This window comes from Mirounga angustirostris, unplaced genomic scaffold (genome assembly GCF_029215605.1).
Source record: "Mirounga angustirostris isolate CCGP_5_RB_7025 unplaced genomic scaffold, mMirAng1.0.hap1 SCAF_7, whole genome shotgun sequence".
Classification (NCBI taxonomy): domain Eukaryota; kingdom Metazoa; phylum Chordata; class Mammalia; order Carnivora; family Phocidae; genus Mirounga; species Mirounga angustirostris.
The window spans coordinates 45,952,682-46,460,066 of record NW_026991715.1 but is presented as its reverse complement, the minus strand read 5'-3'; the positions used below and the strand labels follow the sequence as shown (position 1 = coordinate 46,460,066).

At 40.1% G+C, this 507,385-nt stretch overlaps 1 protein-coding gene, 1 non-coding gene and 1 pseudogene across 7 annotated transcripts; all 3 read left to right on the top strand.

Annotated features, from left to right (window-relative positions):
* The first annotated feature begins 21,290 nt into the window (after window positions 1–21,290).
* On the top strand, window positions 21,291–480,105 carry DEPDC1B (DEP domain containing 1B). Of its 6 annotated transcripts, XR_008507514.2 has the most exons (12): window positions 21,553–21,717; window positions 31,191–31,456; window positions 60,974–61,109; window positions 65,171–65,298; window positions 66,181–66,311; window positions 68,465–68,512; window positions 72,394–72,534; window positions 93,281–93,447; window positions 95,192–95,368; window positions 107,363–107,521; window positions 477,516–477,650; window positions 480,091–480,105. XR_008507514.2 is itself a non-coding variant. In XM_045895283.2 (11 exons), exons 1-11 carry the CDS (start codon window positions 21,670–21,672, stop codon window positions 104,622–104,624), a joined length of 1,590 nt encoding a protein of 529 aa, XP_045751239.1. In that variant the 5' UTR covers window positions 21,564–21,669; the 3' UTR covers window positions 104,625–105,311. The 6 variants fall into 6 exon arrangements, 5 of the variants coding, with proteins under 5 accessions (XP_045751250.1, XP_045751239.1, XP_045751243.1 ...); XM_045895283.2 differs by lacking the exons at window positions 107,363–107,521; window positions 477,516–477,650; window positions 480,091–480,105 and adding exons at window positions 102,989–103,174; window positions 104,463–105,311 and having other exon boundaries at window positions 21,564–21,717; XM_045895287.2 differs by lacking the exons at window positions 107,363–107,521; window positions 477,516–477,650; window positions 480,091–480,105 and adding exons at window positions 102,989–103,174; window positions 104,463–105,311 and having other exon boundaries at window positions 21,614–21,717; window positions 31,223–31,456.
* On the top strand, window positions 145,685–149,062 carry LOC123858033 (tubulin alpha-1B chain-like; annotated as a pseudogene).
* Window positions 363,400–363,503, top strand: LOC123836441 (U6 spliceosomal RNA). Its single transcript, XR_006788965.1, has one exon. It is a non-coding gene; the product is annotated as a U6 spliceosomal RNA (small nuclear RNA).
* Window positions 480,106–507,385: the final 27,280 nt, after the last annotated feature.

Below are 507,385 nucleotides of genomic sequence, written 5' to 3'. Positions count from 1 at the left end.
AAGATGTACGGAACTTCAAAATGGGTGGTGGGTTAGTGGGCAAGGTATTGTTAAGTGAAAAGAAATAACAAATTCAAGGTCTAGGGGAAGGAAGGAATGGCCAATAGACCAAATTAGAGGAAGGCTTCCTGCATTTGATACAGAGAGATGAGACCAGAAGGGGAGGTGGGCTCAGACCTTGGAGGCACTTGGCTGTAGTATCTGGGCTTGATTTTCCAGTAAATTGAGAGCATTAAATGGTTTTTGAGAGAAATGAGGTTTGATCTAAGCAGTACCTTAAGAGTCATCTGGTGGGGTGGATTGGGGTGGGTTAGGGTGGTGGCTTTAAACATTAAGAGCAGAGCTAAATTGGTTGATTCAGGATGACGGAGCAGAGCCAGCATGTGTGCCTAGAAAGAAAGGGGGGGATGTGAACACTTCTGAAGGGAGAGTCTCATCTAGACCAACCATGGATGGGATGGCTAGCAGCATCCAAGGAAACGGTGGGGTGGTGTGGAAAGTGGGCTGAATCTAAAGCCATGAGGCATGGATGTTAGATGCCAGGTGACCTTGGATAAGCCAGTTAACTTCTCTCAGCTTCTGTTTCTAAATCTATAAAATGAGAACAATAGTGTAAGTTTTCCTTGCTGGATTGTTCAGTGGCTTAAATGAAATAATGTATTTTCAGAGCCTTTTGTAGTAATTGGTAAAAATATGAACATATGCACAGAGAAAATAGACTCAGCAGATTTAAATGGGGAGGAAAAGAAGGTGAGTCCCTAGCTCAAAAGAGAACAAAGTTTATGGTTCTTTCTATTGTAGGTGGGGTAAGGTATGTGATGATTGCAGAGCAGATGGGATAAATGGATTGAGGGAAATTTTTTTTTCTTTTAAAACAGCAGATATAAATGCATTTATTTTAGGAATGATTTGACACATGAAAAAGTTATATAAACGGGGAAATGGAAGTGCTTAGGGATAGACACAGATTTCAAATATTTCCCAGCCTCTAGCAGAGCCCCGTTGAGGCTGGAGACCATATGTTTGTAGTGGTCCCAATTTGCATAATTTTGTTAGGCCCATAATGTGGGCATGGAGAAGACTTGCACTGACCAAGGTGGGGATTTGCAAGGAAGTTGCAGCAGGACAAGGGAGGACGTTGAGAATGCCAGCAAGACTGGATGCAGTGATGCATTATGGGAGCTGAGACTGAGACTCTCAAAGGACAATGGTGCTTACGAAGCTCCTTATATGTCTCATGCAATAAGATCCTCACAATATCCCTACAAGACAGATACAATGAGGTAGCTACAGGTAAGGAAATTGATGCTTATACCATTTACATAAATTTTGACCAAGATCAGGAAGTTATTAGCTGTTAGAGCTGGGTGTCAAACCAACTTTCTTTGATTTCAAAGCTCTTACTCTTAACCATCGTGCTATACTGCCAAGAAAGGTTGATGGAACAAGGGAGTAAACTGATTTGTGAGTTTAACTAAGATTGATGAAAACCTAAAAATAACAGTTACTTAAGATAGAAGTTTTTCTTACGTAAGGTTCCAGAGGTATGCAATCAGAATTGGGTCAGTTTACTATAGTATCAGAGACCCAGGGATTTTGCCTCGCAGTTCCCCCATATGTGGCTTCCATTCCCAGAGTCACCTCATGATCCAAAATGGATGTTGGAACTCCAGCCATTAATACACATTTCAGTCAGTATGAAAGAGGAAGAGGATAAGAGAAGGACCTATAACAAAAGTGATACATCACTGGCCAGAATTTAGTCATATGGGTCACATGTAGCAGAAGGAAATCGGGGAAGTATACTTTATCCTAGGTGACTCTCAAGCTAAAGTCAGGAATTCTATGACTCTGAAAGAAGGAAGTGAATGGGAATAGAAGGCTGTAGTCTGGTCAGCAATTCAAAGTGTAGAGGTAGTACTATATGGCTCTGTAAGTGAGTGGCTGATACAGAAAGTGTATGATAGTTATTGGAATTAAACAAATGGATGAAGTGTTAGGCATGGTGTTGGACGGAATGTCCACATGAATGAGGAAGAGCCTCAATGATGAAGAGTCTTGGAATGAAGATGAGGTAGATGATAAAGTACTCTGAATACGGGTATATCTCCAAGAAGACAGTGGGTGATAATAATGAGGAGAGCAATGTGACACAAGCCTCAAAATCTGGGATTGTGCATGAATGGAGTTCTTTTTAAAAATAAACCTAATTATAGAATAGTTCAGATTTACAGAAAAATTATGAAGTTAGTGCAGAGAATTGCCATATACGCATACCCAGTTTCCCTATTACTAACATCTTACATAAATATATACATTTATTACAATTGATGTGCCAATGTTGATACTTTATTATTAACTAAAGTCCATACTTAGTTCAGATTTCCTCAGTTTCTACCTAATGTCCTTTTTCTGTTCCGGGATTCCATCCATCCAGGATGCCACTATAGTTGTTCTGTGTCCTTAAGCTCATTTTGGCTGTCATGGTTTCTCAGACTTTCCTTTTTTTTTTTTCTTAAAGATTTACTTATTTATTCTAGAGAGAGTGAGGGAGAGAGGGGGAAGGGGGAAGAGGGAAAGAAAGATCTTAATTAGGCTCCATGTCCAGGGGGGAGTCCAAGGTGGGGCTCCATCTTAGAATCCTGAGATCATGACCCGAGCCGAAATCAAGGAGTCAGACACTCGCTGACTGAGCCACCCAGCTGCCCCAGGCTTTTCTTATTCTTTGATGACCTTGACAGTTTTGGGAAATACTGCTCAAGTATTTTGTAGAATGTCCCTCAATTGGAATTCATCTGATACTTTTCTCATGATTAGACAGGGGTTATTAATTTTTAGGAGGAAGACAGTAGAAGTAAAGTATCATTCTTATCATATCAAGGGTATATACTATTATTATGACTTTTCACTGTTGATATTAACCTGGATCACCTGGTTGAGGTAATGTTACTCTTTTTCTCCTTTTATACTTTATTCTTTGGAAGGGAGTCACTCTGCAGTCACACTTAAGGATAGCTCCTTGAGCGCAAAGTATCTACACAAATTATTTGGAATTCTTCTGCCTAGGTTAGTCGCCTATTCTCTCCCATTTATTTATTCAATGATCTGTTTACATTAATATGGACTCATGAATATCTATTTGCTACTTTGGGATATAATCCAATACTACATTACTTATTTAATTGCACAAATTCTTCCAGCTTAGCCTTTGAGAGTCTTTTGCATAGTTTCTGTGTCATTTTGACGTATTCCCACTTCCTTACCTTCTGGCACTGCAAGATGCTCCAGACTCATCTTGCATATTTCCTGCCCTACTTCTAGAATGAGCCAATTCTCCAAGGGGTCCTGATTCCTTTCACCGGGGAATGGTATTAGAAGCCCTGAGCTGGCCACAGGTGTGCTCATGGCTACTGGAGTGTCATTGCTTCTAGGCCCTCTTAGCTGACAGCAAAGAATTGTATGTGTGTATACTAATTCGTACATAGACACATACCTGTAAATATTTCTATATGTAACCATCTGTATATATCTGAAGGTAAACATGAGTTCATGTTGATACCTCCATTTCTAATCTATTACCACATGGATCATTCTAGCCTCTTGCTCTTGCTTGCCTATAACTCCTGTAGTGAGAAACCTGGCTCTCACATCTACCATGAATTTATTTAATAGTTCAATTCTAATATACATGTATAATGATTTCAGAATTGTTAACCCATCGCACACTTTATCAACTAGAGTTCCTTTTGTTTTTTATTTACAGACTCCACTCATTTCCAAAATTACTTACGTCAGCACCTTTCCCCCTCACCTGCTTCAATGAGGTTGTTTCATATATTTATAATACGGTTAGGTTCTCCTATCATTCTACATTCCTTTGTAGGACTCTCCCACCTTCTAAATGGTTTTTGCAAGTTTTGCATCTTACAAGTTTGACTCTGTGCTCTAAAGCTCTTTGAGTTTTGACAAATGCGTGGTGTCATATATTCATCATTACCGTATCATACAGAATAGTTTCGCTGCCCTAAAAAAATCCTCTGTGCTTCACTGGTTCAACCCTTCCCCACCCTGAGCCCCTGGCATCCACTGATCTGTTTACCATCTCTATAGTTGTGCCTTTTCCAAAATGTCATATAAATGGGAAGGTTTTAAATTTTTATTTAAATTCCAGTTAGCATTTAGTGTAGTATTACTTTCAGGTGTATAGTAGTGATTCAACACTTCCATACATCACCTGGTGCTCATCACAACAACTGCCCTCCTTAATCCCCATCACCTGTTTCACCCATTGCCCCTCCTACCTCCTGTCTGGTAACCATCCGTGTGTTTTCTATAGTTAAGGATCTGTTTCTTTTTTTAAAATTTTTTTAAAAAGATTTTATTTATTTACTTGACAGAGAGAGACACAGTGAGAGCAGGAACACAAGCAGGGGGAGTGGGAGAGGGAGAAGCAGGCTTCCCGCTGAGCAGGGAGCCCGATGCGGGGCTCGATCCCAGGACCCTGGGATCATAACCTGAGCTGAAGGCAGACGCTTCACGGACTGAGCCACCCAGGCGCCCCTTGATGTTTGTATATTATGAATAGATCACCACAATCAAGCTAATTAGCATATTCATTATCTCACATAATTACCATTTTCTTTCCTTTTTGGGGTAAGAATACTTAAGATCCATGCTCTTAGTAAATATCAAGTATACAATATAGTACTGTTAACTATAGTCACCCACCATACGTTAAATCTCTAGAATTTATTCATCTTGCATAATTGAAACTTTGTACCCTTTGACCAATGTCTCCCCACTCCCCATTACCCCCAGCCCCAGCCCCTGGCAACCACCATTCTATTTTCTGCTTCTCTGGGTTTGACCGTTTCACATTCCACATATAAGTGAGATCATGCAGTATTCGTCTTTCAGTGGCTGGCTTATTTCACTTTATATAATATCCTCCAGGTTCATTCATGTTGTCACTAATGACAGGAAGTCCTTTTTTAAAGCTCAATAATACTCCATTGTATATATACACACCACATTTTCTTTACCCATTCATCCATCGATGGACACTTAAGTTGTTTCCGTATCTTCGCTATTGTGAATAATACTGCAGTGAACATGCATGGGAATGCAGATATCTTGTTGAGATAATGATTTCATTTCCTTTGAATGTATAGTCAGAAGTGAGATTGCTAGATCATATGGTAGTTCTTTTTTAAATTTTTTGAGGGACCTCCATACTGTTTTCCATAATGGTGGTTCCAATTTATATTCCCATCAACACTGTGAAAGTGTTCTCTTTTCTCCACTTCTTTGCCAACACTTGTTATCTTTTGTCTTTTTGATAATAGCCATTCTAAAAATTGCACAATGATATTATGAGCCAGGATGTAACTAGGGAAGTTACACAAATCAGGGCTAAAAGCTCTCAGCAGAAGAGACAAGGGGAAAGGGTAAAAGCAGGGAAGGAATGTGTTTTGTTTTGCAGAACCAACAGTTCCAGCCAAGGAGATGCCCAGCTAGGTGTTTCACCTGATAGCCCCTTGCTAGGTGTTTTGCCTGATAATCCCTTATATGAGTCAGTTTGAGCCAGGTTGGAGCTGAGGACCTACACAGAAACCCCCGTGAGTTTTGTTTTGTTTTGTTTTGTTTTGAGATTACTTATTTATTTATTTATTTATTCATTTTTTTTGAGAGAGAGAGAGCACGAATGGCGGGGAGGGGCAGCCATGTGTCCCAGATTACAGAATGTTCTTAAATTAACTTTTTCAAATGTATCCTCATAGGGGATATGTTTTTATGGCTGTACATACCCAGGTGGCAGACATACATAAGACAGTCTTACAACCAAAGACAAAATGGGCTAATATGGAAAAAGACATGGACTATACAGAGAAATAACTTTTTACTTTGATACATGAAGTAAGAAGATGGGCCAGAGAATTACCATGGCTTATGAAGAGGTGGGTGTGATTCTTCAGTTTTGTGAGAGCTACATTTTTAATTCTTTCCCTCTAAGTAGTTGATGATTGAATAATGTATTGATCCTTCACAGTTTCTACTTTCTGTATGTTTTGTTAGATAAGGCAGAAATGTGTGGTTTCTGTGTTTAGAGGCAGTGGAAAAAAGAAGGGTCTCGGCATCTGCCTAATTAAGGAAGCCTTCAAGGAGAAGAACACCAACACAGGCCCCTAATGGTTTTGTTGTTAGTTGTCATACCTTTTTATAACATTTACATTGTGAAACTCCCAATGCTTGACTGATTGTAACCTTGCATGCACTGTGGAAAATAAGCAATTTTGTTCTAGTTTGTAGCATGAGAAGAAACATAATTATTTCCATTGTTTTATTTTTTTCTCCTAATTCGACTTTTAAATTATATTATTTTTGCCCACCTCAATTTAAGAGGTAACACAGGCTAAAAGTAGAAAATCTCGAAAATACAAAAAACCCAAATGCAAAGTGAAAAATCTACCATATTCTATTCATCAAAAGAAATCCACTGTTAGTACTTTGTTATAAGTTTCAGGTAACTATTGGCAAATAATGCTACATATCAATCAACTTTGAAATCTCAGAAGTTTGCAGCAACAAATATTTATCTTTCCACTCGTGGGTCTGTGGACTGGTTGGACTGACTTTGGCTGGACTCAGTTGGGTTTGGCTCCAAGCAACAGATGTGGGTTAGGTCCCCTTCATGTGATTTATTTTGGGGCCCCAAATAAGACTGAAGAACTGAAGGGTACTACAATTTTCCAGGCTGATGATCTGATGGGATGTAAGCTGAGCTGGGGAACAGTGGCTGGGGCTGTAGGTGAAACATTGGCCTTAAGTTGATAATTACTGACACCGTGTGTTTGTTATCGTGTTCTTTCTACTCTTGTATATGTTTAAATTTTACATAGTAAAAGGCTAAATTTGTATCCAGAATACTGCTTTTACTATTAAAAGTTTCTTTTAAACCAATTTTTAATATCTACATACTGTAGAAGTAGTAGTAGTAGTTGTTGTTGTTGTTAAATACTGTACATCAGGTATCTAGTCTGTGATCCTCTAATGGTCGTGAGCTACCCTTCAGACCAAAGGGCCCATCAAAGGTCCAGCAATTTGTATTGAAGCTCCTGATTTATATTTGTTTGATTCACTGTATTTTACAGTAATAGAGCTAGACAGATCTGTGGAAAGTGTTTTAATAGTAGACCCACCAGGATCACTACATAAGCCACTCTCCCCTCCACCTCTCCCAGGAATAATCATATCCAAAGTAATTCTATGGTTTGTTCATGCCCCATCTGCTACCCTATATTTTTACTCCAGAATCCCAGAGTTTGTTGGTACTATAACTAGTCATTCCATTCTCCTGCTAAGCCTCAAGAGAACCCCTGTAAGTGGGGACTGGGCCCTCTACTCTGACCCAACCCTACTCCATCCACAACTGCATCAAGGAGATATCAAATCCTTAATGAGGGACTATATCATCACACTCTCTTCCAGTCTGAGCTCTAAGGAGCTCACAGCCAGTAGGACCATATCTCCTTTTTCCCACATGCAGAATCCTATAGGACGTCTTGTTTGTCATCAAACATTGTAAAATCCCACAGACGTTTCCACTGATGGGAACCTCAGTCATAAGATGAACAAGGGTCTGCCTCCAAATCCTATCAGGATCACCCATAAGAATAATTCTACCAGTGGAATGAAGACAGCATTTGTAGAAAATTTGACTACTAGCTGGATATTCTAAGTTCTTTGATTTGCGAAGCACCTCTAACTCTCTCAAGTCTTCTACCAGACACAGGTGAATCAATATGTTTAATCAGTAGTGAAAGTTACTTTCTTTATAGTGCTAATAATTTAACTATTTGTTTTGGTTATCTACGGTTGCACAACAAACCGCCCCCAACCTGTAGCACTGAAAGACAACCAACTGTGTGTTATGCTTTCGGGTTCTGAGGATCACGTGTTCAGACAGGACACAGCATACATTGCTCATGTCTACTCTGTGATATCTGGAGCCTCAGTTAGGAAGACTTAAAAGGCTGGAATGTCTTGAAAGGCTGAAGGCTGAAATCATCTGGAGGCTTCTTCGTTCATACATCTGGCACCTGGGCTGAGACAACTCCAGAGCGGGGCTCAGCTGGGACCATCATTCATGCACCAGTGCTTGACCTCGCTCCAGCTTGGCTTTTCACAGCACGGCGGCTGGGGCCCAAGGGGGAGTACCCAGTGAAGGGACTAACATAGCATGAACAGTCTAAGAAAACTGGGGTGAAGCTGCAAGGCCATTTAGGACCTAATTCCAGAAATCACTCGGTATCATTTCTGCCATTCTGTTGCTTGAAGGAAGTCACAAACCTACCAGAGTCACAGGAGGAGACATAGAACTCACCTCTTAGTGGGAGGTGTTTCAAAGTGTTTTGGGGCATGTTTTAAAACCACCACATAGCTTCAGATTTCAGTGGGAGCTCCTGTGCCTTTGGAACTCCCCAGGGGAGGTGCTTTCCTATTGGCATGATAACCGACTTGTGCAACCTAACTGCCCTGACACTGAAGTCTGAACAGAGCGCTTTAAGAGTCTTTCTTTTTTTCCAAAATGACCCCAGCATTCTTTCTCTGAAACAAAATGTGTAGTTCAACCATCTTACTTGTGTTTTCAGAGCTTTTTAAGGGTTCAATTTTCTTCCACGTCTTCTGGAGCATTTCAAATATATCATTGGTGTTGGCGGTAGGGAAGGAAACGTTTCCTCTGGCCATCCAGCCTCCGTTCTCTCATATTAAATGGATAAGCCAATTTGGGTTATAGTCCTTGCAGAGCAGAACTGAAGTGTTTTTGACACCCCTCCTGCTGCAGTGGCCACACGAGGCCCCTGCACTCTGTGTCCTCACTGACTGGAAGTAGCCAGAGAACTACATCGGCTCCCATCCTGTTTCTTTTGGCTGCTTCTATTTCATCCCTGGTGCCCTTCTGTGCCCATCCTTGGCCCCTTTTTCTATTAATATCTTTGTATTTTTTAAGCAAATCCTGTTTTTTACATCTACATAGCAACACTTTGCTTCATTTTGAAATGAAACATGTTTTAAAAGTTTAACTTTCTGCTTTCATTTATTTTTATTTTTCTGAAGCTGCAATTTTCACAATAAACATATCTACTTTTATAATTTTGGAAAATAGGCACACACCCAATGAGGATGGCTACTATTAAGAAATAACAGAAAATAGGGGCGCCTGGGTGGCTCAGTCGTTAGGTGTCTGCCTTCGGCTCGGGTCATGTTCCCGGGGTCCTGGGATCAAGCCCCACATCGGGCTCCCTGCTCGGCGGGAAGCCTGCTTCTCCCTCTCCCACTCCCCCTGCTTGTGTTCCCTCTCTCGCTGCGTCTCTCTCTGTCAAATAAATAAATAAAATCTTAAAAAAAAAAAAAAGAAAGAACAGAAAATAGCATGTGTTGGTGAAGGTATGGAGAAAGTGGAACCTCGTGTAGCTCCAGTGGAGAAAACTATGGTAGTTCCTCAAAAAATTAAAAATGCAAGTACCCTGTGATCCAGCAATTCCACCTTTAGGTATATACACAAAAGAATTGAAGGGACTCAAAGAGATATTTGCACACTCATGTTCATAGCAGCATTTGTTTGTTATATCTGCCAAAAGGCCGAAGCAACACAAGTGTGCATTGGCCGATGAATGGGTAATCAAAATGTGGTACATATTCACGGTAGAATATGATTCACCCTTAAAAAGGAAAAAAAAAATGGCACATGCAATGACTTGGATGAACTTTGAGGACATTATGGTAAGTAAAATAACCCAGTCACAAAACGGCAAATACTGTGTGATTCCACGTATATGATGTACTTAGAAGAGTCAGATTCAGAGACAGAAAGCAGAGGGTGGTTGCCAGGGGCTGTGGGAAGGGAGGAGCGGGGAGTTACTTACTGGGTACAGAGTTTCAGTTTTGCAAGATGAAAAGAGTTCTGGAGATTGGTTGCACAGCATTGTGAATATACTTAACACAAGTGAACTGTATGCTCAAAATGGTGAGGATAAAACTTTTATGTTGCCTCCTTCCCCTTTGTATTTACTATGCCTGTCAGATCTGGTGTCCGAGTTACGCTAGTGTTTTTAAAGGAGTTGGAAAGCTTTTAAAAAATCTTTTACAACACTTTGAAATAGCTTATGAATTGTATGTGGTTTGAAGGAATCATTCAGGTTATTCTCTAGCTCCCTTCCTCCAAGCCATCACTGCTAAAATTCATCTCTCACACATTCCCTGCCCCCAGCTTACTATAGACGCCATTCCTTCCTGCTCTTCTTTCCCCATTGCCCCTGCTTTCTATTTCAAACCATTTCCACAGCTGGGACAGACCGGGTTTGGGATGATGCCACATCTTCTCGTGGCTGAAGAGCAGGTCCTATGGAGTAAGGGTTGGGTAAAGGTGCTCAGCACCCTTGTTAACCTCTCATCCATTCTTCCCCTCACAAAAGAGCCAGATTTTTAGCCTCTATCCCATCTCTTTCCCTTCCTCCAAAGACCTCCACCCTAATTTGAAGTGTTTGGTTTTTGCCTTTGTGTACCTTTTTGCTCCTAAACTCTCACCGTGATCAACTCTAATCTCACCTTTGTGTTGCCCTACTGGATATAAAAGAAAAACAGGGAGCAGAGAGAGTGGGGGCTGGGAGGGAGAGCTCAGGGAGGAGCCCACTAACTAGATTCCCCATTGTCTGTAGAAATCTTTAGAGAGCCCAGAATGGGTGTGTGTGAGCTACCGTGGCAGGAAGTGACAGGGATGTGTCACAGCCACCACTCTATACCGCATGACTTGGCAGCTCTCTATGCACTACTGCAGAGAGCCTTCCATCTGGATGCTAACATGCATCCTTTCCAGTCGATCTTTTCTGTCCTAGCCATTACTCATTTGAAAATGCAGATCTAATTATGACTGTCTCTCCAGCTTAAGCCCTTTAATGGCTTCCCATTACTTGGAAGATAAAGACGAAAGCCTCTCACTTGCCTTCAGGGCTCTACAGAGTTAGCATCTGCCCAGCCTTCCTGCCACACAGATAGTTCCTTACCCTAGCTCTTGGCTGAATAAAGACCTCTACCCTCTTCTGGTTTCTCAAGTTCCTCTCTTAATCTCTGTCTGGAACCCCCTCGACTGACTACCTCCCTTACCTTCTGTTACCACCACCACTGCCCCCAGCATATACACAAACCCCTTACCCTTGAACTGAGTAATTCCTATTTTTCAGTTCACATGTTTAAGGAAGCCTTCCCAACTACTCAGAGTGTATCAGATTCCCTGTTGTACGCTTAGAACTCTAGAATAGTGTGCCTGTTTTTAGTGCACTTACAGTATTTTTAAATATTTGTATGATCGTCTGGTTTATATTTGCCCTCCACCCCAGACTGTAAGCTCCATGAAAGCCACAGGTGCATTTGTTTTGTTTCAGATTTTATCCTGGGTGCTTAGCTTAACCCTCCACAGAGTATACAAAGTCAGCTTGAAATATCTTGCAGGAAAAATAAAGGCTGCTTAAAGGCTAAAGAGGACATATTGAAAGAACACAAGAGCTGGTTTCAAAAAGACAAATAACAATAATGAATCATAATTTGTTAAATAAGCAAAGATTCATGAGTCCATAATGATACTCAAAAAAGCAGCAGATGGGGGGAAAAAGCCGGAAGTGGCGTAGAGGGGACAAAAAGTCTTATTTATAGTGGAATGTCAGCTAAAACATGTAGAAGGAATGGTAGCATTAGAATATTGCTATTTGCGGGCGCCTGGGTGGCTCAGTCGTTAAGCGTCTGCCTTCGGCTCAGGTCATGGTCCCAGGGTCCTGGGATCGAGTCCCGCATCGGGCTCCCTGCTTGGCAGGAAGCCTGCTTCTCCCTCTCCCACTCCCCCTGCTTGTGTTCCTGCTCTCGCTATCTCTCTGTTAAATAAATCAATAAAATCTTAAAAAAAAAAAAAAGGAGGGAGATTATTCTAGATCATGGAGAGTAAAGAGACAAGTAAATGCAGAGTGGGGTCCTTAAAATATGTATAAAAGAAATTTTGAGTAATTGGAGAAATTTAAATACGGATTATAGATTAGGTAATATTAATGTATCAATGTTAAACTTCCTGAGGGTAAAATGATATCATGGCGAAATAGACAAATACCCTGTTTTTAGGAGATGCCAATGAACTATGGGGGTTCAGCAGGGGAGGCTGGGGGATGGTAAATGAAGCGCAATGTTAACATCTGATGAATGTACGTGGAGAGTATGTAGGTGTCATTGCACTAATCTATGAACTTTTCTGTAGGTTTGAAATACTTTCAAACAAAAGTCGGGGAGGTAAATGTTAAGACAAGATGGCTTTAAGCCTGTTCACTAAGAGGGCTTGCTCAAACTTCCTTATCCCTAGATTAGATAGACTTACCTTGTCCTAGTCACCCCTGGACAACCACAGGCTTCTCCCAGCTCCTGTTTTCCCTGTACCCCTTGCCACAGGGTCTATTATTATAAAAGTGGTGGTTCAGAGTAGTGGAACAGATTTGGTCAACATTGTGGGCAGGCAAATCCCAAAGAAAACCCAACAGGACTCACTGTTCAGAGAAGTTCCAAGGCCAGAAATATGCCTCCAGGGCAATGTTTCTCAAACTAGACTGCACATTAGAACCTCTTGAAAATCTGATATCCAGGCTGTTCATTCCCAGAACAGTTAAAGCGCTATGTATGGAAGAGGAATCAAGGCATCGGTAGTTTGTTTGTTTTTTTAAGAGTTTATTTATTTGAGAGAGAGAGAGCACAGGAGCGGGAGGAGGGGCAGAGAAAGAAGCAGGCTCCCTGCTGAGCAGGGAGCCTGATACGGAGCTCAATCCCAGGACCCTGAGATCATGACCTGAGCCGAACCTACTGAGCCACCCAGGTGCCACGAGTCATCAGTAGTTTTAGACGCTCTCCAATTGATTCCAGTGTGCAGACAGGTTTGAAAACCACTACCCTAAAGAAGTCTGTCTACATGGGAATAGGATTAAGTGAGGACTGGAGTATTCACTCCCGACATCCGTCAGAGAAGAAAAGCAACCCACCTGGGACCCCCAGGTTGAGATAGGATGCAGGCTTAGAAGCGAAAAACTTTTCTTATTAGCTTTAGCAGCTATTTTGTAGACCTCATGGGAATTTCTGCATCGACAATCATGTGGTCTACAAAGTAAAACTGTTTTAGTTATTCTTTCTAATCTGGATGCTATTTATTTATTTATTTATTTATTTATTTTGCCTCGTTACACTAGTTAGACTCTCCAGCAGCACAAAGTTGAATAAAAATGATGAGAGCAGACATCCTTGTCCTGTTGCTGATCTTGCGGAGAAAGTGTTCACTCTTTCACCATTAATTATGATGTTAGCTGTAGGATGTTCATAGATTCTTATTAAGTTGAGAAACCTCCCTTCTATTCTCTGATTTGTTGAGGTGTGTGTGTGTGTGTGTGTGTGTGTGTGTGTGTGTAAATCAGGAATGAATGTTGGATACAGTCAAATGCTTTTTTCTTTTCCCTTATTTAAAAAAAAAAAACACAACTTTTAAAAATGGAAATTTCCAACATAACAAAAGTCTTCTGGATTCTCCCTCCATCCTCTACTCTCCCCCTTCCTTGCAGTTGCAAATACCTGCTCATTACAGACTCTCCCACATTCCAGATTTTGCTGATTAAAAACCCCCATGGTCTCCCATCCTCTGCAGTTCCTGAAAATTGGTAGCCGGATCATAACAATGAGGTGTGGTCAGGTTTAGGTTCTATTTGGGGGGCAGGAGGCAAGAATCCTTGGTAGATGGTATTGCGGTCCTCCTCTCCAAAGCTCCCAGCCCAAACTTGGTTCTGGCTATTTGCATTGTGGTTCTGTAGTTACTCTAGGCCCTGCCTCAAGCCTATTTCTTAGTACCTTCTCTGTTCCCATCTCCTTGGGTTCTTTACTTTTCTTGGCCCAGTTTGGAGACCTGACTTGAACGCTACTTATGGCCTTTATTGAACATTCCTTTAGGATGCTACTTCTGGTAACTTGTTCAGCTTTGAGCATAGAATACACAGGAGCAGGGTGACTGGGTGGCTCAGTCGTTAAGCGTCTGCCTTCGGCTCAGGTCATGATCCCAGGGTCCTGGGATCGAGCCCCGCATCGGGGTCCCTGCTCCGCGGGAAGCCTGCTTCTTCCTCTCCCATTCCCCCTGCTTGTATTCCCTCTCTGGCTGTGTCTCTCTCTGTCAAATAAATAAATAAAAAATCTTAAAAAAAAAAAAAAAAAAAGAATACACAGGAGCATTCTCTCCTGTATTGCCGCCCAGGCCCTCGGGACACTTCTTGGAGGGCCTGCAGAACCCTACCTGCAGGGGTCAGCTGGCCTGGGGGAGGGGATCAGATAATAACATTTCTGTGGTCCAGCGTCTTGTGCCTTCTCCCCAGAGCATCTACTTTCAGGGGTCCTGGAGTCAGGACTGGCGTCTGTGTTTTCATAAGTTTTGAGGGTTCCAGAGTGTGGGCAGGCTGGGGGACCACTTCAGAGTGAAATCTGCATGGACCCTCTCCCTCCTATTCCCTCCTTGGAGCTCGAATAAAAACTCTGCATTTGATAATTTATAAACAAAACAAAATAAAACAAAACATTGTCCCATTGTTAATTCCAGGCGCAACCCAATCAGAGATTTTCCAGAGAGAGCTAGATAAGAAAACGTGGTCAAACCGGTTTGAATGTCTAGAAAGTTTCTCTTTAATTTTAAATGAAAAGTCACAAATGGTATATCCAATCAAACTGGAAACTGAATGCTGCATTTTGTCTACTAAATGCAATCCTTTGATCCCTTCCCCCTCCACGTTCATAGTTGGTGTTTGGGTTACCATGTAGATGGACTGAATTCCTAGCAATCTGTGAGTTGGCTCATGTTCCCTTTTTGGTCTGGGGTAAACTCCTTGTTTCTTTTTTTTCCTCACACAGCCAAAGACCTGTGACAGTTATTCTTGGGGGGTGGAGACCAGAGGGGGTGTGAGAATGTCTGCTCAGGTGCTGGCCATGTTGTTTCTTGATTGGAGTGCGGGTTGCAAGGGTGTGTTCAGTTTGTGAACATTCCTCAAACCCTCTAGAGATAATGTGTGTGCTTCTGTCTGTATATGTTACAACGAATGAAAAGTTGAAAGAGGAAAGGAAGGAGAGCGGGAGGAAGGAAGGAAGGAGGGAAGAAGAAGGGGCTCTGTGTCAGGAATGAAGAAAAGAAAAATACGAAATATAAAATAATCATCATTAGTAAGGACAAGTGCTGAAACTGATTTTTTAAAGTAGGTATCCAAGCTAGCTTCAGCTTCTTGACTCTGAAAGAAAAGAAGAGCAGGAGTCTTGTAGGCAAACACAATAACCATTGTTGCCTCTGCAAGCCCTTCACGAGAGCTCAAGCTGCACAGACAGCCGGCCCCAACCCCAGCTCGCAGACCTCCCTTGCCCCGCAACAGCTCCTGCCAAGCAGTCTCGTTTTCACCCCTGCTCTGGCTTCCGAAGCCTCGCTCTGCCCCACTTCTCCCTCTCTGGGCTCCTGTGTTCGTTGGCGGTCCACAGGCCTTGGCCACCAGCATCCTCTGCTACTGCTGCAGGAAATGCCCCGTCAAAGAGCTTACCTGGCAGTAAGCACGACTTACAAGTGTGCGGCCGTGAGACCTGGCAGCCATGTTTTCTGAAACTTCTGCCCATTCTCCACCTCCTCTACTTTTCTGGGGTTTTTTGTAAATTGAGTTCTCTTTGGCTATATTAACTACAGTTGCTCGCTCACGGGCTATTTGTGATGAATCTTTTTAAAAGGCAGATGATGGATGTCATCCTAGTTTTGAGATGTTTCTTCAAAGTGAGCTTAGGTGCTACGGGTCAAGACAATTGATCTGCTGATACCGGGGTTTATCATTTGACTACCTGGGAGCTACCCAAAAGTTCAGTAGCATGTATTGATTTGCAATTCTGCTGAGGCTAGAACTGGAATCTGATGCCTTTGGCAGTAAAATGGAAGAGAAGGTCTTTGATGGAGGTCCAGAGCTTAAGCCTACAAAGAGGGAACAGATGGGACAGGCTCCTAATTAAGCTGTCACTGACTCAGGGCAGGCTGGGGAAATGAGGTAAGTGAAGTGGCAGGAGTGGGCAGGGAAGCCTAGGTTCAGGGGTGAAGCAGCAGGATTGAGAGCCAGAGAAACAGGTCAGTCAGAGTAGTCAGCCCAAAGGGCTGAAGTGGGACAGTGGAGAAGCCCTCTGTTCGTTCTATATTCTTCCTTCCTCAAAGTCCTCATGTACCTGTAGGGCTCCAGCATACCCAATTCTATCTCCCCCACCCTTTCGATCTAATATTTTCTTTTTTTTAAAAAAAAGATTTTATTTACTTATTTGACAGAGAGAGATGCAGCGAGAGAGGGAACACAAGCAGGGGGAGTGGGAGAGGGAGAAGCAGGCTTCTCTAAGTACTGACGTTTCTACTATCCCCTCTCCTGCCGTGTAATAGCTGAGCAGGGAGCCGGATGCAGGGCTCAATCCTAGGACCCTGGGATCATGACCTGAGCCGAAGGCAGACGCCCAACGACTCAGTCACCCAGGTGCCCCTCGATCTAATATTTTCAACCACAGGTCACCCCTATTTGATGTTTCACTGCCAGTCAAATGCTGCTTGTCCAAACCCCAACTTCTTTTGGCCTTTGCTGTTTAGGAGAAACAGGTCCAGTGACTCAGGTGAATTCTCAAATACCAGTCAATATTTTCCCCACGATGTGCATAAACATGAAGGGGAAAGAATGTCAGAGGCATATTGAGTGGGCGAATCCTAGCTGGTGGCCTAGGCTCACCTCCAAGTGGATGACATGTTCTTATACCAGCCTCGGTGCGGGGGGGGGGGGGTAGTTTTAAGGTTTTGCCTCATCAAAACTAGGTATCTGTGCAAGTCACGGATCTCTGGAGTCACTGGTAAGGAGTCAAACCATAAAAACCAATGGAATATAGATACTTGTATGTACCTCTGTGGGAGGAATCCCCTAAAACTGAATTTTAAACAAGCTACTGTGGTGATTCTTATGAATAGTCAAGTCCCCTCTCTTTGTTCCTTCTTACTTACCCAAATAAAGCCTGTTTCACTGTGACTAATGGTGCAATCTTTCTGCCAGTCTTCTAGGTGGCATTTAGAGCCACATCTGGCTTTTTCTTTTCCCTCATCCTTTATGGCTAACCATTCACTAAGTACTGACGTTTCTACTATCCCCTCTCCTGCCGTGTAATAGCTAGAACAAACATTAATTGAGAGCTTGTGTATACAAGATGTATCAGTTTTCTATTGTCATATATGGAATTACAATACGTTTAATGATTAAAAACAGCACCGGTTTATTAGCTTATTAGCTGGTCAGAAGTCTGGAGTGGGGTGACTGTGCTCTCTGCTCAGTGAATTAGGTGTTGGAAGCCTGAAATCAAGATCTCAGCCAGGCTGATTTCCCTGTGGAGGCTCTGGGGAAAAATCTGCTTCCATGTTCATTCAGGGTGACAGAATTCACTTCCTTTTCGAGTCTCCGACTTCTGCCACCAGCTGGAGAAAACTCTCCTCTTAAAGGGCTCATGTGATTAAGTCAGGCTCATCTAGATAATATCCCTATTCCAAGGTCACCTGATTTGGAACCTTAATATCATAGGCAAATTCCCTTTACAGCAGCGCCTGGGGTCATGTTTGACTGAAAAAATGGGAGGAGGAGTAGATACACCAGGTCTGGGAATCTTGGAGACCATCTTGGAATTCTGCCCACTGTACAAGGGAAGCAGAATTCTAAGAAATCTGCGTGTATTTCCTTAAGTAAGTCTTTCAATAGCACTATGAAACAGATACCACTGTTATTTCCTTTTTTTTTTTTAATTAGAAACTGACACGCAGCAGAAGAGTCTTGCTCAAGGTTACACAGCTGTTTTCATAACACTCCATTGCTCTTGGATTTTCATGTCTGTATTCATTCAACTACCTTCTAGGTAGCTTTCCTGTCTCCATGATCTTCTTCCTTGAATTTATTCGATATTCCTTGGCCAGGCCAATGTTGGTTAAATTTTTTTTTGGTCATAAAGTGGCTTTCCTAGATACAAAGAATTATAGTTAGTGATAGCAAAAAAGAAGCCCTGTCCTGATGTGCGAGAACCTGAACTTATGCCCAAATATGAGAATCCAATATGAGAATCCATTCAGCTGTATCCTTGGCAAGGGTTTTATTATGCTAACTTAGAACTGTAATGGTTTGATTGTGAAGTGGCAGGAGATGTGTGTGTGTGTGTGTGTGTGTGTGTGTGTGTGTGATTATAACACAAGGCACTGGGTATGGATTGTGTCTTCTCAGACTCAAAAGGGAGGAGCGAGTGTGGATAATTCTTTAACAATAAGACAAAACAGAATAGTAGGTTCAGGAGCAAATTTTATAGGTTATACTGAAAATATAAAAGTTAGCTATTATATTGCAGAGTATATGCATGTAAGACATATATTTAGAGACAGAATGAATTGAATCAATCTTTAGGAGATGAATAACTTATGAAGCTTAGTTTTACTTTCTCATCCATTCACTCCTTCAACAAGTACTTGTCGAATGACACCATGTGCCAAGCACTGTATCAACCACATTTATTTATTTTCTCCTAGAGTATCGCAAGCTTCCGAACTGGTTTTCCTGCTTTCACTCCACACCTACCCCCATTCCATTCTGCTACCTACACAGTGGCCAGAGAGATGCTTTTAACCTATTGAGATCTTGACACACTCTCAAACCTTTCTAATACATTTTCAGCCAATTCAGAGTAAAATCCAATCCCATGGCCCATAATGTGACCTAAAGAGCTCTTCTCCTCTCTGTGTCCAAACCCATTTCCTCCCTCTCCCTTTCACTCACTCTGCTCTCGAGAACACAGGCACAGGCCTCCTCCCCATGTTCCCTGGGCATGGCAATCATTTGTCCACTTCAGGCTTTCACAGGGGCTATTATTCCATCAGCTTAGAAGATCCTCCCCCACACAGTTACTCCTTTATTTGACTCAGATTGTTTACTCAAATGTCACTTCCCTGGCCACCTGAGCCAAAATAGCATCCCTGTCCCCACCATCCGCTCCTTTTCCTTCTACTTTTCTTCCCGACACTCAATTACCACCTGATAAGTTATATATATTTTTATGTGTTTAGTTGGCTTGCTGTCTCCTTCCTTACTAGGATGTCAGCTCCTGGGAACAGAGACTTTATTTTTTCTCCTAAAATATTCCAGTGACTGAAACAGTGCCCGGCACATTGTAGGAACTCAGACATAGTGAATAAGTGAAGGAATGAATATAAATCTCTATTTTTTGTGGTATTTATTTTTTAAATGCTGAAATAAAAATATGATTTAACAGTTCAGTCAAATAGTATGGTTTTACATTTTCCATACGTTTTTTGCCTTTCTTTATCACCCATATCCCCAAAGAATATGATGCCCCTATTAGTGAAGAGTATTAATACAATTTCTGGGGGAACATTTCCCAATAGAGTGGTGACAGGACAGACCAATAGCTTTGGAAATCAAGTCACGGATTTTACAACTTTTAAGAACCTCAACAAATGGACTGTCTTCATGGCTTAAATGCCAAGGAACATAACTGAAAGTAGTAGTACAATCCCAATGGCTAAAACCTAATGTAAGCAGTGAGTGACTTAGGTTTCAGCAGAGGAGTTCTTTCAAAACAACCCATCCAACCAGCTGGGAGACATTTCAGGCAGTAGAAGGACTGAATTCAGCAGTTAGGAACTCTCTTGGCAGCGAAGGCCTTGCTCCCACCCACTCCCTACTCAGTGATTGAGAAACACAATTTCCTATCCCCTAATACATTTGATGCCTCTGTTGCTTTTTGTTCCACAGCTTGGAATTTCCTAATGTCTGTGACAAGTCAGCTGGTGATGGTGAAATTGCCAGTATTCCTTGTACCTTATAAAGATGTTCAGGGGCTGAGTCAAAGCTTCTACAGGATTCTGATGGCCTCACACTTAAATATGGCAGAGAAGAGTATGCACAGAAATTTCCCAATTGTTTTTATGTGATGCTGAAAGACTGGTAGATTATCAGCAGCCCAATTTAAACTACTTTCACAGAGACTGTGGCCTCTGATATGGAGATCATTTGGAGATGTTTTTCCAGTAAAAGGGATTATCTTGTCTATAGCTCATGATGGACTCTTGGGAAAAGGCTCAGGAAGCAGGGCATGACGTTTTGATGTTTTGTATCAGATCCCAGTTCCACAATGGTCACTGGTGTTGACAGACAGGTTCTGGAGTTACTTTTCTTCTTTCTCTTGTACCCTACTATAGTCCTTTCTGATAAGGATTCAGTCCTTGAAGGTAAAAATTATTTTTATATTATCTTTATTGCTTTTTCTGATTAAAAAAAGTAATGCACACATGTCATCTCAGAATTTTGGGGGGCTTTCTAAAATGCACCTAAGTAGGAGGGGTGTTATGAAGGTGGGAGCCTGATCTTTTACCCAGATTTTCTTTAAAAAAATTTATTTATTTATTTATTTATTTATTTATTTATTTATTTATTTATTTATTTATTTGAGAGACAGGGAGAGAGCACGAGTTGGGGGGCGTAGGGCAGAGGGAGAAGGAGAAGCAGACCCCAGGACCTGGATCTCATGACCCAAGCGGAAGGCAGATGCTTAATTGACTGAGCCACCCAGGTGTCTCTTACCCAGATTTTTATTATGGTATCTTATCCTGGGTACTCACTGAGGTGACCGGGTATGAACGTTTTCATAGTTTTCAAAGTTCAAAATCAGATTTGAGCTTTGACCTCGAGTTGCAGGTACAGACCGGTGACCTCATTTGTCCCTTTTAACAGCAGCAAATCAGACCAACTCAGACCAGCAATTCCTAGGGGGAAAACTGTGAGCAGTAACACAGGTCAAAAGGTCAAAAGACAGAAATTTTCAGGCTGATATAAAACATAGAATTCAAATTCAAGGGACAGATTACCAAAAGAAAAAAACGGGAAGGTGAATGGGGCTCTTTCCAGCTCTTTATCGTTCGGACGCGCCGTCGACACTCCGTGGGGCCAAGTCCCCTTACCCAGTGTTTCAGTGTCCCTCCAACTGTAGAGGCGGTGCACGGGCTTCATTTCACCACCCACCCGTCCCAATCCTGTTAGCAGCACGGGCACGTTCACTCTACCCATGAAAGGCGGACACGGATTTGCTCCCCCAGCCCGCGGTTTCCGGTCACCGAATTACACACTTTCATTGACCGTCTCTGGCAGAGACAGCGTGGGCGGGCCAGGTTCGCCCCCGGACAAAGCGCAGGCGCCCCTCACGGTCTGCGCACACGCTGGTGTACGCGCGCGAGGCGACGGTGGACAGCGGACTCCGTCCCCGGCCGGTCTGCGCGCCCAGCTCCCGCCGCCGCAGGAGCCTCAAGCGGAGACGCCCGCCCAGCCGCCCGCCGCCTACCTGGCGCGGCCCGGGGGTGCCGGGATCCCCGCGTCCCCGAGGCTCCGCCCCGCAGTTCCCGTCACGTGCCGCCGCGCCGCCCAATCAGCGTCCGCAGCGCACAGGCTCGCGATTCAAACTGCGGCGCCGCCGGCTCGCTGGGATCGGCGCTGGGGCGGCCGCCGCCGCCGCAGCTGCGTACCGGCCATGGAGCACCGCATCGTAGGGCCCGGTCCGTACCGGGCCACCAAGCTGGTGAGTGGAGGTGCCAGGGCCTGGGCGACGCCGCGGTCCCCGCGATCTGCAAGGTTGGCGGGGCCCGAGTATGGAGGCCGGACCCGTTCCGGCCTCGGCGGCCGTTTTCTGGACGATATTCAAAGAAAGGCTTACCGGGCCTGGCGCTTGGCACGTAGTGGGTGGGTGCAGCTTCGTTCCCGAGACACTGGACTGGTTCTTGGCAGTAAGTGAGCCTTCCGATTTAAAGCGCCCGAAAGAACAGAGTGACCCCACCCCCACCCCCTTTGTCCCCTGGAATCGAACGCCTGCAGCCCGGAGAAGAAGGGCCCCGTGGGTAACCTCAGGGTCCCCACCCCTTGTAACACTAACCCTTCGCCGCAGCCCAGGCCGGGCGTGTCTCCGTCCTGAGTGTCACTTGTGGTGACACTGAGGTGCTTTCTAACGGTGCCCGGAACGCAGGTGGGTCTTGGCCGCTTTTCTGGTTCCCAGCGTTTCTGGTCTGTCAGCACCTACCTAAATCAGCGGTTGGCCCCATCGGATGTTCTTTTTTTGTTTTTTCTTCTTTTTAAAGATTATTTGACAGAGAGAGCGAGAGCAGGAACACAAGCAGGGGGAGTGGGAGAGGGAGAAGCAGGCTTCCCGCCGAGCAGGGAGCCCCATGCGAGCTGGATCCCAGGACCCCGGGATCATGACCTGAGCCGAAGGCAGACGCTTAACGGACTGAGCCACCCAGGCGCCCCCGAACAGATGTTCTGAAAGAGCCTTTACAGACCCTGAGGGTTCAGGGTGCTGCTTTTTCTCCTGGGAGAAGAACTTTGGTATTCAGGGGTCTGAGGTGTACTTGATTTCTTTGTGATCTGGAGCAAGTGATTTTAGTGATTTGCGTTTTACAGGATCACTCCGACGGAATAGTGGTGACAGTTAGGTAATTGCAGGTGTTTAAAGGCTTTCTATGGAAGTCTGCTGGTAATTGGGGGGAAGGGACCCCGCTCCTTGGTCTTTTGCCACTTATGGCCACATATAATTTGGGAATTGGTTTCATTGTTCTGTGTAACCTAACGGATATCCAGGAAAAGATAGGAACAGGATGGGAGGAGTTACTGCACTCATTTTTTTTTAATTTAATTTTTTTATTGTTATGTTAATCCCCATACATTACATCATTAGTTTTAGATGTAGTGTTCCATGATTCATTGTTTGTGCATAACACCCAGTGCTCCATGCAGAATGTGCCCTCTTTAATACCCATCACCAGGCTAACCCATCCTCCTAACCCCCTCCCCTCTAGAACCCTCAGTTTGTTTTTCAGAGTCCATCGTCTCTCATGGTTCGTCTACCCCTCCGATTTCCCCTGCTTCATTCTTCCCCTCCTGCTACCTTCTTCTTCTTTTTTTTTTTCTTAACATATATTGCATTATTTGTTTCAGAGCTACAGATCTGAGATTCAACAGTCTTGCACAATTCACAGCGCTTACCAGAGCACATACCCTCCCCAGTGTCTATCACCCAGTCACCCCATCCCTCCCACCCCACCCCCCACTCCAGCAACCCTCAGTTTGTTTCCTGCGATTAAGAATTCCTCATATCAGTGAGGTCATATGATACATGTCTTTCTCTGTTTGACTTATTTCGCTCAACATAATATCCTCCAGTTCCATCCACCTCGTTGCAAATGGCAAGATCTCATTCCTTTTGATGGCTGCATAATCCATGGTATATAAATACCACATCTTCTTTATCCATTCATCTGTCGATGGACATCTTGGCTCTTTCCACAGTTTGGCTATTGTGGACATTGCTGCTATAAACATCGGGGTGCACGTACCCCTTCGGATCCCTACTTTTGTATCTTTGGGGTAAATACCCAGTAGTGCAATTGCTGGATCATATGGTAGCTCTATTTTCAACTTTTTGAGGAACCTCCATACTGTTTTCCAGAGTGGCTGCACTAGCTTGCATTCCCACCAACAGTGTAGGAGGGTTCCCCTTTCTCCGCATCCCCGCCAACATCTGTTGTTTCCTGACTTGTTAATTTTAGCCATTCTGACTGGTGTGAGGTGGTATCTCATTGAGGTTTTGATTTGGATTTCCCTGATGCCGAGCGATGTTGAGCACTTTTTCATGTGTCTTTTGGCCATTTGAATGTCTTCTTTGGAAAAATGTCTGTTCATGTCTTCTGCCCATTTCTTGATTATTTGTTCTTTGGGTGTTGAGTTTGATGAGTTCTTTATAGATTTTGGATACTAGCCCTTTATCTGATATGTCATTTGCAAATATCTTCTCCCATTCTGTCGGTTGTCTTTTGGTTTTGTTGACTGTTTCCTTTGCTTTGCAAAAGCTTTTTATCTTGATGAAGTCCCAATAGTTCATTTTTGCCCTTGCTTCCCTTGCCTTTGGCGATGTTTCTAGGAAGAAGTTGCTTCTGCTGAGGTCAAAGAGGTTGCTGCCTGTGTTCTCCTTTAGGATTTTGATGGATTCCTGTCTTACATTGAGGTCTTTCAACCATTTGGAGTCTATTTTTGTGTGTGGTGTAAGGAAATGGTCCAGTTTCATTCTTCTGCATGTGGCTATCCAATTTGCCCAACACTATTTGTTGAAGAGACAGTCTTTTTTCCATTGGACATTCTTTCCTGGAAAGCACCTCAATTTTACCAGAACTTCCCAGGTAGTCAGTTCAGTTGTCAAATTTATTCTACTTGAGATCTTTGATCTTAAATCAAGATTCTGGAAGCACAGAAAACAATAGGAAATTTTTTTAAAAAAGTGAGACTTCCTGCTTTATCAGTGATCTCCGTCATCATTGTAGATGCTTTAACCTCATTATAAAATGTATAAATGTTTCCTGGAGCATAATTCAGTTGTGTCTTACAACTTTTACCAGGTAAATCACAAAGTTTGTGACTAGTCGTCTCTTTACTTACCTTCCCCAGCTTACCTTTCCATCTCCCTGTCCCCACTTATCATTTCGCCCTTCTCCCAAGATCACCCTCAACCCAGTCTTCAGGAAAAGCTTGGGAAAATCATTGGCATATAAAGAGTAGGCTTTTACTTCCTCCTTTCATGACTCCCTTTACTGTTTCAAACCATGTACAGCTCCATTTTCTAAAGCACCAAAGTCTTATCTGAAAATAACATTTTATGGACTAGGTAAATTTTTTTGCCAAAAATCAAATGACAGACTCTAAGTCATTACATGATGAATATGGAAGTTAATTAGAAACTTATTCATCTTCATTGAAATAGCTTTCGCTTTTGTAACCCACATACAAATACAGTTGACTCTTGAACAATGTGGGGATTAGGAGTGCCCACCCATGCGCAGTTGAACGTCCATGTATAACTCCCCCCAAACTTAACTACTAACAGCTTACTGTTCACTGGAAGCCTTACTGATAACATAAACAGTCAATTGACACATATTTTGTATGTTGTATGTATTATATACTGTATTTTTATAATAAAGTAAGCTAGAGAAAAGATGTTATTAAGAAAATAATAAGGAAGGGCACCTGGGTGGCTCAGTCGATTAAGTCTCCACCTTCGGCTCAGGTCATGATCCCAGGGTGCTGGGATCGAGTTCCGCGTTGGGCTCCCTGCTCAGTGAGGAGTCTGCTTTTCCCTCTGCCCCTCCCCTCTGCTCCTGCTCTCTCTCTCTCTTTCTTCCTCTCTCTCTCTCAAATAAAATCTTTAAAAAAAAGAAAATCAGAAAGAAGAGAAAATACATTGACAGTACTGTACTGTATTTATCAATGAAAATCTGCATGTAAAGTGGACCCATGTAGTTCAAACCCCTGTTTTTCAAGGGTCAACCGTAGTTCATCATTTTAATAGAAATAATGAGGAGAAAGAAAATTGCTTTTATAAAAATGGCTTTAATCTACTGATTCTTTGAACTTGATTCTGAGTTACCTCTACCATCTGATGCAAGTGGTAAAGTTTAAAACCCTTACAGCTGTCACTGAATTTGAGAACTAGAATGGACATGACCAATTGTCTAGTCCAGTTTCTTCCTTCTCTTGAGGCCTATAGGGGTGAACTGACTTGATCAGGTTTGCCGTGCTCGTCTGTGGCAAGTTCAGCTAGAGGTAGAGTCTGGTGTCTCTGCGCTCCCGGGCCAGGTGCTAGAGCATGATAGCACCATTCTCACAATGTTTTTGGTACTAAGAAGGAAGGAAATGGAATAAATATCCTGGAGAAAAAAACAGGAAGCACATTTCAACACTCAGTGCTGTATTTTGTAGTTTGGCTCATGATGTGAAGTAGAAACAATTGTATGATTCCTTATTTTAGATCCCTAGTTTAAGGGATAAATAAATAAAACAAAGGTGATTTTTTTTTTTAATCATGAACAAATCTCTTTTGTTCCTTTTGCTATAAAGATTTTCTCTCCAAATAATATGTCATGGAAAAAAATCACATTCTCAAGCTCTGTCTTGTTCTTTGTTGACATAGGATCTTTTCCTTCTAAGTGTGACTGAGAATTTTGAAGTATTTTACAGGTAATGTAATTCTTCTTTCTTGACAGAGTAGCCGAATTACAACATAATTATTTTTGGAAGTAAGTAGGAACAGAGACCATAGTTCTCACTAGGTTTTAGAATTCTGAAGTGTTTCATGGACTGAGTAAATATAATCCATAATGATAAGTGCCATTAAGAATCAACATAAATAAATTAAAAATTAATTTTATAAGATATGAGCTTTGATAAAGATGTCTTATTAGAAAATTTCTAGTGTGAAATGAAAACCAGCTATCAACAGAATCAGTAAAAATCCAGTCTTAATAGTTTTTTTTTTCTGTGTGTGGAATACACGGAATGAAAAGGTCATTCAGAAGAGTAAAAGTATGAGAATTAAAATTTTTTTTGGAAAAAAATTTATTTTTAAAGGAGACCATAGGTAACCTTGGTCTACCAGAGATTTAAACTTAGTATTAATTGACTGTAATCACAATGGTGTAGTATTGCATAGGAAGACACAAATAGCTCAGTGGGATAAAAAAGAGAGTTCAGAACAGAATCAAGAAAGATACTATGTAAGGTAACTTAGTATTTCAATTCATTGAAAAAAGGGTGATATAATTGGCTCTCCATTTGGAAGAAAATAAAGTTAGAGGTGTTTTCCTCCCACCATAAAAAATTCTAGTTGAAGATTCAAATATTTAAAAAAAATCCCTCTAAAATATTAAAAGAAAACTTTGATAAATATTTTTAATACCGCTGGATGGAGAAATCTATAACTTCCTTCCCCTAAAGGGGAAAATCCTGAAGCTATAAAGAAAATAAAGATATATTTGTTTCATTAACATCACCATCAACAACAAAACCTTCATATAGCTAGAGACCACATAAATTGATAAGCCAGGAGAAAACATTTCTAATATATTTTTTAAAAGGATTAAGATTCCATATTCATTCATTCATTCAGAACACCTTTATTAAGCACATGCACCATATGAGAGGCACTGTCCTCAGTTGTAGAGATACTGAACTGAGCAAAATAGACTAACTTTCTTGACTTCTATGCACTTTGACTTAAATGCTAGATTTAAACATTTTAAAAAATTGGTTAAGAAAAAGAGGGAGACAACCCAATAGAAAAAGGTCAAGTCTCAGATAAATAAATGAAACTTACTTAAGATGAAGATAGGAACATGAAAACAAAATACAGACATATCATTTCTTAAACACAGATTGGCAGAAATGAGAATGGTAACATCTAGTGATGGCCACAGATAAGGCAGCATGCTCTGATATTGCTGGTAGGACTGTGAATTGTTACATCTGATCTAAATATGCTGATAAAATTTAGAAATCCATTCTATCACAAATAAATAAAAGCATTGGTCCTTTAAGTTATTTATTCATTTGAAAGAGAGAGAGAGAGAGAGATGTGCAAGTGTGGGGGAGGAAGAAGGACAAGGTCGGGCCAACTCCATGCAGAGCATCATGACCTGATGTGAAATCAAGAGTCGGATGCTTAAGCAACTGAGTCACCCATGTGCCCCAGGGTTTTTAAAGTAATATTTTGAAACAACAAAGTGGAAACAGATCCATGCCCATCAGTTAGAAAATGCTTTAGTAGGGACATCTGGGTGGCTCAGTCGTTAAGCATCTGCCATCGGCTCAGGTCATGGTCCCAGGGTCCTGGGATTGAGCCCTGCATCGGGCTCCCTGCTAGGGGGAAAGCCTGCTTCTCCCTCTCCCACTCCCTCTGCGTGTGTTTCCTCTTTCGCTGTGTCTCTCTCTGTCCAACAAATAAGTAAAATCTTAAAAAAAAAAAGAAAATGGTTAAGTAAAATGGCACTCATTTATTCATAAGACTAGGCTAGATCTACAGGTATTGACACAGAAAGACATCTGTGCTGTGTTCAGTGCAAAAACAAGTTGGGGAATGTGTACAGTAGGATTGATCACATTTCTTAAAAAAGGAAGCAAACAACAATACTAATAATAAGTAACATACATTAAAAAGGGAAAATTCTATATGTGTGTGTATGTTTGATAGGTATGTGGGATCAGAGAGAGACTGGGCAATCTCTTTTATATATGCTTCTGCATTTAATTTGTTACAATGTGCATTATTACTTACCTAATTAAAATAAGTAGAGGAACTACTCACCAGCTTGAATCAATTAATAGGCATATTTACTTCTGGTTTGAAATATGGGATTCCAGGGACCCATGTCTTCATTACATTTATTGCATAATGTATAAAGTACTATGCATTAAGTTTAATTGATAATGATTATGATAATTCAATAAACATAAAATAAATGAAAATCTTTTTTATTAACTCTTCTTCCCTCCCCACTCCCAACGTGCTTGATCAGGACTAACATAAAGGCTAGATGTCAGCAGAGAATTAAAACAACAACAATGATTAAAAATATGTGGAGACTGTTTAAAACCATGTGTTCATACGTATAGGTGGCATAATGAAATGAGTACAACTCAGTAAGTTTTCATATGAGCACCCCATGTAACTGATACCCAGCTCAAGATAGGTAACATCCTAACGCTCCCCTTGCCTTTCTCCGTCTTGACCTCCATACAAAGTAACCACTGTTATGATTTCTAATACCATGGATTAGTTTTGCCTGCTTTTTGACTTCATGTAAGTGGAATCATATAGTTTGTTTTTTTTTTTTTTAAAGTAGGCTTCATGCCCAGTGTGTAGCCCAACACAGGGCTTGAACTCACGACCCTGAGATAAAGACCTGAGCTGAGACTAAGAGTTGGATGCTCAACCAACTGAGCCACCCATGCGCCCCAAGCCTTGAAAATCTTTTACTTACAACCTTCCCACTCAAAAGAAAAAAATAACTTTTAAAAATGTATTCTATTCATTCAGTAAGTATTTACTGGAGATATTACCACCAAGTTGTCCCTTCATGTGAACTTAATGGATTCTTACATTCATGAGAAACAAATGATCAAAACTATGGCTAAAACTGAGCCCAATATGCCTAATTCACTTCTTAGGGCACTATGTTTAATATGATTTAACTTCATTCAACAAATATGTACTGTTTATTACATGAAAAGCATTATAGGGAGAGAAGAAAAGAGAGATGTATGAGACATAGTGCCTGATGTCAAAACATGTTTAAAAATTCAGCAAAATATTTTCCTATTTAAAAAAACAAAACCTAGACATCCACGCCTTCATCAGCCTTCCCTAGATTAAATGAAATGTTCACATATGGTATCCTTCCTACATAATTACACCAGCAGCTTTTTCGGACCCTAGGCTTCCTGCCAACCTTCCTAAAAGTCCTGGAAACTCACAGTCTTACTCTCATAACCATTCTCCCTTCTCCCAGCCTTCTCTTTCAGGTCTATCACTGCACAAACTGAATCTTTCCTTCTCACCCCCCTTCCCACTGAAGCCAGAAAATCTTTTTCTAACAACTACAGTTCTGATCTCGGCATATTCTTTTTATTTTTCCCACTTCTGGCTCCTGTTTTCCCTTCTGATCAGGCCTTTTCTTCCAGGTTTCTCTTCATTCCTCCTGCCCAACCCTGTTTGAAATGATGGTCCACTCTTCTTCCACACAACACCGGAGATGTACAGGACCAAGGTGGGGTCCGTGCAAGCACACACCCTGGACATAGAGCATAGTGCCCGACATACAGTAAGGATTCAGCAAGCAAATGCTTAATTGGTCTTTCACTTTTTCTACTTTCTTTAACTACCTTCTAACTTGTTGCAATTGAATTCCACTCTGATTCCGAATCATGTCTTCCTTGGAGCCAAATTCAAACATCTTTTCGCCTTGGGTATATATTAATCTTTCTACTTAATTTGACACTGTTATATGCCATCCTCCAAATTAAGTTGGTCCAGATTTAAACAGTTTTTTAACATCTTAAAACACACACAAGAAACAAGGCAAGCCCATGTAGGATAACATTTAACTAGAATTTCTAAAACAAAAGAAAACAAAAAACTCAAGACACAAATGAAAAGACAGACACTCCAATAGAAAAAAAAAAAAGGAAAATGACTTGAACAGGCATTTCACATGAAAAGATCTTCAAATTTACCATAATATATGCAAAGATGTTCAACCTTATTAATTAGAAATGAAACACAAAAGAAATCCACAATGCAATACCACTACGTGCCTACAGAATGGCTAAAATGAAAAAGATAGTCAATACTAAGTGCTGATGAGAATGTGGAGCAACTGGAAACCTCATACATTGCTGGCGGGAATATAAATCAATACAACCACTTTGGAAAACAGGTTGGCAACCTCTACAAAAGTTAAATATATGCACACCTTATAAACCAGCAATTTCCATTAAGTATATATCCCAACAGAACGTATATATATGTTGACCAAAAAACACGTTCATAGGAGCACTGTTCTTAGAAAAAAACAACCCAAATGTCCATCAACTTAAGAAAAGATAAATAGTGGGGCACCTGGGTGGCTCAGCTGGTTAAGCAACCAACTCTTGATTTTCACTCAGGTCATGATCTCAGGGTTGTAAGATTGAGCCCTGAGTTGGGCTCCATGCTACGTGTGGAGCCTGCTTGGGATTTTCTGTCTCCTTCTTCTCGATCCACCTGGCCACCCCGCTCACACACTCTCTCTCTTAAAAAAAAAAAAAAGAATAAATAGTGATTTATTTATGCAACGGAATACTGCATAGCAATAAAAATGAACTCTGCCACATACATTAACATGGATGAATAACATAAATAAAATGTAGATATAAGAAGGCCAGAAGAGAAGTAAAAACCATATGATTCCACGGGGTGCCTGGGTGGCTCAGTCAGTTAAGTGTCTGACTCTTGTCGCACCTTGGGCTCCATGCTGGGCATAGGGTCTACTTAAAAAAAAAAAAAAATTCAAGTCTTTGTCATCAAGGCAGTCTTTTCAATGGAAGAACTGCATTCATTATCTTAAGTATTTGGGACGTAATAACCTTTAAAAAAATCAGTTGGTTACTAAATGCTTTTCGCCCTTTCTTTCCCAGTGGAATGAAACAGTTGAGCTTTTTCGTGCTAGGATGCCCTTACGGAAACATCGCTGTCGTTTCAAAAGTTATGACCGTTGCTTCACGGCGGCCGAAGCTGTGGATTGGCTGCATGAGCTCTTGAGGTGCAGTCAGAACTTTGGCCCTGAAGTGACCCGCAAACAAACAGTTCAGCTGCTGAAAAAATTCCTCAAGAATCATGTTATTGAAGACATCAAGGGAAAATGGGGTCAGGAAGATTTTGAAGACAATCGTCACTTGTACAGGTAAGGGTGACAAGTTTACCCTGAAGGGGAGGACTACAGGGAGGACAACTGGATCTGGTCAGTCTCTTGAAACTTCCTCGTGTGGAATAATCTCTCTTGTCCAGTGGAGTGATGCTCACACTTGTGATTTGTTGAGTGAAGAACCACGTGTGTTGTTACCATAAACCTGTTGCAATGTTCTTGAGTCCGTAGAGCGCCCCCTAGCCGTGTTTAGTTGCAGTGACTTTTCAGAAAGGACATCCGTTCATGCCTTTTGCACACCTGGGGGGAGGGCTACAGGGGTCCTCGAGAATCTGAAAGGGTGAAAGAGCAGCTCTGGGGTGGGCCTTTCTAGCAGCGAGAGGGGTGTATTCATGGGATTAGTGGCAGAGTGGGTCTGATCTTTAAGCACATCTCGGGGCCTGTATGAAGAATTGTGCTAGAATTCCCTGATGTCTTAGTTGAACCCTGGCAATGTATGTCTCTGTTCTCCAAATGTTTTTGCTCATGTTTTGGTGCTATTTTGTGATGGGACACTTACCGTCCGATGATCCAAGGAAAATATGCATGTCTCTCTGCTCGGACTTTCCTTTTCACTGCATGCTAGGCTGTTTTATTGCTGGAGGTGGCGGGGGTGGGGGGGCGGCTACCTAAGCTTCAGGGACTGGGGGAATATTAAAGAGGAATGAAGCTGCACGTGTCCTGAGAAGAGAAAGCGTTGAGTTATCGACAGAGAGGCCCCCCAGAGGGCTGAGAACCTGAAGGGAGGTTAAAAGAAGAAATGGAGAATATGGACCCTTAACATTGGCTTTCTTTTACTCTGAAAGAAAAATGAAGAATGCTCTTACAACACATTTAGTGAGGCAGTTTGGGGCCGCTGAGCCCCATGGCTTTGAGCAGAGAAAAACCTGTTTATTCCTACCTGAACCATTTCTTTGGCTCCTTTGTGGGCTAGCTGCTGGGAGAGGTCGCAGAGCAGTGTGAGGGTGGCCTCCAACACCAAGGCTAAGACCAGACATTGCTGCATGTTTAGCATTGAGCTGCTGCTTCTTTTTTTTTTTTTTTTTTTAAGATTTTATTTATTTGACACAGAGAGAGAGAGAGCACAAGTAGGGGGAGCAGCAGAGGGAGAGGGAGAAGCAGACTCCTCACTGAGCAAGGAGCCTGATGCAGGGCTCAATCCCAGGACCCCAGGATCATGACCTGAGCCGAAGGCAGACCCACTGCCGAAGGCTTAACCCACTGAGCCACCCAGGTGCCCCAGCATTGAACTTCTTTGTAGAATTTCATTGACAATCTTCAGGTTCCAGATATCAAGATTGTCATCAGGGCAATTAGTTGTCTCTCCATTTGGCAGTTATTTCTGGCTTGCTCATCCAACTTTTAAGTAGGATCTTGGGTGATTTTAGCTTATTCTGAGACGATAGTGTTTTGTTAGCATCAGGCAGCAGACTCTAGCCCTGGTTCTGCTTGCCATACCTCATTGGGAATTCGCAAGTGATTATTTCTCTTGGGAAACTGTAAATACTTGTACCCCATCACAACTTAGCTAGAACACTTCTAAAAAATTCTCTGGATGAGCAACTTCCAATCTGTTCTATTGTGAACTTAAATGGGGGTAACATCCATTGTGTCCCAGGAGGCTTTCAGAGTCCTCGGGGGAGGGAAATCGGAGCATGCTCTAGGAGCCGACCATCCAGCACTGTCAGAGCATGCTTCGTGTCACTATGAAGACTTAATCGTGTGTCCCCCCTTTAAAATATCAAGTGCACAGGCAGATTACATTTGTCTATTAAATAATGATTTTCCCTTCACCTTCTGTAATACCTGTTAATCATAAAGGGAGCAGGATTTTCTTCTATTATTTATCACCTGAAAACTCTTAGCTTTCCATTTTCCTGGGTGAAAGTTCTGTACGCTAACTACTGATGTTTGCCAATTTCTCAGATTAATCTGGGATGAAATCTATGTAGATATGTAAATCATTTGTTAGGAGCCTGTGCCTTGAATTGAGAATGAGCTGATGAGCTTGGAGGCAGCCGTTGGACGCATGCAGCTTCTGGGACTGGTGCTCAGTATCCTCACACCTGCGTGCTAGGGCTCCAGGCAAGAGTGGGGGTGGGCTGCCCTGCTTGCTCTCCTTCTAGCTGCTGTCCTGGTAGAATAGGACTGCTGCCGCATTATGATGGAAATAGATGAGTGAGATTAGGACCTAGAGGCAGTTAGATTTAAAAATAGATGGAGAGCCAGTGAGGTGGAGAAATTCCAGACGTGCTTTTAAATGTCAAACTTTATGGGTGGGGGGGCCTTTATAAATAGTATCGAAGAGGCTGGAATGGCCAGCCGAGCGCGCTTGCCGGCATGTAAGGAACTAACGTAATCAAGGGCATATGATGTGCTGACATGTCACATTATCGTCATCTAACCCAATATCTGTTGATATAGTGTATTTTCCTAATTTTAAAGATTAGGAAGTTAATAAGGCCAAAGCTCCAAAGTCCCTCAGCTGGACTCAAAAAAATGAATCCTGACCAAGAAGAGTCAGGATTTGAATTGAGATGTCTGTGTCTGAAGCTGTCTTCTTACGGTGTGCTATATCACCTCCATTTCCACCACATGAGGTGGACTTAACTTAAACACACATTAATAAACAAGAAATATTTGGTGTGGCCAAGTTTATATACTTACAGAATTCCAGCGATGTCTTAAGTACTGGGTAATACACTGAATGATCAGCCATGTTCAAGAAGTTGTCAAATAAGGGAATAAGGTAAACGTCATCAGCCGAAGCACTTATAAATATAGCAGTGGGTGAGTGGTTGGGTCTATGAATTGGGTCTATAAATTAAAGAAAGCTACACGAAATACCAAAGGCTCTTAGAGCATTTTTTAAGGACAGAAACACACACAGTATATGTTGAAGAATTTTGTAACAGAAATTGAGTTAAGCTTTTATTTTAGAATGTGTCCTATCTTATTTCTAGTTTTATTTCTTTATTTTTATTTTTTTAAAGATTTTATTTATTTATTTGACAGAGAGAGAGACAGCGAGAGAGGGAACACAAGCAGGAAGAGCGGGAGAGGGAGAAGCAGGCTTCCTGCCGAGCAGGGAGCCCGATGCGGTTCTTGATCCCAGGACCCTGGGACCATGACCTGAGCCGAAGGCAGAAGCTTAATCGACTGAGCCACCCAGGCACCCTTTCTTTATTTTTTTTTAAGATTTATTCATTTATTTGACAGAGAGAGACACAGTGAGAGAGGGAACACAAGCAGGGGGAGTGGGAGAGGGAGAGGGAGAAGCAGGCTTCCTGCGGAGCAGGGAGCCCGATGCAGGGCTAGATCCCAACACCCTGGGACCATGACCTGAGCCGAAGGCAGATGGTTAATGACTGAGCCCCGCCAGACGCCCCTTATTTCTAGTTTTAAAAGAATATGTGTCATGTCTCTTCTGTGACTACATTTACATTTGTTAACCATGATTTTTTTTTTTTATCAAGAGTCAAAGAGATAAGTATAGAAAATAGAAGGAAATAGTGAGTTTTAGTGTTAAAGAAAGGGAAGCCAGATCCCAATAGTCAGAGATGTTGCAGAGAAGTACCCAGAGCTAGTTACTGAACCTTGTCTTTCCTGTTTCTAATGCCACTGTCTGGGAAGAGTTCTGAGTTTGCTGCTCCTGAAGCCTGTTTTAGATGTCGCTAACGGCTCTACATAGTTGAGCCAGGTGCTCTCATCTGTGTCTCACACAGTTCCCTAGTCCTGCACCTACACCAAATATACATAACCGCAGTTACGTATATTTGTATAAGAAGTTTCAGCTTATAAGGCAGTTTCCCTTCCATGATCTGATTTGATCTTCATGGCAACCCTGGGAGGTGGACAGGGTGGATATTACATCCAAAGAGAACCAGATGCTTTTCTCTTTGAAACATCTAAACCAAATACCGGGAATGTTCTAGTTAAGGAAATTCCGCGCTGATCCAATCTGTCCATTTACATGTGTGAACAGGCAGTTATAGAGGAGTATTTAAACCTATTGTAATGGGTTACATAAACATTGAAGTGCCATTATGATAATTGCTTGTTTGGATGATTTAATGAGGAAAGCCATTGGCCAAGGTAGATCTTTAGGAGGATGGGGTTCCTGGTCTGGTGAGACACCTAGCCCTTGACCTGCTCTCATTACTGATGCTAGCTAGCTCTGCTAGACAGCAGTAACTGGGAAGGTGTTTGCGGTTCACAGAGAGGAATTCATTGGCTTAGGTTTAGTGGTTGAGTCCCATATGTAGAGGACCATTTTCTTTTTATTTTCCTACCTCTCCCTGTTCCCTTTTTCTATTTCCTTCTTTTTCTTTCTGTGTTTCTACTTCTTTATGTGTGTCTCTGTCATGCTTCTACTTTTTACTTTTTTCTCTTCAATTCACTCTTCCTTTCTGTTCCCTTCCCTCATATTTACCTTTTTTTTCTGTCCTATTTCCATAATACTGATTTTAATTTGAAACTAGAAGTTGTTATGTGGATATTGTTAGCTGTATTGAATAATGTTATTTTCACGTTCTTAATTTGAAAAGCAAGAATCATGCTGCCCAGTTTTAAGACTTCTACATAAAGCCAAAATAATGGAGACTGTGGTTTTGGTAAAGGGATAGACACCTAGACTGGAGGCACAGAATTGCTGGTTCAGAAACGCACACAAATGTGGCCGTTTGGTTTTTGACAGAGGTGTAAAAGCAATTTAAAAGAAAAAGAGTAGTCTTTTCAGCAAATGTGTTAGAACAATTGGATATATATCCTCTATGTGCAAAAAAATGAACCTCAAATGTAAACTGCATACTTTATGCAAAAATTGATTCAAAGTGAATCATAGATTTAAATGTAAGACTATAAAAATTTTAGAGAAACAGCAAAAAATCTTTATGCCCTGGAGTTAGGCAAAGAGTTCTTAGACATGACACCAAAAGCATAATTCATAAAGGAGAAAAATATGATAAATTGAACTTCATCAAAATTAAAAGCTTTTGCTATGTGAAAGACACTATTAAGAGGATGAGAAGACAAGGTACAGATGGGGAGAGAATATTTGCAAACCATATATATGACAATGGACTGCTCTCAAGAATATGTAAAGAACTCACAAAACTCAACAGTTACAAACAGCCCAATTAAAAAATGAACAGAATACTCGCTTGAAAAGATGTTTAACAAGATTAGCAGTAGGGAAATGCAAATTAAAACATACCACTATGTGTCTATTGGAATGGCTAAAATAAAAATACTGACAATATCAAGAGCTAGAGAGGATGCAGAGCAATTGGAAATCTCATCTATTGCAGGCAGGAAGCTTGGATTGTTTGTCACTTTGGAAAGCAGTTTGTCATTTTCTTTTAGAGTTGAGCATATACTTACATATGACTCAGTATTCCCCCTCGGCATTTACCCTGGAAAAATGAAAACCTGTTTTTACTCAAAAACCTTGTACATGAATATTGATAGCAGCTGTATTCATAATTGCCAGTAACTGAAGACAAACCAGATGTCCGTCCGTGGGTGAATGGATAAACATTTTTACATCTATACAATGGAATGCCACGGCGTGTGCAGGGGTGGGTAGGGTGGGGTGACTATAAAGTCAGAGGAGGAGATTTGGGGAATAATGGAACTGTTCTGTTTCCTGATTGTGGTGGTTATACAAATGAATATGTGTGTTAAAATTGATAGACTTTTGTACAAAAAAAAAAAGATCAATATTATATGCTAAAAACATTTTTTTAATACTGGAGATTTGAAAGTCTCTGTACCTCTGGCGAAAGAAATCTGAATTTACATTGTTTAGGTATGTGGCTCTTAAGTCACATTCTGAGGCCCTGGGAAAAGTTTTTCATGAACCTTTTGAAGGTAACAGTTTAGAACCCTCACCTTCAAGTTCATGGACTATTGGCTCCCTCTAGTGGGCATCCTTATTTTTATAGTAGACTCAAAATTGTGTGTGTGTGTTGGGGGGGGTTTATTCTTTTCATCATATCTTGGGTTGTTGTCCTGTGATAGTTGGATATGTTTCTTAGTCTTTATCGGCATCAGTTTTTCATCTATAAAATGACAGGGTGGCCGAGATCTTTAAGGACTTTTAAAATTCTAGACGTTTATGATTCCATATATTGAATAATTACCACATGTGTTTGTCAGTCTAAGGCAGTGAAGGAGATAAAGAAGAAATATAACGGGATTCTTTTCTTCCCTAACTTGGCATTCTCTTTAGAGACAGAGTATACATATAAGAAAAAGATAAGTAGCAGAACTGAGGTGTTATTTAATTAAGTAACCCAAATGAACTGGAACAAATAATAAATTAGAGGTGTTACACTGACCGTCCTTATGTTGACACATCTGTTTTGTTTGAGTGGAGTAGTGTTTTTAGTAACTAAAATTTTTTCCCATCTCATTTTTATTTTTCAATTTTGGGTATTTTGTGAAGATAATACTTTAAAATTTACGAAGCATAAAAGAATATATATAATGAAAACTCTCCCTTCCCCATCTCTCCTCCAGCTACCCAATTCCTTTCCTCAGAGGCTCCTAATATTAATAGCTCTAACACAGTGTCTTAAAAAATTGTGAACCCGAAGGTCTTTAGATGGGGCAAATCTACTGGAGTTACCACACCTTCCACCGTTCCCCTCCATTATACCAGACCATACCATGATTGTTTGTCTGCCTGGCCAGTGCAGGAATTGTGTTGGTGACCCACTCGGTATGGAATGGAGTGTTTTGAGACCTCATGGAGTAGGAGGTGGAGGATTTCAACCTAGGTCCTGTGAATGTGGTAGGATCTGGAAAATGAGAGGGAGGGGACGGGAAGGGAGAGATATTTCAGGTGACAAGGATAGCAAGACAGAGGCTTTCGGTCAGAAATGTGTAAGTGGGCTGTACTGGGAGAGGAGAGGAGACTGGCCTGGCTGCAGAAGTTTTAGGTCAGGAAGTCATGGGGATAAATTTGGTGCAATTTCTTAAATATCTGGTTGTGGATAGACTTTAATTTTTTAAATTCATTTTTAATTGAAGTAATATAACATTATATAATGTTATGACGTATATTGTTATGCTAGTTTCAGGTGAATCACATAGTGATTCGACAGTTATATATATTACAAAATCCTTACCACAATTAGTATAGTTATCATCTGTCACCATACAAAGTTATTACAATATTACTCATTAAATTTCATATGCTGTACTTTTTATAATCATGACTTATTTATTTTATAACTGGAATTGTGTACCTCTTAATCTCTTTTACATATTTCACCCATTTTTCTATTCTCTCCCCTCTGGCAAGCACTGGTTTGTTCTTTGTATTTATAAGTCTATTTTTGTTGTTGTTGTTCATTTGTTTTGTTTCTAGATTCCATATATATGTGAAATCATATGGTATTTGTCTTTCTCTGTCTGACTTATTTCACTTAGCATTAATACCCTCTAGATCCATCCATGCTTTTGCAAATGACAAGATTACATTTTTTTTAAATGGCTGGTAATATTCCATTCTTTCTTTCTATCTACCTACCTACCTACCTACCTACCTCACATCTTCTTTATCCATTCATCTATTGATGGACACTTGCATTGCTTCCATATCTTGGCTATTATAAATAATGCTGCTATAAACATAGAGGTACATATATCTTTTCAAATTAGTGTTTTTGTTTTTTTCAAGTAAATATCCTGATGTGGAATTACTGGGTCATATGGTAATTCTATTTTTAATTTTTTTAAAAGATTTTATTTATTTATTAGAGAGACAGAAAGAGTGAGTGAGTGAGAGAGAGAACACGAGCAGGGTGAGGGGCAGAGGGAGAAGAAGACTCCCTGCTGAGCAGGGAGCCCAATGCAGGACTCGATCCTGGGACTCCAGGATCATGACCTGATCTGAAGGCAGATGCCCAACCGACTGAGCCACCCAGGCCCCCTATTTTTAATTTTCTGAGATACCTTCATACTGATTTCCACAGTGGCTGCATCAACTTAACATTTCCAGCAACACAGCATGAGGGTTCCCTTTTCTCCACATTCTTGCCAACACTTGTGATTTCTTGTCTTTTTGATTCTAGCCATTCTGATTGGTGTGAAGTGGTATCTCATAGTTTTGATTTGCGTTTCCCTGACGATGAGAAATGTTGAGCATCTTTCCATGTGTCTTTTGACCACCAGCATGTCTTCTTTGGAAAAATGTCTATTCAGGTCCTCTGCCCATTTTTAATTGGATTATTTGTTTTTCTGCTGTTGATTTGTAGGAGTTCTTTATGTATTTTGGATAGCAACCCCTTATCAGATGTATCATTTGATATGAAAAAGGCCACTCACTGAGAGTGTTGATGGTGGTCCTGTTGATGGTTTCCTTCGCTGTGCAAAAGCTTTTTAGTTTGATGTAGTCTCAATAGTTTATTTTTTGCTTTTGTTTCCCTTGTCTGATGCCTGAGGAGACATATCCATAAATATGTTGCTGTGGCCAATATCCCAGAGATTGCTGCCTATGTTTTAAGAGTTTTTTCTTTAATCCTTACCCAAGTTTCTTTCCTACGAATTCATGATGCCTTGTGATTATCATTAATAGGGAATGGAGCATCATCAGTTGAGAATCTGGAAAATCAGGGAACATTGCTCATTGAATGCTCCCCTGAGAAGAAGAGAAAGCTTTTTTGGCCAGAGAAGGTAGATTGAACCGGAGTGGTTCTTAAATATTGTTGACTTCGAAACAAAATGATAACGATCACATAGGCATTAAACAGATTTTCACAGTTAACCCTATGCCACAAGTCCTGAGAAGAGTGGGGCTTGGTGTGAGATGCAGGCTGTGAGAGTAGACTTGTGAAAGTTGTGGAAAGGTGGGCCATACCCCTCTCTGAATTTGATAAGCTTGTAAACTAGGCATGGGAGAGCCCATACAGCTGTTTTATGGGAGTGTCAGAAAGGAAAGTCTGTCTCAGCATTTTTATGTACCCGGTGTCCTGTCAGCATTTCACTTGATTGATACATTCTGGCTTCTTAGTGCTGTTTGTTAAGATCCCTGTTAACTTGATTCTCAGGTATGCTGCTTCTCGCTGCCTCCTCTTTTTGTCTCCTTTTCCCTTCTCAGGCATCAGGGGGCCCCTACCGTTTTGCCAGGCACAGCACTAAACACTTTGGATGCATGACCCATGCTTCAAAGACTTCCAGTTTAGTTAGGAGGACAGTTAGGAGGACCAGATAAATCCAAATTCATTGCCACAGATGCTGTGATTAGGGTGTGCTGTAGGAGGACTGAGGAATCGACTCTGCTTGTGTAAGTCAGAGAATACTTTGCTCCAGAGGTGACAGTTGGATTCAGTCTTGATGCATCAGTGGGTGTTTGCCAGGCCAGGAAGGGAGAGAGGTCAGTCAAGGCGGAGGGAGTTGTATCTAAAAGCCGTCCTCATAAGTGGGCTTGGAGGAGGTAAACACTTGCTGGGTGTCACTGCATGGGGAGTGGTGGAAGATAAGGCTGGGAAAGAATTTGCTTCTATCTGTGTCCCCCATACCCAGCACAATGCCTAGTATTCATTGAGAAAGAAGTTCAAAGGTTAGTAAGCAAGGAGTTCCCTTTTTACTGGGTCAGAGTTAAGCAATCATCACTCCACCTATTCCTGAGTTAGAGGGCCTCATTCTTTTCCCACATCGAGTGAGCTGTAGTTAAGTATAATATGAAGTCAGTAATGGAAGGATTGTAACAAACATACAGGATTTGGAGTGAGACAGGCCTGGGTCTATGAGTTCAAGCTCCCTGAGAAGAGGAGGAGAGGCCACAATGGGGCTGGATATGAAAGGAAATTAGTGTTAGGGTTTGGGGTGCACCTGGAATGGATAAAGGAGAAGGGAGCAAGGGGTTGGGTGGGCCTTCAGACTCTGATGCAGGTCTGACCTCTGGGAAAGACCCCAGGGTGCAGTTCTGAGAAAGTCTTGACGAGGCGAATGGGAAGTCCTTGGACAACGGTTCCTGCTAGAGGGGTCCTGTTCTTCTGGTAGCATTGGCTCGGCTCCAGTGCCCACCATGTGCTCAGCAGTGTGCTGGAAGCATCATGGTGAAGTGTGAGAGATACAGTGGCTAGAGGCTGCAGGCTGGCCTGGAGGCTGCTGGCCTCTTGAAAGGAGATGTGAATGGTGCACCTCCGTGCTCGGCATAGTCCCTCACTTGTGCTGCACAGATCTGCTTCTCCGTACATGCTCATGGGGCTTTCTTCCTGAGCAAAATCCAGGAGATGGAAATTACTGGGAAGGATACATCCCCTCTTGCTGCAGCCAGTCTCATGGGTACAACTGGTCCTCATCCTCTTTCTTCTCGACTTGCCATTGTAAATGCCCTCACCCTCAACTATCACCTTGGCCGGCTTTGGGTGGCTTACCTACTAGTGTGACCCCAGAGTTCATTCCTGAGTGTGTCCAAACCCTTGAGAACCACACGCTTATCGGCTAATGTTTCTTTTTCTTTCTTTTTTTTTTTTTTAAGATTTTATTTATTTATTTGAGAGAGAGAGAGCACAAGTAGGCAGAGTGCAGGCAGATGGAGAGGGAGAAGCAGGCTCTCCGCTGAGCAGGGAGCTGGATGTGGGGCTCGATCCCAGGACCCTGGGATCATGACCTGAGCCGAAGGCAGCCGCTTAACGGACTGAGCCACCCAGGCGCCCCTATCAGCTAATGTTTCTGTACATGCCCGCTCACAGTTACGGTGGGACAAAGAAGTATCAAGAGGGGGCACAGGTATTCCTGCCCTCATGGGGTAAGAGCAGCCCACCCTTCTGCTGGTCAGGATCCGGTACTCCTGCTGTGAAGCAGTTCTCCTTCTTGTCTGCTGCCCCTTGCCACAGGAAGCCCAAAGTGCCCTTGCTGTGTCTCCTGGCAAGAAAACATGTGTGTCTCTTTTGGGTGCAGGACCTCTCACTATGGAGCCAAGAGTTGTGGGGATAGGTCACTGGGAGGGATGCTAAGTAGGGCTGTTCTTACTTCCACTCCTTGATCCTGGGCCATGTATTCTTGTGGATATAGGACACAGCACCATATAGAGTCTTCTGACTTAATTCATTTACTATTCCATTGTCCTGTGTGTCCAGCTTGTCTCCAATACCACACTGTTTTGATTACTGCAGGTGTATTATAACTCTTGAAATCAGTTAGGGTGAGTCCCCCAACTTTGTTATTTTTCAAAATTGTTTTGGCTATTCTAGTTCTTTTGCTTGTCCACATAAATTTTAGAATCAATTTGTGTATTTCTATAAAGATTTCTGTCCAGGACATTGGGGAGGGTATGTACTATGGTGAGCGCTGTGAGTTGTGTAAGACTGATGAATTACAGACCTGTACCCCTGAAACAAATAATACATTATATGTTAATAAAAACATTTTTAAAAATTTTCTGTCAAAATTTCAATGAAGTTGTGTGGAGTCTGTAGATCAGTTTGGGGGAGATTTGACAAATTAACAAAACTGAGTCCTCCAAATCATGAACATGGTACAGTTCTCATTCCATTTAGGTCTTTAACTTCCCAGCTGTGTTATGTAGCTGTATGTGTACAGACGGTGCACAAATTTTGTTAGATTTAGATCTAAGTCATTCATGTGTTTTGGTGTTACTGTAAGTGGTGGTAGTTTTCTTTGTAAATTTGCACATGTCTTTAAGCTCTAGATATTTTATACATTTTCTTCTGTTGTAAATGGGATTTCTTTTTTTTTTTTATGTGCTTTGGAGCACTTTTTAAAAAATTGTTATGTTAATCACCATACATTATATCATTAGTTTTAGATGAAGTGTTCCATGATTCATTGTTTGTGCACAACACCCAGTGCTCCATGCAGAATGTGCCCTCCTCAATACCCACCACCAGGCTAACCCATCCTCCCACCTCCCTCCCCTCTAGAACCCTGTTTGTTTTTCAGAGTCCATCGTCTCTCATGGTTCGTCTACCCCTCCGATTTCCCCCGCTTCATTCTTCCCCTCCCTCTACCTTCTTCTTCTTCTTCTTTTTTTTTTTTTTCTCAACATATATTGCATTATTTGTTTCAGAGGTACAGATCTGAGATTCAACAGTTGGAATTTATTTTCTAAGTAGTTATTGTTAATAAGGTAGGAGTGTCTTTGAGACCAGAGCACATCTCTCCCCTCCTTAAAAATACTCATTTGATCCTTTCATCATAATGGAATCTTTGTTGTTGTTGTTGTTGTTTTTGTTTGTTTGTTGTTTTATTTAAATTCAAGTTAGTTAACATACCGTGTAGCATTGGTTTCAGGAGTAGAATTTAGTGCTTCATCACTTTCATATAACACCCCATGCTCATCCCAACAAGTGTTCTCCTTAATGCCCCATCACCCATTTAGCCCATTCCCCGCCCACCACACCTCCAGCAACCCTCAGTTTGTTCTCTATAGTTAGGAGTCTCTTATGTTTTCCCTCCTTCTCTGTTTTTATCTTATTTTATTTTTCCCTCCCTTCTCCTCTGTTCATCTGTTTTGTTTCTTAAATTCCACATATAAGTAAAATCATATGTTATTTGTCTTTCTCTGACTTATTTCACTTAGCATAATACCCTCTATTTCCGTCCACATTGTTCCAAATGGCAAGATTTTATTCTTTTTAATGGATGAGTAATATTCCATTACACACACACACACACACACAACATCTTCTTTATCCATTCATCTGTCGATGGACATTTGGACTCTTTCCATAATTGCACTATGTGCCCCTTCAAATCAGCATTGTTGTATCCTTTGGATAAATACCTAATAATACAAGTGCTGGGTCATTGGGTAGTTCTATTTTTAACTTCTTGAGGAACCTCCATACTGTTTTCCAGAGTGGCTGCTCCGGCTTGCATTCCCACCAACAGTGCAATAGGGTTCCCCTTTCTTTGTATCCTCACCAACATCTGTTGTTTCCTGAGTTGTTAATTTTAGCCATTCTGACTGGTGTGAGGCAGTATCTCATTGTGGTTTTGATTTGTATTTCCCTGATGATGAGTGATGTTGAGCATTTTTTCATGTGTCTGTTAGTCATCTGTATGTCTTTGGAAAAGTGTCTATTGATGTCTTCTGCCCATTTCTTAACTGGGTTATTTGTTTTTTGGGTGTTGAGTTTGATAAGTTCTTTATAGATTTTGGATACAAACCCTTTATCTGATAAGTCATCTGCGAATATCTTCTCCCATTCTGAAGGTTGCCTTTTAATTTTATTGATTGTTTCCTTTGCTGTGCAGAAACTTTTTATCTTGATTAGGTCCTAATATTTCATTTTGCTTTTGTTTCCCTGGCCTCTGGAGATGTGTCTAGTAAGAAGTTGGTATGGCCGAGTTCAAAGAGGTTGCTGTCTGTGTTTTCCTCTAGGATTTTGATGGTATCCTCTCTCACATTTAGGTTGTTCATCCATTTTGAATTAAGTTTTGTGTATGGTGTAAGAAAGTGGTCCAGTTTCATTCTTCTGCATGTGGCTGTCCAGTTTTCCGAACACCATTTGTTGAAGAGACTGTCTTTTTTTCATTGGATATTCTTTCCTATTTTTTCCTGCTTTGTCAAAAGTTAGTTGACCACAGAGTTGTCGGTCCATTTCTGGATTCTCTCTTCTGTTCCATTGGTCTATGTATCTCATTGTGTCAATACCATACTGTCTTGATGATTACAGTTTTGTAATCCAGCTTGAAGTCTGGAATTGTGATGCCTTCCACTTTGCATTTCTTTGTCAACATTCCTTTGGCTATTCGGGGTCTTTTCTGGTTGCATACAAATTTTAGAATTGTTTGTTTTAGCTCTGTGAAAAATACTGATGTTATTTTGATAGGGATTGCATTGAATGTGTAGAGTGCTTTGGGTAGTATAAACATTTTAACAATATTTGCTCTTCCAATTCATGTGCATGGAATTTTTTCCATTTCTTTGTGACTTCTTCAATTTCTTTCATACGTGTTGTATAGTTTTTAGCATACAGATCTTTTACCTCTTTGATTAGGTTTATTCCTAGGTATCTTATGGTTTTTTGTGCAATTGTAAATGGGACCGATTCCTTGATTTCTTTTTCTGTTGCTTCATTATTGGTGTATAGAAATGCAACAGATCTCTGTACGTTGATTTTATATCCTGCAACTTTGCTGAATTCATGTATCACCTCTAGCAATTTTTTGGTGGAGTCTTTTGAGTTTTCTATATAGAGTATCATGTCTGTGAAGAGTGAAAGTTTGACTTCTTCCTTGCTGATTTGGATGCCTTTGATTTCTTTTGGTTGTCTGATTGCTGAGGTTAGGACTTCCATTACTATGTTAAAACAGTGGTGTGAGTGGACATTCCTGTCTTGTTCCTGACTGTAGAGGAAAAGCTCTCAGTTTTTCCCCTTTGAGCATGATATTAGCTGTGGGTCTTTTGTATATGGCCTTTATGATGTTGAGGTATGTTCCTTCTATATCTACTCTCTTGAGGGTTTTTTGTCAAGAAAGTATGCTGTATTTTGTCAAATGCTTTTTTCTGCATCTGTTGAGACGATCATATGGTTCTTGTCCTTTCTTTTATTAACATGGTGTACCACGTTGGCTGATTTGCAGATATTGAACCACCCCTGTAGCCCAGGTATAAAGCCCACTTGATGGTGGTGAATAATCCTTTTAATGTACTGTTGGATTCGATTAACTAGTATCTTGATGAGAATTTTTGTATCCATGTTCATCAGGGATATTGGTCTATAATTCTCCTTTTAGTGGGGTCTTTTTCTGATTTTGGAATCGAGGTAATGCTGGCCTCATAGAATGAGTTTGGAAGTTTTCCTTCTATTTCTATTTTTTGGAACAGCTTCAGAAGAATAGGTATTACTTCTTCATTAAATGTTTGGTGGAATTCGCCTGGGAAGCCAGCCAGCCCCGGACCCTTGTTTGTTGAGAGATTTTTGGTTACTAATTCAATTTCTTTGCTGGTTATGGGTCTGCTCAAGTTTTTTATTTCTTCCTATTTCAGTTTTGGTAGTTTATATGTTTCTAAGAATTTATCCATTCCTTACAGATTGCCCAATTTGTAGGCATATGATTGCTCATAATGTTCTCTTATAATTGTATTTCTCCAGTGTTAGTTGTGATCTCTCCTCTTTCATTCGTGATTTTATTTATTTGGATCCTTTCTGTTTTCTTTTTGATAAGTCTGGCTAGGGGCTTATCAATTTTGTTAATTCTTTCAAAGAGCCAGCTCTCAGTTTCATTGATCTGTTCCTCTGTTTTTTTGGGGGGTTTTTTGTATCATTTATTTCTGTTCTAATCTTAATAATTTTCCTTCTCCTGCTGGTTTTAGGCTTTATTTGTTCTTTTTCCAACTCCTGTGGGTGTAAGGTTAGGTTGTGCATTTGAGACTTTTCTTGCTTCTTGAGGAAGGACTGGATTGCTATGTACTTCCCACTTAGGACCGCCATTGCTGCATCTCAAAGGTTTTCAACTGTCATGTTTTCATTTTCATTTGCTTCCGTGTATTTTTATTTCTTCTTTAGTTTCCTGGTTAACCCATTTATTCTTTAGTAGGATGTTCTTTAACCTTTATGTATTTGTGATCTTTCTGAATTTTTTTCTTGTGGTTGACTTTTATAGTGTTGTGGTCTGAAAATATGCATGGTGTGATCTTAGACTTTTTGTATTGGTTGAGGCCTGGTTTGTAACCCAGTATGTGATCTATTCTGGAGGATGTTCCATGTGAACTATTCTGCTACTTTAGGATGAAATGCTCTGAATATGTCTGTTAAGTCCAGCTGGTCCAGTGTGTCATTCAAAGCCACTGTTTTCTTGTTGATCTTCTGCCTAGATGATCTGTCTCTTGCTGTGAGTGAAGTGTTAAAGTCCCCTACCATTATTGTATTATTATCATTGAGTTCCTTTGTTATTAATTGATTTATATATTTGGCTGCTCCCAAGTTGGGGACCTAAATATTTGCAGTTGTTAGATCTTCTTATAGGATAGACCCCTTTATTATGATATAGTGCCCTTCTTTATCTCTTATTATTCCTTGGTTTAAAATCTAGTTTGTCTGATATAAGGATTGCTACTCCAGCTTTCTTTTGATGTCCATTAGCATGATAAATGGTTCTCTACTCCCTCACTTTCATTCTGGAAGTGTCTTTGAGTCTCAAATGAGTCTCTTATAAGCAGGATATTGATGGGTCTTTTTTTTTTTTTAATCCATTCTGATACCCTATGTCTTTTGATTGGAGCATTGAATCCATTTACATTGAGAGCAATTACTGATAGATATGAATTTTGTGCCATTGTATTACCTGTAAAGTTGCTGTTCCTGTAGATTGTCTTTGTTCCCTTCCAGTCCTTGTTGCTTTTGGTATCTCTTTCCCACTCAGAGTCCCTTTTAGTGTTTTTTGCAGGGCTGGTTTAGTGTTCATGAACTCCTTTAGTTTTTGCTTGTCTTGAAACTTTTTATCTCGCCTTCTATTCTGAATGACAGCCTCGCTGGAAATAGTATTCTTGGCTGCATATTTTTCCCAGTTAGCATGTTGAATATATCATGCCATCCCTTTGTGGCCTGCTAAGTATCTATGGACAGGTCTGCTGCTAACCTTGTGTGTCTGCTCTTGTAGGGGAAGGACCTTTTGTCCCTAGCTGCTTTCAGAATTTTCTCTTTATCTTGGTATTTTGCAAGTTTGATTATGATATGTCTTGGTGTTGATCTGTTTTTGTTGATTTTGAGGGGCATTTTCTGTGCCTCTTGGATTTGAATGCTTGTTTCCTTCCCCACATTAGGGAAGTTCTCAGCTATAATTGGTTGAAATAAATCTTCTGCCCCTTTTTCCTCTTCTTCTGGGACTTCTATGATATGGATATTATTGCGCTTTGTGCAATTACTGAGTTCCTTAGGTATATTCATGATCTAATAGTTTTATTTCCCTCTTCAGCTTATTTTCCATAATTTTGTCTTCTATATCACCTATTCATTCCTTTGATTCTTCCATCCTCATTGTAATTACATTCCGGTCAGTTTTGCATCTCAGTTGTAGCATTTTTTATTTCAGCCTGACAAGTTTTTAGGTCTTTTATCTCTGCAGCCAGGGTATCTCTGGTGTCTTCTATGCTTCTTTCAAGCTAAGCTAGTATTCTTATGACTGTTCTAAATTCTTGTTCAGATATATTGCTTATATATGTTTTCATCAAATCCCAGGCTGTGATTTCTTCTTGATCTTTCTTTTGGGGAGACTTCCTCCATCTTGTCATTATGTCTGGGTTTCCATCTTTTGCATATTATGAAAGTTACGTTTCCTGCTCCTGAGAGTAATACTGTATTAAGAAGGGGTCATAGACTGTCCAGGGCCTGGCGACTCAGGAAATGTTTCTAGTGTATGCTGTGTGCACTCTGTCATTGTGTTTTGGCTGTTCTTTCACAGAGGTCAGTCCTTTGCAGAGTTCCTCCTTGCTTGCAGTGGGGAGTGTTTGGACCTTTAAGTAGGTGTGCTTTGATTTGTTTGTTAAGATAGTTTGATTAAAAAAAAAAAAAAAAGCCTGATCCAAGAAAAAAGGAAAAGTAACAAAAAAGGAAACAAAAAACTGTAAGCCTGATCCTGGAAAAGAAAGAAGGAAAAAAGAAAAGAAAAGAAAAAAAAAAGCCTGATCCAAAAAATGAAAAAAGGAAACAAACAAAAGACAAATGAACACAAAACTATAAGCCTGATTCCAAAGAAAAAAGGGGGAAAAAAATACAAAAATTCAAAATACAAAATACAAGAAAAAAGGAATGGAAGGAAGCCTGGTCCTGTTTCCACCAGAACTGAAGCTGACGCTTTGAAGCATTCTGTGATCAGTAGACTTGGTACACGCAGGGACAGGGTGGAGGGCGGGGGGCGGAGCTGTGTTGGGCTTCTGAAGCAGAGGCCCAGCACCCTGGCTCACAGTCAGACCTGCCCTAGTAAAGATGCCTCTACTAAGCGCAGAGGGACAGGATTTGGTCTAAGTGACTCTAGCCTGCACTGGAGGCCGCTGTTGTTTTCTCTGAAGTCCCATTGTGCAGGTGGGTGGGGTGTGGAGGTGGTAGAAGATGGCATCACCCTGTGCTCTCCTCCCCAGGGAGGGAGGGAGGGTAACTCGTGGCAGACACTGTTCAGGGGGCCATCGAAGAAAAGCAAAGTGTCCCCTCCTGTGTCCCAGGCTTCGTCATATCCCTGCCTTCAACCTCTCTGTGGCCATCGCCACAGTTTTCCCTGTGTTTTATCTTTGGCTGGGGCTGGGATTCAAAACGCCACGTCTTGGCGCTCCTGGGTAGTTCAGGTGGTTAAGCATCTGCCTTCGGCTCAGGTCCTGATCCCGGGGTCCTAGGATCGAGTCCCGCATCGGGCTCCCCGCTCGGCGGGAAGCCTACTTCTCCCTCTCCCACTCCCCCTGCTTGTGTTCCCTCTCTCGCTGTGTCTCTCTCTGTCAAATAAATAAATAAATAAAATCGTAAAAACGAAAAACAAACAAAAAAACCGCCACATCTCTAAGGACCAGGCAAGGCGCAGACCGGCTCTCCTCCCTCGCCTGGAGGAGGGCCTTGCTCGCTGCGCCAGGCACCGTCCTGTCCCGGAAAAGCAGTGGCTCGGCGCCCGCACACTGGCTGGAGTCTGGTGAGTGCCGCGAGAGGCCGGGACCAGGTTTTCTGCCCCCTGCGTGTGCTGTGCCTCTGTCCCCTGCTGGTGAAGGGCCGCTCAGTGCCTCCTCGGGGGCCTTCTGTCCTTGGAGGGGCAGAGAGGCAGAATACCCTCTTCCAAATGTACTCCAGGAAGGGGAGCAATCTCTCCTCGTGAGACCCAGGGGATCCCTGCCCCAGGGCCCATTGTGCGAAGGCTCTGTGCTGCTCTCCTCTCCCGCTCGTTCCCTTTCCCCCGACTTCTCTCCATGAAAAGGGCTCCCTCCCCTCCCTGGCACTGGGGCTTTTCTGCCCCCCCCCCCCCCAGTTCACTTCTCTGAACCTTGAATCTGCCACGTTCTCTCCAGTTATGCTGATTGTTTTCTGAATGCTCAGATCAATTCCCTGTTGTTCAAAATGAATGTTGTTGATCGGCTCTGTTCGAGGGTTAAGGTCGGTTCAGAGTCCCCCGGCTACTCCGCGGTCTTAACTCCTCGTCTGCTAATGGCCTCTTTACTCATGTGGAATAAGAAACGATTTCTGAGCTCATAGAGGTCAATCCTTCCTTAATTTGGCAACTCTTTTTCCAGCTTTATCTTTTATTCTCTTCCCCTCAGACACTTTATGTTCCTGATACATCTTCAAGCAGTATGGAGAAATATAATCCTTTGCAGTTTTTCAGCATTTAGATGATACGGTATTATGTACCACCGCTGGTCTTGAACAATATGTTGAGTGGGTACAGAGCCCAGTGGAATCCAGCCAGTTGTTACGGGTTTCCCCAACCCAGGGCTTTCTTGGGAACCACTCTCAGAGAGGTCAGCTCCTATAATAATCACTCTCAGCCTGGCTTTTCTTCTACAGAGGCTTAGGTTTACTAAGGCAAGGAGGCAGGCTGGCAAAAGCTGTAGACGCTGCAGATTTCTACTGATGCTAAGGAAACAATTTTAGCATATATTGTGGGAAGAACTTTGTCTTCACATTTTGTCGTTTATGACTCACATTTATTAAGATTTATAAACTTTTTCTTGCAGTTTAGATGCCTTAGAATGTTTTTTATTGATTAGGTAATAAATTCTAATTTGTTTCAAGTAAATTCATCAGAGGATAGTAATTCTGGAATGGTTTATTTTTTTAAAGATTTTATTTTTAAGTAATCTCTACACCCAACATAGGGTTCAGACTTAACAACCCTGAGAACAAGAGTTGCATGCTCCATCGACTGAGCCAGCCAGGTGACCCAGGAATGGTTTATTTTTAATTGCTTTTTTCCAACCCAAATTTGGCAAGAGGTGACAGTACGAGACCTGGATTGTTGTGTTGGATGATTAGCTGTGGCTGATTCCTTTTCTGGTCTCATTTTATTCAGTGTGCAACTAGATCTTTTTTTTTTTTTTTAAGATTTTATTTTTATTTATTTGGCAGAGAGGGAGACAGCGAGAGAGGGAACACAAGTAGGCGGAGTGGGAGAGGGAGAAGCAGGCTTCCCGGAGAGCAGGGAGCCCGATATGGGGCTCGATCCCAGGACCTGGGATCATGACCTGAGCCGAAGGCAGACACTTAACAACTGAGCCACCCAGGCGCCCCACAACTAGATCATTTCTAAGGGACCTTACAATTTTGGAATTAATGATCATAATGTTAGGATTTAATTTAGAATTCTAAAAGCAAAAACAAATGTAGTACACTAGAGGGAGCTCTGCTCTTTTAAATGTTCTCATTTGTATTTAAAAATATATCTCGTACAAGAGTGTATACACTTTGTCTGAATGATTTATATAGGAATAACAAAGTCAATACCTGTTTACGGACAATTTGTATCATCTTCTCCAAGAGGTCATCAATATCCTGCCTTCTGTGTTAATCATTTCCTTGCTTCTCTTTATTGTTTTAACACTTATGCTTATATCCTTAAGCAGTGTATTGTTTTGGCTTTTGAATATATTTCAACTGATCTTTATATAACAGATATCAAAGAGTATGTATTCTTCTCTGACTTGTTCTTTTATTTCTCATGATTTTTGAGATTCATCCATGTCGATGTATATAGTTACAGTATTTTCTCAGCTACTTTATATTCTGTCAGTATACCACAGTCCATTTATCTGTTCCCCTCCCACTGGAGATTTGGGTTGCTTTCATAAACAATGCGGCCATGAGCATTTATGGACATGTCTCCTTTTGCACACGTGTAAGAGTTTCTTTAGGTTACCCAGAGTTACATAGAGTGGAATTAGTTTAGAGGATATTGCACGTTCAACTTTACTAGGTAACGCTAAAGTGTTTTCCATAGTGGCTACACTAAGTTTTATCCCAGTAGTAGAAAACATTTGATATTGACTGACTTAATTTTTCACCAATCTGGTAAGTGTGAAAATGCTTGTGATGTTATTTGATTACTCATGGATCAAGTGTTTTTGTATGTTTATTCATCATTTCTGATTCCACATCTGGAGATGCCTGGTTCATGTCTTTGGCCTTCTTCTATAGAATTTTTTTTTCTTATAAATTTTTAGGAGTTTAAATATATATATTCTGGATATTAATCCTTTTGTCAATTATTTGGATTGCAGAGATCTCCTGGTTTTGTTTTTTGTTTTTTGTTTTTCATTTTATTTATGGTGTCTTGACAAGCAGAAAAGTTATTTTATTTTATTTTTTAAAAGATTTTATTTATTTATTTGACAGAGAGAGACACAGCGAGAGGGGGAACACAAGCAGGGGGAGTGGGAGAGGGAGAAGCAGGCTTCCCGCCTAGCAGGGAGCCCGATGTGGGGCTCGATCCCAGGACACCGGGACCATGACCTGAGCCGAAGGCAGACGCTTAACAACTGAGCCACCCAGGCGCCCCAGAAAAGTTTTTTTATTTTAATGTAAAGTGAATATGTCAATCTTTTTTTATACTTTGTGGTTTTTGTGTCTTGCTTAGCTGGAGTTCTTTCATTACTGAAAGTCAGAGAGATATTTTCTTATATCATATTCTAAATTTCATGGTTTACCTATGATTTTTATTCTTGGTGTGAATTTGAGATTGTTCTGGTTTTCTGTTTTTGAAAAACAACCTGCCTCAAATATGAATGGCTTAAAGCATTTTATTCTGCTTATGGTTTTTGTGTCAAGAATTTAGAAAGAGCTCATCTGGCAGTTTGCCCATTACCCATAAGGCACTAGTTGGGCTACAAAATTCACTTTCAAGATGACTTCTTTCTCTATTCACGGATGTAGTTGGTGCCTTTGTGCTTCTTGGCCCCTCTCTATTTTTACATGGGGTTTGGTCCTCTAGCACATCTTCACATGGGTTATGCTTTTTGTGGCATGATGGTCTTAGGGTGGTCACTATCCTTACATGGTGGCTGCCTTCCAACCATTCTTGGTCATGTCCCAAGAATGAGCATCCCAAAAGCAAGTATTTCCAAAAGGCAAGAAGAGAAAACTACCAGGTAGCTAGGAACTATGCCTAGAATTGGTAAAGCGTCACCTCTGCCATGTTCTATTTGTCAAAGCAATCACAGGGCTTGCTCACATTTAAGGGGGTAGAGAAATAATCTCATCTTGTTGAGTTTTTGACCTCATCAAGGTCACTTTGGGGAAGAGTCTCATTGGGGAAGGTTGGGCAATGCTGTTGTGGCCATCCTTGCAGAATGCATTCTGGTTACAGTGGCATTCATTTGCAAACTGCATTCATCCCCTGCATCATGACTCCCCAAATATATCCCATTATGGGGTCATATAAAGCAATCATAGGCCCATAGCACTTCTAAAATGCAGTTGAACATATGTCTGCCATTCCTCGATTAGGGCATAGTTCTGCTTCTTGTGAATGATTCTGCATGGTTCCTGGCTCTTCCTCCTGGAGTCTTGGCTCTGCATGCTTAGTCATTTTTCCTTTTCCATAAGAGATGGCCCATGTTTGCAGAGGAATAGCTTTCTCATATACTTCCTGGTTAGTGAAACTTGAGATTCTTGACTGTTTTTTGCATTTTGAACGGTTTGATTTTTAGTCCAAGTAGGTGGTGATTCTGCTAGTATTATTGTCTTAAAAATGCTGTGGCTTTTCTATGAATTTTATTGTGGTTTATTCCATTAGACAAAAGTCCCACATATGTCTTTGAAACAGGCTCTTTTTTGCCTGGGCTTCTTATGAGTCTGCTCTGGTCCAACACCTTCAAAATTCTTAAACTCTGAGTTTAACCAAGATGGTCTGTAAGGTACTGCCTTCAATCTTTTTGAGGTTATAGTAAAAGTCTTTTTTTTTTTTTTCTTTTTAAAAAATTTTTTGTTAACATATAACGTATTATTTGTTTCAGGTACAGGTCTGTGATTCATCAGTCTTGCACAACTCACAGCGCTCACCATAGTATATACTCTCCACGATGTCCCTCACCCAGTCACCCCAGTCCTCCCACCCCCCTCCACTCCAGCAACCCTCAGTTTGTTTCCTGAGATTAAGAGTCTCTTATGGTTTGTCTCCCTCTCTGGTTTTGTCTTGTTTCATTGTTCCCTCCCTTCCCCTATGATCCTCTGTCTTGTTTCTCAAAATCTTCATATCAGTGAGATACTTATCTTTCTCTATTGACTTATTTCACTTAGCATAATACCCCCTAGTTCCATCAACGTCATTGCAAATGGCAAGATTTCATTTTTTGATGACTGCATAATATTCCGTTGTATGTATATACCACATCTTTATCCAGTCATCTGTTGATGGACATCTAGGCTCTTTCCATAGTTTGGCTATTGTGAACATTGCTGCTATAAACATTGGTGTGCAGGTGCCCCTTTGGGTGACCACATTTGTATCTTTGGGGTAAATACCCAGTAGTGCAGTTGCTGGCTCGTAGGGCAGCTCTATTTTCAACTTTTTGAGGAACCTCCATACTGTTTTCCAGAGTGGCTGCACCAGCTTGCATTCCCACCAACAGTGTAGGAGGGTTCCCCTTTCTCTGCATCCTCGCCAACATCTGTCATTTCCTGACTTGTTAATTTTAGCCTTTCTGACAGGTGTGAGGTGGTATCTCATTGAGGTTTTGATTTGGATTTCCCTGATGCCAAGTGATGTTGAGCACTTTTTCATGTGTCTGTTGGCCATTTGGATATCTTTGCAGAAATGTCTGTTCATGTCTTCTGCCCAGTTCTTGATTGGATTAGTTGTTCTTTGGGTGTTGAGTTTGATAAGTTCTTTATAGATTTTGGATACTAGCCCTTTATCTGATATGTCATTTGCAAATATCTTCTCCCATTCTGTTGGTTGTCTTTTGGTTTTGTCGACTGTTTCCTTTGTTGTGCAAAAAGCTTTTTATCTTGATGAAGTCCCAATAGTTCATTTTTGCCCTTGCTTCCCTTGCCTTTGGCGATGTTTCTAGGAAGAAGTTGCTTCTGCTGAGGTCAAAGAGGTTGCTGCCTGTGTTCTCCTTAAGGATTTTGATGGATTCTTGTCTCTCACATTTAGGTCTTTCATCCATTTTGAGTCTATTTTTGTGTGTCGTGTAAGGAAATGGTCCAGTTTCATTCTTGTGCATGTGGCTGTCCAATTTTCCTAGCACCATTTGTTGAAGAGACAGTCTTTTTTCCATTGGACATTCTTTCCTGCTTTGTTGAAGATGAGTTGACCATAGAGTTGAGGGTCCATTTCTGGGTTCTCTATTCTGTTCCATTGATCTATGTGTCCGTTTTTGCGCCAGTACCATACTGTCTTGATGAGTACAGCTTTGTAATAGAGCTTGAAGTCCAGAATTGTGATGCCACCAGCTTTGCTTTGCTTTTTCAACATTCCTCTGGCTATTCAGGGTCTTTTCTGATTCCATACAAATTTTAGGATTATGTGTTGCATTTCTTTGAAAAAAATTGATGGTATTTTGATAGAGATTGCATTAAATGTGTAGATTGCTCTAGGTAGCATAGACATTTTCACAATATTTGTTCTTTCAGTCCATGAGCATGGAACATTTTTCCATTTCTTTGTGTCTTCCTCAATTTCTTTCATGAGTATTCCTTTTTTTTTTAATTTTATTTATTTATTTTTTATTCTTATGTTAATCCCCATACATTACATCATTAGTTTTAGATGTAGTGTTCCATGATTCATTGTTTGTGCGTAACACCCAGTGCTCCATGCAGGAGTATTCCTTTTTTTATTTTTTTAAGATTTATTTATTTATTTTAGACAGAGAGAGCACACACGTAAGTGGTGGGAAGAGCAGAGGCAGAGGGAGAGAGAGAATCCTCATGTAGGCTCCCTGCTGAGCACAGAGACTGATGTGGGGCTTGATCTCATGACCCTGAGATCATGCTGAGCTAAAATCAAGAGTTGGCTGCTTAACCAACTGAGCTACCCAGTCGCCTCAGTGAAAGTCTTTTATAGCTACATGTGACTGCCCTCAGACCATGTTTTACTAGAAACATCTTGAATTTGATATTGGTCGTAAGGCCATTTTTACTTTGAGAACTTTTTGTTGGGGTTGAGATTTGGGAATGAGAAATAGTTTTGTTTTTGAATCAAGTCATGGCTCCTTTGTATTTCCTCTAGATTTTGGTGAAAAACTGAAGTGGTCCTTTTTTAGTTTATCTCTGTCTATCCATACCTTGTTATCGAGGCTAAAAGAAACCAGTTGGCATTTTCAGCATTCATCCTGGAAAACCCCTTTTCCAGATCCTCCTTTTGTGTTTTCCTTGTCTCGACAGGGGACAGTTTTGACTGAAATTGGTGCCACTGTGCAACACAGATCTTTTCTACAGCCTTCAACCACAACTTCCTCACAGCGCTTCCAGGCTTCCCCTAACAAGTCTTCCTGAGCTCTCCGGCCTCCACTCACTGCCTGTCCTGATAGAAGTGCCCCACATTTCTGTTCAGCTTCTCTGTGGTTGTGTAACAAAACTAGGTGCAAACATGGTGCTACAAGCAATCCTTGTTATTTTTACATAATTTTGTGGGTCAGGAATTTGAGGGGGCGTCTTAGCTGGACATTGCCTGGGCCTGCTGAAGCTAGAACATCCACCTCCGGGATGACTTCTGCACGCCCAGGTCTGGAGCTGAGGTGCTCCTTGAGCTCAGTTTCCTTCCATGCAGTGTCTCATCTTCCATGGCCTCTTTTTGTGGCTTAGGCGTCTCAGCATGCTGCTCTCGGGGGCGTGGCCCCTCTGTACATGATGGCTGGTTTCTAAGAGGGAGCTTCATGAGCCGAGTGGGAGTTCTCAGAGGCAGGAAGTGCATTCCAGGCCGGTTAAGGGCTAGTGCCCAGACCCGGCACAGTCTCACTCCTACCATCTTCTAGTTACCAAAGCAGTTGGAGAGGGCTCACCCAGACTCAAAAGAGGAGAGAAACACGTGCTAGCTCTTGGTAGGGTAGTGGCAAGACCCCTTGCAGAGGAGCATGGCGATGGGAAGTGCCCGTGTGAAGCATCTTTGGAAGCGTGCTCTGCAGCAGGGATGCAATTTCACGTTTCCCCAGGGGATAGCCAGGCGGACCAGAACTCTTTACTGAACAGTCCATACTTTCTCATTGATCTGTAATGTCTTTTCTGTCATAAATGAGGTTTCTGAAGAAATGTGTATGTTTGTTTTCGATTGTCCTTCTAGGCCCATGATTTTTCACCTGGGAGCCATTTTGCAGGTGACAATGTCTGGAAATACTTTTGGTGGTCACTCTTGGGAGGGTGTGCTATTAGCATCCAGTGGATGGAGGCCAGGGAGGCTGCCAGCAATGTGCAGTGCACAGGACAGCTCCCCCCACAACGAGAATTATCCAGCCCAGAATGTCAGCAATGCTGAGGCTGTGTGAATCCACGGTCCGTGCCATCAGAGCTGCCCTACCGTATTATCGAATGAGCCTTGATGGCTGGTAGGGCAAGTCTCCTCACTTTGTTTTTCTTCTTTAAGAATGTCTCCATTGTTTTTGGCCTCTTGCATTTCCATATCAATTTTACAATCAGTTTATCATGTTTCGTAGAAAATTTTATATTTTGATTGGAATTTCTTAAAGATTTTATTTATTTGAGAGAGAGAGAGGGAAACAGCATGAGAGGGGAGAGGGTCAGAGGGAGAGGCAGGCTCCCCGCTGAGCAGGGAGCCGGATGCAGGACTCGATCCCCGGACTCCGGGATCATGACCTGAGCTGAAGGCAGCCGCTTAACTGACTGAGCCACCCAGGTGCCCTTGACTGGAATTTCTTTGTAAGTATATATCTCCATGAGGAATACTGTTGTTGATGTTTTACTATTGAATATGGATATTGAGTCTACTTATTTACCAACATGTTGTATCTCTCTATCAATTTACTTCATTAATGTCTTTCATTAAAGTTTTATAATGTCCTTATTAAAGGGCTTGTATATCTTTTGTACAAGATGGTTTGTTCTCTTGGCCAGTTAGTTGGAGGCTTTTCGTAAGTTGCTTTCCTCTTTTGGGCCTTCATTTCTGTAAGTAAAAAAAATGTGACATTTGGATGAGATCATTCCTGACAGGCTTTGAAGCCTGAGATGACGTGATTAAAGTATTAAAATGACACGGAAAACTTTCAGGGCACACAGTAAAAGTAGTCCATCAGGGGGAGCTCTTCTGCATTTCATCTCTGGCTGGACTGCTGTGAAGATCCCACACTGGCTAGGGATAGCTACACACGTTATGGCAGAGACCTCCTCGTCCCAGGGCGAAGGAAGAACGTGGCTCCCTGGTATCTCTTCAATCACAGTTCTCCACATAAGAACTTCTACTTTGGTTTTGGGAAGGTATTTCTTGTTTCTGGGTGTGGGGATACAGGAAACACATTTCGAACCCAGGAGAACATTTATGGGTCATCCAATATAATCCCTTTATTTGACAAATGAACCAACTTTGACTTAGAGGCACTGTTACTTTCCAGAGGACACATAGACTGTTCGTGAGAGAATTAGGGCTGGAACTTAGGTCAAATTTTCACACTTTAGTTGAAGGGGTTGGGAGGGTAAACAGTGGGTATCAGTGGTGGGCTGGGGGTAGGGAAGGTGTTGAATTTTTAAAGAGCTGAAGGATGGGTGACCTGTGATTTCCCTGGACATGTTTGCACAATTATATGTGAATGTGATAGAGAGTGTGTGTCCCCAAGTGTGTGCATACATGCTGTACTTTGGTTGGCAGTAGGGCTTCTGTTGTGATTGTTGGCTTCTTGGAAATAGGATTGGACTTCTGTAAGCCAGCCTTCACTTAAGAGGTATAGTAACTTTTACTGGCTTTAGAGATTTATTTAATTTGTATTTTGGAATTGTTTGGAAATACCTGCCTTGGCAATTTGATTAAAAAATTTAAGCTGTCTTTCAGTTTATTTATCTTTAACTTGATTTAATGATTTCATTTTTTTCTCACTGACTTTTCAAATAAAGTGGAGTTATTGGATATTCTTTTAAGAGAAGATGAAACTCAACTTCTCTTCATTAGCCATCCTTTTTCAAGTCTATTGTGACTATTTTTGAAATGTTCCTCCATAGTGCTTATTATATGTGATTCTCCTGATTCACCTCAGTACAAACTTTTTTTGTAAACTATAGACATTTTAAAAGTTATTTATTTCTGTATGCATTTAAGAATAAGATCTTTATCATTTATTTGGATTATTTTTCCTGTGGGTATCATGGATAAGATTTTAAACCTTTATTTTGGCTTAAATAAATAAAAAGTAAACTACCTATTGACTTTCATGTCAACATTAAGAAGGAGAGTTCTTGTGTTACTTTTTCAAGGCAGTGCAATCTATCTTTTTCTAACAAATTAACAGAAAAAGATCCTCTGAGGAAAATGTGTATTTAACTACCTTTCTGTTGTTCTTTATCAGATGTGGTCTAGAACAGTTTAAAGATTAGATTGTATTTAGGCTTCTCTGTGTTAGTCCAAGAAGTGATGGTGCCAAGGCCTTGGAGAGGTAGGGTAGAGAAGGGTATAAAAAGGCAGAAGAAGGACATTGGGCAGCTCTCACCTCCTCCAAGACTGAGGCTTCCATCTCATTGTGAAGTGTTCCATATTCAAGGGAAAGAGGATTGTATTTGAAATAGATATAAAAGGCTAAAAGATTCTTGTGCCAATATACTCTTCCTCAGCAAGTATCACAGAGGATTAGTCTGTCCATAATTTCTTTTTTTTTTTTTTTTAAGATTTTATTTATTTATTTGACAGAGAGAGACACAGCAAGAGAGGGAACACAAGCAGGGGGAGTGGGAGAGGGAGAAGCAGGCTTCCCGCTGAGCAGGGAGCCCGATGCGGGGCTCGATCCCAGGACCCTGGGACCATGACCTGAGCCGAAGGCAGACGCGTAACGACTGAGCCACCCAGGCGCCCCCTGTCCATAATTTCTGTTTGCATATGTACCATCTATAAATTTTGGAGAGAGTTGTGAGGCAGTAAGGATTGTGAGCTGGGTGAAAGAAATGGCTTGCCCTAGCAGCCTGTTAAGAACATCTATAATCGTGAAAATCATTTGATAAGAGAACATATTCTATTTATTTCATAATTTGTCACATGTTTGGTTCCTGTGTTTATGTGATAGGTGTAATGAATGAACATTGAAAAAATGCATATGGGGGCGCCTGGGTGGCTCAGTCGTTGAGCCTTCGGCTCAGGTCATGATCCCAGGGTCCTGGGATCGAGCCCCACATCGGGCTCCCTGCTCAGCGGGAAGCCTGCTTCTCCCTCTCCTGCTCCCCCTGCTTGTGTTCCCTCTCTCACTGTGTCTCTCTGTCAAATAAATAAAATCTTTAAAAAAAAAAAAAGAAAAAAGAAAAAACGCTTATGTTGGGTACAGTGAGCCACGTGTGATAATTTGAGCATGACCTTATTATCTGAGGTTTGGAATTATTATATAAATTCTCAAGGATAAAAGAAATGGGAACTATTGTTAAAATATCTGTGTCTCCCATTGACTACAGTAATAGAGATTTCCTTCTTGGTTTTTAGATTTCCTCCTTCCTCACCCCTGAAACCATATCCAAAGAAGCCTACATACCAAAAGGATGTTATTAAATTTCCGGAATGGAATGACCCCCCACCAAGCACTTCACAAGAAAACATCCCAGTGAGGCCAGTTGTGATGGTAAGTGTATTACTAAAAGCTGGGCAGGGAGATGGGGGTGGAGTGGGGTGGTGGCCGTGGTGGTGGCTGGGGGCGGGGCTAGCAGCCTCCAGAAGTAGGAAATGGTCTGTGAACCACCAGCCTTAGTCTACTTCTTTCTATGAACAATGGTCCAAAAGTACTTGAAAACAATATCTTATGTGTCAATAGCTGACAGAACAGTAACAAGGAAAGATTAGCTGTTGGACCTTTTCTCTCTTTCCTGCTGACATTTTGACTGAATACATGGTAGGTATTTTTCATAGGGTCAGACCAAGCAGGTTTCTGTGGCAGCTCCCTCATAATCTTCTTTTCTCCTGTGTTCTAGAAGTTACTCTTCTCGGGCGCCTGGGTGGCTCAGTCGTTAAACGTCTGCCTTCGGCTCAGGTCATGATCCCAGGGTCCTGGGATCGAGTGTCCCACATCGGGCTCCCTGCTCGGCAGGAAGCCTGCTTCTCGCTCTCCCACTCCCCCTACTTGTGTTCCTGCTCTCGCTATCTCTCTCTCTGTCAAATAAATAAATAAAATCTTAAAAAAAAAAACTGGCTTCTATTAGAAGTTACTCTTCTCGCTCTTTGCATCTTCTTGAATTTTGTTCTAATTATTACCGGTTGAGAGTGAGAAGGTTAGGGTGTGAAGTATTGTGGAATGACCCCTAAAAATGAACAGTTAAATTCTGCTAGTTTGGAGAAACCTAAGCTTAATGTAGAATAAAGTAATTTTGGGGGGTACTTTTACCTTAAAATATTCCCATAGAAGACTACCATGATTGAGGTAATGCTAAAAAATAAAATAGAGAAACTTTCATATGGCAGTTTTTAAGAATTGTACCCACACCAGTATTTTAAATTAATCTAGTTTGATAGATGTCCAATTCATGCTTTTATTTGCAAAGATGTGATGTAAACATTTTTAGGCAATTTAATTAAAAGAAAAAGCAACTTTTTTTTCCTAAAGTGGTTGTATTTTCAGTTTGAAGAGAATGATAGTTAAGAAGCTTAGGCTTTTGGGCACCTGGGTGGCTCAGTCGTTTAAGCGTCTGCCTTTGGCTCAGGTCATGATCTCAGGGTCCTGGGATCGAGCCCCGCGTTGGGCTCCCTGCTCAGTGGAGGGTCTGCTTCTCCCTCTCTGCCCCTCCCTACCCAGCTCATGCTCACTCACTCTCTCTCAAATAAATAAAATCTTAAAAAAAAAAAAGATGCTTAGGCTTTATCAAAGATAATTCAAGAAAAACAGTGGCGCCAGTGACAGAAATAGGGACTCCATAGGGCTTGCAGGTTTGCAGGATGACGATGAATTTTGTTTTAAATATGTCTGGTGGTAAACATGGTCTGTCTTAAATGGACGTATCTCACAGGCAGATGGAGATAATGGTCCCGGAACTTAAAGGCAAGATCATTAACTTATTCATTCAACAAACATTTATTGAGTGTCTGCTGTGTACCATGCATTGTATTAGCTCCACAGATACAGTTTTAACTCTAAAAAGGCTCAGAGTCTAGTGAAGCATACAATACAAAAATAGAGAACTAGAAAACAAAGTGGAACTACTTTGGGTATTTGAGGACTTTTAATTTATTCCTAATGGGGAATACTTACTTACTTAAGGTCTAGTTGATAGTTCCTGTCCCAGAGAAAGTTAAAATGTAAGCTCCATGATGTCAGGGACATTTTTTATGAACATTTGCAATTCAACATCTAACATGGCCCCATTGGTAGAGTGGTTATTCAACAGGCATTTTTTTTCTTTATAAGGTCATCTAGTGTTGTTTGTACGAAAGAGATAAAATCCTGTATTAAGTTAATATGTATGTATGTCATCAATATAGTAACTTCCCTTTTCTATTCCACCTGGTTCTATGAAGTTGTAATATTCCTGGTGTCATCTGTAGAACCAAGTACTCATTAGCACACTTTAATGCTCCAATGACAATGACTTGTATCTTCTGTTTTCATTTTCTAATTTTCCAGGAGCCCTGAAGTGGTATACCAGTGTCCTAGATTCATCAACCATTTTCTTCTAAAGCTTATCATTTCTTTTGTCGTCTACCTGTGTCTTGTACTTCCCTCTTGAATGAAGTGGGAGAGGTTTGGGCTCCCTGCTCATTGTAATTCCAGCAAAGCTTCGGCTGCCGCTTCTTGAGCAATGTCCAAAGGAAGAATGGCAGAGCAGGATCTGTTTCCCCACTTGGTCCTTGATGTGGGTTTTAGAATTAGGAGGTTAATGGTCAATAAAGAAAGAGTTCATCTTTCTTGAAGAACTTCAGCTCATCATTCATTTCTTCTATTTTACTTTCCCTGTTTCTATCTTTGCTTCCTCTTTGCTTGTTGGTTTTTGTTTTTGTTTTATCCTGTCTTTTCTCTTGCTTCACCGTTTATACAAATAAAAAAATAAAATAATAAAATAAAACTGTTGTGTTTGCTGAGGGGCAGTACAGTGTGGAAAGTAAGATATTGGATTCTGGAGCCAGAGTGTTGGGTTTGGATCTTGGCTCCTCCATTTACTAGCTATTTGAGCTTGTTTCTCTGTTTTATTCATTGTGTTTGTGTCTCAGTTTTCTTAATGGTGAAACTGGGATGATAATAGTACCCTCTGGGGCAGGCTTGTTGTGAGAATCAGGTGAATTCATATCTATAAAGCGCTTAGAATGGTGGCTGGCACACAGGTGTTCAGTAACTGTTAATTATTGTTGCTGTTATTCATTTATTTAATAGAATTGTTTTCAGGTGGAGACAAAGGAAAATAAATTACTTATGATATCATCCAGAGAGAATTAACATGAACATTTTTTAGTGTATCCTTTTTTCCATACAAACTTTTAACACAAAAATGGGATCCTGTTGAGCTTTTCATCGCCTGTGTTCTTCACTTTGAACAGTGTGCTTAGCTTATTTTTTCATGTTATTAGACATTTGACATCATATTTTAATATCTGCATCTTGTCTAATATGAAAGTAATGTATTTTATTTATCCAGTCCTTTACTGTTAGATATATACTGTGTTTCCAGTTTTTTAGGAGACAATGTAATGAGCAATATCTTTACAGATAAATGGTTGAATATATCCATGGTCTTTATTTCTTTTTTTTTTTTTTAAGATTTTATTTATTTATTGAGAGAGAGAGAGCGGGAGCATGAGGCGGGGGAGAAGGAGAGAGAATCTCAGGCCCAGTGCGGAGCCCAATCCAGGGCTCGATCTCACAACCCTGAGATCATGACCTGAGCTGAAACCAAGAGTTGGACGCTTAACTGACTGAGCCACCTAGGTGCCCCCATGGTATTTCCTTAAGATAACTTTTGGAAGTAGGTTTGCTAGGCAAATGGAATAGTTTATATGCCTGCCTTCAAAAATGAACACCTAATTTAGATACTTTAAATAAATTCACAAATCCACATGGTCTTTAACTTTCTTTTGTAATTCAATAATTCTCCAAAAACAAAATCACAAAACAAATTTCTGGCTCTGTTTTTCCAAGGGTATTAGCTTTTTCTATAAAGATACTTTTGTAAAAACTCTTATAGAATATATTTGTAAATGATTATGCTGTGGAGCTCTTGTTTTTCCTGCTTTCTGCAGTAGCCTAAGATCTGGGGGCTGCTCATTGACTTTGTACTTATTTGATCTTTGCTTATAAAAAATAGAGAACTCTTGGAAGTAATAGACTTTAAGTTTGTTTTAAACAATTACTCCATTTGGACAGTGTGTAAATATGGATAGGTATTCTTTGACAATTTTAATTCCGAATTTTATCTCATGGCTACTTCATTGATTAGTTGGAATTCCCAGAGGGGGAAAAATAGTCAATGTCATGTTTATTGCCATCGTTCTTTTGTGATTTATGAATACTCATTTATAATGTGACCTCATCCTGAAGGGTTATACTCGACTTCTCTGTAGTCTGTGCAAAGAAAACGAGTTCATATTCCTAGTTATTATTTTAAATCAAATTACAAATAACCAAGTCAAGGACATTTCTGATAAAATCGTATCACTGTCTGTTGAAATATTTGTTCTCTTTCCTTCGACCCTCCGCCCAACTAGACCTCCGAGATGTGGTACAAGCGGCACAGCATCGCCATCGGAGAGGTGCCGGCTTGCCGTCTCGTCTGCCGCAGGCAGCTGACAGAGGCGAACGTAGAAGAGATATGGAAGTCCATGACATTAGCATAGTACGTGCGTTTGACGTTAATGAGCACTTTCGCTGTTTTCTCTTTTGCTTCTCTACTACTCTCTGCATATTGAATTTTCTGGAATTACGTCTTAAAACCTGAACTTTGTATTGTTTGCAATTGAATTCTGGAAATTTTCTGTTGTCATTTATATAATAGTTAAGAAGAGAAATTTAAAAGTTCTTCAACTTTCTAGTAATCCTGAAGTTTTATGTTTAATGAAACACAGTGGTAAATTTGGTCTCCTAGATATTTGGCATACTACAGGTAATTAAAGTAAATGATGTTATATAGCAGTTTTTTTTTCCCTCACAAACATACTATTAGCAGTTTCTCATCATTGGATAAGCTGGGTTTTGTTTTTATAATATCTATACCTATGAAATCATTTTCTTGGCATTCAGGGTGTTATGTATTAAATTAGTGAACCAATCTGTTAATGGCCAAAAGGTCTTTTAAGTTTGTTTCATCATATTCAATTTCTAGCCTTTTTGCCAAGATTGGATAAAATGCATGAAGACAGCGCATTTTATTTATTTATTTTTATTTAAAATAACGCATTTTAAAGATTGATCTTTTGGGGCACCTGGGTGGCTCAGTCTTTAAGCATCTGCCTTTGGCTCAGGTCATGATCCCAGGGTCCTGGGGATCGAGCCCCGCATCAGGCCCCCTGCTCAGCGGGAAGCCTCCTTCTCCTTTTCCCACTCCCCCTGCTCGTGTTCCCTCTCTTGCTGTCTCTCTCTCTCTGTCAAATAAATAAATGAAATCTTAAAAAAAAAAAAAAAAAAGACTTTCTAAAGATTGATATTTTACATGCCAGGTTTTTGGGTAATACTGATTTTTTTAAAAAGTAATTAATTTAATTATCATATATCTTTCCAGTTTACAGAAAGTCCTTGGCCTGGATTCTTTGGAAGAAGTCTTAGACATTAAACTGGTCAACTCCAAGTTCATCATCCATAATGTGTATAGTGTGAGCAAGCAGGGAGTTGTCATCCTTGATGACAAGTCAAGTAAGTCCATAAAAACCATTCTGGTCCCATTTGACCCACTGTGTTGGCTGTGCAGGTCCATCAGCTTCTTTTTTGATCCTTCCCTAAACCCTCAATAAATGTACCTTCTCATTATGTATAGCCTTGTCTCATTTCCTCATGCCTTTTAAATAATTGTGTGGATTAAGGAGGTGTCAAGGAAAGGTGAACATCCAGGAGTCAAAGCCTCAGCACAATCCATCCAGAGGCTAGTTCAGTGTTAGCCACACTGGGCAGTAAGTGGTTCTGTATTATTCACAGAAAAATCCCTGAAAAGTAAGTTTAAGACCTAACTGAGTGCTTGAGTCAGTTTGTGACTGACTGGATCTTGGAGATTGATTTTAGGTTTCAAGTGGGTCTGATTGATTTTAGGTTCTCACTGACCTTTTCATATGGTGTCTCGGTGGTAGATTTTCTGGGATGGTCTTGATTTATGTCATTTTTTTTTCTTGTTAATAAAGGTAGGCCTTTAAATGCTGAAAGTGCTTTAATTTTTTATTCCTTTTCTTCCAAGCCAGTTTATAAGTCAGGAAAAAAAAGACATTTAGCAGCTGCCTATCCTGGGTTTTTTTATTTGGAAAAATAAGGGCATGGTACCTGTAGTGGGCCAGAATCCCCAAACTGATTTTAAATCTTTCTTCTCTTAAATTGGGGATGGGCCAGAATTGGATGGGTTTTTTGAATGGTTCTTTCTTTACTTCCAACCCTTGATTGTGGGAATAGCTGGAACTAGAATGAGATTTGGATGTGGGAAGATGGTGTAGTACTTTTGGGTTTTTATAAATTATTATTAAATTTAGGGCTGGGGACTCCTGGGCAGCAAGATAGAACTCTACCCGAAGGAGCCTGAGCAGTGTGAGAGGGAAAGAGGTTTTTCTAGGTCCCAATTCCTGACAGGAGCAGAATGTGTCTTTGAAACTTGAGACACCTCCTCTTTTATGTAGCCTCTGTATTGGGAATGGATGGTATCAGGAAACAAATAAATTTGTGACTTCGTGAGTTGTTAGGTTATTATCAACCTATACGATTAAATTACATAGAATGATGGGGCTATTGCCTTTGAAATACGTCTAAAATCCTTCCACATTCTTTGAGTAGAGCAAACATTAATACTTTTACCTACTGGGGCGCCTGGGTGGCTCAGTCTGTTAAGCGGCTGCCTTCGGCTCAGGTCATGATCCTGGGGTCTTGGGATCGAGCCCCACATCCGGCTCCCTGCCCAGCGGAGAGCCTGCTTCTCCCTCTCCATCTGCCTGCCACTTTGCCTACTTGTGCTCTCTCTCTCTGTCAAATAAATAAAATCTTAAAAAAGAACAAACAAACAAATACTTTTACCTACTAATTAGATCATCGGTCATCTTTTGTCTTACCAAGTTCTTAGAAAGAAGAACACTTCCACAAGCCTCAGGTTCATTAGAGCTAATACAGTTCGATTAGTGTCTTTGCAGTTTTTCACAAAGTGAAGAAGATGGAGAAGCAGAAGCATGAGTGCAGGTCCATCTCATCAGATGTCTGTGTCAGGGCCAGGAGGGGAGGAACTTTGGGAAAAAGGCTAAGCTCGGATTTCTTGTAGCAATGTTAACAGTTATTATTTTAAGGCTGTCCAAAAACTAATAGCCTATATTAGTATATCATTGGAACTTTCTTGCCCTGAAACATTTTGAAAATTGAAACATGCAAAATGATACTTATATTGGACAATAGACATAGAGAATTTACCCCCTTTTTGGGGGGGGGTTGGTGAACTGAATTCACAAATATAGTTGGTAACTAATATTTTTACTTTTTCTGCCTTTTCCTTAATTCTTAGGGTAACTGATCAGTTAGTTTGTTTCTTTGGAATAAACCAAATTTCTGCTTTTCACCAAAGCTTTAAAAGGTGCATCTTGTCCTTTGAGAAATTTGCAGGCATGACCTGTACAAGCTCATGTTGTGACACTGCTCCTAGGAAAGTTTTCCAGTGTTTAAACATGCCGTTCTATTAATAGGTGATGTGTGATTTATGATTATGATTGGCAGGTATGTTTCATATTATTTGGGCAGGTTATACATTCTTATGATTCTATGTATGTATGTAATTCCTTGCGTTATATGCAGCTGAATCAAATATCTTCTTTATTTTCGTTTCTCTGCAGAAGAGCTTCCTCATTGGGTACTGTCAGCTATGAAGTGTTTGGCAAATTGTAAGTACTAATTATCCCCCAGTTTTATAAGATTAACAGAAATTAGTGCCCTGAATTAGAAAATATTTTTGTTCAATGGCCTGAACACTGATTTGACACCTGTGAGACTAGCAGGTAATTATTTTGGGACCAGTGTGCTTTTAGTGATGAATTTGCGACTTGGTGAAGGGGCTGAGTTATAGAACATTTTTGAAGAAATGTTGTGTTTCTCTTTTCTGGTGGATATAATCACACTACAGATAAAATCCATACTACTTTTTCTGACTGTTTCATCACAGTGAAGGAAAATTATTTATATTGAATATAATATTGTGCAGATGTGGCCTATTGACAGTTTATACATTTTTATTTTTAAAACCTCTATTTTTATTTCTAAAACACATATTCCTAAGTATGCCCTGTATTTACATCTCAATTTGCTCAGCAGATCCTGTCTACTATTAGCTTTTTATAGGGCACCGGTTTAAGGGGGAAAAAATGTTTTAGAAGACTAGTCTGACTGATAAGCAGGATGGTTTGGAAGGAGAACTTCCGTGTGGAGAAACAAGAAGGGGTATTTCAGTTATTGGATGTAAGATGACAGGGCCTGGGTCGTGGTGGTCCTTCTGAGGATTTGCATAGGCTTATGCAGTCCATTTCACAGCATAGATATTCACTTCATTGGATATCACAGGCACTGTAAAGAATGTGTTATTATAGTATCTCACTAACACTGCTATTTTTCTGGGGATTTTTTGGAAGGTTTTACCCAAAGAAGGGATTATAATGGTTAATGGCTTAACCCAAACAAGTGATTTTAATGAGAAGAATTCTAGTTATTTTGGTTGACTAACAATGGTGAGTGCTTGCTTCGGCAGCATATATACTAAAAAACAATGGTGATATTTGGTCTATGGGGCCTTTAAGCCTCACAGATGGCCTCAGAAAGGTACCTTTGGGGTAGGGCTAGCGAGTACAGATATAGGTATAAGAAAATTTTGAATTAGTAGACTCTGAATGATTTATTTAACTGGTGTTAGTTTTGTCTGATTATAGAATGAAATTAAGGTAGCTATGCAGTTTATTGTAGGTAATCTCAGTCATAATATATGGACAATGATTATATACTATCATTTTAAATGTGAATACCAATTATTAGCTTGTGTGAAGCCTAAAGTTTTCTGTGTTTAACTATTAAATTTTCATTGGTTTTTGGTTAATATTTTGGAACCTCTGAGATGTAGAGTGGTTTCAGCTTGGGAGAGTGCTTTTTATTCTTCCTGCTCAACCGTTTGAAGTAAATTAAATTTAAATTATATCTTTGGCCAGAGTTGGCAATGATGAGATAGAAGGTATAAATGCGAAGCTAAATTACCCATTTCTGAATTCTTGGCAAACCAAGGATTTGGAAGTTGATCAGCTGGGAAATAATAGAGGAAGCTGGTAAAACAAATCTAGGCTACAATATGTTCTGTAATGTATATTAAGGTGTGGTTGTGATATCGATTTTTCAGTGATGATCAAAATGTAGTGAAGAGTACAATTTTTCCCTCAAGGGAATAGTAAACATAAAGCCACAAAGGATGGGGTGGCTGGGTGATAGACATTGGGGAGGGTATGTGTTATGGTGACCCCTGTGAATTGTGTAAGACTGATGAATCACAGACCTTTACCTCTAAAACAAATAATACATTATATGTTAAAAAAAAAAAAAAAGATAGTAGGAAGGGAAAAATGAAGGGGGGAAATTGGAGGGGGAGATGAACCATGAGAGACTACGGACTCTGAGAAACAAACTAAGGGTTCTAGAGGGGATGGGGGTGGGGGGATGGGTTAGCTTGGTGATGGGTATTAACGAGGGCACGTTCTGCATGGAGCACTGGGTGTTATATGCAAACAATGAATCATGGAACACTACATCAAAAACTAATGATGTAATGTATGGTGATTAACATAACATAGTAAAATAATAAAAAAAAGAATAGTAGAATAACTGGAATAGTAAATACAAAAACAGGTTAACTGTGTTTTTCTTCTTTGTGCATGTAGGTTATAAGGATTAAATAAAGGAAAAAAAAACAGATACAGGCAAAACTTTTCCAATATCAGTCGGGAATAACATCAGGCCTGTACCTCTGAAACAAATAATATATTATATGTTAAAAAAAAGAAGATAGTAGGAAGGGAAAAATGAAGGGGGGGAATTGGAGGGGGAGATGAACCATGAGAGACTATGGACTCTGAAAAACAAACTGAGGGTTCTAGAGGGGAGGGGGGTAGGGGGCTGGGTTAGCCTGGTGGTGGGTATTAAAGAGGCCATGTTCTGCATGGAGCACTGGGTGTTATGCACAAACAATGAATCATGGAACACTACATCAAAAACTAATGATGTAATGTATGGTGATTAACATAACGAAATAAAAAAATGCAAAAAAAAAAAAGACATTCTGAAGTTCAAAATGATTGCGAAAAAAATGTCTTAGGAATACGACCTCCTCTCATAGGGCCCACTGCTGAGACATACCAAACAAATGATTTCAGTTGACTAAGCTTGGGGTATTGCAGAGGAGGAAGCAGGCAAGAATGGCGGCTCTGTTGGTTGCTAGGTTAACACGGGACCGCATGTAGGTCTTTCGTGATTTTCATTATTTTAGTCAATCAAATTAAGTTATTTTATGAGAAGTATACAGAATATTAAAAGGTAAGAGGGTTTTTAAGGAGACCAACAGAAGCCATTTTCATGTGGTCCCATTGGCCTTGAAATGTAAAGGCTCAGAATGTTTAACTGGGTTTTGTTTTTTTTTTGGTTTGATCCTTTCTCTTTAGTTGCAGTGATTCTGGAGGAAGGGTTTCTTTCAACTTCTACTGGTTTTATCTTTTATTCCCCTGAGGATAGAGATCTGTTTGGGTCTAGTTTTTTAGTCTTGTGTTCTGCTGGCCCAGAACTGGCCAGTGCACTCGCACTCCTTTCTTCCGTGCTCTCGTGGGAATTGAAGGACTGGCCAAAACTGTTCCTCATGAGGCTACTTGCCATTTCCCTCAAGACATGGGCAGCTCCAGTTTGTCTCTCTACTTGGCAATGTAAATCTGTGGTCTGTGTGTGGATTCTTGGGGGCATTTGCTGCCTCATCTGTAGAGAGCTCAGCATTTCTTCCTGTTCTTCTTTGGTCCCAGATACAACTGGATCTTTGCCTTGCTTCTGCTTAGGGTATGGCCGGGACCACATTGTTCCAGGCTTCTTATAGTTACCCCAACTTTGGAATATGCTCGGCTTGAAACACTGTCTTTTGAAGGTTGGCTGGGGATCAGATAGAGAGTTTTATAGTCAGAATGAATTACAGGACACAATGTAAAATTTCCTTTTTTGAATATCTTTAAGAAAAAGAGTGTAAGTTTTAACTAGTCTGAAGTAGTTTAGTTCGAGGTAGAATTTGATTAACTCAGCTCTGACTCTAGGATTTCATAATGTAGCAATGATAAAATAATGAAAAGCTTTGCAAATTGCTTTATAACTTGTCTGTTACATATGTGAGCTAATTGTCATCTTGGTCAACTGTGTCAAGACTAGGAAAACATTGAATATTTCACAGAAAATAATCATTGTCTACATTTAACAAAAATGCCTTTCAGAAGGATGTAAGAGAAAGAGTGGGTTCCTTTTAAAAAGCAAGTAAGCCAGTGATTTTCCTCATTGTTTTTTAATAGATTTTGATTTAGCCATAAAGGATATTTGTGTCAGCAAATGTATAATGTCAATTTATATAATGTCAGTTTTCCCCATGAAAATTTACCTGATCTTGATATCTGTACACACCGTACATATACATAGAGACTAATCCTTAGACATGATCGTCCCATTAATGTTTTTTTTCTCTCTCTCTCTCTCTTTTTTTTTTTAACAGGGCCTAATTGTTCAGATTTGAAGCAGCCTATGTATTTAGGATTTGAAAAAGATGTCTTTAAAACTATAGCGGATTACTATGGTCACTTGAAAGAGCCTCTACTAACTTTTCATCTTTTTGATGCCTTTGTAAGTGTATTAGGTAAGTTGGGATATAATGAGCACATGCCTGTGTTATTGACATTGAATCATTTCATTTTCTACTGTCTTGAGACTTCCAGTAGTCAAACCTCCGTAGCATATTTGTTTTTGTTTTAAAGATTTTATTTATTTATTTGAGAGAGAGAGACAGACAGAAAGCACAAGAGAGAGAGCAAGCGTGAGTGGGGGGAGGGGCAGAGGGAGAAGCAGGCTCTTTGCTGAAGTGGGAGCCTGATGATGATGATGATGATGATGGCAACAAGGGATGGATGGACATGGAGCTCAATCCCTGGACCCTGGGATCATGACCTGAGCTGAAGGCAGATGCTTAACCGACTGAGCCACCCAGGCGCCCCTCCATGGCATTTTGGAAATAAAAACTGGTGAGGTGCTTGCCTGGTTTCAGTCCTGCTCTATGAAGGAGGAAAAGAAAATGGTTAAGCTCTGTTAGGAAACTCAAAGCAAGGACCAATAGTTTTTACTTCTTAAGAAAGAGTAATATACTGTGTGTCGTTTTTGTACAAAAAAGTACAACTTCTGTGGTAGAGAAGAATGTAAATTTGACATTTACTGTTCAGAGTAAATCTTCTACTCTGGATATGCCTTTCATGAACAGTCAAGTATGGGAGATGTATTTTCATTTAGAAATCTAATTTCTTTTTTTTTTTTCATAGAAGGAACAGGTTTTTGTAGGACTATTTATTTTGACATGACAAATAAGTATAGCAACTTTATCATTCTCTGAAACTTGTTCCTATTCTTTCACATAGATCTGTTCTTCAGAATTTAGTGTCAAAAAAGCAGGGTAGAAAGGAAAAACTATCCACGTTATTGCTAGGTCTTTTTTATATTGTTCCTTTCTTCTTGGGTATCAGATTTTCCTGTTGCTATTGTGATTGTTCAATAAATATTTTTGCTTTATTGGCAAAACGTTTGCTTTAATGGACCGAATCATTGTGTTGGTATCATGCTCTGTTATGTAAATTTGTGGGAACTTGCATACTCTTGTTCCTGAGTCCTGTAGGCTTTAACCATCTTTCCCTTCCTTTCTCTTCCTTTTCACGTTGGTGGTATAGTGGTGAGCATAGCTGCCTTCCTTTCTCTTCCTTTTCTCCTCATCTTACTTTCTTCTTAGAAAGAATAGATGCTGTCATAGTATCCTCACAAAATAAAGTATCAGCAATATTTGAATAATTTACCTGATCTTATAGTACAGCACTTTAAATTTTAAGATTCTGTAGGTTTTCTGATAATAAGAAACAAAACACAACTACTGTAAATCATGTGCATAAGAATGAGTGTGTTTTTAGAGAGATTAATATTGGGAACAGATGAAAGGATTAGGCCTGTTACTGGGGCTTGAGACCACTGGGTCGTCTTGGTATTTTGTGTTCAACCAAAGAGGACCGAGGGCTTCTGTCCTTTGGAACGTCATACCTAATGATGAATACTTGCTGCTGTTTAATATAAATATGGACTCATTGAGCCGATTCTCATTTTAGCCACTTACTGCCATTGTGCCCCTGGTAAAATAAGAATTCTAAAGATTTTATTTTTTAAATTTATTTATTTGTTTTAGAGACAGAGAGCGAGAGAGAGTGCGAGTAGGGGGAGGGACAGAGGGAGGGAGAGAGAGAGAGTCTTAAGAAGACTCTGCTCTGAGCTCAGAGCCCGATGTGGGGCTCGATTGCACAACCCTGAGATCATGACCTGAGCTGAAATCAAGAGTTGGACACTTAACCAACTGAGCCACCCAGGTGCCCCTAAAGACTGGATTAAAAATTACTTCTTAGGTTTTCTTCTCATTTTCCATTTTTATCATGTTCTATGGTAAAAATGATCTGGTTTGGAAACACAAGTACTTGGAACTTTTTTTAGAAAACAAATTCCTATTTGAATCAGCTGTGTTTATGACATCACTGGTCTTTTCTACCACAATTGTCCATTTTGATCTCAGCTAGGAATTAAAGCTGATTATTTCCAAATTGATGTCAGAATCAGCTACCCTCTATAGTATTACTTATACAGGGTTTAGTGTGGAGAAAGATAGACAGAATGGAGAATTTATGGCAGTTAGGTATTAGTAAAAATAATGTGTGCGGATAGTCAAAATTTATTAACCTTCCCTGATCAGTCCTTCTCAAGTGAACATGTTTACTCTCCATTGAAAACCATTATTTTTAGATCCTATGTAGTAAAAGAAGAAATAGAAACGTTCTATTTCTCTTCTAGATTATCATAATTTGATCATTATATGATTAACAAAAATCATCTAGTATAGCAATCCTGTTAAAGTCTGTGGTAAAAGGTAATAGGTATAGATATGTACAAGACAGACACATAGGTTGAATTTCTGTGGGGTTGACTCAGTTCTTAAAACCTTTTGACTTACTTGGATTGCAGTAGGATGCCACCAGATAAGTAAGTAATAAGTAGATAATCAGTCTACTTTGTGTAAAAGCTAAAAATTCTACAGCATTTTCAGTGGAAATGATTTTCAGTTTAATTAATGAATTTTTTGAGGTTTATTCCTTTACTTCTAGAATGAGGTAAGCCAGCAAAACCTGTGACCTTGAGAGCCATTAGTCACTGATAGTGAAGCAAAACATCTAAGAGTTCTTAAAGAAAAAAATATATTTTTGAACTTACTCTTCACTTACAATAGAAAAAAATAATTTGGGTCAGCAGTCTGACCTAACAGCATGACTGTGTATAGTAACTCATCTTCATTCCCAGAATGGCAGTTTCTTATTAAGACCAGAATTTGGCTGACTCTTAAATGGGGTGAATGAGATGGTCTGGCATCTTTCACTCACACTCTGCACGTACCCTAGAACCCAGTGAGCTGTGTAGCTTGCCATAATTTGTCATATCAAGGAAAAAGGGAGACCCAAAGGAAGCACAGAAGGGCAGGGGATGGTGTTTGGACAGTTGGGTGACTTGTGGGTTGTATAATGTTATAATCTAAGTTCTCACACTAGTGACCTCTGGGCCAAATCTGACTGATAGATACATCTGGTTTGACCTCTGTGGTTTTTTTTTTTTTTTTTAAAGATTTTATTTATTTAACAGAGAGAGACATAGCGAGAGCAGGAACACAAGCAGGGGGAGTGGGAGAGGGAGAAGCAGGCCTCCTGTGGAACAGGGAGCCCGATGCGGGGCTCGATCCCAGGACCCTGGGATCATGACCCGAGCCGAAGGCAGACGCTTAACGACTGAGCCACCCAGGCGCCCCTTGACCTCTGTGTTTTAAAAAGAAAATGTAATTAATTGACAAACTTGAGAAACAGGAAACTCACATAAGAATTTGTGACTCTGTGAAGAGAAAAACTGGCATATCTGGCAGTTCTGGGCTTGAATTTTCCTGGGCACAGACTGCTGCGTCTCTGTAGCTACAGCCACCACTAGAAGGAGCAAGTGTCCCAGAGACGTGATCTCCAAGATGCTTCCCACTGCTTCTCAGACTCTCAAGCCCAGTTCACATGACTCCCTTTGCTCATTTATTCCTTTTGTCTGCTCCTTCAGGCAGTTGAGCTTCTGGCTCCTGGTTTATTTGCTAGGCAGCTGGGAAACTGAGTAGCTCTTTGCTGCTCCCTACTTGCTAAATGTGAAGTTAAGAAAATGCCATTGAAATTCACTAGGTTGATTGTACACTGGATTATCCAACTAAATAGTTGAGATCTTCTTCTAGGTTTTTTAACCTGGAAACATCTATAAGGGTAGACTTTCCATTCTTTGGTTCTTTTTTCTAACGACTTCTTGGAGCCTTGTGCCATCTTTGCCTTATTACCTCTTGCTCTTATGTTCTTCAGGTTATCTCAGGGTCCTCATCCCACGGTAATTCTTAAGGGAAAATAATTCTTTTTTTCAGAGAGTGCCTAATTGGTATGCTTGTCCAGACAGAGGGTTCTTGCCCATGTTAGTCCAAAGTTCTTGCTGGTGGTGCTCTCTGATCTCAGAGCCCAGGGTTTATGGCTGGAGCTTTTGAAGATGTAGATGGGCCAAGATAAGGATGTTGAATCACCTCCAAATAAAATGATTACTGTTATATCAAGATTGTCGGAGTAAAGTGGGGTTAGGTACTCCTTAATGATGGAAATTTAGGGAAATGCCTAGATATTCCTTGGCTATAACAAAATACCTAAGCTATTTATAAATACACTAGTAATCACTAGGATAACTGAAAAAACTTTTAGGAAAAAAATGAAGACCTTTCTCATACCGTTCATCAGGATAAATTTCAGCTGAATTGAGAATTAAATGTAAAAAATGCAAATCTAAAATACAGTTGATATTTATCTGATGTTGGGTGGGTGAAAGACTTTCTCAGCATGAAAGCAAAAGAAGTCATAAAAATGCTATAGCTGTTTGGGACTCTTCGTGTAGGAAAGGACATCATCTTGTACGTGGGTGAATCTGTGCCTACTTTTAAGCAATTCACAAACGCGACTTGTTGGCCTTTCCCTTCAAAGCCTCTGGAGAAATAGTTCCCCTTGCTATGTCTTTCTTTAGGCAGGGAGTCCTTGCCAATTTCTCTGTAGGCTGAATTCTTTTGCCTTAATATAAACCTTTTCCTTTTATACCTCTTCTCAGTGAAAATGAAACTGACTTTTTTTTTTTTTAATTCCTTTGATTGCTTGAAAACTACAATGAACCTTCTTGAGTCTCTTATTCTCTGGCTGAACAGACATGGTCTCACTGGCCTTTCAGGGAGATCTGGGCCCTCTCAAAAGTCTTCATATTTCACTTCTTATTTGAAGCTCCCACAAGGGATAGCTTGTTGATGACATTGCGTATGTTAGTGGAAACATCAGGTCTACTTTGCAAAGATAAAAATGTGCGTTTGGGATGATTTGAGAATAGAAATCTGATGTAACCACTGGAGAATGGGAAGGACCGTGACCAAGGTAGGAGTTCCACAAGGCACCAACAACTCTGAACCTGCCATGTGGTCTTCATGGCTGAGGTGTCACCTAATATCTAATAATATAGAACATTATTTTAATTGGATTTACTTGTATCCTAAGGAATAGTTGGGTTTCTTTGAGTATTTGATTATTTATTCATTGTCCTCCATCAAGCCAGCTAAATAATGATGTGTTTCCCTGATGGAAAAAAGTCTCACAGGTGGATTATGTAAGTTATTTGGTGGATTGTTTATTATGTTTTCATTATTTTATTCTTGTGTCACCAATGGAAACATCACCAAACTCCAGTAACTTGGTTTGTTGACCTAAGTGTCAATAAACAGGGCCTTTCTAGGCCTTGGTTTTCCCATTGAAAAATGGCAGTAATGCCTGTCATGCTTCTAGATATGAAAACAGGGAAACTTAAACAATGGGTTACAATTACTTTCCTACTAAGTTTCATTCTTTTGTTTCAAAAAATATAAAAAATTGGAATAATGTATAAATTAAGATAGGGTAATCATATGTTGCTATCTGACCATATCTTCTCTCAAATGATAGCAAGATTTTTTTTTAATGTGAAACTACTTGTGATAGATTTTTATAATCTGTAATTGGGATAGGCACTAGTATATCATTCTGAAATGCAAGAAACAAGTTACCTCTGGGCTGCAGAATGTCCTTTTCATTTTCTCGAAATGGAAGACTCAGTATTTTTATGATGATATTGAGATTATAGAAATAACGAAAGATGGAAAGTTATTCTATTAGCTTTTGTTGAGCAAAATGAAATAATCCAAAGAATAAAATAGTTACCACATTGAAACTCTTTGGTTATAAAATGAGGAGAGAATCCTGATGTCCTTCAGAAGTTCTTAAAACCTATACCCCCCACGAATCTAAAAAAAACACAAGAAGCTCTTTAAAATCAGTAATAGTTTATGATCTTGAAGACTCCAAAGGTACTTGTTGAAGATGTGTTTGAGTTCAACAGTAGACTGTCATGTGTAATTTATTTTTTATTTTTTTTAAAGATTTTATTTATTTGTTTGACACAGAGAGAGAGAGAGAGAGAGGGAGAGAGGGAGAGCACAGGCAGGGGGAGTGGGAGAGAGAAGCAGGCTCCCCACTGAGCAGGGAGCCCCATGTGGGGCTCGATGTGGGGCTTCATTCCAAGACCCTGGGATCATGACCTGAGCTGAAGGCAGACGCTTCACTGTCTGAGCCACTCAGGAGTCCAAAGAGTTCTTCTTTGTTGTCATGTGTAATTTAAAGCTAAGTTCTCTTGCAGTCATTTTTCCTGAGTTCTGTAAGGTGCTTTTGTCAGTAAGCTTTTATTGAAAGAAAAAAAAAGATTAAGTAATGGTCAGCAACGAGAAAGAAGTTGGGAAACAGAAACAGAGAAGTCAGGTTAAACTATTTTTTTAGAATCTAAATATTCCTACATGTGTTTGAACTGAGGAAAGCATTATGTAGCACTCCAAGATTCAAAAGCAGATCTAGAAGTGAGTCCTGCTTTGACATTTGAACAGATTGAAAAATAACATCCTTGGCATCCAGTGCCAAGGACTGAAGTATTAAAGCACATCAAACCTCAGCCTTTTCCCCATACACCTTCCCTTTGATCATACCCATACCACTTCATGGGTCACCCATGTGCTAAGGATTTTCACTCCTTACCTTCATCCCGGATCTGTCTGCTGTGCTCAGACCAGAATTTCTGTCTGGCTCTGGCCGTGTGTTCCTGGATGTTTGTTCTGTAAGAGCCTCGGTTCAAAGTCAGTAGTTTGTGAGCCACTGTTTCAGAAATTGTGTGTTGGATGTGAATTCTATGTCATAGAACAGCATTAAACCAATAGTGTACAAATATCAGAGTACATTGTATATAGTAAGAGTAGGTATTTTTATACATTTTTTTGTTTTAGCTAAATACCTATGTGTTTGCACATATATTGTGATGTGACATATGTTTTTTAATTTTAGTTGTAAAAAATTTTTGAAAAAACCTGCTCTAAATTTCACCTCTAACTACATAGTATGATGATTATGAGGATTTAATGAATGAGAAGATCTCTCAGAAAGTGTAATATTGCTCAAATATTACTAATAATCATAGTTCATTGTGAAAAATGCATATACTCCACATGGTTTGTCCTTTACACTTGGATTTAAAAAAAACCTTTTTACCTATGGATGATATTTTTTAGAGTTACATTCAGTTTTTCATTCCTTTATGTGGTGGAATTAGCATTTTAAAGTGGTTTGGAAGTTTCTTCAAGGATACACTACATTGTATTTTTACTTCATGAGAGAGAAACGAGGAGTGATTATTACCTGGCTTTCATTTTGAACTCTCAAGGAAATGGTTTTATGGGCCCTATTTGGTATAAAAGAGCTAGTTGCAGATTTCACTATGTTGAGAAATTCTCTATTCTTTATACTGTCTAATCCTTGTCCCCAGTTGAAGAATGCATAGTGGTATTTAATCCACTATCTGCATGTTCAATATTTGTGCATATTCTTTGAGCCAACCTTTCTTCTTGTAGGAATTTATCCTTAGGAAATAATTGGCACATGGACAAAGCAGGTCACACAGCATGGTATTTAGGTGTTCAGGCCCCTAGTGTGTGCAGGCTCACGTCACACTCTGCCACCAAGTAGCTGTGTGACTTGGTAAGTGATCTCATCTCTGTAAGCCTCATTTTCTTTTCTATAAATGGGAATAATGATAGTTATCTCCCTTCCAGAGTTGTCAGGATTAAGTGAGACAATATTTGGGGTTTAGAACACTGTTCAGTACATAATAAAATGCTTATTAATAAATGTTAACTATTTTCTTCATCATAGAAATTAGTTTTATTATTATAAATGTTAGCTGCTATTACTCTAATTTTTTTTATCAGTTCTAATTTTTAGTGGTGGAAAGATAAACTCCAAAACCACTATCAAACTTTTAAAATTCTTTTCTGTAGTGGAAGATCTTGTACTCAAGTTTTAGAGTATTTTGTGAAATTCATATGCTTTTACATGTAGTAGAACTATTTGTTGCTATCAAGATTAATGGCATGGAAGTGCTGCAAATCGCCACATTGTACAAAGATTTTATTTTATTTTTAATCTATTCTTCTATTTTTATTTGGCATGTATAATGATGTGATAAACGGAGTCTCAGTTAAATGTTTTTGGGACCAAATTCTTCCCCTTGTCTATAGTATCTATATTTCTAATACTAAGGGAAACCTAGGATTATGACTTTTTATGCTATTGCCTTTTTAGACATTCAAAAATATTTATAAAGTATTCCCCTGCCAGTTTCCTAATTTTCTCCCAATTACTATTTTTGTGAGTACAAGTTGTAACTTTGATGTGGTTGAGAAATGCTATTAGTTTATGTCTGCTTTATTTCCTAGGTTCAATGTCTTTTTTTAAAATATAGGCTTACTTAATGACTACTAGGGCTTTAAGGCTTTTTCCCCAGGTTCCAGAAGATTTTGCCAATTAGATTACTTATGATATAACACAATGATGCTAGGTGGCTGCCAGATAAACTTTTTAAACATAATCCAAAATTAAAACTTTTTTATTTAGGACTTATATAGTAGCCAAGAAAAATATGTCTGTGAGTGTTAATAAAGTATATGGAGTATGGTATTCATTCAAGAGTGTAATGTTTTAATTAACAAATGATAATTGCTGACCATTCAATTCTAATACTAAATTAACATCAAGAAGAGTTTATTGAAAGGGTGTTAGTAATTATGTGTTCATATTTATGTGTGTAAAGGAAGAAGAGCATATAGATGTGAATCCCAGCTGTATTCCTGGGGCAAGTCTTAACTACTTTGGCACAGACATTTTATTGAATAGTTTGGCATTTTTAAAAAATGTTAAACTTCAGTTGCGATGTGAGTTAGTATGTGCACTCTTAGGTATATACCAGTTGACAACATATGTCACCAGCAACTCAATGTTCATAGCAACATTATTCATAATAACCAAAAAGTAGAAGTAACAGAAATGTCCATCAAATGATGAACAAAAAAAAGGTAGTATATCCATACAATGGAATGTTTTGCAACTATCAAAAGGAATGAAGTGCTGTTACATACTATAACATGGTTGAACCTTGAAAACATTATTCTAAGTGAAAGAAGCCAGACACAAAATGTATGCTTCCATTTATATGAAATGCTCAGAACAGGCAAATCTCTGACAGTGATTCGTGTTTTCCAGGGGCTGAGGGGAAGAGAAAATGGGGAGTGACTGCTAATTTGTATGGGGATTTCTTTTTGAAGTGACAGAAATATTCTGGAATTAGATAGTGGTGATGGGCATAACTAAATATACTAAAAATTGCTGAACTGTACACTTAAAAAAAGATAATCTCGTAACAAAAAATCAAAGAAAAAGAACCAAATTGGACTTTAGGAGTTAAAAAAGTTTAGTAGACAGAACATTGCTAGACGTCCACTTGCACTGATCCCATATACGTAGCCAAACTGGGTTTTGCAGCCAGTAACAATGTGGGCAAACAGGCCACTGGTCCTGCCACGTCAGTCTCACGCACGATGTTGCCACCTGGTCCTTTAATGGATGTAACACTGTTTGTGGTTTTTTGCCAGATGTGGTCAAAACTGATACCTAATTCTTCTATTAGAGGTGGCTCATCCTCAAAGTTGTTTCCATAGAATGGCCAGTGTGTCGGAGTGTACACTTGAGTTGGCTGGAAAATCGATGCTGTGACACGTCTGCTAGAAATCCGTGTTTATGTTTTCCAAGTCTGACATTGCAAATGATCAAACATGGTAGCAGCATCAACAGCTCCAGTAACCGCCCCCACCGAAGTCCCCAAACACGGGGCTGAATTGGCCCTGTTGCTCCATGTCACAAGGTCAAAACAATGCTGGGGCTTTTTAATTCTTTCAGTCTGATGTGTGTGAAAAGTAATCTTATTGCTGTTTATTTGTCATGTGGGTTTCTTCTTGGGTGAAATACTTTTTCTGTCCTTTATTCATTTTTTTCTTTTGGTTTTTCTTTTTTTTGGTCATTCTAAAAATCTATTTTAGATACTAATTCTTTATACCTTGAGCCTTACAAATATAATTTCCTAGTCTGTGGCTTCTCTTTTGGTTTTAATCAAAAGGTAAAAAAACTTTTATGTTTTATTTTGGTCAAATTAATTTACTTGTGTGTCTTTAAGAAATCTTTCACAAAGAGATTCTGTAATTCTAAGATTTTTAAGTTTTGCTTTTTTCATGTTTAGGTCTCTACATTCTCTTGACTCATTTAATTTATTTTAAAATTGACAGCATTAAGATATAATTAACATAGATAACATAAAATTAACATGCACCCAATTTTTTTTGGAGATAGAGCGTGAGCGCACATGTGCATGCATGAGCCAGGGAGGGCAGGGGCCGGGGGGAGGGGGAGGGGGAGAGGGAGAGAGAGAGTCTCATGCAGGCTCTACACTCAGCATGGAGTCTGATACCCAGGCTCGATCTCATGACCCTGAGATCACGACCTGAGCCGAAACCAAGAGTCAGAAGCTTAACCTACTGAGCCACCCAGGTGAAAATATACACACATTTTAAGTACAGTTCAGTGAGTTTGATGAATGTATATTAGTGTAATTAATGTTACAATTAAGATATCAGACCATTTCCATTACTCCTGAAGCTTCTCTTTTTTTCACTCCTGCAGTTTCTCTTGTGCTCTCTTTTAGTCAGTACCCAACCCCATCACTGGCACCAGACAACCAGAAATAGAATCTTTCTATCTTATAGAATAGGTTTTCTTTTTTTTTTTTAAACATTTTTAAAAAAATATTTTTTTTATTTATTTGACAGAGAGAGTGAGAGAGCACAAGCAGGGGGAGCAGGAGAAGGAGAGGGAGAAGCAGGCCCCCCGCTGAGCAGGGAGCCTGATGCAGGACTCAATCCCTGGACCCTGGGATCATGACCTGAGCTGAAGACAGACGCTCAACCATCTGAGCCACCCAGGGGCCCCAGATTAGGTTTTCTTTTTAAGAGTTTCATACAAGTGGAATTATACAATATGTACTTTCTATCTGGCTTCTTTTGCTCAACACAGTATTTTTGAGACTTCATTCACGTTGCAGGTACAGGTCGTTGTTATGTTGTTTTGCTGAGTATTCTATTGCATGGATATGGTACAAACCACAATTATCTATTCACTTGTTGAGGAACATGTGGATTGTATCTAGTCTTGAGCTACTATGAATAAGGGTCTAGGAGCATACATCTTTTTTTTTTTCTTTTTTTATTCTTATGTTAATCCCCATACATTATATCATTAGTTTTAGATGTACTGTTCCATGATTCATTGTTTGTGCATAACACCCTGCGCTCCATGCAGAATGTGCCCTCCTCAATACCCACCACCAGGCTAACCCATCCTCCCACCCCCCTCCCCTCTAGAACTCTCAGTTTGTTCTTCAGAGTCCATCGTCTCTCATGGTTCGTCTACCCCTCCGATTTCCCCCGCTTCATTCTTCCCCTCCTGCTACCTTCTTCTTTTTTTTTTTTTCTTAACATATATTGCATTATTTGTTTCAGAGGTACAGATCTGAGATTCAACAGTCTTGCACAATTCACAGCGCTTACCAGAGCACATACCCTCCCCAGTGTCTATCACCCAGTCACCCCATCCCTCCCACCCCACCCCCCACTCCAGCAACCCTCAGTTTGTTTCCTGCGATTAAGAATTCCTCATATCAGTGAGGCCATATGATACATGTCTTTCTCTGTTTGACTTATTTCACTCAACATAATACCCTCCAGTTCCATCCACGTCGTTGCAAATGGCAAGATCTCATTCCTTTTGATGGCTGCATAATATTCCATTGTATATATATACCACATCTTCTTTATCCATTCATCTGTCGATGGACATCTTGGCTCTTTCCACAGTTTGCCTATTGTGGACATTGCTGCTATAAACATCAGGGTGCACGTACCCCTTCGGATCCCTACTTTTGTATCTTTGGGGTAAATACCCAGTAGTGCAATTGCTGGATCATATGGTAGCTCTATTTTCAACTTTTTGAGGAACCTCCATACTGTTTTCCAGAGTGGCTGCACTAGGAGCATACATCTTAACTTCTTTTGTGTAAATAGCCAGGAGTGGAATTGTTGAGTCCCATGATAAGTGTATGTTGACTTTCATTATGAAACTGACAAGCTGTTTTCCAAAATAGTTGTGTCATTTTACATTCCCATCAGTGATGCATGAGAGTTTCAGTAGCTCTACATCCTTGTCAACATTTGACACTGTCAGTCTTTTGTTTTAGCTCACCTAGTGGGTGTGTGGTGGTATGTTTTTGTAGTTTTTAGCTGCATTTTTCTGATGGCTAGTAATGTTAAGCTTGTTTTCGTTTGCCCAGTGGCTTCTGTATCTTTTGTGAAGTGCCTGTTGAAATATTCTGGTTTTTATTGGCTTGTTTGTTCTCTTATTATTGAGTTGTAAGAGTTATTTGCATATTCAGCGTGTAAGTTCTTTGTTAGATTATGTGTTATAAATATTTTCTCCCAGGTTGTGGTTTTCTTTTTCCTTTTCTTAACAATGTCTTTGAAAAAGCAGAAGCTTTTCATTTTGATGAAGTCCATTTTATCATTTTCTTTTATGGTTTGTGCTTTTTTGTCTCAAGGAATCTTTGCCTACATTTAAATATTATATTGTTTCACATATAATGTTACCACCTTACCATAATATCTTTTTATATTCTCTCTCCTGCCCTTTGTGATGTTGTTGTCATACATTTTTGTCTAACATGTATTTTGTAGCATCTCTTGTAAACCATACTGTATGTTATTTTTTCTTTGGACAGGTAATTTTCTTTTAAAGAAAATAAGGAATAAAAAATAAGTTTTATTTATTCATATATTAATCTTTTCTGGTAATCTTCATTCTTTTATGCAGATCCAGGTTTCCATCTGGTATCACTTTCTGCTTGAAAAATGTCCTTGGACATTTTTTGTGGTAGAGGTCTCTTGGCAGCAGATTCTCTCAGGTTTTTTTGGTGGGGGAGGGGATTCTGAAAAGTCTTTGTTCAGACTTAGTTCTGAAAAGTATTTTCAATGGATATAGAATTCTAAGTTAGCGATTTTCTTCTTTCAGCACTTTGAAGATGTCTTCTGGCTTGAATATTTGAAGATGTTTTCTGGCTTGAATCGTTTCTGATGAAAAGTCTGTGGTCATTACTTATTTTTGTTCTTCTGTTTATAATGTATCTTTTTTCCTCAGACTGCTTTTGAGAACTTCTTTATCACTGATTTTTAGGAATTTAATTATAATATGCATCTAACAGGTTTCTGTGTTTATTGCGCTTTGATTCAGTGAATTTCTTTCCTCTCTTTACACCAAATTTGGAAAGTTTTTAGCCATTATTTCTTCAATTATTCTTTCTGTGACTCCTTCCACTTTTCTAATGACACACATTTTAGGTCACGATACTTTCCCTCAGGTTTCATACAAGTGGAATTTCCCTCAGGTTGCTGCAGCTCTTTTCATTTCTTTTTTTTTTTTTAAAGATTTTATTTATTTATTTGAGAGAGAGAGAATGAGAGAGAGAGCCCATGAGAGGGGGGGGTCAGAGGGAGAAGCAGACTCCCTGCCGAGCAGGGAGCCCGATGCGGGACTCGATCCCGGGACTCCAGGATCATGACCTGAGCCGAAGGCAGTCGCTTAACCGACTGAGCCACCCAGGCGCCCTGCTCTTTTCATTTCTTTCCCCTACTTTTTGTCTTCTTTGCTTCTGTTTTGGCTAGTTCATTCTACTGTCTCTTTAAGTCTTCTTTGCTCTCTTTTGAAGTGTTAGTGTGCTGTGGTTCCCTTCTAGTGAGTATTTCTTTTGAGGATTAATATTTTTCATCTCTAGAAGTTCCATTTGGTTCTCTCTTATATCTTCCATTTCTCTCCTTCCTGTATTCATGTATCTTTAAAAATAGGAGAACATAGAATACCGTTTGTAACATACTTTTCTCTAAATCTTTCCTCTCTCTCATTTCTGGGGCTATTTTTATGATTTTCTACTGATTTTTTTTCTCCTGATGGGTCACATTTTTCTGCTTCTTGGCTTGTCTAGTAATTTTGATTGAACAAAATTTTTTTCATTGTTGAGTGTCTGAATTTTGTTGTCTTCCTTTGAAGATGGTGAGCTTTGTTCTGTTAGGCAGTTAATGTAACTGAATTTGATTCATTTGTGTCTTATTTTTAAAGCTATTTTTAGGGCCCGACTAGGCTAACCTTTCCTGAAGGGGAGTTTGGTCCTGCTGTTGAATCCTAACCCTGCTGGGCTTCCTATGGAATGCCTTCTGTCATCAGCAGGATTGTCTATTTTGTGAGCTCTGGGAAGCGTTCAGCTCAAAGCTCATGGGTTGTTTTTTGTATGACCTCATAGAGCTTCGTCTTAATCATGTATGTGCATTTCGGTATTATCAGAATCTCAGGGAATTTCTCTGCAGCTTTATGGAACCCTTTTCCTGTTTAGCTCCCTGCAGATGGAACTCTGCTTTACAGGGTGCAGCCGACCGGGCCTCCAGGAACTCCGGTCTGTCTCTTCCCTCTACTTGAGATCTTGTCTCTGATCCATGTTTGGAATGTGACGCTAGGCAGAATGTGGGGGAAATTGTACAGGTTATTTGTTTTGTTCCCTTTTCTCAGAGATTGTGATAACTGCTTTTTGCCCCATGTATAGAAACAGTTATTGCATAAAATTTGTCCAGTTTTCTAGTTGTTTGTGGAGGGAGGGTTAGTCTGGTCCTTGCTATTCCATCTTGATTGGAGTCAGAATTTCCTGTATTTTTAATAAGGCAAGACATTGTCATTTCATTTTTTACCTGCCATACAGTTATCAGATTCTTCCAAACACCGCTTTGGAACAGACCATTCTTTCCTCACTGATTTGTGATGACATTTCTGTGATATATTAGATTCCCATGCATACTTAGGCCTCTTTCTAGACTTTCAGCTTTGTCCTGTTGGTCTTTTATGTATTCTTAAGGTAGCATCGAACTACAGCTTTGGAACAAATCTTGCTTTCATGTCAGGTGAGTCCCTACTCCTAATTTTTGCATTTTATGGACATTGGATAACTCCTTTTAAAAGATCTTTTTATCTATTTGAATTATTTGATTGGAGTACAAACTTTTTACCTATTTAAATGAACTTTTTATTTATTTGAATTATTTGATTGGAGTAAGAAATGAAAGCAGGTCAGCTATTGTAGTTCATCCTTGAAATCTTGTGTTCAGCCACACAGTTCCTATGTCAGTTATATCTATATCAGATGAAATGCTATTAAAATGTAAGCCTTTTGCCTAAAGAACAACTTTCACCTAGGTTTTAAGACAGTAGCATTGTACATTATACATTAATAGGCAGTTCTAGCAAAGACTTCTATAATCTTTAGGTAAACAAGGGGCCAACTATCAAATGGCTGTCAAATGTTGTGAATGATTGTTCTCTCATTAATGGCAACAAAGGCATTCACATTCTTTCTGCTAAAAAGTCAAGAAAATTTTTGTTTTAATTTTTTTTTAAGACTTTATTTATTTGCGAGAGAGACAATGAGAGACAGAGAGCATGAGAGGGAGGAGGGTCAGAGGGAGAAGCAGACTCCCTGCCGAGCAGGGAGCCCGATGCGGGACTCGATCCCGGGACTCCAGGATCATGACCTGAGCCGAAGGCAGTTGCTTAACCAACTGAGCCACCCAGGCGCCCAAAAGTCAAGAAAAATTTAATAAAAGTTGTTACAGGACCTTCTAACATTACCAGACATTATTCTTTGTACCTAATCATAATGTGGACATGAGATTTTTTTCCCAGTGACCCAAAGAGTCATCATTGTGAGGGTCTTTCTGAGTTCCGCATCGTGCACTTGTATATGTGGATGAGTTTACATATGTTTATATATTTTTTCCAGCCTACGTAATATGGTTATGCAACGTTTGAGGCAGTTAGGCTTGAGGAGGGCATTCTTAGGTGATTTGTTACTCAGTAATACAGCTATGTTGAGGCATTGTGGAATTTTACTTATTCTCTCCTAATAGAGGCCCAGAGCCAAATTCACATCTGTGTACTACTGTTCAATACATTTCTTTCTTTCTTTTTTTTAAGATTTTATTTATTCATTTGAGAGAGAGACAGAGAGAACACAAGCAGGAGTAGAGACAGAGGGAGAGGGAACTCTAGGGGGAGAGGGAGAAGGAGGCTTCCCGCCGAGCAGGGAGCCCGATGCGGGGCTTGATCCCAGGACCCCGGGACCCGGTACCGTGACCTGAGCCGAAGGCAGACGCTTAACGACTGAGCCACCCAGGCACCCCTGTACAATACATTTCTTAACTGGCTTTTAAAGAAAATCTAGCTAGAGTTGCATCTGATTTGCATCACATTTTCTACCCTGGTATTTGAATGCTTTGGCTCAGTAGAAGTAATGGTAGTAGCTGCAGAAGCCAACATCAATGCTCTGAAAACTTTCAGTTCACCTAGGCTTCCCTTTGTAGTCCATGGGCCCCCATCATGGTACGATGATTAGGTTTTAATTGTCCACAACAATTTACTGCTGGATGAATGGGGATTCATAAAGGTTAAGTGACTTGTCCAAGCAGCGGGAACTGGGACCGAAGCCAGATATTCTAGCTCCGTTCCTAGCAAGGGATAGGTCATTGTCATTCCTTCATTCATATGTTCATTCATTCATTCACTCATATGTTCACCAAAAATATTTATAAAGCTCCTATGATCTACCAGGTGTTCTTTTACCTGTTGGAGGTATATCAATAAACAAAACTGACAAGAATCCCTGCCCACGTGGAGCTTACATTTCAGGAGGTAGAGGGGAGACCATGGTAGATGACAAAAAAGTAAGTTCCGTAGTATATTGGGAGGTGATAATGTATAGTTAGAAAAAAATAGAGCAGGTGGGGGAATTGGGAGTACCAGTTTTTATATACTTTGGGAGGCAGAAACAAATTAATTTTTCTACTTTTATCTGATATATCAAAATGACAGATTTTGTTCTAAACCTTTCAACGTATATTGCTTGGAACAATGTTCTGCTCCTTGCCCCCCTCCCCACTACCCCAAGAAGCAGTGCTGTGAAGGATGGCTAAATCGCAAGATCAGCTTACAGAATATATTCAATTCATTATGTATTTTAGCTGTAGTTAAAATCTAATGGTATTGTCGGCCTAACCAGTCCCTACAGTGGTTTCTTTTCTTCCTCTGGTAAAATGCATTCCAGGCTCCAGGGTTGGGGGTGTCAGGAGCCTCATCATATCATGTGACTCTTCAAGCTTTGGATTAAGCAACTCTCCATCCTTCTACTTTGTCCAGTATTGTGCAGCAGGGGCTTCCCTCATTCAAGCTCTTGATGGTGCCTGCTCCGTTGCCAGAGTCTAGGCCATTGTTTTGGGAGGTGATGGATTTAAGGGAGGAAGGGATCAGTAGCCTAGGTTCTCTTCTTACAGGAGGTGGGAAATTGACAATTGGAATGAATTGCAAGGGGGTGTCAGCTGGGATCAGTGGAGGAAAGGGGAGTCCCTGGTTTCACAGGGGGGCCAGTGAGTTACTGGGATGTTTGTGAGTCAGCGGTGGCCTTTCGTCTCCTAGGGTGTAGGTTTGTGTTGATAAATTCTGGAGATGGATTTACCTATGCTTTCTCACCTGATTTTCATAGAACCTGAAATCATGGCCAACTCCTCAGTTTGGCTTTTTCCATATAAGCAACTGGAAGTTGTTTTTTTTTATTTAAATATTTGATGGAAAAAAATATTTGATGGATGTAACTTTTATGTATTAGTTTAACAGTATCCCAACAAAGAGAATTGAAAATTTAAAAACCTGATGATTATTTTATAACCCTGATGTTCCTTCTTACTACTTTATTTTTATACTGTTTATTATTGTGATTTTCTTCATAAATATTGTCCTGGAAATATTGTTGCATAACTTCAAAATTTACCACTTTTAATAGCCATGTAATACTGTATTCATGAATAGGTATTTGAATGTTTACCTGTTCCGCATGTACTTTACCAGAAAATAGGGCTTGCCGAAAGAAATGCATTATGCTTTCAATTAGCTTGCTGCCTCTTTCATAAAACAATATATATACATGGAACATAATAAGATAAGGTGAAGTCTGACTGTCCAAAGGTGTTTATAATTTGGAAAAAGAAGGGATTTGTGGGCTAATGTGATAGGAAGCTTCATGGAAAATGTAGAAGACTTTGTGGAGACAGAGATCTAGAATTTAATTAGTTCTTGCCAGTTCCAGCGCTGCCGCTTCATCCAGACCATCATCACGCCCTCCTCCTTCCGTGTTACCCTGGCAGTCTATTCTCTAGAGAGCTGCCAGAGTAACAGTAATTCAGGTTAAATGACTCCTCTGCCCCGAACCCTCCCGTGGTTTCTCAGGTCACTCATAATAAAACCTGAAGTCTTTAACAATAGTCTACAAGGCTCTGCATGGTCTGGCTCATGCCTTCCACTGTAATGGCATTTCCAACTTGAATGCTCTTCAGTACTCCTCTCTCTTCACACCGGCCTCACTGCTGTTCCTCACACACTCCAAACGGACTCCCTCGTCACAATCTCCGTAATCGCTCTTTCCTCCGCCTTGAAAATATGTCTCAGCTATTTCCCTGGCTTACTCTCATTTCCTTCAGATCTCTGCTCAAATTTCACCTCCTTACAGAGAGACCTTCCCTGAAAAACCAGAAGTGTTTTTCTGAGCACATCCTGTCACTCCCCAGCTCCTTTCCTTTATTTCTCTCCATAGCATTTTTTCCACCTGACATATTTATGTATCTCTTTGTTATTAGCTAATGGAAAGTAAGCTCCATGAGGTCAAGCAAGGATTTTGTTTTATTCCCCACTGTATGTCCTCTTCTAAAATAGTTCCTGGAATATAGGCAAGGCTTACTAAATATTCGTTGGATAAATAAATGAATTAAAAAATATCATAAACATTTTTTCTCTACATAGATTTGTTTATGTAGAATTGAAAGAAGGTCTAGTGATGATAATCAGCAGCAATATTTTCAGTGAACATCTAGGATTGAACTGGATGTTTGTTTTAGAGTGCATCTTTTTTCTTTTTTTTTAGTTTCATGGGTAGAATTTAGTGATTTCATCTGTTGCATACAACACCCAGTGCTCATTCCATCAAGTGCTCTCCTTAATGCCCATCACCCAGCTATCCCTTCCTCCCACCCCCCCCTCCCCTCCAGCAACCCTCAGTTTGTTTCCTATAGTTAAGAGTCTCTTATGGTTTGTCTCCTTCTCTGATTTCGTTTTGTTTTATTTTTCCCTCCCTTCCCCTATGCTCCTGTTTTGTTTCTTAAATTCCACATATGAGTGACATCATATGATAGTTGTCTTTTTCTGACTGACTTATTTCACTTAGCATAATACACTCTAGTTCTGTCCGCGTTGTTGCAAATGGCAAGATTTCATTCTTTTGAGGGCTGAGTAATAGTCCATTCTGTGTGTGTGTGTGTGTATCACATCTTTATCCATTCATCTGTCGATGGACATCTGTGCTCTTCCCATAGTTTGGCTATTGTGGACATTGCTGCTATAAATACTGGGGTGCATGTGCCCCTTCAAATCATTATGTTTGTATCCTTCGGATAAATACCTAGTTGAACTGGGTGTATTAAAGCTCCCCTCCTGCCTCCTTTTCCCTCCCATGCACACCCAGTGCCTTCGGGATCAAACCCAAGCTCCTTAGTCGGGCATTCAAAGCCTTCCAAGGTCTCATCTGTGTTGACCTTTCCAGCTCCACTTCTCTGCCAAGCCCTCACCTTCACGGCTCATGCTGCAGTCCTAAGGAGTGGCTTATGATTCCCCTTATGTGCCCCTTGCAGATGTCTCTTGCAGCATCTCTCACATTTTGCTGCTTGTTTTTAATGGGTGTCTCCTCAGCGCATAAGCTCTTCAAAGTAGGGGACCTGGCATATTTTCATATTTCCAGGACTTGGCAGAGTTCCTGGCAGATCATAGATGGTCAGAAAATACTCACTGAATGCCAAAGATGGTTTTGCCTCCAAGACAGAGACTAGTGGGAACTTGAAGAGGTTGGATATGGAACAAATAAATTGATGAAAGCAGTTTCATCTCATTAGAGGGCTTGGATTGCGGGTGTGTCCGGGGACAAATGGGGTTGAAGAGAGCATAATATTAGAAAACTGTAATTTTTAGCACAGTATTAGAATACTCTAAATCTGTTGGAATACTCTAGTTTGATGAGGAGAGAAGGCATATAACATGATTGAATCAGTACACTCAGCTAGAAAAAACAGCTTATATGAGAGGAAGGGTTATTTGACATGTGTTGTTTGGAAACAAGTGCAACCATCTGGCAGGGGTCTGACTGCAGACCTATCAGCCCTATTATTCAGCCTGTGAGAATCATGCCACATAGTGACCCTGCTCATCCTGCGGACATAGTATGAGGGGGAGAATTCAGGGCAGTAGTGGTGCGTTCATGTCCTTGCTCATGACTGTGGAGGGTTAGGTTAGACTCAACCTGATCTCAGTTCAGTGGGAAAGAAGGCTGTGAAAATCAGGTTACATCTGGCAAGGGTGTGAGGGAGGGAAATGGCTGTATTTGTTTTATATGTTTGTCGTCCCTAGTTGATGGTTGGTATTATCTGTGCTGATTCAGTGGATCTATAATCAGTTGGCCTGGCATAGTTGAATATGTGGACATGTTTTATATAATTTTAATAATACGTATTTTGAAAAATGTAAACATAGTAGAGTCAAGGAGGCTATTGGTTTTAAAAGATTAAAACCTTTTTTTCTAAATAGGTTTGTTACAGAAAGAGAAAATGGCTATTGAAGCATTTCAGATTTGCTGCCTCCTCCTGCCACCTGAAAATAGGAGAAAGCTACAGCTCTTGATGAGGATGATGGCAAGGATATGCCTAAATAAGGAGATGCCACCACTGTGTGATGGCTTTGGGACCCGAACACTGGTAGGTTGATCTCTAACATCTAACTTGACTTGAGTTTTTGGCATACAATTCACCTGAGTAAAGTTTACTAGCTTGGCAACCCAAGGAAGGCGCCAAGTCAGGCTTGCTCAAAGAGCCACGGCTTGGAAACTGCACAGGTGGGATTACACTTCCGGTATTGATGTGTTAAAGAACATAATCGAAAGCGAAGAGTGAGTAGGGATAGAGTCTGAGTGTAGAGGTATCTGCGGTCTTCTGCCTACTGTCAACTTAAAGAGAAGAGAGGGTGGACAATACGCATAAGGGTTCTCTCAAGAAAAGGACATACTTTCCTCTAGGACAGGAAGGGATGCGAAGCATTTGTTACTCTAACAAGTAGGAGAGGGAAAGCACAGATAATGGGGTAAAGAGGAAAGAAGTAAAGAGGAAAGAGTTGGACTAGACAGCCTGGGGGGAGACAGAGAATTTGTTCTCTTGGGATATGATCTAAGAGTCTGTGAGTGAGGATATTTCTTAAGTATTTTCAATTTGGTTTAAAAACATACATGCTAGTTTTGAATTCTACTTTGTTGGTGTCAGCATGTCTTTATTTTAAAATAGGGTTTATGTTTAGAATTTCTTCTACATGATTTCTTAATTTTCCTCAAAATTGGCGGTCTTGGAGCAAAATTGTTGCTTCATTGGTGAACCTTTCCATATCCTGGTGAACCACGGTATACCCCTGAGGGTCCTCTGGCCCTGTTTTAGAAGTGTGTAGTAAGAGTAGAGGATCACTCAGTGCCCAGTAGAGTGATTCTTGACCTTCCTTTTGGTTGAGTAGATGGCTAATGGGGCTAAGGGACCCTTCTGAAAAACTGAAGAAAACTTTGCACCTATTCCCCAGAAGAATGCACATGTAAAATTTTGCATAGAATTTCAAGGCATTAAGTTTCCCCAGCGTCCATGGTCTCCAGGTAAAAAATGTCTGTGTCTCTGTACACATAAATGTGAGTGCAGGTAAGATATCATTTGCAGTATGTTGATGATGACATGAAGTCTAATTAAACAATTACGTGATTTCATGCTTATAGGTTTTGAAATAAGATTGTCAGCAATAAAATTAGTAGGAAAAGGAAAAAAACTCCATCCAAATCATAGTTAATATGAATTCTATGGAAGCAGCTACATAAATATTTTTTATATTTCTGCTTATTGTAAAGTCTCATCACTTAATGCACTTGTTACAAAGTCTCATCGTTTTGTTCAAATGTGATTATCAGATATACACCCAAAATCCTAGAGAAAGTAACAGTTAACTAGGAAAAAGTGTAACAGCTGAAGCACATAGATTGTGCTAGCAGATTTCTTAAAAATCAAAATGAAATAAGGATATTAGTAAACTGAATGGCTTTAAATTACTTTGAACTTAAAAGTGCTACATGATTCAAGTAATGGTGGTGATCATAATTTTCAGAATTTGCTTATATATATTTAAAACTGTCTGTAAAGGGGTGTGCTTTAAAAACTGCTCAGACAAGCATCTCTGCTGAGTGTCTGTGAGATGAGATGCACCTTCTGTTCCTGCTGGTTGTTAAGAAGATCAGCCCATTGAGACGACCAGGTGTGGCCAGGCACCAAATAGGATGTGTCCCCTGGGCTGTGGGCCATTTCTCACTGACTGGTCACCTTTGGTTTTTGCAGATTTATTGAATGCAGTATAGCATAGGAAAAAAAAAAAAACCCTCATCTGTGTTTATTTAAAAAACACCTCCCCCTCTTTTTTCAGATGGTTCAGACATTTTCCCGTTGCATCTTGTGTTCCAAGGATGAAGTAGATTTGGATGAGTTATTAGCTGCTAGGTTGGTGACATTTCTGATGGACAATTACCAAGAGATTCTGAAAGTCCCTTTGGCCTTGCAGACCTCCATAGAGGAGCGTGTGGCTCATCTACGAAGAGTCCAGGTAAAGGAAGGGATGTTAACAGTCCTTTAAAATTGCCAGCAGGAAGTTACGTAAACTTGCTAGGCTTCTTGGGATTTCTAGATGTGAAGGATTGAGTGAATAAATGTATACAAAATGCTTCCAACAGGGCTTGGTACATGGTAAGCACTATGTGTGTTTGGTAATTTTGAAAATTTATGGAATGCTCACCTGGTTTGGTTATGTCAGTCAGTGCTGCATACTTCTGATTGCAAATTCCTTCAACGATAACCTGCCTTTATTTTAGTTTCCAAATGAGTTAAAATGGGCCTTCCCTGCCCTATAAAACTGTTGTGAAGAGTAGAATACTCTACTATAAAACCCCTAGCTTAAATGTCTGACATACAGCAGGTACTCTTTGAAAGGTAGCTATTGTTATTGTTGTTATTGTTATATTAAAATGATGCAAAAGAAATGTAATGCATGACTGTTATGTGGGCCCCAAAGCGGGGTGTGTATGTCAGCCTGATCGGGAGCAGGCACTTGGTAAAGGCAGACAGAGGTCTACTTGGCTCCTGAATGAGCGGCCCTCTTTCTGCTTAAGCACTTTTTGATGTTCCATAATTAAGGTCCGGTGAACTGCTACCTCCTGAAGGATTATGAAAGTCAATAACTCTTCATGTTTTCAGTGTGCAATTTAAAAATTAAAATAGGGGCACCTGGGTGGCTCTGTCGGTTGAGTGTTTGACTCTTAATTTCGGCTCAGGTCATGATCTTAAGCTTGTGGGATTGAGCCCCCCTCCACCTCGAGCTCCGCGCTCAGCTGGGAGTCTGCTTCTCTCCTTCTCCCTCTCCTGACCCCCACCGCCACACTGTATGTGTGTGTGTGTGTGTCTAAAATAAATAAATCTTAAAAAATTATTAAAAATTAAAATAAAATAGTTTTGGTAATTATCAACCTTAAATATGTTGAAAGAATTGGAAAATACAGAAAATGCACACCAAAAACTATAAGAGTAACATCCAATGTTCAGTTAGTATTATGGTCTTTTGGGTGTTTTTCTGTGCCTTGTCTTCTCTTTTTGCCTTTTCTTTTTTTTTTTTTTTCTTTTTCTTTTCTCTTCTCTTCTCCTCTCTTCTCTTCTCTTCTCTCTCTTCTCTTTTCTCTTCCTCTCTTCTCTTTGCTTTTCCTTCCTTCGTTTTCCTTCTTTCCTTCCTTCCTTCATTCCTCCCTCCCTCTCTCCCACCGTCTCTCTGTTTTATACCTAATTTTCTCTTGACAATACACCAAGAAATATTTCCTACATCACTAAATATTCTTTTTTTTTTTTTTTTTAATTTTTTTTAAAGATTTTATTTATTTATTTGAGACAGAGAGAATGAAAGAGAGAGAGCACATGAGAGGGGGGAGGGTCAGAGGGAGAAGCAGGCTCCCTGCCGAGCAGGGAGCCCGATGCGGGACTCGATCCAGGGACTCCAGGATCATGACCTGAGCTGAAGGCAGTCGCTTAACCAACTGAGCCACCCAGGCGCCCCATCACTAAATATTCTTGACTGACCCCAGGTGGTTGAGAGCACAGACCCTGGAGCTAAGTGGTGCTTGTATTCCTCATGTGCCCTTTATTGGTCCTGTGACCTTGGGCACATTTTATAATGTGTCTGTTTTAGCCTCTACCCGACATCTCTCTTTTCTCATCTGTAAAGTGGGATAATAACAGTTAATACCTACCTCCTAGGGTTGTTTTAGGGATTGAATGGCTTAAAATGTGTAAAGTGCTTAGACTGATATTTATCACATAGTAGCCCCTCAGTTGGTAGCTGCTGTGGTTAATATTATCATCATTAGTGTTACATTATTCCACAATATTGTTATTATTGGTAGCGTAGCATTCCATAATATGGATATATACCATAATTTGTTTAAATGGTTTTCTTTGGTTAATATTTAGATGGTTTCCATTTTCCCCTCTATTTTGCAAATAATACAACAGTAAATATTTTTGTAGCTAGATTTTTTTGGGGGGGGGGGATGATCCATGATTATTTTCTAAGAAAAATTTTTAGGAGTGGCATTGCGTGGTCAAGGGCCAGGGATGTATTTTAAGTATTGATTGTATATTGCCAGATTTCCCTTCAGAATGATTGTTCTGACCCATATTCCCATGAGTGGTCTAAGAAACCTTGCCTACTTCTCATTAACATACGTATCTTTGCAATTTTTATTGAATAAAAAGTGTAACCTTACTGCTGCTTTAGTTAAATCCCTTCCCTCCAGTATTTTTATGACCCATACTTAAAAAAAAAAAGTAGAGAAGAAAAGAAATACTGAAATTCTGCAAGGAGAAGTGATAGCAATAGCGATATCGCCCTGTATACTCACCCGATTCGCAGTTCCCATAGCATAGGCAGACACGGCAGCAGCTTGAGCCCTTTGCTCTCTGTTGAAGATCAGAAGGCTGAGCTCTGCTTATGCTTGAACAACAGATTAGCATGATCTCATGGAGAGGCACTGCCCTGGTGCTAAGTGAAACCAGAAACCACTCATTTGTCAATTACATTTTCTCTCTTGGAAGTACTCAGAATTGCCCAACAATTGTTTCAGTACTCAGAGATCTGCTCTCTCTTGCGGGCTCCTCAGCCCTGACAGCATGTCAGATTCTGGGCAGGGCTTCTCTGAAAATGAACAGTGTTCCTTCGATTATTCCAGGGAAGTTTCAGGGCTGACCCTGTGATAGATAAAGTGTGAGGTGGGCATTATCTTTGACACCAACCTTCTATTAGCCTTGACTGCAACCCTCTTCTTCCTTTTGTGCCCTTTAATCATAGGTATCTAGTAGTTTTCTTACTAGGCTTCCGGCTGCAGAAGAATGATAGGTGTTATATTTTGGGGAAGATGGAACTCTCGGAGTCTGAAATTAAATACTTTTTAATTTCTTTGTTATTAAAGTAACATTGACATACAATGTTATGTTAGTTTCAGGTGTACGGCAGGGTGATTCAACAATTCTGCACATTAGTGGTCCCTGCAATGAGTGTAGTCACCATTCAAGATTATTACATTATTGACTGTACTTTCCATCTCTGTGACTTATTTATTTTATAACTGGAAGTTTGTACCTCTGAACCCCCTTCATCGATTCGCCAACTTCCCCCCACCCCTGTACGCCCTCTTCCCTGGCAACCACCAGTTTGTTCTCTGTATTTGAGAGTCTGTTCAGTTTTTTAATTTGTTTGTTTTGTTTTTATATTCCAAATATAAGTGAAATCATATGGTATTTGTCTTTCTCTATCTGACTTACTTCATTTAGCATAATACCTTTTAGGTCCATCCATATTGTCACAAATGGCAAGATAACATTCTTTTTATGGCTGAATAATATTCCATAGTATATATACTATGTCTTTTTTAAATTTTAAATTCCAGTATAGTTAACATACAGTGTTATATTAGTTTCAGGTGTATGATATAGTGATTCAGCACTCCCATACATCACCCAGTGCTCATCATGACAAGTACCCTCCTTAATCCCCATTTTACCCATCCCCTCCCACCTCCCCTCTGGTAACCATCAGTTTGTTCCCTGTAGCTGAGAGTCTGTTTCTTGGTTTGTTTCTCTCTCTCTTTTTTTTCCTTTGCTCATTTTCTTTTGTTTCTTAAATTCCACATATGAGTGAAATCATATGGTATTTGTCTTTCTCTGACTTATTTTGCTTAGCATTATATTCTCTAGCTCCATCCATGTTATTGCAAATGGCAAGATTTCATTTTTTTTTTTTGATGGCTGAGTAATATTCCGTTGTGTTTATATATACCACATCTTCTTTATCCATTCATCTGCGGATGGATGCTTAGGTTGCTTCCATATCTTGGGTATTATAAATAATGCTGCCATAAACATAGGGGTGCACATATATTTTCAAATTAGCATTTTCATTTTCTTTGGGTAAATATCCAGAAGTGGAAATGCTGGATCATAGGGTAGTTCCATTTTTAATTTGTTGAGGAACTTCCATACTGTTTTCCACAGTGATTGTACCAATTTTTATTCCCACCAACAGTGCATGAGTGTTCCCTTTTCTCCACATCTTTGCCAAGATTTGTTATTTCTTGACTCTTTGGTTCTAGCTATTCTGACAGGTTTGAGGTGGTAATCTCATTGTAGTTTTGACTTGTGTTTCCTGGATGATTAGTGATGTTGAGCATCTTTCCATGTGTTTGTTGGCCATCTGTAGGTCTTTGGAAAAATGTCTATTCAGATCATCTGCCCATTTTTAAATCAGATTATTTGTTTTTTTGGTGTTGAGTTATATAAGTTCTTTATATATTTTTAATAGTAAACCATTATTGGATATATCATGTGCAGATATTTTCTCCCTTTCACTAGGTTGCCCTTTTGTTTTGTTGAAGGTTTCTTTCGCTGTACAAAGTTTTTTTAAATTTTAGTATAGTCCCAGGAGTTTATTTTTGCTTTAGTTTCTCTTGCCTGAGGAGAAATATCCATAAATTTCTTGCTTAGGGTGATGTCCAAGAGATTATAGACTATGTTTTCTTTGAGTTTTAAGGTTTCAGGACTCACATTTAGGTCTTTAACCCATTTTGAGTTTATTTTTGTGTATGGTGTAAGAAAGTGGTCTGGTTTTATTCTTTTGCAAGTGGTTGTTCCATTTTCCCAGTATAATTTATTGAAAAGATTGTCTTATCCCCTTGTATATTCTTGCCTCCTTTGTCATAGATGAATTGACCATATATGCGTGGGTTTATTTCTAGGCTCTCTATTCTGATCTCTAGTCTGATTTGATCTATGTGTCTATTTTTGTGACAGTACCATACTGTTTTGGTTACTATAACTTTGTAGTATAGTATGAAACCTGGGATTGTGATACCTCCAGCTTTGTTCTTTTTCTTCAATATTTTTTTGGCTATTTGAGGTGTTTTGTGGTTCCATACACATTTTAGAATTACTTGTTCTTGTTCTGTGAAAAAATGCTATTGGTATTTTGATAGGGATTGCTTTCAATCTATAGATTACTTTGGGTAGTATGGGCATTTTAGTGATATTCTTCCAACCCATGAATGTGATATATCTTTGCATTTGTGTTGTCTTCAGTTTCTTTCATTCAGAGTACAGTCTGTTACCTCCTTGGTTAAATTTATTCCTAGGTATTTTATTCTTTTTGGTGCAATTATAAATGGGATTATTTTCTCAATTTCTCTTTCTGCTATTTTATTATTAGCATACAGAATCACAGTCGATTTCTGTATATTAGTTTTGTATCCAGCAAGTTTACTGAATTCATTTATTACTTCTAATAGTTGTTTGGTGGAGTCGTTAGGGTTTTTTGTGTATAGTATCATGTCATCTGCAAATATGGACCATTTTACTTCTCCCTTCCCAGTTCGGGTGCTTTTTATTTCTTTTACTTCTCTGATTGCTGTGGCTAGGACTTCTCTACTGTGTTAAATAAAAGTGGTGAGAATGGTCATCCTTATCTTGTTCCTAATCTTAGAGGAAACGCTTTCAGCTTTTTGCCATTGAGTATAATCTTAGCTGTGGATTTTTCAGTGTGCCCTTTGTTATGTTGAGGTATGTTCCCTCTAAACCCACTTTTTTGAGAGGTTTGTTTGTTTGTTTAATGAATAGCTGTTTTATTTTGCCAAATGCTTTTTCTGCATCTGTTCAGATGATCATATGGTTTTTATCCTTCTTATTGTTAATGTGGTGTATCAGATTTGATTGATTTGTGAATACTGAACCACACTTACATCACTGGACTAAATCCCACTTGCTCATGGTGAATGATCTTTTCAGCGCATTGTTGAGTTTGGTTTGTTGATATTCGGTTGAGGATTTTTGCAGCTATGTTTATCAGAGATAGTGGCCTGTAGTTATCTTTTTTTGTAGTGTCTTCATCTGGTTTTGGCATGAGGGTAATGCTGGCCTTATACATTGAATTTGGAATTTATCCTTCCTTTTATGTTTTTTGGAATAGTTGGAGAAGAATAGGTATTAACTCTTTTTTAAATGTTTGGTAGAGCTCATCTGTGAAGCTGTCTGATCCTGAACTATTGTTTGTTGGGAGTTTTATGATTACTATTTCAGTTTCATTAATAGTAGATCTGTTCAAATTTTTAATTTCTTTCTGATTCAGCCTAGGAAGATTATGTTTCTAGGAATTTACTCATTTTTTTCTAGGTTGTTCAATTTGTCAGAATAAAATTTTTCATAATATTCTCTTATAAGCCTTTGTATTTCTGTGGTGTTAATTCTCCTCCTTTATTTCTGAATTTATTTATTTGAGTTCTCTCTCTTTTTGTCTTGTTAAGTCTGGCTAAAGGTTTATCAATTTTGTTTTTCTTTTCAAAGAAAGAGCTCTTGGTTTCATTTTTTTTTTTACTCTCTATTTCATTCATTTCTACTCTAATCTTTATATCCTTCCTTCTCTTAGCTTTGGACTTTGTCCTTTTTTTCTAGTTCCTTTAGGTGTAAAGTTAGGGTGTTTATTAGTGATTTTTCTAGTTTCTTGAGATAGGTCTGTCTCACTATAAACTTCCCTCTTTGAACTGCTTTTACTGTGTCCTGAAGATTGGGACCATTGTGTTTTCATTTAATTTGCCTCCATGTATTTTTATTTCCTCTTTGATTTCTTCACTGACCCATTGGTTATTTAGTAGCATGTGTTTGTATTTTTTTCTAGGTTGGTTTGTTTGTTTGTAACTGATTTCTACTTTTACACTATTGTGGTTGGAAAAGATGCTTGATCTAACTTCAGTCTTCTTAAATTTATTGAGATTTAAATTTATTGTGGCCTAACATGTGATCTGTCCTGGAGAATGTTCCATGTGCACTTGAAAAGAGTGTGTATTATGCTGTATTTGAATGGAACATTCTGTATATATTTGTTAGGTCCACCCAATCTAATGTCTTGTTCAAAACCACTATTTCCTTGTTGATTTTCTGTCTGGATGACTTCTCCATTGATGTAAGTGGGGTGTTAAAAACTCCTATTATGATTGTATTACCATCAATTTCTCCCTTTATGTCTGTTAATATTTGCTTTATGTATATAGGTGTGAAATTAAATATTTTTAATGGATGTTCATTTATTTATAAGTCTTTCCTCTTTTTTCTCCATTCTCCCCTTTTCCCTGTACAGTGTCTGCACATTTGTTTTCTTGCTTTTCACCATTAACATATTTGGAGATGGTCGTAGTACTTCTCCATACATAACAGCCATGCTATATATATATGTGTGTGTGCCTCTCTCCATTCCCAAGGAAGGGAGGATCAGATTCTCCAGATGTGGGAAGGAACCCCCAGAAGGTGTTCAGTATTGTAATTGTTTTGAATCATTTTTGTCAACATGTTTAGTTTATGTTTCAATTTAAGATTATATTTAAAAGAGCACACCAGGTGTTTTGTTTATTAAAATGGATCTTGGGCTTAAAATGGTAAGAATCTCTTATTTAAAACTGTGGCTTTAAGTGATTTTTTTTTCAAATTTATAGAAACACTTTTACTTTTTAATAAAGAGTTTTTCCCAAACGAATTGAAGAATGACATGGCATTCCTAGTAGGAGATATTCTGTATTTGATCTGAACCAATTTTGCAACTTATATAAAAATACACTTATTCCTTTCACTATTAATACTTTTGCCTCAGATAAAATACCCAGGAGCCGATATGGATATCACTTTATCTGCCCCATCATTTTGCCGTCAAATCAGTCCAGAGGAATTTGAATACCAGAGAGCATATGGCTCTCAGGAACCTCTGGCAGCTTTGCTGGAGGAAGTCATAACAGATGCCACACTTTCCAGCAAAGAGAAGAAGAAAAAACTGAAGCAGGTAAAAAGGATATTCTTTAGAAGCCATTTCTTCTGCCTGCTGTTCTTAATATTGTTTTTTCTTTTTATTCTCTATTTTAATGGATTTCATATTAATCTTATCTTCTGAGATGTAGCAGTTTCAAAAGTATATTATTCAATTCATATATTTCAGAAGTCTCTTGGATGTACGCAGTTGTGGTCAGTTTCCCACATCTTTTTCTCCAATGTAGATATTTTACCATTATTGCGCTCTTCATTTATGGAGCCGCTCTTTGTTATTTGTCCTTTGTTTGGGTATGTGGATGGCTAGTGGAGCAATTACTTTAAATTCAGAGAAGCTTTCAAATGAGGACAGATTCCTCTTGATTTTTTCTGAAAGGCAAATTACATTGAATTTGCAGAAATAAGATGTGTAAAATTGAAGAGGCTTTGGTTTTAGATAGCCAGTATCAAATTGGTTTCTTGCCTCAGGCATCCCTGAAAGTGTTTAGTTCCTGCTAGGCAACACAGCTTTGGGTTTCATTGAAGAGTTTTCATTTTTAACTCAAAATAGATTTACTTTGACCATTCTTAAAGTATTGACTCAAGATTAAGGGAATGGTTTTTATTTTTCAAGACTGATTCCTGCAAGCTTGATTCCTGATCATACCGTACATATGGGATTATACACAGAGCACCAGAGTTCTAGACTCCCAATCGTATTTTTCTCAGTAATTTTGGAGAAGAGTTCAGTGTTGAGGATCAAAGGAAAAGCATATTGCCTCTCTTTAAGCTTTTCATAAAGTAATATATACTGGAACGTTTTCACTTCCATTTGAGCAGAAGCAGGTGGGGCTGAGTTGGAGAAGCAGGGAGATCGTGAAATGTAATTGGGCCAAAATTTTCTTGAACTGTATAGAACATAAGTTATTTTCAAGTCAGAATTACTTGTGAATATTTTTAAAGTCTATTTATAGTTAGCAAGCGGGGGAAATTTTAAGAAATATGACCGAAATGAGTTTGTTTGAAGATTGGATCAAATTAAAGTTGAATTAGATCTATAGCAAGTGGAATCAAATGATCTCACAAAAAGAAATGGATTTGTGTTGGAGTGAATTTAATTATGATTTGTCATCATCTTATTCTCTTTTCTGATGGAGAGCAATAAACATTAAAACAAAATAAAGACAGCCTAGTATGGAATCAGATCAGAAACTCTTTAATTTTAAAATTAGATCACCTACTTTTATTGGTTCTTATCTGGTTTGTTTTTTTTTTTCTTACCTGGTTTTTTGACTCATCTTGAGTCTTTTTTTTTTTTTTTTCAGTTTCAAAAATCCTATCCTGAAGTCTACCAAGAACGATTTCCTACACCAGAAAGTGAAGCACTTCTGTTTCCAGAGAAACCGAAACCCAAACCACAGCTGCTAATGTGGGCACTAAAAAACCCTTTCCAACCATTTCAAAGAACTAGAAGTTTTCGGATGTAGTATGTCCATAGCTGTTAGAGATCTCTGTTGTTGTTGCCTCGAGCAGATGGGTGGTTAGAGGACTATGGCGGTGGAAGAAAGAAGAGCAGACAATAGAGACTACTGAAATATAAAGTGAATGGACTTCTAAAAATGTTGAGCCATTATCAGTATTTTTGTAAAGCTCAGTGCTATTTTTAAAAGTGTAAAAATCAGTTAAAATTTAGACAAATATATAGTGTTAATGTTAACGTGTTTATAATTGTTACAAAATTTAAGGGTATTTTTATTTTTTTATTTGTTGTTTTTCATGGTGTTAATAAAATAATTGTGTGTACATTTTAGTTACTGATGTCTTTGTTATAACATGTCTTAAAAATAGTGTATATACTTGAATAAGAAAGACACTGGGTACTGTTACTGTGATGCTATTGATGTCATAGCTTAATAGTTGTGATTTCTCTGTGTAAAATCTGGTTTTCAATGTCGCACAAAAATTCTTAATGTCCTATATTATGATGGCTGTGTCTTCTATTGCGGATTCGTTGGATGTTATGACAGATATAACTAAAGCTGGTTCTTTAATAACATATATATTAGCTGGTGTTTACCTCTAAGTGGAGTAGATTTTCATTTTCCTGCAGTGGTGTGATTTCAGTCTTGGCTGAAAACGGAGAATTGAACTGAATAAACTTTTTGGTCCCCTTACACCTGTAATTGTAAGTCAGATCTTTGTTATTTCATGAAAAACACAAATGGGTTAAGGAAAATGAGACTACTTCCTTTATATTTCCCCCAGCTTCCTCATCCTTTTGAAAGTAAATGGAATGTAAATAAATACTGTTTTTTGTTTTTTTATATTTTATGTGGTTCTGCTTTGGCCTTTATTTAGGTTAGTTGTAGAACATCCTCAAATGCTAAACATCATTATCTTTGCCAGTGTTCTCACATCAGTCACTTATTTCTATGATAAGTGACATTTAGGTTTTTGTACTAACCTTAAGGAGGTGCTTTGTCCATTTCTTTTGCTTTGCTTTGCCCTTTTGCAAATAATGGTACACTTAGATTATGGAGCATCTGGAAGCTTTCTTTATAAGCAATTACCCTAAATCTTAAGCGTAACAGTCAGTAGTTGGCTTGTTCTGCCCTTTGGACTGAATTTTCCTTGCCATTGTGATCTGACCCTGTTCTTTTGTAGCAGATGCTTCCTACATTTGATTCAGATTTTGTTTACTTAAAAATGGATAAAAGTATTCCTATTGATTTGGGTACCACCTTTCCTTCCAAATATATAAAGTAATGGGAGATTTTTAGTGTTTCAATATTTGTTTTCAGACCTTGGAATAATGTCTAGAGCAAAGAATAAGTCTACTTCTGCTTTCTTTGCTCTCCAATGCAGAATGTACTTTCCAGAGTCTCCTCTCCTATTGAATATCTTTAGAAATATATGCGACTGTTTTTTTATTCCCTTAAGATTACATTTTTTAAAAAGATTTATTTATTTATTTTAGAGAGAGAGCACGGGGTGGGAGGGGCAGAGGGCGAGGGAGAGAGAGAATCTCCGGCAGACTCCCGGCTGTGCGAGGAGCCTGATGTGGGGCCTGATCCCACTACCCTGAGATCATGACCTGAGCCAAAATCAAGAGTCAGACGCTTTACCAATTGAGCTACCCAGGTACCCCAAGATTACTTTAAAGAAAAAAGTATAATTTACTAAAACATCACCACTACTTAAGTATGAAATTGCTGAGTGGATAATACCAGTCTTTCAAAGTGGTTGTACAGTGAACTCCCATTGGCAGTGTGAGTTCTTTTTGCTTAATGTTCTCACCAAAAGTTGCTATTGTCAGTTTGAATTGTCATCAGTGAGGTGGGTGTATAATTGTATCTCATTATGGTTTTACTTTGATTTATTAATATGGCTAAAGATGAAGACTTTTTCCATATTTTTTTTACTTTTTCCACTTCTAGTTAAATTTAAACATCAGCTTGTCAAGCTTCATGTGTGCATGCGCACATACACACACACACACACACGGAGTTGGGATTTTGATTTGGATTGTATTGAATTTATAAATCAATTTGGAAAGAATTGCTATCTTTACAATATTAAGTCTTCCAGTTGAAGAACATGGTTTCTCTCTCCATTTATTTAGAATAAATGAGAGAAAAAAAAATTCTCTGTAAAGTCTTGTAAATCTTTTGTTAGGTATGTTCCTAGATATTTGATACTTTTTAAAAAACGTAAGTATCAAAATTCTCAAATATTCACAGAAGTAAAGATAGTAGTACCCATCCCTAACTTCAGTAATTATTATTCAACTGATAAATACCTTGATGTTTGATCATACTGTAAATGGGGTTATTTCAAAATTTCTACTTTCTGTTTCTTGCTCATATATAGCATAAAACTGATTTTTGTGCACTGATTTTTATACCCAACCTCCTTGCTAGACTTTCCTATTAATTCTAAGTGTCCAGTGTGATTTTTTTGGATTTGCTACACTTACTACATAATAAGCAAACAATGACAGTTTTTTGTTTTTCATTTCTGTGGTTGACAGCATTTAAAATGTCCCCAGTGATCCCTGCCTCTTGGTATTTGTCCCAGTGTGTAATCTTTCCTTGAGTGTGAGTTGGATCTAGTGAGATATTTCTAACAAACAATATGGCAAAACGATAGGATATCTCCTTTGAGATTAGATCACAAAAAGGCTCTGGTTTCCATCTTGCTTGCCGTCTCCCTCTCTCTCTCCCAGGCCTGCTCTGAGGAAAGCCAGCCGCCCTGTGTGAGCTGCCCTACGGAGAGGCCCCTCAGGCAAGAAACTCCTGTCTGCCTACTAGCTAGTGAGGATACGAGGCCTGCCAACAGCTGTATGATCTTGGAAGTGGATATTCTGAGGCCTGCCCGCCGCCACGTGAGTGATCTTGGAAGCACATTCTCTCAGTCAAGCCTTGAGGTGAAGGCAGCCTTAGCTGACACCTTGACGGCAGCCTGGGACAGGCCCTGAGCCAAAGGACTCAGCTAAGCTGTGCCTGGATTCCAGAGCCACAGAAACCGTGAGGTGGTAAATATTGGTTGTTTCTAGCCACTTAGTTTTGGGGTAATTTGTTATGACGCGATAGATACAATACACTTAATTCTTATTCCCTCCCTTACTCCCTCCTTCCCTTCGTCCCTCCTTTTATCCTTCCCTCCGTCATTTTTTTTAATTATTATAAAATGTCACTATCTCTGGTAATGCATTTGTTTGCAGTCTTTTCATTTTGTTATATTTTAGTTGTGTCCCTTATAAACAGCATATGGTTGGATTAATTATTTTTTTAAGATGCCAGCATGACAATTTTTGTTTCTAACTGTAATGTTTAGACAAATTATATCTAATATAATTACTCTATATTTAGATACAAATATTTATCGATGTTTTATAGCTCTTTGTCTCCACTTCCTTGACTTAGAATTTTACAAATCATTTCATGTTTTCTCCTACTAATTTGAAACTAAACACTGTTTCTAATCTTCCTTTTGGGTCCTTGAAAATTACATCTTATATACTAATTTATCAAAGTTTAAAGTTAGTAAATACATTTTACCCTCCTCTCAGACTGTTCAGGGACCTTAAAGCACTAATAACACTCCCCCCCCCAAAACAGATAATGTTCTGTGATGTATTTTAATTTCATTGTTTTTAAACCTCATACTATGTTGTTTTTATATGTAACCCTTGTTTATTAGACTTACCCATATTTTACCACGTTTTTCCTTCTTCTGAGAGTACATTCTTTAGAATTTATCTTCGGTGTGTGCTGGTTTTTGTCTGAAAACTTTTTAATTTGGCCCTTACTCTTTTTTTTAAAAATAGCTTTATTGAAATGTAATTCACATACTATAAAATAACCCATTTAAAGTATATAATTCTGTGGCTTTTGGTAGGTTACAATTTTAATTTTTTAAGTTGTGATTAAATATATATAAAAAAATTTGCATTTTAATCATTTTTAAGTGTATAATTCTGTATAAAGAACACCTTCATTCTCTACAGATATTTCTGCTATTTATAGAATTCCAGGTGGAGGGTTATTGTATTTCAGTACATTGTAGGTATTCCTTTGTTAGCTGGCTTCCTTTGTTACCTCTTTGTAGATAACATGTCATGTTTTGGCAGGCTGCTTTTTAAGATTTTCTCTTTGTCTTTGGTGGTCTGTGGTTTACAATGACATACCTAGTTTATATAATATACTCTTTAAATGATCATTCTGCTTGGTATTTGTGGGGCTTCTTAAAAAAGAGGATCAAGGTCTTTTACCATTTTATTTTTTAAAAAATATTTATTTATTTTAGTGAGAAAAAAATGCAGGTGAGGGAGAGAGAGAGTGAGAGGATCTCAAGCAGACACCCCACTGAGCAGGGAGCCGAAGGTGGGGCTTGATCTCATGACCCTGAGACCACGACCCTGAGATCATGACCTGAGCCGAAATCAAGAGTCAGAAGCTTAACCAACTGGGCCACCTAGGTGCCTCTCTTTTACCATTTTAAATACTGCCTTTGTCATAATCTCTCCTCTGCTTATGATTCTTAAACATATTTTAGAGCTTTTCACCCTATCCTCTCTCTTAATCTTTCACGTACCTTCCATATTTTTGCCTTCCTATGCTGCATTCTAGATAATTTCTTTACTCTGTCTTCCATTTCAGCACATCTCTCTTCAGGTGTGTTTAGTCTCCTGTTAAATTGGAATTTATTTTGGAATTTACATCCAGTTTACAGCTCAGGAAACCGAGAGTCAGGTTGAGTAACTTCCTCAAGATCCCCCAGCTTGTGAACAGCATAGTCAACGACGACAACCTGCTCTGTGGGGCTGCACAGCCCGGCTCCAGACTCTCACTGAGCACTGCTTTATCATGTTTATGAGCACTGGGTGGATATTTATGTAGAAGCGTGCACATTATTTTTCGGTTTATACTTTCTAAAACTTAAGCGCTCAAATTTCTTTTTGATTTGTAGTGTTTTCTTTGTTCTAACCTAGCTTTGCCAAATTCATTTCCACTGTTTCTCTGGTCATTTTCTATGAATATCTGCTGAAAATTTTTCACTGAATTTCCTGCGTATTTCCACAAATACTGCAACAGTGCTGAAACCAGAGTATTTCTTAGAAGCTCTGTGGTGCAATCAGGTATTTCTTTGTAGGTATGCCTTTTAAGGTATTATTATGTGCAATTGCTTTTGTTTTTAGGTCTGATGAGTAGAAAATGTCCTAGGGATTGTCATTAATCTGAGAGACTATGATAAGGAATTATCAAATGAGTGTTCCATACAGAAAATTTGAGGGTTCTACAGCACATTTCAAGGTTGAGTGTATCTCGGGTATAAACAGAGTAATGGGATTCAGCCATTCTTCATTCTGATTTCTCATGCATCTTTGTATTCCTCTATCTGCCTTCAGGGAAGTCATAGCTGGGCTCTAGCAAACATAGTAGATGTATCTGTCATGACTTAGCATTTGTGTTACCCAGGAGCTTGATTCTGATTCCCATACCCAGAAGAGAGTTTCTGTACATTTTTATAGGAAATATAACTTAAAAAGAGTCAGTATTTGTGAACCGTTGATGGTCAAGAAGAGGATACTGAATGTTTCTATATTTAGAATGTCACAAAATCTTCTGTCATGATTGAAAGAGAAATCAATTAAAATGGTTCTTTACTATATGGGTGTGGCTGAATCTTTATTATTTTTACCTTTACCCTGAAGAACAAAACCTGGCAAATGTTAAAGTCCTGGAGGTAAAGTAAGAGTGTTCTTACCTACTAAATCAGTATTAAGAGGCAATTCAACTGTATGTCTATCCATCATCATAGTATTTGCCCAAATTTTAAGTGTTTACTTCAAAATGAGACACTGGAAATTCTGATTTTGTGATATTTGGAATCATTTTGCACTTGCATTTTCTTGCTAATGACACCATAACCTGCAAAAAAGTATAACATCTTGGGGCACCTGGCTGGCTCAGTCAGTTAGGTGGCTGCCTTTGGCTCAGGTCATAATCTCAGGGTCCTGGGATCGAGCCCCACATTGGGCTCCTTGCTCAGCAGGGAGTCTGCTTCTCCCTCTCCCTTAGCCCTTCCTCCTCCCCCTGCTCATGCTCACACTCTCTCTCAAATAAGTAAATAAAATCTTAAAAAAAAAAAAAGAACATAATGAGTAACTTCTGATGGATTTTTTTGTGTGTGTTTTAGTGTCTATGTAACCTCAATGTTTCAACTTCCAATTTGAGAAAATGAAATGGGGAAAATAATGGGACAACAGGGTACTAGCCCATTAAAAAATAAAAAATGTCACATGTTTAGTGCATATTTGTGTTGCTCTGTAAATTTCATAATTCAGTGAATCTAAGATTTAGTTTAAAAACCATTTACAGTTTTTGCAGTTCCATTGTGGAGAATTGTTAAGTGAATTGTTTGCTTCACTTGAGTATCTAGAATAAATTATAGTTTCCATAAACTGTCCCTGTCTCAAAACAAAAAATAATATATGTATTTGGCTGGGTGTATTCCTGTATAATACTTCGATTGGGGCTCTTCTATCAAAAACTGAGAACAGTACCCAGAGCCTTGTTTAGGGCATAAAACAGAAGTTATTCTCCCTGCTTCCAGCCTCCACAAATTTTCCTTCTTGTTGCCAGCATCTCTCTAATAGTAATAAGATGGTCTTCTTGAGTATTCTAGTAAAACACATAAAGCTTAATTTAAAAAAACTCAGAGGACTAAAAATCATTTTATTTTCATAAGAAATAAGTAAACTACAATTGATATTTAAGAATTGAAGTACCTTTGATCAGTGTAGGGTAACCCAACATGGGCATGAAGAGGTCTTTTGCTCACTGTTTCCACTAAGAACTTGTGCCCTGTGGAAGGGTTTTGGCAACAAACATTTCAGTGATAATTTACCAAGATAGCGGAATGGTTTGCTGTGAAAAATAGTTATGCCAGGATAAAATGCAGTCTCTGATTTTGAGAGCCTATGATTCCAGTTTATTTCTATTTACTGATGTATACGTTATCTATCTATCTATATATATTTTTAAAGATTTTATTTATTTATTTGAGAGAGAGAATGAGAGACAGAGAGCATGAGAGGGAAGAGGGTCAGAGGGAGAAGCAGACTCCCTGCCGAACAGGGAGCCCGATGCGGGACTCAATCCCGGGACTCCAGGATCATGACCTGAGCCGAAGGCAGTCGCTCAACCAACTGAGCCACCCAGGCGCCCTACGTTATCTATATTTTAAAAAAATTCGGTGTGTTTTAGCAAAATCACATCATGCAAAAGATGTTTTGAAGATGAGAAGCGTGTGGCTGAACGTTTCTTCACATGAGATCTTAAGACAGACCATAAAATGAGGCATAAAGGAAAAGAACAGCAGAAATGAGCCTTCTTGCTTACTGATTCTGCTTATTTTTTCATTAAACATAGGATTTTGCCCATATGCAAGTTTGTCCTAAAGATTCTAATCTTAAAAAAGCTTTCTGACTTAGAAACCAACAACAAGACAGAAGAAAGAGAAATTAAGGAGTCGATCCCATTTACAATTGCACCCAAAACCATAAGATACCTAGGAATAAATCTAACCAAAAAATTTAAGACTTTTCTAAAGGGAATGTATAAGGTGGTCAAATCTGATTGGATAATACTGCTTCAGTGTTTAACTCTTAATAATTACCTGAAGCAATAATTAACATTTAAAATATACACTGACATCATTTGTAAATTTCTTTAAACTTTCTACTCATCAAAATGCCAAGTATAATTAGCCACAATTACTGCTTAAAGATGATGAAGGCTTTGATTTCAGGAAGTTCCTCACTCTTCTTTTCACAGAGAATTGAATTCAGTGATCTGTTAAGGCCCTAGGAGGGGTCTGGTTTAGGCCGACTCTTCAAAAGTCATGACCCATCTAACAAGGACAGATGATCCCAGGAGGGGCAGTCTTGTGTTGGTAATGATTGTACCATAAGGGAAAAACTAGAGATTTTATTTAAAAGTTCTGTATATTTTATATAATTAGTAAGCCATTAATTGTGGAAATAAGAAGCTTGAAAATTGATCATCTTTATTGTGACAGAAGTAACTGTGGGTAATATTCTGGCTCCTGTATGAGCACATTTTTCTCCAAAGCCCCACAGGGCTCTATTGCTTGCTAAGCACTCTTCAAAAGTGGGCAATAAATGGTAAAAATGAGCAGTTATATACATGCAGCAGCAGATAACTTGGGTTAAATGTCAGGTTATTAGATTTTAAGGTGAAAAAAATTGCCTGCGAAATTCATTTTGAGGAAAAAACCACAGAGGTAGGATAATTTTGTGCAAGTCAGCCCCTTGCCTCAGCTACTTTTCCTGCAATGTGGCAAGAACTGCCTGCTCTCTTTCCTTAGAATAAATCTTGTTTTACTCCTATTCCTCAGACTCATTTTTTGATCTCTAAACCAAGCCCTTTATAGTAAGTGTGGAAATCGCATCTGGGGTAAAACATGAGTTTACCAATGATGTTTTTGGAGTTGACCGTATCAGCACTGTATAAGCAGTCCCATAAGCAGAGCCCAGGAAACAGCTTAGAGGTCACTGCGAAGATGAGTGACTTTATCTGAGGCGAGCCACCTGTTAGAGAAAATAAACATATGCAAGGAGACTGAAGGTGGTGGAGGGAACACTGTGTTAGCAACTGCAGTGGAGGGGAGAGCTTGGGGAGGCTTTCCTCTCCCTCCCCCGAAAGAAACATGACTAAGGAAACACTGTAATTGCTTTGCAAATGTCACCTCTAGGCAAGACTCTTCCTCCCTTCTTTCCAACTAAATTAGTACCCAAAGGTCCTTCCCACTAGGATGTATAACACCAATATTGGTTAGACATCAGAATATGTGGGTTTTCAACTGTAGCTCTACCAGTAAGCAGTTGGGCAGTCACATGCTCTCTGGGTTTTGGTTTCCGCAGTAAAGGGATGGGATTGGATTTCAAGGGTCACAAACTCCAATGTCTTCTGGGGACGGGAAGATATTAGAAGTTGCTAGGAGTGAAAGGGCCAGTGGAGGGTTGGAGTATGCGAGTCCTACACCAGAGTATTTGAAACAAAAACAAAATGTCAAATGCCAGTGATGGCCAAAAAAATACGATGTGCAGAGATGACAAAATTTGCATTAGGTGAGCTGTAAGGTCGCTTCTGGTCCTGGTGTTTGGTGATTTTTTTTTTTTTTTAACCTTTTCCCACGCTTGGTCCTTTATTGCCTTGTGCTTATTTTCCTCTATCTGTCTCTTGAGCTCTTCTCCTTTTGTTCTGAATAGAACATATGTCAGCACACTCAGTTCTGTATGAAAATAGAAGAAAACCTGTCAGGGTAAGTTTAAAGTCAATGCTAATGCATCATGAATTGCTTTTTTCCGAAAGAAATTCTATCCTCATCCTCAGGCTTGTTGTAAATGCGTCTAACTTGAACTGCCATTTGCCTCTGTTTATATTATTATGCTGGTTGGTTTCATCCACAATAGTGAACAGAACATTTTTCTTCATTAGTGTCAGTGCTTGCGTGTTATATGTTTGCACCTGTCATCACAGTTGTTGATAAAATATTGAAGAATTTTGGGGAGTCATCGTGCCAACCTAAATTGCTAGACCCAACCTTCAGTCTCCTTGCATATGTTTATTTTCTCTAACAGGTGGCTTTTTACCTATGTTGTCTTGTTGGTGAAAGCAAAACCAACAGTACTTTTTCATTTCTGGAGCACTTCATGCAGGGCTCACTCCTACATTTTCGGACATAATCTTTTCAAATCCCAGAGGGCACACAGATGCAGACGAGGCAACAGGTCCGGAGAGGTCCTCGGTCAAAAAGCACAACTTCAACTCTGCTCTTCTCTTTGATGATCCAGTAGTCTCCCCTTTCACCACACTAAATCCTATCCCTGTCAGGGGAGGTAGGTGGGCTTGATCCAAGCCAGTCTCCGCAAAAGGGTGCTTTGTGTGTGTGGGGTTCCCTTTATCCTCTATCTGTGCCCCTTCATTTTCACTGGGGTCCTTTTCTCTTCACCCCCCACCTCAGCTGTGCTCATGGGTCTCTCAAGCATTGGTTTTGTCTGAGCTGCCTTTTAGGAGCTGGCGGAACAGCCCAGTGTCTGTGTGGTATTGTGCGCTCACTTCAGGGTCACCGCCATGATGCTGACCTTTGCCCTCAACATATCTCCCCTGCGCATCAGTTCTAGAAAGACTAGTTAGCTATCCAAATAGTTAGAGCTCTGTCAGTTATTCTTTGTTTGGCTTTGCTTTGTTTTTTTGTTGGTTGGTTTGTTTTTTAGATCCTTAATATGCCAGGTCCTCGGCTGGGCAATGATGGAGGAATACAGCCGGCTCGAACTCCAAAGGCATCTAGTCCAGGGGGGATAATGCACCCGCCTACAGGTCAGTGCAGACGATGACCTAGGCGCCAGGGAGCCCTGTGCAGGGCACAGAGGAGAGGAAAGTGATTTTTCCAGGGCAGTGGGAGGCAGAGGGAAGATGTCACTGAGGAGCCCTGAGGAACATGTCCACCGGGAGGAAGGCCAGGCAAAAGACATTTCCTTCAGCGGGACCGGCGTGAAAGAAGGCTGCAGAGCCAGGGAGAAGTGATTTGTCATTCCCTAGAGTCCATGTAATACTAGTATTTGCATAAAGAGTCCTGGATGGCTTTATCTCAAGGAGTGGGTCTAAGGGGATTCCGTGACGTGTAGCAGCACAGGTGGGGGAATTATTTTAAGTGAGGACTTTTATGGCATCTCTCAGGTAACATCTGCAAGGTGGCTTCCTCTTCTGCATACTCCAGCCCCATACATCCAGACCCTGTGCTCTTGGGAATTTGCTTGTGAATCCGGTTTAGGTTGCAGCTGCATCATGGTCTCTCCTTCCAAGTGTTCGCAGGGCACGCCTGTGTTCATTTGTCCTGGTGCTTTTACAAAGGCTGCAAAAAATCATTGGTATCGACAAGCGTTCCTTGTGCTTTATTTAGAAGAGCGATCCTTTTATTTGCCCATTTCTATTTTCCCTTAAACAACCTGATATATTCCGTGCCTCCGGGTCTATACCGTTCCATTTCATAACATTTAATGAATGTTAGAACTGGCTCCGCAAATGCATTGCCTTAATCTCGTTGCCTGCAGTGTGATGCTTTTAATATTTTCTCCACATGTGAACTCAGTGTTTTCCTTTAGCTTTTCTTTAATTTCCATGTGGTTAATCCCCTTCTACTGCAGGGAGTCTGGATATTTATAGATTTCTTCCTTTCACTCTGTCTTCAATAATTTTCTTTTTACATTCAGTGAACATATCCATCACAATAAATGTTCCTTCCCCTATTTGTATTTACTTGCATTTATATAAACCAGACTCCCTTTTCATATCATTATTAATGTTTGTTGCAGTTTTCAGTAGCTTGGGAAGCTGGCTATTAGAGGTGGCACAGAGCTTCAAGTTGTCCTGTTAGAGATCAAATGACTCATGTCATGGTGCCTGGTTTCAAATTTTATCATTAAGTCAAAGCCAAAGTTATGTAGTTTTTTTTTTAATTGACTCAATATAAAATGAGAGGATTAAATAAGCATCTCTAAATTATTCCTCATTTCATTAAAATGTTCTTGACTTGACAGCCCTTTTATGCATGGAAAGATGCAAAGTATTCCCAATTAACAGGGTTGAATATTTTCATAATCAAAAGCCCAATTTTGTAAACTTTTATAGCCCCTTGTAGATATTAGTAGGGATTGAGTTATAAGCAGTTAATGTTAGTAATACTTAGATGCGATGCCTTTCTGGTAGCTCAATTTTTTTTAAATGGACTATAGAATGATATAGTTTGAAAACTCATTTAGATGCTTCAGATATAGACTTCTAATATAAGCTAATTTTTTTTTTCTATCACTATGCATGTCATCAGTTTATAGATGGTAAGAAAGCATGTAATTGACAGGGCTCATATTGCTGTTCTTTAGGCAGAAATAAACTGGGTCTAGACATAATCAAACTTCTATAGCTTGTGTGGTTTTCTCAGAAAACATCTTGCAGAGTAGTGTGCCTCTGAGAACCTCCTGGAGCAGTCATTCCGCTGGAGGACTGAACCCTGTGCTCTCCTATCACTAACCATTTTGACTGGTCAGCAGCTTCTTCAGATACGAGACGCATTTCCATGATTTCCCTTGTTAGATGCCTTTTCATTTCTTAACTGCATTTTGGGAGCGCTTAAATATTTGTTTCAAAACCCTACATCTTTGTTACATTTTTCTGTAGTAAATGTGGAATGTTAGAAATGGAGAAAATATTTATTTTGGTTGATTCTAGTTCTCATTTCAATGTTTTACTTCTGTAGCTTTTTTTGGGTATCTCCAATATAATTAAGTGATCAGCTGATTTTTAGGATTTCAGGATTCATTCATCCCTACTACCATATTATAGCTAAGAAACACATTTTCTTCCTTCACATTTCAGCATCTCTGAAACTAGGATGCATCTTTCAGCTGATGGTGTGTCACTGTTGAATTGGCAGCGTTTAAAAATGTTTAGAGGTGGAAAAATTGATGGTGTCCTAGATTTTATAAAACATGGCATTTTATTTCTCTCTCCTTTTTAAACCACTTTATCAAGTGGTGATTGACCTACAAAAAAAGATACCTTTCTAACGTATACAAGTTTATGGGTTTGGAGATAAGTATACTTTCATGAAAATCAGCACCACATCTATGCCATAAACATCTATCACCTGCCCTCTTTAGTGTGTGTGTGTGTGTGTGTGTGTGTGTGTGTGTGTGTGTAAGAACACTTAACATAAGATCTACCCTCTTAGCAAGTATTTAAATGCAGAATACAGTATCGTTACCTACAGGCACTATGCTGTTCAGTAGTTCTGTAGGGCTTACTCATCTAGCATGACTGAACTCGGTACACTTTGACTAATACCTCCCTATTTCCCCTCCTCCCAGCCCCTGGTAACCATCATTCTACTCCCTGCTTCTGTGAGTTTGGCTACTTTAGATTTCTCATATCATAGTCTCACATAGTATTTGTCCTTTTGTGTCTGCCTTGTTTCATTTAATATCATGTCCTCCAGGTTTAGCCATGTTGTCACAAATGGCAGGATTTCCTCCTTTTCTTCAGTCTAGATAATATTCTATTGTATGTATATACCACGTCTTCTTCATGCTTTCATCTCTCGATGGACATTTAGGTTGTTTATATGTCTTGGCTATTGTGAATAATGCTGCAGTGAATGTGAGGGTACAGATATCTGAGATCCTGATTTCATTTCTTTTGGATATATTTTTATTTTCTACGGACGGATATAATGGGAGGTGGTTCATGGTGTCAGTGACTTTGTTTATGTATGGAGTAAACATTCCTGAGTGTTCTCTGAGCTTGTTTCTTTTCTATCCTGATAGTTCTTATGCAAATTTCTCTTGCACTTGTTCATGTATTTATTCATTCTCTTCAGTTAGTAGAACTGACGTATTTAACAGAAGGTAATTTTTTTTTTTTTTTTTTTTTGGAAATGTACTATGTACTCTCCTCTCTTGAATTTCTGTGTATATATGACTCTATTCCTGGTCAGGCCAAGGCATCTTTCTGCAGCGAGGGTGGGGGAGTGAGAAATTATAGAACTAGGAGTGGGATTAGGAATTTTATAACAAGAATGCAAAGAGAAAGAGTAAGCGTTCAGCTTTTAATTATGATGGAATTTTTTTTTTTAAGTTTTTATTCAAATTCCAGCTAGTTAACATACAGTGTTATATTAGTTTCTGGTGTACAATATAGTGATTCTACACTTCCACACAACACCCTGTATTCATCACAACAAGCGTGCTCCTTAATCCCCATCACCTATTTCACCCATCCTCCCACCCACCATCCCTCTGGTAACCATCAGTTTCTTCTCTGTAGTTAAGAGTCTGTTTCTTGGTTTACCCTCCCCTCTCTCTTTTGTCCCTTTTGCTCATTTGTTTTGTTTCTTAAATCCCACATGAGTGAGATCATATGGTATTTGTCTTTCTCTGACTTATTTTGCTTAGCATTATACTCTCTAGCTCCATCCATGTTGTTGCAAATGGCAAGATTTCATTCCTTTTTATGGCTGAGTAATATTCCATTGTATATATGTATATACAACCACTTTTTTTATCTGTTCATCAGTCAGTGGACACTTGGGTTGTTTCCATAATTTGGTTATTGTAGATAATGCTGTTACACATATCGGGGTGCATGTATCCTTTTGAATTAGTATTTTAAAAAAGATTTTATTTCTTTATTTATTTTAGGGAAGGAGAACACATGAGCAGGGAAAGGAGCAAAGGAGGAGGGAGAGGGAGGAGGGGAAAGAATCTCAAGCAGACTTCCTGCTGAGTGTAGAGTCCTATGCAGGGCTCGATCTCACGACACTGAGATCATGACCTGAGTCAAAATCAGGAGTCAGACACTCAACCAACTGTGTCACCCAGGCACCCCGTGAATTAGCGTTTTTGTATCCTTTGGGTAAATACATAGCAATGCAATTGCTGGATCGAAGGGTAGTTCAATTTTTTTTTTTATAGCATGGGCAACATGGAAAGTTTGACTTAGTCAAGAGAAGGAAGGATTTTCTAAATTTTTTAAGGCTCCAAAACATACTAAGAAAAATTTGGTAGGGCTAGATTGTGGAAATTCTTTGAGAGTCTGGAGGGCTGAGTTCTCTAGGAAGAAGGAATTTGGATCAAATAAAGGCTCTACACTGTTGGTCACATGGACAATGGTTCCTGTTTTTTTCCTTAAGGTCCTTGTTTACCCCCTTCTTCGGACTGTGCCTCAAATGGAGACAGTCTAGCAATATCAGGAAGGGCATGGAATTGTCTGAGAACAGTAGAGCTAGTGGTCTGCTCCCTGTCAGAGCACGAGGGAGGGCAAGGACTCTAGTTCTAGGTTGACTTAAGCCTTAGCTCTGGGCCAGGACCTGCGGAACGTCACGTAGTGGGGAAAGCTGGAAAAGTTAAGACAGGCTGTGCTCCTCCTGAGCAGGAGACCATGTAGTCTTTCCATGCCTGGAGCTTTCCACAGCCTCAGATGATGCAGTGGACCAGAACAGGCCTGATCAGAGTGAAGAGACTGTCTTGTGAGAGCCGTCATGTGTAGAGGGCAGGATTACAGTTTCTCCATCAGAAACCGCCTGAGTATAGGCAGAACTGAGTAGATGAGACAGTGATCTCATGGCCCATGGGACCTAAAATATTTACTGATCCTTTTCAGAAAAATGTTGCCAACTCCTGGTATAGGAAATACTGAGTTTTGGGGCTATAATCATAAACATAGTGTATTAATTGATCTCAGGCAATTGAAGGTGTTAATGATTATAGGAAGATGTAAAATAATGGATTATTTAATGTGACGATTTATTGGAAAATAAAATTAGGAATTGCTTAGTTTGGTTGATTATCATAGACTTGGGTGGCTTAAACAGCAAATACTTCTCATAGTTCTGGAGGCTGGGAAGTCCTAGATCAGAGTGCCAGCAGATCTGGTATCTGGTGAAGTCCTGCTTGCAGGCTTGCCACCTTCTTCTTGTATCCTCACATGGCAAAAAAAAAGAGTGAGCTAGCTCTCTAGCCTTTTCTTGTAAGGGCACTAATCCCAGTCTTGAGGGTGGAGCCCTCCCAAAGGTCCCACCTCATAATACAATCAGATTGGGATTAAGGTTTCAACATATGAATTTTATTGGGGGACACAAACACTAAGTCCATAACATGAATAATGCAGAAATTATATAGAATCTGAATTAAAATAATTGATCTCAATTTGGAAAAGAAGCTAAGAGAGAATCAAATCCAGAACTAAAATAGTCCAATTAAGCCCTAAGTGTTACCATTTATTAAGTACCAGCCTGCATCAAGAGTTAATAATGGGCTTATACTAAAAAAGTGGAAGAACTATGTTGTGAAAAATCATGTATCATCTTGACAAGTTGGAAGGACTCATTAAATGTATGTATTTATGATTTAAATGAAAATGATTATAGTAGGTATTTGTTTTATATTTTGTAATTCCTCATTTTAACTTTTAAATCAAATATTGTCTTGATTGCATCAGATAACAAGGTATCCGATATGTTTAATTTTATTAATTGGCAAATCCTGAGTTTCTTACTGCCCAGCAGGATAGAGTCTAGTTAGGAAGATTGGACAAGTAACCATAAATAAATTGCTTTGATTTGCTTCCTTTCCTTCCCCCCTCCTGCCATCTCCATGTAGGGTAAATGGATTTGCCACCCAAAGCTATATACGACGTGTCAGGCAAAGTCTCCACAGTGTGGGCTTGTGTCTATATCTGTTGGCCATCTGTACGTCTTCTTTGGAAAAATGTCTATTCAGGTCCTCTGCCCATTTTTTAAATCAGATTTTTTTTTAAGATTTTATTTATCTGACAGAGAGCATAAGCAGGGGGAGTGGCAGAGGGAGGGGCAGAGGGAGAGGGAGAGGGAGAAGCAGGCTCTCGATTGATCAGGAAGCCCAACACAGGGCTTGATCCCAGGACCCTGAGATCGTGACTGAGCCACCCAGGTGCCCCTGTTTTTTTGTTGTTGAGTTGGGCTTGTATATAACTTGAAAGCGGAATTCCTTTTCTGTCCCTTCTTCCTTTGGCTAATGCCTCTTAAAACAAATCACAGCTGCTATGGTTGAACAAGTCTGTGAATATACTAAACATCATTGACTTGTGCCCTTAAATGGGTGAATTTGTATGGGATGTGAAACATATCTAAATAAAACTGGTACAAAAACAATCACAGGAGAAAATAAAAAAACTTCTTAGTGCCCAGTTCATGGAATAGAACTGAAAATAAAAATATATTTCAGCACTATGTGTTAGAAACTTACATATGGATAGATATGAGTATCAAAATTGCACAGCAACTTAAGATAATACATTTACCTCTGTTGAAGGTCATAAAAAGGCTATTCCAAACAGTGCTTTTATTTATATAGGTGTACTGTAAGGAGAAAGCTATTTTGTTTTTATTATCCAAGTGTAGAAAATATAATATTAGGCAGAACAAAACAGAGTTATATTTTCTAGGTTTAAAGTAATTAAATTATAGATCTGGAAGCCTTTTTTTTTCTTATTAAATATAAAGAATCTCCAGGCCTTTCGTGAGATCCCATTATGCCTGGGCTCATCTAAGCTGCACACTGGGTAGACAGTAATAAGGCTGATTTTAATTGACAAGCACAGGAATAAACATTCACATTAATTCCATCCTATTTTAAAGAGTGAGATTAAGAAATGTAAAAATGCACTCATTTTAACAGTGTTTCCATTGTTTAAAACATCTTTTTGGCACTATTTTCTTTTAACTTCATAATAATCATACCTCATTCATGTGTATGTGAGTGTGTGTCCATATATAGTATTCATTAGAATCATCACTTGTTTCCAAATGCCTTTTGGTTATTGGTTATAGCTGGTACCAATTGGCCATGGAGTCTTGGCTCACATCCGTTAGATGCATTAGTTCAGGTAGGAGTGCTGGTGCGAGCTAAGCAATGCTCTGTACCAGACACCAGTTGGTGGGGATGTGTGAGTCCTTTGAGAATACTGTTTCCCCCTTTAACCTGTTCCCACCCAAATTCATACAGTGAAAGATTTCCCCACCAATGTCCATTACAAATGTGTTTACATTACCGTTGATATCATAGATGCATCTTTGGATTTATTTTATCAGTTACAATGAGCATGTATTTATTTTGCAATTAAAAAAGTACAATACAGAATAGTTATTAAAAAGAGATGTTTTTCTTTCAGGTTCTAGGCACAGAGATAGCACCTGGGCTATGATGTTGGGGAGACACACGAAGGGTTGTGACTCCCCCAGCTCAGTGCTCCACGGTCTCTCTGAAGGGAAGAGAGAGGCTTGACCTTCAGAAAATTGTACTTAGTGGTGCAATAACGTGTGGGCGGTGTGCACGGTGGGAGAAATCAGGTGAAGAGAAAGAAACAGTAGTAAAATGTGCACACATTCCTTTTACCCCTCGAAGCATCGGTGGAGGTCCACTCAGAACTTCAGTTTACTCTCTGTCTGATTTGGACAGGAGAAAGTACATTAAAAAAATAAATAAAAACAGAACAGAACAACAAGAACACAAGGCTGGAAAGGCAAGTGTTTTGCTCTACTTTGTTCAGAGGCCCCTGTTTCTAAGCTCCAAGGGGCCTCTCCTGGCCATTCTGACCATTGTTAGTTGGAAAAATGTGAGCTTAGGGAAACATTTTTCTTCATTTTCTTCTCAAAATGGAGGCAGGAACAAGGCAGGGGAACATATAGATGGGTAAATATAGCCATTGTCGCCTTAGGACAATGGGTGGTAAAGTGCTGGTGGATCTTATTTTCATTCAATCAGGCCATTTACTAATTGGCTGTCCTTGGAATGGTGGTTTTTTCCCAGCTTTCTCCTTCACTTCTGTTTTCCTGTTAATGTCTTTTTTTAGGGGCTGGGCAACTCTACCCTAGCTAATGATCAAATATTCAGGCAAGTATATCTTGTTGTCGTAAGCTCATTAAATTTCTTGTCATTTCTTCCAGGATGCTGGGAAGTGCTGTTTACAGGGCTTTTTTTGCAATGTAGAACCTGTCTTCTGTGAGACCTGTGAAAGCTCCTTCTTTGATAATTAGTCTCCTGCTTTAGTCAGAACTGTTAAGAACTCTAAAAACTGCCAACACTTGTGGATGTGTGGAGTCTTGTGAGCTACCTTGAGCTACCGGTGCAGATGACATTTTGAGATGCTTCTGGAAGTCTTTCTCAATTACGGTGTTGGAGCAGTGGTTCTTAAACGTCAGTGTGCATTAGAATCACCTGGAAGGCTTGTTAGAGCCCACATTGATGTACTCCTCCTGGAGAGGTTGGTCCCGGAGTCTGGGATGCAGCCTGAGAATTTGCGTATCTAACAAGTCCCAGGTGATGCTGATGCGGCTGTGGGAGGACCACACTCCAAGACTCCCAGGGGCTTATGGGCTCGTGATCCCGCTAAGTAAAATGGAGTAACCAGTACAGTGAGTTATTGAATTAATATTTGCTACGTTTCACAGAGTGCAGAATATTCTGTGAGGAGTTTGGAGAACATTTCAGGTAAGCATATACAATTCCTTTCACCTCGGAAATTAACAGGAAGATGGCATTTCTGTTTTCTAAATAGTTTTATTAATCCCGCAGAGAATGCTAGTTAACAAAATTCTTTTCTCTTTTGTATAAAATAGTAATCGAATAGTGTCCTGTTCAGTATGAAAGTGAAATATATTGTTTCACATAAGCAGCAATGCACTATTTTTTATGGTTTTTTCCCCCCTAACAAATAATGAGAGTTATTTTAACATAGAGGTGTGGGCTTCAGAAAAATCTTTGCAAATGTGTTGTAAAAACAACAGTGATTTCACTCTTGAAGTCCATTTGTAAAAACAGGCTTGACTTACCTTTTTGGTCCTCTCTTCTATAAATGGTCAGAGTTGCTCTTTTAAAAATTATATACTTCTTGGGCTCTTGGACCCTATGGAGGTTATGAGCAGCTCTTCAGAGTATGGCCCAAGAACTTGGCTTTGGGCTGGGCCAGTATCACAGCTAGGTTTTTTTTAGGTAAATTATCAATAACAAGTCTTGGGCTTTTTGACCTCTATATTGTATATTTGTTTTCTGTTTCTTTACCTTGTATTCCTAGCTTTATTTTCTTCACTGTTTCTTTGTGTTTAATTTGCTATGCTTTCAGCTTTGTGAGATAAACACTTAGAATGCAGTCAAATTTCATCTCTTCTAATGCATGCAAGGCTATAAATTTTCCTTTAAGCGCAGCTTTAGTAGCCTCCACTGAGTTTTGATATGTTTTATTTTTATTATAAGTCAGTTTGAAATGTGTTCTAATTTCTATTGTGATTTCTTGGGTCTGTGAGTAATATAGAAGTGTATTTCTTAACTTGCAAATTTAGGGGAGTTACTTAATATCTTTGAGCCTGAAGTTCTTTGTCTTTAAAATATAATGAGGTTGTTGGAAGGACCAAGTGAGCTAATGTAATGAAAATGCCGAGTACAATGTCTGGCAAAGTCCATTGCCAGTAAATATTAGCTGCTGCTTCCCCCGCCCCTTTGCTTCAGCAGTCCAAGGTAGAAATTTACATGGCTTTCCTGCCTATACAATAGTTTGGGTTGGAAAAATCCCTAATTCCTCCTAGTTTCTATCCATAACCTCTATGAAGCACCCATGATATTTATACTTGATAGATTTACCCTATGGAGATTTTCTGACTGATAGATCTAGCTATTTTTCGGGGCCCGCTTTCCTGCTGATTTTATTGTATAAGTAATGTCCATGAGAAACTCTAATCCTAGTCTTAATCTGAGGGACTTTATATCCTAGAGTCTAAAAAATACATTTTTACTTTAAAACAACTGCTGCATCTGAATTTTGTGTATATTTATTTATTTATTTTAAAGATTTCTTCGTTTGAGACACAGAGATAGAGGGAGGAGCATGAGCAGGGGGAGAGGCAGAAGGAGAGGGAGAAGCAGGCTCCCTGCTGAGCCAGGAGCCTGGGGCAGACGCTTAACCATCTGAGCCACCCAGGCGCCCCTCTTCGTGTATATTTAATGAACATATAGTTTTCACTCACAAAACTTTGATACATTAGTATTTTAACATTGGCTATTTCCATAGCTTGGAAAATGCTGACTTCGGTGTATCATAATTTATGTCTTGGGGCTGGCAGGTGACTATATAGGGCTCTGTGAGCCAAGATGGTAGACGGTTATTAGTCACGTATTCCACAATGTCCCAGTACCAGAGACAGTTTGGCAAAAGTGGCTTGTCTTTGGTCTCTGCTTTCCTTTTGCTAATGCTCTCCTACCACCTACTTCCATCCCCCGCCCCTGGCTATTCTAAGATCCCCAACTGATATGTCAGTCAGGAATTACAGTTTTAATTCAAAGGTTTATGGCCTGCTCGCATGGCGAGCAATTCAAATGTTTCTGAGTGGTCTCAAACACTTCTCTTCAGGACTCTCTCATGTATAGTCTTCCTATAACTGGAGGAGATACTACCTAGAGGATAGGGCGGCGCTCTGTCCCCATACCACCAACTCTGAGAACTTTGGTGCAACTTTATTCACTTAGGTGTTTTGGGAGAGATGTTGGGTAGAACAAACCATTTTATTTGTGTGTGTGTGTGTGTGTGTGTGTTTAAATCAAGGTTTCTGAAAATGTTTAGTTGTCTTTTGGGGAAAAAAAAAAAATCCCAAGTGATTCAATGAGTAGCCAGGGTTGAGAGTCCCTAGGGAAGTTGATCTAGGAAATTTCATGTTCCCTTCTCTGACTTTCCTAGGCAGCCTTTCCTTAAAATAACTATCCTTCATGACCGTGTTAAGAGAAATTGCTTTTTAGGAAACAAACTGAGGGTTGCTGGAGTGGGGGGTGGGGTGGGAGGGATGGGGTGACTGGGTGATAGACACTGGGGAGGGTATGTGCTCTGGTAAGCGCTGTGAATTGTGCAAGACTGTTGAATCTCAGATCTGTACCTCTGAAACAAATAATGCAATATATGTTAAGAAAAAAAAAAGAAGAAGAAGAAGGTAGCGGGAGGGGAAGAATGAAGCGGGGGAAATCGGAGGGGTGGACGAATCATGAGAGACGATGGACTCTGAAAAACAAACTGAGGGTTCTAGAGGGGAGGGGGGTGGGAGGATGGGTTAGCCTGGTGGTGGGTATTGAGGAGGGCACATTCTGCATGGAGCACTGGGTGTTATGCACAAACAATCATGGAACACTACATCTAAAACTAATGATGTAATGTATGGGGATTAACATAAGAATAAAAAAAAAAGAGAGAAATTGATTTTTATTCCACACTTAGAGACAATGCTTAAATTGCAAATACCCTTGGGGGTTTCTCCAAAAGTTAAACATAAAATTACCATAAGAACCAGAAATTCTTTTTCTAGTTACATACCCAAACAAATTGAAAATAGATGTTCCAACAGAAACTTGTACACGAATATGATATTTTGATTTATGATATTTAGTCTTCCTCCTGTTTGCGGCACAGAGCTCCTAAAATCTTTGGAATTTTCCTACATGAAAAGAAAGATGAAGGTGTTTTCTGTTGCGTTAATGAGGTGACTTTTGGAAAGCACCCAAGGATGAGGGGCTGCTTGTCAGGAAACCAACCCTGTGATGAGAGGATCAGAAATTACAGTCCCACCCTCCTGACCTCTGGTGAGGAGAAAGGGGCTGGAGATGAAATCAGTCTCCACTGGCCACTAATTTAATCAACCAGGTTATATAAGGAAGCTTAGTTGGAAACCCCAAAGGAGAAGGTTCAGAGAGTTTCCAGGTTGGTGAACAGGTGGAAATCTGGGGAGAGTGGCATGTGTGGAGAAGGTATGGGAGCTCTGGGTCTTTTCTCCATGCCTTGTTCCTCTGCATCTTTTCTATATGGCTGTTCCTGAGTTAAATCCTAATGAGTAAAATTTTTCTGTGACTTCTGTGAGCCACTCTAGCAAATTAATTGAACCCAAGAGGGTGGTCATGGAAACATGGAATCTGAAGGCAGTTGGTCTAAGGCAGAGGTGGTAACCTGGATGTGTACCGTTGGTATCTGAAGTGGGGCATGGGGGGGCATCTGGGAGGACTGAGCCATTAGCCTGTGAAATCTGAAGATTCTGCAGGGTAGATCGTGTTGGAAATGAGTTAAATTGGAAGGACACAGCTGGTCTTGGAGCCGTGCTTGGTGATACGGAGGGGAAAAAAAAAAAAAAACCTGCCCACAGTGCAATTGGGTACAGAACCCTTATAAGTGTTAATAACAGTATTATTCACAGTAGCCTAATGGTGGAAACAACTCAAATGTTTGATGAATAGGAAAACAAAATGTGGTATTTCCGTACAATGGAATATTACTCAGCCATAACAAGGAAAGAAGTACCGATAAATGCTACAACATGGATGCACTTTGAAAACATTATGCTTGGTGAAAGAAGCCAAACATAAAAGTTCACATACTATATGATTGCATTTAAACGGAATATCCAGAATAGGTCAATTTGGAGAGACAAAAAACAGATGAGTAGTTGCCAGGGGCTAAGAGGGAGAATTCGGAGTACCTCCTTAATGAATATGGAATTTTCTTTAGGGGGGATGAAAATGTTTTGGAACTAGATAGAGATGATGTTGGCATAATGCTGTGAATGTCCTAAAAGTGACTCAGTTGTACATATTAAAATGGTTGATTTCAGATTATGTGACTCATCTCAACTTTAAAAAATGAAACAAACAAAAATAAATAAGGTAGTACTGGAAAATGTCCATAGAGATGCCTTTGATGACAAATGCAGTCTTTCTCATTTACTACCAAGAGGGCAAACAGCCCAAAAAAATCCCTCAAAGAGGTAAATAATGGGTTAGAGAAGGGTTTACTTGAAACTACTGAAGCTTTGGTCAGAGGATTTCACTCACATTCACATAGTCCTATTTTGAGTTCCTTTCTAATCTGACTTCTAGGTCATATTGTCCTTCAGATTATGGTAGTAATGTGGCCACTGGCATTTTTGGAATCAAGCTGATGGGAGATTGAACTAGGTATACATATACATATAATTTGGGTTATTTGTGAGACATGCTATATATACAGCTTAGATAATGGGATAGGTTGTATAATAACCCCCAATGATGTAACCTATGAATGTTACCTTACATGGCGAAGGAAACTGCAGATATGATTAAATTAGGCATCCTGAGGTGGGAAGATTATCCTGGATTATCTGGGTAGGCCTTAAACGAAATCACAGGGGTTCTTATCAGCAGGAGACAGAGGGGGATTTGACGCATGAGGCAAAACGATCCCTGAAGCAAGATGCTCCATGGCTGACTCTGGTCAGAGGAAAGGTCTGCCAAATCACGGAATGCTGGAAAAGGTCAGGAAACAGATTCTCCCCTATAGCCTCTGGAGAGAGTGTGGCCCTGCTGACACCTTGATTTTGGCCCAGTGACATTGACCTCACATCTCACATCTCTAGCACTGTAAGAGAATAAATATGTGTTGTTTTAAGTTTCTAACTGTGCGGTAATTTGTAACACCAGCAAATGAAACTAATATGTATGGTGAGCTAACTTATTGCTAGCTACCCTGTGTTGGAATGGCTTCCATTGATACAGCTGATGCCCACTGGGTCCATCCACACAGCATATTAATGGGCAAGGATGGAATTAGAATTTTTATCATGATATAAATGTATCACATGTAGTGCAAGACATATGTATGCCCAGTAGCAAGGTTTAAAATGTAGAGAACCAGAAGTCAGTCTTGGAAAACGATTCCAATTTCCAGACTGGTAAAATTATTTTCATTAATTTCTAGTCAAAGTGAAAACTGTCTCCTCTCAACAATTATTTGTCTCCTATTAGTTTCCAGGGCACCACGTGTTTTTTTCTCTTTTGATAGGAAATGTGCAAAATAGAATTTATCCGAGTTTCTGTGTGAGATCCAAACCTGTGGCCATACTGCAAATAGCGTGTATGTGAACTCACATGTTTTGAGTTTCCTAGTGTATTGGATTATTTTAGTGTTTCACATGTCCCCTCTGCTGCCCAAATCCAGTGATTCCAGAGGAAATAGCACACCGATGGCCAACAATGCAGTAAAAGAGAAGAAAGAAATGTTCAAGGGACCAGACTCCTAATAACCCCTAATATGCAACCTAAGAGTTGTGAGAGCAGATTAAGTAGTGGGAGTAATTGCGTAGGTCAGGAGAATATAGCAGCACTATAAAAATGGATTTGAATTGCTTCCTGGGTAAGGGCTGGCTAACTCTGGCCTGGGGACCAAATCCTACTCTCTGACTCTTTACCAATTAAAGAGTTTGCCAACTCCTGTTCTTACTATGTTTCCATTTCAGATGAATTACGTTGTATAAGTCATATAAGATACATATTGCATTATTTAAGTTATTAAAGAGCTTACTTCAATATTGACTGAAAGAAGTATCCCTAGAGGAAGCCAAAAACCAAAAATTGGACAAAAGAAGGGAGCAGAAGCTTCAGAATAAAAACTTACTATGTCACAGTATAAACTAAAAGCTCTAATGCTCAGAGTCATGAAGATAGGGCCAAGAAACAAGATACCAAGAATTATAGTTAACAAAAATGAATACAAGACATACAGATGTTTATGAGAACTGGAACCTTCTCAAGCAGGAAGTGAAAAAGCAGAAGGAAAATGAATATGACTGGATAGAAAAACTCGCTTTGTACAGTCAACAGAAAGGCATGAAGGTCAACAGTAGCTACATTATGACCAGGTCATTGACTTTGATAAATACTGCCCTTTTTTGTTAGGACTTGCTAGGATAAGCAATATTTCATTCAACAATGTTTAATGACTTCTTTCCAGAATCATGACCCTATCGTACTGACAGAGAACCAGACAGAACATACAATGGACGAAAGAGATGGATCTTAATGAAATATTTTGTAAAACAAACAAAACTGTTGTCATATGACAGGGCACCCAGCGAGTATTCACCTAAAACTGTAGGAATAAAAGTACTCTAGAAATGTGTCAGGCAGCTAATAAGAATATTTTTTTTCCCAGATTTTAGAACACTTGTGATCTTTATCACCTCTTACAAGTTTGTACTTTGTTCTATTTTCTTAAGAAAAGTATTTACTTTGTATTTAATTGTATATCTCTATCTCATGGAATTAATCTATATCTGTACCAAATATTCTATGTATACCCTTGTATTCTCTATATACTTTTACACTGTACATACAAATTCTACCTATATTCTACATATAAAAGTATGCTAATACTGGATATTATATACACATTCATGTAATTTCTTTTTAAGATTTTATGTATTTATTTTAGAGAGAGAGAGTACGCACCCAAGCAGGCGGAGAAGCAGAGGGAGGGTTAAGCAGACTCCGCACTGAGCACAGAGCCTGACTCAGGGCTCGATCTCACTATCCTGAGGTCATGACCTGAGCCGAAATCAAGAGTTGGACACTTAACTGACTGAGCCACCCAGGCATCCCTGTATTTTATAATTTCATCATTTTTATATTTTATATCCACTAAAAGTTGTCTAGTTCCCTTTTTGTGGGTAGAAGATTTTCATTCAGTGAGCATATGACCGTTGTGCATACGTGGGAAAATAAATGAGGTGAAATTTGAGAGAATAAAATTAAAATTTAAAAGTCCTTGAGCAACTGCTAGCTTACAATTCATTGAAGTAAACAGAAATTGCTTAAGCAATTTTCAAGGCCTTGATAAAATGTCATCCACATGATTTAAATGTGAGATTAGCTAATATAAGTAGCAATTAGAATTAGATTTAGCTTGTACATTTGGAGTTAAGATGGAAAGCTCTTATGGGGACTCTTTTATTGCACACAAAAAAGAAATAGGAGAAAGAGAAAGGAATTGCATTTTCCTGTACTTTTCCTGCAGTGCATTGCTTTGCAAGATCCCCAGGGAGAGAAAGAATAGATGAGTAATATGAAAGAAAACTATAAAGGATTTAATTATTTCAAAATTGTCCTTTTTTTTTTTTAAACCAGGAATAACTACAGAAGCTTATATTAAAAAAAAAAAAAAGGAATTAGCTACTCAGAGAAAAGGGCAACAAATACAGCAAGTAAGTGTGATAAATAATTTTGTAACCTCCGTCAAAGGTCTGCGTTCTGAAGAGTCCATTTACTTGCTGACTCGCATCTAGCCTCTCCTTGCTGGCTGTCTGGATCTGTAAAGAGCAGCCTTGGTGACCCCCGAGGGACTACGGCCCGAGGCATATTTGATGCTTGTCTAGGCCATCACACTTCAGCATTCAACATAAGTTTACTTCCATTTGCAAAATTTGCTTACTTCTCACCCACATTGACCTTTGCCTCCTGTCACCGATCCAAGAATATTAGCGTCTGCGGAACAGAGTCCCAGACTCCCAGAATGTTAGGGACACAGAGATCTTTAGAGACCATCTCTCTCGACATCCTCAGCAGCAGGGTGGTGAGGGTGACTTCCAAAGCTCTAGTCTCTCTTGGCAGAGCTGGAACCAGAAGGACACCCTGGGCATTTTCCAGTCACACTTTCCTTCTTAGTATCTCTTAAGAGCTGATTTTTTTTTTTAATTTAATTTTATTATGTTATGTTAGTCACCATACAATACATCATTGGTTTTTGATGTGGTGATCCACGATCCATTGTTTTCGTATAACACCCAGTGCTCCATGCAGTACGTGCCCTCCTTAATACCCATCACCAGGCTAACCAATCCTCCCTCCTCCCCTCTAAAACCCTGTTTGTTTCTCAGAGTCCATAAACTCTCATGGTTCATCTCTCCCTCCATTTCCCCCCCTTCATTTTTCCCTTTCTTCTCCTAATGTCCTCCATGATATTATGTTCCACAAATAAGTGAAACCATATGATAATTGACTTTCTCTGCTTGACTTCTTTCACTTAGCATGATGTCCTCCAGTCCCATCCATGTTGATGTAAAAGTTGGGTATTCATCCTTTCTGATGGCTGAGTAATATTCCATTGTATATATGGACCACATGTTCTTTATCCATTCATCTGTTGAAGGGCATCTTGGCTCTCTCCACAGTTTGGCTATTGTGAACCTGATCTTTAACATTGGTTTAGAATCATTAAAACACACCCTTCAGGCAATCAGATGAAACAGCCTATTCTAAAACATCTGAGAAAAGTCATCCATTCTCCTCTCAGGTGTTTTTTAAAACAATTTTTATTAAAAGCAAATCAGATGAAACCAAGACATTGAAAAAAATTCATGAAAGATTTTGTGATTTATTGGATTTAATTTCTGGTTTTATTTTAGCTTTCCTTGGATACATTTCATGAGCTATACTGTCAGAAGAACTAAAGCCACTCTTAAAAGGCAAGTTTTCAAAACCGTTTTATTAAGACATAACTTACATACATTTATATTTATTTGAAGTGTACGGTTCACAGTTTTTAGGATATTTTTCAGGATTGTGTAAAGATTACCACAATCTAATTTTAGATTACCATTTTTTTTTTTACCATTTTTACCATAATTTACCATTAGCTCCAAAAGAAATCCCATATGCATTAGCAGTCATTCCCGTTGCTGCTCACCCCTCTTCCCCCAGCCCCAGGCAACCGCTAATGAACTGTCTGTATAGATGTGTCTGCCCCAGACATTTCATACGAACGGAATCCTGCAATATGTGGCAATATGTGGTCTCTGATGGCTGGCTCTGATTTCTTTCAGTTAGCATAAAACTTGCAAGGGGCATCCATATTGAAGCACGTGTAAATATGTCATTCCGTTTTATGGCTAAATAATATTCCATTGTATACTTATAGCACATTTTATTTATTCATCAGTTGATGGATATTTGGATGGTTTCTACTTTTTGGCTATTATGAATAATGCTGCTATGAACATTCGTGAGCAAGTTGTGTGGTGTAGCTTTGAGATCTCTTGGGTATGTGACCTCGAAGTAGAGTTCTTGGATTATATGGTAACTGGATGTTGAACATTTTAAGGAACTGTCACGCTGTTTTCCAGACTGACTGTACTACTTGGAGTTGCACTAGCGTCTCGTAAAAGGCAAAGTTAAAAATTTGAACTGTCAAAAATTTTAAAATATTGAACCTCTCCTACATGGAACATCCTGTTTAAAGTGCTGTAATGTTTCCATGATATTGATTCATTTGTGGAAAAAATTAGAACTTTTTTGAAGGGGATTCTTTCCTGAAGCGGACCATATTAGTCATTGTTCAGAGAGTGGACAAAATCACACCCAGCTCTTTGAACAGGGAAAATTTAATACAAAGAATGATTAATTAGAAAATCATGTTTAAGTACAGAAGGAGTAGATGAAAGAACATAGGAATAGCAAATGTAGGAAGTAGTTAACTACCACATAATATAGCCAATGTAGCTACTCCATCTAGAGCTGAGAGATGATACTCAAAGAAGGAATAGATTTGGAAGTGGGTCACTCACCCTCACTCCAAGGCTGAGATACAGATCTTGTTGGAGAGGGCTAGGCCGTGTGGGGCCTGCAGGATGGCGAAGTTCCTTGAAGTGTCAGAGGCCAGCAGTATTTCTGGGGTGCCACTGGTCCAGGGCCATGAGTGGGGGAGTGCCTACTATGGTTTGGCAAACTGGGTCTTCTACCTACTGTTGGCAAACAAGGCGTCTACTGGGATGACAGTGACACTCAGTTGGCAGCCCTCCTTGGGAGCTGGTGAAACTCCCTGCATGGTGGGTGCCATGGCATCTCCCACACAAAATCGGCGGCAGAAGACCCAGAAAGAATGCAGGGGTGTTCCTTCTGCTCTACCTTGCTGTTTCTGTCCTGCATTCTACCAACAAAACTTAACGTGGCACTAGCTGGCCAGGGAGAGGTGTTTCCAGAGTCCAGAGTAGGGCAAAGTGTGGATTTGGAGTTGAGAAGCAATAAATCAGCAACTGGCAGTAAACTCTTTTGGCTACTTAGCTTCTGCATGCATCCTTTTATACACATTGGAACTTTTGTACATCACAGAACCAACTCTTTTTTTCAGAGATGTGCAGAAGTTCTTATCCCTTCCCCTGAATGAGGAGACATGCAATTTCAACAGTTATTTATGTCCTTGGCTATATTCCTTATTTTCCAAAATCAGTCACAGTCCCATTGGGTGTTCTCTTACCTAAAGGCTAAATTAAACGGCTTACAGATCAAATAGTGAAGGGAAAAGGGAAGAAAAAGAAAATGGTTAATATACATGAACATGCTCACACACATAGCATACAAAGAGAAAAGAGAAACCATGCAGTTCTCATTTCTGTAATTGACTAAGAGGCTGTCGGTCATACCTCTGGCTGCCTTTTTTTACTGCCTGTTCCGTGTTCTCATTGCCTTTAGAAGATCAGGCTTGTCTACCTGGTGGAGTGACCCAAACCTTCATTTCTAAGAGTCTGAGTTCTCGGTAATACTGCCTTTAAAAAAAAAATAGATTCCTACACTTTTCCATTAACCTTCACTCTTGCTGTGAAGTTTAATGGAGGAACTTTTGCATCCCAGATGTAGTCCTCCTTGCTTCCACTGTTTAGTAGTACCCCAGTTTCCCTTTGGTAAACAGAATCATTCCAGCCAGTAGAATTACTGCCCCCTCCCCCTTGATTGAGTGGCATAAGGAGTCCAAAGTGGCCTTCTTACCCTACAGCTCAGTGGACCCATTCTTATGTCCCTTGGTGGAAGCATTGCCTCCTTGAGAACTTAGACTTCCAAATCAGCAGTGCTCAAGTTGCTGGGGAAGGAAGCAAAAATTCTGCAAAATGATTGTTATGTGTATAGTGAGAAGAGCCACTTTTATTTCCACCCTTTGATTCCCAGATCAATGTATGCTGTCTCTGGGGAAGATAGCACCACATAAAGTCTCAGAGTGAAAGCATATACTGCATTCTTTCAGAGTATTGTCTCCCGATTGGAGCTATAACTGAGTTGTCAGCAAGCTGTTCAACATTTCAGTTGGTCCAGTTGCTTCTGGGTGATGGTATATGTGATGAAAATCACATATAATTACTTGGGCTTAAGTCTATTGCTGTACTTCATTTGCTATAAAATCAGAAGCAGTGTTGTGTGGAATACCATGATGGTGGTTCATGAATGGTGGTTCTGACAGAGGTGCTATGGATAGGAAGACTAATCCGTATCCAGTGTGTATGTTTAGTATAGTGAAGACAACTCTCCATCCCCTCGATAATGGAAGAGGTCCAAGGTAAACTGCTACCAGGTGGCTGACTGGTTCCCTGGGTAAATAGTACCACATCAGGGGTGCAGGGTTGATCCCTGCTGTTGGATGATTAGAAAATTGGCAATATTGGTAGCCAGGTCGACATTAGCAAGGAGAGATCTGTGTTGTTGAGTCTTTTTAGAGCCTCTATCCCTGACACATTGGCCCCTAAGCTCATGGGGTCTTTGAGTAACTCTGAAATAGCTGGGGAAAGAGTAGGACTGATGTCAGCCAGTGAAATTTTAAAGAATTTCTGTAGTGGATGCCCTTGGGTAAGAATTGACAAGCAATACAAATTTCTTCATGCTGGGCCCATTCTGAGAAGTCTATGCCCATACCTTTTCCTTTTCTTTGTTGAAACTCAAGCAAGGCCTTTGGCCACCAGACCTAGAGTTTTTTCTTATTAAATCCTATTTTCAGATCACCATTGCATCCCTTGTGCCCTTTATGGTGAATGTGTCCCTGTGGTCTTTGGTGGTCAATTGCTGCCTTATGGCTTCTGTTCCTCTGGAATCCTGTCATCCCACTGAAATCAGGGGTCTCCTATCAATGAAACTCCCTTCATGGTCATACTTGGTCTGCAAAGTGAGTGATCCTTTTCAAGGATACAGGTGCTCCACCCAATTATATATTTATCAATGCTTAATGAAGGGAATATATTCTGAACCTTGGGGAATATAATTGGGACTGTGAAGGTCATAAATAATAGATCATCTTTAACATTACTATCTCCCTATGCTTTTGTGTTCCCTGACATTTTAATCTCATTAAATGTAGACCACTGTTGGGACCAAGTTTCAGCCAACCAGCCACATAAATTGTTAGAGCCACTTCTAGCTGCATAGGCTAACACATTAAGTTCAGAATCTCTAGTAAATACACCCATATCAATGAATGTGGCCCAATCTAATGTTGTGTTTCATCCTCCATATTCTAACACCCTTAGAATCTACTCCCACATAGACTTCCCAGGTGTATGCCAATAATTTAGCAAAATCTTGTAGTTCTTCTGGAGAGTGAGCTCTTTCCTTCTGTATTATGCTGTGTGACTGACTCCCTGGAACAGGCTGAGAATTAGCCCTAGTGGTGAGTAGAATGTCTACAAGAGGTAGTTGGAGTTTTGGTGGGTCTTCAGGAGGATGAGCATCCCCTCACAAGTCATCTTCCCCAGGTGATGTTATCATAGGCTTTTCAAGCAAAGAGAAGCTGATGTCCTCAGACAAAAGAGGGCAAGCTACTTCCATGGACAGAGAAGACTTGGGGTGGCTTGGCCTTTTAGGATTCACTTTCATTTCAGTATAACCAAATGCCATCTTTCCATATTTTAGGGCTTCACTCTTTCTAAATAACCAAGAGAAAGCAAATGTCTCTGGACTTTTTGATGCCATATAGTTAGTTAAATAATAGTTATTTTGGCGATTAGGATGTCTCATGTTATGAAATTTCCTGAGGACCACAGAATCCATGAAAAATAAAATAGAACTACATTCAGTCCTATCATTAACCTGCTCTGTTTTGCTGTTTATATCTTTGTGTTTTTTTCTCTGCAAAATCATAAACTTTTCCTCCTGACCTTCAAGTAGTGAGCATTGTGAGTGGGTAACATTTGTAGATTTGAGGTTTCCTCACAATGCACCGGTTTCATAATGCAATAAAAGTAGATAAGGTCAATGAAATAAAGACTATAAATGTCTCTCTGCTTAGTTGGAAAACATATTATGAAGATTAAATATTTCCTTAAGAGTGGGTATAAGTCTCAGTCCACAAATACCGGTGTTCTCCCTATCATCCATCAGCATTTCTTGTATCAGTCCCCATTCTATTTGTGTTGTGGAAACAATGGCAGTCAGGCCTGGGTCCACATTTCTCTCATTTCACATTTGAAGTCCAGATTCTAGGGGATATTGAAGATGATTCATGTCGTCCTACGCAGTTGTTTGGGAAGGACTGTCTCCCCAAGTGGTCCTAGTCTTGGATCCTGGGTCCTTGGCCTCATGGGTTGCTGCTGGGTCACCCCAGGTTCCTGTGTGCATGGCTTGTCTTATTCTGGCCATGCCGTACTTTGGGGGGCTGAAGCAGAAACAGTTTCCTGCTTCTCTGAAGTGCTAAGGGTCCAGAATCCCTGCACCGAGACTGGCTGTAGCCACTGTCTTCCTGGGGGTTCTTTTTCTTAGGACACCCTTGCCCCCAGGCTCTACTCTCTTTTGATTTAGAGAAGCCTTTTTTGTCTTCTGGGGTGATGGTAGGCTGGGGTGGGAAATTCTTTTCCTTTTTGATTTGTCTCAGACACTTTGTAAAGACCTCAGTTTGTTTTCCTAGCCTTAAGTGTTTAGTTCTCGCACATCCCCTCAGAAATCAATGCCAGGAAATGTCATAGGCCTTGTCTGCATTCTGCCTCAGTTTACCCCTTCTCTAAGAGAGTGGACAAAAAATTGCATTCTGCTTGTAAAGGGGGAGTATAGTAAAAAAATAAAATTATATAGTATCTCATAACTCTTTTTCTACCTTTTCATAAGTATTGATAGATCCCATTTGAAAGTTCTCAAAGTACTTAAATTCTAGCAATTATAAATTATAGATTACGTAATATATTACATCCCCCTGTTACAAATGTCATTGTGGCATAAATATACATTGAAACTATTTCCTTTTAAGCACTTTCTCTTGAACTTTCAACATTTGAATTGGATTCAGAATACAGAACAAGTACATCTCTGAAAAGTGTCAGACATGCTAGATTTCTTTCTCGGCTCCCATGGGAAAAAGTAAACACAATATAAAACACCCATTAAATTTTGGAGGTTAAGAAAGTCCTTTATGTAAGTTATACTAAAAAGAATTCCTGAGTTTTATAAACTTGTAGATTACAAATGAGTTATGATCATGTAGAGATGACAACTGAGCAATTGTCAGATTAAATAATTTCCACACAAAGGTGAAAGACTTTTTGAAACAACCACAATTTCCTTTCAAGTCTAACTTTTCAAGTAATGTATTTGAAAAAACTGAAATGTCATGCAAGTTTCAGAATCTGCACAATTGTTTTAGTTTCTCCCAATTGGTCTGGTTTGATTACTGCCTGTGGAGTTGGAGGACGGGTCAAGAATGGAAGAAATGCTCAAACAGGAGGAAGTGAAGTGAACTTATTGTGGATATGGCCTTTTTCCATGAAAAGAAAGGTGGTAGATTGTTACGTTGAGAATTACACAATGGGAGAAGCAGAGCAGCCCTTCATACCTCTGAAATAGTTTTTCCTAGTCCTACGTCTCCATTGTCACTTGCCCCCACTTCTTCAAAAAGAAAAAAAAAAACCTGGGAGCACCTGGGTGGTTCAGTCGTTAAGCATCTCCTTCGGCTCAGGTCATGATCCCGGGGTCGTGGGATCGAGCCCCGCATTGGGCTCCCTGCTCGGCAAGAAGCCTGCTTCTCCCTCTCCCACTCCCCCTGCTTGTGTTCCCTCTCTCGCTGTGTCTCTGTCAAATAAATAAATAAAATCTTTAAAAAAAAAAAAAAACCTTCCTGCCTTCTCTTTGGAATAATTTCTTAGTTGTATTTATCAAATCTTTAACTATAGATGTGATAAGCAGTAGAAATAACTTATTTGTGGTGGCATGAAATGAGGGTGAAAATAAGTTTTCTGTTTTTTTCCCCTCTGTCTTTATCCTCCATCCCTGCTGGTTGAGGGTCACTAGAGGGTCTTATGTGGAAGTCTGAGTTGCCCCTTCTCTGGGAGAGAATGAATTGACTGTTGTTGCATAGCCCTGTGCTCCTGGAGCTGTTGCCCGGGACTAATGTTGAGGGAACACTGGAAAGTTGAAGGCTTGAGGTCGAACCACAGAGGATGTAGCAGTGCTGAGCCCCCGTGTGTGGTGCCTGCTGAAGAGACACTGGGACTTTCGGAGGCAGGGCAGACTCCAGTGGTGGGGTGGATCCTGTGAATGACAGGGATGCCCACCATGGTGTGAGCCACTGGGTTCGCCATTACACTTCAAGGTTCTGTGACCAAGACGGAGGATCAGAGCCAAGGCCCTTCTCCAAATGGGTTACGGAAGCTCCAGCTTTCCTATATTGGTGGATGGGACATATGGTGGCCTGAAAATGACTGAGATTGGATTTCCTGTCAACTCTAGTGGGCCAAGGCTAGTTAGAATTAGATTGGGGAACTAAAGGAGCATGACACTTCATGGACCTGGGGGCTGTGGAACAAATCGATAGTCAATATATTTGTTTCATGGGCGCCTGGGTGGCTCAGTTGGTTAAGCGACTGCCTTCGGCTCAGGTCATGATCCTGGAGTCCCGGGATCGAGTCCCACATCGGGCTCCCTGCTCGGCGGGGAGTCTGCTTCTCCCTCTGACCCTCCCGACCCTCCCCCCTCTCATGCTCTCTCTCTCTCAGTCTCTCTCTCAAATAAATAAATAAAATCTTTAAAAAAAAATATATATATATATATTTGTTTCAAAAACGTAAGTAGTAAAAGGGCGCCTGGGTGGCTCAGTCGGTTGAGTGTCCGACTCTTGATTTTGGCTCAGGTTATGGCTGTGAGATTGTCCCTTGTGTTGGGCACCGTGTATAGCAGGGAATCTGCTGGGGATTCCCTCTTCCTCTCCTCTCTCTCTCTCTCTAATAAATAAATCTTTAAAAACCCCACAAAACATAAGTAGTAGTTTCTGCCTTCTCCCTTCTACTTAGCATATGTAGCCAAGGCAAGGCCGTTTTAGTTTCTCTCTCAGACCAGTAAGTTAAGTTCTGTCGAGAGTTGGGAAAAGCCAACAATTCAACAAATGTTGACTCACTAACTACTCTGTTAGTCAGGTAAGTACTACCTGCTAGGTCCTGTGAATATGAGGGAAAAAATGTGATAGCTTCCTTTGAGGAAGCAGGAAAAATCCACAGCACTTATAAATTATAAAGTATTAATGATATTAATAAAAAGTCTGTATGATGGATGGGGCTGGGGCTGGGAGGTCCACCTCAAAAAAACATTGCAAAATAATTAACCTTCAGTCATGTTTCATGGGGGAGAAAGGGATGTGTTTAGACCCAAGGAATTGGAAGGCAATGCATAGAAATCCTATTTCTGTTTATCCACAATGTCAGTGCCCCATTATAAAGCATTTCATGTGAGAAGCAATTGAATAGGCCAGGAATCAGCAAGATTATTTATTATGAATATCTGGAGACTTAGGTGAGGCTGATATACTGAAGCTCATGGAATTTGCTAACTTGTTACTCGGGAGGAAACCAGAAGATCATAACTTGAAGAAAAAATAAAAATTACCATAGGAAGAAAGTGATATCAGAAATCTTGAGGGCTCTCTTAAAGAAATTGAGGTCTGTAATTGGAACCCAGAGTCAACTGATATTGGTTAAGAGCTTTAATGAGCTCTGTGCTAGAAAAACTAATGAATATCAGCCTTTCCAAGGAAGATGGTAGGAAACAATCCTGATAATCTTCAAGTGGAAAAAATAAAGGCAACATCCCATGCTGCTCTTAAAGCCACTATGTCCAAACCTTTTCCCCCCTCATTTAGATTTAAATTACAAACTTCTAAAAATGCCCAAGAGACTTTTTGTTTGAAAGTTTTGTTAATGAATGGATTCCTTTTGATAAAAGTCTAGGCAGAACCAGAGATCGACCTAATGGACCAGATGTGAATCAGAGACTATGGTTTTTAAGAATTATGTAGGAATGTCATTCCAACACCAAGAGACCAAGGGTGGAACAGTGCAGGGCTCTGTGCAGTGCATTCCACGGCGGAGGCTAGAACTCTGTAAAGCCTAGGGTAAGTAGCTTATAGCCGAGCAGCAAGGCAGGAAAGACCCCTGTCTTGCTGGAGAGAGACACTGCTCTGGTTGGTACTGCACTAACCACTGTTAGAACTTGGGCACATGGCTTAGGTGTTTCGGCCTACGTCCTAGGATTTTTAAAATTCAAGAGTGGGCATGTATGAATATGGTACCAGGTAGCCTTTGTACTACACTGAACCGCAGGTATAATTTATGCTTAGTTGTCTCCAGTCCAGAGGTTTGCATATCCACTAAGAAAGAATCAGTTAAGAGCCAAAAAGGGGAATTTGAAGGATTCTAAGCTATAGGATCTTGTCTTTGTTGTGTGGCAATTCAACCAGAAGACGAAGAAGCTTATCTGCTCTCAAGTGTGTGCATAGGTGTGGGGTGCTGGGGAGAGGGGGGTGTCCCAGGAAACAGAGGGAGTTACTAGCATAACTAAACCAACTAAAGAGCCTTAGAAGCATGAATGAGGATTCTTTCATGTGGCCATGATTTTCTTGCATTGTTCAAAAGCTATAAATTGAACCATATATTTTTTTCCTGTGGAAAAAAAAAGAATTCAGTGACAGTGTTTCACAGAATATCTTTCAGCAACACCATCTCAGGACTAATTACTATTTTTGGAAATTGAGGGAAAGAGGTCTTGCCTGTATGAAGAACTGAAAATGCACATAATATCTTGGGAGGACAAAGGCTATTATTCCGTCATATTCACATACACAGTTTTGCTGTGAAAAAATTACAAGCTTTTCAAAAACAGAATGCATGGTCACTGCAGGTGAGGTCACATATAAGCAAAATGCAACTTTTTGTCTCAGCTAAGTTGTCCCTACTGAGGTCAGAGGAGAACCAGAGGGAATGGAGGGCTGAGACCCAGATGAGTGAAAGGTGAAGATTTTCAGGAAGGGCGTGGCCAGCCCTGTCACATGCTCCTGGCATGACAAGGGGTTGACTACTGGATCCCGCAACATGGAGACATGATGCCCATGATAGAAACTCCAACCAGAGGGTTGGAGTGGGTTCAAAAGAGAACAAGTGAAGACAATTCTTTGAAGCTTTGTTGACCATTTATTATTACACCAGGGGAATTGCAGTGGAGCATTTTATGACCAGGGAACTGCCTTCTTTGAGATCTGGGTGTCATTGCTTTGGAGGTCATGGAGAGTCAAGGTCATTTGTGATTTAATCATTCAAGATGGTGCCTTCCTAGAAAGTTGACTTTCCTCAAAGAAAGCTTTTCTTATTTGAATGTCTTTTCTGACAAAATGCATCATGGACTACAATTTCAAAGCTAATGACATTTCCTTCCCGTATGACCTTGAGTTTTGCATTTACTGATTATAAAAAAAAAGAGCTGGTTGGCTTGATTTGGTGCTGGGCAGGATCCCACAGAGAGCGTTTCTGCCAGAGAACCTCTCCACCCTTGACTTTCTCCCATTGGTTTCCTGAGAGTTTCACTGAGTGTCTTCTGACAGCTCCGATTTCCTCCCCTGCCATGTGGTAACCCTGGTCTTGGAACACATTGGCTCCCTGGGCGGTGGGTGGTGGGCAGGAGGGATGAAACTGTTGTGCTTCAGTGTCCCCTTTTCCTGAGAGGACTTTCACAGCGAGGGAGTCTGTATTTTTAGAATTAGCATGTTCTGTTTCAGTGTTGTGAACGTTCATTTTAAACCTACTATATTTAGTAAAGGTTTAATTATCCACGTAGGGAAACTAGTTTCCAGCTCTCACTTTTCGTTCCTTCCTCATCAAAACAGCCCCCTACAGCTGAGAACGGCAATTTCACCTACCCCTGGGGAGGGCAACGGACAGGAAAAATGGCGCTGCTGGAGCTGGGTGTGCGCAGAGCAGGAGCGGAAGCCCCTCTCGGCGTCCCCCAGCCCTGCGCCCGTCCCCCACCTCTCACTGGGTCTTCACTGCTGCAACACAGCCTCTCTGGCCTGGGGCTGGTGGTGCTGGCTCTGTGTTCCAGTGCCGGCGAAGGCTCTTCCCTTCCTACACAGAAATCATGACTAGATTTTTCCCAAATGACACTCCAGTAACAGGATCCCTCTGGGCCATTTACAAGTATATAGGATGTTGGGAAGCTGTGCATGAAATGATGACATTTCTTGGAGTTTCCCGAGATCCCGTTCATTCCTCTGTTTCCTCGCTCACTTCTGGCAGGGCCTTCAAAGTTGGAGTGCTGAGTTAGGGCATTGCAGGTGGAAACGGGCATGGATGTGTTTGGTGCATGGAGGCTTCTGGTGGGAGATTGAGCAAGTGCCAACTGACACTAAAAATGCTCTGAGACATAGATATAAGATGCTACACACTCACTTAGTCTTTCAGCAAATATTTGTTAACTGGTTGTGGGATAGCCATGGGGACTGGAGCTGGTTTAGTAGGAGAAATACAGACGGATATGTTTTAAAACATATTCTAATAAATGTATAATTACAGAGTGAGATCTCAGAAGAAAAGAAATATCGTAGGCCTATGTAACAAAGGAGCCTCAGGTGATTGGGTCAGCGAAGGGAAGGATGCTAGGGCTGAGATCTCTAGTAGTGCTCCCCAGACTTACTGTGATTATGAGTTGCCTGGGAATCTTGTTAGAATGCAGATTCCTACTCTGAATCTGGGGTCTGAGGAAGGGACTGAGGTTCTGCACGTCTAACCATCTACTGCTGATGCTGCTGGTACGTGGATCACGTTTTGAGCTCCAAGGGCTCTGAAGGGTAGGACATGACAAAGCACTGGGTGTTGGGGGAAATGAGTTTCACAGGGAGGGACCAGCATATACAGAGTCTGAACAGTGCTTCTTCTCATCCCCCTGCTGGGGCCCTGGCAAAGTAACTGTTCCCTCCCCTCCCATGGTCAGTTCTCAGGATATGGGTCCCCCTGCCGGCATATTTCTCCTCTTTAAGGTGGCTCTTTGCATTCACTTGAAACTTTACCTTTTGTAAATACTGGGGCTTTTATTTAAAAAGACATACTGAAGATATTTTTCCACTGCTTCTTAGAATTTGCCATAAAGAAAAAAGAACAGAAATATGAATGTCACCTTTGATAAAACTGAGGACGATCCCCCAAAAGATAATCTATGGGGAGAGCTGGCCATACAGTAAAGATCAAATATGGCTGCCAGAAGACTCCCAGTGGCGGTGTTTGCGGATATAGATCTCAGACATGGTTGGCAGGAAAACATTTTCTTACATAGATGGCACTCTGAGGGGCAAAGCCAATGATCTCGGCTTTGGAATCATAGGAATGGCAGCTGTTTGTGGTGGTGGAGGGGAACCAGGATCCCTCGGCCCTATTTCATCGCAAAAAGAAATGGGAAAAGCAGAGGTGAATTAAAACATGCAGAAATGCCATTTTTGTCAGTCTCCTGGTGAGACGGGTGGACTAGAGGTGAATTATGTCCTGCTCTCTAGTTGCCCATATTTGTTGGCTGGAGAGAGAGGTAAAAGCTGAAATAAGTTGCATATACAGCCTTGTCATTACGAGTTTCTCCCCAAACCCTGGAGAATGCCTACTAGCCTGGAACTGCTCACCCCCTTCCCAATGTGAACCAGTTCCAAAGTCCAGGAAGGATGCATGTAATTGGCAGATGAACACACAAGGCAAACAGCACAGGTTCTATGTAAAGATAGTATAAGACAAAAGGAGGGTAGGGGACATGGGATCTATATGGCAGAAGGGGATCCTCACAAGAACAAGTAACCACCAAGATGCTGAAAATGGTGACTAAATACAAGGCTACGAGCTAAGACAACTTAATGAAACCATTGAAAGCAGAGCAGTTGAGAGCTTGGGGAAAGTAATAGGGACCTGATGGGTGGGGAATGAAACAATTTGGAAAGCTCAGGAAGGAAGCAGAAGAGAGAAATGAAGCCGTCCTTGAAATGCAAGCATGCTGGAATAAACACAGAGGAAGATAGGCACCACTGACATCACGGATGGGTAGGTGAACAGGATTAAGAAAAGCAAGCACAAATCAACTAGAAATGAACAAACTTAGAATGGGTTAAAGAGAATATGAAAGATATGGAAGGCAAAAGAAATGCAACGTATGCATTATTGGTATCCTTTAAGAAGAAGCCTGGAGATAAGAGTAAAGTGCTTCAGGAAATAAAATAAGACTTGAATCTCCAAATGAAAAGGCTGCCCTGTGATCCAGGAAAAACTGGTACACAATGAACAACACTGACACATTTCCAAGTTTTTCTCAATACTAGCCTTTAAAGACAAAACATCTTCCATTTAGGCAATAAAAAGCAAACTATCAAAAAAGGGGGGGATCAAGCTGGCATTATAACAAAACAGACTACACATTGGAATATCAAAAGCAAGAAAAGAGAATCCTAACGTAAAATATGAGTACGAGAGTGCGTTACCTACCTGGACTCTTAGCTTGTCGCAGAGGGTAACCCGGACCCAGTGTCTGCTCCTGTCACCTGTGCCTGCTAAAGCTGCAGCTGCCATGTGCGAGTGCATCTCCATCCATGCTGGCCAGGCTGGTGTCCAGATTGGCATTGCCTGCTGGGAGCTCTATTGCCTGGACCCTGGCATCCAGTCCAACAGCCAGATGCCAAGTGACAAGATCACTGCGGGAGGAGATGACTCCAGCTCCTCCTTCAGTGAGACAGGTTCTGGCAAGCTTGTCCCCAGGGCACTGTTTGTAAATCTGGAACCCACTGTCACTGATGAATTTCACACTGGCACCTCCTGCTAGCTCTTTTACTCTGAGCGGCTCATCACAGGCAAGGAAGATGCTGCCAATAACTGTGCCTGAGGGTGCTACGCTGTTGGCAAGGAGATCACTGACTTCGTCTTGGATTGAATTTGGAAGCTGGCTGACCAGTGCAGGGATCTTCAGGGCTTCTTGGTTTTCCACAGCTTTGAAGGCAGAACTGGTTCCAGGTTCACCTCCCTGCTGATGGAACATCTCTTGGTCCATTATGGCAAGAAGTCCAAGTCGGGAGTTCTCCGTTTACCCAGCCCCTCAAGTTTCCACAGCTGGAGTTGAGCCCTACACCTCCATCCTTACTACCCACATCACCCTGGAGCACTGTGATTGTGCCTTCATGGTAGACAATGAGGTCATGTATGACACCTGTCATAGAAACCTCTATACTGAACGCCCAGCCTACTCTAACCTTAACTGCCTTGTTAGCCAGATTGTGTCTTCCATCACTGTTTCACTCAGATGTGATGGAGCCCTGAATGTTGATCTGAAAGCATTTCAGACCAACCTGGTGCCCTATGCCTACATCCACTTCCCTCTGGCCACATACGCCCCTGTCATCTCTGCTGAGAAAGCCTGCTGTGAACAGCTTTCTATAGCACAGATGACCAATGTGTGCTTTGAGCCAGCCAACCAGATGGTGAAATGTGACCCTCCCCATGGTAAATACATGGCTTGCTGCCTGTTGTACTGTGGGGACGTGGTTCCCAAAGATGTCAATGCTGCCATTGCCACCATCAAGACCAACCGCAGCATCCAGTTTGTGGACTTACCCTCCATTGGCTGGCTTCAAAGTTGGCATTAATTACCGTGGTACCGTGGTACCTGGTGCAGAACTGGTCAAAGTACAGAGAGTTTTGTGCATGCTGAGCAACACCACCGTCATTGCAGAGGCCTGGTCTTCCCTGGACCACAAGTTTGACTTGATGTACGCCAAGTGTGCCTTTGTTCACTGTATGTGGGTGAGGGCATGGAGGAAGGAGAGCGGTCTGAGGCCCATGAGGACATGGCTGCCCTTGAGAAGGATTATACAGAGAGTGGTGTGGATTCTGTTGAAGGAGAGGGTGAAGAAGAAGGAGAGGAATACTAATTACCATTCCTTTCAACCCTGTAGCTTGTTACACTCACAACTTTAGCTTCAACATTAGCTGACAGGCATTCAAGCTTTTTGGTTAGATTGTCTTCACTTTTAACTGTCATCATGTCTTACTTTCCCATGGGTACCTGTAAGATTTTTCCATCATGTCTCAAAGTAAGGCTTTAAGAAAGAAAGAAAAAAAAAATGAGTACCCAAATTTGACCAAACATATGACCATAAAAATAAATGCTAATTGTCCCACTCACCTATTAAGAGACCTAGATTTACAAAGAGAGTGGAATCCAATTATGTGTGATATAGGAGATGTGTGTAAAATAGTGAAGCCCATAAAGGCTGAAGGTGTAGAGAGTTGGGCAGACATTGCTGTAGCCTGAATCTTGGCCCCCTCCCAATTCATATGCTGAAGCCCTAACCCCCCTCTATGTGGTTATGTATTGCAGATAGGGCTTTTAAAGAGTGATTAAGGTTAAATGAGGTCAAAATAGGGGGGCCCTGATCTGATAGAGCTGGTGCCCTTACAAGAAGACAAAGAGACACTAGAACATTGTCTTTGCCATGTGAAGACACAGAAGATAGAAGTCTCCAAGACAGGAAGAGAGATCTTACCAGAATGTGACTTTGCTGGCACTCTCATCTTGGATTTTCTAGCCTCCAGAACTGTGAGAAAGTAAATTTTTGTTGTTAGAGTCACCCAGTCTGTGGTATTTCTTAGGGCGGTCCAAACTAATGAACATAGATTAAAAAGCAAGTACCAATGGAGTGAAGGAGAGGGAGAGAGAAAGAAGCAATCATACCTATATGGTTGTATTCAGAATAAAAAGCATTAAATTAGTAAAAAGGGCACTTGATAATAGTAAAAGATGGAACTCATGATGTAATTTAATGTGATAAAAAAGTTGTCATGGAAACCACAGTGCCAAAATTAAAGGAAACAGGAATAGACAGAAAAGCTTTAATAATAGAAAACTTTAATTCCTACCTCTTAACACTGACAAAGTAAAACAGAAAACAAAAAACAAAAAACAAAAAACAGGTAAGAATATGGACTCTTTGAATGATGTAATGAGTAAGATAGCTTTTATAGATACATATTAAGCCATATGCTCAGAAAACACTATACTGTCCTTCGATGTATCATTAGAACAGTCACAAAAATCATATATAAGCTGTAAAGAAAATTGCAATCAATTCTCTCAAGTAGAAATAGACAATATTCTCTGACAGTGCAATGAAATAAAAAATTAATAATAAAGATAGAAGAAAAAGCCACCTTAACTTTTGGGAACTAAAGAACACTATTTAAATTCTTAAAACTGAAATTGCAGAATATTTAGAAAACAAAAATTAAAACAACATATTGGAGACAGATCTTGAGAAAGCAGTGCTTAGAGGAAAATTCATAGCATTAAATACTTATAATTAAGAATTAAATTAAGTGAATTTAAACATCCAATACCAGAATTTATAAAATAATGCGCATTAAAGAAAATATAGTAAAACATTAATAAATATAAAAGCAAAAGTTAATGAATTACAAGAATTTTTAAGATGGCAAAACTAAGTCTACAAGCTGCATCTGTATAAAATATTCAAACTGTTGGCTGTACTTATTTTTTGGAATTAAAAAAATTTTAATTTCAGTATGGTTAACATACATTGTTATAGTTTCAAGTGTACAATATACTGAATCAACAATTCCATATATTAGTGCTCATCAGGGTGAGTGTACTCTTAATCCACATCATCTGTTTTACCCATCCTCCCATCCACTTGCCCTCTGGTAACCATCAGTTTGTTCTCTGTAGTTAGGAGTCTATTTTTTGGTCTCTTTCCCTCCCTCCCCCTTTGTTCATTCTGTTTCTTAAATTTCACATATGAGTGACATCACATGGTAATAGTCTTTCTCTGACTTATTTTGTTTGGCATTATACTCACTAGCACCATCCATATTGTTGAAAATGGCAAGATTTCATTCTTTTTTGTGGCTGAGTAATATTCCATTGTGTGTGTGTGTATATGTATATATGTATATATGTGTATATGTATGTATGTATATATGTGTATATATATGTATGTATGTATATATGTGTATATATATACCACATCTTCTTTATCCATTCATCAGTCGATGGACACTTGGGTTGCTTCCATAATTTGGCTATTGTAAATAATGCTGTAGTAAAGAGAGGGGTGCATGTCCTTTTGAATTAGTGTTTTTGTATTCTCTGGGTTGGAGTAAAATATACTTAGCATAAATTTGCCATATTAGTGGCATACAATTTGGTGTGGCATTAATTATATTCACAGTGTTGTACAACCATCATCACTATTTATTTTCAAAATATTTTCATCACCCTAAACAGAAACTGTGCCTATTAAGCAATAGCTCCCCATTCTCTCTCCCCCCCAGCTCATGGTAAATGCTAATGTCCTTTTGACTCCATGAATTGGCCTATTCTAGGTATTTCATCTAAGTGGAATCATATAATATCTGTCCTTTTATGTCTGGCTCATTTCATGGAGCATGATGTCCTCAAGCTTCATCCACTTGGTAACATAGGTCAGACCTCCATGCCTTTCTATGTCTGAGCAATATTCCTTGTATGTATATATCTGGTTTGCTTATGCATTCATCTGTTGGTGGACACTTGGACTGCTTCCACCTTTTGGCTACTGTGAATAATGTTGCGACACTCATTTATTTTTGCAAGGAAAAAGCAGAAATGGATGAAATAAAACAAGAATTGAGAAATAATCTCAGAAAGTTAAAGGAGCTGATAGGAGATTTCTTTGGTCAACTATAGCCCAAAATAAATTTTTAAAAACTTGGATACAAATACTTAATTTCTAGAAAGGGTAAAGTTCTAAGGTTGGCCCCAGAAGGGTCTGAAAACTTAAAGAGATGAATTATACTAAAAAAAGAAAAAAAGAAAGAAAGAAAGAAAAGTTGGGGGCAGGCTGCCTCTCTCCACAACTACAAGGTACAATTTACAAGGTTCCCTGGTAAGCTCTTCTGATCTTAATGAGTTGATTACTCCATTGCTTTTTAAACTTTTCTAGATAAAAGTCACTGGTTTCTTTTTATGAGGTAAAGGTGACAAAAATCTGCCATGGAATGACAATAAAAAGAAAGAAAATGATAGACTGATGTCTCTTGTGACTATCAATGAAAAGGTCTTCAGTAAAATATTAGCAAACAAGATCCAGAGTGACAATAAAAGAAAAATAAAACATGACCGAGTGAGGTTGATTTCAAGAAAGGCAGGTTAGCTTAGTATTTGGGAAAATTACTGATAGAATTCACCACAGTAATGTAGTAAAACAGCAAAAGCAAAATCATGTGCTCACACCCATTGCTGTTGTGTATCTTATAAAAGTAAAATCCATTATTGATTATGGAAAAACACCTCATAAAATAGAACTAATTTTAAGTCCCCATATTTATCTTACCTCCCAAATCATCTCACACTTAACAGGCAAATAATAGAGACATTTGCATTAAATCAGGACAAAGATGTCACTCTCATCACATTACTGAGCATTAATCTTGAGGTACTTGCCAACATTTTAGATTTAAAAAATGAGATATACAAATTGGAGAGGAGGAGGTAAGATAACCATATTTGCAAATAATATGACTGTGCCTAGAAAACAAAATTCACTGAAAGATCACTGCCAGAAGCAATCAGCAGAGAATGGAGTAGTGTGGCTTGATTTAAAAAAAAAAAAAAAAATCAATAGTCCTTATCCATACAAACAACAACAGTTGGTATCAGGATACAATGAAGAAAAGGACCATGTGTCTAGAGAAGCTGATTGTGAAGTTCCCATGGAAAAATAAAAGGGCAAGAACAGCCAGGGAAAGTCCTGAATCCAAACAATAATGAAAATGCTCTGATGAACATATATTATAAAGCTAAAATGATTAAAGCACCTTGGTACTGCGGAAAAGGTAGTTACATCAATGGGACACAAGAGAAGTTTCATTGCTTTTTGTGGATCACAAAAAAAATTTGAAAACTCTTCTGTGTGTCTTATATAAATGTTCATAAAAATGTGTGTATATACTTGTGTGTGCATAGAACAGTTTTGGAAGTATATTCAAGAAACTAACAGTTGTTGAGTGGCTGGGAGATAGAGGTGGGAGGGGTGTTATATTTCATCGTATTTTCTCGTCTAACTTTTGAATTTTCTACCATTTATGGTATTATCTCTTCACAGATGTTACTCTTTTTTTCCCCAAAACCAACATAGGATATGAATAAGGTAAAAAAATGTTGAGGGTGGGTATGGAATGATGTGCTTGGATCACTCCAGCAAGGGCTCTGAACTGCTGAACTCCCAGACCCAAACACCTTAAGAGAGACTTCACAGATTCATGCCAGAGTGGACACATTGACATTAGAGTTTCATCATTTTCCAAGTTTCCCCCCCTCTGGCCTTCTATCCTTCCATTCAGTCTCCAGTTGGAGGCCAGAGAGTGCCTTGTTTGTGGGGGCTTAACCCTTACCTCCATGAACTCCACTTAGCTGAAGCTGGTGCTCCTTTCCTGATAAAACCCAAGAAGTGGTCCAATAAACACGTAATGAGTGTTTTGCAGACACAGCTTGAAGCTAAGTCCCCTATGTTCCTCTTGATAGACTCCTGCCCCAATCCCTTTCTGTATGGAAACTCTGGAGGGGCCCACATCCCTGTCTGCTGGCCATTCTCCAAGACAAAAGGAAGTCGTCTTCTGAGAAAACACTACAATTTATTGGTCAGCAGGAAGAACGCTACAGGTGTATTTGACTTTGGTTTTAGATGGTAATTCAAACATGGGTGTGTGGATCTTGCCCTTTACGAGTATTCCCATCTGCAGGGCCTTTGATAAGTAGTAGGGGAAGTGGCTAAGCTGGATAAATTCCAGTCTTGAAGTTCCTTTCTTGTCCTGTTCCCTTTGGGAGAAGGCTATGTAAGCTCAGAGTGGCAGCTGAGTCTTGAGTCAAACATTTGCTAAGACTCTATCACGAACACGGGTCTGTACTCGGTCACTATGTACACACTTGTACTAGGAAGAAAGAGGGCTCCAGGATGAGGACTCGCCCTGAAAAATGCCCTGCCACCAGTTCCTTAAATTGAAAATCTAAGGTGAGGAGAACTCAGAGTGTCTTCAGCTTGCCAGAGCAAGAGGACCTCTCCACGGGCAGCAGGAATAAAACGTGACTTTTGGCTTGGGGAACACCCAAAAAAGTCCAAGCTCTTGTGTGCTCAGTTTGTGACTTTTTTTTTTCTTTTTTTCTTTTAACAGAAAACGGTTTGTTGTTTTAGCCACCAGGCCTTTACGTTTGTTATAACTAACTGTGAAAGAGCCTCATTTCAGCTTCTTTCCTAAAATGAGTTAAACACCAATTAGAAATCAGAAACCTCCTCACATGAGAAAAATTACACCTGCATTTTCCCCTTTATATTGTGTTGATATTTCCCTTTAGGTTCTGATAGCCAAAGGTGCCAAGATAAGCAATCTGACATGTTTAATTTATTGTGCTCTTTACACAGTAGCAAAAATCCTCTTCCTGAAAAATCATTTTGCCTAAGTCTCTTTTCTTTCTCAGATCTACGTAGCTGCGCCCGCCATCGATTTCCCACAGCAGGTTATTCTAAGCCCTCACTGTCCTGTCTGTTTCCTCTCCTCCTGGCAACCTTCCTCTCTATCAGCAGGATTCCTGTTTCTCTTCAGCGCCAACTAGCGGTGTGGCTAAGAGCCAGTCGCTTGACTCTCGTGGTCTCTTTGTCCTGGGGTGCCTCGGAGGCAGGGTGGAGGTGTCCTAGGGCATTTGAAAATAAAGCAGCGGAAAAGCTGCCCTTGAGAGTAACCTGCACTGGGCGGTTTTCCCCATGACTGAGGAAGGAAAGCTAGCGGTGAGCAAGCTGATTCAGTGCTAACATTGTTGCCACATGATCCAGGGAAGAAACATGTCTCTTTCAAAATAGAAACAGATTTTTTTTCCCCCCAGAGGTACTCCTGCATCCATCGTTCCTTTCCTCTTCATACTGAATTGACTCCAAAATTTCAAATAGCACTAGAGGAAGGCATAAGATTTTTGTGGCTTCCCAAGAGCTGCATTTTTTTTTTCTTTTGAGTGACTTAAGGATTTCTAAGTTACTTTCCAGCTTGGAAAATCATATGACCTGTGAACATGTGCCTTTCCTCAGCTCAAGAAGCCATTTAAAGCAGACTTATCTGCTTTATGCAGGCTCTGCTCACTCCCCTCGACAGCCATCTCCTCCATCTGAAATATTCTTCTTTGACATTTCTCACAAACCATGAGCCTCCTGGCTTTCCTGCCTGCGATGAGCAATTCCATCTGGACTGGACCACTTCACGCAGCCTGGGAGCCTCCTTATCTTTAAGGTATGGGGCAAAATGTAGATGAGCGTAGCCACGGCGGTAGGAAGAGTAGTATTAGCGGTAAAAACAAAACTAAGACTTGGTGTGGTAACAGCCCCTCATGTTTGTTGAGCTCCTTTTCTGTGCTAAGCATTCTGTGTTCGTTATCTTACTGATTCTTCACAACAACCTGGGAGGTGGGTATTATTATTCACCCAGTTTTTTCAGAAGGGGAGACTGAGGCATAGGGAGGGTTATGAAACTTGGTTTTAAGATGGTGACTAGTGAAGGAAGGCTTGCAACGGAGGCTGTTTGACTTCCACCACCCACGCGTTTACCGCTGTTGAGGAATAGTTACATGTTCTTGTTTGTGTTGTTTTTAAGCTGTGTCTGTCCCATCTCTCTCATGAGACTCCTGGAAGGCAGGTCGTGTCTCCTTTCATACCCCGTCCCAGTGCTGTAATAATAACTAAGCGAGTAACTTCTTGCTGCCATTACCTCTTAGGGGAAAAGAATTTTCCAGTTAGCTGTAACTGGGCCGGTTCCCTGATTCAGATGAATTTTCCCCAATAGCAGAGTACATGCCCCAGGCCATCGGGGGGATGTGGAAGGTTTTGAAGGTTTTGTTCAAGTTGTTTCTCTTTGCCATTCCATGGCCATACTTCTGAGTGTTTGAACTGGCTAATAGGGAATCTGATATGAAAGATACGGACCGCTCACTTAGAGTTATGTTAAGAGCTAATAAAGATTTTAGAGTCATTTCCAACATGATAAGATCAGTGTCCTGGACTGAGCTATTTGGTACATCAATTTCAGCTTGTTTTAATGGCCTTTGGCCTCCTGCTTAATGTCAATTGAGGCAACAGATTAACTCCCCATAAAGAGTGGCTTGTCACGTCTTGTTGCTTAATTCTGGGTTTTATGGAGAACTAGGAGAGATATTTATCGATTAAAACAAATGACTGTTGTGTCCTCTAAAGCCGTTGGGGTCAATGTCTTCCTTTAGCATCTGTAAAACTGTCTATGCAATCGAGTGATCAACAACTATATCTTGATGAGAGTGGTGCTGATTCTGGAACAAGTGTTAATTTTAGATGTCTTAAAAAAAAATCACAGTCTTGAGAGTAGTCCAGTTATTAAGTGATGTTTTGGTTGTATTATGTCAGAGGGAAATAAACAGGAAGGAACATTTTAATAGTGTAAAATTTCTCTGAGATGTTAAAGATTGAAGAAGGCCACAGTTGGCCACTCCTTTCTTTAAATCGAGATGCAACATGGCACTTGGTTTCTTACTATCTACCTGGGTCAGGAAGAAGCTGTGCCTCCTATCGATTCTTCACCTGTCCTCTCATTCAGAAAAATTTGACAACTTCTGGTTTTACTTCTCTCTTTCAATCTTCTACCACTTTTGGAAAATGACTTTCTGCCTGTCATGTAAGAATAAGGCATCCAAAGGGAGGAGAGGACAAGATAAGTGTGGGAGTTCTCATGATTACTTCCTCGCCCTGGCCATGGGCACTGGCTCCCCACTTGTTGGTTTTCTGTTATTCTGACTTCGTGTTGCACAGGTCTGTTGGATAGTGAGTAAGTAACTGAGTGATGGACTCATGCTATCTAGGTTCCATTCCATTGTATGCCATTGGCCGAGCTTACCTATAAAATGGGGACAGTAGTACCTCCCATAGATGGCTGACGTGAGCACTGATGCTAAGCACCCGGACAGTGCCTAACTCCTACCGCATGGCCCCTGGTGTCTGTGATGACCATTTTCTTTCCCTTTGAGGTTCTGGTCTCTTGGCCTATGATCTCTACCCCTTTTACTATATTCTACATAATGTAGTCAGATGCATCTTCAAACAGTGCTGCTTTGATGTTGTTGTTGTTATTTTCTGGTTAAGAAAAAAAAGAAAATTCACTGGCTTCCCATGGCTATGAAATCAAATTCAGATTTCTCATCGTGGCATTCAGGGTCTTCTATAATCTCACCAGAACCCCTGGCTTTGACTGACGTTCTATCCTTCCACTGCTGAGGATGCTTTGAGTTGTTGCCACTAGGCTGATGAGCACCCCGGTGATTCTGATAAATGTGGTCTCAAGCACGTTTTGGGCAGTGTTGCTTTGGTGTTAGCCAGCCTGCTCCGTCTACGGTATTGCTTTGCCTGTTCAGTGTATACATCTTATTTCTCTAAATGTTATTTGCCTCAAGGGCAAGAACTTGGTCTTTGTATCTCTGCAGAAAAGAGTTAACATAGCAGTCCTCGGACTGCTAGCCTTGGAAAGGCCTGATGGCAAGGTTGGCTCTTGGCTGGTGTCTAGGAACCTGGTTCTCTGAGTGCTCTCAGTCCACAGCTAACTGATAGGTATGGTGCGTTGTGCCTAGAGTTTTGTGCACAAATCTAACTTATGCTTGAACACCTGCTTCCCTCTGGGAGTCTGGAATTTTTTAATGTGCTAGTCAGAAAGTACCTACATGGCCAGCAGTAAAAAAACCTTGGGCACTGAGTCTCTAAGGAGCGTCCCTAGGCTGAATCCTGGCACACATGTTGCTGCATTTTTGTTGCTGGGGGCCGTGTTCTGTCTGTGACCGCTCATGGGAAGGAAAGAGCGTGAGGACATCTGTATATGGACTCCTCCAGGCTCACCCTCTGTCTTTTCTTATGATCTGGCTGTGAATTCTTACTGTACTGCTGTATAAAGTCTTAGCTGTAAGAAGGATAAGCTGAGTTCTGTGAGTTCTTGTAGTGAATGTCCAACCGTCGGGGTGGTCTTGGGTCCCTTGACGTAGTGTTCTTTCCAAAACAGTTCGTAGAGTGGGTGCTCAATAAACATTTTGTGATTAAGTGTCCTGAGCCTCACAACATTGCAGATGCTTAAACAATTCAAACTCTTTTCTTTGTACCATTTCGCCTGTTCATTTCAGCACCTGTAAGTTGTATCTGTATATGAAGAGGCCAATATTTGTAATGCAGGATAGATTCACCGTGTGCTTGCCCTATCTACCGAGAATTGTTCTGGTTTTGCTTATTCGTTTTCTTTTCCTTCCCCACATTTCAGGCATGGTTTGATATTGCCAAACCAGTTCTTTTGGGCTTTTGAGATGTAGAATCAAGGGGAGAGATGGAGGGACAGAAGGAGTGAGCTTTGGGGACCAGATCTAGAAGAGGTGTTCAGTGGGGGGAATCTGAAGAAGAGCAGTGCATGAAAGAGCTCGCGTGAGGTCAAGTCACCATATGAACAGAAGAGGGTTTTATGAATTGTTGCTGTGCACTAACCTCCCTGTAACACTGCTTGAGAAAGGGAGAAAGAGAATTCATTGTTTGGGAATTACTACTGGATTGCTTCTGAATTGTTTTTCTCTGACAGTGACCCATGCCTAAGACCAAATCATGGTTCACAATTGAGGTTTTCAGGTTTTCATAGATTTGGCTTGGGGATAGGAACTGTTGTTTTTGTAGTTCTGAATTCCATGTCTAAATCCTCAGTAAGTTCTCCCTCCCTCCCTCCCTCTCTCTCTCTCTCTCTCTTTCTTTCTTTTTCTTTCTTTTTCTTTCTTTCAGGTTCTTGATGACACTGAATGATTGCTTCATTCCCAACCATTTATTGAATACTTTTGACGTGCCAGGCACTGAGTGTGGGGATACCGAGATGAACAAAAAGAAGTCCTTGCCCACATCACAGAGGGGAGCCTGACTTTCACACATGCATTTCCAATCCCATGTGTGAAATATTGGTGGGAGAATATGGAGCCCAGAGGAGAGAATCTCTCAAGCTTAGCTGAGCATTGTTCCCATCTAGGCCTGATGCACAAGGAAAAGAAAACCTGGTCCTTACCTAGTTTCAGTAACAACTAGAAGAGTTTAGAGAAAAAGTACATGGCATGTGTGATGAGGAAGGAGGCCTCTAAGAGAAGGAAGGGCATCTGGGTTTGTTTCTGGAGCCTCGGCCAAGTGTCCTTGCAGCAGAATTCTCTAAGGTCTAAGGTTTACAGGTTCAGAAACTTGATTAGGTTTGATTTGAGTTTCCTGAGAGGGCATCGACTGCTTAGGTGAGGAGTCCTATTAATCAGCTAATGAGACTGATGTGTCAAGGAGAATGACATATTTCTGGTGACAAAGACCTCTGTCCCAGAAACCACAGTACTCATCAGCTTGATCATCACATTCTGTTCCAACTGATAGACCTTATGGCAAACCAGTCAATGACCAGACTTGATGAGCAAGAATCAGGGCTAAAGGAGTCTATTAAATGACCCGCATGTTTTATGCTGGGGTAAAGTGGACCATTCATATCTGTCTTCTGAATAGCCATGGCCAAAAGATGTTAAACTCAAAATCTGATGATCAAGACTCCTTTGCACCTGGGGAAAGCTTGAGTGAGCACGATCTACATTTGTCTCTAAGGCCTCACTTTCCTATGATGATATGAGTGATAAGCATTCTTTTTTGTGTTAAGTCATTTTTTAAGGAGATGTGAATCTTTTTCATTGTACTATAAGACAAGTTCTGTTTCTCTGGCAGCCATTGACCTTAAAGTGACAACACATATGTCCATTCTGATTATTACTTTTATTTTATTGCTATTATTTGACAGTGAGAGAGGGAACACAAGCAGGGGGAGTGGGAGAGGGAGAAGCAGACTCCCCACTGAGCAGAGAGCCCAATGCAGGGCTCGATCCCAGGACCCTGGGATCATGACCTGAGCCGAAGGCAGACGCTTAACGACTGAGCCACCCAGGCGCCCCTTGATTATTAATTTTAAAATAGTTTAAATCATGAGCCTTGGAGGGTGTTCTGATGTCCATTTTGGGGGGTTTGGCAGAGGAGGAGCATCCCATAGTACCCATCATGCACCTGCAGGAGGAGGAGCCCAGACACAGGGACCACCTTACATGTCATGGTCTTGAATTTCACTGTTTACTTATGTTGTGCTGGTGAAGTACTTAAAATTTATTTTTCTCACTGTCTAAATATCAATTTCAGCTGCTGGTCTTTACCTTTCTTTAGCGGCTGCCTATGTGATCTCCATAGAATTAATTAGCATTAATAATTTTTGCAAATATATTGACACTTATTAACTTGGAAGTGCCACCCCTTAGAAAAACATGCCATACAGTGGTTAAAATAATCAATTCACAGACTGCCTATGACTTCTCATTGTATATTTATCAATACTTACTTCACCGACTAAGTGACTCGCCCAAGATCACACACCTAGTTGGTAGTGGAGTTGTCATAGCTTTGCAACTCATATTATTTTGTATGTATATTATTGTGTATTTTATTTGTATTATGTGCCAGTATCTCTGAAAGAGAACATATGTTTATTGAGTGCAGGCGTTTGTGTGGTCTTTTTTTTTTGTACTTTGAGTGCCTAGCATGCAACCTAGGGGTGAAAAAAAGATTTGTCAGATAAATGATTACATGATACCAATACAAAGAACAAAAACCTTAGGTTTCTTCTTGGTCCTCATGAGATGTTGCTCCCACTTCATCACATAGAAAGAATAAAGAGCATATTCGTTATTCATTCAGCACCTGTTATGCTCAAGGCGATCTCCTAGGTGCTGGACGAACAAAGACAGTATGGGCGAAGCATTGCTGCAAAGATACAGAGACCATAAGGGAAAACACAGAAGTGACTAATGCACATTACAAGTGCCCTAAAGGAGACACAAATGCATGACGATCGCACACCCGAGTAGGGAACTATCACACCTTGTGGGAGAATGAGAGAAGGCTTCTTGGGGGAGGTGATTTGACCTGAATCTAGGAGCAGCATCTGAAGCTCAGAGACAAAAATAAGCTCATAGATTGGAAGGGCAGGGTGGGCAAAGGGCACAGGAGGAAATAGGAAGGTGAATGAGATTTGGAGTGCTGCAGGAGGTCTCCCTTAGGTGGTATGTGAGGCGCAGTGCATGTGTGTGGAGGGGAGTGGAGCAAGAATAGAAGGTCAGGGAAGTTCCTTGGCCATGTTGGCTTGTCCAGGCCCAGGGCCTTGCACTTGGTTCACTCACTTGTATGCTCTTCATGTAGGAGAGTGACTCTGTAGGTTGTTAGGCAGCAGGAGGCGGGCTGGTTTTGGGGGGCAGGGGAATGAGGCAGGGAGGTAAGTTGAGAGGGGATTGCAATGACTGAGGAACAGGTAGGGGGCAGTGAACCACGAGGGAGTAGCAGAGATGAAAAGGAAGGGGCAGTATGGTAGCCTAAGGGTATGACGTGGGAAATGCATGAGCAAGGAGCCATTAACAGCATGCATTTCCTACTTATCACAGCTTGTTAAGACCGTCTGTGTAAACACTGATCTCATCTGCCTGTGAGATCCTACAGGACAGGGCCCATGTAATGCTCATGTACTGAAATGGGCACGGCTGGTGTGTGGGAAATGCTTGTTGGATAAATGAATGGAAGTTTGGAGACTTGGCGTGGTAATGGCAGCTGAATGTTGGTGGCAATAACATGTTTCTTTGGGGACCTGCTGGAATTTGGGGGTGTGGTCCATTTTTCCGATGCACTTTCTGGAAACAGATGACAGAACTGGAGAACACTTAAAAGCTGATGCTTAAGTGGGGACGAGATAAAAAGAGTGTGTGTGTGGGGTAGTATACTTGAGTTTAGAGAAAATCCAGTAACTTCTTTCAAGATGTCAGGTGAGCCTGGAGAGAAAGTGCAGGAATGTGGAACAAAGCTTGGACAGAAGGGGAGGACTGGGTCGGATGTGTGGGCGGCGTTAGCCAGTGAAAGCTGGAGGGAAGGAGGAGTAGCCTAATGAGAGGCGGGAAAGGGAGGAGTTGAGCGTTCAGGGTCTGGAGTCAGACTGCCTGAGTTCAAAGGCTGGCTGTCCTCCTGACTCATTGTGTGGTTTCAGTGACTTCACTTTCTCTTGACTCAATTTCCTCTTCTACACAGGGAGGATAGTAATAATAGCTGCCTAAAAACATGTGCAGCCCTCAGAACAGAGCCTGGAAGGTGACAAGCCCTCCGTAAGCATTAATGACTCTTCTTATCGAAACCCACTCTGACTACTTTGTATGTGGGACCCGTTAATCCTTCCTAACTAGGGAGGTGATCTTGTCCTCAGGCCACAACTGAGGAAACCGGGGCACAGAGGTAGCATAGTCTGCTCAGATTCACACAGCCACTTAATGGAGAAGCTTACCACAGAGAGATTCCTCCCCAATCCACCGGGCACCCGCTCAGGCACTCTCCCCTCGAGCACACTGCCTGAGCTCCGTGGATAAGGTGAGGCCACTTTGGACGAAGTTAGACTCGCTCACCAGGGACTGGGGAGCTGTGGCAGACGTTGGAGCAGGGACATCAAGTGAGCAAAGTGTATGCTGCCAAGATTCACCCGGCAGGGCAGGCTCGTAAAAGAGCAGGGGTGCGGGGTGGGGAAGACTGGGGGCTGAGGATTCAGACCGACGATGGCTCAGGCACTGGCGAGGTGCGGCGAGCCCGGAGTGGAACCGTGCTGGAACTAGCCAATTCGTGCCTGACGCAACGAGAGGGAACTGTCTGTATGGGATGGAAACTCACCGAAGGGGCACGAGCGTGCGGAGTGGAGCTTGGCGTGCCAACGTGCGAGTATCAAATGTGGGACCCTCGGAAAATACTGATACTGTGAGCTCTAATGAGGAAGTTGGGAGGGGAGTCACTTCAGTAACTGCTCCCTTCCAGAAAAGTGCGTTTAGAAGAACCAGCCCAGAGAAGAGCGCCCGAGCGTCAAAGTGAGGCATGTTGTTATTTTTAGTGGCAATTGGTTCTGATGGAACACCCTGGGTAGCCTTTACCTCACTGACAATCCAGCTCTGCCTCCCCCCTTTACTGAGGAAGGAAGCTGATGGATGGCTCCTTTCTTCCCTGGAGGTGGATGTTTTCTGTAAACAGTTGGCATGTGATCTCCTTTCAAAAAGGACGTTTCTGGGGTGCCTGGGTGGCTCCGTGAGTTAAACCTCCAACTCGTGATTTCAGCTCAGGTCATGATCACAGGATTCTGGGATGGAGCTCCACTTTGGGCTCCACACTCAGCAGGGAGTCGGCTTGCTTCTCTCCCTCTGCCCACCCCCCCCCCCCCCCGCTTGTACTTGCTCTCACTCTCTAAAATAATAAATAAATAAATCTTTAAAAAACACACACACAAAACAAAAAGGAGGTTTCTACCTCATGGTAATTCTCATCCATAATGAGCGCAGGGCTTTGTATTTGAGACTTCAGCGAATCAGTTCTGTTGACTTCCTGTTTTCTATTTTGGGCCTCAGCAGAACTTCCCATTCAAGTGGGACCAAGCAGCAGACACAAAGCTGGAATTTTCTCCTAAAGCTGATGTGCCGTGGGGATACAGTAAGTTCATGGGGTTGGTGTTTGTCTCGACCCGCTCTGGAAGTGCGTCCTTCCACCAAGGGGAGCGGCCTGGGCTTGCTGTGGGCCAGTGCTGGAGCGTTCGTGCTGGGCTCCAGGCTCCCAGAGCCTCCAGACTCGCCGCTCCCACGGAGCTCTGCGCCAGACCTGGACCTTACAGCAGCCTCTCCCTTGGACAGTGCCTGAGGATAGTATAGTTTGGTTTATCTTCTTTAGGTTTTCTGTGAACGTTTTCTCTGTTAGTGTTAAAGGGTGAGGCAGACAGACCTCAGTTTTTCCTCCCCTCCTCTCTCATTATTCTCTCCTTCTCTGTTTATAATTCACAATTATGTTCCCTTTCATTGTCTCATTGCTTCTGTCATAGTACCTCATATGGTGGTTATTGTAATCCCCATTTTACAGAACGTGAAACTGAGCTTTAAGTGAATTGTCCTAACTGGGCCAAAATCACTCACCTAATAACGCCGCGACTGAGTCCTCAGTCTTCTGTCTTCAGGTGTCGCAGGCTTGCTTTTTCTCACTACCGCACGGCTTTTCTGGTAGAGGTTGGAGTGAGCCCGATGCTGACAGAAAGGAGAGGAAGTGGTGGTTGGCCTGGGAATCCTGAACAGCTCTCATCCCATTGAATCCTGTGCCCTGATTAATAACATAGAAAATGTTAAGTAAATGTATTTCCACCCAATTCTTCATACACATAGGACTTTGAGTCTTCTCTGGTGTCACAGACTTTAGGATGATGTGACCAGGGGAGTCACTGTCTGCATTCAAGGAGAAAAACTACACAAGTCAGATGTGGGCCTGATGGTGGTTGACACCTGTCCTCAGGGGACCTGCGTTTCTCCGTTGGCTTTTGAGCCGAGGATAGTAGCACAAAGATACTTTCATTTCCCTGCTCCCCAAATCTCGGTAAGGCAGACGGCTGTGGGGAATCAGTTTGGAGTTGGGCTTGATGGTTCTATGAAGACTTTAACATGTAGTCAGTCCCGGAGGTGTCAAAAGGGGATTGGGATTTGTGGCCACACGGCAGCAGCTAGAAAGGGAGCTTTGTGTCTTGGGAACACATAAGAAATAGGGCAGAGGCAATGAGTGAGGCTCACAGAAGCCTCGGTTGCTCCTTTTGCCTGGCGCATCTTTGGAATGATCCCACTCATCCAGGGCTCTGAAAGGGTCCCTTTCATTTTGGAAGGGTCCCCGGGGCCGTACATGTCGCTAAATTGTCCTGATAGGCAGTAAACCCCAAGGGCCCTTCTGTGCCATGGCCTTGGGCTGGCACTTATTTTCCCGACATGGTCTGTGAGTAGTCCCCAAGCCAGAGGGTGCCCTATCCTGAAGCAAGCCCCTCCCTTGGCCCCAGAAAGCAGAAGTGCATGGGTGGGTGGTGGTGATCTGGACACTGGCCTGGGGCCCCTGGCCACATTGCTGTGAGATCCTCACTGTTCTCTCTCCGGACTGCCAGATGGCAGGGAATGAATGAGGGAAGTCAAATATTATGGCAAGGAGAGGCTGACAAACCTGTGCATGGTCAGCAGAAGTCTCTCACTGCAGTGGGATGCTGAGAGAGGGGGAGGCTGAGATGTGGGAAGGAAGCTCAGAAGTCTCAGTCCTAAGGTCAAGGTTTAAACAATGAAAAAACACCCCCGGGCTTGACTGTGGTGGAGGTATGGGGTTAATATTCCCTGTAACTGTCTAAAGGGAATGGGGTGGGTTGAGGCCCAAAGGGCATCTGCAGATAGAGGACACAGGAAGTGATAAAGAACATAGTCTCATGACTGACCAGAGGCTATCTGGTTGCCAGGCACAGATGTCCATAGAGGGCTCCTACATCTGCGTTTTGCAACGAGACAGCCGGCCAATATATTCTTTTTTTTTTTTTTTTTTTTAAAGATTTTATTTATTTATTTGACAGAGAGAGACACAGCGAGAGAGGGAACACAAGCTGGGGGAGTAGGAGAGGGAGAAGCAGGCTTCCCGCCGAGGAGGGAGCCCGATGTGGGGCTTGATCCCAGGATCCTGGGATCATGACCCGAGCCGAAGGCAGCCACTCAACCGACTGAGCCAACCAGACGCCCCCCGGCCAGGATATTCTTAAAAAGCCCGCGACCGAATTTTTTGTACACTGAATTCTGTTTTTTTTTTTTTTTTAGATTTTATTTATGTATTTGACAGAGAGAGACAGTGAGAGAGAGAACACAAGCAGGGGGAGTGGGGGAGGGAGAAGCAGGTTTCCCGCTGAGCAGGGAGCCCGATGCGGGGCTCCATCCCAGGACCCTGGGATCATGACCTGAGCCGAAGGCAGACGCTTAACGACTGAGCCACCCAGATGCCCCCTGAATTCTGTTTTGAAGGCACAAGGGAATATTACCCCTTAAGAGAATGTCAGGGGAATCACTTTGGAAAAGCAAAGAGTCATTTTAAGACATAGACACTCAACAATTGCTTTTGAATCTCTGTATTTTAATGTGTTTGCCCAGAGTAGGGTTCGGCATTTCACCCTTCCACCGGGTGGGACAGTTTTTCTCTTACATAGATGGCCTGTAAAGTTCTTAACTGAGCATTGTAATGAACTATTTCCCAGCTATTTTTACTTTTGATGTTCAAGAGTGGGGGGAAACGATTTCCTGTAATAGAATTTAAACCACATGAAAAAGTGATTTTCTTTAAAAAACTGTTCTTTTTCAAGGAAAGGCCTTCTCCAACAGCACTTTTGGTGACAGTTACCAAAGGACAATCCTACCAACAGAGACACTCAGCCTTTAAGTCTGGCTTTTGGAAAACGAACATTAATTCTTTTTTCTAAGAAGGACACTGTGAGCTCAGTCATGTACACTATGAAAATAATTGCTGTGTGTTAGTGCCAGATTTCATGCTTGTTGAAAGGTGATTGGAATCAAACCAGCATATTTAAAGGTCAACTGGTTGCTCTTAAACAGTGCAGAATTTTAACCCTTTCATAATCATGGATTGTAACCACATGGCCATTTTAGGAAAGAGAAGAGACTGCATACTGCCTTTTAATTTTCTGACCTTTTTTTCTTAAATTTTTAAAAAGTTCTCAGGGATCTCTTGTGGAGGAAAAGGGTCTGAGAAATGAATTTTCAGCTGGTATTTGGAAATGGGTGGGAATAGAGACTTAGCTCTTTCTAAACTACTAAATTTAGGTCAGGGCTCTAATGGGACAGTGCACATCACATAAACCATGTCTAAATGTCATGTTGCAAGTTCTCTTTTTATTAAGTACCTCTGATTCACTAGTAAGTGCTAGTAATAGCCCAGTCTCCTTCTTCCTACTTTTGAACACTTTTTTTTTTTTTTCTTAGCTCCTGGAAAAGCTTGGTGGATAAAGTGCTATGTATTCATCAATATGTACCCCAGCCCTATGATGTTGACTGTGTTTCTGGGTAATTCGCTAGGCTTTGGGGTTTTGATGCCTTTCCCCCAGGTTAAATGGTTTATTTTGTTGATTTTCAGAATGACTTCTGTGTACCAGTCTCTTTGTTGAGTTTTCCAAAATAAGGTCGGAGGCTCACCTCTCTCAAAAAAGTAGGGTGACTTTTAGTCACTGGGTGCTGAAACTTCTGGTTTTCTGGATTAGTGTCCTGGGGAGTCCTAGAAACTTTTCAACATTTCATGATGAGGACTTCAGTTTGCAAGCTACAAAAAACAATCTTTTTTTTTTTTATATTTATTTACTTTTTAAAATTTTATTATGTTATGTTAGTCACCATACAATACATCATTGGTTTTTGATGTGGTGATCCACGATCCATTGTTTTCGTATAACACCCAGTGCTCCATGCAGTACGGGCCCTCCTTAATACCCATCACCGGGCTAACCAATCCCCCCTCCCCCTCCCCTCTAAAACCCTGTTTGTTTCTCAGAGTCCATAGTCTCTCATGGTTCATCTCTCCCTCCAATTCCGCCCCCCTCATTTTTCCCTTCCTTCTCCTAATGTCCTCCATGCTATTCCTTATGTTCCACAAATAAGTGAAACCACATGATAATTGACTTTCTCTGCTTGACTTCTTTCACTTAGCATAATCTCCTCCAGTCCCATCCATGTTGATGTAAAAGTTGGGTATTCATCCTTCCTGATGGCTGATATTCCATTGTATATATGGACCACATCTTCTTTATGCATTCATCTGTTGAAGGGCATCTCGGCTCTTTGAACAGTTTGGCTATTGTGGACATTGCTGCTATGAACATTGGGGTGCATATGGCCCTTCTTTTCACTACATCTGTGTCTTTGGGGTAAATACCCAGTAGTGCGATTGCTGGGTCATAGGGTAGCTCTGTTTTTAAAATTTTGAGGCACCTCCACACTGTTTTCCAAAGTGGCTGTACCAACTTGCATTCCCACCAACAGTGTAAGAGGGTTCCCCTCTCCAACATTTGTTGTTTCTTTCCCTGTCCATTTTGGCCATTTTAACTGGTGTAAGGTGGTATCTCAGTGTGGTTTTGATTTGGATTTCCCTGATGGCTAATGATGATGAACATTTTTTCATGTGTCTGTTAGCCATTTGTATGTCTTCTTCAGAGGAGTGTCTTTTCCTATCTCCTGCCCACTTTTTGACTTGATTATGTTTTTTGGGTGTTGAGTTTGAGAAGTTCTTTATATCTTGGATACCAGCCCTTTATCTGTAGTGTCATTTGCAAATATCTTCTCCCATTCTGTGGGTTGCTTCTTTGTTTTGTTGACTGTTTCCTTTGCTGTGCAGAAGCTTTTTCTCTTGATGAAGTACCAAAAGTTCATTCTCTGCCTATGTTCTTCTCTAGGATTTGGATGGATTCCTGTCTCACATTGAGGTCTTTCATCCACTTTGAGTTTATCTTTGTGAATGGTGTTAGAGAATGGTCGAGTTTCACTCTTCTGCATGTGGCTGTCCAATTTTCCCAGCACCATTTATTGAAGAGACTGTCTTTTTTCCATTGCATGTTTTTTCCTGCTTTGTTGAAGATTATTTGACCATAGAGTTGAGGGTCCATATCTGGGTTCTCTATTCTGTTCCATTGGTCTGTATGTCTGTTTTTGTGCCAGTACCATGCTGTCTTGGTGATCACAGCTTTGTAATGTAGCTTGAAATCGGGCAACGTGATGCCCCCAGCTTTGTTTTTCTTTTTCAACATTTCCTTGGTGATTCGGGGTCTTTTCTGATTCCATACAAATTTTAGGATTGTTTGTTCCAGCACTTTGAAAAATGTCATTGGAATTTTGATCGGGATGGCATTGAAGGTATAGATTGCTCTGGGTAGCATAGACATTTTAACAATGTTTATTCTTCCAATCCATGAGTATGGAATGTTTTTCCATCTTTTTGTGTCTTCTTCAATTTCTTTCATGAGTGTTTTGTAGTTCCTAGAGTATAGATCCTTTCCCTCTTTGGTTAGGTTTATTCCAAGGTATCTTATGGTTTTTGGTGCTATTGTAAATGGAATCATTTCTCTAACTTCTCTTTCTACAGTTGCGTTGTTAGTGTATAAGAAAGCAACTGATTTCTGTGCATTGATTTTGTATCCTGCCACATTACTGAATTGCTGGATGAGTTCTTGTAATTTGGGGGTGGAGTCTTTTGGGTTTTCCACATAAAGTATGTCATCTGTGAAAAGAGAGTTTGACTTCTTCTTTGCCAATTTGAATACCTTTTATTTCTTTTTGTTGTCTGATTACTGTTGCTACAGCCACAACAGTGGCGAGAGTGGGCATCCTTGATGTGTTCCTGATCTTAAGGGAAAGGCTCTCAGCTTTTCCCCATTGAGGATGATATTCGCTGTGGGTTTTTCATAGCTGGATTTTATGAGCTTGAGGAATGTTCCCTCTATCCCTATACTCTGGAGAGTTTTAATCAGGAAAGGATGTTGTATTTTGTCAAATGCTTTTTCTGCATCAATTGAGAGGACCATATGGTTCTTCTCCCTCCTCTTATTAATGTGTTCTATCACATTGATTTGCAAATGTTGAACCACCCTTGCATCTCGGGATAAATCCCACTTGGTCATGGGGGATGATCCTTTTAATGTATTGTTGGACCCTATTAGCTAGGATTTTGTTGAGGATTTTGGAATCCATATTCATCAGGGTTATCGGTCTGAAATTCTCCTTTTTGATGGGGTCTTTGCCTGGTTTGGGGATTAAGGTAATGCTGGCCTCATAGAATGAGTTTGGAAGTTTTCCTTCTGTTTCTATTTTTTGAAACAGCTTCAGTAGAATAGGTATTATTCCTTCTTTGAATGTTTGGTAGAATTCCCCAGGGACTCCAACAGGCCCTGGACACTCGTGTTTTGGGGAGGTTTTTGATCACTGCTTCAATCTCGTTACTGGTTATGGGCCTATTCAGGTTGTCAATTTCTTCCTGTTTCAGTCTTGGCAGCTTATAGGTTTCCAGGAAGGCCTCCATTTCATCCAGATTGCTCAGTTTATTGGCATATAGTTGTTGATAATAATTTCTAATAATTGTTTCTATTTCCTTGGTGTTAGTCGTGATCTCTCCCCTTTCATTCATAATTTTATTAATTTGGGTCCTTTCTCTTTTCTTTTGGATAAGCCTGGCCAGTGGTTTATCGATCTTATTAATTCCTTCAAAGAACCAACTTCTAGTTTCGTTGATCTGATCTACTGTGTTTCTGGTTTCTAATTCATTGATTTCTGCTCTAATTTTAATTACTTCTCTTCTAATGCGTGGCTTAGGCATCGTTTGTTGCTATTTCTCTAGTTCTTTAAGGTGTAGAGTTAGTTGGTGAATTCGGGATTTTTCTATTTTTTTGAGTGAGGCTTGGATGGCTATGTATTTCCCCCTTAGGACCGCCTTTGCAGTATCCCATAGGTTTTGGACTGATGTGTTTTTGTTCTCATTGATTTCCATGAATTGTTTAAGTTCTTCTTTGATTTCCTGGTTGACCCAAACATTCTTGAGCAGAGTGGTCTTTAGCTTCCAAGTGTTTGGATTTCTGCCAAATTTTTTCTTGTGATTGAGTTCCAGTTTTAGAGCATTGTGGTCTGAGAATATGCTGGGAATAATCTCAGTCTTTTGGTATCGGTTGAGACCTGATTTGTGACCCAGTATGTGGTCTATTCTGGAGAAAGTTCCATGTATGCTCAAGAAGAATGAGTGTTCTGTTGTTTTAGGGTGGAATGTTCTGTAAATATCTATGAGGTCCATCTGGTTCAATGTATCACTCAAAGCTCTTGTTTCCTTGTTGATTTTCTGCTTAGATGATCTGTCCATTGCTGAGAGTGGAGTATTGAGGTCTCCTACAATTAACGTATTGTTATCAATATGACTCTTTATTTTGGTTAACAGTTGGCTTATGTAGATGGCTGCTCCCATGTTGGGGGCATAGATGTTTACAATTGTTAGATCTTCTTGTTGGATAGACCCTTTAAGAATGATATAGTGTCCTTCTGTGTCTCTTATTACAGACTTTAGTTTAAAATCTAATTTGCCTGATATAAGAATTGCTACCCCAGCTTTCTTTTGAGGTCCACTGGCATGGAAGATGGATCTCCATCCCTTCACTTTCAGTCTGGATGTATCTTTAGGTTCAAAATGAGTCTCTTGTAGACAGCATATGGATGGGTCCTGTCTTTTTTCCAATCTGCAACCCTGTGCTCTTTTATGGGAGCATTTAGGCCATTCACATTGAGAGTGATTATTGAAAGATATGAATTAATTGTCATCATGTTGCCTGTGAAGATGTTGTTTTTATAGATTGTCCCTGTAAATTTCTGTTGTATATCACTCTTGGGGTCTTTCCCCTTTTATAGAACCGCCCTCCCCCCCTTAATATTTCTTGCAGGGCTGGTTTAGTGGTCACCTATTCTTTCAGTTTCTGCCGGTCGTGGAAGCTGTGCATCTCTCCATCCATTCTAAATGAAAGCCTTGCCAGATAAATTATTCTTGGCTGCATGTTCTTCTCATTTAGTACCCTGAATATGTCTTGCCAGGCCTTTCTGGCTTGCCACGTCTCTGTGGATAGGTCTGACGTGATGTTCCTCCATCTGTACGTAAGGAATCTCTTCCCCCTAACTGCCCTTAAGATGGTTTCGTTGGTTCTAAGATTTGCAAGTTTTACTATTACATGCTGGGGTGTTGGCCTGTTTTCCTTGGTCTTAGGAGGGGTCCTCTCTGCCTCTAGGACTCAAATGTTTGTTTCATTCCCCAGATTAGGGAAGTTCTCAGCTACGATTTGCTAAAATACATCTTCTAGTCCTCTCTCTCTCTCCACCCCCTCCCGGATTCCAATTATTCTGACATTGGAACGCTTCATGGTGTCACTTATTTCTCTGATTCTATTTTCATGGATTCTGAGTTGTTTTTCCCTGGCCTCCTCTTTTCCCTTTTTATCTATTATATCGTCTTCCAGGTCGCTTATTCGCTCTTCTGCCTCAGTTATCCTAGCTGTTAGATTATCTAGATTGGATTGGATCTCATTGATAGCATTTTTAAGTTCTGCCAATTCACTTTTTATTTCTGCCCTTAGAGACTCTATGTTGCCATTAATTGACTTCTCCATTCTAGCCATTGTCTTCACAATTGCTAGCCTGAATTCCATCTCTGACATCTTGGTTATATCTGCATCCATTTTTAAATCTGCAGCATAAGTCATAATCTGTGAGTCTTTTCTATTTTGGGGGCTCCTCCTCCTAGTCATTCTGTTGATGGGTGTTTGAGGGAATGTATAGAGTCCAAATTATTGACCAGAACCCAAGCAAGATGCACCTGTTTTCTGGGGACCTTAGGGTTGCTGGCCTCTTGTTTTCCCAGCCTGTCTTCTGGGGGAGGGGCCTGCCGCGCTGTTACTCAGGCAACCCTGTTGGGGCGGAGTTACCCTGCCCTCCTGTGGTGGGGGATGGGCTCAGCGGGAATCAGTTTTGGGGGCTTTTGTTCTCTGGTGGCTTTCCCTGGTGGCTTTCAGCATCTCTTCCGCGAGTCAGAGCAGAAGAGACCGTTTCCAACCCTCTGCCTCAGAGCAGAGAGACTGCAGTCTGTTCTTCAGTGAGCTCTCCAGGCCACACCCTCTCCGTTTCTGTCCGTGCTGCTATAAACTTCAGCGGCCTCGGTTGTGCACCCCTCTGCAGCCTCCTGAGTCCTGCCTCCAGGTCGGGGCATGTCTCTGCCCTTTGTGCTTCTAAAACTGCCAGCTGCTCCCAGTTCACATGCACGTGACCCCACCACTCCGGGTTTCCGCCCCGGGGGAGGCAGTTCGCAGGCGTGACCCCACCGCTCCGGGTTTCTGCCCCAGGGGGCTGCAGTTCACGTGTGCACGACCCTGCCACTCCGGGTTTCTGCCCCGGGGGCTGCCCTAAAGTCCTTTCCCCGACACTACCAGTCTGCGAGTCTGTGCCCCGTCTGCAGCGTGCGAGGCTGTCCCTCACCGGCGGTGTAGGATCCCCATGGACAGGCACCCTCCCGCTGCCTTTATCCTCCAATATCTGCCCTCGGAATCAGGGCTCCCCATTTCATACCTCAAAACCAACTGCCTGCGATATTCTGTTTGTAGAGATCCACATCTTCTTACATCTCAGGCTGGTTTCGTGGGTGTTCAGAGTGGTCTGGTAGATATTCAGCTCAATTCTGGGGACCAGTTGAAATAGGGTCCCCTACTCCTCCACCATCTTTCCCCCCCATCCAAAAAACAATCTTTCTTAAGGAAAAACCTCTGTGAGACTGACATTGGATGTTTCCACACAAGAGTTTACAGGTAAAGGAAGTTGAAGTCCAAGCACCGATATATCTTGAGCATGTGTGAAGTCTTGAAGTTGTAACTAAAGGCAAACAAAAGTTACCCTGAAAAATCAGAGTCTCACTTTATCAAGAGGGTAACTCAATATTCTTTTCTTTCTTGGTTACTTCATACTTTGCCTTTAGTTCTTCTCTCTATATTGTCCACAACTTTTTAGCTGTGAGATTGTGCTAGTTGCTTAAAAACTCTGATCGTCATTTGCCTCACCTGCAAAATGGGGATAACCTCACCTTCCTCAGTGTTACTGTGAAAATTAAATGAGTTAATTCATGTTAAATGATTGAAATAATGCCTGGCACAAAATAGACGCACAATAAATATTAACTCATTATCATTCTGGTTGCTGTAAATCTAATCTTTTTCACTAGTTGCTATGCCATATGGAGATGTTTGACCTAGAGGGTTTCTTCTGGCTTCCCCGCTCTGGTACCTGGGAGCTCTGCCGCACTCAGGCACCCCCGGTCTTTCTGTGACCCCGAGGGTCCTGAGACCGTACTGTCCCATGAGGGTTCCACCCCCCGCTTAGCCACTGGAGTGATGTCCTACAGCGGAGCAGACTTCTAAAAGTTCCAATTTTGTGCTCCGCTGCTCTATCACTTGCCAGAAGCAGTGGATGGAGGCCCCGCCCCTTGCCGTCTATCCTCCTGAATATCGCCTCGGATTCACTTCTCCGAACGTCCTACCTTCCAGGAAGTGGTCGCTTTTCTGTTCAGAGAGTTGTTGCTATTCTTTTCTTTGATCTCCTGTTGAGTTTGTAGGTGTTCAGAATGGTTTGATCCCTATCTAATTGAATTCTGGGGACCAGATGAAATTTAGGTTTCCTACTCCTCTGCCATCTTGCTCCTCCCTCCTCTGTTCTTACATAACTTGAGATAGATCCTAACATAATTGATTTTCAGGCTCTCTTCTCATCCAGTATATACATTTAAGACTATATATATTCCTCACAGGTCAGATTTGACTATATCATACAAAATTTCCTTTGCAGGATTTTAATTTTTGCTTAGTTAAAAATATTTTTGAATTTCTGTTGAGAATTCTTCTTTGGTCCATGTGTTATTTACAAATGTGTCACTTAATTTCCAAACCTATGGGGATTTTCTACTTACCTTATTCATTTCTGGTTTAATTCCACTATGGTCACTTAAAAAAAAAAAAAAAATTTATATATATATATATGTTCTGCTGTTATAAGGGCTGTGTTCTACATGTGTTAATAAAATAAAATATTTCAATCCTATTTATATTTTCTCTGATTACTGATTATTTTTCTTTGTGTAACATTTGTTACAAGAAAGATGTGTTAAAATGTTCTATCATGATTTGTGGATTTATCACTTTTCTTTATAATTCTGTCTGTTTTTATGTTAAATATTTTGAGTCTATGCCATTAGGAACTTATACTTTTAGAATTGTTATCTTCCTGAGAAATTGAGCCCCTTTTCATTGTGAAATATTCCTCTTTATCTCAGCTTATGTTTTCTATCTTTAAGTCTACCATGTGTGGTATCAATAGCATGGCCTCAGCTGTGTTTGGGGATGGTGTTTGCATAGTGACTTTTTCCCATCCTTCACCTTCAATCTCTGGAAATCCTTTTATTTGAGGAATGCTTCATATAAGCACTTATCTTTTTTGTTTAATCCAGCTCAGCAATTTTTGTCCTTTAATTGAAATATTTAATCTGTCTCTATCTTATGCAATCACTGATATATATTTGCATTTAAGTCTATCATGTTTTTATGTTTCCCTATCTGTTCCATTTTTTAAATCTCCTTTTTCTCTCTTTTCACTTTCCTTTGGTTTGAGGTTTTAAAAAAAATTCTTATTATCATTTACTTTTCCCTATCTACGGCCTTGGTAGTTACATATCCTTTTCTGTGTTTCTAAGAGATTAACAGAAGTTGTTACATGCATCATTGACTCATTAAAGCCTAAGATTAAATTAATACTTTCCCATTTCCTGGGCACTTCCCAAAAATACATATTTAGCTCCTTTTTTTGGATCTTTATTTTTTTCTGTATCTTAGTTTTCTAGCTGGGACCTTTTTCTTTATGCCTGAAGAGTATCTTTAGTGTTTTCCTTGAGTACATGTCTGCTCTTAAGGAGTCTCTGTTTTTGCTTTTCAGAAAGTGTCTTTATTTTGTCTTTGTTCCTGGAAGATATTTTCACTGGGTATAGAATTCTAGGTTGGTAGTTATTACCTTTCAGCATTTTGAAGATATTCCATTGTTTTGTTTCCATTGCCCTTCAAGATCTTCTAAGTCTTATCTGGCTAGGTAGAAATATAGTAGGTATGCAAATATATAACTCAAAGGATGAACAAAAATGCATCTTGGAATTCACAGTTCTCTATTTATGGCATTTAAAGTTTACAGATATTTAGCTGAACTTTTTTTTTTTTACCTGCACATCAAGTGCAGATGATCAAAGGAATCAAGTATTTGATTACTTAACATAAAGATCTTTGTTTAGTGTAGAAACCAAAGGACAGTCCTGCATTACTGAAACATTCTAGGAATTGTTTTTATAACTTTCAAAAAGAGGGAGCATAAAACATGTAAACCTAGCTTAAATATGTGAAATTATGCAGAGATAACGCAAAAGTACATAGACATGTGTCTTGATCCGAAATGGCTTTCACCATCTCAGAGTGGTTCACTTTCTAAAAACACACACATAAAACTATTCCATATCGGGCGCCTGGGTGGCTCAGTTGGTTGAGCGACTGCCTTCGGCTCAGGTCATGATCCTGGAGTCCCTGGATCGAGTCCCGCATCGGGCTCCCTGCTTGGCGAGGAGCCTGCTTCTCCCTCTAACCCTCCCCCCTCTCATGTACTCTCTCTCTCTCTCATTCTCGCTCTCTCAAATAAATAAATAAATCTTAAAAAAAAAAAACTATTCCATATCCTTTTTGTTTATAAAGTCAGTCTAATAGATTCTTCCTTGTATTAGCTTTCCTCATCATTTAGTTACAGTTTTATTTTTACATAGTTGTTGGTTAACTGTGTTTCATTGCATATTTTCATTTTTGGGTATCAGTTGTTGGAAAAATAACTAAATGTGGTCCTTCCTGCTGGGCATATTGGGCCTGGAATTGTGTATTTGATTTATGACTGATTTCTTCACCTAGAAAAGTATTTTGGCTGTAATATTATCTTCCTTCAGCTTAATATAGTGCTTGAAATGTGAACTAAGCTCTTACCTTTGAAATATTTTTTTCTTTTACTAAAATGTACTATATACAATACACAGTTAGGAATGTGAGTTTTATAGTAAAACAAACCTGGGTTCACATAGTAGCTCTGTTAATTACTAGTTGTGCATCCTTGGAAAAATCACTCCAACTCTGCATCCTTAGTTTTTTTCTTTTTCTTTTTTTTTTTTAAAGATTTTATTTATTTATTTGAGAGAGAATGAGAGAGAGAGACAGAGCATGAGAAGGGGAGTGTCAGAGGGAGAAGCAGACTCCCTGCTGAGCAGGGAGCCCGATATGGTACTCGATCCTGGGACTCCATGCATCCTTAGTTTTATTATCTATAAATTGAGGTCGATAATTTCTATATTACAATGCCATTTTAAGAATAAATGTTACTATTAATTTTTAAAATTTCTGTGGTATGGTATTGCCTACTAAGTTTCTTCATAGAGTAATGTGTTTTATTGGCAGATGATATTTGGTAGTAGACTGGCTCCTTATGAAATAAATAAAAATAATTGACCACTTTATTCTTTGGAGTTTATGTAGATTTATACTTGGTGAATCTGTGAGCCAAGGGCATATGGTAAATTTTGTATTCTTGATTTAACAAGTGTGATGGTTAATTCTATGTGTCAGCTTTACTGGATCACAGGGTACCCAGATATTTGGTTAAACATTACTTGTGGATGTAGATGTGGATGTGTTTCTAGGTAAGATTAATATGGAACTGGTAGTAAAGCAGATCCCTTCTACCCCTAGGCCCCAGTGTGGGTGGGCATCATCCAGTCTTTTGAAGGCCCGAATAGGACAACCAGGGAATGTCCACAGAGCAGATAAATACAACATGTCTGTGAAGGTTGCTGTTTTCTTAGAGCTCCAGGGGTTTACAGATGGAAAGCATACCAGAGACCCAGCATGTGGTGAGGACCTAAGGATGTGTGGATGTAGAGCTAGAACCAGAAGCTAAGGGCCATGGCTGGGATTAAGTCCTTTCCTGCTAAACCATGGATGTGCTATGTGATTAAACTAATTATCGAGCTCTAGGCTTACCAGTGAGCTCATGTTCCAGAAATTCCACTTAGGTCTGATGTTTAGAAGTCAGTTTGAGGTAGTTCTTGAGCTCCAAGAGGCCTATTTTGCTCTTTCTGAGCGTTGTATAGAGTTTGTGGATTTCATCTGGTTCTTAAAGGAGTTCATGATTCTAAAATGTCTAAAAGTTGTATTAAAAGATGACTTAATACAATGAAAAATTGTTTAATACAAGACATCATGTGAAAAAAAATGACAGCCTATGTAGTGTAATCACGATGTGGGTGTACGTGACTGAGAATATACGTTAACAGAGGTTATCTCTTGATAATGGAACTAGAGGTATTCTTTTCCTTGTTTATTCTTTTTTCCCCCCAAATTCTTGAAATGATTACATATGTTTTATAATGAGAAAAAAATGTTAAATAACATTTTGTCCTACTTGAACTATGGTTTACCTAAGGGAAGTCCTGTTCTTTTAGTTTGCACATTTCAAAACATCTCATAACTTATTTTGGCTGAAAGTTGAAAAGGAAACTCAGTTCACATTTGTTCAGTTACAGTCCCCTTTTCTTCCCATGGTGTCTTCTCAGCTTAAACCTTTGCACTCAGCCCCTCTCCTTCCCCTTTTTGTTCTTTGATTCATCTCCCTTTTTAAAAAAATTAAATTCTGTCTGCTTTTCTTTAATAGCATAAGCCTTTTTCTCTGTTGGGGATATGAATTGTACTCCTCAGTTACTCATTTTCAGATGCTCACCCCATAGCCCCCTTTTCTCCGTTTTTCTTTATCCTGGTCTTTTATTTTGGAAGGTAGAAGAAGCATTTGCAAAATAGCCTCTTCCAAACCTCAGAGCCTTGGTAGTACTTTCCGTTAATTTTAAATTTTATTCTTTTTGGGATTTCACGAGTGTTTTCTCCCTCCATCAGGAGCAAATGTGTATAGGCGTGCACAGGTGTGCATGAGTGTGTGTGCACGTGTGTGTGGATACACGTTCTGTTCTTTCAGATCAGTAACTGTGTCATTTCTTGTCTACCCCATGGAAGCAGGCCCTCCGGGAGTGCTGACTGCCTGTGAGCCAGTCTGGGCATAGCTTAGTGACCTTGTAGAGCGTGACACCTGGGCTTCACACTGTATGCAAAAGAGGGCCATGCCCTCATCCATCTGGTACCAGCAGGCTGGCAGCCACACATGAAAGCCTCCATGAAGAAGAGGCAAATTGGGTTGGCTCTCCAGTTGCTACTGGGCTGGTTCTGAGCAGGGCAGGCTGACTTGTCTTTCCCAAAGCCTACTAACCAGCAAAGAGGTACATAGATAAGATGGTAGAACTCGATTTATGTATGCATGAATGCAGAACTGAATTAAAAAGACAATCCGAGGAAGGAGCTAAGGACCAAATTGGGGGACTCTGAGTAAAATATCAAGGCTGTGAATTTCAGGATGAGCATTTTTTTTTTACATGTAAATTGGAATTCAAAGTAGATATTCATAACTGAAGTAGTGTATTGTGTGTATTTTATTTCAGTAAATCTGAGGTCTGGCTCTTACCTTGGCTCTAGGAGAGATCCATCAGCATTGAGCCTTGAAAATTTGTCTGATAAATCAAACCTATGATGAAGAGAACCAGGGAAATGTGACACTGACTTGCAGTCTGCAAGCATCCATAGCTGTATTCTAGAGTGTTCAGCTCAGTGTCTCCTCATGGAGGAAAATGTACCTGGGTATGCTTTCTGGAGCTCTTCATTCTTCTTTCAAAAGACAGAACTGAGCAGAGAAAGGGATACTTGGTGTGATGCATGCTTTATCCTCATGTTATTTTCTTAAAACCTCAAGTCGCATGGGTAAAACTGACCCGATTGGAAACAAGCATTCAGGAGAGACAGGATTCCTCGATGTGCCAGAAGAGTAGCAGGAGGGAGCCCTGTTGTGTACAGTGCTAATTTTGTGAGTGGCCTTTGCTGTGATTGGTCTTGGGAACTAATGTGAAGGAGCTGATACCTTTTCCCCACTGCCTGTGTCTCCCCTTGCTGCGCCATCTTGCCATGCTTCCTCCCCCTTTCTCCTAGTTATCCGATATCCCCTTCACAAGAAATGTTAGCTTTCACGGATGATCAGTCAAGCACATCTTTGTGCGAATGTAAGATTTAGGAGAATTCATTTAGACATTTGAGTTTGACATTGCATCCTCTGTTTTGGCACAAAATGCATGTTTCTTGCAAGTAGACAGGTGACTCATTTTATGCTTTTCTGTGCCGGTTTCGGGGAGCTCCTCTGTTTGTAGCCCATGTTTCAGATGCTATCTGTATTAAGAACACAATTAGAAACTTGTGGTATTGGGAATCTGGCTTCTCACTTAAAAGCATCCCCCTCCCCTTTTTCTCACCATGATGAATTTTAATTTTCAAGTAGGAGTCACTGTATCAACTTTAATGTCAAATCCCTTTGAAAAAGAAGGCGTAGCCTGTTGAAAGAGATGGTGGAAATGATTATGTCCCAGGCTTGGAGCTCACTGAAGTTGGTGAACCGTTTCACAGATTCAGACCATGTGTAGATCATTTTGCTTTGGCATCCCCATTTCAGCGTGGAGGAGGCGGTTTTGCAACCTGATCTTTTTTTGCAGAGAGGACTGGGTGGCCTGAGGGACAATGTAGTCCATGGGCGAGGGCTGAAATAAAGTCTCAAGGCTGCTGTGTTACTGCGCACCTCACAGCAGATGTGGCAGAAATGCTTTTTGACAAGTGTTACCTTTCACATGTGCTGCTAAAAATACATACCTAAGAAGACCTGAAAAACTTGAAAGGACTAGAGAATCAGGCTGTGGTTGCACAAAAGCAATATGCAAGATCATGAAACTCAAAAAAGATAGCAAAAAATGGTATAAAGTAAGACATATTAGCGCTTTCTTAAATTCCAAAGCAGCTTTTGATAATACAGTCAGAAGAGAAATGAGAAAGCCATCAGAAAACCGGCAGTCCCTAGGAGACGGCAAAAAGCTATAGAAAATGCTTTAATGGCCTTTGTGGGTCAGACAATGCCTTTATTCCCCTCAGACTTCTCATCTCTTTCTTTTCCCTTTTGCAATTCCCTTTCAGAAAACCTTGCACTGTCACTTTTACCCGGCTAACTTGAACTTGGTCCTCTGTGTGAACTTTAGTCGCCTGCACCTCATCGAGACATCCCCCTTGCTCACTGAATGGCTTTTCACTCTGACTATGCTCTAAGCTTACTGAGGCCAAGAAACAAGTCTTTCATATCCTTGGAGTTTCCCCTCTTGTTTCAGTACAACAATTGTGCTCGCAGATGGTTTTGATGAATGTTGCCTAACTCACTGGGTACTTCCAGAGCTTAAAAAAAAAAAAAGTTAATAGATATTCAGCCTTGTTTTATTATTAATATTTATGTACCATGTTCTGAAAAATCTGTGGAAGAGCAGATAAGATAAAAGCTGGAGGAACAAGTTGTAGATATGGTAGTAAGAATGCAAAATAATAATGTCTTGGCATAAATAATAAAGATGGTAAAAGTAATAATGATACACCTTGCCATTTCTCGAGCACTTATCTGAAAGCGCTTTCATATGATGAAGAACAGAGGGGTAAAGGAATAGAAGTAAGTGCTCGGAATACCAAAGAAATGCAGAGATAAAAAAGCAAAGGACAAAAGAAAGTTAAGGAAAAGAAAGCCAAGAAGAAAGAAATGGTGGGAGGATTTGCTAACAACTCGGAACAGTTGTTAGCTAAATCACACAGTGGGCAGAGTGTCAAGTAAATATTTACAACATTGGGTTTTGTGTTTTTTTTTTTTTAAGCAGGTAGAGTATGCTGTCTAGAGATCAAGGCATGGGAGAAGGAGAGTTCTGGATTCTCTAGCTCTCTCTCTGCATTTTTTGTTCACTAAGGTTTATATTGATACAGTATGGTTATGTGTACTCCAGATAGTCTGTCTATATCATCACAAAGATCAGGAAATCAGAGTGATCCTCACCTGTATTAGATTATTCCAGTGCTTTCACAGGAGCTCATTTAGGTTTGCTGCAGACAATACCATTGACTTTTGTTCTTTTAAAAAAATTTTTTTTTAATTTATTTATTTGACAGAGAGACCATAAGCAGGCGGAGTGGCAGGCAGAGGGAGAGGGAGAAACAGGCTCTATCCCAGGACCCTGGGATCATGACCTGAGCCCAAGGCAGATGCTTAACGACTGAGCCACCCAGATGCCCCAAGTTGTCTTTTTTTCTTTTGTTGATGGTTTCGTTCACTGTGCAAAAGTTTTTATTTTGGGGTAGTCCCAATAGTTTAATTTTGCTTTTGTTTCCATTACCAAAGGCCTATCTAGAAAAGTGTTGCTTTGGCTGATGTCAGAGAAATTACTGCCTGTGTTTTTCTTCCAGGAGTTTTATGGTTTCAGGTTTTACATTTAGGTCTTTAACTCATTTTGGGTTTATTTTTGTGAATGGTGTAAGAAAGTGGTCCAGTTTCGTTCTTTTGCATACAGCTGTCCAGTTTTCCCAACACGGTTTGTCGAAGAGACTGTCATTTTCCCATTGAATATTCTTGCCAGAGGGGAGGTGGATGGGGATAGGTGAAATGGGTGAAGGGGATTAAAAATATACTTACATTGATGAGCCCTGAGTAATGTATAGAGTTGCAGATCGCTATATTGTACACCTGAAACTAATATAACACTGTACATTATTTATACTTGAATTAAAGTTCCAAGCAAAGACATCCCAGTGTTCTAGCACTGAGCTGTTCTAGACCTGGCGAAGTGCAGATAAAAAAGTTCTGCCTGGGGATGCCTGGGTGTCTCAGTCAGTTAAGCGTCTGCCTTCCACTCAAGTCATAATCTCGAGGTCCTGGGATCAAGCCCCGCATCATGCTCCCTGCTCAGCAGGAAGTCTGCTTCTCCCCCTCCCTATGCCACTCCCCCCTGCCCATGCTCGCTCGCTCGCTCTCTCAAACAAATAAAAGATCTTTAAAAAAAGGAGTTCTGCCTGTAACATGCCAGAGGCCTAGTTCCTAAAATGACCTTTATAACTGCTTTGGAGGGATGTGCTGCATACTTTAAACAAGGTGATATTTAAACAGGCTAACTCCCAGCAGCTTTCCGGAGGTGGTAAACTTCTCTTAAGTTTGGGTCTGTTTTGTTCAGGAGCTATATTCACTTTATTTGAAGGGCAGGTGACCCACACCAAAATGTCAGAAATTAGTAAATTCTGGAAAGCAGGTCAAAAGAAAGACACAAATGATGGTCCAGGTAATACTCATGAAATCCCTGGGAAGTTTTGCCTGCATCAAAATGGGAAGAGAGATTCTCCTGAATTAAATTTGCTTCCTCTTGACTGCTCTAGCATGGAGAGAAAGTTTTATTTTAATGGCCTCCTTTGCTGCTGAAACCGTGAATCAACTATTTTCAAGGTTTGGAGATCAACATTCCGGTTTGGGCACTAATTCTACCTTTTACACCTCAGGTTTTTGAACAGAGCGGAGAACCCTGTCCTTTGGGCATGTTGAAGACCTGCGGGCTGGTCCTGGCTCTGGCCCTTGGTAGTTGCAGTCACGGGGCAGTCATTAATGCCCTTCATCCTCCGGCCCCTCGGCTGTGGGAGGGCATGATTATATCAGTCCTGCTTTCTCATAATCGTCCTTTCCATTTCTAAATGCCTGCCATGTGTCAGGGACCTGGTGTGCCTTTGTTATCTTTAGGTCTCTCATCACCTCTGCAAAGGAAGGCAGAAGTACCGTTCCAGTTTTATAGTTGAGAGGGTTGAGGCTCAGAGCCCTTCAGCGACCTGACTGAGGTCACACAGCCAAGAAGTGTGTAATGCCAGCATATAAACCTTCATGCTGTGTTCACAAAGTCCCTTCCCAGTCCTCCATGAGATTTTGAGTTTTGTTGAAGATAGTATTTGTGAAAGTGTTTTGAAAATAGTGAAGTTTGGGGGCACCTGGGTGGCTCAGTTGGTTAAGCGTCTGCTTTCAGCTCAGGTCATGATCTCAGGGTCCTGGGATGGAGTCCCGCATCGGGCTCCCTGCTTGGCTGGAAGCCTGCTTCTCCTTCCCCCCCTGCCCCTCCCCGCTCCTCATGTTCTCTCTTCCTCTTTCTCTCGCAAGTAAATAAATAAATAAAATCTTTAAAAATTAGAAAAGTTTCTTATAAATGCATGGTATTATTACCATTATTATCTGGATGGATATAAATTAGTAAATGTGTATTTATTAAATTTCTTGTAGGTGCTTAGCACCAAGTCAGATATCATTTTGGATAGTCTATGGAATTAAGTATTTTATCAGTGTAGTGCTATGTAAGGTATATTAGAAGTAAATCTTACACATTTCTAAGTGGTATTGCTTTCATCCTTGGAATCAGGAATTAGTTTCTTTGGACCCTTTTTGGAGACAAAAGAAGCAGATGGGCTAATCTAAATTAAGTGAATGTGGCAAGAAGCAGAAACTGATTACATATAGCCCAATCCTCAGAGCCAGCAAATAAAGACCTCTGGAATCCCTGGAGATGAGAATTCATGTGTTCACAAACGTTCTGGACCGACATTACCTCTCCCTTCTGGTCCTTTATTTTTTTGAGTCTTTCATGACTAATAGGGTTGGTGGAATTTACTTGCAGACTTTGTCCTTGATTGAGGGGTATCACACTTCCTATGTGATGACTGGGAATCTATACAACTCTCCTAAAATAAGCACTATGTTTTGGAAAGAATTTTCTCTTATGGGAACTATCCTATTCCCAAAGAGAGCCACCCGCATGAGATCACTTTTTTTCCAGGGAGGAAGCTGAGGGGGCCAATTGATTGAGTGGCCAGGAATGAACTTTGGAGACAGGTTAACATTTGAGAGAGTCCTCCGTGCTTTCCCTTTGGTCTTTTGGAATAAATGCTTAAAGTCCTAAAGAAAGTTAATGAAATTCTCTAGAAGAACCAGCGGGGCCCTTATTGTTTCCTCCCTTGTCTTAGGCAGATACCAAGACCCACCTTGGAAGGTCCTTGTGAGGATTAAATGGCACAGTGCATGGGCAGCTCCTGCCCCAATGCAGTCATCTCTGTTCAAGCCTAGGCTAATTTTCCAGATGTGCTTACTCAGTTCCTCAGCTCTCAGTGTGAGCCATTTCTTCTTTTAGGCCACAGGATGTCTAAAGATTTAGGAAAACATGCTTTTGAACTGAGAAAAGAAGGAGAAGGCTGCCTTGTTTAGGTCTCCCTGGGGTCTGTGTTGGGTAGAATATAGCCTTTATTGGAGTTGGTAAGGGCGTCAAGATAGGATCAGCAGGAGTACTGTACAGAAGGAGCTCATGCTACTGGATAGCTTCTAGCTGCTTCTCTTTGGTCCCCTGTGGGGAATGCATGAGGGGATAAAGACCCATGCATCTTTCCACAGCTGAGAAGGGAGAGGGTAGCCCTTGCCCTGTTCTCTCATGAGAAATTTAGGTCACATTTGGATCTCGGCTGGGCTAAGGCAGAAGCCTGTCTGGGAGGATAGGACCACCATGTGACCAGACTTGGTCTTCTTTTGCTTGGAGTGTGGATTTGGTTGAATCTGAACAGATGAGATTTATCAAGCTAAGCCAATAATACAAGTGATATTTGTAAGGAAAAAGCTGGATACTTAAAGAGCGGCCCTGTTTTGCTATTTGGATTTGGTCATTTTCTTTCTTGAGTTGAGAAACAAGAGGGAAGCCCAACATCATCCCTGTTGTCCTCTAGCCACAGCCAGTCAGAACCTTGCCCAGCCTAGCAGCTAAAATGCTGCCCAAGCATGTGGTCCAGGCCCCCTGTGCCCAACTGCCTGAGCCTGGGGTGATGGTACTCTTGTCCTAAGGCCTTCCAACATAATCCTGGGCTTAGGTGAGGCAGACTCAGTGTTTTAGCCTCTGGCCATTCACCTTGGGCTATGCTCTACTTCTGGCCAGGATCCTCCAGTAAAATGAGTTCTACCCAGGGAGTTAAGAGACTGCCATTTACCAGTTGATTTTGGACAATGTCACTTTTTGCCTGTGAGCCTCAGTTTCCTTTAAGCGAGGGCATCTCTAACCTGGGCCTCAGCACATCAATGAGTCTGTGGTCTGCCCCTACCTGGGGTATGGATGTGTGTGTGTCCTCCCTCCCTCCCAGCTCCCGGTTCTGGGGATGTTCCTCCAAACTGTTCTTGGCCCCTCTTTTGTTCTCCAAATTTCTCTGTGCAAAAGAGCAAGATTCAGTTTGAATGGATCATTGTTTGTTTGTTTGTTTGTTTTTTTGATAAACAAATGCTGATAAAGTCAGGGGGCAACATATTTCTGAAGCAGAGACCAAGGAGAAGTTTATGGCTTTCTGTCCTTTCGACTTAACCAGTTTTTCTTCTTGGAACATGTTTTATGGAACTTGACTAATCACCCTGGCAATATGTTACTGAAGTTTTCTTGGTTCTAGATCAAAGTATCTGATACAGTGGCAGGGACAGTGAGAAAGCAAGAGGCAGGAGAAAGCATTTGTGATGAATTTTGGAGTCAGACTCTCACAGAAAAGTAGAAGGATAGGGATGATTAATTTCTGAAAGAACTGCAAATGACCAATACATAGGGAAAAATAAAGTCTAGTTTTCTGAATAATGAAATAAATGCAAATAAAAATAACAACGCTCTTGGTGACCCCTGTTATTTTGGCAGAAAGGTAAATGGTTGGTTGAACCTGGTGTGCCTATGAGTGAAGAAATGGGCACACTCATGTAGCTACCAGTAGCTTCCATTGGCTTAAATGCAGGAAGAGCCCTAGTTACACACCTTTTGAAGGGCAGTTGGGCGATGTGTACTGAAGTGTGAAATGAAAATGTAAAAAGAAAATAAACTTCCTTTGTCCAGCAATTCTCAGTTGACTTACTTAGGGGACAACTGCATAAATGTAAAAATAGGTTTGCAAAAGCATATTCATTAGGAAAAGTAGAAATAACTTGAATGTTCATCAGTTAGGGGACTGGTATAATCAATTATAGTAAATTGCCTTCTAGGAAATCCTGTGTCGTCAATAAAAATGATGTTACAGAGCTTTCCATATGATTGGAGAGTTATTTAGTGATACAAAGCAGGTTATAAAACAAAATCATATTTATGTAAAATTATATTAACAGGAACATGGGAGGCTTTTTTTTTGACTTTTTTGTTATGTTAATCCCCATACATTACATCATTAGTTTTAGATGAAGTGTTCCATGATTCATTGTTTGTGCATAACACCCAGTGCGTCATGCAGAACGTGCCCTCTTTAATACCCATCACCAGGCTAACCCATCCCCCCACCATCTCCCCTCTAGAACCCTCACTTTGTTTCTCAGAGTCCATCGTCTCTCATGGTTTGTCTCCCCCTCTGATTTCCCCCCTTCATTCTTCCCATGGGAGGCTTTTCATTTAAATCTTAACAGGTAGGATTTGAAGCTACTTCCACTTTCCAGCTCTGACACTCCGTGTCCTTAGAGAAACTTCCTTAACTTCTCTTATTCTTGGTAAAAATGGTGCTAATATCAACCTCCAAGAGGTTGCTGAGGGACTCAAGCGATAAAACACATGTCAAGCACCTGGGATGGAGTAAGAAAAGGCTTAAATTTTTTTTTTTTGCATTCACGGTTTCTATTTTACTTTCACTATATGAGTACAAACAGCTGTGTTCTTCTGCCTGCGGTTCACAGCGAGAAAGCTAAGTGGGGTTTGAATAGCTTCCATTGGTTTAGATGCAGGAAGAACCCGTGTTCCAAATCTCTGCAACAGTATTGTCCTGTCAGAAAAAGGCCATAGTGAGTCATTGTTTTCTGAAGCCAGGAGAGGAGCCTGAGTGATGCTGTCGGACAGCCTAAAATAATATTTCATTCTTGTCATCTGTATGCAGTTTAAGACCAAGTGATTTTGGATAGATCCAGTTTCCCTCTTGGTTTTGGAAGAACAAAGCTTTTGTTATTTATGCTCTTAAACAACAGAGCTTTGTCCTATCCTCGGGAGCATGCAAACTAAACAGAAGATTTCCTGAAGGACCGTCCTGTTTACTGTGAGGAGTGATTCCAAGTGTAAATAGACACAGTTAGCTCCAGCCACCTGTGGAGGACCCACATCCTCAGCAGAGGAAAAGAGCCAAGACTCACAGAACACGCCAGCCAATCAGGTTTGAGATTGACTTTTATATTGTGTTAAAGTTGGTCGACTCAACCATTTCAAGACTCCCTGTTTACCTACGGCCTGCTTTGTCCCCCAAAACAATTAACCTTGTATTCTTTCTGTGTCTGAGGCAGAAAACTCAAAGTGCCAGTATCGGGAGTGTTTTTGCTTTGGGAACTTCTGGTGCATAGACAGTTGCTTCAGATTCTTGTGTGTTATCTTTTCAGAGCTGTGGGTACTATGGAACGGGGTGGGGGTGGTAATTGGAGCTCAAGAGATTTCATCAATGGCTAACATCTTTAGAAGGACGCACGGTAGACTATCCTTGTCTTAATTTCTCTTTCCTTGTATGAAACCAGCCCCTGGCTTGCTACCACGCTGCCATGCCCATGTGCAGTTTTCTTTTAGAAAAAGGTCAAGTCCAAGTCGAGCATGTAAAGTTGGGATCAATTCTGATATTAACAGTTGTAGGTAGTGAGTGAGGAGTACTTGCAGCATGCCAGGCTTGGTCTTAAGAGGTTTGCATGCACTCTCTCGATGTTTCCTAATGAGCAATGCATGAACAACCAGCTTTGCAAGCATCAAGGGTGCCAGTAAAAGTGCAGACTTCTAGGATCCATTCTCGACCTACAGGAGGAGCATCTTGTGGTGGAAGTCAGGGGTCTACTGGTGGAACCAACACCTTCTCTAATTCTGACGTGCATGAAATTCAAGATCCGCTGTATTATTTTATAATGTACATGGAATTCAAGTGCAATCTGCTCTTCTACTCCCCTGATTTCTGTACTTAAATTCTTATGGCAAAAAAAAAAAAAAAGAAAACCCTGTGGACTAAGAGACATGGAGCAACCTGTGCCTCTTTTAGTTGCTGGGGATCACAAAGGTGTCTCCATTGCCAACCTGCTTTTGAGGCACCATTTACCTCGATTGTGGGAGGGTTAGGTAAATGAGAAGCCTCGTCTTCATCGCCGGTGGCCTGTGCTCTGGATATAGAGAGGGAAGACCCAGAGTCTGCAGAGACAGGGCTGGTGTGAGTGGCTGGCAGCTTGTAAGTGGTGGCATTGCATGGAGGAGTGAAAACTTGGCATTCCCCTTGGCCCAGATCTCTGCATATAGGGTCGGCCACTCTTGAGAGGAGAAGGCAGTGGGTGTGCTCATGGGGTTCCCAGGGCCCGGAAAGCCCTGTCTGCCTTCTGTGTGTCTTGACCATCATGCTCCAAGGGGCCTGTGAAATATTCCATGTGGTTGTTTCTTTGGTTCTCAGCTTTATTTCTAGAAAGCCCTTACTCAAACAGAGTGGCACTTGGAAGATAACAGAAATATGTAATCTTACTGGCCGACTGTTTCAATCTGGCTGCTCTGGGGATGGCACACAAAACAATTTTGTTTTTTGATGGGAGCAGAGGAGGGCAAGCTCCTTTGTGGAGGAAGCCAGGGAGATTGGGAAAACTTGTTTTTTGGTGGGAAGGAGAGAGCAGAGGTGAAGTGGGAGAGGGCCTAGAGACAAACTGGACCCATGTCATGGTCCTGAAGGTTACAGCACACTGTATGTGCTCCCTCAGGAACTGTAAGCAGTTAAATATGTCTGGGGCAGGGGACAAGGTGGGGAGTGGGGTAGTTATGTGGCAGTGAGAAGGGATAGGGGCAAGACCACTTATGAGTGAGTGAGTGAGTGAATGAATGAATGAATGAATGAGTCACTGAGTTTAGAAGTACATAGTTCTTCCCTAGGGTGGTTCTTCCCTCACCAAGTCGACTCTGGTTTTTTCCTCTGCACCTTCTTCATGAGCGGGTTGAAATCTCAGTTAATATCCTCCTGCTCTGAGAAATCTCCCATCACAGGGAGGAAAGGAGATAATTAGCTTCAGTGTTCTCTCATACTTAGCTGAGAAGTCAGCATGAATTCTAGACATGGTTCATGTAGTTGGATAATCAGCACAGCTGTTTGTGATAGGTAACTCTTCTTTCCTTCCTTCATATCTTTTTTCGTTAGGGTACCATGACTGAAGATTAATGGCTTCCATTATTTTTTTGCCTTCATGCGGGAATCTTTAAACTAGCCTGAACTTTGTACCAACTATCATATGAATCATGTCTGCTACAATTACCCCTTTCTGTGTCATTACCTAGGTTAGCGTCCTGGTGTGACACACTGAATGCAGGGCTGGGTTAAAAGTATCATATGAGGGGTGCCTGGGTGGCTCAGTTGGTTAAGCATTTGCCTTCGACTCAGGTCATGATCCCAGGGTCCTGGGATCAAGCCCGCATCGGACTCCTTGCTCAGCAGGGAGTCTGCTTCTCCCTCTCCTTCCTGCTCATGCTCTCTCACTATCTCTGTCTCTCTCAAATAAATAAATAAAATATTTTTTTAAAAGTGTCAGGTGATAACTAGGCAGAACACTGACAAGTAACAGTGATTGACATTCCTCCCTGAGTTATTATCTTGCAGGCCTGAAGACAAAATCTTATTTATAAATATTACCCGAAATGAGCCATGTGATGTTAGGTATATTTCAGCATATCTAGCTGTTGAGTAATTTACCTCCATGTTGGCTATTGTGTACGTTTATTGCAATGAACTTGATAATGAACACTCACCATGTAAGAGGCTTAGTTGTCAGCATGCATTGTCTGTTGAATCTTCACCGCAGCCCCAGGAGGTAATGACTGTGTGTGGTACCATTTTACATATGAGGAAACTGAGGCATAGAGCTGTTAGGTAATTTGCCCAGGGTCCACAGTTAAGAGTCAGAGCTGGTATTTGAACCCAAGCGGCCCAGCTCAGAGTCTAGGCTGAGAACCTCCATGTTAAAATACTTACACTTAGCTTGAAACAAAGGTGGTTTTAGTATCACATATTAGGAATGCACATTTTTCTCTTACTAAATGTAAGCAATTGCCATTTTTTGGTATATGTAGTATCCTATGGAGTTTGAAAAACTTTGACAAACAGTAGGGCCAAAGAACAATTGACCCTTCTTCTGAGATCCTGTTACCTAGAAGATGAGTTTTGGCTATGTATGAGTACAAAAATTTATTGGCTTATGTTAATTTTAAGCGTAATATGTTTTTAGAATCTTATTTGTATGTGTCTATACATTCATGTTCTGAGGAGAGGCTGAATTAAAAAAACAAAAAAGCAAAATGTAGGCTCCATCACTTCATTGGTTAAAGCTCCTGTCTCTTAGAACAACAACAAAAGCCACTAACCACAAATTCCCATGTGCCAAGAGCAAATTTGAATTTGAGATCCATGTGCCCAGATAAAGTGTTATGTTACCTGAACCAAGAACCTGAGCTTCATCCCAATAATGACCACAGACTTAAATTTCTAGTATCCATGCCTTCTTATTTAAATGTAAATATTGTTCTTTGCTTTGTTAAAGCGAGACAAGCCTTGCTATCACTTTTCTAAGCAACTATTTCTCTTTCAGTTTACATCTTAAGATGCTGGCTCTAAGTGTCAGCATTTGAGGTATTAGCAGTTGCCAATCAGCAAACTGGTCCCAAGATCTAGGGTATCTTGAGGCGGAGTCCAGCATTGTGAAAAGAACAGGGCTTTCAGGACACCAGGGTGGCTCGGTCGTTAAGCGTCTGCCTTCGGCTCAGGTCATGATCCCAGGGTCCTGGGATTGACCCCGCATCGGGCTCCCTGCTCGGCGGGAAGCCTGCTTCTCCCTCGCCCACTCCCCCTGCTTGTGTTCCCTCTCTCGCTGTGTCTCTCTCTGTCAAATAAATAAATAAAATCTTTTAAAAAAGCCCCCCCAAAACAGTACTTTCTATCCACATTACCTGGAGTGGCTTAATCCCGGGTCAGTGTGAACTGGCTTGACACACTAACGTGGTGGGTCTGAGCATTTCTAACGCTTACCTCATGAGTGACTGCTTTGGCTACGTAAACCACAGAGCCAGACTAATTAGTTTATGGAAGTAGAAATCATTCTTGGCCAGGTTGAGGGATACTTTTCGGTCAACCGTAGCTGCTCTGATATTTGAGATTTGCTGACAGCTCTCAGTTCAGAAAAAGGTTTGCATTCCTGAGCTATTTTTCTTTTATTGGGATCATCTTAATTCTTGTCTGTGAGGTTGTGATCAAGGAAATGAGAAAGACCTGAATTCAGCTGTTTGGGTGACCCTTGAATACCATGAACTTCTTAGACAGTGCCTGATGTCCTAGCCAACACTAATTGGTGCTGACGCCAGGAGAGAGGGTCCCTAGCCGGAACCTGCTGATAGAAACCCTGATGAGTTGAGAAGCATGGTTGCTAGAAGCAGACTCTAACACATGGCACTGACCTCTCGAGGCAAAAGAAGATGATTGTCCTGGTATGGGTATTTTGTAGTTTCTTCCTCCTTGACATTGTTAATAGGGCAAAGAAACAAAGGTAAACAGCATGATCAGCTCAAGTTGGATCACGGTCAGGCAGCACTTTCTTTGTTACAGTGTAAGGATTTCACTGCTGTGCAAGAGCTCCAGCTAGGAAGTATCTAAATCCACCCAACATTGCCAAGTACAAGTAACATGTCTCAGGCTATCACAGTTGATTAAAGTTTTGGGAGGGGATGGCAGTGCAGAAAGCTCCCATCATGAATATGTTTTGGGGCAAACATTACCTATGAACAGATGAACAACTTGGAGTTGAATCAAACAAAATGCTTGACTGTTGGGGGTCAGTCTGTAACTTAGCTGTATGTTGACACAGAATGTATGGAAGCTGTGAAAGCCTCTAACTGAGAGACTTGCTAGATCCTTGTTGGCCATTGTCTTGGGTGGTGATATGGTTATATTCAAAGTTGTTGGAGGTGAAGGCCCCCTCTGGGAACTGTTGGGACAAATACATGTGAAATGACTTAGGGGCCTCAGTTTAGGGTATTCTTGGCCTGGTCTCTTGACAATTGGAGATCTGGACATGGGACTCGGAGGGGATTTTAATGGAATTTTATTAAGGGGATAGGAAACAGGGAGTTCTGTGTGTTGAGGATTCAGTGACAATATTAACTTAAGGGCCTGCTTTCCATGTTAGACTAGATAATCCATGTTATCTTAGAGTAAAGGGAACAACAGTTTCAGCAACTGCCTCCTTAGCAGTTTTGGTTCTCACCTAGCCATACAGGCAATAGCACTGTCAAATAAAGGTTTAATAAAATAAAAAATTTTTTTTTGCGCTGAGGAGAAGTATTCTTCTCTGACCAAATTGGACAATTCAAAGGCCAAACCTTGGGGGTGGGAATTGCCAATGGATGATTTTTCTGTTCTCTGTGTATCGGTATGTTTTTCTTCTTGGTGTCAAATCTCATGTTGAATTCAGTCAATTATCTGCAGCAAACAAAAAGTGCATAAATGTCTCTTCTCTTCCTGTTGTTTGTATTTTATGACTAAACAAAGTGAGTCTCCCTTCCCCACTTTTTCCTTTGGGAACACATAAAACTGACACGATTTGAAAATTCAAAGATTCTGTTGTCACTTGGAATGCATAATGATTGATTTTGTTCTTTAAAAGTGTATTACAAAGCTTTTTTGTTGTTGTTGCTGATGTTACACTTGGAACAAAATTTGTTGAAGACACATGATTTGCTGAGGATTTGGAAACATTTGTCATTAGGTGAAGTATGTCAAGCATCTAAGGGTGTGGTGTTTGGATTATGTGGAATGTCAATTCTTCCTTCTGCCCCCCCTTTCTATTTTAGTCACTTCACAAATGGTTCCCACAGATCCTTTAATAACTACAAATTTAGAAGTTTGGTATAATAAGTCGTTGCTGTAACTAACACTTCGGAATGTAATGGGTACCAAGGAAAACATCGCCAAAGGAACAACAGGGCCACGGGAGCTCTGTCAGCTCTGATTCCGTTCTCTGTCCCCTCAATCCCACCACGGTACGTACTGGTACATTCTCATGTGGCCTCATTGCCAAGGGCCAGAGAATCTGAGCAGTAACCTATCTTCCCAATTTACTCTCTGAGCACAGTTATTTCCTTTGAGGTAGGAAAAACATTTTATTGTGCCCATGAAATGCCTCTCCTCTCCTCCCTGCCTCAGCGCCCTTTATTTCTGGTTTCTGTGGGTGGGTGGGGGGGGGCAAAAAGGCTGCCCGTGTGAAAAGGTAGGGCTAAAACCGTTCTGGAAAATGATCTCTCTTCCTCCACAGATGAGCATTTTGGTTTCAAGTGTGTTTCAGGTACATTAAGCCTCCCCCTCCACAGACTTCATAGCAAATGATGGTATAAAAGATGAGAGTGGCAACAGGTAAAATAAAATGGGAGCACCCCTTGTTGCCCGAGGGACTTCCTGTATATAATTTTGACTCAGCCTTACTCCTCCTAAAAATAAAAAGGTGAAAATTACCTCAGGCTTTGCTGCCGTAGCTGTCCTTGGCTTTCTGGGGGTAGCTTAGTCTTTGAATGCAGGCACGGTTGGGACGGCCAAGCCGGACAAGATCTTGCTCCAGATCTAGTCACATTTTTCCAGGTCATCTGCCCTCCTTCCCTCTGACAGCGACGCTGTGATTTTTCTCTGGCCTTGCAGGGAAAAGTGATTCCGGATAAGCAGACGCTTGTGTGGAATATCTCATCCTTGTTGTTCTAGTGCAGCCCTTTCAGCTTTCCAGAGCCAGTTAGACTTGTTATGAGGAGCTAAATGATTGGCTGGATCTGGGGCTCAGTTTCATAAATTATAGCCCCGTGTATGAGAAGCACGAGTCCTATAGTTGCTGTAGTCCAGAGGCCTGCTAGCTCCTGCCTTAACTCATATGTAGTCCTAACTGAGTTCTAACAGGGCCTTGGGTGTTTCTGTCCTAAATAGCTGACATTGCATCTTCAAGACTGTGTGAGTAATCCTGACTCTTTTTTTTTTTAAATCAGTGAATTAATTACATGTCCCGAGAGGGAGTGATTGTAATTAGAAAATCCTGACTTAGCGGATGATTCATTTTCAAGGTGCTGTACGATGTGTATCAAGTTCGGTGCAATTAATCTTAAAGCTTGTGAGACCCGGCAGGGTTACTCGAGCTTTGTGCCACGGGTCAGAGGTGAGCTGCCTTTTCAGGGAGGCTGGTCGGTGCATTTGCTCGCCCTGTTTGCTTTACGGGGCCAGTGAGGTGATAAAGGTCCAACATGAGCAGGTTCAAACAGGCTGCTGGGGTCAAAGCCGTGGCTGAGAGAACACTGGAGTCTGGCGAGTTTCAAGATTCCCCACCCCCACTGCCCCAACCCGCGAGGGAACAGCAGATGTTAGCAGTCCTTTTGGGGACACAGGAACACAGCAGTTAGAGCACAGAGGAAGGAGAAATGTACGATTATGGCAAATACTTTTCTTCACTGTCCTCGGAAGCTGACTTAAGACGAAATCTGTGGATAACGAGCATTTGCATATGTACAGAAATGCTTCTCGGTGCTTCTGTTTCTGTGGGGGAGAGCTGAATGAGAAATCCCTAGCTTGTTTTTAAAAGCCTTAACACAAGTACATTAAATACACACAGACATGACCCTAACAGAAGAAAGTATGTGGATTGGAATGTGTGGTTGAAGCAGATCAAATTATCCCAGGGAAGCTGTTGTTAGGTTTGTATAATTGGGGTGGGGTGGGGGGGTGACTTCGATTGCTGACAAGGTTTAAGAGAAAGCTGGAGCGGATTAAAATGAGAAACGAGAAAAACATGGGTGCTGTATTACTTTTTATAGCATACACTGTAGTTAATACTGAGTTAATACTCCGTAGTTAACATGGAGTTAATACTGAGTATCGACTGGTCAGCATAAGCAGTTTACTGTATACTTTTAAATCATTATTGATTTTCTCAGCCTTCCCTTAAAAAGGGGCTTTTGCCTCTGAAGTTAGTACTTAGAAATAATTTTTCTTCCTTTCCCATAATTTTTATATTTTTCTTCAATACAGCACAAAACTAGGTAATTGATAATTTGGGGTTATTTTCTAGTCTGCTTTTTGACTAATTTTTTCCTCTTTAGACTTACAGATACAAATGTGGGTATTTGTTGTATGTATAAACCTCGAGCGTAAACCATTTGAACAGTTATTTTTTTTAAATCATGGGTTCCTGTGGCAAATAAAAACTTCCAATTGTTGCAGTAATTACTTGCCAATTCCTATAAAAATATTATTTATATACTCAAGAGCAGTTTATTTTTGGTTGTAGCTATTTAAATGACAGACATGATTTAGCCAGTAAGCGAGGGACATTAGTTGTGTTTTTGCAAAATGTTATGTTGAGATCACACTGAAAACGCAAAGTTTTGTTAAAAATATTTTCACCTGCTGTAGTTTGAGCTCTTAGGTCACACCAGTGGATGAGGTTCATAAAAGGCAAGAAAAATCATCAACCCAGAATCCTTTTTTGTATCCACCATATGTATATAAAAACAGTTTTCAATAAAAGCAGTTTTAATATATTCTTGGAGAAACACCTTTACATTATGAAGACACGGTCTGAGTTCCATTATTGAGATAGAATAGTGAGTTCATTTCTTGAGTTTCCGTAGCCATAGACACTAAGACTAATAGTTGATTCACTCGTTGTTCTACATTCCTCACTGACTGTATTAGCGGAAGAAAGTGGTGCATCTCTGAAAGGAAAGGAATCTCATCCCTCAGGGTGGTGCAGGTCCCATCTAGACTAAGAAGTGGTAAGGGTGGAAACTGCTGACCCGGCTTCTGACTTCCAAATGGCGCCACTTGTGGTAGGGTCCCTCCCACCTTTTCCTGACTTCATTCTTTATGTTAACATGCTTGGACTCTTGTGAAGATGAATCAAATAAAAATGATGGATGCTTAATTATCAGACTTTAAAAAAGCCACCCTTGCAATTCAGAAGGTATTTAGAGCAGGTGTTGAGGGCTCCGGGAAATAGTGCTGTATGTATACCAGGAGTATTTACATCTTGTGTTGGCACTCTCTGGAGGACTTTAATCTCTTCAGTTCTCCTTGAGATGCCAGGCTCACATCTCCTTCTTGGGAGGGGGCAGGATATTAAGAAAAGCAAGAGTAGAGTGTTGCCAGGTGCCCAGTGGACATAGGGCTGTGAACAAGGCATTGTGAGAAAGGAAATCTCTCCAGTACAATGGTAGCCTATCCTTCTTGTCTCCACTCCTGTTTATTTTCTAAAGCCATTTTTGTCTGACCATGGAAATTCTTTTCCAGATAAGGTTCTGTAAAACTTTGCATATCTGCCATGGACAGATGGATTTGACAAAAGATGTATCCAAAAAGGAATGCATTACATTATGATTTGCAAAGTGTTCATGAATACACACTGGCACTTGGAAACTATTAACACTACCTACTAAAGCAATGACATAAATCCAAATTAAAAAAAAAGAATTTCTTGATTAAATTACATTTTCCACCATTAGTTGGTGAATTTTGCTTTTGGAACGACTTGATCTTCTCTAAGACTTTTTTTTTCCCATTGGTGTATATAGTACTAATCTTATTGCTTAATATTGCCCAAGAATTTAATTATTCCTCATTGGCATTTTCCAAAGAGTTGCTGTTACACCTTGATTATGTTTTAAAGGAAGCAGAACAAGACAAATAAAGCACCCCCCTCCGCATCACCCTCCGCAAACCCCACCGCATCAGATTCACCACAAAGAGTTAAATGCCTTAGATTTGCACAACACTCTTGTGGAGCTCAACACTACCCATTGGTAGGGGAGGAGCTTTCATATACTCTAAAAGCAATTATTCCAAAGATATAATGTGTGCTGGTGATGTAATTTCCCACTGTATTGGTCACTAGCGAGATTGTGTCCCTCCAATTTCAAGAGGCCAAATGGCTTAGTGAAATAATCTTGCAGTCAGTGAGCTCATGCTCAGGTCATTAAATTTTTCTAAGCCTCAGTCTCTATGTCTGTAAAATGAAAGCGATATGTATGTCCTGGTATTTTACTGTACTGGTGAGTATCAGCAGCATGATGAGAAAGTGTTTGTGAAAGTATGTTTTAATTCTTTGTATATTACAATGTGTCATGCATCTACACATTGATAGTATTACAGATGCTCCTTCACTTCTTAGAGCATGTTCCCAGTACTGGAGAAATACTTTTTATTTATATTTATTTATTTATTTAAAGATTTTATTTATTTATTTGACAGAGAGAGAGAGAGAGAGAGAGATAGCAAGGGCAGGAACACAAGCAGGGGGAGTGGGAGAGGGAGAAACAGGCTTCCCACTGAGCAGGGAGCCCGAGGCGGGGCTCGATCCCAGGACCCCGGGATCATGACCTGAGCTGAAGGCAGACGCTTAATGACTGAGCCACCCAGGTGCCCCTGGAGAAATACTTTTTAAAGCAAAGCAAGTCTTTGCTCTTTAATCTTGAAATGTTACAAAGGCTTTTAGTGACTCAGTCCTTATCTGTCAATTGAGTATTAAAAATACCAGTACGTCTACTGTGACATGTAATGTGGTATTGTATATGAGACCATCTTTAGTAAACTCCTAAGTGTCCTATGAATGTTACTTACGATAACTATTCTTATCAGCATATTAATAAAAGTATAAATTACCAATTTTTAAAAGGGAAAATATCAGACACGTTTCTTACTGATTTGTTTGATTACTTTTCTGAGCTGTGTCTGCTTCCCTCACCCAGGATGGGTTTTCTTGTTGGTTAAGCTTGTGTGGTGATTTTCTTTCTGCTTAGATATAGCACTAAGCCAGGAGTGAGATAAGCCATCCTTCACCGTGTACATTTAGAATTGCTAATGATGAAGTGTGAGAGGATGTAGCTTCCTTACAGGAAAAAGTGAGTTAGGAAATTCAGACTGACAGATACTCTTGGACTTTTTATTCCTGTCTTGACTTGCCTTATTAAATTGAAGTGATGGAATAATTATGTAGGTTTTAAAGTATTGCTTTTCCCAAGAATACAATGAATGGTCAGAATGACTTTCTGAATACTTCAGAAAGGTCAATGGGTGGTTTGAAACACCAAATTTTTATATAGTTCTACTTTGGATGGTCATCTTGCGTTTTGGGTTATTGGCCACAGCTGTGTCCTACACTTGGGCCTCTTGAGCTCACCGTTGTGATGCGTTTAATTATTTCCCAGCAGTTAATAGTGGTTAGTTTGAAGCACTTCTACAACCTGTAGAACCCTTGTTTCTCTTTAGATGAAATTGAACAGGGAACACAGTAAGTGGTACAAATAGGAATGGAATGGATCCTCTCCCACCTTTATCCCGCGAACCCTGCCCAGCGTTTCATGAGGGAACTTCCTAGAAACGAAGGAATTTCATTTGTAGGATAGTTTGCAAGCTGTTAACTGGGACCATTGTTCTGACTTTGTGCCTTTGGTGATTGGATAAGAGTACTCTTTTAATAATGTAAATAGTAATGAAAGAATGTTTTTTAACTTCTTGTATCCCCCCAGCTTTATTGAGATAAAAGTGACATATGATACTGTATAACTTTAAGCTGTACAACCTATTGATTTGATACACTTAATGGGTTGCAAAATAATGCTACCATAGCATTAGCTAACACTTGCATCCTGTGACATAATTAGGTGCTTGTTTTTCTTTTTTTTTGTGGTGAGAACACTTAAGATTTATGCTCTTAGCAAATTTCAAGAATGTAATACAATGTTATTAACTATAATCACTATGGTATACTTTAGATCCCTGTAACTTACTCATGTTATAACTGGAAGTTTGTACTCTTTGACCAGTATCTTTCCTGGCCCCTGGCAACCACCATTCTACTCTATTTCTATGAATTGAGCATTTGTGCGTTCCACATATAAATGGGATTGTACAGTATTTGTCTTTCTCTATCTGCCCTCAAGTTCATCTATGTTGTCACTAAAGGCAAGATTTCCTTCTTTTTTATGGACGAGTAATATTCCAGTAAGTATATTTATATATCCCATTCTTTATCCATTCATCCATCCAGGATGCATAGGTTGTTTCCATGTCTTGGCTATTATGAGTAATGCTGCTGTGACATGGGAGCACAGATATTTCTTCAGTGTCCTACTTTTATTTCTTTTGGGGATATCCCCAGACGTGGAATTGCAGGATCATCAGGTAGCTCTGTTTTTACCTTTTTGGGGAAGCTCCGTGCTGTTTTTCGGGGTAGCTGCACCAGTTTAGTAAAATGGATATTCTTGATGGGCCCACTGTTCCCTCTCAAGTGGTGTTCTTGGAGCCCTGCTCTCAATACCTCATTACCACCAGGTCCCTGTGCTGTGACAGAGGGGAAGACACAGTGGATTGCTCACATTGCTGCGGCCAGACTTTGGTCACACGGTCTCACCTACCTAGGATGTGCATTCCTATTTCTGTCTGCAGAAAATAGAAAGTTGGTGTGGTGATCAGCCAACTGATTTCTACCATATTATCTTCTTTCCTCTTTCTTGTTTCCTGTTTATTCTTTTTCTTCTCTTCCCTCTGTTTGCTTTTCTTTCTCTTTTCTAATATGTCCACACAGAATCTCAGCCTTGTAACCATTAACCAAAAGTTAAATTAAAAAAAATACGATCATTGCCATCTAGAAGGAAATAGGGGGCGCCTGGGTGGCTCAGTCATTAAGCGTCTGCCTTGGGCTCAGGTCATGATTCCCGGGTCCTGGGATTGAGTCCCACATAGGCTCCCTGCTCGGCAGGAAGCCAGCTTCTCCCTCTCCCACTCCCCCTGCTTGTGTTCCCTCTCTCGCTGTCTCTCTCTCTGTTAAAAAGTAAACAAAAAAAATCTTAAAAAAAAAATAGGAATATGATTTTACTTCTAAATTCTTAATCTCTTAGGTTCACAGTTTTCCAAGACTATTAAAACATAATTTTATGAAAATTATGATTACAAAGATTGTTGATTTAATCTTTATGTCATATAGTGAAAAAGGGGTAATGGGATGTTTTCATCACACACCTAACCCATCCTCTTCAGGGTCAGGTATTTGAATCCCTTGCTTCGTAGTTTTAGAAAACTGTGGGAAGAAAATGAAAAACTGGCAACAAGGAGAAAATGCCTGTTCACAACTTTTCCACTCTTTCAGTTCGTTATTTTATAAGTTGTACAGTAAGTGTGAACTTGTTATTGGGCAAAAGGGCTGTCAAGAGAGCGCATAGCTTTTGGAGAACCATTTGTTGCATTTTGTTGAGCAAATGGTGGAACTAACAGAAGCTTGGTTTGTAGACTCTCTGTTTTCTAGAAGCTAAAAGATTTCTCTCCACTCTGAACTTCCAGAAATTAGCAAAAATATTCATGGCACAAATAAAAAAAAGAACACAGATGCCCATTTAGTAACCAGAAATATTTTTTAGGTCATTGCTATTGAAAAAAAAAATCTCTCCATAAACAGAATTTTCTTTTAATGAAACATCATAAACAGATTTTAGTCCTTTACTCTGGATATATTAGGGTCAAATATTTTTGTTGGGTGATAAGCCAGTAGTAACCTCAGTTATTTTAACAACCAAATGACTTTCCTTCCATATAAAACAAATTTACAATTTAGCCTATTTAAGAAATAAAGATGACAAGTAAAAATCTGTTTTAATCTTCACATCCTGACCTAAGAAATAGAAAGACTAAATTATTTCGCATCCTCATATTTATCTGATTGAGCTAGGAGTCCCTAAAAATAATTTTCCCATAATTCCATTAACTTGTTTGTTCTGGCTCATTCCAAAAACAATTTTAAATGCAGCATTGAAAAAGGAACACAGTCTCCTCCATCTAATGTCTAGACACTATTTTGGTGGAACTGGACAAAAAGAACAGAAGAGTTTTTACCCCGAGGCATTGAAGAAACACGGACATGTCTCAATCGTTAGGTTCTGAAGATCGTATTATATTTAGTAGAGACTTTACAGGTATCTTATCATGTTCATGGTCTTTGAAATAAGGCACCCCTATATGGTTATAAGGTAATGCCTTGGCATCGTGTAGTAATTGAAAAAGAAATGGTATCTGGAGCCAGACTGCCTGGGTTCAGATCTCCTCTCTGCCATTTTGTAGCTGTGTTACCTGTGTTGATCTCCCTGTACCTCAGTTTCTTTATCTGAAAAATGGGGTAGTAATAGTACCCACCTGGTTGGGTCGTTGTGTACATTAAATAAATTAATATATGTAGAACCATTGGAATGATGCATGACTTGTAGTAAGTGCTTTATAAATGTTTGTCTTCCCATTATTATCTGGGGGAATTGATTATTTCATAAAATAAATATTCTAGATAACAAGTTTATTCAGTCATTTTCAAAACTTCTAATAGCCAATTTTGATGGGCCTTAATGGATCCTATATGTCTCTGTGTTTCTTCTGTCTTTAATGGGATTTTTTTCCTTTGGTGATCCAGAGTGATCATTAAGATTCAGAATCATCATTACGACCATCAGAAATGGAACTTTGCTATAAGTAAGTGATAGTGAATCAGGGGATGTTGAAATGATTAAGATGATATTAAGGGGTTTAGGGAAAGCGTTTTGCCCCTAAACTAGCTGGTCCAGGCGGCTCCGCTGTTTCAGTCCTCTCTCTGTTCTAAAAGCTTTCGGCCTTCCCTCTACTAGCCTCTGCTGGCACCCCTGCTTTGAAATTCCTGGTTCTCTTTTCTTGTGGATTAGAAGCAAGAAAATAGCCAAGGTTTTAAAAATTGTGTGTAACATGAGACACGGGCATTCACTCAGGGTGTTAGTCTTTCCCTGAGAGTAGATAAGAACGTGAGTTCCTTTTTTTTCCTTTTAGGAGAGTGTTATGCTTTAGAGCAGGGATTGGTAAAGTGCTGCCTGTGGGCCAAATTGGTTTTTATAAATAAAGGTTTATTGGAACACAGCCACCCTCATTAGTTTATGTATTGCCTTCTGCTTCTTTTGCACCACAGGGGTAGAGTTTGGTAGTTGCCACAGTGACTATATGGCCCGCAAGGCTCAACTATTCACAGTCTGACCTTTTACAGGAAAAAGGTTGTTTCTAAAAGAGCGTTTCTCTTTTAGAGCATTAAAGTTTTGGGCAGAGTCTGAAATAAATGAGATGTTACTATGTTTAGTAGTCTCTGTTAACCTGCATATTCAATTACCTGCCGTACTGCCTCTCCTAAATATATTTTGGATACACAAGAATTAACTGCAGTAGCCCGTGTTGGATAAAGAACAAACAACCCACAATAGCACATTTAGAACACGAACAGGAGGCGAAAATGTAATTGTCAAGCAGAGTTGTAAGGTAATCCTCACTTTGTTCTTTGTTGCTCTGCTGTTGTCAGTCATAACATAATGTAAAATTATGTAGCTTTCTGTTGTGTTCTATAGAATATTCTAGAAATGTTTCCAATTAGTGACTGCTTTTCTTATACAACGGTCCAGTGAAAATGTAAATGCTCCTGTTGTCTTTTCTCCCAGCTGTACTTATCTGCTCTTTACCTTTCATCTTACACACATCTCTGATCTTTATCTTTTCAGGAAAAAAATGTTTGCATTTTCCTGCCTTGTATTATTCCAGATCATACCACATAGGAAAGGACTCTGAACTTGGATTTGGATTCTAATTTAGTCCCTTTACAAGAGAGAACCCTCAGGAAGTCACATTGCCGCCCCCAGTCTGCTTCCTTGCCTGTGAAAGGGAGACAAGAATCCACGCTCCGCTTACCACATGCTCTGGGCTGAATGTTTGGATCCCCCCCCAAATTCCTATGTTGGAATCCTGATGGCCAATATGGTAGTATTAGGAGCTGGGCCCTTTGCAGTGATTAGGCCATGAAGCAAAGCCCTAATGAATGGAGTTAATGCCTTCACAGGAGAGGCCCCGTAGAGCTCTCCAGGCTCTGCTCCTCTTTGAGGATACAAAGATAAGTCGGCAGCCTGGAAGAGGGCCCTCCCCTGACCATTCTGGCACCCTGATCTCGGACTCGCAGCCTCCAGCACTGTGAGCAATCAATTTCTGTTGGGTGTAAGCCTCCCCGTCTATGGTATTTTGTCTGTGGTGTTCTGGAACAAACTAAGACATGACACAGGAGGAGCACATGAGACTAAGCACAGGGGAGGACTTAGTACTGTATCTCTAATAATATTCTCAACGTGGCCGGTTTATTCTCATACAAAGACGTATATTTTTATGGAACAGACTTTAAAATGGATTCGGCATGAACTAAAACTTCACCTGGGCTGGGTATGAGGCTGTGAGTGAGAAGGAGGTTGGGTGAGAAAACCTTTTCAAACAGCGGGTGTGTTCTTTGGGTGTGTGCTTTGTTATTCACTTCTGTATTGTGACACCTGTTGGTCTGGTGCGGACCTCCTGGGAAACAGGGAAGACAGACAGACGGATAACCTTGGAAGGGGAAAAAGGTAGTGCTTATATCCGTACAGAAGTCTGAATAGAAGCAAATTATCATTGGTGTGTTTTAGCTACAGTTCTTTAAGTGAATTTGGTACATGGATAGGAACATGGTTAATTTTTTAAAGATGAAAGAAGGAATAGTTTCCTTTAATGAAAATAGGCTCCAGTGCTGTGGAAATCTTGACAAGTCCCCTGTGATGAGGCTAGGGAAGAACTACTGAAGGATGAAGTGAACATATACGGTTCCATTTTGTTTTTATTAGAGCCCACAAAGAAAACCAACAGCCTACTGGGTGTAACATATTTATACTTGTAAAAGATTACCCCGTGTTTATAATTTAAAGGGGATGCCAGTAGTTCAGCTTCAAATTGCAATTATATTGAACGTATTTCCCCATAATTCTATTGTTTTCAAATGACTTTAAAAACTTTAACCAGAAAGGGGCGCCTGGGTGGCTCAGTCATTGAGCATCTGCTTTCGGCTCAGGTCATGGTCCCAGGGTCCTGGGATCGAGCCCCGCATCGGGCTCCCTGCTCCGCGGGAAGCCTGCTTCTCCCTTTCCCACTCCCCCTGCTTGTGTTCCCTCTCTAACTGTGTCTCTCTCTGTCAAATAAATAAATAAAATCTTTAAAAAACAACAGCAACAACAACAACAACAAAAACTTTAACGAGAAAATTAAGACTTCGTTTTCTTAGGTAACTTGTTATTTTAATTCTTTTGGCTTGTGGAGAAAATATTTTAAAATTGTGACTTTGAATTTAAATTTAGGGAGACTCCTCCCAACCTCCACTTTTAATCTCTTGGTTATTTGGAGGGTGATTATCCCAAGTTGTATCAATTAGCTATGGCAGTGTAACGAAGTACTCCAAATCATAATGTCTTAAAATGGCAACAATTTATTATTTTCATGGGTCTACTCTTTAGCCAGGGCCTGCATTTTGCAAACACTGTACGACTACTACGTGAGTAATGCCTGAAATAGCATGGAAGCCACTCAACAAATATTTGTTGACTGAAGGCGTGAGTGGATGACAACAGGTAGATAATGAGTATTCTCTTTAACATGTTCATCTGCAGTTTCTCTAGGACTTGAGGAGTGCAAAGTAAGAAATGCAAGCCTGGAGTTTAGGAAAGAGGAAAGCAAAAAAGAAAAACATGTGAAAGCTAGACTAAAAACACAGAGACCCACCCACCAAAGTCCTCCAAATGCTACTATTGGAGTATTAGCCCCCAATTAGTTGGAGAATACAGGTTAGGATATAGATAGAATTGGAAAAGAACTAATTTAATTATGCAAAAATCTGCAGTGCTTGATTTCGTTTAAGAAAAGGGAGGGGGACTGTAGAAGTAAATAAAGTAAAATTTTTACTTTAGTCTTAATGACAAACCATCCCTTTATTAAACTTTAAAAACAAGTGGTGGGGTAACTAGGTAGAATTTGGGGGTTTTTTCGGCCTAGTCTGTAGAAGTGCTAATGAACAGTCAGACTGCCAAAACAGAGGTTGCTAAAATTAAGAAAAAGAATGAATTAACATCTAGTAAACTTAGGCCCCGTTCACAGCCTCACTGTATCTACACCATTTGCAAAATGCAGGCCCTCCTGAGGCTTAAAACCTACTGGGGTGTGACAGTAAACAAATGCACGAATACCTCATTTGATGTTTGCTAGTGATAAGTGTTACGGAGAAAATAAAGCAAGGTGGGAACAAAGACAGTGATGGAGGAGTGAGTGGGTGTTCAGGGAAGGCCTCTGAAGTAAGGGAGCAAGCTGTGAGGATTGGGAAAAAATGCTGTGAGCAGAGGAGTGGCTGATGCACAGGCGTCCGGATCATACTCAGCGTGGCTGCAACCAGGCTTGCAGTGAGGAGAGTGGGAGGCAATGTGCTGTGGAGACCAGCGGAGGCCAGATCATGCAGGGCTTTTCCAGAGCACAGTGAGGTCTGTGCATTTATTCCAATGGGAATTCCTTGGCGAGACGTGATCTGGTTTCAAGGGCAGAAGCTGGGGGTCTGTGGTGGTTGTGCTGGGCAGAGATGCTGAGGGGCTGCCTTAGGAGAGCAGCAGTGGAGAGGAGACTGAGAGGATGGCAGACTTTGGGGCTCTGCAAAATGTGTTTCATTTAAATAAACCAAATTTAGATATTGACATCAGCTCTGCAAAGTTGAGCATATGGACAAGTGTTGCCCAAAGTAGACCCAGCATACTTCCAGTGATATCTGAGTTAATTTTAGGTGCTCTATCACATGAATGGACCTTTTAAATTTTAGTAATTACTTATGAACTTAATGTGTATAGTAAAGATATAAAACTTGCATGTAAAACCTGTGGTTCTACATACCATTATTGCTTGAAGTTAGGATAAAAGTTTTGAGTCTATTACAGAGTTGAATGCAGAAATAAAAAAAAATCATGAGGGTTGATTCTGAATGACTAGATAGATTTAGGATATGGTGACAGGATTATTCAGGTTTAGTTCTGAGGGATAAGTGAATGGTGACTCTGGTTTTAGGGTAGTGTGTAATCATAATCACATATTGCCACTTCTTGATGAATGTGAAGCTCTCTACTGGGCCCATTATAGGTGATATTTCACCCATTCACACTGCAATCTTATGGGATGTGGATGATGAGATTTTTGATATTCCCATTTAACAGATGAGGGAAATGAAGTTCATGGGGAATAAATAATTTGCTCTAGGAAGTCTGAATTTTCAGATACCACAAGATTATAAAAGCAGTGTCTAGTTCTAGTAAATTCTTGCACACAGGGACTTAGTTTGGCACACTAATGTACCCTCAGCACCTAGAGTAGTTTCTGATATATGTTAGACATTCAACCAATTCTTGCTGAATGAATGAAAGATGAAAAGAATGGGTCTTTCGTTTAGGTCTGACTCGAGAGTGATGAATGTTCATGTTCCTCACAGTAGGATGAGTTTTAGGAAGTAATCCCCTGGAGTTTTATTGGAAAGGCCAGGATGACTTACTGCACCCCCTACATGCAGGTTTTCCTAAGCTCCTAACTTTGGTCTTGTATTTTCCTCCTATTCTCTTTTAAGAATGCCATTCACTTTTCTGGCAGTAACTATGTGCCCAACTCCCAGATCTCAGACTTTGGTCCTGAGCTCCATTTGTGGGACATACAGATCTGCTAACAAACTTGGAGGCACTTTAGGGCGCCGTAACCTTTGGCAAGTCCCTTCACCTCCCTTGAGCCTCAGTCCTCTCAGTAGGTGGAAGGGACTGGTGGATCGGAGCCCTTATCTGTCCAAGGCTTACGTGCGCCAGAAGAAAGAAAGGGACAAGATGCAGAGGGAGGGTGACATTAGGTGAAAGACGAAAGGCAAATGGAATTCAGTGTCCCTTCTTCCGTGAACATCCTTGTTTGGCCTTTTACCTAGAACTTTCTAAGGAATTACATAATACTCTTTCAGGTAAATTTTCTCAGAAGGCTTGATTTTATGTTTTTCTTAAAAAAAAATTGAAAGGCAAAGTTCTGAAAGCAGTCGTTCCCACACGGAGGCTCCCGAGTGAAGCAGCAAGGGAAGCTCCACACGCACTAGCTCGGGGAGTGTTACTGAGCACGGGAAGGCCTTTCCTCAGAGGTGGGCGTTGTGGAGAGTGGGGACATGGCCCACAAAAACTTGCCTTGTTCCGTTCTCACTGCCAGACCTGTCTTCCCCTTGAGCCTTCATAGCTGCTGCGGCAGGTCCCGCTCAAACCCAGCTGCACAAATATTTTGAATATTGAAACACGCAGTCTCTGCAGAACTACATATGACGGGGCGCAGGAGGCTCTAAGGATGAAAACGACACTATTGTCAGCCTCTGCAAAGTCCTCAGCTCCCGGATAAAAGACATAGATAAGATTTCTCGTGCAGGGCTGAGGGGAGGTAGGCTATCCACAGTGATAAACACCTGCTTTGGGAGGGCAGGGTAAGGTGAACCAATCCCAGCCGGGTGGATCTCAGAAGCCATTCTGAAAGAAAGAGGATTCAAATTGGGCTTCATGGGAAGGATGGGACTTTGATGTTTGTCTTGAAGAAGAAAGGGGGCTGTAGTCTAGGCAAAGCAGGTGGCCACCTCACAGGCCTGGAAGCAGGAGAATGCCAGGGCTGGGCTAGGGTGGGGGTCAGTGGGCTTGGACAACCCAAGTATGGGGAGGAGGCAGCTTGTACGTGTCCTTGGGAAGGGTGCTGGGAGATTGGAATAGCAGCAGGGGCTACTTTGCAAGCCAGCCGAGTCCTGTGAACTTTACTTGTGTGCGTGGTGAGCCTTTCCCACTTTGGTGAGGGGCCTTGGGGAATGGAGTGGCAGGAGAGGGTGGTGGTCAGATCTATGTGTCCTAGGGGCAGCAAGGAGACTGGTTCCCTTTTTTTTTTTTTTAATTTTTCTTTAGAAATAATTTTAAATGTAGAGAGAAGTTGCAAAATAGTCAAAGAGCTTCAGAATATCCTTTGACCAGATTTATCAGTTGTTGACATTTTGCCACATTTGCTTTATCATTCTCTCATTCTCTACCACATACATATTACTAAGAGTTTTTCTCTAAGCCATTTAAGAATAAGTTGCACACATCATACCTCTTTCCCTGTAAAACATTTTAGTGTGTATTCCCTAAAAACAATGACTTTCATTAGTCGTAACTATTTCATAGTTATATATATATTTAACACTTCAGTATCATTATTGAAATCAGGAAATTTATACTGATACACAACTGTTACCTGGTCTGCAGCCTTTATTCACATTTCAGTCATCCCAGTATTGTACAGAAAGGGTTTTTTCTTCCTTTCTTTTAAGAATAAGTAACGTAGGTGGTGGCGAGATAGGCTGAGGCTGAAGCTCTGGAAGTGGAAACAGGACTGCTGCTTCCGAGATGGGTACAGCAGGACTTGGCAAGAGTGGACTCTGGGGAGGAGAGAGGAAGTAAAGCTGACGATGAGGTTGCAATTTTTAGGTTGGTGTTGTTCATCAACAAGGAGTTCAGGAAAGAGCCTTGAAGTGTAAGGTGCTCTTATGTTCTGGGTTTTTGATTTGATTACGATTACTGGATTTCAAGAGCACGTCAAGAGGCAGAAGGGGAGGGTAATGAGAGGCAGCTTTGTGTAGCGGTCCAGAATATGAACTTTGGAGCTGGACTGCCTGGGTTGGAGTCAGGCTTTGACACTCACTAGCTGTGTGACCTGGGGAAGTTGCCTAAGTTGGGTGTGCCTCAGTTTTCTCATCTGTGAAATGGAAATAATAGTAGTACTTGACTCACAGAGTCCTTGTGAAGATTAAAGGAGTTATTATTTGTAAAGCGCTGCGTTACAAGCTTGCCTGACACATAGTAAGTACCCTTTACATTTGTTGAATCTATATAAATGAGCTGGATTTTTTACATTTATGTTACTGAATCTTCACTAGCAAATCCATGAAGTAAGCACTGTAATTATTACTAATTGGGACTCGTGCTACTCCATTTACCTAAGGCCCAACAACTGTTGGTGTATAAAACTCATCCTGTTCTACATGTCAGACATTCTTCTGGCTCTCTGTATGAGAATACCCAATAGTAGGCAGTTGAAAGGGGCTAGTGACGCAGTAATAGGATACGGGCTGGGCTGGATTTTCTAAGGTGGAAGTCCTCTCACAGATATGATTGCTGGGGATGTGGGATGCATGCAGCTGCTAAGAGAGAATCTGCAGAAGAAAGGACTGAAGGTTGGAGCTGCTGAGTGAGACTGAGTGGGTGATAGGGCAGGAGGGTTGTGGTGTGATGGAAAGGAAGAGATAGGAGAGGTTAAGGAGGACTCACTCTTTGTTTGGGATTCCAATCAGGATAAATTCAGAGCAGAGACCTGGGTGGTAGTGACTGGGTCCCTTGTGGCCAAAGGATATTCTGAAGCTCTTTGACTATTTTGCAACTTCCCAGAGACCTGGGTGGTAGTGACTGGGTCCCTTGGCCTACAGCCAAGTCCTGCTGTACCCATCTCGGAAGCAGCAGAATGGTTGTGTTGGCTCGGTGAGGGCAGAAGCCTGTTTTCAGGGGCTCAAGAAGAAAACAGGAAGAGGAAATGGATTCTAGGAAAGTTAATGATTCTTTCAAGTAGTTTGGCAATAAAAGAAAGGAGAACTTTGGGAGAGGCAGCATCAATAAATGATCTCTTTCCAACAGAGGCAGTGGTCTTTGTTGTATGGGAGGGAAGGCGGAGGCTGAAGATGCAGGAAACTGTGGGGAGAGTTGAGGGAGCAGGCTGCCAGGGCCAGGGTCAGGAGCATGGCTGCAGGGCTGCTGCTGTAGGCTTGGAGAGCAAAAAGAGACTATGTCCCATGACTTCTGACATGTAATATGGAATTTCACTTAAAATCTTTGTGCAATGGGCACTGAAGCTATTTGCTGGAAGTCAGAAGTATATTTGAGAATATACTTTGGAATTTTCCTAAATGAAAAGAAAGATGAAGGTGTTGGGGTGCCTGAGTGGCTCAGTTGGTTAAGCATCTGACTTTGGCTCAGGTCCTGATCCCAGGGTCCTGGGATTGGGCTTCCTGCTCAGCGGGGGAGTCTGCTTATCCCTCTCCCTCTGCCACTCCCCCAGCTTGTGCTCTCTCTCTCTCTCTCTCTCAAATAAATAAATAAAATCTTAAAAAAAGAAGCTTTTGTAAAATGCTAAGCCCAACATTTATTTATTTACTTATATTTTATTTAAGCATTGTCTTGAGTCAGAGGGAGATGAATAGAGCCAATTTAATTAATTAATTAATTAATAATTTTATTATGTTATGTTAGTCACCATACAATACATCATTGGTTTTTGATGTGGTGATCCACGATCCATTGTTTTCGTATAACACCCAGTGCTCCATGCAGTATGTGCCCTGCTTAATACCCATCACCGGGCTAACCAATCCTCCCTCCCCCCTCCCCTCTAAAACCCTGTTTGTTTCTCAGAGTCCATAAACTCTCATGGTTCATCTCTCCCTCCATTTCCCCCCCCTTCATTTTTCCCTTTCTTCTCCTAATGTCCTCCATGATATTATGTTCCACAAATAAGTGAAACCATATGATAATTGACTTTCTCTGCTTGACTTATTTCACTTAGCATAATCTCCTCCAGTCCCATCCATGTTGATGTAAAAGTTGGGGATTCATCTTTCCTGATGGCTGAGTAATATTCCATTGTATATATGGACCACATCTTCTTTATCCATTCATCTGTTGAAGGGCATCTCGGCTCTTTCCACAGTTTGGCTATTGCGGACATTGCTGCTATGGACATTGGGGTGCATATGGCTCTTCTTTTCACTACATCTGTGTCTTTGGGGTAAATACCCAGTAGTGCGATTGCTGGGTCATAGGGTAGCTCTATTTTTAAATTTTTGAGGAACCTCCACACTGTTTTCCAAAGTGGCTGTACCAACTTGCATTCCCACCAACAGTGTAAGTGGGTTCCCCTTTCTCCACAACCTCTCCAACATTTGTTGTTTCTTTCCCTATCCATTTTTGCCATTCTAACTGGTGTAAGGTGGTATCTCAATGTGGTTTTGATTTGGATTTCCCTGATGGCTAATGATGATGAACACTTCTTCATGTGTCTGTTAGCCATTTGTATGTCTTCTTCGGAGAAGTGTCTGTTCATATCTTCTGCCCACTTTTTGACTTGATTATTTGTTTTTTGGGTGTTGAGTTTGAGAAGTTCTTTATAGATCTTGGATACCAGCCCTTTATCTGTAGTGTCATTTGCAAATATCTTCTCCCATTCTGTGGGTTGCCTCTTTGTTTTGTTGACTGTTTCCTTTGCTGTGCAGAAGCTTTTTATCTTGATGAAGTCCCAAAAGTTCATTTTTGCTTTTGTTTCACTAGCTTTTGGCATTGAGGTCTTTCATCCACTTTGAGTTTTATCTTTGTGAATGGTGTTAGAGAATGGTCAAGTTTCATTCTTCTGCATGTGGCTGTCCAATTTTCCCGGCACCATTTATTGAAGAGACTTTTTTCCATTGCATGTTATTTCCTGCTTTGTCAAAGATTATTTGACCATAGAGTTGAGGGTCCATATCTGGGTTCTCTATTCTGTTCCATTGGTCTATATGTCTGTTTTTGTGCCAGTACCATGCTGTCTTGGCGATCACAGCTTTGTAATATAGCTTGAAATCGGGCAACGTGATGCCCCCAGCTTTGTTTTCTTTTTCAACATTTCTTTGGTGATTTGGGGTCTTTTCTGATTCCATACAAATTTTAGGATTGTTTGTTCCAGCACTTTGAAAAATGTCATTGGAATTTTGATCGGGATGGCATTGAAGGTATAGATTGCTCTGGGTAGCATAGACATTTTAACAATGTTTATTCTTCCGATCCATGAGCATGGAATGTTTTTCCATCTTTTTGTGTCTTCTTCAATTTCTTTCATGAGTGTTTTGTAGTTCCTAGAGTATAGATCCTTTCCCTCTTTGGTTAGGTTTATTCCGAGGTATCTTATGGTTTTTGGTGCTATTGTAAATGGAATCATTTCTCTAATTTCTCTTTCTACAGTTGCGTTGTTAGTGTATAAGAAAGCAACTGATTTCTGTGCATTGATTTTGTATCCTGCCACATTACTGAATTGCTGGATGAGTTCTAGTAATTTGGGGGTGGAGCCTTTTGGGTTTTCCACATAAAGTATCATGTCGTCTGCGAAAAGAGAGAGTTTGACTTCTTCTTTGCCAATTTGAATACCTTTTATTTCTTTTTGTTGTCTGATTGCTGTTGCTAGGACTTCTAGTACTATGTTGAACAATAGTGGCGAGAGTGGGCATCTTTGACGTGTTCCTGATCTTAAGGGAAAGGCTCTCAGCTTTTCCCCATTGAGGATGATATTTGCTGTGGGTTTTTCATAGCTGGATTTTATGAACTTGAGGAATGTTCCCTCTATCCCTATACTCTGGAGAGTTTTAATCGGGAAAGGCTGTTGTATTTTGTCAAATGCTTTTTCTGCATCAATTGAGAGGGCCATATGATTCTTCTCCCTCCTCTTATTAATGTGTTCTATCACATTGATTGAGCTGCGAATGTTGAACCACCCTTGCATCCCGGGGATAAATCCCACTTGGTCGTGGTGGATGATCCTTTTAATGTATTGTTGGACCCTATTAGCTAGGATTTTGTTGAGGATTTTGGAATCCATATTCATCAGGGTTATCGGTCTGAAATTCTCCTTTTTGATGGGGTCTTTGCCTGGTTTGGGGATTAAGGTAATGCTGGCCTCATAGAATGAGTTTGGAAGTTTTCCTTCTGTTTCTATTTTTTGAAACAGCTTCAGTAGAATAGGTATTTCTTCTTTGAATGTTTGGTAGAATTCCCCAGGGACTCCAACAGGCCCTGGACTCTTGTGTTTTGGGGAGGTTTTTGATCACTGCTTCAATCTCGTTACTGGTTATGGGCCTATTCAGGTTGTCAATTTCTTCCTGTTTCAGTCTTGGCAGCTTATAGGTTTCCAGGAAGGCCTCCATTTCATCCAGGTTGCTCAGTTTATTGGCATATAGTTGTTGATAATAATTTCTAATAATTGTTTCTATTTCCTTGGTGTTAGTCGTGATCTCTCCCCTATTGTTCATAATTTTATTAATTTGGGTCCTTTCTCTTTTCTTTTGGATAAGCCTGGCCAGTGGTTTATCGATCTTATTAATTCTTTCAAAGAACCAACTTCTAGTTTCGTTGATCTGATCTACTGTGTTTCTGGTTTCTAATTCATTGATTTCTGCTCTAATTTTAATTACTTCTCTTCTAATGCGTGGCTTAGGCATCGTTTGTTGCTATTTCTCTAGTTCTTTAAGGTGTAGAGTTAGTTGGCGAATTCGGGATTTTTCTATTTTTTTGAGTGAGGCTTGGATGGCTATGTATTTCCCCCTTAGGACCGCCTTTGCAGTATTCCATAGGTTTTGGACCGATGTGTTTTTGTTCTCATTGATTTCCATGAATTGTTTAAGTTCTTCTTTGATTTCCTGGTTGACCCAAACATTCTTGAGCAGAGTGGTCTTTAGCTTCCAAGTGTTTGAATTTCTGCCAATTTTTTTCTTGTGATTGAGTTCCAGTTTTAGAGCATTGTGGTCTGAGAATATGCAGGGAATAATCTCAGTCTTTTGGTATCGGTTGAGACCTGATTTGTGACCCAGTATATGGTCTATTCTGGAGAAAGTTCCATGTGTGCTCGAGAAGAATGAGTATTCTGTTGTTTTAGGGTGGAATGTTCTGTAAATATCTATGAGGTCCATCTGGTTCAATGTATCACTCAAAGCTCTTGTTTCCTTGTTGATTTTCTGCTTAGATGATCTGTCCATTGCTGAGAGTGGAGTATTGAGGTCTCCTACAATTAACGTATTGGTATCAATATGACTCTTTATTTTGGTTAACAGTTGGCTTATGTAGATGGCTGCTCCCATGTTGGGGGCATAGATGTTTACAATTGTTAGATCTTCTTGTTGGATAGACCCTTTAAGAATGATATAGTGTCCTTCTGTGTCTCTTATTACAGACTTTAGTTTAAAATCTAATTTGTCTGATATAAGAATTGCTACCCCAGCTTTCTTTCGAGGTCCACTGGCATGGAAGATGGATCTCCATCCCTTCACTTTCAGTCTGGATGTATCTTTAGGTTCAAAATGAGTCTCTTGTAGACAGCATATGGATGGGTCCTGTCTTTTAATCCAATCTGCAACCCTGTGCCATTTTATGGGAGCGTTTAGGCCATTCACATTGAGAGTGATTATTGAAAGATATGAATTAATTGTCATCATGTTGCCTGTGAAGATGTTGTTTTTATAGATTGTCCCTGTAAATTTCTGTTGTATATCACTCTTGGGGTCTTTCCCCTTTTATAGAACCGCCCCCCTTAATATTTCTTGCAGGGCCGGCTTAGTGGTCACATATTCTTTCAGTTTCTGCTGGTCATGGAAGCTGTGCATCTCTCCATCCATTCTAAATGAAAGCCTTGCCAGATAAAGTATTCTTGGCTGCATGTTCTTCTCATTTAGTACCCTGAATATGTCTTGCCAGGCCTTTCTGGCTTGCCAGGTCTCTGTGGATAGGTCTGACGTGATGTTCCTCCATCTGTACGTAAGGAATCTCTTCCCCCTAACTGCCCTTAAGATGGTTTCGTTGGTTCTAAGATTTGCAAGTTTTACTATTACGTGCTGGGGTGTTGGCCTGTTTTCCTTGATCTTAGGAGGGGTCCTCTCTGCCTCTAGGACTCAAATGTTTGTTTCATTCCCCAGATTAGGGAAGTTCTCAGCTACGATTTGCTCAAATACATCTTCTAGTCCTCTCTCTCTCTCCACTCCCTCCCGGATTCCAATTATTCTGACATTGGAACGCTTCATGGTGTCACTTATTTCTCTGATTCTATTTTCATGGATTCTGAGTTGTTTTTCCCTGGCCTCCTCTTTTCCCTTTTTATCTATTATATTGTCTTCCAGGTCACTTATTCACTCTTCTGCCTAAGTTACCCTAGCTGTTAGATTATCTAGATTGGATTGGATCTCATTGATAGCATTTTTAAGTTCTGCCAATTCCCCTTTTATTTCTGCCCTTAGAGGCTCTATGTTGCCATTAATTGATTTCTCCATTCTAGCCATTGTCTTCACAATTGCTAGCCTGAATTCCATCTCCGACATGTTGGCTATATCTGCATCCATTTGTAAATTTGCAGCATAAGTCGTAATCTGTGAGTCTTTTCTATTTTGGGGGCTCCTCCTCCTAGTCATTCTGTTGATGGGTGTTTGAGGGAATGTATAGAGTCCAAATTATTGACCAGAACCCAAGCAAGATGCACCTGTTTTCTTGGGACCTTAGGGTTGCTGGCCTCTTGTTTTCCCAGCCTGTCTTCTGGGGGAGGGGCCTGCCACGCTGTTACTCAGGCAACCCTGTTTGGGCAGAGTTGTCCTGCCCCCCTGTGGTGGCGGATGAGCTCAGCGGGAATCAGTCTTTGGGGCTTTTGTTCTCTGGCGCCTTTCCCTGGCGGCTCCGCGTCTCTTCCGCGAGTCAGAGCAGAAGAGACCGTTTCCAACCCTCTGCCTCAGAGCAGAGAGACCTCAGTCTGTTCTTCAGTGAGCTCTCCAGGCCACACCCTCTCCGTTTCTGTCCGTGCTGCTATAAACTGCAGCGTCCTGGGTTGTGCGCCCCTCCACAGTGCCCCCAGTCCTGCCTCCAGGTCGGGGCACATCTCTGCCCTTTGTGCTTCTAAAACCGCCAGCTGCTCCCAGTTCACAGGTGCGACCCCCCGGTCTGGTTTTCCACCCCGGGGGCTGCCCTAAAATCCTTTCCTGATGCTACCGGTCTGCGAGTCTGTGCCCGTCCCTAGCGCGCGAGGCTGTCACTCACCGGCGGTGTAGGATCCCCACGGCCAGGCACCCTCCCGCCACCGTTTATCCTCTGATATCTGCCCGTGGAATCACGGCACCCCGCTTCGTACCTCAAAACCAACTGCCTGCGATATTCTGTTTGTAGAGATCCAGATCTTCTTACATCTCAGGCTGGTTTCGTGGGTGCTCAGAGTGGTCTGGTAGATATCCAGCTCAATTCCGGGGACCTTTGAAATAGGGTCCCCTACTCCTCCGCCATCTTCCCCCCCCCCCCCCAGTAGAGCCAATTTAAGTTGCCTTAGAGAACATTTGGTATCTGCCTCTTGCCTTATGGCCTCCGTTAAACGTGGAAGCAAGAACTATACAACTGAAATGTCAGTTGTGATACTGAGTCATTTTTAAATGAATGTATTTTTCATTTCATTGATAGGAGACATCCTTATTTATCTTTGTGGGTCTTTGTTTTGAACAATAAGCAATAATTTGTGGAATCAGTGGCTATTTCGGGAGAGTCAGGAAGCTGTCATTTGTGCTCATCCTGTTCCTATGTTTCAAAATCAGGTGGTAGGGAAATACTTCTACTCTACTAGTGGGTGGTGGTGGGGGGCTGCTTAGGACAACTTTGGCAGTGGTGGATAACACAGCCAAAGGAGTGATGAGATCAGAATTCTTATGTTAGCCGTTTGTTCCTAGAGTTTTGAGATAATTAATTATAATGTCTGATGTTGATAAATTCCATTGGTAAATAACTTTCCTAATTTTAACCTCCTTTTTTTAAGCTTGAAAAACATACAAGTAACAAATGTTTATAGTAGGAAAAAGTGAAGTGACAGGAAACGGACCAATGGGAATGTCTCTGTGCACATTTTTTTCTCAAACTTTAAGTTATTTCATGACAAATTTATGTTTACACAAATGGAATTATAAATAGCTTTTGTCTTATGATTTATGGAAATCAGGATTTATGGAGGGTGAGCATTTAGTCTCACTTTTAAATGACCTTAGGAAAATTATCTGAAGCTTAGTTAAAAGAACAATAAAGCAAGAGAAATGGGGCATAAGTTAATCAAATATTTTGAGGAGTGTTTCTTCAGCTTAGTATGCATTTGGGAAGTGGGTTCATTTTCCCCTTTAGGGTCTGGTCTTTTTAGTTTTAGTTTTACCCTGAAAAGCGTGTCAGCATGTTGGGTGGCAGCTAAGATCCTATGCTCTACTTTGACCTTCTCCCTCGCTTCGTGTTGAGATATTTGGCTGTCAGGATCAGAGGGCTCTCTTGTACAGTCCATCCCTGAGATCTGTGGAACATCCCCAGAGACAGGCAGCCAGGCCCCCAGGAGAAGCACGGTTCTGTGCAGGGATTACTCTCCCCACCTGGGTAACACCGAACTATGCCTTGTGCCGGGGGTGGGGGGAGTGGAGGGGTAGGGGGGGCAGCTCTTTGCCTCTCCTCTGCTCTCTGCACAGCTGCCCTGTCTTTGGGCTGGTCCGTGATGGTAACAGCAGGACTGAGTTCCTGTGCTCAGCCCTTCCACTGATAAGAAGGACTTTGTACCTGACTAATCTGACTTAAAATTTAGCCTTCTTTCTCATTACACTGGGCTCTCTGTAAAACACAAAATTTAGTTTGATAGATAGCTATAATTTCTTCCCATCAGTATTCTGACTGAATCAAAGATGAAGCTAGCAGCATTCTTATCCTTTGAAAACAATTGATTCATTTTCACAAATAGAAAAATTACATGGTTTCCTGGAGATGTTGATGTGTTCTCCTGGAAGGGTTGGGCCTCTGTTCATTGAAAATCAGTAGTTTACCAAAAACCCCACAGATTACAATGTGGGTGTGGGTGGGATGGGGAGGAAGAGGGAGAGAAGGGAAAGAAATGGGTCAAAATTGAATTCACAAGAACCGTTTTATCATTGGATTAGGGATTACAGACTCTCAGTAAAAAAATGGCTCATTGTAAAGTTTTCATGAACTTGCTGCATGTGTTTACTTTCATTTATGAATGAAGCTCACATAGGGAACACATACAGAAGTCATCCAGAATGTGCTGGAATTGGCAATCTGTTGGAGTGTGGCCACGGCAGGAAAGGACGGCTCTTGGTATGGTGCCTCATGCCTGGGGGTTGGGCCTGGCCTCTTCAGTTCCTTCTGGGAAGACCCCAGAGGAGGAGCAGACTGGGAAGAGCAGCGCAGGAGGGTGTGGCTGCCTCCTGGTGGGACAGCCTGCGGGCCTGCCTGTGTTGCTGTAGCTAAGCTTCTCCAGGGCTTGTAATGTTGAGTGCTCATGGTCCTCCGGATTGTTTTCTAAGGGTAGAAATGTCCTGGCCTCACCCCAGATCTGCTGATTCAGTCTCTGTGGGGTGCTGCTTGGGAATGTATATGTTAGAGAAGCTCCCAGGGTAACTGTAATGTGTGGTCATGTTTAAGAACTGCTCATGTCAGTAAATGGCAGGAGGTAGGACTGATGGGAAGTACTGTGGGAAGAAAGTGTGTGTGTGTGTGTGTGTGTGTGTGTGTGTGTGTTGTGTAACAGCTGTGAGATGAAATCAGACTCCTGGAATTCGTGAAGAATCAGCAGGGGAGACACATGAACCAGGTGCCAAGGATGTGGCCTTAGGCCTTACCAGAAACTCCCTCCTCTAGGGTGTGAGCTTCTGGAAAACACCTACTGGTCCTGATTAAATCCTGCATTCCAGGCCCCATGCAGGCTTGCATCCAGAAAGGCCATCACGATGTTTTCTTTTAAACTTCTGTTTGCTATATGGCTTTGATTTTTCTACCTCATGTAGGAGCCCTGGTATCCAACGTGATTTGGTATGTTTGTAGATTTCTGACGGTTCTCTGGTTTCTTAGGTTTCCCTTTTATTTTTTATGCCTTTTATTAGGATGTCAACCTACACATTTAACAGACTGGATAGCTTTGCCAGTAAACAACAGAAGCTGCAAGTACATATGATGCTTTCTGTTATATACCCAAAGTCTGTTGTATATGACAAGAATGAAGTTTTATTTACTTCTTGGGTGCACCAAGCATAAACACTCTCTAATGAGTAGAAAAGAACCTGATGGGAAAGAAAAATGCTGGTTGCCAATGGATGGCATTTCCTTGTGGAACTCTGGGCACAGGATTGATGAGGGGTCATTATAAGGGAAGCCACTGCCTGCAGTTGGGTGCAGTTAGGATGACTCTGTACCCCAGTTTGCAGGACGGTATTGGCTTTGCCTCTTGGCCTCGTATCCCATTTCATACTCATTGGTGGCCTGGTCACCACGAGTATAGGAGAGAGAGGGAAGATGTTTTCTGGCATCACTGAACAGTGCTGGTTTGAGTCGGTCATTTATCTTATTCCAGGCCACCCATAACATTTGTGAGCTCAGAACAGGAAGCCCTCCTGTCCCACAGCCTTATCCCAGCTCTTTCTGCCCTTTCTCCACTGTGCAACGGAATGAATCTTGTAGGAACGTGTGTAGACAAACAGTCTGCTCATCTGCACCCAGCCTACAGTCCAACAACTGCCCACAGTCACTTTTCAGGCCTGGGGTTACGAACACTGGCCATGAAGCAGTCTGCCCTTAGGAGGATAAAGACCCATGGAAGCTGGCTTTAGACCCTTTGAAGCAGGGAATTCCAGGGTTCTGGGTATCTGGAGAATGGTCTAGAAGGTGGGTATGTTGCCAAACCTTGCAGGCTCCTAGCCCCATAGGGACGCGTGGTTAGAAGGGGCAGGAGAGGAGCACTCTAACGCACTGGTACCAGGTTAGGGTTACGTGCCTCTGCTTTTCAGACACCCTGCTTCCAGTATATCCTTGAACATCCCTGGAAAGCTGGCTGGCTGTGTAATTCTGAAGTGTTGGGTATAAGAATATCAGACATGAATTCCATTTGGTCACCTGAGGTCCAGTGATATCCTTCATCTGGCCTGATAGAAATCCCTTGTCCTACCCTTAAAAGCTGTATATTTATGATAACTCCATTTTTCAGGGTGAAATAAAAACTGAAACTATGAAGTTTAATGTTTTCAAAGTCCACCAAGGGGAAGCCACCTCTCTGCAGTGTGTTTCATCAATGGAAATTGGGTGAATGTTTACCAAGTATGTGTGTGTGAAGATAGAAAAACCATTGGCTCAGCCATTCCCACTGTGGTTTTGTTTATCTGAGGATCAGTCGAATGGACTTTCCTCTCTTGCGATCACAGAATCGAATCTTTTCCAGTTCTCAGATACTTCTTCTGTGTCTATCGGTGGAACTTTGTGAGATTAGTGAAGTCGGGGTACACTTTCTCTTTTTCTTCCTTCTCTCCTCAGGATGGAACAGGCTCACAGGGCAACAAGGTATTTTCCAGGGCTGGAAGCAGTTACCTTTTTTGTGGATTATTGGAAGCCCTGTAGACAGGGTAATTAATGGTGTATGGCACAGAGATTGTACTCCCACAGCAAACACATGGAGAAGATGAGTGTTGGAAGAGAGGAGTTGAAAATCATGTTATTTTCTACACTTTTCTTCATCAGTTTTGAGGGCACTCACTTTCTTTCTCTAGTAATATAGATGAGGGGAAATAGAGGCCCCTAAGGATATACAGAATTAATTTTATATAATCAATAATTTTTGCCAGTAGTTGCACTGGAAATATGTTTTCAAACTCTTGCTCTATGCTGGTATTTAGGTTAATTAGCTTGCCTGGGGTCTGAACAGCTTTGGCTTTTCTATTTTAAAAATATTTCCAGTTTAATAATCAGCATGTGATTTCCCTGGAGTTAATAGTGTAAAGTGATGCTTCGAATAACTGTGTTATTGCCCATTTGTAACCAATAAAACTTGCACCAAGTCACACCGCTTGGGGTAATTAATTTTTCAGTAGAAAGGTGCTCCATGTATCCAGGCTTTAAAGAAGCTAGTCTGCCTTTATTTGGGTATAACTAGGACTCCACTGAGCAGGAATTATTACCATTCAGATATTTGCTGGTTACATTTTTGGTATCCAGTGGTGGTAGAATGAGGAGGGGCACACCTAGATTGCAGGATAAACATCAGATGGGTCCTGGTGTGCAGGATACATGCTTACTCATTATCATTGTGAGTTGTTCATTACCACCTTTCTTCTTTGATTATTGAAAACTTCCATTATTAATAATTTAATTTAGGGCGCCTGGGTGGCTCAGTTGGTTAAGCGACTGCCTTTGGCTCAGGTCATGATCCCAGAGTCCTGGGATCGAGTCCCACATCGGGCTCCCGGCTCGGCGGGGAGCCTGCTTCTCCCTCTGACCCTATCCCCTCTCATGCTGTTTCTCTCTCTCTCTCTCTCTCTCTCAAATAAATAAATAAATAAAATCTTTAAAAAAAAAATTTAATTTAGCTTTACCAGCTCCATTCTCCCATGGCAGCCCGAACACCAGGCTTGATAAAGTCCAGATATATTTTAATTCTCTTCTGTCAAACCCAAGAAAGAATTTCTTGGAGACTGTGCTGATTCATGTGTCTTAACAAACCACCAACCGTGGGAATTGTGAAGTATAATGAAGCCCAGGGAGGGATGGGCTTCATTCCAAAATGTTGCAGATAGATATAATTTTAACAAGCAAACGTGACATACATTCTTAACTATTTTTCAGAAGGAAAAATACTAGAAGAGAGGCAATTTGAGTATAGAAACTGTCCAGTAATGATGGGATGGCTGGTAGTGCTCGTGGTTCTTAGAGATGCTTAGTGGAGAGGGTGACAGATATTAGGTGCTCAACAAATGGTTGGTTCACTGAATAAATAAATGGATCTGATCTTGTTCTGAGAAACTCCAAAGCAGAGAACACTTGGCATGAATACTCACATGAACCAAATATATTGAGCACTGCTGTGTCGTGTGCTCTCCTACAAATGCTTTTTGATTTGTTCTCTGCTGAAACAATTCCCCATTTTATAGACACTGAGGCTCAAGGGGAGCGTTCGACAACTTCCTCATGGCGATTAAGCGTTAGAAGTGGAATTGGAATGTGTGTCCTCTGACTCTAGGTCCAGGGTTCCAGGATTTCAGGATGACCTGCTTTTTTGAAATCATAGGCCAGAGCAATGTAAACAGGCCACCAGAAAAAACTAAGGTCTGGAATCACTGTTCACCCTTACATAGAAAAGAATAAAGCTAACTATTGAGTATCTTGATACATTAATAAAAATGAGAGTTAAAAGATGGTATAGAGACCACATCCAGATATCCTTCAAAAGGCCCAAGTCCTGGGGACTGGAACAGAGAGAGAGTGGGGAAGGAAGGAAATGTGTCCAAATTCTTCCAAGCTGTTTCTTTTGTTCTTTGAGTCAAGTCTTCTGTCTCTAAATCAAAATTTCAAGGAAAGCTTATGGCAGATGAGACTTTTGGAAGAGTCTTAGAAACCAGGAGGGAAAAGGCCTTCTAACTCATCCATTTGCGCCCTCATGTTACTTTGTAAGGTTGTTAAAGCTTTTAAATTTCATATAGATTTTGTCTCTTCAGCTGCACTACAAACCTGTTAGGACACATTTCTTTTCTCTCTTATCTCTTCCTTGTACTCTGTCCATATACAGAGGCCTCTAAGTGGGACAGGCAGTGCATATAGGGTATATCCCAGGTGCCCCAAGGAGCTTTGTGTACCCCCATTGGCCTGATCCCATTTTTGCAATATACATACTGTTGGAATTATTGCTACATATTAAGGAATCGTGAGTTCTCAAGACCCTCTTTACAGCGTAAATTAATTTAGATGTTCAGTTGATAACACACGTCTATTGGTACATGGTATGTAGTTTACTCTATGAGTTGGTGGGACATCACCAGATCAAACCCTGCTCAGATGAGCATTGTTTGGTGGTAGACAGGGGAGATAGAGGTTTAGAACCCTTTCTTATAGAAGTGGATCTTCTTGTGTTCCAATGGACAACAACACAGATATATCTGGGTGCGGTGTTCCAAGAAGAGAGAAAGAAAGAGAAGATTCATTATTAAATTTGGCTTCTTGACTTCAGTTAGCCTGGGCCCATGATGATTTGTAGACGGGGAGTAAGGAGGAAGAAATTGAGACGAAAACTGTTCTCTGCCTGGTCGCGCTGCCTAAGAGCTCATGAAGCTCTCTTTGGGAACTTAGTGTTAGCTTATTCTTTTTTTTTTTTTTTAATGTTATGTTAATTACCATACATTACATCATTGGTTTTTGATGTAGTGTTCCATGATTCATTGTTTGCATATAACACCCAGTGCTCCATGCAGAACGTGCCCTCTTTAATACCCATCACCAGGCTAACCCATCCTCCCACCCCCCCTCCCCTCTAGAACCCTCAGTTTGTTTCTCAGAGTCCATAGTCTCTCCTGGTTTGTCTCCCCCTCCTATTTCCCCCCTTTCCTTCTTCCCCTCCTGCTATCTTCTTCTTTTTTCTAACATATAATGTATTATTTGCTTCAGAGGTGTTAGCTTATTCTTAAGCAGAACATACCTTGTGTCTGTGATTTTCTTGCTGAAGGAAATGCACCTCCTGTGCTGACTGTGGACTCTGTGGTATTAAAACCAAAATAATCTGACCACCTGAGCTGAAGTAATTTTCGCGCTTAGGTTGTCATTTTCACTATATAACGTAAGAAATACTATCCATTCTGCTGTTTGACTATCTAATACAGTTCATTAGATTTTCTGGTTAACCCAGAGATGAAGGCAAAAATATCCTATCAACAGTAATAACACCATTGGACCTGGGGTAAGAGTCCCTGCTTTAAAGGGCCAGGGGGACGTTGTCAATGCCCAACACGCTCACACCCACTTCTGAACCACTCAGGATACTATAAGCCCCTGCCTAAGTGATCCCCCAAATTACTTCCAGAACTTGTGTGGGCCTCTCTTGCAGTCAAATCTCCTAAGGGTGAACTATAAACCACTCCTGTGTGAGCACTCCTAGGACTAAAGAGTGTGGGGCTGTGTGTGAACCTTGGAAGTGCAGGCTCGAGTGCTCTCTTGAAAGGCTCCTCTCACTGCAGAACACAACGGAAGCTGGGAAGGAGCAGGAGAGTGGGCTACTGGCTGGGGCCTTTGGCTCCCTCAGTTTTATAGATGGGATCATATTTCAAACTCCGTACTGGGAAACCGTTTTAAATGAGTTAAATGAGTTGGCTGTGAAGCACGCTACTTGAAGTACCTGGGCTTTAATTGACCACTGAGGTCCTTGCATGGCTCCCTGGTCTGAGTGTGGAGCAATAGTGTTTGTTATTCTGTGGATAGTAGTGACATAAGAGTTAGGGAATGCCTGTTCTCCAGAGACATTTCTAGGGAGTTCCTGCTGGTGGTGGTGGGAGTGGTGATCACTCTTACTTCATCAACAATGAAATCTTTGATTTTCTGTAAATTTGACCCTTTCCTTGAATACTAGACTATAAAGGAGTGTGTATGTGTTCTAGAATATTCAGGATCCTTGTTGTTGAGTTCTGATTACCTAAATTTTAAAAAAATAGTTATTAGTTGAGAGAGAGAGAGAGAGAGAAAGAGAGCGAGAGAGTTTGCATGGTGGGGAGGGGAAAAGGGAGAGAGAGAAACCCAAGCAGACTCCATGCTGAGTGCGGAGCTGGAGGCAGGGCTCGATTTCACAACCCTGAGATCATGACCTGAGCCAAAACCAAGAGTTGGATGCCCAACCAACAACACAGCCCACGAACTCCTGATTACTTAACTTTTTTCCTGGAGTTTGTACTTGCAGCTTGTTCAGGATCTTAAGCAATTTTACATGGGTGTATTTTATCCCTTTGTACTCTGTCGATTAAACGTATGGTCTTTGAGCTCAGGAAGATGATTTACATGTTACTTTAAAATAGAGCCTTTCTTTCCGTTTCTTCCCTCCTTCTCTCTTTCTATTTATGCTGAATACCTCCCAGGCCCTGTGCTAGAATTCTCTTTGCCTATTTCTTTTAATGATAATGTATGATTGTTTAAAATGTCATCATTTACTGTTTAGTAAACCCATAGTAGAAAATAACTGTTTCTTTACAAATATTCGTGGAGATTTAAAGTTACCCTCTCAGTATCCTTATATTTTGCCCTTTTCTTTCTGGAGAGTAACAGATAACTGTAGGTATTTGTTACTATGCAAAAAATGCTTGTGAAAATTCTCAAATTTTATGCTCAGTAATTAGAATTATGTACTGTTATTTAGATATTTTCTTTAGTTCTCTTAACTGGATATACTTTTGTCGTGTCTCCTCTTTTTCCCTAAATGCTTTACCTTGCTCCCCACTCGTGCTCCACCATTTCTCTGGATTTTTCTCTTTCTCATTCTCTCCCTCTTCCTCTCCACTCCCCCGCCCCTGCTCATGCTGTGTACCCCTCTCTACCTGCTTCTCTCTTGTTTACACCGAGTCCTCGTGTATGTGCCCTTTGTCTTTGTCTGGGTTTATATCCATCAGGAGAAGGGCTGGCCATCTTTTAATGTAACAAATGGTATCCAAATATGAGGCCCCAAGTCAAAGAGCTAGAGAGTCCCTTGGTTTCAAGGTTATCAGAATCTCTGAGATTAATCATGTAGCAGGGTCCTCCTTAGGTTGTGCCTGAGAAGACCGGTTCAGTGAATTTGCTAACTAGCCGGAGGCCAAACACTGGCCATGCTCCTTATCTTCTATTTCCCACTCCAGTCCTTTTCTTAAAAACAGCTTCACCCCACTACAAACAAATAAGCCATGAGTTAATAGACTTATGTAGGTGTACTCCTCTCGTGACAAGGAAAGTAAAGTGGGGGCATGAACACAAGAGCACATAAGAGATGCCCTGATAAGTTGTTCCCTCAAAAAAATCACTTAAAGATAGCTGAGAAATTGTAGCAACTGTAGACAAACAAGTTCAGGTTAAGTTACTGCAGAGATGAGTGTACTAAAGTTAGAGGGCAAGAGAAGTATGTTTGTCAACATAGGAGGAGAAGGAGAAGGTACACACCTTATAATCGGAAACAAATATCTTGTTAAAAATTAAGGGAGTTGGTCCTTTCCCTTGATTTTTCTTATTTCGTGGCAAAATCTACAACAACCCTATATTAAGGCATAAATTAAAATCCGTATACTGTAATTTGCTTGGGTTAATATAAATTTAAAACTCTTCAGTCTAGACCAGCTGTAATCCCATTCCCCAAAGATCTTCATTTTTATCATGATTTACAGCTAACAAGACATTTATGATTTCTTTTTGGTTGTCTCTGGTGGAACATTTTTGGCAGTGCTTTCCTGACTTGAAATTCTCATGTGCATGGAAATCTAGTTAGGAAAATGAGTAAGTAAATAACTTCTCCTGAGTATAATCTCTCCTTTGTGACATAAATTAGATATCCATTCACATCTATGGAATAATTCCCAGTTTTGCAATTAAATAATCTGATAGGCGCAAGCAAACATGCCAATCGCTTTCTAGTCTAGGAGAATTCAGTCAACTTTGTACTTGAGCAAACAAGCTATGCTTTTAAATAGATGCATAGTTTTCTCAAAATTGGCTTATAATGAGCTGATCTCAGCTGCAGTCAGATGGATAATTAAACAGCTAAGGTAAGAAGCTTCCGACGGTGCATGTTTACAGTATTAATCAAAAAAATAAAACTGAGGGTTCTAGAGGGGAGGGATGTGGGGGAATGGGTTAGCCTGGTGGTGGGTATTAAAGAGGGCATGTTCTGCATGGAGCACTGGGTGTTATGCGCAAACAATGACTCACGGAACACTACATCAAAAACTAATGATGTAATGTATGATAATTAACATAACATAATAATAAAAAATAAATAAATAAAAAGAAAAAAGAAAATGCAATTTTTAATCCTAAGGATGATGCGACCGGTGCACATGTATAATGATGTGAAGTTCCCTGGCTTCACATTTTAATCTTTCAAACTACCTTTCTCACAGAGAATTGACAAAGTTTGCTTGGAGAACCTTGAAGTCATTTTAAGTTTTCTGGTGTGTAAGTAGTTGAATGAAAAAATAGGAGATGCTCCTTTAAAAGTTTTTTGATTTTTGTTTTTTCCTCCTTTAGCTCTGAGGCTTTGTTTTCTCAGATATGTTTAACAATCTGGAATATTTTCTGGGATGATTTTTAAAACGGTGGAAATGTTCCCTGTTTCTCAGTGTTGCCGTTGCCTCTGAAATGGCATGGATGCTTGACTTTTTTAAAAGCTTGTTTATGGCGTTCAGTACATTTTACTTCATATTAAAGTAATTTGGCATGAAATTGTGTCCATTACAAATTTTAAGCTTTTTGAGGGCAAGGTCTATATCTTCTTCTTTTCTCCCGAGGGCCTTTCATTTGGGTGGTGAAATGTATGTGGACTCAGTGAATGAAATCAGATATACCTTACTCTCTGAGAGTGTACCTGTATGTGGCTGGCTGTTGGCTGGATAACGGCATGCCCACCTACACTGGGCCAAGGGTCCAGAAGGTCTCGTAGATTATGTTGTTGCTTTAAGCAAGAATGAAGTGAAAATGTGGATCTTTGGTCCAGCCTTTTTTCAGTATGATTGAAAATGTAATTCAGTATGATCGATTACCTTGAAAATGAGTAGAAAATGAGTTAACAGATTAGTGGAAAAGAATTCTGGTTTTTCATGAGAGATGATGGACTCTGAAAAACAGGGTTCTGGAGGGGAGGGGGGTGGGAGGATGGGTTAGCCTGGTGGTGGGTATTGAGGAGGGCACATTCTGCATGGAGCACTGGGTGTTATGCACATGAATCATGGAACACTTCATCTAGAACTAATGATGTAATGTATGGGGATTAACATAAGAATAAAAAAAATAATAAAAAGTGCTTCGAAGACAAAAAAAAAAAAAAAAGAATTCTGGTTTTTGTGCTTGGTTCATTGGACAAGTTACCTTTCAAGGTTTACTCAGGTATGTAATTTCCAGGGACTGAATATTCTTGATTATAGGACATCCAAGTTCTGAGGCTTCTCTTCTTGTTTTTCATTTAACTCTTTATTGTCCTTCCCAAGAGAGGGAATAAGAAATATGATTATGTTTTGGCTGTTAATTACACCTTCCTGTGAAACTATTTAAACTCTTCTTGGGTGAATGAGGAAAACTATTTGGATATATTACCCGGGCTTTTGAGAGTGGTAAGAAGAGTTCTTTATTGTTGTCAGTACCTAATTAATAATGGTAACTCCCATTTCATTTCAGTTTTTCGTAGCCTTAGTTTTGTGACCAGCCCAGCAAGGCATCACCCACACACCCTGGTCAGTGAAGATGCTGTTACCAGTCGTCCTATAGAATGTTACTGAAGCAATGGGACAGTCTGTCAGGCTCCCCTCTTTGGGCTTTGTAGAGAGTCCTGCAGTAGGTCCCACAAATTAGGGATAAAAGGAAATTCTTCGTTCGGCTTTTCCAATTCTCTTAACACCATTTGAACTCCTGGTAGTTTTCCCTCTTGGGAGAAATAGGCTCATTTTAACATCCTTGACATCAACAGACTGTTGGTCACATTCCACCTCTAATCCTTCTGTGGCTGGGAAAATAAAGAAATCTATTATGACTTCCCTAAGGCTAGTAGTTACTGGGAGAGCTAAGAGGAGTAGGTTTAAGAACTTGGCCTCTCCTCTTACAAATGTATTACATCGTGAACTCCCTTGGAGCAAACTCCGGGTGTCTTAGAGGGAGCAAAGAGACGAATAAGAGAGATAGGGACAAAAAGAGATGGTGACAGGCAGTAGCAGAAGAAATATGTGCTTCCTGCACATTTGGTCTTAAGTGAGCGTCTAGGGGTCTTGGGAAGCACCAGGGCTTGTCCACCGCAGGGTGCTTGGGGAGGCTGGCAATCTCCTGGGCTCTGGAATGTCAGTTGATTCATTTACGCCACTGACATGTGCTTAATGAATGCAGAGCACTATCTTCATTCAGTACTTTTCTAAGTCCCGTATTTAGCCCCACCCTTTTATTGGACAACTTGTTGTTATGATTTCTGCTTTCACTTTTTCACTGATAGGTAGGAGATGGTAATAGTGATGGCCTGATAACCTCACAGGAAGCTTCAGGTTGGTTAGTAAGTGAGCATTTTACTCCAATCAATCCATATAAAGATATAAAGAGAGCATTTATATATTTTTACTCCCTATCAGTGGTCAGTCTTATTTTCTCCAGGTGATGATAGATAGATGTCTATGGCCAATTTACCTCTATCCATTTCAATTTGAATAGGTAGTAAATTTTGTATTTATAATATAATTTTGTATTATGGGAGATGCAGAAACATAATACTTCCCCTGATGTACTTTTGGTAAAATTGAGGTTAAGCGATTTCCCCAAATTTATTCTGCTATGAAGTTAACTATTAATATAAGCTTTTCAGTCCTTAACCTCATGTTCTCATTGAATTGTTCTACAAAGAAATGATGCTTATTAAAGTTATCTTTTTAATTGTTCACTCATTTCTCTCTGTACCTCTCTCCCCCAAGTAAAATAAATAACCCTCTTTCTTCATTTTGTTGTGAATTCAGTGTGCCCAAAATAGGCTGTGGCTAGGTTAGTTAAATAATTACATATTGTAGGGGCGCCTGGGTGGCTCAGTCGTTAAGCGTCTGCCTTCAGCTCAGGTCATGATCCCAGGGTCCTGGGATCGAGTCCCGCATCGGGCTCCCTGCTCTGCGGGGAGCCTGCTTCTCCCTCTCCCACTCCCCCTGCTTGTGTTCCCTCTCTCGCTGTGTTTCTCTCTGTCAAATAAATAAATAAAATCTTTAAAAAAAAATAATTACATATTGTAATGGACTTGGGGTTAGAATTTATATCACATTGCGGCAAAAACACTTTCAAATAATTAGAAAAAAAATACTTAATATGAACATTATCATATGAACATAGATCATAAGTTTAGAATCCTCCTGGTACATGTGAGGGTGAATAGTGGGTCGAACCTCTGCTGATCCTATTCTGATAGCTGCTTTTAAAAATAAGTCCCTGGAACAGCTTGTTTATATTTCATTTGTGTCTTTCTCATGAAGGGTGACTTAATAAAGTAATGGTTATGTGATCTTGTGATTGTTTAATTCCAGTTAAACAGGAATTAAGTTTGTCTTGTGATTTGGGAGAAGAATGGTTTTGTACTTTTCAGTTCCATTTGTGAGGAACTTGTTTTTTTTCCAGAAGCCCCCAAGAAACCTCCTCACTTGACACTTCACAGGGTCTTTGCGCTTTTGAATTTGGGATGTTTTACAAAATCTCTTAGGATTTTTCCAAATGATCTTTAAAAATGGACTCTGTGGAGATTTTAACAATGAAATGAATGATTTCTCTGTTACAATCTTTTAAACACGTTGTCATGATCCAGCGTGGGGGTGGGGTGGGGTGGGATAGGTTGAAAAAATAATAATCAGAGAAACCTAAAAGGGAACTAAAAATGTTTTTTTTTTTCCAACTTATTTGCTAATAATTATTCAGGCAATTTTATGTAGTCTCTTTAGAAATTCTAGAAGCTTTTCCATTTCAGGCTTAATATATTTGGATCATAAATAAATATCAGGTACCTTTTTGGAGGCATTAGAAACTAAATATTATGCAAAGTCTATCCTCTGTTGCGTCAGGAGCTTGAATTGTTTTCATTAAAATATCTGCTATGAAAGCACTGAGATTAGACGGGATGTCAGCTCCCCTTTCCCCCCTGCTATTGAATGTCAGAGATTTGTATTGTTTGTAGGAACTGAGATTTCCTTTTCCTTGGCCACATTCTGATGCTGGTTCCACTGTGGCAGCTCTCCTATTCCAGACTGCTGTGCCCAAGGTAAGTCAGGAAAGGTATTTCAGGAGAGGAGCGTGGGTTTGTTGATGATGTGTGGGGGAAACCAAATGAGCATCTGTGGAAAGAATGTTCATCTTTGTCTGCCTGAGTGTGTGTGAAATGGAAAACAGTTTACATAGTCTAAAGCTCCCACTGGTGTGATGATCAAGCCATGTTTATGGTCAAAATATGACTGAAGGTTTTTCTGAAGCAAAATGTTCTATGTTGTGTGTGGGGCAGGCGTTTGTGTACTACCTGACTTCCGTTTATGAATTAATAACATTCTGTTCCAAGAAATACTGTCAGGTCTTATAACACCAAGGTTTTGTTTTGAGTTATTCTGGTAGATGGATTATTTTGCTTTTAAATAATCATCCCTGGAATTTCCAAATACAAAAGAAAAGCCACATATAATTTAATTTATGGGGAGATGCCTTTTTTGTCGATGTAAATCTTTCAGAATTGACTAATAGTTGCATTTTCTCTTAACAAGTATCATTCCTTTTCTAATTTTTGGAATGACTATAAATGTCAACAAAATAGATTCAAGCAAGTTTTATGAGCGGGACTCCAAACAGATGAAAATAAGCAAAATGATGAAACAAATCAACTGAAATAATTGAGCTGGAATATACTATAAATAAATAAAATGAATGAAAAAATTATATCCCTAAAGAATTATTGATGGTAAAATAGAGATCCTCTGAGGTTACTCTCCCTGGATAATAATAGAATTCTGCTAAAACCAGTGAGGTCCTTGTGAGAGCAGTTTCTTGCAGCTGAAGAAGGGACCTGGACCCCATAGCTTGGTGTCCTCAGTGTGTACTCAGGTATCCCTTGCTCCAGCATGCTGGGTTGAAATAACACAGAGTAGCAAATATTTAGAATGAGTTTTATGTGTCTTTGGGATTTTTCCTTCCCCACCATTGGTAAATAGCATATTTCTTCTCCCAATCTGTGACCTTTGAGATAACTTCCCTTGTTAAACACCCACTGGTTTGTATGGGTGTTTGTTTTCTTTCTTCTCTCCCCCACCCCGCATTTCAAAAGCTCTTTTTGTCTCCCTCTTCAACTGCTTTCAGCGAAGAGCAAGGTCTTCAGATGAGACTCCTGTCTGTAGTCCTGAAAGGAGGAACTCAGAGGTGGAGGAATTAGCGATCACAAACCTAAGCCTGCCCATGTGACCCAAACAGAAACATGTTTTTTTCCATCGTAAATTACGCTTCAATATTACTGGTTGTAACTTTCATACATCAAAATGAAATACAGGTTAGTTGAGAGGCTGTTCTAAAGTAGATAAAATGGTTTTATTGGTTGGTAAACTGATCTGTGTGGTATTTGTGGATTTGCAGGGGCTCCATATGGACCTTTTGAAATAAAAACATTATACTAGAAATGGATGAAAACCTGCCATTTGCCCTGCTCCATACAAACTGGGATACTTAGCAACTGGCACAGAATCAGAAGCTGGAGGCTACGGAATGGTAGCCAGGTGCTAATGGTGCTCATTTATACGGGCGCATCAAGTTACGGCAATAATTTGCAACTCCTGTCTGTCTGTGCCACCCCTGGAGAGCTTGCTCAGGCTGTCAGGGGATGCAGCAGCTCCGCAAACCTCTTGTCCTGTACCTCCATAGTTTTCTTGTCCATCTGCGTGTAGTTTTCCTCTGGGGGGTTTTCTCTCTCCTTTCTGGGCCTCCATGTACCAGGGGAGGGGGTAAGACAGAATGAGGAGACCAGGGTGAGGAGACATAACAGGGTCCATCAGGCTGCACCAGAGGTATTAAATCGGGTTAATGAAGAGCTTAGAGAAACCTGGCTCCCCATCTGAATTCTGTTACACATTAACTGTGAGTTAGCCTCCATTTGCTTAGTGTCGTGCATCATTTCAGTTGTTATTTCTTCTTCGGTCACTCTTAGTGCTACTGGTACTAGTGATCATTTGTTGTATCGGTGCAGCTGAATTGGATTTCAAATTATTATGTCAACCAATTTATATTCTCTTGTGTAGGTATAGCAGCATGGGGGGACAGTGGGGTTGTGCTAAGTTAATATATGGTAATACTATTTTATTGTCTCTTTATTTCTTGCTTGTTTTTTCATTTAAGAAATTGGTGCCCGGGCGCCTGCGTGCTCAGTTGGTTAAGCGTCTGCTTTCAGCTCAGGTCATGATCCCAGGGTCCTGGGATTGAGCCCCGTGTTGGGCCCCCTTCTCAGCGGGGAGCCTGTTTCTCCCTCTGCTGCTCCTCCTACTCGTGCTCTCATTCTCTCTCACTCTCACACACACACATACACTCAAATAAAATCTTAAAAAAAAAAAAAAAAATTGGTGTCAACATCTACCCATGCCTTTAAATGTTCTTCTATAACATACTTCTTTATATATGGGAAACATTTTATGGTTAGATAGCATTCACTTATCCCATCAAATTTAAATTCTTTGCTACTGTAAAAATTGTGTATTTCCTTGTAGCTTTATCACAGTTGTTTCCTTAGGAAACTCTTCTAGAGGCAGAGCTGGCAGATGAAAGAATGTATTTATTTATAGAGGTTTAATTATTTTTGTCAAATTGGCCTCCAGAAAGTTTTCTCCTTTCAATTTATTCTCTTCCTAGTGGTGCATGAGAGGGCATATTTTCCAGTATCTTAGGTAATACTGTTTTTTAAAAAACTCTGCCAATCTGATATGGGGGAGATGGTATCTCATTGTGCTTTTATTTGCATTTCTTAAAATACTGGTGAGGTTGGACATTTTTTCCTTTGTAAATTGCCTTTTAATTGGTCCTTGCTTTTCTTTTGGGATGTTTATTTTTCAGTTAATTTTATGAAGTTCTTTATGTAGTACAGAGAGTATTCTATTTGTCTATAGGTTTTCTATAATGTAAATATTTTTCCTATTAGACACATTTTGAGTTTTTTCCTTTGGTATATTTTTACATGAGAAATATTTGTGCATGTGGTTGAATCTTAATATGTTTTCCTTTTGAAGTTGCTGCCTTTGGTGTTGTGTTTAGAAAAGATTCCTCCATCCGAAGATTGTACACAGTTCTCCTAGCTTTTCTTCCAGTATGTTTTTGGTTTCTTGAATTTACATTTAAATCTTAATCTGTCTGGAATTTTTTTTTGTGTAGGAGTATGAGAATAGGATTTTTTAAACTGTATTTTTGCAAATACGTTTCAATTAGAAAGACTGAAGAAAGAAACAAAGATTAATTGAATGTTCTTCCCTTTCCCTTTTAAGCTTTACCTGAACAAACATAATACAAAATCCTGGATGTGGATTTTCTATCTTTTTCATTGATTTCTCCACCTCATTTTTAATTTTTGAATCAATATCACATTATTTTAACTGTTATATTGCATTTAAATATCTGACAGCCTGAATCACGCTTATCTTTTTCAGAAATTTCTTGGCAATTCCTTGCACTGTCTCCTGACCAGATGGTTGTCATGATGTCTTAATTGTTCATTTTACCATTGGTCTCAATTCTAATCTCTTCTCAACAGAGTTGGCTATTGTTCTCAAACACAAATTGGATCATATTACTCTCCTGCTTGTCGTATATACTTCCAGCCATTTTTACAAACTAAAAATGGGCATGTTGTCTATCAGAGAATTTTAGACCTGAAGTCCCAGCAATTTCTGTGCTTCAGAGTGTTCATGGACACTGTACACACTATTTTGGTGAATGTGTTTTTTTTCTTTTTTTTTTAATTCCTGAGAAGCCGGCTAATAGTTTTACTAGATCTTGAAATAGCCATGACCCCAAAGCAGTAGTAAGGTAGAGAGACTCCTCGGCTCATAGGAGCAGGCTGTCTGTGGGTAGACTCTGCTTACCTCCCTCACCCCTCCTACACCGTACTTCCTGCTTCCTACCCCTCCTGAACTGCTTACCATGTACTAAACAGTCTGCTGATTCATGCCTCAGTGCCTTTGTACGTGTTATTCCTTTTCCCAAAGTGATCTCCCCCACACACGTCACCCATCTGGAAAATGGCTGCTTGTCCTTCAAGAAATGATCAAAGGATCTTGTCCTCTGAAACCTTGCCTAATCTCCTTAGGCAGACCTCATCACCTTCTCCTTGTTTTTTTTTTTTTTTTTTTATAAATCAGTGCATTTAGTCTTTATTTAATCATTCCTCTTATACTACCAGTGGGTGGTTTTTTTTTTTGGCAGAAACCAGGGAAATTTTGAGTACAAAGGAGAGTGGCAGGGTGAGTGAAAGCAAGTTATGGTGCTCTTGCAGTCCCATGTGACTGTTATGGCCGGAGTTCAGGAGACAGCAGTGTGGATGGAGGAAGAAAGTGGAATTGAGATTTAGTTTGAAAGTCTGGTAGACAGGATTTACTGATTAATTGTTGCGGGGGTGGGGGGGGGAAAGAAAGGGAGAAATCTGGTGTGATCTTCAGGTTTCTGACTCAAAACACCTGGCTGGATGGTGTGGCCATCATTTTTCTTGTTGAGCTTATGGACTCAGTAAGGTTTCATCCAATGATAATTGCCAACAGTCCTTAGACACCACTTTTCCTGACTTGATGCAAAGGTAGGCATGACGACATGTGGATTAGTGTGGATAATTCCTCTATTGCCCCTTGAGATGGTGACACTGGTGGCTTGTCATGTGGTAGGCACAGAGGTGCAAGGGAAAGCCTTCATGGAGAAGGTGTATCTAGAAATGGATCTGGAATAACAAGGTAAATTTAGAATTATCAGAGGTGGAGTAAAGTTCATGTCCACCACCCATAATCCATTGTGTTAATTTTCTGGGATGTCTGTGATCCTACACAAAACAGGTATTTTTCCAGTTGTAGAAGCTTTGATATTGGAGTAAAAACAATGTTTATTAATTGAGCTAAGTGGAGTCTGCGAATTTACAACTATGTTTGGTGGTTATCAACTACAACCTTCTGGAGACGTGAAATATGTTGAGCTGCCTTATTCCTTTTTAAGGTCTGCATGACAAAAAAAAAAAATGACTGCTTGGTGTTCTGTTGCTTATATGTCATATCATTTCTGTACCCCAAACCTTCCTAGTGGACATTTGGGTTGTTTTAGTGTTTTCCTATTTCCAACAGTGCACACGTGTGCAAGTGCATCTATAAGCCAGAGCCCGAAGCATAGAATTATTAGATGAAAGCAGTTAACCAGTTTTTCACTGTGAAAGTTGAGCCAGTCTACCCTCCTGGCAGGGTCTGCAACTTCCTGCTTCTTCACAGCCCACCAACACCAAGCGAGTGCTAATCTGATGGCGGCGGCGGGTGGGGGTGGGGGGGCAGATGCTACCTCATTGCTATTTTGATTGTTTCTTTTTGTCAGGAGTACCTGGCAGCACCTTTTCCCTGTTAATATTTCAATTTCCTTTTCCCACTGTTAGCTACTCTTGAACCAATGGAGAGAAAGTGGTGACTGTCAGAAAAAAAAAATTGGCTCACTTTTCCCTGGTATCTCTGGGCACTGAATAGAGGCCCCAATTTCCCATTCTCTGGAGACTGACTCACATTACTCAGATAACAGTCCCTCTTCCTTCCATAAACATTTATTGAATGCACACCATATGCCAGATTCTGACCTAGGCGCTGGGGTAGAGATGGGGAGAACAGGCAATGACCAAAACAGGCGTAAAATCCTGCCCTTAAGCAGCTTACCTTCTAAAGGAGAAAGCATACTATGAGTAAATTAAGAAAAAAAACAAAGAATTGTCAGGTGGTGATAATAACGTGAAGAAGAATAAAGCAGATTCAGGGTTTCAGTGGTGGGGGTGAGGAGAGGTGCTACTTTACCTAAGGTTGTCAAGAAAGGCATTTCCAAGCACTTCTTCCTCGTTTTTCTCCTCTTTGTGCTCTCATGTACTCCTCCCTTTTTCATTCTTAATACTTGTTCAAGTGTGGATTCTCCGATAAAGAATAGGGCTAGAGCTTTGCTTATTGACCTTCCCACAATGATTGCATTAAAATGACACCTCTTCAGTATGAATTCTCTGGTGGGTTGGAACAAATGAAGGCTATCTAAAGACCTTTAAGTTCTGTTATATGGTGACAAGGAGCACCGATATCTAATGTAGAAAAGGTGTGAAATATTCCAGCATTTACTGCTAATATTCCAGCCCTCCATGCTCACAGTGTCAGCTGCCTCACAGAAGCCTGATGTCAATCACAAAAGAGAGTTTCTCAATGGGACTGGTTTATGGATTTTGCCTTCAGGACAAAGGCAGCCTTCATTTGCAAAAATTTTTCTCTTTGAGGGAAAGTGGAACTGCAAATGCATCATGGCCTCCATGGCTTCTGAGCATAGGATGTCTACAACAGGGTTGGTCGAGAAACAAAAGTTTTTATTAATTTATCAGGATGCTCATGAGCTGGATAGAAAAGCTGTAGGCTTTTCACCATGGAAGCCATGGTAACTGAATTTCCATAATGGATATCAAAGATCTGAAGAGTATTCTCAATTTACATATTCTCTCTCAATTTATGCTCAAAGAAAAGGTATTAATAAAAATTAACATAAGGAAAAACCCCAGTGTATTAGGAATATTCAATATCAGCAGACCAATAATACTGGAAAAGGCTACCAGTACATTCTTAGGCAAAAGTCATAGAGGAATTTTGGGTCCAAAGTTAAGAGCATCTACCCACCACCAATTTTTAGTGAAGCCACACACTAGCCACTTAGCTCTTCTTGTGATCTAGAGTCAACATAAAATAATAATAACAGCCTTTATTTCTTAAATGTCTTATGCAAGCCCCTGTGCTAAGCACTTTTTATATTATCCAGTACATTCTCACAGCAAGCCTGAGAGGTAGGTAATTTCCTTACACCGTGTAGTTGAAGAAACTGAGACAAGTGACCTGCGAAGATTAAATAGTTCATAAGTACTGGAATTGGGATTTGAGCCACATGTGTCTGATTTCAGTGTTTGTGCCCAACCAGTTTTTACTAAGTACCTCCATAGGGCCCAGCGATAGTTTAAGATAGGGTCACAGACATTTAGGCATTAGAACAACCAGGTAAAGTAGATGTTCTGTTGAAGGACACGAGGAGTAGAGAGGTGAAGTGTGTCAAAGTCACATGTTTTAGAGTCAAAGTATGAACTCAAGACCTCTGTCTCCAAACCCAGTGATATTTTGTTTTTGATTTTACTTTATCACAGCGATGTAATATTCTTCCAGTTGCCTGCTTCTTTGAGGTAAAGTGCTAATTAGCAGAGATTCCTAGAAGAAAGGTGTTAAATATCTGCACTTTTAGAAACCACCCTGGATTTTCCCATCATTTAGGCCATTACTGTGTTGAATCTAATTTGGAGCTTCTAGAAACCACATGAGTTCTGTGGGTAGTGTTCATTATGCTTCAATGAACTGAATGGTATCCTGGTGGTGCAAGAACACTCATATTGCTTCTAAACATGTGGGAATGCTGATTGCCACCTGCAGATAACCTAGGCAGTGGGCAGTCAGACTCCAATTCTGAAGGGTTTGCAATGGATGGGTATTTTTTGATCTCCCACCCCCAGCTTTATTGAGGTATAACTCACAAAAGTAGAAGATATTTAAAGTGTACAGTTGATGATTTGATGTATATATACACTGTGAAAAGATCCCCCCCTTTCAGTTAATGAATACATCCATACCTCACATTTGTACCTTTTTTTTTTTTGATGGAATGTTTAAGTTCTGCTATTTTAGCAACCTTCAATTATACATGGCGGTGTTGTCAAATAGAGTCAACATATTCTACATTGAATCCTCCCACCCTGTTTATCTTACAGCTGAAAGTTGGTACCCTTTTGCAACCTTTTCCTATTATCCCGCCCAGCTCCTGGCAACCATTTTTATATTGTTTCTGTGAGTTCAATTTTTTTTAAAGATTCCATGTGTAAGTATTACAATGTGGGTTTTTTTTTTTTCCTGTCTGGCTTATTTCACTTGGCATAATATCCTCTAGGTTCATTTACGTTGTCTCAAATTAGAAGCTTGCTTTCTTTTTTAAAGGCTGAATAATCCATTGTGTGTGTATGTGTGTGTGTATCATATTTTCTTTATTCATCTGTAGACAGATGCTTAATGTGTTTCCATACCTTGGCTATTGTGAATAACGCTGCTATGAACATGGGAATACAGATCTCTCTTTGAGATGATTTTGTTTCCTTTCAATGTATACCAAAAGTGGGATTGCTGGACTATAATGGTAGTTCTCTTTTCAATTTTTTCAGGAATTTCCGTACTGTTTTCCAGAGTAGCCATACCAATTTACATTCCCACCAACATCATATAAGGGTTCCCTCTTCTTGACATCCTCGCCAACGTTTGTTTTTTCTTTTTGATAATAGACATCCTTACAGTTGTGAGGTGATAGCTCATTTTGATTTGATTTGCATTTCCCTGATCATTAGTGATATTGAAACCCTTTTATGTTCCTGTTGGCCATTAGTATGTTGTCTTTGGAAAAATGTCTCTTTAGGTCCTTTGCACATTTTCAAACTGTTTTGTTTTTGTTTTTTTGCTATTGAGTTGTATGTGTATATATTCCTTATATATTTTGGATATTAATCCCTTACGAGATATATGGTTTGTGAAGATTTTCTCCCATTCTATATGTTGTTTTCTCATTTTCTTGATGGTTTTCCTTGCTTTGCAGAACTTTCTGAGTTTGATGTAGTCCCACTTACTTTTGCTTTGTTGCTTTTACTCTTGGCATCAAACCTAAAAATCACTGCCAAGACCAATGTCAAGGGCTTACTACATTTTCTTCCATGTGTTTTATGGTTTCAGGTCTTAAGTTCAAGTCTTTGATCCATTTTGAGTTGATTTTTATGTATGGTGTAAAAGAAGGGCCCCGGTTTCATTCTTCTACATGTGACTGGGCAGTTTTCTCAAAACCATTTATTGAAAATACTATGCTTTCCCAATTTTATGTTTTTGGATCCTTTATCAAAAATTAATTGACTGTATATGCATGGGTTTATTTCTGGAGTCTTCATTTTGTTCCATTGGTCTCTGTGTCTGTTTTTATGCCAGTACTAGACTGTTTTGATTACTATAGCTTTGTAATATAGTTTGAAATCAGGATGTAAGATACCTCTAGTTATGTTCTGTCTCAGGATTGCTGTGGCTATTCAAATTATTTTCATTCCATACCCATATTAACATTGTTTTTTCTATGTCTGTGAAAAATGTCATTGGAAATTTGATAGGGATTGCATTTAATCTGTAGATCACTTTGGCTAGTATGGATGTTTTAACAATATTAATTCTTCCAATCCATGAAGATGGACTACTTATTTGTGTCACCTTCACTTTCTTTCATCAGTCTTAGAGTTTTCAGTGTACAGATCTTTTACTATCTTGGTAAAATTTATTCATAAGAATGTTGTTCTTTTCAAAGCTATTTTTTTTAAGATTTTATTTATTTGGGAGCAAGAGAGAGGATGAGTGGGGCGAGGGGCAGAGGGAGAAGGAGAAGCAGACTCCCTGCTGAGCAGGAAGCCAGACATGGGGCTCGATCCTGAGACTCTGGGATCATGACCTGAGTCAAAGGTAGATGCTTAACTGACTGAACCACCCAAGCACCCCTCAGTGCTATTTTAAATGGAATTGTTTTCTTAATTTCTCTTTCCAATAGTTAATTGTTGGTGTACAGAAATACAACTGATTTTTGTATATTGATTTTGTATCTGAAACTTTACTGAAATTGTTTATTAGGCCTAACAGTTTTGTAGTAAAATTTTTAGGTTTTCTATATATAATATGTCTCTGAAAATAGAGTCAGTTTTATTTTCTTTCTTTCTGATTTGGATGACTTTTATTTTTTTCCTTGCCTAATTGCTCTGGCTAGGACTTCCAGTACTATGTTGAATAAAAGCAGTAAGATCCTTGTCTTGTTCCTGGATCTTAGAGAAAAGTTTCAATCTTCCACCATTGAATATGATGTTAGTTGTGGGCTTGTCATATATGGCATTCATTATGTTGATGCACAGTACATATGTATGCAATTTTTTGAGAGTTTTTATCATGTAAGGTTGTTAAATTTTGTCTGCATTTATTGATTTTTCTGCATTTATTCAGATGATCATATTTTTTTGATCATATTTTTATATTTCATTTTGTTAATGTGGTATATCACACTGATTGATTTGCAGGTGTTGAATCATCCTTGCATCCCTTGAATGAATCCCACTTAATCATGTTATGTGATCCTTTTAATGTATTACTGAATTCTGTTAGTGTTTTCTCGAGAATTTTTGCATTCATTGGGAATATGGCCTGGAACTTTTATTTATTTATTTTAGAGTTTATTTAATCTCTACACCTAATGTGAGGCTTGAACTCATGAGCCCAAGATCAAGAGTCCCATGCTCTTCAGACTCAACCAGCCAGGCATCCCTGTAATTTTCTTTCATTATAGTGTCTTTGTCTGAGTCTGATTTCAGAGTAATGCTGGCCTTATAAAAGGAGTCGTTCCCTTTTCTTCTATTTATTGGAAGAGTTTGGGATTAATTGATACTAGTTTGATTCTATCAAACAGTCTTTAAATGTTCTTTAAATGTCTGGTCTTAGACTTTTTTGTTGGGAAGTTTTTGATTACTGATTGAATCTCTTTACTAGTAATTGGTCTGTTCATATATTCTATTTCTTGATGATTCAGTCTTGGTAGGTTGTATGTTTCTAGGGATTTATTGATTTCTTTTAGGGTGTCCAGTATTTTGGCATGTAATTGTTCAAAATAGTCTCTTCCTTTGTATTTGTATCAGTTATTATAGCTAATCTTTTATTTATTATTTTATTTGAGTCCTCAGAGACTTTGTTCAGGCGTAGCTTTACAGTCAGTGTGTATATGGGAGGAGGGGAGCTCAGGAGTCTCTTATGTCATCGTCTTTGTTGACCGTCTCTTGATTTCTTTTTAAAACCAGAGCTGGATTAAATCAATTCTTGATCTTAACCTATTTTGAAGTCTACTTGTAACACATCATGAGTTGTTTTGGCTTTTTATCATTAATTTTTAAATATAAGTATGGTGCTCTAGTATTCAAAATGTAGGACTTTGTGTAGGAGAAAGTTTGTTAATTTCTTAAAGATATTCAACAGATCAGGGAAATAATGAAAACAGGTAAATTTCTAAGATCTTTATTGAGGATAATGTTGGAAATTTACAATACAATTTAACTGATGTTTTACTTTGCTTCTGGGATATTAAATATTCTATGTGATAAAACAGTTTTAGTAATTTCAGAACAAATAATACAGTCATAGTGGTACTACTTAGGATCAGTGGATTGTCGTCATTCTCAGGAAACTTTTTCATATCAGCACTCTTCTTCTGGAAGAGATTTAGAAAAGCCAGAAAACTTTAATTCACAAATTATAAGTATTCAAAATACTGATAGATTCAGGTGAATTGTCCTGAGGGGAAAAAAGAAAAGAAAAGCTACCCTGGCAGGCCTTTTTAGACTTTCATTATCTATTTATCTATCCGAACTGTTTTTTTTAATGGAACAATTACTTGTGCTGTGTTCCATTTCCCTACCAACCCTGGCAGGTTTGTTTCTTAGCTACATATCCTGGAACCTACAAATGAAACTGGAGGCCCTGAAAAAATAAAGATCAGTCTTTTTGTTCTCTTATATAAATGTAAGCTTAGCAAAGAGTGCTATGGAAAAGCACTCAGCTTGTACTAAATAAAAAAGCACTAAATAATTCTCAAATTTACTCAAGTTGAAATAAAATGGAGTGGAAGGAGGTATTCCCAAATTTGAAATAATATCAGTATTCTAAAAAAAAAAATCTTGAAAGTAATATGCCCTCATAGACTTCTAAGCAGAGTCAGGAAACATTTGTATTCTTGGCTGAAGGTTTAACTAATATAAATTGTCATAAAACATCCAAATGTAAACCTAAGCTTTCACTTAGGCATAAGAAAAACAATGTGAAAGCTATAAACTTCTTATAATGTCTGATCAAAGATTCTCTTGAAATTTAAACATTTTATTTATATCTACCAAGCAGGTATTTTAGAAAAGGGGAAGATTAAGAAATTTAAATTTATGCTCTAATAGTTGTTTGACTTAAAGTATTTCTTACATCAAAAAAATTCGACATAGATATAGTAATAAGAGTTGAAAATCACATAACATATTCCCATAAACCACTTGAAAGGAAGCATCTACACTGGATATTCTTAGATGGTTTTTCAAGTTTAGTTTTATATCCCATAGGGGAAAGAGGTACTTCTGTATTTCTGCAAAAACAATTCTGGTATAGAAGGTTATAATCTAACAGAAAACAAATCTCACAATTCTCCGTCCAGTGTTCTCTGCTCTTGTATACTTGCTTTTAATACTGTACCATCAACCTGTGTTCTGGGCAAAGTATATTCGGTTCGTATTTGTAATCATTAATCATTTCCTGCTTAGTGAGATTAACTGCTTTTTGCATTTCTACATCTCCTTCAGCATTTTTTTGCAGTGTGCCAAGACCATTTATTTGACTTACAGACCTGTCTCCCAGAGCTAGGAGATAGAAGGAAGTCCTTTCTTCTTTACTTTGATTTTTCCCATTCACAGTAAATTAAGGATTGTTACTGGTGCAGTGAGACCTGGAAGCAGGAGTGAGAGTTGCTTGGAATTAGGGACATGCAAAATAGATTCCCGTTCTACCATTAAAGACTGTTAGGATTCCAATGAGCTTTGTCTTTTGCGTCTATGTAATACAGAGATGAGAATACTGATGTTAAGAGATTATTATGAGGATTAAATGAGTTAGGTAAATTGTCTAACAAGGTGCCTGGTACATAGTAATCATACTGATAGTAATCATTTGATCTCCTTGTTGGACATTGTTTTGAAATGAATACCTTGACATCTCTTTCTTTTTTTTTCTGGAACTTTTCTCTTTGCAGTTTATCTGAATTACAGGACTTCTTTTCCTTTTCCCCCTCTTCCCCCTTCCCCCTCCTTCTTTTTTTTTAAGTAAAACTAAGTTGTATTTCACCTCATTGAAAATCACTTTGGTTTAGTTTATTTCTTGTACCCACTTAAATCCAAGAAGTCTTTTTTTATCCTGACCTTCAAAATTAAGGTGATTTATAAAATGTATGCTATTAACTCTGCCTTTTAAGACTCATACAAAAATTGAGACAGAATAGGAATGTTTTGGTTCTTCTACTTCAGCCCAGTGACATGTAATCTTATTTGCCATTTTTTTTGGTTTCAAGTCATTTAGAAAGGTGATAATCCCCATCACTTGTGAATATGTGTGAAAAATAATTTTTATTTCAAGATTTTTTGTAGTGTCAGATCTCACAACTGTTTACACCTTCATATGTCATGTTTTAAGGTCTTTCTGCGTTTTAAGCCTTATCTTCTTTCTGTTTAGCAAATCCCATTCATCTTTCAAAAAGTTGATTTGAATTGTCACCTCTTGAATGAAGAGTTCCTGATTGTTCCAATCAAAGGAGAGCCCTGATCCTTCTTTGAAATCTTATAGAGTAACCATAAAATTTATCCAATTTTTTCAAGAGTGAATAGGGGCCTTATTTGTAGTCTCATTGGGACAGTAGTCATAAACTGGAACTGTCATGGGTGAAAAGGATGGATTGTGACCCAGGTTGTTGTATTTTGGGACGTGTTAATACGATGGGCTTTGAGCTCAAGTTGGTCTCTCTTCCAAATCTGGTTCTCTGCATGACTTTGGGAAAATTATCTTATCCTTCAAAATTCATTCATTTTTTGATGGCCATTTATTGACCTATTTGATGCTGTGCAAAGGGTGAGGAATTGGTAGCACAAAGATAAATATATACGGTCATTGCTCTGATGTAGCTTACGTCCAACTTTCAACTACAGAATGGGGCTAAGAGCAAGCAAAACATTCTGGATTGTGAGGAATAAATGAGATAGTACTTAGGGAGCATTTAGTAGAATCACTAGTATATCGGAAGTGCTCAATGGTAACTATAAATTTCTTTGTATTTCTCACATGTTAATTATCAGATACTCTATACACAAGTATAAGATTTTTGAGGTTAAAAAGCAGTTCTTTTTTTTTTTTTTTTAAAGCTTTTATTTATTTATTTGACAGAGAGACACAGCGAGAGAGGGAACACAAGAAGGAGGAGTGGGAGAGGGAGAAGCAGGCCTCCCGCAGAGCAGGGAGCCCGATGCGGAGCTCGATCCCAGGACCCTGGGATCATGACCCGATCCGAAGGCAGACGCTTAATGACTGAGCCACCCAGGTGTCCCTAGAAAGCAGTTCTTATTAATGTTTGCATTTCTTAAGACTTCAGCATTGTAGCCTCCCATTGTTTGAATTTAAGTAAATCTCACTAAAGATCAGGTATGAAAATTTTTCTATTTGTCCCTTTTGCTTTTTTGTTTCTCTGTTGATTCTTCCCTACTCTATTTGGGTTATTGGAATTTTTTTCAAAGATCTTATTTATTTATTTGAGAGAGAGAGAATGAGTGAAAGGTGGGGCGGTGAGAGAGGGAGAGAATCTTAAGCAGGCTCCATACCCAATGTAGAGCCCGACAGGGGGCTTGATCTCATGACCCTGAGATCATGACCTGATCCAGAACCAAGAGTCAGTTGTTCAACCAACTAAGCCACCCAGGCACCCCTCTTAATAATCTGTTTTTAACTTTGATTTTCTGCAGTTTGACTGCAAACTGCTGGGATATGGTTATCTTTATATTTATACTTCTTGGAGTTTGCTAAACTTCTTGGATTGGTAAGCTAGCATTTTTCATCAAATTTGAGAAGTTTTCAGGCATTATTCCTTCAAATATTTTATCTGGCTAATCTCATTCTCTTTTCCTTCTAGGATTGCAATTATATTTATGAAAAATTATTTGATATTGTCTTGCCTATCCTTGAAGCTCAGTTCATTTTCTTGATTTTTTTTTCCTGTTCATTTCCTAGATTGAATAATTTGTTTTGATCTGTTTTAGGTTCTGACTTTCTTTTCCGCTATCTCCAGTTAGCTATTATGCCCATCCACTAACTTTTTTCATTTCATTTCAATTGTAGTTTTCAGTTCTTGAACATCATTTGGTCCTTTTTTCTGCTTACATTCCCTCTCTGTTCACTAAGATCAGATTTCCTTTCATTCTTTGAGCATATTTTCCCTTAATTCTTTGAATGTATTTATAATAGCTGTTTAAAGTTTTTGTTAGGCCAATACCTATGCCTAATTAAACCTTAAACCATTTTGGGGTTTATTTTTTGCTTGTTGGCAGATCACATTTTTCTGTTTGTTTGGTGAGTTTTTGATTGACTTTTGGAAATTTTGGATAATGTTATAAAGTATCTGGATTCTGTTTTCTTCTTCTGAAGAATGTTGATTCTTATTTTAGAATCTGTTGAATTATTGGCCAGTTATCTTGAACATGGTTTAATGCTTCATTAGTGCCAATCTCTAGGAAGCCAGGGTGCTTCCCAAGCCCCTTCAGTTTGTTAGTATTCCATGTGCAAGAGAAGATGTTTTTCTTGAGCCTTTGTTTTAAGCTTTGTTGGGGGTCCTAGGACTCAGTTTAGGATAGGGCTTTACTTGTATAATGCAGTGACTTCCTGCCCCAAGTGGCTGGCACAAGTGTTAATAATGTATTTATTCATGAGATCTCTTGCTCGTACAGGGCTCAAACTCTAATCATGTCCAGCACCGTCTTTCCTCTAGCAGTACTTGACCTCTGGTATCTCTGGTCTTTCAACCCCATAATGTTTACTATCTGGTAAGCCTCAGGTGTTTTCATCCTGCAAAGGTATGGCCCAGATCTCAGCCACAGACTTGTGGAGACTCCCTCCTTAGACTTCTGGGAATTTCTCTGCATAAATCTTTGCTCTCTAGGATTCTGCCATGTAGAGTCCCAGTCAAGTCAGCTGCCCTGAAACCTGCTCTCTATCTGCTCAGCTTGACATGACTGTTGTGCTCTGCTTGGCTTCATCTCTCTGTGTCATGTTAAGGAAAATATCCTTAATTAGAGAGGTGGACAATCATGGGGTTTACCTTGTGAGTTTGCCTTTTCTCAGGGACTGCAGAATCAGACTGGCCTGTTGTATGCTGCCTGAAAACAGTTTCCTTATGCATTTTATCCAGTTTTAGAAGTGTTTTCTGTTGGAAGGCTCATCTCTTATAGTTGTTCCATCATAGCCGGAAGCAGAAATACACAGGGTGACACTTTGTTTTATAATTGTTTGTGACTTAAAATGCATGCTGCCTATCTTAAAAATTTTTTGTGTGATTTTAATTTTATTTGTGATCAGAGAATAATAAGGTCACATGGGTAAAATTCCAAAACTACAGAAAAATAAATAGTCATAAGAGTTCAAAAGTGTTACTGGTTTCTTCGTGTACTCTTTCAGATACTTTATATGTCCCTGAGAAAAACTAAGAGGGAGAAGATTTTATATACATAAGATTATATACATCCTATTTGTTTCATAAATGGTATTGTGATATATATATGTATCTATATATATATATGCTTTTCTGTATCTTACCCTTTTTCTACTTAATTAAATATCTCGGAGGTTACACATAAAATTTCTCCATTTTCTTTAAGACCTCCATGTTTTTCATTTGTATAAATGTGGCACAAATCATCTCACCAGATCCCTATATAGGATTTTGCTTTTTGGTTATTATAAACAATGTTCCATGAACTTCCTTGAACATACTTTTCAGTACAAGCCAGTATTTCTGTAGGATAAATTCATAAAAATGCAATTTCTACCTCAAAAGATATGTACCTTTGTCATTTAGCTCAATAATATCAAATTTCCCTCTCTGGTGGCTATAGTCTTACCAGTACTTTATTGGAGAGATGCTGACATTTTTGTTGTGCCTCCAGTGTTCATTTTCTCTATGGTACATCTAGAAAATTGGCTTCAGCTTTTTTTTCTTTTAATTTCAGTATAGTTGACACACATTACATTAGTTTCAGGTGTACAACATAGTGATTCAACAATTTTATACATTATGCTGTGTTCACAAGTGTAGCTACCATCTGTCACCATACAACACTATGAAATTATTGACTATAATCCCTATGCTGTGCTCTTATTCCCATGCCTTTTTCCACAATAGGAGGCCTGTATTTCCCAGTCCCCTTTACCCATTTTGCCCATCCCCCATCTCCCTTCTAGAAGCCACCACTTTGTTCTCTGTATTTATGGGTCTTTTTCTGCTTTTTATTTATTCATTTGTTTTAGTTCTTAAATTCCATATATAAGTGAAGTCATACCCTGTTTATCTTTCTCTATCTGACTTACTTTACTTAGCGTAATATTCTCTAGGTCCATCCATCTTGTCACAAATAGCAAGATCTCATCCTTTTTGATGGCTGAGTAATATTCCGTAGGGCGTGTGTGTGTGTGTGTGTGTGTGTGTGTGTGTGTGTGTATACCACATCTTATTTATCCATTCATCTATTGGTGGACACTTGGGCTATTTCTATATCTTGGCTATTGTGAATAATGCTGAAGTAAATATAGACATACGGCTTTTCAAGTCAGTGTTTTTATTTTCTTTGGATAAATACTCAGCAGTGGTGGAATTATTGGATCATATGATATTTCTATTTTTGGTCTTTTGAGGACGCTCCATACCATTTTCCACAGTGGCTCTACCAGTTTACATTCCCACCAGCAGTATATGAGGGTTTCTTTTTGTCCACGTCCTTGCCAACGCTTGTTATTTCTTGTCTTTCTACACTTGATTTTAGCCAAAAGGCCGAGAAGCGATTATTTCTTGTCTTTTTGATTCTAGCCATCCTAACAGGTTTAAGGTGAATTCTCATTGTGGTTTTGATTTACATTTCCCTGATGATGAGTGATAGTGAGCATTTTTGATGTGTCTGTTGGTCATCTGTATGTCTCCTTTGGAAGAATGCCTAGTCAGGTCCTCCGCCTGTTTTTAAATTGGATTTTTTTTGGTGTTGAGTTGTTTAAGTTCTTTGTGTAGTTTGAACATTAAGCCCTTATTAGTTAAGTCATTTACATATATCTTCTCCCACTCAGTAGGTTGCCTTTTAGTTTTGTTGATGGTTTCATTCATCATGCAAAAGGTTTTTATTTTGATGTAGTCCCAATTGTCCATTTTGCTTTTCTCCCCTTGCTTGAGGAGATATATCTAGAAGAATGTTGCTACAGCTAATGTCAAAGAAATTACTGCTTTATACTCTTTTAGGAGTTTTGAGGTTTCACATCTCACATTTAGGTCTTTAATCCATTTTGCATTTTTTTTTTTGTATGATGTAAGAAAGTGGTCCAGTTTCATTTTTCTGCATGTAGCTGTCCAGTTTTCCCAACACCATTTGTCCCCATTGTGTATTCTTTCCTCTTTTGTTCTTTTGATCTATGAATCTCTTCTTGTGCCATGCTTCTGCATTTTATTCTTATTATTTTTATTCTGAATCAGTTAGTAATCTTTCCCTGATTAACTCATAAATTTCTTATTAAAATAATGGGGTGAGCATCAGTGATTTATATCAATTAGTGATTGCATTACTATTAATACTGCTATTATTACTACTACTCCTGTGGTTCATTTCCCTAATATTCCAGATACATACCAGCTAATAATTTCCATTTTAAAAATGCAATTTTAGGGGTGCCTGGGTGGTTCAGTCCATTAAGCATCCAACTCTTGATTTTGGCTCAGGTCATGATCTTGGGGTTGTGAGATTGAGCCCCATGTTAAGCTCCATGCTGGGTGTGGGGCCTGTTTGGGATTCTCCCTCCCCCTCTCCTTCACCCCTTGCCCCCCTTAACACTCGCTCACTTGCTCTCTCTCTCAAAAAATACATAAGAAAAATAAAAGTAATTTTATTTTCAATTTGGTTCATGATTTTCAAAGAATTCTCTTTTTTTTGGTGCTTTGAAAATATGGGTAGAACATATGCTAGTCTGCTATTCATTCTGAACTAGATTGTGTCTTTGAAATGCACAGTCTAACTTTATTAAATCTTTATGGAATCATGTCCTTTGAGCTTTCTAACTTGTTTTCTTTATTTCTTGTTTTTCCTTAACCTCACTTGCTCTTCTGAATTTGAGAAACTGCAGGTGTCTGGGACCAAGGTATAGTTATTCACTGAACATTCTGAGTCAGTCTGTGTTTGTGGAAACTGTGACTCTATGTTAGTTTCTCTACTTCCAGGGACATAAAGTTGTCCAGATAATTCAGAGTCTCTAATTTTGTAGGTTCTTGTCTCTTTGCAGTGTGCTGAAAAGGAAATTGTTAATTCATTGCTGTGAAATACGGAAGTATCTGTCTTTAATATTAGCATTTAAAAGGTTTTCTATGAATAAATGCTAATATTAGGACTTTTGCCCTTCTAGCATTCGCCTTCAACCCCATCTGTTTAAATATCATAGAGAAAGAAATTTCTCATTTTTTTCTCTTTCCTTGTATCTGTTATTATTTCATTGCTGTGTGGTCTCATTACCAAGTTGTAATGTAATATCCTCAGGAATGAATCCTGAGAAGGACCCATTAAATGGAATTTTTCTTCTTGGTAACTCTTTTCTAAAAAAAGTTATTTTTCTTTATATTCCAAAGTTCCCCGCCCCACCCCCCGCACCTCTTCCCTCAACATCATCATTCTTGTTGCCAACTGCTTTTGACTGTGTATCTTTTTCTTCTTTTTTAAAAAGATTTCATTTATTTATTTGACAGAGAGAGAGAGCAAGCACACAAGCAGGGGGAGCAGCAGAAGGAGAGGGAGAATCAGGCTTCCCGCTGAGCAGGGAGCCCAATGCGGAGCTCGATCCCAGGATCCTGTGATCATGACCTCAGCCGAAGGCAGATGCTTAATCGACTGAGCCCCACAGGCGCCCCTTGACTGTGTATCTTCTTGTCAAACACATTTACTGACCTATTGTACATGTTATTATGCAAGACTGTAACTCAGTGACTTGAAAATGTCAATGGCTTAGAATTGTGTCAGGGGAACTAAAAAAAAAAAAATAAGTCTGGCTTTTGCCTGTGAGGAGGGGAATGGTTGAGAACAAAAATTTAAAGTTAAGCGGACAGACATAGGCTGGATGATGCTGGGTGAGGTACACTAAGTCTCAGTTCTCTCATGTGTGAAATATACTTACCTCACACAGTAAACAAGATAAGTCTGGGGGGAGAATTCTCTCCAAACTTCAGAGAAGTTGTTTCTCTGGGCACATTTGCTCTTTGTGTTTTTTTTTCAATGGTTGTCAATCCTTTGACATTTTTTAAAGTCCAGCTGCTGAACATACTCTGGTATTACCATGGCCACCTCACATACTGGCAGTAAAAAGGAGTCTGAATGAACATCTTTTACTTCGGGTAAATTAGATGTTTGATTGATTAATACCCATATTGGCCAGGTGTAGATGGAGAGACACAGAGTGGTTAGTCAGGGTAGCATAAAAAGGGGGCCTACAGTCTTCTATGGCTATTTGTTCTTCCAGCTTCTTTGTGTCTTAGTTACTCTACTTTCAAGATCAGAAAATTGAAGAGGCCACCATCCTAGTGTTATTCTGAAGACATACTTAACTGTAGTCATGCTGGCATTTTACTCATGGTACAGGTGGATCTAGCCATGAATGGAGCAAACCTCACAGAAGACGAAAGAAAGAAAAGCCAGGTTTTATCACAGCTCCTTCATTGGCATAAAAACACTCAGCTCAAAAGAAAGAGTTCCTCTAAGAATTTTATTTAATTTTACTCTACTTAATAAAACAATTAAGTGAGAGGGTTACAAATATTAATCCCTTTCATCATGATTTTCCTTGGGGAATCTTTAGGCAAACGATGAACACAGTCATATCCAGTAAGTTGTTTACGTGGTTGGGTGAATGTTGGTGGAATAAATTGTGTATCTTTGTTGACATTTTTATGTAGGAAAGGTGACAAATGTCCAGGTCATTACCTATAGCTAAATCATTTTCCTTCATTTAGACCTGGTTTTCAATTCCCTGATGTGGAGCTGATTTTTAATGTCATCATTTTGCTCTTTCAGAGCTAAATGGTTTGGATCGAACTTAAATATTCAAAAATAATGTTAAAAATAGAAATGCCTTGCTTTTGGTAGGGAATGAATGTCTCCATTTGAAAAAAAATTCTTTTTTTATGTAAGGATCACTTTCCTATATTGTGATGTCTTGGTTTTATATAGTAATTGCAATAATGATGATGAGAAGGATAGAGAAATTAGCTAACACATGTGGGGCACTTCTGATCTGACTTCGTTCTGTTATTTCAGACAGCCCTGGTAATAATATATATCAAAGTCCAGGGTAGTTCTAGTCTTTAAATAACTTTGCTTTATACTTACACTAGTCTTTTAGTCTATTTTCCTTTTAAACATTGTAACCTATTTTGGGCCTAGCTACCAGTTGTAACTATTTCAGATAGATTTTTATACCAGCCGAAAATGAGTACTTCTGGAAATGAATGATACTCCTTTTTACTAACCCTGAAGATTATACCATGAGAGGTTTTATTACAACCTAGAACCATTGTGATTTGAAAGGTTAGACTTTCTGAACTTGTTTGACTCTCTGTTTGTCCACCGTGATAGTTAATAGTTCCTTTCTCATTCCCCGTGGTCTGGATTCAAATAGCAGTTCCTCCGTTTATTAGCAGCAAAATCAACTTAGGGTAAATTACTTTGCTCTCTGAGTTCAGTGTTGTCATACGTAAAATGGGAATGATAGTAGAACCTACTTGATGTGATTGGTGAGAAGATTAAACATGATCATATTTGCAGAGCGGTAAGAACAATGCCTTTCCCCTGGTAAGTGCCTTGTGTTTGTAAATAAATAAAGATAAACTGGTTCTGCGCATTGCCTTTGCGTTCCCAAGAAGCCTGGACCAAGGGCAGTGAGGCAATTTTGCAGTGGTCAAGCACTCAGACCTTTGTGGCTCTGTCACTCGGGGGCTGTGGGAGCTCTGGCAGGTTGTTGAAAGGGGAGGAGTGTTACAGACTGCTGCTTATGGTTGTTCTCCGGATGGAATGACATGGTATTTGTAAAGCTCCTGCGGTGAGCCACAGATTTCATTCCCATCACATCTGGACTGGCAGAGAACATGGAGCTCCTTAATTTTGATTTTAACTAATGTGATATTTCTCCTGAGCAAACTCTTGCTGATTAGAGAGGAAATTAATTAAATGTCGAAGTTGCTTTAAGTCTTAGTCTGACGTATTGATTTCAGATAATGCTCTGTCTCTAGGAAAAAGTGCTCAGACTTTCAGGTGTCTCGGTGTTCCAGACTTGTGCAGGCTCCTATCCGACCCGAGATGTGAGTGTGTGGGGGAGGGGAGGGGCCAGGCAGGCTGTCGGTGGGAGGGAAGAGCCCGGAGCCCCCGGCACGGAGTCCACTGTTCCACTTGTCCTCCCACTTGCTGCGTGGCTTGGTGGACTCTTGGCTGAGGTCTGAGCTGGTGAACGCAGAATCTGGTGTCTTTGTGACTGGCTGAGGTGTGGCAGCCTCCCTGGCTCTCTGAGCATCATCTCATTCTCACTGGGGTCACAGGACCCCTGAATCCCTGTCCCATGTGTGTCAGAAACAGAGGCTGGGTGCCCCTTTGGTGGATTCTCCACTTCCATCCCTTGCTAGGGCACTGATTCATTCCTCATTAGGCTGGCATATGGCTGCCAGCTCAGTTATTTTCTAATTTCTCTCTTAAAGAGCTGAGAGCCCCCTGACCCCCCCCCCCACTCCACTGAGTCCCAGCCCTACCACAGTGGTTCCCACAGGGAAAGAGGTGCTCAGAAAAGCTGTACTCCATGGTCTCTGTCTGCCTTTCTGCCTGCTGACCTCCAAATGTGCTTAGGTGTGGGCCCACCTGAGAGGTCCTTTCTCTCTAGAGCTTTCAGTGGGGGCAGGGGCAGACTCCCCCATACCTACGTGGCACTTCTTCAGACCCACTTCTGACCACTTTGTCTTTTTTCCTCATTTCCTTCTTCTCACAACCCTTGGGGTGAGGATGAGATGCTGACTTCCCTGTACTCTTCTCTGGCACATCCTCCCTTCACGGTGGGAGAAGGGAAGAGGTTATTTGATTGATAGAAGGAAGGCCACCTATTTGTTTTCTGAAAGAGGGATGATTGTCATGTTGTGAGCTGAAGAGCCTCATTGCTTAATTTTCATTTGAACAAAGAGTTTTAGGGCTAAAACAAGTAGACATTATTTGTTTAAGGATTGGAGGTTCCACAGAGAAACATCAGAGGTGGAAATGGAACAAAAAGAGAGTTCTGGGGCCCACTGAGGTAATTTGTGTACCAAATAACCTAAAAACTTAGCACCCGAGAACTGCCAGCTTCTTTTTTTTTAATTAAATTTTATTATGTTATGTTAGTCATCATACATTACATCATTCGTTTTTGATGTAGTGTTCCATGATTCATTGTTTGTGTATAACACCCAGTGCTCCATGCAATATGTGCCCTCCTTAACACCCATCACCAGGTTAACCCATCCCCATCTCCCTCCACTCTAAAGCCCTCAGTTCGCTTCTCGGAGTCCATAGTCTCTCATGGTTTGTCTCCCCCTCTGATTTCCCCCCTTTCATTTTTCCCTTCCTACTATCTTCTTCTTCTTGTTTTTTTAAACATATAATGTATTATTTGTTTCAAAGGTACAGGTCTGTGATTCAACAGTCTTACACAATTCACAGCACTCACCAGAGCACATACCCTCCCCAGTGTCTATCACCCAGCCACCCCATCCCTCCCACCCCACCCCCCACTCCAGCAACCCTCAGTTTGTTTCCTGCGATTAAGAATTCCTCATATCAGTGAGGTCATATGATACATGTCTTTCTCTGTTTGACTTATTTCACTCAACATAATACCCTCTAGTTCCATCCACGTTGTCGCAAATGGCAAGATCTCATTTTTTTTTGATGGCTGCATAATATTCCATTGTATATATATACCACATCTTCTTTATCCATTCATCTGTCGATGGACATCTTGGCTCTTTCCACAGTTTGGTTATTGTGGACATTGCTGCTATAAACATCGGGGTGCATGTACCCCTTTGGATCACTACCTTTGTATCTTTGAACTGCCAGCTTCTTAAGGTCACAAGAGAGGCTGTGGGTCAAAAAGTCAGCAAGGGCACAGCCGGGACGGGTTGGCTGTGCTCCAGCTGTGGAGACTTGAGAGGCAGGGGAAGCTTGATGCTTGGGCTGGAAGACATTTTCGCTCACATGTCTGGTGACCAGAATGTCTCCATGTGACCTCTCCATGTGGCTTTGCTTCCTCCCAGCGTGGTGGCCCACAGCATTGTCAGCCACTGTACGTGGAGTTCAGGGCCCCATGCATACATGTCCCTGCAGAGGAGAGAGAAGTGGCATTGCCCTTCATGACCACTCTTGGCACTTCCCTGGTTCCCTCTGGGCTGCAGCAGGGCCCAAAACCAACCCCAGATTCAAGGGGCAGGGACACAGACCCCACTTGGTGGTGGGAAGACTGGCTAAGAATTTCGAGGGCACATTTTCAGCTACTTCAGGAATAAAAGAATGAATTGAAGGGGAGATTCAGGGTCTTGGACTTGGGAAAAGGAGATAGGCCTACAAATCTGCTCTTGATCCAAGTTACATAAGATGTGCACGTGCTCTGAACTTCAGTGGCTTTTCTCTTTTTTGGCTGAGTTGAGTTCTTTGATGAGCTTCTGAGAGAAAAGTTTCCTCCCTCAACTCTAATGTGCTCAGGAGCTGAGAGTTGGACAAGGTTGCTTGTAATCCTTGGTGGTCACAATAAAAGAGGCAGAGATACCCTTATGTATTACATGATGCCCTGGTCCCTGGGCAGCTGGTCATCAGAGCTTTTCCAAACACACAAGGTCCTTGTCCACCTCCAGCCCATGCTGCTTGGCCTCCTCTCTGTCCATCACGTCTCTTCCCTGGCCTTTTTCATTCCTCATCGCCACCTCATTGCCAGGCCTGGTCCCTATTTTCATTTAGCCCTCTACTGTTGGTTCTCAGAGTAAGAAGGGCTACTTTTGCTGAGTTTATAGCAGTTTTTTAACCAGCCACTGGGAAGCAAATTGAAATCCCCAATGTTGTTTTTACTGCAATTTATTTCAACATAATTTACAAGAAATAGAAGGAATGGGTATTAGCTAATTGTGCCACATAGTCCTATTTCCTCAACAGTGCTTATTTTTTATTAACACAGCCAATAGAAAGAAAGTGAAATTAATCTTCATCAAAAAAGCCTGCTAATGTAAAGCTGAGAGTACGCGCAGCCAGGAATGAAGTAAAAACTGCAATCATATTATTGCTATTTTGGGAGTTGTACATGAAGCTCCCACACAATAATCAAATATCGAAGTATGATCATAAATTTTGCCTAGACTTTAGGAATGTGGTAGCTGTTCTGGGGCACATTTACAGGAAAGTCATGAACTCAAATGGAATTTGCTGAGGACTATATATCAATTTACCATCGGGGTAGGCAGCATTAGAAGCCCTAGACTCTACCCATTCATCACTGTAGATGTGGCTTCTCAAGCAGGAGAGATATGACTGATATAAATAGCACACTGAGAATTTTTACTTTAGACAGAGAAAACAGTTCGAGCAGTTTGGGATAGCATATTCATTGCTATAACCCCACTTCTTTTTCCTTTTAGTTTAAAAATTTTCATGTAAGAGTCCTGTCCTTTAAATATTCAGATGTGGCAATTTTATTTTTATTTATTTTATTTTATTTTTAGGAAAAGGAAAAATACCTTTATTTATTTATTTATTTTATTATGTTAATCACCATACATTACATCATTAGTTTTTGATGTAGTGTTCCATGATTCATTGTTTGCGTATAATACCCAGTGCTCCATTCACTACGTGCCCTCTTTAATACCCATCACCAAGCTAACCCATTCCCACACCGGCCTACCCTCTAGAACCCTCAGTTTGTTTCTCAGAGTCCATAGTCTCTCATGGTTCGTCTCCCCCTCCGATTTCCACCCCCCTTCATATTATCTTCTTCTTTTTTTTTTTTTTAACATATAATGTATTATTTGTTTCAGAGGTACAGGTATGTGATTCAACAGTCCTACACAATTCACAGCGCTCACCATAGCATATACCCTCCCCAATGTCTATCACCCAGCCACCCCATCCCTCCCACCCCCTACCACTCCAGCAACCCTCAGTTTGTTTCCTGAGATTAAGAACTCCTCATATCATTGAGGTCATATGATACATGTCCTTCTCTGATTGACTTATTTCACTCAGCATAATAACCTCCAGTTCCATCCACATTGCTGCAAATGGCAAGATCTCATTTCTTTGATGGCTGCATAATATTCCATTGTATATATATACATCACATCTTCCTTATCCATTCATCTGTCGATGGACATCTTGGCTCTTTCCACAGTTTAGCTATTGTGCACATTGTTGCTACAAACATCGGGGTGCATGTACCCCTTCGGATCACTACCTTTGTATCTTTGGGGTAAATACCCAGTAGTGCAGTTGCTGGATCATAGGGCAGCTCTATTTTCAACTTTTTGAGGAACCTCCATACTGTTTTCCAGAGTGGCTGCACCAGCTTGCATTCCCACCAACAGTGTAGGAGGGTTCCCCTTTCTCTGCATCCTCGCCAACATCTGTCATCTCCTGACTTGTTAATTTTAGCCATTCTGAATGGTGTGCGGTGGTATCTCATTGAGGTTTTGATTTGGATTTCCCTGATGCTGAGCGATGTTGAACACTTTTTCATGTATCTGTTGGCCACTTGGATGTCTTCTTTGGAAAAATGTCTGTTCATGTCTTCTGCCCATTTCTTGATTGGATCATTTGTTCTTTGAGTGTTGAGTTTGATAAGTTCTTTATAGATTTTGGATACTAGCCCTTTATCTGATATTTCATTTGCAAATATCTTCTCCCATTCTGTTGGTTGTCTTTTGGTTTTGTTGACTGTTTCTTTTGCTTTGCAAAAGCTTTATATCTTGATGAAGTCCCAGTAGTTCATTTTTGCCCTTGCTTCCCTTGCCTTTGGTGATGTTTCTAGGAAGAAGTTGGTGTGGCTGAGGTCGAAGAGGTTGCTGCCTGTGTTCTCCTTCAGGATTTTGATGGACTCCTGTCTCACATTTAGGTCTTTCAACCATTTTGAGTCTATCTTTGTGTGTGGTGTAAGGAAATGGTCCAGTTTCATTCTTCTGCATGTGGCTGTCCAATTTTCCCAATACCATTTGTTGAAGAGACTGTCTTTTTTCAGTTGGACATTCTTTCCTGCTTTGTCAAAGATTAGTTGACCATAGAGTTGAGGTCCATTTCTGGGCTCTCTATTCTGTTCCATTGATTGATGTGTCTGTTTTAGTGCCAGTACCATACCGTCTTGATGATTACAGCTTTGTAATCCAGCTTGAAGTCTGGAATTGTGATGCCACCAGCTTTGCTTTTCTTTTTTCAACATTCCTCTGGCTATTCGGGGTCTTTTCTAGTTCCATACAAATTTTAGGATTATCTGTTCCATTTCCTTGAAAAAAGTTGATGGTATTTTGATAGGGATTGCATTAAATGTGTAGATTGCTCTAGGTAGCATTGACATCTTCACAATATTTGTTCTTCCAATCCATGAGCATGGAACGTTTTTCCATTTCTTTGTGTCTTCCTCAGTTTCTTTCATGAGTATTCTATAGTTTTCTGAGTACAGATCCTTTGCCTCTTTGGTTAGATTTATTCCTAGGTATCTTATGGTTTTGGGTGCAATTGTAAATGGGATCGACTCCTTAATTTCTTCTGTCTTGTTGTTGGTGTATAGTAATGCCACTGATTTCTGTGCATTGATTTTATATCCTGCCACTTTACTGAATTCCTGTGTGAGTTCTAGCAGTTTTGGGGTGGAGTCTTTTGGGTTTTCCACATAAAGTATCATATCATCTGCAGTGAGTGAGAATTTGACTTCCTCTTTGCCGATTTGGATGCCTTTGATTTCTTTTTGTTGTCTGATTGCTGTGGCTAGGACTTCCAATACTATGTTGAATAGCAGTGGTGATAGTGGACATCCCTGCCGCGTTCCTGACCTTAGGGAGAAAGCTCTCAGTTTTTCCCCATTGAGAATGATACTCGCTGTAGGTTTTTCATAGATGGCTTTTATGATATTGAGGTATGTACCCTCTATCCCTATATTCTGAAGAGTTTTGATCAAGGAAGGATGCTGTACTTTGTCAAATGCTTTTTCTGCATCTATTGAGTGGATCATATGGTTTTTGTTCTTTCTTTTATTAATGTATTGTATCACGTTGATTGATTTGCGGATGTTGAACCAACCTTGCAGCCCAGGAATAAATCCCACTTGGTCGTGGTGAATAATCCTTTGAATGTACTGTTGGATCCTGTTGGCTAGTATTTTGGTGAGAATTTTTGTATCCGTGTTCTTCAGGGATATTGGTCTGTAGTTCGGGTCTTGGTCTGGTTTTGGGATCAAGGTAATGGTGGCCTCATAAAATGAGTTTGGAAGTTTTCCTTCCATTTGTATTTTTTGCAACAGTTTCAGAAGAATAGGTATTAATTCTTCTTGAAATGTTTGGTAGAATTCCCCTGGGAAGCCATCTGGTCCTGGGCTTTTGTTTGTTGGGAGATTTTTGATGACTGCTTCAATTTCCTTAGTGGTTTTCGGTCTGTTCACGTTTTCTGTTTCTTCCTGGTTCTGTTTTGGTAGTTTATACATTTCTAGGAATGCATCCATTTCTTCCAGATTATCTAATTTGCTGGCATATAGTTGCTCATAATATGTTCTTACAATTGTTTGTATTTCTTTGGTGTTGGTTGTGATCTCTCCTCTTTCATTCATGATTTTATTTATTTGGGTCCTTTCTCTTTTCTTTTTGATAAGTCTGGCCAGGGTGTTATCAATCTTATTAATTCTTTCAAAGAACCAGCTCCTAGTCTCGTTGATCTGTTCTGCTGTTCTTTTGGTTTCTATTTCATTGATTTCTGCTCTGATCTTTATTATTTCTCTTCTCCTGCTGGGTGTAGGCTTTATTTGCTGTTCTTTATCCAGCTCCTTTAGGTGTAGGGTTAGGTTGTGTATTTGAGACCTTTCTTGTTTCTTGAAAAGGCTTGTATTGCTATATACTTTCCTCTTAGGACTGCCTTTGCTGCATCCCAAAGATTTTGAATAGTTGTGTTTTCATTTTCATTGGTTTCCATGAATGTTTTTAATTCTTCTTTAATTTCCTGGTTGACCCATTCATTCTTTAGTAGGATGCTCTTTAGACTCCCATGTATTCAAGTTCTTTCCGACTGTCCTCTTGGGATTGAGTTCTGGTTTCAAACCACTGTGGTCTGAAAATATGCAGGGAATAATCCCAGTCTTTTGGTACCAGTTGAGACCTGATTTGTGACCTAGTATGTGATCTATTCTGGAGAATGTTCCATGGACACTAGAGAAGAATGTGTATTCTGTTGTTTTGGGATGGAATGTTCTGAATATTTCTGTGAAGTCCGTTTGGTCCAGTGTGTCATTTAAAGCCTTTCTTTCCTTGTTGATCTTTTGCTTAGATGATCTGTCCATTTCAGTGAGGGGGTGTTAAAGTTCCCTACTATTATTGTATTGTCATCAGTGTGTTTCTTTGCTTTTGTTATTAATTGGCTTATACAATTGGCTGCTCCCATGTTAGGAGCATAGATATTTACATTTGTTAGATCTTCTTGTTGGATAGACCCTTTAAGTAAGATACAGTGGTCCTTCCTCATCTCTTATTGTAGTCTTTGGTTTAAGATCTAATTTGTCTGATCTAATCAAGAAATGGGCAGAAGACACAAACAGACAGTTTTCCAAAGAAGACATCCAAATGGCCAACAGATACATGAAAAAGTGCTCAATATCGCTCGGCATCAGGGAAATCCAAATCAAAACCTCAGTGAGATACCACCTCACACCAGTCAGAATGGCTAAAATTAACAAGTCAGGAGATGACAGATGTTGGCGAGGATGCAGAGAAAGGGGAACCCTCCTACACTGTTCGTGGGAATGCAAGCTGGTGCAGCCACTCTGACAAACAGTATGGAGGTTCCTCAAAAAGTTAAGCTATTTGCTCAATTGCTACCATATGGTCCAGCAATTGCACTACTGGGTATTTACCCCAAAGATACAAAGGTAGGGATCCGTAGGGGTACGTGCACCCCGATGTTTATAGCAGCAATGTCCACAATAGCCAAACTGTGGAAAGAGCCAAGATGTCCATTGACAGATGAATGGATAAAGAAGATGTGGTGTGTGTATATATATATATATATATATATACAATGGAATATTATGCAGCCATCAAAAGGAATGAAATCTTGCCATTTGCAATGACATGGATGGAAGTGGAGGGTATTATGCTGAGCGAAATAAGTCAATCAGAGAAAGACATGTATCATATGATCTCACTGATATGAGGAATTCTTAATTGCAGGAAACAAACTGAGGGTTGCTGGAGTGGTGGCAGGTGGGAAGGATGGGATGGCTGGGTGATAGACATTGGGGAGGATATGTGCTATGGTGAGCGCTGGGAATTGTGCAAGACTGTTGAATCACAGATCTGTACCTCTGAAACAAATAATACAATATATGTTGAAAAAAAAGATAGCAGGAGGGGAAGAATGAAGGGGGGGAAATCGGAGGGGGAGACGAACCATGAGAGACGATGGACTCTGAAAAACAAACTGAGGGTTCTAGAGGGGAGGGGGGTGGAGGATGGGTTAGCCTGGTGATGGGTATTAAAGAGGGCACATTCTGCATGGAGCACTGGGTGTTATACGCAAACAATGAATCATGGAACACTACATCAAAAACTAATGATTTATTGTATGGTGATTAAAATAACAATAAAAAAATTTAAAAAAAATCTAATTTGTCTGATATAAGGATTGCCACCCCAGCTTTCTTTTGGTGTCCATTAGCATGGTAAATGTTTTTTCCACCCCCTCACTTTCAATCTGGAGGTGTCTTTCAGTCTAAAATGAGTCTCTTGCAGACAGCATATCGATAGGTCTTGTTTTTTTATCCATTCTGATAGCCTGTGTCTTTTGATTGGGGCATTTAACCCATTTACATTCAGGGCAACTATTGAAAGATATGAATTTAGTGCCATTATATTGCCTGTAAGGTGACTCTTACTGTATACTGTCTGTGTTCCTTTCTGGTCTGTGTTACTTTTAGGCTCTCTCTTGGCTTAGAGGAACCCTTTCAATATTTCTTGTAGGGCTGGTTTCGTGTTTGCAAATTCCTTTAGTTTTTGTTTGTCCTGGAAGCTTTTTATCTCTCCTTCTATGTTCACTGACAGCCTAGCTGGATATAGTATTCTTGGCTGCATATTTTTCTCCTTTAGTGCTCTGAATATATCCTGCCAGTCCTTTCTGGCCTGCCAGGTCTCTGTGGATAGGTCTGTTGCCAATCTAATGTTTCTACCATTGTAGGTTACAGATCTCTTGTCCCAAGTGCTTTCAGGATTTTCTCTTTGTCTCTGAGACTCGTAAGTTTTACTATTAGATGTCAGGGTGTCGACCTATTTTTATTGATTTTGAGGGGGGTTCTCTGTGCCTCCTGGATTTTGATGCCTGTTTCCTTCTTCAAATTAGGGAAGTTCTCTGCTATAATTTGCTCCAATATACCTTCTGCCCCTCTCTTTCTTCTTCTTCTGGGATCCCAATTATTCTAATATTGTTTTGTCTTATGGTATCACTTATCTCTCAAATCCTGCCCTCATGATCCAGTAGTTGTTTATCTCTCTTTTTCTCAGCTTCTTTATTTTCCATCGTTTGGTCTTCTATATCACTACTTCTCTTTTCTGCCTCATTTATCCTAGCAGTTAGAGCCTCCAGTTTTGATTGCACCTCATTAATAGCCTTTTTGATTTTGACTTGGTTAGATTTTAGTTCTTTTATTTCTCCAGAGAGGGTTTCTCTAATAACTTCCATGCTTTTTTCAAGCCCAGTTAGTATCTTTAAAATCGTCATTCTGAACTATAGTTCTGACATCTTACTAATGTCCATATTGATTAGGTCCCTGGCAGTGGGTACTGCCTCTTGTTCTTTTTTTTGAGGTGATTTTTTCCGTCTTGTCATTTTGTCCAGAGGAGAATAGATGAATGAGTGAACAAAATGTTAACAGGGTAACAACGACCCCAGAAAAATATACACAAAACAAATCAGAAGAGACCCAAAACTGGAGGAAAAGAAAGGGAAAGAAAGAAAAAAGGAAAAAAAAAAAGAAAATAAGTTAAAAAAAAAGAATATGATCAAATATGATCAGGATGGTGCATAGATCAGTGCCACGCACTAGATTTTGGGCATATTATGGTCTGTTAGAAGAAAGTGCCTCCCAAATTTTTAAAGAAAGAAAAACACATATCTACAAAAATAGGGGTTAATACGATGAAGGGATGGAATATGACTGTAAAGATGAAAGTTATAAAAGATTTTATAAAAGGAATTGATAAGAAGTTGGTTGAAAAAAGAAAGAAGAAAAATTTTAAAAAAACAACAACAAAAAAGAGAGAGAATGTGATCAGGCTGGAGACTAGAACAAAGCCATACACTAGAGATTTAGGGTATATTTTGTTCTGTTAGAAGAAACTGTATCCCAAAATTTTAAAGAGAGAATAACTTATATATATACCAAAACTAAGGTTAACTACTCTGAAGGGATAGACTATCACTCTAAAAATGAAAAATAAAAAAGATTTTTAAAAAAAGGATTGATAATATGTTGGTTGAAAAAGAGAAAAAGAGGGGCGCCTGGGTGGCTCAGTCATTAAGCATCTGCCTTCAGCTCAGGTCATGATCCCAGGGTCCTGGGATCGAGCCCCGCATGGGGCTCCCTGCTCCGCGGGAAGCCTGTTTCTCCCTCTCCCTCTCCCCCTGCTTGTGATCCTGCTCTCACTGTGTCTCTCTCTGTCAAATAAATAAATAAAATCTTTAGAAAAAAAAAAAAAGAGAAAAAGAAAAAACACACACACAAAAATTAAAAAAAAATTAACTTTGAAAGACTAAAGAATCATGGGAAAAATCCATGAATTCTATGTGCTGTATTCCCCTACCACTGGAGTTCTGCCATTCTCATTGATTGGTAAACTTGGTCTTGTCTGGCTGTTTTTGCTAATCTTCTGGGGGAGGAGCCTGTTGCCATGGTTCCCAAATGTCTTTGCCAGAGGCGGAATTGCCCCGCCCTTGCCGGTCCGGGCTAAGTCATCGGCTTGGGTTTGCTCTCGGGAGCTTTTGTTCCCTGCAAGGTTTCCGTACAGCTTTGGAGGCCAAGAGTGAAAATGGCGGCCTCCCAATCTCCACCCCAGAGGAGCCGAGAACTCAGAGCCCCACTCCTCAGTGTGCCCCCAGAGAAGATCAGTCAGTCACTCCTGTCTCCCTGGTCTCTGGCCGCAGTCTGTGCTCACCCGGCCTGTGACCGCGCGTTTCTATCTCTGGCACCCGACTCAGTGTGGAGTCTCCAAACCCCGCAGATCCTTGTGGTGCGCTCCCCGCCACTCCTCCCGGGGGAGGAAGGGGAGTCTCCCTGGATCTGCAGCTTGTTGGGTCCCTGCTGGAGGAGCAATGGTCTGACTGTGTCGCGGATCACGGTTTATGGCAACCCTGAGCTGAGAGCCCGTGCCTCAGCTCCGTCTCTGCAGCCGGCTTCCCCGCTCCGATACCTGGGAGCTCTGCTGCACTCAGGCACCCCCGGTCTTTCTGTGACCCCGAGGGTCCTGAGACCACACTGTCCCAGCAAGGGTGCCACCCCCCGCTTGGCCACTGGAGCAACGTCCCTCAGCAGAGCAGACTTCTAAAATTCCTGATTTTGTGCTCTGCGGCTCTATCACTTGCTGGTAGCGGCTGATGGAGGCCCCTCCCCCGCTGTCTATCTTCCCGAATATCACCTCGGATTCACTTCTCCAAACATCCTACCTTCCAGAAAGTGGTCGCTTTTCTGTTCAGAGAGTTGCTGCTATTCTTTTCTTCTATCTCCTGTTGAGTTCGTAGGTGTTCAGAATGGTTTGATCCCTATCCAGCTGAATTCCTGGGACCAGAGGAAATTTAGATTTCCTACTCCTCCGCCATCTTGCTCCTTCCCCCAAAATCCAGATGTGGCAATTTTAAAAAGAAGGTAAGTCTTTTCATTTGTCTCTTGCCCATCTGTGTCTCTTCTTTGGAAAAATGTCTGTTCATGTCTTCTGCCCATTTTTAATTGGATTATTCATTTTTAGGGTGTTGAGTTTTATAAGTTCTTTATGTACTTTGGATACTAACCCTTTACCGGGGATGTCATTTGCAGATATCTTCTCTCATTCTGTAGGTTGCCTTTTAGTTTTGTTGATTGTTTCCTTCCCTGTTCAGAACCTTTTTATTTTGATGTAGTCCCAACAGTTTCATCAGGGAAATGCAGATCAAAACTACAATGAGGTATCACCTCACATGTGTCAGAATGGCTAAAATCAACAACACAAGAAACAACAGGTGTTGTGGATGTGGAGAAAGGGGAACCCTCTTGGACTGTTGATAGAAATGCAAACTCGTGCAGCTATTGTGGAAACAATATGGAAGTTCCTCAAAAAGTTAAAAACAGAAGTTTCCTATAATCTAGCAATCATATTAGTAGGTATTTACCCAAAGAATACAAAAATACTATTCCATAGGGATCCATGCACTCTGATGTTTATAGCAGCATTATCTACAAAAGCCATAGTATGGAAATAGCCCAAGTGTCCATCAACTGATGAATGGATAAAGACGATGTGGTGTATATGTGTGGGTACACATATATATGATGAAATATTGCTCAGCCGTAAAAGGAATGAAATCTTGCCATTTGCAAGAACATTGGTGAAGCTAGAGATTATTTGCTAAGTGAAATAAGTCAGAGAAAGACAAATACCATATGATTTCACTCATATGTGGAATTTAAGAAAGAAATGAGCCAAGGGGGAAAAAAGAGAGATAAGCCAAGAAACTGACTCTTAGCTATAGAGAACAAACTAATGGTTACCGGAGTGGAGGTGGGTGGGGGGGATGGGTGAAATAAGTGAAGGGGATTAGGGAATGCACTTGTGATGAGCACTGGGCGTTGTATGTAAGTGTTGAATCACTCACTATATTGTACACCTGCAACTAATATTACACTGTGTGTTAACTATGCTGGAATTTAAAAACTTAAAAAAAAAAAAAGCTGTTATCTGACACTTGTGACTCACTATTAACAGGTACCAGGAGTGGGGTAAATCTGGATAGGGAATAGTTACCAATGATTTTATCATTGCAGATGTAAATTTTGTTATTTTCATTTAGCAAAAAGTACCTCAGTTATTTTTCTTAATTACAGTAATAGAATTTTCACCATTCATTAATGATGGAACTGTAATTTAGGAAAGAAAAAGTGCTAGGTGATCTATTATATGGAGAGCCCCCAAAAGCCAATCTCTTGGAAAGAATAAGGAGCCTTTATGGCTGTGGTTGGTGCGGTGAGAAGAGGATAGGGTGTGGTGCAAAGTGCTTGGGCTTTGGAGCCCGACACGCCTCGGAATTTGTATTCTACTAATTTCTCCCTTGTGTTCTTGAGCAAGATACTCACTCTTTAATTTATGATCTGTAAATTGGGAATAATAATCACTGTCTCACAAGTTTGTTTTAGAGATGAATATATGCTAATTTCTGTAAAGTCCTTAACCAAGTGTCTGTCTCACACTCAGCCCATATTCCTTTCCAAATGGACATAGGCTGTTCTGCTATAATTAATACTCAGTACCATAAGCATTTGAGTGTTTCTAAACATTGAGCTATTTTCTGTCTTTTGTTTTCATAGTAGGTGTAGTGAGACTCCCAGTGATGTTTGGGCCAGATATCGTGGCAGTCACTATGGTTTGGGGAGATCTGGGTAGGGCCACGTGGCCAGATTTTCATCATAGTGCCAAAAATTTCACCAGTTACAGGTGAATTCCTCTGAATTTTGAAGAAATTTCCCCAATCCCAAGTCCTTTGTTCTCATGCAAGTATTCCTGATAGTTGGGAGGTGGGGAATTGGGGGGGAGGGGTAGATGGGTGAAGTGGGAGGTTGCTAACTCTGTTAACTTGCTTCTCTTGGGAAAACTGTATAATCAGAGAACAGATTCTTACATGGCTACAACTGACTGCAAGTGACAGTTGCACAGTTTTGATAGGATGGCCACTTCTGATGGGGATCCTATTCTTGGCATCCTTTATACATTTCTATTGTTTGCCTGAAAACCCTGAAATCATATCCTCCCCCACTTTATTAGGTATGAGAGCTGCAGTGGCAGCTGAGTTGAGTTGAAAGAGAGTAGGTAGTCTCTCACGGGCTTCCATAGTTCTGCCATTTTAGACGTGGGGTAGTTGGCTTCATCTTCGAACCCCACTTCTCTCCTCTGTGAAAATAAGGCTTAGAGGTTCTCCAAAGTCACGTTACTTTCTCTCATTTTCTAGTTCCTGATTGTGGTCCCAGTCCTACCTGAAGGGACCCCAGGATTAGAGAAGGAAGAGTATCACAGGCAAACTCGTCTCTTTCCAACATGGCTCAGGTCCTTTTGGTTAATGCTTCTGGGCAGTTAAGGATCTATCAGGAACTGCAGTATTAAGTTACTAAGCCCTCACTGGGTTCTCCATAAATCAACTTTCCTGCTATCATTTCCTCTTAAAACTGCTCTCTTCTAGGTGGCCACCAGTTACATGTGACTATTCACCTGAATTAAATTATTAAATAATTAAAATGAAATAAAGTGAAAAATCCAGTTCCTCAGCCACACAACCCCATTTCAATGGCTCAACAACCATATGTGACTAGTGGCTGCTGTACTTGGTAGACACAGAAAGATCATTTTCATCATCACAGAAAGTTCTATTAAATAGTGCTTCTCTAGAAGCTGTATGCCTCTGAAATGGCATTCGGAGACCTGGCATCAGAGAGTGATAGTCACTTGAGCAGAGGTAATGCAATCCTAAGGGAAGTCTTCTAATTTTAATTTCACTCAAGTTAACCCATTGTTCCAAGCTAGAGAATGGTTTTCAACATTCCATTCTCATGGTTCTTAGCCAGGCAGTCAACATGGTTTTGCTTTTTTTTTTCAAGATTTATTTACTTATTTTAGAGAGAGAGCAAGAGGGAGCACAGGGGGTGGAGGGGCAGAGGGAGAGAGAGAGAATCCCAAGCAAACTCTGCAGTGAGTGTGGAGCCCTACGTGGGGCTGGATCCCAGGACCCTGAGATCAGGGCCTGAGGTAAAACCAAGAGTCAGACACTTAACTGACTGAGCCACTCAGGTGCCTGGCAGTTAATATGGTTTTATTGAACACCATCCATTCACTGTGTATTACTTAAATAAGAAATAAATGTGGCCTGATCACTAGGTAAATATATGGGGAAAAATTGGATGACTGGGGTATTGGCACATAAACTATAGTTTGGTCGGACATAGGAACCAGAAGAATGTCTAGATTTTTTTTTTTATCCATTGAAAATTTCACAATTTTAACAAAATGATGAGTTAACATTAAAATTCTCTACCATTTATATAATAATATTGGCATTGCAACCCAAAGTCTCATTGAGTTCCAAAGTAAACATAAATTTTATAAAATGGTTTTTCCTGTCAACCTTAAAAAAATAAAGCTTTTACTATCTGCCAGGCACTGTGCTTACTGCTTCACACGTTCTTTCTTATTTGCATTTCCTGACACTCCCCCAGCAAAGGTCAGCCATGCACCTGCACAGAAAAAGCACCAGGAAGGGGACCAAGGCATAGACTCTGGAGTAGAGCAGGTTGAGTCCTACTTCCAGCTATTTGCTAACTTCAGGCCTTGGGGTATTTACTTAGCTTTTGTTAAACCTCAGGACTCGGGGCATTTACTTTTGTTGGACCTAGTTTTCTTACCTGTAAAATGGCAGATATGGGTATGACTGTGAGGATGAGTACAATAACTGGTACACAGAGAATAATGGGGGGAGGTGTGATCTTTTGAATCCCTATAGCATTAGGACTTGTACATACTGGACACTCAGCAAATGTTTGTCAAAAACATAGATGGATGGAGGATGGAGGTCACATTTTCCTTCATAGGCAATATGTTTCTTGGGAGTGTAGGTGGTCACATAAGTGGGAAGATTTGGGGAAGACAAAGCCTCTAATTATCTTCCCACTGGCCGTGGCTGCCATTTTAAAGTCTAAGTATTGCTCATACCATTTAGCTAAGGTCTCTGTTAAAAGCGAATATTACTTTAGAGCAGGCATACACGAAGCTGTTGTTGGCCGTGGTTCGGTTTGGTTGCTGAGCCTCTCATCTAAGGCAGCGCTACGTAGTGGAAACAGTGCTGGCCTTGGAGCTGGAGGGTCGGCCCTCCAGACCTGGCTCTGATGTCGCCTCGCATCTGGCATCACTTCTCTGGGCCTCAGGGCCACAGTTTTTCTATTAATTAAATGAAGGAATAGAGTAGATCTCCAGCACATGGCTGGGTTTGTGATTTTATAAGTGGGACATTGAGCAGGTAAATTTTTTTGTGGTGAGGCATGGGACAGAGTCTGAGTTGGGGGGCCTCTGAAGGGGATGCTGTGGAGACGATAGGCATGGAAGGACAGGGAGTATTTATCATATATAGTCATGGGGGGCCTGATTATGAGGGCATAGGGAATGGACCACGAGGGTGAATGGGGAGCAACGATGACAGTTTTAGGACTGCTTCGCCATTTTGTCTGAAAAATCACATGGCAGTTTTACTGAATGTTAAGCATCCACAGAAGATCACCGGCTCTGGGGGCCTGGAATGAAACCAATTTACTGCCTTAAACGTGATCTTCCACCTTGGGAGCCCCTCTACAGTGAGGGCATATTGTATAAAGTCGCTCCAGGGCATTCCAAGGGGTAATTGTCAACTCGAAGGTGCAACCACAGACGGCCAGGAAGCTATGGACCTGGACAGACCGGCTCAGCCCACGGCAATCAGGAATGAAACAGCTCTTTGTGGCTGCAGGTGTTCAGGGAACAGGAGTGGGGCCAATAATTACTGAGCACCCTACACGTGGCAGGCGCCATGGTGGATGTTTTACTCATGTCATCTCATGTCGGTCTCATGGCAGCTGCAGGAGGAAGACTTTATTGTCTTCGTGACACAAGTGAGGAAGCGAAGACTCTTTATAAAGACAGTGGAGCTGAGGTTTAACCATAAGATCTCTGGATGGCCAAATTCCTATGCTTTTTCCAAGTATGTCACGCAACCTCCAGAATGTTCTGCCGATATTACTTGCTGTTAGAGTTCAGTGTCCTTTGCCTGTGGGCATCGTGGCTGGAATTATTGTTCTCACATTATTGCTATTTTCAGGCATTTCTGGTACAAAGAAACAGTCTCTACCAGTGGACCCCTCATCATCCACTCCTAGAGGCAGCATTGGAAATCATTAGTCGTATTTCTCAGCTGTCAGCTGTCACTTATATTCCAGTGTAAGTTTCTTTGTTGGATTTTATATTTTTACACTTGGCCAATGAGTTATAGTTCAGTGTTTCTTGTCCATGTTGGAAACTCATCTTCAGGTTTTATCAAGACTCATTTCTAGTGTTTTAAAAGGTTAACGAAAAAGCTTGAAACTCTCTGGCTTTCTTATTAAGATGTTGCAGGGAAGAGGACAGAGTGTATCAGTTTATTGAGCTAGACATACCTGCTGATTGAGGCAGACACTGCAAACATGTTCTGGGAACCTGTTCAGTGTTTTGTAATAAGCAGCACTTTAATCAGGGCTAGGAAAGCTGGAGGGGTCTCTGCAGGGCTGGAGTTTCCTGGGAAGTGCCTGTTAAGACAAGGAATTAGCCAGTGCTCACGTTTAACATCTGGGTCCCTGAGATGGAGGCTGGAGTGAGCTGCTGCAGAGAGCCTGTGGATCGCCCTTGATGGAGATCACTGTTGAGCCATCACCTCCACCTGCGTGTGATTACCAGGTGCAGACCTGCTATTAGCCTGGTGGTCTTGCCAGGAAGATGATGTAGGCTCTGTCCATCTTTAGAGCAAGAGTGTGTGCTTGCGGCAGAGGTGTGAATCTGGGGCTTCAACCGTTAAGTAGACTGAAGAAATTTGTTCTTGTAACTGGTCTTTGTAGTTTTATCACTATTTGTCTTTTGCGTCTTCAGATGTTTCATTGTTAATGATGCCTTATGTTCAGGTAGTTTAAAGCCTAATAATGAGATGAACTTCTGTGCATCCCCTGCTCACTTAGGAATTAAGTTCCCCTTCCTCTTGCACTTTTTCTTTCTCTGAACCTCTTGCTTGAAATGTGTTTTTCCTGTCCTTGCTTTCCTTGATAGTTCTACTACACGTGATGGTTTCTTAAACAGTTTTCCTCTATTTAAAACACAGCTTTTGTGTAATATAGTCCTGTGTACCCCATAGCAGTCTCCCTGTGTACAAAGGCTGGCTCTATTTTAAAATAGCTTAGAAAGCTTTGGCCCCAAATGCTGTGCTTTGATGGTTGCCCTGATACACAGTGAAATGAAGAATTTGTGCATTAAGCGGTCTTCACCTCTCCACCCCCACTACCACATAACTCTCACTTTAGTTCTATAAACTAGTGTATTTTATAGCAGAATATTAGGACAAGGAATTTATATATTATTAAGTACGCTTGGGATTTGTTAAGAATTTACATTTAAGTATAGTGGGAAACCATGAAAGACTTGTGAACTGTAGTCTCATCCCTTTCTGCCTTCCCATTCTGTATTCTTCTGTGGTGAATGGGACTCTGAGATGGGTCCTTGCATGATGCCGTAATGAAAAAAACACGAGACTGTGTGGTCATCCTTGTGATTTTTCAGGTCCAAGGGTGGGTTAAGTCTCACCTGCTAGTAATAAGGATTTGGTGGCAGCTCTTTATATAGCCTGATGTCATTGCCGTTGTTCTGATTTAGCACAAATAAGTCCTTTTATATAATATATCCCGTGGGAATCTTCAGGGCAAGACGTTGAAGTTGACTTGGGCTGACTTAAGCATAACAGAAATTTTCTGAAAGATAACAGGCATCTGGTAGAATCTCGGAAAAATTTGGGGTGCTAGACTTGGACAATGGGTGGGAACAAGAAGAAGCCAGACCTGCCAGTCTGAGTCACCCTGCAGAACCAGCGTCGTGAGCCATCGCTGCTGCGCTTTCTGGACACAACGTGGTGGCTTGCGTGCCCACAGCTGGGGCTGGCTTTGGATGTGCTGCGGATGCTCCTCGCCTGGCAACTGACTGCTACTGTCCCCATCACCCAGATGGAGGCTCGCTGTTCCCCGAGTCACTGGTCCCTGATCTGAAGCCCCAGGATGGGGGCGTCTCATTGCTCATGGCAAGCTTATGATCTGTGCCAGGTAACTGGCAGAGGGGCTGCAAAAGCAAGAGTCTGGCTATTCTGTCCACTCTAATGGAAGTAGCTTTGTTTTCCTTTAAGAACTATATGGTGACTAATGCACTAAATGTAGGAAGGAGTTCAGATGCTGGAAGGGCACGATTTGACTATATATGATCAACTCATTTTATACAGAGGCATTCTTTTGAGCCTTTAATTTTTCTTGCTGACATCTTTTTTTTCCCTCTGAAACCATTTATTAACAATCTATATTTCAAGTAGGAGAAGAAAAGATAAAGAGATGACATTCAAAATTGTTTTACTTCCCTGCTTTCTTGAAGTTTCTTCAGCAGTACCCAGAGGTAATATTACACTGACCCCTGCTCTCATCCCTTGATCTCTCACACTGCAACCCCAAGACCTTGGAAATGGAGGAGTGAGTCTGCTTTCTGAGAATACAGCTATCAAATAGGTCTAGCATGGGTCAGATAGAAGGAAACAAACAGTAATTATTTAAATGAGTTTTAAATATTGCTTCAACTTACCCTTTTCCTCCGTCATTAGTATAAAGAACCAAATCGTGGAATTTCAGGCACCTGAAATTTCACTTTTGGGATGTACACCTCCATGTGATTTGAAGAGAGAGGTGCTTAAACACGTGGAAGTAGAGCTCAGTGAGTGCGAACACGGTGCTGCGGTCTGAACCACGTACAGAAGCTCATTTACAGTTGTGTGACCTTGGGCATGTTCTTTCATTCTCTGGGTTTATTACTCATTTGAAAAAGGGCAGTGATAGTACCTCCCTTACAGGACTGCTTTGGGGATTAAATAAACTCATTTATCTAAAGCCTATAAGAAGCATTGAATAGATGATAGGTCATTATTCTAACTCCTGATACAGGAGAATAGGAGAAAGGCTGATTTTCTTAAAGTGAAAAGGGGTTGCTTTTGGAGGAAAGACTGCTCATTAGAAGTGTTCAGGTGTAGGTTGGTTGACTTAACAGGATGTTGTAGGGGGAATCCCTGCCTTGGGGAGTGGGTGTGTTGGCCCAAGGGGCTTTCAAGGTGTCCTTCAGCAACTGATTCTATGGGACAGTGCCTTTCTCAAGAATTCAGACAATGGGTAGTCAACTGAGCTGGGATACTCCTGCTCTAGATGGCATAATGCCAGACACTCAGTCTGGAAATGAACTGATGAGGCTAAGGTGGCATTTGGTTGGTCTGTCCAGCTAGTAATAGGCCCATGAATGTGGCAGCTGCCTTGCCTTGACTTAATTTAGCCCCTTTCCTTGACTTAATTTAGCCACTATGCTGAGTCACTTCCTCAGTGATGGCAAGATACCTCTGGCATTTGCAAAGCAGTCAACAAATTAGGGGCCTTCCCACCTGGGCACTGGTCATTCATTCTCTTGGTAACTGTGGAGTAGGTTTCAGATCTTACTTGGCCCTTGCACCTGGGTACCTTTGTGCAGTAAACAACCTGTACAACTCTACATGGTGCCCCTGGCAGTGGTAATGGACAGGCCTCGAGAGTGTAATATTGGGAAGGGGGGCTCAACTCAAAGAATGGGCACTCAAGTAGGGTAGAGGGGTTTGAGGCGTGGGAGGTGGGAGGGTTTTGGTGGGAGGGTTTTGAAGAGGAGTTTTGCTTGTTTGCTTATTCACCTGTCTTAATTTTGATACCCCATATTAATAGAACCTAGTGTAGATCATGGACTATATTTTGCAGACCTAAAAGAAAAAGAAAAGGCACCCACGTGCCCTGATCAATTTTTGCTCTTGAGATACTTGCACTCGAGCTCAGCAGTTCCATTCTCCCATCCTTTATGCCTCGCTACTTAGTACATTTATTTCTTGTTCTTCCTCTTTAAATTGAGAAAGCAGAGGCAAAACCAGACACCACGATAATGGAATTTTATGTTGTGGTCTTTGATTATACTTCCCTTTCAAGCCTCAGTATTTCACATTGTGAATAATCATGTTCTTTGTAAGAAACATCCTTAATTTGAAAATGTTGCATATGGCCTTTTATCAGGAGCTATGGATTGTCAAAATAAATAGATCTAATTATGAACCCATTGTTGTGGAATGGACCATCTTAAATAGTAGAAGTTAAATTTCCAAAAATTAACAAAGACCTTACATTTTAAAAATGCTTTGGAATAATCAGCTGTCTGTGGTTGGTTGGTTTTCAACAAGTTATTTGTCAGATGGAGGCTGTCGGCTTTCTCCTAGTATAGCTATTCTGATAAGTAAGGTGGGGGTTTGCTGGGACCTCACCATCACTGCCCAGCATGGAGCCCAACACAGAGTTTGAACTCACGACTCTGAGGTCAAGACCTGAGCTGAAATCAAGAATCAGAGCTTAACCGACTGAGCCACCCCGGTGCCCTGATCACTTCTTTACTTAAACAGGATTTCATTTAGGAGAATCCCACTCTGGTATGGTGACTAACATAACATAATAAAATAAAATTAACAACAACAACAACAAAAGAATCCCACTGTCCCTGTATCTGTACATTGACTGGGAAAGGCCTTGGGGTGGAGCCCTCTGAAGTACTAGTATAACCTGAAATAACCTTGGGTTTTGGAACTGCCCTGCAAGTAAAGATGTGAGAGAGTTGATATTTCTCTGCAAGAATTCTTTTGTTTGGTGAATTGGTTTTTGCTTTCAACAAAATGTGCAGGGTGCAGAAAATCCCAGATCAGTGGATACTCATGGAGATTGATGGGCTCTGCCAAAGTAATGACCTTGATGCTGTGCCAACCTCAAAGACAGATCTTAAATATGTATGAATAGATAAGTCAACTTAGAAATTTGTAATTTCATCACTGGAACTAGACGTATTGACCTCATTTGTGTTTAGTGGTTATCTGAGTTTGCTAAGGGAATTTTAGGGGACCACAGATTTAAATTGATGTAAAAAAGATGAAATGAAAATCTGGTTGATTAGAGTTCAATTTAGGTTATATTTGGTGAAAAAACACAGGATTTAGAAAATCTGGATAAATTTGTAGGTAATCGAAACATAACTTGTTCTGGGAAACGTGTACATTTTCTTTTTAACAGAAGAGATCTCCAAAGAGTTCCAAGTTCTTCATAAAGACAAAATTCCTAATTAACTTAAAAATAACAGCATTTGTCGGGGCACCTGGGTGGCTCAGTTGGTTGAGCATCCCACTCTTGGTTACAGCTCAGGTCATGATCTCGTGGGTCATGGGATCAAGCCCTGTGTTGGGCTCTGTGCTCAGCAGATTCTCTCCCTCTGCCCCTCCCTCAGCTTGTGTGCACTCTCATTCTCTCTCTAAAATAAGTAAATCTTTAAAAAAAAGCACAGCATTATTATCTCCAGAGATAAAAATCTAAGGTATAATACGAGAGAAAAATTAAAAGGAAGAGGAAATAGCTGTAATTTAAAATGTGTTGTTTTCTTTTTATTTTTGAAACTAGTTCACTAAATAATCTTATGATAGGAAAAATTCGTATTTGTGCCAAAGCATTGTGTGTGTGTGTGTGTGTGTGTAAGTATGTATTTTAGAGCCTTTGTATTAAGATTATGGGAAATACCCTATTTGACAAAGGTGGATTTTGCTGAAAATTTTGGAGGAACAGATTGGAATTAATATAAATAAGATTGAATGGAAATTCAGATTACTGAAATGTATTTCACCTTTTGCAAATTAAAGTTCTGTTTAGTTCGTAAACTTTACTAAAAGGTTATATTGGTTGAAAATACAGATTTAGAAAATTTAGGAATACCTGTAGGTAATAACCCTTTCAGGGAAATATTTATTGGGAATTCTCTTTTTTCACATATGAGTTAGTTCCCTAATAGAGTTCATTTGAGAGTCTCATGCTTTACAGACTGAGCTAACTGGATGCTCCTAATAGAGTTCAGTTAATATTTTGCTGTGAAATAATTTATTTTATACACCAGACTCTATGGTGAGTTTGTAAAGAAAAATGTAGTAGCCGTTCATTACTGTAAGGGTTTATTACTTGCTCCGGCCGTCTCAATGTGGAGTGAGTGCCTTAAAAGGGAAATAGTTTCAAATGTTGCCGCTCCAGCATTAGATTTGGGGAAATCCAGAGGCATTTTCTGTGAGTTTGGCAAGAATGATTATTATGGAATTAATTGTTGACTTGGAATTTTTTGTTGCCAGTGAAGATTCTCATTGCCAAGTCCTCTTTCCTTTTATATTCTAAGTCCAAGAGTATTTCAAGGGAGGTTCAAAACAAATGTATCTTATTCCTATAACCTCTTGGTCCATTTAGCAATATATTCTAATTGTAGTGGGCTGTATACAGGGTCTTTTTTCTTCAGTCTTCCAGCTTGAGGGGAAAATAAATGGAACCAATCCCCCTCAGTACTGAGCACAGATGTGCAAGACTCACAGACTCTGAGTTTAGAAAAGCCTTCCCCTCTTGGCAAATCAGGGAGTATGGAATCATCAAGTGCCCAGTTCTCACTGCCTTCTTGTGAGGTTGTTCCAATACATGGAGCATCCTCCCTGTGGAGGATTAAATTTGTTGTTGCTTGAGTTCCACAGAAGCAGGTTCTGAGATTTGTCTAAGCCCTTGATTTACTGGAACATATCTGATGGTGTCAGCCCCTGACACCTGTGATAGGAGCCCTCCTTTGGGCAAGGCCCATCAGAAGCCAGGAGGTTCACCATCAGACCTTTGTCCACTAAGAATACTTTTAACCTCCTGAAATCCTTCCATGCTTCATAAAAGCAGTAGTTACAGCTACCTTCGGGGAAGTACTCCATCATATGTTGCAGATCTTCAGTGCTTTTACTTGAATATGAAGTTCAAAATCTTCCCTGTAGTACCCTTGCTAGGGGAATGTTAGGACGAAATATTTGATCATGAGAGTGGTGGTTGGGAGCATTAATTGGAGACTGGTGTTCTCCATTCAGAGAAGTTGCTTTATGGAGAGAATTTTAATGACTTTCCAGGGGCCATGCAAAGGCCATTTTCCCCATGTGTTTAGAACCCTGATGTTCAGAACATCGGAGTGGGATAAACAAGAGACTGGAAAATGAAGATGGAGAGAGATTTATAAACTGTAGATGAGCAGCATAGACACATTCCTCATGAGTATCTCTAATTAAGCAATTAGTTAATCATGAATGTATTAACCTGTTCATTAATTTTATAAATATTTTTTTTGGTCATCTCTCTATTAGGCAAAGTTCTACACTTCAGAATTACAAAAATGAATGAGACACAATGCCTCCCTTAAGGAGCCTAGAAGGAAATACAAAAAAAACTACAGTGATTGCTTCTTAGATTAGATAAAGGTGAGGATTATCTGTTTCCCGGTGTTATTTTTTGAAGAAAAATATATGAAACTTCACACACGAAAAAGCAAATGCATGTTCAAAATTGGTTTGTTGGCACAATATTGTCATCACAAACAGGTAAGGGTAATGCAGGACGTGGACTGTGGGCGGCAGTGTCTATTTTACTTCTGATTTGTCCACAGTTAGGCAAATGATCATTTAGGTAATTTCTTTCAAGGGGTCAAATGATCAAGACCGCCCTCAGTACAAACTTAGAATATCGCTGATGCTAGAGATCTCTGTCATATAATGATTCTGTACACTGGATGATATTTGATGCGTCTAAAACTTTTACAAACGTTACCACCTTTAGTCTTTGTAACAGCCCTGTCGGCGAGTTTTGTTCTTTCCATTTTTCTGTTGAGAAAACACAGCCTCAGTAATGGTGACAGAGTTGGTCACAACAGCTTATAAGAGCAGCAGTTTCAGGGAGGGTCTTCTTGCCTTTAACTCTCGGAAGGTCTGTGCTGTACCAAACCCACGGACTGAGTGTGGATCCGGATCAGAAACGTTACAGCTATCAAATAGATAGGAGAGGACTTACCACTTCTTTCGTCGTTCTAGAGGACGATGTGGTGGGAAGAAAGAAATAATGCCTCCCCCCGCCCAAAGAGTTCCATGTCTTCATCTGTGGGATCTGTGAATATGTTAGCTTACGGATCTTAGGGTTACAGATGGATTTAAGATTGTTAATAGCTGACCTTGAAATAGATGATTTTGGATTAGCGAGTGTGTCCATTGTAATTCTTAAAGAGGGAGGCAGAGAAGGAGAGAGGGAGATAGGACTAAGAAAGAATAGAGGGATGTGGAAGTGCTGGTTTTGAACATGGAGGGAGGGATCCCAAGCTCGGGGATGTGATAGCCTCTGGAAGCTGCCAAAGGCAAGGAAAGGAATCATGCCCTAAAACCTCCAGAAAGGAGCAGACTGCTGCCAACACCTTATTTTAGGTCATTGAGACCCGTGTTGGACTTCTGACCTACAGAACTGTAAGATAATAAACTTTTATTGTTGTGTGCCACTAAATTTATGGTAATTTGTTAAAGGAGTAGGAAGCTGAGGCAGCTGGGGTGCTGTTTGAAGCAGATCTGTAGCTCTCTGCCTTCAAAGCAGACAGTGTGACTAGGAACCCTTTGTTACCACCATGTGGGCACAGTTACAGTTTTGATCGAGAGTTGATTCAATTATTTATTTATTTATTTTTAAAAGATTTTATTTATTTATTTGACAGAGAGAGAGAGAGAGAGCAGGAACACAAGCAGGGGGAGTGGGAGAGGGAGAAGCAGGCTTCCCACTGAGCAGGGAGCCCGATGCGGGGCTCGATCCCAGGACCCCGGGATCATGACCTGAGCCGAAGGCAGACGCTTAACGACTGAGCCACCCAGGTTCCCTGATTGAATTATTTATTAATATTTATTGCATGCATCCTTGATGTCAGGTCCTCTTCTAGGTCCAGTAGTAATCAAGACATAAAAAGAAATTCTGCCTTTCTGAAGCTGTCATTATAGAAGGGGAGATAGGCAATGAATAAGGGAGGTACAATACATCATATATTAGTGACAAGGAAAATATACATAGAGAAGGATAATGGAAAGTGGGGTACATGTGCTATGAATGTATAGTGGTCTGTAAATTGTGGATCAAGTTTGTAGGGCAGGTTCACAGAGAAGGTGATACGTAAATAAAGACCTAAAGACTTCTGTCAGGAAAGAGGAGACAAGTCATGTGCTTTTTGAGGGAAGATTGTTTAGAGCAAAGAGGATGCAAAGGCTCTGAGGGCAGAGGGATCCTGGATGCTCTGAGTGGGTGATGGTGGTAGGTGAGAATAGATGTAAAACTTTACACCTTCTAGGCTGCCTGGTTGATCTTTGGAATAGTGGCTTACAAGACCCCTCAGGCCTGGAGTTGGAACCTCTTCTCAGCTGGTGGTCCTTTTTTTTATCACCTCTGCTGCAGAGAAAAACAGACTTTTTCCAAGTGCCTGCCTGAAGGAGCCCAAGGCAGATGCTATCAGAGAATTTTTCAGTGATGGTAACCGATTTTATGCATCAGTCACTGATGGGGAAACATGATGTAAATAATGTAAGTACTGGTTGGCTCTTCATTGGAACTTTGAATAACTTCTGTTTTTCCAAGGGTAGTATGGTTAGTTAGTGACTGGAAGGCAGCATTGGGAATGTTCTAAGCCCAGCCGGCAGTTGAGAGAATGATGTTGGAAGATGTCAGTCTCTATCTTACTTCACATTGTTCATATCTAATATGAATCCCTTAGAGTCACTTTTATTCCTCTGTTTTTGGACAGAAGAATAAGTCACTATCCGTCTAAAGCTATTGTCTATAATTTCTTTAAATGAGCAAGCCACACAGAGTGCCTCATGGGATCCTTGCAGTGGAGGGCGAGGAAGTTTTGTGAGGGTTCAACATATGGAGCTAAGAAGGAGCCAGGTGTCACCAGGGAGGAGCAGGGCCATTGGCAGTAGTAGTAGGTTGGATTAACTACAAACCTATCCTGGGAGGTGGGAAATGTAGGAAACAGCAGAGCATGGTTTCTCACATAGGAAAGATCTATAAAAGAGAGAATGAACAATAACAAAGCAAACCACAGGAAGAGAAAAGCTGCCTAGAGGTATGTGGCAGTTTTGAAACAGGACCTCAAAATCCTGCTGCTTTTCTAGTCATTTTATCAGGAAGCAGTCTGTGCTGTCTCCCCTTGAATCTTGCGACTGCTTGACCAATACAATATGGCGGAAATGTCATTGTGTTAGCTTTTGGGTCCAAGCCTTCAGAAATTGGTAGTTTCCACTTTCTGTTTCTTAAAATGTTCCCTCTTGGAACCTAGCAACCATGCTGTGGGGAAGCTACACCTACTCCACAGAAAGACCCATGTGGGGAGGAAGCAACACCCAGCCATGTGTGAGCGCCATCTTGTCCAGTTCTAGTTGGAGTGACCCAGTTGACATCATATGGAGCAGACATGAGCTGTGCCTGCTGAGCACTGCTCCAACTGAAGATCTGTGAGATAACTAAATGAATATTGTTCTTTTAAGCTATTACACTTTAAGATATGATTGTACGTGGTTAATGGCAATAAGGTACATTTTAGATGACAGGAGGAGAAATGTCGGGGCTCAAATATATTTGGTTTGTTATTTCAAGTATATATGAAGTAAACCATATGATTAAATCATTCTTAACCGTTTTGGAGTTACAGACTATATCTTCAGAAAAATGTACAAATATCACCCTTTCAAATACAGTAGTCTCAGGACTTTGTACATTCATGCCTGAGTATAAAGACCCCTGACTGAGAACCTCTGTGACAACAATCTCTTTCCACCATTCTTTGTTATCAAGTGGAATTTGTTGTAATATTAAGGAAGGATAAGGGTAAGGACCCTGGATTTCCTGTTATTAAGACTTGTGTTTTATTGTTGCCCTTTCATCGACTTGCTCTTTGTTTGTGGATAAAGTACGAAACCTGTATATTCCAATTTCTTGGATGGTAAAATGTGAATTAAAATCCTTCCCTTCCTTTCTTCAAAGGAATGTTGAGATAAAAAAACAACAACAATGAAATGAATATGCTTAGAAAAGTCATAACTTGCCCTTCAATGTACTAAATGGATATTCACTGAATTCGTTGTTAGCTGTTGTTATCCACTGGGGATTGCTTTATAGATACTCCAAACCTTTAAGAGCAAGGTTTTCCCTGAGAAACAGCTCTGGGATATGGACCCGAGGGAAGGAGTGTAGGAATGAAAAGGGGAGCTCAGTACAGTGTTTTCCACTGCCCTGTTCCTTAACCTTTTCACTCTTTGTTATCCTTGGTTTTGTAGTCAGTGAAGAGCACCTAGGGGAAGCAGAAACTTGCAAAGATTGGTATCAGTTTACACCAAAGCAAAACTTTTCTCATCTGCACAAGGAATTGGAAGCAATATACAAAGCAATCTCCCGCAATACAAAACACAAAACACGTAGAGACTGGTTTCTGCATCTGTCATTGGGTAGGAAGTCTGTTTACATTGTTTCTTATGAGGTCAGCAAAATGTTTGAGTAGCAACTCCTTGGCTGCCTGCAGTGGGTCTGAAACTATGAAATAAAACATAAACAACAGACCTGCCTTATGTGCAGAGCATTACAACATTCCTTCTTTGCTTTCTGCTGTAACAGATTGTATTGTTAATGTATTTGTAGATTGCTATCATCTCCTATTAAAGAATCTCCGTGTCCGTTAGGACAAAACTCAAAACATGGGTGATGGAAGGCAGCTCCCAATATTAAAACCTTCAACAAGGAAGATCAACTGTGATTGTTTTTGCTTCCTGTTGTGAAATTGTAAGGACGAGGAGGAGCACAAGAATAAAAGCAGAAATTACGTCTGCATGGACTGAAGGCAATTTAGTTTCCATCAGACATGATGAAAGTGATCAATGAATCATAGCATTTCAAACAGCAGTTGCCCTGCACAAAGTGTGTGTCACAAGATCCTAGATCAAAGATATCTACAATATGCTTAGTTTTCATACCAAGTTTGGCTGAACTAATTGGCCTTTAGAAATAGCTCATCACCCCCTTCTCCTTTTCATCCTCTTTTAACTAAAAAAAAAAAAGCCCTACCATCAGAATTTAATCATTATTCAGGGTTGGGTACATTTGCATGCAAACAAGTTGCTTATGACCAATCCAGTGAAAGTGAGTGGGCAGGATTCCCCTCCCCCCCCCCCGCCCGCCCCACTGCACTGGCTTTCTGCCCATCAGCACTGAAGCTGGCAAAAATCCCCTGCAGGGACAGCTCAGCTGCAGGACAAATGCTGGCAACCTTGAGGGGCCTGGAAAGTGGGTCTTAGGAGGGTAATTGTGTTGCTTGTTTCATCTTTTTAGGGGTACCTAAATGAGTTCATTGCAAAGGCACCTCCCATTAAAGAGCCTGAGTATGAGAGGTTGAAATGTCACAAAATATCCATGAGTGAATAAGTAGAGGATATATTCTCAGGGGTTTTCTGTCTGGGATCTTATGCATTAGATGGCCTTAAAGGAAATCTGTGCCAATAAAGAGGCATATAGCTAATGAAGCTGAGGCAGAGTGAACCAAATCGATTTATAGCCCACATGTAAGGAAAAACATTCCTAATTAGTATTTTTTATTTTTTATTTTTTTAGAAAAACATGTACTAAAGAGAGAATTGCTATCCCTCCCCCCGTTTATTCCCCCCTTTGGTCTAGGTTTGTTTGTCTTATTAATTGGAGACTTAAATTATTTATTCTGTTAGATACGTAGACTTGTCAGGAATTATTTGGTGTTTTTCCAGATGTTCCTTTTCCTGGTGTTGGGCTCTGGGAAGGCAGAGATCAATCAAGCATAGTCCTTGCTGGTCCGGAGTTCATACTCCAACAGGCTGGTCTGGCCACATGGGTGAGTAACTCCTGTGCAGTTTGGTGAGAGAGACAGACACAGGCAGGGCAGGTGCACAGGCAGATGTGCTCAACATGGGTGCAGGGAATTGAAGGAAGGCTTGAGAGGCTGAGATGCGGAAATTTGCAATCTATATCTTGTCAAAAAGTTGGGGTAGATGGGAATGGGGTTGGGAGGGAGAGGTAGATATTCCTAGAGGAGGGAATAATAAGTGCAAAACACAGAGGCGGCAAGCGTTAGGGTCCTGGGATCCACTGAAAGTTTGGTAAGACTAGAGCACAGGAGTGTTAGGGCAGGAAGCCTGGAAATGGTGAAAGCAGGGGACAGATGATGAGACGTGTTGTGGGCTGTGCAGAGACACTTGGGTTTTCTCTAAAGCCTCTGGGGGGTTTGTAGGGATTTGAGCAGGTGCTACCACTGCTCCTCCCATATTCTCTCAGCAGTCAGTGTTCCTGACAAGACAGTAGCTCAAGTCTTAGCATTACCCATTTGCAAGACTGTATGGAGGCAGGCTAGAAGAGCCAGGAGTGAAGACCCTTGGGAGCAGTCCTCAAACACTGATGGATAAATATCTCAGCTTCTTTGCTCCTGGGATGGGACAAATGTGCAGCATGCTCTATGGTCTCCCGGTAGTCCCCAGTGGACCTGAACCTTAGTTGCTCACAGTGTTTATCTGATCCTTAACCCACCAGTATTGACTTCCTTCTCAGCCCTGCTATTCTTCCATACCCCCTACATTTGCATTCTGGGATCACTTCTCATGTGACTCTTGGCACTCAAATTCTTAGCTCAGGGTATGTGTCTGGTGGAACCCAACTTAATAAAGTTCTTTGTTTTTGTTTTGGCATGGGGAGAGACAGGATGATGAGGGTGGATGTCAGGTGGTTTTCATGAGAATGGAAGTGAGAAGGGAAGACTCAAGAGCAGTTTAGAAAGTACAATTCATAGAAATTATCAATCTAGCTGTATGTGTCGTGATAGAGAGGGAAGGAGTCTCAGGTGATTTGGGATTGGGTTTATAGACCGGGAGAATCCATGAAACAAGCTAAGGAAGATAGGGATGGCAAATAAGATTTTTGGTGAAATATAAGGGGTTTGGATTTGATTATGTTGAATTTGGGGTATTGCCATGGACATTGACGAGCTTAGAGGAGAGAACTAGCTCGGAGACCCCAATCTGGAAGCCAGGCATCGGCCCCTAAGTAAGAATGGAAGCTGTGGGTGCGAGGGTGGTCACTCACACCAAGTGTGGGAATGTGGGGGGTGGGGGATAATCCACCAAACTCTGGTGATAACCTTTGACAAGCAAATTTATGAGGAGGAACCTGCTAAAGAGCAGTGGAAGACTAGGCAAGGGCCAAGAGAGTGATGTCATAGGAGCCAAGAGAAGGAAAGTATCTGGAGGAGGACCAAACAACAGAGGTTTGGCAAGGTAAGATTTAACATTTCCATTGAGTGTGGAAATGGGGAAGTCACTGCTGTTTTTACAAAGTTTGTATTAATTTGGATCAATTGAAGAGATAGGCGAGTGCCCCCCCTCCCCCCGCCAGCACTTCTGGCCTCCAGTACATGCCCCCATTAAGAAATCTGGTTTTATTGCATGGCGAATAGGCTCAACAAGAGCTGCCTAGAAGAGGGATTGCCTTAATGAATAGATAAGAAGAAATTCTAATTATAGATGAGCATGATTTCAGTTGGTAGACTAAAGAATGCAGCCCTCTATTTAGATGACTTATATGAAATTGGATACTTAAAAAGCTTCAAGTTTGTTCTACTAACTGGGTAAGGATTTTCCTTTTGAGGTGGTTGTTTTACATTCCTTTTAAATCGATCCTACTTCTGTTTTAATTATCACAGCTTTTGAAAGATTTTATTTATTTGAGAGAGAATGAGACAGAGTGAGTGTGCATGAGTGTGGGGGGGAGGGCAGAGCGAGAGGGAGAAGCAGACTGCCCACCCTGCAGGGACCCAGACATGGAGTTCGATCCCAGGACCCTGAGATCATGACCTGAGCCCAAGGCAGACACTTAACCGACTTTCAACGAGCTTTCAGTTTTATGTTGCTGAAAGAGTAAGGTTTAATCCTATAGCTTCACATTTCAAATAACAGTTTTACTTTCTGTATCCTATTTAGTTACCAGTGGTGAAGAATTTGATCTATGGAGCTAGACTTCTTGCCTAGCTATTATAGTGGCTCTACCACTTATTCTCCCAGATAATAATAGATAATGACAGAGATAATAATAGAACCTCAGAGGTTTCTTCTCAGTGCCCGGGGAGTTAACTTATGCAATGTACTTAAAAACATGTTGGCATAGAGTAAGAGCTTAGCACCTTCTAGTATGAGAACTATTTGTTAGTATATTTTCTATTTATTATTCATTATTATTATTAAAAGTTGGGAGACCGCACGGTATAAAGGAATGATTGGACTAGAAAACACAAGACTAGGGGTCTGCTCTCGGCTTTCCTGTCCATTCTGTGAGTTTAGACAAGACCACTCGTTGCTCTGAGTTCACTCTCTTCATCTGTAAAAGGCGGAGGTTGGAAAAAAAAATCTTTGCCAGGCTTGGTTTTAATATTCTAGAAGCCTACCTTTTGCTTGAAAGTCGCCGATTGACACAGCAGTCTTAGCTGTCTCATAGGCTTTCCCCTAAGGGAGAGATAAATGTGCACAAAGGGGAGATTGGAAAACATTTCCACCAGGAAAATGCTTTCTGGAAAGTGCAACAGATGTTTTGGTTTATTTTCTTTTTTTTTTTTGTTTTTGTTTTGGTTTATTTTCATGTAGTTCCTTTCTTGGGCTGAAATATATAAATCAATTGCTGATGTTATATTCATATTCATATATTCATATGAATATATATTCATAAGGCTTATCTCTTATTTTTGTGTGTACTTACAGTTGGAACAAATCCAATTATTTTTCATTATTTCCCCCTTTTTCCACACCTCTTATAGAAAAATCAAATTTTTTCATGCATGTATTTCTTTGTTCATGCCACTCTGCACGAAATCAGCCCACTAAATTGTTCTTTTAGATTTTAAATGTGACACATGTGTAAATAAAGTAATAATTACATAATGTGGTGTGTTCTTGTACCTTAGCATGTTTTTGAGATCTGAAATTTGATCCCTGTTGTTCTTACTCTGCAATTACTCCACTGAACTTTTCCTCTGATGAGTTATTTTTCATGTGCACACACGGGGGAGCCTTTGAGACACCGGTTTGAATGTTGCACTTCGATGACTTTCTCACCAATTTGAGACTAAGATTATGGAGTGGAATTCTCCATTGTGAAGAGTGTGGTAGGGCAAGATCCCCTATAGTCCTGAATGAGGTTTCCCCTGTGTTTACTGTCAAGTATGAGGCCGGAGAACCAATTCATAGTGTTCTTCTGAATGTGGAATGCATGTTATTATCGCATATAAAGGGTAGAAGTACCAAAAAAAAAAGGGAGCATGTAAGGCAGATTCAGTGTTTTCTGAAGCCTTGGTGAGAAGTACATGGGACTAAACTTGGTGGGGGCTGTCTCTTCAGGAAAAAGGGGGGCAAGTCAGGCAGAACCTCTGGCTTCCACTGCAGCATTATTTAAAGGAACCTCGGAAATGATTCCAAGTCCATTCTTGTACAGAAAAAGAAAAATCTAGAAGCACAATGCCATAGAAAACAAATCACACCTGGAGGAGGGGGCAGAAGCAAAAACAAAATGCTTGAGTTGATGCTCTTGGCCTCTAGCTCTGTTTGCTGTTTGAGGAAAATGCAGTGGTGCAGTTCCTGACTGGCTTTACTGTCATCTTTCTTTTGACCTCAGTTTTCGGGTGGCTAACAACATAAATAAACCTATAAAAATATCTTTGGTGGCAGCCCCACAAATGCGTGAACAAGCATCATGAATGCCAGGGGCTTCCCTTTGCCCCAGTTTATTTGGAAGTATCGTTGGTTATCATAGTCATTTCTGAATGTTTTGCTCATGAGATAAGATTTTAAGTGCACTTGAAAAGGAGGATTCTATGAGAAAATCAATACTGCTGATTTTTTTCGTGCTATTTACATATTGACAAAAACTCTTTAGCAGTGATTTTCTTGTGTAAAGTCTATGATATGACTGAATTAATAAAAATTTACATAAAATTAAACAGCCCATCCTTGACAATAACTTGGGAAGTAGGTAGAAGTTGTCTCCCTTCTCATTGGCAGCCATGTTACAAACTCCCCAGTTTGTGTTCAGCTCTTTGCTGTTCCTTTTCTCTGATCTTTTCCTCAGTAATCTCATTCATTCTTGTGGTTTCAGCCCTTAACTATGTGTCCGTCCTGGACTTCTAGCATAGACTCCATTTGTACATTTCCCATTGCCCATTCCTACCTGGATATGGAAATCAAATATAGTACGTCAACCACCCAACTGAGCCTCCTTCCTCTACTTGGCTTCTCAGCCTCCTCCTTTACTGCCCTCCACCCCTGCTCATCACTTCCTGCTGACTTTCTCATTTCTATTCTTGACTCACCATTTTTTGAGCTAGCCAGGTTTGAAAATTTGGGGTCATTTTTGACACTCGCCTGTCTTAGGTTCTGTGCTGTGTCAAGACTTTTCAAGACCACCCTCAGGCTTTGATGGCTTGCTCAGAGGACTCGTGGGACTTAGAATAACTGTCTCATTCATGGTCATGGTTGATTGTAGTTAAAGGATACAGATTAAAATGAGAAAAGGGGAAGACTCATGGGGCAAAGCCCAGGAGAAAGGAGATGCAGGCTTATAAAAGTTCTTTCCCAGTGGAGTTGCATGGATGTGCTTAATTCTCTGCGTAATGACGTGTGGCAACACACATAAAGTATTGCCAGTGAGGGAAGCTCACCTGAGCCTTGATGTTCAGGGCTTTTATTGGGGGTCATTTATGTAGCCATGCAGTGCTAGCATGACTTCTCTCAGCTAATCAGACTCCACATCTCCAGGGAAAAATCAGACATTCACCAGAGTGTCCTTGGGCTTGGAGCCAGCCAAGGACCAGTTCTGAAGACATGTCTTTTTTGAGAATGTGCAGGGTTTGAGCAACCCAGGCCTGGTGAGTTAACCCTACAGGTATATACAATCATGAAGTGACTACTGGTTGTTGAAAAAATATGGGTAAGAGCATGTACTGCAATCTTAAATGGGTGTTTTAGTTCCAGCTCTATGAGGACTAAATGAGATGTGGTTAACATAATGCCGGACACATAAATACTAAATGAATGTTGGATGTTGGTTTGTTGTTGTTTTAATGGTTATGTTCTGTCTTTGCTTTCCTACCCAGTGCTCCTTATGCCTGTCTAGTCCAAAGCTTTCACCTTTTAGGGTATTCGCTTCCCTTGCCTGGGAACTTAGGATAAGTGATGCTGCATTAACAATCTGTAAAACTGAGTAGTTTATGAAAAAAAAAAAAAAAGGAGTGTTTCTTTGACCCTGTCATTTGCTCATTATGAGTTGACTGGAGCTCTGCTGCGTATTATTGTCCCTCTGGGACGCAGACTGAAGGAATAGCTGCAATCTGGGATATTGTGGCAAAGATAAAGGAGCATATTATGGGATCATACAGTGGCTTTTGATTGGAAGTGGCACATACTCTACTTATTCTCATTTTATTGTTTAAAGAAAGGCTTATAGTGAGGCCTGAGGTTCATGGATTAGGAATGTATAATCTCTTGGTAGGGGGTGGTGAATGTTTAGGCAATAATATACCCTATCCACTTTCTAACTGGCATGTGGCCTCCAGATTTCCTCTACCATTGACACACACCGATTTGTCCTGTTGACCATCACCCAGTCTAGGTCCTCAAAGCTCAGTGTTGGCCAATTATTTCCCTTCTTTGAAATTGCTCTAATTTAGGGTAGTCTCTTGCCTAGTCATGTAAGCTCCCTTATAAGCTCAATCACCCATGACTGTGCTATACTTCCCTGAAACCAGAATATTCTCCAGCAGCGGGCAATGTTTTATCTTAGCACCTTCAACACCATTGCTCATGACATTCATTGACTAGGAACGAGGAACCTTTTCTGAAGAAACCATTTTATTCACCGTTGGATTCTCCACAGAGCCATTGCCTTACCCACAGTCATGCCAGGGAAGCATGAGGAATGAACGGGGACTTCAGTGTTGCTCTAGAACTACGGAGAACTCCAGGTACTATTCAGTGACTGTGAGAGGCCCAGCAAGGGCATGCGGGGAGGCTGAAATCCAACTCCTGCTTTGCTGAGTTCTGAGATGGGGAATGAATGAAGGGTAATTTTTCTAATTCACCAAAGCACTGTGTAGTGAACTTTTCCCCAATACCTTTGTATATTAAAAGGAAACCTCCTTTATAGGACATTTGTGCCCCCAAAGGACTATACATACAGAAGTCATCACAGATCAGGGGCAGAGAAATGTTGTGTTGGCTTACCTTTCCCGAAATTTTCAAGTCGTAGGCCACCAAGTCATGCACCCACTTAGAATCCCTTGAATGTCTGTGACTCCGGACGTCCCGAGTCTGAGCCGTCAGTACTGCTGTGGTCTTTGTGAGGAGGGACCTATGGACCACGCTGTTCTGCCCACTCAGGTTTTAGTGATCTGGGGGGCAGCGCCCCTGTTACTGGAGAAAATAACTCTTGAGGCCAAAAATAGCTGACTAAAAGTGAAGTTAAGTAACTGGATCAGTTATGCTTGGTAAAAAAGACCCAAAGCCCTGTTTCATGAAAGTGTTCTTAAAAATAAAAACCAAAAATAAATAAATAAATAAATAAATAAATAAATAAATAAATAAAAATAAAAATAAAAACCAGTCACTGGCAATGCAGTAAATAGCCCAGACAACTTATTTGGTTGAGAGATTTTTAAGGTTTTCACCTGACTAAAATTTTAAAGACTGCTCTAGAAGAAATCTGTCCCAAATTCATTGCTCCAGGGGAATGTTGCCTATTAGCAGACACAATAGGTAGGCAGAGCAGAAAGGAGAGCTGTGGTGCTTTGCTCAGCCTGGGCAGGCAAACTGTGAGCGTGAGGCCCTCAGCGTTACCTGGCGAGTCTTCCCTGTGGGCAGTGAACGCTGTCAGGCTCGGCACGCAGCTTCAAAGCTGATAAAACCACAGTGCGTGTTGTCAGCCATGTGATGTTTTGTTTTTTAAACACTATTTTACTTTGGCCTCTCTTTCACGTCAAGGGGTTAGGTTCTTCAGTTACTGAGGTAATAAGCCAAACAAAGAAAAATCATCATCATTCAGGTTAAGGCATGCACTTCAGTACTGATGAGATGCTGGGTAGCAAGACAGAGATGATAAAAGGGTATTGAATGGAGGTAAATTGAGTGCGCAAACTTTTCTAAGCTTATGTTCAGACTTTTGATATTAGAAGTAGAGTGGTGGAGTTAATTGGTCTGGGTAGAAAGAGACTCGACTTTGAATCCTGGAGAAGATGAAGCTTGATCCACTCAACGCACGTCCCCTTCACGAGTGGGAACACACAAGGATATTTGTATTGTCATACATAATCTCATTAATTAAACATCAGTACATTTGTGTCATTTTGGGATCACTGTCATTACCATGACACAAACTGGTCACGTTTCATACTTCGGGCTCCAAGATCACTCTGAAATTCTTTCATTTAGAACATGGCAATCATGACTGGCCAGTAGGCAAAACAGTCCAGTCCTGTTCTAGAACTCTGAGGATCTCATCAGTATTGGCAAGTCCAGGTAGACTTTCTGGAACCAGGTCACAGCGAGACATAAGGTTGCCTCCATTGCATTTATTACATGTAGAAAAGATGTTTTTATCCGCCATTGAGTAAGTCATCTTTTTCAGGAATGGCTTTTCCTCCATAGTCTTTTAAGATGCTGTTAAATAATATATTTTCCTTTGCTTTTGCTTTTCATTTAAATGCATTCTCCCCTCCATTTTCAGACTGAGGGGTTGTCATTTAATTATCATTTCAGAAGGATTTGGGTCCTCACGATCTCCCTTTAATGGGGAGTAATCCAGTGTCTACTGACATTCTGGGTTAGTCTTTGTAGTTCTGTGGCCCTGGTTCTCTGTAGGACTTGGCTAGTAGATGCTGATTTCTCTGTTTAAGTGGCTACTTATGAGACTTTTGACTAAGCCATTGGCTCATAAGCGAGTGGCCCCCTCCCTCCCCAGTCTATTGTGGCTGGTGGATATACTGGGTTAGATTTTGAAGCTGATAACTTTCTCTCAGTGCTCCATATAGATTCTGTTTTTTCAAAGTCATTAAAGTACAACAATTCTTCAATCCACTGATGTCGTTTATGGCAATAATAATAATGAGGATTTTTACTCTGAAGGGGCCAGTTACTTATGCTTGTTCACTCATTTTTTCTGGAATGTTTGAGTGCCTACTGTTTGGGGGGCATCGTGCTAGATCCTGGGGTTTCCATAGTGGGCTCCAAGTCCAGATCAGTGTTTGTACTTACAGTATTTTATTTTATTTTATTTTTATTTTTATTTTTTATTTTTATTTTATTTTTTTATTTTTATTTTTTTAAAGATTTTATTTATTTATTTGAGAGAGAGAGAATGAGAGACAGAGAGCATGAGAGGGAGGAAGGTCAGAGGGAGAAGCAGACTCCCTGCTGAGCAGGGAGCCCGATGCGGGACTCGATTCCGGGACTCCAGGATCACGACCTGAGCCGAAGGCAGTCGCTTAACCAACTGAGCCACCCAGGTGCCCTGTACTTACAGTATTTTAAATAGTTACAACCTAATGGAGGATTACAGAAGCAATCAGACAGTTACTGAATCTTGTGATACATGCAATGATGGAGAAACACAGTGAGCATCCAATAGTGTGCTAAATGCTGAGCTTATAGTTAACAAAACAGAGATGGCCCCTGCCAGTTGGGGAAAACTGGTGTTCATTGAACAATCACGTTTGTGCATTATTGCTATCAAGAGAAACATGGGTCTGATGAGAGAATCTATGAAGGGTCTGATTTAGACTGAGTGCTCCAGGAACATGAATCTGAGGTGACATTTAGGCTAAGACTGAAGGTATGAGTAGTAGCTAGTCAACTGCAACAGGGGGAGGGAAAGGGGTCCGTGTGGAAAGAATATCATGTGTTATGGCCTGACGCAGGGAGGAGCATGAAGATTCATAGAGGAGGATGTTGTATGTCGTTATGTCATTGTGTCAGTGAGGGTGAGAGAGAGAAGGCATTGGGCTGGAGAGTGACCAGGATCAGATCATAAGGAGCCTTCTCAGCCACAGGAAGGAGTCTTGATTTGATCTTGAGGGTAATGGGAGAGCTATTGATGTGTTCGAGTAAGAAGGAGACATGATCAGATTTGTATCTTTAGAAACTCACTGTGGCCTCAGTAGTGAATTAAAATGTGGGACACACTAGGGGGCATGGAGACTAGTTAGGAAGCTGTCCCAGGAACCTAGACTAAGAAATTCAGTAGGGAATATTGTTAGGTGTGTGGGCTCTGGGGCCACAATGCCTAGGCTTGAATTCTACCTCTGTCACCTCTGCGCAGTCACTACTTCTGTGGGCCCAGGAACTTATGTTCTTGCTTCAGCAAAACTAGGCATGATAATATTGATGCCTATGTTATCAGGTTGCTGTGGGTTAGTCACCATTTCGTCCTCAGAGCTGTATGTGGTACTTGTTCAGGCTGTGCCTTGAGAAAAGGCTCAGTCGAGGGGCCAGTATGGGTAGGAACCTGCTTTCAACCTAAAAGCCCTGTGCCCTGGAGGGGGCTTACTTATCCAGGAGGAGGGGATGCCTTTTATAATTTATCCACCCAAGAAGATCATCTCTTTTGTAATGTGAGCATAGTTACCTTAGGTGACTAGCTGTAGCCCTGCCTGGCACTTATTAAGTATTTACTAAATGTTATCTGTTATTAATGGCTGTATGATTTTGTGTAAATTATTGAGTCTTTCTATGCCCATTTTCCTATGTGTAAAACAAGGAAATACTAGTCCTCACGTAACAGAATTGGTTATGAGAATTAATGAATTAATACATGCAAAACACTTAAAATAGTGCCTGGCATGAATACATGTAAGAATGTTAAAAAGAAAAGTAAGGGTAAGGAGCATTTATTCATTCAACAGTGTTTGTGAGCCAATTGTGTGCCAGGCACACAGCTGAAACTTGGAAGAAGAGGCTGATATGGTCCCTGTCCTCATGGGGTGAACAGAAATTTACTCTGATAATTAACACAGTGGCAAGTGTTGGGAAAATGAAGTCGAGGGGATAGAGACAATTGGGAAGATTTGAGGAAGAGTTTAGAAGTTGGAAGACAAGAGTAATTAGATAGCGGCATTGACTCCAGGAAGATTGTGGTCTCCTGGAAGGTCAGCCATGTTGGCCGCCTTCACAGCTAGATTCATCCAGATGAATTGGATTACCTACTAATGTGTATGATTTAAGAAATGAATTAAGGGCGCCTGGGTGGCTCAGTCGTTAAATGTCTGCCTTCGGCTCAGGTCATGATCCCAGGGTCCTGGGATCGAGCCCCGCATCGGGCTCCCTGCTCCGCAGGAAGCCTGCTTCTCCCTCCCCCACTCCCTCTGCTTGTGTTCCCTCTGTCACTGTGTCTCTCTCTGTCAAATAAATAAAATCTTTAAAAAAAAAAAAAATAAAGTGCACAGTAACATATTTAGAATTTATTTGGTCTACTGAAAAATTCCCTAAAGGTTGTATAGAGAAAAAGACATATATAGTAAACAGGATTTTAAAGATATTATATCACTTGTAAGATTTGTTACTTAAAAATTTGAAGTAGCAAAGGAAGTCTGGATCCCAGCTCATTGGAGATATATAAAAGTTGAATCTGAGTTACCATCCTTTTTTTTTTTTCCCAAACTGGAAACAATGCCCTGATGATCTATTCGGAGAAGAGATGACACATTAAAGTATCCCCTGTGATTTTGCTTGCTTTGTCCCGTTTGTTTTTCCCTGTTTAATTCTGGTAGTGTCATGGGTGAGCCAGAGGACCTTCCCTAGACAATTTATGAAGCATTGTCGAGAGAGAACATGGCAGAATATTCATGGACACTTTGAGGATTTACACTCAGGTTTAAGATTACTCTCAGACTGAATGATTATTCAGAGCTTTGCTCTGGGTTTAGAGTACCCTAGGCAACACAGAAGCTTCTTTGGTATGCTCTTGAGTATTCCTTTTTTTTTTTTTTTAATCTCCAAGTGAGATTGTACTTGGTTCTGTAGCTAGTATCCTTTTCACTCGCCTTTCCCTCCTTCCTTCTTGCTAACAACTCATAGAAGTGATGGTGTTTTGGGGGCGGGGGGTGGGGGGGACAAGCACAAAGCACTAGTTGGCATTTATAGGCACAGGCATGCAGGAGAAAACTGCTTTGCTCTGCCATGACACATTATAATGCTAGCTAGGAGCTGGTGGTATTTTGGAGGCTTGTTTTCATTTTTTTGTTTTGTTTTTGAATTGAGTGAAAACCTGTAACAGCACTATTAGGTAAATCAGCACTCTGGCTTTTTCAAGGAAAGACGGGCTCTGTAACAGTGCTGAGGACTGTGGTAGGTGGAATCACCCCCCCCTCCCCCCCCCCCCCCCCCCCCCCCCGAGGTTATCCGTGTCCTAATCCCTGGAATCTGTGAATATGTTCTGTTCCCTGGTAAGGGGGAATTAAGGTGGCAAATGGAATTAAGTTTGCTAATCTGATGACTTTGAGAAGGGGAGATTATCCTAGATTATCTGGGTGGGTCCTATATAATCACAAAGTTCTTTAAGAGTAGAAAAGGGAGGCAGTGGAGTGTCAGAACGATGCAGCTTGAGAAGGCCTCAGCCAGTCATTGCCGGCTTCGAAGACGGAGAAAGTGGGCCATGAATAAGCATAACCTCTAGAAACTGGAAAAGGCAAGAAACAGATTTTCCTCTACAGCCCCCAGAAGGGGATGAGGCTCTGCCAACTCTAATTGAAGCCAGCGAGAACTATCCTGGACCCTTGATGTCGGTAACTGTAAGATAATACATTTTTTTTTAAAGATTTTATTTATTTGACAGAGAGAGATATAGCGAGAGCAGGAACACAAGCAACGGGAGTGGGAGAGGGAGAAGCAGGTTTCCCGCGGAGCAGGGAGCCTGATGTGGGGCTCGATCCCAGGACCCCAGGATCATGACCTGAGCCAAAGGTAGACGCTTAACAACTGAGCCACCCAGGTGCCCAAAGATAATACATTTGTATTATCTTCAGTCACTAAGTTTGTGATAATTTGCTACAGCAGCAAACTAATGAGGCCTGACATTGCAAGTTGCAAGAATCTGGAAGACAAGGAGTCTATATTTGTAAAAGAAACAATGTTAAATGCATTACAAGTGTTCTGTAACTCTCAAGCAATTAATCATTCAGTTCAATAATCTGGAGAAGAGGTAGCAAACTAAAAAGCCTCAAGGTCTAGGAAGGTGGTGCAAATGAGGGAGACTGACCTGGTGGAAGAGAATAGGGAGGGGAGGGGAGTGTGGCAGACCAGAACGAATATGGTCAGGCTTGGGGGCGAGGGGGGGTACAGTGGCTGCTCACTTCTAGGTGATTGTTCCATGAGGGGATATGAGCTATTGCTCCATCTTCCAGTTTTTTCAAAACAAGTCCAAATTTCAGAAATCTGGTGTAAATTATCCTAATAATTAACTCTAGACACTTTAAATAAAGCCCTCCAACCGACCAACCAAATGAAACTTATGCTGTCTAAACACATGCATTGCTGGATAGATATGACCAGAGCCCATATTTTGAGACTCGTAGTCTTGAAGAACAGTTACCCTGAGTGACTTGTAATTGTCACACTTCGGAGTATAACATCCCCAGATCCTTCTTACTGTTTGAGAGGCTGATTTGGCAAAAGTAATAATTGAGCTAGTCACTGATAAACATTGGTTTCCAGTCTCAGTGTGTCTCATTGCAAAAGCCAATTAGTTTTTATTTTCCATCTTAATGTTTCTAAGTTCAAAGGAGGAGATTAATAATAGTGCAGAGAGAAAAGGAGAAATGGAAAAAAAAACATTTACTGAGCATGAAATACCTATCAGGCATTGAATGGGGCATTTTTAAGCATGCTGTCCTTTAATTGTCCCAGCAGTTTTACGAGGTAAGCAATATTCTCATTTTCTGGATGAGAAACCTGAGTCCAAGAGAGGTCGGGTCACTTGCATTTGGTCACACAAATGATAAGTGACAAAGCAAACTGAAAAGAACACAATTTTTTTTTTTTTCAGGGCTTAAGGTTTTTCATGAGTAGGAGGGACAGTACTTTCTCTGGGGCTGGAGAGAGGAAGGGAATGGTAAGAACCACAGGGAATTTGCAGGTGCTGACACTGTAGGAACTTGGCTTTCTTGGTGCAAGTGGCATATAAGGTTATCTGATAAGCTGAAGGGGGCAGGTGTCTGATTGGCTGTTTCAGGAGAGCAGAGGCTGAACACCAGAGGGATACACACGGGAGACTGAGACTTGATGTGGAAGTGATTGGTAGACAGTGACAAAGACCAACAGGCAGGATGGCTTTGAGTGGAATGAGCATACACACCCTTGGTTCTTAGGGCAGCATCCCTTCTAAGTATGTAACCAGAGAGGAATCGAATGACCAAGGTGGGCTCCTGGCTAGGTGAACGTTGAAAGGTTAAGAAAGCTGGGTGACTCAATTTCATTAGTCTCTAGGAAATTCAAAGTAAACCCACAATCCCAATACCCTACTACATCCATCAGAATGGCTGCAGTGGAGAAATGGACAACACCAGTGAGCATGTGGAAGAGCTGGTATGCTCAGAGATGGTTGGTGGGAGTGTAAATGGGTAGATTGACTTTGGCAAACTTTTCAGTGTCTGTGAACACTGAACGTACATAGTAACCTGTAGCCTAACTCCCTTCTTAGGCCACCAGAAATAGGTAATTTTCACACCAAAAGATGTGTGTAATTATTTGCTGTAGTGAAAAATGAAAAGAATTTCCTAAATTTCAGTGTAGTCACAAAATGAAACCCTCTACTAATAACGAGGAATGAGCTGCTGTCACGCACAATATGGATGAATCTCGAAAATACAATGTGGAGAGAAGAACCCAGGCACAAAGCAGTACATGCCATATGATTTCATTTGTATGAAGCTTAGAATCAAAGCTCTGATTTTGGTATTAGAATTCAGGACCATGGTTAACTTTCAGGGAAGAAGGTGCCTGAGATGGGACGTAAGAGGGACTACTTGGGTGCTGAAATGTTCTAATTCTTTTTCATAAATGTCCATTTTTTTCATTGTTAATGTGTATAAGAAAATACCACTCCTGAAATATTTTAATTCCATTATAGTTAACATGCAATGTTATATTAGGTTCAGGGATCCAATATAGTGATTCAATTGTACACATTACGCAGCGCTCATCATAAGTGTGCTCTTAATCCCCTCCACCTGTTTCACCCATCACCCCACCTACCTCCCCTCTGTGTAGTTAAGAGTCTGTTTTTTTTGGTTTGTCTCTTTTTTTCTTTGTTGATTTGTTTCTTGAATTGCACATACGAGTAAAATTATATGGTATTTGTCTTTCTCTGCCTCGCTTATTTCATTTAACATTATACTCTCTAGATCCATCCATGTCATTGCAGAAAGCAAGATTTTATTCTTTTTTATGGCTGAGTAAAATTCGATTATATATATACCATTTCTTTTTTATCTGTTCACCTATCTATGGACACTTGGGCTGCTTCCATAATTTGGCTGTTGCCAATAATGCTGCAATAAACATAGATGTGCTTGTCACTTTTCATGTTGGTGTTTTCATATTCTTTGGGCAAATACCCAGTAGTGGAACTGCTGGATCATAGGGTAATTCTATTTTTACCTTTTTGAGGAACCTCCATATTGTTTTCCCCAGTGGCTGTACCAGTTTGTATTCCCACCAACCGTGCATGAAGTTTCCTTTTGTTTCTTGTGTTTTTTATTTTAACCATTTTGATAGGTGTAAGGTAAAATCTCATTGTGGTTTTGATTTTCATTTCCCTGATGATAAGTGATGTTGAACATCTTTTCATGTGTCTGTAGACCATCTGTATGTCTTCTTTGGAAAAATGTCTGTTCATGTCTTCTGCCCATTTTCAAAGGGGATTAATCATTTTTTTTTGGTGTTGAGTTGAATAAGTTCTTTATATATTTTGGATACTAACCGTTTGTCAGCTGTGTCATATGCAAATATCTTCTCCCATTCAGTAGGTTGCCTTTTAGTTTTGTTGATTGTTTCCTTTGCTGTGTAGAAGCTTTTTATTTTGATGTAGTCCCCATAGTTTATTTTTACTTTTGTTTCCCTTTCCTCAGGAGCCATATCTAGAAAAATGTTGCTATAGTTTATGTTAGAGAAAGTACTTCCTGTGCTCTCTTCTAGTATTTTTATGGTTTTAGGTCTCACATTTAGGTTCTTCATCTATTTTTGTTTATTTTTGTGTGTGGTCTAAGAAAGTGGCCTAGATTCATTCTTTTGCATGTAGCTGTCCAGTTTTCTCAACACCAGTTGTTGAAGAGACTTTCTTTTTCCCACTGCATATTCTTGCCTCCTTTGTTGAAGATTAACTGACCAGATAATCATGGGTTTATTACTTGACTCTCTACCCTGTTCTGTTGATCTGTGTGTCTATTTTTGTGCCAATACCATTCTGTTTTGATTACTACTCCTCTGTAGTATATCTTGAAAACTGGGATTGTGATACTTCCAGTTTGGTTCTTCTTTTTCAAGATTGCTTTGGCTATTCAGGGTCATTTTTGGTTCTATACAAATTTGGTGATTATTTATTCTAGTTCTGTGAAAACACTGCTGGTGTTTTGATAGGGATTGTTTTCAATCTGTAGATTACTTTGGGTAGCATACACATTTTAACAATATTTGTTCTTCTAATCCATGAGCATGGAATATCTTTGTGTCATCTTTAATTTCTTTCATCAGTGTTTTATAGTTTTCAAAGTCCAAGACCTTCACCTCCTTGGTTAAGTTTGTTCCTAGGTATTTTATTATTTTCGGCTCAATTGTAAGTGCGATTATTTCCTTAATTTCTCTTTTTGCTACCTCATTATTAGTGTATAGGAATGCAACAGATTTCTGTACATAGATTTTGTATCCTATGCCCTTACTGAATTCATTTGTGAGTTCTTGTAGTTTTTTGGTGGATTTTTCTTATATATTGAGGTAGAGTTGTATTGCTATAAACTTCCCTTTGAGAGCCACTTTGACTGCATCCCAAAGATTTTGGAACATTTGTTTTCATTTTCATTTATTTCCATGTAATTTTTTTATTCTTTAATTTCCTCTTTGGCTCATTCATTGTTTAGTAGCATGTCATTAATCTCCATGTATTTGTGCTCTTTCCATTTTTTTTTCTTGTGGTTGATTTCTAGTTTCATATACTTTTGGTAAGAAAAGATGTGTGGTGTGACTTGGATCTTTTTGGATTTGTTGAGAATTGTGTTGTGGCTTAACTTGTGATCTATTTTTTTTCCATTCTGCCACCCTTTGTCTTTTGATTGGCGTGTTTAGTCCATTTACATTCAAAGTAATTATTGATAGTTAGGTACTCATTGCCATTGTGTTACCTGTTTTACGGTTGTTTTTGTAGTTGTCCCATGTTCCTTTCTTTTCTTTGCTCTCTTCTCTCAGAGTTTGCTGGCTTTCTTTTGTGAGGTACTTGAATTCCTTTCTCTTTATTTTTTGTTTATCTCTGGTGTTTGGTTTGCGGTTACCATTAGGTCTGTATATAATGTCTTATGCATATAGCAGTCAGTATTAAGTTGGTAGTCACTTAAATTGGAACCCCTTCTTTATTACTCTCCTCCCCTCCCCCACCACATTTTAACTACATGGTGTCATAGTTTACATCCTTTTGTTTTGTGAATCCCTTGAATGATTTTTATAGATATATTTAATTTTACTGATTTTGTGCTTCCTACCTTTCTTACTCAAACTTATGGTCTTTCTTCTCCACTCCAAGAGTCCCCTTTAACATTTTTTGTAGGGCTGGTTTAGTGGTCATGAATTCCTTTAACTTTTGCTGTCTAGGAAACTCTTTATCTCCTTCTTTATTCTGAATGATAGCCTTGCTGAATATAGTATTCTTGACTGTAGTTTTTTTCTTTCAACACTTTGAATGCATCATACTACTCCCTCTGGCCTGCAAAGTTTCTGCTGAAAAATCAGCTGGTAACCTTATGGGGTTTCCTTTGTATGTAACTGTTTTCTTTACTCTTCCTGCTTTTCAAAATTCTCTCTTTGTCACTGTTCTTGCCATTTTAATTACCGTGTGTCTTCGTGTGGATCTCCTTGCGTTGATTTTTGGGGGGTTCTCTTTGCCTCTTGGGTCTGGATTTTTGCTTCTTTCCTCAGATTCAGGCCATTTTCAGCTATTATTTCTTCAAATAAAATTTGTTCCCCCTTTACTCTCTCTTCTACTTCTGGTATTCCTATAATGCAAGGGTTATTAAGCTTGATGGAGTCACTGAGTTTGCCAAGCCTATTTTCATTTATTTTGTTATTTTGTTTTCTATTTCCTGTTCAACTTGGTTTTCATTACTCTGTCCTCCAGGTTTCTGATCCATTCTTCTGCTTCCTCTAGTCTACTATTTATTCTAGCCAGTGTACTTTTAAAGATTTTATTTGTCAGGGAGAGAGAGAGGGAGAGAGAGCACAAGCAGCGGGGAGCAACAGGCAGTGGGAGAAGCAGGCTCCCCGCTGAGCAGGAAGCCCGACACAGGACTCCATCCCAGGACTCTGGGATTGTGACCTGAGCCAAAGGCAGATGCTTAACCAACTGAGCCACCCAGGCATCTCAGCTAGTGTACTTTTAATTTTACTTACTGAGTTTTTCATCTCTTTTTTATGTTTTTTGTCTGTTTGTTGAGGGTCTGAGGTCCCCTACTCTTTTCTCAATTCCAGTGAGTATATTTATCGTCATTACTTTAAATTCTCTGTCAGGTCTATTATCTCCATTTCATTTAGCTCTCTTGCTGTGATTTTGTTCTGTTCTTTAGTTTGGGACAAACAAAAGGCACTGGTTTCCACTGGTGTTTGTGTGTCTAGGCAGAGGGACTGGGAGGGAAATGGTGCCTGCCAGCTCCTTTGTTCCTGGAGAAGTCTCCCAAAGGTCCTTGTCCCTTATTTTGTCTTACTCTGTGTCTGTTGCTGTGTGTTAGGAATGTATGGTACATCTTCTGCTCTTGAAGGTAGTGGCCTTATAAAGAAGAGGTCCTGGAGTGCCCTGCAGGGTAGTGTCTTCTGTTCCCCAGAACCTGGCCTTTCATGAGTATCTCCTGTGTGTGTGTGTTGCATATTCTCTGTTGTTGGGGCTGAGCCACTTTTGCCTACAATCCAGTCTTCTGTGATGGCTTTCTTTGCTTGTTGTGGGCTCAGTTTGGTCCTGGATTGTTGGTGGGCCAGCTTGGGGCCACATGGGACTTGGGTTGTCTCAGACCAGGCATTTGCCAAAGGTGTAGTAGCATGGAACAGCAGGGTACTTTCCCATTGTTTTCCTTTGAGATGTTTTAGTTTGTGGGCAGAGCCTGCAGTCAGACCTGACGTCTCCTCTCAGCCCACTGCTGGGGCTGCATTTGGACTGGAGTGTGTGGTTATCTTCCCCTCTCCCCAGGGCAGGAGTCACTTTAGAGGGGTGCTGGTCCCTCGTGGGACTGCTTGCACACTGCCAGGCTTGTGGCACTGCTTTGGATGGGTTCTGGCCAAGGGTGTATTGGAGGGGGTGTGTCTGCAGGAGATCACAGGGGTGGGGCATGGGAAATTAGCAAGGTTTGCCAGGCTGCTGTGGGGGGAGACCTGGGATGGAGGCCTGGCTGGAGGGGGCATGTCAGTAGGAGCTTGTGGGGGTGGGGCACAGTGTTAGCAAGTTAAGTAGTGGGTGCTGACACTACACCGGTTCCCACTGGTGTCTGTGTGTCTAGGCAGGGGGACTGGGGAGGGAAATGGTGCCTGCCAGCTCCTTTGTTTCTGGAGAAGTCTCCCAAAGATCCCTGTCCCTCTAGTTCGTGTTCTGAGATGACTAAACAAATCTCCCTCCTGTATACCCCAGGCGTTTTTCAAACTGCTGCTTTTATGCTATATCTCTGTAGGATGTTTGTTGTGCTGTCTCTTTAAGGCGGGGGACTCAGTTTTCTCTTGCCCTCTGGCTCTCTCAGAGCCATGACCACTAATTTTTAAAATTCAGGTGTTGGGCACCTGGGTGGCTCAGTCGGTTAAGTGTCTGCCTTCGGCTCAGGTCATGATCTCAGGGTCCTGGGATTGAGTCCTGCATCAAGCTCCCTGTTCAGTGGGGAGTCTGCTTCTCCCTCTCACTTTGTCCCACCATATAGCTTGTGTGCTCTCTCTCTCTCTCTCAAATAAATAGAATCTAAACAACAACAACAAAAAATTCCAGGTGTTAAGCGACCCCTCCCAATTATAAGAACTTGGGAAATTTTGGCCCCTCTGGTTTTCAAAGCTAAATGTTACGGGGATTTGTCTTCCCTGTGTGGGCTCCTCAGTATGAGAGCCTGTTTCACCAACCTCTCTAGGCCTATGGCATCCCTCCCTCTGATGGACAGTCCCGGGGGTCCATTTAGCTCCCCATCATGTCTCTGCCCTTTCTACCCTCTTCCATGTGGCCCCTTCTCTACATTTAGCTGTGGAGAGTCTGTTTGGCCAGGGTTTGGGTTGTTTTCAGGGTTATTTACACTCATGTGGGTGTGAACTAGTTGTATCCATGGGACGAAGTGAGCTTAGGATGCAGTGTTCTAATTTTTAAAAATTTCGTTACATCGGTGTGTTTACTTTGTGAAAACCCAATACCCTTTTTATGCATATATTGTGTTTTAATAGAGTATTCAGAACAAGAAAACGTAAGGCCCGGACGGGAGTCTCAAATCATGACCAGGCAGTATTGAACTTGCTGACAAGCGCAGCCAGGAGAAAGGACTGAATTACTGACTGTGGAGTTCCTGGAAAATTAGGGACAAGTTGGTTGTGGCAGGAGAGAATGGACGTGGAACAGCTTCTTGTTAGGACAAAATCTGTGTGGCTGTTGTGGGACGGAAGGTACGGTGTTGCTCAGCTGCAAGGCTGTATCTGATTCTGTTGCTAAGGTCAGAGAAGGCCATCTCATAGTCCCACCCAGTAAGGAGTTGGTGGTTTAATTTCAGGTAGATAGAGAGGAGACCCTGACAGCTCATTTCTTGACCTTGTTTCTTTTTTCCTGTTACCTAGACACTAGAACTCTGTACAAGGAAGCTAAAGGCTGCATTATCTTATTAAGCATATTATATGCAGCATAAACGAAGCTTTTGTTACAAGCTGTGAATGTGGCTTTTCCTGGTTTGTGGTCTCCTAGCAAGAGAAATGTAGCAGGTAGATAGATGATAATGTAAACAGGTAAGTTCCCAACCTGGTTTTAAAAGGAAGGAGACAATTCATCCTTCCTTATGGATTCATTGAAAGCTTCTTTTCTTCTTTCTCAGAAAACTAGATTGGGATCTTTCTGTCACTAATACCTATTCACTACCAAGGTATCTTGGTTAAATTAGAAAGGCCATTTGTCTCGTGAGTCGAAGGTTAAAAAAATGTTCTTAAATAATTGTATTTCTTTCTAAGATTGTTTTCCAAATAACGTGGCTGACCAACTCTTAGCAGTCATTTTTAATGAGGATGGTGGAAAATTAAGGTCAGGGTTTCATTTTCTTTCCTTTTATTGCTTCCTTCTCTTCTGGGATGATTTGTTTTCTATCTTTCCTTATATATTGTTTATCTATAAAGCTGCATGAATTTCTAAATAATTTTTATTTCTAATGTTTTTTTTTAGTTCCAGAGATTCTTTTGAATGTAGTCCGACATATAATTATGACACCTCTAATGGATTATAAGTAATCCATTATATAGCACATAACTAAAGAGATCTTATAATTGACCATGCAAATTGGGATCTTTCAAAATAAAAAGGGGTGTTACTAAAAATTACGCCAGGCAACAGGTGTAAAGCACCACTGGGTCTTGGACAAACCGGGACACATGGTTGCTCTTCCTGAAGTGCTCCTGTCAGGGATTAGCCTGGTGAAGGCTGTATTTTATTAGGGATGCTGCTTACCTGGCCTCCCCACTCTGCACTGAGAGATTCACATGCATTAACTTAGCTCAGTTCTCCCTCTACCAAAGAGAGCCATAGGCTTAATTACAAACATCTATGATACTACATGACAGATTTTGGCTATTGCTTTCCATTTCTTCCCTATTGAAATTCTGGTGAAAACCCATAATTGAATGTCACTATTGGAATGGCTTGTATTTGGGTGCCTGGGTGGCCCAGTCGGTTCAGCGTCTGCCTTTAGCTCAGGTCATGATCCTGGGGTCCTGGGATCGAATCCCATATTGGACTCCCAGCTCTGTGCGGAGCCTGATTCTCCCTCTGCCTCTCTCTCTCTCTGTCTATCGTGAATGAATAAAATAAAATCTTTTTAAAAAGAATAGCCTGTATTCATATCTGGCCTAATTTTTCTTTTTTCTTTTCCTGAATTTCATCTCTGAGTCTTATGACTATGAGCAGACAAGTCTCAGTCTTGTTAAAGATAGGATTTTTTCTTAATGACAAGGGTAAGTACTCTGTATAGTATTCCCTATCACTTATCACTGGGCCTGGCTTCCCTGTGGTGGCCCTAATGCAAGTCCTGCCTTCTTCCTGCTTGGCTCTTGGGTCAGCTAACTCACTGTCTATCTTTGCCTTCTGTTCTTGGCAGGGAAAGTGGTTAGGAATCCAAGGGCTTAATCATATTCCATCCTGCTGTGTGTTCTGGAACAATGGAGAACTGAAGTCACAGAAGTCAGATGAGGGTCATTATCTCTTCTTTAGTACTGGCATATCTTCACTATGGTGCTGGGTCCACTGGAGTTCCCACCATTTCCACTAGGTAGTGAACTTAGTTCTGCAGTTACAAACAAAGCACCTGGCCTGCCCCTTTGGCTTTAAACAAGGAGGCTAGAAGGATATCTGTGATTGCACGTTGGTCATTCAGGGTAGAAAGGAATGTGACAAGGGACAGGAGAGGAAGATTATAGCCAGAAGGACAAAGAGACAGGCATGGAAAGAGGGAGTAGAGAATAAGAAAGGGAGAGGGTGAGGGAGAGAGTGGGACCAAGCAGTCAAAATACAGAGTTGGAGAAAGAGAAGGAGAGATGGGGAGAGAGTGGAATGGAGGCGGAAAGAGAGAGAGAGAGAGAGACCCAACAATCACATAATTCTCTTCTTTACCTATGGTGTAAAATGAACAAATGATAGAGTAAAGGAACGATACTTCTTCACAAATACCAACAAGTGTTGGTGGTAATTCCTATTTTATGTGTTAAAGTGAGATTGTGGGGAGAGGCAGGAAAGGGGCCCCCTATGTCTTGCCCCCCAACCCCAAGCACAGGAATTCCCTGTGAAGCTCTATTGTGTACACCCTGAGACTACAACTTCCAGAAGTTACTATTCATTCATTTCACGGGCAGCATCATTGGGGCTACAGTGATACCTTGACCAATTGCAGTGCCTTTCCAACATTGTCACTGAGGAATGTGAAGCCACATCTTTGTCACTTGTAAAGTGTAAAACATTAGCGCTCAGTCTGCAGGAGAAGGGTACAACACTTTTTATTTTAAACAAGGAAAACTTTATTATTGTTGTTATATTATAAAAGGGAGAATTGCATGAGCATGATGGAGAATGATTCTTGGAAATATTTGCAAATACGGTATTTTATTGTTGGATAAAACCAGAGAATGGTAGAGGATCAAAGATATTTCAAAGAAGCAAAATGAATTTCTTTCTCTAAAATGCTTCTTTCGTCCCTACTGTCTATGGGTTTTGAAAAAGAAGTCTCAGTGATGACATACATAATTCAAAAGTGCTTTCTCTGGAGAGGGCAGGACTGTTTCCCCCCCTCCGTCTAGGGCAGAGCAAGGTAGCTGTTTTAATCCAAATGGAAGCACAGGTCATGTTGGGGCTGGAGGCTTAGCCCTGGTGATTCCTCCAGAAGAGTCAAGGAGGCACTTGACTGTGTTCTTTCAGTGGGCTAGGAAAAGAACAATTTCATTAGGTGCTTATTCTTCAGATTCAAATTATAGTGACAAACATCCTGAAGCAGGGCATCAGGACTCCCACTGGAAGTCCAGAGTAAGCAGGTCCCAGCAGGGAGGAGACACACTGATAGGAACAGTGAGATAGGACAGGAGAAATTTCAGGTCTGGAACAACTTGTTGAAACTCGTATTTCATTAAGGAGTAAGAAAGACGTCCCAGACTGGGGTTTTCAGGATGAAGAAAACAAAACAAAACACGAAAATGTATTTTCAGAGTTTCCATTTGGTATAGAATTCTTATTTAAAAAAGTTTCTTCTTGTAAATTACTTTTATCCCCAACAAGTAAGGAATTTGTTTTTCAAAAAGCCTGTGTATCTACCCATGTTCGAGAACTGATTATTAGGACAGAATGATCTCCAAGGTTAGGTAAAGTCGCTTGGGCTTGGACTTAGTTTTCACCTGTCTTGGTCTGGTGTGGCACTCACTGATTTCCCTTCCTCAGAGGTTCTAGAATCTTATCCGAGAGGGTATAAACGCAGTGCACTAATAAAAAATACCCAAGTCTTCATGGCCCTTTAATCTCTTGACATGTCAGGTTCTTCTCCCTGTTCTAATTTCATGTGCCTGTTGATTTCCTTGGTGCTTTGTTTAAAGTATGCATCTGGGGCTGGAGCTCTTTGTGCACATTATTCACTGTACACTTGGGCTGGGCTGCAGGGGCTAAGTGAGAGTGGGAAGACAGCCGCATTCTGCTCGTCAGGCTGTGTCCTGTGATGTGGGTCTGTGTCAACCCCCAGGAAGAACCACTTTTTTCCCTTTCCCACAAAGGTGCCATATGGGCTAGCAAGTGGCCCTGATTGCTCTTGAAGTGTCCCGTTTTGGTAAAGAGCAGGCAGAAATAGTAGGACCTAGAGTTCTTGAAGTGGCCAGATTCTTAGGTACTCAACAGTTACTTAAGTCTGTTACTCAGTTTGGTTAATCTGAGGAATTCAAAGTTCTAATTGTAAGAAAGCCTTGGAACCACAGTATATTTGATATCAAAGAGTGCTTTCTATAAAGACTTGGCATGATAAAGCATATCTCCATCTATGTATAGGGAGTAGCTACTACTCTCGGGGGATTGTGGTTTGCAGAAAAAGCAAACGTGGAGTTCGAGGGTGTTGGGATATTTTGACTTTTGCAAGAGGCACTGGAAGTTAAGACATGAAATACACTGATTTTTAAATATTGAAAACCCATTAAAATGTTTAAAAAATGCTATACCAACAGTATGAGACTCGTCCCCATGTCACTATTTGTCAAAGTTGGAGAAATGTGTAGGTCACATTAGGTGCTGAGTGTCAGTTTGTGACCTCTGCCTCTAAGGGATATATGTATGCCCTTAGAAGGTTGCCCTGTATTACTTTATAGTTGAATGGCAGGCTTCTCTCTACTTCTATTGACTTTTAAAGTAATGGTATCATCCACTCATCCCTCTATCTTAGGCTGCTTATATTACTTGGACTATACAGAATAAACTTTGTTGTTGGTCATTTAAAGAAATGACTCTTAACCCCAACTGCTTCCTAATTATCTGAAGCAAATCTCTCAAGACTTTTTGATGGGGTCCTCCACCGATTTATAAAGGAATTGAGGTTTGGCCCTGAAGAGAGAGGGACAGGAAGGAAATATTTCTACTTCTTGGGAATAGAGCCATCCTGTGTGTCTTGGCTGCTGGAGTGGGGATTTTGTAAAGCAAGCCACTTTAATATACATTTCTAAGAAGAACTGGGAACCTTCTTGACAGAAATGCTACCTGTTTTAATGTCTGAGCACCAGTGGCATTCTGCCAGGTTGAAAGCAAATTTAGGCACATTTTAAGCTGGCATCTCAGAGAACTGGTGCACACAGTGTTCATAAATTTTATCTTTTTGCTTGAGGAAGAAAAAGATATTTTGCTGATACTATGGCAGAGAATGTTTCAAGGTTTTATGAAAGACTATTAAAATCAGAATGAAACATGTTAAAAAATTCAGTATTTTATATTACTTAATGTTACATATTTTGAACATATTTTAATACAAATAATTTAATGTTTTATAGTACAATTGATTTTTTTTTCAGTGCCTTCCTAAGGAAATTCTTTACCAGCCCATGTAATGCTAGACCAGGGATGATAAAGCACAGAGTGTTCCCAGCTTCCCTTTCTCCCCTCCTGTCCATCCTCCACATGGCAGCTGACAAGTGTCTTCTGATAGATCCTGGCTTGGGTGAAACACCATGCCCGCAGAGTAAGAAATTCTGGAAGTAGCTCAATGGAACACCCCAGTTTGGATGTCCTTTCTGAAAACGTAGGTTCATATTCCACTTGGTCTGTTGGAGGCTGGCACGCATGAGCCTTGGAGCCCTAATGGCAAATGGGAAGGCAAGAATTCTCTGCCCCAGACTTGGCAGAGATCTCTGTGATTTCTCTGTGGAACTGGTAGAACTAGCATTCCGTTATGACAGTTGAAAGGTTGGGCCAATTCTGTCAGACTTGGGCTGATATTTGCAGATCTATGGCTTAATGTCACGTTTCTATGTAGCATCCTCTAGTAGCTTCTCCTTAGATTTGGAATGAAATCCACCATCTTTTCCTTGAACTACATGACTGATCTTGAGCTAGCCTCTGCCTTATTCTTCCGTCGCATCTCCCACTACTCAGACCTTATTTGTCTTTCTCAAATAGGCAAAGCTCTTCCTCACTTTTGGCTTCTTGTTAAACCCACTGGTCCCTGTCTGTAGATGACTTATACCCCAGATCTTTGGCTTCTTTTCGTTTTGAACTTCGATTCAGATTTGACCTCTCCTCTCCGGGACATTTCCTTTGGTGAATCCACCTCTACCCTCCCACTATATCATCACTGTCTCATTTTCTTTGTAGCACTTGGTTGGACTAATCTTAATTATTATTTGCTTCTCCACAGAAATGTCAGGACTTTTTTTATTGTAGTTTATTGTTCTATTTTCAGAATCTAAGGCAGCACCTGGCACAAAGTCAGTGCTTGGAAGTACTCATTGGATGAATTATAATTTGCCCCCAGTCAGTGGCTTTACCTGCAATCTGTTTTATTTTTATTTTTTAAATTTATTTGAGAGAGAGAGAGCGGGGTGGGGGGGGCGGAGGGTCAGAGGGAGAGAATCTCAAGCAGACTCCCCGCAGGGTGTGGAGTCCTACTCGGGGCTCCATCTCCCGACCCTGAGATTATGACCTGAGCTGAAATCAAGAGTCAGACACATAACTGATTGAGCCACTCAGGCACCCCTGTTTTACTTTTGATGGGAATATAATGTTATCATTTGGCAGTGATGGGGGAGGACAGGGTTAGAAGGTGGTGAGGAAATGGAAAAATATGGGAATGGTGAAGTTAGCTACATGATTTGAGCAATGAATCACAGCATTGCCTTAAAACAAAAAAAAGAAGCAAATATGTAATACTTGAAAGTCAGACTCTAATATAACCTTACAGTGGATGTAGTTGTGTAAATCATGTACGCCCAGAGCTCTAGCGTCGTAATTCTGGCAAGAATGGAAAGGCTGGTGACATGTCTACAGAGCATTAAATAAACGTAGTGGGCTGCAAGTTCGCTTTGAGCCAATTTGCAAGGCTGGTTAGTGCTTTTCTCATAGATGAAGGGGGAAACATGTATTCCAGAAAACATGTATTCACTCATTCAAGCAATGAGTGATAGAGCCCTTGGCTAGTGTCAGCTTTTTTTAAAGGGATCTTCCTGTACCACCCTGAAAGTCTGTGATGATCCATGTGTTTGTTTATGAATGGCTCATAAGGGACCAAGGGCAATAGAATTAACCTTTTGAACATCAAATATCAGTAAAATGATATTCCTTATGTGTACCCTAAGACATGTTGGACAGGAGATGTTCCATGAAGCTGATGAAATTTTAACTAATGTAAATAATCCATTGAGATTTGACCCTCATCAATCATCCTCCTTATTGTTACCATGTGGCAGAAAATGTACCTCTTGACAGAAAAATATGACATATGAAAGTACAGCTGGAAATGTTCATGTTCTCAAACAGTGACTCATCTAATCCTCCAGGCATCTCTTCAAGACCCAAATCCAAAGAAAGCAAAACAGGTTTCCGTGCTGAAGAGATTTTTATCAACACCAGTCTATAGGAGCAGACCAAATATTGGGAAGGGGAGGGCTCATGATGATTTTTTGGTCGATTTCACATCTCGTCTCTTGAGCCATGCTGAATGTAATCTTATGTGAAGCATGTATTGGATTTCTGCAGGGCATAAATTGCTTTCCTTTCTTCTCTTTGCAGCACCGATTTCCGTCTTGCGCAGAGAGCCGAATTTTGAATTCTTGTGGGATTAATAAGCAGATCAGAGTAGGGGTAGTTATGGGGAAGACTAGGAGACAATCTGGGATAGAGGCGAGCAAAATCAGAAACGAGGATTTGGGCTGTGGCATTGACGTAGCTCACTGTCACTTTGTAGAAGCTTCAGGGTTGTATTCGCTTTATCAGTTGGGATGGGCTGAGATGGGCTGCTGTATCAGTGAGAGGGGAGTAAGCAACAAAGACTTATTTCTTGTTCATGCTGTGTGTCCATTGTGGGTCAGCTGGGTGCTCTACTCACCGTGGTCACTCAGTGGCTGACAACAGCCAGCATCTCAAATGCTGCCAGTCACCAAGCTGGAGGGGACAGTGACCTGTAAAGGGTCTCAGCCTAAATGTTCTTTTACAGAAATGGCACAAGCACTTCAACTCAAAACCTCACGGAATAGAACTCGTTGTGCCTGGCTCCCCCCAGCCACAAGTGGGACAGGAAGTATAATCCTTAACATAACTAACGACATTCACTTAGCATCTTTGTGCTTGGTTTTGGCACAGATTGCTTTATTAGGGTAGAGAGGGCAGGCTGGTTATCAGAGAATGTCTTATTTTCTTCGTTCAGAATCATCATTGATTTATTACATCGTGGTTTATTCCTTAATATATTTTATATCATGGGTTGACCGTTTTTCACAGAATTGTTGAATAACTGATTTTGATTTACTGACCAATGCACTGATTCTTGAGTTCAGCCAACATTTGTGGAGCATGTCCTGTGTGCTCAATCCCTATGTTGAATACTACATTGGATGGCTTTGCTGAATTATCACTCAGTCAGCACTCACTTAGCTAATCCCAGAAATGGATCCATTTCAGTGAAGACCAAGGTGGTTCTTGTGAGTCTTATCCACCCCACAGGATATTGGTGAGCCTTTGAGATCATGTTTTCAAGGTGTTTAGTACCGGCAGTAGTGATGTTGATAATGATGTAGCAAGTTGACCTGGAATTTATAGTTTACTTCCCAACCTAATTTTTATTCACCTGGTAATTCAGCTAAGCAGTGCTCACTAAACCGTCAGTCACGGAGTCAGGACTGCCTCCAGAAGCTCTCCATTCATTCTCCAATTGTGTCTGGAAACACTCAAATAGGGGTGAGTCCTAAGGACAACAAAAAGCACAGATGCAAACCACACACGCAGTAGCTTCTGGGAGAAGACTTCATGACTCAGCATTTTCTCCTGTAGAGCCAGGTACAATGTTAGGTACGGATGAAGGTGCTTAAATGTAAGCTTAAATGAGCATAAAGCCTTCAATCCTATCTTCTGCTCTCTGGCCCCGTGGTCATTGAGGTTGGTCTCTCAGCTGCTACTTACCCCAGCCCTACAGATTCCCTTCTGCTGACCACAATTCCCCATATGTTTTTCTCTCAGTAAATAGCAACTGCGTACTTGGTGACAAGTTTGTTTTGTGATGTTATGTATTAAAAGACAGATCTTCTGCATGAGGATCGTTTGTTACTTCTTGTAAGGTTGTGCACTCTCCAAAAACACCCGCGATTCAGTTGAGTGTAAAACATATTCTCTGTGTTTTCCTCAGATTAATGCAGTCAAATAAGCCTGACTGGGGGAGGTTTCCTTCTGCACAGATCAGACTTTTGGTGAGTGTCGTACTGGTTTGTCTGAGGAAGAAAGGAATCTGAGTGTGCTTTTGGTACATGGCTTCAGAAAGCCAAGTCTCGCTTTGCCTGGTTTTTATGTAAACAATCGCACCTGCTTCTTTGATTCTGTTCTCACCCCTGCTCCCGGGTCACAGATGGAAACTACTGATAGAGGAGACCTTGTCCCCTAGCAACAAACCACATTCACTCTTGCCCCTATATGAACATTCCATTCATGCACCTGGCCTCAAATTAACAAAAGGTATTTGCAAAAGTGGAGAAAGTGAATACGCAGAAGGAGCATGTCTTGTTAGGTAAGAAAACGTTGTGACTGGAAACATGGGGGAAGGGGTGTGTGTGTGTGTGTGTGTGTGTGTGTGTGTGTAAATGGGTGGGCAAGACGAGGGTGATCATTTACCAAATGATTCTATAGTAGATAATCAGTACAGCTTTGGGAAATAATAAGCTGGCTTTCTCTGAAGGCCAGAAGATAGGTTATTGGATGTGTTTAACTAAAGGAATTATACTTGCAAAAGGTTTAGAGCTACTATCTTTTTTTTTTTTTTTTAAAGATTTTATTTATATATTTGACAGAGACAGAGACAGCGAGAGCAGGAACACAAGCAGGGGGAGTGGGAGAGGGAGAAGCAAACTCCCCGCCGAGCAGGGAGCCCGATGTGGGACTCGATCCCAGGACCCTGGGATCATGACCTGAGCCGAAGGCAGTCGCTTAACCAACTGAGCCACCCAGGCGCCCTAGAGCTACTATCTTAAGAATATTTAAGGAACAGGCAGTTCTCTCTTTTGTTACCCTTTCTGAGAATGGAAGAGAAATAGGAAATTCCATCCTTTATTTGTTTTATCCACATATTTGTGGGGGAAAATCAGCTGCCATTTCCTTATAGCACCCACTTCTGGAAGCTCATTTTTTAAAAAAAATATCTTACGTTTATAACAGTATTTTGTTTAGACTATGTTCTTTAAAATCTTAATATAGAATGGCATTTTTTTCTTACATATATTTTGTAACTTAGACTTCCGTAAATGGAAGACTACATATATCTTTATTTTAATCCTTAGTATGGAAGCCACCTGAAGACAGGCTGTATCTTCAGTCATAAGTTGATGTCTTTTGTTGGATTGAATGACTGAAGGCAGACTCAGGACTTCCAGTAGGAAGAGAATAAAGCCTATTTTTTTGTGTGTGTGCTTTTATGCCCTGGGGAGATTACCTAAATATCACATATGATTCCATCACACATATTTTGTTTGACAATGATTTGGCTTTCTTTCCTGTTTAATAAAGTAAGGATAAAAATTTAGTTCTTTCTTGTAATATCCCCAGACTAAACTTGAATGACACCTTATATTAAATAATGTGCAAAATCAGCCCTATGTTTAGTTGCCAAAGGGTTTCGGTATTTTTCATGAGTAAATTAGGAGGCTGGTCTGGAAGGTTCAGGCCATAGGATGGCAGGTCTTTGACACCATGGTGACGTGGGCTGGAGGAGATGGATGGTTATCATGTAAAGTGTCTGCTGAATGCACTGTGCCAGTGGGTCGTGCGTGGTACCACCCAGGGAATACTCTATCAGAATAAGATATTTTCTTGGCTCAACATAATATACCATAATGTGTCTGATATACTCAGCCAAAGCATGATCATTTATCAATACTTCTGCCAGCTACCCAGGCTGGCTAAGAAAACCAAAGGCCAAGTGCGGTGATCAAAAAGACAACTAGGAAAGCAAAAGGACAAGGGAAAAACCCAGCCAGGAATCCATGTTTTGCTTGATTGTTTCATCATCTGTCAATCAGCAGTGTGGGAGCCTCTTCTACCTCTGGGGGTAATCCATTTTCCATGTGGGCATACGGCCACTCATTCCTGGATCCTCCCACTTCTGACCATATCAGTCACTGGGAAGCAGACCAGGGGACCACTGCAAACTAGCAGAGTGGTAAAATGTTCAGTCTCTGTTGGCAGACTGCCTGGGGTCAGATCCCTGTTTGGTTTGCCAGCCAGGAAATTACTCAACCCTCCGTGCCCCAGTTTTTTGATCTGTAAAATGGAGGGAGGAATAAAAATATGATTTTGATACTGTGAGAATTAAAAGAAATAATGCATGTTTATTGCTTAGCATATTGCTCTTATTAATAATGGCAGGGTCGGGAAGAATGTGTATACGTGGTAAATAGAGATGGGAAATGTGTGTGATTGGCTATTTAGGTTCAGTCATGAAAATGTCTCAGGAACATAAGTTGAAGAAAAATGTACAGTTCTTCATTTGATTACAATCACTGTTGATTTTTTTAAAAAAGATTTTATTCATTTATTTGAGAGAGAGAGAGAGAGTGAGCATGAGCAGGGGAGGGGGAGAGGGAGAAGCAGGCTTCCCGCTGAGCAGGGAGTCCGATGCGGGGCTTGATCCCAGGACTCCGGGATCATGACCTGAGTCGAAGGCAGACGCTTAATTGACTGAGCCACCCAGGCACCCCACTAGCAATGTTATTACCAAGGAGGTAGAAAAAAACATTCCTGTATACTATTCATCCTACTTCCTACATGAGGTGAGTAATATCCACAGCTCCCACTTCTTGGTGTTTGAGTTTTTTCAAAAGTTTTTGTTCTCAACTCTACTGAGAGGTAACAATACAAGTGGAAGGCACATAAAATTTTACTTTTTGAAATGTAATTGCTTTGGCATAAAAAATAATCAAGCTTTAGTCCCAGGATGGTATCATTTTTTAATGAATTGAAATTGCAGCTAATAGAGTTGAATATAAATGTGGCAAAAAAAAAAAAAAAGGCATAGCATGGATTATTCATTATGGGTGTTAAAAGAGCAATAGTGATTTTTTTTTTTTTTTTTTTTTTTTTTAACAAAGACAACTCAGGAAAATAAGTCAGGCAGTTTAAAAATGAATTCACCACACAGCTTGGTTCTGCATTCATAAATGTAATGATGTAATGAAGTTAAAGATATTATTGAGTAGCAGAAGCATATGCGAAAAGCCTGCTGCTATAAACTGATTCTGTGGGGTAGGGGCATGAGGAAGGTAAATCCTTGGGACCCAGTCTGACCCATCGTATAGCTCCCCTGCCTTTGATTACAGTTACTCCATTCTTTTTTTGTATTGCCAAGGCACATCTGTAGCTCTGTGGATGGACTTGAGTGTCCACTTCCGTAGCTTTCTGCCAGGTGAATAGCCGTGTAATAAAGAGAGCTTACAGAGGCCCTGCTACCATGGCTGGACAGGACACACCAACATGCCAGTGGCCTTGTTTCTGGTCTTTCTAATCCCCGGAGTCCTTGGTAATGTACACTTGGATTATTCAAACAAGTCTAGTGGATGCTAAATCAGACAAATTTAATGTGACGTCCCAACATCAATGCCATGTATTTAGTCACTCATAATTATTCACTCATTTATTCAGTATTATTCCTGTAGTTAAGTGATGGGAGATTAAAGTGGGGAAAAAAGAGGGAAAACTAATAAATGTCTCAAAGGGAAGGTAGAAGTTAGAAGCCAGGGAAAGTGTCTTCAAGAGCATATTTTCCGATCATAGGTTGATCTTAGGATATCCAGAGTAAAATAAGATCTTCAGAAAACTTATTGTTCAAATATGAACATGCAGATAGCAATATCACTATTTGGGTTTCTCCAGAGTTAAATAAAAATAAGTACTGTAGCTGAAGACAGCCTATATACATAGGGAAGGAATAAAGAGAATAGCCTTTGAAGAAGAGCACCGACAATCTTTGTTAGGTACGGTGCTAACTGTTCGTCTCGATAATAGAATGTTTAGGGTAATTATTTGGTCTGTTCAGTAAGCACAGCCAGAGAGAACATAATAAGTACTCTGTCTCGTTAGTGATAACACTGTTAATATTCATGGGAATGTAATGCTCAAGGTCCTGGGGGTTGATAAAAGGGCAGCTCTGGATCCATGAGACTGACGTGTGGTCTCCTGACAAGTGAATGATGGGCCCCCTGGGGTTCCTCCACTGTCTTGGGGGCATTCTCAGGACCCCTCATGAGGCCTCCCTTCCTATCCATGAGTTGGAGGTGGTGCGGATGGGAAGACAGATTTTTTGTTGGAATTCATCTGAATCGAGACCCAGGCTAAGGGTAGGGATAAATGCAAGGGGAAGTAGTATTAAAAGGTGTTTCCTGGTTGGGGACAGTTCTCTATCCCTGCCCTGGCTTAGGCAACTTAGAAGCCAATGTGGATTCTTAGGAGGAGTCAAGGGACTAGTGCTTGGGCTTCTAAAGGCACGCGGTCCTCTGCCAGGAGGCTCTGTGGGGAGTGGATTGTGATCCAGCTGGTGCAGTGGAGAGGCCCCATATTCTTGCTGGTAATGTAAAGATTTGCTCTTGAATGCTTTGGTCCTCATCTGATGCACAGTGAGATACACTTGAAAGGTGCTGGGAGGCCCATGGTGGCCTTCCTGGGGTTTGGTCTCCTGACTAGTCTCTTGAGCCGATTTTGTATCTTTTACAGTATTTTCACAGTACAGTTGGGGCATTGTCATTTCTCATTCTTGTGTTTTTCAGTTGTGGTAAAATAAAAACAAAAATAATAACCACACGTAGCTTCTGGGACAAGTATCAGCTACGCGTGCTAGGTGTCGTGGCATTTCCGTAATTCAAAACTCATCTGTGTTAATAAGGCTTTGCTGTGAGCATGGTAATCACAGTGGGTAACTCTTACCCCCCAGTGCTGCCTGCTCTGCAGGATTTATTGCAAAAGTGCTTACACAAGAGAGTGGATTCTGTCCCTTGGACAGCCCAATTCATGGTCCAACTCTTGTTTTCCCCAATGACTGTCAAAGGACAGATTTGGTACCAGGCATATTCATTTCAGTGTCCAGCAGAAAGAAATGAGTGTCCTGGACCATTATTTTCAGAGACCTCTCAGCATTGGTCTGAAAACCAATTCACAATATTTAATAGTGTGCCTTGGTGTTTTCATGAATACACTTTGATCCCTGCATGAACTTCTGTTCACTTTGCACTACTTCTGTGTTTGCCACTTTGGAAGAAACGTGGTCTATGCTACTTAAACAGCACATTTCTTTTTTTAACTTATTTATTTACTTATTTATTTATTATTTTTCAAGAGAGAGGGAGAGAGAGCACAAGGATGGGGAGGGGTAGAGGGAGAAGCAGACTCCCCACTGAGCTGGGAGCATGACGTAGCGCTCTATCCCAGGGCCCTGAGATCATGACCTGAGCCGAAGGCAGACACTTAACTGACTGAACCACCCAGGCGCCCCTTAAACAGCATTTCTTAAGTAGTCAGATGTGAGTGCTGATTCACATAGACCTGGTTTGCCCCATTTTCTTCTTGGACTCTTTAACTCTGAAGTAATTATAACTAAATTTCAGGGTTTGGTTTGGAACATTTTTTATATTTCAGTCACTTTATGCATAGATGTTAATATTTCTGCTGCATTCTCTTATTAGGCATTAAACTTCTTGGGAAAGTATATATCTTTTTTTATAGCTTTCCAGAGTACTTAACTGTGATCATCATTCTTATTCATAAGCATCCATGCAGTGGCTCCTTACCTGTGGTCTAGTAAATAGTGACATAAAAATTGGAATAATGTGAATACTATGTCCTCTAGTCAATGAAAATCGAAGACTCTGACCTCATGACTTTCTCAGCAAATGCTATTGACTTCCTGGGCTATGTACAGTATTGTATACATATAGGGTATCTAATACATAGTGATGTGACATATTAAAAGTGAACTTAAAAAAAAAGTGAACTTATTCTATGGTAGATAAGGTGGATTGTCTCTCAACATCGATTCCAAGCCCCCTACTAGCGTACACTTTGGTCCAGCAAAAGCTGGAAAGTTACAGAAAAATATCTCAGACTTCCTTGGAGATAAAGCAGTGAGTGGCCCTGGGATTTCATTGATTGGCCTTGACCATTGGTGCAAGTACTAGGGCTCAGTCAGTCGCTGTGTTTAGAGGAAGAGTGTGGGGGGTCATTTGTGCTGGTGAAGAACATGGCAGCCATTGTATGATTTATAAATAGATGGCATTTGCCACTGGGTTGGCAGCTTCCTGACTGGCTCCTGATGAGAGTAACTTCATAATCCAGCTGCCTTCCTGTCAGTGTTTGCATCCTACTTGAGGTGAGGCACTGTAATTATGGAACTGGCAGTGTCCCAAGGTGGCAGGTATCTGCTCACAGAAGAAGAAGAAGTGGTTTTTATGGTGGCCCAGTTCTGTGGTGTGCTTTGGGAATTATTTCTGAAGGCTCAGCTTAGATATATTTCTTCAGCTGTCCCCAGTGATTCTATAAGCCATGTAATTATCTGCATAAATTGTTTTTCTTCTTAAAATAGTTAGGGTAGATTCTATTCTCTTTAACTTTACCATGGCGGCCATCCAGTTGGGCCACATACATCCTCCAGAATTTTCCAAGGTCAACTCATTGCCTGTTATATTATTTCATGGAAAATTGTGGAAGTACCCCAGAAATAATCACAAATACAATTGGGACTTTTTTCAAGCCACTGCAAAATGTTTACACATACCTCATATTTTCCCCTCTAATCGATGAGTTACAGTTGGTGATTTCCCCAGGCCCATTAACCTGACTTATAAATTGTCCCTTGAACTGTACTTTGAAGTCCAGCAAAACTGAGTTGTTTGAACTAGAAAAGCAGGAGCAGGTAAAAGTGCAGAATCTCCACAGGAAATGTTTTGCCTCCAGGGTCCTGTCATTGAGACTAGAGATCGAAAATACCAGTATTATAGTGGATATCGATGGCTGCTCACTTCTGTGCATTAAGGCACAGTGCTAATTAGAGGCCAAGGTGGTGGGTCCTGTCGCCAGGTGGCCATTTGATTTTGCTCTCTTCCAGGGCCTCAGCCTTGACTCTTTTGCCCGGCCTGCTCATATTGCCTGTCTTTGAGAAGAGAGAGAAAGAGAGTGGTAGAAAGGTGGCAAAAAATTCTTTCTCTAGATGCTTTAGTGATGGTGGGTCAGCAGCATCACTCCCATACGTGAGGGATGGTATCTTCCAATAGTCTCCAGAGAAGGGACAGAAATGCATTCTGTTAAGTAGTTGTGAGCCTTGCTAGGCTGTACACACAGGCAGAAGAAGGAGTTTGTTATTTTGCCCTAGGAGAGAGTTTTTATCATCAGGAGAAATGGCATGCAGAAGAGGGATAGAAAAATATTGAGCATAGAGGAGAGTTTAATTCGCAACAGAATAGGAGTTTATTTTTATTTACTTATTTTTAAAGATTTATTTATTTTAGAGAGAGAGAGTGTGCCTGGAGGGAAGGGGCAGAAGGGGAGGGGAGAGAGTCCTGAGCAGAGTCCATACTGAGTGGGAAGTCCAACCTGGGGCTCAGTTTCACGACCCTGAGATCATGACTTGAGTCGGACATTTAACCAACTGAGCCACCCGGGCGCCCCCAAAATAGGAGTTTAAAAGGGATCAGAAGATTGGGTGGAGCAAAAGTGGCCCAGGAAGAGGAGAGGCTATACTGTTTAATAATTATACTCAGATATGAGGAGTACAGACTCCTTTCCACATAGTGGTTTAAATACAACAAAGGTTTGATGTCTCATGTCAAAAGAAGTCTGGAAGCAGGTAGTATGGAGCTGGTATGGAAATTCTAGAAGTTTATTATGGACCCAATTTCCTTCCATTTCTGTTATCCATCTTCTAAACACAGGACTTCAGTTCTCAAGGTCAGCTCACAATCCAAAGTAGTTGCTGGAGTTCTGGGCATCACCTCCACATTCCAGGCTGTAGGAATATAGAAGACCGCTCCTTCCCGGAGACCCATGCAGTACTTCCTTTGGCATCTAATTGGCCAGAATTTAGTCCCATGTCCTTAGTCAGCTGCAGAAGAAAGACATTGGGAAGTTTAGTCTGTTTTGTACAAAGCAGCAATGGGTCTTGTTACAATTGGGTCTTTGTCAGGAAGGAAGGAGGAGAAAGTGGGTATTTGATGGGCATCTAGTGATCTCTGCTACCACGGCTGAGCCAGACAGAGCTCAGGGACTATGCTGCTGTTGACTGTGGCATTCTGGCTTTGTTCCGGGACCCTTTTCTCGACCCCAGAGGTGGAGCTTCTTACTTTTACTTCTGGATGGTCCAGGAAGCTGGGACGGTTTCCAGAGAACACTGCCAAGAAGGGCTGAGCACATACGTGGCTGTGTGAGATCAGAAATGGTGCCTGAGACCCTTTTACTTGCATGATGGTAATGTGGAGTTTAATGGATTGAAACCATAGCAGGTGTAAGTGGGAAATCTTTGGCACAGAGCCTGTGAGCCTTGTTTGATTAATACCCTCGTACAAACGTCTACAGCCGCTGAAGCTCTAGAAAGGTTCTGGGAAGAGGACACACAGAGTAGGAATGTTTCTGGGCTTACAGTCATGGGGAGGTGTATTAAGGTATTTTAGAGTCATAGAATCCTAAACCTGAATAAAGACCCTTTGACAACTACAAAGAGCCTACATTAGGTTTGTCTCAAATCAAAATTTGTTTGTCTCGAAGAGCTGAAGAAAAAAATGAGCCAACATTTGAAAATTAGTTTGATAGATATTTGAAAAATCAGACCATCCCACAGTGGCCATGCTGCATTCCTGCATGTCAGCAACTTCCGGGTGCCGACCAGTGACGGCTTCCTTTAGATGGGGCCTGCATTTACTGGCTCCCAACCATCCACACGTTTGTGATCCCTTATGTCCGGCCTGCTTTTCACTTCTTTATGTAACCTGCTGGGCATCTGTAAGCATCCTTGCTTGTACCCCTTGTCAGGATGACCAGGCGGTAGCCAGTACCTGGGCCTGCCTCAGTTGCTGAGTAGGAAGCATGGGTAGAGGACTCCTGACCTGGAGAGGCAAGAAGGGGTGTCATTGAAAACTGGGGCCTACAAGGAAAGCACCTGACAAGGCCTGCGGCTTGTCCTGTATAAGGACTCCAGGGTTCGTCTGGGGGAAGACATGCAATTGCACCCCCAGGTATCTGGTATCTCAAGACTATGACTGAATCAGTTCAGATCTTTCCATGGTTTACAAAGCTGGAGTCAGGATGTGACTGTGTTTTGTAGCCGAGTTGTTCCCATACAGGTGGAGTGAATTCCTATGGTGTTTTGAGGCAATAATTGGCCGGGGCCGTATTTTCAGGGTAGTGGTTCTAACAGATTGTGCTGTTTGGAAACTTTCCCTACAATCTCCAGGAATTACTCTATAACCTATTTAGGAGGTTTATTCTAGTGGCTCACAGGCTAAGTCTATATTCCAACTGTTGGCAATATGTTCATTGACATAGTTACCTGAAATGTTTGTAGTAGGCATTACATTTTTTAAAAAAGAGATACACACACCTGCTTCCCAAGCCACCCTTGACCCATTGCAATACTGTGTTGCAACCTTAAAAAAATTTTTTTGCAACCTTAAAAATTCATTTGCCCCTTTAATGTGCAAAAGATGAAGAAGAAAGAACTGTTAAAAAGCTGTAGGGTTTAGATACTTATTTGTAAAAAGAAACATTGAGGTCCTTCAAGCTACATTGGACTGAATGATTTAAGGAAACATTGTTTTCATCATTTGAAGGTTTTATTTAGGGACCGTATTTATACAGTTCAGAAGGAGCCCCTTTCCCTTCTCCCAGCCCAAAAGTCACTTGATTTGTATTTGCCTCCTTGGACTTTGGCTTGAAATGAAATCTTTTCTCTCTGCCTTAGTAAATGTCAACAGTTTAAAGTGGCATGATTCTGATCTCTAAATGTGCCCTGCTGCTGACTGCTACAAATAGGGAAAAAGGAAAATAAAAACCTATTTGCTACCTTGAGAAACATTGTGATCTCTATTTGATTTTCTTCAGATGTGAGGTCTCTAATGGTAAGGTCTGAAATTATTAATTATGACTGGGTAAACATCAACATTATAATTAGCAATAGGTACATAAATTACATCAATTTTATTTCACTTCTTTGACTTCTAATTTTCTTAGGTATATTTAATTTGTAGAAAAACATCTCTACAGGGATTTTGTCAGCTTAAGGTTAATTTTGCTAGCACTTGAAATAAGGTGCATTTAGTGGCTGAAAATATTAGTATATTAGCCTACAACCTGCATATAAGAAAAATAGTGGTTTGCTTTCTACTTGGTCTTACCACTAGTATTCATCGTGGTTGTAACCTAAAGAATTCAGCTTTTCCCATCATGCTCCATTTTGTACTCTAGCTTACCTATTTGATTCTAAATTTACTTTGTAGTATTAGGTTTTAGTTTATTGATTTCCATATGGTTGGGGAAACTCTTTCCTTGAAGATATACTTTTATATGTATACTGTAATTAATAGCACCTGGAGTATTTATTCTAATGGTCTAAATGTGAATCTTAGCAAAATGGAATTTGCAAATTCTATTTTCAGAGAATATTCAAGTATGATATTTCATTCTATATCTAATGTTAGGATACTGAGGCTAAGACCTGCATTTTCAATTTTATATTTTTTGCCTTTAAAATGTATATGCAGTTATAAAAGTAATACAAGTAATACAAGTTCTTTAAAGCTTTTTTCTTTTCCTCTTCCTCTTTTTCTTTCTTTCTTTCTTTCTTTTTTTTTTTTGAAAATAGAGGCAAGCTGGAGAAAGAAAAGAACAAATACCATAGAGTTCCATGAAGGTCATTGTATTGGAAATTGAATTTTGAGCAATTGGACTTAACATCATTTCGTGAGAATTTTCATCTCTAATGTATATATAACTGTTCCATCAAGGAATGTGTCATAGGTCACTGAGGTTATTTCTATTTTTCTTTTCTACTAAGACTAATGCTGTGTGGAATACCTTTGTGCACAAACCATTTCCATATTTCAGATTTTTAAAAGTTGGAATTCCAGAAGTAGATTTACTGGCTCAAAGTACATATTTTATTTAGTATTACTTTGCAGGATGCAGAATATACATTTCCTAATATTCTGCCTGGCTTTGGTTCTTGGTACAGGGTGCCATATGAGAAGCTGGAAGGAGAAATATTGGAAAGGAGGAAGGAATGATAAAAATTGTTGTAATTTTGCCACCTGGGTATTGTTTGCAAACTGAAAAAGGTTTGTTGGAAGAGGAAAGAGCTGGAACTAACTTTGTCCCACATCTGGCTTTTTCCTCTTGGTCTTGATGCCCAAGAGACATTACCAGGACTTCTGAGGTTTTATTGAGACAAGTCAAACTAACAAACACTGGGAGTTTGCTGTGTGCTTTGCAGGGCTTATCTGTTTACCCCTTCAGCGAAGTAGGTGAGCAGTAGTCAAAGGCCTGCCCACTTAAATGGAAAAGCAGTCACTGATGTCTTGGGCTCTGATTGTGATTACTCCAAAATAAATGGAAAACAGTTGGGTCTGCATTACACTTCCTTGGAAGTCTTGAGTAATGCTGAATTTTAGCCCTGCAATCTGGCACCTTGAGGGATTTTGGACTTCCTTCCTCTTTTCCACTTTTTCCCCCCAGTATGGCAGCTGAATTACTCAGTGTGCACAGAATTATTCCCTAGGGTCTGTTAATTCTTGAGTTCTTTAGGCAATGATAGTGAATTAAATAAGTGAAAATACAATTAGTGTGTGTGTGTGTATGGGTGTGTGTAAAGGGGAATTGAAGAAGATTTCTGATGTAAAAAGGCAGCTTTCATACTTGTGAAGATTGAGAACTATCTGTCCATACTCTTGGCAGGTGAGGAGAAGGAGGGGCAAGAGATGCTGCTTTGTGTATCCCCCATCTCTTGGGATTGTGGGACCTCCAAGATGTGTTAATTTTGCTCCATACTCTTGTGTGGTTGGCTCCTCTACAACAGATTTTCATTCTGGGTCATCAAGGTGGGGCCGTGCTACCAGGTAAAGGCTGGCTTAGGAGGACATTTCGTTTTTGAGATTGGTGCTTTCTCATTGGTTTTGGTGTTTGAGCATTTCCCTTTCTTTCTTTCTAAATCATGTCTGCATTTAAGTATTTAAAATGTTTTACCTAGCATTTTTTATTGCTTTTCACCAAAACAAGTATTGACAGCATTTCTGTGAGAGAACAGAAGTCCTTTCCACTGTTGCTGGAAATAAAATATACAATCCATTCGCTCTGCAGCAGCCAGAGTGATCATTTAAGATATAAATCAGATCACATTGGTCCCCTGCTTAAAACTTTCTTGACTTTTCATTGTTCCTAGATTAAAAGCAAAACTCCTTATCATTTCCTACAAATGTCTGCATGATCTGGGTCTAACTGATCTGATCTTTTAACCACTCCTGCTCAATGACTTCCAGCCATACTGCCTTCTGTCTTGTTTCTTGAACTAGACAAACTCATTCCTGCTGGCGGCCTTTGAACCTGCCTGTTTCCTCTGCCTGGCTGCGCTGGAAAAGCCAGCTCTTGGCATCATTCAGGTCACTGCTCAAGTGTCTTCCTCCCAGATATCTCTGCTGACAGCTTTACTGAGAGTAGCACCCTTTGCCCTCCCCCCATCGCTATCCCATCACCCTGTTTGTCTGTCTGAAATCATTTTGTCTGTTCACTTGTTTACAATTCAGAAAGTAAACTCCATGGGAGCAGGGATCTCTTTTCCATCATTCATTGCTTCAAACCCAGGATTGGAACAGTGCAAAGAAAGGCTTGTTGTGGGACGAATTAATGAATTAAATAGTGTACATCACGTCATTCCCAAAGTTGGCAGAATACTATGATCACAGTTTTCTTGATAAGGGAAACTGGGATATAGAACGATGGGAGGGATACCTAATTAGCATTAAAGAAGCAGTGTTTTATTAGAACTCATTCAAATCAATGGATGTTACAACACAAAAGAGTGTTTCTTTCAGCTCAGACTCTTTATTTTACAGATGTGAAAACTGAGACTCTGAGATTTTGGGAGTGGTTCAGATCTCACAGTTAGTGGTAGAGCTCAGGCCAGGTCATATACTTCCTGATTCCTATCCAGTGAGTGCTGTTTATATCTCACTCAGCACGAGTCATAGCTACTTCACCATGGATCAGACATAACAATGAATATTAGGGTGGCAGTTTGCTCTGCATTTTGCAAAACCATTGGAGACAGATTGAACATATTTTCTGGTCAGTTTTTTTAAAGAGGCTGTATGTAATGATACTTGAAGTTAGTAGAGAACAGCATCTGAATACTTCTTTTCCCCTAAAATTCTGCAGGTGAATATAGAGAGAAAAATATAGTTTTCCTTTCTGCTGATTGTCTTCCGAATGTCAACAGGTAACTTTCTTCAGCTTGCATTAGAATGTCACCAGTAGGAGCAACATCTTCTCGTGGACTGTTCTTTCAGAGTCACTCAGCACCAAGGAGGATAAACCAGCTGAATTTCCCTTACAAGGGTGGGAGGAATAAGACAAATGAAAAAGATGATTCATCATTACCATGATCTTGAGGAAAATGGGAAAATTCTTCCTGGCAAATTCAAAATCTTTTACAAACTCACGCATTTCGCATGTATATCCTTTATTTCTTTTTCCTTATAAGATTTTACAACCTACAAGAAAATGAGAAGGGAGAAAACAGAAGTCTTAAATTTGAAGTTTTTCATTGAACTAGTAGTTCAAAACTCATTGAATATAAGCTTGACTTTTTTTTTTTAAGAAAACTGGTTAGGAGACTATGAATATGTTTTAAAAGTTCTTCAGTGATTTTTTTTTCATCTAAGTGGAAACTTGGATTACTCTGGAAAACAGCTTAGTAATATGTTTCAGTCATTTGAACGTATTTATTCCCTTGGCCCAGTAATTGCACTTTTAGAAATGTATCCTGTCCTAGTTATCTAGTTTGGGTAAAAATCTGACATTCAGTCATTTTTGCAAGAAAAAATGTTCTCGACAGGGACGCCTGGGTGACTTAGTCAGGTAAGCGTCTGCCTTCGGCTCAGGTCATGATCCCAGGGTCCTGGAATAGAGCCCTGCATCGGGCTCCCTGTTTCTCCCTATCCCTCTGCCTGCCACTCTCCCGCTTGTGTTGTCTTTCTCTCTGCCAAATAAATAAATAAAATCTTTAAAAAAAAATCTTCGCAACAATAGTACTTATGATAAAAAAAAGTTGGATAGCACCTAGTATTCAAATATACATATAATATAATTTTTCTTTTTTTTTTTTTAAGTGGGCTCCATGCCCAGTGTGGAGCTTGAACTCACAACCCTGAGGTCAGGACCCAAGCTGAGATCAAGAGTCGGCTGCTTAATTGACTGAGCCACCCAGACACCCCCCATATAAGATAATTGTTGGCAGACCCATTTAATGTACTTTTATGCAATTGTTTAAGAAATTTAAATATTTAAAATTATTTAAATGATAAAGGAATTATACTGCAAACTATGTGTAGTGTAATCCCAACTATGTTAAAAAACTGAACACAACCCAAGAGACTGGAAGGAAGGAAGCCAAAATTTTGATAGAGATTATCTCTGGGATTTGAATGACTATTGTTACTTTCTTCTTTGTATTTCTCCTTTTTTATGCTGTGCTTTATTAACAATAAGAAAATCAATAGAATTTATTTTCAATCTTAGCAAATGGATAGAGTGAATGAACTGTGTCAAAATGTGATTGGAATTATGTAAATTTCTTTACAGAACATATATATAAATTTCATATATAGGCACTCTATACGTGTGTGTGTATAAATGTATATAATTTTTCCCTATGTGTGTGTATTTATATTCATACTTTTTATCTCTTGTGTGCTATTTATCTTTTGTGTTGCTTTTTGCCGTAAAACTCCGTTGGTGAAAGCTGGAACCTTCTTGAATAAATATTTCATTAGAGAGATTATAGGATAGAGCATAAGGAAGGTATTTTGTAGAATGAGTGTTTTATTAGAGTGTTTTATTGAAGGATCTTGGTGGAGAATCACGAGGGCTTTATTGGTTTTTCAGTGTGGTCACATAAATATCTTTGCCTAATATATCACTGATAGAAACTTCTGCTCCATAAGAGATTATTACCTAGTTAAGGAAGGTCATGATATATTCACTTTGTAACAGTAAATTTAAGGAAAAATGAAGAAACAAAACTAGTAAATGGAGAGATCTCTTGTTATTGACTTAAGTATAAAATTGGACCCCCAAGCAAAGCTCACAGCCCAGAGCAAAGTGTTGGCCATGTCTTTTGGGGGTCACTGACAGCAAGATAATGGGTACATGGTGGATTGTTTATGAAGTAGGGGATAAATAAGAGTCCTTTCATGTACTTACAACCTTTATATTTTTATATTGTTTCACTAAAAAGCGACAATATAATGCAGCAGCCAAGGGCATTGGGGCCAGAGCCATTGGACCCAAATTTGCCACTTTGTAACTATGTGATCTTGGGTAAGCCGCTTCTTGATATTCTTATCTGTAAAATGTGAATAATTGTCCAAAAAAACACCAAAAAATAATTACAGATAACACCCAATGCTCATCACATGAACTAGTGAGTCATTGAATACTACACTACATCAAAAACTGATGATGTACTATATGTTGACTAATTTAAATAAATTTAAATTAAAAAAAGAAAAAATAAGTCATCTTAAGTATTTGAACCTGAGGGAATTTAATTGGTTGTGTAGGTGAGGGAGGAGCTGAGAAGCCGAGGGCGGTTACTAAACAAGCCAAATATTAGCAAAAGCCGGGAGAATCTACTAACCCTAGTCTGAAAGGGCAACCTGTTAGAGACAGTGTTACTGAAGTTCAAGGGTTGAGGTCACCTGGAGGAAGTAGCAGTTATGGTGTGACCGGAGGCATGGAGAAGCAAAGGGGAGAAGACCCCTTTGCTGCTGGAGACTCTGCCCAGTGCAGAGAGAGAGGGGAGAAATGCTCTGGCTTCCCCCATGCTCTGCTCTTGTAGCCAGCTGACAAGGGAAACTGTATCAGCTGCTCTGTGAGAGGGAGCAGAGTCGAAGAAAGGTAAGGGATGGCTCTAAGATGGGCAGAAATTCCCACCTCAGAGAGTTGTGAGGGTTACATGGTGTATTGTCCCCACAGTATTTAGAACTCCGTCTGGCATATATGTGCCCAGTAAACATGATTGTCATCATCATCATTATCGGTGCCATTTGCAGAGTATCAATGTCTCTTTGTGAATATACCTTGTATATACTGGGGGCCAGGAGGTTATTTCTGACATGGCTTCCTTGTTTCTGGGCTCTGCCATGGACAGGTTGTTAGTCATTTCAGCATTTCAATGTCTGGTTAGGCAGAGGTGTGTTCCATATGCCTCCTTCAAACTCCTGTTCTAATCTATGCAGTGCTGAGTTCAGGTAGAGTGACCAAACCTACCTCACTGATGACAGGACGGAGCCGTGGCCAGTTCCCCAAGAATCCAGGCATTTTGGAGAGTGTGGTCAGCATTTATAGCCCTGTGGAAAGACCCTTGTAAATTAACTTTAAAATTAATGATTTTCTCACATACTCCAATCCGTTTGGACTTGAGTTCAGCTATCTCCTATAAAACTGAAAGAACACATATTTATTTATTTTTTTTTTTTGGTGTTTGCTGAAGCTTGACGTTAGAATTAATCAATTAAAGGGAATTAGAAATTTGACAAGATGGGTTAACAGGCCCAGCAGGAAGAATCATATAGCTGCTTCTTTGAAGCATGGACATAAAATAATAAATTCCATCCAGGTAAATCACGAGGCTTTGCCAAAATGCTCTCTTGAGTTGCTTGTCTTTTGAAAACACATTATTTATTATAGCATTTTGCTAAATCCTGGGAATTTCTCTCCTGAGAGATTTTTATCGGTATGAAAAATAGCAGGTTTTCTAGGTTTTCAAATATTGTTAATCTTTTTCATATTGGCTTTCCAATTACACCCATTCACAGAAAGAACAATTATTGATCTCAAGGAGTTAAGGGTTGTCTGGTTTTCTCCAAAGCTGTAGTCATGTTTAAGACTGAGTTTGCGGTAAGTGGTTATAATAAGAGATAATAACAGCTAATGGTTTTGAGCACTTCCTTCACGTCACTTACTGCTCCCTGAAATTTGGGTTCATTCTCTCATTTTAATGTGATGTCAGGACTTACGGCAACCTCATGAGACAGGTGCCCATTTGTAGGGATTAGGATACTGAAGTTTAGAAGAGAAAAATCTAAAATTCACATTGCTATGCTGCCAGATTCACACTCTTCCTTGCTACGCGGTAATGTTCACCTACTAATGTGAAAATTAAAAAGTGAAGCAGAAATGGAGAGGAAAAGAAGTAAATGGAAGACAACGTATGTGAATACCTCAGAATTCTAGATTAGTAAAGTTACCGATGCAGGAAATGATCCTAAAGTACCCCTAGTTCAGCTTCTCCTCTTTGCCTCTAAGAAAACTGGATTTCCAGGAACGGAAAGGAACCTTTTGATAATAAGGGAGAATAATCCTCAAAGACCAAGTCTCACTGTTTGTCCTGTGCCTTCAGGAACACAGAGTTATGGCCATATCCCAGGCCATTCACAAGCAGCGGTTACAAATGACATTGGTCTTTTACTTTATTCCAAACATCATCTTATGGGTTGAAAATATATGACATCCATCTGCTTTTTTTGTGCTAGAATCTGGAAAAGAGGTACTTAAGGAAAGAAGTTAAGACCTATGGAATCCACGAGCTGCTGTTCTTGCTCCTCTCTGCCCCTAAATTGGTGTTCAGACACCGCAGTGGGGTACAAGTTTAATGGGCCTGTGCTCGCTTGACAGCTTTACTCCGGCATACCGTATTCCTTGCATTTTTTAAGCTGGGGCCTACTTCTATTTTTGCACATCTTTATCTGGTTATACCCTCTTCTAGGTTAGCTTTGACCTTGGCTCTCTTGGCTTTTTTTTTTTTTTTTTTTTTTTAAAGAGATTATGCTCTTTCAAAGGCAAGGTAATCACAACACATTGCTTTTGCTTTGGTAAATGCTCTGTGTATGGGATTCTTCTCTCAGGTTTAAGTATTAACGGGGTGGCAGGGATGGAAGGTGCTGTTTTTAATCTTTAAGTGTCTTGGTTTTTGGTTCTTTTAAGGGCTTTGAGGAATTTTAACTCTGTGATTCTTTTTTTTTTTTAAAGATTTTATTTATTCATTTCAGACAGAGAGAGAGCGTGAACAGGGGCAGAAGGAGAAGCAGACTCCCTGCTGAGCAGGGAGCCCGATGCGGGTCTTGATCCCAGGACCCTAGGATCATGACCTGAGCCGAAGGCAGATGCTTAACCGCCTGAGCCACCCAGGCACCCCAACCCTGTGATTCTATATTTGAATCACAACACCAAGGGAGTGGTGGTGGGTTATTCATGGAGGTGAGGAAGAGGGTGGAAGGAAAAGTATGTGATGAGAACCTGGAGAGAATCATAGGATGAGAGAGCTCTTTCTTAACCTTCTAGTCCCCCCTGGGAGTTAGCATGGACTGACCATTTGTAACCCTGCTCTCAGACACAGAGGGCCCTTCACAATCCAGCTGCAGTCACTTCTGGGGTGGGGTGTGGCCACTGTGGTGTATGGAGAACAGAAGGGCAACTGGAGGGACACTGGGCTAGAGACGGGGGCCAGATGCCTACCTGGCCCTGGAAGGTGTCCTGGCATAGATCACTTGACAACTCTAAGCCCAGTTTACTCTTCTGCAATGGGATGGAAGTTCAGTGATCTTTCTGGTGCTAGAATTTTAGGGCTTTTAGTATTCTTTGCAGCATGATCCTGTGTCCAGCAAAAAAAGTCATTTTTCTTTCAGAACAGTTGCAAGATGTTGCTCTGACTCACTAGATGATCAGTCATAGTGCAAAGGGAGCCTGACTTCCCTTGGGTTTTGCCTATCTTTTGGCTGGTGTAGCCCTTTACAGGGCACTTGTGAAAATAAAACATTTTTCTAGAGAGTACTTTCACATTTACTTACTGGGTGGTAAGAGAAGTACTGAATAAAAACTCAGAGAAGTGTATAAGCCTGGGAGGATAATTTTTTCTTTATTACATATGGGAGAATAATGGCTGATATTTGTGTGTTGATACCCCTTTCTGAGGACAGCGTCTTTGTCCATATATTATCTTTTGTTTTTGTACGTGATTGGGTTGTTCGAGCTCTTCTCTGAACTGATTGGGTTGTTCGAGCTCTTCTCTGATCTTGGTAACTTTTCATTATATTTCTTACCTGCAATTGTTATAAAACTGCCCTTAAATATTAGTGAGCTTCATTTGCAAATATTATTCAGTCAAAGCCTGACCTTTGGTGTAAATGGGGGTATTTTTTAGTTACTTGTTTGCCTTTTTTTTTTTTTTTTTAAGAAAAATGATGTCCCTGCTCTGTGAAGGGGCCTCATGGGGCTGTGTTCTGTTCTCTTCCTCTTCAGTAACTTAGGAAAGGAGGCTGTTACGATTTCCTGGAGAGGTGGGGAGGTGGAAGCCTCCCCACATGCTAGTCATGGCTGAAAGGAGAAACTTTTGTATGAAGAGAACATCTGAGGCTGGAGATAAAATTCTCCTCATAACCTCTTGAAATATTTCTGCGTTCAAATGGGGTGGTGAGACTCTCCTCTCTACAAATGTAAGGGGCGCCTGGGTGGCTCAGTCGTTAAGCATCTGCCTTTGGCTCAGGTCATGATCCCAGGGTCCTGGGATCGAGCCCCACATCGGGCTCCCTGCTCCGCGGGAGGCCTGCTTCTCCCTCTTCCACTCCTCCTGCTTGTGTTCCCTCTCGCTGTGTCTCTCTCTGTCAAATAAACAAATAAAATTAAAAAAAAAAAAAAAAGACTTTCTCTCCCTCTCCTTCTCCTCCTCCCTGCCCCCACACCCTTGCATGCACACGTGCTCGCTCTCTCAAAAATAAATAAATCTTTTTTTTTTTAAAGATTTTATTTATTTATTTGAGAGAGAGAGAGAATGAGAGAGAGAGAACACCTGAGAGGAGATAGGGTCAGAGGACGAAGCAGACTCCCTGCCGAGCAGGAAGCCCGATGAGGGACTTGATCCAGGGACTCCAGGATCATGACCTGAGCCGAAGGCAGTCGCTTAACCAACTGAGCCACCCAGGCGCCCCAAAAATAAATAAATCTTTAAAAAAAAATGTAATCCCTTTTCTTCCCGAGCCAAGTGAAACACATTGTTTCTTTCCCCTAGATAAAAAGCAAATAGGATGCTCTCATACATTCTTTTATTTAGTTAAACAACTGATCATCCAGACCTTTTCTTTTGTGTAACTTATGCAGTGTCGGAAAAGGCCCTGCAAGCAGGGATTCCCTGAGCAGAGCTCTAAGAGCCTGAATCCCTGCTTGGCTTTCTTCAGAGAGCTCACTGGCAGCCTTGGTGATGTTCGGTGCCAGCTCTCAGGCAGCTCCAAAGCCAAACGCACATTGATATAATCTTTGGTGGTTTGGGCTGGTTTCTAATCTCTCCTCTGGAGGTTCAGTTCAAGGCCTTCAGGGCAAAGATGTCCTGTGAACTGAAATAAAAAGGCTGATCTAGAAGAGAGTCGATCCTGCCAAATGCAAGTGGCACATTTCCATCTGCACATGCAAAACACAGACCTGCTTTGGGCAGCTCTTTGGTGGAAGGACTGTGCTGAGCACAAGGGGAACTGAAAGACACATGACTACCATGACATACCAATTCCAAAAAGTCCATACCGATCAAGAAACCACCCAGCGATGCACACGCAGTATCATTCAGTCTAGATGTGATGTCCCCTAAGGGAGATAGTACAAGACCCACAGAGTCGGAGAAGAAGAGGTTTTCTTCTCAGCTGGAGGAATTAGGGCTAGAAATATCAGACAAGCCCAATTTTAGAGGCTCTGGATACTGTTACAAAGAACATAGACTTCTTTGACAGGTGTCAGTTTTTGACTGCCCTCGTTCAACTCCCTTTTGAAATTTGGGCAGTTGTCTGTCATGCACAACCTCGGAAGGAGGCTCTTACCTCTGCCTTTGACAACCAGGTCCTGCATGTAGTCATGTGACTCAGGCTTAGCCAATCGGGTTCTCCTGCTGGGACTGAGTCTGTAACAAGTGGGTTGATGTCAAGGGACTATTAGAATTCATTCGTGGTGTTAGAGGTGGTATCCATTGGTTTCCGTGGTGGCAGTAGCGGTATCTAGTTATTATTTCTGCTATAGGATGGCTCTTAGGATTTTTATTCCTCGACATATCAAGTACCTGCAGCATCCTGGATGTAGTCATGTAAATACCACCAGAATCAAGATGTTAGATCAGTTTAATAACCCCCCAAATTCCCTTATGCTTCTTTGTTGCCATCTCTCCACACCCCCAGCTCTTGGGAACCACTGATCTGTGGACTTATATTTTATTTTATTTTATTCTTTTTTTTTTTTTTTAAGATTTTATTTATTTATTTGAGAGAGAGAGAATGAGAGATAGAGAGCACGAGAGGGAAGAGGGTCAGAGGGAGAAGCAGACCCCCCGCTGAGCAGGGAGCCCGATGCGGGACTCGATCCAGGGACTCCAGGATCATGACCTGAGCCGAAGGCAGTCGCTTAACCAACTGAGCCACCCAGGCGCCCTGTGGACTTATATTTTAAACAGTTAGCACAGTTCTACAACTTTCTAGAGCAATGTTTTATTTTATTGGAAGGAGAAAATAATCAGACAGTGGATCTTTACTTAGGTACCTTTACTTAGGTGCCTTTACTTAAATCTGAAAATAATCAGACAGTGGATCTTTACTTAGGTACCTTTACTTAGGTACCTAATATTTAGTGTAAGTATGTGCTATTTTCATTTGCTAATGAAATGAAAATAGCACATACTTACACTAAATATTCGTGGTTTACATGAAATTCTCATTTTATCAGGCATCCTGTGTTTTATCCATAAACCCTATCTCGAATGGCTATGGCCACTGTGGGAGCTGTTAAAGTGGATATTAAGCATGAAATTAGCAGACAGAGGAGGAAATAAAGGGAAGAAAATGCAAGGAGAAGTGGTCACGGGTCATCAGCAACATGAACCCACATTAGGACCCTTTGGGACAACCCAAAAGGGGAAGAAAGAATGAGATTTTTGTATGAAGCAAGAAATTCACTTGCTTATATATGATGCTATATACAAGACTGCTTTGAAGGCCAACTTTCTTGGTGTTGCAATTTATAAGCCAGTGTAAGAGTCTATCAGTCAGGGCGGCTCGCTGTCTGGCTATGTTATGGAGGAGTGCAACTCAGGGGGACATTAGTCACTCTGAAATAGGTGAAATGCATCTCTGGAAACAAAGTATATCCTAGAGTGTCACTCCTAAGAAAAAGGAACTTTTCCTGAGTTATCAAAGAAAATTTAGTGCTAGCTCTTTCTCAGGATGTCCATGCAGCAAAATCATTTACAGTAAAATATTGTCCTTATTCATGTTGATAATAATTAAAATGACTGACCTCTGTATATTTCTACATTATTGAAATAGAAGGGCTTTCTGGCCAAGCCAAAGTAAGAAGCTTTCAGTAGGTTCTTCTTACTCTGCATTAAAGAATAAACTATTTAAAAAGACTTTAGGCGGGGCGCCTGGGTGGCTCAGTCCTTAAGCATCTGCCTTTGGCTCAGGTCAGGATCCCAGGCCCGCATCAGGCTCCCTGCTCAGTGGGAAGCCTGCTTCTCCCTCTCCCACTCCCCCTGCTTGTGTTCCCTCTCTCACTGCGTCTCCCTCTGTCAAATAAATAAATAAAATCTTTGAAAAAAAAAATAGACTTGAGGCATGCCCATTGTTTCTACTACAGATGAGACTCACCTTTCTGTTTTAAAGCAAGCTTGGCAGGGTAGTTACTTGGAAACCAGTTGTCAGTGTTTGGTCTGAGTGGTAGCACCTGGCGTCTGCAGTCTCAGAACCCTGAGTTTGTGTTCTGCCAAACTGATATTAAGGGGATAAAAATGATTTAACCTTAATTTTATTAGCAATTTACAAATACCATTGTTGGCTCCTGAGCTTGAAGATGGAAATGATGAGGAGTATGGGGAGGAAGTGATTTGGGGTAGGCGTCTTTGATTTCTCATTGCATCAAGGTCACTGTCCACTCTACTCATGCTCCCACTCTAGCCCCTTGGTGTGTCTTACTCTAGGAGGCTGGGACTAGAAGGGTCGTTAGAGGTTATCTTCCTCAGTGGTTTTCAAACATTTATAAATGGTTTCGTGTAAATGTTTGTAAATAGGATCCATTTTTCAAGTTATATGGAATACATAGTATAAAGCAGACAGAAGCCAAACAGCTCTCGTAGGAACAGAAGGGAGGGAGGGAGTCCAGGGACCCATTCATTCCTCCTCTTTTTCTCTTGGCTTATTTGCGGAGTGTCAGAATCACTGGGATCTGAAGCAGAAAAGGTCACACAAATGTTTGCAAGAGAGCTAGGTCCCTTGCCCTTCACAGTGCTTTGCACTACGCTCGCCATTTGCTATGTGGCCCATTTGCTGCACTAGCTCTCTGGGGCGGTGATGTGGGCATCCTGGCCATGTGCCTCCTCTAGAGGAGGCCACATGTGACAGAGATCATGGACTTTGCAAATGGGGACCAAGAGGACCCTGGTGGCAGGGCTTGCCAGATAGAACAGATGACTCAGAAATTTTGATGCTTAAAGATACTCCCCTGTGGCTATTGAAATACCTGCAGTGAACTTTGCCTAAGGTCAGGAAGGTGATTTATAATAACTCTTCTATCCGTTCCCCCCAACCTGAAGAGATGAGCAAGTTAATGTTATGAGCCTCTACAGCTGCAAGATAATAATTATTAGGTCTGTCCCCTGGGAGCTGGGCTCGGCTGGGTGGTTATGAGGTTAGAAGCAGTTATGAACAGGGCACTATTAATCAACTGGGATTAGATATGAGGCATCAGAATCTGCATTTGCATGATGGATGTAGGACACGTTTATACAACCAAGTCTTCAAGAAAATGAAATTGACCAGGTGTTTAGACAACAGGAAGATTCAAAATGATCTTGCCCTTATATCATACCTGGGGATGAAAAAGCATGTGGACAGATTCATACTGAGAAGGAATGATTATATCCAGTTAATGGCACCAAAGGAAGTGTGTGTTGGTTGATGATTTGAGTGTGAGTCAGTGACTTGATCCCGTGGCCAGGACAGGAAGGTGACCCTAGAGGCATAATGGTTTTGCATGTAAAATTCATGAGGAAATCTTAGCTGGACTCGGTATTGGCCCATTCTTTATTTCCATATGTTCTGTCTTCTCTCTGTCTTCCCTCTTCTCGGTCCTAAGTTATTGTTTCCAGCTAGATAATTCACATCACATCATGCTTCTGCCTGCTTCAGTTCCTTTGCTGGATGTGCTCTTCACCCTCTGCTCTGTCTGTAACAGGCTTCTTTATCAGGAGGGTGAAGGTAGAATTCAGGGCATCAATGAAAGTAGATGGGGAAAAATTTTACCATCATTTTTGTCATTGTGTTAATGAAATTTAACATTTCTTCAATCATCAGTGGAGGCAACAAATCACAGGGGTATCAGCAATGCCTGTCTGTGACTCTGTCTTTAATAGAAATCATAGCGTCCCCATGTCACATTATAGTTACACAGACCTTTCTAATTTCTGCTCATTATGTGAAAATTACGGTCGTTTATTTGAACTTATAATTTAATACAATAATGAAGAAGTGTATATTACTCTTCCACAGATTTGTTTTTTAAAAAATATTTTAAATATATAAACAGTTCTGCCACGCCCCCAACTATAGTCATTTTTCCCTCCCAAGAGCTCATGGCACTTGTTTAAACTACTTATTTGAGAGCTTAAAGTCTGTTTTGTATTGTTATTTATATTTTTTATGTTCTTTCCCTTATAACCATACTCTGTGGTTCTTAAATATAGAGACCATATTCTTTCTGTTCTTTAAATACTTTTTAGTATTTTGGAAATTTATTCTGTATGTTCTTATTGAATGAATGATCAAAATAGTATTGTTCAGCCACGATAAGTAAAGAAGAAACTGCAATAGCTCATTTGTTCAGTGTTGTTCATGGTTAAGGAGAGCCAAGTGTGTGGGGGCAGGGCACCCTGGTCTTCTGAGTGCTCAGGAGAGAAACACACAGATTAAAGACAAGCATTCATTATGCTTAGTATAGAAAGAATTTCTAGCAAGAGTTTTGCCTACTTACAAGCGTCCTGGGAGAGACTCAGGGACTCTAGCCCCGAAGTCCTGTTCATTTAAAATAGTCTCTCCTATATATACAATGGAATATTATTCAGCCGTCAGAAAGGATGAATACCCAACTTTTACATCAACATGGATGGGACTGGAGGAGATGATGCTAAGTGAAGTAAGTCAAGCAAAGAAAATCAATCATTATATGGTTTCACTTATTTGTGGAACATAAGGAATAGCATGGAGGACATTAGGAGAAGGAAGGGAAAAATGAAGGGGGGGGAATCGGAGGGGGAGACAAACCATGAGAGACTGTGGACTCTGAGAAACAAACAGGGTTTTAAAGGGGAGGGGGGAGGGGGGACTGGTTAGCCCGGTGATGGGTATTAAGGAGGGTACGTACTGCATGGAGCACTGGGTGTTATATGAAAACAATGAATCATGGAACACTACATCAAAAACTAACGATGTATGGTGATTAACATAACATAATAAAATAAAATTAAAAAATAGTCTCTCCTTTATTTGGTTGAAAATATTGCTATGTTTAAAGGTAGCACAGGTAGAGTAGATGCTTTTGGCATTTTAGATTTTAAATAATATTTTGCTCCAGCTACACGTTAGTAAGTCAGTGATAAGAGTTGGAACCCATATTTGGAATCTTGTGAGCCTCACGTAGGCTTGTTCAGAGTCCTTATGTTAGGGTAACAAGGCTTGGAGCTGAAACTAAGAAGGAGCCAACACTGCAGCAGAAGCTTCCTACAGACCCACTGTGCCAGTTTTGAACTGAGGCATTTTTCTGTCTACGGCCATATGCAGTGTGAACAGGCCGCAGATGTACATCAAGTGAGTGGGAGAAATAATGTTTGGTGGGGAAGGATGACAGTTTTATGGCATTAGTCCTTGTAGCCCCAGGTGCATTTCTTCATCTTTCATATATTTTAAGCTTTCAGCCTTGGGGATGTTTCAGCAGGTTAGCATCTGTATCTTAAAGATGAGCCCTGCAGTGAATCAGTGAGGAGAGCGAGTCATACGTTGGATCTGGGAGGAGAGAGGAGAAGACTCTTACGGAGAGATCAGTGTAATGAAGCAACTAAGGAGAAGGTCAGGGCTTTCTGTCTTTGCTTGTGACCATCCATCTCGCTGACCTTACTTCCCTAGCCGTGGAGCCAGCCCTGGCTTGGGCAGGTTGCACTGAGCTTTGCACATGCCCCTAGAATGTCAGGACCCTATACCGGGAAACTCTGACACCGAGCACGGGTTATAGTTTCTGAGCTCAGTGTATCCTACCCCTGACTTTTGTGTCAGGGATTTTTACTTTTCTCCTTCTGACTATTTAACGAATCGTATGTCTCTTCGACAGACTGTGGATTCTTTTGTTTAAGTGACTCAGGGCTTCATCTGTATATGGCCACGGAATTAGCTGTTGAAAAATTTGTTGTTGTGATTAACTTGGTTAAATATATTTTAGATAATTATGTGACTATCAAGATAGCTAATAATCTGTCAGCTTCTGGATAATGTTGATTTTTTTCTTGTAATTTTGTGGGTATCGTTTCCTGGGCTTTGTCGTAGATTTCTAAGACTTTTCCCACCTTTAAAGTTGTCCTTATACAAAGCATGATTAACAGTAGCTGATATTTATTTATATCCACACACTGACTAACAGGAACCATGGTGAACGAAGTTTAAGTCAGATTTTATTTCTTCTTTCCAAAGAATATTGTGGGATATGTGGAGCCATGAGTAAGTATCTTTTTTTTTTTTTTTTTTCATGAGTAAGTATCTTAAGACCTTGGACTTGTTAGAGATTCAGAGTGAGTTTGAAATAAGAAAAGGAAAGAACATGAGTAGAATTCCTGTAAAATATAGCTAGAGGAGTGGGGTAGCTTAGGGAGGCAGATTGTTGCAGAAACACAGCAAGGGAAGTAGTCTGTTAGACTGTTAACTTAATGATGCTTACACTCCTGGAGCATTTGGTTGCAAATTGTATTGCCCTTAGACTTGAAAAAGAGGGTCCCCTGCCTGGCCCAGCATATTAGAGGGTCCCGGTTTAGGTCCCTTCTGGTCACAGTGTTCCCCTCTGGGTAAGGATTCTGTGAGGTCAAGGATTTAGGTCCCCTCTGGTCACAGTGTTCCCCTCTGGGTAAGGATTCTGTGAGGTCAAGGAATCATGTCTTTCCCTTTTATGGATCATGGTCGGGGCATTTGGACTGTAGAATTTCCTGCCCAAATGGTCCTAGGGCAAGACACGGATCATTCCTTCAGAGAGCAGGTTGCACTCCACACAGTGGGTGGTCAAGGGACAGCTGTTGGCAGGGCCAGGGAATGTGGATGGCTGCCAGACTGTGGTGTCCATCTCTGAGCTTACAAATGTCAGCGAGGTGAGAAGGGTAGGTGGGCAGAGCAGAGCCCGGGCGTGGGCTCAACTCTTTCTGAACCACTAACCTCTGATGCGGAACTTTTCCTAGATGCTGTGCATGCATTATTTCATTCAATCCTGCAGAATCCTTCAGGGTAGTGTTTTATCATGACATGGGAATGAGGCTGCAGGGAGTTAAGTAACTAGCTCGAGGTTACTGAATTAGTAAGAAGTTGAACCAGGATTTAAATATCAGGTGAGCAAATTCCAAAGTACATTTGTTTTCACTTTGTTAGCTTGTCTGTTAATAGCATCTTTGCTTTAACGTTTTCTCAGTTCTCCCCAGAACCTCGACATATAATGATATGTGATAAATACTTGTTGAGTATCTAAAACAGTGGGACAAACTATCTGTTTGTTCATCTTTCCCACTGATGGGGTAGAGAGTATTATTATGGTAGAGGTGAGAAATTCCATGTCAGATGTTCGGAGGGGGACATTTCCCTCCTGATGCATCGATGCTGTTTAGTGGGGTGATCTTCTGTAGATGCTAGGATTGCGCAGCTTACTGGGCTTACCCCGCCAACCGTCAGTAAATGCTATGTATTTTCTACTTAGCGTAGACTCATGTGTCCCAGAAAGGACTTTTATTCAGAGAAAATATTAACACATGCTATGTTTGCTGCAGCCCTTTCCTTACCTCCTTAAAATGACACAAACCCTGGGTGTGCAAGAGGAGTTGTCGGAATGCCTACCTTGCCATGTCGCTGGCACAGTCCTTTTGTCAGTGAGGTCCCATCCTTGGCTTCCCTGTGCTGGGCTGTTCTACCTGTCTGGCCTCCTGTTGCTCCCTTCTGGAACATTCAGCTGTGCTCTCACTTGGCTTTGTCTTTTCTTGTTCTCCTTCCCGCTTATCTGATATGCCAAGATCATTCTCTGCCATTGGCAGGAAGCCCCTGAACATTTTCCTAACTTCTGTTATCAACTAGTTGTGGTAGTTTCCCCATGTGTTGCCCTCTGTACCCTTAATTGTTTTAGCTGGTTTATCCGTCTTCATCGCTAGACTGTAGCCCCACTGGAGGGCAGTCTTTGTGTCTCTCTCGTTTACCACTGTATCATCGCGTCTAGTGCAGTGCCTGGATTTTATTTATTTATTTGACAGAGAGAGACACAGCGAGAGAAGGAACACAAGCAGGGGGAGTGGGAGAGGGAGAAGCAGGCTTCCTGCTGAGCAGGAACCCTGATGCGGGGCTTGGTCCCAGGACCTGGAATCATGACCTGAGCCGAAGGCAGATGGTGAATGACTGAAACACCCAGGCACCCCAGGCACACAGAAATTTTAAAATAAATATTTATAGAATGACTGAATAAACTGCCATAATAACTGAGGCATTAAATACCTTTTCAAAGAAGCTCTTGCTTTAAGAAGAGGGTCATCTTGCCCAAATCTCTCAGTGACAAAGGCTACATGTCCACCCAAGTGAACCGTTTTCTAAAGCTAGAACTCTGAATCCTAATGCCTACTAAGCGGGGCTGAACTTTTCTTGTGCAAGAAGGCTAGTGACCATTGCTTGAGTTTGGAGAAAAGACTATTTGTGATCGTGATCATCATTTTAACTTTTGATCATCCTTTTGTTTGTTTGTTTTTAAATCACATTTTTATGAGTTACATTATGTTTAACAGAAATAGAGAAAAATATTGAAATCATGTGTTCAGCATAATGAATCTTCACACAGTGAACACATGCATGTAGTATCCATCTAGCTCAAGAAGTTGAACATGATCAGCACTCTAGAGATTTTCCTTGTACTTCCTTCTATTTACTACCTCCCAAATGGTGACAGTATCAGTCCAATTTTTGAATTTTTACAAATGGAATCCTCATTATGCATTCTTTTTCAACTAAGTAAATTCAGTCACCATTGTGTTTGTAGTCTTTACCTATAGTTTTATATATCATTATTTTCCTTTTTTGGTTGTATGGTATTCCACCATATATTTTATATACCACAATTAATGTATCCATTCTACTACTGATGGACCTTTGGGGTATTTCTAGTTTGGCGGTGTAACAAATAATGTTGTTATATACATTTATTAAAATATATTTTTTGACTCACATGTACACATTTCTTTTGGACATACACTGAGGAGTGTAATAGCTGGGGCGTGGGCAGGCATATATTCTGCTTTGCTAGCATCTTTCAAACAGTTTTCTTTGGTATAGGAATTCTAAGCAGGGGGTGAAGAAGACATGATAACTCTCCAACTTCCCAGGGAGTTAGGAAGCTTTTGGAAAAGACCTAAGATACAGTTGTTTGGCCTGTATGATTTGGTTTACTGTTAATGCAGTTTAAGCTTGAACAACTTTAGAAATGACCTAAGCCGATAGTTGTAAAGATAGAAGTGGAAGCACAGTGTAGCTGATGGCAAAATAACCTTAGAGCTGCCAGTGCCTGAGAAATACCTACAAGTTTTTTCATCAGTTCACTGTGTATCAGTGAGCAAACAGCTCTGTATGGGCCAACTTCTTGTTTAAGAAATTTGCAATAACAAATCTTAGACCAAATGGGATGGTAATGAAATATTCTTAAATTATAAAAAAGAAAGGTATGTACAGGATGGAATATTTTAGGTTGTAATGGGGTCACACGATTTGCTGTTTCTCTTATTTCATTCTTTAAATTTCCTGATGATCTAGGCATGCATTTTTCTCAATGTAGCTGACCGGACTTTAGAAAATACATATGGTAAAACTTACGTGGCTGAGTTAAACTTTCCAGTGGTACCTTTGATTTTAGGCAGGTCTTCCTCTTATTTTCACCTTTATCCTTAAAGGAGAGTCATAGGCACTTATCAGAATAGTTAAATAAAAAGAGCATTGTTACCAGATGCTGGTATGGTTTTAGAGATTGGATAAATGATACATGGCTAGTGGGAGTGTAAAATGATACAGCCACTCTGGGAAACAATTTGGTAGTTTCTTAAAAAACTAAACCTGTTAGTACAAAATGCACCAACAAATGGACTCCTGGGCATTTATCCCAGAGAAATGAGGACCTCCATGTTCATACAAAACCCTGTACATGGATGTTAATATAGCAGCTTTATTTGTAAATAGCCTAACAACTGAAGCAACCCAGATAACCAGAATGGTTAAACAAACTATGGTACGCCTAAACTATCAGATATTACTCAGCAATGGAAAAGGAATGGACTACTGACAAACACAACCTGGATGAGTCTCCAGCACATTAAGCTGAGTGAAAAAAAATCCAATCCCATAGAGTTGCATATTATGTGATTCAATATGTAACATTGTTGAGGTGACAAAATTACGAAATGGACAACAGGTTAATGTAGAGTAATGGTAGTTGGCAGGTGTCAAGGGGCGGGAGAGAAGTGGGTGTGTCTATGAAAGAGCAGCATGGAAGATTCTGGTGGTGATGAATCTTGACTATCAATGTCAATATCCTGCCTGTGATATTGTTACCTTTGAGGAAAACTGCATAAAAGATCAACTGGATCCCTCTGTATTATTTCTTACTACTGAATATAAGTCTATAATTACCTTGAAATAACATTGATTAAATAAAAAATCATTAATTAAAAAGAGCCAGGGAGTGCTCTTAAATTTCTTTTACATCAGTTCTTCTTTTCGTAATTATCTATTCATGTCTTAAATCTTACAGATTGTTAACAAAGGAAAGCCACTGTTCCTTGCCTCCCATTAAGGACAGCATTAATCACTGGAATCGCCATTTATTAAAATTTCCGGTATTCTTTGTTCATGTTGAATTTCAGAAAGCTGTTAGTTCATGTTCTTCGACCTGCAGAGATACCTACAAATCAGGTAGGGATCTTAGATCTGTAGAAGTAGTATATCTGAACTATAGCTAAATAAATGGAAGGATGGCTCAGGTTATTTTTTCCCCCCCTACAATTGGTTTTTCTGGCCCCAGAGAACTTGTCTGATCAATCATTAAAGTCTAAGAAGTTTGCCCATTGTTCAGTTCCTGTTTGGCTTAGGTAGCCCAGGGATAAGCTTAGGGAATGGTAGAAGTGATTTAATGAATCTTATAGTAGGAACAAAATGATTTGGAGTTGTTGTGTGTTTGTTTTTAAGGCTTAGAATATAATGTTCCCTCCCTAGTTCTATGATCCCCTCAGTGCCGTGCTTTTTTGTAAAGCTCTAATTATTATGTACTGGGGATCCTTACTATGTTTCTCAGTTTTTCCCTTCCATGCATTGTGCTTGGGATCTTCTAGTCATTGGCTTATCATCTCTGTGGGTTTTCTGGTCTGAGCAAAGTCTTTGTAGGTATCATTTTCCTGATTGCTGTAGTTGAATTTACTTGGTTTTCCTTTGTTTCCTTGTACATTATTTTGACCTTCCAGTTGACCTCAAGTTCATTGTTGTCTTTGCTGGTGCCTGCAGTTACCAGCTTCCCAGAGAAGTTTTGAGGGTTAGCTTGGCATTAGATTATCTCTTTAAAAAGCCAGCTTCTCTGTCTGGCCTGCAAGTCAGGGTCTCCTTATTAAATTGATAAAAGGCATTTGTGGGGAAGATATGAGGTAAAATAATTTCTATTAACTATTGACACGTTTGCTATGTTAGGTGAGCAAAGTGAGATGTGTTTTGTGACGTTCTACTTTAATTACTCTTTCACAAGAGACTTAAACTGTAACAGTAGGAAACTGAAAAGCATAGGAAAGGAGAAAACATGAAATAACATTCTTCTGAGCAATCATCAAGTGCCACATCCTCTAGTACATTATCTCATTGAATCCCCTAATGCCTTAAGTGGCTGCCTCTTAGAACCCTTTTCCAGATCAGGTCATAAGCTTGGGTGCCCATGGTGGCTTTTAGTCAGTGACAGAACCAGAATACAAACCCCAGTTGACCTGATCTGAAACTCCAAGGTCTTTGATGCTACCTTTTGTTAGATAAAGAGGAGGAAATGGAGGTCTTGTTCTGTGTTCTGGATGTCAGATTCGCTGTGCTAAGAGACCCCATAGATTCCTTTTGATTTGAATACGGTGATTGGCCGAAGGCCTCTCAGGTTTTGCACACTGAGAAATGTCACTGAAGTTCAAGGTGAAAGCATAAATTACCCACAGGGGAGCACTATTGAGCACAAGTCTCTGAATCACTGATCTGTATGATGTGATTTAAGAAATGTTATGAGGACCTAGAGCTCCCCAGAAATATCTCTTCTCATCCTTGTCATTGCGATCCATTTTCCAACTGCCTCTTGGCCCATGTGTCATAAAATTCCCACCATTCGAGTTGTTAGTGGTTTATAAAAAGTCAAGACTCATGGCTTCCCAAGGCCTCCTGACTCCTCTGTTTCCTTAGACTATTTTTCACATAAGATGAAATTACCCAGAAGTATCCTTTTGCTATTGGCTTGTGTCTTGACTGTATCAATGTTGATATGCTAGTTGTAATATTGTACTATAGTTTCCTAAGATGTTGCCATTGGGGGAAACTGGGTCAAGGGTACATTACATCTCTCTATAGTATTTCTTATATAACTGCATGTGAATCTACAGTTCATCACATGAATTGTTAGTTCCTTACAAGCCGGACTTCTGGATGTTGAGTTCCTTCAGTTTCGTGTGGGGAGGTGAGAAGTAGGAACGTGGTGATCCTAAGCCCTGCCCCATCAAGAGAGCATCCTGAGGAAATGTGATCAGGCAAGGAACATACAGGGAGTGTGAAGTCACTATAAAATCATAAAAACTTTATACACTTGATGCTCAATATCGCTCGGCATCAGGGAAATCCAAATCAAAACCTCAATGAGATACCACCTCACACCAGTCAGAATGGCTAAAATTAACAAGTCAGGAAATGACAGATGTTGGCGGGGATGCGGAGAAAGGGGAACCCTCCTACACTGTTGGTGGGAATGCAAGCTGGTGCAGCCACTCTGGAAAACTGTATGGAGGTTCCTCAAAAAGTTGAAAATAGAGCTACCCTATGATCCAGCAATTGCACTACTGGGTATTTACCCCAAAGATACAAAAGTAGGGATCCGAAGGGGTACGTGCACCCCGATGTTTATAGCAGCAATGTCCACAATAGCCAAACTAAGGAAAGAGCCAAGATGTCCATCGACAGATGAATGGATAAAGAAGATGTGGTATATATACACAATGGAATATTATGCAGCCATCCAAAGGAATTAGATCTTGCCATTTGCAACGACGTGGATGGAACTGGAGGGTATTATGTTGAGTGAAATAAGTCAAACAGAGAAAGACATGTATCATATGACCTCACTGATATGAGGAATTCTTAATCGCAGGAAACAAACTGAGGGTTGCTGGAGTGGGGGGTGGGGTGGGAGGGATGGGATGACTGGGTGATAGACACTGGGGAGGGTATGTGCTCTGGTAAGCGCTGTGAATTGTGCAAGACTGTTGAATCTCAGATCTGTACCTCTGAAACAAATAATGCAATATATGTTAAGAAAAAAAAGAAGAAGAAGGTAGCGGGAGGGGAAGAATGAAGCGGGGGAAATCGGAGGGGTAGACGAACCATGAGAGATGATGGACTCTGAAAAACAAACAGGGTTCTAGAGGGGAGGGGGGTGGGAGGAAGGGTTAGCCTGGTGGTGGGTATTGAGGAGGGCACATTCTGCATGGAGCACTGGGTGTTATGCACAAACAATCATGGAACACTTCATCTAAAACTAATGATATAATATATGGGGATTAACATAAGAATAAAAAAAAGATAAAAAAAGTACCAACTCTACTGAATTCTTCTGGAAAATTCAACAGAAATAATACTTCTTAACACATTACGTGATGCCAGCATTTCTCTTAAACAAGACCAAAAATATTAAGAAAGAAAACTACAGACACAAATCCATCATGACATAGATGTAAAAAGTTTTAAATATATAACAAATAAAGTAATAATTTTACTTAAAAAAAAACTTTATACACTTGAAGAGCATTTTATATTTTTGCCCATTTTCAGAACAGGATTTATTCTCTCCAGATCACAATATTCTCACCATAGGCTTTCAGTTTCTGTTTGGCCTTGAGAGCATCATTTTACTTTTCATTGCTTCCATTTCTTCATCTGTATAATTTTTATATATAAAAATATAATTTTTTATTGAGAAATAACCATGCCAAGAGTATTTTGAAGCAGTGAGAAAGCATACTATTGTGCAGGTGAAGCAAGTACAAATTGCATTTCATGTTCTAGTGTGGTGTCCATTCAGATGGCTCTAACATGTCTTTTAATAGAAGTTCTTTTAATTTGATCCCTGTAACACTAGAATAGTAGTGTAGATAAATTATATTTCTGCACCCAAGTATAGAATATTTGTTACCTGTCTTGTGATTGCTTCTGTAAATTTGCCTTCATGGTAATTTGTTGTTGTTGTTCCTAAAGTTGGTTTTAAATAATTGCTAATCCCTAAACTTTATTTTGAGGTCGAGTGGAAGAGGTAGATAATTATGGAGTTTGAGTGTTGGGAATACTCAAGGAAGGTGTATAATCTTAAGGAAACCTTAAGACTTGATTGTTAGGAGCATTGGCATGAATGCCTATAGGTCCTCTCTGAATCATTGCTTTTTCCCTCCAAATCTCAGCTGGGTTGTTACATCACAGTATTATATTTTTGAAGGCATGTGGTAGCATAGAGTGGCTTATGCTAGATGAGTGTTAGTTAGGATGGTATTCCAGGTTGTCTCAGGGATCCCTGGTGGTGGTCTTGTTGTGAGGGATCAATCCCGATGTCATTCTGCAGACCACATTGTTCCTTAATAGGGATGCCGGCAGGTAGGGCTATATGAATGAGACCACGATGTATTCTCTCTCTGTGTAGAGTCTTAGAGGGGGCTCAAGGTCATTGTACATTATTTATTTGAAAGTAATAGCCTCTGTGAGCATAACTTAGGAGCACCCTGAGGTTTGGCTGCAAAACTGGGTTTTATAAGGATTATCTCACTTAATTCCGGGGTTACGTATTATTACTTTTACATTTTACAGAGACTTAGCAAAACTAAGCAGTTTGTCTAAGCTCATACAGTTAGTAAACAAAAGAACCAGAATTTGAGTCTGGAAAGCTAATTCCACAGCCTGAACATTGAATCTATTTTTATACAATACAGTGTCTGAGTTTGGGTCAATTCTTCTTTCAACAGGTAGTTTTTGAGTACCTGCCATCTTTTAGGCACTGTAGATCTTGTAAGGTCTTGTAGATACAAAAGCCCATGAATAGGATTCCTGTACTAGAGGTGCTCCTCGTTTATTATAAGCACAGATATTCAGTACATTGTGGAAAAACATGATAAAATGTGAAGCTAATAATGTATTACAATTGTGAGGACATTTAAAGTATTTTAAAGATAGCGTAGCTCTGAGAACAATATAGTAAATAGTCAATTTATTCATTTGTCCATTCATCCAACAAATATAATACTGAGTGTTTACAGGGGGCTGGGTGCTGTGCTAAGTCTTGGGAAAAGAATGGTGAAGGGAACAGAGGAGGTGCCTGCTCTCATAGACCTTACTTACCATCTGGCAGGTGGGGAGGAGGCAGACACCTTGTCACATGTTCCCAGAAATAAATAGAAAATTGGAACTGACATGCACCATGATAGTCATGGACATGATGCTCTAAGAGGGAATAATAGCATTTGTTCTTGTCAGGGGTGTCATCCCTCAGAGGGGAGGTCTGAAGGTAAATAAGCATTAACTAGGTAGGGGGTGGGGAAGGCAAAACCTCTTTGGCAGCTCTGAGTACTGAAAATTCCAGGTACTGAAGGAATGCAGGGTGACCTGGGTGTGGGAGAGTGGAGGGGTGGAGAGCCTGGGGGCTCAGATGCTAGATGAAGCCAGAGAGATAGTCGGAGGTAGACCAAATAAGGCCTTGGGTCATTTTAAGGGTCTTTAATCCTACCGTAAAGGAAAGTCACTGACAATACATGAGTGACAAAGATATGTGATTTAAAAATACAGCTCTTATTAGGTCAGAACAGACAAAGAATTGGCATGCAGCCAAGATCTCTACCTGGGGAGGATCAGTAGGAAACTGCAGAGGCTACGAGGTTGGATATGATAGAGCCTAAACTAAAGTGGTGGGAAGGTGGAGAGAAGCGGATGAGTTTCAGAAGCAGTTAGGATGTAAAATGGCCAGAAATCTGTGACAGATTGAATGTAGCATTAGGAGAAGAAAACTAAATTTCTGCAATCTCATGGCTGGTGGCACCATTCACTGGGATAGGGACACTGGAAGCAGATCAGATTTGAGAGACAGAATTCAAGTTCAACTTTGAACTCGTTGGGTTTGGGGTGACTTTGAGAGAGACAAGCAGAAACATCAGGTTGACATTTAAATCTGTATTTGTGGCACCTAGAGGAGAGATCTGGACTGGAGATAGACCTTTCTGTGTCGTAAGCATGAAGCTGGTACATGATATCATGGCTGTGGGCACCACTGCCTAGAGAGACACTAAGAAGTGATAAGAAAAGAGAGCCTTAGAACCAAGCCTTGAGGGACTTCATTTCTTGGTTTTGTGAAGAAAGATCAACCACAAAGGAGAACATCACAAAAGAGGAGGGAAACTGTTGGAGTTACGAAAACAAAGGAAAGCTATGCTTTGATAAAGGTGGGGTGACCAGCATTCTGAAATGCAGCTTAGATGACGTGTGTTTGAAACAGTCCTCTGGAGTTCCTGACACGGGAATCTTTGGTGATCTTAGCAAGAGCTGTTTGTGGAGAAATGAGGGAAAAGATGGCTTACAGCAGGGTGAGGAGTGAGTGAGGGCTGTGAAATTGGATACAGCCAGAATAGACAAGCCTTCCGAGAATAACAAATAGAGCACATAGGATTTGGGGAAGGTTTTTATATAAGATGGAAGAGACTTGAGTAGGTTTCAAAGTCAATAGTAAAGATTTAATTGATAGGGAGCTGACAGATATTGGCAAGAGAAAAAGGATAATAAGTAATGTTGGCTCTTGAGAAGGGGAGTAGGCAGGGAAGGATTTGTAGCCATACCCACGTTTGCATGCTTTGTATGAAGAGGAGGAGCGAGTTCCTCTTCTAGGGATTCGATTTTTCTGTAAAGAGATGCTATCTTTGTATGTGATGGCGCAGGAGGGAGAGGTGGAGATGTGAGGAGAGCTAAGAGAGTTTGAAATGTGGTAGTTGTTGTGAAGAGTGGGTGTGAGTTGTCTTGAGGAAAGGAGCGGAATTCCTGGGCACTGTAGATGCCTATTCTCCAGAAGCTTGGGAACATTTGTTGTTTTATGCTTAAGCAAATAATCCATGGTGTATCCATGTTTTCTGAAAAATCCGAGTTAATAACATCCATGTAAATAAGAGCAAAGTATGTGAAAATGTGGGAAGGATTAAAAAAAAGCGATTCTTTGCAGACTGGGAAAGCTGAAAGGAAAATATTCTTTTGAAAATATGTTAATTTGTAAAGATCTCTAAATGTTTATATACTTATTAAGTGAGCTGACTGAGGAGGGAAAAAAAGGTCCTTTTTCCTATGAGGACAATTGAAGCAATTTATCTTGTTTAAACATTGGGGCTTGGGGTGAATCAAGCATTAGAGGTTATTTTAAAGGGATATCAGGATTTACATGGCAAGGTGTGCTTAGATTGCGGGATTTTCATTTTCTGTTGTTGATCCACTGGTGGTCTTTGTGATGTTTCTATCCACTCAAGAAGATGAATGGATGTTTCTTTAAATTTGAGGCTAACTCAGCAAATGGAGCCTCATTTTCTAAAAGGTGATTTGGCTGAGGAAGACAAGGGACAGGCACCTGGAGACTAGAAATGTGTTTTTTTGTTTGTTTTTTAATGGGTTAGCCTCAGTTGGCTGTAGAAATTGCCTAAATGAGAAATTTTGAGTTTCCTATGTATGGGAAATGTTACCAACTATGCAGGTGGGAGCCTAAGAGAGCACACAAGAGGATTGTTTCCCCTCTTGAAGAATTTCTTGTTTAGCTGGGGAGAGAATGTACCCATATTAAAACTATTAAAAAGGCCATAGGCAGGCTGACAAATGCAGGTGTTTTAAGGAGATGAGCAGAGGCTCAGAGTGAGAGAAGAGAATGGCAACAGAAAGAGCCCATAAAGGAAGATGTCAGAATAAGAGTATCAGAGGTCCAGCAAGAGCAAGGTTCAGATTTACTAACTGCTTCTAATGCACTTCTCAGGAGAGTATGGAGAATCACATGGGAGATTTTAAGGACCAGGCCTGGAAGTGGCACATATTGCTTCTGTCCTATACTATTGACCAGAAGTCAGTCACACAGTCCCATCTAACTGCAAGAATGGCTGGGAAGGAGACATGGATTTGTTGGGCATCTAGCCAATCTCTGCTACACTGCCTATTGGAGTGTCATGGAAGTTTCAGTCCCTCTCTCTCATTCATGACTCTTCAGTCTGCTTTAAGCCCTCCTTCCCCCAAACTGGGCCACTTTCATTACCACAGGGCATTTATTTTCCTATCTGAATTATATTTAGCACCTGAGAGGAAAATGGTTGTGAAAAGTGCAGATACAATTTTCTTCTTTGGCTTTTTCCAATAACAATATAATTATGAACCATGCTAAGGGAGGGTATAACATTTATTGGAGAGCATCCTAAACTGCACTATGAATGCATTTTTGCCTCTGTGGCATCATTTAGAAATACAAATCTTTGTGGCGTTTCTGGCTTTTCTTTTTATCTGATGGGCTGATAATCTTATAATAGTTTTGTGACCAGTTACCAAAGATTTGTCGCTATTTTTTGTAAATTGGACTACTCTTCAATGTCTACAGCAAGCTTAAAAACAGTTCTAGAAGGGCATGGGGTAGAATAGTTTGGAAACTTCCAGTCCTGGGTATTTAGTACTGCAGAATTCAATGAGGAATGTTGGAAATTTCTCAAAATAAAAGTCATTTAAATTCAGTCTCAGAAAAGGTTCTATTATAGACCTTACTGAAAAAGAGAAGTTTAGTTGGGCAATCATACATGATAGAAATCAGTTATTACCAGGCTTTTGGATGTAAAAGTATTTCTCATATATCGAGGTGGAATTTGTATTCTCTTTCTCTCAGTGGTATTCTGTTCCTATTCTTCTACATAGAGAGTAGAAACATGTCTAGTTTTTAAATGCCATGAAAGTAAGTAATGGCATGTGAATAAGAAATTTTTGTAGATTTTCACTCTTCTTGCTATACTGTTTTGGTTAATTTTGGGACAATGTGATGATTCCTTTTTTTTTTTATATCTAGTGTGATACACGGATGGTGGCAAATGAAGCATGGGGAGGAAAGAACGGAGTAGATAGACTTGAGGCATATGTGTAGACTGGCGCTCTCAGTGAGCTCTTTAGTTTCAAATGGTTGGTCTGGCTGAATTTGGAGGCTAACCTCTTGGCCCTCTGCCTCCTCCCTTGTGACCTGAGTACTTGCTGGACATGTACATGACAGTCATCTTTGTAACTTGTGATTAATATATAGGTTCCTCAGTGCTTTGAAATGTCACATTTTCTTATGCTAAAGTTTTATACTATGCATATTTAGCATAGGCATTTTTGGCAAATGATTTCTCTCTCTCTCTCTCTGTCATTTCTCTTTCTTGCCCAGAGCTAGTATCCTGTTTTCTTGGATCTAAGTTTCTAACATACTCGATTATTTAGAACGGTTTAACTCCTGTTGTTTCTTTTCCCTTTGATATTTCAAGAAAAATAGGGGTGCCTGGGTGGCTCAGGCAGGTGAGTGTCTGTCTCTTAGGCTCAGGTCATGATCTCAGGGTCTTGGGATCGAGCCTCCCCGCCCCCCATGGGGCTCTGCACTCAGCTGGGAGTCTGCTTCAGGATTCTCTCCCTCTGCACACCCTCCACCATGTGCACGCGTGGGCATTCTCTCTCTCTCTCAAATAAATAAATACATCATAAAAAAGAAAAAGAATTACTATGGAAAATAATAATTCTGTGTCTGTCTCACTGTATCAAGTGAGTAATAAGTAACTCTTATTTAGTTGTGACTTTTGAAAGAATGTACTCTTGGGTTTTATGTATTTTACTTATGTTTTCATTCTAATAAAAGTGAGATAAGTATATCTTTAAAAAATAATCACTGTCAGGTTTGGTATCAGGTTTATAATATCTATATAAATGGGGTATGGTAGCCTTTCATGTTGATCTGTGTTGTGAGATGTGTAATTTTGGAATAATTTGCTTCTTAAACAATCTGTGCCTCATTCTTTTTGTAAAGGTAGATATTCTAAGAGCTTTTCCTGCTATGTATGTGTTCAATTATATTCTGGTTACTATTTCTTTCTTAGATCACTTTTGTTAATTTATGTTTTCTTTCATTACTGTCACTGCGTCAGGATTATGTTAATCAGAACAGGGTTATATATACTATTCTTTTATGATATTCTTCATCTTGTTTGGCCTTATCTACATAGTAATTTGTAATGAAATTTGAATTTGCTGTTTCTTACTTAGGCTTGGTGAATTTTACTTACTTCGTTGCTCCTTTTTCTGCTTTTATTTGTATTAATTCACTTTTCCTATTTTTTAGGGTTATTTTAGGATCTTTTTTCTAGTTCACTAAATGAATACCTAGTTTTATTTTTGTTTTTAATTGATTTGTTCCTGCTACTTTTCTTAGGGTTAGTTTATTGACCTTTACTGAAATCCTTTAGCTTATTGAGTTGAATATCTTGTTCTCTTATTTTCATTCTTTTTTTTTAAAACAAGAACCCTAAATACCATGAGTTTTTGCCCCATCTGAGTCCATCTTTTACCACCCATTATCAGCTTTTATATAGATTTCCTAATTATTTTTAATGTTAACATAATTCCTAATTATGTTTATTGAAATTTTGATTTCTTCTTTAGTCTATGCCACTTTAGTATGTTTTATTTTAAAGTTTGCCTTTGTGTTTTTAAGTTTCTGTTCTGATACTAATTTCCAATTAATTTTTTTTGTGTGTGTATGTGTTTCACATACTTGTGCATTTTGTGAGCAGATGATATATTTAATTCCTACATTTTATAACTTACTGATATATATATTTTAAAGATTTTACTTATTTATTAGAGAGAGAGAGCACAAGTAGGCAGAGTGGCAGGCAGATAGAGAGGGAGAAACAGGCTCTCCGCTGAGCAGGGAGCCGGATGTGGGGCTCTATCCCAAGACCCCAGGATCATGACCTGAGCCAAAGGCAGCCACTTAACAGACTGAGCCATCCAGGTGCCCCACTTTCTGATATTTTTAACTGCCCCTAATATAGGATCATTTTTTTCTTTTCTTTCAGCCTTATTGAAGTATAATTGACAACATTGTAATATATTTAAAGTGTATAGTGTGGTGATTTGTATACATTGTACAAGGACTCTCTTAGTTAACACATCTATACCTCACATTTTTACCTTTTTTCATGTTTGTGTGAGAACACTTATCTACTCTTAGCAAAATGTAATTATATGATACATTGTTATCAGCTATAGTCACCATCCTATAATTAGATCCTTGGGCCTCATTCATCTTAGAACTGAAAGTTTGTACCCTCTCCCCATATTTCCCACTCCTCATCTCCTGGCAACTACCATTCTCCTTCCAGGTTCTGTAAGTTTGATTTTTTTTTTTTTTAAGATGCCACAGGGTATCATGTAGTATTTGCCTGCCCCTGTCTAGCTATTTCACTTACTGTAGTTCCCTCCATGTTGTTGCTAATGGCAGGCTTTCTTTTTAAGGGTGAATAATATTCCTCTGTGTGTGTGTGTGTGTGTGTGTGTGAGAGAGAGAGAGAGAGAGCGCTATCCATCCATCTGTTGACAGGCACTTAGGTTGTTTCCAAACCTTGGTTATTGTGAATAATACCACAATGAAAATAGGTGTACATATATCTTTTTGAGATAACAACTTCATTTCCTTTGGATATGTACTGAGAAGTGCAATTGCTGGATCATATAGTAGTTCTAGTGTAAATATTTTAAGGAACCTCCATACTGTTTTCCACAGTGTCTGCACCAACTTACATTCCCACCAACAGTGCACAGGGTTCTCTCTTCTCTACATTTTCACCAGCATTTGTTATTTCTCTGTATTTTCTTTCTTTTTTTGACAATAGACATTCTAACAGGTGTGATGTGATATGTTACTGTGCTTTGATTGGCATTTCCCTGATGATTGGTGATGTCAAGAACCTTTTCATGTTCCGGTTGGCCATTGTGTGTCGTCTTTGGAAAATGTTATTCCACTCTTTTTTCCCATTTTTTATTTTATTTTATTTTATTTTATTTTATTTTATTTTATTTTATTTGTTTGTTTGATTTGGTTTTGTTAGTCACCATAGAATACATCATTAGTTTTTGATGTAGTGATCCACGATTCATTGTTTTCATATAACACCCAGTGCTCCATGCAGTACGTGCCCTCCATATACCCATCACCGGGCTAACCCATCCCCCCACCCCTCTCCCCTCTAAAACCCTCAGTTTGTTTCTCAGAGTCCATAACCTCTCATGGTTCATCTCTCCCTCTGATTTCCCCCCCTTCATTTTTCCCTTCCTTCTCCTAATGTCCTCCATGCTCTTCCTTATGTTCCACAAATAAGTGAAACTATATGATAATTGACTTTCTCTGCTTGATTTATTTCACTTAGCATAATCTCCTCCAGTCCCATCCATGCTGATGTAAAAGTTGGGTATTCATCCTTCCTGAAGGCTGAGTAATATTCCATTGTATATATGGACCACATCTTCTTTATCCATTCATCTGTTGAAGGGCATCTCGGCTCTTTCCACAGTTTGGCGATTGCGGACATTGCCTCTATGAACATTGGGGTGCATAGGGCCCTTCTTTTCACTACATCTGTGTCTTTGGGGTAAATACCCAGTAGTGCAATTGCTGGGTCATAGGGTAGCTCTATTTTTTGTTTTTTGAGGCACCTCCACACTGTTTTCCAAAGTGGCTGTACCAACTTGCATTCCCACCAACAGTGTAAGAGAGTTCCCCTTTCTCCACAACCTCTCCAACATTTATTGTTTCTTGCCTTGTCAATTTTTGCCATTCTAACTGGTGTAAGGTGGTATCTCACTGTGGTTTTGATTTGGATTTCCCTGATGGCTAATGATGATGAACATTTTTTCATGTGCTTATTAGCCATTTGTATGTCTTCTTTGGAGAAGTATCTGTTCATGTCTTCTGCCCATTTTTTGACTTGATTATTTGTTTTTTGGGTGTTGAGTTTGAGAAGTTCTTTATAGATCATGGGTACCAGCCCTTTATCTGTAGTGTCATTTGCAAATATCTTCTCCCATTCCATGGGTTGCCTCTTGTTTTGTTGACTGTTTCCTTTGCTGTGCAGAAGCTTTTTATCTTGATGAAGTCCCAAAAGTTCATTTTTGCTTTTGTTTCACTAGCTTTTGGAGATGTATCTTGAAAGAAGTTGCTGTGGCTGATGTCAAAGAGGTTACTGCCTATGTTCTCCTCTAGGGTTTTGATGGATTCCTGTCCCACATTGAGGTCTTTGATCCATTTTGAGTTTATCTTTGTGTATGGTGTTAGAGAATAGTCGAGTTTCATTCTTCATGTGGCTGTCCAATTTTCCCAGCACCATTTATTGAAGAGACTGTCTTTTTTCCATTGCATATTTTTTCCTGCTTTGTTGAAGATTATTTGACCATAGAGTTGAGGGTCCATATCTGGGCTCTCTATTCTGTTCCATTGGTCTATATGTCTGTTTCTGTGCCAGTACCATGCTGTCTTGGTGATCACTGCTTTGTAATATAGCTTGAAATCAGGCAACGTGATGCCCCCAGCTTTGTTTTTCTTTTTCATCATTTCCTTGGTGATTCAGGGTCTTTTCTAATTCCATACAAATTTTAGGATTGTTTGTTCCAGCACTTTGAAAAATGTCATTGGAGTTTTGATTGGGATGGCATTGAAGGTATAGATTGCTCTGGGTAGCATAGACATTTTAACAATGTTTATTCTTCCGATCCATGAGCATGGAATGTTTTTCCATCTTTTTGTGTCTTCTTCAATTTCTTTCATGAGTGTTCTATAGTTCCTAGAGTATAGATCCTTTACCTCTTTTGTTAGGTTTATTCCGAGGTATCTTGTGGTTTTTGGTGCTATTGTAAATGGAATTGTTTCTCTAATTTCTCTTTCTACAGTTGCATTGTTAGTGTGTAAGAAAGCAACTGATTTCTGTGCATTGATTACTCTCACCGCTATTGTTCAACATAGTACTAGAAGTCCTAGCAACAGCAATCAGACAACAAAAAGAAATAAAAGGTATTCATATTGGCAAAGAAGTCAAACTCTCTCTCTTCGCAGATGACATGATACTTTATGTGCAAAATCCAAAAGATTCCACCCCCAAATTACTAGAACTCATACAATAATTCAGTAATGTGGCAGGATACAAAATCAGTGCACAGAAATCAGTTGTTTTCTTTTTCCCATTTTTTTAAAAAAATTATTCATTTGAGAGAGAGAGCATGTGAGGTGGGGGGCTGAGGGAGAGGGAGAGAGAATCTTAAGCAGACTCTGGGCTGAGCACAGAGCCTGAGTTGGGGCTTGATCCTGTGACCCTGAGATCACAACCTGAGCCAAAACCAAGAGTCAGTTGGTTAACCAGTTGCACCATCCAGGTGCCCTATGTTTTGCCCATTTTTAAATTGGGATATTTATTATTCATTTTTGTTTGCTGTTGAGTTATATGAGTTCTCTATATATTTTGAATATTGCCCTTTATCACAAATGTGGCTTACAAATATTTTCTCCCATTGTATAGTTTACCTTTTCATTTTGTGGATATTTTTAAAAGTTTTTATTTATTTATTTGACAGAGAGAGACACAGCGAGAGAGGGAACACAAGCAGGGGGAGTGGGAGAGGGAGAAGCAGGATTCCCGTGGAGCAGGGAGCCCGACGTGGGCCAAGACCCTAGGATCATGACCTGAGCCGAAGGCAGATGCTTAACAACTGAGCCACCCAGGCACCCCGGGTTTTTTTGTTTTTTTGTTTTTTTTTCTGTGCAGAAGCTTTTTAGTTTGTTGTAGGCCCGACTTATTGATTTTTTCTTTTTTTACTCATGCTTTTGCCGTCATAGCTAAAATAATCCTTGCCAAGAGCAACGTCAAGGAGAATTTTTCCTGTTTCTTTTAGGAGTTTCAAAGTTTCAGGTCTTACATTTAAGTCTTTAATGTATTCTGAGTTTATTTTTGTGTATGGGGTAAGATATAAGTCTAGTTTCATCCTTTTGCATGTGAATATAAAGTTTTCCCAGCATCATTTATTGACTTATCTTTCTCATTGAATATTCTTGGCTCTTTTGCCAAATGTTAGTTGACCACATATGTATGAGTTTGTTTCTGGGTTTTTGATTCTATTCCATTGGTTTTGTGTCTGTTTTTTTTTTTTTTTTTAATTAATGTCAGTACCATACTGTTTTGATTAGGATAGCTTTGTAATATAGTTTGAAATCAGGAGGTGTGATGCCTTCATGTCTGTTCTTCTTTCTTAGAATTGCTTTAGTAATTGTCTCCTCATCCTGTAGAATCAGGTCACCTTTCTGCTGTGCTTGCTGGCTGGCTGCAAAGCCTCCTCCTCCACACCCTCCCTCTTGGGAGCACACGTAGGGAGCTGGCCATGGGATGGGAGTATATGTGGGTTAGGTTTGAGGAGCGCTGGGTTCAGTTGGAGGCTTCATGGGTGAGGCATCCCCAGCTGCTCATGGATGGGTTTCCTGATGGAGTCTGTAAAGTGGTTTTAGGACCTTTGATACATTTTGATCTGAGCTCTCACTTGTCACTCTGGCCTGCCAGCCACTACTGACCCCCTGTGGTGGAGCTTACATCTCAGTATTCTGGATGGGGTTAGAAAGAAGTGGGTCACAGGGCGCCTGGGTGGCTCAGTTGGTTAAGCAACTGCCTTCGGCTCAGGTCATGATCCTGGAGTCCCGGGATCGAGTCCCACGTCGGGCTCCCTGCTCAGCAGGGAGTCTGCTTCTCTCTCTGACCCTTCCCCGTCTCATGCTATCTCATTCGCTCTCTCAAATAAATAAATAAAATCTTTAAAAAAAAAAAAATTCTGAAAGAAGTGGGTCACTTTGACAGCATCCTGCACAGCTGGGCAAAGCAAGTGCTTACTTATATTCTGTCACATTGCCCTATGGGAAAGATCATGGGCTGAGAAAGTCTCTTATGACCTGGGGCCATGCTCAGGGAGCACTGGGGGGAGTTGTGATGTGGGGAAAGTGAAACAGTTCCTCTTACCCCTTCAGTGCATCCAATCTCTAATTTTTTTGCTCCAACTGTGTGCTCGAACTTCTCCACTGGACTCTCAGACTTTCACAAAAGTTCTTTCATTCCTGGGTGATTATCAGAATTCGTGTTCCTTTGGGGGAAGACTATAGAAAACTCTTATTCAGCCATGTTGACAATGTCACCTGAACTAGTGTATTTGATTCTTTTTTGTAGGCATATTTAATCTTGCCTAGCATCTTGCAGAATTTTCCCCCTATATTTACTAGTTTAAAAATGTCAGCTATGTTATAGTGTAGGTCTTTACTCATTTATATTTTTCCTGAAGCCATGTAACTGCTCTTTCTGAGATTCAAAAGGTTTTCTAAGACTGTATTTTTCATGGTGGTTTCTCTTTCTCTGGGCTGTCTTCTAGAAACACTGATTAATGTTGGTTAACTCCCTAGTCTCTATTTTTCCACTTCTTTTCTACTATGGTTTCCGTTTTCTTTCTCCCTCTGAGATCGTCTAGAACAGTTAAATAATGATTAAATTTACCACCTTCGGTATCAATTCTTATACTCTGTTTTTAGCTTATGATTTTTTTTTTTTTTTTTACCATATGCTTTCTTCTTCCTATTTCATACTATTGCCTTTTTATTTTGCCTGGAATTCTCTTCATTTCATCCTGTTTCTTTCATACAGGCCATGTCCCTTTATCCAAAATAAGGATGCCAAATTGTTTTCTGAAATTTTCTTTTGGTTTCTGTAGTTAAAGATTTTTCAGAGGTTTGCTTTGAATTTTTGGAACAGTATTCTCTTCCCCTTGAAATGCTTAAAAATATTTTTTTCTATTCAGTTTTGAGTGATGCCATGAGGAAACACAGGTTGAGTGGATTTTCCTTGTTCCAGATCCTTTTCTCCCATAATGGTGGTGAAAACTTCAGTCTATGATTTAGTAGACGTTATTTCCATTTTAATTACCATTTCCTGGCAGTCTTTATTTAATATACTTCCCCTCAGTTGCAGTTCAAGCTTCTTTCAACTCCCATGGTCTGATTCTTTGGTACTCCAAGGAGAAATGTTACATGGCATCCTAAATCCCAGATAAATATAACAGAATTGCATTGTTTTTGAATCCACTGTAATATACTCCAAATGTCTTCCATCTCTGCAGTATATTTTTCTTATTGTGATAGATGACACAATTAGAGAACAAGAATTTCCTTTATGCCATTGACTGCAGAGGTCACACAGGTAGAAAATGAAAGGGTCAATTTGTACAAATCATCCTCACTGTTAGATACATTAACAAGAAAATGTAATTGAATTGCATGTATTAAAGAGATGAAACCATTCAACAAGTTGTTCTTAATAGAGGAAAAAGATGATATGTGAGCTAAAATTGACATAAAAACACAGGAAGAAGTTGAGGGGTTGAAGTGGGAGGGAAAATGGTGGAGGTTATTGTGTATCTGTTAGAGTGTGCAATTTTGTGCGTTTTTGAAATAGTCACCTAATTATATATCCAGATACAGTAATTGTTGTTCTATAGTTATGATTTATTTTAAGTATTCTCTGTGTGTAATTTTCAGTTGCTTATTTTTTTTCAAAATCAAATTTGAGAGGAATACATTTGTTAGAAATTGCTTTAGGAATGTATTTATATGTCATTTTGGAACAAGTAGAAAGATTTTTTTTCCTTCTAAATGGCTATGAAGGTGATTAAATTCTCTGACCTTCTAGATAAATACATTCATGTTAGTTGAATGGTAGGCAGTTAGTAATAAACAGGAGACATTAAGGAAAAATAACACATTTGATGCAAATCAATTTCTGGTACTTAATCACTTCATTGAGGTTTTGCCTATAATTTACTTGTATTTTACTGGTAGATGTTTGTTGAAGAAAGATAACAAAGGATTGTCCAATGACATATAAACCATGGCCAAATAAAGAATTCATAGTTTTTACAATAGGGGGATTATCTGGAATTCAGGTACAAAAAGAGCTTGATACTCCAGGAGTATGTTATTTTGAATATACATTTGAACTGGCTGAAAACCTTACTTTATAGCTGAATGCCTTGGCAGTTTGTTAATCATCACATCCATAAAAATGAGCCATTTGCAATTTAGTGGGCTTCACACTTGGAACATCTTGAAGATGTGTCTTCTCTGGATATGCCAAATTAAGCATGCATTGAAGTTAGATTGTGTTAAAATTTCCACAATAAAATCTTATTATTGCATTTCCTGCATAAGTGGTTTGGCATAGAAATTCTCTTACAATTAAACCTGCTTTGACCACTTGTATGCAAGTGAACCTACTGACTTTGGTTATAGAATGATAGCCGCAATTTTCTTATAAGGTATATTTCAATAATTGGAACCTTGTTTTTATTACACAATTGGAGTTACAGTCTCCTGAAAAATATTTTTTTTCAGAAGACTGGGTAGTTAAAAACATTATCTTGGTAATGCACTTGAAACAGTGTTCAGATTTCTAACATATTTGGACCCTGTGCTACACTTTTAGACATGTTAGTTTCCATCTAACTGTTTATTTTTCTTTTAAGGCATTTAAAGTTTCATAGTACCTGCCCCCATCTATATTCACCAGTTCGATTCCCAGTGAATTAAAGATTTCTATTTCTCCATGCTTATAGCTTTCATTACTTTATATTTCTGCTTTTGTTGAGGCTCCATGTTCTCAACCTGTTCTCATGCACAGAACTTGGCGAACCTCATGTAAGTTGTTAATTTTACCTTTAGTACCTGTGGATTATAACAATACTTGATGAGAAAATTCACTTTTTAATTACTTGGCATTTTATTAATACCAAAAAAATTTAAAGAACAGAAAAGTGTATATTTTTTAATTTACAAAGTTCATTCAGTATATATAGACTCTCAGCCCTTCCTGGTAGCATGTGTCAGATTGGGAAACTGATCATTGTGCAGTTCATATAGTTTGTTACAGTTTGTTACATTTGAAAAGCGTTGATGGCACTTACTAGAAAAGGAGGAAGGGAGGGGAGAGAGAGAATATGGTTCTTTAAAAAGCAAATTAACTGAGTCATTTTAAAAAATGATCACCTTCTGTGAATTGTGTAAGACTGTTGAATCGCAGAACTGTACCTCTGAAACAAATAATGCATTATATGTTAAAAAAAAAGAAGATAGCAGGAGGGGAAGAATGAAGGGGGGAAATCAGAGGGGGAGACGAACCATGAGAGACTATGGACTCTGAGAAACAAACTGAGGGTTTTAGAGGGGAGGGACGTGGGGGGATGGGTTAGCCCGGTGATGGGTATTAAAGAGGACACGTTCTGCATGGAGCACTGGGTGTTATATGCAAACAATGAATCATGGAACACTACATCAAACACTAATGTTGTAATGTATGGTGATTAGCATAACATAATAATAATAAAAAAATGATCACCTTCATTGAAGGTGAGAAAATCCCTCTAGGCCTTGGCTCTGACTCTGCAGGAAAAACAGACAATGGAGAGGCAGATAAGGCTGCTTTCATTCTTTGTCATCTCTGAGGGACCTGGAAAGCCTGGAGGCCTGAGAATACTTCCTCCCCAAGGATATACTAGCATATCTTGGGGGACCTGAAGCTCAGTGTTGGGGTTTTGTATAAGTGTAGCACCTAGAATAATGGGTCGGATCTTCTTAATGGGCTGATGGGTGTAAGTAGATAGTGGTCTCAAGCAACTCAGCCTGCAAGTCAGAAAACACAAGCCTCCCCTAGTGAGCTAACTAAAGATCCTTCTGATGAAGTTAACTACATTCTCTGGTGTCTCACCTACTGCCTCAGTTTAACTCAGTGGTTCTCAGATGAGGGCAGTTTTGACCCGGGGGCCAGTGTTTGGAGGCATTTTTGGGTTGTGACAATGAGGAGAAGGGTGTTACTACTGTCTAGTTAGTAGAAGCCAGGAATGCTACTAAACATCCTCCAAGGCACAGGACACCCCCACCCCCATCCCAATAAAGAATTATCTGTAGGAGTATTTGATAAAACCGTCTCCAAACAACAACAACAACAACACAACTGTTCAACCCTATAGCTAACATCGTACTTAAAGGTGAAAGAGTGCTTTCTCCCTAAGATGGGGAACACAGCAGTAATATCTTTTGTCCTACCTCTGTTCACTATTTCACTAGAGATACTAGTCAGTGTAATTTTGCAAGAGAATTAAAAGGCATATTTTGCAAAGGAAAAAATAAAGTGGTCTTTATTCATGGGTGACATGAACATGTACATGGGTAACCACAAGGAAGAATTTCAAAGAAAGTGACTTGAACCAATAAGTGAGATGAGGAGGGTCTCAGTATCCAAGTCTGTACAAATTCATTTTATTTATAAATACTTGAAATAGTGAAAATTGAAATTTCCATTTATAATATTATCAAAAAATAAAACATTTAGAAGTAAATTTAATAAAATACAGGCAGAACCTCTGCACAGAAAACTATAAGGCAGTACTGAGAGAAATTAAAGCAGACCTAAATAAATGGAGAGAAATACCATGTTTGTGGATTGGAAGACTCAATATTGTTAAATGTCAATTCTCCCTGAATTAATTTATGGATTTAAATCTTAATTTTCATCTCAGGAGGGTTTTATGTCCGAGGAATTGACAAGCTTATTTTGAAATTTATATGAAAAAGGAAAGAATCTGGAGTAGTTAAAATAATCTTGAAGGAGAACTGTTCTACTTGACTGTAGACTTTCTATAAAAATACAGTGATCAGGATGGTGAAACATTGGCATAAGTATAGACAAAGAGAACAGAATATAGTCCAGAAATAGACACATATTTACAGAGTAACTTGATTTTTTCAAGACACCGAGGCAGTTAAAAGAGGGAATGCGAAGTCTTATTTACGAATGGTACTGGAACAACTGGATGTTCACATGGAAAAAAATGCATCTCCACTCTACTTCAAGCCGTAAACAAAAATTAATTCACAGTGGATCACAGACGGAAAAATAAAACACTACTAGAAGAAAATGTAGGTTATTATTTTCCAAATTGGTGTTTGTGGTGGATGGTATGTTTGTGTCCTCCCAAAATTCACATATTAAAATCTAACCCCCAATGTGATGGTTTTAGGAGGTGGGGCCTTTGGGAGATGATTAGGCTGTGAAGGTGGAGCCATCATGAATGGGATTAGTGGCCTTCTAAGGGGCTGAAGAGACCAAAATTCTCCCCTTCTGTTGTGTGAGAACATAGCCAAGGCACAGCTGCCTGTGAAAAGGAAGCCGACACTCACCAGACACTGAATTTCCAGCACCTTGATCTTGTACTTCCCAACCTCTAGAACTGGGAGAAATAAAGTTCTGTTGTTTATAAGCCACCCAGTCTCTGGTTTTTGTTAGAGCAACCTGAACTGACTAAGACAATAGTAGGTCAATATTTCTTTGATAAGATACAGAAAATACCTTAAAAATTGATATATCATCAAAAGACTAAATGAGTAAGCATGCCACCAACAAGATGAAAATATTTGTAAAACATGTCTGATAAAACACTCAAATCATTATTACATAAAGAATTTCATACTTAATAAGAAAAAGACAAAAATTTCCAAAGTATTTCAATGAGCACTTTACAAAGGTACATATATGAATGGTTAGTAAACACAGTAAAGAGTGCTTAAAATTTTTAGCCTTCAGAGAAAAGCATTTACAAGCACATTGAGATAATACTATACACCCACTAGCATGGCCAAAATAAAAAATACCATCAACCCCAAATACTGGTGAAGATTGGAACCACTAAACTCTCCTACATTGCTGGTAGGGATATTAAATGTTAAAACTGCTTTGGAAAAAGTTTTTGTGCTTAAAACTAAAAGTTACCCAGAAGAAATAAAAATTTCTATGTAAGAAAGACTTGTTAAGAATGATTGTAGCAGCTTCATTCATTACAGCCCTGAACTGGAAGCAACTCATTATCAACAGGAGAATGAATAATCCCATTTTGGTTTAGTTGTACAAAGTGCAGTACTACTCAGCAGTATAAATGAATGAGCTATTGGTAACCACAACAACATGAATGAGTCTCACAGACATAATGCTGAGCAAAAGAACCAAAATAACATAATACATCTTGCATAATTTCATTTTTAGGAAGTTCTAGACCAAAACCAATGCAAGGTTAAAAAAAATGATTGCCTCTGTGAAGTTAAGATTGATCAGAGAGAGACTTAAGAGAATGTTTTAAGGAGATGGAAATGTTCTATGTCATCAGGAGAGTGTGGGTTACACAGGTGTTTCTATGTTGCACAATTGTACTATTGGGATTTATGCATCTTTTTTGCATGGTCACTTGAACATTTAAAAATGTTAATAACAATAGCAGTATGGGGTAAAAAAATACTTCTCATTTTATAAAATTATACCCATGCTCACTTCAGCACACATATTAAAATTGGAATGATACAGAAAAGATTAGCATGGCCCCTTCACAAGGATGACATGAATAAAAGTATATTCTTGTTTAGTTTCAACTTTTCCTTGCAAAAATATTTGAAAAAATTTCAGCTTTTGAGAATTTGCCTTAACTTTTAAATAATGCTGGAAATACTGTGAGACTATTTAAGAGTTCCTCATTGCTTAAGAACCAAAAATTATGTAATATTTGACAATTCAGTCCATATGCATGTTACATATAGATCTATAATCTATAATGTGCATATTACACGCATGTGGATATATAGAAAAGGGTTTCTTTTCTTTTTTTCTTTTTCTTTTCCTTTTCCTTTCTTTTCTTTCTTGAAGAGCACAGACAGGGAGGGGGGCAGAGAGAGAGAGAGAATCCCTAGCAGACTTCACACTCAGTGCAGAGCCCAACGCATGATTTCTGTCTCACAACCCTGAGATCATGACCTGAGCCGAAATCAAAAGTCAGATGCTTAACTGACTGAGCCACCCAGGCACCCCAGAGATCACGGTCTTTCTTAATCAAATGGAAATAGTCACCTGACTTTGAATTTACCTTTCACATGTTTAAAACAATTTTCGAGGATAAATGTAAAAGTGAGGAAATGCAGGTATCATCAAAGAATAAAAACTTGTAAATGTGATAAATTACAATTGTATAGACTAAAATATTTCTAAACAACTAAAGTTTTTTTTTAAAAGATATTTGAATGGCCTTAAAAAGTCTATTTTTTAGATCCATTTTAATAGAACTACTCGGAGTTATATTTTCAAAGTCAGAAATTGACTTAGAAAGGAGGCAGAATTTGATATCATTTATTTAAAATCATATTCCTTAATTTTAATGATTCTCCAAAGTGTTGATATTGTTAATTTTAATCTTTTATCTTGGAAAATTCTTCTCTTGTTATTTTGTATTTAGATGCTTTTTACAAAGCATCACATAAACATATTGTCATATAATTGCACACTAAAAATGAGTATAGGAATTCCATTTGTCTGTTTAATATTTTAAGAAAAAGTCAAAGTAAAGTGGTAGTCAATGTTCAGGAATCTTTTTAATCACTCTTCAACAGGGATAGCTGAAGAGATAGTTCATCAACTTTCCTGATAAGAAAAATTTTAAAAAGTTGTACACTTATAAATGAATGTGATTAAGGAGAAAGACACAATAGCCAAAGACAAGATTCCTCTCCAAATCATCAGGAAACTTTAGCGTTCTTCAGTTTATATCATCTACCAGGACCTATTGGCATTTTGAGCCATATCATAATAGGATGCATTTCAGGGTTATTCTTTTTTTAAAAATTTTTTATTTTTGTGTTAATCACCATACATTACATCATTAGTTTTTGATGTAGTGTTCCATGATTCATTGCTTGTGTATAACACCCAGTGCTCCATGCAGAACGTGCCCTCTTTAATACCCATCACCAGGCTAACCCATCCTCCCACCCCCTTGCCCTCTAGAACCCTCAGTTTGTTTTTCAGAGTCCATCGTCTCTCATAGTTCATCTTCCCCTCTGATTTCCCCACTTCATTCTTTCCCTCCTGCTATCATCTTCTTCTTCTTCTTTTTTTTCTTTTAACATGTATTGTATTATTTGTTTCAGAGGTACAGGTATGTGATTCAACAGTCTTGCACAATTCCCAATGCTCACCATAGTACATATCCTCCCCAATGTCTATCACCCAGCCACCCCATCCCTCCCACCCCCCACCACTCCAGCAACCCTGTTTGTTTCCTGAGATTAAGAATTCCTCATATCAGTGAGGTCATAAGACAACCGACAGAATGGGAGAAGATATTTGCAAATGAAATACCAGATAAAGGGCTAGTATCCAAAATCTATAAAGACTTCTTAAGCTCAACACCCAAAGAACAAATGATCCAATCAAGAAATGGGCAGAAGACATGAACAGACATTTTTCCAAAGAAGACATCCAAATGGCCAACAGACACATGAAAAAGTGCTCAACATCACTCGGCATGAGGGAAATCCAAATCAAAACCTCAATGAGATACCACCTCACACCAGTCAGAATGGCTAAAATTAACAAGTCAGGAAACGACAGATGTTGGCGGGGATGCGGAGAGAGGGGAACCCTCCTACACTGTTGGTGGGAATGCAAGCTGGTGCAGCCACTCTGGAAAACAGGATGGAGGTTCCTCAAAAAATTGAAAATAGAGCTACCATATGATCCAGCAATTGCACTAGTGGGTATTTACCCCGAAGATACAAATGTAGGGATCCAAAGGGGTACATGCACCCTGATGTTTATAGGGTTATCCTTATGTTCTCATGACAATATGATTTTTTAAAAAGAATTTATTTATTTATTTGACAGAGAGAGAGAGAGAGGGTGTACAAGCAGGGGGAGCAGCAGAGGGAGAGGGAGAAGCAGGCTCCCTGCTAAGGGAGCCTGATGGAGGGCTCGGTCTCAGGACCCTGGGATCATGACCTGAGCTGAAGGCAGACGCTTAACTGACTGAGCCACCCAGGCACCCCGACAATATGATTATGGAAGCTAGTTCTAGAAGTGAGAGAAAGCCTTCGATTTTACTTGCATTGATAAATAATATCAATCAATTCATTGACAATGCTCTTTGAAAATGTGATCTGTTATTATAAGTGTTCTTTGATATCCTGAAAATTTGGGGCTTTCAACTTTGTTTAAAAGACTAGTTTTTGTATAGTAAAGACAGGCTTTACTTAGCCATGCCTGTTCCATGTCTGGATTCTCCTAACCCTGTTCTTGTAAACCATATTTATTAAGCCCAAAATGGTATTTAGTTCTCGTTGCGTGGCATCATTGGAAAATGGTTGAAATTTTATTCCTTTAATTATGTGTTTTTCTCATGAAAAGATGCTACGTCTTTTTTTTTTTTTTTAAGATTTTATTTATTTATTTGACAGAGAAAGACACAGCGAGAGAGGGAACACAAACGGGGAGTGGGAGAGGGAGAAGCAGGCTTCCCGCTGAACAGGGAGCCCGATGCGGGACTCGATCCGGGGACTCCAGGATCATGACCTGAGCCAAAGGCAGTTGCTTAACCAACTGAGCCACCCAGGAGCCTGCACTTTGTATTTCTTTTTTTCTTTTTTTTTTTTTTAAGATTTTATTTTATTTATTTATTTGAGAGAGAGAATAAGAGAGAGAGACCATGAGATGGGGGAGGGTCAGAGGGAGAAGCAGACTCCCCGCTGAGCAGGGAGGCTGATGCGGGACTCGATCCGGGGACTCCAGGATCATGACCTGAGCCGAAGGCAGTCGCTTAACCGACTGAGCCACCCAGGCGCCTGATGCTACGTCTTTATAGAGATGGTTACTTCAGGATGTGGTTTTAGACCCGACACATACAGCCCATACATGTGACTCCATACCTAGTGTAAAATGTTGAATCCTGTTTTCCTCATTAGCATTTATTGTAAATGTTCTCCTGTGTAACTAAAGATGCTGTTTGTATTATAGGCACATACCATAATTTGCTTAATCATTCTTTCACTGTTGGACACTTCCTTGTATTATATACAATTCTCTAGGGAACATCTGTGTGCATACATTTTTATCTGCATTTTGGATTTCTTCCTTAGAATAGATTCCCAGCTGTGAAACTGCCAGGTCAAATACTCTTCCAAATTGCTTTCCAAGAAGGCAGTTTTCTTTCTTTTTTTTTTTATTTTTATTTTTTAAAGATTTTATTTATTTATTTGACAGAGAGAGACACAGCGAGAGAGGGAACACAAGCAGGAAGAGCGGGAGAGGGAGAAGCAGACCCCCCACTGAGCAGGGAGCCCGATGTGGGACTCGATCCTGGGACTCCAGGATTGTGACCTGAGCCGAAGGCAGTCGCTTAACCAACTGAGCCACCCAGGCGCCCGGCAGTTTTCTATCAGTAGAGATAGATAGGTATGCTCGTCTCATTGTCCACTTGCCAAACTTATTATAATCCCTGTTTTTGCTAGTTTAGATGGAATTTCATTGTTTTAGTTTGCGTATCTTAGATGACTCATGAGGATGAAACTTAAAAACCCATTGTTCATGCCTTTGTCTTTCAGGGTTTTAGAATTTTCTTAATGATTCACATGATCTCTTTTTTTGTCTAAGGATTTTATTCTTGTCTCTCATAACAGTTTTTTTATGTATAGGCATTTATTTTTAATATGGGCAAGGAAAAGAAGGAATTAATGATTGGTTAATTCTGATTTTTAATTCAGAGAAGTAATTTTTTATGGGGTCAGGCAATATCCTTTAACATTGATTATTTTGTGCAAAAAATTCCATGGGCAAATGAAATCTTAACACTGTTAGTGCCTGAATAGGGGATTTCATTAGTAGTTTGATAATTAACCTGTGGCATATAGTTGGCTTTTATTTTTGGAATATCATTGCTTTAAAACTACAGCTAAAGAAGGCAGATGGTTAACATGTTTTCTCCTTCCCTGAAAATATCCAAGACTGGAACCAATATTATCAGTCTCTAATGGAGGTTGGTAATGTCAAGATGGTTTGTGGCCATGTCAAGATGTTGAGTCAGTACCCAGGTCATTGCTCATTAAAGATGATGCTCTTTGGACCAACAGGAGACCCAGCAACAGGATCTTAACAATTTCTGATTCTCCCTCATATTCCTTCAAAATAGTGCAGAACATTTTGTTCTTTAGAAAACATTCAGGCCTCTTTCCTTAAGTTACAGCACTTACTATTTTTCTATTTGTGTTATTAGTCTGTGCTTTTTTTTTTTTGTAACCATGAATACTTTGGGGGAAATAACATTTTTAATAAATCATTATGCCTTTGCTTTATTTGTGTCTACATACTCTCCCATTAGTCATTCTATGTGTATGTTTTTGCATGTGAATGTATAGCTTTTTTCAAATATGGATTATTCCATTTTGACAAAACATTAATTATTTTCTGCTCTTCCACAGTCACTTCTTATTAGGTGTGTCATTTAATATTCACCAATCATTAATTTCTTCTTTTCCTTGCCCATACTTTTTGTCTCCTTGAGATCTTCAGAATGTGATTCAGTCTCCATTCTGTTATGATTTATAATTATCTGCTCAGCAGGAAGCCAGCTTCTCCCTCTCCCACTACCCCTGCTTGTGTTCCCTCTCTCGCTGTGTCTCTCTCTGTCAAATAAATAAATAAAATCTAAAAAAAATTTTTTTCTGTAAATGGAAATAACTACACATTTGATTACAGTTTCAAAAATTTGTATTTTTTCATGAAGCTGACTTCTCTTGTCATGTTGTAGCCATAACGGCTACATTGTCTACTGTTAATTTGCATTTTAACTGAGTTTTAAACATTTAACTAGAGGATGGTCCAATAGGAGATTCTATAGCCATCTCAGTAATTGGTAGGCAAGAGTTATTTTTTATTGCTATTTTAGCAGTAGGGAAGTCTGCCCTACAGGGTTGGGGTAAGAACTGATAATCTTCAAAGCAGGCTTTGTACTTTGGGGCTGTCATGAGAAAAACAGAACAGAAGTTAGGAATGGAGACATTAGAAGAGACAGATGGTGACAGGTTATAATGATTTCTAGGATCACCCAAATCATCTGAAATTTATGCCAGAATTTTGTTTTTTTTTACAGTTAGGGCAGCATGTCATGCTTATTTTGAGCTTCCATGGACACATTTCATGCAGTTCTACTGGACTTGGCATTCTTTTATGTTTCTTTGGGTCTTCAAGAAGTTTCTGATGCACATTGGGTTTTGTCAGCATTTTTGGTAACTGACAAATTTTAACATTATAAACGTTTCTAAAACATTTTTTTGTTAAACCCCTCTGTTGAAAGACTTGAAAGCAAGATGACTGATTCTTAGATTGTCTGCATTTAGAACAACCTTCTTTTAGTTGCAGAAACAGAGTGATGGTGTGTATTTTCAATGTGAGACGGGGAAGATTTTAGTGGGCACAGCAGCTGTTGATTCAAGTATAATTATGCATGTTGCTTCTGGGTTTTCTCTTAGGTGAATCAGCAGTTTTAGTTTATTATGAAAATTAGCGATCTATAAGATAATTCTGTAGAATGAGTTCCCAGAAATACAAGGTACATAATCTGGTGAATATGAAATGCTCCAGTGAAATACTCATATCCCATTGTGATCCTCAATGTCCTAGTTGCAAGTATGATCGTAGTGTCAAGAATAAAATCAACTTGGGCGCCTGGGTGGCTCAGTTGGTTAAGCAACTGCCTTGGGCTCAGGTCATGATCCTGGAGTCCCGGGATCGAGTCCCGCATCGGGCTCCCTGCTCGGCAGGGAGTCTGCTTCTCCCTCTGACCCTCTCCACTCTCATGTGCTCTCTCTCATTCTCTCTCTCTCAAATAAATAAATAAAATCTTTAAAAGAAAAAATAAAATAAAATCAACTTGACGTGGGATTGAAAGTAGCAAAAATGCTTTATGTTCTCTGGAGAAAATAGGAACGATTCCTTGTAAATGAGAAACTTCAAAATGAAAACATAAAATACTAGCTATAGATTTCTCAGCCTGACCCTCAGATTTTTTAGAATAAACTTTTCTGAGCGTTGGATTTTGAAATCTATGAGTATGTGAGATTGGTCTATGAAACAGCATACCCAATTACATACAAGATTCCCTATAGTTAGAACACTTCTTTGTATATATATGTTTTACCAATTAACTATTTTTAGCTCAATTCTTCCTATGTGCCCAGCAATGTGCTAAAAGCTGTGCATTTATTTAATGCACTTTTCATTTTGTTTTTGTTTTGTTGGCCATATGAAAGACCAAATAAGTAAACTTGAAACTTTTGGAGTGGAGGAAGCACATTTGCATTTTAATCAAGGACTCTCCTCCCCAGGGATTGAAGAAAAGTCATAAATGTGTAGCAGAATTTTGGAGGTCAGAGGCAGAAGTTGTCCACCATTATGGAGTAAATGATCGTTTAACCTCTTACTCTAAGTGTATTTCATGTAAGGTATAGATGAAGGGTCATCAGTATATATCATTTGTGATACTATCCAGGAAGAAGATTAATCAGAAGAAAAGGGTGCTTGGCAGTTTGAGAGAAAAAAATATACATGGGGTAGTTAGTGTCAGGACATCTTAAGTGTCAATAGCCTTTGAGGAAACACAGCCTAGTGTTAGCAGGATACAATGTTGCAGAAGTAGACCCCTGTGCCATTGGAATCTTTCAATTACTTCTAGAAATAGAACTTCATTTAATCAAAATTTTATTTAGCATCAGGTATATTATTGGTGCTGACTAAGTTCTTGCTGAACCAACAAATGTATGCTCCCTTAGAATGCTGAAGGCATCCTACATGGGATGATAGAGTCAGACATCTCCTGCTAGGAGCTTACACAGAAAGCAAAGTTACACAAATAGCAATAATCACAGAATACTGAGGGCTTGGCAAATGAAGGCTATGGACAAGAATTGATTTAGGAATTCAGCCATTTGAAATCATTTTAGAAGCTTGAGGGATATGAATTATAGAAACATCCAGGGAAAGGATAAAAATTTTCTGTAGGGTGGGAAAATGAGGCAAGATGAGATACTGCTGTAAGGAAGAAGTGGCATTTGAGCTGGGTGGGATTTTTATATTTAGAAATGTGAATGTGTGTAGTGAAAAAGGAGGAGAGGAAGGGTGGCCCATTCTAGATTGAGGGAATTAAATTGACTAATTTTTATATTCTACATTTATTGATTGCCTCCTATGCACTAGGCACTGAACTAAGTTATGCTTGGAACACAGAATAAGTAAGAATTTGAGTTCTCATCTTTGAAGAGCTCCCACTGTGGGAGTTGCAATGTGGGGGAAGCATATGTATAAGCATTGTACAAAATGTGTGCTGAAGGCGGCCCTTGGTGCTCTCAGGGCCTGAAGGGGGCGCCTCTCCTACACAGAGCACCAGGGTGGGCTGGGTTCATTCTCAATACTCCTCAGCCCAGCTAGCAGCTATGTGTGAGCTACAGAATCCAGCTGAAGGTGCATGTTTGTTGTTCTTGTTGTTGTTATTGTTTGTAGCCCCTTTCATAAAAGCTTCTTACTGAAATTATTCATGTATTTATCTTCCCTCTAGACCTTAAGTTCTTGGAGGCTACTAAATCAGGTTTTCTCATCTTTGCCTTACTTTGTGGTATCTAGGACAGTGCCTTGCACACAGAGTGGATATTAAAAGACTTTAGGAAGGTAATTATGTTTTGTGTCTCTTGGAAGATAAAGCATATCTTGTTGAAGGCATGGCTGTGAGATAAGGTGTCCTACCCCTATGCACCTTCAGCCTCCCTAATCCTATCCTGTGCAGTTTCTAAAGCTGTCTTGTGGCGGAGGCCAGTGATGGCCCATGTTTGGGTCGAAGCCACTTTTGACACTTGTAATTATTTTTTGAACTATGAACCCTTGGCAGGCATTTTAACCTTCCCATCCGTCCGTAGCTAAGCTTTTTTTTATTAAGGGAGGGGGAAGCTGAACATGAGCAAGCTACTCTTTTCATTTATTTTTTAAAAAATGCTCGTTAAAAAGTCACCTTTCCCCAATTTCACATCCAATTTAAGTTCATCCTTACCTGTAAGACACTAAGTCAATATCCTGAGATTGTTTAGGAGGCTCCTTATTCTTCTCAGCTGTAAAGTCAATTACCTTTCAAATGATTTTATAGCTGACAGTAAATGGCCCATGAAGTATATGAATAAAAATGAGGGCAAACATTTCATGGTTAAATAGTTATAATGGTAGTCAGTGTAATGGACTGAAGTATCAAAAATAATCAGTGACAAATTACTTAGTGGTCACATGATATTATGCTATGGTTTCTACAAAGATATCATTTGCAGGTGTTCTGACACACATCTGACCCAAGTTTTATGATGTTTTATTTTATGTAAGCAAGTGTCTGTATATTTCTAGGGTAAGAACATCGGTGGAGATCAAATATAAGAAAAACGAGCTATGACTTGGTTTCATCATCATAAATGGTATTTGAGAATGTTGATATCTTTGGAAAATATACTTAAGTATCTACCATTGCTTATCACATTTCATGGAAATGGTATAATTGTATAGCTTCTTCCAGGGTATGTATATATCACCTCTGTCATTGTGTAAACAGATTAATTCTACTAGTTCTTTTTTTTTCATGAATTGATTTTTTTAAAAGATTTTATTTATTTTGAGAGAGGGAGAGAGCACGCACAAACAGGGGGGAACAGCAGAGGGAGAGGGAGAAGCAGACTCCCCGCTGAGCAGGGAGCCCAATGTGGGGCTCGATCCCAGGACCCCGGGATCATGACCTGAGCAGAAGGCAGACGTTTAACCAACTGAGCCACCCAGGTGCCCCTCTAATAGTTCTTAAATAGTTCCTTATGGCATTTTTAAGAACTGTCATGTTTTCTGGGTTGTTGTGACACAGATTGATGGTAGCCACGCCTGACCTCATGGTGAAGGGAAAGAGCCAGTGGAGTATTGAATGGGCATCCTGTTTACCTGAAGTTGTACCACCAAAATTTCTTCATCGACACTAGCTATTTCTTCAAAGCTCTTTGTTTGGCCAGAGAGACTGAAATCAGTCTGTCCCTTTAGAGGTCCACTATGAGACATTTCAAAATGCTTTTCAGGTCTTGGAATCTGGTGACTGCATTTTAGCAGTTCTATAAACATGCAAAGTTAGTCATGTGGTCTGCTGGTCTGTATTTATAAGTGCCATTCACTTGTCCATGTTTGTACAAGGGGACCTGAAAGGAACTCTCAAGGCCATTTTTATTGCAACTCATTGTGGATGACATTGAGCAGTTGCAGCACCATGTTAGTCTATGAACTTGGGCAGAAGTGCGCTGGTACAAGGTATCTCTGTGTTGGATTCACACAAGGTTTTTCTTCAAGAGAAGCCGTGGGATAGAAGTCTTCCTCTCTTGCTACTCCTTTGCACCTTTGATTTTTTGAAACTTAATTTTCTTATTCTTAAACTCTTATTCCTAAACTCCAGACAGCACTGTTTCCTTCTCTGTAATTTTTGTTTATATTTGTGTATTTTAATTAAGGTAACTTTCTGGTGGTAGAGAGGGACTTGAGGCACATTCCCTTTTCTTTTCTTTTCTTTTCTTTTCTTCTCTTCTCTTTTCTTTTCTTTTCTCTTTTCTTTTCTTTTCTGAATAAGTAGGCCTTTGCAAAAAGCCACACGCTTAAGAAGTAACAGCAGAATCTCTCGTATCCCGTCTCCTGTTAATCAGCTAAGTGGGTCAACTTTCCTCCATAAAGTCTACATGCTAATGTCTATGACATTCTAGAAGGCTATCCTTTTGAACACTGGTGTATTTCAGATCCCCCTTGCGGTGTGTATGTTTATCACCAGTCTCTAGTCTGTTGATGGCAATTTTACTTGCTATTATATCACAAGTTATTCTGTAAACTAATGTAACAGATACAAGTAAAGAGAAATGTTTATATGGAAACTAAAATGGAATGCTAGTCACTTTGCTAGGCAAAAATTGCTATTGAATTAGGTGTGGGTAAGCCAGTCACAAAGACTGTGAAAAATGTGAATGACTAAGAATCATAGAATGATTCTGAAGTCAGGTTGCTTCTCAAGTGTCTTTAACTTTCTTGCCTTATTATCAAGAACAAAGCTGGAAATGGTAGAGGATGCATTATGGATATGCTTAATAAGATACAGAAGTCTAACTAGAAGATCTGTACATAAAGCAAAGGCCTGGGCCCTACATCAAAGAAGTAGCAAACTGTGTGCACTTAAATGTTTCTATGAAGAATGTTTAAGGTATTACTTTTAAAGGTTCTTGACTTCAGTATATTTATTTGATAAAGTGACCAACTGCATATTCTGAATGTGTCTGATAAGAAAGCTCCTAACACGAAGATAAATTAAAAGCCAGGAACTGCTCTCCCCTTTCTATGTGGGAAGAAAGGTGAGTGAAATGTTAGTGATTCTCACAACTCTGGATGTCCTAAGGTAAAACTGTCTGGTATGGATCCAGAAGAAGGATTTTTCTTAGTGGTCTCTGCAGGTGCCAGAGCCATGGTGCAGATGGGGAGGATGTCCTGTTGCCTTGGATTATCCTGGAGAAATGCCACTAAGTCTCCTTTTTGTGACGGAGCCCATCCCAGAGTAAACCCACAGTCATTCTAAGCCTTCAGCCAAAAGAAAATCACACATTTATTTCTCATATAATGCATCTGTATCTTAATTCAAACTTTAATATTATAGGTAAGGCCTATACACATCAACTACTATAGGGAACAGTCTGGTGGCCAAAGAAAATGTCCCTAAAAGTGCCACTTCTTGAAAGTTCCCAGGACGCCTGGGTGGCTCAGTCGTTAAGCATCTGCCTTCGGTTCAGGTCATGATCCCAGGGTCCTGAGATCGAGCCCCGCATTGGGCTCCCTGATCAGCAGGGAGCCTGCTTCTCCCTCTCCCACTCCCCCTGCTTGGGTTCCCTCTCTTGCGGTGTCTCTCTCTGTCAAATAAATAGTTAAAATCTTAAAAAAAAAAAAAAAAGAAAGAAAGAAAAACAAAGTTCCCTTCCCTAGGTGACCTCTTGCCCAGGTGCTAACCCTATTCCTGAGAGACTTTGTAATAGCATCTCTACAGGCAAGCTTGTCTTTCATTATTCATTTTTATCACCAACTGATGTTTAATTTCTTGGAGATTAGATAGTAGTCATATTAATGTCTCCCTATACTACCTAGCATAGCACTTGAACCAGAGTAAGTGATAAATAGATATAGAAATCATGATCAGGTTCCCAAACTGGGGTATTCTGTACTTTTGCATGAGAGTTTTAATAGAAGTTTGTCTCCTGTGTCAAACGGCCTTTCTACCATGTTGATTTGTTGGCGTATGTCTTCTCTCTCCATTCATTGCTCTAGCTGTTATAGATGATACTGTGTATTTTGATGTTGAGATTCCAAGGTATTCATTCAGCTTGTTTCTTAGAACTGGCTGAATATGAGAAAGATTTTTTTTTTTTCTGGTAGTGAGCTTCACTCAGTACATGGGAAATTCATGTAGTCCCAGCCTGCTTCTTTTCTGCCAATAGATGGTCACTCATGGGCCTTCATTTGCCTCCTTCAAATATAACAACAGCCCAGAGGTGAATTATTCAGACAGTGTGGACACCCTGGGAGACCTGGCACATTTTGCAGGCACTGATGTGATATAAACCAATCAACCCAAATCTTTTATGTCTCCTTTCCATATTGTAACTCCCATGAGGTAAAGCATTAAGCTACATTAAGCCTCATAAAGAGAAATTTGAGTTCATGATGTGTAACTTCTCAGTAATGGTAATTAGTATAATCTGCTTTTTGAATTTGCTAACTGATACTTGAAAAAAAAATGTTAGCAGTTTTTTCATTTCTATTTAAATATTTAAGACTGAAAACTTTTTAGTAGAGCACTTAGTACCTTTCAGAAAACTTTGTCAGTGGCTTTGATTGTATGCAGAATTACATCAAATGATCAGGAGCAGACAGCTCATGAAACCAAGAACATAAACATAATTTATAACACTTATAAGAAAAAAGTATATCTTGAATTTTAAAGTAGGAGTAAAAACTGAAGTTAGAATTTTTGCAGAATCAATTATCTCTCCCATATCAACCAAAATTTGTAGAAAAATGTAACTAAAATAGAACAAAAGATGGGCAGGACTCCTGATAGAAGAGGGGGAGACTTTGTGAGTAGGTATCTCTCTGTAGATATCATTGAACCTGTGGGCACAAGATGTAGATAATATTAGAAAACATGATAATATAGTATATACTACTCATAATTATAGTCAGAAATGTCACTACCCCTCTCTCATTAATTGACAAAATAAGTAGATAGAAGATCATTAAGGATGTAGAAGACTTGAAACACACAGTCAATTTATTTGACCTACTGACACTTTTAGAGCACTCCAACAACAGAATATACATTCTTTTCAAATTCACACAAGACTTTTACCAAGATAAATTATATGTTGGGGCCATAAAATTAAGTCTCAGTACATTTAAGAGTATTGCAGTGTATATTCTTTAGCCACAATGGAATGAAATGAAAAATCAACGACAGAAAGATATTTGGGAGGTTCCCAAATATCTTGACACTAAATAGCATACTTCTGAATAACCCATATGTAGTGTGTTGATCTGTGCCTACCAAAATGGTATGCCTATGTCTTAACTCTTGGAACCTGTGAATGTGATCTTTTTTGGAAAAGGGTCTTTAGAGATGTAATTAAGTGTTCCCAGAATATTGAGATAAGATACATTTGGATTATCCATGTGGGCTTAAACTCAATGAAAGGTGAACTTAAAAAGGAAAGAAGGGAACACACAGACACAGAGGAGAAGGCCCTGTGAAGATAGAGGTAGAGAGGACTTAAATAGGCAGAAATCACCAAAAGGTGGCAGAGGCAAGACATGGAATCTCCCTGGAGCCTTCGGAGGAAGTATGGCCCTGCCAGCTCCTCAACTTTGGACTCATGGCCTCCAGAAATGTGAGAAAATAAATTTTTGTTGTTTTATGCTATCCAGTTTGTGGCAATTTGTTAAGGTAACTGTAGAATAAGAGCGCACCATGGGCCAAAGAAGAAATGTGATGGGGAAGTACAAAGTCTTTTGAATGAATTGGAACTGTACATACAACATATAAAAGTTTGTTGGATGCTTGTGAATCAGTCCTTAAGGAAAAATTTCTGGGGCTAGATGCCTATATTAGAAAAGAAGAAAAGTCTCAAATCCATGACTCCAGCTTCTAACTTAAGAAGCCACTAAAAGAACAAATGAAACCCAAATGAGCAAAAAATCACTAGCATAGAAAGCAGAGAAACATGAGGAAATTAATGAAAACAAAAATTGGTTCTTTAAGAAGATCAATAATATCAATATACTTCTAGCCAGGATAGATCAGGGAAAAAAAAAAAGGCACCTCAAATTACCAGTATCAGGAATGACAGAGGTGACATCACTACAGACTCAGCAGTTATTAAAAGGAGAAGGAGGAGACAATAAAGGTTAAGTTAATGAAGGAGTCAGTTGCTCAGCTATCTTCCCCGTCCTCAGCCTTTAGAGAGCTTGTGCCTTTCTTTGAGAGAAGACCTATGAGTCTTAGGGTCAGGGCTGTAGCCTCTTCTGTGAATGAGCTTCTGTAGGCTCTTGTCCTTCACACCAGCCCACATGAAGTGTTGAACATTTTGACAAGTTCAGCTGCTTTCTCTGTGGCCCTGTCATAGCAGATTTGTTCTTCTTCCCATTAAACCAAGGTTGGAAGCAGTGGTGGGTCTCTTTTTTGTGGGGAAGTATTCCTTTCTTTCTGGAATTTAGTTGATTTAGTTTTCTTTCTATCCCTAGTTCTTTGGAGGTTAAAATAAACAAGTGATCATAGTTTGGGACTTACTTGGCTTGGTCTTGGGAAGTTAGGAAGGATGGGCTGTCAAAACAGAATACCACAGACTGTGTGGTTTTAACCATAGACATTCTAGAGGCTGGAAGTCCAAGATCAAGGTGTGGGCAGGTTTGGTTTCTTCTGATGGTGTCTCTCCTTGGTGTGCAGGTGCCCACCTTTTCACTGTGTCCTCACATGGTTGTTGCTCTGTCTTTGTATCCTAACTTCCTCCTCTTACAAGGGTATCAGTCAGATTAGGGCCCATACTAATGGCCCCATTATTAAATTACCTTTTAAAGGACCTATCTCCAAATACAGTCACATTCTGAGGTGCTGGATGTTAGAGAGGGCTTCAACATAGGAATTTTGGAGGGACACAATTCAGCCAGAATATTATACATGATCTGGACCTCCATTATTTCCTTGATCTCATATCCTACAACTCTAGTCTCTTAATCTACCCAGCCAAACTAGCCTCACTGCTCATACTAGAACATACCAGGTATGTTCCCATTCAAGGGCATTTTTACTGGTTCTAAGTCTGCTTAGGTAGTTTTCTCCTCAGGATATCCATTGGCTCAGTCTGCCATCTCCTTCAAGTCTTTGCACAAATTTTCCCCTCTCTTAGAGGTCTATCCTAACTCTTACTTAAAGTTGCAATCCTGATCTCACTGCATTATTTATTCTTCACAGTCCTTGCCATCTTCTAGCCTAACATAATATTTATTATTTTTGTGTATTGTCTTCCTCTAGCCCACTAGCATGTGACCTCCGTGAGGGCAGGGATTTTTATTTGTTCATTTATGTCACATTATCCCAGGGCATAGCACATTGTAGGCATTCTATAATGATTCAGTGATGAATGAATCGAAAGGACACATTTTTTTTGTGTGTGATGATTGGCTCCATCTGGTTTCTAAACCAGAGATCGTCATGATTTCCAGGAGCTGCTGCTTTAAAAACATAGAATGGTTCTGCGGCCACTGAAAACCCTAGAGTCTCCATTAGATCAAGTTAAACAAGTTACCATAAGACTTCCAACCTGTAACATGCAAATGCAATCTTTAATCTCCATAGGTGAAACAGATCAAATGCAGCATATCATAGGGGTTTTACACATTGCAATCCTTTTTTTCTTGAATCATCTTGGGTGATTAATGTTTCAGACTTATTTTGGGAAATAAATATATACTTAGCTTCTTTCTCCTATTCTTTTAAAAGATTCATTGCTATGTCACATAAATTTCACACAATTTAGGTTAAGAATGACAATGATTTCTTTGTTTCATATGGGAGGAATATTATTTGAAACAGTTGCAGTATGATCTTTTTATTTTTGTATTATTTCCTCCTTTGTTTTGCTTATCTTTTCAGGGTTTTGGTTGTGTGAGAACTATCATGAATGAAATTTATTCTCCTTGAAAATAAATTCTTCTAACCCTTTTAGGGTTTTTTTGTCATTTAGAATAAATCTAGATAAAAGTTCTCCAACATTCAAAGTTGGAGGGACACATATTTAGGAGGGATGGTGTGGTGTTGGTGTGCATGCATAGTGAGTGGAGGAAGCCACGTCTTTGAAATGTGTGTTCTGGAGTCTCAATGAGGATAAAATGAGAATATAAGGGAAGAATGAGCTTGGGTAAAGAAAAGAAATAGAAAAGAGAGGAAGTAGAAATATAGACATGACTGAAGAATATTTAGAAGAAAAGGAAGAGCAGAAAGAAAACAAAAAAGTGGAGAAAAGGCTTTAAAGAGAAAAAGTAAAAAGAAAGTAAGACCAACATTTGTAGAGTGCCAGCCATGTCCCAGACTTTGTGCTAGTTAGGAGTCCTTTAACGTATATAAATCCTTCCAATAATCCTCTGAATTAGGCATTATCATCAATAATTTACATATGTACAAACTGGTCAGTTAAGTAATTTAGTACCTCCCAAACTTTTCTGGTCTTAACACACGTAGAAATGATATTCATATTTGAAGGGCCCTTGAGGTTAATCATAGACCAGTACTTTAAAGCTTTTAATGCTTTCGTCATCCACTCTATCCTGAGGGTTGGCAGGATCAATATCTCTGCAAGCTGTAATTTATTCTCAGTTCAATCAGTTGACAAGACATAAAGTGAACCATATCCAAGATCACACAGGTGGGAAATGACAAAGCTTAAAGTTTGAATTCAAGTCTCTTGGAATTCATTGTCCACCTTTTTTAATAACCCTACAGCTCTAAGGATGAATAATTCATGACCCTACCCTTGAGGAACTTATGACCTAGTGGGGGAAGATAGAGATGGTAGAAAAAGAACTGTAATGGATCATAGGATTTAGAATTATTAGGAAAATTGGAGAAAAATACCCATTATTCAACTTGTTTTTCAGGAATGAGTAGGAGTTTGCCAGATGGGATAGAAAAGAAAGAGGGAGAAGGCATTCCAGGCAGTGGGAACCGCATGTGCAAAGGGGAGATTATAGCTGTGCTACAGGAATGACAGTGGAGAGAGGTAGAAGGAATAAAGTTGAAGTATTTGGGGATAGAGAATCAGTAAGTGTAGTGAGTTTTTAGGAATGGTGAATAGAGGATGATTGCAATTCTAGTCTTGGTTTCCTTTGAAGGTAATGGTTCACTAAGGAAACACTGTAATAGGGAAATGTGTAGGAAGAGCAGGTTTCAACAAGAAAGACAGGAAGTTTGATATTGGACTTGATTTTGAGCTACTGTGTAGTATTCTTGGGGAAGATTAGTATCTAGTAGACAGGTGGAAGTCTCCTGAAACAGAATAGAGTGAGTGGGGAGAGACTTAGTTCCTCCCTCCCTGGTATATATTTCTTTTCCAGGATTTCTTTCCAAACTACATTAACATTGCTGCCTTTGAACTTAAGCAGCTGCCTGAAATGGTTAAAAGTCCTCATGAACAGAGTGTGTTCCCCATGTTTTGATAATCCTAATGTCCTTCTCTTCAACATTGACCTCCAAGCCTTGGAGAATTATGGCTTAAGAATGTACTGGATGGGGGCACCTGGGTGGCTCAGTCGGTTGTGTCTGACTTTGGCTCAGGTTATGATCTCAGGGTCCTGGGATCAAGCCCTGTGTGGGGCTCCCTGCTCAGTAGGAAGTCTGCTTCTTCCTCTCCCTCTCCCTCTGCCCCTCCCCCCTGCTCGTGTGCTCTCTCTCTTTCTCTCTCTCAAATAAATAAAATCTTAAAAAATAAAAAATATATATTTATATTAGTAAAGTATAAAATATAAAATACAAAGAATAAAAAAAGTACCAGATGAACTTCTTTTATCTCAGGATATTCCCATTTTAGGTAATATATTTTTAGTAAATAATATTAATAATTAACATTTCTAGAGCCCTTTGTGTGAGCCAGGCACTGTTGTAATTTACATTTATCAACTTACTCAGTTCTCACAACAGTGCTGTTTAGTAAAGAGGGGTTAAGTTACTTCCCAGGCCCATGATGCATCCTACTCTCAGGTCTTGGGTGCTGAGAGTTCCAGCAGTCTCTGACATTTGTTCATGTGAGCCTGAGGTCATGAAGTATAGCTCTTCTTGCCACAGATGGTATCTAGAACTTTGTTTTGCATTTGGTCCTGATTTGCTTCTTGAAATCTTTTTCACCCTCTTACTGTATGTTAGACATTGTTAGTGACTTGGTAATGTTTTCAGATAATTTCTATTCTCGAAGGTACACCTTCTCCTCGTATTCATTAGTTCATTTCTCCTACTGAAGACTGGAGCAGGGGCTCCTGGGTGGCTCAGTCAGCTAAGCATCTGTCTTCAGCTCAGGTCATGATCCCGGGGTCCTGGGATGGAGCCCCATGTCAGGCTTCCCACTTAGTGGAAAGTCTGCTTCTGCCTCTGCCCTTCCGCCTGATTGTGCTCGCTCACAAGGTACATTAACCAGAGACAGATAGTGTCATTATGTAATGGTAAAAGGGCTATTTCACCAAGAAGAGATAGCATTCCTAAATATGGATGAAGCAAATAACAGAGTTGAAAATACGGAAGCAAAAATTGATAGAACTGAAAAGCAATAGGTAAATCCACTATTATAGTTGTAGGCATCAACTTCTTTCAATAATTAATAGAATAGCTTAGCTAGAAAATGAAGGGTATGAAAGAAGTCAACATTGTCCTCACTCAACAGGATCTAATCAACATTTAGAGCACATTCCATTCAACAACAAAGTACACATTTTTTCAAGCCTGTACAGAAATTATACCAATATAGATCATATTTGAAGACATAAAAAAACCTTCGATTTGAAATAACTGTAATCAGAGGCTCCTGAGTGGCTCAGTTGGTTATACATCTGACTTTGGCTCAGATCATGATCTCAGGGTCCTAGGATCTAGCTTGCATGGGGCTCTCTGCTCAGCAGGGAGCCTGCTTCTCCCTCTCCCTCTGCCACCCTTCTCACCGCCCCCCGCCAGCTTGTGCATGCCTATGTGCTCTCTCTCTCTGTCTCGTAAATAAATAAAATCTTTAAATAAAATAATTGAAATCAGACAACTGTGGTTCTCTGACAATAATGGAATTAAGGTAGAAACAAATCACGAAGGAAAACAGGAAAATTTCTAAACACTTGTAAATTAAACAGCATGCTTTAAAATAATTCATGGGTCTCAGAGGAAGTCTCAAGGTAAATAAAAAAAAACATCAAACGGAATTAAAGTAAAATGCAACATATAATTTGGGGGGCACAGCTAAAGCGGTCCTGAGAGGGTAATTTATAGCACTAGATGCTTCCAACAGAAAAGAGGAAATGATTCAAATCAATAATCTAAACTCTCACTTTAAAAACCTAAAGAAAGAAGGTAAAAATAAACCAAAAGCTAACAGGAGGGCAAGAATTGGTTTTGCAGGCTGATTGGAGAACAATGGCTTATTCAGTATTGCTTCTGTTAAAAAATAATTTGTTAAAAAACATGTTGTGGTCTTCAAAGTGCCAATACCCAATTAAATAAGAATAACGAGAAAATGAAGTTTATAAGTTGAGTTGATGGCATCTATGATGATAAAATAAATGATTACTTATGATGACCTTTTTTTTTTCCCCAACCCCAACCAAACGTGCGTCTGGAAATGAGTCGCTAAGGATGAAGCAGCATTTTTCTTTCTGCTTTGATCAATCAAAATTCATCTTACATTCAAGAACACTTTAGTAATGAGTTTAAGCCACTGTTTAGAAGATAGTTGCTTCTCGTGTTCATTTCCTTGTTTATGTAATCAGGAGCAGAAAAAATATCTTTACCAGTAGTGGTCAACATTGGCTGCAAATTAGAATCATTTAGAGAGCTTTAAAATGTACTGATGCCTGGATTCCACCTAGGGGGATTCTGATCTAATTGGTGTGGGGCAGAAGTTCCCAAAATACGGTCTCAGATCTGCAGCAGCAGCAGCACTAGGGAACTTGTTAGAAGTGCAGATTTAGGGGCGCCCGGGTGGCTCAGTCGTTAAGCGTTTGCCTTCGGCTCGGGTCATGATCCCAGAGTCCTGGGATCGAGCCCCGCATCCGAGCCCCGCATCCGAGCCCCGCATCGAGCCCCGCATCCGAGCCCCGCATCCGAGCCCCGCATCCGAGCCCCGCATCCGAGCCCCGCATCGAGCCCCGCATCGAGCCCCGCATCGAGGCCCGCATCGGGCTCCCTGCTCGGCGGGAAGCCTGCTTCTCCCTCTCCCACTCCCCCTGCTTGTGTTCCCTCTCTCGCTGTGTCTCTCTCTGTCAAACAAATAAGATCTTTAAAAAAAAAAAAAGAAAGAAAGAAATGCAGATTTATAAGCCCCACCCCGATTTAGCAGTCTATGTTTTTTTCTTATTTTCTTATTTATTTTTTTAATTAATTATTTTTTTTGGATGTCGTGTTCCATGATTCATTGTTTGCGTATAACACCCAGTGCACCATGCAGAACGTGCCCTCTTTAATACCCACCACCAGGCTAACCCATCCTCCCACCCCCCTCCCCTCTAGAACCCTCAGTTTGTTTCTCAGAGTCCACAGTCTCTCAGTCTATGTTTTAAGAAGCCTTTCAAGCGAATGTGAGGCAGTGTGTTTCCAACTTTCATGTGCAAATAAGTCTCTTGGAAAATCTTCTATAAATACAGATTGGGGTTCCTGGTCTGGTATGGTGTCTGAGATGATTACTAACAAACTCCCATGGGACACTGATCATGATGGCAGTTGGTCATGATTTGAGTAACAAGGGTCTACAGAACATCTAGACACTTGCACTTTAAAAAAAAAAAAACTTCCCAAGTTAGAATGTAGCCAAAGGTGAGAACTGCAGTAGCCCACGAAACTTACATGATCTTTCCCAGGTTGCTTGTCCCTGAGGTTGTGGAGTCATTGAAGGGCACATACTCTTTATTCTCTTTAAAGTGATGGTCACTGACTTAACTTGCTTTTTGTTTGCCTAAGAATCCCAGTTGTGGTAGTTTCCTCCTTATTTTCCAGAACAAATATTGAACTTCCTGCTTTCTCCGTTCCTCTTGTTCCTCTACACCCCCTCAGTCATTCGCCTGACCCACCATCTTTCATGGTTTTCCTCTTCATTACCAGTTAAAAACTGGCTAATGGGACGAAATAATCATTCCAGAACACTGGGAGAGAGTTAGACCTCTCCCCTTTAAGGTAACATGGATCTTGAGACAAAGCCCTGAGACCAATATATTCAGAGAAATCTCTTCTTCTTTTATACGTTCTGACTGGGCATGCTTATCTGTTCCAGTGTTATCAAGAAACATCCATGTTCTGATAATTCGATCTCTACAAGGTAAGGTCAGATCTCTCTGACCAGCCATTTAGTGGACACCTTTCCTTAAATTTCTCAAAGTTGCCTCAAACTCAGTGTGACCCAAATAGAGCTCATTTTCTCCATCATATGTTTCTCTTTCTGCATTCTCTATCTCAGTGGTAAGTAATGTAGGAGTCATCTTTTACTCTTGCTCCTTTATTCTACTCCAAATGGAACTTATTGTGAGGGTCCATGGATTCTACCAGTCTTGAATCCATCTACTTTCCTCATGATGACAGCCACTACTCTGGTTCAGGTGTCCATGATCTCTTAAATTGCCATGCTCTAACTTACCTCTCTGTCTTCAGACTGGCCTTTTCTTACCCATTTTCTATATAGCACCTAGAGTGTTTATTCCTGTCATTTCTTGTCTTTAAAATGCTTTAGTGACTCTCTGTTGCTCTAAGTCTAAATTCCTTAATATGACTTAAAAATAATTAATAGGATTAAAATGTACAAACTTCCAGTTTTAAAATAAATAAGCCACAGGGATGTAAAGTACAGCATAAGGAATATGGTCAATAATATTGTAATAACTTTCTATGGTGACAGATGGCAAATACACTTATGGTACTGAGCATTTTGTAATGCATATAACCATCAAATCACTATGTTGCACACCTGAAACTAATATGATATATCAACTATACTTCCATTTAAAAATAAGAAAAAGTCACTAAGGGTTCGGTGATTTGCTCACCTTTCCTGTAATTCTTTCCATCTTAATCAATGCATTTTCCATCGACACCATTTTTTCTGTAAGCCTTTGAGTAGGTGATGCCTCTACTGAGGGTCTTTCCATTTTCCCATGTGCCTAATCCTTACTCTCCTTTTTGCCAAGATACTGCTTGTGAATAGATTCCTTCCTTGATCCCACCTCTCTGAAGGCCTTACCTACGCTTTTGTTAATGCTCAGTGTTGCAGTGATCACACTGAATTTCATTTCCTTCTTGTGTATCTTCCTTAACCTTTTCCTAAGGGTAGAGGTTATCTTCTTCACCACTGTGTCCTTAGCATCAAGCCCAGTGTCTGTATTACAGTCTGTCTTCAATAAATATTAATAAACAAAATTCCCAGGAGTATGAAGAAAGGAGCTTGTCATGGCAGACCAGTGAGAGCAGTGTTGAGGTAGTTGGAACTGTTAGAAATACACAAATCATGTTATAGGGAATGGCTTCTTTGTTCATCACAGTTTTTACAGAAGGATCTCTGAGAAGGTATACCTAAAATTAGTGGAGCAGTAGTCTAAGTAGGTTGAATGACATATTTTCTTCTTCCACAGCATCATAGTTTAAAAAAGGACCTTAGTTAGCAATTATTTATATGCTTACAAGAGTTATTTTTCTTTTTTAGGTTCCGTTTTCTTTGACAATCAGATGGAGATTCTTGTTTCACTGACACAGTTCCATATTCTGAATTCTCACCTCTTTTTTCTACTTTGGTTCTCTGATTGGATGTGGTAAATTGCCCAGTATACACTTAACTAGCAGTAGGGCAGAGAAGAATCAAGCTCCTTCAGCTTATATAGCTGGAGCTTTCCTTTGGTGAGTGAGGAAGCCACGTCATTCTAAAAGATCTACAGATCTGTGGAATCTCCTTTTTCCAGGGAGCTGGAATTCCAGACTTTGAAGGAAACGCCAAGTTTAAAAGATTGTAGTTCATTTCCTACACATGAATTTGCCTAGGGAAATTTTGTAACATAACGCACACGTTAGTGAATAAACAGTGAACGAGTAAGTGTAGGGATTGGTGAAACACGTCAGCCTAGCATCTCCAGGGCCTTCTGTCAGTATGCCACCAGAATTCTGCGCCCCAGCAGCCATCTGGCTTTGACAGCTTCTTCTTCAGATTTCTGTTTTGTCAGTTCTTCTTTAGCAAATCTGCAGAGCACCGTTCTCCTGGTGACTTCCATGCGGAGAGTAGATTGGTCCCTTTCTAGACCACATCGCAGTGCAAATTAATGTCAGTGTTTCTCCTATAGGGGGCGCCTGGCACCCTGAGGGCCTGTTGGGTCTTTCTCTCCGGGCTGTTACTCCCTGACTTGGGAACCATTTGGCTTATTCTGTGCTTTTATTCATGCACATATACTCAGGAATTGCCCTCAAATCCATTTCCTCATTCTCCATCTCCTCTGCTTATCTAAATGTTGTTTTTCAGGGTTCACCTCAAGTTTCATTTTCTCCTGCAATTAGGGCATAGATCATGGTCTTGAGATACTTTGCTGTGTTTAATACTGTGTGCCCGTCTCTCAAATTATTTCACGTTCCTTTTCTTTTATATGTAAGAGGATGGTCTAGTGCAGTGTGTAACTCCATTTGAATCCATGTAAGTGCCATGCTTCATTTGAAATGACACATCAAGCTGTTTGTAGCATATTTCCCATTGTCTTCTCTGAAAACCAGGTTAGCACAGACACGTCTGGGGGTTATGAGAACATTCTCCTGGCCTTTTTTCTGGCTTTCAAAATTAGTTTATAGGGCTTTTTATTTTGTGGGGATTATGCCTCTCTGCCTCTGTAAGTAGTCAGTCTTCCTTTCACCTGTTGTGGGCCTGTGAAAAAAAGAAAGTGAAATTGGAGGATTAGAGGTTAGAAGAAACTGGTTCGCTTTTTTGTTCCTTTAACTCCCGGTTACAAGGAAAGAATGTGTTCAGTTACATTTCTCTTCAACTTAATACTGGCAGCACCTAGTACCAGTGCCTGGCATGTGAAAAATGCCTTCAATAAATAGATTGATCACATTGGGGAGGATAGCTATAAAAAAAATAGTAACCTCATACTGAAATGGAAGTTACATTTCAGGAGCCTCCCTGCCAGTTGGTCACTATCCATATCCTCGATTCTGTTTGGTATCCTGAAATCAGTAAAATGGGGTTGTCAAAGAATCTTAGGAGAAATACATGTATGTTCTTGTTTGGCAAGCTGAAGTTTTTAGAAGGAATAGATTCCATTAATAAAGAATGGTGTAGAAATATTTACATGGTAAATCTTTAAATAGAAGATGACATTTTAAATCTCAGTCCAGAGTTACTGTTTCAGAGTTGCGTGTGGGGGCGTGAATGATAAGTGGAGACCCCATTGAGGAAATTTCTACTTGTTATTTCTAATCGTTTTACTATGTCGTGAGAAAGCTCAAAAAAATCTTCCCTGAATTAGAATCCTAGGTGACCTTCTTCTGGAAATAGAGCTCTGGGCCCATGATATGTGGTGGTATTTTGCGTGTTAGTGACCTTGATTTCTGTTTTTGTTTCCCCCTTGCACTTACCTCATTTACCTGAAATAGTACTGATTAAAATAAGCCATGAAAAGGAAAAGTAAAATAAAAGTGATAAAGGTAAAAAATGTAGTATAATTTTTTAAAATAATCTGGGTTATATAGTTCCAATGATGAAAAATTATTCTGGTCTGAGTGAAGCATGTTGTTCACCTTCTACACTTTATTTACTAATACCTAATTACTTGAATTTCAACATTCAAGAGCTAAAAGATGATATACCAGTGAGTTCTCTTGGCTTCTACTTTCCAGTTTATGTTATAAATTATCAGTCACTTTTTTTTAACTGTTTTGTTACGATTAAAAAACCACGTAGCTCAATAATTGCATGTGTGGTTATCATTCTTGCAGGGACCCCCAGGGGATAAGACTGCTTATTTTCCTGTCTCCAAACCAGCTTGTCAGCCTTACTTCCCTCTCTTTGATATGGCATACTTGATCCTCCAGTCATGAAGGTAGAAATCTCAGAAGCTTAATCTTAGACTCTCCTCTCTCCCTCCGACCACTGACTCATGGTGATTTCCTTTCGGCCTGTGTTCTACTTCTAGACCTGTGTCTAGCCTCACTATCCCTTCCTTTTTCAGGTTCTCACATAATAACCTTCTCCCTTATCACCAAGCCTTTAGTCTTTCCCACTTCAGTTCATTTCCTACACTGTCATAAGACAAAAAGCTGTCCTGCTATTTTCATGTTCAAAATCATTTAATAGTTCCCCATTACCTTCAAAAAATGTGATCAAAATTTGAAGAATGTTCATTGAAAAATGTTGCCTTCTTGATAGTGGCAAAACATTAGAATCAACATGAATGTTCAGTAACGGGGATCGTTAAACAAAACATAATTTAAACCTTATGATGAAATATTATTTGACCATTAGAGGTGCTGGTTTCAGAGAATTTTTAACGTGACAAAAATGTAGCAGAGCGTATTATACCATTGTAAATACGAAATACAAAAAAATATTTATGTTTATATAGATGTTCCCAGTAGTTGTCTCTGGATCATCCAGTTACAGGAGAGTTTTCTTTCTGGCTACATTTTTCAAATTTTCTACAATGAGTGTACATTGCTTATATAATCAGAAAAAAACTTGCTCTGACAGTCAGGATCTGGAAGGGAACTTATGAATTATTTAGTTTTGTTGTTCTTAGTGTATTTTTGGACCTCATTGAGGATCTGATGAATGATAAGGAACTTTTCTCAAAAAAAAAAAAAATTTTAACCTTTGACCATAGACAAAAAAATTTGTCGTATAATTTTGGCAGGATTTGAGACCTCAGATTAAGAAACATTTTACTGTACAGTTCTCTCATTTCGGAGAAAATGCAGGATAAAGATTTGCCTCCTGTCCCATAAGGAAGTTGGAGGAAGAGCTGGGACTAGATCTTGGGTTTCTAATGTTTGCCCTGAAATGGGGCTGTCTGGGAGACTTGGGATCGCATTGCAAGCGTCCTTCCAGTCAGGTGCTTCTTCCGGGTGCTCTGTAAGTCACTGAGGCTGTGAGGCCCCAGACCAGAGCTGAGAAGGTTCCCCTTTATGCCTGTGAAGAGACCTCAGGGTGGTTGTGGCTGCTGCTGATTGTGGGAGTGGCTTCCCCACTCCTCCTCCCTGTGAGAGAGGGTTTTATTAGACCAAGAGGATTAGCTTCTGAGTCCTTGATGACTTCCAGAAGTAAGCAAATCTAATGCGTGCCTGAGAACACGGTGTTAGGTACCTGTTATTTTCTTACCTGTCCCTTGGCCATACTTTATGATTTTATTGTGTGCATGGTGATAGACTTTTGCTTTGAGAATGTTTGTTTCCTTCTGTTATCGGGCAGTTTCCTTAAATGACCTTGATCATGATGATGATGGCAGGGCAGGACGCGGCCTCTCTGCCCTTGGATCATTTGTTCTGGTGGATGCCATAGTAGCTCCCTGCCTGGTGCCTGAATGGCCTGCAAAGTGCAGGGCTGGAAAAACCTCTCTTGCCCTGGCTCTGTGTGATTCTGTCTTTGCAAAACCTTCAGCTAGGCAGTAAGCGAGGGAAAAAACACCACCGACAAGAGCAACACATCCACTAGAGCCTGCCTTTTAACTGGGAAGGAAGGAGAGATGCCCTTACTTTGTCAGAAAGCCCTGAAGGGCCCTGATAAATCTTGCCACAGACAGCAGATTTTGCAGATAAAGGAGTGTTTTCTTTGGTGCAATAAAGTTGCAAACATAGATCTAGAAACAGCTGTCTGATAATTTTTTCCAAGTTGTTAAGCCTTCCACAATCTAATCTCTGCAGAGAGCTTTGAATCAAAAGAGAGGATGGAATCCCTGCCTTGAACAAGGAAGGGTGTAAAAGGTAAGGACAAGAATGTTTCAGAGTACTTGCAAGTGTCTGTAGTAGGCAAGTTACTTTCAGAGTTAACACTTACTCCTGAGGAGAAGGAATGCCCAAGTGTTGCTGGTGTTATCCTTATTTTTCTAGGTGGGGAAACTGAGGCTCAAAGTGTAAATGTTTGGCCACAGGACACACAGTTAATCAGAGACTAAGCTGAGTGTGTCTGCTTCCAGCTCATGTTCTTTCTCTGGTAGAATAAATAGCTCCTACGGTGGCATATTGATTTGGAGTGTTCTAGTGATCTTTTATGTGTATGTATATTTGGAAAGTTTTTATTTGTGTACTGCAATCTCTTTAATACAAGTCTGAAAATAAAGGTATGCACATACGTATGGGCTCACACAAAATAGTTCTGTCCTGACGACAACCGCTTCGAGAACCAGCCTGGGAGGACAGAGTGATGATTTTTGGCTGGGCATGGAATGGAAGAGCACATGTGTCCACCGACTTTCTATTTCTGTTTCACCGAGAGCCATACGAAGACAGGCAGATGGGTGTGACTTTCAGAGGCCTTCCTTCTACCCTCTTAGAAGTGAATGTTTTACATTTATTGAGTTAGGTTGTGTATCTACATGGGACTGGGCGGACTGAGGCACTTAGTCTGTATACCCAGGTGTGGACACTGTCACCGTTCAGGACTCCGAAGTCTGGAGGCAGCCGGGTCCCTTCCCACGGCGGTCCCGTTTCCACGCGGGAACCTGCAGCAGCCGGTGGGGCTGCCTGGGCTGGAGGGCGCCGAGGAACAAAGGGGAGCAAGCGAGCAGCACAGCAGCTCTTTGGAAGTGACCTTTCCCTTCTCCCAAACTTGCAGATCGCTAGACCCTTGAACTTCAGGATTGCCTTCCTTATAAAATCGTTTGAAAAAACACTCTGCTTCTACTTGCTGCGTCTCCCGAACCTGCTTTCCTGGGGTTTTCCGTTAGCCTGCTGTGGGGAAGCAAACCACACCGTTTGCAAGAGGTGCGACGTCTCTAAGTAGCTTTTTTCTCTCTTTCTCCCTGACACTGACTGACGCTGACACTGTGTGTGAGGCAGGAGCGTGTGCTCTTGTGTGAGCCTCAACTGGCCGCTCAGCCCTTGGAGCATCTGCCCGTTCTTCCTGTTGGTTCAGCTCCCCGCTTCCCAGCGAGCCGTGCAGGCAAAGCGCCCTCCCCCGGGGCTGTCTGCAGCTGCCTCTGCCAAGCTGCTGGCTCTCTCGGGAGGGACGCACGTTCTCGGAGCCTCTGTGCCTCGGTTACGTTCGCTAACGTTCCTAACTTGCATTGAGTGCAACCGCCGGAGAACCCGCTTCCGAAAGCCCCTTGCCCTCGGGGGTCGTCGCCGCGCTCGGCCCGGAAGGGAGGCGCGGCTTTCTAGAACAAGCGTAGCAGGCTGTGAGGAGCACGGGTGGACCCGAGACCCAGACGGCCGGCCCCCAGCACCCTCGGTGTGCCGCCTGAGGGAGGGAGGAGTGGAAGGAAACAGGGAGGTTTTCGGAGGGAGCGTTAGCCGTCCCTGGGCTGGACCTTGAACGGTGTGCGTGCACCTGATGGTAAGGTGCGTTATTATGTGCGGCCTTGACCTGTGGTAAGGCTGGGCCTAACCACCGGGTCCCCTCCGGATTGTGCTCCTGTGGATGAGGCACTCTAGCCAAACAGTTCTCGCCACACGAACCAAGCACGGTGTCGGCTTCACCCGGAGTGCTGGGCGTCAGTTCCCTCCCAGCCTGTGGAAATACTCAAACATGCCCGTCATATCCTCCTGTGGCAAGCAGGGGTCATGTCTCCCATTGTTACTACAAAACCTGCCTCCCGTAGCCTCTGCTTGTTCACGCCGTGCCTGAATGAGCCCCCATGTGGCCCTGTGTGGCGGGCGGTGGCCACCCCGGAGCTGTGAGTCAGTGTGCCTCATGAACTCTTGTGGATCTCAGCTGTCCAGCATCGGGTGTCATGTGTTCAGTTTGATCCCCACATCCCCTAGAGTGGGAACACCAACCAGCCTCACCGGTGGGGGGAAGAGGAGGTGATCACAATACAGTGCACCCATTATTCCCATTCTTTGAATGGATCAAGGGTATTTCCGCTTTCCAGCTATTTGCCCTCTTTCCTGTAAACTGCACAGAGCGGGAAACACGCCTGTACTTTTCATCATAATATCCTCGGTGTCTAGTATGGTGATGCCTGGCACTGAACATGTACTTGATAAAAATAATTGTTGAATAAATGAATGAGTGCCTCTTAAAGGCCCCTTTCTGAGCAAGGATCACAGTGCTAGCTATCGAGTTTAAACAGTTTGTAGTGAGGGGTGTGAGCAGAGTGCCCAGGTCCCCACTAACTTTTCCAAGTCCCTCCAACCTCACAGGTATCCCAGTAAAAGGAAGAATGGATCCTGAAGACATAACCCACATCCCAAGTTTAAGCTCAGGGTCAGATGGATGTGCTTTTGTTGATACGGACTTTGCCTAACGTTGCTGAATTTTGCAACCAGCTTTACCTTCCACCTTCTGAGACATCCTGTTCCATTCGCCTAATGAACCCGCAAGGAATTTAGTGCCTGTCTCTCGATTTCATTTTGTCTGGGTTATCTTCTCCAATTTTAATTTGTTCCTGGAGAAAGCTGGCGCCCATAAATGTGAGAGGATGGCGTTGGGGTGGAGAGAATTTATTCCAGCGTTTTTGTGATTGCTTTAGCTAAGGTACCATCCTTTTCTTTTGTATTGAGGTCAAATTAGTCAGCAGACAGAATTGTCCCAGGGAGATGAAAACAGAATCATCTCTGGAAGAATTTGGCCTATACAATACTTAGAGAAATCAGTCTTTGATTTCCCTTTGGTTGTTTTCATGAAGCTCTGAGCTTGAGGGGAATCTGAACATCTTTTAGATCTTTAGACCTATCTTTTAAGGCTTGACATTTTGTGCATTTCCACTTCTAGAACTTTGCTTCCATTTTTTACCCATCCTTCCCAATGTAAGTCTCACCTTAAAAAAATTAAACTATCTGATCTCCTCTGGGGAGTCTTTCCTGCATTTATCTCTTTGTTTCCTTTTCAGAACTCCCCAAGATTTTTTTAGTTTATTATCTTTCACATGTGGTAGCACCCAGTTTGTTAATTTTGTTCGTCTTTGCTTTTCAAAGCCGAGGACTTGGAGGCATTTTCTTTTCCTTTCAGAGTGCTTTATACAGAGCTCTGCTCATAATAAATAGGCTTTGTCAAAATTTGCTGCCTGGCGGTTTGATAGTAGGAGGCAAGTAGGGATGCCTCTATGAGGATGGGTATCATTCATCGGGAGACAAGACAATGGAACTGGTGTGAGTTTGTATGAAGTTACACTAAATGGATTCACAAGGCATCCTGAGCTCTGTTTATTGAAGCAGTGGAAACACCATGAAGAATTTTATTCCGAGAACGGTTTGGCCAGGCCGCTTCCCAGATGGTGCTAAACTCTGCTTTAACTGTTTTGTAGGGCTCACGTAAGCTGTATCTCCCTGGGCTCCTGGAGCCAGTGACTCTGGAGGTAGTGCTAATTCTTGTCCTTTGTTCTTTGCCTGGATTTATATAATCTGCTCTTGCGCCATGACTTCTCTCACTTGTGAGAACAGTCAGGCTCAATGGTTGAGGAGCAGTGGATTAGAACTTACATGGAGCATGTGGTCACTGTTGCCTCAGGTGATAAGGAGCAAAGGGAAAGAGGAGCAGAAAGAATGAGCCAAATCATTACTTTAGTGTCTTGATTTCCAATAAGGCAATAGAAGTTAGAGGTGTTTCCCTGCTGCTTACCCTAAGACATCTGCCTTAGAGACTTAGCAGGACTCTCTCTGTGGGGTGACTGGTCCTAAACTTTATTAACAGAGGCTTTGTGGCTTCATCGAAGTAGGTGGATCATAGGTGGGTGTTAGTCCAGAGGTTTGTGTGAACAAACCCACCTCAGCAACCAGCGCTAATTGGCTCCCCCGGGAAGTCCCAAGAGAAGCTGTCAATCATAACGACTGAGTTTTTGTTTATAATTTGTAGTGGCTTCCCTCTACTGCTCTTTCTCCACCCCCATCCAGACTGTCTCTTCTCCTTGCACGAACAACAAGTAACAGAATACAGAAAATTAGAGAGTCGAGGCACATCTGATGTTGATTCCAATTCCCTTTTTTTCGCTCCACTTTCCATTCTCTCTAGGGTTATCTTTCAGGATGAGAGGTGGGATTTTTCTCTATGCCGCCCTTCTCCCCTATTATCATTGTTATTATGAAATAATATCCTTTCATGTGGGGGGGATGCTCTCTCAGGTGTATCTGACAAAGCTAGGAAGTAGTGTTAAAAAATAAGTGTACAATGTTAGTGCATTTTAGAAGGTGAGCCCTGGTTAATTGTGTTCTGCTCTGCTGAAAGCTGGAGATGATCCTAGGCTCATTGATATTTTTGTTAAATCATTATATTTTAAGATTAAATCACAGGACAAAGAAACCCTTGTCTTTCTGCAGGATACTGGATTGGAAATAAAGAATGGCTTCCTGGGGCCCAGGGACTCTTCCGTTGAGAAGCTAATGGTAATAGTAGCTACCATTTAATAAAGACTTCACATGTGAGGAACTACCTTGATCCTGACTGTACAGGATGCAATTGAAGGTCATGGGCCAAGGTCCCACAGCAAGTAAGTGTCAGGATTTGGGATCCTGCAGGGAGAACCAGGATTTGACCTTGGGTGTCCCTGTACTCCTTACATGCTACACTTGTGCTGCCCCTTTCCTGTATTTTTGTCCAAAGTCTTTTAGGCCCACTTACAAATAATTTAAATTCGTGATTAGACCAGGTGTTCCTTCCAATGTTTGAAAGACAAAACAACTCAGATGTAGTTAGCTAACCCATTCTATAGTTGTGTTATTTTGTGTCCTTTGTTTCAGGCCCACAGTGCAGCTGGTGTTGTTGCTATGCCCAGGTGATAAGAAGCTCTGTGGGTAATGATGGGACATGTCATGGGCCTTAGCACGCCTCGGTCCCCCCTTCCTTTCTTGCACCAGGATAGAAGATTAGTGAGGAGTCTAGAGAGCCAGGTAGAGTGTCTATGCCAGGATTATACAGACTGAACTGAAGTTCTTTCCGCCACCCAGTGATAGGACATGATGAGCACCAAGAGGACACAGGGAGAACTTCTTTTTCTGGTGAACATGTGATGTAGGGGGAAATTCAAAAGAATAACACATTGGGACACCTGGGTGCCTCAGTCAGTTGAGTGTCTACCTTGGGCTCAGGTCATGATCCCGGTGTCCCGGGATCAAGTCCCACATCGGGCTCCCTGCTCAGTGGGGAGCCTGCTTCTCCCTCTGCCTGCCGCTCCCCCTGCTTGTGCTCTCTCTCTCTGGCAAATAAATAAATAAGAGTAAAATCTGAAAAAAAAAAGAATAACAAGTTGCAGAAATATTTTTATCTGTTTCATGAACACGTGGGGCTCAAGAAGTTGTCAATTTCTTATTATGTACTTAAGAAGTTTTTCTTTTTGGCTTGTGCTTACAAGAGGATTTAAGCTTGATTGATGCAAATTGATTTTTAAAAGATCGTTAAAATCTTTAAACCTGGGGCATTATCTTTAGATTGTAAGTGCTAAACTCGGTCTACCCCCTTGTTTCATGATCAAAATTAACCTAGAGACCTTTAGAGCTAACTAATTGGGATAAGCCAAAATCAGACATACACTTTTTTTAATGAGAGGGATTTTAGTGTTGCGGTTATCTTTATACGGTTTTAAAATAAAGTTAAATTGAATAGAAATGTAGTCAATTTAGTTACACATTGAAACACCTCTAAAGCCTTCTCAGAATCATTTCCTTTTAGCAGTCAATTTTAAAGAGAGACTTAGGGGAGGGTACCTGGGAGAAAAGGGATTAGGTCAAACCTTCATGCATTCTGATTTGGAGTAGAAAAATTGGTTCTGGAAATCTAAGTTCGGAACATTAACTAGAGCACCTCCTCTCTCATGTGGCTTGGTCAACAATTACCATCCCAACATATGGAATTCATATCATATTTTAGCCATGATTTTTACCTTCTTCTGTTGTATTCTCTGTTCAGACAGTAAATCTCTCTTGGAAAGAATTCAGTCTAATAACTTGTTTCCAGCCTTATTCCATTTTCAAGTCTTCCCATAGGATAGGCAGAGATGCCAGTAAACAAGAAAACGATCAAAAGGTGAGGCAAAGAAGTAGAATGTGAGGCAGAGTCTCTTGATAGCAGACAGAAAGGAGGGCCAGCCTCTGACTCACAGCCTGTCTTAAAAGGTTGGCAATGACTTTGAAATTTTATCAAGTCCATCTCTTTTCCTTTAGGCAGGACTGTGCTTATAGCTTTCCCAGTGGATGATAATCTGTCCTTTTTTTGTAATGAAAGTTCCAGTGTAGAGGACACCCGTCCCCTCAGGAACTCATTGTGAAGTTAGATAGCTTTCAGAGAAGGAGTCTGTTATTGTTGATTTTTGTTGTTCATCCCCTCCTCTGGGATGATCAACTTTGTATGAAGAGGGGTGCATCCATATAAAGTCCTTATCTCTGGCACCTGCACAGACTGACAGAGAAGTTGATCACCCGAGAGAGCAACTAGTCTAATCCCTTCATTGTGACTAGTGTCTCCTCCACATTGAGAATACAGCCTTTTCTGTTTTAAAGATTTTATTTTTTATTTATTTATGTGAGAGAGAGCATGAGAGAGTCAGCAAGAGCGGGGGGAGGGGCAGAGGGAGAGGGAGAAGCGGACTCCCTGCTGAGCAGACCCAGGGCTGTTCCCAGGACCCCGGGATCATGACCCAAGCCAAAGGCAGACCCTTAGCTGACTGAGCCACCAAGGTGCCTAGGCTTTTGTTTTAAATCGAAATAGTTGTATTGTTGACTTCTGTGGACTTTAGACCTTCCCATTTTTTTGCTCACACTGTATTGGTAGTATTTCCCTACTCTGTGCTGAAATTATGCTGGTTTTGCCAGTCAGTACTGTTGGTGTCTGTGATTCTAGGCCATAGGATTAGCATGGGAATGACTTAGAGTTCTAGGTTCTGACCCTGTTTCTGCCACAGCCACCACTATGACTTTGGTGAGTAACTTACTAAGTGTCTTTGAGCCTCAGTTTATCACTGCTAAATGTGTGGCTGGTTTAGAGCAAATTTTTCCAGGGAGTTTTCCAAGAAATGTTAACACACATAACATACGAAATGGTTCCGGTTTTTAATAGGTGGTGGTGATGGTCACTGTGGTGGTGCTGGGTGAGCACAAGATTAAACGTATACAAATGGTTTGGGGGCTTTTTTGTTTGTTTTCTTGAAACAGACTTGATGCTTAAAAAAATACATTGTTAATCATCAGATCTTCAGAAGAGGTTTCCTAAATTTATTTAAAGGTATCATACCTTTCTTTCCTTCTAATTCCATGTCACCCACTTTTGACCAGGCTCATCTGCAAAGTAAAAGTAGCCACTCTTTCCTTAGTGCTTATTCTAGAAAGGGGATGCAGCTGCCAAGAGAGATTTCAGAGCTCTATAGGTAAACTATAGGTGGTCGTTTATGTATTTTGTGGTCTCCCCTTTGCTTTATGAGCTGTTGGGGGCAGGGGTCTTTTCTTACTTATCTTATGCAAAGAGGGTCTGGCTTAGTGCTTGATACCTAGAAGATACTTAATAAATGCACTGAATTGAGTTAAACTGTCCATAAATGGAAGACACTTCCTTGAAAAGTTTTGAGCTGCTTGTCACAGAAAATGTTATTATAGACTGGAGTTTTGAAATGGACGGAATTTGTAGTCAAGATGATATCTAAGGTCAGGAATTTATGAGAGTTTCCTATGGTTATAAATACAATATCATAGTAACATTACTCATAGATAACCTCTAGTAGATTAGAAAAGGACATAGTGCAGGTTTGCAGGCAGTTCTTACTAGTAAGCTCCTTTCCTTGGTCTGGATAAATTTTCTGATCGCCTTGAGTCCACATTCCTCCTGGGAGCATGGAATTATTAATGGGGAATTTTGTCCAGATTAGCAATACATAAGGAGGGACAAGACCCCATGAAATTTACTTCATCTTTCATCTTGTACAATGCCACTGTGTCCTGAGGAATTCACTTCACTAAATTTATGGTGAATTTATTTTTCTATTTTGCTTTTCTATTACCTGGCTATATTTCTTACAAACTTTTGGAGAGTATAAAATATGTCTCATATGCATTTATCTCTCTTTTGATACATAGTGTTTTGTGATCATAGGAAGAACTCAATAAATATTTGTTGAAAAAATAAATAGATGAATATGGTAGTTTTGATATTTTTCCAATTTAGCATCTGAAGTTAGATAGTAAATATGAACTTATACTTAGCAGAAATTCAATTGTTGAAAGTAGGGAAAAACAAGAAAAAATTACCTATTAATCCCCTACCAGAGATTAACTACCATTAAGACTTCAGATTATTTCCTTCTAGACATATTTTATACAGAGGGAATTTTTAGATATAGTTGTGATCACATTGTACATATAATTTGTGTCCTGATTTTTTTCACTTGAAATTATATACAGTGTTGATAATCATGTGTACTATTTTATATGTAAGAAATATTTCATAATAAAAATTTGAAAATGATAGAAGTCCCAGGTGACATGGTTTTCACAATTCGAATTTTCACATTTTTCCTGTGTGGTTTTCTTAAGCATTTATTCTTTTAGGATCATATTTCTTTTTAAGCTTTTCCTCATTTTATTTTTATTTATTTTGCTATATGAAAAGGCTAGTAAACATTCTGGACATGAGTATTTCCTGTTTTTCCTTTTGAATACTTTCAAAACATAAATGTAACTATCAGTGAACTGCTTTTCAAAAGTTTGTGCTGTTATTTCCTCTACCAGTGTATGAACATTCCGAAATGTTCAAATTCACCGGCAACGAATATGTATTTTTTTAACTTTTAAAAAATATTGATTAAGGGCGCCTGGGTGGCTCAGTTGGTTAAGCGACTGCCTTCGGCTCAGGTCATGATCCTGGAGTCCCGGGATCGAGTCCCGCATCCGGCTCCCTGCTCAGCAGGGGGTCTGCTTCTCCCTCTGACCCTCCCCCCTCTCATGTGCTCTCTCTCTCTCATTCTCTCTCTCAAATAAAATCTTAAAAAAAAAAAAATGATTAATTTTAGTGGGAAGATGGTTCCTTAGTTTGCTTCATTTTGTGGTCTTCTTAGTGAGGTCAAACTTTTTCTCATATATTTTTGAGAAGTCACTTTTGTTCTTTTTTGTTTAGAGAGAGTGAGCCCGAGAGTGCAGGGTGGGGGTGGGGGTGAGGGGCGGGAGGTGGGGGAAGAAAATCTTACATGGGCTCCAGGCCCGGCGTGGAGTGAGGCGGGGCTCCATCCATCCCGGAGATCACCACCTGGATGGAAATCAAGAGTCCAGCATTTACCGGACTGAGCCACACAGGTGCCCCCATTTTTGTTCTCTTATGAATCGTCCATTCATGTCTTTTTATTTATTTTCCTTAGTGTATGAATGCTTCATCCCACCGAGTGTGCTATTTCCTGCAGGTGTGAATGCACATGGCCCTGCTTGCGCTGCCGCCCTCGGCAGGTGTGTGGAGCAGGCGGATCCCTGCGGGCGGCCAGAGCAGGCTGTTGTGGGGCCTGTTTTGTAACGCAGCCGCGAGCACGGGCTGAGTTACTAAACAGCCCCCTCTTTCCGTTAGTTCAGCATTGCAAAAGCCAGGCCTGGCCAGTGAGGTGTGTGTGACAGGCTTCATTCTTCCCTTTGTCCCAGCTATTATTAGATAGGTTCAGAAACTGCCAGTAAATTGGGGCTGTGGGCACATTTCGGTTTATGCTGCTCGCCGAGTTCTGAAGTGTTGGAGTTACTCAATATGGTTTGCTCTTCACTTGAGCAAATTGCCAACAGCTTGCGTGTGACTCCTTAAGAATAATGAGAATCAACCTCATTTTAGGAGAGGGGACAGATTGTGTCTGTATTTGGCAACCTGCATTCCTCCGCAGCTGGGCTTGCTTAAGACACTCCATGGAGGTGAGGGGCCATATTGAAGGAGAAATGTCCATTTTGTCTGAGGAGCGGCTGACTGTTGTCAGCGTTTGCTGGCAATAACGCCTTCTCTAGCATGGCTTCACTCTCCAGACCACTGTACGTGACAGAAGTAATGTAATCGCCACAGTCTATTTCTGTCCCTTATCATTTTATGAAGGAGCTAAGTGCTAAATGCCTTCAGACGCAGAGCATGCTAAGGACTCCTTTTGCAACAAGAGAAACTAAAAACACCAAAGAATGCAGGTTGTATTTTTTTAATTCTAATTGTTTTTTTGTCTTGCATCAAACACTCAGAAATAGTTTGAATATTGCGAATGCCGCAGAAATGGTCATATAGCAAAGAAAACAAAAGCTCTTTCACCTTAACAGCAGAGGTTTTGTGTGGAACAGTTGAGAATAGGTGGAAATGATCTGAAGATAGAAGAATCTTTCTTGAATACTATGCTTATCATTTTCTTCCCTTAAAATTCTACAGTGCCTTCACGTTGCATGTATGATTAAATTCAGATTTTCCTTGGCCATCTTTTCTGTCTGAATTTTAGACTCTATACTGTTGTTAAGCAATTTAAAAATCAACTTTTTTGTTTCTACCCCAGTATGTTTTTTCCCCCAAGAAGAAAGCCAGTTTTTGTCTCTGTCAGTATGGGCTTTCCTTCTTCAGAAATCTGCCCCCCCTTAGTTATCTCTCATATTCTGTCTTGTCCACACTATGTCAGCTCATATATTCAAAATATGTTGCTTTATAAATCCTCTTGGTTATGCATATGTATTATTATTTCTTTAAGGGGAGAGCCAGTCCTGTTTTGTTTATACTTTTTAATGTGTTGTTAGAAAGTTTTTCATGTGATATGTGTCTAAATAAATGTAGTTTGTTATTTATTCTAAAACATTCATGAGATTCAAACTGAGAGTACATTTCCAGGTGGTTAGGGACATTTGTATTTAGGATTACCGATTTTATAATTTAAATAAAGTCAGTGTGGGCATGTATGAAATAAAATGGATTCTGATTTTTTTTATCTGTCCCTTAATCTTCAAATATATGGTTTTTAAAAACTTTTGTGTGTGTGTTTAGATGCCCGTTAACAATTTTTTTCATGTATTCTTTTTTTTTAATTCCAGTGTACTTAACATACAGTGTTATATTTGTCTCAGGTGTACAATATACTGATCCAACAATTCTATACATTACTCAGTGCTCATCATGATAAGTATTCTCTGAATCCCCTTCACTTGTTTCACCCATCCCCCCACCCACCTCCCCTCTGGGAACCATCTGTTTGTTCTCTACACTTACAAGTCTGTTTATTGTTGGTTTGTCTCTTTTTTCTTTGTTCATTTGTTTTGTTTCTTAATTTCCACATATGTGTGAAATCATACAGTATTTGTCTTTCTCTAACTGGCTTATTTCACTTAGCATTATGCTCTCTAGATCCATCCATGTTGTTGCAAGTAGCAACACTTCGTTCTTTTAAATGGCTGAGAAATATTCCATTATGTAGATTTATCACCTCTTCTTTACCCATTCATCTACCGATGGATACTTGGGCTGCTTCCATAATTTGGCTCTTGTAAATAATCCTGCAGTAAACATAGGGGTGCATATATCTTTTCAAATTAGTGTTTTTGTATTCTTTGGATAAATACTCAGTAGTGGAATTAAAACTTTGCTTTTAAAGATTTTACACATCTCTGATGAGATGATGTTAAAAATCCCTAAACCATGGAAGTAATGGGACAGGTGATGGTGGTGTTGGAAATAATATTCTTGGGGTGTGATGATCATGTGATTCTGGAACTCTGCATGTATAGTCAGTTCTGGCAATAGTTTAGAATAGAGAGTAATGCTTTGGCCAACTAGAGTGACAGTGGACTCTAGTGGCGTTAACTTTCTGGGGATTTCACGTAACTTAGGCTCGGTAAAGACATGAGGAAGACATTGCTCTGATTTTTATCCACTAAAATTAAATTCTAAGATTCCATATCCAATACTACAATTGTGAGCTCTCTCTTTAACAGTGAATGTGTCTAGACAGATGATGGGCTTGTTAAACATTAGGATTATAATCAAAATGATAGCATCAGTTTGGACAGATGTGAAAAGATGTACAGAAGCAGTGTTTGAGGAGTCACTTCCTGAGGCCAGGTTGGAAATACATTGTATAGGCTACTTTGCTGAGGTCAAGTTGGAGAACACATTGTATTTGTATTGTCTTGACTCAGAATAGATCATAGCCAAAAGTAAGCTTACTCTTGAGAACTCGATGATAATAATGTTGATCAAGAGCTATTAATTATGAACTTAATTCTTAATCCTTATGATGACTTCCTATGGTACAAATATGAGTATTTATAAATGAGGAAATGGAGGCTCATAGAAAAGAAGAGAGTTGCTCATGTCCTACAACTAGTAAGCATCAGAGTTAGGATTTGAACCCACTTCTCATTGATTCCAAAGGCCAATATCTTGAGATACTGGAAAGTTTTTCAGGAAATAGACAATTGGTCATGAACAGTTATCATCACATATAAAGGAAGGACTCCTTGTGATTTCTGAGTTGTTTTCATGAGTTAGTGCTGGTAAGGCTGAAATACACGTGCTCTTTCTAATCTCAGCTGACATGGTTGACATGGTCTGACGTGCAGGGGTGATTACTAAACTTGCAGAAAGAAGAAAGGACAAATATGAAACAGTTCAGGGACAAAGTGTAAGTTGAGGTAGCAGTCCTCTTCTTGGAGGAAGTGTTGGAGCCATGCTGCTATTTTTTAGTAGATTTTCTATGAGAGAGACAATGCCTGCTAATGAACGCTTTTCTGTGTATGAATAGCTTTACTATTGAGCATTTACTATATGCCAGGTATTGCATTCAGAGCTTCAGATATGTTTTCTCATGTGACCTTTTTTCCCCTCATTTAATCTTTTCAATGACCACCAGTGTAGATACCATTAATGTTCCCATTTCACAGATTAGGAGCCTGAGGCAAAAAGATTAAATGACTTCTGACACTGCACATCTCATTACTGGCTAAATCAGATTATGTCTAAACATCATGATGACATATTCTATGTTATTAATCACTACCTCCTGCTTCTTGCATTTTAATCATTCTCCATCATTTTATACATGATACTGTACGTGGATTACTAGATGGCTTTGAAGCCCAAGTTAGGTTATGGCTGCAAGTCAAGTTATGGCCGCAAGATTATATGGAAGGACATGATAGAAAACCTATGTGTTGTCACTAATTACAATTATTTTTGATTACAGTGGAAGGATAGATGAGTTCTGACAGGAGAGATTCTCTGGGACTCACTTCCTTCATCTGTAAACTGGAATAAATAATGATTCACCTGCCCTCCAGGCAGGGCTGAACAAGATAGCATCTTTGACTGAATATCCAGAGAACAATACATTTCCAGTTGTGTTCTCTGTGGAACTGGGGATGCTGACATATATATGAGTGGGCATGACTAGGGCATCTTAGTGGTATAATGAAGGCATCATGGAAAGAATCTTTTTTTTTTTTTTTTTTTTTTGCCTCTTAGGGTAATGTTGACATTGTGGGTGAACCCTGGACTCTGTAGTTGTCAAGGAATCTTAGGCCAAGAACAAAGGGATTGTATGTGGTTTCCCACATAGCAATGTACCTCCTTTGAGAAACATGAGTCTTGACTTTGACAGTGGTATGTTATAGTTTGCTTATATGCCTACCTAAAAAATAATTTTAGAAAGGTACAGAAAAAAAGTTTAAGATATACTCTTCTAAGAATCAAGGTTGATTGATGATTCTTTTCAGAAGCATGGAAGATTCTTAAGGTATAGTATGTTAATGGCTTTGTTAAATTAGCCCTTTTTTGATACTAATAGTTCTGTAAATAATTTATCATTGAGTCAGATTCCGTTTTATTCTGTTCATTATTACAGGGTAATGTGGACCTTATAGTTTCTGAAATATTGACAAGGCCATTCTGAATTATTATTTTAGAAACCATCAATACATGTGGCTCCTTTTGATTTAATACTCTTGACTTCAGTACTAATTCCAGCATGTCAAGTGGGTGGTATTCTCTGAACATCTGTAAAGAGAAGTTAATAATATTAATTAACATACTTGTGCCTTTTCTCTTCATCGTCAGTTCTTTTGCTAGAATGGTAATAATAGTGTTTTCAATAAAAACACCACCTGAGATTTGCCTTCCTTTCTCATAGGATAGCTCTTGACTGTAAAATTGAGATGGCTTCTCAATTCTGAAGTGCCTCCGATTTACCAAAAACGGCTAATCTAATGTCCCCACTTTATGACCAATGCAGGAAAACAGTTTGCAGCCTATTATTCTTTTAAATGCTTGCAAAGAGACCACAGAGTGAAAGCAGAGACAGTGCCAATCCCTAGCATGCCTGAGGGATGACTTGTTCTTTAATATTTGTGGAGCCCTGTGTCAAGAGTGAAAATGTCTAAGAAGAGAGTGCATTTACTCAGTCTCTGGGGTAAGGTGCAAAGAGCCTGTGCTATGGGAACCCCGATTAAAAATTAAATGGTTGAAACCTACAGAGCCACTGCTTTTAGCAGAACAGTGGGTGCTCTCTGGTTAACTTTGTGCCATCTTAGTTTCCATAAATTGGCAGTGGAAGCTAATATCCTTTGATCTTTTCGTTGCTGTCCGTAACTCATTGCAACCCATTTGCTGGTGAGTTGTTTCTTCACAGGCCAGTGATTATTGGCCTTTGAAAAGCATTGACTTGGGCGCCTGGGTGGCTCAGATGGTTGGGCGTCTGCCTTCGGCTCAGGTCATGATCCCGGCGTCCTGGGATCGAGTCCCGCATCGGGCTCCCTGCTCCTTGGGAGCCTGCTTCTCCCTCTGCCTCTCTCTCTCTGTCTCTCATGAATAAATAAATTTAAAAAATCTTTAAAAAAAAAAAAGAAAGAAAGAAAAGCATTGACTTAATCAACCAATGGGTGATCTAGTCTGCTGTGCACTCTAGTCAAGTTCCAAGGGGTAGGAGGCAGATGCTATTGTCATTCACATATCTTTGCCCCTGAAATGTGGCACGGGGTATGAAATAGAGTCTAGGAGTGGTGTACGCATGATTTAAAATGTACTGAGGGAGAGATCCACGAGGAGGAGAAGGGGCAAGTCAGAGGGATTGGATATACTCCTTTTCTTCCAGTTGGTTCCTAGGCTCTTAGACATTGCTCTAATTCTCCACTCCTTCCATGGGAATAACATCTTAAAACTTAAAGATAGAATGCCATAGCGACCTTAATTTCTAGATGTCCCATTTCCGGTCCAGCCCCCTGCCATTGCTATCATACTCAAAGGTCTTTCAACTCTCCCCCAAGCCTATGTTTTTCCTTTACCAACCATTTCAAAGGCTCTCTTCTTTTAGTATAACTTTAGCTATTTTGAAACATCATTAGAAAGAATCTAACTAAATGAGCTGGTGTGAGTCTATAACCGATATTTGACAAAAAACAAAACAAAACAAAACAAAACAAAACTGAGTGAGCGAGCTGTGGAATTGTCAGTGTTGATTGTCAATTGGAGTGGTATTTTTAAAAAGAGGACGTTTCATTTATAGGTGAGAAAAGTACATTTTTTGTTGTTTAAATTGTATGTTAATGTCATATTCTCTATACATGCATTTTTAGCTTTGATATCTGTCTCATCTCTCTAATATTTGAAAATAGTGGAAGTTGCTAGGTTGAGAAGGCCCTGGGGATACAGGTCACTTCTGCACGATCTTTGCTTCTTTGAGCCAAGCCAGACACAGACCATTGCCTGCTTGGTGACACTTCCTTCCCTGCTTCTAGAGATGCTCATCCTCACTGATCAGGGACAGGGACCTGACTTAGGCATGTCAGAAGAGTGTGATTTTTATCTGCAATGAACTTTCAAACTTGAAAAGTTGTTTTCTTCAGTACTGTGATTGTTATATATTTATACAGAATTATAAAAAATGAACAATAATTTATAAGTTAAACCATAGACATGCTGTGAAGAACTCTGGAAGTTGAGTCTAATTTTCCAAAGAATCACTGTATCTCCTGGTAGAGTTAGTAGCTACAGAAAAAGGAGGTTTTCAGATAGTGGGGTCAGAGTGTAAAATTGCTGCAAGAAACCTTGAAATTTTATCAGAAAAGGATTTTCAGCAATGAAATTCTAAGAAAGGTCATATGACTGGACTTTTTGATAGGTTATTTTAAATTTCTTTTACATTATCTGGCATCATAAATGCTTTCGATAGCAGATTGAATTCAGGCTATAATTTTCTGTCTTGGGAGTCTTAAATATCATCATTTCAGATCTAGTTCAGTTTTCTCAAATACTAAGACATGTAATTTCTGCTTTATTTATAAGTAGGGGAAGAACCAGGGTGATGAACGCACTTTGATTTCTGCTTTCTTATTCTATTTTGTAGTCCAAATGAAGGTGTTTTTTTCCCCCCCCCCAGAAAAAGCATACCTACTTGTATCTTTTGAAAGTGCCTTTTCAGAAAATAAGTTTTGAATGTTCATTTTAATACTGTTACGTGTGACCCTATATGGACTCTGTGCTGTTAAATCTTAAGTGTAGGGGTATAGTTTATACCCTTAAAGTGGGGCAGTAATTTTAGCAATATTTTAATGTCATATCCTTGCCTTTGCATACTGCACGCAAGCTATATTTTAGGATCCTTTTTGATGTAAGATATGTTGAAAAACGATTTTGACAATACTTGCTCTCTTGGACTAACTATATTTTAGTTAGTTTGACACATTGCACTGAAAGACAAAAAAAAAAAAGAATTTCTGTCATGTTATGATGGCCTGGTGTTGAGACCATGCTCAGCTGGTTACTTTGTACTTTGTCCTCAATGTTTACCAGAACACATCTAGCCCTGTGTGGGTATGAGGGCGGAAATGTGACCAGAAGTTGCAGAAGTTGCATTCACATGCCATTAAGCTGTGGTCAGCTTCTCCCTAAAGGGTTGTAACCCCCTTAGACAACTTCCTCTTTGGGAAGTTGCAAAGCAGAGAAACTTCTAAGGAAGGGGTCTGGCTGCAGGGATAGGGTTAGGAGTTTTCTTGCTAGAGGAACCTTGCATCATAGTTGGCCATGAATGGCCCTTTCCGGTGTGTGGCTCAGGCCCAGCCCGCCCATCAGTTAGAGACTTTGGGAAGAGGCAGAAGCTCCCTGGTGGGCTTTGAAGCTACATGCTCATTCTTGGGTGATACTCCTTGCATAGTGAATGCCAGCTTCTCCTTGATCAGGTATGGTGCCATTGTTTTGAGAGTGATTAGAGACGTAAGTGGTAATGCAGATGTGTCAGGCTGTGGTACATGCAAATGTGGATTTTGGAGGTGCTTAATTTAAAATGATCTAGAAGTTTCTTGTTGGAATCAGATAGCAGGCAGGCACAGTGATTTTGACACAGGGTTAGGGATGAGACATTAATGAGACAAATAGGCTTTAAAAAAGAAAGATTGGAAGAATCATGAAAGAATTGTGAGTATCCAGCGTCTCCTCGTATTCCCGTTGGTACCACCAGAGTCTAAGATACCGTGGTCTCCCAACTGAGCTAATATAAGTAGCCTCCTAACTGAGATTCCTATGCCCATCGTGCCTCCCGGAGACTGGCCTCCATACCACTGAAAATATAAGTCAGATTTTGCCACTCCTCTGTTCAAGCTCTCCGAGGGTTTCCCATTTCCCAAAGAGTGAGACAGAGTTTTTACTCTGGCTGCTACGGCATTCCTGGGTCTGCCCCTTGCCGCTGTCTGCCCTTATCTTGCACCAAACTTAATCACTTCACGCAGGACCCTCTGATCGCCTTGCTGTCCCTTGACTATGCCATGCCCGCTCCCTCCTTAGAACCTTTCCACATACATATCCCTGTTACTGGAACATTTTTCCTCCAGACATCCTCATTACTCACTTCTTCACCTCATTCCCATCTCTGTTGAAACAGCACCTTCTAAGAAAGTCTTTTGTGGCCGTGCACCCAAAATAGCACACTCACACCACCCCCATCACCTTTCACCCGTTTATCCTGCTTTCTTCGTAACACTTATCACTAGCTGTCATGTTCTCTTAGATGGAAGTATGTGAAATTGCCTTTTTGTGGGTCAAGAAGAGTTGAATATTGGTCACTTCACGTGGTTCAACCTAAATTACATTTATTGATTTATTTTTATTCTAACCTAAAATATATTTACTAATTTGTTATTTTTATTATTTCCCCTGCACTAAGATTTAAACTCTGTGGGTGCAGGGTTTGGTTTTACTTTGGGCAACATCCCCAGTGTCTAGAATATAGCATGCGCTTAGAAAAGCTGTTTTGAATGAATAGAGAAAAGGAAGAAAAGCCAGTGAAATTTGTTGATAGTAAGCAGAGAAAATTTATATGGAAAGTGATCTGTGCTTAGGGATTCTAGCAAAATGTGATTGGAAGAGCTTGTGAGAGTCCAGAAAATGGAAAGATTTAGTTGGATCTATGTGAAGTACAGTGTAAAGTTTCCATGTAGTTGGAGCTTTGGGCTATGTATGGACCTTAATTATATTTTTTCCATATGGTTTTCTGATATTATGGGAACTAAGAAGGATTTATCATGCCAGTTGTGCTCTAAGTTTCTTTTCACTAGAGAAAAGAACTTATTTTTTACCTGAGTTCTAGAAGCATGGCTGATAATCTTTATATCATGTGTTGTACAAACACATAGAAATACTAGGTAATCTCTTTCATATATATTTAATCTTGAAAGGAAATAAGGGCATCACCATGGGTCAGAAATAAAGATGGAATTAAAAACCTGAGGGATAAACATTTGAACTGATACCATGGCTGCTCTTGGGAGTGTGTAATTAGTCTATCTCAATCAAGGGCTTGAGTTTTAACAATCATTTGGAGATATGAACTGAAAATTGAGACTCTGTGGGTTGGAACAGAGATCTTTAGCACAAAGTTAGGACTTTTGAATAGAAAGCTCTAGGAAAAAGATTCACCATCAGCACAGGAGAGAAAAGAAAGCTGTGTCTTAGAAAATAATGTTTCCTTCAAAGGCACATCACTGTGGATTTGCACCTTATTTGGCTTTGGGATTTAAATCTGTATTACTTGTGTAGTATGGAAAAGAATCACAACTTGAGAAATAAACCAAAAAGAAATTAACCCAGGCCACTGATAACTCTGAGACATCTGGTAGAGTCAGTTGCAGACTTCTTGGGAAGGAGATTGTCATTAAATCCAGCTTTACAGGTTTCCTATGGATAACTTCCTTCTAAAGATGAACTCGTAATTTATAAAGTATAAGAAAAAATTCCCCATGAATAAGAGTTATAAAACACAACAAAGAGCAGGATTAGAATTTAATACTTTCACATGATGGAATTGTTACATAGAGCATAAAATATGAATACTGAAAATGATTAAGACATGGAAACCAAATTATAAAAATAAGAAAAAGTTGGTTTGCAAAAAGACCCAAATAGAAATTCTAGAAGTGAAAAATATAGTATTTGAAATTAAAAAATCATCAAATGGGTTAAACAACAAGTTAGACACAGCTGAAGAGAGAATTAGCCAACTGTAATGTCTGAAGAAATCAACCAGAATTTGCTGAAGAGAAAGAAACAAAATATGAAAGAGAAGTTAAGAGACATGTTAAAGAGAATGAGAAAATTCAGTGAGTATTTAGTAGGCATTCTAGAAGGTGAGAACAGGGACAACTGAAAAGAGACAATATCTAAAATTAAGATTTAAGCAAAAACCCAGAAAGATCGCATATGGACTTTCATTTTTTTTAATTTACATTTTTTTGAATTTAATTCAATTTTATTATGTTAGTCACCATACAATACATCATTAGTTTTTGATGTGGTGATCCACAATCCATTGTTTTCGTATAACACCCAGTGCTCCATGCAGTACAGGCCCTCCTTAATACCCATCACAGGGCTAACCTATCCCCCCACACCCCTCCCCTCTAAAACCCTCAGTTTGTTTCTCAGAGTCCATAGTCTCTCATGGTTCATCTCTCCCTCCGATTCCCCCCCTTCATTTTTCCCTTCCTTCTCCTAATGTCCTCCATGCTATTCCTTATGTTCCACAAATAAGTGAAACCATATGATAATTGACTTTCTCTGCTTGACTTATTTCACTTAGCATAATCTCCTCCAGTCCCATCCATGTTGATGTAAAAGTTGGGTATTCATCTTTTCTGATGGCTGAGTAATATTCCATTGTATATATGGACCACATCTTCTTTATCCATTCATCTGTTGAAGGGCATCTTGGCTCTTTCCACAGTTTGGCTATTGCGGACATTGCTGCTATGAACATTGGGGTGCATGTGGCCCTTCTTTTCACTACATCTGTGTCTTTGGGGTAAATACCCAGTAGTGCAATTGCTGGGTCATAGGGTAGCTCTATTTTTAATTTTTTGAGGAAACTCCACACTGTTTTCCAAAGTGGCTGTACAAACTTGCATTCCCACAACTGTGTGGCATATGGACTTTCAAATTAATAAACACAATTCTAAACAAATCATGAATCAAACCAAAAAACATAATGGAAATTCAAAAATATTTAAAACTGAATGGTAATATCATCTAAAATAATATATAAACTTATGGGAAGCAAAAAAATGGTAGTTAAGGCTGAAACAAGAGGTTTCATCTGTAAATGCCTGTATTAGAGAACAAAACAAGGTTAAAAATTAGTAATTTCAGCATCCAAGTCAAGATTTAAAAAGCAAACATAAAGTATAATAAAGGAAATAACAAGTAAGAAGTACATGTTAATAGAATATAAGGCAAAATCAAAAGCTGGTGCTCTAAAAGACTAATAAACAGGGTAACTTATTGCAGGCTTGAGGAAGAAAAAACTCAATATTTTAAAATACTGGAAATTCATAGCTAGTAGTCATGTATTAGAAATGACTCATTTACATCTAAAAACAGAAGGAGAATGGCCTCTACCTCTCTATATTTAACTTGTCCTAGCCAGCATAGTAAGTAAAGAAATAAATAGGAGAAGGGAAGAAGTGAAATGGTCATTAAATGGAGATATGATTGTCAAAATAGGAAAGAGTCTTTACCAAAAAACTGGTGGATATAATACAAAAGTTCAGAGAGATTGCTGGGTATAAAATAAAGTTTGCCTATACAATCAATAAACAATTAGGAAGTTCAGTTTAGAAGCTGATACCATGAAAACTCTCAACAAGAAGTAGAAACATGTAGGAATAAATGTAACAAAAAATGTGCAAGTCATTTACAGATAGAAATACAAAGGTTTTATTTAAGATTCAAAGAGGATCTAAATAAATTGAGAGGTATACCATGGTTAGAGTAGAATTACTTAATATAATAAAGATTTAATTCTTCCCATATTAGTTTATAAATTCTAATAAAAACTCACATAGAGGTGGTTTTGTTTGTTTGGGGAAATTTGACAAGCTGATTCTAAAGTGTATGTGAAGCCCTGAAGGTCAGTAATAACCAATACGATGTTAAAGAAGTGGAGGGATGTTAGCCATACCACATACCAAGAATTACCAAAAAGGTATAGTAAATAAGACTTTGGGTTATTGGAGTAGCAATAAATAAATATGCCAAGTTCAGAAATAAACCCAAGTATGACTGAGCACGTATTACAAATTAGTGTAGAAAGGATCCAATAAATGGAGAAGTAATTATTCATATGGGGGTCATAAACATAAGAAGATCACTTCCTCACACCAAATACAAATTAAATCCCAGATGGCATGTAGCTTTAAAAGTGAAGGGAAAATAAAAGAATTTATATTTTTAAAAGAAAAAGTATGAGAGTATCTTTCTGACCACTGGGCAGGGAAGGATTTCTTTCTTTCTTTTTTTTTTTTTTAAGATTTTTATTTATTTATTTAACAGAGGGAGACACAGCGAGAGAGGGAACACAAGCAGGGGGAGTGGGAGAGGGAGAAGCAGGCCTCCTGTCGAGAAGGGAGCCCGACGTGGGGCTTGATCCCAGGACCCTGGGATCATGACCTGAGCTGAAGGCAGACGCTTAACGACTGAGCCACCCAGGTGCCCCGGGAAGGATTTCTTAAACAAGACATTTAAACACAAACTATAAAGAAAAATAATGATCGATTGTATTAAAACAAAAATTCTGTACAGTAAAGACAATTCCATTTCATACTCATCAGTTTGGTAAAAACTAAAGTCTGAAAATACCAAGTATTTTCTATGATATAGAAGAATAAATTGGTACAACCAACTGGGGAAGGAGTTTGACATATTTTAGTAAAGTTAAAAATGTACATATCCTAAGGGAGGCATATATCTAGGCATATATATTCTAGGCATATATCATGGAAACATATGTGTTCACCAGATGATATGAACTTAGGTGTTTATTTTGGCATAGTTTCATAATGGCCTAGTACTAGAAAAAATTCTGTATGTCCATCAGTAGAAGAAAGAACAAATAAAAGGTGGTATATTTATATAGTGGACCAGTGTCCAGCAGACATAACTCATAACTCTCTGAGATGTATTAACAGGGATAGTTCTCAACAACATAAAGTCAAACAAAAACAGAAACAAGGTCACAAATATTAATGGTATATTGTTTACATAAAATTTTAGAACATGCAGAACAATATTTTTTTTATTTTCAAAGAATGTATTAATAGGTATTAAAATAATTAAAAGACAATAGAAATTCTGAACAATAATTTTAGGATACTTCTGTGAAGGGAGGTAGGGAAGAAAGGACATGTGATCAAGGAGGGAGGGATACACGGCGGCCTCCAATCTGCATGAGATTTTTTTTCAGCTCTTTAGTTGATAACACAGATTCACTAGAAGACCCAATTATAATACAGACATGTCCTGTTTACCCTTCACTCAATTTCTCCTGATGACTATACTTATATACTGTAGTACAATAGCAAAACCAGGTGTCTGAGATGGGTCACATCCGTCGTTATAGTCCTTTGTTATTTTATCACACATGTGGATTTGTGTAACCACCACCTCAGTCAAGATTCAGAAGCTCAGGGCGCCTGGGTGGCTCAGTTGATTAAGCAACTGCCTTCGGCTCAGGTCATGATCCTGGAGTCTCTGGATCGAGTCCCATATCGGGCTCCCTGCTCGGCAGGGAGCCTGCTTCTCCCTCTGACCTTCCCCCCTCTCATGTGCTCTCTGTCTCTCTCATTCTCTCTGTCTCAGATAAATAAATAAAAAAAAAAAAAAAAAAAAAAAAAAAAAGATTCAGAAGCTCCATCACTCTGAAATATCCCCAGTACTCTGTTTTTGTAATCACATCCACTCCCTTTCCCCTATGGTCCCTAACTCCTAATTTGGCAACCACCTAATTTGTTTTCCATTTCTATACAGTTTTGTTGTTTTGAGTATGTGGCTCTTCTGTTTTATATTCCCCCAACAATGTATGAAAGATACAGTTTTTCTGCATCTTTCCAAGTATTTGGTATTGTCACTATTTTTAATTTTAGCTATTCTAATGAGTGAGTAGTGATAGCTCCCCATATTTTTACTTTGCATTTCTCTAAATGATAGTGTATTAGTTTTCTGTTGCTGCTGTAACAGATGACCACAAACTTAGTGGCTTAAAGCAATACAGATATATTATCTTAGAGTTCTATAGATCTCAAGTCTGACACAGGTGTTGGCAGTGCCTGTTCCTTCTGGAGGTGCTAGAGGAGAATTTGCTTCCTTGTCTTTTCCACCTTCCATATTTCTTGGCTCCTGGCCCGTGTCCTCTCTGTTCAGATCCAGCAACAGTGGAGTGAATCCTCCTCCTATCACATTGCTCAGACCTCTTCTGCCTTGAGTGTCTACTTTTAAGAACTGTTGAGGTTACACTGGGCCCACCCAGAAAATTCAGGATAATTGCTCTCTTTTAAGATTAGCTAGAGAGCAAGCTTAATGCCATCTGCAACCTTAATTCTCCTTGGCCATGTAATGTAACATAGAGTTTCTGGAAATCAGATGTGGACATCTTTGGAGGGGCAGGCATTAGTCTGCCTCCTATAGTTAGTGATGTTGAACATCTTTTTATGTGCTTATTTGCCATCCATATATCCTCTTCAGTGAAGTGTCTATGTCTTTTGACCATTCCCTAATTGGATTGTTCGTTTTAGTACTATGGAGTTTTGAGAGGGTTTTTGTTTTTGATTTGTATTTTTGAAACTGTAGTTGTGAGTCTTATAAATATTTAGTTTACAAATATTCCTCTCAGTCTATAGCTGGTGTTTTCATCTTCTTAACAGGGTCATTCACTGAACAAAAGTTTTTAGTTTTGATGAAGTGTTATTTATTGATATATTTCTTCTATGGATAATGCTTTTGGTGTCATTATGTATTTTAGTAAGACTTAAGTCATGAAGATGTTCTCTTGTTGTCTTCTAAAAGTTTTATGGTTTTACACTTTACATTTAGGTCTAAAATCTATTTGGAGTTAATTTTTTAGTAAGTGGTAAGGTTTGGATCAAGGTTCTTATTTTTCTTTTTCACTATGGCTATCTGTAGGAATGTTCTAGCACTATATACTGAAAAGACAATATTTCCTCCATTGAGTTGCTTTTCAATCATTGATAAAAAATAAATTGGTCATTGATTGATTAATTCCTTAAAAAAAGGAGAAATATAATGAACTGTTAAGTTTTTTTCTTTTTAAAGATTTTATTTATTTATTTGACAGAGAGAGAGACAGCAAGAGAGGGAACACAAGCAGGGGGAGTGGGAGAGGGAGAAGCAGGCTTCCCGCTGAGCAGGGAGCCCGATGCGGGGCTCGATCCCAGGACCCTGGGATCATGACCTGAGCTGAAGGCAGACGCTTAATGACTGAGCCACCCAGGCGCCCCTGAACTGTTCAGTTTTAATAAGACTAAGGGCACAGTAATATGTTGAGGTTTTTTTTCCTATTGCTATGAAATAGTTGATAATAACGACACATAAAGGGGGATTTGCATCCTCCAAGTCCGAAAATTTTGGGAGAGTTGGAGATGATAGTGATGATAAAAGAATCACACTGGATTGGAGACTAATAGCTGTATGATTTTGCTCAAAGTCTCGTCCTTCTCTGGGCTTCAGTTTTGCTTTCTGTGAACCAAGAGTGCTCTTCTAGATGACCTCCCAGAGCCCTTTATATTGCTGAAAGAGTATGACTACTTAAAATTGAGTTTAGAATAAGAGATGAGGAGAGCCATCCAGGCTGTCATTCTAGCTTATAGTCTAAAGAAGAGAAGCTGTTTATATCCCCAAGTACAGGCTGCATAATTACCTAGAGGTTCATGGGGAACAAAAAGCCCTTTATTTCAAAGAAGTTTGGGGAGTTTCTGTATACTTATAACTAATCATAATAGTATAGAAGGTATCATGATATAAAATGCAGAATTTGCATTTTAAGAAGATCCCAGACTAAATGCAACACAGTGTCCTGAAATAGAAAAAGGATCTTAGGGGAAAAATTGATGGAATCCTAGGAAAATCTGTAGTTTAGTTAAGAGCATTATCTTGATGTGAATCTCTTAAATTTGTCAACATACCATGGTTTGTAAGACATTAATATTAGTGGAACCCGGGTGAAGAGTGTATGAGAATCCTCTGTACTGTCACTGCAACTGTGCTTTAAATTTAATTATTCCAAAATAAAAATCTTATTAAAAAATATCCCAGGTGGTCAGATAATTTATTTGTACATGAGATTTTGTGGAATACTCCTAGGGTACTCTTAAAAAGTGCAATTTCTCTTATCCGAGATTTCATAAATCAAAATTTCTGAGTTGGATTCTGAATTTTAAAAAAATCTCTCATGGTGATTGTCTTGCACACTAAAATATGAGAATTTTAATTTAGAGCTTTCTTTCAGGAGTTCCCTTTCTTTGAAAAATGCAGTAGAACTTGTTTAGGCTTTGGTCCATCAATGCCAGTGTGTAGACTGATACAGGGGTATTATCAAATTTTCACCAGTCTATAGCTCAGTGAGACAAAAAAAAAAAAAAACAACTAAAAAATTAATAATCAGCTTCTGAAGTGGCAGCATGGGTTGCTCTGTGGACTGGCTCCTCAGTGAAATGACAGTAACTGGTGAAATTTATCCTAAAAACCTAACCCTTTAAGTCTGGAAATTATCCTAAGGGTGTATAGCAAATGGAGAAACATGTATTCAGGAAAATTGACTAAACTGAGTTTACCAGCCAGAGTGTGTGGCATTTAAGCCATGACGCACTCCCTTTGTTCTGCCCCACCCCTTCATCATAACAGATCTTGCATTCCAGATAGTTGCAATCAAAACATGGGGTTCCCTCTCTCCCAAGCTTCCAGTCTAGGGCTACTGGATCTCTAGTAGGGACAGTCTGCAAGCATTTCTAATCCCTCTCCCCAGCTCTGTGTTGTAAAACTCTGTTCAAGGCAAGAGGACTTACAAGAGTGGAGCCCCCATCCCCATCTTGTAGGGTAAAAGCATGGCCGACTAAGGAGAAAGGACTCCAATCACCACTCTAGTTCAGAGCACAGAGAGGTTCCACACCAGGAGAGACACGCCTAGAAGACCAGAGGCTTTTGTTTCTGGTAAGTACCCTGCTTATAAAAGCAGGGCTACTCTGAGAGAAATGGGCCACTGTCCCTTCCCCCTGATCTAGAGCAGTGTTGCAGAGATTTTTCCCATGGGGAAAGGCAGGCTCTAAGCCAGAGAACTATATAGGTCTCCCCAAGGAAGAGGCTGCTACCTGCATGACAACAAAAAGGTAATTTGTAGACCAGCTTGACTTAACAGAGTGTACCAGAGAAAGAGATAGCTAAGAAGAGTCCTTCTGGGCTTGCAACAAGCCTTGAAACCTAGTCTCAAATACTGTTGCTTAAAGGGTCCCAAGTTTAATTAGAGTAGACTGTGGAGCAATTTATCCCCCAAGGCATTGTTGAAAACAGTAGAACGAACGAGCAGCAATTAGCTGAAGCCCAGAGCCAAGTATTTTACCCACAGAACTTCACAGAGATCAGGGAAAGAGTTAGTCAAAGGGAGTCATGCTAAAACTGTCACTTCACGGTGATTGTGAGTATGCCCAAGGCTGCGCCCTCTGAAGAGTGGGGGGGGGGGGGGGGTGTTTGTAAACTGCAGGAGAAATAGACTTCTCTGAAATAGTTCAGCCCAATTACTAACCAGTTAAAACAAGGAAACAACCCCCGAGCATAGGAATCAGTGTCCAGAGTTGCTGGAATATAGTGTCTCTATTGTCCAGTTTTCAACAAAAAAATTACGAGGCATGCCAAGAAACAAGAAAGTGTGATCCCATTGACTGGAAAAAGGAGGCAAGAGAAGTTGCATTTGAGAGGACCATGATGTCAGACTTAGCAGACAAAGATGTCAAAACAACTATTATAAATATATTTAAAGAATTGAAGAAAATCTTGCTTTAAAAAGGAAAGGAAAGTATGATGACATTGTTTCATCAAATAGTGTCAGTAAAGTGATAGAAATTGTAAAAAAAAAAAAACAAACCCAAATAGAAATTCTGGAGTTGAAAATTAAAATAACCTAAATGGAAAATTTACTAGAGGGGTTCAGCAGATTTGATGTGGCAGTAGAAAGAATCAGTAAAGATGTATTGATAGAGATTACGCAATCTAAAGAACAGAGAGAAACAGTAATAAAGGGAAATAAACAGAACCTCAAAGAAATATGAGATAATATTAAATATAGCAACATATGCATAATTGGAGTACCAGAAAGAAGAGTGAGTGGATTAGAAAAACTACTCGAAGACCACAGTATTTCTTCCTTGGGAAATTGTCTTTTCTCCTGAGAGTCTGACCTTCCTATTTTTACATTGTTAAAATTTCCCTTTGTTAAAAAAAAAAAAAAAGGAAAGAATAGTTGGTGGCAATTATTTTTATGGCCTTTTATTTACAAAATAAAATGTTGGTGCTCCTATATTGATCTGAGAGTATTTAATGTAAAAAAATTATTGTTTCATAAAATCCTAAATTTGGGAAACACTGGTTTAAAAATTAAATCTCTCTTCAGTGACCCTTGGAAGCTGACAGCTTTAAGAAAAATAATAACTATTAAAGTTTTAACATTAGGAGGGTATTATAGATCTTCAAGTGCCTTCCAGAATACTTATTACATGGTAGATTTAATGAATACATGTTGCAGTGAATGACACATAGGGATCACGAGTATGTGACTTGCTTTTGGAATGTGTGCATGTGCATGTGTGTTTGTTGTGTGTGTGTGTGCAGCTGGCCATGGCCTCCTTCTGCTGTTCTCCTTTTTTTTTTTTTTTTTTAAAGATTTTATTTATTTATTTGAGAGAGAAAGAATGAGGCACAGAGAGAGCATGAGAGGGGGAGGGTCAGAGGGAGAAGCAGACTCCCCGCTGAGCAGGGAGCCTGATGTGGGACTCGATCCTGGGACTCCAGGATCATGACCTGAGCTGAAGGCAGTCGCTTAACCAACTGAGCCACCCAGGCACCCTCTGCTGTTCTCCTTTAAGACTATATAGCTACATCTAATATGTATGAGTTCACTTGTTTCTTGCTAGCCTTCTATCCATGAGATTTTTCTTTGAAATATTTATATGGGTTCTGATCTTTTAGTTGAGTTTCAGAAATCCTCTCCTCCAAGTATTAAGGGATAAGTGGAATTATTTAATACCCCCCTCCTTCAATTTTCAGTAATATTTTCATTGGTGGTATGTCTGTTGTTGCATTTGCTTGTGTTCACTATTTTGATTTCCAAGTTTTCATTACATTTTTATGTTTCTTCTTCTCAGTGTCTGAAGACCTTTTAAATAATTTTATTGTTCTCTTTTACCCTCTGCACTGACATTTTTATTTCTTGGAGAGAAACTTGAATACACATTAGCGCAATAGAGCAGGTTTCGGGTTACCCTATCTATTCCATAGGTGAGTCTAAGACTTCTGTATGTGTTGTGAACAGTTAGTTCCTTGCTGACGGCTAAGACAGTGCTTAGTAATAATTATGCTTCCTGGACCTTTGTGAAATAACCTGCTTTACCCCAGTTCAGCACATGGTGGTTGAGAAACCTCTGCAGTCTTTTCTGTTGGAAATATGTCTGTAGAGGGATATAATACCTGACAGTGGTGCAGGTCATGGGCTCTGAGACACCATCCTGTCTCCGTTGGTGTTTCCAGAGCACACCTTTGATGTGGCTTCACAAGTTTGAATTTACCCACTCGAGACGAAGGAGTGGAACTGTAGTATTTTGGTCCATCATGTTCGACAAAAGCAAAACATCAATGCTAGAAAAATTATTGCTGATCCTCTCAATAATCCAAGGAGAATTGACCGCAGATTTAAAGGATTTAAAGTTGCAAGTAAGTAGGATTATTTGTTGACTCAAAAGGCTTTCCATAACCTGCTTGAACCCCTATCAGCAACTAAATTACTGTCTTCTGAGAACAGAACCATAATGATAACCAGAGTATTGCTTAATATCTGCTGCTATTTTAAAGTGTTTCCTACTGTGTTTCATTGTGTCTTAATGTTACTAAACTGTATATCATAATTGCTTAAAACTGCTTTAATTTTTAAAGCACTTTAAATTTACATATCCTACTGAGCCACTCAGTGCACGAAGCCCTAAAATGTCAAAGTGGTTCTTTTTTACAAATAACATAGTTAGAAACAGTTGGTTATAGATCCTATTTGTGAGAAACCAACTTTGAACAGGGCTCGCAAGAGAATGATTAGAAGGAATTTATTAAACAATTAATTGACTAAGGGAACTCGCCCCACACTATGTCAGCCCACAGCAGGCTGTCTCCAACCTTTGCTGTCTGCATTGGTCATTTTTGGCACATAATCGCTTAAACTATTACGCAACTGCTTCAATTATTAATATCGCATTTCCGTAGCTGAACTGTGACCTTGTTTTCATGCTGGCCATCACAGGGCCAAGGTCAGAGCTGGCAATATTATAGAGGCTGAAGACAGGAGGATTTGGGGTCATCATTCTGAGAGGTCACTGCTGGACTTACAGCAGAGAATGGCTTGATAGGATTATTATGGTCTCATTTGAATAATTTACTGTGACCCTTTGGGATGTATATTTTTCTATACAATGTTTGGTTACTTTGACTCTTTGACATGTTATGGTGTATTGCTTCAGGTTGGGTTTTGTTGGTTTTAAGTGATGATAATCTAACTTAAATGGATTTGATCACTGAAAAGTCCAGGGGGTAGGTCAGGACTCGAGAGATGTCACTGGGACCGTGTCTCTCTCCCGCTGCTCATTTTTCCTTTGTACTGGCATCACCCAAGGAGACTCCAGGCACCTGAACATGTTACGAACTTACATACTTTGCTGTGAGGTTCACATCATATTGCTTCAGAATCCCCAATAAAATGACAGCTTCTCTAAGTTTCTTTTTTTTTTTTCCAGATCTATTTATTTTAGAGAGGGAGAGTACACACAAGTGGTGAAAGGGGCAGAGGGAGAGAATCTTCCAGCAGACTCCCCACTGAGTGTGGAGACCGCCCCTGAGATCATGACCTGAGCTGAAACCAATGGACTGAACTACTCAGGTGCCCCTGTTCTAATAGTTTTAATGAAAGTCTCAGGATTGAATCTCATGAGATTCTCATGTAGGTCACATGACCATCGTTGAACACGTCACAGTGATCAGGGAAAGGTCATACACCAAGATTGCCTGAGATGGGAAAATGTGGTTTTCCCAAGTTAGATCATGATGTCACCATTGGAAAATGGGAGAATGAATTAGTTCCCCCCATACATAGTTTTAATTTGTTCCTACCTTTATGAATTATTCCCAATTTCATCTGCTTTCTTTTTCTACATGAACATGCATTCTCCTTCCTCTGTAGCAAGCTTGTACCTTTTAGCATCCCTCAGGTCATCACTACATTCTCCATGCAAGCAGGTGGGAGCAGTGAGAGACCAGTGGAAAGAACAAACCTTAAACCCTATTCATGCCAGAACCAAGGGTTTCATCTGACATCTTCCAGAGCCTTTGCCAAAGCCTACCTAATTCTTTTTTTTTTTTAAAGATTTTATTTATTTTTTTGACAGAGAGAGACACAGAGAGGGAACACAAGCAGGGGGAGTGGGAGAGGGAGAAGCAGGCTTCCCGCGGAGCAAGGAGCCCGATGCGGAACTCGATCCCAGGACCCCGGGATCATGACCTGAGCCGAAGGCAGACGCTTAACCGACTGAGCCACTCAGGCGCCCCAAAGCCTACCTAATTCTGATGGATGATGTTTACCATATCATTGCTTTCCAAGCTTCAGTTCACTTTAGGCTGCCAAGTGATTTTGGAAAACTCCTCAAGGAAAGTTTTGTAAACATAATAGAGGTATACACAATAAATTGTGCTATCCAACTCGTTTAGCCTAACATTTTCTTCTCTGCCATTGACCCAAAGTTCTTCTCTTTAGTAAAACATCATGACAGTCAAAATTTTTTTCATACGGAAAGAAGTTCCCAAGTACTTTGTTCTTATATCAAGTGGAATTGAAATCAATGCCCCACACTGTTGTTTTTGCCAAAACAATGGTGAGTTATACCAGTGGTCAGAGTGACTTTTCTAATGGCAAAGAAAGATCTAGAATGATTCACCCACGCAGGATATGGGTAGCTCCCAAGGAATGAGGAACACAATACTAGAATAAATTTCCCCAATGCAAAAGATATATTACGTTGTCCCATAATTAGCCTGACTGCAATATTTAGGAATAGGGGTTTGTTTTTAATTCAGAACATCTCTTTTGGTAACTTTATTAAATGATGTCTGAAAAAACTCCATTATGTCAATGTAATTAAAAGCTCATTTGAAAATGAGTAAAGCCCTTAAGGAGTTTTTAAGTATTTTTAGATTCACGTGTCAGTGTTTTATTTTAAAGCTGCAGGGTATTTTTTTTGTTAGATTTTTACTTTTCTTAATTTATTGTTAATTAAAAACAAAATGAACCGTAAGTACAAAATCTACATTGTAGCCAGCATAGACTCCCACGAAGCTTGTTGTCCTGGCCATTCTGATGTGTTTTTTTCCTTTGAGGAGTTTGGGTGTTATGTGGTCAGCACTATCCAAACAATTAATGTAATAGAATGAAAATGTCCCTTCAGCAGAAATAGCTCCTTCTGAGGTGAGTCTAAACTGCCTTTAGATTGAAGAAGAGTTATGTAAGACCATTTCTGTCCAAAATGATTGGGCTGAATTCCAGATTTCTCTAATGAAACTTTGCTGAATAACTGCTATGCTTGCAGCTGTGGAAGTATTCAAAATCAAGTGTTGATTCTTGCTACTTGATCGACTACTTTAGAACTAGGTTCCTGAAAGCTAGACCCAAGTATTTGTTCAGAGAAGTTAGTTGTATAGGAATTTATTTTTGATGGTAGTAAGTGGGCCGTCACTTGGGATGTGAGCATTTTACTTGTTAAGGCCTTTGTTGAAGGAGATCTGTCTAGTATGGATTTTTCCAGTGGCTTTGGTAAGTAATGGTATCTTAAAGAATTTAGAAGATCTTTTATGAATTGGGAATAAAGGGTACCTGTATCTTCTTAACTTCTCTGAAAGAATCTGAAAACTTCAGTTTCAGGTCTAAATGTTTTTCTTGTAATCTTGCACTGTAAAATACTTTTATTTTACCTGTGTCCAAGAAGTTTGCAGCCGAGCAACTCTGATGGCCTAATCTCAGGAGAATACGTGATTGACAAGCATAAAGCTTTATAAGAAAAGTATATTTGTTAACCTTGTGAGAGGAATGATTTAATTTTGTGGTTTTCATTTCTGAGTGCAAACAATGCATCATCAACTTTAAAAAGTAATACTAGAGAAATATTGTATTAAAAGAGTACTGAGGGGTGCCTGGATGGCTCAGTTGGTTGAGTGTCTGGCTTTTGGTTTCTGCTCAGGTCATGATCACATGGGTCGAGGGAAGGAGCACCGTGTCAGGGTCCATGCTCAGTGGGGTGTCTGCTTGAAGATTCTATCCCTCTGTCCCTCCCCTGACTCGCACGTGCTTTCTCTGTCAAATGAATAAATAAATCTTAAAAAAAAAAAAAGAATAATGAAGCTCTGAAGTGAGTGTATCCAAGCTGCCAGAATGTGTATTATTTATGAGTGGTGAGTTGCATATACTTCTACTAGTAAATTATAGTCTTCTAGAGTCTCAGAATTCTCAACTTATGATTCTTCACCTTTTTATTTTAAGCAGAAGAAAGAAAATATTGATATTAAAAAAATACCGATGCATCAGTTAATTTATATGGAATTAAAAAAAAATACCTAATTATTCTTAGTTCTTAGATGCTCCTTTATAACTACATTCAAACTACCCTGTAACTTAATGGCTTAAAAAATAAACATTTTTACTATTCTCATGATTATTTAACTTGGACTGGGTTCAGCATGCAATCACTTCCCTGGTGGTGTTGGTGGTCACTCATGTGGCTATATTCAGCGGGCAGGCCAGCCGTGATCTGGTGCTAGGCTCAGTTGGGATGCTTGAATGACTGGGCTTCTCTCTTTTCACATGGTGTTTGAGGCAATCTCTCCAGTGGTTCAACCTCTTACATGGCAGCTCAGGATACCAAAGAGTAGAGGAGTATAAGTTTCCAGGCCTTTGTAATGCTTGGGCCTGGTATTGGAACTGGGTTACTTCCATAGCATTTGTTGGTTAAAGGGATTATATAAGGCCATCCCAGGTTCAAAGGAATAGGATGACAAGAGGGTATGGTGCTGGGAAACATGGTTTATTGGAAGCCACCAAAGTGACAGTGTCCTGCATTAGCATATATTAATTCATTCAAATGACATGCATTATTGCTCTGTGTTAGCATGGGAAGAGAGAGAAGCGAGCAAAGACTTAGACCCATATATATTTAACTTGAGGTGCTTTTAAAAAATTCAAGAAGGCATGTTGGATTAGATCCAGGAGTTTGGATCTCAGAGGAGAGGTCTAGTTCAGAGATTAAATTTGTGATTGATTGTTGGTGACTGAGCCTGTGGACACAAATGGGATCACTCAGGGAGAGACAACAATGTACTCAAAGAGATAGGGACTTGGGACTGGGCCTTGAGAAGTTAAACGTTTTAAAGCTTAAGTATAGGAGCTCGAGACTGAGAATGTAGGAGAAATTCAGAAGAGTATAACCTTACAGCCACCAAACAGAGTTTTAAAGAAGGAGGGATTGAATGGCAACGTCAAATACTACCAAAGGGTCAAACAAGAGGAGGAATGACAAATGCCCATTGCATTTACTGATAAAGAGAAGTTACTTCTCTTGGTAACCTTTCCAAAACTGCGTAGAGATGGTGAGGTATGTCATATTGAGGTAACTGAAGAGTGAGGAAGCAGTGAGGGGAAAAAGCGGATAAGGAATGTGACTCTTTAAAAAAATTTTTTTTAAAAGATTTATTTACTTTAGAGAGAGAGAGAGATCGCAGGGGGAGGGGCAGAGGGGGAGGGAGAGAAAGTCTTAAGCAAACTCCATGCTGAGTACAGAGCCTGATGTGGGGCTTGATCTCACAACCCTGAGAGTACAACCTGAGCCAAAACCGAGAGTTGAATGCTTAACCGACTGCACCACCCAGGCACCCAGAATTTCACTCTAAAAAGAGGTCTGGCTATGAGTGAGAAAGAGATAGAAGGTGCTTATAGTATGAGGTGAAGTTTTGGAGGGATCAGAGAGAAGAGATAATGGGGAAAAGAGAGAGTATAGGAGACCACTGAAAGGATTGTTTTAAGGAGGACATACACTTTCTCTTTGGTAATTTCCTTAACTGGTAAGCCTCTAATTCAGAAGTGGCTACCCTTTCTAAGGTTGTATTTAAATTTTTTTTGTTTTACACTCTTATTTCCTAAAGAATAGGAATAGGGTAATAATAATTACCTTAACTAGTAAGCCCCTAATTCAGAAGTGGCTACCCTTTCTAAGGTTGTATCTAAATTTCTTGTTTTATGCTCTTATTTCCTAAATAATAGGAATAAGGGTAATAATAATGATAAGGGTAATAATAGTTGTCAAGAACTGTGAAGAATCTGAGTTGTGCCTTACTTAAAAGCTAAGATGTTAGCTTGACATAGTTTCAGGAATGCTACCAGAAGACATGAGACTCCTGGGCCAGAGACAAAGGCCATGATGACTCATGACATTGCAAGCAATGTGAGCTTTAAGTTGGTGTCATTTACCCTTTACCCTTTCCCCCCACGTTTTTTGGAGGCAAAATGGAGCAGCCACATTGGATGCTGCAGCATGTGCACACATAGTAGATCTGCATCTCAGTCAAGGAACTCTGAGCTTAGGGAACCTGAATCTTTTTTAATAGGCTGCAGCAAACCTGACCAACATTTGTCCTAGAGTGAAGCATTGTCAGTATTATATTGGGCAATAGGCAAACCTTCCGTCTGCTCCAGATGAAAACACTGTTTTTCTCTCTTTTCTAAGGCTCTTGGCTCTACAAACATCTTTGAAAATATACATCTGACCTAAAGCTTTCAGAGTCTCTGCTAAGAAGATGTGCAGAAATGTGGAAGACTTACGGAGAATTGTCTACCAACAATTTTAGTTGGGTTTTATAGGCAGCACCTCTGTACTAGGCATGACACTTTTTTTTTGTTGTTGTTAAAGATTTTATTTATTTGTTTGACAGAGAGAGAGAGCACAAGCAGGGGGAGCGCCAGAAGGAGAGGGAGAAGCAAGCTCCCCACTGAGCAGGGAGCCCAATATTGGGCTCGATCCCAGGGTCCTGGGATCATGACCTGAGCTGAAGGCAGCCACTTAACCGACTGAGCCACCCAGGCACCTCAGACATGATGCTTCTTACATTTATTTTCTAGTCCAGTGCTCACACACCTTTATGAAATACTGTATTAGTCGGTCTGCCATAAGAAAATACCACAGACTGGATGCCTTAAACAACAGATATTTTCTTCTAGCTCTGGAGGCTGTAAGTCTAATTTCAAGGTGTTGGCATGGTTACTTTCCGCTGAAGCCCCTCTTCCTGGTTTTTAGATGGCTTCCTCCTCACTGTGTCCTCGCGTGGTCTTTCCTCTGTTCCCGTGCATTCCTGGTGTCTCTTCTTATGAGGGCACCAGTTGTATGGATGAGAGACCTACCGTTATGAACTCATTTAACCTTAAATACCCTTTAAAGGTCCTATTTCCAAATACATTCACATTGAGGATTGAGGCTTCAACCTAAGAATATTAGGGGACATAATTGAGTCCACAATAGATACTAAATGCTGTGCATTACTTACTGTAACTATTTTTCAGGTGAGAAAACTGAAGCTTAGGGAGGGTAAGGCACCTGAACAAGATCACACAAGTCAGAGGGATGGAATGGGCTTTGAACTGAACTCCAGACTGACTCCAGCCTATGAGCTTAACCACTCTCCTACAGAGCTAGATTGAATACATTTGTATTTCAGGGGAAGAAGTGATTTCTTAGCTTTTGAATCAGAGCCACTGATCTTGTGAAAGAATATTATGGTATGAGCCACACAGTTCATTAGCCAGACTTGCTCCCTCCCCAACTCCGTCCTTTTTCACTCCCCTCCCTCCTTCCTATCACACAATCATCAGCATGTAGTTATTGAATGCTACTATGGCCAGGTGCCAAGGATCCATCAATCAACAAAATCAATTTCCTCACCTCATGAAAGGTGTATCTTTGGTATTGTGTGAAAGACTTTTACTATTTCTCTTCACCTATTCCTAGTTTTTAGATATTTATATTTTCTGCATAACTGAAATGGAAAAGGAACTAACAGTTACCAAGTATCAACTATATATTAACCATATCCACTTATATATTATTATTTCATTTAATAACTGATGTTTATTAGCATAGATGGGAGACTTTCCCATCAGAAATCTTTAATTCTGATTGTACAAATGTGTGTGTATATGTATATATATGTATATATGTATATATATATTTTGCTATTGAAACTTTGCAAGCTCAAGTGTTTAGGTGTGATGATGTAGTTATGAAGAATGTACACACTTGTGTGTATCTATGTATGTATATATTTGTATATTTTTCCCTTTTTGTGTCCGAGAATAGGTGGTCAGTGCAAAGACCAATCGGAAGTTATTACAACACAGACAGCCATCTTCAAGCTTACAGTCTTAGGTGGTGATGTTGGAATCAATCAGTTTAACACAGTTTACATAGGTTCAGGGAGGACAGCTAAGGATTGAGGGGTGTCAGATGGTGATGAAGGGAGTTTGGGGGAATATTAAAATAGAACTCCAAACCAGTACCATATTGAAGTTATGTCCGAGCTTTGGGGAGCTCTTTCAGGCTGATTTCTTCTGGTTCCAGCCTGTTTTTTCCTAGCTGTTGGCATCTGTATAGGTATTGTCTGTATATGATTTTCCTTGCAGTGTAAAAAAGGATTGTTTAAAGTGCCCTTAAAAGAAGAGCTTTTCTCAATTGAAAAATGAAATAACTGTATTTTAAGATGTCTTTTCTACATTTATAAAACTATTTGGAATCAAGACAGTGCATTAAAGCTCACATTTTTGTAAGAGTTGATCCCAACCGGTCTTTTTTTCCCCTTTGGGTTTTCTGGGGCACCATATTTTATTTATTTGAGCAGCTGTGATTTGGAATGCATGATTCACTTTTACTTTACTATTATAGTTCTACTCTCTTGAAGTCTGCTACTTTTTTACACTCTGCAACGGGGGATTAACAAATTAACTTTGCTGTCACCAGATTGACAGGGATATAAAGAACTATTTCTTAACACAGTCACTTTAAGGAACTTTTCATGTCAATAAAAAGTGAAGTCATAATAGTCTATATGTTATTATTTTTTTACTTTTGAGAGAGAGAGAGCGTGCATACATGTATGATTTGGTGGGGGGGGTGGAGGGGCAGAGGGAGAGGGAGAGAGAATCTTAAAGTCTGTTTTGCCTTTATATATTCTATTACATTTTCTGGATTTACTGTTATTATCTGTTGTTGTTTTTTTCTAGATATCTTAAACTTTCATATCCATATACTGATTTACTAAAATTCCTGGCTGATGTGCTACAAGAGACTTTTGGCAAATAAGATGTTTAAAATTAAACCTCTGTCAATATACATGACTGTAGCCAGAGTTCATTGTAACCAAAAGGAAGTTTTGTCAGAAAGTAGTTGCAATAATCGAATTGCATTTTGTTGCGGTTATAAAACAAGCATGAAAGCACCAGTAGCCCAGTAGTTGAGAGTCTGAACTGTAAGCTTGGTGATGTAGGTTAGAGTACCCGTCACTGTGGGACCTTCTCCAAGTTGTTTGATCTCTCTGTCGCAGTTTCTTTATCTATAAAATAGATGTAATAATTGACCTACCTCATAGGGTTTTTATTGTAGTTAATAAAATAATATGGATAAAGCACCTAGTACAGTGCTAGGTGCCAATGAAATGAAAGGTAGCTTTTAATTATTAGTATATCGAAGTAGAGCCCCAGAGAGTGCCCTTGTTGGAATTCAATGAAATGAGTTGGGTTCTCAGCTTTGCAGGTCCAGTGATTGACTTGTATCATTGCTCTTAGATTTAATCAGCTCACTAAACTCATGAGTGACTAATGTAAAAGCCTCATTTATAAAAGTGACAATAATTATTTTGAGGCAAGTCGTGAGAAGATTTTTTTTTTTTCCTGCTGTCCCTTTTACCTGTAGTTCTCTTTACTTTTGATCTAGATTTTGGTGTCCCTGCCTCAGAAGAAAAGCTCCAGTAGACCACGGAAGGAAAAAAAAAATATATTAATAGTCTTTGAGTTTTGACTTCTAAAGCCCTGGCCTAAATTCTAGGCATGCAAGAAAATTTATTCAGTCAAGGCCTGTTTGTCGTGGTTGCTGGGTAAAGATGAGTATCCTCCTGGCTTGGGCAGAACAGAAGGGTTAGGGAAGATGGAGTAAATGTGGGTATTGGTCTTTGAGAAAAAAGCTCCCTGCCCTGCAGCATATTCCACAGCTGAATCTCCAAAAGGTGGTGATAAAAGCCCAAAATGATTTGGGACTCCAAGAACAGTGAGTACCTGTGCTTTGCTTCCCAGGTGGGAATTACATCACATCCTGGGAAGGTTTGACACAATTTGAGTAGGGATACTGGTATATAGCATGGCATGAGGTGATAATGTAGGTCAAGAGAATTAGAATTAACCTTACTGAGTTTCTTACGACACCAACAGTGGTTTGAAAAAGTTGCTGTTTCCAAGCCAGATTAAAGATGGCCACAAAGTGTTTGCTCATTCCCATTGAGAGGCAGAATCTAATTCTCCTCCCTTCGAATGAAGGTTGGTCTAGTGGCTTAGCTGCCCCCGGAATGCAACAGAAGTGAGCTTCTGTGACTTTTAAGCTAGTTAACAAGTTGAGCAGCTTTCACTTGGCTCTCTTAGAATGCTCCCTCAGGGGAAAGCCAGCTGTCATGGAAGAAGTCTGACCACCCTGCTGGAGAGCCTACCTAGGACTGCCTGGATGGGGAGCAGGGACCAGCTAAGCTCAGCCAACCATCCATCCGCACCAGGACAACAGGCAGTTGAGTGAAACTGTCTTGGACTTCCAAACCAGTCTAGCTACCAGCCAGATACCACCAAGTGTTCCCAGGGGAGGCAGAAGAAACACCCAGCCCAGCCCATGAAGATCTGACCTACAGGTCATGAACATAATAAAATTATTGTTGTAAGTTTTGGGTGGTTTTCTCTACCACAATAGATAACCAGTACACAGCTCTTCAGGTGCCCTCAGAATTGTGTAGAAGTTGGTAGAGAGAGTTGTCTAATTTTGATCTGAAGAAGCCATTTGGTCAGAGAGGAATTCATAGGCTAATTTGTGTGGAGATGATAATGCAATCCTTCCCTTCAAAAGACCTCACAGAGAGGAACATCTGTTCCTAAGTACTGATGGGAAAACCCCACTTATTTACTCACTAGTGGTGGACATTAGTGTGGACAAATGTTGACGGAGAAGAAACTTGAATACTGCCTTGATTTGGAGTTCTACAACATGGCGGCTCTGCCAGCCATCCATTCTCTAAATCTCAGATGCTACAAGCAAAGATGAGGGAAGGGGGAGGTGGGGAGCCTTGATTTCAGTGGGAAAATCTTCCTATGACAGAGCAACCCATCATTCGACTGAACTATACCTTGAAGTGACTAAGTTGGTTATTAGCCACTAGAAAAATGGAGTTAAGATAGGAATTAAGTACAGTAATAGAAAAATGAAAATTTGGTTTTTTTTAGTACAACTAAGTTTGTTTCTTGTGAAATCATTATCTGCTATATTAATTAAATATGTAATATACTACTGGTAACCCAATTAGAATGTCATCATTATCTGATTAGCTCATCTCTTCCTGGGTCCGTTTATTCTTTTACAGTGGGAACTGCTTCTTGTGTTGGGATCCAAGTCCTCAGGTCTGCTCCAGTGTGTACCCTTGTGGGAAGCTGAATTAGTCATCAGGCTGTTTGGTTATCATGGGGTCTGAACAAAGGTAAAAGGAGAATTTCTGTCATCTAGGCCATGATAAACAGACCTGATGATTCACCTCTGCCCCACAATAGAGAACACCTCTTTAGTGATTAGAATTCTTGTGCTGTGCCCTGCTCCTCATTCAATATTGTTCTCTCCTCTACATACTAAATAAATTATAGGAAATTTTGGCTCCCTAGGTATCTTTTATCTCTTTCTAATGTGACCATTCCACCATTAATGGTAAGCTGAATCTGTAGATATGTTTACACTGTTAATTAGGTTATGCTTAGGGCCTGCATGTTTTTGGCTTTGTTAACATTACATCTTCTAAGTATATCTCCTCAGACCTTAGATTTAATTTACTTTGTGTTGATTTTGCTAATTTAACTCGTATCTCACTGTTTTGCCTCCATGTTCTGCCTAAGAGGGTTACTCTATTCCCATCCTATACTGTAAGACTTTCAGTGCAAGAAAAATCCTAATAAATAAGAAAGGGGAAGTACGACATATTTTCTCCTAGAAAATGAAAGGAAGAGAAATTTTTAACATCTCATTATAAATTTCTATCACCATAACTAAACTATAGATTATAATGTGCATTTTATAAATCCTATGTTTGGAAGAGCTCAGGGTTACTTCTATTCATAAGTTTTGAAGGGAAAAATCTGTTCATTTGTTTATTAACTTTTTAATCAAGCGTTTATTAATCCCTGATTAGTATCAAACTCCATGGTAGGTGTTCTTTACAGTCTTGTGAAAGGAGTGTAAATACTACATAAAGTAACAGTATCAGGCACACAATAAGCACATGAAATGCTGAATATCATTAGTCACCACTGAAATCTAAATTAAAATCCCAATGAAATATGGCTACACGCCTACTAGAATGCTAAAGTAAAAAAGACTGATGATACCAAGTGTTGGTGAAAATGAACAATTTGTAACTATGGGAGTATAAAATGGGACAACTACCTTGGGAAATTTTTAGTATCCCTTAAAACATTGAACATACATGTACCCTATAATCCACCAATTCCACTCCTAGATTGTAGTAGTTATCTGCATTATAGATTATAGATTCCCAGACCAAAATGGCTTAGAACAAGAGTAAACATTTATTATCTCATATAGTCTCTGGGAGTCAGGAATTCAGGGACACGCTTAGCTAGGTGGTTTGGCCACAAGATATCACATGAAGTTTCAGTTAATGTGTTGGCCAGGGCCACAGTCACTTGAAAGCTGGACTGGGGCTGGAGGTTCTGCTTCAAAGATGGCATACTCCCATGACTGACAAGTTGAGGGTGGCAGTTGGCAAGAGACCTCAGATCCTTGCCATGTGTATTCTGCCATATCCCTTCTTGAGTGTCATCCTGGCAGCTGGTGTCCCCCAGAGTGAATGATCCTAGAGAGAGGAAGGTAGCAGCTTTTATGTTGTAGCCTTAAAGGACGCTCTTTAATTTTTTTCCCCAGTACCCTACTGATTACATAGATGAGTCCTATTCAGGGTGGTGTGTGTGTGTGTGTGTGTGTGTTTGTGTTTGTGTGTGGTAAGGTGCCACCATGCAAAAGCATGGATACAGGAAGTAAGGATCATTAGGTGCCATCTTGGAGACTGTCTAAAACATAGATATTTATCTCAGAGAAGTATAAGCAAATCTCCATAAAAACCTTATACAACAGTGTTCATAGTAGCTTAATTTGATTTATAATACCCAAACTGGAACAACGCAGATGTTCATCAACAGGAGTCTGGCTAAACAAACTGTGGTATATTCACATAGTGGATATGACTCACCAATAAAAAGGAACTAACTACTAATAAATGCAGTAATATTAATAAATCTCTAAAATAGTATTCTGAGGAAAGATACATAGTCTTTGCTCCCATTTATATGCAATTCTAGAATAGGCACAACTCTCTGGGTTGATATAAATCAGATCACTGGTTGCTTCTCACAGGGGTGGGGGGTAAATTGAGCAGGGATGGCTACCAGGAAGCTTTCTGGGGTAATTTGTCAAAACCAATTTTGGGAATTGTTTGTCAAAACAAATTTGTCAAAACCAATTCAACAGCGTGTTTATGTTCTGAAGATTTTTATGTAAATTATACCCCAATAAAAAAATATAAGGTGTAATCCAAGGGCCACAGAGAAATATACATTAGTGATATGTTATAATTGATGAGAGAGAAATTAATTCTCAGGGGAAATATTAAAGCACATAGTCTTAATTTTTTAATAAGTCAAAACATAGTAATTGTAGGATGATTTTAACAATATCTTATTTTTTGGATTTATAATCCCATCATTCAGAATTGTTGTTGATTGATTTATTTCTTATTTGTCCCATCTTTTTAAATGTACTTTTGAAAAATAAGAATGTTTTGTATTTGCAATTTTATAAACTGCATATATGTGTGTGTGGTTGGTTGGTCACAGTATAAACAGTTCTCTAGATTATTTTTTTTTAAGATTTATTTATTTGAGAATTAGAGAGCATGAGCAGGGGGAGGGGCAGAGGGAGAGAGACAGAAAGAGAGAGAAACAGACTCCCTACTGAGGGCGAAGACTGACGCGGGGCTCAATCTCACAACCCCGAGATCATGACCTGAGTCAAAATCAAGAGTCAGATGCTTAACTGACTGAGCCACCCAATCACCCCCCAGTTTCCTAGATTACTGAAAAGTCTTTTGGAGTATATTTTCAGTTTATATATTCCACTGTAGGACTACGGCATGATTTATGTAACTGTTCTATTCATGATGAACATTTAGGTGGTTTCTCCTCACTGAAGGAATGAAGTGGAGTTGTACATAAAGGTTTTTTCATTAATGTTTAGTATTATTTCTTTGTCCTAGGATTTCAGAAATGTTCTAGATCAAAGCATATGACTCATATTGCGTATTGCGTTTTTGGGGGTTTATATCTGCAATATATAATAGGACATTTCCTTCACTTTGATTAGGTGCTAAGTATACTGAATGCCTTGGGCATGTGTTTATTAACCATTAGAACTGAGAAAATGGCAGTTTAATTGAGCCTTAAAGGAAGAATAACATTTTAAATGAATATTGTGTTTCTGAAGGCAAAGGTGGGGAAAGGTCATTTCTGTGGGGTTCAGAGCAGGGCAAGCAAAGCTGCTCAATGCCAAACTTCTGGAATTGCAAGCAGTTTGATATAAAAGCTTAGAGTACTGGTTCTCAGTCTTGGCTGCATGAAAGAATCACCTGAGGGAGAGAATTTAAAAATCCCACCCTCTAGGCCTTACTCAACTGATAAACTTAGGATAGATAGGGTATAAAATTCAGGCGTCGGTAGTTTAAAAAAAACAAACAAACAAAAACTCCACCAGTAGCAGAGGGAGATTGACTGGGATAGGATGTAATTAGAGATAAAAGTGAAAAGATGGAGACCAGATGTAGCAGGCATCATGCTGTACGACAAAGTGTGGACTTTCCAGGCAATTGAGCAGACGGTGTTCATGTTCTTGCCTTGTTACCTTGGAGTCCTGTGCCTCTTAACACGCACTGGTGTTGTATGACTCCAGCAAACAGGCAGCACTGGTGGGTGTTTCCTGGTGGATGGGCTGCTCTCAGGCTGCCAGAGCTCCTCCCTCTCCTCGCCAAGATCAGCAAATGTGCCTAGCCGTTTTCACTCCACACCACCGGGGCAAGTCCTTAAGCACTGATTGGTGATGATGGGATATAAATAATGCAGCTTCCTCTCCCCTGGTCAGGACAGTTCTGTGGGGTGATTTCCACCAGTGCACTCAAAGTAGCTTGTCTGCAAACTTTTTACCATTCAGGACAAGATGAGTTTGTGGCAGAACAGAAACCTACACACTGCTTCCTTCCCAAGGAAGTTTTTCTATTTCCTAGAAACTCTAATAAGTGACTTACCCATGACTCCTAGTGTCAGCATCTGTTTCTAGGGAACTCAGTTAAAATAGGCCAGGAGCATTGTCTTGGAAGCTAAAACCTGTGCTTCAGGAAGACCAGCCTGAAGAATCATTTAGAAGAATCAGCGGATGTAGGTGGGAGGTGAGATTGAAGACCATCACAATAGCCCATCAACCAGGGAACTCAGGAGTCACCCTGCTCCATTACTCTTATTTTAAAAAAATCCTTTCCTTGCTATTTTCAGCGCCCCTGCTTTAGTTTAGACCCCCATTATTTTTGAGGTTTAGAGTCACTGGTCTGTTTCAAGAGGTAAAACTCAAGGACCTTGCCAATATATCAGTGGAGATGGACTAGGAATGGTAGGTTCCTCAGAATTTGTAAACTGAAATTTCCTTGGTGGAATATATATTTTTTGCATTTAGCTTTTAGAGCTCACAGACTGATTGCTAAATTTTATCTGCAAGGAAACTAATGTATACCTCAAATATCTGATTCAGGCATGTAATTAAAGCTCTCAGACCCTCATTTTTCTCACTTTCTGAGTGAGGAAGAAGAATTAAATTATTCCTATGGCCCCCTCCAGTTCTATAATGTTATATTCAATGGTGGTTGCTAGATTATGTCCGTGAGAACAGCATAAAACAGATGATTCCAGTAGCAGTTGTCACTTCTCAAAACAAATTGACAAAAATCATAGTCATTGTAAGAACAATTCTGCAGGAAGCTAACCTTTGCCCATTTTTCTTAATGATATGTTTATGGCTTTTAACTTTGCTTTGGAAATGGGAAACCATCTAATTGGGTTGATAAGGTCAGCGTGCAGGAGGTTTGGAAAGAGATTGGATAATATTTGTGCGTGTGTATATTTGCCTAGACATGCTTTTTGTCATGTTTATTGTACTTTAATGATTAGCTAGAAATAACAAGCCTGCTGTATATTCTTTTATTAATGCTCTGTCATTTATGGATTATTCTAAGGTAATTTGAAAATACAGAGAAAATATAATTATTTGAGGGTGCTTTTGGAAGAGGTGGATATATTTATAAAATTAAATAGTAATTTAATAACACAGTACTCCTCAAAACAGAGTTTGCCCGGTCTATAGTTCACAGGGTTGATGAGGCTAGATGAGATGATTTGTGTTTTCCCCTGTTTTCAAGGAGCAGAGACATTCAACGTGGGGTGAGTTTGTGGATCAAGAAAGGTGATTTAACAGTGTATTAATTATTTCTGCTCATCACTTTATCACACCCTGTCCCCAAACAACCCTGAAATATGTAAATACTTTCTAGATTCTGTTGTGTTACACAACTTACCTAGGCAGAAATGTGAACTTCTGTTAACACAGATACTCCATTAGAAATGATCTCAATTCTGTTTCCTTTTGGGCTTCTATGTTTTTGAGCCTTCAAGGATAACTTTAAAAATGATAAACCATAGAGAATTAGGGTATGTTTGTAGCATTTTGTTAGTTATTTTTTCCCCTTAAATGAGGTATCATAGAGAGGAAAATACATAAATCTTCAGTGTACAGCTCATTGATTTTTTAAATATGTATACACTTGTACGACCACTGCCTGGTCTAAGATAGAAAGCAAGGTTTAAAAACTGTCCCTCTTGCCAGTTCCTTTTCTACCCAGTTAATTTTCCTCCGTGTAGTCATTACCACCATTCTTACTTCTCTCCCCATAGCTTGGTTTTGCCTGTTTTTTTGCTGTGTAGTAGTTGATGTTTTGGATATATTATTCTCCTCTTGATGGTATTTGCTTTATTTTCATTTTTCAGATATTATGGATGTCTGCTGTTTTTTTTTTTATTATGTTATGTTAATCACCATACGTTACATCATTAGTTTTTGATGTAGTGTTCCATGATTCATTGTTTGTGTGTAACACCCAGTGCTCCATGCAGAACGTACCCTCCTTAATACCCATCACCAGGCTAACCCATCCCCCCACCCACCTCCCCCTAGAACCCTCAGTTTGTTTCTCAGAGTCCATCATCTCTCATGGTTTGTCTTCCCCTTCGATTAATGTATTATTTGTTTCAGAGGTACAGGTCTGTGATTCGACAGTCTTACACAATTCACAGGATGTCTGCTGGTTTTTTGATGGCCATATGTACTCATTCTTTTTTTGGTAGGTAGAACTGGAATTAGGCTTGCGTGTTCATAAGGTAGGAATAATTTGGCTTTAGTCCTTGCTGCCAAATGTTCTTCCAAAGAGGTAGTGCCAGTTTTCCTTCCCACCAGCAGTGTATGATGAGAGCTGTCATTCCTCTGCATTTGTGCCAATATGTTGTATTGTGAGCGTTTTTAATTTTACCACTCTGGTGAATGTGTGGGAGTATGTCATTATAGTTTGGGTATTCATTTTCCTGATGAATAATGATGTTGAGTACCTCTTCGTATACATACTGCCCTTTTTTAAGCCTCCTTTATGAAATCCCGTTCAAGTGTTTTAGCTATTATCTTTTTGCTATTGACTTGTGTTTATGTATTCTGATAAATACGTGAATATGCTTTCTTTTGATGAATGGAAGTTCTTAATTTTAATGAAGTCTAAATGATCACTGTTTCTTCTATGGTTCTTGCTTTTTGTGTGTGTGTATGCATGTGTGTTTTTTAAGATTGATTTATTTGAGAGAGAGAGAGAGAGAGAGAGCGAGCATGAGCAGAAGGAGGGGCGGGGGGAGAGAGATAATCTCAAGCAGACTCCCCACTGAGAGTAGAGCCCAATGGGGGGCTTGATTGTACCACCCTGAGATCATGACCTGAGCCAAAATCAGGAGTCTTATGCTTAACCAACTGAGCCACCCAGGTGTCCCTGTGTTCTGTTTTCATATGTGATTGGAAAACCCAGTTACCACAAAATGTATTCAACTAGACAAACCTTGGGCTTGTTTTTAAATATAACTGTGGCATAGTGGAACATATTTTGGACTTTATGAAGAGCTAGGTGTCCTGTCTTTCCAATGACTAAGTAGGAACTTTAGGCAATATTCTTAACTCTTTAAGTCTTTTTTTGTCATTCATAATGTGTTATCTTAGTCAAGACTCTCAGTTGCAAGTGGCAGAAAACTAAGCAAGCTCAAGCAAGAAAAGCTGATCTGGATGGAGGGTAGATCCTAGAATCAGAATAGTTACCTAAACCATTGTTGTTTATATTTATATTTATATATATATTACATATGTGTGTATATATATATTATATATAAATATATATATATTATATATATATATGAGACCTCTGTATATATGAGACCTTAGGGGCCTGTCATCACCATGACATTCTTATCTCTGTTTTTTTTTCCCTCTCTGTTGACCTCTTTCTCACTGACAGTAGACAGGTTTTATGTAGTAGGAAACATGGCAGCTGGTACCTCCAGGCTTACAACTCTCCAGCTGAGCATCTCAAAAGGAAATAAAAGTGTCTTTCTGTCCCATTCACTTAGGTATATAATAATCACAGTGAAAGATTCTGGGTAGTCCTGAGTCATCTGTCTACCTATGTGAACAAAGAGGAGAGAAAAACTATTATTATTAACCCCAGGATGAAGTCAAGAAGGGAATGGTTCACACAAAGAAGTTATGCTATTGCCAAGAGAAGGGAGATGAGGTGCTGGGCAGACACAAATAGTGGATATATACTACAAAGGGAATAAAAATGCCTGACTTACAAGAATTGGTTGTTGCAAGCCTTAATCAGAGAGTTACTTGAAAGTACCTGGTACAATGCTTATTTACTGAAATATGAATATGGGAATCTCAAGAACTTTTTTCTTCTGCTCTTAGAACTGGAGCTGTAGAGAGGATCATGGCAGGCCTAAGCAAAGTCAGGGATCTAAGATGCTGTTCTAGGCTCTTATTTGGAAGTGGTTTTCAAGGATTTTCAAAGATCACTTGTGGATCTCTAGGTTACACAGGTCAGAACAGAGCTCTGTTTCATTCTTTCTGCTGGTCCAGAGAGAGTCTCCTCATGTTAAAACAGGGGGCCCAGAACCTCCCAAGTTTTCATCCCCCGAATACATTGTTTTAGTCATTCACTGCTCAACCCCTCTCCTTTCCAAAGTTTTTCCAACATGGGTGTAGAATTCTTACGGTGATAGCAATAGCATTTAAATCATTGCTGAATGTGGAAGATAAACAGCATGGTTGCTTTTGAACCATTGCCATCTGGAATATTTGTAGCAATAAACACTTCTTAGGTCATTCACTCTCTTGTCAATCCATATTCCATCCATAAAATATTTTGGGGGATCTGTGGTTTTCAAACTTTCATGTGCATCAGGATCCCTTGGAAGGCTTACTAAGCTACCAAGTGCTAGGCCCTACCTTCACGAGTGTATGATTCCATAGGTCTGGGATGGGCCCCCAATCGGCATTTCTTTTTTTTTTAAAGATTTTATTTATTTATTTGAGAGAGAGAGAGCACAAGAGGGGGCGAGGGAGAGGGAGAAGCAGACTTCCTGCCGAGCAGGGAGCCTGATGCGGGACTCGATCCCGGGACTCCGGGATCATGACCTGAGCCGAAGGCGGTCGCTTAACCGACTGAGCCACCCAGGCGCCCCCAATCGGCATTTCTAACAAGTTCCTGGTGTTGTGCTGTTGTTACTTGTCCAGCGGCCGCATTTTAAGAACTAGATAGAAGATACATTCCCCCCAAGTTAGGTTTAATAAGACTCTTCTTACCTCCTATTTTAACTCAGTAGGGAAACTTATAATTTGAAGAAAACTTATTTTCCTTGCAGAATAAAGAGCCCTTATTATAAAAACAAAAATAATTGCTTCCCAATTAACTTTTGCAGTTCTGATTTGTTTGAGGGTTGTGGTGAAAGTAGACCCGTATATTAAATTAATTTCTTGGAGGTCATGCAATTTGTAGAGTAAACAAAAATAATATCCTCATAGGGCGCCTGGGTGGCTCAGTTGGTTAAGCGACCGCCTTCGGCTCAGGTCATGATCCTGGAGTCCCGGGATCGAGTCCCGCATCGGGCTCCCTGCTCGGCAGGGTGCCTGCTTCTCCCTCTGACCCTCCTCCCTCTCATGCTCTCTGTCTCTCATTCTCTCTCTCGCAAATAAATAAAATCTTAAAAAAAATAATATCCTCATAAACAGCTATAAGGATAACTCATAGGGAGAGTTGCAAGTAACCTTCACCTCTGCTCTAAAATTCCTTCTCTCTTCAGCCTAATAGGAGGATTTTCTGGTTTGCTTTTTTGTTTTTCTTTTCCTTTTGTGTCCTTGCTGTGTGTGTACCAGGAATCATTTGTCCCCAAATGGCATTTGTAACTGAAATTAAAAGGGGTGATGTTAAATTCTGTCACCTCCAGACTTGGTCACCAAATGAGTCATAGGAACCACTGCACAGGACTGAATGACACCACTCTCCTTCCATCTTCCATCAGCCATAACTGAGGAATGCGGTTAGCCTACCTTAGAAATTAAAGTCTGGAAGCAAGGATTTGCTCCTGCTGTTGTTGTTATTGTTGTCATTGTTGTTGTTTTGGTAGCGATGTTGAGTCAGTCTTGGCAAATAGGAGACGGTGCTGAGAGTGGCGTGGAGGAGAGGGCAAGTTCAGATTCTACAGTAATGCCTGCCCCTGGTGATGGCTTTGTTCCCATTTCAGAGGATGGAAATTTAAGTGTTGCTGGCCTTGAGGACCTCTGCAGCTTAGAGATTTTGCCTCAGAGGTTTTCTTTCTTCCTCGAAGCCTTTGAGTTTTAAATGTCTTCTGTGAAGTCCAACTGTTTGTGATGTGGTGTTTTCTTCCAAGTTTGTATTACGGGTCAGCAAAGGCAGCTGTCTTCTGTCTAGGTACTGAAGGGCCATGCGCTGTGGTTAAAACACCCATAATCGACTGTGATAGTGTGGCCTCCCTGCTGATGTCACTCTTTCAGGCCCCCCGGTTTGCACTTTGGCACTTAACAAATAAGCTTGAACTCTTCTCCAAGTACGGAGAAGAATGGCCTCATTAAATGCTCTCTGGTAGTTATACTCAGTTCATTGTTATTAAGGTGATGAAGAGGTCTCTGTGCCCATCACCTTACTCTGAGGTAACACATGTGGGGTACTTTCATTTAAATAAGGAATTCTCTAAGTTACATAAGCCTATAAAATGTAAAGCATTGAGGATAAGAGAAGAGAGAGATTGTCCAAGTAGTCTGTTGCCTTTCTGTGAATCTAAGGGAGAGAATGGAAACATGGACTGGGTTATGGACTAGAGTGGAGGTTATGTGGATGTGAAGAAATAGCTGAATTTCCTTGTCTTGGCGTGATTGACAGTGATGGTGGGTGGTGTTGGAGAGTGCTCCTGAAGCTAGGTAAGGAGTGCTACTAATAAAGTCTTCATGGGTATGTACTCCTTTTCAAAGCAGAAACATTTTATTTCAGATCTTATCATTTCTCCCAGGAGATGGAGCTGAAGGGAAATGCATTTAAGCCTCCGTAACGTTTCATAAATTGAGGGAAGATTTAATTCCCATTCTGTTCATTTAAGTGTCATATACTATGACAGGCTTGGGGAAACCTAGAAAAAGTCACTCCCTGTGCCCTCAATGAATTTCAATTAGAGTGGAAAGATAAACATGAAAACAAAAATTATAATCCAGTAACCTGATAATTCTAAAGTGTCGAGCATCAGGTCCTGTGGTGCCTCCAAACAGGTGCCTACTCTCTCTGGAGGAGTCTCTGAATGCTGCCTGGACATTTGCCAGGCAATCAAGGGGAAGAGGGAGGTGCAGGAAAGGAGAGGAACGTTTGCTGTTGACAGAGGCCGAGGGAGGATGGACCTGTCAGCCTGTCCAAGTGTCAAGAGGAAACTGGCAGGAGATAAAGCTACCCTGGACAGTAGTGGTTGTAGAGCTCATGGTCTTACTGGCTGTGGAGAAAGTTTCACATTTTATCCTGTTGTCAGTAGGAAGAACTTTAGAGAAATCGGGTGACAAATACTCCATCTAGCGTTTTCTGGAATTGCGAAAGCACCGGAAGGCCTGGAGAGGTGGGCTTCCGGAAACGACTCCCAAAGCCAGACAGTGCAAGAGGTCTGGTGAGGTAGCAGGAGACTGCCGCTGAGCCTTTGGAGGTCAGGGATACACACTATGGCTGTACTTTTGGACACAGGAGGTTGCCACACCTGTCACTGTCACATGTCTTCAGATGTCATGGTGTCCTTGAGTCCACACAGGGACACTGCATTTTCTTACCTGTTTGCCAACAGCAACAAGAGAAGGTAATAGAAAACCAGCCCATGGGTGAAACCAAAGGAGGGAAAATGGAGACAAGAGAAGCAGCTGAGAACAGAAACACAGAGCATGCGCCCTTGAGGGACAGCTGGGGGAACAAAGAAGGAATGGCCCCAGTGTTGGTTAGGAGAAGGACTAAGAGAAGGTAAGGAAGAAGGACGTGGATAACTGTGAAAATGCTATATATTGCAGTGATTATCAAAATTTTTTTTTTCAATTTTTGATCATCAGTTTTTTAAAAGGTTAACATGGGGCTCCAACTCACAACCCTGAGATCAAGAGTTATATGCTCTTCTGACCGAGCCAGCCAGGCACCCCAATCATCGGGTTTTTTAATGAGATCTTTTCAAGGACAAACATTTTGTTTATCTCTAAATTAGGCAAGGCTTTCATTGCAAGGAACAGAAAATCAACTTGAAGTAATTTAGGCAAAAAATGAATTTATTTGACTCATCATTTTAAGTCAAGTGGGAACAGATCTAGTCACAGGTGTTTACTTGGTGTCACTCAGCTCAGCCTGTCTCTCACCGCCTCTTTTGGCTTTGCTTGCCCACCCTCTATACTGGCAACATTTTCGGGCAGGCTCTTTCCACGAAACTAGGAAAAATAATGGACTCTGGAAAGGAGGCTTATCTCTTGCTTACCAGTCATTCTACAAAGTAGAGACTCTTTTGCTCTTCCAGGATCCCCACATCGAGTATCAGGGTACAGATTTATTAGTCTGTCCTGGGTCATGTACCTCTTACCGTGCCAGTCACTTGCAGTCTCCTGGGTGCTGTGATTGGTTGTGCCTGGGTTACGTGCCCACCCCTGTTGGTGGGAGGGCGTACGTTCTGCCCCATGTCAAATGAAACCCTCCCCCCCCCACCGAGAATCATCAGAAGTTAAGATTTTTGTATGCAGGAAAGAGAGAAGGGATACCAGGTTTGCAGATTAACCGGAGTCTCTGACTTGGCAATCCCGGGTGAAAGGTGAATGGGTTTGTCTCAGAATCCACAAACCATTTCTATTCTATTCTGTTCTGTTAGAAGCCAGTCATTAAATCCAGCCCACAGTTCCATGTGAGAGTAGTTATATTTTTGGAATGTGTGGCTTGAAAAATATATGACAAAAAGTCGCTATGAATTTAGTGACACTTAAAAATGAATTTGTTTTATAAATTCATGGTGATAGTCTTTACATACATTTTATCTTACATACATTTAAAACATGATGTTTATGGTGATAGAAGTAATGCTTGGGGAGCTTATGGATTTGTGAGCCTGTTTCAGTCACTCTGAACGTCCCCAAAACACAAATAAATTTCATGCCTTGAAGTCAAGTTAATCATGGAATCCACGGGTAGCCTACGCCTAATTTCAGGGACTATTAAATATATTAAATAAAGGAATGTTCAGGCAATGTTAGAGGATTCATATTCATTTAGTTTTTGGAATACTAGTATTAAATGCTGTACCATCAAGTACAGGTGATGTTACTAGGACCCAAATAACTCGTCTAAACCTAGACAAAAATGACCTGCCAAATGTAGGTGGGAGTGCGGAAGCACATACATTACACAAGAAGTACATTTTTTTTAGTTCTTTTTCTAAAGCTCTGCTTTCTGTTTTCAACCCTTTAGTGTGTATATGGTAGCAAATCTGGGGGAAAAAAGTTGCACATAATATGGAATGAGGAAATTACATTTATCTGTATATGTACTTATGTATATATGTGTTGTATATCTATGTGTGTGCATATATGGGTGTGTGTATGTGTATATACATATACACACAAGATTTCTAAAGGAAGTAGCTTTCCCTTCAGGACAACTGAGAGACTTGTGCCATGTGCCCTGGATCTGTCCCCAGTCTGCTGTGACGGGGCTCCTGGGTGCATTAGTTCTGTCTGCAAAATGGAGGCTGCTTGACCTGCCTTCTTCCTGCGTAGAGGGAAGTGATCGAGGTCCACACATACGGCTTCGTGTTGCTGATAGAGAACTGCCTCCAGGGCATCTGCGGGCTATTACTGAGTGGTCCCCGAGTGCAGAGAATTACGTCAGGTGCAGCGTTTCCGGAATGACAGTTTTGTTACTGGTCTGCGCGATTTTCTGGTGCTGCGAGGGCTCCTGTCGGTGTTAGCGGGGCCCCAGGGTCGGGGAATCAGCACCGAGCTGGAGGAGAGCGGCAGGTGCGCGCGGCCCCTCCCACGGCCGCCGGCTGGGCCCCGCCTGCGCAGCCGCCAGCGTGGGTGGCGCCCCCACTGCTCCCCGTGGGCCGAGGGCCGCCTCCCAGCTGTGCCCAGCGCCAGCCGTTAGAGATGCAGCTCTTTGAAGCAGACGCACCGAAGTGAAACTGGCCTTGGTTACTGAGGCCGCCCTGTAATCCTTTGGCCGCGCTAGTCCCCTAGAAAATCGGGTGCCGTAATCTAGTTTTTCTGTAAAGGAAAGGCAAAACGAGAATAACCCCAGAGAAGCCCTATGAAAATGATACTGTGCTGTGAAGTATTTGCAGTGAGGTTTGAAATGGGCTTTGAACAGTCATTTTGGTTTCTTGGACACTTACCAAATAGCTTCTAATTACCTCTTTTTTGGGGGAGGTCTCTTCTCAAGTATAGATCCTTCTATTTATAGGGAGAGGCTTTTTACTGTCTTGCTAACTTGTCAGAGGAGTAGGTTTAGAGTAATTGGCTTCCTGACGGTATCCAGTTTTGTTTTCCCTGTTTTTTTTTTTTTTTTTTTTTTTTTTTTTAAGATTTTATTTATTTATTTGAGACAGAGAGAATGAGAGAGAGCATGAGAGGGAGGAGGGTCAGAGGGAGAAGCAGACTCCCTGCCGAGCAGGGAGCCCAATGCGGGACTCGACCCTGGGACTCCAGGATCATGACCCGAGCTGAAGGCAGTCACTTAACCAACTGAGCCACCCAGGCGCCCTGTTTTCCCTGTTTTAAGAACCTAATGTTTTATGTGTTTTGTTACTTTGCTGTTTCAAATTTTAAATTTAATTTTATAATTTTATGAGGCTGTATATCTTTTAACATTGAGGTTTTAAAAAGCTTTGTTTTTTTAACAAAAGGAACATCTCTTCTTAGAGGTCAATGAAAATCTTGAGGGTTTCCGTTTACTTTTTTTCAGTTCTCAGTTTCTATTTGCCCGAGTTACTGGATTTAGGAAAACCCTAAAAATTGCTGTAACTTGTCGCGATTAGCAGTTTTACTAAAACTCCGGTTGAGTTCAGATCAGATTGGGTACATTTGTGGAGTTGTTAAGGAAACCGGCAGTATTACTTATTTTCCACAAGTGAGAATCTACTTTGACATTTATGGCTTCTAAGTATGAATCTTAAAACTTGCACTTGCTGTACATTTGAACTGCTGTGCATTTTCTTTTGTTCTGAGTGCATTTTACCTTACAGCTGCAAAAGCCAGGAAATAATTACAAGTAAGTGATTTACTTACTCAGGAAGGTTTCTGATCATGTTACAGTAGCTTTGATTAAATTCTCAAGGAAGGTAATTGTTGCAAGAGGTTCCCAACTTAAAGCAAACACTTCATTAGGTTCAAGATAATTAAAGTTTATGTCTGCAATCTCTGTCTCTCTCCCTCTCTCTGTTTCCACCAATTTCTTTCTTTCTTTTCCCTCTCCTTCCTTCCATCTCTCCTCTCTCTTCCCCTCCCACCTTCTAGCACTGTGTCTCATCTGCCAGTCTAAGTGCAGTAACCTCTAAACCCATCTCAGGAAATAAATGCTATGTCCAAACTGCTTTGTAGGGAAAAAAAAAAAAATCCCACCGTAAAATGATGTTGAGGGAATTGCCACCATAAGGTAACAGTGACATTTCCCCACCCTGGGACATTACCAACCGGGGTTGTTTCTCTATTTTATATAATACTATACAACAACAGGCAGTTTGCTATGTTGAAATGCTGACAGAATTTTAGTGTTTTTGTTTTTTAGGTGAGTGCCAAAATTGTCAACAGGAAGCCTTTCCAAAATCCAGATTGTTACCTGGAGAGAAAACAATGACATGGCCATGTTTTTAATCTTTCAATGATATGATTATCTTGGGTCATCACAGGGAAATGGGAGGCTTCATATCCTTAGGAAGTATAAGGGTTCTAGTGCACAAGAGGGGGCAAACCAGGTGCCCCGGCCACTAATACTAATTAAGAAAAATACTTTGCTTTGGGGAAAGCAGGCTTTCTAATGGTTCTTGGCAGGATTATCTGACTCTAGATGGAGGTTTCCAGCACAGATTTCTCTTCCTGGAGTCAGTGAAAATGAATCCAGCCAGACTGGCTTTACATCAGTGGATGGAAAGGGGAGGAGCTCAGAAATTGGTTTTAATTTATAAACCTCAAGTTGCCTTTTCCTTCACTATTTTACGATCATCACTGGCTGCCTAACTCCAGTGAGGTGGGCTTCCTGCAGACACCATCTGTCCTTGCTGGCACCTTCTGCCCTGTTGGCACCTCCTGCAAGCCGGATAGTGAGTGTCCTGTCAGTTCTAGGATAGCGATTCTCAAAGGGTGGCTGGTAGTGTGACTAACTGGTGATGCACTCTGATGCATTGATGATGTTCATTCCTACCACCGCTGTATTTATTTTTACTTTATTATCTCCTTCATGGTTGCTACATGTTAGTATATTATGGGAGAGGTGATTCTTAGGCTGGGTATTGGAAGCAGCCATTGAAAATTGGGCAACACCGGAAGGATAAATCTGGTTGTTGCCATGTTGGAGCTTGGTGCCATTGTCTGCCTCTTCCATGACTTCTGTGTCCTCTCTGGGCCAGCCATAGTCCTGCTATACCTTCCTGCTCTACAAGGGCCATAGACCCAGAGATCTGCCATAGTATGCCTTACATGGGTCCTGCAGCACTGTTACCTCTCTGAGCTCATGTCAGCACCTCAGTCCCTGGCTCATTCAGCTCCAGCTACCCTGACTGAGCCTCAGACACACCAGGGTACTGCCAGATACTTAGAGGGCTCCCTCTTGCACCTCCTTCAGGCTTTTACTCAAATGCTATCTTTTCAGAAAATCTCTTCTGGGACATTCTATCTAAAATTGCAGTTCCTGACCCTTCATACATGTTTTGTTTTAGTCTTTGCACGTATTACCGTCGCACATAATATCTTAATTATTAATTATTTATTTGTATTACTTGTATGTTATTTATACATTAATCTATTACCCGTCTTCTTCCTCTAGAATATAAGGTAAATGAACATACGGATTTGGTCTTTTTGTTCACTGCTATATTCCCAATGCCCAGAGCAGTGCTTAGCACTTAGCAGGTGCTTGGTAAATACTTTGTTTTTTTTAAAGAACAAATGAATGGATGGAAGCCCCATCTCGGTATATCTATTTCTTAATTGGAGTCTCCATAAACATAGCAGAGAAACTATTCTAACTTTCCCCATTTAAATTTGGGGTCAAATTCAGTATACTTATTCATTTATGAAACCATTTGGAATGAGCGGTAGTTCTAGATTTATGTTGATTATACTAAAATAAGATCAGACCATCGACTGATGAAATACAAAGTGTGATTGTTGTGTATTTGGAACGTTCCATGTAACAGCTTTGTCTAAAGATCAGTGTTATTTATAATTCATCTTTAAATATTTGTAAAATATTGAAATGGCTTACTGGGGAAAGAATTGGTGTTTACTAAGTGATTTCTATATATTAATCACTTTTCATACATAACCTAATTTAATTCTTATAAAAACAATGTAACAAATATGTTTCTGTTCCTATTTGAAATGAGATTTCGAATGTCTGTGATCACCCAAGCTTTCAGAAATAATAAGAGAGAAGACCCGATCTTTACAATTTATGCTACAAAATGAGGATTTCTGTGAGAAAACAAACCAATGAATTAGGTCACCTCCCATTAATTTAACTTCTTTTGGCTGAATATACCTCTTAAAGGAGCACCCTGCCATGTCATTCACCTGCTAAGAGTCTGCACTGGTTTCCTGTTGTATCAGGCCCAAATGGCACCCAACATCCCACATAATCTCCTTTCCACTTAATGATCCCAGGCTATTTCCCTCTATTCCTTGTAACATACCCTTTGTTCTGGTAGAGAAGATTTTCTTCTTACCTGCCACCCTTTACCCATTATATACTTATTTACTAGTTTCTGCCCCATCTTCAGTGACTTCATGTCTATTTCCCCTATGCTATTCGTTTTGGGCATGAATGCCATTCCCTTTCTTTAATGCTCATCCATGCACTTAACACTTTGAAAGGTCTACTTGAAAACTGTACGCTTTATTTTTCATGATCCTAGCCTACAACAGTTTCTCTCATTTTTCTTAATTACTTTTGAACTTATTAGCTGTCCCACACAATGTATTAAGCTCTAATTATAGACTGTAGTGTTCTGTAATTGTCTCTAGTGTCAGCCTGGTACTCTGAACAAGATAGTGTTTAAAGGGATTTATGTCTTCCACTCCCCCCCCCCACTTCAGTACTTCCTAGGGTAGATGTTACACCTTTGGGAGATGCTCAACAAATACTTGGCTTTTCATTCTGAATATTGATTGAGTCCTGCTGGACACGATGACACCATTTGAGGAGAGAGAGCAAAATGTGGTTTATCGAACATGGTTTCTTCCAATTGCAATCTAATATCAGCTCTATGCATCTTGTGTACAGATATATATATATATATATATATATATATATATATATATATATATATATATTTAGGTTTGTCTTATATTCTTTTTTATTGTTATGTTAATCCCCATACATTATATCATTAGTTTTAGATGTAGTGTTCCATGATTCATTGTTTGTGCATAACACCCAGTGCTCCATGCAGAACGTGCCCTCCTCAATACCATCACCAGGCTAACCCATCCTCCCACCCCCCGTGTACAGATATATTTTTGAAAAGTCACTGTTAGATTTTGCTTCCCTTTCATGATATCTGAAATTTGAATATCAGCTTCCACATTGTGAAATGTTTGCATAAAGTAATTTTGAGAACTTTGGGTAAAAGGCATAATGTAGATACAACATCTTCATCTTCAGAAAGCAAAATAAAAATGCTAATGCTTGGAAATTTCAGAACAAAGCACAAGAAATTTTGGATGAATGGTGAGGCCAAAGAAGTCATTGTTCCATTTCTAAGGTACTACTGAAGGTTGGGAAATGTGTCCTTTGAAGCATCTATTTTCTTTTTCCACATGGCCTTGTGTTACCATAAACACGTGGCTGTTCCCTTGCAGGAGAAGCCTATAGCATTAAAGGTAGTTGGGATGGATTTGAACTTGCGAGGTAACATTGAACACTTAACTAATATAAGGTTAGAGGTACCCAAAGTGATGAAAGATCTGCAGGTGATTTCAAATCAGGTGTTACACTGCAAATCCTTCTTTTTAGCAAGATGAGTCTTACAACAGTGCACCACACCAGCGAATGTGTTTTGGCAGAAAGAAAAGAAGCCGAGAGGTTCTGGGTGTAGAGGAAGCATGTCTCATACACTCAAGTGTAATTTCTTAGTATAGAATCCTACTATGTTTGGATGTACCTCACTTACGGGCATGAATGAAATGTGCTGTTTGTCCAGTTTTTAAAATGAAATGCATTCCTAGTTCCTACCTTGCACGACCTTTTCAGGGTATTCTGGAGATTGGAAGGGGCGCACATTCTCTAGCTTGAGAAACTTTCCCTGTTTTCTCCCTCTGAGTGAGAGCGTAAGCTTAGTGGACAGTCGTGGGTCACGTTGGGTGCATTTTCTTTCTTTTTTTTTTTTAAGATTTTGTTTATTTGACAGAGAGAGATACAGCGAGAGAGGGAACACAGGCACGGGGAGTGGGAGAGGGAGAAGCAGGCTTCCCGCTGAGCAGGGGCTCGATTCCAGGACCCTGGGATCATGACCTGAGCCGAAGGCAGACGACTGAGCCACCCAGGCGCCCCCGTTGGGTGCATTTTCAAATTGTGTGCTGCTGGAATCTGGAAATAGGATCTGTTCCAAGAGGGGCAGGTGCCACGGGTAGAGACAGGAGGACGTTGTGCCGGTTTGCAAGCAGAGCAGTGTACTCCAAGAGGGGTGACGTGTGGTGGGTGGCACAGCCAAGGGCCTGCAGAGGCTCACAGGTGGCTCCCCGCAGGCTGGCAGAGCACAGCGAGACAGAACCCGAGTGTGTGCAGACTGAAGCCTGCATGGAGCTGATCTCAGAAAGGCCTGGTATGCAGCAGGGGCCCATACGCTGAGCTGGGGATCTGAGTTGCTGTCTTTAAGGAGCTGTTAGGGAGAAAGCTGGGAGACAAGGTTGGTGGGGAATAAGAGGAAGACCAACTGTCAAAAATGGAGCACAAAGTGACCACACAAACCCCCCACACTGATGCTTCCTATATGTCAAGAAAAGTCCCTAATCCTTTATACTTCTTAACTCTTATTAATTCTTAGAACTTATGAGGCAGGTTCTACTACTATCACCCCCTTTTTACAGGGGGAAACTGAGTCACGGGTGGAGAAGCATGTGCAGGACCACACGTCTCACAAGTGACCGAGTTGGGACTCCAACCCAGGCATTCTGGCTTAGGAGTCTGTGGCTTGACCTCCAAGCCATCCGTGCTCCAGTGGTCTCAGAATGGCAGAATCAGATTGGTTTGGGATGGGGCATACAGCTTTGAGCCAGAGAGATATGGGTTTGAATCTCTCTTCTACTACTTGTTACTGGCAACACTTGGGGAAAATCGTCTCATTTTTCTTAGGCTTGGTTTTATCATCCCCCCCCCCCCCCCCCCCCGCAACCAGAACGGGAGAAATGCCATCCACTTCACAGATTTTGAAGAACTAACATTTGGAATAACAGGTATAAGCTAATAACACAGTATCTGGCAAGAAGCCGCTGCTCAGCCAAGGTCTGTTTTCTTTCTCTCTTTCTAAATGTGCATTAACACAGAGCTCTATACATTCCTCTTGATTGGGAATCAGATGGTTGCCGGGCGCAGACCTGGGTCAGGCTCGGGATGATCAAGGATCTTTCAGGCTGTGAGAGCGGGCATGTGGCACCTGGGGGTTTTCTGCCTGTTCAGGTTAAACAATATGGTTGCGCTCTTCTTTTAATTTACAGAAAAATGTCTTGGCACATGCTTTTGTATATAGTTAGGTCAGTGAAACTTCTTATCTGAAGCATGTCAACTAATACTCACTTCAGGAATCATAATTGGGAAGTTAAAAAAATGGTGCATTTTATAAACCTGTCACCTATCATTTTTAAGATTCCTTGCTTTCACTAACTTTGTTAATCCTCAGGAGAACTAACTGTAATGACTGTAGGTTTGAATTTCTATATGATATTTGATTTTCAAAATGATGCTCGAATTTCAAAGCCTGCTTCATGTTTCGTAGCAGCTAGGGCATATAAGTTCACAATCTGAAATACACAACCTCCAGGCAAGTCATGGATCATCTCCCATCATCTTTCTCATTAGAAGCATCAACCCAGTCATGACTGAGGAATTCCATTATCACTCTTTCTGTCTACAACTTTGGCCTTTAGCTCCAAACTATCCTTAAAGCTATAACCATACATACTTTTTTATTACTTAATTTTATAATACGAATAGCACATGTTCACTGTAGAAAAATTAGATTACATTCGGCACAGGAATAAAAGGAGAAAAACCTCCCATAATTCTAGAGCTAAACACTGTTATATTTTGATGTATATTCTTTGAGATTATTTTCTGTGTATGTATATGCATAGAAATGGGATCGTACTATAAATGCAATTTGGTAACCTGTGCTTTTCCCTTAACAGTTTATCATGAACATCTTTATATATGCATCTACATCGTTATTTCTGATAGCCTCATAATATTCTATTACATATTTCCAGCAATTTTAATTTAGATAATCCTCTATTGTTGGGTATTTACTTTGTTCACATTTTTTCCTATTAGGAACAATGCTTTGAGCATTATCTTTGAATGTTCATCTGTGGATCTCTTTCTCGTGCTGATTCAAAGGGCATGCATGTTTATCAGGCTTTTGATATATTTGCCAAAAACCTGTCTAGAAATATTGTACTGATTATATTCCCACTGGCAGCAAATGAGTGTTCTGACACTTGGTGTGATTTTTTTATTTTAATGTACCATCTGATGGACAAAGTAGGGCATCTCCTTATTTTGTTTGTTTACTAGTGAGGCTGATTTTTCCATATATTAACTTCAAATTTTAGTTTATTGTTTGTGCATTTGCATTTCTACTGGGACATATTTATTTTTCTTACTGATTTGTAAGACTTCTTCATGGTGTAACTCCATAAAATATGTGTGATATTTTCGTAGTTTATAATACATATTTTAAAATATTTTGGTACGTATTTTTTCATTTTTAAAACTAGTTCAGTCACTATATTCTTAGTTTATGCGCTTAGCAAGGAGTCTGGCATGTATAATGCTTAGACCTTCCTTACCCTTAAAGAAATAAAATATGTATAAATATTTTATTCTAATACTTCCATGGCTTCATTTTTCACAATCATACCTTGAATATGTGTGGAATTTATTGTGGTATGATATGAGGTATCGTACGTATGTATTAGCTATACCATAAAGTATGTATTAGGTTTTGTTTCCAAGCAAATATCAAGTTGGCCCCATCTAATGACTTTAACCCATGCTCTAAACACTTACAATAAATGTTACCTTTATCAAATATTACATTCTTATTATAGTTGTCTCTCTTTGGTGTTTTTATTCAATTCCACTGGTTTTTCTTCTACTCTGATGCCAGGATAAATTACTTTAATTATCATGGAAATTCTTCCTTCAATATTACTGTTTTTCAGAAATTTTCTTGATAAACATACATGTTTATTTCTATGATGTCTTAAATTATGTAAGCAGGGAGATATGGGAGAAGTGCATGTTAAGGGTAGATAAAGCAGTATGGGAAAAATACTGATACTTTTTTGCTGTATGATGTGTACATGGGGTCCACTATTTTCTCTGCTTTTGTGTTATTTGTGAAGGTTTCCATAACATAAAATCTAAATGAAAATAGGAAAGTAATTTAGGTTGGAACTGTACGTAATTGGAACTGAGCTTGCTTTCCTCCTCAGAGATGTGTCACTTCTTTTCATGTCTCCTTTTAGGTTCTCTGGTAAAGTGGCAGTTGTTTTTTTGTTGTTGTTGTTTCTTTGTTTTTTTCATATATTCCCTCTACCTTTATAAGCAAACAAGCAAACAAAACCCCCAAAAATCTTCATGTGGATTGTTTTAGGGTGTTTTTTTCGTATCTATTACATTCCCAATTGTTTATATCTAGGAAAATACTGATTTGTAATCAGTCACTTTACTAAATTTTTATTTTTAATTTTTAATTTTTTAACATAATTACAGATTTGTTTCCTCTTTTTCAATATATATGACTCTTTTGTAATATTTCTTACCTAGCAGTTAAAACATGTTAACTATGGGTGGTAGTTGTGTGTGTCCTTCTTCTGCTCCTAACATTAATGGGCATGTCTCATCCCTAAGGGCATCTTTCATCCCTAAGCAAGACATTGGCTATTTAAGGAAGGTATGACTTATATTCCTGTTTTATTAAAGCTTAAAGATCAGAACTCTATGTTGGGGTTTTTTCACATGCTTTTTAGACATTTTTAGAGAGGATTCTTCCTTGATCTATTGATATGATGAATTTTACCAATGGATTTCTTCTTATTAAGTTCTTCTCATGTTACAGAGTGTATAGACTCATGGGTAGTCTGGATCCTGTGGGCTGTTTTACAGAAAATTCCCTGAATTGATGGCCCTCTTCCTTGATTTTCTTATTGCTACACTTTGGTTGCTTCAAAGTGAATTTGGGAGCAAGGAGAATGAAATAAATGGGGTGAAATTTCTATCTTATATTGGAAGTTTGGTGCACTGACATTGACTAACATCTATAATCAATCGGGTCAGAATTTACTCAGTACACTTCAGATAGAGAAACACTGTGGCTAATTTCCTATAATCAATCTTCTAGCTCTAGGACTATTTTTCCCCACTGATGAGGGTGAAAAAAACCCTTACTTTTAGTTCTTTTAGGGATTAACATGGTTTCTGTTGTGCAAGTATTCAGTGAATTCAAAGTTTAGCTCTAGATCAAGCTTGTCTTTCTCCTTTTCCTTTAGGTCTTGCTGATTCCCTAACAAACCAAAATGGGTTTTAAGTACAAGAGGGAACTTCTGTTTCCTGGGTTCACAGTTTACTAGCCATGTCATCTTGAACTGTTTGTATAATCTCTTTTTGTGTGTGTCTTCTTTTTTTCTTTCTACAAATTGGGCATTAAAATGGTAGCGATTTTACAGAATTTTGTGGGAATTGAATGAGTTCGTTTACTTTAAGTGATTCAAACATTGCCTGGCACACAGTGAATGCCTGCTGCATGTTTGTAATTATAATACTAGAGTTATTATTGTCCTCATAGCATTGGGGAAAGGTGACTTTGGTTCACAGGCTGTTTTCCAATGGAGTGTTTTTGTATCACTCATCTGTGTGCAGACGGGCTCTGGGTCCCTCTGGCCTCCATTTTTGAAGTGCCTAAAACTGGTTTAGTACTCTTTCTCTGTCCTCTTTCCATAGCAAAGAACAAGAATGACTTCTAGGGAACTCAGCTCTCTTTGCCCACTGGGTAGGCACCCAACCCTTGCTGGGACTGTGGTTCTCCTCAGGTCTGGCTGTGAGTCTTACCTCATCCCCAGTTAGGGAAATCCACCTGACAGCTCTTAGCCTTAGTGTCGTTGCACCCTTTCCAAACCCTCACTGTCCAGCTCTCCAGGCAGCCCCATCAGCCATCCCTCTTTTCCACTAGGGGCATATGGGAGTTTTAAGTTACCTTCAGTGTCACTCAGCCCCTGAAGGAGCCTTCTGGGTGGTATTCTGGACTCCCATTTCCACCTAACACAGTATTTCTGCCCTTTGTGGATAGGAGGAAATTCAGTGGTGGGGGGGTGTCCCTTTTGGAGTGTACAATGGGTTAGTTTTTCCCTCAGCATAGCCGGGGTTTTAATAATTACTCTGCTCCCTCACCAGGCTAAAGTAATTGATTTAATGAGTGTGTGTGTGTTTGGCGGGGGGGGGGGGGGGGGGGGGGGGGGCTGTCTTCAGAGCAACCTGATGTAGAGTGAATAAAAAACATGTTGGATTATTATTTTCAAAACAGTAGTCTCCATTATACTCTTACTGTGCATTCACTGTAAACGGATTATAATTTCTCAAGAGTAAGAAAGAACTAGGATGATGACACTTCACATTTAATGAGTGTTTCCTGTGTGTTACCACAGTTTCTAGCACTTTAGCTCTACAAATTTTGTATTCCTTCCAACAACAGCATAAAGCAGGATATTGTAGCTCTAGTTTACAGATGAAGAGACTAAGGTAGAAAGAGAGGTTAGGTAAATTGCTCAAAGTCACATAATAAGTAACACAGCCAGGATAGTCTTGGTCCTTAAAAGCTGAATAGCCAAGGATAGATTATAATTAGTATTATAATTAATAATATTAAGATTTTAAAGGGCACCTGTGTGGGTCAGTCATTAAGTGTCTGCCTTCGGTTCAGGTCACGATCCTGGGGTCCTGGGATCGAGTCCCGCATCTGCATCAGACTCCCTTCTCAGCGAGAAGCCAGCTTCTCCCTCTCCCACTCCCCCTGCTTGTGTTCCCCCTCTTGCTGTGTCTCTCTCTCTCAAATAAATAGAATCTTAAAAAAAATATTTTAAGGTTCTGAAATATTGTAATGGAGTGGTTTATGCTAAATATAAGTGATAAACTGGTGTCCCCCCAAAAGGATGAATGATTCTAGCTACTATAGTGGAGTGAGGGGTCTATTTCCCTAGTAATAGTTGAGAATAAGATGATCAATAACAGTGTCTTTGACATGGCACTGTAGGGTATGGCAGGACATCGTTTCCAGATGGTAAGGTTTTAGATGAGCTGGAAACTTAAATACCCGTTTCACTCCAAATTTCTTGCCCTTGACTACTTAGATTTCAGACATTAAATTTGGTTTTATTTTACAACTTATACACTTTACCTTATATTACTTCTTCAGTGAATTAAAGAGATTTTTAACAATAAAACTCCAGCATCCCAATCATCCCCAGTATGATTGTCCTTTTGAAAAATGGGGCTAATAAACCACTGGGTGATAAAAGATAGCCAAACCCTTAGAAAAGAAACTGCCATTTTTTCCGTTTGCACTAAGAAGTTCGTCTATTAGCCGAGTATTCTTTTTTTTTTTTTTAAAGATTTTATTTATTTATTTGACAGAGAGAACGAGAGAGGGAACACAAGCAGGGGGAGTGGGAGAGGGAGAAGCAGGCTTCCCGCTGAGCAGGGAGCCCGATGTGGGGCTCGATCCCAGGACCCTGGGATCATCATGACCTGAGCCAAAGGCAGATGCTTAATGACTGAGCCACCCAGGCACCCTAGCCGAGTATTCTTTACTGGGTGATAAAAGATAGCCAGACCCTTAGAAAAGAAACTGCCATTTTTCCATTTGCACTAAGAAATTCATCTATTAGCCGAGTATTCTTTGCGGGGTTTTGCCTTTATATGCCCCCATCACTCATCACCGTTATGAGTGAAGAGGGAACAAAACCTGATTTCAGGTGCCAGGTGGGTACTGCATGAATGGCAGTGCTTCAACACAGGCTCCAATTAGAGCAACCAGGCTCTGGGCAGCTATTGGGTAATCATGGGGATCATGCTAATCAGAGGGGAGTTTTCTTCTGTGCGTCAGGGCCCTCTGCTTGTCCTTTCTGTACACTCAGGGGCTTTCAGATTCACTGAGAAACCTGAAAGCTGCTTCGTGCTAGCAGTTGAGAGTGGGTTTTACAATTAACTTCTTGCTGGAGGAGTGATGGAGTTCATTTTAAAGCTCATTCACTGAGTACTTGAAGAAGGAAGTATCAGGGTGAAAAGGATTTCAGACCTCTGAAATAAGATTCGAAACATTCATTTGACCTTAGAAAAGGCCATGGAAGGACTTAGGCTTGGACACCAAAATGAAAGATTATATCTTGCATGACATTTGAGCACCCTAGAATGAGGACAGGGTCCTTGTTCTTTGTCATGGTGACTGTAGAATAACAATCCTGGGAAAAGTCCGTTTTTAAGATTTTTTTTTTTAAGATTTTATTTATTTATTTGACAGAGACAGCGAGAGCAGGAACACAAGCAGGGGGAGTGGGAGAGGGAGAAGTGGGCTTCCCACGGAGCAGGGAGCCTGATGTGGGACTCGATCCCAGGACCCTGGGATCATGACCTGAGCCGAAGGCAGTCGCTTAACCGACTGAGCCACCCAGTTGGTTTTTTTTTTTTTTTAAGATTTTATTTATTTGACAGAGAGAGACACAGCGAGAGAGGGAACACAAGCAGGGGGAGAAGGAGAGGGAGAAGCAGGCTTCCCGTGGGGCAGGGAGCCCGATGCGGGGCTCGATCCCAGAACCCTGGCATCATAACCTGAGCCGAAGGCAGATGCTTAACGACTGAGCCACCCAGGCACCTGAAAAGTCCGTTTTTAATGAAACAGTTTGGCAGCATTAGCAAAATCTGGGCTTCCTAAAAAACCAGTACTTGCTTACTCAAGTAAAGGGTGAACAAAGTGAAAGGAAGTTAATGTTTAGGGAACTCCTTATTTCATGCAGTTACTCTGCTTAGTATTTGCTGACCATCAGTCCATCATTCAGTCTACACCATGGCCTTGCAGTATTGGTGTCAATAGTTACATGGATATTGACCAGGAAATGGACATTCACAAGGGTTAATTACCTCCTTCACGGTCACAAAATCAGGAAATTCCAAAACTCCTAATACTCCACTAATTCATTTTGTTCTTTTCCTTTTCTTCTCTGAATAAGCATTTATAATGTAAATTCTTCTTCTTCAGATGATATCTTAAAACCCCTTCTTCTGGAATGGAGTGAACTAAAGACCTCTTCATAAGGAGGAAAACAGTTTGAAAAACAAAGGGCACTCTCCTGAGGGTTGACTTGATTCTGTCTCCCATATATACGCTGACTAGGGAAGAGAAAGAATATGTTGAAAATGACTGTCCCAGGGCAGAAGGTATTATAATTTCTGCCTTAATACATCTTGACTTTGTTGTTTGTTACCTTTAACACCCATCATGAAATGGTAAAATAGTAAAATTCTTGAACAGAAAAAAATATTCAAATTCTTTGTTCAGCTTTGTTTTAATTTTAACATAAAAAGACAACTGCATTTTACCTTTGATTAAAAATTTGCTCCTTGGCTCCAGCTAAAACCGAGGGACATGCACAGTTTTCACTGTGTGTGTTAATGACTTGCCTCCACAGTGGGCTCATCCCCTTGAAGGATGTTAATGAGTTGTCACTTCCTAAGAGGGGGAGAACTGAGAAGTTTGGGTTTTATTTCTAGTCTTTGGTTTCTTGGTTGTGTTAATTTCCTTGTTTATGTTTCTTTCAATTAACATTGAACTTTCATTATCTGCCTTGTTTTTCTTCTATTCGTATAATCTGCAGGGTATGACTCCTTGGGTAGCAATTGTTAATCAGAGAGAAATGATAGCCTGAGGGTACTGAGTAACTTGGTGTCAGAATAAAAGTTGTTCTGTTGAAGCCTCATTAGAAAAACTTTCATCACCGGCCTTAAGTCAGCTCTGCATAAGGCTCTACCAACTGCCCCAGTCTCTTTTTATCTTTAACTGGTTTATTCAAATTCTCATTGTATACCATGTAATCTAAAATAATGTTATTATCGGGGCGCCTGGGTGGCTCATTCGTTAAGCGCCTGTCTTCGGCTCAAGTCATGGTCCCAGGGTCCTGGGATCGAGCCCCGCATTGGGCTCCCTGCTCCGTGGGAAGTCTGCTTCTCCCTCTCCCACTCCCCCTGCTTGTGTTCCCTCTCTCGCTGTGTCTCTCTCTGTCAAATAAATAAAAACTTTAGAAATATATATGTAAAAAAATAAAATAATGTTATTATTAGGTCAGTAGGGACATTAAAATAAGTCAGTTGCAAGGTTTCTCAAAGGGGCTATTCACAATGTAGACTTTGCAGGGAAATAAGAAGCAAGATTCGTTGTTAATTGATAAATGAGAACAAAGAGGTGGGGTTGTTTTTTTCTTTTTTATTATTATGTTAATCACCGTACATTACATCATTAGTTATTGATGTAGTGTTCCATGATTCATTGTTTGCGTGAGGTGGGGTTGTTTTTGTTTTTTTTTTAAAGATTTTATTTATTTATTTGACAGAGAAAGAGACAGCGAGAGAGGGAACACAAGCAGAGGGAGTGGGAGAGGGAGAAGCAGGCTTCCCGCGGAGCAGGGAGCCCGATGCGGGGCTCGATCCCAGGACCCTGGGATCATGACCTGAGCCGAAGGCAGACGCTTAACGACAGAGCCACCCAGGTGCCCCGTGGTGGGATTGTTTTAAAAGGAAGTTCTGAAAAGATCAGACTTACATTAATTTAGAGATGATAGTTTTGCTTCTACAGCTTGGTTTAAGAAAGCTATACGTAATAGAATCCAGGATCTATGACTTGGAGATTTCTCCCTTTCTCTCCTTCTCTTCTTCCTCTCCCCAGCTCCCTATCTCTGTCTTTCTTATCTATCTATCTATCTAATCATCAATTGATCCATCATTCATATCATGTTTTTCTTGTTTCAACTAGTGGGATAGAATAGTTCATCTTTTATAACTGAGCTCATCCTATGATGGAGTGTACGACTGTGATTTGGTAATACATGATTTATAAACTCCAGTCTGTGCATACATCCCACAGCTTTCCATGACAATGCCATTCAAACACTTCCCAAATTTAGAAGTCCTCAGATGGTAGGCTTTTACTTTCATCTGATGTGGGACACAAAAGTATTGAAAAAGAAAAAAGCCTCGTCGCTTTGGTGAACTCCACCTTCCTTCGTAGATAGTGACTGCTTAAGCCAGAGATTTTGTGGGGATTGTCTTGCCATCATTTTGTTTTCCCTCATGATGACTCAGGGGGTTTTGTCCTGAGGCTCTCAGTAGATCTGTTATAACTTAGCTGTGGATGACACATGCCAGGGGCTCCTTCCATCTTGGCCCCAGGCTAGCAGACTACGCACCCTGCTATCCTATGATTCACACAGCAGAACTACTCTAGTCACCTCCCACTGCCCAGGCCTGGAAGGGCACCATAATGAGGGAGTGGGAGGGATATGGTTAGGAAAGTTGTTGAAAAGAAGCTTCTGTTGTAACTTTCCTCACTGCAGCGGGAAGCTAAAACCAGAGCAAGGTATGCTCAAGAAACAGATTCTCCATTTATGAGAGATGAATTGAAAAGTCCCTAGCCTTTTACTTAAGGTGAAGAGTTGTGTTTTAGAGAGCTGCAGTTATTTCAGGCAGGGGGAAGGCCACAAAGCATGGAATCCAAAAAGAAATGTAATTTATTTGCTGTTAAATGACTCAGCTGGACTGTTTTGAAATATTGGTCAAGGTGAGTGTTGAAACAGTGGGTGTTCTGGCATTTCCAACCCTTGGAAATGAAGAATTGGGCTACCTTGGGAGCCACATGTACTTTTATCTTCCAAAATGTCGATTATTTTATAATAAATTTGTTCTGCAATCAAAAGTGGCTTGTGTTCCCTTATGTAAGGGTTATCACCTGCGCATTATTCATTCGACAGGCATTTACAGAACATTTTCTGGGTGTGGAATTCTCCAGCCACCTCTCCCCAGGGACGGAGATCCGACCAGATGTGCAAAAAAGATGAAAGGAGCTGCCAGTCTATCCTTTCATGTTGCTTTTCTTCTGCTTGGGGAAAAACATCAGTATATGAAATGGCAGTTGAATAACTTAAAGCAAAGTGTTCGCAAGAGCAGAATAACTCAGAGCAGGTTTTGAAGCCATTAGGTGTATGAATCACTTTCTCCCTCCTCTGGGTCCCACACCAGCTCTTCCGAGCCTTCCTCAGAGCGCTTAGTGCATTGTACTGTTAGTGTCTCTCCCCCACTAGTCTGTGAGCTACTGATGGAGAGAGATTTTATCATGTTTATCTTTGCATCCCTGGACCCTGGCACAGTTCATTGCATGCCTCAAGTGCCTAGTAAATGCCTGGTGAATGAATAAGAGGGACTACTGTTATCAGTGTGGGCTAGGAGAAGGGAATAGGATGATGGTTTTGAATGGGTATAAACTACAAAGGAAAATATTTGATGCTTCTTCATCTAAAGACAAAATGTGCATTCCTTCTCATAATTCTAGCCAAGGGAAACATTTCAATTTGGCACAATTCACTAAAAATTTATTCACCCTATGTTAAGTTGTGATTGCCTGTACAAACATGAAATGTTTTCTACCTTCAAGAGTCTTAGAGTCCTGAGTAGCAGTGGCAGTGAGAAGGATCATTTCAGGTAATTTGACAAATATGTTGTTGAGGTCATCCAGGAGGCCTTAATGGATGGGGACATCAGCTGCGTTGTTCCAGGCTGGCAATGGGGGTGGGGCTTGGGATGTTGGGGAACCCAGAAACTCAGGAAGGAGGACTTGACACTTCAGCTGAGCCTTGAAACAGGAGTAGCCAGGTAAAGAAGGAAGAAAGTAGATATGGGGAAGAGGGAGGGGAAAAGATCAACAGCAAGGACATGGAGTTGGGAACTGGCAGGGAGCTACAAATGGCTCAGTATAACAAGCGTGGGAAGTATGATGTGTGGAGGGACAAGTAGGCAGTGCTGATGATGAGGAGACCTGTAGCAGGTACCTACAGAAATGGTGTAGATAAAAATTTGAAAGGGAGTAGTGGTCCTAGAGCTGCAAGGAGAGGATAGAGCTGAGGGATGTTTGCGAGGTACTCTAGCAGAGCATGATCACTGATTGAGTATTCGTGATCAGGGAGTGGGAAGTGTTCAAGAGTTTGGCTTGACTCCCTGGGCAGATGGTGATACCATTAAATGAGAGAGAGAGAGAGAGAGAGAGAGGGAGAGAATGAGAGGAAGAACCTATTTGGAAGTGAAAAAGGAAAAAGGTTGAGTTCATATATGGACATGTTATATTTGAGATGCTTATGGATCTTCCAAGTGATGTCATTGAAATGTACAAATTTGAAGCTCTGGAGAAGTGAGGGTATCATATATGTGTGTATATATATATATTAATATGATTAACATGCATGTATTAATATATATATGGCTAAACTATGAAAACTAATAGATTGCCCAGGTGTATAATGTAGACCAGAGATTCCCAAGTGCCAGTTAAAACCATCAAGTGCTCTGAAAGCTTCATGAGTATCATACGGAGAATTGGTCAAAAGCAGATTCCTCCATATCCTGGAGGTTCTGATTCATTAGTGGAGGGTCAGCAGTTTGTGTTATATGGAATTCCCTGACTAATTTTGATATGCACTCATGTTTGGGAAGCACTGATAAAGACTAAGAGCAGTGGTATCATCCATGTTTAAGGGGTGGACAAAAGAAGACTCCATGATGTAGAGAGAGGTCAAGCAATCAGAGTGAGCCGAGAGTGATATCACAGAAGACAAGGGCGGTGAGAGTTTCTAGAAGGAACAAGGGATGATGTTAATAGTAGGGAGGTCTAGTCAGAGAATTTGGGAAGTGCTTGTTATATTTGGCAATATGGTGGTCTAGAAACATTAGAGAGAGAAAGTGAAGTGTAGAACGAGTAAAACTAGGTTGTGTTGGTGTGAGGGGTGGAGGTGGGAGTAATAAGTGGAGAAAGTAAGTTTAATAGACAATTTTTTCAAATCGTCTGATTATAGAGAGAAAGAATAACATTTGGAAGGGAGTGAATGAAGGATTAAGGAGGATTTTTTTTTTTTTTTAACCAGGGGGAGATTCAAGAGAATACTTAGAGTTTGAGGGAAGAGGGTCAGTTAGAAAAGAAAGAGGGAAGAAAGGTAGAGCATGGGTAGAAGATACAACTCGACACAGAAGAAATGCCTCATCCTCTCAAGGAGGTAAGTGAAAGTGAGATGGGGTGAGACAGGAAGCTGAAGTGTAGTGTTTGATAGAATGTTTAGGAAGATATTAGAAAGAGGCTCTAAACCATTCAAAAGGTACAAAGATTGTTGAAGCTAAACTTCAGGTAGAGAGTTTAACTGTTAATTTATTATTTTATGAATACTTTTATTGCAAATTGTGACAAACAGTTCCTCATCCATGCTCATTTCCCAATTTATAATGCAAATGAAAATATTTTGTGGATTGAGCTCTTGTTGGTCTGACAAAACCCAGATCTCTTGTTGTGGATTCACATTTTACATTTGCCTGAGTTTGGTGTGTTTTTCATTACTGGAAGCTAACATAGGAGAACCTCAGTAACTGATTTTTGATTTTCTAGGTGAAGCAGAGACTGAAGATGTGTGTGTGTGTATGTGTGTGTGTGTGTGTGTGTGGGTGTGCGTGTGTATGTGATTATCACCATTACTGGGACTAGAAGAAAAAAGGACATCAACAGACATTCAAATGGAGAAAGTAATAGTAGGGTCAGTGAGAGAGAACTTAATGTTGGCCATCCCTTTCCAACTAAATTTTTTCCTAGGCAAAAGTCTCACACTTTGTATGAAATAGCATAGTTGGGCTTATAAAAACAAATACTCAAATGAATGGACATACAATCCACTAACCTCCTAGAACAAGCACACCAACAAAAGCTTACCATTTAAAGGGTGCTCTGAAGTAGGAAAAGAGGATTAATGAGTTGCTCCAAATTCACTCAATTACTTTCTTTTAATTTGACTTTTAATTGTTTATTTTTCCCACATGTTGAAAATTTAAGAAGCTGAGGAATATAGAAAGAAGAATAGAAACATCTGTAATACTAAAACCAACATACGGCTACCAATAGTATCCTATATTTCTTTCTAGTCTTTTCTCTGTGCATAACTTTTAATAGGAACATGCTATACCTACAATTTTAATCCTGCTCTTGTCATTTAACATGATAGCAGAAACATTTTTCCATGTCATTAAAATACCTTATACTATATATATTTTTAATTGTATAGTACATCATGAGGTTTCTCATATTTTGTTTAGCTCTTCTCTTACTATTGGATATCTAAATTATTTTTATTTTATTTTTTAAAAGATTTATATGAGAGAGAGAGAGCACAAGCTGGGGGAGGGGTAAAGGGAGAAGGAGAAGCAGTTCCCTGCTGAGCAAAGAGCCCAATACGATGTGGGGCTCAATCCCAGGACCCCTAGATCATGACTTGAACTGAAATAAGATGCTTAACCAACTGAGCCACCCAAGCGCCCCTAAATTGTTTTTAAATTTTCATTACTCTAGGTAGCGTTGTTGCAAACACCTTTGCATATAAAGCACTTATCATATTTCAGGTTGCTTTTCTGAATTACTATATAAAATATATAATACAGTTCTAGCTTTTGGTACTTATCAAATTTCTTTCCCAAGACTTATGTCATTTCGAAGCTGATAAGCAATATATGAAATGCATTAGTTCATCATATATACAGTAGTATCGAGTATTTTATTTAAAAAAAACCCTTAACTTTGGTAATTGGTAGGCAAGACAAATGGAAATGTTGGGATTTTAATTTTCATTTCTTTGACAAATATTGAAATTGAATATTTTCCATATTTTGACAAAGTTTTATTTGGAATTTTGTGCCACTTATTAATTAAAATGACTTTGATGGACTTATACTTCTATTTTTAAATATATTTTATTGAGTGGTTGCTGGGGGCTCAACACTCTGTTGAACACTATGGAGAAGGCAAAAGAATGATAATGAATTGCTTTCAACCTGAGGAATTTGTATTTTATAATCATATAACTTGTAGTATGAAAAAGGCCTTAAAATGTGCCTTATTCAACCCATAACTGAGGAAGTAGAGATGAAACCCATAAAACAGTTAGAGAAACCCTGCAAGATAGTAGTTGATATCATGGCACAACGTAGCCTTTACTGCTGGAATGCAGAGGGAGTTGAAAGCTGTGTGACTTGGAGCAACAGGGCAGCTCTCATTTTTATTTATTATTATTATTATTATGTTATGTTAATCACCATACATTACATCATTCATTTTAGAAAGAAGGACTTTGAAGAACAGAAAAGTTCAGAAAGGTGGACAACAGAGAACATTTTAAGAACGTCCATTTAGGGCTAGGAGGTGGAAAGGCACATGTCCCGGTTATTGGAGGGATTAGACCATTTAGACTAGAGCAGAGGGTTTGTGTTGGGGACAGACCGTGAGGTGAGGCCATCTTAAACCCGTAAGTCACAGGTCACCTGGCCCCTCTCATTGAGACCCATCACCCTGGCTTCTGCGAGGCAGCCAAAGGGCTCTTCCAAAGCCGAGCCGCAACCTAACTACACCGGGCCATCCCTGTGTTACAAGCAGATTGTACCAACTTCAGCAGGAACTAAGTTGTTGAACTCTGCTGGGCATGCTGACAGATGCCTCTGAGTCACCCTGTAGAGTGAGTTTTAGGAAAATCAATGCATAAGGCAGCATCCTTCGCTAGACGGAGGTCTGGGCAGGGAGTGCAGAGAGCTCAGGTTAATTCCTGTGTTGTTCCACATAGCCCTGAGAGAGAAATCACGGATGGGGGAGGGAAGGATATAGAGGGAGAAGCCGACTCCATGCTGAGTAGGGGGCCCGATGTGGGACTCGGTCCCAGGACCCTGGAATCATGACCCGAGCCGAAGGCAGACGCTTAACCAACTGAACCACCCAGGCACCCTATCCTGATTTCATTTTGATGTCTATTTTGTACAGTCCCAGAAAGACAGATCTTGCTGAGGTGGTGAAGAAACTAAGTTGGAGACAAACTAATTGATTATCCTTTGATGATTCATAGGCAAAGGTATCAAAACCATCCTTCCCCTCTGAATCTAGAAAGTTTGGAGGTTATCTGAGAGCATAGTAGAACACCTGGCCCATTCATGATGCCCAATAAATGTGTGTGTTTTTTTTTTTAATTAATTCATCTGAGTGATTTTATAATTCAGTCACTACATGAAATTAATTACTGTGTAGAAGAAAAAATATTAATTACAAAAGAATAAAGAATAAAAAATTCCTCTACATAAAATATATTCAGTAGTCTCTCTAATATTTGCGAGTAATTAGATCTTTTTCAATTATATTTAGGGTGTCGCCCTGCATTGGCACATCTGATGTTTCAACGAATAGATGCAACTTAACGTTGTTTTTTTTAAGACTGTATTTATTTATTTGACAGAGAGAGACAGTGAGAGAGGGAACACAAGCAGGGGGAGTGGGAAAGGGAGAAGCAGGCTTTCCATTGAGCAGAGAGCCCAACGTGGGACTCCATCCCAGGACCTTGAGATCATGACCTAAGCTGAAGGCAGAGGCTTAACCGACTGAGCCACCCAGGCGCCTCAGATGCAACTTACGTTTCCAGGGAACTTGATAGATTACAGAAAAATTTTTGACACACTCTTTAATTGATCCCCATAACAACCCTGGGAGGTGGGTTGTGGAGATAATGTTATCTCCTCTTCACAGAGAAGCAAGCCACTGGTGGAGGAAAAAAGAGACAGGATTTTCCTAATACCACCCAGCTTGTGTATATGACACATTGCTGTGAGTGGAGCTTACTTCTTCTGATGCCTAGTTTGGGGCTTTTTCCACTCTCTAAATCCTTAATCTCTAGGAAAGAACCTGTCTTAACTCCCTTATCCTTTCATCGAAGCCACAAAATTTATACAGGTGCTGTAGCTCAGATTCTGTCTCTGAGTATTCCAGCACCATCTATCTTACCTAGCTCCTCTCTTTTTATTTTTAATGTGTTCTCCCTGCAGGAGCTGACTCTTCCTTCTTCCTAATTAACTTTTATGTGGAAACTCCTATAGTAATGAAATTGCATGTGTCAGTGTTCTCTCACCTGGTTTTCAATTTAGTGCCCCTGGAGGGAGCAAGGGTTTCTGCTGTCTCATGGCATTATCTTTGCTGAGGGAGGAATTTGTAGGAACTAAGATAACTGCCTTCCTGAGAGTAAACTTTTTTTTTTTTTTCCTCTTTTATCAAACATTGTTTGGTTTGGGCACAGCTTTGGTATTTGCAGAGGTTACCATTTGTTGATCATTAAAATGCATTGGTTCATGCTGGATATTGGCTGCAAAGCATAATGGCAGCCTAGACAAAAACATGGACTTTGGAGTCAGACAAATCAGGTTTGAATCCTGATTTTGCTATTTACCGGGCAGTTCGATTCTTGGAACTGATTTCCTCTTTTGTGCAATGGGCAGAATTCTTTACTGATATCTACCTCACAGGTTTATTAGGAAGATAAAAGATAAATGATATTTTTCTTACAATGAAATGAGCAGAAAAGTGCAATCCTCTTCCTGGACTGCAGATTCCATTTGTGTGGCACATCTCCCATGTCCCCTCCAACTCTGCTCTCCTCCCCACCCTGCTCTAGGATGCTTTCTGCCCTGGGAGGCTGACCAGTAAGGTGGATAGCAGCAGCTTCCTTTGCCCTCTGGCTCTGCATTTGGCCACCGGGGAGTCCCAGCAGGAGATCAGAGGAGGATGAGATCATACTCATCTCCTTATCTCCTTCCTTTCCCGGTCAACTGAGACTAGCCATGCCCAGAGAATAACCTTTTTCAAGGCAGCTTACCCTATGACACTCTCCCCCTAGGTATCCATGACTTCCCCCTCTCCTTGTCCCTTTTGGGAGTGATAAAAACTCCATTATTACTAGTTGCAAGAATGTCACTATCCTTTGAGATTTCTTTATCCTACTCTCATCTTCCATTTTTTTTTAAAGATTTCATTTATTTATTTGAGAGAGAGCGCGCACACACACACACACACACACACGAGTTGGGGGGAGGGGCAGAGGGAGAGAGAGAGAGAGGGAGATAAGCAGACCCCTTGCTGAGTGTGGAGCCTGATGCCATGCAGGACTCCATCCCAGGACCAGGAGATCATGACATGAGCCGAAACCAGGAGTCAGATGCTTAATCAACTGAGCCATCCAGGTGCCGCCCCCTACTGTCATCTTCTTTTTTTTTTAATTAAAAAAAATTTTTTTAATTAACATAATGTATTATTTGTTTCAGGGGTACAGGTCTGTGATTCATCAGTCTTACACAATTCACAGTGCTCACCATAGCATATACCCTCCCCAATGTCCATCACCCAGCCACCCCATCTCTCCCACCCCCTCCACTCCAGCAACCCTCAGCTTGTTTCCTGAGATTAAGAGCCTCTTATGGTTTGTCTCCCTCTCTGGTTTCATCTTGTTTCATTTTTCCTGCCCTTCTCCTATGATTCTCTGTCTTGTTTCTCAAATTGCTCATATCAGTGAGATCGTATGATACATGTCTTTCTCTGATTGACTTATTTTGCTTAGCATAATACCCTCTAGTTCCATCCATGTCGTTGCAAATGGCAATATTTCATTTTTTTGATGGCTGCATGATATTCCACATCTTCTTTATCCATTCATCTGTTGATGGACATCTAGGCTCTGTCCATAGTTGGGCTATTATGGAAATTGCTGCTATAAACATTGGGGTGCATTTACCCCTTTGGATCCCTACATTTGTGTCTTTGGGGTAAATACCCAGTAGTGCAATTGCTGGATCATAGGGTAGCTCTCTTTTCAACTTTTTGAGGAACCTCCATACTGTTTTCCAGAGTGGCTGAACCAGCTTGCATTCCCACTAACAGTGTAGGTTTCTTTCTCCACATTCTCACCAACAACTGTTGTTTCCTGGCTTGTTAATTTTAGCCATTCTGACTGGTGTGAGGTGGTATCTCATTGAGGTTTTGATTTGGATTTCCCTGATGCTGAGTGATGTTGAGCACTTTTTCATGTGTCTGTTGGCCATGTGGAGGTCTTCTTTGCAGAAATGTCTGTTCATGTCTTCTGCCCATTTCTTGATTGGATTCTTTGTTCTTTGGGTGTTGAGTTTGATAAGTCCTTTATAGATTTTGGATACTAGCCCTTTATCTGATATGTCATTTGCAAATATCTTCTCCCATTCTGTCAGTTGTCTTTTGGTTTTGTTAACTGTTTCCTTTGATGTGCAAAATGTTTTTATCTTGAGGAAGTTCCAATAGTTCATTTTTGCCCTTGCTTTCCTTGCCTTTGAAGATGTTTCTAGGAAGAAGTTGCTGTGGCTGAGGTCAAAGGTTGCCGCCTGTGTTCTCCTCAAGACTTTTGATGGATTCCTGTCTCACATTTAGGTCTTTTATCCATTTTGAGTCTATTTTTGTGTGTAGTGTAAGGAAATGGTCCAGTTTCATTCTTGTGCATGTGGCTGTCCAATTTTCCCAGCACCATTTGTTGAAGAGACTTTTTTCCGTTGGACATTCTTTCCTGCTTTGTCAAAGATGAGTTGACCCTAGAGTTGAGGGTCCATTTCTGGGCTCTCTATTCTGTTCCATTGATCTATGTGTCTGTTTTTGTGCCAGTACCGTACTGTCTTGATGATTACAGCTTTATAATAGAGCTTGAAGTCTGGAATTGTGATGCCACCAGCTTTGCTTTTCTTTTTCAACATTCTTTTGGCTATTTGGGTTCTTTTCTGGTTCCATGCAAATTTTAGGATTATTTGTTCCATTTCTTTGAAAAAAGTGGATGGCATTTTGATAGGGATTGCTTTAAATGTGTAGATTGCTCTAGATAGCATAGACATTTTCACAATATTTGTTCTTCCAATCCATGAGCATGGAACGTTTCTCCATTTCTTTGTGTCTTCCTCAATTTCTTTCATAAGTTTTCTATAGTTTTCTGAGTATAGATTCTTTGCTTCTTTGGTTAGATTTATTCCTAGGTATCTTATGGTTTTGGGTGCAATTGTAAATGGGATCGACTCCTTAATTTCTCTTTCTTCTGTCTTGTTTTTGGTGTGTAGAAATGCAACTGATTTCTGTGTATTGATTTTATATCCTGCCACTTTACTGAATTCCTGTATGAGTGCTAGCAGTTTTGGGGTGGAGTCTTTTGGGTTTTCCACATAAAGTATCTATCATCTGCAAAAAGTGAGAGTTTCACTTCCTCTTTGCCAATTCGAATGTCTTTTATTTCTTTTGGTTGTCTGATAGCTGAGGCTAGGACTTCTAGTACTATGTTGAATAGCAGTGGTGATAGTGGACATCCCTGCCATGTTCCTGACCTTAGGGGAAAAGCTCTCAGCTTCTCCCCATTGAGAATGATATTCACTGTGGGTTTTTCATAGATGGCTTTTATCATATTGAGGTATGTACCCTCTATCCCTACACAGTGAAGGGTTTTAATCAAGAAAGGATACTGTACTTTGTCAAATGCTTTTTCTGCATCTATTGAGAAGATCACATGGTTCTTGTTCTTTCTTTTATTCATGTATTGTATCACATTGATTGATTTGCAGATGTTGAACCAACCTTGCAGCCCAGGAATAAATCCCACTTGGTCGTGGTGAATGATGCTTTTAATGTACTGTTGGATCCTATTGGCTAGTATTTTGGTGAGAATTTTTGCATCCATGTTCATCAGGGATATTGGTCTGTAGTTCTCCTTTTTGATGGGGTCTTTGGTTTTGGGATCAAGGTAATGGTTGCCTCATAAAATAAGTTTGGAAGTTTTCCTTCCATTTCTATTTTTTGGAACAGTTTCAGGAGACTAGGTATTAATTCTTTAAATGTTTGGTAGAATTCCCCTGGGAAGCCATCCTGCCCTGGGCTCTTGGTTGTTGGGAGATTTTTGATTACTGCTTCAATTTCCTTACTGGTTATGGGTCTGTTCAGGTTTTCTATTTCTTCCTGGCTCAGTTTTAGTATATACGTCTCTAGGAATGCATCCATTTCTTCCAGATTATCTAATTTGCTGGCATATAGTTGCTCATAATATGTTCTTATAATTGTTTGTATTTCTTTGGTGTTGGTTGTGATCTCTCCTCTTTCATTCATGATTTTATTTATTTGGGTCCTTTCTCTTTTCTTTTTGGTAAGTCCGGCCAGGGGTTTATCAATCTTAATAATTCTTTCAAAGAACCAGCTCCTAGTTTTGTTGATCTCTTCCACTGTTCTTTTGGTTTCTATTTCATTGATTTCTGCTCTAATCTTTATTATTTCTCTTCTCCTGCTGGGTTTAGGTTTTATTTGCTGTTCTTTCTCCAGCTCCTTTAGGTGTAGGGTTAGATTGTGTATTTGAGACCTTTCTTGTTTCTTGAGAAAGGCTTGTATTGCTATACTTTCCTCTTAGGGACTGCCTTTGCTGCATCCCAAAGATTTTGAAGAATTGTGTTTTCATTTTCATTGGTTTCCATGAATTTTTTAAATTCTTTTTAAATTTCCTGGTTGACCCATTCATTCTTCAGTAGGATGCTCTTTAGCCTCCATGTATTTGAGTTCTTTCCGACTTTCCTCTTGTGATTGAGTTCTAGTTTCAAAGCATTGTGGTCCAAAAAGATGCAGGATGTTCTTTTGGTACTGGTTGAGACCTGATTTGTGACCCATGATATGATCTATTCTGGAGAATGTTCCATGTGCCCTCAAGAAGAATGTGTATTCTGTTGCTTTGGGATGGAATGTTCTGAATATATCTGTGAAGTCCATGTGGTCCAGTGTGTCATTTAAAGCATTTATTTCTTTGTTGATCTTTTGCTTAGATGATCTGTCCATTTCAGTGAGGGGGTGTTAAAGTCCCCTACTATTATTATATTATTGTCAGTGTGTTTCTTTGATTTTGTTATTAATTGGCTTATATAACTGGTTGCTCCCATGTTAGGGGCGTAGATATTTACAATTGTTAGATCTTCTTGTTGGATAGACCCTTTAAGTATGATGTAGTGTCCTTCCTCATCTCTTATTACAGTCTTTGGTTTAATATCTAATTTGTGTGATATATGGATTGCCACCCCAGCTTTCTTTTGATGTCCATTAGCATGGTAAATGGTTTTCCACTCCCTCATTTTAAATCTGGAGGTGCCTTTGGTTCTAAAATGAGTCTCTTGCAGAAAGCATATCAATGGGTCTTGTTTTTTAATCCAATCTGATACCCCGTGTCTTTTGATTGGGGCATTTAGCCTGTTTACATTCAGGGTAACAATCAAAAGATATGAATTTAGTGCCATTGTATTTCCTGTAAGGTGACTGTTACTGTATATTATCTCTGTTCCTTTCTGGTCTTTGTTACTTTTAGGCTCTCTCTTTGCCTAGAGGACCCCTTTTCAATATTTCTTGTAGGGCTGGTTTGGTATTCGCAAATTCCCTTAGTTTTTGTTTGTCCTTCAAACTTTTTATCTCTCCTTCTATTTTCAATGACAGCCTAGCTGGATATAGTATTCTTGGCTGCATATTTTTCTCATTTAGGGCTCTGAATATATCCTGCCACTCCTTTCTGGCCTGCCAGGTCTCTGTGGATAGGTCTGCTGCCAGTCTAATGTTTCTACCATTGTAGGTTACAGACCTCTTGTCTCGAGCTGCTTTCAGGATTTTCTCTTTGTCTCTGAGACTTGTGAGTTTTACTATTAGATGTCAGGGTGTTGACCTATTTTTATTGATTTTGAGGTGGGTTCTCTGTGCCTCCTGGATTTTGATGCCTGTTTCCTTCTCCAAATTAGGGAAATTCTCTGCTATAATTTGCTCCAATATACCTTCTGCCCCTCTCTCTTTCTTCTTCTTCTGGGATCCCAATTATTCTAATGTTGTTTCGTCTTATGGTATCACTTATCTCTCGAATTCTGCCCTCGTGATCCAGTAGTTGTTTATCTCTCTTTTTCTCAGCTTTTTTATTCTCCATCATTTGGTCTATATCACTAATTCTCTCTTCTGCCTCATATATCCTAGCAGTTAGAGCCTCCATTTTTTATTGTACCTCATTAATAGTCTTTTTGATTTCGACTTGGTTAGATTTTAGTTCTTTTATTGCTCCAGAAAGAGTTTCTCTTGTATCTTCCATGCTTTTTTCAAGCCCAGCTAGTATCTTTATAATCATCATTCTGAACTCTAGTTCTGACATCTTACTGATGTCCATATTGATTAAGTCCCTGGCAGTCAGTACTGCCTCTTGTTCTTTTTTTTGAGGTGATTTTTTTCTATCTTGTCATTTTGTCCAGAGGAGGATAGATGAATGAGAGAACAAAATGCTAACAGGGTAACAACGACCCCAGAAAAATATACACTGGACAAATCAGAAGAGACCCAAATCTTGGGGAAAAGAAAGGGAAAGAAAGAAAAAAAAAAAAAGAATATGATCAAATATAATCAGGCTGGTGAATAGATCAGTGCCAGACAGTAGATTTTGAACATATTTTGGTTAGAAGAAACTGTTCCCCAAAATTTTAAAGAAAGAAAAACTTATATATGTACAAAAATAAGGGTAAATAGGATGAAGGGATAGAATATGACTGTAAAGATGAAAGTTATAAAAGATTTTATAAAAGGAATTGATAAGAAGTTGGTTGAAAAAAGAAAGAAGAAAAATTTTAAAAAAACAACAACAAAAAAGAGAGAGAATGTGATCAGGCTGGAGACTAGAACAAAGCCATACACTAGAGATTTAGGGTATATTTTGGTCTGTTACTAGAAACTGTATCCCAAAATTTTAAAGAAAAAACAACTTATATATATACAAAAAATAAGGTTAACTACAATGAAGGGATAGAATATGACTCTAAAAATGAAAAATAGAAAAGATTTTTAAAAAAGGGATTGATATGATGTTGGTTGAAAAAGGGAAAAAGAAAAATTTTAAAAAAATAGAAAAAGAAAAAAAATGAACTTTGAAAGACTAAAGAATCAGGGGGAAAAATCCATGAATTCTATATGCTGTATTCCCCTAGTGCTGGAGTTCTGTTCTCATTGATTGGTAGACTTGGTCTTGTCTGGCTGTTTTTGCTGATCTTCTGGGGGAGGGGCCTGTTGCAGTGATTCTCAAATGTCTTTGCCAGAGGTGGAATTGCCCTGCCCTTGCCCCCTCCCGGCTAAGTAATCTGCTCGGGTTTGCTCTCAGGAGCTTTTGTTCCCTGCAAGCTTTCCATACAGCTTTGGAGGACGAGAGTAAAATGGTGGCCCCCCAATCTCCACCCTGGAGGAGCTGAGAACTCAGGGCCCCACTCCTCAGTGAGCCCCCAGAGAAAAGCAATCAATCACTCCCGTCTCCCTGGTCTCCGGCCACTCTCCGTGCTCACCTGGCCTGTGACCGAGTGTTTCTATCTCTGGCACCTGACCCCATTTGGAGTCTCCAAATCCAGCAGATCCCTGCGGTGCGCTCCCGCAACGCTTCTCCTGGGGGAGGAAGGGGAGTCTCCCCAGATCTGCCTCTCGTTGGGTCCCAGCTGGAAGGGCAGTGGCCCAACTCTGCCTCAGATCACAGATTATGGCAACCCTGAGCCCACTCCTCGGCTCTGTCTCTGCAGCCAGCTTCCTTGCTCCGATACCTGGGAGCTCTGCTGCACTCAGGCACCCCTGGTCTTTCTATGACCCAAAGGTCCTGAAACCACACTGTTCCAGTGAGGGTTCCACCCCTGCTTAGCCACTGGAGTGACATCCCTCAATGGAGCCGACTTCTAAAAGTTCCGATTTTGTGCTCCGCTGCTCTATCACTTGCCAGTAGTGGCTGACGGAGGCTCCCTCCCCCCCGTGGTCTATCTTCCCGAATATCGCCTTGGATTCACTTCTCCGCACGTCCTACCTTCCAGAAAGTGTTTTCTTTTCTGTTCAGAGAGTTGCTGCTATTCTTTTCTTCGATCTCCGGTTGAGTTTGTAGGTGTTCAGAATGGTTTGATAACTATCTAGCTGAACTCCTGGGTTAGACGAAATTTAGGTCTCCTACTCCTCCACCATCTTGCTCCTCTCTACTGTCCTATTCCTTAATAATCTCTTTACTAACCCCTCCTTAAATGATCCTAATATGAGTGTGCTGTCTGTTTATTCCTGGGACCTTAACTGATATATTATTCATTACCACTTAGTTGAAAGTATATTTGCCTAGTTCTGTCCTATCTGAGGGAGTTGGACACTTTCAAGTGGAAAAGTAAGAATGGGTTTTTGGTACTTGTCATTTGATACTAACAGAAGAAAAAGGTAGCAATGAAGGCTGATGATGATGGTGATGGTGGTAAAGTGAGCCAAGCATTCTTCTAGACATCCTTTTATACACATTAGGTCATTTAACTAGAAAAACACATGATTTATTATTACCGCCTTTTTGCAGATCTCAAAAAAGGTCAAAAGTTTAGTAACTTGCTGAAAGCTACACAGAATGCTCTTGGAGATCTGAAATCCTAACCTCTTTGGTTTCAAATCCTATGCCTTTTTGGTTTCAAGATCCATACTGTTTTAGCCAGACCATGCTTCTTCCCAAGTATATAGGCTGAGAAGGGCCAGCACATCAACAGTCAATTTTCAGTTATACCCATTTGCCTACTCAAAAATCCACAGGTTCCAAATTCCTATGGGAAGTCTTTAAATGATGTCAAGGCAAATTTCTTAAAAACTTGATGAATTCAGCAAACCTTACCAGGTCAGTTCCATGATTCATCTGATTTGACTGATTTGTTAATTTAAAACTATTGAGTTACTAGCCCACTATGGGCAACTAACTATTCCCTGGTTGCCCCTAAGAGTACTCATTAATTACTGAGTGAGTAATTAAATATTTTGAATGTATTTTTCTCAGAGAATGTACAAGCTTCCCATAGCATTTAGTTGGATTTTATTTTCTCCCTAGATATGGAATATTTAGTTCTCAGTTTATATTAGTTCTATCCACTTCTTACATTGATTCAAGGTGGGTAATATAATTTCACATTTTCTGAGAGCTTATAAAATGAATGGTATAAAAACCCACTGGGGGGCGCCTGGGTGGCTCAGTTGGTTAAGCGACAGCCTTTGGCTCAGGTCATAATCCCGGAGTCCTGGGATCGAGTCCCGCATCGGGCTCCCGGCTCGTCGGGGAGCCTGCTTCTCCCTCTGACCCTATCCCCTCTCATGCTGTTTCTCTCTCTCTCTCTCTCTCTCTCTCAAATAAATAAATAAATAAAATCTTAAAAAAAAAAAAAAAAAAAAAAACACTGGGAAAGGTGACTAAAGTCCTGGAGGTATACTAGCTGAGAACTTTGCATTTGTGGATTCCCTCTTCCCTCCAACCCCCACTCCCTGAAAAATAATCCACACACTCTCAAAGAAACCATATTTATCCTAGAAATTCACAATTGATTGTGCATTTTTTTTAACCTCGGGCAAGCATTTTTATGAACGCTGGAAGAAGACTTTGTGTCTCAGTGCCCTTTGTGTTTCCCAAGTTGTGACTTGGGATATTCTTAGCAGTGATAAACTAGATTTCTCCAGTTCTAGCTCCACCTTGCTGTGGGATCTCTGGCTTCTCTAAAAGTATCTGCCTTCTAGTGTCATAAGCCTTAAGGGATGATTCACATATGTTCAAAACAAGTCTTTGAACCTTGAGAGTATGCCACTCTACGATTCTGAAGAGCTTGGTGAAGAAGGTACCTGTGCACTGGTGTGGGGGACCAGTGGCTTCCCCTGCTGCTGAGGGCTGGCCTGCTCCAGGGACCCAGATGGATGCTGTGTTCCCTGGAGCCCTCCCTCCATGTGTTTTGTGTGTTCTTAAAGTATATGTAGTTACTTTGTTTGAAAGTATATATTTTTGAATGTATAATTCACACTATCCTGCACTTTGATATTTTTCCATCATTTCAGTAAAACAAACTCCTTCAGACCTTGCTCACTGTTATTCTTTTCCCTAAACCTCAGGCACAAGTCTTTTGAGAAACTTAGAGTAAATTCAAATGATAGACTACTTGCTCTTGTTAGAATTGGTCTGTTCCCACCATTTCAGCCTACATCTACAATGTCAGCGTTTTTGTGTTTTGATCAAGCCTGTTTGCCTTATCCCTGTTCTCTTAGAATGATTTTTTTCCCAAAAGGCATTTCAGCCCACATGCAAATATTCCATGTGAATATTTAAATCATGTCCAGATTCAGCTGAATATCAGAATGAACACAAATTGTATAGTTATTGTATTTGCTCTTTCTTCAAAACAAAAAACAGAATCTCCTTCTTAATGTCTAGTGGGAAGTAAAGGTAAGGTAATAAGGCTATCATGTCATTCAAGTGACAGCTCCTCTGGGGTATTCTTAGAAATCATAGTTGTTGCTCAACTTGGTAAACTGTTTCTCCCAACCGTTTCTTATAACATCATTGAACCCAAAGAGTAGAGAACTCATTAAATTCACTGAAGAACCACTGTACTGTGGATTATTGCTAATGATGAAACAGGAGGCCACCATGCTATGGTCAGAGTGCTTTCAGATGTAGTCAGATCCCTCTGGTGGTGGACAAGGCTACCTTATTCAGTGAATGCTTAGTGGAAAACTGAGGGGTCTCCAGCTGTACCAGCCAGAATCCGCGTGTACACAGCTCAGCATGCATCTTCATTTCATACATGTAAGTGTAAGTTGTGACTACCATACCTATTTTTTTCAAGCCACTAGAAAAGTAGACTTGAATATTTAATGGAAAACAGATGGTGCTTGAAATCTCTAACTTACATTTAACAAAAGCTGTTTTGGAAATGCTGCTTGTGTGTACTTTTATTGCTTTAAACATAGCACCATTTTAGCTTGTTCTGCTGAATAATTTAAGAATTATTGTCCGAGTCTAAGACAGAATTTTGAAGTGCACTTGTTAATCATATACTTGATTAAACATTTCCTTGCCTTTCTCTTCAGAATGCCGGTTGGCTTTTGAGTGGATAATTGTTGCAGTGAGAGAAGTGACACTGGAAACAACTATTGTCTGTTTGAATTACTTAAAACACCACCATGAAAAGAAATACCTGTGATTTGCTTTCTCGGAGCAAAAGTGTAAGTACCTTTTGTTTTCATTTCTTTTCTAAAAATGTGTACACATAATTTTTACTGTTTTCTTTAGATTTTAATACTGTGCTATCATGATTAGGCTTGTGGGAGACCCTAGGTCAACTTTAGGTTGTCAGGCTGTACACAGCTTGTTAACAAATGGAGACTTGTTTCTCTCTGTGGCCTGGTTGACATTTGATGGGAATTCTCTTTCAGCTAGTTTCTTTGCCTTACCATTCATTTGTATAAGCCTAATGGCGTGAGATTGGATGCTCTGATATTTGGATTGATGCAGAAATTATATGATTAAAAACTGAAACTGAAGAAATTTATGTCTTGAATATCGAATTTTCTGGGCAAGTCCAAAAGGATAAGTTGAATTTACGCCGCTAAGTACTTCAATCTATGACGTTCCAAAAGTTCATGTACATGGTAAATAACATGAATACTTGATTAGGAGGACATCACTTCCATGAGCTGTCTACCCTAGCATATGTCTCTAATTTCTCTCCTCCTTTAGAGTTTGTTTTTTTTTTTTAAGTGACTGTCCTCAGGGCCCTGGTGTAGATTAAGCCTTCTTTCCAATTACCTACTCTCCTTAAGGCACTGGATTAGTGATTATTTTTAGACTCACATTAGCTTATGAAAGGAAGTATAAGCAAATAGAGCAACCCCAAGAAAACTACATAAGGCAAGGATGAAAGGAGGGTGTTAATTTCTGTGAGGCAAGCTCTAAGAACATGTCCCTTTGTTCATTTACCCAAGGGGAAAAAAAGGCATCTAAACAGATGCAGTTGTGACGTAGGATCATTCATTTGAAGGCATCAGAAAAACCACAAATGCAAACACATTTCTCTAGTATGAGAACACTTTGTGTTACAACCCGTGATTCTTTTGTGATGGCCTCAGGCCATCTCTGATTCTTTCTGCAGAATTACTTTCAGGCTTTTCAGGGTGAGCAATGCCTGTGGAGAGGGAAGGATAGTGTGCTCAGTAGGGTTTCTTAAAAAATGAGGATGTACCCAGAGGTGTGCCAGTTCTTGGAGTACTGACTGTGTTTAATAAGCAACTGAAGAAATTCAACAAACTCTGAGGAAGTGTCCAAATTCATTTGTTTTCCTGGTTGGTGTTTGGTTGTATGGATTACTGGATAAAATGGCTTGGAGCCTGGAGTTCTTTTGGTCATCATATAGTTGCTCATTGTAAAAGGAGGTGACTTGCATACAAATGACCAGACTGCCAACACATCTTTCTTGTTACTGAGTTTTTTTTTATTATAAGTTAAATATGAAAGTAAACCATCCACATAATGCTTCTTTCTTTCATTTAATTTCAGTGCCTGTGATAGGGGAAAAATGTGTAAAGGCAAAGGGGAGAATATTTTGGTTAATTAAAACAATATTATTAAACATTGCCCTGTTCTTGGAGGAAAACATTCTAAAAGCAAATAATTAACTGAGCCGTGACTTTAAGGAACTGTGAGCACTTAATGATGCTAGGAGGTTTCCTATTTATATTTGCTTAGTGCAGAAATTTTCATCTTGGTGGAAAGGCTCAAGATTCCCAGATTAAGAGAACCTGAATTGCCTACGTGTGTCTAAATGTAAACAGTAGAGCTCTCATTTCACTGCTTCTTAGCTTCTTGAAAATCCACTGGCATAAAAAAGTGCCTTCACTTAATTAAATGACTCTAGGCAGGAGATTGCTGTTTCTCAGAGGAAAGAGCCAGACTTTTTGCCTAGTTAGAAGTTGTCACCTTAGAGTTTCGAAAGTTCCTCTTTCGCTGGTCTGAAAAAGTCATTCTGCACCCCTTAAGTCTTTGTTATAACAAAATCCAACATTATGCACTTAGAAGTAAGTATTTCCTGGTTTTGATGAGGAAATTTTTAAGAATTAATTTGGTTTAGGATTTGAGAATGTTTGTCTTTGGCATTATGACATTTAAAAACCCAAAGAGAATATTCTAAAAGTTAAAACAGCCTCTGTTCCTCCCTGCATGTCTCCATGTATCTTGTATGTGTCACTGTGAAACTTCAGGTGTACAAAAGAGCAGGAAAAAAAAAAAAGATCATCTTTAGACAGTTATTTATTCTTGAACACTTAAAGAGTGGTCATATTTTTCTTCTCACATTCAAGATCTGGTACAGTGTTCTTTTTAATGATTAATGCTCTGGATTCTTCCTTTATTTGGAAGGGATCCATGAAAAATTTTAGCTATAAAAATATAAACAAAGTACCTTTTGCTTAAAGTGCCATTTTGCTCCTTTGGGAGCATAATTTGTGCTTATGGTGGGTAAAAATAGGAAGAACTCATGTGAACAGTACAAAAGAGAAGCGTGGGCCCAGGGGCTGTGGTCTTCAGGGTCTCCTATGGGAGATGACACGCATGGAAGAATCACACACATAGGTGGGAAACAGTAATTCTCCACTATATTTCCTTCCATAGGGCAAATACCTTCCACCCGTCCTCCTAGGTAATGGCTTCTTTCTCCACCCTACAATGTGAACTTCCTGAGACAGATGCTTTGCTTATTTATTCATCACCGTATCTTTCACATGGTAGGTAATTACGTGGCAAAGAAACGAGCGAATGAGTAGCCTACGATACCTGCTGAGAGAAACGTCCTAGCACAGTGATAACATATAACAGAATGACTTGGCTCAGTCAGGGAGGTCAGGCCAGCGTTCCTTAGAAAAGAGGATCTTTGGGGTAGTCTATGATCTGAACGGTGACTTAGCCTACTGAGGCGAAGGGGTTTCCAGGTAGAGTTAACTTCATGCGCGATGATTCTTTAGTTTAGGGAAAGTGGTGGCTTCGAGGTCATGAACAAAAGCTAGAATAACGAATCCACTGGTGGTAACTGTAGGGAGGTAGACTGAACATAGTTAAGAGAGATTTGGGAAGGAAAAAGAAATAGGGCTTTGGAAAGGTATTAGATGTAGGATTGAGGAGAGAAGAAAAGTAGGGAAGGTGCCTCCTGGGTTGTAGTTGACAAAAGGGACGCGGTCCTTCCACTGAGGTGAAAGGGACGGGGTGCGGGGAGGGTGAGTCTGAGTCTACAGCTATGGAGATTGGGATGTTTCAAGATATAGGAGGGTGGAGTGCAGTCTTACTTAATTCACACAATAGGTAGGTTGGGAAACTCAAGTTAATTATTAAATGTATACCCCCGACTGTTGATTCAATATAGAAAATAGAGGGACACTTTTATTGAAATTAAAAAAAAAAAATCCTGCAAGTTTAACCCCAAGCTGTCTTCACCAGGATCTACAAGTTGCATTTATCTACGTAAAATTCTTATATAGCACCCCTAGTATATCTCTGGAACCTGAAGATGTTGAACAGAGGGAAATATAGTGACAGTTATTTCTCCTTTGTTTTTAATTTATTGGAAAGAAAGACTGTCCATTCCTGTAAAATATTATGTGTAGAAGTGTTAAGAAATAGCAGCCTTAAATATATTCTCTTATTTCCTCATGTGTAAACAAAACAGGACTTACGTCAATTGATTTAAGAGAAACTTTCAAACATCAGCTCATAAAAACAGGTGTTATTTCTTTCACGATTTCTGTTGCTATAATGTGGTTAGTTTTGATCTACAGTTTTATATTGTTCCTGAACAGAGTAAAATATATAATTTTAAAATCTATTAATAATTATTTTCTTAAAAATTAATTCAAAGTAAGTTAAATAGCATATGTACATTAATTTAAAGTAAATTAAAGCACTTAATGCTGCTTATTAAATTGAAAATGTGGCTAAATGAATTGAATGTCTAAATGAGTTAATATTGTCACACATTATTAGGATGAACTTACATGTAAACTTTTATAATAAATGGACCAAAATTTAAAAATCTCACAGTTTTTTTATCATATGTTATTAAAATATGAAATATTTTAAATTTTGCTGTTGTGGTTCACAAATTTATGACAATGAAAGAGGTCCACAAATTTAAAAAGTGGGAAACTATTCTACAATACATTGTACATCAGTTGAAAATATCAAAAGCAAATATTTTAAGCTTTACATTCCTGACTTATATAATTGTTCCAACTATCCACATCATTTGTTTTTAGAATACATGGTATTAATATTTATCTCTCATAAAAATGGTTTCACCATATTTTACAGGGCTTATAAACTTTATAGAGTTTCTGGTATATAATTTCTTCTTATAGTTGGAAGAGAGCTTAAAGATCTTCCAACTCAACCCTTTTATTTTGCTGATAGGGACATTGAAATGGAGGTCAGGGGAGATGAAATGACTTGCCTGAAAGGTGGCTTGGTTTAGTTAAAAAAAATAGGCGAGCTTTAAAATCATACAGAATTGGGTTCAAAATCTGGCTCTTTCAACTTTTCAGCTGTGGGACATTTGACAAGTTACTGACTCCACTAATGTAATGGGTGATGGGGAAATGACATTAACACATAGTGATGCTTGGTACATCAAACATACCTAATGAGTTCTATCTCTGGCTTGCCCTAGATGCCATAACTTGTAAGTGAGAGAGCCTCCCTGTGTTCTTTCTTCTCTGTGGTTCTTAAAATGTAGTCAAAGCTCAGATTAAAAACAAAAATAACTATCTCTTACCTGCTTTTACCTATGTCAAGTGCCTGTAAAATGCCAGTGTTGGAAAAACCACATTGTCCAGATGAAGTTCTGTAAAAATTAGGGCATTCAAGGAAAAACAAATGAAAAATATCATAAAATACAAAGCAGATGGTCACTTAGGTAGCACCTGCTTCTTTACAAACTGTATTTTCTGATTTAATAATAATTACAAACGGAAAGAGAAGAAAAGGAAAACTCTTGGTCTGGCAGATGACCCTTCCCATGAAGTGTTTATTTCCAACAAGAAGTGTTGCAGTAGAAAATTCTCCCAAAGCTTTATGATATGCATTCTGTACCCCTTTTTAAAGTTTTCAGGCCTATTCTCAGTGGACTAACATTTCATTTTCACATGTCTCATCTAAAGTCCTTGTGACTTCTTGGAGTTTTATACCTCTTGGGGCACTGAGGTCGCATTTGTTTTTTCTGGGTGCTGAAAGGGCAGAGCATAAGCAAGAGTCCTTCTGTGCTAACCTTCCAAAGGGTCTTTTCTATCTGTGGAAGTTGGGACAGTTCTTGCTGTTCTGACTTCTGCTTTAATGGGATTGAACAAGTCTTATCTGTACAACAATTATAGATTTTAGTTTTTTATAGTTTTACTATAAAGCCAACCTATCTCAAAACCATGGTTGGTACAGTGAGGCTTGGTGAGGTATATGGGGCGTATACTCATATAGTATAAGTTTAAAAGCAGGAAAATCCCATGCAGAAGGGAAGCCTGATTTTGTTTACTATTCTGAATTATAATGGATCAACTGATTTCTCTATTTAAAGCTTGCCTTTTCCTGACTCAAATATGTTTTCATGAAGTCATCTAATTTTATTCTAGAACAGCATTTAGTTGTAAACATATAGGATTTTTTTCCTTCTACCTAAATAGCATAGCAATTTAGGACAGAAATATTAATTAATAACGATTATGCTTTTTGAAGCTGTTAGAAAATCCCATGAAAAAGTGCTCTAGCAATAATTCTGCTTTTGATTAGCTTAATTTGCTACAGTGGTCAATACTCCACCGCAGCCCTTTAGCCTCCTGTGTTAACTCTAGTGGTTCTTCTCAATCCATTGGTCCCAAAGAGAAAGGAGCCACTGACAGTGACCCCAGCATCAAAGCCATGACTCAGACTTGGCATTTCTCCAGTGAAATATTGATATAGTATGACTTTCCTGAGGTTAAAGACTTAACTCCAGCAGCTTGTACTTCTGTTGAAAATAATTCTTAAAATAATAGATTTAATTTTCTTTGTATTATGAGTAATAATCAGGATAGTGCAATGTTAGGTTCTGAAACTTTTGAATATGCTTTGTAACATGCTTTCACTGATTTGGCTTTTTACTCTCTTACTGGTATAAGGGAGCAGCAACTTGATTACTTGATTGTAATCAAGTGCAGCAATCTCAAATTTGGGCTTCAGAAAGAAGATATTAGAACTCCTATTTATATTTACTTTCTTTTCAACTTTTTGTTTATGTTCAATAAATGTAAATGTGTGCAGTTGATAAATACATGAATTGGGAAAATACATTCAAAATATTTTTCCTGATAGGGGTTTATAATCAAAATAGTTTAGAGGCCATTCTTTTTTTATTGTTTTTATTAACATATAATGTATTATTTGTTTCAGGGGTACAGGTCTGTGATTCAACAGTCTTACACAATTCACAGCGCTCACAGCACATACCCTCCCCAATGTTCATCACCCAGCCACCCCATCCCTCCCACCCCCTTCTACTCCAGAAATCCTCAGTTTGTTTCCTGAGATTAAGAGTTAGAGGCCATTATTTGCAGTGGAAGGAGAATAGTTTTTGAATGCAGATACCTGGATTCAATCCTTAGATCCACTAGTGCTTAAAGATCTGACCTTCAGGAAATTACTTATTTTTTTCCTGAGTCTTAGTGCCTATGTGTGTAGAAAATGGATGGAACTGAAGGGGATTATGTTAAATGAAATAAGTCAAGCAGAAAAGACAATTATCATATGGTTTCACTCATATGTGGAACATAAGCAATAGCACAGAGGATCATAGGGGAAGGGAAGGAAATCCAAAGGGGGAGAAGTCAGAGAGGGAGATGAACCATGAGAGACTATCGACCCTGAGAAACAATCTGGAGGTTTCAGAGGGGAGGGGGGTGGCGGGGAGAGGGTAACAGGGTGATGGGTAGTGAGGAGGGCACATGCTGTGATGAGCACTGGGCGTTATACTTAACTAATGAATTATTGAACACTACATGAAAAACTAATTATGTACTATGCAGTGGCTAACTGAACATAATAAAAAATATTTTAAAAAAGTATATCATAATGAAGGGGAAAACATCTGCACATAGTAGTTTCTTGATAAATTCAATCTTGAGGTTTGCAGATTTTTTTTTTTGTAGCTACAGAGCTGAGTGATAGTATCTGGTCCAGAAATGAATCATATGGAAACACCAGGAAATGAAGTACCTTCCTCTCACTAAAAGAGTTCAAGCATAACTTCCAGGATCACTTAGTCAAGTTCCATATTATGCAAAAGATTCAGGCATAACATGAGTGGTTAAACTGGTGAGAGTTCATTTCCCACCAGTTATAAATTTCTTTGATTCTAGGACACGTTGTACCCATTCATAAATTGAATTGAAGGTCATTTTCCAGATAAATATAAAATCATGGCATTGGGGCAAAAGAGTGTATTACTCAGCTCAGTTGCCCTAACAAAACTACCATAGATGTGGGGCTTAAGCAACAGAAATGTATTTTCTTAGAGTGCTAGAGGCTGGGAAGTCTAAGTTTAAGGTGCTGGCCAATTCAGTTCCTGGTGAGAGCTCTCTTCTTGGCCTTCTCACTGTGAATTCATTTAATCCTAATTACCTCCCAAAGGCTCCAATCTCCAAATGCTATCACACTGGGGTATAGGACATCAATAGGAATTTTGGGGTGACACAAACATTCCTTCTATAACAGAGTTTGATATTCTTTTTAATTTAATTTTAATTTATTTTTTGATCATGATAGGTGTACTCTTTAATCCCCATCACCTGTTTCATCCATTCCCCATCCCCTTCCCTCTGATAACCAACAGTTTGTTTTCTGTAGTTAAGAATCTGTTTCTTGGTTGGTCTCTCTCTCTCTCTTTTCCTTTACTCATTTGTTTTGTTTCTTAAATTCTACATATAAGTGAGATGGTATGGTATTTGTCTATCTCTGACTGACTTGTTTTGCTTAGCACTATACTCTCTAGCTGCATCCATGTAGTTGCAAATGGTGTGATATTCTTTTTTTCCTGGCTGAATAATATTCCATCATATATTTTACATATATATATCACATTTATATATATATGAATGGCTAAAGAAGATGTGAAATAAATAAATAAATATATATGTATATACACACACACATATATATATACACAAAATATATGATGGAATATTATACCATCATGGAGATGGAGATATATATATATATCTCATGTCTTCTTTATCCATTCATCTATCAGTGGACACTTAGGCTGCTTCTATACTTTGCTATTGTAAATAATGCTGCAATAAACATAGGGATGCATGTATCCCTTTGAATTAGCATTTTCATATTTTGGGGGGCAAATACCCAGTGGTGCAGTTACTGGATCATAGAGTAGTTCTATTTTTAACATCCTGAGGAAACTCAATATTCTTTTACATAGTGGCTACACCAGTTTGCATTCCCACCAGCAGTACAAGAGAGTTCCCTTTCCTCCACATCCTCACCAACATCTGTTGTTTCTTGTGTTTTTGATTTAGCCATTCTGACAGGTGTGAGGTGATAACTCATTGTCGTTTTGATTTGCATTTCCCTGATGGTGAGTGATGCTGAATATTTTTTCATGTGTCTGTTGGACACCTGTATGTCTTCTTTGGAAAAATGTCTGTTCATGTCTTCTGCCCGTTTTTAAATTGGATTATTTGTTTTTTTTGGATGTCATCCTCTTAATTTTCTGTTTTCTAGATTTTATGGTAGGGAAACTCAGTGATGGTTTTTGAGGTTCTGATAATCTCTTCATAGATCTCAAGGCTAATTTTAATTTCACTTAAAAATGTTTTCTCTTCCATTCCTATTGTTATTTTCCTCTTAACATATTGTTTGTTATTGACATCCAATCCAGTGATAGAGATCTCTGAAGTTCCTTGTCCTGTTGGTGGATTTACCAGTTGAACTAACTTTTCAGATTTTTAACGTGATTATCTGAACCATCTTCATTCCCTTTACCAATACCATTGCTTTTATGCTAACCAGAAGTGGGAAGTGAATGTACAGACAAAAAGGAGAGACACATACAGATTTCTATACTTATAGTGTATCTTTAAATCAGAGGTTATTAAAAAAACTGGAAAACAGTATGGAGGTTCCTCAGGAAGTTAAAAATAGAGCTACCCTATGACCCAGCAATTGCACTACTAGGTGTTTATCCAAAGAATACAAATGTAATCCAAAGGCACACCTGCACCCCAATGTTTATAGCACCAATGTCCACAATAGCCCAACTATGGAAAGAGCCCAGATGTCCATGAACAGATGAGTGGATAAAGAAGATATGGTATATAAATACAACGGAATATTACTCAACCATCAAAAAGGATGAAATCTTACCATTTACATCGATGTGGATAGAACTGGAGAGTATTATGCTAAATGAAATAAGTCAATCAGAGAAAGACAATTATCATATGGTTTCACTCATATGTGGAATTTAAGAAACAAAACAGAGGATCATAGGGGAAGGGAAGGAAAAATAAAATAAGATGAAATCAGAGAGGGAGACAAACCATAGAAGACTCTTAATCATAGGAAACAAACTGAGGGTTGCTGGAGGGGAGATGGGTGGGGGGATGGGGTAACTGGGTGATGGGCATTAAGGAGGGCATGTGATATAATGGGTGTTATATGCAGCTGATGAGTTACTGAACTCTACATCTGAAACTAATGATATACTATATGTTAACTAATTGAATTTAAATAAAATAAGTAAAAAAAAAAATAAGTAACTTTCCTTACAATATCTCTGTTGATATTTTCTGAACTCATGAATTTTTATAAATCTCATCTGATAGAATGAACTGGATAAATTTTAATTCTTCATTAATCAGTTCTCTTATATATTGAATTTTAAAGTATCTTATAGTATTTTCCATTAAATTCTTGATTTGCTAGTGTCATGTATCATTTTCTTCCTACCAGTGGGAAAGATTCAAGATCTCTTCTGTTCAGTTGGATTTGTTAGTTTCTTGATGAAATTGCCCTCTGACTTCAGATTCTTTTGGATGCTCTACAGGTGGATAAAATTGGCACTCACCAGATGTCTTTTAATTGAAGTTCCCTGTTCTCTTTTGACAGAATTGTTGTTTAGTGTTCATTCAAAACCAGAAGCAAATCCTGGATGTTTGGAGGGTACAGTGTATCTGGAAAATTCTTTGCATATTGAGTTGAAAGCCCACCTAAATGGGCTGTCAGTTTTGAGTCTAGAGCTGGGAGCCCACCCGGTGAAATAGGCCCTGCAGCCTTCTAGGATGGCCTCTTTGCCCAGAAGACTTTAAAAATGTTGTCCAAAGTTTGTAAGCCAAATTTATCTTAAGCTTTAAAAAAACATTTTTCCAGCCATACTTTTATATTGCTAAAGGAATTGCTCTTTTTATGAACCATGGTGAGTAATTTATAACATTTCAGTCCATTAGTGCCTGCCTGGAGAGGGCAGAGCAGAAAGAAATTTGGGAAGGATGGTACATTTTGTGTGGCATTTCAGAGGTATCTACATTTATTATTCCTCACAGTTACCCTGTAAGAGTGATTGTTTTGGTAATTTTATGGTTAACAAAAATAATGGTTCCCTTCCCAGACTGGCCTCCTTTCTCTACTCTGTCAGTCACCACCTAAGTACAAGATTGCAAAAGTTGTCACAACCTGGGGCGCCTGGGTGGCCCAGTCAGTTGAGCATCTGACTCTTGATTTTGGCTCAGGTCAGGATCTCAGGGTCATAAGATCCAGCCACATGCATCAGGGGTCCGTGCTCAGTGGGGAGTCTGCTTGAGATTCTTTTCCTCTGCTCCTCCCTCTGCACGTGCTCGCTCACTCTCTCTGTTTCTCTCTCTGTCTCTCTCTCTCTCGTGCGAATAAATAAACATTTAAAAAACAAGTTGTCTGGCGCCTGGGTGGCTCAGTCGTTAAGTGTCTGCCTTCGGCTCAGGTCATGATCCCAGGATCCTGGGATCGAGCCCCACGTCAGGCTCCCTGCTCCGCGGGAAGCCTGCTTCTCCCTCTCCCACTACCCCTGCTTGTGTTCCCTCTCTTGCTGTGTCTCTCTCTGTCAAATAAATAAATAAAATCTTTAAAAAAACAAAATAAAACAAGTTGTCACAACTTAGAATCCTGATAAAGTTAAGTATATGGAAACTGGACTTTTCCCTGTGGTTACTCATCAGAGTTCAGAGAAAGTCAGAAGAGATACTATATGTAAAACTGCTTTGAAAAGTGTAATGTACAAAGCAAAACCAAAATAATATTCTTGCTTGTGTTTTTATTGGCCACAAACTGAACTAACAGCCTGTAGTTTTAGAGGTTTCATTCTTTTCATTATTATTCTTGTTTTCCTGTTTGTGCTCTTTTACAAAATTCAGCACATATCTGTTGAATGGTTACTCTGTGTCAGGAACTGTGCTGGGCTCTGGCTAACCAACAGTGAGTAAGATACTTATGGTCTCTCCCTTTATAGAATATATTTGACACCTAAATTTACATTTTTTATCATTTTATTGCTCTTATCTTCCTCCCCCACCCTAACCCTAGCCATTCAAGTCTATCCCACTGTAATCTTTAATTCTTGCCAGGGAGTCTGAAGTCTGGTCCCTCTCACACCTCTGTGTACTTGTCTTCATCACGTTGTGAGTAACTTGTTTGGCAGATACTCTGAGCTGTGAATAATGTGCCATAATTGTCAATTACGCTCATTGTTGCAGAAACATAGATTATTTTAGAGCAGTTAAAAAGAATCTTCTCAGATAATCGACAATAGTACAAGAATAGCTGAGAGCAAAATGAATGTGAATATGGAGGAAAAGTCTGAAAGAATAAGGACTGATCACCAACCATTTCCTTTGAGATCAATCACACGACGGTTTTAGTGGCCAAAGTCCATCATTATACTGTCATCTTAGAAAAACCTCTACTTGTTTTCGATATTGTGATGTGTTTGCTATTTCATTTTTGGACAATTTCAAGTTGGGGTTGAATTCCGAATGATTATGTCCCAGAAGTAATTGTATATGTTGTACTTAACGATGTAAACACCAAAGATACATAAAAATAGAGAGGAGTCTTGTTGAATCAATAATAACTATTCAAAAAGAATTCCTGCAGACATGCAGACAGTATCTCTCTGTAACAAAGGGGAATTATGAAGAAAAGCATAATAATTTGGTGCAGTTTTCTATTAGTAGTATTTTGCTCCAGAAAAAAAAATTACTTTTAAAGGCCTTTTAACTATAGCCAATTCTCTATTTTTAAAATTAGGGTTAAATATCCCTTTTTTACTATTGAAATGCCTACCTGTAAGCAAAGATTTTAAAGGTTAGAAATGATTTCAATGAAAATTATTGATGTATTTATATGGTTTCCCCAGATCAGTGCTTTCAAGGGCAGCAGAGGTATGGTCTTTAAGGTCCTGGCTTATAGCATTGGCTTTGCCACTCTGTATCTATGTCATGGTGGAGGAAAGGAAGGTGAGAAAACTATAAATAATTAGGTTATTATCAAATGCTCCCAATATCTGTGATGATTGTTTCAAGGGTAAAATGAAAAAACAGCACATTATAAAATAAAAATAAACAAAAAGCCAAACCAACCCAGCAAAAAACAATCCAAAATAATGTTATACAGTATTTAGTTGTATCATATGCTTCTGTACCAAGTAATTTAAGTCTTAGGAATTTTTTTTTAAAGTAGAATTGATCCATCATTAAACAGAGTAACGTAAAACAACCTTACTTTTAGTGTTGGAAAAGGTCATTCTGTCAGTTCACGTGTTCTCCTCAGTTGTGCATCTTAAAAGCCATGATGCCAAGGTCAAGAAAGATTAATTGTTAAATAGTTAGAGCCCCCTGCCCCCCTGACCCTGCTTTCCAGTACCTTCTATCACCTAGATTGGGTCACATACCACACACGTGGAATTACAGGCACAGCTCCATTTACAGCACAGTGTCTGGGACTATGACATTTCGCTTGTGACTCAAGGTCCTATCTGTCCTTCCCTTCCTGTTTTTACTACCATAGCAGTCTAGACTTCTGTTTTGGCAATATTGCTTCTGTGTCAATGACTTGGACATGTTTATAGCCCTCAACATCCTGACTTTAATTCAGTCAACAGTATTTATTAAGCTCTCACCAGCTATAAGACCGCATGACAGCAGTCATACTCCACGGAGCTGTGCACTCAATGGTACCCCAGAGGTTCAGAGAGTTAGCACTCCACCAAGCCATAGCCAGGTTAGGATTTAAGCTTTTCAGAGAATCTGGATCACTGAGCATTAAAAACCAAATGTATGACAGCTACTGAAAACCATGACAACACCACAGTGCCACAATGAAAACTATCTTTGAGACAAACGCATTGAAAACAAAAAGATACAAGCCTTAGAGGCCTTCATCTCTGCTTACTGCATGTGCTTTAAAATATTAATTTTATATAATAATGATCATTTTATATATTTCTAGAAGGGGCCATTACCTAGCATAAATTTAGCAGCAGGGTTGCATTTAAACAGAATATGAATCCTATCAAGAGAGACCTAGGCTTTGCTCAGAAGCAATAGTCTCTGAAGGAATAGTCAAAGATAAACAAGGGAGTTGAGAAAAAGATGAGCTCTCCCTAGTATTACGCATGTCAAAACTTAAAAAGCGGAAGATTTTTTTCCCTCCATTTGTTCATGCAGGGGCTCAGAACATGTATTCCCTTGGCCCAAGTAATTGAAATAACTGGCAAAGTAGTCAGAGAGGAGCTTGTCCTCCAGTGGGTGGTACTGTTGTCTATTCAGAACAGATGTAAGTTACAACTGGCTGATAGGTTTTCTAATGTTGGGGCAGTCTTTTCTGAGGAAATATGAGATGGTCTTACAATGAGATATTTCAAAGTTCTGATCAAGTTTTATGGTTCTTCAAATGGATATTGTTGTTAATACTATGATTAAAAGAAACTTGAATATCTTAATTTATGATTTTTAACTTACTGCCATTATGCTTATAAATATGTTTATAATGTATATATAGGCATAAATATAGAGAGACATTATAGGCATAAATGACTGTACATATAGACATGGATGAGGAAGATTAACAGATATTTTAATTGATACCTGCTCATCTGAAACCAAAGTTACATACTTTCATTAAAGTAATAGATATCATTAGTTAAATTACCCTGCACTTTAATATCATAAATTCTTACCATTATGTGACCTTGGGTAAGATACCTTGCTGGTGTCTATTTTACTGATTTGTAAAATGAGGGGAGTCGATTAAATGAATGGGAAGGTTTTTTTCAACTCTAAGATTAGGACTATATTTCCAATATTATATATATCAGAACGGGCTCAATAAATATTTTTCACATTATGGAGCTTATAGTCAAAGTGTAGATTCTGGCTATCCTTTCCATCCAAAATATAAACATGATCCTGATTAATGAATTGAGCTCGTTAAGCATCTGCCAACTTTGCAAAAACACTGTCACTGTTGGACATCTGTCACCTTTAAGAATGCATGGAATAAAAAAGATCCTCACTTTCCTGAGAATTGAAAGAATTATTTTAACATTATTGCTGGCTTTAAACATAATCCTCTCACTTACCATGTTGCCAATGGAAAGGTAAAAAGAAGGTTGTGGTATTTTGAGTGGCTCTGCTGTAAAGAAATCTAAATCTTTTTACTTTATATTCTAATGAGAGCAGCTTTGCCCAGCTCTCTGCTAATAGCCACCCTTTTGACCCCTGCAGGTCACCTGTGGTGACATCAGGCCTGTCTTTTCTCTATTAGCAGAGAGACCTCTGAACTGCTGGGCCTGAGGATAGACACTATGGTTTCTCCTTTCCTTCCCTGAAGCACGACTAGCTCAACGCTGTCACATGCAACCAGACTTTACTGAGTGCTTGACATAATGGGAGGAAACCCCAGTGCAGGAAAGAAAACCCTTACAGCTGAATATAAGAAATGATCATTCCTGGGCGCCTGGGTGGCTCAGTTGGTTGAGCAACTGCCTTTGGCTCAGGTCATGATCCTGGAGTCCTGGGATCGAGTCCCACATCGGGCTCCCTGCTCAGCTGGGAGTCTGCTTCTCCCTCTGACCCTCCCCCCTCTCATGGGCTCTCTCTCTCATTCTCTCTCTCAAATAAATAAATAAAATCTTTAAAAGAAAAAAAAAAAGAAATGATCATTCCTGACATTTACAGAAACAACCCGTTACCGAGTCCTTCCTCCCTAGTCAGTGACCTACCTCTTAGTTGCTTTGCATATCTCCCATGTGAAATGCCTTTTTTTCTTGTATCCTACCGGGTACCCAGGCTCTGGACTTCACCGAGGCCCAGGAGAAACTCTTCATTCCATGTCTAAGCATAAACATAGTAATTTACAAAGGTACAACTCTCCCCACATGAAAACTCATTCTACAGTTTCCTTCAGAGCAGTTTAACTGGAACATGTACATTCTAGGCAAGGATGTTAGCCTGGCCTTTATCCTACCAAAGAAGCAACCTTCCTTCAGAGCTGGACCACAATCTTTTCCTTTAGGGGACCACTTGCTGGACTTTCTCTCAGCTTTTTCCATTAAGGCCTTAAAACATATTAATGTCACTTCTCAGCCAAGAGTACTCCAGTTGCAATGAACAAATTCAAAGGCAGTGCATCTTCAATGCATCCAAACAGTCACTATTTTCACCAAATCCCTATCACTTGTGTTGCTCCCATAAGATAACCTCCACATCTTAATTTTAGAATATTGAGGAATTCTGGAGTGAACGGTCTAGCTTCTACTTTAAGCTCAGAGACATACAGAGCTTCAAAGAGTGCCACTCCCTCCTTCCCACAAAGAAATAGCTGAAGAAATGACACATTCAGGACTCTAAAAAAAATCCCTCAGAGATTTGAGGTTGCAAGACAGCCAACCAGCCCCAAATATAGGAGGAGAGGCCCTTGTCAAGAAGGAGAAAGAGGATGCTGTCATTTGTTTACATCAGGCAGACATCACCAGATGCCGTATAAACCAGGAAGGAGATCCAGCTAAAACTCTGAATGGATCGCTAAAGGCTGAATGTGAGCTAGCACGAGAGTGTGGGCACCCTGCACGTTGCATAAATAGGGGAGGAATCCCTTATTGGGCTTTTCCTCCACAAACCTCACTAGGGGCTCACTGGGAAGATTGAGGAGGAAGACAGCAGCCACAGTTGAAAGTAGACCCATCTCCCTAGTGGGATAAAAGCATTATTCTACAAAGGCAAAGAGCAACAAGAACTGCTGACTAAGGGCACTGGGGTAAATCCACTGATGAGGAAGGTAATGGGGTGAAAAAAACTCTCTCCTTAGGGGCGAGGTAAGAATATGTGCCAGGACCGGCACTGTAGTTGGAGGATGGGCAGGAGCACTTAGGAGACCCAGGGACATCGTGCCTTCCTCAGACTAAGGCTACCTTAGGACATCAAGTAACACTCATTCCTCTCTGAGCCCCCACTGGCATCCCAGCAAGCACTAAAATTAACAGTGGAATATGGCTGCAAGAGTGTTAAGAGACTGAGAGTCTGAGGCCCAGCACAAAAGGAGGACCCAAAACTAAGGGTGGAGCAGATGTTAAGAAAATAACCCTTGGAAAGCCATCCCACAACCTAACCACATGATATCCCTAGAGAAACCTGCGGTACACTGTGGTTAATCTTAGCAAAAGCCCTCAAATCCAGGCCAGTTTCTGACTAGATTAATTCAAATTCCTGTGCTAAAGGCCTAGCAGATGGGAAAGCATGCTCCCTTTAAGCACAAAAATATATTTACCTCAGTATCTACTGTCCTACGCAAGATACCCAGTTTTCAGCAAAAAATTTGAGGCATATGAAAAGGCAAGAGAAAATACTCCAAAGAAACAAAACTATATACAGAATCATCCCAGATATGGCACAAATGTTGGAACACTCAGGCAAGGGATTTAAAGTAATTATAATTAATGTTAAAAATCTCTAATAAAAAGGCTTGACAGCATGTGAGATCAGATAATTTCAGCAGAAGGATGGAAATTGTAACAGAATCAAATGGAAGTGCTAGAAACAAACACGGTAACAGAGATGAAGAATGTGTTTGAGCTCATTAGTGGGTTTGACACAGCTCAGGAAAGAATCAGTGAACTTGAAGATAAATCAGTAGAAATTACTCAAATGGAATACAAAGAGTAAAAATGGGAGAGAAAGAGAAGGGGATGGGGGATGGGCAGGCCTGCAAGTGCATAGCAGAGCATCTAAAAGTTGTAGTACAATATTAAATGGTATAACGTGCATAATTGAAATCACAGAAGGAGAAAATGGGGCAGAAGAAACATTTGAAGAAATGATGACTGAGGATTTTCTAAAATTAATGATAGACACCAAATTATAGACTCAAAAGCTCAGAGTTCACCAAGCAAGGTACATACCAAAATAGAAACACACACAGAGGCATATCAAAATGGCTGAAAACCCAGAACAGAAGATCTTGAAGGCAGAGAGAGAGAGAAAAAAAAGACAAGTTAACCTACAGCAGAGCAAGGATAAGAATTAGAGCAGACATCTCCAGAATCTTTGCAACAAAGGAATGATATCATTAAAGTACTGGAAAAAAAAAAAAAATCCCTGTTAACCCAGAATTCCATACCCAGGAAGAAAATAATTAAAATATAAAGTAAAACTACTTTCTTAGAGTGAGCTCTTTCAGCTTCTTATCCTCTCTGACATCTCCAAAGTATCCTGCATATATGTTCTTATATTTTTTGCTTAACTTCTTCATGTCTGAGAGGAAGAAGAATGTCATTGCAGACCAGCACCTCTATTTCTGTAGAGGACTTAGGTCATTATCTCCTCTCACCCACATGCTCAATTGGAAATTCACTTCTCTTTTCTATCCCTCCTTTTTACTTTGTCTATGAAAGACGTTGCAGTTGCTTTAGACACAGCTGGCCAAGTGTGTCTCTTTAGACAATCTTGGTATTCCTCTTTTCTGATGGTTATTTCTCTATTTTCTTTCAGATCTGTATGTCCCTTAAATAGTGCTATTCTCCCAGGTTCTGTCCTTGGCCCACATGATGTTCTAAGATAATCTTAGCTCTCTTTCTGTCTGTCTTCTGTTTGATTTTTTCTGAATCTCTGTATTAGCTCAGACTTCTGGTTTTAGTCTCAGAACTGTATTCACTTGTAGGCTGGACATACATTACATCCACATGACATTTCCCAAACTAGACTCTTCTACCATCCTTTCTCTTCTCTAAACACGCTGTTGTTTCTCAGTTCTCTCTTATATTTGCTGCCCCAGCCATTAACCCAGGGGCTGAAGCCAGAGCCCTGAGAACCCTTCCCAACCTACTCACTCATAATCCCTCCCATCATCCAAAGAAGCAACAAGTATTATTGCATGTATCTGTGTGCTATATCTCTTTCAGCCCTCCTCATCCCAACTCCACTACCTGGAGATCACCGTATTTTTCCTTACCAAGCTGGGTCACATCAAAATAAAATGAAGTAGTGAGGACTAGTAACATTATGTAGTGTGGGATATGGAAGCTACTAACATTTGTTATATTATCTATTTCTGTGGCAGCTCTTATTTTTTCCTATTAGTTTTCTAAGTCTTGCTTTGCATCTTAATCTTTTCACGATTGCTTTGGATTAGAATTTTTTTTAAAGATTTTATTTATTTATTCATGAGAGACAGAGAGAGAGAGAGGCAGAGGGAGAAGCAGGCTCCCAAGGAACAGAGAGCCCGATGCGGGACTTGATCCCAGGACCCTGGGATCATGACCTGAGCCGAAGGCAGACGCTTAACCATCTGAGCCACCCAGGCGCCCAACTTTGGATTAGAATTTAAGCCAGCTCTTAAAAACTGAATTCACATCAAAAGTAGAAGCTGATCTTAGGTGTGTGCACTTGTGTGTGTGTATGTGGAGTTTCTATTACAGCCATCAATCATCGCTCATTGATTTTTTTTTAAAAAAAGAACAATTATAGCAGAGGCTGATTATCAGTGATCTTGTATAGGAGCGGATTGAGTGAAATGTTAGATTTTTATACCAGGTATCAAATGAAATTAAGAGCTAATACCTGTGCTAATGTGACTAATAATTTATAATCGCAAAAGGCAATTAAGTTTCAGTATTCCATCCCAACATTTTCTTTTTTTTTTTTTCCTTACATAAACTTGGAGTTTTTAGATAGGCAGTTATATTTCTCCTCATTTTACAGAGATTCAAAATCAGCATTAGTGAGTCTAAGTGAGGTAGTGAAACTACACAGATGGTAATGGCTGAGCCTAGATGTACTTACAGGTCTTTTGACTCCACATTCCTTACTCTGCTCACCATGCTACTGAGCCTCACATCTGTAACTGTGTAACTGGACGCATCGCTCATGTGCGAATACATCCTTACCCTATGTGCCTACTGAAAATAAATTGTAGCACATCAGTTAGATTCTGTATTATAGCTAAATATATGTCTCCAGAGGCAAGGAAAACAAAAGCAAAAATAAACTATTGGGACTACATCAAAATAAAAAGCTTCTGCACAAGGGAAGGAAACAATCAATAAAACTAAAAGGCAACCTACAGAATGGGAGAAGATACCTGCGAATGACATAGCTGATAAAGGGCTAGTATCCAAAATCTATAAAGAATTTATCAAACTCAACACCCAAAAAACAAATAATCTAGTTAAAAACTGGGCAGAAGACATGAACAGACATTTCTCCACAAAAGACATACAGATGGCTAACAGACACATGAAAAGATGCTCAATATCACTCATCATCAGGGAAATACAAATCAAAACTATAATGAGATATTACCTCACCCCAGTTAGAATGCCTAAATTGAACAACACAAGAAACAGCAGGTGTTGGCTAGGATGTGGGTAAAGGGGAACCCTCTTGCACTGTTGATGGGAATGCAAACTGGTACAGCCACTCTAAGATAATATGGAGTTTCCTCAAAATAAAAATAGAACTATTCTATGATCTATCAGTTACATTACTAGGTATTTACCTAAAAGATACAAAAATACTGATCTGAAGGGATATGTGCACCCCAATGTTTATAGCAGCATTATAAATAATTGCCAATTTATGGAAAGAGCAAAAATATCCATCGACTGGTGAATGGATAAAGATGTGGGAAATATATAATGGGATATTATTCAGCCATAAAAAAGAATGAAATCTTACCATTTGCAATGATGTGCCTGGAGCTAGAGAGTATTATGCTAAGCGAAATAAGTCAGTCAGAGGAAGACAAATACCTTACGATTTCACTCGTGTGGAACTTACGAAACAAAACAGATGAACATGGGGGAAAAAGAAGAGAGGCAAAAGAAGAAACAGACACTTAACAATAGAGAACACACTGATGATTACCAGAGGGGAGGAGCGTGAAGGGATGGATGAAGTAGGTGATGGGCATTAAGGAGGGCACTTCTTGTGATGAGCCCTGGGTGTTATGTGCAAATGTTGAATCACTAAATTCTACACCTAAAACTAGTAAAACACAGTTAACTAAATGGAATTTAAATGAAAACTTAAAAAAAATAAAACATGGGGTTTTTTTTGTTGCTGTTGCTCTGCAAACAATTGCTATCTCCTTGTATAACTTATTACCTTGTGTTTACAAAGGAACAACAGAGTTTGATTTTTGCAATATTGCTTTTGCTTAACCTTTCCATCCAACCGATGCACACCTCCACACCTGATGATCTCAATTTCATCTTCCAGAGATGGCCTATTCTTTGCTCTAAATTCCCCTATGGTTTAACTTCTGAAGGTAACATGATTTTGCAGCACCTAGAAAATAGTTTATGTCAGCAATCATGACCCTGAAATGTGTTGCCAGATACATATTTTGATCCCACAACTAGAAAACATTTCCATGATTAGATTACTGTGGTTTCTATCTTTCATGGCTTTCTATTTCCACTTAATCCTTCCTAGTTTCCTCTCCCCTTTAAAATCAAACTACTTAGTATTTTCCTTTGTTACTTCCATTACCAAATACAAGAAACTAAAGAGTCAGAGATAAATGTATTCTCGGAATTCTATAAACAGTTTATTGTAATTTAGTAAGATGTTCTCTTCTGTTATTTCATCATTATGTTGTTATAGATCATCTTTGTCACCCTCTGTCTTTCTCTGCATAGTTTTTCTGGAGCATTTTAATTCTTACCAAGTGCTCTTTTGTGCGTGTGTGTGCAGAGACCCCATTGTGATAATTGCTATACACAAAATTTATATGGTACTTTTCAGTTTACAGAGTTATTTTCACAAACATTACCTTATCTGAGACTCATAATAACCTTGTAAATTAGGCTGTGTTATTATCATCTTTTCCAGATAGGAAAACACTTTCACCAGGTAATGGGGAGGCATTTGAACTGAAGACTTTTAAATCTAAACCCTGGGATCTGTTCACTCTGTATTCCCCTTTTTAATTTGCTCTCTTTCCCTCTCAGTCCTTGGAATTATGCAGACCAGGGTTCAAAGGCCAGCCTCTCAACTACTGGCTATCATTTCACTAAGCTGAGCCCTAGTTGACTCATCCAAAATAATATAGATTATAATAAGTCCATCATACAGTTGTTATGAAAACAAAACAAGAAAAGGCACATTAACATGTCCAACACCATTGCACCTATGATGGTTGTGTGATAAATGCTAGATTTCCTTTCCCCACACTGCTACTTAATCTTTTTTCTTCTGTGAAAACTTTTTAAAAAAATTTTATTATGTTATGTTAATCACCATACATTACATCATTAGTTTTTGATGTAGTGTTCCGTGATTCACTGTTCGCGCATAACACCCAGTACTCCACTCAGCACGCGCCCTCTTTAATACCCATCACCAGGTTAACCCATCCCTCCATCCCCCCTCCCCTCTAGAACCTTCAGTTCGTTTCTCAGAGACCATAGTCTCTCATGGTTCGTCTCCCCCACCGATTTACCCCCCTTCATTTCTCCCTTCCTACTATCTTCTTCTTTTTTTTTTTTTTTAACATATAATGTATTATTTGTTTCAGAGGTACAGGTCTGTGATTCAACAGTCTTACACAATTCACAGTGCTCACCATAGCACATACCCTCCCCAATGTCTGTCATCCAGCCACCCCATCCCTTTCACCCCCCACCACTCCAGCAACTTCAGTTTGTTTCCTGAGATTAAGAATTCCTCATTATCAGTGAGATCATATGATACATGTCTTTCTCTGATTGACTTATTTCACTCAGCATAATACCCTCCAGTTCCATCCACATCGTTGCAAATGGCAAGATCTCATTCCTTTTGATGGCTGCATAATATTCCATTGTATATAGAGAATCTTTTTCTTCTGAAATTTTAAATTCTTTATGAACTTTCACCCAGATTAGACTCTTTTTTTTTTATTATGTTATGTTAGTCACCGTACAATACGTCACCAGTTTTCAATGCAGTGATCCATGATTCATTGTTTTCATACAACCCCCAGTGCTCCATGCAGTACGTGCCCAGATTAGACTCTTTGAAAAAAATCACGGTCAGTGTACTTTATAAGGTGAAAGCACAGGAGAAAGAAAAAAAACAAAACAAACAGGATAGAGGGAAAACTCTGAGCAGTTTTCTGTGAAACTAATGTGAAATTGAGTTTCTCATTCTTTCATATAGGATAGTGAAAATTAAAAGTAATTTGTCCACAAAAAAAGTTAAGCAATTTGAAATTGTGCCCCAATCCAGAGGAATGGAAGTTCATGACATAGCTTATTTTATTCTTTTTACTGCCTTCTTTCAATTCTCAGAATCTGTTTATACATTTATGAGGAGAACAGAAGGATGGTAATACCAAAGTAATTCACTTGGATTTGAAAAGTTTTTATGTTTATATCCCCTCAACATAGGTATATCTGATCTAATGGGGACTCAATGAAAACAATATATTTTTGTTAACTGATGAATTAATGAATGGATCAAAAAAGGTGGAATTAGAAAACTGCCCCATTTCTTCCCTCCTTCCTCCCTCCCTTCCTTCCTTCCTTCCCTACTTTCTTTCTTATTCAAAGAGTTTATTTATTTATTTGAGAGAGAGAGAGCTGGGTGAGGGGTAGAGGGAGAAGTAGACTCCCCGCTAAGCAGGGAGCCCAGTGTGGGGCTCGATCCCGGGATCATGACCTGAGCTGAAGACAGATGCTTAACTGAGCCATGCAGGTGCCCCCATTTCTTTATTTCTTATCTTAATTCAGCTTTTCTCTTTCTCCATCCTACAGTAGCAATGAATTCTATCACATAGGTAGACTCAGAAACTAACCTCAGCAAAGAATTCCTTCTGTTTTTTGTAAGAGAAGAGGGATTAAGAGGGTAATGAAATATTTCAGCTGAAAAAAAGCTGAGCTAATTCATATAAGATTTTTTCCCTAAATATTATATAAATCTATGATAAAATTAATAAGCAATGGGGGTATACCTTTTGGGTTGTAAAAAGGTAATTGATCTTTTCTTTCATATGTTCCTCATTTTTATATTCTGCTTAGCAAGGCTTTTCTACTCCAAGATGATGAATAATTTCACCCATGTTTTCTAGAAACCTTAAGGTTTTTCTTTTTTCTTCCCAAACTTGGCAAACAAATTCATTTCCTTTCAATTGCATTAGATGCTGAAATGATAGCTATTTGAAGCTGTTTTTGAAGATTAACAATCCTCTGTGGTGAGAAGTCTAATACATATTCTGATAGGTTATCCTACAGAAGCAGAATGAAGGCATAGCCAGTAATAACAAGCATAACAACAAAAGCTTTGGGGAGTGTGCTGAGAAAAAATCACATTCTTTCCTTCTTTTTTCTTCTTTTTAATCATTATGTTGCAGGAGGTACAGCTATATTATTAAGTACTAATATGTAACTATACATATATAAGAACGTGTGGCCTGCCTACTCCGGAGGGGGTTCACGGAAGAAGGCATGAAGGTGGCATGAAGAGGTCCCTAATGTCTCCAGGGAGAGGAGCCTAAGGAGGAAACTTCGTTAGAAAAGGGCCAATGGATTATTTCCAGTGAGAGATCAGAAAAGACAGGGACAGTGAGTTGGAAAGATAGTCATCAAAATCTGCCTGTAGATGCCATGCCCAGCAGAATCCTGCCCCCACCAAATCTCCAACCAGGATAACACTCCTCTTTACAAGTTTTTGCTTGTAACTCTGGTAAATCTTGGGTAGCTCTTTTGGGTGTGTGTTTAGTTTTTTGGGTGTGAGTTGCCCACATCTTGCTTCAGTCACTACCCATTTCAGGTTGCAACCTGAAATAGAGAAGTTCTGTGTTAGGGCCTGATTGCACAACCTTCTGGAATATGAATCCTGTGAACCATCCAGTGATACCCTCAATTAACAACTGGGTTGTGGCCCTGAGTTCCATCACTCAGCTTATATCCTCCTCCATTTCCTTGGGAATCCCAGCATGGTCTCATTGAGCCCGAATTTCTGTTATATCTTCCTTGACTATAAGTTCTTGTTAACTAAATCATTTTATGATCATTTTTTCAGTTTTTTACATTTAGTATTTTGTTCCCTCCATAGTCAAGATTTTTACACGTAAGGAGTGACACAGATGCTCCACCATGTTCTTTCCAAACTGGTATCCCCTTGTTTCTGCACCATTTATTGAATAATTTATCTTTTTTAATGGAGGTGGAAGTTTTTGATTGGAAGGAAAAAAGGAAAATAATTACATTTCAGATTTCACTAAGTTTTGGGGTTTTGTTATGTAAAGGGACCTCCTGAAAAATTCTGTTTTAATCAAAGTTCAAGTGCTAAACCATGTCTGTGGGTTGTTTCCCTATTACATATAAGTAAAGGAAATCTTTTGAATGTTTTGTTCTTTTGAACATTTGGTTGTATTTATTTGGTGTTTATTATTATTATTATTATTTATAATTTAGGAATAAATTCTCTCTCTTGACCCATTGCTTGAAATATCTTCATAGTAAGTGTTTAAGAAGAAATATATATATATATTTAATTTTTTTAAGGTTTTATTTACTTATTTGTCAGAGAGAGCACAAGCAGAGGGAGAAGCAGGCTTCCCGCCGAGCAGGGAGCCCGATGCGGGACTCGATCCCAGGACTCCAGGATCATGACCTGAGCCGAAGGCAGTCGTTCAACCAACTGAGCCACCTAGGCGCCCCAAAAAGAAATATTTTTTAAATGACAATTTTCCTTAAAAACAAAGGGTTAAAAGAGAAAGGAATAATAAGATGAGGTGGAGAATAGATAGTTTTGGAAACTGAGGGGTATTAAAGACAGCTTTGAGCCATTCTGAAGCTAATATAGTAATTAAATGATACATTCGTTCCTAGGAAAAGGTTTCCCCAACCAATAGATCAGGCTCTACCAGGTGGTTGCTGCTAGAACACTTTCCTCTCTAATAGTTTCTCCTCCCCTGCAGTATGCCCACATCTCTAGCAAGGCAGTGAGGATGCCCTGGGACCAGTCTTCTCTTTCCTATTCAATGTCAATTTCTCTTCCCCAACCTTACCTCTTTCCTGTTTATCTCATGGCTTAGGGAAGAGGTGAGAAGTAGTGTGTCTTTTTACTAATTGTTGGAAGAAATAAGCTTTCAGTCTTGGCAGTGCTAACTAAGAGTACGCTCATTAAAGGAGGTATCTTTTTACAGTCTCAGTGGGGTCAACCACTTTGCCCTTCACCCTTACCCCTTTCCATAGCACTGCTCCATGGGAGACCTATGCTTCTTCGAAGTGAGAAAGTTACAATTACCAGAAGAGAAAAGATAGAGTATAATTTGGGATCGCCCAGGTTTTTTTCCCCCATCTACCTTTTCTGTCTATAAAATCAGACGCACACATGCTACTGCATTTGGGTTAAGTGTAAAGCTGTGTTTCCTATCAGAAAGAGTGAAGACTGCCTGAAAAGGCCACTTAGAAAAACCAAGTTGCTCAGAGGAAATGAATGCTGTGTAGCTAAACTGGAAATGAATGGTGTGTAGTGAAACTGAAACAGGGAGAAAATATGTAGAAGTGGGTTCAAAGGATTTCTTGGGAGGTAAAGATTCAGAATAAGAAATAGCAAGACAAGAGGGATAGAAATAGGAGAACGCAGAGAATGATAATGATAGGAAGGAGGAGGAAAAGGAAGCACAGTTTACATTTTATAATAAGTTGACCCAAGTAGTTTATGAAACAATGTAAGTAGCCCAGGATTTAAGCCAGGCTTTCAATTAAAAAGAGATACTCATGCCCATATACCTCTCTTTTTCCTTCTTTCAAAATGACCTTGAATTTTAGTTTGGTAGATTTTGGTGCAGCTGTTACTTGATAATAACACATTGTGTTTTTCAATTTACTTAGATTGTTTAAAAAACAGATAACTGAAAACCATCTGTTTATGTTTCTGTGTAATTTGTTCTCAGGACAGGGACTAGGAAGAAATCACTGAAAATCCTGCTATGGAAGCCTCTTGTTAATTTAAGTAGCCCTACAAATTCAGTCTGTAGTACTGGGTGAAAAGGGTACCAAAGGCTGGGATTTCTGAGAGAAGCAGCAGATTAATTTCTTTCTTTGCTCTTTGTGGTTGGGAGGCATCTTTCTGATCCTGGCAGTGACTCTCAGAGTTGAATGTGTATTTGAATTATCAGGAGCAAGTGCTTAAAGTGCCTATGCTCCAGGTTCACCCCAGGAGACTTTGATCAGTCTGTCTGGGAAGGCCTCAGGGGCCTCCACAGTCAAACAGCTCCCCAGGTGATTGATACATCGTAATTATTCCAAGGACCCCACTTGGAATGCTTTTGTAGAATGATAAATGTGTATCACAGATTTGGGAGGTAAATTCAGGACCTATTTTCTAGCTCAGCTATGACGACCAGAATTCACACACACACACCCAATTAATATCACAACAAAGCAAATGGCTCAAAGCAAAGCACAACCCAATAAGGGATTTTATTTTTTTTATTTATTTATTATTTTTTTAGATTTTCTTTATTTGACAGAGCACAAGCAGAGGGAGCAGCACGCAGAGGCAGAGGGAGAAGCAGTCTTCCCACTGAGCAGGGAGCCCGATGCGGGACTCGATCCCAGGACCCTGGGATCATGACCTGAGCTGAAGGCAGACGCTTAACCGACTGAGCCACCCAGGCGTCCCTAATAAGGGATTTTATTTTATTTTATTTTATTTTTAAGATTTTATTTATTTATTCATGAGAGACACAGAGAGAGAGAGGCAGAGGGAGAAGCAGGCTCCCAAGGAGCAGGGAGCCCGATGCGGGACTCGATCTCAGGACGCTGGGATCATGACCCGAGCCGAAGGCAGAGGCTTAACCATCTGAGCCACCCAGGCGCCCCTAATAAGGGATTTTAAATAGGTTCTCAGAGATACAAAGGAATCTGATCAACCCGAACTGCTGGGACACAAAAGGACAACTCTGAGTTGATAAGAAGGAATAAGGGAAAACCTTTCAAAAGACCGTAGTTAATTTCGGTTATTAACACCAAACGCTGGGCTCTGGGAAGCATTATCCATTTTACACAGCGTGTTAATCCACCATCCACGGGGCTTGCTGGGCACATGGGTTCTGCTGAAGTGCCTTTTGCTGCACTCAGCTGTATTTGATTGTCTATATCCTAATTTCTTTTGTCCTTGCTTGAGGTTCTAACTTAAAAATATGTCCCCCCTCACTTTTCCCTCTAAGCTTCTACAGTGCATCATATAATTTTTTACTTGCTAGATGTAGGAGGCTGGGGCGATTTGTTTTCCTAGAAAACGGTGTTGGATACTGCTGCCCAGTGCTGGTGGACGCAGCAAATTGGGGAATAAGCCACTTTCTCTGGGACGTAGATTCTGCCACTAACGATGTTTGCGATTTTGAGAAAGTCTTCTCCTCGCACAGTGCCTCAGTTTCCTCCTCTGTAAGATGGGGCAGCAGATCGTGGACATTCTGTGGTTCTCTGTGATGCTCATAGAACAAGAAGGTGCTAAGCCCTTTCATGTGTTCTCGCACATAACCTCACTGCAAGCTTCATTCCTGAGGAGGCAGATTGTCAGTCAAGACCAGTTAAAAAGAAGAAGATGGATGCATTGTACCTGAATTCACGCTGCTTCCAAGTGGTTACACGGGATTCTAACCCACGGTCTTTTCACTAGAATTGGGTTTGGAGCTCTCTGTCTTATTTATGTTTGCTTTGTCCTGGGCTGTCTGCTAGCGCTTGACTGGAGTGGGGTGTAGGACTGTGGAGAGGAGGAGGAGAGTCTGTGTTGCAGTCACAAGGCTGCAAAATTTGCATAGGGAAAGAAAATCCTCGCTGGGCTTCTTCAGCAAGAAAAATGGCTGCTATTCATGCCTCTTGCCATTAGGTGGGGCAGTTGAAGAGTGGGAACAGAGCATCCTCCCTTCCCTTCCCTTCCTTTTCCCTTTCCCTTTCCCTTTCCCTTTCCTTCCTTCCTTCCTTCCTTCCTTCCTTCCTTCCTTCCTTCCTTCCTTCCTTCTTTCTTTTCTAGTAATAGTAATGGGCAATTTTTATTTGGCTATTCCTATTGCTAGGTATCTGGCTAAGCTTTTTACAAGTACATTTCAATGAATTCTCATACAGTCCTCTGAGCAGATTCAATAACTGTCTTCTTCTTACAAATGAGGAACTAACACTAAAGGAATTTAACATTTAAGGAAACTTGTTGAAGGCCATCTAATAGATGGTAGAGCCAGGACATGAACCTGGTTTGTATGATTTTAAAGCCCATCCTCTTAACAAACAAGGCATAAGTAAGGCTACCAATTTGTTTGCCGTGCTTTGGTCATAGTTAGCAGAAGACTCTACCAGCTTGGGCGAAAGAGTCTGGAATTTGTAACCAGGAAACATAGCTTCTGTAATTTTTAAATTCAGTGCTGTTGAGCTGTAACTGCTGAGAATATGTTATGTTTAGGAGATACCATGTCGAGTAAGACAAAGTTCTTGACCTAAAAAAATAAGTGGGAGTTCCAGGAAGTAGACAGTGTGGTAAATCATGTGTGGAGTGATATGAGACTGTAGGGCAGGGACACCTGAGTCCTGGGGGGCCAGATAAAAATTCCTGGAAGAAAAGGTGTCCAAGTGGGATCATCAGGGCAGAATAGGTGTTAGCCAGATGGACAGGGTTGGAAGAACATTCTACAGCATATCTAGGACTCAGTTTTCTCACTCATTAAAATTAGGGATAGAGCTAAAAAAAAATCTGTAAGATCTCTTCTATATTAGTTTTCTGTTGCTACCATAATAAATTACTGCCAATTTAGCAGCTTGAATAACACAAACTCATTATCTTATGGTTCTGAAGGTTAGAAGTCTGACACAAGTCTTACTGCACTGAAGTCAAGGTATTATCAGCCAAGCTGTGTGTCTCTGGAGTCTCTAAGGGAAAATTTGTTTCCTTGATCATTTGGGTTGAGAGCTAGCTGTTCCCAGCTTCCAGAGGCCACCGCATTCCTTGGCTCATGGCCCCCCTCCTCCATGTTTAAAATCAGCAGCAGTGGGTTGAGTCCCTCTCGTGCTTTTAATCTGTGCTCTCCTTGTTCTAGCTCATCTCTCTGGCCCAGGTGGAAAAGATGGAAAGATAGCATTTTCAAGTGAAATAATTTATATTCAACAACAATGTTTTTCTTAGTCTGAAAGTAAGTGATAAAAGATACCTTCCTTTTATAGAGTCCAAACTCTTACAGTGGCCAGACTGTTAGTTTCTTCTTTAATTCTTTACAGTAAGGAAGAGGGGGCACATGGATGATGAAGTTCATGTAATATAATATTGCAGATTTAGGTATTAGTATAAAATTTCCATTTAGGATTCAAAAGCCAAAATGGACTCCAAAGCCAGCTTATATCTATACTTTTCCCGCAGAGTAAGTAAAGTATGTG

What these genes read in the sequence shown, in the direction of transcription:
- DEPDC1B (XM_064596149.1), top strand. Translation starts at nt 29,768, where the DNA reads ATGTACAGGACCAAGGTGGGGTCCGTGCAAGCACACACCCTGGACATA. An exon ending in TGCCTTTGTAAGTGTATTAG is followed by an intron (nt 72,535 to 93,280) that starts GTAAGTTGGGAT and finishes TTTTCTAAATAG; the next exon opens with GTTTGTTACAGAAAGAGAAA. An exon ending in AGAAGAAAAAACTGAAGCAG is followed by an intron (nt 103,175 to 104,462) that starts GTAAAAAGGATA and finishes TTTTTTTTTCAG; the next exon opens with TTTCAAAAATCCTATCCTGA.